Below are 576716 nucleotides of genomic sequence, written 5' to 3'. Positions count from 1 at the left end.
ACTGTACTACATAGATAATATTTAGCCTTTATAGTTTTCATTTATCTTCATTCCTCATGACCAAAACTGATGTATATGAAAAGGATGTAAATGTCAAGGTATCTCTGGCAAGTAAAGAAGGATATCTAGCACTTGGCACAGTCCATATTTTCTGTTACATCCTCTGCAGCCCTGCTAATATTACTTAGACTTCTGAACTTTAAAAAAAAAGTCTACTTGAGGCACAAGACAGAAATTGGGACCAAAAACCCAGAAGAAGGCCAAAAGAGCTAAGATGCTTTGGCAATGTCTTTATAATAATGATTATAAACATAGCCAGACCTGGTTCATAATCTTGGCTTTCCGCTGACTATGGTACTATGCAAGTTTCTTAACTTCTCTGAGCCTTGGTGTGTGAATGTCTACTACGTAGGTGTAATATTACCTACTTAACAAGAGTTTTTGAAGGGATAGAAAGAGATCACAGATCTGTCCACATACCATTTTATTTAACATGTTTATAGTGCTTCCTTATTGCCAGGCACTATTATAAGTTTAAAAAGTTAAAAAACTGAGATTTGAACCCCAGGCATTCTGGTTCCTGAGCCAAGGGCCTAAACTACTATGTTGAGCAGCCTCATTATGTATGTAAATGGAAGTTCATAAACAGTAATGATGATTGCTTCAGTTCAGGTTGTATCAGTTAGCTATTGCTGTATAACAAAATATTCCAGAGCATAGTGATTTAAAGCAATAATAATCATCACTGGTCTATAAGTCTGTAGGGTGGTTCTGCTGATCTGGCTCATGCTTGGCTGATCTGAGCCAGGCTCACTCATGATGAGGCTGTGGACAGCTGGCAAGTTGGCTAAAGGCTGACTGGTCTTGGATGTCCTCAGATGACCTGAATCTTTTTCTATGTGTCTTTTACAGTCTATTAGTGGGCTAGCCTGGCCATGTGCTCATGGTTAAGACAAAAATACAATAGCAGAAGAGACTAAGTCCAGAGTGCATACTTTGAACCACATTTGTTAATTTCCCATTGGCCAAAGTAAGTCATGTGGCTGATCACAGAGTCAAGAGCTGGGTCAAAAATGCCCCTTCCACAGTTGTAAGAATGAAAACTTTGGGCTACCAATGCAATTAATCTATAGCAGAAATATTCAGAATTATGCAAGGGGCAGAATTAAACCTGAAAAATAAATTCTTTCAACAAGAATGTATCTAAAATCTTCACAAACCCATGAGAAATTAATATAACTAAAATTGTCTTATAAAGTCTAATATAATATAAATTATTAACATTTGATTAGGTCTCTAACATTTGTAAGTGATACCACATGTACTTTTTTTTTTTTAATCTTTATGGGCGCTTCATTCAGATGGCCAGCCATCTGAGAAGATGGTGTGTTCATACCCTAACAGACCATCTTGTCTCCTCTTTCCAGGCCAGATTTTTTATAATGGGGAATAAACAAGGTGCAGTGAGAGCTTTGAGATTCAGGGAGGATTGGGTGAAGGAAGTTGCAACATTCCTGTCCTGGGAAAAGTCCTATCCTCCTGCAAAGCATAGCTGTTCCCAGGGGCAGGTGGTCGGTCATCTGTCTCTCCCTGGAACAGAAAGGCCTGGATGACTCCAGTTGTCCCAGGTGGTAATCTTTAGCAGTGCCCCAGGAGGTCAGCTGTTTTTCCAGGAGCTAGGACAGGCCTCATCTGTAGTTTCGGTCTGGATGAATGTTTATTTTTTATCTCCTTGGTGTCGGACTTCCTTGCCCTTCAATTTTCTGTCAGTTCTGGTTGTGCGAGGAGGCGCAGTGTGTCTACCTACGCCGCCATCTTGGTTCTCTCCGATACCACATGTACTTTTACACTTAACCCTCTCAATATATCACAGAGAAGGTAGGGCAGCAAGGGTTTCAGAAGCCAACTTCCCTTTAGTTAATTTTACAACATGGATTACTAGTGAAAAATGCCAGCTTTGGTAGTACCATACCTTATTCAGTGACAGCAAACTAGTTACAATGAAAATCAATCCTGCTAACCATTATAATGGTGGTGATGGCTTCAAATTCAACTTGTTAAATATTCTATGAAGAACTTAGACCTAGTATTTCTGGGTTAAAAACCAAGATACTGTTCTTTTTGGGTACTAGGTAAACTGACTTCACTGTTAACATAAGTACAGCTCTAAGATATAGAGTAGGACCTTGTTATGTAGATGGCATTTGCAGACAAAAATAAACATTATAATATTTCTCTAATACAGCCAAAAGAGATATAATATGCATTATTGTGAATAAGAGGAAGATTCTTCAACAAGAAATATTTGAACATGTGGTATGGACACCACTTACAAGCTGTGTGACCACAAATAAATTAGGTACCCTCTATACACCTTAGTTTTCTCATCTATAAAACAGAAATAATAATAGTGCTTATCTCACAGGGCTGTTATGAGGATCAAACGATTTAATATATATTGTAAAGTACTTACAATAGCACCTGGAACACAATAAGCACTCAACAATAGTTAACAGTTTTTATCATCATCATTACTAAAGCCAAACAGGTTCTGGCAAGGTTTTACCCCGCCACCTGTCAGCTCTCTAACACATTCCCTGTGATTAGTAAATTATATGTAGAATTTAAGCTAACCACATTGTATTTGCATTTTACAGACTGTCAAGCCTCCACCTTAGGAAATGTTCAGATGAGAGTCTTTCATTTACCAGACAGTGACATCGTCTGTGGAGGCACAGTTCCACAGCCCAGCTACAGGAGACACTAAATAACCAAACTTGAGGAAAAGGGAGGCAGAGTTTCCGAGAACTGGGGATGAAAAAATCAGGGAATTTCCAGATCTTGTATGAATGTCTAGGGCTATGATGTGCTAAGAGAGGATGGGGGCTGAGGGTTACTAGAACTGAGAAAGGCCATGCAGTCAGCAAGGTCACGGGTAAGGGAAGACGGCAAACTCCAGGAAGCATGCCCTCCCCACAGTGCCACCTGTGACATCCTTTCGACACACTTCCTGCCAGAACTGTCCAACTCAAACTTGGAGGATTTTCTCCAATGATGAATAGGTGGAAATGAATAAATCTCCAGATATTAATGGAAAATGTTTGCTTTATAATAAACTTTTGTAGACTGTATTTCCAAAATTTGTGTGTATGCATATTATATTTGTATCTTGAATATCGTATTTGTAATTTGTATTTGTATATTGAAGGAAGCCCAAAACTTTTCCAAGGACATATGTGAAGCATGAAAGGGAGTACTGTAGACAATCTTTAGCGTAGATTAGACAAAACAAAGAAAAAAATATTCTGAGAATTAGCACAGCACTATTCACTTTAAACAGAGTAGTAAATGTGTCAGCAAGTAATTCAGAAAAAGCACTACTGAAATGAAACTTGGTTCTAAGCATGTGTTATTAATTGAAAGAACATTGGGAAGGTTACCTAGAGCCCACCAAAGAGCATGTGTTGGAATATTTCCCTTCTAACCTATAAGGACTGACTGCAAGAATAGCTACAGGAGGCACCCAGCCTCAGCTAATGCAGGGAACCCTTATTGTTTAGGAGGACTAGTCTAATTTGGTGAAAGTTGGAAAAAAAGGAACATATGCTAAGATGCAGCAAAATATGCTTTTCCCAGCAGTGGATCTGCTATCTACTTGAATATAATTTGTAATTACCGTTTTTTGCCATGTGTAATGTGCACCTTTTTGCCCAAATCTTTAAGGAAAAAATAAGGATGCACACTATACACGAGTGGTACTAAAACCTGGGTGTGCATTACACATGGCAAAATATGGGTAATTTATTGTTTATATGCAAAGGCATCAAACTGACGTCACTGGAAGAATCCTTTAAAAGTTGTTCTTTCAAAGTTAACTCAATGTTCTTTCCTGGAATCTATTTTTCCACATCGTTTGCATGGAGTTCTGAGTGCCCTTCTTGTTTCATGGGTTGACTTTTTGTTGGGATGTTTTGGTAAAAAAACAACAGGAAGCATATGCCCAGCCATGTCTGCTTTATTCTGAACTCTGGTCTAGTGTATTTTGAAATGAAGAGTTTTGTGTCTGTAAAAGGCCGCTGACAGTGACCCTCAGGTGTGGTTCTGAATAAAGGCAGGACACAGAATGCCGTAAGGAGAAAGGAGAGGGAATGCGCAGAGAGGATAGGGAGGATGGAAAAAATCCAGCAAGCCCACACAGACGTTCTTGGGAGCCCTGGCTTGGAGTTGAGTCATCCATCCAGGGGGAAAAAACGTCTGGGCTCTAAGCATATAGGGACCATTTCAGTCATTCATTTATCAATACATTCAGGAAGCATTTATTGAGAACCTAGTATTCACCAAGTATTGTGCTAAGCACTGGAACAAATACAGCAGTATTTTCATGGCCCCTGTACTCCAGAGGTGACAGTAGAGTGTGGAACATAAACACAGAAACCTGCAAGGTAAGGGAATGGTAGTTGCTGTAACAAACCAAACCCCTCAAATCTCAGTGACTTTCCATAACAGATGTCTCTTTCTTGCACAGGTAACAACATAATGCAGGCATTTCTGATTAGTTAGCAGCTCTCCGCCAAAAACGTGACTTTAAGACCAGGGTTCATTTCATCTTGTGGTTTTTAGCAAGTTCAACATTTGGTTTCTAAAGTTACATTAAGAACACAAATTGCCAATATCAGAAACGAAAGAAGGGTTATCACCACAAGCCCAATAAACATCAAATGGTTAATAAATGACTATTTTGAAAAACTATATGCCAAAGAATTCCACAACTTAGATGAAATAAACAATCTTGAAAAATGCACATTCCCAATACTGAAGCAAAATAAAGTAAAAATGTGAAGAGCCCTATAGCTATTAAATACATTGAACTTATTATTTAAAACCATCTCACAAACAAAACTCCAGGCCCAGATGGTTTCGCTGGTGAATTCTATTAAATATTTATGGAAGAAATAATTCCAGTCTTACACAAAGCCTTTTAGAAAAAGAAGGGAACACTTCCCAACTCATTTTACAAAGCCAGCATAACCCTAATACTAAAACTAAATAAACACATTATAACAAAAAAAAATTATACAATTTCGCTGGGCATCAATCACCTCCATTCTAGTTGGCTGGAAGGGGAGATGGGCACAGTCGATTTCCCACGAGAAGTTTTCTTATGGGCCAGGCCTGTATGTGGAATATACTACATCGCTTACATTCCTTTGGATAGAACCCAGAAACAGGCTACACCTAATGACAAAAGGGGTGGGGAAATTTAGGCTAAGCTGTGCGCCCTCATGAAGAAAAGAACCTAATGTGATAAGTGCTATAAGACAAATACATATGGTGTGTTGGTCTAGCACAAAGACAAGACTGTAACTGGAGAAATGAATGAATGAATGAACAAGCAAACTGGTAGTTAGCTAATGATATAAATCAGCCCCATTAAAATTGCCTCTACCTAGCTCCAGATGACGTAGTAACTGTACCAAGAGGAATAATGATTTACAAATCACTAATGGGCCCTGATTCAGTGTTAACTTTGGCTAAAACACTGGGTGTGCATTTGCTTTCTGTGGGACTTGGCAACAAGCCCGGTCCAGAATTAAATGTCATAGTTCTACTCCTATGTTAAACCAGTGGCATTCTTCTGTAGTCCTTTAGCCTACCAACCCACAAATTTGCTTCCCTTTCTGTTTCTCTGAGAGGGTGGAGGATGTGGGTATGAGGGGGTTGGGGGACCCAGAAATATACCCTTGTTGAAGTTTATGACAAACACTGTGTGGTCTCCCTGCATGCATACATGGAAAGTTGGTACCTTTTACTTTTTTTGATGAGGACTGCATTAAATTTATATATTTAAATGTATGCCACGTGCTTCCCTTGCTTGTTAACTCTTCCATATTCTGTAGATCTAATTTTCTGTATTTTCATTCCCTATCCGATTTTTCTTTTCTCATTTCCTGTTTCCCTTTAAAGAGCCGAAGGGAAAGCGGGCTTTCCAGAGACTTCTGGGCAGGGCTCAAATCTGGACTGCCATTCTCTGAAAACCCTAACACCAGAAGCCCCATTGGAGAGGGGGCATATTAATGACCATGATAAAGAAACGTCGGAAACCTAGTGGCCAAACGAAGGCGAATCAGTACAGTGACACTTCCCATATCCTCACACCTGCTTTGTAATTTCTTCAGTCACCTGATTGCGTCTACAAGCACAAGGCATGAGGCTTTCCACTGATCTTCCTTACCCACCACCACCCCCACCCTCAACATCTCTCTGGGTCACAGCTTCCCTGAGACCTGGCAACCCCTCCCACTAAACAGCCTCATCAAAGGTCTTTACAAAGCGCCCTTGGGGAGTCCAGCCTGGAGGCAGTCTTTACATATCCCCCCCCCCCCCCCCCCGCAATGGGGCACGGTTCATAAGATACCCTGTGTTCAAAGTCAAAGTTTAACATCGCATTTGTATTTTACTGTTTCTAATGTACATTAGGTTCCCTTCCCTGGCTAAATTTTAAGTTCTTGCTGGGGTCAAGTCACGTCTAATGCTACTTTGGCACTGCCACAGCCCCACACACAGCCTTAAAGATAGTAGATTCTCAATAAATACATGGTGATTTCATTTAGGTCAAACAAGGGTGCAATCGCTAGTTAAAAGGCAAACAACCCCGAGAAAGGTAATAGTATGAGCCTGCTGTAAACACCTGCATTTGAATGGTGTCTCTGGTTGTGGCAGTTGGATCAGGACTGACGGTGAGAAGACCCAGGAGAAAACTCAGCACTCAGAGGGTTAGGGAAAAGCAGAAAGCCACACTAGAGTTTCTCACACAGCATCAGTGTTGAAAAGAGTATTGACTCACTCAGGTACTGCCATGCTAGTGACGTTCGAAAACACACACCAGCCACTGGGATAGACAGGTGAAAAAGACACCTGCACAAAAGAAAGGTGATCACAAAGAAATGACCTCTGGGACTTCAGAAGCTAGATTTAAAGTTTTACAGGCTCTGCCCAAGTCTTTGGGAACACTTGCTCTTAGAACCCAACCGCCATGCTGTGTGGAAGCCCAGCAGAAGGGCCCATCTGGAGAAGAGCCAAGACCCTGGTTGACAGCCCTACCTGGGCACCAAATGGCTCATGGGAAGGAGCCACTTTGAAAACATATCTTCCAGTCTCAGGCCAACCGAGGTGGAACAGAGGCAAGCCCAAATGATCAATCTGTGAGCAAATATAAATGACTGTTCCTTAAGTATTGGGAGTAGTTTACAACATAACAATGCATACCCATAATATATGTGTAGAAATCAACCTTGTGTCTCCTCCCACAATGAATGTACATACCACTAACACCACACAGGAATTTCTGCCAATGTGATTCATCTTGCTGTGTGTATGTAGGGACTGGGCCTTGGGTTCCCACTGTTTCTCAGGGAAAATAGGCAAGCCCTCTGCAGACTTCCCTAAAGAACCCGGATGGAGTGGGTGTAAGTCCCAGGATTCTCTGTGTGCTAATGCAGGAATTAGATAATGCAATCAGTGCCCGACGTGGTACTTAAATGTCTTATTCTGATTAAAAGGCTGGCTTCTTTAAAAAGTCAAGCTAATGAGAATTTTGGGCACCCTAGCAATCTTTAGAAAAGATATATTTAGTTGAGGAATCTCAAATTTCAGGTCATGAAAAGCTGTCATTTGGATCCATACTTATGCCTGATTCCAGACCCTGGAGTACGGGTCAAATAATCTACTGGTCAGCCAGACATTGACCTCCCCTCTCTCACAGGCCAATGAAGGCTGAGATTCCCTCAGAGGGAGGAGACAGGGCAGGAATATGGGGCCACGGGAGTAAAAGGTATTTGTAGCTATTTCTCCTTTAACCAGTGCTTCCAGAACTTTAATGTGCATACAAATCACCTGAGACTGTTGTTAAAATGCAGATTCTGATTCTGTTAGCCTGAGATGGAGCCCAAGATTTTACATTTTTAACAAAAACCTGGTTGGTGGTAACTGCCACGGGCCTACAGACCACACACTAAGTAGTAAGGATTTGACCACCATTGTTAACGCTAAGCCTCAAGTGCTTCTTATACATAACTCCTTCCAAAGACTGAGCCTGGCAAGACAGTCTCACCACCCCATCACCTTCACTTTCCCCTGACCTCTACCATCCCTCCATTAATGCCACCATCTCCATCACCACCACCAACCTCCATAACACCACTACATCCATGACCCCCACTACCACTACCATCTCTATTTCCAAAAACACCACTATATCCATCACTAACTAAATCTCTAGCACCACCATCCCTAACACCACTGTCCTCTCTACCATGTCCTTAGGGCCCACTGCAGACCATTAGAATTACTGAAAACTGTGATCTCTAACCAAACAATAACAATGATAATAACTGAAGGTCGGTGGCTCATCAAGCACCTTCATAACAGCAGCGAATATCAGCTCCTTCTGAAGGAGGGAAACGCATCTGATCAAAAAAGCTGTAGCACAGGGGAGAGTCAAGAACAAGACAAATCCTAGTGAAAATAACAGAGTTCTCATAAGACATACGCCCAAATAGCCACATTCACATAAACACATTTTGGACTTGTAGAAGAGTTCAGATATTTAGAAGGGTAAAATGTAAGTAGGTGGGCTTAACTTATAGCTGAAACAGGTAACTCCCCGTTATATAAAATTAAAACCAGAAAACTGGGTTTGCTTGTTTTTTTTCTAATCACTCTTTCTTCCCCAAGAAGATCTCTGGGATAAGCAGCCAAGTGTGCTTAACTTCTGTGTTCACCAAACTCTAGTCCCTGGTGGATATAATTTTCAGACTAGAAATGAGAAATCTGCCCAAGCAGTAGCAGCATGCAGTTCAAAAACATCTGCACAGCTAGGTAAAGATGATCTGTATACATGATGTGGGCAGCAGCGATTTCCTCTCCTAAGCTTCTCAAATGAGAGAAGCTGGGCAGACAGCAAACCCGCCCAGCCAATGCAAACCTTCTGGGGTTTCAGAAGTGATTACAATAAAGTTCTCTAATTGTTTGTGTGTCTTATTAAGCAGATCCCATTTGAGTCTAAAATCACAAGTGATGTTTAAATGTTACTTCTACAAACTACACAAAACTATAATTTTCCAGTAAAGGAAAAAAGGATGCTGCCAAATAAGAAGAGATATGAAATGGGATCATTCCCCTTATTTGCAAGACAGATGTTATTTTTGGCTCTTCTGTATAATGCATTCCATATCATAGTCTCTTTTTCACCAAACACTAGGAATAGCACATGCTTGCACACAGTGCACCAAAACCATTATCTGGAACACTTCTTTTTGTTAACACTGACAACTTTTCAGGTGCCCAATGCAGAAACCTCAAGTTGTCAACCGTGAACAGGGCCAATTATGCCAGGACAGGATTTTGTTTTTATCCATCCAACACATTCCTGCAATAGAAATAAAGCCATACATTTCCTTTAGAACCTGCCTCTAAGGGTTGGCAAATGATTTTTTTCTCTCATCTCTCCTATGAAGTCCTTATCCTCTTATGGCTGACAGATTTCGTAAGGTTTGGGTTTTCTCTTCTGTATCATCTTCTTTAGAAAAACATGGGATAAAGAAGGCATAAACTTACACAGGAAAAATGAAAAAGGCTCCATCACACCAATAGGTTATTCTACTTGAAAATATTTTACAGTATAGAATTTCCTCAGAAAAGTAAAAATAGAACTGCCTTTTGACCCAGCAATTCCACTGCCAGGATTACACCCTAGGAGCCCTGAAACACCAATCCAAAAGAACCTATGCACCCCAATGCTCATAGCAGCACAATTTACAATAGCCAAGTACTGGAAGCAACCTAAGTGCCCATCTGCACTTAATGGATCAAAAAACTATGGTACATTTACAAAATGGAATTCTACGCAGCAGACAGAAAGAAGGAACTTATACCCTTTGCGACAGCATGGATGGAACTGGAGAGCATTATGCTAAATGAAATAAGCCAGGCAGTGAGGGACAAATACCATATGATCTCACCTTTAACTGGAACATAATCAACCGAAGAAAAAAGCAAACAAAATATAACCAGAGACACTGAAGTTAAGAACAGTCTAACAATAGCCGGGGGGGGGGGGGGGGGCGGATAGTGGGGAGAAGGGTTTTCAGGAACTACTATAAAGGACACAAGGACAAAACTTAGGAGGAAGGTGGGAGCAGGGGAGGGAGGAAGGTTTGGCTGGGGTGGGGTAGAGGGGTGGGGAGAAAATGCAGACAACTGTAAATGATCAACAATAAAGTAATTTTTAAAAAAGAGAAAATATTTTAACCAGAGTCATTGAAATTAAGAACATTGTAACAGTAGCCACAGGGGAGTAGGGAGGGGATAGTTGGGAGAGGGGTCTATAGGAGCTACTATAAAGGACACAAGGACAAAATCAAGGGGGAGGGTAGAGGTGGGGGAGGCAGGTGGGACTGGCTGGGGTGGGGTGGAGGGAAGGGGAGAAAATGCAGACAATTGTAACTGAATAAAAATTAATAAATGATTTTTTTTTAAAAAGAGAGAGAAAATATTTTTCTCCAAAAAGTCTGATGCTGGGAGGGGGGGGAAAAGGTACAGAGAATAAGTAGCATAGATGATAGATGGAAAATAGACAGGGGGAGGGTAAGAATAGTGTAGGAAATGTAGAAGCCAAAGAACTTACAAGTATGACCCATGGACATGAACTATAGCGGGGGAATGTGGGAGGGAGGGGGTGGGCAGGATGGAGTGGAGTGAGGGGGGGGAATGGGACAACTGTAATAGCATTATCAATAAATATATTTAAAAAAAAGTTTGATGCTAAGTAAATATCAGTTGAAAACTAATTCGCTCCAGAGCAAAAATCTCCACATTGAATTAGGATGACAAGAACGCAACCAGAAATGAATAGAATGTACTGGTTTGAAGCAGGCAGCAGTTTTGTCAACTAGTGCAACTAGTGCGTGCAAATGGAGAAACAAATGGTTATTATTAGGCTGAGTTCATTTTCAGTTGGAGGTTCTTCTTCATGATGGAGAAGCTGATGTTCATATAAATAAGTTGAACTCTGCCAATTGCTAATCCTTTCTGGGTTTGCCAAGGTATTTTTTCTATTTGGCAGAAGTTTTCAAGATGGTGTCTTGCCTCCAACAGCCTGGGGGCACCACCAAGCAAGACAACAAAGAAATATTACTTGAAGATACAAGAGCCTGGATATATGGAACTTCTTCAGTAAACTGGAAGGGATTAAAGAAGGTTTACAAAGGCAGCACTTGGGATTTAGAGGAGACACAGGCCTCCCTGTTTCAAAGATGAACATGTGAAGTTTGGGGAGATGTCTGACCATGCCTAGATTGTAGCTTAAACCAACACTCAAATAATATCATGCTATTGATTCTGACATAATTGAAAACAAGTTGCAGAGATCGATCATATCAGGGGGCTCACCAGGCACTAAGCAATGCACATCTCTCTATAAGCCCCAAGACCTCTCTCCTAGACATTTCTGAGGAGCCATTCATCTAACACATACCATTTGATAATTACTTTTTTTCCAATTTTTAAATTATTCTATTGTTGTTCAATTACAGTTGTCTGCATTTTCTCCCCACCCCTCTATCCCACCCCAGCCAAACCCACCTCCCTCCCCTGCTTCCACCCTCCCCCTTGGTTTTGTCCACGTGTCCTTTATAGTAGTTCCTGAAAACCCTTCTCCCCACTATCCCTTCTCCCCTCCCCTCTGGCTATTGTTAGACTGTTCTTAACTTCAATGTCTCTGGTTATATTTTGTTTGCTTTTTTCTTCTGTTGATTATGTTCCAGTTAATAATAATTACTTTTGAAAAAGTACTGTGCATGAGTACCTGTTCAAAGTGCTACGTAAATCCAAAGGTGAAAAACAAGGGGCTCTGTCCTGGTGATGTGTAATTCCTCTGAGGGACTTGTGAGTCCCATAAGAATGATAACGATAATAACACCACCACCAAAATTCCTCTAATTCACCCACTGGAGGCTGAGGTATAAGAACAAAGAGTGCAGTAGGAACTCTTCTTCACAGAGATCAAGTACCAAAACAGATCCCAGTGAGCAGTAGGAAGGAAATGGTAGAGGGGGAGACAGAGAGTAACGTGGGTAAGGAGGAGCTATCACTAGGTTAGTGGAAATTATGAAGAGGCTTAACAATTATACTTTTGATGACTTAACCTTCAGGCCAAGCAACACCCCCGAGACAGCTCTTCGCAAGTTCTTGAAATTGCTCCCTTCAAGTTAAGGAAGGCATCAGGCAGGATGAACAGGATTAAATGGGAGTTTAGGGCTGTGGGGCGTCCAGGTGGTTGAACTGGGCAGACCTGAGGTTCTAAGGGAATGGCATGTGCAAAATGCAGACACGTGTGCCAGCAAGTCAAATTTGGAGGATTTCAAGAATGCCAGATAAAAGGAAGTCTTGGGAGTCTGGCTTGGAAGATGGAGGCAAGATAGCTGGGAGCGGAGTCCACTTCCCTTCGGCACCAGTGAAACGCCTAGCTGATCTGAGGAACACAGTGAACAGCCAACGGTATTCCAGCATATATGAAGATCGGAGACCAAAGATAGAGGACATTGAAAGATCAGACGGTAAGTAGAGTGCTTAAGGACAATAAGGTCCCTGGAACCAGCGAGGGGACCAGGGTGGCTGAAGCCCCTGGCCAGGGCGCAGGGTCTGCTGCAGGTTTCTTGGGAGAGAGCCAGGCTGGGCTGATGAGAGGCCAGGTGCTTGTTTGGACCAGGGGGGCTTGAATAGGAGGAATTTCCTGAAAAGAAAAAGAGAAAATAGAGGCACTCAGTGGCTATTTAGACAACTCTCCAGAGCAGCAGTGGCCTCTTGCACCCCCACTCCCTCAGATCCTGGACTGTGAACACCGGATAAGCAGCCCCAGCACTCACCTGAAGCACGGTTGGCACGCACCCAGATCAGCAGACTGGGCACCCACAACTGAAACCCCAGGTGGGCATATACCTCGATCAGCGGCCTGGGCACCCACACCTGAAACCTCGTGTGGGTGCGCACCCGGATCAGCGGCTGGCTGCCCCGGCGCACAGGCCCAAAGCCGGGGATCAGTGCGCAACCCGATCAACAGCCTGGCTGCCAGCGGGCAACCACACCTGAAGCACTGGTTCTGAACAATTCCCACCTAGCCCCTGCACACAGAGCCCTGCAGGGCCTACTCACTCTCTAGGAGGAAGGCAGAATGACCAGCAGAGGGGAGCTGCAGGGCTAGGGGAGACTGCAGTCCCCAGAAAGACTTGACCCAGTAGGGGGCTGAACTACCCTAAAGGAGCACCGAGAGCCCCTAGCATCTAAGACAGAAAAGAGTAAGAAGGTGGAGTGTGAGTTGCCCCTAATTGGTGCACCTCAAGGACAGCACAACTGGTGAACTAAAGGCCTAGGAAGGAGCAGAAGGACCCTGAAGAACTGGACTAAAGGCTGGACAACAGTGAAGAGTGTGGCTCAGGAAGGGAGAAAAGTGAAACCAATCCCTCCAACCACCCCCTCCCGTTTCACAGACAGGAAGACCAGCAGAACTAACTTGACCGGTTTAAAGCCAGCAGAATAATTTTTCTTTCTCCTTTCCCCCTAAATCCCTTCTTCCTTTCTGTCCTTCTTTCTTTTTTTATTCCTTCTTCCTTCCATCCTTTACTTTTTTTATTTCTTCTTCCTGTCATCTTTTATTTATTTTTTTATTTTTTGTTAAAATTCCTTATCTTTCCTCCGATCTTTTTTATTCCTTCTTCCTTCCTTCCTCCCTTCTTTCCTTCCTTCCATTCCTTTTCTATTCCTTTCTCCTTCCTTCCCTTCTTTTTTTTTTTTCTTCTTTCTCCTTTTCCCACAGGTGAGACAACAAAACCTGGAGCTCTGAAAAGACCAGAGTTAGACCCTGTTAGACCCATAAACATCAGCTCAAGACCAGTGAGCTCAGGGGATTAAGGAGATGGCACCACTGAATCTCACTGGCATTCTACCATAGAAGTTCATACCATAAACCCAGGGAGTCAGAACAGATCAATTTAAGAAGCAGAGGCTAACAAGAAGAGTCTCACAAACAATGGGAAGACAAAGAAACAATCCCCAAATGAAAGGAAAGGAGGAAGCCTCAGAAAGAATGCTAAATGAAATAGAGGCAAGTCAACTATCAGATACTGAGTTCAAAGCAATGGTTATCAGGAAGCTCACTGAGCTCACAGAGAACTATCAGAAACTACAGGGAAACTACCATGAACTCACTGCAAACTATATCAACATGAAATAGGAAATAGAAACTATCAACAAGGGCCAAGAGGAAATGAAGAATACAATTTCTGAACTGAAGAACACAGTAGAAGGAATCAAAAGCAGACTTGATGAAGCAGAGGATCGGATCAGCAAGCTGGAGCACAAAGTAGAAAAAAACACCCAGAAAGAGCAAGAAAAGGAAAAAAGGCTCAGAAAGAATGAAGAGGGATTAAGGGAAATGCAGGACAACATGAAACGTAATAATATCCATATAATAGGGATACCAGAAGGAGAAGAAGGGCAAGGGATAGAAAACCTGTTTGAAAAAGTAATGATGGAAAATTTCCCTAATCTGGTGAGAGAAAAAGTCACACAAATCCAAGAAACACAGAGAGTCCCAAGCAAGAGGAACCCAAAGAGGCCCACGGCAAGACACATAATAATTAAAATGGCAAAATTCCAAGATAAAGAGAAGATCTTAAAGGCAGCAAGGGAGAAACAGGAAGTCACATACAAGGAAGCCCCAATTAGGTTAGCAATTGACTTCTCAATGGAAACGCTCCAAGCCAGAAGAGAATGGCAAAAAATATTCCAAGTAATGAGAACTAGAGGCCTGCAACCAAGGCTACTTTACCCAGCAAGGCTCTCAATCAAGATAGAAAGCCAAATAAAGAGCTTCCCAGACAAAAGAAGTCTAAAAGAATACACCTCCACCAAACCAGCTCTGCAAGAGATGCTAAAGGGACTGCTTTAAGGAAAAGAAGGAAAAGAGAAAGAGAGAGGAACACAGGTAGGAAAAAAAGGCAATGAATAACTACCTATCGATAATAACCTTAAATGTAAATGGATTAAATGCTCCAATCAAAAGACATAGAATAGCTAAATGGATAAGAAAACAAGAGCCACACATATGCTGCCTACAAGAGACCCACCTCAGGACAAAAGACCTACACAGACTGAAAGTAAAGGGCTGGAAACAAATTTTCCAAGCAAACGGACAGGAAAAAAAAGCAGGGGTAGCAATACTCATATCAGACAAGATAAACTTCCAAAGAAGGGCCATAAAGAGAGACCCAGAAAGTCACTTCATAATACTCAAAGGAAGAATCCACCAAGAAGACATAAACGTTGTAAATATATATGCTCCCAACATAGGAGCACCCAAATGCATAAAGAAAATCTTGGAGGACTTCAAGAAAGATATTGACAGCAACACAATTATAGTAGGGGACTTTAACACCCCAGTGTCAAAAATGGACAGATCTTCCAAACAAAATATCAACAAGGATATTGTGTCACTTAACAATACCCTAGAGGAAATGGACTTAACTGATATATATAGTGCTTTTCATCCCAAAGAAGCAAAATACACATTCTTTTTCAAGTGTACATGGAACATTTTCAAAGACAGACCACATGATAGGACACAAGGCAAGCCTCAACAAATTCAAGAAAATTGAAATCATATCAAGCATTTTCTCTGACCACAAGGGACTGAAACTAGAAACCAACCCGAAAGGAAAAAACCCCAAACACTCAAAATCATGGAGACTGAAGAGCATGCTATTAAACAATGAATGGGTCAAGAACGAGATTAGGGAAGAAATCAAAAACTTTCTGGAAACAAATGAAAATGAACTCATAACAACCCAAAACCTATGGGACACAGCAAAGGCAGTCCTGAGAGGGAAGTTCATAGCAATACAGGCCTACCTTAAAAAGATAGAAACATTTCAAACAAACAACCTAACCCTACGCCTACAAGAACTTGAGGAACAAAAACAAAGACAGCCTAGAGCAAGTAGAAGGAAGGAAATAACCAAGATCAGAGCAGAGTTAAATGGCATAGAGACTAAAAGCACAATTCTAAGGATCAATGAATCCAGGAGCTGGTTCTTTGAAAAGATAAACAAAATCAACAAGCCTTTAAGTAGGCTCATCAAGAAAAAAAGAGAGAGGATCCAAATAAACACAATTAGAAATGAAAGAGGAGAGATTACAACTGATACCACAGAAATACAAAGGATTGTAAGAAATTACTACAAAGAACTGTATGCCAAGAAATTTGAAAACCTAGTTGAAATGGACACATTTCTAGAAAAATATAATCCTCCAAAATTGAATGAAGAAGAAGCAGAAAACCTGAACAGACCAATAACAGCAGATGAAATTGAAGCAGTCATCAAAAAACTCCCATCACACAAAAGCCCTGGACCAGATGGTTTGACAGGAGAATTCTACAAAGCATTTAAGGAACAGCTAACCCCTATCCTACACAGACTATTTGAAAAAATCCAAACTGATGGAAGACTCCCAAACTCTTTTTATGAAGCCAGCATCATCCTAATCCCAAAACCAGATAAAGACATAACGAAGAAAGAAAACTTCAGGGCAGTATCTCTGATGAACATAGACGCTAAGATTCTCAACAAAATATTGGCAAACCGCATCTAGCAATACGTTAAAAAGATCATACACCATGACCAAGTGGGATTCATCCCAGGGATGCAAGGATGGTACAATATTCGCAAATCAATAAACGTAATACATCACATCAATAACTGCAAAGACAAAAATCACATGATCATATCAATAGATGTGGAAAAAGCATTTGATAAGATACAGCACCCATTTCTGATAAAAACACTCAGCAAAGTGGGAATAGAGGGAGCATTCCTCAACATAATAAAGGCCACATATGAGAGACCTACAGCCAACATCACACTCAATGGACAAAAACTTAGAGCTTTCCCACTAAGATCAGGAACAAGACAAGGATGCCCTCTCTCACCACTCCTATTCAACATTGTACTGGAAGTCCTAGCCACAGCAATCAGACAAGAAAAAGCAATAAAAGGCATCCAAATTGGAAAGGAGGAAATGAAACTGTCACTGTTTGCAGGTGACATGATAGTGTGCATAGAAAATCCTAGACTCCACCAAAAAACTACTCGACCTAATAAATGAATTTAGCAAAACAGCTGGATACAAAGTCAATACTCAGAAATCAAAGGCATTCCTGTATACCAACAACAAAACTTCACAAACAGAAATCAGGAAAAAAATCCCATTTGATATAGCAACAAGAAAAATAAAGTACCTAGGAATCAACCTAACCAAGGAGGTAAAACACCTGTACTCAGAAAACTACACAACACTATAGAAAGAAATTAAGGAAGACACAAAGAAATGGAAGCATGTATCATGTTCATGGATTGGAAGAATTAACATCATCAAAATGGCCATACTACCCAAAGCAATTTATAGATTCAATGCAATCCCTATTAAAGTACCCATGATATATTTCACAGATATAGAACAAACATTTCATAAATTTATATGGAACCATAAACGACCCTGAATAGCTGCAGCAATTTTGAGAAAGAAGAACAAAGCAGGAGGGATCACAATACCTGATATCAAGCTGTATTACAAGGCCACTGTAATCAAAACAGCCTGGTACTGGCATAAAAACAGGCACATAGACCAATGGAACAGAACAGAGAGCCCAGAAATAAACCCAAGTCTTTACGGTCAATTAATATTTGACAAAGGAGGCAGGAGCATAAAATGGAGCAAAAACAGCCTCTTCAACAAATGGTGTTGGGAGATCTGGACAGCTATGTGCAAAAAAATGAAACTCGATTACCAACTTACGCCATACACAAAAATAAATTCAAGATGGATAAAAGATTTAAATATAAGTCGTAACACCATAAAAGTCCTAGAGGAAAACATTGGCAGGAAAATCTCAGACATTCCACGCAGCAACATCCTCACAGACACGTCCCCTAGAGCAAGGGACATAAAGGAAAGAATAAACAAATGGGACCTCATCAAATTAAAAAGCTTCTGCATGCCTAAAGAAAACAGCATTAATATGAAAAGAGAACCAACAGTATGGGAAAACATATTTGCCAATGAAACCTCAGACAAGGGCCTGATCTCCAAAATATATAAAGAACTCACACAACTCCACTCGAGAAAGACAAACCACCCAATTAAAAAATGGGCAAAGGACTTGAACAGACACTTCTCCAAGGAAGACATACAGAGGGCCCAGAGACATATGAAAAGATGCTTAGCATCACTAGCCATCAGAGAGATGCAAATTAAAACCACAATGAGGTACCATCTCACACCAGTCAGAGTGGCCAACACAAACAAATCCACAAACAAATGTTGGAGAGGATGTGGAGAAAAGGGAACCCTAGTGCACTGTTGGTGGGAATGCACACTGGTGAGGCCACTGTGGAAAACAGTATGGAATTTCCTCAGAAAACTAAAATGGAACTGCCCTTTGACCCAGCAATTCTACTGCTAGGATTACATCTGAGGATCCTGAAACACCAATCCAAAAGAACCTATGCACCCCAATGTTCACAGCAGCACAATTTACAATAGCCAAGTGCTGGAAGCAACCTAAGTGCCCATCAGCAAATGAGTGGATCAAAAAACTATGGTACATTTACAAAATGGAATTCTACGCAGCAGACAGAAAGAAGGAGCTTATACCCTTTGTGACAGCATGGATGGAACTGGAGAGCATTATGCTAAATGAAATAAGCCAGGCAGTGAGGGACAAATACCATAAGATCTCACCTTTAACTGGAACATAATCAACCGAAGAAAAAAGCAAACAAAATATAACCAGAGACATTGAAGTTAAGAACAATCTAACAATAGCCAGAGGGGAGGGGGGCGGGGACAGTGGGGAAAAGGGTTTTCAGGAGCTACTATAAAGGACGCATGGACAAAATCAAGGGGGAGGGGGGTGGGTTCGGCTGGGGTGGAGTAGAGGGACGGGGAGAAAAGGCATACAACTGTAACTGAATAACAATAAAAATAAAAATTAAATAAAATAAAAATAATAATTTTTAAAAAAGGAAGCCTTGGGTCTTTAGTTCTAAGCTTTTTTATGAAATAGCTTCATGACCTTGGGTAAGTCTTTGAAATTGTATGGATCTCAGTTTCTTTTTAAGATTTTATTTATTTTTTAGAGAGAGAGGAAGGGAGTGAGAAAGAGAGGGAGAAACATCAATCAGTGGCTTTTTGCACACCCCCAACCAGGGACCTGGTGTGCAACCCAGGCATGTGCCCTGACTAGGAATCAAGCCAGCGACCTTTCAGTTCACAGGTCAGTGTTCAACCCACTGAGCCACACCAGCCAGGGCTGGATCTTAGTTTCTTTATCTATGAAATGGGTAGGTTGGATTATGCTAATACCCACTCAGATACCTATTCTTCCCATCTTCCATACTAGCAGAACTCTTATTTAGTTCCGAGAGGCAATATACCCAGGTGAGGAACTTCACTCTTCGTTGACGTCCCTCAGCAGCAGCCCCAGCATGACCATCTGCCTCTGGACTTCTTATTACTGGAGAATTCAGCAAAGCCGTATTTGCTTTAGCCATTGCATTTATGCTTGTTACATACAACCAAATGCAAACCCAACCTGGCACTGTGTATCAGTGACTGACCCTAGGAGAATATACTTCCTCAGGAGAAATACATCAGAATTGGGGTAGAGGCATGCTCATATCCTTATTGTTTTAATAACTAATATGACAAAAAGTAAAGCTAAACAAAAAGCATTTGGCTAATAGAAATATTCAAAAAACAAAAGTCAGAAAGCTCTCTGTGAGGAGTATGAGTTCAAAGTAGTTGAGGACAGTGAATGTGACCATTTCTCAGAGTCATTTTAGATCCAAGAATTCTAAATTCAAATCACTTTATCTAATTAGTTATCAGCCTCTTGGATATAGTACAGATATAAGGTCAAGAGACAGGGGACAGATAAATTGGATGGTGGAGGGAGTGATCAGAATTTGGAGTCCAATCCTAGCCTGGTGGGAACTCTAGGTGCTTTGGTGCTGGAATGTGCCAACATAATGCAACAGTGACCTTCAGAAATTTTCCAAGGGCCAACAGCCTTCTAGAGCATGAAGCAGGGTGAGAAGGAAAGTACATGGGATCAAAATAAGAGCAAGAATGCCCTCCTTACCTAACCACTCACGGCCACATGGACTTCACAGATTCTGAAGTGAATGCACATTCCTCCCTCAGGCCTCACTCACAAAACATGGACTTCTTTCTCAAGAAAGAAACCCAAGGGTTTATAAGTACCATATATTTGACAGCACATTCAGAAAGGGTATAGTATGCTGGAGTTTGCACACAACCCCTGGTGTGTACATTCTACAGGCTGCATTCAAATTTCCTAATGTTTCATGTGCAGACGTCAATTAAGATCAACTGATAAATGCCACCTGCCACATGTACTAGGTTCTACTCAGTATTCAGGGTCTCTGAGCAGAGATGTAGGATGCTCACTGGGTTTCCGGGTTAGCGTACATGATTGGTGGGGATGGAAGGAAGAAGGATGGCACACAGGAGAAGGCCGGGCACATGAGACCAGACACACAGGTCTTTTCAAAGAATGAGCTTTTGGGTTGATAGAGCAACTCTACAGTTTCTTGTTTTTTATTTCTGTGTAATTAATTTCTCCTTTTATCTTTATTAATTCCTTCACTATACATTCTTTGAGTTTATTTTTCTCATATGTATTCATTTCTTGAGTTCAAAGATTAGTACACTTACTTTTTTGTCCTCCTTGTTTTTCCTAAGAAGAATGATAACAAATATTTATCCTAGTACTGTCTTTGCCATATTAATAGATTTTATATGTTGTACTTGATAGTATTGCACTTGTAACAAGTTTTATTCCCTCTTTAACTCAAGTATTGCAAATAAGTGGGCTTTTTTCCAATTTCAAGTAGTAGAGTTTTTAATTTTAAGGACTATAGTTGGTTTTTGGCTTTGGGGATTTTTTCTTCTCAGTTTCTCATCTTACCATCATGAACAGTCAATGTGGCCTGTGATTTCTTTTTGTTTTACAATTTGTTAACATTTTCTATACATGATAATTTTTTTCTGAAGGCTTAATGTGCTTTTGAAACATAATGAATTCTGTTCATTGGATATATATAATTTATTCAAATATTTTATATCATTAGTTATTTTTAGTGTACTTGATTTACTGATTTCTAAAAAAAGTCTGTCAAAGTTTATGGTGATTGTGATTCTATCCATTTATCCTTATATTTTATATTGGTTTTTGTTTATATATTTAGAAGCAAGTTTTTAGGGTTATAAAGATTTGTTTGGTTGATAAACTCTTTTATTCCTCTGAAATATTCTTTATTGACCATTTTAATAATATCCACCTTGAATTCTCTTTTGTCTTGTATTAGCATTGCCAACTTCACTCTACTCTGGTTAGCATCTTCCTTTTATATTTTTCCCCAGGACTTTCACGTCAACCTTTGAGTGTCTTCCGCCGGCTTGTGAAAGAACAGGACATGCTGTTTGTGCAGTGTGACCTCTAGCCTGTCTCCTGTGATCTGAATGAGGACAGAATGTGCAATGTGCTTCTGGGCAGACCTTCAGTTACTTCCTGATGTGGGAGCTCACTGTTTCACCTGGGTGTCACAGCCACCAAAGACCCCACCCAGCCTCTCCTCACTGACTGTTCCTGCCTAAGGGGACAGATGCGTGGTTGCTCACTGCCTGGGAGTGGAAGAGGCCAGGAAGGGGAAGAGTACAGATGGTCAACAAACCTGATGGATTCAGCTATAGAACCTTAACTAATTACTTTGTCAGGTACGCCGGGGACTTCTCACTGGACCTCTAAAAGCCTCTTGGCTAGAAGCATCCTTGGAGTCACAACAACCTTTGGGGAAGTTCTATCCTTCATGTATTTTGGGTTATGATTTCCTTCTTCAATCTGATCCCAACTATCTTCCTTCTTTCTGAAAGTCATCAAATGTTTGGCGCCAACTAAAGACTTCTTTGTTTTTTAGCATGATTTTAAAAACAATATGTTTGCCATTTCTAGGGATTTGGGGTGGGAGAAAAATGTTGCAGGGATTTCCATAATACATATTTGCTCTGTCTTTTCAATTATTTCTTTAGGACAGATTACCAAAATGGGATTCTGAGGCAAAGCATGTGAACATTTTTAGGGACCTTGATATATATTGCCAAATTGCTTTCTAGAAGGATTAGAATAATTTATACCACCATCAGCAATTCCTCATTAGAAATTATGCTTATTGTTTAGAACAAAAAGAGAGGTCAGATATCAAGTACTCTGATGGTTAAAGTGTTTTTAAAATTTTAAAGAAGTACAACTGACATACAATTAACTGCACATATTTAAAGTGTAATTTCATAAATTCTGACATGTATCCAACTGTGAAACCACCATCACAAAGGAGTGAACATATCCAACAACCCCAAAAGTTTCCCATATCCATTTGCAATCCCTCACATTTCTGTCTGCCTCTCTCTCCTATCCCCAGGTAATCACTGATCTAGTTTCTGTCACTAGATCAATTTGATCAATTTGCATTTTCTAGAATTTTAAATAAATGGAATAATATAGTATGTATACCTTTTTCTCTGGTCTTATACTCAGAAAAACTATTTTGAGATTCATCCATACTGTTGTACATATCAATAATTTATTCTTGTCTATTGCTGAGGAGTATTTCACTATAATAATATACTAAAATTTACTTACTCTTCCTTTTCTAACTTGAATTATTTTTAATGATTTCATTTTTTATTTATAGGTTTTTTAGCTATATTTCTTTATGTTGCTATTGTAGTGGTTGCTTTAGAATACAGTATCACAATTTACCTTCAAGTGACAACATACCACATTATATATAAGAGCCTTAACAAGGGCATACTTTTATCCCTTCCTGGACTTTGTGCTACTATTGTCAAACATTTTGCTTTTACATATTTTATAAAATATTGATAATAATTAATATTAATAATTAAGTAATAACTATATTGCAATTATTTTAAACAATTATAAGGGGAAAGTCTTACATATTTACCCATGTAGTTACCATTTCAGGTGTTCTTCAACCCTTCCTGTATCTCCAGATTTCCACCCAGGATTATTTTCCTTCCATATGAAGGACTTCCTTTAACATTTCTTGTAGTGATAGTCTGCAGGTGATTTCTTTCAACTGCTGCATGTCTGAAAATGTCTATATGCTTTCATTTTCAAAGGATATTTTGGCTGGGTATAGAATTCAAGGTTGATAATTTTTATCTTTCAGTACAGCAGGCCCTCAAATATTTTGTTCAATGTCATTTCATTATAACATTCATGAGATGCCACAGGAATTTAACTCTTGTTTATATGAACTAGCCTATGGTAAAATTGGTTTCATCATGTTGCTTTGGTGCAGTTTCGAGAATCTACTGATGACATTAAGTGGGGACTTACTCTACTTTAAGACATTGTTCAACTGTCTTCTTGCATTGTTTCTAATTAGAAATATGCTGATATCTTCATCTTTGTTCCCCTGTACTTGAGGTCCCTCTTTCTCTGGCTGCTTTTAAGAATTTTCTATTTATCAGTGAATTCTGACAATTTAATTATGATATTCCTTGATGTAATTTTCTTCATGTTTCTTGAGCTTGGGGTTTCTTAAGTTCCTTGGATGTATGGTATAATTGGTAGAATAACAGCCCCACACCAATGTCTTCATTTTAACTTCTGAAACCTACTGTGTTAGTTTGCTAGAGCTGCCACAAATAAAGTGGCTTAAACAGTAGAAATTTATTCTATCACAGGTCTAGAGGCTTAAAGACCAAAATCAAGGGGCTGGGCAGGACCATCCTCTCTCTGAAACCTCTAAGAGAGGATCCTTCCTTGCCTCTTCCAGCTCCTGGTTGCCCCAGTTGTTCTTTGTCTTGTGGCAGCGTAACTCCAATCTCTACCTCTGTCTTCAGATGGCCATCTTTCCTCTGTGTCTGTGTCTTCACATTGTGTTCCTCTTTCTTTATGTCTGTCTCCTCTCTTATAAGGGTGTAAGTCACATTGGATTAAAGGCCTACCCTACTTTAGTATAACCTTATTTTAATGTACACTTTAACTACATTTGCAAAGACCCTGTTTCCAAATAAGGTCACATTCACAGGTATCATGGGTTAGGATTTCAATACATCTTCTGGGGGAACAAAATTCACCCCATAAAATCTGTGAATATGTTAAATTACAAAATATACTTTATATATATGATTAAATCAAGGATCTTGAAATGGGAATATTATCCTGGATTATCAAAGTGTTCCTTATAATCACAAGAGAAAGGCAGAAAAGACAGAGGAGATGTGACAATAAAAGAAGTTAGAGTGATGCGGACACAAGCCAAGGATTGCAAGCAGCCTCCAGAAACTAGCAGAAGCAAGGAACAGATTCTCCTCTAAAGCCTCCAGAAGGAATGCAGCTCTGTGACACTTTTATTTAATCCCTAAGATCCATTTCAGACTTCTGACCTCTAGAACTATAAGGTACTAAATTCGTGGTATTTTAAGCTATTAAGTATGTAGTAATTTGTTATATCAACAATAGGAAACTAAAATATGTGGATTTATAGGTTTCATCAAGTTTTTTCTTCAAATATTTTTTATCATTCCCCAATCTCAATTACATATGTATACATTAGGCTTCTTGAAGTTTTATTATAGCTTACTGATGCTCTGTTTATTTTCTTATTCTTTTTTCCCTATGTGTTTCATTGATAGTTTTTTTTTTAATTTTTTTATTTTAGAGAGGGGGGGAGGAGGGAAAAAGAGAGGAGAGAAACATTGATGTGAGAAACTTTGATCGGTTACTTTCCATATGGGCCCTGGCCAGGGATTAAACATGCAAATCAGGAAGGTGCCCTGACCGGGAATCCAAACCGCAAACTTTCGGTTTGTGGGGAAGACGCCCAACCAACTGAACTGCAGGCCAGGGCCATTTGTGATAGTTTTTATTGCTATGTCTCAAATTTGCGAATCTTTCCTTCTGCAACGTCAAATCTGCTATTAATCCTATTCAATGTATTTGTCACCATAGACATTGCAGCTTTTACATCTAGAAGCTTGATGTGACCTTTTTAAAAAATAATCTTCCATGTCTTTTCTTTTTGAATGTGTGAAATGTAGTTATAATAATTGTTTTAATGCCTTTCTGCTAATTCCAATATCTGTGTCAATTCTAGGTCAATTTTGTTTGATTTTTCTCCTCATTATGGGTTGTATTTTCCTGCTTTATTGCATACTTGGTAATGTTTAATTAGATTCTAGTTACTGTGCATTTTACTTTGGTATTGGATATTTTTATATTAATATAAATATCTTTGAGCTTTATTCGGAGATACAATTAAATTACAAGAGAACTGTTTGTTCCTTTTCATTCTTGTTTTCAAAACTTAGGCAGGGCCAAAGCAGTGTTTAGCCTAGAGCAGGGGTGTCAAACTCATTTTCACCAGGGGCCACATCAGCCTCAAGGTCGCCTTCAAAGGACCAAATGTAATTTTAGGACTGTATAAATGTAACTACTCCTTAACAGTTAAGCGAGAGCTCTGCACTGCCGCGAGGTAGAAACAAGGTGCCAGGCTGTATAAAACAAGGTAGAGGGCCGGATTTGGCCAGTGGGCCTTGTGTTTGCCACCTGTGGCCTAGAGCTAATTATCTTATCTCCTACCACTAAGACAAGACTTTTCTGAATACTCTACCCAGTGCTCCATGAACTGTAAGGCTCTCTAGTCTGGCTGGTGGGAACAGGCATTATTCCTGGCCCAGTGTTTAGCACCAGAGATTATTCCTTGCAACACTTTTGGGTAATTCTTTCTCTGGTGTCTGGTATATAGTTCCTCTTATGCGTGGACTGGTAGCCACTGTCTTGGCAACTGTAGTTTCATATATTATATCTTTGTTTGTTTTGGGTAGAAAGCAAAATTCTTTTTTTCTTTTGATCCATCTTGACAGATGTAAAACTAAACTTCTTTTTTAGTGGGTGAAGCCTTTTTTCAAATAATGCCACTATTTAACACATATAAAAAGCAAAGCTCCTATAATTAAAAATGAGGTAAAGGATTGAGGAAACCTACCCACGTAGTTTCTTTAATGCTCTCAGAAGCTCCTGAGAACTCTCCCCTGATTCTTAGAAGTTCAAAAGGCACAATTTAAAAGCCACTAGATCTAGTCAAACCCCTCCTTTTTAAACTTGATCCAATGGAGGCCCTGAATAGTTAAATCACTTGCCCAACATCACACACATTTATGTCCTAAAACCTAGCACATAAGATGAAAGGGAATAATGACTACACACAAGTAAAGGCCTCAAGAATGACAGCAATTATTACCAGGGCTGCCCTTGTATTTTGCAGACTTCCAAAAGTCTGTGATAGTAACAGGAAAAGAGGGAAAGACCATGAGTTTACAGAAAGGATCTAGTGCTAAATGTCTCAGTATGCCCTCCTTTGCAAATCAAATTCATTTCCTGAAGCCCCCTCTCTTGGGGAAGGTTCTCATGGCTCCATCTCAGCTCACAGATCTCTGGCAAAGGCCAGACACCTGAAGACTAGAACTTAGATCTATGAAATCACAGACAAGCATTCTAGCCATTGTACCCCATCACCTTCCTTCACTGGTAAAATTCTAGATCCAGTAAATCCCTCAATCTTCACTATTCACCAAATATTTAAGAAGAGATTGATCCAGAACAATGTGATGTGTTGCTGGTAAAATTTCCTGTGAGCACAGAAGGAAGTCTCAATCCTTTACTGAAACAACACAGATTCCAGTTTGCCTTGAACTTCATGCAGTAGCATGTGGTATGACAGTGTTTAGGAAGCTAGCTACAAGGAAGAAAGTTGATCAAATAGGAATGAAGACTCTAGGCCCCCACTGCCACGTCCAGTTCCAGTATGGTCAACCATGTTGTTTGACAAGGTCCAGACATGGGGGATATGTCTTCAAGGAAGCGTATCCTGGCCTGGAGGACGTGGCATTACTTGGGATCTGTGTGTGATTTTGTTCTTTCTCTTTCTTGGAATCTGTATTTTTACTGCCTTAATCATCTGGAATCGCCTAGAAATGATCACCACTCTTAGAATTGACCAGCAGCTGACACAAACAGGATATAATCAGACCAATGCATCTCTAGTCAACAAGTCCCTGAATGTCTAAAAGTCGTTAGAGTAACAGCCCCTCCTTTACCTTAAATAAGAATATATATCAATTAGACAGCCATAGAAATAAGAAAAGCTGGTTAGCTATTAAGCATAAAGAAACAGTTACTATGTAGTTAAAGTTTATAGTACATAGAGAAACATTTTAGACAGAAAAGACAGACAGCTAAGTTAGATACCACAAAGGCCTTACTGCCTCTGCTCAATCTACCATATACTTTTGCCCTATGAACAATTTCTGAAAATGTCTAATCGTCTGATTTATGACTCTCCTGGTTAAAATAATCTTTGTTCACTATAACTGAATCTATGGAAACTTTGGTCAAAACAGTCCTTGTTTAATATAATTAAATCCATGGAAACTTTCGTACCTTTCCTGGTTACCTTTGTATTGATTTTTCTGCTTAACTGATCATGCTATACACTTGCAAATGTTAATCTATGCCAAAAAGGAAAATATAAAAACCCACTTGTACTTGCAATAAACGAGTCAGTGCTTCACCTGCCTCTGAGCTGTGTAGTTGCCTGATCTCCACGTGCCGACGCCTCATAGCACCTTCGGGACCCCCTGGACTCTGCTGCGGCTGGACCGCGACACCCCACTGAAAATAATAAAACAGGAAGGACATGGGTGCCAAGAGCGTCTAAGTCAAACACTGACATACTGGATGAGTCTGGATTTGCCATTCGATGAATCTCAAATTCTTTGTCTTTAAGCAGTATTCACAGAGCCTGTCCCAGCTTGCTCCCCAGAGAATCTGGGAGCTATACGCAGGTATATAAACAATTTGTAAATCACCTGGAGCTCCTTAGAGATGAGATGACATATAAATATATGGTATTACTGTTATGTTAACCACGTTTAAAATAGTTAACCATACTTAGGATAATTGTACTTAAATATTTACAACATTACCATTGAGAGGGGTTATCTGAAAATTCTTAGTATCTTCTCCAAATACCGTATTTTTTGGACCATAAGACGCATCTAGGTTCTAGAGGAGGAAAATAGGGAAAAAACCCTGCTCCACCACAGCAACACCCCCCGCCCCCCGCGAGCCAGGTAAGCTACATTCGGACTACGAGACGCACCCTCATTTTCCTCCCAAATTTGGGGGGGTTCATCTTATAATCTGAAAAATATGGTAATTTTCCAAATGACAGAGAAATTAATTACCCTGAAGTATTGCTATAGTACAATCTACTGTAGCCCAAAACTTGAGACACATTTAGAACTCTTTTCATATCAGTGAGAACTGAAGCAATTTCAATACATGACCATTCCCACACTACATCACTGCATGGGCTCAGACGCAGCACCAGTAAGGAAAAAGAAGAGTTAAGTATCTTTCTTGAGGTTTCAGCCTTGCCACTTTCCCCAGTATTAGATGAAAAAAATCACCAAGTAGTTTGATTCATTTTTATGATCTAATTGTGTGTGTGTGTACACAATTTGTTTGCAAATTCAGCACTCAAAAGATGGTTTATTTCACCTAAAGCTGGGCCTTCAGTTTAGGATGGGAAGGTATCAGTAGGCTGGGGGTAAATACATGATTAGAACTGCAGGGCTGCTGCTTATGGCCATCTGGGTATAAATGAGCCTTTGAGAACTACTGTGTACAACCTTCTCCATCATACATATCTTCCCTCATTCTACCTTAGTACAGAAAGAAAACAGTGAGTCAGAAAAGAGAATATGGGAATTAAGGAAATAAGGGAACGTGAAGAAGCCAAGCAAGAGAATTCCTCCAGAAGACATGCTTACACAGATAATAGATTTGTTATGTATTCCATATCCATCGCTCGATATTTAAAATATATTGTATTTACCTGCATAAACATAATATATTACATTTACTAATAAAAATGTTTAATGCTTGTGCCTTATGTGTCCACATTTGTTGAGCCTTCAGTATCAGGCATATAAAAGTACTTCACATAGATGAACGAAAATATGCCTTTACTGTCATTGCTGTACACCGTCGCAATTACTCAGATGAACTGCGGCCAGTTGCATCAGGATGAAGACAGTTGTTCATTCTCATCCAGCCAGAAATGCTGCACCAGGCTCAGAAGACTCCAGAAGAACCCAGTGACCTAGCATCACAAGCACAACCATTATGTGTGACTGCAACAGCACAAATTAACTGAATTACCTGTTACCAGAAACTGTTTAATTCTAAAAATCCTGTTCCTGAAACTAAAGCAAAGACTCTTGTTTTGCTTTGTCCCCATTGTCACAGGTAAGCTGCACTTTTTAAGAATGGCGTCATCGTGGAATGGAGGAAGGAATATTTGTCTAAGAATCGAAAGACCTGCTTTCCTGGCCCACCTCTGAAATTAACAAGCTGAAGGCACTTGTTCAGGTCCTTTCTCTTCCGACCTTCACTGCTTAATGTGTAAACTGCATATTGGATTTAACAATCCATGATGTCCCTTCAAACTATGTATGCATTTACTTATTTTTTGAATTGACTTACACCTTGACTGCCAAATCAATGTTTAATAAAAACAGAAAGTGAGGACTAATGGGTAAAAGAAAAATGGAAATATGCTAATGTAAAGGTTAACATAATTGCCAATTAAATTTTGACTCTTAGCAGTTGGGGGGAGGGGGGAATCACAAATAGAAATTTCACTACTTGATTTTTAGAAACTTTCCTTTTTCTTGAAGAATAACTTCCTACGGTTATAATCCCTGCCCTAGCTGAGAAGAAAAATTGTAAACCTAGGTTCACAGGATTTTCCCCAAGCAACGAACCCCTCCGTACATTCTCTTAAGTAAAGACTAGCCATTTAAATGGCACCTTGTTCCACGAGTGGTCAACGCGAGGTCACTGGGTACCACACAATTGAGGAAATCATTTATTTAATGGCTCAGAGCCATTAAATAACATTTGAAGGCCACCCTGCTAGCCATGAGCAACAGAAAGAAATTAAACCCACAAGAGTTCCTTACCTGGGGTCAGCAGCACCTGGTTTCAGGTAACAGGCCGCCCACAGCGGATGCGTAGCCGCGACGCACCTGCATTGAGCTGAGCGTCCATGAACCTGACAGGCGCTGCAGGAAGCACAGGCGAGGCTGGACGGCAGCGACGCCTGGGGCCTCGTCCCATCCCCTTCACCGAGGCTCAGCCTCCGACGGGTGAACTCGGTCTGAGGTTCACTTCCTGCCCCAGCACAGAAGCCTCTTCCGGGCGCGGCTCTCAAAAGGCGGAAGCGTCAGCACGTCGGTAAGATGGCGCCAGGTGCTCAAGGAGACTCTGATTGGGCACGTTGCACGGGAAGGACTGGGGAAACACCTGGTTCCGGTGGCGACAGCGATGGCCCCCCACGAACCTCAGGCGCAACCCAGGCCGTCAGTTCTCCTCCCAAGGCAGCCAGTAGCCCCAAAGAGGCGCCTCCAAGTCTGGAGGCACCCAAAGCCGTGCCTGCAAAGAGCACCTATGAAGGGGAAATTTGGATAGCACTTTTAGAACAGGTCCCGCCTTCCCTGGTCTCAGAGAAGAGTCCTAAGGCTCCAGTCTTCCAGAACGCAAACTTGCTGGCCCCTTCCCTGATCTCAGTGGGGAAAAACATCTGATTAAAAGTGAAGGAACAACTTCCAGAGAAAACCTGCTGTTCAGCTGCACTGCCCTGAAGAGTGATTTTTTTTTTAAATTGTTGACACTATTACAGATGTCCCTCATTTCCCTTCCCCTTGTGCCCACCTCCACCCAGCCCCAGCCCCCACCTCCCCTGGCCTTCACCACAATGTTGTCTGTGTCCATGGCCTATGCATATATGTTCTTTGGCTAATCTCTTCACCTTGTTTTATCGAGGCCCCTACTCCCCACCCCTCTTAGATCTGTCAGTCTGTTCCGTGTATCCATGCCTCTGGGGGGTTTTAAAGCTCAAAATAACTTGCCTATTAGTGCTTCTCATGCCCTACCCAATTCTCTCTGCCCATTAACCTGCAGAGGCAACACTTTTGATAAGCCTCCAAAAATTATCATTTTACTTCTACAGTGTCTGTACAGGGTCCCTTAAGAAATATGTGTGGCCACTAGAATATCAAAATAATTACATCACATCTTGTTAGTGGAAACTCTGGGCATAGGCCTTGGCTATCTATCTCAACACCTAATTAGGCCTTTTTCCTTTGGTTCACCTTTCTTCAACAAATGTTTATTACATGCATGCAAGGCAAAAGTACAACCGTGCTCTGGCTGGGAAAACTCCTGTATCAGAAGTAGCACACATGCTTTCTGCTCACACTATCAGACACAGCAAGCCACAGGCAAGGATGGATTTCCTCCCATGGAAAAAGCATCAAATATTTGTGAACAGTAAGACAGCCCTCCGCAAGATCTCAGGATCCAGGACATGCCTTGGTTTCACCCAGATCAGTTAAGGAACAAGGACTCCAGAAGATAAATGACGCATTGAAAGAGAGGCAAACACAGCTCCTCATTCCTCAAGCAAAACTAGAGACACTTTGAAGACGTGGACACCAATGAGGAGTACAGGGCAGAAGAGCTCTCTGAAAGCTTTTTGCAGAAAAGAATGCTTTTCCCATCCCTGGGAATTCAAGCACATATGTACACTTATATACACAAACATTCAGCCACTTGGGTATAAGGTTGTGAGGACGATACACAACACTATGATGGTGTTTTGTTCTTGCTCGCCTTCTGTATGCTAGATCCTAGAGCCAGGTGATCCTTTTTAAACAGAGATCTGGTCCTGGTTGCCACTTTTCTACTTTCCTGTGCACAAATTCCCATTGCTTAAAACATATCATTGGCTTCCCATTGTTTTTAAAGATTAAAATTTTAACTAATGGTTCTGTGCTCTCTCTGCTCCAGGAACACTAGCCTTTTAGTTCTTTAAGATCACTATGCCTCTTCCATCCACAGAGACATTCCACATGCTATTCCTGCTGTTTGGAAAGGCTCTTGCCTACCCTCTTCATCCAGGTAACTTCTATTCTGTTTAGATCCTGGCTTGTCAATGCTTTCAGAAGGTTTTCCTTCACCCCTGACCAAGTGAATCTCTCAGATTATTCACACAAGTATTTCTTGAATGTCCTAGTTGCTGGAAACATAAAGGAAAAAAACAATCGATGTGGTAGGGAGGGACAATAAACATTAAACATAAACCCTGTCAGGTATGATAGGTGTTATGAACCACAAATAAACAGGGCAAAGGGCAAAAGGACAAGAGCATTATTCAGATAACATAGTCACAGAAAACCTCTCTAAAAGAGAAGGTGCTTAACCTCAAATGAAATGGAGGACCAAGCAATGCCTTCTAGAAAAAAAAAATGTTCTGTGTTTAGGGAACAATAAGTGCAAAGGTCCTAAAGGTACTATTGGAGGAACTGCCATAGGAATAAATATAATTTATTTCCATATTGTGTATCTTATCCTAGTACTTAGCACAGTTGCAATTAAAAACATTCATTTGTATTATGTGATTAATGCCCATTGCTCTTCTAGACTGTTCTTCTAATGAGGTAAAAGTAGTAATGAAGCCCACTTTTTGCTTACCATTAAATGTTGAATCTCCTGTGTCATGCCTGATGCCCAGCACACAGTAGATCTTTGATACACATTTGAAGAATGAATGAAGAAATGAGGACTAAATGAATAAATAATAAAGCAGATCCCCAGATGACCACATATGATAGGTGTTGTCTGAGGACCCATGTCCTCAGAACTTACCCACAGATGCGAATAGCTATTTACCCTGCTAATCTCTACCTGAGAACTTTCTGACCAAGATAACCAATAAGGTCCAAAAGATAATGTCCCTCTACCAATGCCAGATGGAGAGTCAGAGGATGAATACTCCATATCCCAGTTTCTTTGTCCCTTGATTGGGATAACTCTTGGGTGTTTCTCAACCCTGGGAATTTTTGTCCCCTAGGAGACATTTGTCAATGTCTTGAGTCCTTTTGGATTGTCACAACTTGGGGGTAGAAGGGAGATTCTATCTCTATCTAGTGGGTAGAGGCCAGGGATGCTGCTGAACAGCTGACAATACACAGGACAGCCCCTACACCAAAAACTCATCCAGCCTCAAACATCCACCATGCTGCAGCTGAGAAAGCTGCTCTAAGGGACATGTTCTACACTGTCTCCCCAAGTCCCCAGCAGAACTGAGCTTCAGTTACTCACAGTGGTTTGATAACTCCTCTTACTGGCTTCCTTCCCTTCCCTGTCCCATTTCTTTCTTCCCTTGTAGTGTTTCCTGGGATCACCTCACAAAGAAACTACTTGCCCTCAAATCCTTGTTTCAGGGTTGGTTTCTGGCCAAACCCAAATCTTAAAAATATCCCTCAAACCTTGTATCTCTCACCAACCCATCTCTCCTCCTCATTGGCTGTTTCATAAGTCATAGGGCTGGACGAGGACACCACAAGGAGTAAGCAGCTGACAGTGGCTTCAGAAAATGGCAGCAGCTCCTAAGGAAAGGCTTTGCCACCTGTAAAGCATCTTATTTGAGAAAAACAGCTCTTTGCCCACTGGTCCCGAGACAGTCACTTCAATGGGAGATAATGTCCCTCTACCTTTGTCTGGCCTGAGACAAAGGAAGGATACTGGGGTGGGAAATCCAACCCTGGTTTACATCCTGCCTCTGCTGGGAACTGGGTCCCACCCCTGGCCAAGTGCCTAACTATCTTATCCTCAGTTTCCCCTTCTCAAAATGACTTTGTTGGGTGAGATGACCACTCAGAATTCTTTGAGCTCCAGCATTTTACAATTATTAGAAAAAAATCATTCACCATCCATGCCCCTCCACCATGACCCAAGCAAGCACTGTCTGCTCTGCTCAGAGGCCTCTTCCCTCCTGCCCGTGCAACGGTGCCCTCCCAGGCATCACTCTGTGTGGCAGCCTCTTCTCCTCTCCTCTTAATACTTTACCCATGTGCTGGCAGTTCAGTTCAGCTCTTAATACCTGGCCTGTCTCTGGGCTTTGTTTCCTAGGGGCAAACCCAGGCACAAAAATTTCCACTCACTTTCTCAAGGTTCGAAGTTGCAAATCTCACTCCATGTCCATGTCCCCACCCGCACCCCCACCTGAACAACTGGACAAAGATATCTGAGTGTGCACTCTCATGGGGTTTCAAATGCAAATGAAAAAATATTAAAGTTCTTTCTTCTATTTAACAGAAATAGGGAATGGGGTGTTCTGATTGAGAATGACCAAGCACAAGCTGTAGAGATAATCAATTTTTTTTGTATGCATTTATTTGAGTAATTTTTATTAAGAACCTACCATGTACAAGCACCATGCTAGATGCTGGGAAATGATATTGAGTTAGATATAATTCCTTTTATTAAGGAGGGAAAGGTGTCATGTGGAAGACAGAACAGTTGCCATGCAATGACCTTTCCATGAGCACGGTGCTCTACTGGAAGAGAATGTGCCTGGCCTGAGTAATAAAGAGTATGAGCAGCAGCAAGCAGGGGCAGAAAGCAGGGGCACCAGGCAGGAGTGGACAGTGGATGACATGCCAGAGAACTTCAAAGTCTGTCCTTGCTGTTTGAGGAGGGTGGAGTGAGGGATATGGAGGGGATGACCCCTAGAAGGCATCTTCTTTTCTTGGGTTTGGTTTTTTAGAACATTTTTTGGGTGAGCTTTAGGACAGCATCCTATGAAGATGTACGTTCTGTTGGCAATTGGTTCCTGATCTTTTTTCAAACTTTTATGGTATATGCCAGATTCCCCGTGACCTATCTTCTGCATTAATCTGACTTTTATTTTTTTAATTATATTTTATTGATTATGCTGTTATACTTGTCTTGATTTTCCCCCCTTTGCCCCTCTCCACTCAGCATCCCCCATTCCCTCAGGCAATCCCCCCACCATATTTCATGCATATAAGTTCTTTAACTACTCCATTTCCTATGTTGTACTTTACACCCATATGGCTGTTCTGTAACTACCTATTTGTACTTCTTAGTCCCCCCACCTTTTCACTCATTCCCCTACAGCCCCTCCCATCTAGCAACCATCAAAATGCTCTCTGTATCCACAATTCTGTCTCTGTTCCTCTTGTTTGCCTAGTTTGTCATTTCAGATTCAATTGTTGAAAGGTATATATTTATTGCCATTTTATTGTTCACAGTTTTGATTTTTTTCTTTTTCTTAAGCAGGCCCTTTAACATTTTATATACTAATGGTTTGGTGATGATGAACTCCTTTAGTTTTTTTTCTTGTCTGGGAAGCTCTTTATCTGCTGTTTAATTCTAAATAGCTTTGCTGGGCAGAGCAATCTTGGCTACAGGTCCCTGCTTCTCATGACAGAATATTTCTTGCCAATCTCTTCTAGCCTGCAAAGTTTCTTTTGAGAAATCAGCTGACAGTCTTATGGGAATGTCCCTGTAGGTAACTAACTTCTTTTCTATTGCTGCTTTTAAAACTCTCTATTTATCTTTAATCTTTGGCATTTTCATCATAATGTGTCTTGGAGTTGGTATCTCTGTATCCATCTAGTTTGGGACTCTCTGTGCTTCCTGGACTTGCATGTCTATTTCCTTCACCAAATTAGGGAAGTTTTCTTTCATTATTTTTTTCAAATAGGTTTCCAATTTCTTGCTCTTTCTCTTCTCCTTTTGGCACCCCTATGATGCAAATGTTGGACCTCTTGAACTTGTCCCAGAGGCTGCTTATACTATCCTCATTTTTTTGGATTCTTTTTTCTTCTTGTTGCTCTGATTGGTTGTTTTTTACTTAATTGTGTTCCAAATCATTGATTTGATTCTCAGCTTCATCCATTCTGCTGTTGTTTCCCCATAAATTGTTCTTTATTTCAGTTAGTGTATCCTTCATTTCTGACTGGATCTTTTTTTATGCTACTGAGGTCCTCACTAAGTTCCTTGAGCATCTTTATAACCAGTGTTTTGAATTCTGCATCTGATAGATTGCTTATCTCCATTTCCTTTAGCTCTTTTTCTGGAGTTTTCATCTGTTCTTTCATTTGAGCCATGTTTCTTTGTTTCCTTGTTTTGGCAGCCTCCCTATGTTTGTTTCTGTATATTAGATAGAGCTGCTTTGACTCCTTGTCTTGGTAATGTAGCCTAATGTAGTAGGTGTCCAGTAGGGTCCAGTGGCACAGTCTTCCCTATCATCCAAGCTAGGTACTCAAAAAATGCACCCTACGTGTGGGCTGAGTACACCCCCCTCTTGTAGTTGAGCCTTAATTGCTGTTGGCAGATCAACGGGAGGGATTTACCAAGGCCAGTCAGCTGCAAGGATTAGCAGCAACTGCTTACTACCAATCTCCGCCCTCTATGGAGGATCAGCTGTGCAGGGACAGGGTGGGAGTACTCTGATGTCAGCTGTTGCGTCCACTGTGTACACTGGCCCTGGGGTTTCTCAAGTGGCACAGGCCAAGGTCACCCCCTACTTGTGTTTTGCCTGGGGCCATCCTACCTAAGCTATAAAGCAATCTGAGGTGGCTGCTACTTGTGCTTGGCTTGGAGATTCCCAGGCAAAGCCAAGCTGTGAATCTACGCTAGTTGCTGCTAGTTCTGGGCCTGGGGCTCACTAAGGCCTGCTGTTGCTTGTTTGAGAGGATTTAGGAAGTTGTAAAGCATGAGCCAAGACAAGTCATTCATATGGAAAAGCAACTTGGGTGGGCCTATGAATTGGGTGGGGCAGAGTCTCTGGGGATCTCCAAGGCGGGTCAAACAGTGTTAGCCAGGTTGATGGAATCTCAGACTTGCACCACAGCAGCCTGCCAGCTCAGTCTGGATGGATGTGGTTTCTTAATTCCATAGTTGTCAGACTTCCATTCAACTCGATTTCTGATGGCTCTGAGTGATGGTTGTCCTATATTTTAGTTGTAATTTTGATGTGGTTGTTTAAAGAGGCAAGCCATGTCTTAGAGGATTAATTTTTAAAGAATTAGAAAACAAAAGCCCACATACTTTGAAACCCACACTACAAGTAAGTATATATTTTCCTAAAGGTTCCAAAGGCATTTCAGGATGGCAAAGGCCTGCCATTGGTTTGGCTCCGTGCCATTTACAGTCTCAGTTTTCAAAAGGTTTGTATCACATTCAGAAGAGCTGGTCATGTAATTTCAAGGAAACTGCAAGAGTTATCAAAGCTGTAGAATTTGGGAAAAGGAATTATCACTGTGTCTTTTCCTGATGATAAAACAAGCATATTTTTCTCCTTGTATTTATTTTTAACCAAAATAGAGTTATTTAATAGCAGACAAACATCAGAGGTAAATGGTTTTATTGAAAAGTTCTAAATATTTTATTATGAAAGCAACATACACTCATTAGAAATTTTAAATTATAAACAAAACAAAAAGCATGAAAATAACATTAAAATCTACAATTCCACACCTAGAGAAAATCAACATTGTTTGTATTTTTATGTATTTCCTTCCAATTTTTCAAAAATTTTAACAAAAATTGAGTCTTTATTGTCTAATATGTACATAATTCTTCCATCTTGCCTTTTTTTCCTTTTCACTATATCATGGGCATTTAAGCAAAGCATCTGATTTGTTTAATCATTGCATGATATTCCATTTACCTGTACATGAAAAATTGATTTAACTAGTATCTCAGTGCTGGATTCTTAGCTTGAATCCAATTCCTCAACTTCTACAAAAACCTCTCTGAATCTCTAATAGATTCCAGGAAACACGTTCACTAGGTCAAAGGAGATTAAGATTAGAGAAGGTTTAATAGCAATAAAGGTCAGGAATTATTACCTTTCTCATTTATTCTTTTATTTTCTCTTTTCTTTTTCCAGTTCTATTCAGCTATGATTGACATACATCACTATTATGTTTAATGTGTACACCATAATGGTTTGACTTACATACATTGTGAAATGATTACCACAATAACTTTAGTTAGCATCTATCATCTTAATGGATACAATAAAAAGAGAAAGCAAAAAAAAAAAAAGAAAGATAAAATGTTTTTCCTTATGATAACTCAGGATTTACTCTAACAACTTTTGGATATATCATATAGCAATGCTAACTATAATCATCATGCTCGAATAAGTTCAAAATGAATCAACTATAATCATCATGCTTGAAATCATCAAAATGAATAAGTTCTTAGTACCTATTCATTTTATAACTAGACAGTTGTACCTTTTGATCACCTTTCCCCAATTAACCTCCTACCTCTAGTAACCACAAATCTGATTTCTTTTTCTATGAGTTTGGTTTTTGTTTGTTTGCCTATTTTTTAGGTTCCAAGCATAAATAAGATCATACAGTGTTCATCTTTCTCTGTCTGACTTACTTCACTTAGCATAATTTCCTTAAGGTCCATCCATGTTGTTACAAATATCAGGATTTCCTCAATTTTTATGGCTGAATAATATTCCATCATATGTTATATGATATATATACAGCATATTTTCTTTATCCATTCATGTATCAGCAGACACTTAGGTTGTTTTTATGTTTTGGCTATTTTAAATAGTGCCACAATCTCATTCATTCTTAACTTGTTGTGCACAGATTAAGCTAACCCTGGCAGATTTGGCCAGAATTCTTCCTCATTACCCCAAGACCTTATTTTGAAGTGATGATCTCGTTGAACACTCTAGATCTCTTTACAAAAACTTAAGAGTCAGTGTTTTAGAGGAAAGGATTCCGTGTTACTACTTATATTCTGTTTCTTTATCTGGGTGGGGTTGCACAAGTGTATTCACTTTGTAAAAATTCATAGAGCTCTACACTTACTATTTGTGTACTTGTATGTGTGTTTGTTATACTTCAATAAAAAGTATTTTTAGGAAAAAGTTTTTAACACTCCTTGAAGTCATTAAGTATGAATTCCCTCAAAGAAGTCTTCAACAGCCATGAAGAATTGGCTTGGAAATACTATGTATTAGAAATTCATCAGGTGGTTTTTTAGATGGAAAGAATTATTATCACTGCCTGAGTAAGCCATTCATGCTAACATGTGAATGAAGAAAATACTTTCAGAAAGCATTTTTATTTTATAATCAAATTAAGTAATTTTGAAACTGGTGAGCTGACAAGCAGCAGGAGGGAACACTGGGAGACAAGGGTTCTTTTCTAGCCACAGCTCCCCTGACTCCCTCGCCTGAAGAATGAGGTGCATGTCATCAGGGCACGCAGACTCCAGTTACATGGTAGAATCCGGAATTCTAGATTCAAGCTTATCTGGGGTATGCACTTTGGCAACTTTATCAGTATCTGGGGTCACTTACTCACCTATGAAATGGAGCTTGGTTCTCCTTGAGTAAAGGCAGTGCTTATAGCTGGGGGGGGGGGGTGTTCATTGCACAAGGACACCTGGCTAGGGGGTATAACCACTCGGAAGGGGATCCTTTTTGTAATGCAGACAAAGATGGGTGATAGACTACCAGAGGTTCTGCCTCTGAGGACCCTCACCCTTGATATTCTGTGATTTAGGGTCATGAATCCACGCTGCCACCTCAGATGCTCCATCTCCCCCACTTCCAGGTCAGACCCCCTGTGGACTGACTAGTTGATCCACCATGACATACAGTCTATATTATTGAGGTAAGAGGTCACAATCAAGCAGGGTGGGTTCCCACAACCACACAGAACAGGTTTAACTTTAGTTCTAAGACAAGCCCTATCAGCCTTCTGCTCTAGACATAGTAACCCTGGACTCTGGACATCTGTGATGACTAATTCAATGTTCCAACATGGCTAAGCTATGCATCCAGTTGGTTGGTCAAACATGAATTTTGATGTTGCTGTGGAGGTATTTTAAAGATGTGATTAACAGTTTTAATCAGTAGACTTTAAAGCAGACTGCCCTGTATAATGTGGGTGGCCTCATCCAATCAGGTGAAGGGCTTAAGAACAAAGACTGAGGTCCCTGAAGAAGAAATCCTGCCTCCAGAGTGCAACATAGAAACCTTGCTTGACTTTCCACTGGCTGGCCAGCTTTACAGACTTCAGACTTGCTAGCTACCATAATCTCATGAACGAATTCCTTAATAAATTTCTCTTTCTACACACATCAATATGATACATATACACCCTACTGATTCTGATCTTCGAAGAACACTGACTAATACAGCATCTGAGAACTGCAGCCTCTCCACTGGAGCAAGGCCTGCTGAGAAACCCCCACATTCTCACAAGTCCTCTCACTAGACGAAGCATCCAGGAGCACAGTGATTGGTGGCAGCTAAAAAGAAAAAAAAAAACAAAACGCAGAAACCTACAAATACAGAAACCCCATGTTTCACTCCTTTTAGAGGGCTTTGTAAAGCTTCTAATTACAAATACAAGCTCAGAACAGATCATTTTAAGAAAATATCCCAACAGAAAGGATAGGTTTGGGGGTGAAGATCTTAAAGTGATGTCTTGACCATTTTGAATTGTTTAAAAAGTGCTTTTACATGCATGATGTCACTGGTCTGGCAGTACCTCTTGAGAATACACAGTTATGAACTCGAGTCTCATGAAATATGGTCATTTGAGATAAATGGAGTGGAATGAAACACCAGGGGAAGCAGGCTGTGCTCTGCCACTGGCGCCCATAAGATCTCATAGGAATTTCTCCAGAGCCTTGGGCAGTGTGCATTTAAAATAATCCATGTCATTCAGCTAATGTGAAAAGCAAATTGAATGCCTAAAAATAGTATGAACAAGAAATCTTCCCTTGGTTTTCATGAGCAGGCCCAGAGTTTGAAATGGCATGTAAAGTCTACCCCTCAAAAAATCTGTTTAGAAATTGCAGTCATTTTCTTTCCTCCCCTCCCTGACCCTTGTCTTCCTTGCAGATTCACCTGAAGAGCTCTGCCCAGCCAAGTCATTTTCTGTGTGCACACACCTGGAGACACATGGAAGCCGATCGCCATCACTCTGGGTGTGATCACGGACCAGATGTCATTTTCACCTTCTCTAGCTTTGCACTGTCTTGATCTGAAGAGTGGCTGTCCTTCTGTCCTTCTCATCTGTGTGGCACTTTTAGCATCATTCCCTTTCAAGCCTGCCTTTCTCCAGGCAGAATTTTCCTCACAAGGGGATACATAGTTCCTTCCAGCTTTTTCAACCTTCAGCAGTTAACCTTCATTCAGAGGGAAAGTTCTTTCAAAGTCTTGGTAGATTAGCCCATTATCTGCTATGACTACCAATGATGATGAAGATGAGGAGGAAGAAGAAGGAAAAGGAATGGGAAGAGAAGAAAATGGCAGTAAAGAAGTATAGATACAGCCCTAACTGGTGTGGTTCTGTGGGTTGGGCATTGTCCAGCAAACTGAAGGGTCACCAGTTTGATTCCCAGTCAGGGCACATGCCTGGGTTGCCCGCCAGGTCCCCAAGAAGCCATTCAATGTTTCTCTCCCTCTCTTTCTCCCTCCCTTCCCCTCTCTCTAGGGATAGATGAATAAAATCTTTTTTAAAAAGAAGAAGAAGGAGAAGGAGGAGAAAGAGGAGGAGGAGGAGGAGGAGGAAGAGAAAAGGAAACCTTCAAGTTTCTTGCAGGTCAGACCTGAGTTTTGCTCATCTTTAAATCCTTGCCTCTTAATGTTACGGCTAGCACAGAGCGAAGTGCTCATTCAATGTTAGAAAATTAACCAACATAAAGAAAATAAACAGAAATGTAGAAGAATGAAGTCTTTAGAAAGAAAGAGTTGATTTATTACTGGCAGTATGAAGAGATTATAAGAAAAACAGTTTCTGGAGTCAAAATGATTGGTTTGCAGCTCAATTATGGAATTCGCGAGCTGTGTGACATTAGGCACATTTGTTAAGCTTTCTAAGCCTCTACTTCCTCATCAGTAAAACGACAACTATTATAGCAGCTCCCTCACTGGGTTGTTCAAGGATTAAATGTAGTGATACATTTAAAAGCACCCACAAGTGTTAATTCCTATCATTTTTCTCCATCATCACTTTCTCCTGTCATCGTGGCAGAGCGAGGGCACCGTCTTCTGCAGTCATGGTTATTTATTGATCTAGAAACTGAGTCTCTTGTTCTAGAAATATCTTGGTTTGGTAAACACTGAAAAATTAAGAAGCCTGTTTTGTGGGTGCTCATTGGCTGTTACTCAGGAGGCAATGTATCATGTTAATTTCATGTTTTGGCAGTGCATGAGGACATGGAGTGCATTTAAGAACTTCTGTTGAATGTTGATATTTTAATCAATTAATTTAACATTTCTTCCAAATGTTCAAGGCATAACCTAAGAATGTGAAGTGGATGCATCTTTCATCATGGTATTAATCGCATTACAGTGAATTTCACTCCCTAGGTTTACAACAGACTGTCCCCTTGTATCCCAGAATACTTCCTACAGCCAAACCTGCACAATCTTGGCAGGGACCCAGGGTTCACGGTGCTCCCTCACCTGACAAGCAATCACACTCATTTGTAACAAGGAGGAATTCCCTTTTTGATGACAGATGCACTTCAGGGACACACCTGCTGGGCTGGGCACTGTCTCATATCTACTCAGGGGAACTGACCCAACAAGCTTTGCTTAAACAAGCAAGCAAATATCAGTCCCAGTCTGTTCACCCACATTCTCAAGTAAATGAATGCAGACATATCAGGGAGTTTTCTAGGGAAGAGAGAGGTAAGGAAGACGAGAAGGAGGCATTAGGATCTGTGTCTTAATTCTATATCTATCCATCATTTTTTCTCTCCCACTCACCAACTCAACCACTCAACAGTAAAATACATTCTTGCTGGAAAGAAAAAAAAGGGACTGGTGCTGAATCACCATCCACTCATACACTTGACTTACAAAATTACTACCCTAGGGTTATATTTTACATGTCTTTGGTGCTCCTCTTCCCTCTCTCAGCCCAAGAATCTAGTCTGATCATATAACCTGTCACCTAGATCAGAATCCTGGTCCTGAGGATCAAGAATTGTTTTTAAATGAAAGAAAACATAATGGCCACGTATGGCATGGTACACAAAGTTTACAGATTGTAGAAAACATATTGCTGTTAGTGTTTGATTTTAACAAACTTTCTCCAAATCTGTGATTCTCATCACTCCAACAGCCCCTTCTTTGAAACTCCAGGAACGAAGCTGTGAACAACAGCAGCTCATCTCACCTAATAATTATAATGATGGCACTTATATTTGACAAGTTAAATTCACAAGCAAGAAACTCTATTTCCATTTACAAGAGTTTTTTAAAAAGAAGATGAAAACTATGAACATTAAAATGGCAACAAATTCACAACTATCAACAACTGAATCTAAAAAACAAACTAAGCAAACAAGCAAAATAGTAACAGAATCATAGAAATGGAGATCATTTGGAGGGTTATCAGCTGGGAGGGAGTAGGGGGAAAATGGAGGAAAAGGTGCAGGGAATAAGAAGCATAAATGAAAGTAGAGAAGGGGATATAAAGAACAGTATAGGAAATGGAGAAGCCAAAGAACATATATGCATGACTCAGGGACATGAATTAAGGTGGGGGGGGATTGCTGGAGGGAATGGGGGGTACTGGGCAGAGGGGGCCAAAAGGGGAAAAGTTGGGACAACTGTAATAGCATAATCAATAAATTATATTTATAATAATAATAATAATGCTACCCAATAAAGAGCAGCATAATAACAGAATTTGCTTTTGACATAGACTGACAAGAAAGGAGCTTCAAAGGAAGTCACAGCCTCCAGAGGACACCCTGCTCACCTGAGGCTGAGACTTGGTCAGTCAACCTGGAGTTCCCAGCTGTGAGTTCTCCTAACAATGCCTGTCCTTTGTCACAGTGCCAGATGTGCTCAGACTTGGAGTCACAGTTTGAGAGACTCTCTCTGTTTATTGAGCTGCTATAATAGAAATACTATAGACAGAGTGTATCAAACAATGAACATTTGTATCTCACTATTCTGGAGGCTGAAAGTCCAAGATCAAGGCGCTGGCAGATTCAGTGTCTGGTGAGAGTCCACATCCTGGTTCATTGGCAGTCATCTTCTACTGTGTCCTCACATGGCCAAAAGGGGCCAGAGAACTTTCCAGGGTCTCTTCTCTAAATCTTTCATGAGGACTCCACTCTCATGACCTAATCATCTCCCCAAGACCCTGCCTCCAAATACCATCATATTAGGGGTTGGGTTTCAACATATAAATTTAGGAGGTGGGGACAAATATTTCATCTGTTGCAGAGACTGAGTCCCCAGACCTGTGGATGCTGAATGAACTTGAGCAGTTCACTAAATTTTGTTGTTGCCTTGTTCTTTGCATCTGCAAATAGAAATACGACCCACCTCACAGCAATGTTATGGAGAATAAATTATTTCGTGTGTGAGGGCATCCCATAAACTAGCAAGACACATTCAGCTAGAGCAGTTGGGGAAGGCATCACGGCAGAGGGAGGCTCCAAACTGAGTCTTAAAAAGGAGCGTGTTCTCAATAGGTAAAGAGAAGGGGAACACCCTGGTAGCAACAAAGACAACAGGTACAGGTACAAGGGGTGAGTTAAACTAATGGGGACTGGGAAGGATGCTGAAGTCATGGGAAATAAGCCTTGGTTTGGTCTTTCTGCTGGAATGTCCATAAGGATGTTGGGGCTGATATTGTACAAAGTAACATTGTACATAAAAGTTTGCATAAAAGTTTGATAGAATCTTAAACCACACAAAATGCTAATTTTCCATAAGACATGCACGTTCCCACCAAATTTTACTGACAAGCAATCCTCCCCATAACTATGCAGCCTGTAATTGGTCCCTCGAGTCACCCAACCAGAGGTTCTCAAAGTATGGTCCCCAGGTCAGCAGGGGTGGAATCACCTGGTATAGCGCAGCCAGAATCATATCCCCCCCAAAGTTGCCCACATCCTAACCCATGGGACCTGTGAATATATCATGCTACATGGCAAGGCAGAATGAAGTTCGCACATGAAAGCAGGGCTGCTCCTCAGCTTGCTGTAAAATAAGATTATTCAGTTGGTCCCAATGTACTCACAAGGATGCTTCAACGGGGAAGAGGGAAGCAGAAAAGTTAAGAACCACAGAAATGGAATCATGAGAAACACTCAGCCAGTCATCGCTGGCTTTGAAGCTGGAGGGGTCCTGGGCCCAGGGAGGCAGGCAGCCTCTAGAAGCTGGAAAAGGCAAGGACATGGGGTCTACCCTAGAGCCTCCACACAACCCTACCAACACCTGATTTTAGCTCAGTGGAACTCATTTTGGACTTCTTACCTGCAGACTTATAATAAATCGGTGTTGTTTTGAGGCACTAAATTTGTGGTAATTTGTTACAGCAGCATTAGAGAACTAATACACCTAGAAAGTTGCTAAAAAGCAAATTCTCTGGCTGCATGTCAGACCTGCTGAATCTGCAAATCTGAGGGTGGGGCCCAGCAGCCTGTCTTTAAACAAGCCAGGAGGTGATTCTGAGATCCACACACTACCTAAGCAACCACAATGATTTCTCTGCAGCAATCACATTCTCACACAGCTCCCCATTAAAACTCAACACTAACAATGAATGACTTGACTAACTGTAATAAAATCCACCAGGGCCACGCTCTGCCTTGCCAAGCATAAAATAGGAAACCAAACAACCAAGTCACTAGTGATTCGGATTCCTTCGGGGCTCAGGATCCTCGTTGGGAACACCAGAGAGGGCTGTGCTCTAGTCCTCAAACCCATCCCAGAAGCTCCTTTTTCAATTCACTTCTGATTCTGGTGGCACTTCCTTTAGGGGTGAAGTCATTTGCCTCATTCACAAAACTTAAGTAACAGACAAAATGTGAGTGGTTGAAGGTGAAGGTAAAGGAAGGAGAGACTCATGTGAATTCACAGGCTCATAGACGTGGACGGGTGGGAGTTCTTAGAGACCATGAAGCTGGTTCTTCCATCCTGAGTGTAGGTCCTGCTCATCCCACCCCATCACAGCATTGCCACCAAGTGGCCAGTCAGCCTCAGCTTGAATATCTCCAATGACAAGGACCTCACTACCTCCTGTGGTGATCTTTTCCATTTTGAGAGGGCTCTAAGGGTGAGACCTAAGATCCCTTGATCTGGCAGCTGGTGTTCTTTGGACCTCATGCTTCATTTCATTTTGGCCTCCATCGACTTCTTTGAAGTTTCAGGTGCACACTCACATGAAGACTGAAAGGCGGCTCGGTTGCAGCCTCCATGGTACACATTGGCTTGTTTTCTCACCACTCTTCGCCTCCATTGACCTCAAAGGGAGGCATGTGGGTAAGCTGGGCAGGAGGTAGACATGGACCCTGTTAAAGGCAAAGTGCTTTAAAAGCCTTTGATGAAAGGCATTAAGGCTTGAAAGGGTTGTTTCTGAAACACTATACCTCCCTTTTAAGAACTCTTAAGATCTGGAGGGTGATACTCTGTCACCCCAGAAGAATTCAAGCATGAATGTTCTTAGAGCCTCCAATTAGAAATCTAATTCCATCTCCCCAGATGCTCATTTCCACCAAAATTGCCTATTGGGATCTTTATTTTCATTTGTTTTTGGTTTTATTTTCCCTGTAAGGAGCAAACTAAATCATGCTGCATTGTATCTCAGAGTTAAATAACCACGAGGTAGGTGTTGACGCATTAAGGCTGATAGCTCTACTTAACGTATGTAACCATGAAGAGAAAGAAACCCCCACACCATTCTTGCATTACTTGTTTATTAATCTTATTGTTTTGTGCATCTGTTATGGGCCAGTCATTAATCAGGTACCAGAACATGACGACGAACGAGGCAGACACAGTACCCGCCCTCTTGGGGCTTGGAGACTCCACTTAAACATCAACTCATCTATACCCACATGGTCCTGTGACATTAAAGTTTGGATGCTTCTGTCATTTATAAAATAATTTAGGAAAACGTGCTTATTGAATTGGAAATCACCTGGATCCTTGAATCAGATGGCTAATTGATGTTATGTATTATTTTTAGAGGAGGGGGTTAAAAACCCAAGACAAAATAGTCCTTGGATTGTCTGGATGCTGCATGTTAAATAGATAAAAGAATCTCATTCATATCTATTGCTATATTGGTCTCTTTGTGGAAATGACTGGGGACCAAAAGAAGTTTATTTAATAGGATGTCTTGGCATTTTCTTTCCCACAGTGTGTGTCAGCGTTTAGTCCATCCTCACAGAGTTCAAACTTGGTGGCCGGTGGCACTGGATATTATCAACAGTAACTGTGGACCCACTGTATTCCCTGTGACGTCTGCGAACCTCTGGAGGCTGGCTCTCCTCATCATGCTTTTTAGCAAAAAGGTTTGAACTGCTGACTGCTGTCCAAGCACCACCCTGAAGAGCTGGCATCCTATGTGGGTTCTCCTACATACCCAACCCTGGAAGATCAGATTCGTGCGAATTCTTCCATAAACACAGAAGAACTGCTATTCTGGGTCAGGATGCTAATGGTGACAGAGACCCCCAGAAGCATCTTATGGAAGGACACAGTTGGTTGTCCTCTTTGATGGGAACTCAAAAATTCAGATAAGAATTTTTTAAAAATATATATCTGTTCCCTCTATAGCCAGCTCTATCAACTGTACACACTCAATCCTTGTAAATTCGTATTTTCGGAGCTTGCCTCAATTCTTGAGTAGTGAGAAATATCCACTCTAGCCTGGCCAGTGTGGCTCAGTTGGGTTGGAGCATCATCCCACAAACTGAAGGATTTTAGGTTTGATTCCTGGTCAAGGCACATGCCTGGGTTGCAGGTTTGGGGTGCATTCAGGGGGCAACCAATTGATGTTTCTCTGTCTGTCTGTCTCTCTCTCCCCCCCCTCCCACCCACCCTCCCTCCCTCCCTCTCTCTATGGAAAAGGAAGGAAGGAAGGAGGAAAGAAGGAAGGAAGGAAGGAAGGAAGGAAGGAAGGAAGGAAGGAAGGAAGGAAGGAAGGAAGGAAGGAAAAGAAAGAAAGAAAGAAAGAAAGAAAGAAAGAAAGAAAGAAAGAAAGAAAGAAAGAAAGAAGAAGGAAAAGGGGAAAGGGGGGAGGGAGGGAAGGAGGGAGGGAGGGAGGGAGGAAGGAAGGGAGAAAGAAAGAAAGAAAGAAAGAAAGAAAGAAAGAAAGAAAGAAAGAAAGAAAGAAAGAAAGAAAGAAAGAAAGAAGAAAGAGAGAGAGAGAGAGAGAGAGAGAGAGAGAGAGAGAAAGAAAGAAAGAAGAAGAAAGAAAAAAGAAAAAGAAAGAAAGAAGAAAGAAAGAAAGGAAGGAAGGAAGGAAGAAAGAAGAAAGAAAAGGAGAAAGGGGGGAGGGAGGGAGGGAGGGAGGGAGGGAGGGAGGGAGGAAGGAAGGAAGGAAGGAAGGAAGGAAGGAAGGAAGGAAGGAAGGAAGGAAGGAAGGAAGGAAGGAAGAAAGAAAGAAAGAAAAGAAAAGAAAAGAAAGAAAGAGGAAGGGAGGGAGGGAGGGAGGGAGGAAGGAAAGGAGACTCTATGAAGTGGGACTTCTTTGCATTATGCTAAGTTTACCTTTCAATGAATATGAGGTCTGTCCAGAAGGTATCCAGTCACGTACTATGAAAACTAGAGACATTTATTGAAGATACAAGATACAAGAAACATTGTACATAGGACAATGACACCTCAGTCCCCATCAAAGTAGGCGCCTTGGGACCTCACACAATTCTCCCAATCACCATCAGCTGCCCTGCCCTATTTTCCTGAATCTCATCGAAGGTCTCTTCCCTTTCAAAGGTGATTTCAGTTTGGGGAAAAGCTACAAGTCACAGGGTACCTAATCTGGGCTGTATGGGGACTGAGTCACCCAGGTCATTTGATGTTTCACCAAAACACTCTGACAAGATGTGAGGTAGGTACACTGTTGTGATAAACCTGCCAATGACCAGTTGCCCCTAGCTGTGGCTTCTGAATCATCCAAATAGTTTCCGCAGAGGAATATTTAAGCTTCACGCAAAATTTGCTGCAGATTCATTGCTCTACTCATTCATTTTGAATGTGATGGCCACACAGTACACATGCTCACTCAGCAGCATCTACCACTCCTGTGACAGTGAAGTTGTCATTGTTCACATGTGCACATTCCAGTCCAGTCTCCTTGGCTGCCAGGTTACATCGATGTCATGTAAACCATTCTCGTTATATTAACAATGGCTGGACTTTTTCCAGACAGACTTTGTACTTTAGAAATTGACTTTTTATGGCTACATCCTCTCAGTCTTTACTTATCAAAAAATTACTTAATTGAATAACAATAAAAATTTTTAAAAAACAACAAACAAGAAAAAAAATAAATAAAAATAATGACCTAAACAATAGATTAAGCGTCACTGCCTTTTTTGCATAAAGGAGAGTACTCGTTAGTCTTTTTTTTTTTGCATTTGACCATTTAATGTTTAAAAAAAAATTACTGACCTTTCCACTACGTTTTTTATAAATACAGCCCCTACCCCTCCCTACCTGTTCCATCTCCTCGCCCTCCCGTGTTCATGGTTAGATTTTATATATTTTCCCACAGCCTTCTTGTCTGAAAGCATCTTTTCTTTCTTGGGACACAGTGCCTGGGCATAAGCACAGCATTAAGTCCACCCCGGGAGCCCACGTTTCTCTTCCACAATGTAAGACAATGCGGATCAGTTTCCAAAACCATTAAATGATGAACAGAACGTGTTGGCTTTCTGCAGCCCTTCACGGGCTCTCACGTGCCTTTTTTAGGTTGCGTCACTACTCCAGAGCCTAACATTCCCCCTGCACAGTTCAGAATATTTTCCCACAAATTCAAGACCTTTATCTACTTTGAATAAGAAAATGGAGAAATGTGATGATTTTCACCATGTTAGATAGCATCTAGACTAAGAGGCAAATGGGTGATATCCTCCCCAAAGCAAGCTTCCATGTCATAAGGACACTCAAGAGCCCCGTGGGGAAGCCCACATGGAGAGTGGCCACGTGGAGAGGAGCCCACTCGCTAGCCCCACCCTGCCAGCCATGTGAAGGAGCCACGTTGACAGTGTAGCCTGCATCCCTGTCAAGACTTCAGATGACTCCAGCCTCCCTGGTTTTGAATCTTCCAGCTGAGACTACAGACATCATGGAGCAGAGACAAGCCACTCCTGCTATGCCTTCTCTGAATTCCTGACCCACATTAACTATAAGATAATAAACAATAATTTTTGTCTTCAGATACTGGCATTTGCAGATGGGTGCTTGAAATATGGAGGGGATCACTTTGTAAATTACATATGATCTAAGCGCTATACTGTGCCCTTGAAATAAATGTAATATTAAATGTCAATAATTGAAAAATAAAATTTAAAAAAGAGACTGGCATTTGAGGTTATTTGCTACATCATAACTGATAACTATCATAGCATATATATATATGCAAAAATAACTAAAAAAGCAAAAAATATATATAATACAGGATCCAGGATAGTGGTTACCTCTGCAGGGGAGGCAAAGGATAGAAGAGGATACAAGGACACATGTGATTCCTAAGTAACTGGCAAAGGTCTATTTCTTCATTGGATGGCATGTTCTTTAGTAGGAAAATGAATGGATGGATGGATGGATAGATAAAGAAGACTTTGCATAGTCTAATGACGATAATGTGTCATGAACCAAGAATTGTGTTTAATCCAATTTTAATGGCCTGAGGTCATTAAGATAAATAATAAGGAAAGAAGAAAAGGGAGAGAGACAAAAGGAGGAAGGAGTGGAGGGAGGGAGGATGGAAGGAAGGAAAGAAAGAAAGAATAGAAAGACTGAGGGAGAGAGTAAGGGCAGGGAGTTACTGGTTTTACCTGGTGAAATTTGACCATGTCCCCATCTCTTACCTGCATGTCTACTCCTACATGAATATCCTAGAGCAACTCTAACACAAGAAGGCAGGTACAATATTCATAGAAGCATTTTGTAGAAGCAAAGAACTAGGAATACCAAATACCCAGCAACTGTAAAATAAATAAATGCAGGTGGTTATTTAGATGGTAGAACATTCTACAGTGATGGATACTAATGACCAACATTACGGCTGAATCTCCACCCAACATCATGGATGCGTAGTCCAATAGGACTTTCTGCAGCGGTAGAGATGTTCCAGAGTGTGATGCTGAGCAAAAGAAGCAAGACAACAAATGATTCCATTTCTATGAAGTTAAACACATAAAAAACTAAGCAACATATTCATTAGAGAGGCATATATGGTGGTTAAACTACAGTGAGAAGGAAGAAAGTAAACAGAATTCAGACTGGTGGCTGGAAGAGGCAGGGGATCCAGTAGGAACCGAGCACACACAGGGAGACTCCATAGTATTGGAAATATTCCCTTTCTTAAGTAGTGGGGGGGAGAAATCCACATGGATTCAATTTTTTCTTCTCAAACTGTCCATACACATTGTGCACATGCTTTATGCGTACCATCAATTTAAAATATAAAGATATTAGTGCAAAGCAACAAAATCAGGAATCACCAACACATAAAAGGTCTGAAGCAGCAGAATTTCATTCTAGCAATGTAACTCCTCCTCACCCCTTCGATGTCCCCAGAATCAGGTCTACAAAAACTCACCACCCCAGGTTTCATCTTCTCTGCCTCTGAATATAAACCCCCCACAGGTTTATTGACTAATATTCCGCAGCTTTACAACAGCAGCCCCACACCCCACCTTCATGCCCACACTACTCCAGCTCAGCTTTGTGGATCGGCGGTTCAGTATTCAATACCACATGGCTGGCGCAGTGAACAGAGCACTGGGTTGAGCATCAGAGACCGGGATTCTGGGTCCTACTGAATCACTTCCCAGATTCCATGCCTTTGGGCAAATCGTCTCCCCTCCCTACCCAGCTGCTTCAGAAGAGCTGTTGGGGGTGAACCAGAGCTGCTCCATTTTGAAGTGATTTTATGTTAAACTTCTTCATTTGGTCTCTTTTGAAGAAAAGATTGAACTGTTTTAAAAAGAGAAAAAGTTCAAAAGCCTCTAGAACAAATAATCACTCAGCATTGTCTTGCTCTAATGTTTTAGAATTCTGTGTTTTGTGCAAGTCTCATTTCTGGGCCTGGCACATTGTTAGATGGATTGATAAAAAGGGTCTTTAAACTACATCACAAACTTGGCATCTCAGAGAAAAAGTCTAAATGTTTACTGCCAGGAATAATGGATTATTCCAGAAGTCCTCAAGCAAGGTGACTCAGACTTTCCTTGCTCCCACTTCAGAACCGATGACCCTATCTTACTGCTCCTAGGAATTGGACAGCAAGTCTGGCTAACTCATTGAGTCACTATTAAAGAGCAATAATGGGGACACCTGTAGATTAGAGGCATTTTCTGAAAGGGACAGAACTGCATGCGGGCCCTCACAAGAGCACCTGGTGGCCTGCAGCTCTCTTCTCTGCCCTTGTTCATTCCTCAAGTGCCTCTAGGCTCAGGTGAGGGATGCTCGAGCCCTTCAGCCCTGCCGTCCTCAGGGTCTTCCTCCTCTGTCCTCCACCCAGCTCTCTGTTTGGCCTATCATGTGTCAAGGGTTCCAGTTCAAACACAGTCATTTAAATCCCTATCTGTGGACATGACGAAGTTCAGGCACCAGGTAGAGCTGCCTACACAGCCCCATCTTCTGTCCATCTGTACACAAAGTCAAATCTGCCTGTGGCCAGTAAGCCCAAAATACTACAACTGACCTCTGGGAGATCTGACCTCTGGCTAAGGCCTCAACATTATTATCTTAATAAAGGACTAGCCATTGAATTGTCTCACCTCACTTTGGGGTGAAACCCTACTTTGGGCCTTGCTCTCTGCTCCTCATTCTAATTTTCAGGTAAAACATGCCAGTTGTTGCTCTAAAGAATAATGGAAGGAAATAATAATTTTTTAAATATATGAGCCTTGATAGTCTATAGTTCCTCAAACTGATCATATTAATGAGAAACTTAAGGTTCAAGATCACAAAGATTTCTTTGAAGTGAGATTCCAACCTGCCATCACAATGCGTGCTCTGGAGAAATGAAGCTGTCATTCTTTCTTATCTTTCCCTTTTGTACTTTGCTGGAGGGAAGCTGAACTCCCAAGAGAACCATGCAACTCCACCGTGTCAATTTCTAGACATTCACATTGAATTTGAAATGAGAAGATCGTAAGTGTGGCCAGTAAAAATAGGGGATATTCTCCTTGGGAGAGGAAGCGAGCGTAGGAAGATACAAACTGTTTCTGCCTCAGCCATCCCAGAAACCAGCAGTTCCTCAAGTCACGAAAGTCTCGCTCAGTCCCCTTCTATTGAACAAAGAATGTGTCTTCATGTGTTTATAGGATCGCTACTAAACATACTGGCTTCCCCCATCCATGGTCTGGAAAATAATTCTCCAGGATTTTTATAAACAAGTAGAGTGGCAGAGGCTCAAAGTGATCCTCTCTCTCTAAAGGAAATTACTCTGAGGCCCCAAACTCAGCACATGTAAACTGTGTCCAGAGAATTCAAGCTAATCCAGCCTGTTCTCAATGGCTGGGTCTGCTGGTCCACACACATATCCTCCAACTGAAGGAAATAGGCATCATCTCACTGGTGGTCTGATTCTATACAAAGCGAAATCCCTTCCATTTATTATATTGCCATTTTGTTAAAAAAAAAAAAAAAGTAAAGAAGCAACATTTGCTGATTTTTGATTTTGGAGAAACTTAACCAGCATTCTACTCTTTATCAACAGCACTTGGGTGGCCATCCGGCCTAATCTGCCACTGCTTCCTAAGCCTTTGCCAGGCCCAGCTATTTTACCCTCTATCCCCCAAGCCCACTTTGTGCTCCACCCCTCAACCCCTTACACAGTCCCTCCCTAGGATGCCTCAGCTACCTTCAGAATTCTTTACAACATTCCAGGCTCAGGCAGATTCTCACCTCCTCCTTAAAGCCTTTCCTCAACATTTCAGACAGATCTCTACTTCCTGTCAATGTTTATAGATCTTCTTGTTTTGACTCTTAACTTTCCATTTTATATACTAATTTGCAGAAGGAGGGTTTTGGTTTGTTTTGAATTTTAAAATAATATCTACCCATCCTTGTTCTTCCACTTGACTGAAAGTGTTGGCAGCCAAGGGGGCTGGAAGGAGAACACCTTTGACTTTTGTGTGTCTCCTGCCATTTATCTTTGCACATAGTGGGTAGCTCAACAAAAGTCTAAGGATAATGTTTCAGAGGTAAAGGTTCCAGACAAAAAAAGGCAAACTTTGTTGTCAACATAGGAACAGTAAAGAGGAGCAGTTCCTCTTTAGTAAAACAAACAGCTAATCGTCATGTTCACCTGTATTCCTAAAACTGAGCCAAATCTCTAGAATTCTGTCTACATCAACTCCATAGACATTAGCAGGCTCTTTATGAAAATAGAATAAAGACCCAGAATCTAACCCAAGTTGTACCTATAAATTATTACCTAATTTTCTCTTAGCTAATAAGTAGTAGGGCTTATCTAAAGACTTTCTTTTGACTCTTGATGAAATCCTCAGGACTCAATTCTTCAACATTCAGCAAGGATATATATATTATATATATATATTATATATATATAATACAGATATATATCAATATATCTACCAAAATATATTCTTAATAGAATCTCCTTTCTTGGTAAGAACAGACTATTCATCACTCCTTCCAATTTTTCACATCAAAATATTTTTCTTCTTCATAAAATTTCATTCCCAGGAGAGAGTAGCAGTTGACCTGTCTTTAGTGGCATTACTTAATGAACTAAAAAGTCTGGCAATCCTGTGTGTGAAGTCTAGCAACCACTCACTAGAAAAAGTAGACCTTATTAACTTCAGCACCTGACGTCTCTTGCCTTTACTGCTCATTGGTACCTTGCTTGAAACCATCATTTACAGAGACACCACTGGATGCCTTGTGCTAAACCCTTAGGCATAATTACCCTTCACAACCTCAGCGCTGCCTCAGGCACAGAGAGAGCAAAGGTGTCTCCTCTGTGAGGTTCAATAACCCACCCAGGGCACAGTGGCAGAATTTGAGATTAAGTCCCCAGTCCATCAGGTGCCTGTTGATGGCCTGGGGCAAGCAGTTTCTTCTGTAAAATGGTGCTGCTGGGAGGGGTAACTGAAAGCATGGTGTACAGGAGAGCATTCTCCAAATTTTCTAGTCTGGTACCTACCGAGGTAAGGTCAGGTGGCTTTTTGTATGAATCATGGTTTTTATTTCCTATGTCGTGTGATGCTTTGATATCTTGAGGCCCCAGCTGGCAGGGAAGAGACTGTACCTTCCAGGTTCACTATATCCTAATGATAGCAACCTACTAAACTGGGAATGTGCCTTTCATATGCCAACCCACAAATCCAGAGCCCTGTCCCCAACCTTCTCTAACTCTAACTCACACGCACACCAAGACAATCTCTCCTCTGCCCTAAGTCCCCTGGAGGCCAGGCACTGGGCACTACAGAACATCCCAATAGCCCTGAACCTGCCAAGATGAGCCAACCCAGCCCGTCTTGAAAGTGATCCATGTACCCATCTGCTTGCCCTTCCCCCAGGAACCACGACAAAGGCTCCTGCCCGTGCCCTCCCCTTGCTGCTTCCGCCCCTGACCAAACCTGCTGCTTCCCCACGAAGCCCTGCAAGCATGGCATGCCCCTCCTCTTGAAAAGTGGATGCAATAGTCTCTTTCAATAGTGCAGACCTCTCCATGTCGTCACACGGTCACCTACGTAAATAAAATCCCTGTACCTTCAAAACACCCTCGCTATCCACACTCTCACTATTCACTACCAAAACTCAGGAACCGAATAACTTTGGAAAATTTACTGTTCCAACGAGGCTCCAAGTACATTCAATGAACAAAGCATACTTGTACTGTGTATCCTGAGCCCTTCATACTCGCAAGATCAAAGTTGCTGTTGGTGACCAGCAGCTTCTTGCCTGAAGAGGTGACACAGACTGGATCAGCTGACAGAGCTACAAATGGATGGCGCCCCATACTGGGTATTTGCACAAAGGTACATGAGCCCTGCTCTTGGCTTTCAAAGAAACGTAAACTGGTTGTGCAAATGACATTGGGCTCCCCCAAATACATGTATATTCACAGCGGTGGGCAAATGTAGGTTTATGGTTGTTCGTGTGGAGGAAAGACATTAAAAATTAATAATAATACAAGAATAAACTCTGCGTTTCACATGCTCACAAATGTAAGCCTACTTTGCCTGACCCATTTATTGTATATCATAAATATTTATAATATTTATTATATTATATTTAGTAATACATGAAAAATACCAAATTAATATTAAGTGCTCTCAAAGTTCAGGGTAGCAAAAAAGCACAATAACACAAATAAAAGTCAATGGAGGGCTGAGCATAACAACTCAAAGGAAATGGGAATGTTCTAGATCCAAGCCCAGCTCCGAGGTTCACTCTCACAGTTTTCCTACGCTCATGGGAAAACCGCCTCTCACCAGTCATTGACCTTCAGCCCCTCTGCCTCTCAGGCAGCTCTTGTTCTCTGCAGCCTGAGGCGCCAGCCCTTTGCTGTTGCTGTTCCTTAATGGCGGAGGCGCCACCCGTGCTTCTGAGATGCTCTGAGCACGTGCTCATTCCACTGTCGGTCCACATCAACGCTTCATCCAATAGCTGCTTGAGCATCCAGCTGACGCAACCTGTGTCTGAGAACGCCATGCCAGGGCTGGATGCTGGGCCTCAGCATTGATCATTAGTGCCTGTTCACAGAGGCCACCGAGGAAACGTCCAGAAGCCAACCATGCCTACCAGAATTGGGCCAAGCAAGCAACACTCTGGGTTAGATTTCATTCTGGACTGTGGATAAAATTTTTGGTGAATGCATAGCATGTAGATCGGATTTCCCCCCAGAATGGGAAAGTTTTCTGAAGAATTTCTCATTTCCCATTAGATGCTAAAACCATGTTTCCACTTTTGTTTATTTACGTACTTGACTCTTGCACTTGTTCAATGCTTGTTTGGTTGTCTGCTGCATGGCTCATGACAGGAACCTCTGCTTTGACAGGAATCTCCCAGAAGGCACAGCATCCTTCATCTGTCACTCCTAAGATCACACGCAATGGAATGAGCATGGGTTTTAGAATCAGATCTACTTGGGTTTTGACTGTTGGTCTGTCTATCACCAGCTGAGTGATGTTGCGATAGTCACCTAAGCCTCTGTCCCTTTCAGTAAAATGGGAATAGTCATCTCCACCACATGGGTTGCTGCAAAGGTTAAAAGAGACAACACGGGCAAAATCCTTAGCACAGTGCCACATACATTGTAGGTGCTCAAAAAATATTTTTTTAGCCTAGCACTAGGTGACGTATGTTTTATGTGCCTGCTCCATAAAGATAATGTCATGATATAGTCCTTGACCTCAAAGAAATGATAAACTGATATTGTTAAGAGATAGATAGGACAATGGTTGTGATGAAAGTGTATTAGTCAGGAGGGATTAGGTTATACTGCAATAACAAACCACCCCAGCATCTCAGTGGCTTAAAACAATAAAGGTTTATTTTTTGCTCATATTATATGTCCATCATGAGCAGGTGGGGTCTCTGCTCCACTTTATCCTCATTCAGAGTCACACGCTGAGACACCTCTATATGGAATGTAGCCAGTTGTCTTGGAAAAGGGAAGAGGAGATAGAGAATCATATTCCAGCTTTTAAGTATACTGCAACATGACAACTCCATTCATATGCTATTAGCCAGAGAGGGTCACCCGGCTATACATAATTTTAGAGGGACAGGGAAGTGTAATCCTCCCCAGGAGTATAATAGAACCAGAAATTGATTAATATACTGGTGTCTTCCACAGGCCCTATACAATATGTGACGCGGTCACAAAGAAAGGAAAGCCTAAGTTGGCCTGAAGCATCCAGAAGCACCTCTCTCAGGGAGGTGACTCTTTTGATGCAACCTTAAAAATCAGCAGCAACTTATCAGAGAGCAACTTGTCAAAAATCGTGCAAAGAAATGGGAGGTGTCCAAGGCAAAGGGACAAGCAAAGGCGTGGGGTCCTAAAAGAACATGATGCTCTCTACAAATAAGTTATTCAGCGCTATTCATTGTCAACGGGGGGGGGGGATAATTTGGGAAAAAGTAGGGACTGAAGTTGGACAAGCACTCGACCATGGAGTTCAGATTTTCTCATACAAAGGAGTGAGACTCATAATGATACATGGAGGCAGATTATAGACCTAAGTATGAAAGTAAAACAATAAAAATTCCGTAAGAACTACAAAGAGAATATCTTTGTGACATTGAGGAAGGCAAAGATCTCTTAGGGCACAAAATGCACTAACTAAAGGAAAATGAATAAACTGGACATTCTTAAGTTAAATACACCACTCAGAAAGTGAATAAGCAAGTCACAACCTATGAGAAGAGAGTCTCAGTATGCACATCTGACAAAGGACTTGCATCCAGAATAAAGAATTCCATCAACGCAATACAGAAAAATAAACAAGCTAAGTTCTTAATGGGCAAACGATTTGAACAGGCATTTAACAAAAGACCACATCTAATTGGCTAGTAATAAATGTGTGAAAAAAAACATGTAATATGATTATTCATTAGGAAAATGCAAATGACAACCCCAATGAGATATCACTACTCACCCATGAGACTGGCTAAAATTTAACAGGCTGATGGCACCACGTGTTAGGAGAGACATGGAGCCACTGGAACTCTCGTAATTGTCAAAGGTGGTTCATCTACTTTGGAAAGCTGTTGAAATGTCCAATAGCACCTACATCAGTTTCACTCCCAGGTGTTTAGTCAAGAGAAATACACAAGCATGTCCTCAAAAAGACACAAAAAGAATGTTGTCAGCAGCTGTATGCACAGCAGCCAAAATCTGAAAATAATCCTAACTCCCAACTACATGAGAATGGATAAATTGTGGAGTACCACACAGTATGCAAATGAATGAGTTGCTAACACACACAATTGCACGGATGGATCTCATGGACATGTACTGAGCAGAAGAAGACAGGCACAGAATAGTACTATATGATGGCACAATCCGGCAGACCTGTAATTCGAACAGACCTATACTTTTCTTGGAGAAGCAGATGGAATGGAGAGAATCACTGATGATCAAGGGAAGTTGGGCAAAGGTAGGCAAGTGTGGGTATTATCACAATAATGACTTACGTGCATGGTGAGTGTTTGCTGTATGTTGGGTTATAAACATTTCACCTATATTAGCTCACTTAATCCCCACAAAAACCCTAAGAGGTCAATATTATTATTGTTGTTATTCCCATCTTACAGATGAGAAAACTAAGGCAAGGAGAGGATATATAACTTGCCCCAAGTCTGACAGGTGACAGAGCCAATGTTTGAACCTAGACAGTCACGGTCCAGAAATGCCATCACACGCTTGAACTGTAGTGTGAGAACACAGATCACCTGTTCTGGGCATATTTCCAGGCTGGGAAGCAGTCCAGCCTCTGTAGGGAACATAGTATAGAGCCCATAATAGGAAATGAGGGCCTACTAAGGAAGCGATCCCATGTACAAGTCCCCAGGTCCTGTGGAGGGTGCAATCCTGCAGCCAGGGATACAAGTATAGGCATGGCTACCGAGTAAGACACATGAAAAGCTAACTCTTACCACAACTGTGAGCACAGGATGAGTTCAGCAAGCCTCTCACACACCAGCAGACAGAGCCCTGGGTTTTCAGTACCGACATCCTGAAAGGTTACTTGTCCCGATGTAACCTGGAAAAGCCCCATGGCACAACATTCAGGGAGAAATTATGCAAAATATATGCCAACAATTGAGCCCGTCATTTAAAGGACTGTGCCCATTTTTTAAAAATATTTTATTTATTTATTTATTTATTTATTTATTTATAGAGAGGGAAAGGGAAGGAGAAAGAAAGGGAGAGAAACATCAATGTGTGGTTGTCCCTCATGTGTCCCCAACTGGGGACCTGGCCTGCAACCCAGGCATGTGCCGTGACTGGGAATCAAACCAGCAACCCTTTGGTCCGCAAGCCCGCACTCAATCCACTGAGCTACACAAGCCTGGTGGAGGATTTTTAAGGAAAATTCTTAACACAAGTACCCAAATTGGAGCATGCAAGTCTGTAGCTAAATTTCACTCCAAGGGCAAAGAGCTTTTCGTGTGAAGCCAAATGCATTCTCAGAAAAGTCAAGAAACAATTCACATAGAAGTGGTGCAAGCTTGGTTGAAAAGGACCCCACTTTATGTTCACCTTTGGCATGAGAGTTCTCTTCTCAAATTGTTCTCAAATCCGCATGTGTTGGAAAATCAATCCAAATGTCTCCCCACTAGCCCCCTTCCTTCTAGTCAATTTTATTAAGCAATGAATTCACATCAAACAATATACATTGGAAAACATCAGACGAAAGTAGTCAAATTCACTATACAGTGGACACCCCGAAGAAATCAACATTTCTTCTTCACATTTTTTCATAGGGAAGGCCACTGAGATCTTTTTCCCCCTAGGGCAGGCCACCCGAGAAGGGGTCTTGGCACAATAAGGAATGACAAATTTGCAGAGCTGAGACTTCTGCATTAAGAAGCCATGTGGCATCAGTCATGATCAGTTCTTAAATGAAGACCTGTGGTTAAGTCCAGACTTCATAGCTGACTTCTGAAAGCACCCAGCTGCAAGTCCTGTCGCCAAAGGCCCAAAGCGGTAAGCTCAAGGTGCCTCCTGGCCCTGATGTGGCCTGTGTGGAAGGACCCCATGTTGACTGCGGTATAGGAGCAGCTACGAGCCTTCTCTAAAGGCGCTCTGGAAAGCATTACCCTACCCAAAGGGGATGAAGTCTCTTTGAAAGCATTTCTCCTAACCTGCTCAGTGATGAAGACAAAAACCATAACACATGGGAAGGACCAATAAATATCCCATGCACCACTGACGGGTATTATCTGAGTGTTTTGTTTTGGAAAACATTCTGCTTGTTAACAAACACACACACACACACACACACACACACACGTTTCCATCACTAGCTATTCCTGGAACAAGTCATCTGCCCTTGCACAGTCTCAAGGACCACATCTGTTAAAAATAAAAAGTTGAATTAAATAGTTATTGAGGTCCCCTACTGTCCAGTACACATACACACAACAGGAAAAAATGGCATATATTGACACTTTCATACAGTTTGAGATATATAGGGTGTATGTGTACACCCTATATATCACACACACACTCACTGTGTACGCACTCACAGTCACTCATTTACTCAATAAGTACTTTCTGCCTGCTAGACTCCCAGTGCTCTTCCAGGCACTGAGGACACAGCAGCAAACAGTGAAAGCTCTGCTTACTTGGAGCTTACTTTCTAGGAGTGGCCAGACACAAAACGACAAACAAATACATGTCAGGTGGTACTAACTGCTATGGAAGGAAATAAAGAGGCTCTCAGAGCTGGGCAGGATGTTCTATTTGACTTATAATCAGGAAAGACCCACCTGAATCCGGTGACATTTGGGCAGAGCTCTGAAGATATATAGTAAGGGTGTGAGCCATTGGCTATTCATGGCAAGGGCATTCCAGGTCGAAGCAACATCATCCACAAAGTTCCAGGGAGGGGACCATGTTGAGTTATTCAATAGTCAAAGAACTCAAGGAAATCAATGTGCTGAGAGAGTGACCAGGGGTGGGGAGAGTAGAAGGGCACAAGGTTAGAAAGATCACCAGAGTCTGGCAAAGCCTTGCTGTTACCAGGTGAGATAAGAAATCATTGGAGGGTTTGAGCTTTGGAAGTCTATATATGTGTCAGAGACAATTCTCCTGCTCTCAGTGGCAAAGAGACCAAGGGACAAGGGTCTATTTCCAAGAAGGGAGACCACCTGGGAGGCCATTGCAATACTCCAGGGGAGGAATAAAGTTGGCTTGGACTGGGTGGCTATAGTGGAGCTGGTTAGAACTGGGTATATTTTGAAGCAAAACGCAACAGGATTTGTTAATGTACAGTATGGGGAGTGTGCGAGAAAGAGAGGAGTCAAAGATGACTCTGAGATTTTTCACCTCAATAAGTGAAATGAGGAAGTTTCCACGTATTAAGCCGGGAAAGAGAATGGGAGGAACGTACAGGGTGAGGCAAAAGTAGGCTTACAGCTTTTTGTATGTTGTATGGAAAATAATGTAATAATAATAGAATAATTAATAAATAACAGTATAAGAATAAACTCAGTTTCACATACTCATAACTGTAAACCCACCGTGTAAGGTAGAAATCTAAGTGCTTCATTTTAGGCATGAGAAATTTAGGATGCCTTTTAGATATCTTAGGAAAGTGTGATGTTAATACCACAGGTGTCTACAATCTTCTTTGGAGAAGAATTTAAAATTTAATCCTCAGGGACAATACTCACATCTTGGGAACTATCCAGAGAATATACCTATGGCCAGTGGTACACTGATAAATGTTCCCTAATGAGTACCATTTGCCCATTTCCATGGTATATTCACTTCCACCAAGGCCAATGTCAAACTACCAATATGACATCACTGAATGTGGAGAGGAGATGCTCATTGATACATCGGCTCTCCTGAACCAGCGCGAGCAGCAGGCTCCCCCTTCCCCAGGTCCCCCATACTCTTGGAAGGCAGAGAATGCAAAGAAGCAGGGACACTTTACAAGGGGGAGGTGATGGCCTTAGGTTGGTATCTTTTAAACACCTTTGCAGGGCTTTTGACACAAACAAACAAACAAAAAACAGGTTGTGAGAAACCCTGAGGCATTTGTATTATAAACAGCTGCCTTATTGTTGGAACAGACCAATCCCAGATCTGACATTAATTATCTGTAATGTGAAACAAATTTACTCTCCAATGTCAATGGGGGGCAGAGCAGGGCGGGGGAGGACAGGCCCCTGGTCCCACGGATGGTGCTCCAAGTCATTTCTGAAAGGAAAGAGAGCTCCATCCTCCATGCTTGTTTCTGGTTTCTGAGCCCAGGGTCCCTTTTGAATCAGTCACAGAGTACCTGGATCACTTGCAAATCTGAGGTAAGAAAAAAGTTTTCTCTAGGCTCTCACCTGCTCTTGGAGAAAACTATTTTCTCAGGAAAATAAATGACATTAGGTTTGCATTAGACTGTTGTCCAGTCAGCAAATTGAAGATTCTTAGGCAAAGCTTTATTTCCTTGTGAACATTAGAACAGGGGCTTTTCATCTTCTCTGTATTTTTTAACAAGCTGGGGGAATTTTTTAGACTGTTCGTGCTGGGCCCCACACTGACATCCAGGTCCAGTTGGTCTACTGTGCAGCCAGGGCTGAGAACCACTGCACTAGAAGTTCCAAGAGGAAGTACAACATTGGTTCAAATCCACCTGATCACTTCATGGTTGTTGAAAGGGCCATTCGTGCGTACAGGATAGCCGCTCCCGAAGGTGGAAAAGCATAGGGCTAGGAATTGGCAAGTCCAGGCTGTAGTCTTATTTCTACCATGAACATGAGTCCTTGGGAAAGCTATTGAATGAGGTGGACTCCAGAGGGTTAGCACCGATGGGCTTTAGGCTCTGGGCTCATTCGTCCCCCTGACATTGTGTGTCTGCTTAAATAGGGATCCTGTGGCATAAGAGCTTCACTTTAGCACCTACAAAGGAAGCCACCTGCATGGCATAAGCAGGACTTGTTTTCATAAACATCTTGATAAGGACTGCCTGAGCAAAACAGTCTGGACCAAAGATTTGCCCAAAATAAAGCATCTTGTCTGGGCTGGAGGGTGAGGGGAATGCCAGCTCCCAGACTGGAGTTTAGTTTCCTGGTTTTAGCACCTCCCCAGAATGCAGCAGAAGGAAGGGCAACCCAGCACTCTTCAAAACCCTGAAATTTCACAGGGTGCCTGACCTGCCAGTAAAGCAATCAAAGGTTGATTAAGAAATTCATTCTAAAATCAAGCAATATGTAACTGCCTGATCTTTTGAGTTATTAACAGTAGGGGTCCCTTCTGGTAACACTGGCAATTAGTCAATGGTCAGTCGCACTGAACTCTCACTATAGGGTAAGTCTCCATATTCTCCTGCCCCCTGAATCCAGAACAACCCCCTCCTCCCCCTACCCTCCCTGCACATACTCCGCCACACACACACACACACACACACACACACACACACACACACACACGAAATTAGGAGCCAAAGGGTCAGAGAGAACCAACAACAAATAAGGCAGAGTGGACGGAGAATGGCGCAGGGGCTGGTGGTCCATGAAGAGGACAAAGGCCCTGGCAATGACCATTTCCAGTAGGATGAAGACAATCCCCACAACACAGCAGAGCCCAGACCAAGGGCGAGCCTACAGGATGTGGACCTCATGTACCTGGACAGACATGGTCATGAAAGGAGTCAGAACTGGCTCAGGGCAGACGAGCTGGGCCTCCACTTATCACACTGTACTCACTTCCAGCCCATCTCCATCTCCAGGGGCATCTCTGGGGGAGGCTGGAAAGGAAGGAGTGCTGAGCTGCCAGTGGCTGCAGAGGCTTTGGATGAAGGAAGTAAGTGCAATAGAAGCTTTGTCTTTTGCATTCCTCAAAACGATTTCCAAAAAAAAAAAGGCAGATAGAAAATGAAGAGGAGCCGAAATGTTCAGGGCTTTAGCCTGAAGGCCAGATGGGGGAAGCAAATAAATTCAGTGCTTTCAACAAGAGAGCAGGGCGAAGCTGCCAAACCAGGCAGGGGAGGGGACTCTCTGTTTGTCTTACCTCGCTTCTCACCCAAGAACACACGTTATGAATTTCATGGAAATGGAGGGCGGGATGAATCAGTTACATTTACCAGGTCATCGATTTCCAAATACAATAGATAATTTAGCAAATCTGGTCTCTTGCCCGTATTGGTCCCTCTGCCTGATAAGCTCCTTCTTATCCCATAGCACCTAGTTCAAATGTCACCTCCTCTGGGAGACCTCCCTGGACTCCCCCACATAGAACCTATAGCTCCTTCTCCTTTGTTCCCAAGGCCTTTGTCAGTAGTCTCCAAGGACATATTGTCACGTTGCCATCTAGTTACGTGTCTGTCTCCTCGAGTAAACTGGGAGCCCCAGGGGTAGGAGCTCAGCCTTGTTCATTTTCACATCCCCAGCACCTAATAAACGTTCACACAGGGAACAGATACCTGGACAGACACAGAGATGCTGGGCATTCAGAGAGGCCACTGCTCTGAGAAGGAATTTTCTTCTACAGGAGACGGGGGCCTCCTGGTCATGAGCAGACTTTTCTATAGGCAGGAAGTCCTGCTTTCTGGAAGTCTGGAAGGGCTGTCGGCAAGATCTGTGCCAGTCTCTGTGCCTCTCTATTTATACCCTGGGGCCAGGAGAGAGGAGGAGGCCATCTGAACTCGAAAACAATGTCCAACAGCAACCCCTTGTCTGCACTGACTCTTGGCAAGGATCCCGGATGCCCAGAGGTTAGGTTTCTTCTAGAGAGTAGCCACTGAAAGAAGGAAATTCCATTTTTAAAATTATCTTGTTATTTTCCAAAAAATTGACAGAAACGAATATCTGCTTGGTAACCTGTAAGACACCAAAATTTACCATAACAGAAAGGAGCATAGGCATTGCAAAAGTCACTGACTCAAAACATTTCAGGTTAGTGGAAATGGAACAGCAAAAATAAAAAGGAAATGTAGAACTGAAAGGGTCTCTAAGACAGCAAGAAATTGGGAGAGGAGAGAGATGAAATCACCAGCTTATCTAAGGATTTTAACTGTGTAATGGGCAAGTTAAAAAGAGTTCAGTAAAGTCCTGGCTAGGTGGCTCAGTTGGTTGGAGCATCATCCTGTACACCAAAAGGTTGTGGGTTCCATCCTGGTCAGGGCACATACTTAGGTTGCAGGTTCGAGCCCTAGTTGGGATGTGTACGGGAGGCAACTGATCAATGATTCTCTCTCACATAGATGTATTTTTTCCTCTCTCTCTAAAATCAATAAACGTATCTTTGGGTGAGAATTTTTTTAAAAAAAGAGTTCAGTAAAATATTTGGGCTTACACTTAATGGATCTAAACACACACACACACACACACACACAGAGTATAGCAACTATTGACCTAACTTGCCCAAACCTCAATTTGCTCCCTTCTCAGAAAAGAAGCAAAGCTACAGACATCAGGGGCACACATTCAGATGTCAGGCGAGAACTGAATGCCACTGTGCTTCCAACTACAAGACCCTGAGCAGTTAGTTACCCGAGCTCCCCAAACCTCTGTCTCTCAAGCTGAAAGACAGCTGTTGGGGCTGTAGGAGGTGCTTGTTGGCCGTAAGAGACCTCAGCATGTGGCAGGCATGGAGAAAGGGCTCAGGAAGTGTAAGAGGCTGTGATAGTAGTAGAAGCTTCCAGAATCATTATAATCATCGTCATAATAAGAAAACATGGATACTGGGAATTTAGAAAGGAAGGGAAAAGTCCCCGTTGCAGGAAGAATCTCCTGAGCTTTCTTCTATGGCTTTTCCTCCTGTTTATCAAATGCACTGGTCTCTCTCTAGAATCCTTGATAATGTAAGAAAGATCTGATTATGGTCAAGGAATTTCCCAGGAAGGGTATTCATATATTTGGTTAAGCTTTTCAACTAAATGATTGAAACAAAAAGGGGTTTCTTTTCCAAATATTTGGTGACCAGGAAAACCGCACACCCTAGGAGCTGAGTTCTCCTGGGTTTGAGAAGTTCACTGGAGTCAGAGGCCTGAGAGACCGCCTACATACAGATTTCTTCTAGACGTCTATTGGAGAGTTTCCAGTGGCTACGTCCCCAACATAACATGATCTGGAGGATTGGAATACAAACACAAGAGGAGGCCTTTTTTTTTTGGTATTAAAAATGAAGTACCAGTGTCAAGCACCAAGTGCAAGTTCATGGACTTGATAATAATAGAGGCTATTGTTGAAGAAAGAACTTTGTCACAGATACTTGAAAAACACATCCGGACAAAGTTGTTCTCAATTTTGTTACAGGTTTTCAAAGGCTAAAGACCAGACATTTAAACACAAGTTGTATTGTGGGGTGGAGGGTGGTTAGGTATCTGCACAGGTGCACACAATGAAAGCAGGTGTGTGGATCCTGAGCCTTGCCCCCCTACCTGGCTCTCCTGTCATGCCAAGGATGCTCCCAATTGCACTGGTCAGTTCATCGATGCCAGAAAGAAAAGGAAGAAAAGCAAAGTAAGACTTCAAAGCACCAGTAAGACCCAAAAAGCTTACAGGTATCAGTGCCGTCTGGCCTGTTCAGGCTGCTACAGCAGAATACCACAGCCTGCGTGGCCCATGAACAACAGCTGACTTCTCACACTTCTGGAGGCTGAGAAGTCCAGGATTCGGGCCTGGCATAGTCTATGTTTGGTGAGAGCCCACTTCCTGGTTCCCAGGGAGCTCTCTGGGGTCTCTTTAAGGAAGACATGAATCCCACCCATTAGGGCTCCACCTCATGACCTAGTCACCTGCTGAAGACCTCACCTCCAAATACCATTGCATTGTGGGGGTTAGGGTTTCAACTTTCGGACTTTGGGGGATACAAACATTTGGGCTATAGCAAGTACCAGTTATCAGGAAGATGCAAATAAACTCACATTGCCCATTTCTATAAACTTCATTTTTATCTGACTTTAGACTAAATGATGTAAGTTGGCATTTGGGTTGGGAATTTTCTTTTCTACTGCAGTTATCTTCAGCATTTGGGGCAGGGAGAATGGCAATTACAATATAATTACCTTCCATAGGCTCAGACCAAGGGGTGACTGCAGAATCACACTTGGTAAGAGAAAGCCATTCTCAGATAGAAACATGCTGGATGAGAGTGGATAATGGTAGATAATTGGGAGTTTGGCTTATCTCTATCATGTATGTAGTAAATCAATGCCAATGCTACATGTATATATAGATATAGATACCCGGGTATACATTCACATGTATTATAAACACTGGGTTAATGTGTACTACTATATGTGTGCACATATGTACAGATGCAGGCATTGAATAATTCATGTGTATGAACAATATGTGTGTGTGTTCTTGTGAAGCTTCATCCTCACAAAAGAATTCGTCTCACAAGCCCTGTCTGTAGCTAACATACGGCCTTATTTTAGGAAACATGTTTTCCATTTATATGGTTTATTATCCCCTAGTTGTTTCCTTCCTCCAGTAAAGTAATACTGAACCTGCAGCTCCTTCCCTCCTCCCCACCAGGTCACCTGCCCCTACTGGGCAAAGCCGAGCCCTTCCCTCCTTGCAGGGCCATGAGCGTCCCATCCCACTCTGTGGACAGCCCTGGGCAGCTCCATCCCTGTCCTGGGTGACAGCCTCTGTCAATCCCAACTTCTTCCCCTGGAGGGCCTACTGCACCCCAATAGAGTGCAGATTTGGGTGAGAAGACTTGTCCAGGCAGCTCCTATGGGACATGTGACATCTGGATCCAATAATACCTTGTAATAAAGTACCGCCTGTAGCCAGAATCAAGTCACATCCCCTATATTCATGGTGGAAGCCGTCTGTCTCCTTATGTTACAGAGTCTCTTAAGAGGCTATGAATTTACGCTTTGACTTTTATATAAATATGACCCTGCTGCACTTGAGAAAATGCAGGACATTCTATCTGGTAAAGGCTTTGTGTCCTCCATGTGCCCACTATCCTAAGGCCAGGAGCACACCCACACCCTGATCTCCATCTCTCTTTAGCCCAGGGGAATCTCTCGAAAAGTAGTGGCTCCTCCACCACCCCACTCCCTCAGCCTCTTGAGAGACAAGAATGAATTTCCCTGCCCACAGCCCTGCCATCCCATTTCCAGCCATACTAGGAGTAGAGTCAGCAGCACCCCAGGGGTCATCTTCCTCATGCCCTAGGCAGTGTAACCTTAAAATGCCTCCGCCATCCATCCATACTCCCACATCTTCTCCAGGACCCTCCCTCATATCCTTAATGGCCCAGTCTCGGTCCTGATGCACTCCCTATGCCCCATGGAGAACTATAATCCTGAATTCCCCTTAAACCTTCTCCATTCCCATCAAAAACGTGCCAGTCTTTTGAGTCCTTTGTCCCTAGAGGTGTTGGGAGATTGGTCTATCACCTGGTGCATTTGCTAGCTGACGGGTTATCCTTCATCAAGAAGAAGGTTGAAATACGAATGAATCTTGAGGATATCATACTAAGCAAAATAAGTCAGACAGTAAAAGTTGAGAACCATAGGGTTTCACTCATATTTGGGATATGAAGACAGACTCATAGACAGAGAGCAGGATGACAGCTAAGGCGGGGAGGTTAGGGGGCTGGAGGAATGGAGCAAAAAGGAGAAACAACTCAGGGACATGGGCAACAGTGTGGTGATTGTGGGTGTGGGGTGGGAGTTGTATGAGGGGACTAAATGGTAATAAAAAAACACAATTTTAAAAAGTTTTGTAACCTGAAAGCAACAAATGAACAAAAAAGAAAAGCAAACAAATCAAAACTCATAGACACAGACAACAGCATGGTGGTGACCGGAGGGAAGGGGGTGGTAAAAGGTAAAGGGGGTCAAATATATGGTGATGCAAGATTTGACTTTGGGTAGTAAATATACAATGCAATATACAGATAATTTATCATAGAATTATGCACTTAAACCTATATAATTTTAGTAACCAGTGTCTCCCCAATACATTTAATTAAAAAGGGTTGATAGAAGACAAAACTAGAAGCAGTGTTCAAGAATCTAGTGAGTGCTCAAGAGAGGTTATTTGAGGGAGGAGCAATACTTGGGCCCTCCAGTGCCATCCATGTAAATGCCCACCAACTCTATACCCAGCAAAGCCAGGAGCAGGGCCAGAGGGGCACCAGAAAGTGCTCCTTCAAAAAGACTAGGTTAAGTGTTCCTGATCTGCACCCCTGCCTCTGACCACTCTCAGAACCACACATGGAGCCTCTGTCAGCTCCCACGTGGAAGGTGGGCTTCCTCACAGTGCAGTCGGGGACAATACAGCACCCTGGGGTGGGGGGAGGGGGGGGGGACAAAGGCCCCAGTGTGCTTTCCCCAGGGACACACCGGGGGGCTGGAATACATGGAACTCAGAGGCCAAGCAATCAAAAACCCTTCTGGCGGGAATTCAGAGGCCATCAAGAAGCTAATTTAGATCCCTCCTGGCTGACTTGTCAGGAAGGAACAGAAAAAGAACAAGAAAATCATGTAGTGAATCGTCAGGAGGCAGGAAAGACCCAAGGCCTTGGTCTTAATCATGTTCCATGTGAAGATGTGCTGGCATGGTTCATGCATGCAACCTGCCAAACCTCGAGTAATGGGAACAAACAAGGGAGGAAAGGGAGGGCGGGCTGAGAGCAACTGGTGGGGAGACGGAAATCAGGCCGCGTCTAGGTGGTGCCAAACATCTGGGTGAATGCAAAACGTCTGAGCCCATGGCAGGCCATTTTGTCTACAGAAGAGCACACATGGAGTCTGCCAATGTCCAGGGCACGTCATCGTAATTCTGTTTGTTTTCCTCGTCACAGTCTGTGCAGATGTTTGAAAGTTCCTTGCGGGCATAGCAGAGGCTTATTTGTTTTTAAGTCTCTTCACCTTCCAGCCCTAGGTACCTGTCTGGTACCTCCGTATGTTTGAGGAAAGGAGAGAGGGAGGGAGAGAAGGAGGAAGCCATGGACAGATTATCCCCAAATCCTTGATGACTAGATGACTGTATAATTTATTGTCCAAACTGGGACAACTCTCACAGTAAAATGGGGTTGGTATGGGTGCCCTCAGTGGCCAGTTAGGCATGGGAGAATAAGTCATCAGAAAGGAATGCCTTTGTTATTTTCAAACACTCTGTTAGACACGCTCAGGGCGCATGTAAAATAGCAGGAAGGTCAGTGTGCTGGGGGCAGAGAGAGACAGAAAGAGTGAGAAAATGAGGCAGGAGTGGTCAGGACCCTGAACTTCATTCCAGGTGTGATGAGGTGCCATTGGTGGGAGGTTGTTACCTGGGTGAGTGACAAGGTCTGATTTATGTTTTAAAAGATCTGTCTTGCAGTGTGGAGAATGAGTTATAGGGGGCAGGGTAGCATCAGGCCACTGGAGCTGTTCAAGGGAGAAAGGGTGGCGGCTACAGAGGAGGTAGAAAAGGGGGTGGTTTGGGGGTCAACTGATCTCTCTGGAGTTTCTGGTGCAACGGACTCAGGAGGTGAGTTAAGAGAGGCACTGAGGTGCCTCCTCTGTTTAGAAGCCGAGCCACCTATGGGGTAGATGGTGATGCCCTTTATCTACTGGGAAAGCCAGGGGGCAGGGGACGTCTTGGGAGGCCTTCGCCAACTTCCCTCTACAAATTCACCCCAGACCTTCAGCCCCTCCCCGTCTCTTCCTCCTGTTCACCTCCTTTGTGGACCCTGTCAGCATCTGTACTTGGTTTATGTATGGGTTTATTTTGTTGAGACTCTCCCCGACCAGATTGTGAGCCCCCTGAGGGCAGAGACTTTGTTTTGTTCAACAATGTGCCTAGCATCTAATACATGCTCAATAAACATCTGTGGAAAGGAAAACAAAGTCTTTAAAAACACTAAACTTGAGCTCTAGCACATATTCTGGGACCGGCAAACAGTAGTACCATTGGGTGTCTCCGGTTCTCAGCTCCCATCATCACAATGAGACAGGGCACAAGTTGCCTGCCAAAGTCCCTTCCTGCTCAAACACTCGGGTACCATGATTATGTCCTTTGATGTTCCCAGGTAAGCAAGAATCAGCAAAACCAGGAAGTGGTGTCCAAAGTCCTCTGAACCAAAGAAACATTTATGACTGAGCACCTGGGAGGGAGGTTGTCCCCAGGGCCCAAGCTGTCGCACAGTAAGTAGAGATGTGTCAGCACCACAGGTTGGCAGCATGTCAGGTAGGCCATGCTAGGTCTCAGAGGAAGCAGGTAGCACATCACCCCCACTACAGTCCCAGGCATGGACCAGATGTCCCTATTTTTCCAGGGCTATAGGGTGGGGTCCTACCACTCTGCCACTGCCAGTGTCCCCTTCCCTTTTCCTCATGTCTGTTCCCCTTGTGCAAGGTTTGGCATATGTTTTACCTGCAACAAGCTGGCTCATCTTTGCACTGAAAATGACTGAGTCTGCTGTCCTCTGACAATAGGATACACGAGTTTTCTTCTCCTTCCCCACTTCCTTCTCCCAGCCCCGTGCCCAGGAGGGAACTTCGAGATAAGCCCTATGAAGGTCATCACTCTGCCAACATCTCTGTGGTCCCTGGGGCTCCCTGATTCCACATCCCTGAGCCCAACAGCCCCACCAGACCTTTCTTTCCTCCATGCTAACAGGAAAGAGAGAGGATGGGTCAAGGAAACTGACAGATCCCCCAGACCCTGTGTTAGTCATTAGTTCAAACTTCCTGTGTGGCTAACAAGAACCAGAACTCATCCTAGGACTGTTGTAAGACCTCTGCATTTCAATTAGGTGGGTATAGAGGTGTAGCACTGTCTACTGAAGCTCCGTCCAATCACACTTGGTGCCAGTGTTGGGCCACGCCCAAAGGAAAGCTCCTGAACACCAAGTCGAGGCCAGAGTCCTGAGCCCAGATGTGCTGCTGGTGGCTCCACTCTGCCTGTTTCTCCAAACCTTGGATCCCAAGCCCTGTCCCATGGCCAAGGATCCCTCTTGTGCTCCACCTCCCAAACTGTACTGGACCTTTGGCCACCAGTCCATGGCCACACTCTGCCTTGGCCCCTTGCCTGACAAGGGTCCTCATCTACTGTAAGAACACTGACACCCGTGTCCTAGGGAATCAAAGAAACCAAACCTTCACGAGCTTGCCAGCTCCCCCTTTTTTACATATTTCTCCGCCTTCCCCATTTGCAGCCTGTGGTCTCTTTTATAGTCTCTTGAGCTTTCTTAGACTAGTCTGAGCCCAGAGTCCCCGCTCATGGACTTCCTGTTCCAAGGTCTGTTGCAAGCTTGGTGAACAGCCACACTGGTGATCATTTTTTTCTGCCAAACACATTTTCTTGCTTACCCAGCTGCTTCTAAATGTTTAGTTATAAAGAGACAGGGCCAGCCCTCCAAATTCTCTTTACTCAGGCTTTGCCCACTTTGAAGAAAAAGTAACACCCCTGGTCGTGACTTTGAATGCAACTGCTGCATGTACAGACGTGCCTGGTCTGAACCACCATCCTCTCTCATCTGTATCTGCAACAGGGTCTGGTTACATTTGTCTGTAGTAACAGAGAACTGCCCTGGCCTCTCTACAGTCTCCGTCTCACTCCTCCCAGAGGAAAAGCTCAAGCCTGTACAGTGGCTTAGAAATCCCTTCAAAACTGGAGGCACCCCCAGTTGCTTCTCAAACACACCAGGCACACTGCTGCCTCAGGGCCTTTGCACTGGCTGCTCCTCTACCTGCAACGGTTTTCTCCAGATACCACGGCTCACTCTGTCTACTACTGTAAATCTTAGCTCCAATGGCCTACACAGACCACTCCGTTTAAAATGCCAACTTCCACCTAGCCTCCAATCCCTCCATCCTGCTTTTTTTCTACATCACATTCTAACATGTTATGTTATTTCTGTCTCCTCCCCTAGAATTTAAGCTCCAGGAGGACATAAACTTTTTTGTCTGTCTTGTTCAGTGATGAATCCTCAGTGATGAAGCCTAGAATAGCACCTGACACATAATATTATTGAATGGGTAAATTCATTAATCAATTCATTAATAAGAATTGATTCATCATTAGTTAAGAGTCTAGACTCTCGTCTTCCCACTGGGGTCAAATCTCAGATTCATCTTCTAGTAGTTGTGTAACTTTGAGCAAGTTTCTTAACTTGTTTAATATCTCAGTTTATCCATCTGTAAAAATGAGGTAGGGGGAGGCTGTAATTACATCACAGGATTGTCAGTGAGAAAATTCATGTTGTGTGCTTAGCACAGCGCCTGGAATCCCATCCACAAACAACTCTGCGGATGGTGTCTGTTATCTTCAACCTTGGTAGGTGGATTAGACTTTGGAAATAATCAGAAAGCCATCTGGACTGAAGCCTAGTCAATAAAGCAACAGTGTCTGTGCTCAAAAGAGAGATGGAAAGATAATGCAACACAAGTGGTTCTCTTCTGTGGCTCATAAGCCCACTCTATAAACCAGTTGGGGGACACGGTGAGGGAAGAAGCAGTACTCAGGCTTTAAGCAACAGTGCTCCCAACGAAGCCCCTCGGATGGGCAACCCCCACTTGGCTGAGGAGGTTCTGACATACTGCTAGTCCCACAGGATCCCAATAGTAGAAATCGAAATCACACCCCACTCAGCAGAGTAGAAATAGGAAACAGCGCCCTTTGGGGGTCCTCTGCTATACCTCCTGCCTCACCCACTCACTTTACGTTGCTTTTCTGCCAAGGAAAGCCAACTGCTCTCTGAGTATGTGGGTTGAGAACGCCTATGAGGCTTTATGGAGAGGATGTCACAGAAAGCGATACCCTGAGCCCGACCAAGCAGTAACCTGAGTGTCGGGAAGGTCTAGAAACCCAACCTGGGGAAGGGCCATCAGAGACAGATGGCTCGTTTGCAGAGTAGATTTTCTGGGGGAGGAAGGACAAACATCCCCAAGTAGACTGACCACCGAGCACCCTGTGAGAGTCTGTGGCCTTTTTCCCCTCTCCCTTTTCCAGCATCTCAGGGGAGAGAAGGTGAGGCACATGGGAGGCCCAGCGAGACACACTCAAACCTGCCACCTGAGAAGACACAAAACACAGGGCTCTTCCCTTACAGCTGTGCCCTGTGCCCCTTTCCAGGAGCTGAGCATATTCTTCAGATTGTACTAGACACTCAAGGAGGACCTTAGAGACTGTCCTTCCTCGTTTGACAGAGGAAGGAGCTGAGGCCCAGAGAGAAGGATGTGGGTGGCAGGCACAATTGGTGGCCTACTCATAACCTTTCAATTTATCCCAGAGGCCACCAGCAACAGGTCTCCTACCCATAGTGCCTCCTGTAGCCCCCACCTCAGGGTCTCCTCCAGCCTCTGGAGCCCACATACCTCAGGCAGGACAGGCCAAGCTTGTGGGGCGTGAAGCTGGGAGGTGACCCCCACCTACCTGGGGGAGTAACTTCAGAGGCATGCCACAGAGTTTCTTAGAGGGCAATTCTCTCATCTTGTTGAGGCCCCAAATTTTAAAACAACAGGGGAACAGCCTTTCATAGTTAGGAGAGAAACGCAAAGCTGGAGGTTTGCACCATTCACATTTCCACAGACTCTGGTGGCAGTCTGGTGGAGACTGCGGGCCCTCCTTGGGATCGTTGTGTTTCATGCACGAAAGAAAATATACGGGATTGCAAAGGACACAAGCATGGTGAAAGACAATTCTCAAAATAATCTTAAAATAATTTTGTGATATCATAATAAACAGATTTATTTTAGCATCACAGATAGTAAGATCTAAAGGAGAGTCTTGTCATTTTAAAGTAACGATAAGCACTGATAACAGTTTCTGTGACAACTGCGACATGGTATGAAAACATGTATGATTCTGTGGGTGACAGAGGCACTGCTGATACTACTGTAGTGTGTCACCTACATTCATCCCAGAAAGAAATGGTAGAGAAGTTAGAGAATAAAGGTATATTGATAATTATTCCCCATCAAAGTCAGAAATTTGCCATCAAAGTTCCCAGACCCCTTAATTGTCCACGGGGACCCTTTGTGGGTCTATGAACACCGGGCAGGTTAAGAAGCCAGTGCAGGGGTATCTGCGACACTTGGTGACTCCAGAGTGGTTCAGCAGGTCCTCGAGATTCTGGTCCCTTCAGCCATTCAGTCCTAAAGCCATTATCTGGGACAGAGCACGGTATTTCTGTGGTGGTAGTTCTGTGGAGGAGCCGCAGTGGCACCAAGAGGGGTGTTGGAATGTACACAAGGAAGGTGGGTGACCCTGTCGGGGAGGGGACACCAGCACACATGGGAGAACAGTGAGGTATACGAGGTCTGTCCAGAAAAAGTCTAGCCATGTTAATATAACGAGAACGGTTTGCACAACATCAATACAACCCAGCAGCCAAGGAGAGTGGACTGGAATGCGCATGTGTGAACAATGACGACTTCACTGTACTAGTCAGTGGGTCTGGTAGATGCCGTTGAGTGAGCACGTGTACTGTGTGGCTGTCACAAACAAAATGACTGAGCGAGTAGAACAACGAAACTGCATGAAATTTTGCGTTAAGGTTGAACATTCCTCTGCAGAAACTATTCAGATGATTCAGAAAGCTTTCAGGGACAATGCAAAGAGTGAAGCAGAAATAAAAGGGTGGCACAAACACTTCAAAGAGGGTCAAGAATCTGTTGAAAGTGATCCATGTTCTAGAAGGCCTGCAACAAGCAGAACACCTGAGAATGTTGAATGTGTGTGGGCAGCAATCAACAAAAATCAGTGACTGACAGGGTAAGAACCAGAAGCTGATCTAGGGATTCCAAACACTACTGTGTCCGAGATTTTGATGCAGGATTTTGGTGTGAAACATGTCGTGGCAAAACTTGTTCCATGGCTTCTGCTACCAGAGCAGAAGGAATATCGTGCTGCAGTTGGGAGAGCTGTGTGAGGTGCCCACTTTGAAGGGGACTGAGGTGTCATTGTCCCGTGTACAATGTTTCTTGTATCTTCTTCAATAAAGGTCTCTATTTTCCATAGTATGTGGCTGGATACTTTCTGGACAGGCCTCACACAAGGACATTGATCAAATCAATAAATATCTTAATAATAAAAGCAAGGTCTCTGGCTATTGGAAAAGAGAATTATAAGTGCAGAAAAGGGGAGAGCTAGAATGAGCCCTGGCGTTGGATCAGAATTGGAGACGTGGGTGAACTCAAGGTTTTCCACAGGGAAAGGTGTACGTTCACACGTGTGCACACATGCACACTCACACAGCTACATGCTAGCCCTGGCCGCTGAGTGGGCCTGAGAGCAGCCAATCCCGGACAGCAATGACCACACTCAGCTCTCAGATCTTGGCTTCCAAACACTATTCCCTACCAAGAGGTCGGGACTCCATGGAGAAGAGGCTGACTCCGGGCTGCAGCAGAGACAGTACACAGGAGCCCGAAGTCCCTCATTGTGCCAGAAAGCCAGGAAGCACTCAGGGAAAGATGGAGCTCATGTGAAAGGAATAGGGAGGCCAGCTTGAGCGAGATCTCACAGGCCAAACTGTGGCATCAGAATAAATAAGAAGAATTAAAAATAATACAGTATAATGGGAAACCATGAGTCTCTATGGAGATGTAAATAAACAGATTAATCAGCAAGACATTTGATAGGGAATGAGATGTTTATACAGTTTCAAAACACCTCCCCACAAAATACATACCAATTACACAGGGGAAAAGTGTAACTCTGCAGTGGGAAAGCCTAGAAGACACCAACTGAGTCAGTGATCAAAGTAACAACACCCATCAGAGCATAAGAAGACATCTGTGCCACTTGATAAAATGCGATGAAATGAACATAATCTAACTGCTGTGGTATTCTTGCCAAAAATGCAGGATCTGAACATAATCATGAGGAAACATCAGACAAGCCTAAATTGAGAGATTTGCTACAAAATAATTGGCCTATAAACTTCAAAGTGTCAAAGTGATAAAAATCAAGGTACGTTCCAGAGGCCTAAGAGACAAGACAATTAACTGTGGCGCAGGATTCTGAGCTACATCTTTTTGCTACAAGAACATTAGGGCAATTAGCCAAACTTGAATGACATGTGAGGATTACATGACAGCAAGATATCAGTGTTAATTTTCTGATTTTTATGGTTGTATTGTGGTTATATAGGAAAATGTCCCTTTTTTGCAGGAGACATGCTCTAAAATATTTCAGGGTGATGGGATACAGGTTGGAATTTACTCAAAAGGTTTAAGGGGGAAAAGTTTCTTGTAATAATCTTCCAATTTTTAAAAAAATATTTAGAATTGTTTCCAAGTTTAAAAAGAGAGGGAAAGGCTGGCTCTGTGACCCTTAGTCCATCACTTATCTTTAGCTAGTACATAAAAGGAAATTCAAATATTAGTAGGAAGCTTGGGGATCATGGATTACTTTGAAGAGAGTTGTGACCTTTACTGAAGGATCCTGTCCATTCTGGTTGGGGTGGGGCAAGGAGAGACATTCCCCACCACCACTCTAGCCTTAGAGGGTGGCTGCCCCTGCCTGCAAGAGACATTGACATTTTGCCCATCAGATGCTTGGGAAGCTGCAGAAACTCACAGAGCCCCCAGCACTGCAGCCAGAGCAGGGTGTGAAAAGGTTTGAGCCCAGCCTTCCCTTCCAGAGTTGGGTGGGTGAGAATACCAAATGGGTCCCAGAAGCAGTGGACACCAGGGAGGACAGATATACTTGAGCCACCCTGGAAGGGTCCAACCCCAAAGGCAAGGTGATCCCAGCAGCAAGAAGTTTGGGAGATGGGGGAGATCAGAAACAGGGAAGGGGAACCGTAAGTGGCCAAGGAGAGCCCCCAAATCAGGGAACAAGACAGTGGGCAGTGCCTGACACCTCTCACTCCTCAAACCTACAAAAAGCACCCCAAGAGAGAACACCAGCATTTGGGTGTCTGATAGCCAGAGCACGACCGCTCTAGTAGCCACAGAGAACCAGCATCAGCTCAGTAGGAGGCAGGAGAGAGATGGGAGAACAAGGAGAAATTGTAGAAGGGCAAAGCACCAGGCCCTTTCCCACTGCAAGTTCCCTGGGCAGAATCGGACCTGGAACTTCTGAATTGGAAGAAAACTTGACATTTTGAGTTGGATTCTAAATTTTTAATACCAGAAAGCAAGACTAAAATACCTGAAAGCGACTGAATATCTATGGACTCTCCCAGGGAGACAGAAGAACAAGCCAAAATGACCTGTTTGAGCAAGAACAATGTGACTCTCCGCTTCTGCCCACTGTGACCAGCTCCTGTGATCTACCGGTCACACACACACAGATTCCTGACTGAAAGGGATCCCAGGGCAGGTGCGTGGTACCAGGTCATGGCACCCAGTGTGCGGCCTCCAGGAGAGCAGGGCATTGCCCCACCTCACAGCTTCACATGGAGGTGTTGTGGGCACTGAATGAGCAGAGGCCAACGGGAAAGTCAGGAGTTGGCCCACAGAAACCAACTGAGGGCAATGCAAACTGCAGTGGAATGAATTTGTTTGGCTTTGTAGTGGCCTCCTGGGAAAACCACGGCTACAGGAGGATTGGCCACCAGAGAGGGGGTGGTCCTTCCAGTATAAGGGCATAGGCAGAAAACACTGGAAAAGCTGAAAGCCCAACAAAGAAAACACCCACACAAGGATGTGCATGCACTGAGCCTGTTTACCTGCCTATGGTAGTGATTCATCACCTGGGAGGAGTTTTTAAAATCCTGGTGCCTGGGCCCTAACCTCAGAGATTCTAGGCACTGGGGTTTTGGGGTTTTTAAGCTCCTGAATGACTCTAGTGTGCAGCCCAGGTTGGAGAGCACAGCTCCATGTCAGTGGATTTTGCTGCTCCATCTGAAAATCAAAATGTTTTGTCTTGATCGCAAATATCAAATCCAAAAAGGTTTGGCTGAGCATGAATTTCACACCTGAAAAGTAACTTGCATAAAATGTAACCGTACTACTGAAGAGTCAGGCTTCGCCTCAGTTGCTAAGCATACAAGCGTATATATGTATACACACAGAGACAGAGGCAGAGATACAGCCGCCTTCCTGGTGCTAGTGGTCAAATATGCACTTAAAACTGTTTGCCTTGCAGAAGGAAATGATCACCAGTTCATTTTATCCATGCTTACTCACCTGGTCTTCTTTGGGGGGAAAAAAAGTGCATTTGTGGGCTAGCTCTATGTTGGGTGTGCAGGAAGTTAGAGTAAAGAGCAGGACCATTGGACAGACCTACCAGTGGGTTGAACTGGGGAGCTTTGTGTCATGGAGACTGCTCTGAGCCAGCTGAACCCCCACCCTACCATGTTCCCACCCACCCACTGACACCAGTGTGTCAGTGAGAGCAAACAACAAGCAGCTAGACCAAGAGTCTTCCTTCTAAGGGACTTTTACATTATTTAACTCCAACATCACTTGCAATTCACACACCCCATTTTCTTCATTATTTCCCCATTACTCACATTTAAGGCCCAAATTTTCTGGCTTGAAAGTCGAGGTCCTCCATAGTCTATTTTCAGCCTAACTTTCCACCTTTACCTCCCTGTCCCCATCTCACTTCAGAATGAACTATCTCTCGTAGCGAGGAAGTCCACTCACTATTCCAGACTTTCTAAAGCTGCCTTCTCTTTTCTTGCATGAACCTTTTTCCTTCATTAAAAAGTATTCATTTGAGAAGTATTTACTGACTAATTAATTTTTCCCCTCGTAGGTGATAGTGTTTAGTCTTCAGCTGAAACAAGAACATAGTTGAATCACCAAAGACACATATAACTGACTTTTCTTCTAATAAAAAGACAGGCTGACCACATCACCAACAAGCCCTGTGGCAGACTGACCGCACTGTGGCTCCAGCCCTTCTCCCCTCTTGCAGTGAGACTCGGCAGCTCTGTCTATTAAAAGGTGTCACATATTTCCCCACTCCTTCCTTCTCAGTTTATGACTTGCTTTGACCAGGGAAGACCTGACATGAGCCAGGGCTTAAAAATAAGCCCTCGAGCCCTGGCCAGATGGCTCAGCTGGTTAGAGCACCAGCCCCGCCAAAAGGTTGCAAGTTTGATCCCTGGTCGGAGTGCATACAGGAGGCAACCTATCAATGTTTCTCTCTCCCTCTAAAAATCAATAAACATATCCTTGGGTGAGGATTAAAATAATGATGATGATGATGAAATCATCATCATCATCAGCCCTGGAATGTTTCTATTTCTGTTTTCCTCATCTGTAATTGTTTGGAGCACATGCCCAGGCCAGCACATTGGAGAATGAGAAACACACGGTCCAATGACTGCAACTGCTCCAGCCAACAGCCAATCAACTGCCAGAAACGGATGGCAGTGAACTCACCTGAGACCAGAAGACCCTCCCAGCTAAGTCCACCCTGGACCTGACACCCTGGAAATTCTCAGTCACACCAGTGCCCCCAACCAAGACCCGCAGAGCTGCCCAGACAATGCCCACCTAAACTGGCATCTCACAGAGGCACAGGCTTAATAAACACCAGTTGTTTTTCGTCCCTGAATTTCGGGTGGTTTTTCACACACATTATTGCGGTACCAGAGAAACAAAACGAGTGTCCGAACAACACCTGCAGGGCAATCGTTTGAGTGAGGTGAAAACAAGTGGGCAAGGCCTGGGCTGCGAGGCCCGTGAGGACAGGCATGATGCTGGGCGGCTCCCCGCTGCCTCCCCTTTCCCAGCACATCCCAGCGGCTCGGTAAGATGTGCTGGCTGAAGGAAACACCTGGTTGTAACATTCTATGTTGTAACCGTTCTCAAAATGGTCGTGAAATCATCCACTTCCAAACTTTATAAAACGAAACTGACCCACTACTATCATCTACTCATCTTTTTCTTTCCCACGGCAAAGCCTGAGCCCGCCAGTGCACTTGAACCACACAGTAAAAATGGTTCCTGTATAAGTGTCCCCCAACATGCCGACGACTCTGCACCCCAACACATAACACCATTTGTCTCTAGTTCACCAGTCGCAGTAGCTGCTGTAAAAGCTAATCTTGAGAAAACACACATCGCTTCTCCAGCCCGTAATTAAGACCAGAAACCCATAACTGAGACATTCATAAAACTGGGCTTTCAAAGTGCCAGCTTTGCCTCAGCATCCTCTGGAGTGGGCCAGGGTGGGGAACGGTGGCCCAGTGCAACCCGATGGGCAGGAGGACGGGTCCTAGAGGGTCAACAGCCCACGGGAGCAGTCCAGAGCTGGCACTTTCCAAATCTACCTCCCCTCCCAGGTCATGGCTCAATGCCTCTCCGCCCGCCTTCGATCATTGTTAAGTGCCAGGGATAACCAACTATTAGCAAATCCATACGAGAAGAAATAAATTTCTGCAGACAAGGTTAGTAATTTGGGGTTTGGGGAATTTGATCTTAATTAATGTCTCCAGGGGCCAGATATCCATGAGGAGGCTTTTAACTTCACAGAAGTTTGTTGCTATCTCACCAACCTTATCTTTCACAGAAGGGACCAGTTTCAACCAGCCGTTTCCAGTCCTGATACTTGACTTCAAGTCAGAGAGGGTTAGCAAACTCATTCAGACGATGCACATTACTGAGCCCTGACTTACTAACGTGCTCGTTCAGATGTAGCCATAACAAGGGCTGGGAAGCTACAGCCTCTCCTTCCCAAAACGCAAACATACACATACGCTGCACCTCTGCCTCCAGGCCCTGCCGTTTATTTGGACAAAGTGCTGATATTGGCAGGCCATCCTTGCATACCCTTGGGCAGAGTCTGTCTCTTCCATAGAGCCAGGAGAGTAAGCCCGCCACATCCACATATGTCTTCAATTGCCATGATACGCTTTTCCCACCGCTTCCCACCATGGAGACTTTTTCAATCTAAGGGAGGAGCCAGGTTGCTATTTTGGGTTTAACAATGAAATATTTATTGAGTTCTAATTTGCCAAGAACTATGTGAAACCCCAGGGCCTTAGGATTGTATCATTTTTATTAAAAAAAAAAAGGGCCCAGAAATGGATCAGGTGATGGGAGGAGAAAGAGGGAAGGTCACCTCAGATTGAAGGATCAGCAGAGTGGGGGGCTCGGATGATAAGCACCTAGAGGACAGGAAGGGTGACTTTTGAGTGCTGCATTCAGTTTCACGGGCCTAGAATGTGAACACTGAACACTACCTCGGTTACATTCACACAGAAGTGCAGAGGTTTTCACAATCCTGACATGGGGCCACCAGGACTACCAGCGAGTCGGGGAGGGGACCTAACCAGCGTCTGACACGTGGAAGGCAGTCAGCGGGTCTGATGCCCAAACGTGTCCAGCTTGGCCAACACACTGGCCTCTCCCAGTGGCCTTTAAACCCAGTGACCTTCGGTGACTCACATCGGCGCTCTGCCTGATCACTTACTCTAACACACAGGTGGCACACACAAGGCCCTCCACGTTGTTTTATCCAGCCGACACACAGTGCCAAGCTCTCACTTAACTGTTAAGGAGTAGTTACATTTATAGTCCTAAAATTACATTTGGCCCTTTGAAGGCAACAATGAGGCTGATGTGGCCCCCGGTGAAGATGAGTTTGGCACCCCTGAACATCACCTTCCTGAGCAGGACCCCCACCCTGCACACCCTCCTTCCCTTACCACAGAGCCTGGCTGCATGCCCCTCCCAGGGACTGTCAGCCCTCAGCAGGGGCGATGCCATTTGTGGGGACAGGTTTGCGATCACTGAGCTGTTGCCACGGGAGGCTCTGGGGAAGCCCTCAGCCAGCCCTTTCTCCCTGCCACCCCACCACACCACCTGAGGAGGTTAAATCCACATGTGGGCTGTCTCTCCCCCGTGGCCCTAGGTGTGAAGCCCCTCAGGGGAAAAGTCACGCTGCTGTTCCGTGTACAAAAGAACCCTGGTGAAAGGTTTTGTAAGGAGTGTTTACAACGTCCCCACCACCTGGCTCCAGCGTCCTCTGTGGGGCCTCCCGGTCTCGAAGAGCAACCACATCACACCCTTGGCCCCAAGAATTTGCACAACACTCTGGTGGATGAACCCCAGTTTTGAGATAAGCACCCGGACACTCAGGAGAAATTAAAAACTTGGCCAAGGTCAAACAGCTTGTAAATAGGAGGGCTACATTTTCATCCACTCTGACTCTCAAAACTGATGCGTTTTTCTGCCTCATTACACAACCTCGCAACACAGCAAAGTGATACCAGCCACTGTTCATGCCCCGGGGCCTAACCCCAGGGCCCCGGGTGCCCCCTCCACACGGGACTGCCTGGGCCCAGCCCATGGGCTGTGGTTTCTAGGAAGCCCTCTCCCTCTCATTTCCCCTTCTTCCTGTGACTTTGGGATCAACGACCGTGTGAGGAAAGCTGTCGTTTCTAGGACTGCATTCCCTCAAGACCTGCAGGTATAGCAGAGGGGTGTCAGGTTAGACAATCGGAAAAACTTACCCAAACAGTAAGGATTGGGTTGGACCATTAGAGTACATTTCCCCAAATAATATGAAACAGAACTAGCAGGTTCTTTCCTTGGAATCTTATTCAGTACATTCCACAAACCCAGTAGTGAACGAATGCTGTTCACAAATAGTTTTAAAACGCCTGCATCTTCTCCACTGGTCCTGTCATATCACTCATCCTCCAGCCCCACGAGCTCAGGTGCCCAGATGCAGGAGAGGGGATGGGTGCGAGCTGCCACCACCTCTCAGGCGGAGCCAAGCCCGAGTCAGCTCTGAACCTGTGCTCTCAACCCTTAGCGGGCGTGAGAGTCTCGGAGACACGGAGGGCTGGGCCCAGCCCCAGGGTCTCTCATTCAGTAGGTCCAGGTGGGGCCTGAGAATGTGCATTTCTGACAGGTTTCCGGGTGACGTTGGGGGACCACACTCCGGGAACTGCTCTAAACTTTCCTGGCCTCTTTCCACCAGGATTGAGAGAAATGTGGGTGCCCCCACGCCCGTGCACTGCCTGGGGCCTATAGGATGGCCAAGCATACTTGTCCCAGCTTTTCTCAGAACATGGCCTCAAAATCTTGCAAACAAGGTGCTGGCGCTCTCTCTCCCTGCCTCGGCTGAGATTCTGTCTTGTCTTTTCTCTGAAAAGACACTAATCTTGAGTGCTTGCTGAGGATGTGAGCCGAGTGTTTACCAAGCTGCCACTGCTTGGCACCCACGTTTGCTTAACCCCTGCTCCGCTGCTGTCGCCTGAGGGTGTTCTTGCCCGCTCTTGGCCAGGCTCACATTTTTCAAGTTCAGTCCTGAGAAGTCTCTTATTTGCCAGATTGAGGAATTTGGGTTTCCTTCCTGCTCGTGCCCCTCTGGTTCCCCCACTTGGCTATTCTCCATCCAGTGGCAGGGGAGGTGCAGGGGACAGGGATAACCTGAACTGCGGGGAGGGGTATTTTATCTGACCCTGCAGGGAGGGGTGTTTTATCACCACAGTGCTTAGAATTGTTGGCACATGATGATAATAAAAAGCAGTTTGTTTTATTACTGTTTCTAAATTGTCTACAGACAATGTTCTCTCCTCCCCTCACCCCTGCGGCCTGCACCCAGGGCAGCCAGCTCCCACCCACCCCACCATGGTGCACCAATGCTACATGGCTTCGATGTTCTAGGAGACTTTATGTACGCAAGGTCTCCTGGGAGCAGGAATCAGAGTCTCGAGACCATTCCCCAGTGGTCCTAGGAGACTTGTGCCACTTCCCCTACCACCGCTGCCACCACCGCTGCCACCACTGCTGCCACCACCGCTGCCCTCACCACCACCCTCGGCAGCCCGGAATCACTCTTCTTCATGTCTGCTTAGCCTTCCCTTCCCTTCCCACCTCTCCACCCACCTGCCTGAGGAGCTAAATGGTCCACCCATCTCATTGTCACTGGGGCCTTCGCGGGCAGACTGGACTTGTGCAGAGCTCCTCGCACATAAGACAGCAGGACTCCCGGCTACAGCAGTTCCCTTTGCTGAAGGTGGTGTTGCTAATGGCGGTCATGGAACAATGGACATTTCCTAGGAGGGGTAAATAAGAAAAGGTAGCCTCTGGCCAGGACCCTCAGATGGCCCTGTGTATGTGAACTCTGCACGTCCTATGGCACCAGCCTCCTTCTAACAGAGGGCCTGAGCCCTCAGCCCATGTGAGTACAGCGCCCTCCTTCAGACTCCTAAGGGGGAGTGTGTGGGGTGCTTGCAGTCTCCTTGCCAGGGACTCCTTGGTCTGCTCTCGCCATCTTGCCTCCTGCGTTTATGTCTGTGCATCTGTCTGCACTCCCCCACTCACCCCGATCATTCCCCAAATGGATGGAGAATCACTGTTGTGAATAATAATAGTTTTACTGACACTTGGGAAAAACAGATGAGAAAATAGCTCACAACTGATCAGTAGTCATCAGTGTCCTTAAAGTCGCTGTTGTACCCGCTCTCACCCTCTCCAGCTGGACTTTCCCTTGCTCATCTTCTCCCAATCCAGGCTCTAAATTCCTCCCTCCATCCCCAAACTGCCGAGGAAAAAAGGAAGTTCCTGTTACTTTGTCATATAGACAAGTTGAAGTCTGCACTGCCCCCTTGCAGGGGCTCCGGGACCTCTCTCACCCGTCTGCTGCACGAGGTTCCCTCACCACAGGACCGCCTTCCCTGGCATGAAATCCACTGCGCCCTGGGAGCGGCAACAGCCATTGCTATTGTGAAAGAGCAATTTTCCCTTCCCTGTTACACTGGCAATTTCCTCTCCTGCCTACAGGCCTCACTTTGATTCCTAAACCAGAAGACACTGTTCCTCGTGCCAATTCACTTTTCTCAATTACATCTTTTCTATAATATCGTAAAACCATTTCGGAAATTATTAACAAGCAAAACACATGATCCCATCCCTCTTACAACCATTTTCATTTTCAAAACTCCATTTTTGTGTCTCGCCACCTGGCACATGTTTTCCTCTTCTGCTTTTTGATCTTACATGATATGACCCCTTTCCATGTCTTCGTTGCTATTGTTTTAATACTGTGAAACCTTCCATTGAGTTACCACCCCCCAGGTTAGTGACACAGTCCCCACCACGAAAGCAAGGATCTCTGTCTGTCTTAGTTACTGATACGTCCCAAACAGTGGGACACTGTGCCCGGCACATAATAGGATCTCAATAAATATTTGTTGAATGAATGATTGAATGAGACATTTAGATTGTTTCTAATTTCTTATTGCTACAGAGTATAATAAACATCTTTATGCATAGAACATTTTTCTTTAGCTTAATTATTTCTGTAATAAAAACTTCAGCTGCAGCAGGGATTATATTAGCCAACATTGAGCTAATATACTTATTGAGCAGCTACTATGTGCCAGGCTCTGTGCTACACACTTTACACCCAAAATATCACTGACTCCTCACAATATCCCCATGAGAAAAGTAGAAATTATCCTCATTTTACGGGTGAAAACAGGAAGGACTGTCATTTGCCCGTCACACAGCTTGCACAGGGCAGAGATGGGATTTGGACTAAGGCCTATTCTACCCCAGACTCTGAGGTTTGAACTGTTACCGTGACCTATACGACCAAACAGTATAATAAGCAGAGGGTCATTGGGACCTACCTACCCGTTGCTTTCACAAAGGGCTGTGGCCATTTATGGACCCAGACGGCGGGTTCCGATAAGCTTCTTCTAAGCTATGCCATTTGCAAGGTGCATATACTTGGGTTTTGCTTGTTATTCAGTCTGACAACCTTTACCTTTCAACTGTAATATCTAGTGCATTCACATTTAATGTGACTACTGATTCATTTGGACATAAAGATACCAGCTTAGTATTTGTCCAAAGTATCTATGTTCCTTTTCTCTTTTTTCTTGCCTTTATCTAGATTGATTTTATCTTTTTAAATTTTTTTTTAAAGATTTTATTGATTTACCTTTAGAGAGAGAAGAAGGGAGGGAGAGAGAGAGGGAAACATCAATGTGTGAGAGACAGAGTGATCGATTGCCTCTCACATGTCCCCAACCAAGGACCTGGCCCGCGACCCATGCATGTGCTCTGACTGGGAATCAAACTGGCGACCTTTCAGTTCTCAGGCTGGTGCTCAGTCCACTGAGCCCCACCTGCCAGGGCATGTCTTTTTAAATGTCATCCTCCCTTTCTATTAGTTGGGTAGGTATAATTCTTTTATTTTTTTAGAGGTCACCAGGAAAGGGCTTTTATTATAAAATCTCCTGGCACTAAATAGCTACAACCATTGACACATGTTTGCTACTTTTACATCAGCCTAAAATAAACTGTCTCCCAGAAGCCTCTTCTCCCCACGTGGCACTGTCGGTCCTCGACTCAGGCCCCCAAGAGCCTGACAGTGGAATTCTCTGTGCACAGGCAGTGCCGAGCTCTGCCTCTAAAATATTAATCAGCTCCTCTTGTCCTCAGAGGCATTCGATCCAGCGCAAACACGCAGACAAAACACCTGATACCCAAATTCAGATGGCCATCAGTGTAGGACGCAACCTGAGCACAGGCTGATAGTGGAGATGGCCTTGAACCAAGCCCCTGCCCCAGACAAAGGCCAGCCTACCACGTGCTGGCCTCCCTGACTCCACAAAGACTCTCTTTCTTTCTGGGAACTAGACCCATCCTTCCACGACCCCATCCAAAATGTTGTTCATCCTTGAAGAGGCCACCCACCTTCAAGCATGATATGGTGACCCTTTAATTACTCATCAAAACAGAAGGCAACCAAATATCCCTTAGTCTTGGCTTTGGAAGATGGTTTTATATTTACATTTGAGATGTTCTCAAAACTTCAAGAATAAAATTAAACCCTGTTGCAAAGGTCTGGAGTGAAACAGGCTTGGAAATAACCTAAGAGCTTCCTCTTTCTCCCTCCCTCCATCCTGCAGCTAATATACCCAGAATTTAGGGGGCAGTGCCAATTTTCTGAGACCCCAAGGTCTCCATGCATGCACTTTAGCAATAAAGTACTCTAGGAATTCCTAGAAATGACTTCCCTGGAACCTCATTTGTGACCATGGACACAAATAGTGTAAGTGGAAAACATCTTTGGTCAGGAGAGTAAGCTGTTTCTGTTCCTTATGAGTGTGACTTTGTTAGCAAAGCTTTGCTGTCTTGTCTGGAATCAGAAAGGTCAGCCTGAGGTTAAGCCCAAGTGACTGGTCCATCACGAAATAAACACAGCACAACCCAGGGCTTTGTGCAATGTTATTCTTTCACCTTCTTCCTGGAATTTCAGAGGTTGTGAAAGTGGAATACAGAAAGGGGTGAAATAATGGGATGGTGTGAAATAAAGCCAGCAGGGAAACCTGTGTACTTGAGGGTTCGCAGAAGAAACAAAACATACTCAAACTGTGGATGTGCCTGTCTCTCCTCCCTAAGAGCCCCCTCTTCCCTCAGAAAGAGTTTCCCTTATCTTCTCTTTCTTCCCACAAGATTTTTCTTGTTTCCAAAACCCTTTCTTTCTCCCTCTCCCTCCTGTAGACACTGAGAACAGACCACAGTTGTTAGCACTGGATGGGGAACCTGGAATCAGCAAATCCAGTGCTTTTCAAACTATGTTTACACCAAAGGATCTGATTATTGAACCAAACCAGTTTGTAATCTATATTAGCTCTGGCTGCAAGAATGCTGTGTAACAAGCCACCCCAAAACAGAATGGCTCTTAACAAAGTAGAATGGCATTTATTCTCATGCTCACAGGTCTGTAGGTGACAATGAGCTGGTCTAGGAGGGACTCAGCTGGGGAGTTCTTGCTCAGGTACGGGTTGGGTATAGGTGTGTGCCACAGATGTCTCTTTCTCCTTGGACCTGTGGCTACCCGTGGACACGTTCTCGTAGTAAACAGAAGAGCACAAGAGACAAGCCTCTACTCACATCACATCCTCTCCCCCTCCATTGGTCAAAGTAAGTCATATGGCCAAGGCCAAAGCCAGTAGGACAGGTGACATCTACTCCAAGGAGGGGAGCGAAGGAGTGATTATATGCTGACAATAATGCAACCTGGCACAGATACCACATATATAAAATAGATGTAAGTGGCCCTTTGCTAGTTGAACGAGGGATGAGGGAGCCTAGACCCCATGCTCTCCATCCCCCGCGATTCCCAATAAGTACGCTGTTGACTCCAGGGCTTCAAAGAACACAGCGTGAAATGAAGACAGCTTTCTCATTTCACAGGTTAGAAAACCGAGGTGCAAAGAATTATAATAATTTGGCCACAATCTGAGAACTATCAGGCCTGAGGTCACAGGGGAGAGGGGCTTCTGAAGCAGCATTTTCCAGCCTCCAGTCGTAGTTAGAGAGATACAACAGTTTTACGATAGTTTACAACTTGCACCAATTGCTTGCAGCTGGAGGAAAGGCTCACAAACCAGGTAGCATAGTAAACAAAGGAAAGAGAGGAGTGGAGAACACAATTCTGACTACCGAATCTCAAACTCTTCATTGCACAGAGCCCCAGAGGAAAGCTTGCCCACTGCGCGGAAGACAGAAGTCAGGTCCTATCTGGCCTCTGAAGGAAGCGCCAATGAGTTGAAAGTGGTGAGGATCAGAAATGATGGTGGGAAGCACCTGAAAAGCCTACTGAATGCCTTAGTCAGTGGTTGTCTGCCTTGGCTGCACATTAGAAGCATCCTAGAGAGTATTAGAATTTACTAATGCCAAGCTCCACCCTCCATGTTTTTAATACTCCCCAGTTCATCCTAACGTGCAAGAAGGATTGAGGAGCAATGCGTTAAACCAACACAACTCTGGGCTCAAGATTTTTCTTCCATTTGAGCCCCCAGAGTTCCCTCACACTGTAGTCCGATTTAGTTGGGCTCTTGAATTAAGTGACTCTGAGTGCTACACAGTTGTAAAGCAGAGGAGAGAAAGGATCCTTCCCAGGATGGAGAAAAAAATGAGTCTAATTCAGATGGAGGAATCTGCCTGCTTTTTATTTGGGAGTGAAAGAAGTAGGGAATTAATCTACAAACTGAAGCAGTAAGAAAGGGCAAGTAAGCTGGAGGAGACCCCCAAGTCAGGATAAGGGGCTGTCCATGTCCCCAGCCTCGAGATGAAGTCACCTCATTTTCTATCATGCCAAAAAGCTCAGTGGAACAAGAGCAATCATAAACAATGATTAGCATTTGCCAAATACTTATTATGTGCCAGGCACCGTGCTAAGTTCTTTTCATGTAGTAGCTCTTATAAGTCTCAAGGTAACTCTATATGGCAGATGCCAACAATCTCCCCATTTTACAGATGAAGAAGCTGAAGCACAGATTGGCTAAAGAACTTGCTCAAGTTCATTCGAGTGTCAGAGCTGGGATGTGTGTCCCAGGAACGTGTCTCTAGAGTCCACATTCCTAACGTTATACCACGGAACAGCTCTATCCCCATGAGCCTTGGGGTCGGTACTGTCTCCATTTTACAGGTGGGGAGACTGAGCTTAAGAAACTTTCTCGGGCAGACACAGCCTGGACTTGGAACCTGCGTGAATGGGATGAATATCCTGGAGGGGCTGAGGAGCGGTTTGGCCCAGAGGCAGACAGATGTTTCTAAATGCCCAGCTCTTCCCCCAACACCACCTCACCCTTCACACTCAGAGGCAACACAGAAATGACATGCCAGGATCTTTCAAAATAACTGCATTTTTAAGAATCTACTCAAGACCCAAGGCATGTAAAATGACACATAAATAGAAGGAAAGGGTGAATCCAACCATGCTTTAGGTTGGGCAAAACATCTCGAATTATTTGTTCCTAACGTTTTGCAGTTGGCAAGACCCAAACCACATTTTTCCAACCATTCCCTTCTACACCCCACCCTCCCACCCCCACTGCCCTGCTTTACATTGTAAGTCCATGTGTATTTCCCCCAAAATGTAATCCATATGTCTCTGATCATTTACACTTAACTCATCAAACTGTTGTTTGCTGCGCAAGAACCCTTCTGAGACTGTCTGAGGCCTTCAAAAGGCTCTTTCGGCATCTTTTCTTAGAAACAGGAAGTTACATTTAGCCAAGGGCACACGGAACTGAAAATGTGGGCAATGGGAGGGAAGAGGATCCCTGGACCAAAAGATCGTTCTTATTCCTCACAGGCAAAACAGCAAGGAGCGACCCCCATGAGGTGATAGTTCAAGGTCCTGGAAACTTGTCCTGGGTAGAACACCAAGGCCAAGACTGGATCCGATTTTGTTTTCTGCACATTCACAGTCCTCTGTTGCCATAGGCCCTCAGGTGGCTCTGGAAAGTAACAGAGAGCCCGCAGCATGTCCCTGACCTGCGTCATCGGGGATCCTGGGGGTGTCAGCTTCTTTGGTGGAACCGAAGTGCCTGTACCGGGTTTCTATCTCCGCAGCTGAAGATCTCTCAAGTTCTGCTTCTCTCCCACCTTGAAAACACAAGCACACATACAGACAACAGACTAGACGCTTCTCAAAACAAACCATTACATCTGAGATGGCTTAACTCCTCCATGTTTCTTGGCTTTAGCAAAAGGTTCTAGTTTTGTGTTTGTGGTGGGTTTTTTTTTTTTTTAATTGCCGAAGTTCAGCTAACGCATGTCCCTTGGGAAAACTGATCTATGTAAATATGATTTAACTGAAGGGGTTGAACCACTCACATGTGTTTTACATTTTCCAATCATCCTGAGCTCTGTACATAGTGAGCAGACTGGAAAATGATGGTGGTCTCATTTCAACAGCAATTTTGATCCATTCTATCTCCCAAGAATGCCGAATGATGGCTGGAAAGAATCGTGCGTCCTATTTCCAGGCAATCAGAAGCTGGTATTTAAGGGGACCCTGGAAGTGTGTAAAGCTGATTGAATGGGAATAAGACTCGAAGGAAGAGAGCAAATCTTTAAGATGTCTACATTTTCAAAATTGGCCAAAGCTTTAGTAAAGATTCATGTTAAGTATTCTATTTCCCTGATTAAATTAAACTCAACTAACATTTAAGGAATGTCTGCTGTGTTAGTTTTCTAGTGTTGCATAGCGTGAGTGGCTTATAACAACAGACATTTACTATCTCATAGCTCCCAGGGGTCAGGAGTCCAGGCATGGCTAACCTGCGTCTCTGCTCAGGCTCTCGTAAGGTTGCAACTAAGGTGTCAGCGGGGCTACCTTCCCATCCAGAGGCTTGCCTGGGGAAGAACCCACCACTTCCAAGTGTCTTTGAGTCGTAGGCAGAACTCCCTTCCTGGTGGCTGCAGAGCTGAGCTCCCAGTTTCTTCAAAGCCATTGGCTGTGAAGTGCTCTCAGCTCCTGGAGGCCCCTCAGGTCCTTGCCACTCCGGCCCATGTTCTCAAAACAGGGCTGTGTGCTTCTTCAAAGCCAGCAGGAGAAGCTCTTCCTCCAGGAAGGGCCCAGTCCTTAGTCAAGGACTTTTGCCTGGTTAGGACAGCACCCCTACCCCAGTGTGATCTCCCTTTTGATGAACTCAGAATCAATGGATTGGAGACCTTAACTACATCACCAAGACCCCTTACCTTAGCCATATAATACAACCTTTCAGGGAAGTGACATCCATCATATTCACAGGTGCTACCCCCACTCAGAAAGAAGGAATTATGTAAGGTGTGTATGCCAGGGGGCAGGAAACTCAGGGGCCATCTTGGAATTCTGCACATCACACCTTCTATGTCCAAGGCTATGGTGATACATAAGTTATGAATCCTATCCTCACAAAACTCACATTCTAACAGATGCAGTGTATATGCAATGAGTAACTACTAGCCCATGAGATATACTCTATCTAGAGATATGTTCAATGTTCAGAAATAGCACAAAGGTGGTCACAAAGAAACAGGGATCTGTAGGATGAATAGGAGTTCACCAGGCAGGCAAGGTTGCAGAAGGGGGATTGGCTTGAAAGAATATGATGTGATTAACAAATTGTCAGGAACTTGATTTTGCTAAGAGTTCAGCAAATAGAGAAAAAAAAATATTTCCTTAAAGCCTGTGTGTGAGATACGTTGCATGTGGCTCATCATCCTACAGCAATCCTGAGCGCCACTGAGGGGCAAGCACACTAAATTCACACTCCAGCTGCTCTGGAGTGAATTGCTGGGTCCCCTCAAGATTCATACTGTGAAGTCCTAAAGCGCAGGGTGATGGTGTTCGAAGTGGGGCTCTGAGAGGTAATGCAGCCATGAGGGTGGAGCCCTTGTGGTTGGATTAGCACCAGTATAAGGATAAGTGAGAGGGAGGAAGCGCCTGTGAACCAGAAAGAGGGTCCTCACCAGCCCCCACCACGCAGGCACCTGATCCCAGACTTCCAGCCTGCAGAACCTTGAGAGGTTAGTGTTTGTCACTCGAGCCCCCAGCCTCTGGTGTCCTGCTGTAGCAGCCCAAGGTGACTGAGACACCAGACTGCTAAGAAAATGTGCCCATGGCTTCCTTTCAGAGTGTGTGGACCTTTTGCCACTGGAAGCTTCCCTTCAAATCTTGGTTTATTCCAGTGAGCTGGGAATGAGTGCATACCCACAGGCACAACGACAGGAAACGCCAAGGCTGGTTCTGCCACCTGCAGCACAGAGAACAGCAGCCGAACCTGGACGTGAAGTCAAGCCAGGCCCGGTGCCTGAGTGAACAGGACGAGCTACGCCCCACACCCTGGCACTTAAGTAACTTGAAACAAGATTTGCTTTTGAAACTTGAAGCTTCTGACTCTTCCGCCACAGAATATAAACACAGGCCAGAAAGAAAATGCCTCTAAAAAATACAGTAGCCTTTATGTCAACTCCAAAAAACCTCTCCAGCCACTGGGAAGATGACGATACTACAAATGAAAACACAGCCATCTTGTAGGCGGTTGGGGTCCACGTGGTTCATTCCCTTCCACCTCCAAGTCTGAGGGTAGGACAGCTTCTGGTCACTCAGACCTGCTTGGGTCAGTCTGCCTCTCTGTGGCCTTCCCAGTGAGCCACACGGCAGAGGGGAAAGCATCAGAGGCATCAGGAGACCTGGGTTCCATTCCCAGTTCCATTTGTTCTTCGGTTTGTTCAGGACTGTTAGAGGCCGAGTGAGTTTCCACATAGCTGAAAACACTGCTAGTTATAAGTCGTATGCATTTACTGTTTAAATAGCGGACATTCTCCTCAGATATGGTATATGTTAACATCATAGGCCCTGGAGCCAGGATACCTGGGTTTGAATCCCAGCTCTACCACATGCTTGCTGTGTGTCATTGGGCAAGAGACTTAACCTCTCTGAGTCTCTGGCAATAGTCCCTACTTTGTAAAGTAGTGGTGAGGGTTAAATAAGTTAACTATATAAAAACACTTAGAGCCCTGGCTGGTGTGGTTCACGTGGTTCAAGTGTCACTGTATAAACCAGAAGTTCACAGGTTCAATTCCCGGTCAAGGCACATGCCTAGGTTGTGGGTTCAGTCCCCTGTCAGGGAGCATGCGAGAGGCAAATGATTAGTGCTTCTCTCCCTCTCTCTCTCTCCCTTCCTTCCCCTTTCTCTGAAATCAATAAGCACATCCTCAAGTGAGAATAAAAATACCACTTAGAACAGTGCCTGATACCTAATAATTATTTCAACAAGTATTATTTTTACTACTATAAAACAGAATGTAAAATATAAAAGTGAGGCTTTTCTTTTTAGGGTCATCATCATTAAGCAAAATACTATATATATTTACACACTGTATATTACTACACACCCACTCCCATAACTATATGTACATGCACACACATGCATATGTAAATATATATTACCATACTTTTGTGACCCACTGGAAGACTACGATTACCCTGAATGACCTCAGAAGGTGGTATTAATGCCGTGTTTGCCTTTTTAAACATCCTTGCCTCCTCTCTCACTGGTCTAACTGGAAGCAGTTAGACTGTGTCTGAGTGCCTTCCCTCTCTAAGCTGTTCTTCTGTTCTTCTGCGCCTGGGCAGCCAGATTACAAAGCTTGTCAGAACTACGGCTAGAATAAGAGCACAGAGCTCTGAATGAGAGTCTTACAGGTGCCTTTAAAAATTAAGGTATGGGCTTAAGCATTTGGGCATTGTGTCACTTATTTTGATTGATCAGAGAACAGTGTTCAGCTTGCTTTCTGGATCTTGAACTTATTCCAAATCTGTGGTTTCCAGCTACATTCACAGGCCCTTCGTCTGTGAGCACATCCCAGGGGCCCCGCAGAGTGGGGAGGGGGAGGCAGGAGGAGTTTTATCCAGTGGGGCTCCAAGCCCTCCACTCCCACTTCGACCAGAGAAGCTCCGAGTCTAATCTATGGTCTCTATGACGGGGGTCTGCATACAGTGTCATTTGAAACAAGGGTCCCACCGCTAAATCAATAAATAAAGCTGACAGCTACTGTGCTACAGAGTTGTGTTTGAAAGATAAATGACATCTGGACACACATACTTTTCTGTGTTTGAAATATTTCAAAAGAGAGGGAGAGCGAGAAAGCCAAAACATCACTAGGGACTAAACATAACAAGAATTCATACACAATAAATGAGACTAGACATCTACAGAGAGGGTTTCCAAATAAGCCACCCTAAATAACTATGAGTTGTAAAACATTTTAACAAGGTTAGGCTAACTCCATATCCCACCAGAGAGCCACCAAGTTAAAAGTAAATTAATACAAAATAAGTTACAATTTTTGGAAGTCTAACATGTTCCTGATGGATACAAATAGATAGGAGTGAGTTGCAGAGGATGGGTAACAATGATTTGTTGGTGTTTTCCCAGAACTCATCAAAAGAGGTTCCATAGCAGATGTTGGGTTTCTATTTGGAACCATCCTTAGAGCAAAAATGGATGCCACTACTCTACTTTACAAAGTAGGGACTATCACCAGAGATTCAGAGAGGTTAAGTCTCTTGCCCAATGTCACACAGCAAGCATGTGGTACAGCTGGGATTCAAACCCAGGCATCCTGGTTCCAGGGCCTATACTCTTAATGTATACCATACCTGAGGAGAATTTCCACTATTTAAACAATAAAGTGCAAATATCTTATAGCTAGCAAGTTTTTCTGTTATCATGATGTAAATTACCCTTTTGGCAACATCAAACTCCCTCTTGTTCTCTAACTTTACCCTTACCACCTTGATCACTGAGGATTGCTTTAGCTGGGGAAAAAAAAAAAAAAAGCCCAGGAAAACACAAAACAGGCTTTTAAAGCTTAAACATAGTCAAATTTATTTCTCTCTCATAGTTGTAAAGCCTGGTGGTAGTTAGTCCAGGGCAGGGACAGCACTATATGGTTTGAAGGACCCTGGCTTCTTCTACTTATTGTCCTGCCACAGCGGCTTCTAGTTTCAAGGACCCTTCTGGTCCAAAATAGCTGCTAGAGCTCCAGACATTACAAGTACATTCCAGACAGCAGAAAGGAAGGAAAAGAGGAGAAGGACATGCCCCTTTCTTTAAGGAAGTTTTTTAGGTTTCACACATCCCTTCTGTTTATATCATATTGGCCACAATTTAGTCACATGGCCACACTTAGCCAAACAGAAGCCTGAGAAATGTAGTGTTCATTCCAGACAGTTCTGTGACCAGCCAAAAATCAGGCATTCTATTACTATGAAAGAAGGGAGAACACATATTGAATGACAAAAAGAAGTCTCTACCATACCAACTCACCTCCTCATTTCTATTTGGACTTTCTAAGTGGACCTATTCAATGGAAATAGTGTGATCCCCATTATCCACTCTTCCCCTGAGTGTATTTTTAAAATTTAACTTTCAAGACAATATAATAAACTTTGTCAAGTACCTATTATGGTTAATACAATGGAATACTATTCGGCAATAAAAAGGAGCAAATGATTAATGTATTGAACAACATCAATGAATCTCAAAATAATTTTGCTGAGTGAAAACAGCCAGGCCAAAGAAAATAAATAGAACGCATGTCGTATGATTCCATTTATATAAAATTCTAGAAAATGGAAACTAATCTGTAGTGACAGAAAGCAGGACTGTGGTTGGGAAGAGCAGCAGTAAGGGGACCTGTTTGCAAGGAACAGAAGGAACCGTGGGGGGATGAATGGGTTCATTACCATGCTTGTTGTGGTTTCATGAATTTAGACATGTAGCAAGCTCACCAAATGGAAACTTTAAAAATGTGCATTGATTCTACATCCCTTATACTTCAAAAAAGCTGTAAAAAATTTTTTCTTTAAAAAGAACCTATTATATGCCTGACAGTATGTTAGGTACTAAGGACACAAAGTAAGCTGTGAGACCTGTCCCCAAGGGTGTCACAGTCCAGTAAGTTGTTCCAATGATTAAAATAGGCTTCTGAGTGAAAATGGTGTGAGTGGTTTCCCTGACACCTAACCACCCTCCCTCAATGAATGGACTTAATCAAGGTACCCCATCTACAAACTGAGGACCAGGTCCTGGCCCATGTACCCAGCCCGCCTCAAAGGCAGCCTGGAACAGGTCTTCAGGCTTAGCCACTTCACAGTGAGAGGCAATGCCCACAGGTACCACTCTTTAGATCTACTTCTGCATATGGCTATGGACACACATGGAGAATAATATTAACACTTTAAGAATCCCCATGTTAACTATATATTTTCCACATTTAGAAATGAGTTCCAACGGCGTGCTCTCGTCGCTCCTCACATATGTGTTGCAGAGCCAGGAAGGATCCTATGATGAACAGAAGTAGCTGGCACAGACAAGCCTTCAGAAGGAACAGTGGAGCAGGATGGAATCGCTGTCTCTGTGGACCAGCTCCGCCCCCATCTTGTTATCCCGATGCTGCTCTCACAGCAGGGACAGCATGGCGAGCCTCAGGGCCAGGTTCCCAGGGAATCTCAGATGTCGGCTCCAGGGCAAGTACTATCTTCAGATTCTTTACGCTGTCTTCTCCTCAGTTTTTTTCCCCGCCTTAGTTCCTAGGTCTTATGAAGGTTCATAGGACATTTCCTTAGAACTAAAAACTGTTGCTCTTCACTTTTCCACTTTGAGAAAAACAAATTATAAGAGGCCAGTGGTTGCCAGCAGTCAGGAGGGGGAGGAGCAGATGAACAGGTGGAGCACAGAGGATTTTTAGGGCAGTGAAGACCGAATCTATGGACGGCACAACACCAAAAGTGAGCTGTGATGTCAATTGTGGACTTTGAGCGATGGTAACATGTCCATGTAGGGTCATCCATTATAACAAATACATCACTTCGGTAGGGGATGTTGGTAATGGGGGCGGCCGTGCGTGTGTCAGAATAGTGGGTATGTGTAAAATCTCTGTAGCTTTCCCTCAATTTTGTTGTGAACCTAGAACTGCTCTAAAAACATTCTTAATAAAAAAATCATCACAGAGATGCAAATTAACACCATAATGAGGTACCATCTCACACCAGTCAGAATGGCCATAATAAACAAATCAACAAACAAGTGTTGGAGAGGATGTGGAGAAAAGGGAACCCTAGTGCACTGTTGGTGGGAATGTAGACTGGTGAGGCCACTGTGGAAAACAGTATAGAATTTCCTTAGAAAACTAAAAATGGAACTGCCTTTGACCCAGCAATTTCGCTGCTGGGATTATATCCTACCAACCCTGAAACACCAATCCAAAAGAACCTGTGCACCCCAATGTTCATAGCAGCACAATTTACAATAGCCAAGTGCTAGAAGCAACCTAAGTGCCCATCAGTAAGCGAGTGGATCAAAAAACTATGGTACATTTACACAATGGAATTCTACACAGCAGAGAGAAAGAAGGAGCTTCTACCTTTTGCAACAGCATGGATGGAACTGGAGAGCATTATGCTAAGTGAAATAAGCCAGACAGCAAGGGACAAATACCATATGATCTCACCTTTAAGTGGAATCTAGTCAACAAAACAAACAAGCAAGAAGAATATAACCAGAGAGATTTAAATTAAGAACAATTTGACAGTAACCAGAGGGGAGGTGGGAGGGGATAATGGGGGGAGGGGTTTTCAGGAACTACTATAAAGGACACATGGACAAAACCCAGGAGGAAGGTGAAAGCAAAGGAGGGAGGTGGCTTTGGCTGGGCTGGGGGGAATAGTGGGGGGCAAATGCAGACAACTGTAATTGAACAACAATAAATAATTCTAACAAATAAATAAATACTAAAATGCAAAAAAAAATCAACATTCAAAATGATAATCAATTTCATTAGAGTTATATAAATTCTAGTAAAAATGACAGTGAAGTATTATTACCCAACACATTGACTTTTAAAATAATAACAATCAAGGTGCTCGTTTAGAGTAGGTAGGAGTGTCTACGGCATATTCCTCTGGACAATAATTTGGCAAGGTATGGAATGAGCCTTTTGAAGAGTTCATGATGCTATATACATAAAACATTTCCAAAAGATTATACAGTAAAGTGTTAACTGCTTTTTTAAGAAATCAAGATTAGATCAATTCAAAAATCCATGTGGAGGTGGGGGAGGGAGGTGGGTTCAGCTGGGGTGGGGTGGAGGGATGGGGAGAAAAGGCATACAACTGTAATTGAATAACAATAAACATTTTTTAAAAAAATCCATGTCAAAGAAAGGAAGCTTTTTACCACTGCCTGCAAGGCCTTTCCGTGTGGGGCGGTGCAACCTGAGCATGAAGGGGCATGGGGTGTCAGACAGGGTCGCCCCAAGTGCTCCCGCAGCCCAAAACGCTGCCCCTCTTGTCTTCATCAATGCCTGGCACCTCTGTGTCATTGGTCCCTTTAGATTAAGGTGTTGAGGCTAAGTTGTTCTCTGGGAAAAACAAGCAACAATACAGCTGGCCCACACTGCCCAGGGGCCAGGCCACCGGGTTGACCTGTGTGACCCCTGTGGACTTGGCGGGGGGTATGATAAAGGACAATGTGAGATGCATGAGGTAATGACAGTAAATGTTGGTTATGGGAAATTTCCTCAAGAGCCAGTCCTTCCTATTGTAAAAAACTAATCTGGAGTGAAGTGATGAATTATTCCATACAAAATCCCCATATCTTAATTCTTTTCAAGTGTTGATGTGTTTTTAAGGATCCAGGATTCAGAGGACTCCTTTCACTTGTATTCAGTCCCCTAATAAAAGCAGACCTGCTCTCCTCCGTAAGCCCAGCTGATCAGCATTTGAAGTGTATTGACTTGCTAGTATGTGATTCTAATTACCAGTGTGTAATTATGGTGGAGTTTCCAAAGGCAAGGAACTCTGCTGATGCAAATAATCCCTCCCTAATATTTCCTTCCTGACTGGGCACCTCTGTGCATTGAAAACACATTTTCAGTGCAAACCTGCAAGGGATTTCTTAGTTCTTATCACATTAATCTTGTGGTTTTAACTTTTCTACTGGAAAGTCAGTCTCTTCTAGAAGTCCTTTTCTGAAAGCATTCAGGGAATGGCCAGAGATACCTCATTGATGAGAAGGCCCCAAACAGATGTGGGAGGAAGAAGCAAGGAATGACAATCGTCAACATTTGTTCTCTAATAACAACCAGCTTGACTCTCCCAAACAGAACATTTGAATCAACTAGTCACTCCTGAAGCCGATGGGAATCATTTTGTCAGAAACAGAAGTCCCTCATTATAATGCAGTTTTCATGAGCAGTTATTTCCAGTGGGGGAGTATGTGGAGGTTAGGAACAGGGAAATGTCAAAATCCAGCCATCAACCCTAATACTGCAAAGCCTACAGTACTCTACAACAGAGGTAGAGGTGGTCCCAACTCCCAGCACATCACAGAGGCCTTTGGCAGCATCCACCACATCACCTCTGTGCTGTTCCTTAGAACATGGATGAGTTACCTCTGGCCCCTGAGTATCACCTCTCTTCCATACAAAGAAGAGGCTGAACTAGGGGACCTCTACAGTCCAGCACAATCTATCCTGGTCTCAAATCCAGGCCATGGAATGACCTTGACTCTCCCCCATGGTCATACTGCATCTTGGTGCCTTCATTCTTTGTGACGTCACTCTTCCCGACACTCCTCAAGGAAGTGTACTGTGATTTTTTAAAAACACCAAGTCCAAAACACCAAGACAGCACCTCTTCAGGTGCATGGTAAGGGTGCACGGAGAACTGGCCAACTGGGAGACGCATTTCCTGACAGTGGTGAAGCCGGCAACCCTGGACTCTGCTGGATCCCCCATGAGAAACCGCAGGGCTAACTCCCGCCTTCCTGGGCTTTGCACAGATGATGGATGCCCTGCAGAGACTCAAGCCACATTGCAGGGAAACCCTTCCCCAAGTTTGCTCTTTACTGCTGTCTTGATATTTGCCTCTGGTTGCTATAACAAACTGTGGTGTTGGAATTCTTCCGGAAACAAATAGGAAATGGTTGTGGAGGGAGGCTCAAGACCCTGCGCACATTTAGGTTTGGTTATAAACACTCCTAGTAAAATAAAGCGTTGACTCACTAAACCCAAAACAAACCCCCAAAATGTTTTTTTAATCTCCATTCAACAACTCTTGGTTTGTTCCAGAAGTGACCAGCTAGAAAGCTATTTGTTCCTGTAGACAAGATCAGCAGCAAAGGGAATTAACAGGGTGGAGCACTGACCAGTTGGAGTCCTGGGCGCCTTGTGCCAAGACACACTCTTCTTTCAGTGTTTGATTTCTGGAGCTGGAAGTGCTAGCCCACGGCAGAAATGTTCCACTTGCTAGAGCTGATGATTGGGTCCAGCCCACTGGAGAGAACACCAGGGCTGCAACCATTCCCACTCCGGCTCTGAGGGTCTGGAAAATTTTACCCGGGCGTGCAGGCCTATGACACATCTCGGACCCAGATGTGCTGGCACTGCTCGTTGTTGTCTATCTTTCTCTAAGGCCCCATATCTGAAAATGTGTTCCTGGATCTCCACCTTTCACCTACGTCCAAATGAATCTCTTAGTTCACAGCCACTGACTGGTCTTCTAGGGTCAGCCTTGTATGTGGACAAAGCAGCTGCCACTGCTAGAGTGACCTGAGGTCATGTGAAAGCCCTCTCCACCCTGTATGGATGGCCGGGTGAGTGGCATCCACAGCATGCAAGGTTATTGTCACACATAAAAGCTACAAGGAGAGGTGTTGGAGAAGTGTCCTATTGTCCTTCAAGTGGCCATCTGGCCCACCCCTTTCTTCCCTAATGTGCCCCAACAAACTTCCTCCTCTCAGTCAAACTCAGAGCTCACTACTTCTTACATCCACCATAGATGCTTCAAAAGTCAGGTTAAAGACACATTATCACATACGACAATTGCTATCGCTCAGGACTCCTCTCAAGAGAGAACCCATTTGTTTGGAGGAAATATTTAGGCAAGCCACTTGGGGAGGAGAGGCAAGGGTGTTCAAATGGCAAACAGTGGTACTGAAATACTGTTCATACAATAAGGAAAGGAACAGAGGAAAAAGCAATAGGCGAGAGGAGGCTGGGCCTGTGTGGGAGGAGACTAAAGAGGTAGTAACTACAAGACTCACTACTTCTCTAGTGCTTAACTCTACCTGGCACTTTCAATCTCTCTATATGTAACAGCTCATTGAACTCTTAAAACAACCCTATGAAGCAGCTAATAATATTATCCCCATTTCACAGATGTGCAAACAAAGGCCCAGAGTGGTTCAGTAACTTGTTCAAGGTCACTCGGTGAGTGAAGGGCAGAGCCATGACTCCCCCAGTGATCACTGAGGGGGCCTCTGGTCACAACTGAGGAGGGACAGCAAAGCAGAAGGCTGCCAGGCTTTCATCAAACAGAAGAAGGTGACAGTGCAACACACACCACTATTTTATGTGTTGGTACAAAAGTGCAGCCAATTATATGCGGTGGGCACAAGTAGGTTTACAGTTGTGAGTAAGCAAAACAGCTTATACTTGCAATATTATTTATGAATTATTGCATCGCTTTCCACACAAACAACTGTAAACCTACTTTTGTCCACCTCTGTACACTATGACACAGCATCCCAGTAAGACAGATTCTGGTGCAGAGATAGCAAACGTTCCACCATGAAAAAGGTGCTTCGTGGAAATGAAATACAGGACCAAAGGGGAATTGTGAGCCTGTTCACTGTGGAGTGTGCAAAGAAAACTTCTCCCTCATCTCCCCTTTGAAATCCTCAGTGAAGTCTACATTTCTCACTAATGCTTTTGTGGGTGTAGGTTCTTGGGGGAGGTGGCGGCTGGGAAAACTTACAGAAGTGCCATTTGTGTGTGCACGTGTGTGCCCACGGCTGCATGCATGGTGCAGGCATGGGGGACAGACACAGGGGAGAAGCAGCTTCGTTATTTTCCATAATTGACCTAATGTTTCTCCTGAGCCCTTCACCTTACTATAATTTACTATGAAGACAGTAAGTTAAATGTCACCCAATCCAATCATTTAAACTGTCTCACAGGTATTTCAAGCTTACGTTTGCCTCACCCACTTTCCCATTCCTCTCCGTGATGGCCCCTGGGGGAAGTTCACTTTACCTGGTGCTGGCATGAAAGGGGAGGAAGGTCCTTGGTCCCCATGATTCCTGTGGCCAGTCCTTGTGCCATCCTCCAGGTCCTGGGTCCTCCCCAGAAGGCCTGGGTGCTGAATCCGGCCAATCGAGATCCGCTCTGAGCTCCCTTGGCTTGGCCAGGCCCTGCCATCTGAGCCCCACTTAGGCCCTCCCAGGAATCGCAGACCCCCTGAGATCTGGCTGTGTTTCCCATTGGGTCTCTGTCCTGGGTGGTCCCCCGGTAAAGTCATCAGCTGGGTTTGCTCAGGGCACTCTTGCCCAGTGAGCCTGGAGGTGACCGCCGAATCCTTCCACCACAGCCTCCTGCCAGCCACTGCACCGAAGCCAGTACTTGCAGTAAGGTAATGCCATCCTGGGTCTGCCAGTGGTTCCCTAAGAGGCACACCTGTTGGCAGTTCCCTGTGCCCAGGAGACTGTAATCACCTAAACGGGAGCACAAACATTAGAGACACCTGCATTAGAACGAATTGGATTAACAAAGATCAACATTCCCTACTGAACGTGTTAGCATGCATTCTAGTCCTGGTTCTAATAAATGTGGGCACACCTCGTCTTATTGCACTTCCCATCATTGTGCTTCAGAGTTGTTGCAGGGTTTGGGGGTGTTTTTTGGTTGTTTTTTCACAAATTGAAGACAAGACCCTCCACAGCAAAGAGATTGCAACTCACTTCACTGGGACAGCGTAGAGCTGGACCCACACCATCTCTGAGATCCGCCCATGTCAAACCATCGTCCTCCACTGGCATGAACCTGTGCTGTTCGGGTCGGATAACCTCTCCGACTCCCTCCGGATATCTGACTCAGCAAAGGCAGCCTTGCGTATGTGCATGTGCGTGTTCCAGGTTATCCAGAATCTTGAGTTGTCGTGGCTAGAAAAGCAAATAGGGTGAAAGCTGAAATCTCACCCACTCTTACAAGTCTGGGATGAGTCCATCAAGCTCTCAAGACAGAGCCCTGGGGAGCACCCTTCTGGAGACCAGAGTGGCTGAGTGTGGGGAGGACTGTCCACCCCAGCGGGAGGGGCCAGCAGGTCTTCCTGCAGAATCCCACTGCTCCTCTTCCCATAACAGCTATCATCTGTCTACGTCAACTGACTCTTTCTGCTCAGCAAGCAGAGTGTTTGAATTCCACATTTTCTTTAGAGGAAAAAACCCCTCAGACGGCCAAATCTAAAAAAAAAAAAAAGCACATGTAAGTGAGCTTTGGAGGAGAGGCCGGAACGGGGAGATTAGCACTCTCAGGTCCGGGAAAGAGGGGCCCCCAGGCCCTGCCCTTTGGGACCCCACAGGATGAAGTGTGTGGGGCCGTGGAGACATGCCCACCTAAAGCCTACATCTACTTTCCAGAGGATGCCCCAGGTGCCGGAGACCCTGGAATTTCATGCCTCAGTGGCCTGAGCCCAAGCCCAGGGCCTTCCCCAGGCTGGTTCTCCCGAGAGCAGGCCATGCCTCCAGTGTGCACAGCCCTGAGTCCAAAAAGTGGCCACAGGGTGGCTGTTTGCAGGGATGGAGCTTGGACGGGCAGGCTGGATGTCCACACATGTGGGCACACTTCCCCACCCCCATGGTGGGACTGCCAGGGCAGGAAGAGGTGGGGACAGGCAGCGGGCCTGGGCTCGGGGCCCAGACTCCCCCAGCACCGCGTTCCTGCGTGGAGCCCCAGGAGTCCAACATTTCTAATTCAAACCTGCCTTCTGCGCAGGTATGTTTCTCGAGACAGGAGAGTGAAATATATTTTATTTAACAGTTTGTCAGCTTGATTTATAACTCTAAAATTTTTAGATGTGGTATATAAGCCTCCATTTTTTACACTTGCCAGGACCCCACCAAGGTCAGGGGACAGACTGGGGAAGGGAACATGGTTTTTAAGGCAAGGATGGGGGTTTTCTCAGGATCAAAAAGGATCAGATTGTTTCCTTGCTGTGTGGTACTTAAAACAGTGTCTGGCACATATAAGTACTCGAATATCTGTCCAGTGAGGGAGAGAGGGAGAGCCACAGAGGTGAGGGAGGGAGGGGGAAAGGAGGAGAGGAGGGAGGGAGAGGAGAGAGAAAGGGAAGGATCTCTGTTAACCCTTTCTTGCTTCCAGGAGTCTGCGATGTGGCGTCAGAACGGCCAGTCACATCCCGTCTCTGCCATCCCGTCTCTGCTATCCCCGACCTCTGTCCTTGGGCAAGTTATTCGAGTCCTCTAACCCTCAGTTTCCCCATCTGGAAGACAGGGAGGCCTTGATGAGCCTACAGTGAGAACAAATACAAATCAATAACAACTACTTTTATTACTGACACAGTCATCACTCTTTTCATTATATACTCCACCCCCTCAATCCCACTGAAGTGACAAGTCATACTCTGAGGACCGATTTGTTTCCAACAGTCTCAGGAAGATTATTGCTACTGATGTGCCTGATGCAGAGAGAGAAATACATCATGACCCCATTTCAGCCCCGCCCCCCACAACTTCAAGTCCAGCACCACACCCCCGGGCACGTGTCGTTTCCATACCCAGCAGCCTGACCTCCCATTGCCAGAACCAGCATTCCTCTGAGTACAGGCGCCCTTGGTCCTCCAGAGCCCACTCAGCCACTGGGGTGGCAGGACAAAAGTGCCGGCGTATCAATGCCCAGGAAGCAGCCTCCAACCGAAGTCAGCTGGCAGAGGGTGTGAACACCCCAGTGCTCTCGCTCCTGGGGCAAGACCACTCTGAGGTGCACATCCCATACCGAGCCCCAGCACGGCCACATTCCAGTTACCCTCAGTGACACCTCGCTGGACAATGAACCCCCTGGTTGTACACATGTGTGCTTGAGGGTGGCCGCGCCTATCACCAGCATGGCCAGTGACTGCTCCTTCTAACTGCTCAGGGTTCATGCCTTACTGTTCGATAAATATTTTGAAAACCACCCTTCCCATTTAACCAGTAGGTTGCTCCCATAAGTGCTTCTTGAGAAGCATCACTATTCTATAAAATGAGATCTCACAGCAATTTCACTTAATAAACTAATATATATGTATTATGTTTCCCTCCTACTTTCTGCAATGTATAGCATTAAAATCCAATAGGTAAGTGGGGGAGAATAGACAACAAAAGATCATTTGATGCTTCCACTACACACAAAAGCCAGCAAACACCTCGGAGTTTTCTGTTTTTGTTGGAAATGTTCCCATATTTTTCCGTGAGGTGCTATGACCCCACACAGTGCATCAAATAGGGTATCTGTCCTCAAGTGCTTTTGTCCTTGGCAGTGACCTTGGCAGTGACAAATATGTGGTTCATGTTTTACTTATTATCTCACAGCCCTTTCGGTGGCGGCACGTTGTGAGACTGTAACAAATGTATCAACAACCTAATATGAATATAATGTATCCAAAAAGGATGACCTAGATCTAGAATGGGTGAACGCCAACCCAAACAGTGGCTACACTGGGCAGCTGTTTGCAATTAGATCCAATTAACACGTTCGAAACACAGCATTACTGGAAACCTCTTTGAAGTGCGCTGCTCCGTGAAGGTTTTTCTTGACAGGGGTTTCCTAATGGGAAGCAGTCAAAATCCACCGCTGAACAACTCAACTTCCTATTTTGACTTAAGTGTCAAGTGGAGTTCACAGTTTTAATTCGTTTCCCCCAGTTATGTGTGGAAATGTTTAGAGCACGTTATGAAGTTATGAAGCGTCTAGGAAGGCATCTTTGCTGAAGAGAACGTTTGTGAAGCCGGGAGGAGGGAAGGGGGCAGGGCTCCTGGACTCTTAATTTGCAGTTTGTTGAATCGCCAATCTCTATCAGAAAGGCACATGGTAAAACCACATTATTTATATAAGAGCGTTGTCTGCTCTGAAAGGCAGGTGCCCTGCAGGCAAGAACTTTGTCTCATCCATCACTGTATCCCTAGTACCTAGGCTGGTCCACAACAGGCCACAAGAGACACTAGTTAGATGAATAAGTGGATGAATGTTTGCTGAATGAATAAAAAAAATGAACGCGGGAAGAAATAAAGTGGATGATATGCATATGGAAACAGAAGCTGAAATTCCCAGCCTACATATGTGTGTGTAACACAAAGGGACACCTACACAGACACACACACGAGTGCACACAGAAAAGAATTGTCTTACTTTTCCTAATTATTTTGCTGGGACTGCCTATTTGGGGCTTAAACCTCAGCTTCATTTTTCATATCTGACAAAAAGAGGAGGAATGCAAACTTGGGTGGAATGCAGCCAGCCCAGTGCCTGGCACACAGTAAGGACTTCACAAATATTTGAGAACAAATGAATGAGAAAACGAAATGGTGCTTGGTTGCCTGATCCCTGGCTGGAAGAGGCTCTGACATCTGTGTTTCACTCCCTGTGTCTTTCCTAAGTCTTGTTCACCAAACTTCCTGCATGACTGTCTCATCTGCAGCCCTGGGCCCAGCCTTACAGCAGAATTTTGGGAGAAGAGGCAGGACGAAGTCTTCCCTCCCATTAGTCCCTGCTCATCCCTGGGACAGCAGAGTCCGTGGCTTTACTGCAGATGAGGCAGGTGGGAGATGCTTTCCAGTCACTGAGGCATGGGTTAGGAGCCAGGGGTTCTAAGACGGGGGACGTCCATTAAAATGCAGATTCCCGGCTCCCAAACCCCACAGGCTCTGACACAGTGGGTCTGGGGTGTGACCCAGGGGTCTGCAGATTAACTACCGCCCAGGCGATTGGAATTCGGATGATAAAGTGGCAGGGACACTGGGCTGGAAGGAAAGCATTCTGGAAGGAGAAAATGTTTCACTCCAGAGTGCCTCCGGGAAAGTAACTTCTGCCCTGTGTAGGGTGGGACACATCTTTGGGGAAATTCTCAAACATTCTCTAAACAGGACTCCCACATACTTTAATTTAAAAGAGAAAGGTATAGCACATTGCCTTTCTTTTCTGTGGTGGTTGGGGACACACACGCACGCGCCCACACACACACACCCCTGCAACCAAAGTGTGCAAGCTCCTGAAAACTGGAGAAACAGCCCTGGAGCACAGCTCAGGAACCAGCTGTGCTCCAGAGCTTCCCTGCCACACTTTGGTGGCAGGGAAGACCTCGTTCCTTCAGGGCAAATCTGAGGTTTGGATGCACTAGGAAACTAAAAGAAGGATGACTAAGAAACTGTAGTTGGAAATGTTGATGCTAAAGAAAAGCAAAGAAGAGAAACAGGGGCTCTGACACCTGGGAGCAGATGGGACCTGAATTGCCCAGGTGACGGCTGGGACACAGAAGGGGGGAGGGGCCAAAACAGAGCTGGACTCCATTAAACGTCCTGGAATAGTCCAGTCCTGCAGCTTGATAGTTCAGAGATGGTAACGCATCGGTCCACACAGCAGCTACTTTCAGACTCAGTGGTGTACTCCTTGAAGAAAACCTAGAAACCTGGAAAATCCAAGACCAACGCTCTGTTAGCATAAAGGATCTCGATAGTTTAAATCCTTGATGCATCATGCCTGCGTGAAAAGGCTTCCTCTGTAAACAGAGGAGCAAGACCACACCGCCTTGTATCAAGACCTGCTCATCAGCTTGCTTAAAAGGGGCATTATTTTTCACTGGGCACGTGGTCTCTTCACAATTTCACCCACACACCCTGCCTATCTGTGCCCTTGGCAGACAGTTCTTACGGCAGGTTTGTGAGCACTAACGGGCTTGGCCTTTCCTGGGAAGCTTAAACTACAGGCTAGGCTTCTGCAGAACCGACCGGTCAGACTTCCTTCTGTCTCCACTGGACGTCACTGTCTCCTCCCTTCCCACCTCCTTCCCCCCACCCCTGTGACCAGCAATCTACTTCTTCTCAAACACCCTCAGTAAACAAAGGTACTTATTTTTTGTTTGTCTGCCATCACGTGGGGCTTTTTTAAATTAAATGGTAATTGTATGTAAGCATTTTGTGTCAATATGTAACACGAGCGATTCAAATCTATTTCTATCGACCCCCGACCGTCGGTGGCAGGGCAGAGGTCTCTGGCTGCATGGTGGATGTGGGTGAGCCCCCACGAATGTCAGGAGGAGCGGGAGAGGAAATGGCATTGCATTCAGAATAAGGTGGCTCCTTTATGCCATGGGAGCAAACGCTCCCAGAACCTTGAAGGAAAAAATAAGGCATCTTTGCCACTCCCTGGCATCTCCACCACATGAATGAAGCCTGCCACATGGACAGGAAAGAAAGCTCAGCAGCACCTCGCACCAGCAAGCACAGGCTCGGTCTGGTGGAGACACACGTTACCCCCACCACATCGTGTTCCCCAGATGTGGCCGCCCCATTACAGGGGGGCCAGGAAGGGAAATTCAAGACCCACAGCATCCAGCACTAGTGACAATGGGGAGCAACTGGAGCTCTCACACGGTGCCAGGGAAAGTGTGACATGGGGCGACCCCTGTGCAAATCTGTTCAGCCACTTTTAATGCAATTCTACTGCTAGGTATGTATTTAGAAGAAGTGAATGCATGCACCCAGAAAAAAGCTTGTACAAGAACGTTCATGGTGAGTAGTCATTACAGTTATGTTCACACTGCCTCCTGTCTCTGGGATGACCGAAGGCCCGAGGCAAGGTTTTCTCCCAGTGGAGTCCAGGAGCTCAAGAGAGCAGAGGAAACTGGCCCTGCCCTTGAAGCCCGACCCGGAGCTGACACGCCGTCACGCCTACCCATTTTCTGTTGGCAAGACTCGTGGCGAAGCATTGCTGAGCGTTTACTACAGGCCCAAGTCCTCACGCACTTTAACCTTCACAACAATGGTGACATAGCGACAACTATCATCCCCTCGTAGAGATGAGGAGACAGAGGCTTCGGGAAGTCCAACACTTTTTCCAAGTTCACAAGGCTAGTAAGTAGCAAGGATCTGAGCACAGGGCATCAGACTCCGAAGCCCCCTGCGCTGAACCAGGAGTGAGAAGACCCAGGATCCTGCTTGTACGCTCTTGCACAGCCATCACAAAGCTGTGGGGGGAGTTGGGGCATAAATTTTTAAGTTGCTTGAAACAGTCCCTTAACCCATCTGACTTTCGATTTCTTCTTGTGTGAAATGAGAATTATATTGGATCTTGAGCTCATTCCAGGTATAAATTTAATGCCAAGATTCTGTGAACTCAGCACGACATTGACCGTTAACCTGACAGCACCCATAAATGGAAATGTGCTAATCACTGACCGGGAGCCCACAAGCTGCCCAGTTTCAGTACAAGCAACCATCGATTCAAAGGGTGCAATGAGATGGCGAAATCTCTGTGTAGAATAGATACCAATCTAATTCCCATTTTTTAAGATGAAATTTTGCTTTTTGGTTGATCCTAAAAGCACTAGGAAAAAGTAATTCATTCTAAAATTAGATAAATTCTCCTGTTAATGCAAGATTTTGCTTCAATTTTTAACTACTAATTGCAGTTCCCATGGAAGCAGTGTGAGGCTGCCGGCACATGGGTCTTACCCCCTGCACTCCGGCCCTTCTCCACGGAAAAAAAGCAGAGTGAGGTCAGTGCCCAGGAGAGCTAACTCTGGGTGTTCACTCAGGCAAATCCCATTCAATAAGAGCAAGAGTAAGGGCTGAAATTGCCTCACATCTATTATTATTTAAAATAACCTCCAAACATTCTCTGAGGATTTTTTTTAACATGACCTTCTCTACTCTCCCCAAGTGGACTTGCGGACTTAGAGAGCAGAGACAACTTCTACTTGTTTGCAACTCTATGATCACTTGGCATTAGACTGCTTTGTACAACAGGATGGATGGATGGATGGATGGATGGATGGATGGATGGATGGGTGGATAGATGGATGGATGGACGGATGGACGGGTAGACACACACACTGTACCTCTGCTAGAAATGCTCTTTCTATCCCACTCTGCCTTTCACCTCTTAACTCTTCTCACATGTTGGTTGTCAGATCAAGCTTTGCTTCCTCTTCGAAGCCTTCCCTGACCCCAAGCCAAGGTCAGGCTCCTTCACTTCCTTTCACAGAGCTGTGTCCCTTCCGGAGCGTGGCTCTGTGTGTAGTTACGCACTCATCAGGATGATCAGATAATGTTTATGTTGATCCCTCATTCTTAGCTATAAACTCCATGAGAGCAAAAACCATCTGTGGGCTATAAAAAAATAGAATGAACAAATAAATGAGTAGATAGGTGAATGTACAAACATCAGACTATGAGTTTAGAAGTTGTTTATAAAGACATTTCTACTCTAATCCTAGAACTGCAGTATTTAAGAAAAGAAGGGACCCTCAAGGTCAATGGTACTCAGGACAAAATACTGTTAGAGTTTTGAAGGACCTCTGGTCAACCCCCCATCACAATGTGGGGACCTCTGCACTGCAATGAGATTTGACCTGTAAGTACAGAGTATATAATTTGTGTAAGAGTTTTTAGGTATTTAATTCCTTGGCAAATGTCATTTATTCTAGTACCCTGAAACTCTGAGATGTTTACTTCAGTCTGCATCAGTGACAGTTTTATTCTGGAGGGTTATTTTACTCATGCTTTTTCAATCAGTTTATAGGTCTATTTAGCTCAAGGTGGTATGATAGGGTGTGTGTGTGTGTGTGTGTCTGTGTGTGTGAGCCCATATATAAACTATGTGAAAGTCATACTTTCATCAATGAAATAATTTAAAATGCACCAAAATATTTCACTATTTAAAGGGATTTTAAGGTAAATTCTTCCATAAAATTAAGAATATTAGGTTGACTCCTAATTTGTGTTTTGTGAGTCTATATTTTTAATCTGAACTTTTTGAAAATGAGACACACCTACAAAGGTACCCGAGTACTGGGTTTTACAATGAAGAGACTCATCAGAAAAATGACTGAGGAACACATTATTATAATAAGTTATAATAGATGAGAATTAAATTGGTTGTATGTTCCAGAAGCCCTGTGTAGATGACCTTCAGGTTCCTCCCCTTTTCCTGCTTCCTTCTCCAGTTGGTGCAGGTTGGTGTGGAAATTCTGTCTCAGCTCATAGTCTGACCCTGACCTCTCACTGCAATGGTTTTTGTCTGAGTGTGCCTATGGGAACAGAGTGTATAGCACCTGAAGGATTCATCTCTGAGCATTCTCAGAGAGTTAGTTCAACAGCTACCCCCCCAACCTGCTGGCCACACCACGTATCATAGGAAGAAAACAAACGTGGCAGCCCCCTTAGTGGCTGGGAGAACCCTGACTCTCCAGGCAGCACTGCTCCCAATCCCAGAAGCTGATTCGTGCCTGTCTATAATCCAAACACATTGATCCTCTTCCCTTTGGTCAGCGGCTAGGCTGGGCAGGTGAACCAGTTCCAATCAATGAGATGTGCAGGGAAGGCTGTGGAGGGGTGCTGGGAAAGACAAAGAAGAGAGGGCTGGAAGAACATCCTTTTCTCTCCATTCCCTTCTTCCTTCTTGCAGGGGACACTGTCATATGAGAACAGGAAGTTATGATATCCACTTGGCACTGGGAAAGGAGGTATCACCAACATGTAGACTTCAGCAGAGTGTAGCGAGCAAATGTCAGGTCTCGAACGGCATCATGGAGCCACTGCACCAATCCTGGGACCTTGCACATCCAGGTGAGTGGACAAGAAATGTCTTTATGGGTTGAGGCCCATGTTAATCTGGTTCTAAGCTCCCTTCAACCAAACACATTCTTGATACAAATCATAACACACTCCATATCTCATCTGAGCATAGAACTTCAACCTTCAAAATATTTTCCATTGCTTCATGCCATCCTACCAACAGTCCTGGGAAGAGAGGGTGCCACTACTAGTATTCCTTATTTTACAAATATAGAAACTAGGATTTAAAAAGAATTAGTCTTGTATTTAAAAAAGAAAAAAAAAACAAGAGTAAAACTGATTCAAGATTCTTTGTCAAATAATGGTCCATGAGCCAAATATACAGCTGACAACCTAAGAATAATTTTTCTCAGTTTTAAATGCCTGGACAAAAATCAAAGGGACAATAATATTTTGTGAGACATGACAATTATGTGAAATTCAAATGTTAGTGTCCATGAGTAAAGTTTTATTGGAACCCAGCTGTGCTGACTCATTTGCATATTTTCTAAAATTGCATTAGTGCTACAACTGCAGAGTTGAGTGGATGCGGTAGACTGTGCGGTCCACGAAGCCTAGAATATTTACCACCCGGCCCTTCAGAGAAGGTACATAAGTGTGCTGACCCCCGTGTGAGTCCGATTGCGCACACTCAAAAAAGCACTCATGCGCCAATACAAACCAGGTAGAGTGATTAGAACACCATATTTTACAGGCTAGCATACTGATCTGAGGTTGGGCTTGCCGCCATTTTTTTCATCATCTGAATTTAACCTCACACAGCATCATTAACCCCAGACTACCCAGATAAAAGCAGGGAAACGTCTTGACTAGCTGCTAATTAATCAGCCTGGCTTAAAGTCTCCCCTCAGTAAACACCCGGACACATGTGTTTGAAACGATGTTTTGATGAAACAGTCCCTGGATTCTACAGAAAAAGCTAGCATCCCAGGTGTGCCACGCTCTGGAAGTTCTTGGTCCCTGACAGTGGCCGGCACACGAAGGTAAGTGCATCCTGCACAATCTGGTGTGCAGTGCGCGGAAGCCTTCCTCTAGCAGGGGCGTCCAGCCTTTGGGCGACTCTGGGCCACGCTGGAAGAAGTTGTCTTGGGCCACACATTAAATATATTGCGACACATAATCACAAAAAAAACCTCATTATGTTTTAAGTATATTTACAGTTTTGTGTTGGGCCACATTCCCAGCCATGCGGGCTGCATGCATCCTGTGGGCTGCAGGTTGGACACCCCTGCAAGAGATTCTGGCCCACCGTGCCCTGCACACCAAGGTTCTGCAAACCAGGAAAAGCAGATACCAAACAAATCTACCATTTTATTTCCTAACTGTCTTTTTTATTTGGGTCTTTGGGTCTATGTAACATCATACTATTTAATGAACAATATATTTCACTGGATGAGAAAATACACTTAGATCATTTAAAACAGTACCGAGTACCTATTTTGTGCTCAAAAATTAATTGAACCTGAAATTCCATGAATCACGAGGAAGAATATTTTTAAACCCTTTAATTGTAAAGAGAAACTTTTTGAAAAGTATGCATCTTTAGCATATAAATGCTAGGAGTTGGCAGTCTACTAAAATTCATCTGAAAATTAGTTTTTTCTCATTTTTGTAGCTTTGGTTTAAACCCCTTCAATAGAACCCCCAAAAACATGCCTTAGAAGATATAATGCCAGCTTTATTCCGGCCAACACAGTGATGCCAACATGCTTTTGCCACAGTTTACAAATCTTTCCGTTGTTGTACAGCAGAAGCAACACGCCAGTTTGTAAAGATTCCTTTAAGAGTTTTAAATTAAAATGACACTCACCTTGCTATCATCAGACAGAGGCACAGCTTCTCCACGATAGCAGGTTCCCCTTAGGGCTTCAGAACTGCTGGCTTGCTGTCCCCCAGAGAACTCTGGGTTTGGCAGGTCTCTGCTCCCTCCGCAGCCTGGTCCCAGGTGGTGATCGGGCTCCCGGGGCGGGCAGACATCTCACGTGGGAGAAGCCCACGAGCAAGGCAGTAAACACAACGAGCTGCTTCAGTTCCAACAGCATCCAAACCTGAACACAGGCTGAAGAGAAGGTGCCGAATCAAAAAGGAACAAACTCTGGGGCAGGGGTGGACAGCTCTCCCAACATTCTAGCCAAGAACCTAAGGGCTACATGCAAGAAGCCCAACCTCTTGGATGCAAAAGAAAAGGGACTGTAAAGTGTGCAGGTTTTTAAAAATATAATGCTTAAAAATGTTCTTTCTTTCCCAGACAAAAGCTTTCTTTGAATGACTGCACATTCTTTGGGAGAACTGATAAGACTTTACTAATTGTATTGCCAGGGAAGTGGATGGCAAGAGAGAGAGAAGGAATCTCTTATCACTGAAAACACCTTTGCATCACTTGAAGGGTGTTAACATGTGAATGGATAATATAGTCAAGTAACTGCATTAATTCATTAAGTTTTTTTATTAGCGATTTTAGAAAGAAAAACATTGATTTGTTGCTTCACTTATTTATGCATTCGTTGGTTGATTCTTGTATGTGCCTTGACTGGGGATCAAACCTGCAAACTCGGTGTATCTGGATGACGCTCTAACTAACTGAGCCACCCAGCCAGGGCCAGTTAATTAAGTTTTCAAGATTACATATTACAGACCAAATACATGTTGTGCATTAGGTCATTGTATTACTCAAAGTATACGATGCACATTACGACTTCTAATGAAATTCTTCGGTTTCCCTCACTTAACAAATACCAACTATGCTAGATGCTAAAGATGCAAAAATAAAGGAAGTGATCCCACCTGTATGCATTTGGTATGCATACAGGCAACCGCATGCAATGAGTACACAGAGAGTGGGAACAGAGGAAGGGTGCCCACTGAACACTGGGACAGATATCCCCCCATGTGTGTTACAGCCTCCTAGCAGTCACCGGGAGACACCGCTTACTCCAGGAGCGTTGTTCTGGTTCAACCCTGGGAGTTCCTCTTTTCGAACTGGTTCCCAAGCTGTATCAGTTATCAGCTGCTATCACTGTGCTGTGTGGTAGCACAGTGATAGCAGCATGCCAGCGGCGTGCCAGAAGTATATACTGCTCCTCTGTCTGGGGTGGTCAGAAAGGCCGCTCTGCTGACTGTTGCTAGGCTCACGTACACGTCTGAAGGGGGGCGGGGGAAGCTGGCTCTCTGCTGACCTAAGCTGACCTTGGCTGTGACCCATAGTACACTACTCTGTGCCCTGTGTCTCTCGTCCTTGGCCAGGCTAGCCCAAGCATGTTCTCATGGTAATGGCAGAGATTTGGGAGAGAAAATGGGAACATCTTAGCCTCTGGGTCATAGGCTCAAAAGTGGCACATCCTCACTACTGCTGCATTCCACTGGCCAAAACAAGGAACAGTGCCAGTTCACATCCGAGGGACAGGGACACAGACACCACGTTTTTAGTAAGAAGATCTGCAAAGTCACATGGCAGACAGCATGGATACAGAGAAGTGGGACAACTTGAGTCCGTCGTTGCAAATTCCCAAGCCACTCCAGAAGGGCGGTCCAAATGACCTTCTCTTGGCCTTTACCCACCTCTTTCATTACGTTTATTTCAGACGATTTGGTCTTTGTCCCAAATTAAACCCATCTAGACAATCGCCATGACGGAATATAGAGATGCTGTCTCATGCCTTTTGATGTCCCTTGATAACGGCCAACACAGGACCTTATGAAGGGAGATGCCTAAGTCCTGTCGAATGAACAAACAAATCCATCCACACATCATTGTAAAGTGTTTTGAGCCATAGCTGCACACAGGATATGCGGAGAGTCTCTAGTGACCACTCTGATAACATATGAATATGTAAGAGCTCCTGTGTTGGTATAAAAAAATTGATGCCTCATTTGAAGTCATATTCCTACTGTTCAACATGGTAAAGCAGATACTTTATTACATTTACCTTACTTTTTCGGCTGTTGGTTTTTTACTTGGATTTCTAAAATGCACTTCCCAATCTTTCACCCAGTGTTTTTCAAAGGGTGAAGTCATCCTACAAATATGATATTCCCTCACCCCGTGTTGGGGATGTTACATACCGACCTTCCATTGGCTAGAGGACAGCTCTGGCAAGGACAACAATGGCCTGCCTTACAGAACTGCTCTGGGAAAACTTATACAGCGGATGCCTTGAGGAATGGCCTGTAAATGCACCTTCTGTAATATTAATTCCTTACGTTTCTAGAGCCGACTTTCTCTCAAAGAACTCCAAGCACGCCACATATGGCCAGCCAGGCCCTTTCCCAATGTAAATTATGGCCCAGGAGTAAGGGAATTGCTTGGAAGGAGGCGTTAACTCTTTCGGGTCACTAGGGTCTCACTTAAAGAACTGCAGGAGGCCAGTAATTTAGCAAATAGTACCCCGGTGGCCGGAAAGTATACGTGCAATATAAATGATTCCCAGGGAGTAATTTATGAACTCAGAAAATCTGGTTTATTATCCCATCTATTCACAGTGTCCCAGTGAGGGAGAGAAAAGCAAGAAGAGAAAAACAGGTGAGGCTGGGCATGCTAGAAGTTTCCAAAGCTCCCATGGCTTGTCAGGGCCAGAGATTTTTTAAGAGATTTTTTTCTTAAAAAGAGATTTTTTTTTTCTCCTTAAAAGGCCATTATATTTCTGTGATTGGCTTTTAGACAGCCAATACACAGGATCTCAGGGGAGAGAGAGAGAGAGAGAGAGAGGCTCGAGTTGCCTATTCATGGCCACAATGTCCTTGTAATTGGTGGCTTCAGGGTTTGGGCCACCAGCCTCAAGTTTCTGCTCTGTGAATGGGGCAGGGACTAGGGTGAGGTGCCCACATGCAAATTAAAAGCCCCACCTGCCTTCTCCTGGTCTCAACCCTGCTGCAAATTCATCAAGGGATGTTTGGGTAGTTTCTTGAAACCGTTAAGGGACCACAGAATGCACACTTAACATTGACTACTTGCTTCTGTTAAACCCACGAATATCAATGAGGATTCATTAGTTGATTAATTGGTTTTCCCATACCGAGGAAAAGTAGAGAAGAGAGGCTGTCATGCTGTTTTGTTGCCAGAGTTGGAAACAGTCAAATAGCTCATCTACTGTAGGGGGAGGAGGGCCGAGACTGACGTTGGCATTGTGACACTAACACATGGCAAGGAGGTCCCTTGGAATATTTTGGCTCGAAGGTCCAAACGCTGAGTCCTTGTCCCAGAGTCAACTATCCTTTGAGCAGTGTCTTTAAGATCACCGCGCATCTCAATTCTTTAGGAAGAATACAAAAGCTTTGCAGCAGGTGGTCTAAAAAAGAATTGGGATGCAGGTATCAGGATTCCCCTTTCAAATCAATCTCTCTCTCCCTCTCTCTCTCTCTCTCTCTGATGAGATCCTATAGATCGGCTGTCTAAAAGTCAATCACAGGAATGCAATGGCCTTTTAAGGAAGAAAAGAATCTCTTTAGAGCTCTGGGGCCCAGCAGCTCTGCAACGTTCTAAAGGCAGCCATCGACTTCTTACAAGTTCTGTTCCCTGTTCAGCCTGACACCAGCCTCCCCCACCAGTCAAGAGTACAACCGATTCCTCTGTATTTTGACTCATTTCTTGCCCCCAAAAATATACTAAATAGATCCCAATTTTAAAGATGACACAACAACCTCCCCTATGTACTCCCCACGGCACATGCGTGTACACACACCAGTGAAGTGAGTTGATCCCACACTTTTTGGATGGCATAGGTATGTCACTTACTAAAGAGTAACCTTGGATAAGCCACTTCACCACTCTCTGCCTCAGTTTTCTCTCCTGGTAGAAGGAGGAGATTGGACTAGAAGCCTCGGGTCTCTTCCAGTTCTGGAATTTCTGAATTCTAGAGCTGATATGTCCCCTTTAAGTTATAACCACAGCCAAATACGCCTACTTTTGTATGGTCCATGAGCTAAGAATGGTTTTCCCATTTTTTAATGTTTTGGGGGGGAATCAAAGAATAGTATTTCATGATGTGAAAATTATAGAAAATTCCAATTTCAGTGTCCATAAATAAAGATTGATGGGAACACAGCCCTATCTAAGCATTTATTTAATACCTGTGGCTACTTTTGCCATGCAAGGGGAGAGTTGAGTGGTTGCGACAGAGACCACAGGACTGCAAAGCCTAGAACATTTCCCATCCGTACAGAAAATGCTTGCCCTTTACAGGAGTTTGCCAACCCCAGATCTAAGCCATTAGACCATCTGCAGGGGGAGAAAGTCTGGTGTGGTTACCATCTTAACTCACTGGAGTTGTTTGTTTGTTGTGAAAAAGGGGGTCTCAAAACCCCAAAACAAAATTAACAGATAATTAGACAATTTGATCCTTATTAAAAAAAAACTGCTGGAAATCATTGGCAAACCCACCATCTCAATGTCAGAATTGACTTCTCATGAGAAAACAAGGTACTCCAAAGAATCTGCCTCTTACTGCCACTTGGCAAAGAAGCCACTACGGCCCATCGCCACCCCCTCCTGTTTCTCCTTTTTTTTTTTTAAGCGCTCTGAAGGATGGCAGATTCATCTCTTCTTCATAAGTAACAGTATCATTGGTGAAAATGACTGCTAAAGAGCGAGCACGCACGACACAAAATCCCTGCTCCATAAAATGGTGACTCTGAAAAGGAAATTGCCCTACGCAGCGACGGATTGTTTCAGCCTCGTGACCCATGTTGTGTGGGCGTCCAGGGCCCCCGGGCCTGGCCCTGACCGGCAAAGCAGCTGCAGAGCCCCGCAGGGGCTGTGAGACACCCTGCGAAGGGCCAGAGGCTGACACACAGCCCAACCGCCCCTCCAGGCTGTAGCACTCAGCGCTGCGTCCCCAGACCCGCCTTCCACCCACGTGACCCCCTCCTCTCGGCTTACCTACCCCAGGCAAGGCCTCACTGAGTTCCCAGTGGGGTAGTGCTGACTCCAGGCTCCTGACCATCGCTGTATTGTGTGTGTGTTTTATGTAATACGTGTGTTTTCTGTTCTGCAGCATGGGAAGGAAGATCCTCAAGCACAGGCAGCAGCGATCGCTTAGACAGCCTTCCGTTAGAGATCCCCAATAAATTCCCCTGAAGCCAACGGTAATGGGAAGTGAGTAGGGTTTTGAACGTTTTTTGGAAAGAGGAGCTGAAATGCTTGCACAATGCTTGTTTCTCTCTTTCTGATTCTCCAGGCAGGGTTTTGCAGGTGAAAGGCTGAGATCCAGGGATGAGGTGGGAATTCTTGGCAATGTGTTGTTCATCACAGACCATCTGCCTGTTCCGAGCAAAAACGCAAATCGTTCTCTCTGCACCTTGCTGAGGAGCACCTTCAAACCAAACAAACACCTTTGTTTACTCAAGGAAACAAAGAGGAGACAGAGCCATGGAGCTGTGGTCCCTACTGTCAGCATTTGGGGGCTGTGAGGTGGTGACATCAGGCTGTCCCCTGGCCCCCAGGACATCAAATGCTTGCTTCCTGGCAGTCACTTGGGAAGAAACTTTGTTTTTCATTGTCTATAAAGTCAGGTCTGAGGAGATGTTTGTCAATATCGATTACTGTCCATTTAAATGTTAGTCTCCATAGTAGGAGAGCTTGAAAATATTCGACCTTTTCACCTTTTCTGTGGCCATCTGAATGCTGTAAACATACAAAGAAATGTTCTTGCAGAACTAGGAGTATTTGCTTTACCTCCCAATCAAATTGTACATTTTCCTTTATGTTACCGTTTCAAGATAAAGAGTAGTATTTCAAAAGGAATGTAATATTTTGGGAGAGTCCATCTTAGAACCTATCAAAATAAGTGGATCTCTTAGTTTTGTTCTCAGGAGGAAGAACCCTACAGTGATTACGATCATTGAAAATAAATCAGGCTGATTGACACCTCAACCCGCCTGCACATAGAACCAGCCTGGGGAATGTTTTAAAAATGCCAGCTGGGCTCCACTGCCCAAGAGATTCTCACTTAATTGCCCAGAAATTGGTCTAGACGTGGATGTGTGTTTTTGTAATCTCCCCAGGGTCTCCCTGACCAAGTGGAGACCAGACCTGAGCACCTCATACATATACCTTTACTAGGGGATTTATCATTTTATCCTATGATAACTTGTGCACATGTCCCTTTCTCTTTATAGATGGTGAGCTTCTGAGGGGCCAGAGTTGTGTCTCATTCATCTTTGAGTCTTGTAGAAGATGGAAGTTTGTTAAACCACCAGAGCCTGCCACAGAGTGCCAATCCTGTGGAGGGAAGGCAGAGAGGAACCCTAGGAGGTTTCTTAAGCGAGGGTGGCCGGGCTCTGTACCCTGTGGCACACCCATGTGGATATGGGTGATTAGATTATCCCAGAAATAAGCACCTGAGCTACAAGGGGTCCCGTAACCCATAAGGAGGCCTTACACAAAGGCTCAATCCAACTCTAGCACCTGGTTAGTGCCCTGCAGGGCCAATTAGTTCCCTCCACTGAAGGAGTTTAAATGTGAGATCAACAGAGAGCTGAGCAGTTGGTAGCAGGAGCAGAAGCCAAGAGACACCCGGGGAAAAACAGCAAGAGAGAGAGGAACTGAATCACCTTGGCGGCTAAGCCTGTTAGTAGGGATCGGAGGCAGATGCCTGCAGCTCAGGGGGCAATGAGATAACCCAGCCACAGATCTGTATCCTGAATGACCTTCCAGTTCCTGAACTTCAATCCAGTTTTCGTGAGGCCTGGCTCGGTGGCCTTTCCGGAAGGCTTTTCGGAGACACGTGGCTGAGTGGTGGAGATTCCGGTCAGCCTTCCTTCACAGTGAACTCCCGTTACTTAGGGTAAACTCAGTGGTATCTGTTCTTTGCAGCCCCCAAAAGCCCAATCAACACAATTCCCAGGGCCTAGCAAGCACTTTGCCTGGCACATAACAAGTGCTAAGTCATTTCAGGTGCTTGGACGGCGTGACCGTCCCCTGTGAAAATCTTTCTGAAAATGAGGAAATCATTCGTGGTTGGAACACAGACTGGTGTTGCCTTCAAATGCCAAACACAATGCTAAACTGGGACAAATAGATGAAGCTTAGTCCACCCGCCCATTTCCAAGCCCATCTGCACTTTACCACAAATGTATCAAAGGGCACCGCGGCGCATTCTGCAGAGTGAGCATCCTAACTTTAGTTCAGTTTGTTTGGATGACAGGACTTTCATTACACTTAATCTCAAATCACAGGAACGTTAGTAAGAACAATTTGCCTCCCACACTAGCTTCACTAACAAACCTCCAAAGTAGGTGATCTTTGACTTTTAAGAAGTTTAATAATACGTGATCTTCCCCCCACCTCGCCACACACATTTCCCCTGTCTATTGTCTGTATCAGCCACTTGAGGAACACACGCTCCCCAACAACCGGATGAGTCCTAAAATAAGAGGTGCATGGATGTAAACTGAGCCTGTTTGTGCTTTCCCTGGCTCCAGCTAATAAAATGAAAAAGGTCCCACTGAATTCACGGCCAATGGCTTCCAGGGAGCAGGGTTCTGCTTAACAAAGACGTACCCGTTTTAGTACAGTATTTTAAAGGTAGAGCTAATTCCATGCCCCGCGTGAATGAAGCGTATTTGTGGGTAGAGTCATGTGCAGGGTGTGTGAGGACTTGCCCTCCTCACTTCCTCTATCTACAAAAGAAGGCACTGGCTGCTTCTGGTGATAACTAACCAACAAGAGGAATGCCCGGAGGGTCTCCCCGAGATCAGGAATGGGGAGCTGGGTCCCGGCTCCCTGAGAACTCAGCACCCAAGGCACACTGCCTGCTTAGGCTTCCCATCTGCGTTTTCGAAAATCTGGGTAAAAGCAAGTGTAGCCCAACCTCCCCTGACCTGTCCCTGATGAGGTGACCTTACGCCTCTGGAATGGGGATTTTGAATGTATGTGCCTACCCCATGTCTGGTATTATATTACAACAGCATGAAAATGGAGCCCAGGATTGAGGAGCCGGCCAGCCTCAGAAGCCTTCTTCGTTGCCTGCCATGTAATACATGATATGCAAAGCCTCTGACTTCAGCCAGCAGATATTTGGAGACCGTGTTGGCCCAGCATGGGGACTCAACTAATGTGTGTTTAGGTCAGAAAGCGAATCAGAAAAGCCACTGGAGGGCACGTCACGGAGTGAGCGCCCTATAAATTCATCCCCACTCTCAGCGTCCCCTGGCAAACGCTGGGCCTCCCTCCCTGGCTGCTCCACACCTCTCCTTCGTAGTGCTGGGAGAACTCCGGCCCGCAGCTCCTCTCCTCGCCACGGCCTCCTTCTGCCCTGCAGAAAAGCCCGAGGGCTAGACACCGAGGAGGAAGGAAAGCCTTCGACAGGCACGAGGAACGCTCAGTGTCCCCCTCCCCGCGACAGCGCGCCCTCCTTCAAAGCGCCGGGACGAAGCCAGGCGCGCACCCCACGGTCAAGTTCGGATTGCCCCCTTGGGTTGGACTGCACCGAGCTCCGCACATTCCTCCAGATCTACCCCGGGAGGAGGAGGCGCGAGCCCGGCAGCGTCTGCACGCGCTGAGCGCTCTCCCTGAACCCCTGGGAGGGGCGCCTCGCGTCGCCCACTCGCACCCTGAGCCCCCACCTCCGGAGCTCGGGCGCCTCCTCGCTGCTCTGCTCTCCCTCTTCCACCACCGTCTCCCGCCCCCTCCCCTCCCCGGGCCCCGCGCCTCCCCTCCCCCACCTCGGCCCCCGGCCCCACGGCCCGGGCTCTCAAGGACCAGCCTGCGCTCTTGGCGCCCTCATGTCTTCAACCGACTCCCTGCGCTGGTTGACGTGGTGCCTCCTTCGGATTTCCAGGCAAGATCTCAGCTCCGGCGGCTGCATCAGCCCAGCCCATCTCGTGCACCCAGGCGCTGCGCCCGGAGAAGGCGCAGAGCGCGGCCGACGCCGCTGAGCCGCCCGCGGCGCCCAGGGCCCGCGCAGCCTTGTCACCCCCCACCCAAGGCAGCTGCAGCTGCTCCGACCTCGACTTCTGGGGGTGCGGGGGGTCGGCGGGGGAACTGTCGCCATCCTTTACCCTTCTCGCGGCGAAGGGGACTGGAGCCTTGGCCGCCGCCTCCCGCGCGCCCTCGCAGCCCGGAGCGGCCCCAGGATTGCTAACTCGTCGTGCCCTGACCAGTGGGGCGGGGCTCCGCACTCTTGCCCTTGGCCCGGATGGGTGTATTGGCTGGGACTTGGGGCTCCTGGAGTTAATGTCCAACCGGGGGTCTGCGGAGACCGGATCCGAGGTAAGTGGAGAAGCGGGCCCAGGTGGAGGGGGCGGGTGGTGCCTGAGTAGCCGGCGGGCACAGCGGGCTTCGCAGCGCGGTCAGAGACGGGGGCGCGGCGGGACCCCAGAGCAGTCGGTGAGATTGGAAAGAGGAAGGACTAAAGGGAACCGAGGCGCGGGGCGGAGAGAGGGGAGAGAGGCTTGCCTTGCGGCGCGGCAGGTTGTCCTCGCACGTGGGCAAAGATCTCTGGTGCCCCTGATGCCTGTAGACCTCGGGATGGCCGAGAGGGGCAGTTTCCCTCCCCTACTCCGCGGAGCTCTGTTCTGTCAAGTCCCAGGACGGTGCGGGGCTGGGGTTGTCTTTGAACCCACCGACACCAGAATGGCCTCTCGGGACGCGCAGCTGCGTAGGTAGCTTTGCCGGGAGTGAAACTTACTGATGAGCCTGTTTTGGTCTGTTCCAAGCAAGGGAGAGCGCAGGCCCCGGAGGGGCTGCTGTAAAGGTGCTTAAGAACCTAAAAATAGAGGGCTCACCTCCTCGGGGCGCGGTCTTGCAAAGCTGCATTCCTCGCCCTTTTCGGATCCCGGGTGCTCACGTCCCAACAGTAAACTCAGGAGGGGGGCTCCCTGGACAGGTCAGGACCCCCGCCCCCCTCGGACAAACATTTGACGCTCCCCAAGGCTTCTCCGTAGGCCCTCGGACTGGTGGTTTCAATGACCTCTTTTGTCCTGCACTCTCTGCCGCCTGCCCGACAGCACCCCCTCCACTACCTTGCACCACCTCGGGGCAGATTTCCTCGCGGTTTGGTTTCCAGCCCCACCCGGTGAAAACCAACCCTCATCGTGGCGGGGAGTGGACTTTCGCCGGACCCCCACTCCAGCCGGTTGGCGCCCCCCTAGTTTCGGCTCTGGCAAACGGGTCCGCAGGGCCACTTGCGCGCCCCGGTGGGCGGGGGGCCGCCCAAACTCCGTGCTCCCTACATTCCTGCTTATTGGCGGGGACAACTACAGCTCTTCCAGCCCCTGCCGCGGATATGTCAGAGCGCGCTCGGCTCCTCCTCAGTGTTTTGAATCTACACTGCACGCCTTCCAAGGAAGAGATGCCGCTTCCAACCTCACGCAAACACCTCTTCCCCCAAAGCCCTCCAAGTGGGAGCCGCTGCGCTTCCACCTGGCCCCGAGGAGGCCTCGGCCCCGCTGCTTCGCAAGGCCTCCGCTTTGGCGGGGAGAGGGGGCAGTGTCGCCTTTTCTACAAGTGTTAGGTGTCCCGGAAGCCCGCGGCGTCCCCACCCCCACTCTCTAGAAGGGGTTCGAGGAAGCCCCAGACCTGAAACCCAGCCTCGGGTCCTTTAACAGACAGACCCCTCCCCAGTCTGTCTACAGAAAGCTCCCCTTGTTCTTTTTCCTTCCCGGGGTCTTGGGCCCAACCTGGGGACAGTTAAGTCCTCGGACAGTCCAGGACACGAGGCACAGTTCAGCAAAGCAATACGTCTTTCAGCAACTTGAGTTCCTACCCCAAAGGAAAACCACGAGTCGCAGCACGCACCCCCTCGCCGCCTTCCCGCTCTCTCCCTGCATCCGGATCCAGAAGGCAAAGCCCAGAGAAAGCTCCCAGCCTGCCAGACACGAGAAGGCGCGGGGGCACTGGCGGCGGGAGCGCTCGCGGGCTGCGGCGACGCTGCCGCCCAGACTCGGGGAATCTGGGGACGAGTTCTAGATGTAGTTTGCGGGACACCAGCCCAGGTGAGGTGGGGCGAGAACGACTAGGGAGAGAGAGGACGGAGAGGTGGGAGGCTGAGTAGCGGGATGCTGGTGAGGACATCCAGAAGTTCCGGGAGTGATTTGGATTTGGGGAGGATGGTAGGGGGAGTGCTCTTCACCGGTTTTATACTCAGAATGACGACGCAGCCTCCCGGACGCGCGGGCGCTACGGGCTCCGGCGGTTTCTGGTGCCCCCTGGTGCCGGGAACTCACGAGCGCCCTGGGGCGAGCGGCGGCCGCGGCGGCCGCAGAGGAGTGTCCTTTCCGCCCCGGGCCTGGGGACCACCAGGTGCCGGCGCCCGCGACACACCCCCTTTGCCCTGCCCGTTGGGTACCAGAAGGGGTGCGGAGGCTGATTTCCTGGCGAGAGCTTGGTTGCCGCACAAGGCAGCGGTTTAAGAAACTTGGGCGCGTAGTAAAGGCGGCAGAAATACGTCGGGCAGAGACAAACAGGGAAGCCGCGGGCCGGGGTGGGGGGCAGAAGGGCTCAGAGACAGCGTCCCCGTAGACAGACCGCTGTGTGTGCCTAGCCCCCAGACCCCTTCCTCTTCCTCCGGGAACTGGGGAGCCTCTCCGGCTGGAGCCAGCCCTAGCGGGGCTCAGAGGGGAGAATGCGCCCTCCCTCCTCCGGGGTGTTGGGAGAGCTCTTCCGAGGCCTGCGCTGCACCCGGCCGGGGGCGGGAACCGGAGCCGGGAGCCTCCTCTGGCGAGGCGGAGTTTTCCACCGTTTCCTCTTTTGCCAGCTTCGCCACACTTCTAATTGAGGATCTCCACGTCCAATTTAAAAAGCCCTCCGTCGGCCAAGCAGGGGGAAAAGGAAAACCCCTCTTCATGTGGAAGGGAAATCTGGTGCCTCTGTCTGCTCCTGCGGGCGGGCACCGCGTTTTGGAATGGCGCGTTAACCCCGCGGCCGCCTGCTCCTCGGGGGCCGCCAGCCATTTCGCACGCTCCCGGGAGCTGGCACGGGGCGAGGGGGCGGGAGGCCTCGCGTCCCCTAGTCCTCTCCGCTGACGCGCCTCGCTGCGCTCGTTTTGCACGGCCTGGGCGGTGCGCCCGAACCCAGAGCCTTGGGTCTTTCCTGGGGCTGCAAACTAACCAGCGCGAATGAGGCGCCTGGAGCTGCAGATCGTCCAGGTTCCTGGTACCCACCGACTCCGAGAGCCCAATAGCTGCGTGGCGAACAGACAGACGCCCTAGGGATGGAAAATGCATTGGTGTCCGGAGCGGTGGGAGGTGGCGGCCGAATTAAACGCTTCTACGGGTGGCCTGCACAGGAACCGGGGCGGGAGTTCTGGGTGGAGACTGGGAGGAGAAGCAGCGGCTGCTGGAAGGGAGGCGGCAGGCCTGGTTTTTAATAAGAGATGAAAGGCGCCCGGGTTTTTGCATTATCTGGAAACTGTCTCCCGTGGGAAAAGTTCAGAGATTTTCCTAGGAATCCGTTTTAGTTGGAGGAGGGGGTAATCAACTGCACGAATCCCGTGGTTTCCACTTGAGAATTCCCTTGGAAACTGGAACCCTGGCTTTGGGAAAACACTGGGTAATAGCCGCGCCCGGGTTCCCTCCCCACCTCCTAAGCCGGGGGAGTTTGGCCCGGAGTTGACGGAGCCTTTTTCTCGCCACCCCCTCCCGCGTGCGTGGCCCTCTCCTCTAGGAGTGCAAGGGCTGAGAAGCCAAATGGAGCCCCTTCGCTGAGAAGAGCTGAGCCCCCACGAGTGGGCGTGGGCGGCCTAGGCCTTCTGGTGCGGGTGTGAGCGGCAGAGGCCGGGACCCGGCTACCACGGTCCAGGAGTGACTGGGACGGGGGGGGGGGGGGGGGGGGGGGAGGGTCTCGAGGCTCATCTGGGAGGAAAGGGATTTAGGGTCGGAATCTCGCAAAACTGCAAAAATAAAGGTGTCCGGATATACCACGAAGCATGAACATTTTTCAAGACAGTGCAATCCCCACCTAAAACCAGTACCGACGCACTGATTGAGCGCTTACTTTATGCTCCGCCAGGCTTTTTCATACGTTATTTCATATTCATAACTTTAGGAGGTGGAACTAGCATTTTAAACCGAGCTGAAGATTTGGGGAGTTATGTAATTTAATCTTATGCCGGCCAAAAGTCTGCAAGTCTCCTACTACCTTCTTGTTCCGACGACAAAATAGGTGGGAAGAATGAGCCGTGGGCGGCGGGTGGGTTGAAGGTGCCACCGAGCCTGCCCCTCCTAGCTGGGAGCAGGATCGGGGCCCCGGGCCAGGGTGAGCTTGATTTTATTCTAACATAAAAGGCCCGGTCGCTTGCTTGGGATGCGAGGTGGTTTTCCGGAGCCCAAGAGAGCTGCCCGGCGGGGAGGGGAGGTCTCTGGCTGCGGTGGAGCACAGGCACAGCGTGGGGGGCTTCCCTGTCGCCGCCGGAGGACGGAGGTGGTGCGCACCACCACGAATAGGGACTGGTCAGGAGCCCTGGTGTCATCGAGCTGACCAGGTGTCCTGGTGTCGTCGTATTGGCACCTGCGCTGGCAGCGGCCCTGGTCAAAAATAAGACCCCTGGGAAAGGGTGGCCGAAGAGAAAGGCAGTTGTGTCTGGACACCGAGAGGGAGCCGCGCGCCTTGGGGCGCGCCAGGATGGGGAGCAAGTAGGGGACTTGGAAGGAGGATGGAGATGCCCAGGGAACCGCTGGGCTGCAGTGGCCTCAGATGATAGCGGTGCCAAATGGGGAGGGGGCGCGGGGATGCTGCACCCAGGGTGGCGCCCAGGCTTAACTTGCGTTCTCCGGTTCTCTCGCCCGCGGGCGCAGGTGCCGCCGCCGGACGGGACTCTAAGATGAAGTTATGGGATGTCGTGGCTGTCTGCCTGGTGCTGCTCCACACCGCGTCCGCCTTCCCGCTGCCCGCCGGTAAGAGGCCTCCCGAGGCGCCCGCCGAAGACCGCTCCCTCGGCCGCCGCCGCGCTCCCTTCGCGCTGAGCAGTGACTGTAAGAACCGTTCCCTCCCCGCTGAGGGCCCGCCGGCGGGCCCCCACGCACCCCTACCGGCCGCCGGCTCGCAACCCAAGTTAGCCCCGACGGCAGCACTGCCTCCCCGCCCCGCGGGCAGAGCTGCGCCGGTGCTGCAAGTGGCTGCTGCCCAAAGGCCGAGGCGCCTAGTCTGTATATGACGCGCGCTGGTTTGCCCAGCGCAGAGGGCATCAAATTTTTGTCCTGTCCATGTAGCATTCCGATGAACAGATATTTTCTCCACCACCACAGGAAAACACGGCTGTGCCCTTTCTCCCCCTCCCCAGCCACACACACACACACACACACACACACCACGTTTGTTCCTCCTTCCCAAGCCCCTTATCTGTTTGGGGGTGCCTGACACTGCTGGATTCTGAAAACGATTGCGCTTCCATCCTAAACTACCCTTGAAAGGAAAGAGGCCTCGGCCTTCCCAAAACCAAGCCAGAGTCCGAGAAAACGCAGCAGGGCCTCCGTTTCCAGAACAGGCATCTGGGCAGTGTCAGATCTGTTCAGAAAAGTTCCGGTTCTAGAAAGACTGAGGGTGAACCGTGATGTCTGGACCTGGGGGTGGGGCGCTGGGGAGGGGAGGGTCTCACTGTAGTTCACTCTGCATATGACAATGTTAACTCCTAAGAAAAGAAACCAGGTTATTCATATCAGAAAATCTATAATTGGGCTTCTCACCAATGTTTTAGGGGGTGCTTTATTAGGGCATGTCAGCTATGACTGGATATAATTTACCCTCCATGCTTACGCAAACAGAAGTTTATCTGTTGGGGGGAGCAAGGTATGCCACATCACAAGTTATCCTTGGGGAGGTAGGTAGGTAACAGAGGCAGAAAATCAGGCCCCAAATAAGGCAATAATGAGCTTTAGCCAGAATGTCACCCTGGCTACGCTGCTCCCACTACCCCTGCGGCTATTTTGCACTTGAAATACACTGTAGTTGTCTGCACAGTAGAAGTGGTTCCCCAAGTCGGCTGTAGGTAAAAGGCCCCCAAACCCTGCAGCCTTGGGAGAAGCACAGCCCAGCAAATCTGAGGAATTTTCATTATGCTTCATTAAAAAAACAAAAGCATATTATGCCAGAAGTCCCAAAAAAGAGAAAAAGTTAATTTTTCAAGGCAAATGAAGACTTCAAGAGTGGCTTAGGTTAGAAAGAGGACAAGCTTGATTTGTTGAAATTAAAATAACTGTTCTGAGAGTTTCTGTCAGTTAGTTGCACTATATAATCCTATTTTTAAAGGCTTTGGTTTCAACTGCAAATTTCTATCTTAATGTATATAAATGATTATCTAATAGAAACTTAAATTTTAAATGCCCTCAGTACCATTGCCTTTAGAACAGTATCCATGAGAGAGCTAAGTGGTTTTTCATTCATTCATACAGCTTAGGCCAGAGGGACAGGGGCACGTGGTATATAAGAGTTTTCTAACCAGGCCAAGCAGGAGAGAAGAATGACTGCCTGATTATGACGCTGCTTCATTCCTGGAGACCTAGTTAGCATATTAATGTCCTGTCTACCTAGGCTTAGTTGGTCCTGGCTCCTGGCTCTGGCTCTGCTTCCAACTAACTCTGTGACTTTGGACAAGTTACTTACTTGCTTGGAGAACTCAATGAACAATTTAAAACTGTACAGTAAAGGAAGGCCTTTCCACCCCAAAATGCCAATGGATATGAGATTTGCCCCCTGGCCTAACATCCTCTGGGAAAAGACTCAAAAGAGATCCCTGCTCACTGGAATCACCTGGGAACAAGAATGAATACTGATCCCAGGCCTCATCCTAAGAGATGCTGATTTAATGGGTTTGGGTGTGGCCTGGGCATCTGGATATTAGATGTTCCCCAGGTGAGTCTCATGTTGCAATCAAGGTTACGATCACTGACCTGATCATAGCCCACAAAAATCTGTGCCTCATATAAGCTACCACCCATCACAGAGCAAGGTGGCATTGTTCCTACTGATTGGGCAGGTGGGGAGCGCATGTTGTGGGGGAAGGGAGATTACTTCCCTTTTCCAATACTGATGCTAAGTCACCAGCGGACGAGATTCTGACTACTCTGCTTACATATGAACCAGCAGAAGATAGCCAATGCTGTTTTCTCTATGGGAACACCCGATAGATCCTAGAGAAAACTTGAAAGAGAAGCTGAGTGGCGTTCTAAGCCAAATTGACTGCTTTCCAGGTATGTTCAATTTGGTAGCAAGCTGTCAGCGCGGGGAAGGCAGAATAACGACAGTGTGCAGACTTCACACACTCGACCATGTCAACGCGCCCCTGTCACAGTGCTGACATTTACATCCTGCTCTGTACACTGTGCAACTGGTTAAGGCTTATGTAGAAAAACATTAAGTCACTTGTTCTATTTGAAATATAAAGTACTGTCAATCCTGGCCCTTCTTCTTTTCAAAGGCTTGTAACTCAGTGACTGAGCAAAGGCCCTTTGATGCCACCTTACCAGTCATTCTGTGCTGTTCAAAGGGGACTGGACTGGACCCCACCCACACTCTCACCCTGAGGTTGCTTGTGTTCTGCTGGTCCAATGTCAATGGAACAGCCAGAATTCTATTCCTAGGATGAACTGTGCAACTAGAAATCATAACTGGCTCGCTTGCTTCCCTAGAGGTTGGCTATCAAGTGAATGGGCTGTGGCTGCCTCCTCTAGCAACTTCGAACTTGCCGAAACTCAAGGCCTTGTGATTTTCTTTGCGGGGCATCCGAGACCTTTTCCTTTAGCTGTCTTTGTTCTTTTATTTTGCTTTTTTTGCCCATGTCTTCTCCAAAGGGCGATTAAAGTAGGCAGTGAGGAATCTAGAAGGTGAAATTCACAGATGTCGTAGCACTTCAGAGCAGAAAGGGAGCCCCAGAAGCAGACTGTCCAAGTATCAGAGGCCCACAATGGCAGGAGGCTGGTCTTCTGAAGCTGGGGCCAGGGTTTCCCAAACCACTGAAGTGCACAGAGAGCATTTGATTCTGCTACTCAGGGGAACACACTTTATGTGAGAGGAAGGTCTGCCACTGATGACCAAAACCATGCTGCCAAAGGTTGTCTGAGTGTATTAGTTAATCGCAGTCACATCCCGGATCTCGGCCGTATGTGACGGCTCTCAGTGTGTCTCCCAAGGAAACCCATAAGGTGCACGTGGCTTTGAAAATCTGCGATCTAAAAACATTCATTCACTTAACAAACAGTTCGTGTGTGCCTGTGTGTGCCAGGCACTGTCCTGGGTGCTAGGGAATCCTTGCTCCACGTAAGAGACTTAAGCTCTACCTTCATGGAATGTGGTGCCTAGTATATGTACGATGTGTGGTATGATTTGGTAGCATTGTCAACCGAAACCACACCGGAAAACCCTTGGGCTGGTAAAGTGGCTTTTTTTCTGGGCCGGGAAGCCAACTAGCAGAAACACTGAGCATTGTGAAACTGCGGGTACAGGCCATCCTCAGTCTGTTGTAACACAACAGGGTTCTATTCCACCAGTTTGGTAGTGAGCCACAAAATTGCCTATAGAAACAAACTTCTAAATCAAGCTATCAAGTTGCCAGGCTAGCCCACAAAAATCTGTATAAACCGGGTTGTAACTGAAATCTAATTCACAATATCATTAGGCTAGAGTCTCTTCCTGGGGTGCCACCTCCCTACATCTGCAGGAGGGCAGAGAGCAAGAAATCAGGGAGTTTCAATAAGCAAGAGCTCAGGTTCATACATTCAGATCAGACTGTGGTTTGGATCCCAGCCTTGCCACTTAACCAGCTGTTACTTAGCATCTCTTAAACCTCAGTTTCCTCATCTGTGAAGTAGGGATAATATTCAGCCTGCCTCTCTGGGTGACTGTGAGGGTTAAATGAGTTAATGCTTTGTAAAGCCCCAGAGATAAGTACTGTAGTTGTCATTTGTCACCCTCCTACTTCCAGCAGCCTCTCCCCATGCTACCACCACAGCCAGTTTCTGCCAAGACGCAGCTCTAACTGGTGGAATTCCAAGCAGCACAACATAATTTGCAGCGTGAAAGAAATGCAGGCCTTGCGGGGAGGCTATTTTGGGCTCCACAGTCACTCGGCTGACTGGCACGTAGGCAGGTCAGCCTTGCCTGGGATTCTTCTCCTGGGTCGGCTCCCCCTGGCTCTTCCCAGGTTTCTCTCCCCCCACTTTCTAAGCCCACACAGTTCCTATGGAATTTTCCCCACCGGATTCTCATAGCCATGTTAGGAAGCCCCTCTCCCCCGTGGGGAGACAGGAGCCAGGGCAAACCAAGGTGTTTACATGTGGGTGTAAGGGGGCTGTGAGCTGGAGGCTACCTGTATTGAGAGAGTGTTGCTGTTTTAAATGATCCCAGCTGGATCATTTCATAAACCCAACAAAATACTTGTAGTGAACTTCAGTGCAACCAGCTGGTTAAGGGGTAAGCTTTCACATGTGATGTTATGGGAGGTTGAGTTCAGAATCAATACAGTGTCTGTCAATTGCTTCCCCCTGCTTTAGGGACTGTGTGGATGAGCGCTAGTGTAACAAAGTAACTACTGGAGCTGGAGGGGGCTCTGCCATGTGGACGGGGGCTCTCGGAATCAAGAAGTGGCACTTCAGACTCTCAGGAGGCACGGATTCCTCACTTGAGAGCAGAGACCAACGTCTCACGCTGGGCCCTGAGTTGCGACCTATTTCAAACTGCGGCTGTTTAGAGAAATCTATTTCAGGCTTGATTTGAATTGGCCCATCTTAGGGCCTTAGGCTGATCCAACAGCCAAAGAATTCTGCCCAAAAGGTTCTACTTTTGCTGATGTAAACATCAAAGGACTATCCGGCATGTTCCCCTCTAACACCCCTTTCATCTGCTTTATTTAGTACTCAAGGATCCGTGGAACCTTCATTCCGTTAAAACACTGGTTCTTTAATTAACCACTTGAGCTTGATCGAGAAGCTAGTACCAAATATCTTTCCGGGCGAGGTGCAATGTGACATCTGAAAAGCAAAGCTGAATGTAAATAGCTGATGATCTAGGTGTAAACTATGGACGGGTAGGTGGGTGGGTGGGCGAGGGTCAGCCAGACAGGCAGCTTTGTCTGCTGAGCGGTTGACCTTGGCTGTGGTCATGATAAGAATTCCCAGCAATGAGGTCCCTGGGTCTGGAGATCACAGCAGGGGAGGATTGGGGGAGAGGGAGGAGTTGAGCTGTACTTGAAAGATGGATCTTAGGAAGGGGAGGGAGAGGGAAAAGAGCACATTCCAGACCCAGGAGAAGCCCGGACAGATCTGTGCCACCACTGGGGAGGGGGGCAGGTGGTGGCTACAGGAAAGCAGACCCGTCGCCAAGTGCTGGGAACAGGTGGCGGGAAGTGGTGTGAAATTGAGGCGATCTCTGTAGGTGACACCCAGATTATGAGGTGCTGTACAATCCAGGAGAAGAAGGTGCTTGCTCTGGTCTGGATGGCAGCGGGCACCTCGGAACACGCCCCGCTGGCAGGCAGTAGCAAGTGGGGCCCGGCCATAGAGCTGTCACACTGCCAACGTTCGCAAGTGTCAGGCCGCTCCTAAGTGGAGACTATATAGTGTGGGCATGGTTTTCACTTTGAAGTAAGGTGCCCTTATTTTTAAAAAGCTTTTAGGCATAGGCACAGTTAAATCAACCTCTTAATCCCCAAGTAAGCGAAGGGCACCTCTTAGCTATCCACGTGGTAAACCCATTTTGAACAAATAGGTTTTAGATCTTGTCCTAGAGGCGGGTGTGTCTGAGCCCCAGCAGACAAGAGGAGATATTAGCATCCCCGGCTTACAGATGGAGAAATGAGACCTAGAGAGCTGCTCGAGGTCACAAAGTCAGTGCCAGTGCAGCCAGAACTCAAACCTTCAACTTCTAGTTCCACAGCCAGTAACTTCGGCTCAACCCAGGCTGTGCCCGTGTCAGTAGATTAAGAAAACACAAACATTGGCTTACTAAAAATACATGGAGTGACCCTGATGCACAGGTTTCCAGGAAATTGATCAAGCAAGCTGATACAAAGAGGCAGGAGTATTAAATTCCTGCTGGGCTGCAGTGGGGTCTGGGCTCCTAGGATGAATAGCTACTTCACAGACCAGACCAGGGCATCGGAAGGAGAGGAATCTGGGTTTCTCCACACACTCCTATGAGACAGATGCTTTTGGCAATGACAGAAGGCCCTCTAACTGTTCAGGACATAGCGAGGTCTCGTTGAGGGCTTGATAGGATGACAGCCTTTGGGGTGCCTTCTGGAAGGTTCTCCTCCTCAGATCACTCCTCTGCTGCCCGGGAAAGTGGGGAGCTCACACAGGGAGCCAAGGATGACTGCACATGTGCCAGACAGTTGCCCCAGTGGGCACAGGCGTGGGCTGCGTGGGCAGTTTGGGTGGCCACTGAGGAACAGCTAGTCAGCTCAGACGAGACAAGGACCCACTTTCGTACAACTTCAATAATGGGCGTGGGAAGTCGTGGTTTTCTGTTTTCAAACTGTTTTGCATTGTGAAGCTGCACCGACACTGTCGTCAACTATTGCGCACGTCCAAGGGGACTGCTAAAACTTTTTATCATGAGTTTGATTAGTTGTACCAGATGTCATTCCCAGCCCACTTGGGGACTGAATATGTGCTTCACATATATTTTTGGCAAAACCGTGAAGCTGCAAATTGAGCTTATTCAATTCATTGAAAACTATTAAACTGATCAGCCCAAATAAATTGATTTTTTTGGTTGGAAAAGGTCCAACTTCGTTTTCAATTCAAATTCACCCATGAAGACCATCACACTTCTAGATCCTAATTACACGATGAATAGATGGATGGGTGGATGGACAGACAGGTAGACAAAGCACCAGGCCTTGCCTGAGTGCCTGGCAGAGTGAAATATAGAACCGCCTGCTTCAGTATTTCTTGGTTATTCATATGGGACTTTCCCTCAGTCAGTGTTCATAGTACCACTGCATACTATGGGTACCCCCGTGTGCCCTTCACCAAGACTGGCCTCTTGTTGGCATTTTGCTTCATTTTTTTTCTGAATCATTTGAGAATTAGTTGCAAGCATACCATTAAATATGAGGGTGATCCCAAACACCAGAATCCATTTATAAAAAATTGTGTACTTCTTCTTACATGTTTAAACTCCAGTCACCTTCAAAGTGGTCTCCATTGGATGCAGTACACCTATCGAGATGGTTTCTCCACTGCTCCAAACAGTTTTTGAACTTCATTGATTTTGGTGTCTTTTAGTGCTTCTGATGTTTTTTGTTTTACTTCTTCAAGTTGGCAAAACATTTCCCTTTGAGGATGTTTTTATTCTGGGGAAACAACAAAACAAAGTCACTCAGGGCAAGATCTGGTGAATAGGGAGGGTGGGGCACAGGGGTCATGCTGTTTTTGGTTAAAAGTTGCTGAACACTCAGTGTGGTGTGGGCAGATGCCCATCATGAAATGGGCAAACACGTTGAAAGAGTCTTCAAAAAGATTCACTGAAGCCAAACACAGCCTCTCACAACAACACTAGCTGGCACACTGATACAGATGGGTTCCTAGAACACTCACCTAGTGGGGGAAGTCTGTACTACAAGGGGCCCACCCTCCAAGAGATAATTCCTCGGCTTTTTGGGGTCCCCCCTCATAGCTCAGGAGTGCCTTCTAATAACAGGGACATTATCTTATAACCACAGTTCAGTTATCAGTCTCAGGAAATTTAACGTTGATACAATACTGTTATCTAGTAGAGAGCCTATATTGAAATTTCCCCAGTTGTGGCAATAATGTCCTTTAGAGATTTTTCTTAACTGGGGGGTCATAAATTGCATTTGATTGCCGTGTCTCTTTATTCTCCTTTATTCTAAAATGGCTCCCGTGCCTTTTTTCTCCCCATGCCATTGACATTTTTTGGAAAGTCTGGGCCTTCTTGCCTGCTGTTTTGCAGACTTCTCTTCAGTGTGGGTTTGTGTGGTTGTTTCCACAGAATTAGATTCGGGCGAGCCTCAGCACACTGAGTTCGCGATGCTGTGTTCTCACACCAGGAGCCACTGACAGCAGGCTGTCCCTGGGGCCATGCAGGCCTCATTGTCCTTGCCTGGCACCTTCAGGTGTTCACTCCCGGAAAGTGCCTCCGAGTAAAACGAGTGAGGTGGGTGGGAAGGCACCTCTCTCTGGAAGATAGGAAGGCGACTGAGAAAGGACTGGCCGCTGGAGTGTTCGCAGGCAGACCAGCGGCAGGTCAGACACGGCACAGGGGGAAGTTTGAGGATCTGGACATCGATTCTCTTAAAACTACTGATTGGCTCTATGGCAGGTGGTCCTGTGCCGCCAGAGGGGCACATGCCTCCGTCAGAAGACAGTGCTCTGTGCCACCGAGGACACAGAGGCACTGCTCGTGGGCTGTGGAGTCAGTTGATGCCTGTGGGGGCCATTTTCAGGCATTTCTAGGACCTCAGAAGACACGGCACACATTTCCACGGCAGACCTGCTCCTTCTGCCTGCAGCACACAGACCGCCTGCCGGGCTCCGGGCCCTGTCCTCTGGACCAGCTAGACGAACGAGGAACCGGTGTCTGCATCCCTGGTACAGGATCTTCACACTGCTGCCCTCACTGTAGGCATCACTGAAGAATTGTCACGGACATGACAACCGTAGGGACACACTTCAGGCACTGTTTGTTAAATGTTCTTGGGCACTGAGCTGAACACATTCCTTCCGTGGTGGCGAAGGTGTGGCCATCCCCATTTTAAAGGGGAAGTTGGGACTCTGTATGGTGAAGCAGCTGAGCCAGGCGCTGGACCCAGGGCAACCTGAGCCCAGCACCTGCTCTTGTGACCATGTCACACGATCACTTCCTTCCAGCCCAGGACACTGCCACGTAACTCTTCTGGCCACGACAGAAAGTCAGCGAGGAGAAAAGCCAGGCATTGGGGGTTTATAAAGGCGGTCATTTTGGAACAATACCGAGAGCTGATTGATTACCTGAGGAGTCAGAGGTTCCAATGTAGTCGCTGGAGGGTAGAGAATCCATCCTCGTGCCTGATCACAAGATCCATTGATCAGGCCTCTTCTTGCTGGTCCCTGGGGTCCTTTTCCCCCCAGCTCAGCCGGCCCCCTGGGAATGGCCGAGGGAAGTCAAGGCAGAATCCTGTGGGAATCCTGGGCCTCTCAGCCCACAGGCGGGGCTTTGTGGGAGTAAGAAGCCAAGGTTCCTTTGCCTCCAGCTTCCACCAGGGTTTCCCTCAAAAACCACCTGCCTCTGGCGGCACCACAAGGATTATTTTCCCAGGAGGCTTTCTGTGCACGCAATTTTATCGGGGAACTTTCTCACCCTTGCCCGTGAAGGTCATTCTGAGGGCAGAGGCAGAGCCCATGGTGCGCCCTCGTTAGCATGGGGCGCTTGTTCCTGATGGGCAGTGCTTTCGCTCACACCAGGTGTGTGTGGATTAGCTGACAAATGGGCACCCCGTTGAGTGTTTTTCTAACTTAAAAGCAGGAGAAAGGACAATTTCCCCCCAGGGGAGCCGTGCTCCATTACTGTAAAATTATTAACACAACTGTAACAGAAGCATGGGCCACAGCAGTGGAAATCAGAGCAAGGCAATTAAAGTCTGAGCGAGTAAGTGGACATAGTCTGTGTCTGCCCAAGGGGGGTATTTTTGGCTGTTTGTATTCATGCAGCGATTTCCATCATACTTAGGACAAGTTTTCTTAGTTCAGTTGTAGGATAAAAACCCCTCACGATGCAGTGTAACGCACAAGTGTGTGCGGTGTTGGTCCAAGTGGGTGGGCAGAGTGGCTTTTAAAAGAATACCCAAAGCCCCGCTTTCTGATTCTGAAATGGTTTGCATTCTGGTTGGTCTTTTCCTTCTGCTGTGAGAGGATCCAGAAATGTTATTTTAAACCAACAAAACACTTGGTGCTTTTACAATGCAAATACTTTTCAAATAAACCCATGTCATTATGCCTTATTGTCAACAAACCGCTTGGTCAGGGAGAGGACGCACCGGGTAGCTCTGGCCATGGCCACAGCAACTTTGTAAACTGCCCCTGCTGGTGATTATTCTTAGGATATAGATGTCGTGGGCCCCTCTTGAAGCTGACCCAAGGGTAGCATGGGACCGGGAAGGTCTTCCTCACGCAGGTGAACCCTCGGGCAAAATAGGGAAGCAGGGATGGTCCTTACATGATGGGCGAGCGGCGCATTCCAGAGCTTAGTGACTTAACAGGCAGATTCTTTTTTAAAAAATTAGTTTGAATAAATGGCAAAATTAACACTTTTAAATAGTAGCAGATGATAGGAACTGTTCGGGGAACTGGAACATTCTCATGGACTAACATTACACATTTCAGCAGTCAGTGAAGGCCCCGTGAGAACGAGGGTCGACAGCTTCCAGGACAAGCTGCAGGGCCCTCGCGGCCCCTTCGGTAGCAGTTGCAGTGGGTGAGTCTGGCCTTGGCATCAGGAGCTGCTGTGGCCTCCACATGCTTGAAGCAGTGAAAACAGAAATGATGAAGCAGATTTTAAGAAAGTGGTGAGTTTACGGGTCAGGCTTCTGGATGCAGGAGACTGAGGGATTGCAGCATGGTGGCGTAGGGTGTCCTCTGAGAAGAAAGCCTCAGGCTGAGGGGTGAGGATGTCCCCCACGAGAACCTGGGTGTTTCAAGGCTCCAGCACAGGGCCCTTTGTGCATGGCTTTTCTCCTGCCCTAAAGAGGGCAAAGGGAGGCGACTTGATGTGTTGAGAGACGCTTGGTGGTGATCACTTCAAACTGAGACAAGAAGTAAACTGAAAAGGTTGAGAACTCCTAGAACCTACAATACACCCTGTGGGGTTTCACAGGGCCCCTGATGGCAGTGGCTGAGTGGCATGTAGCCGGGGTATCAGCCGAGGCGGTCCCCTCCCAGAAAGAGGTGACTCGGGCAGCACTTTCCACCAAGAATTAGACCATCTGCATGTTAGGGTTTTAGCCATGGGAAGGGCCCCAGAGAGGGTCCAGTTGACCTCATCAGGCTTACTTGCCTAGTCCAATGTCACAAGGCTGGGCAGGGACTGACCCAGACTGGAATCCCAGGCGCTGTCCTCTCCAGTTCTGCAGCAAGAGTCATTTGGTGCCAGAGTGCGTTTGAGGAGCTTCCGGAGATGGGGCCTCTCTGTCTGAATCTGCCGCCACCCTTGGCTGCCGGTTTTCCGGTTTTACCTGGGAAAACGCCAGATCTGCCTGAGACTGGTAGGCACGAGCCAGGACACGGGAGCGATGCCCCTGAAGGCCATGGCGTTCCCTTTCGTGGAGACAATGTACTGAATCCCGGGGCCGTGGCAGCCTCATTTTAGCATTCACACTGACTTCTCAACAGCAAGTGCATCTCTCACTTCCTGTTCTGAGTTTGGTGAACACCTGCAGAGGAAAGCAGCGCACCTGGCGTGTGCTCCAGAGGGCATTCCACGTGCCCCATGACTCAAAAGCTGCAGGGTACCTTACTTAAAAGCAAAGCTACCCGGATTTTTACTTAAAAACAAACAGCATCATGGAGCACTCCAACCAGTTTGGGCTTTGAAACCAAATCATCTTGAGTTCACATTTACCAGCCATGTGGCCCCAGGCAAATACTGATCTTCGCCGAGCCTCGGTTTCCCGATCTCTAAAGTGGAGATGCTATGCAATCCCCACTTGAGCTTTGCAGGGATCTTGCTGGGTTTAAAGTTAACATTGTGTGAAAATCGGCATCCATCCCACCATTATATCGGTAACATTTTTAGTGCCTCACGGAAGCTGTTATGTAAAATATAGAATAATGAAATTTTCTAATGTGAGGAATTAGAAAAGACTCTGCTATGTAGTTCCTATAATATTTCAACAGTAGTGAAAGGAAATCATGTCTGTGCCTTACTGAACAGTAAAAATAAGCCGGTCCAATTAATGACATTCATTGGGAATTTTCTTGAGAGGTTGTATCAATCTGAGGCTGAGCTTTCCATGTAAACGTGTGTGTGTGCATATATACATATATGTATGATTGCATAGATATAAAGAGAAAGAGGGAGAACTTCTATTTTTCATATACTTGGTCTACAGAGCAATTTGTACTTGACCTGGGGAACAGGCAAGCAAAGAATACTAGACCACGTGTCCCACAAACCCCACTTGCCGCCTGTCTGCAGGCAGCCTTGAGGAAAGAGGCTCTATGTGAGGACAGCTGCCCAGCACCTCAGCAGCCCCGGACACAGCACACCCGGGGGCCAGCTCCCCACCCCCCAAGTGCTGGGCACTGCCAGGAGTGAAGGCGTCCAGATGCTGGTTCCAGACACCCCTCTTACGGTGTGGCCTTGCCTTAGGCAGCCACTCACCCCTATGGACCTCAGCACATTAACACTTGCCCTTGTGACATGCAGGAGCTGGGTGCTTTACAGCCAAGAATGGAGGCAGGTCCTCCCCACAGCAAGAAACTCCTGTGACCCCTGGGCCCCCGAGGCTGGCTCTGGCCTGGCAGATGGCTCCTTTAATAGAGAGCCACTGGGGACGAGGGTCCAGCCTCCTCTTTCGTGGGAGCCTCAGAGACCTTCCCGTATCCTACTTCCCTCTGATAAGGGGTCATCTCCTTGCCGCCTTGACCTTGTCAAGGGGTCATCTCCTAGATGACCTTGTGCTGCCTCCCTCGTGGGCCCATGGCCTGAAGACAGGCTACAAGCCTGCAGGCTGGCTTAGCCCCCAGCCCGGCCAGGGCGAGGAGGAGCACAACTCTACTCAAGCAAAAAATGACCCCTTGATCACCTTGTAGTTAACCTGTACTGCATTTGAGAGAAATCTAACATTCAGGAGACTCTCCAGTGAAGGTCAGCCTCACCGAGATAACGTCTGGAATCATGTACCTTCCAGTTCGCGGTTACAGGGAGTCCTCAGAGGCCTCGCCATCATTCCCATAAAAACTCAATCAGCTTTACAACACAGTCAATATCCCAGTCACCTCCCTTTTTCCCAAGGTGACGTATTTTTTCCCCATAATCAAGTGAGGCAAAGTCTCTGCTGCGAACGGCTTGTTCTGAGAGAATCGTGCCCCAGTACAAGGTTTCATTTGTTTAAATAAGACTGTTTATACAAAGGGCACATCAAAGTTAGAATCCTTTAAATAGAATAATGCCAAAATATTTGGTTGCAAACTGAAAGATGACTTAAATGCATTTGGGTATTTTGGTTTGTCAAAAACTTGAGCTTTTAGATGGAAGTGCTTTTCCAGCTGAGGTGTCTCCTCCAAGTTGGTCTGGGAAGTGAGCAAGCCTTTAAAAACCAACGATGGTCCTCTTTTGTGGTTGGCAAGGGTTTTACTATCAAAGTTAATACTGAGGGCCATTTGTGCAACTGACATTCTGCCAAGCTCTTTATAGGATGAAGAACAAAGCGATATAACATTAAGTCTTAATTTAGGGAACAAATCCAAACCCAAACGCCTCTCTTTACCTGAGCACTGTGAATTCCTGGGGGATTGAGGCCGCTTTGGGCTTCCTGGTTCATCCCAGGGAGCTGACCTGCCTGGGCCAGGTTCAAAGCCTCTGCAGAGTTTTTGAGGCCAGGCTCAGTGAGGTGCTTGGCTCCTGCTGTCCCCCAGAGGCCTAGTGTTGATAAAGTGAGACCTCTCTACGCAAGAACTTGGTCTGCACCAAAAGGCCCAGAATTAGGAATTTAGTTGGAAGGAACAGGACCACTTGCTCTGTGGTTTGGAAAATATAAGTTTGCCCTTTTCTGGTTTCCAAAAATTATATCCAGGTAAAACATTCAGCATAATTATTTATATTTGCTTTTTTTGCTGTATTTTTCAATAAGAAGAAAGGGGAGGAAAGGGGCCTTTCAGCTCAGTAAGAAGCATTTATGGCCTGAATGTGGGGCTTAAATAAGTATGTCCACGTTAACAAGGTATGAGGGAGGTTTTCCCATCAAAAGGAGAAGTTCCCATTAACTACTCCCTTCAGTTTAACGCATCGAACACTGGCTGACCACTTCCCAGGTGCCAGGAAGCCTTTCAATTCAGGGTCAATGATTTGTTCACCGCATCACCCAAAAGCCCAAGGGGCTGGTCTATTCATACCGCACCCCCCCTGAAAGGCCAAGTGGAATTGAAAATAAGAGAAAGGGACTAAACATTCTCATAATGAAGTACAAGTATGTCCCAAGTATTATGGAGGACTGCTTATACTAAAAATGTATTCACTATTTATCTGAAATTCAAGTTTAACGGAGCGTTCTGTGTTTTATCTGGCAAGCCACGCTAGAGGACAGAGCTATGCAGTCACAGCGTCTTAAAAAGGAGGGAGCATGTTTTTCAGGGACTTTGAAAGTATACGGTAATAAACAAGAACATTATAAATGCTGATTTAAATCATTATTATCACTCTAGTCACGTTGAATTACATAATTGATCGTGTGCTATAAGGTAATGAGTCTGTAAACCAATGTAAGTTGAACTTTTGTAACTCAAATGTGTTCCCATTTGTTTAGGTTAAAATTTCAGTAATGTTTCATCCTCGTTTATGATTAATCTTCAGTTGATTCTTCATCGATTTTAGCTTCCTATGTTCCCAGGTTTTTAAGTTAATGATCTATTTGGGAATTCTTAAACGACTCCCAGGGACCCCATTGTGTGAGTCCTTTTGTAAAACAAAGAGTCTCTTTTGGGGAATTTGAAGACCTTTCTTGTATTTTGATTAATCACCTCTACTATCTCAGTTTTAGAAGTTCAAGTGTGGATTTTTCAAATTGAGCACACCTAATTTCCTCTTTTATAGCTTATTATTGAAAAAAACACAAACAGCATGAGCAGCTCATTTTTCAAAGTAAGTAGTTCATTTCTTTAAATCAGAGTGATTTAAAGTTTTAAGAAAAAAGTAAACTTCCTGAGGAAGTCCAGTGCTCAGGGGAAATGACAAATTCGGAGCGCTGTCCCGCTCTCTGGCCCACCCCACAGTGGGGACAGGTGACTCCCAGGAGCAGGGCCTGTTCTGCACACTCAGGATGGGGTAGGCCTGAGAGCTGGCACTTTGAAGCCAAAGGAAGCGGGCCTGGCAGGGAAGGCCAGCTTGGAGAAGATTATTCCGCTCAGCTCTCAGGTAGAGAAGTCCTTTTGGAGCTTCGCAGCCTCCCGGGTGAGGTGCCTGTTTATTTTGGAGCCTTCCGTTTCCCCAAGGGGTAGTTCACAGCAAAAGTCCAAGGACTCATTCTTTCCCCTCTTAATGCGAACTAGTTCATTCAAAAATTATTGTGAGCCTCCGGGGACCAGACCCTGTTTAAGCCATGGGATCCACTGGTGAGCAAGCCAAGCCACCTGGTCCCTGTGTCCTCAAGCTCACACTCCATCAGAGCAGACAGACAATAAATCACAAACATGAGAAATAAGTCACACATACCTGGTGTCGGAAGGTAGTACGTGTCAGGAGGGTGGCGGGGTCTGGATGTGGGCCTGGGGAGGAATTGCGTTCAAAATGAGGGAGGTCAGGGTAGGACTTGGCAGTGGGGACATTTGAGCGAGACTTGGAGGGCACATGGGAAGTCAGCCACTGGGTGCTCTGAGGATCAGTGTCCCAGGCAGGAAGAAGACAGCCCAAGTCCCTGCCTGTGTCTGACCTCTGGTTCTCAGCCCAAGACGTTTTGCCCCAGGGGACATTGGGCAATGTCTGGAGGCACTTTAGTTTGTCACTGCTGAGGGGCTGGGGATACTACTGGCATCTCTTGGCTAGAGGCCAGAGATGCAGCCAATCATCCTGCAGAGCACCAGGCAGCCCCCACAGCAAAGAATGAAGGGGCCGGCCCCAAATGCCCCAGGCGCCGAGCTTGAGAGGCCCTGTGTTGGAGGAAGAGTGAGGAGAAGACAAGGTCGGAGGTAGCAAAGGCTGGGGGATGGGCCGTGGCCAGGCCAGGTAGAGCTTTAGACCCTTGTGGACTTCGGCTTTGCCCCCAAGAGAAATGGGGAGCTCCTGGAGTGTCTGGAGCAGAGGAGGGGCACGGGTGCATGAGCAGTTGTGAGCGCTGCACTGGCTGTAGGTGGAGAGCAGGCTGAAGGAGGGAAGGCCAGGATGAGGGAGCTACCCAGGCAGGAGGGGTAGGGCTCAGACTAGCGGGGAAGAAGCTGCAAACTTTAGACACTGGTACCGAGGTGCTCTGGGGATTCACTCGATCCCCACTCTGTTCATTGCTACAGATCATAAATCGTCTAAGTGTTATCTGTATCTAGGCAGATGGATGGGGGTGGTTCAGTCACATTAGCTGGATTTTGTTTTGTGCAGGAGGAGGACACCTGAGGTCTTTTCAGCAATCCGTTCATGACCAAACAATTTGATGTGGGTTAGGCACAGTGTAACCCTTCTCTGCTTTAACATGGTCTCGGCCAAAAACACTGACTCTTGCTGAAAACTCTTTTGTGGTACATTTCTCCAAGCCACATGTAATGCTGAACAGACTAAATTACCTGAAAATGGGGTGAGGGGAGCATAAAATATCCAGTACCTAATAAACAGGCATTCGAATTGCTTCCCTCTTCGAGAAATGTATTCAACTGTTCAAACGCTGCCTCTTCTCTTGATTAGCCAAAGTGAGGGCTGAAACACAGCAGAAAATCCCTAGAGGTAGCTAATTCCCGCCTTTCCCTGGAGGTCTCAAGCATCACAGCAGGGACCTTGTCATTCCTCCCTGCAATGTCCCTAAAGTGCACATTGTGTCCTGTTTGCAACCCAAGACAGGAGGTGTGTGACAGCCTGCAGCAGAGGCTGGACCCCGCCCTGGGGTCAACTGCATCTCATTCCACCTGGTGCTATGAAACCTTTTAATGATCATCTCACAGTATTACCATATTTTCTAATGTCATGCTGTTCCAAGGAGGTGGTAAATCAGTGTCTTCGTTAGTGAAAAGTAGGCTGTTTTTAGCCTCTTAATGCTGTTTAAGGAAGTTTTAAAATATAGTTGCATTCATGAGCTTTTCATGTGTTCTATGAAAATGATTCTGGTCCCTTGGACCCTTGCAAAGCTGTTAAATTGGGCAGGTTTCCGGGATGAGCACGAGCACTCGGTAGCAGCAGTGAAGGATGACTCCCCATCCACAGTGACCCTTTTGTCAGCATCCCCGCGTCACAGCCCCTGGGTCGCTGCATCAGAACTCCTCCGGGCTCACTGGCCTCCCTGCACCTACCACCAAGGGTTGAGCTCTGCGCTCCAGTTAGCATCCCCACTCAGACGCACTGTTCGCGACCCTCTACTCTAGGCTCTGTTTTCAGAGACAAAAGTAGCGGTGGAGGGTCAGCCAGCTCACAGCAACCTCTGTGCAGTCTTGTGAAAAGTGACAGATGTTATACCAATGAAAACCACGCCCCTAAGGATTTGTTTTCTACCAGGAAGTCATGGTGCCACCACGTCAGACTCCCCTTTCAAGGGAATTGTTTTCCTTCCACGGAGTCTCGGAGGGTGCACGTTAGCCTCTTCTCTTGGGGGGTGACAGTGGCCACTTAGCTGGATGCCTGCCCATTGTGCTCTGGGTCCAGCCCTGGTTGACTCTGGGAGGCCCTTTGATCTAGAAGATGGCTTGAAATGACCATTGTTGTCTCACGTTTTCTGTTTTCTCGTTGAACAGCAAATATGCCAGAGGATTACCCTGATCAATTTGATGACGTCATGGACTTTATCCAAGCCACCATTAAAAGGCTGAAAAGGACCCCGGACAAACAGATGGCTGTGCTTCCTAGAAGAGAGCGCAACCGGCAAGGGGCGGCTGCCAGCCCCGACAACTCCAGGGGGAAAGGCCGGCGGGGCCAGAGGGGCAGAAACCGGGGCTGCGTCCTAACCGCTGTGCACCTGAATGTCACCGACTTGGGTCTGGGCTATGAAACCAAGGAGGAACTGATTTTCCGGTACTGCAGCGGCTCCTGCGAGGCCGCCGAGACGACGTACGACAAAATATTGAAAAACTTATCCAAAAACAGAAGGCTGGTGAGTGACAAAGTGGGGCAGGCCTGTTGCAGACCCGTCGCCTTTGACGACGACTTGTCGTTTTTAGATGATAACCTGGTTTACCATATTCTAAGAAAGCATTCCGCTAAAAGGTGTGGCTGTATCTGACCCCTGCTCCAGAGACCGCAGCGCATTGCATTCCTGCTACAGTGCAAAGAAGGGGACCAAGGTTCCCAGGAAATGTTCGCCCAGATGGAAGACGAGGACCAAGGCGGAGGAGGAGGAGGAGGAAGAAGGCAGCCATTGGGGGAGCCTGGTACAGGGAGATCCAGCTGCAGAAAACTGGACAGGAGAGGGAGAAAACAGCCGTCTGGACTCTCCCAGACGGCAGCCGATGCCACCAGAAGCTCAGGGCTGGTGTCCCTGGTTGGGTGTTACCATCGTTCCACCTGATACAGTCCACCGTCCACCGTCACCAGCCGCGGGCACGGTTGCGGATGCACTTGAAACCAAACCAGCGTGTCTCCTGTGGTTTGTTTTCACACGTCCGGAGACAACGGGGAAACGTAATCCTGGTGTCGTTCCTTGTCGTTACATTTTACTGCTGAAAGTGAGAAAGGTTTATTTTTCTGTCACTCAGTGGAGACATGCCCCGGAGAGAAGGGGAGAAAAAAAGCAAAGACACAGAGACAGTAACCTTGGAATCTGAAAGTGAAGGCCTGAGGTTTACTACAGCCAGTATGTTGTGAACGGCTGGTGATTCATTTTGAACTTGGTGTGTGGGGTGGGAAGAAGTGGGCTAGGAACCAAAAAGGCTGTCCTCATGACTAAAAACCAACCTGAAGGTATTTTGTTTCTGGCCCTGGAAACAGGAAACCAGTCGTGGTTTTCGGCAGCGTTCTCGCAGGAGAGCAAATGGGGAAGCCCCCCCTCCCCTCCCCGGGGCAAGGAGGCCCTCTGGCCTGTCGGTTTACAGAGAGACAGATGTTACATACACCCCAGCTCCGTGTGTGCGTGGTCACCAGTGACCAGAGAAGCTACCCGATGCAATGCATCCATTTCAGATACAGAAATATAGAGAAGATATTTATTGAGATTTAAGTTATTGTTATTTATTGCCGTTCACTAATGAGTTTCTCTTTCTTCCCTTATTTATTAAAGTTTCTTTTCAAAGGTGCCAAAGTATATGTGCTCGCAAAATGCAAAGAAGGGTGGCAAAAGAAATTTTAATTGGGAACAAGGGTCCATGCTTTTCAAAGTATTAAAGTGTTTTTCGCTAGGCAAAAATCACTTACTTTACCTTTTTAAGAAAAGCCCTCATTAATTTCCCCAGATTTCAGCATCTTCCGGATTTTTCATTTTTTACAAAAGCAATGTGTCTGAAGGACCGTGTCTGAGGTGTCCTTTCCAGGAGCCTTGCGCAGAGACCATTGGCACTCGATTTTATTTCTTCGTTGCTGCAGCTCTAAACAGAAATGCCATATGCTCCATGTGCTGTTGTATTTAAGCTCTTACCCCACCACATGTACCTGTGATATGCATAGCCATACACACGAAAGGTTAAATTACTTGTAGTAGGTAGTTCTGCATCCCATGTCGCCCTAAAAGCAGAAGTCCTGCCAGGTGGCGGGGTTCCACCCTGAGCAGGGACTCTTCCTCGCTCTCCCCACTGTTCCCAAGACATGTGCCAGTGCCCAGTGCAGCCAAGGAGCATGCTGCCACATGAACCGGGCTCTGCTGGTGGCCACGAAAACCCCATGGCTGTCAGGGCCACTGCTGCCAGAGGAGGGGTACACCTGACCCCTCCCCTGGAAGAGGGTGGCCTGGAAGGGTGGGTGAGGGAGCCATGTCTGGTCTGGCCCCTCACCAAGCCTGGTGCCAGTTTCATGATGAAAGTCTTGGTGGGGATAGGAGGTGGAGCCCCTCCCATGCGCCCCAGACCATGAGTGTGCTGGGCCCTACAATGGAGCCCATTGCCGCCTCCATAGTTACTAGTCCCAGGATATGACAGCCTTAGCCATTAAAAGGCCTTGCTGGCCTCCCTCAAATCAGTGTGTTAATTTGACTAAGTAACAGAGAGGCAGCAGTTACCAGGTATCTCCTCCCTCCAGCCCCAAAACACCCCAGTTCTCTCTCACTCTTCCCCTCTCTGCCCTTTCTGCTCCCCTTGCTCCGCTTGGAAACAGAGGAAAAGGGCCCTCCCTCCCCCTCTCCTGGGGCCAGAAGTGAGGGGAATCTTGCTGAGGAGCAGCCCACTCAGCACAGTGGCCGACCCAGCCCTCTGGTTGTTCAGGTAGCACAATTTGATGTCGCCCCGGGATCATGTCTGATTCAGAGACTCCTGGCAGGTTTGGTGGCTGGTGTCCTCAGGTCACAACTCAGTCAGCCCCTAGCTCCCTATACAGAGTCCCCACCCAGAGGGGTGGCAGGGTTCCGTGGGTGTTGACAAGTCGTTCCCAGCATCATCTGCACACCACAGGCAAGTAAAGGTTTAACCGAGACAATCGCTCCACCAAATCCACAAAAGGGTAAAGTGTGTGATTTTTCTTTATCATTGCGATTACCACCTGATGCAGTAAGCAGTGCCCTTCTTTGGAAGTTCTGACTTCTCTGATCTGTCTTGGTCGTTTGTGTTATTCAACCAAAGTTCTCTACAGACTTTATTTTTGTACAATATCATTTTGTAACTTTTTACAAATAAAAACTCGTTTCTATTGCTCTCTGTACTTCTGTACTTCCTCACACGCCCAGGGACCACGACTGGCCAGGCAGCCAGGCATAAGCATCCAGGATGGCTAGAAGACCATCCCCACCTCCTCACCACCACAGCCTGCTGGTTGGTCAATGGCCTTGTCTGTCAACTCTCCACAACCAATCACTACCAAGGAGGAAAAACCTTCCTTTGTTCAAAACAAATACTTAAGGGTGCCTACACTGTTCAAGGCACCAGCCATCCAAAAGTGGAGTTGGTATTTCATTTGAGCGGAGGAGGAAATATACAAAAAAGTAAAAATATGCAGGTGATCCAGGTGATAGTAAGGGCTATAAAGAATCCGAACAGGGCCCTGGCTGGTGTGGCTCAGTGGATTGAGCACTGGCCTGCCAACGGAAAGGTCACCTGTTTGATTCCCCGTCAGGGCACGCGCCTGGTTTGTGGGCCAGGTCCTCAGTTGGGGGCGTGTGTGAGAGGCAACCAATGATGTATCTTTCACACACTGATGTTTCTATCCCTCTCTTTCTCTTTCCCTTCCCCTAAGTTTGGAAAACTTTGAGTTAAATAAGATCAAACAATGTTTTTTAAATTAGAAAGAGAAGTGTGGAACTTTTCAGAGCCTTTATCAGACTAACCAGCCTGACAGTGGGGGCGGGGGGGGGGGGGGTGTAGCGTACAGAATGCCCCAGGTGGGTGGCCCTCGTGAAACTGCCTGCTGTGCTTCTGTTTGCATTCTCGTGACACCTGTTGACTGTCCCTGGAAACTAACTCTGGGCCATGTTCTCTGCTCCTTTAAGCATCTGGATGAGGGAGATGGAGCCGGAGATCAGTAAGAGGCAGAGACCATGGGAAGGGCACCTCCCCACAAACACACACACACACACCATGGGGGCACTGTGGTTTCTTGCTCAGCATGATTAACAGCGGTTAACTTGGGGAATTTCTCCAGAGAAAGGGAGAATGTGTTGAAAGCCGAGGAATTCTTAGCAATTGGAAAGGGCATTTTCGCCATGCTTCCTGGGAGCCCCCACCAGGCTCCGACGGCTTTGAACAGCTGGAGCTTTGGCTAGTCCACAGTCCCGAGGGACCGAGGGCCCCTCGCACTGGTCCCTGGGGTGGGGGGCGGGGAGTACTGCCTTCCTTGGGCTTCTAGCTCTGAATCCCGTCCTTGCACCGGGCGTGGTGTCAGAGTGCTGAGCCTGGAGCCTGGACACAGGGGCTGGCAGTCTCGCATGACCCTGCCAGAACATCGTCTGGGCTGGTTTCTTCCAGGGTAGCCAGTGCTGAGTGAAGTAAAGGTTTAAAAGAACCTTAAAAAGAACCAACCTACTCCCAAGGTGAAGGTGGAAAGTCAGAATTTCCTGGGCTAAGTCTCAAATAGAAATGCTCCCCAACACCCTTCCCATCAGGGGCCTGCTTGAGCAACTGCTGATTGGCTATTTGACTCAGAACGACAGGGAGGAGGGAACCTTAGACCCACACTGTCCCCCTTGGCTTCTCAGGACAGCAGCAGGGAAGGAACGCTGGTGGCAGCCATGGCCTGGGGCTCCCGCTTTCCTCCAGCAGGTAATGAGCTGTCTGAGCCCAGAATGTCTTCTTGAGGCACTGCTTGGTTAACAGAAGTAACTGTCATCCCATGCAGGAGTTAACTCGACTTTTGTCTCATGACACAACATCCTGAGTGAAATCAAAACCGAATGTTGCCAAGTCATCCCTGAGAGTAACTAGATAGTGAGGGAAATAAAGGGAAAGCACCACTTACTCACATGTGACAACTAAGGCATTGCCACATCCCGCCCGTAGCAGGTGAGGGGACTGATGACACCAACAGGGTGGAGGCTGTGTGGTGACAGGTGCTGAGGGAGTGCTGGACGGCCTCGGTGCGCAGCAGGTGAGAAGAGACGCTGACGGAAAAGGGGTCAGGGATGGCGACAGAGGAGGGGAGCCAGATCGCCTGACTCCCCGATAAACACCCACCATTTCCTCCTGCAGCTCTGTCTCACGCAAAACCGGGGACATGTGCTATTAGGGACGGACTTATACCAAAATGATTACTCATTGTTTATTTGAAATTCAGCTGGGCAGCCTGTATTTTAATTTGCTAAATCTGGCAAGAGAAAGTGACATTTGAGCCTGGCCTTGAGTACGAGCAGGAATCTGTCAGGTGGACGAGGACAAAGGGTGGGGTTGGGATGAGGGACAGACATTCCAGGTGGAAGGAACAGTGCGACCCGAAAAGACGGACGGGCCCTGTGTGGCCCAGGAGCTGTGGGCGGGGGGCAGGGGAGCTGGCTCAGGCACAGTGGGCACTTTGCCAGGGGCCACGGGATTTTTACCAGTCCACACAATGTTTTAATTTTGATATTTTTTAAATCAGAAAAAAATTAAATATAGCAATAATGAATGTACAATAGCAAGTCCAGCCTGGATTATATTCCTCCTTCTATACCAAAGCAGTCATGTAATTTTCAATACATTTTTATAAAGAAAGGACCCAGAAAGGTCATAATGCAGCCCCGGGCACACCGCTAATTAACTTCCTGTGTCTCTCCCTGCAGTTTCCGTCTGATTTTCCCTTTCTTACTCCATCGCCAAAGCCAACCTCCTCTAAAAAACAAAACAAAACAAAACCTCCTTCCCACTCTTCAAGATAGTCATCTCGAGACACTTGCATTTACTTCCTACTCAGGGAAGCAAACTTAAGGGCAGGCCATTCACATTCCAAGATGCATTCATGTTGTTGTTGAGAAAGGATACCATGAGCCAGGTGACCACAGCAGCCCGGCAGTCCAGTACAGGCAAGACAAGGAGGGAGGGGCAGGTCGGACTGGGGGCAGGCGATGAGAGGAGAGAGAAGGCTGCAGGCTCTGGGGAATGAGGGAGCCAGCAGACAATGAACAAGGATGAGGTGGTTTAACAGGCAGACTAGGTTACTTTAATTTGGGAAATCCTTGCAAGGGGGCTATGATGTCGGAGATTTTAACCCTCCCCTGCTCCATGCCTGGGCCTCATTCGACCAATTAACTACTGAGCACCTACCTCCTACCAGGGGAGGATATAAAGATAAAGCCCTAATCCAGGTGGTCCCAGAGGAACAGAAATAGAGAATTAAAATATACATGTGATGAGGCTCTGGCCCGTGGCTCAGCTGGAGTGATGTTGCAACACGCCAAGGTATAGGGTTCAATCCCTGGTCAGGGCACACACAAGAAGCAACCAATGAGCACATCCATGGATGAAACAACAAATCGATGTTTCTCTCTCTCTCTCTCTCTCCCCTTTCTTCTCTACCTAAAATTGATCGATAAGTAAAACATGTACAACACATGTAATGAGGGCAGCAATAAAAACTGTCTGTGATGGAAATTGTGAGGACAAGACCCCAGCTGAGGCTGGGGGGCAGGGGAAGGGATCAGGGTCTGCTTCGGCTCCCCTTCAGACCTCTGCCCCCCAAACTGCTCCCTGGAGCCCCGTCTGTCAAGGCTTTGCCTACACCACATCCGGTCCCCCACGAAAGGCCCTTCTCGGGGACATCTGCCTTCCACAGGGGCTCAGGAGGACTGACAAGGCGTCTGTCCAGACCAGCCTTTCCCAAGCTGCCTAAGGAACACTAGGCAGTTTAAACATTGAGGAAGACATTGAAGTAAAGAACAATCTAACAATGGGCAGGGGGGAGTGGGGAGGGGACAGTGAGGAGAGGGGATTACAGGAACTACTATAAAGGACACATGGACAAAATCAAGGGGGAGGGTGGAGGGGAGGGAGGGAGGTGGGTTCAACTGGGGTGGGGTGGATGGATGGGGAGAAAAGGCACACAACTGTAACTGAATAACAATAAAAATTAAAAAAAAAAAACCATCGAGGAAACACCGCATATGCTGGTCCCTGGGAGATGACACACGTTAGCATATTAAACCAAGCCCGGAAAGGACCCCTCGGAGGAAAACCTGTTTCAGTTTGTTTAACCCAGCATCTCACATTCTTCTCTGACCAAGGAGCCCCTGTTGACACCTCACAGAAGATCTCTGCTGCACACAACCTGGAAAATGCTGTTGTAGAACCAACGGAATGAATCTCTCATGGAAGAATTGCAGCCACCAGAAGGTAAGTCATTTCTGGGTTGGGGGATCTTTCTAGCCCACCATCAGTACAAGGCTCCCTGGGCCTGAAGGACCGGACAAATGGCCACCACATTTTCCTTCTATTAAACAGTGGGACTGGTCCAGTGAACAGCCAAACCCAGCCTTGTTCTTACTTCTCCCAGAGCCTGAGCTGGGGTGACCAACACTCCTCCCCGTCCTCGTTTTCCTGCCACTCTCCACCCCAACCCCACCCGCTGGCCCTGCGTGGTGTGCAATTGCTGGGTGGGAAGCTACGCCGAGGAATTTTAATCTGTGCCACACACAGAAAAGTCAGTCAGTCGTTGTGGTCATCGTCAGCACTGTGTACCCAATGAACACCGACCCCTTCTGCTCCTGGCCTCCTGGGTCCCGGGGTTGACAGAGGCCGGTGACTGGACGAAGACCACGAGCACTCTTGACGTGTTGCTGCTGAGCCTAACATCTAACGGCACTGTGAGGCTCCGGAGAATCTCTTTCTTTTCTCACAGGACAGCCACCTGCGGTATGCAAGACGGTGGCTGTTCTCCCCACTTGGAGTGACTGTGATGAACAGCGCCACTCTGCCAGCCCACGACAGACGTGGCACAGCGAGTGAGAGATGACCCTTTGCTGGGGGAGCCACTAGGGTCGGGAGGCTGTTTGTTACTGTAGTGTATCTTAGCTTATTCTGCTGGGTACTGGCTTTTATGACGACAGGGCACATCTCGGGTGAGGAGAGAAAGCAGTCCGCAGCGGGAGGGAGCCTGTCGAGCATACAGGCTGAAAGGAATGGGGGAGCCGCAGCAAATGAAGTTGAAAGGCAGCCACCGATCAGATCTTGACAAGTCAGGTCAAGTCTTTGGGGCCATGGTAGGGATTGAAGATTTTATTCTGAGGGTTATCGACAGGGAAGGGGAGGGGATGAGGGAAAAGGTACAGGGAATAGAAGCATAGATGGTAGGTACAAAATAGACAGGGGGAGGTTAAGAATAGTATAGGAAATGGAGAAGCCAAAGAATGACCCATGGGTGTGAACTAAGGGGAGGTTTGTGGGTGGGAGGGAGTGTGCAGGGCAGAGGGAAATAAAGGGGGGGGGTGTAATACACTGGGACAAGTGTAATAGCATAATCAATAAAATTTTAAAAAGATCTTATTTTGAATCAGGCAGAAAGCCATTAGAAGGTTTTAAGAAGAGGAGTGACAGGATCTGACTTGTGACTTTAAGGGATTGTTCTAGATTCATGGTCAAGTATAGACTGTGCAGGGGAAGAAGGAGAAGCAGGGAGGCCACCTAGGCCACCATCATGATCCAGGTTGAATGACGAAGTGACCTGGCCCAGAGACAGCCATGACAGGACTTGCTTGAGGACGGGGTGTGAGGGGACAGAGAGAGAGAGGAGTGGCGGTGAGGTCAGAAAGGCACCGAGTCTGAAGCCAAAGCCATGGCACCTCTGAGGGTCAGAATAGACCAAGAAATAGACTCACAGGAAGGCCAAGCCATCCATGTCTTGTGTAGTGGAGGCTCGGAGTCTCATCCTGCACCTTCTCGCTGGGAAGAGCACTGAGGGGGAAGAGAGACGCCCTGCCCCCCCAGCTCTGGCTGAAGCAGGAGCCGGTGCAGGGGTGGGGATCCAGGGGAGCCCGCTGGGCCGCGGTCTGGCACGCCGTTAAAAGTGTGCATGCCAGGCCGCTGGCTCATGGCCAGGACGAATCTGCACTGCTCCCGCTGACAATGTTTAACATGAAATAAAAAGTATGGCTTTCAAATGATACCAGGAGGAGATTCTTGAGCAAATAAGGCCAAAGCCTCTCTGCAGACTGTTTGTGGAGGCTGGGATTCCATCTGCCTCCAGCCTTCTTGCTCCTTCTGGTCCCACCCAGCCTGGCCCTGAGGGGCACGCAGACAATGGCACCAGCCTGCTCACAGGCCCTGCCTCCCATCCCTTCACCCTCACTCTGCCTACTGCTGCCAAAGTCATCTTCCTCATCCTTTTCCCCTACCCCAAATCCTTCTCCACCTCCCCAATCCCTGTCAAATCCCTCACACTGCAATCAGAGCCTCCACAATTGTACTAAACGAGTCTTTTTTCTAGTTTTGTTTTCATCCACCAAATCTTTCTTTTTACCCTAACCACTGCCCTCAGTCAATACAAATGACCTACAGAACCTCAAAATACACACTGAGCTTTTCATACTTTCCACAGTTGGGCTCTTGCCCAAACCTTTCTCTCTGCCAGGAATGATGTCCCTCATCTCTCAAGCGCTCCAACTCCTCCCCAGGTGATACCCATCACTCACTCACTGCGGTCCTACCGCCAAACTCCTCACGTGCAGATTGAACTGCTGGCCCAGGCCCCTTAGCTTGCAGGGGCCATGTCTGGCTCATCTTTGAATCCCGAAGAGCCCCGAGTATGTGCCTTCACCAGTAGCAGGCGCTCAAAAGTAATCTGTATTTGTCAAGACTTTGGGTTGCAAGTAACAGAAATTCAACTTAAGTTGTGTTAAACAAAGAAAGAGAATTGATTGGCTCATGGAACTGAAAAATCCTGGGGCTGGCTGGCTTCAGAAAAGGCTAATCCAGGTGATTGACTGATGTCATGAAGAATAGCCAACCACCCCCACCACTCTCTCCTGCCTCGCTGTCTGCCACTGTGCTGGCCCCATTCTGAGGCTACCTTCCCCTACAGGGTGGCAAAAATGTCCAGTGGATGCTATAGGCTTAGAGCCCACTCTCTTAGATACTCAGTGGAAACAGTGAGTTTCTTATTTAATAATTTCACCAAGGATCTTACAGGAGATTCTCATTGACCAGCTAGAGCCAGATGCCAATTTCTCGACCAATCTCTATGGCCTAGGGCATATGCCAACCTCTGGTACTGGCAGGTGAACCTACCCGACTGACCCACATGGAGTAAGAATGCAGGAGGTGAGATTCTGCAAAGGGAACTTGGGCGCTGCAACCTAAAGAAGGGATGAGGGGTCCTGAGCAGGAAAAAAAGACAGATGTCCACTACAGGGTCATTTTCTGTGATCACATTCCAGAAAAACAATTTGGTACCTCTTTTTCAGGCTGATTTTGACAGCCATCTGCTCAAAGAAATGAGTGCACCCATCTTGATTTACTCATCTGGCCTTAGCAGCTTAGCTCACACAGCATTTCAAACAGAACAGCAGGGAGTAGGGGCCATCAGGGCAAAACTGGGAGAAATATGAGGATTGGTCTTCTTCTTTATTTTTTTGCAAAAAAAAAAAAAAAAAAAAAGGAAATACTAGCCCTGGCTGGGTGGCTCAGTTGGTTGGAGCCTCATCCCATACACCAAAAGGTTGTGGGTTCAATTCCTGGTCAGGGCACATACCTAGGTTATGGGTTTGACCCCTAATAGGGAAGCAATTGATCTCTCTCTCCCTCTCCCTCTCCCTCCCCCTGGGTGAGGATTAAAAAAAAAGAATATTGGTAGGATAGATAGATGAATAAATGAATGAATGGAGGAGTGTTTTGTTTATTTCATTGTGCCATTTAGTAGATTAAAATCCCATTGTAATGGACTCCATTGGAAAGAAGTCTATTAATAGAAAACCGTACTGCAGTGGTTTAAATAGAGCATGCAATCGAGCCTTTATGGATACTCGTATATACTGATGTGTGCCATAGGAATAATTTTTGTAGAAAGATCTACCACTAGATGTTAAAATTAGTAAGCATATGTTTGAGGAGAAACAGGTATTTTCATAATCTCCAGGTCTCTCCCCTAAGATATTTATTAATTATGAAGGGAACAACAGTAACTTTACAGTGGAGAAACCCAGTACTGTGCAAGACACCCCACAGGACACCCTCGCCTCTGCCATCCCCACATGGGCTAGCAGGGCCATGGCTGTGGCTCTCCCCCTGCTACTGGGCACAGGCCGATTCCTTCCTGCGTTGCTGGACATGCTGCCTTGTGCCGTAGTTAGAGTCTTTCCTTACAACTGCCTTATTTCTCCCCAGACTTGGCATTATAGCCACAAAATCCTCCCCAAACCCTTTGCTCTCAGAGCATGGATCCCACAGTCTGCCAAGCACAGCACATTGCTCACCCCTTCTCCTTCTCTGCCTCCCCCCACATTCTGAGCAAAGGTCCCCACCCATGCCCCATCCCCTTGGTGTTTGCTTGATCCCCTTACACTAGAGATTGTGGGGAGATGATTTCCCCCTTTTCCATCCAGACCCTAGTATTTCACTGTGTGTTCACTGACATCAGCTTGGAATAAACTGTGAAGAGGTTGTTAGCTACAAGCCTAAACTCATCCCTTAGGTATCTGATGGATAATGTTCTTTAGGTGCACTTTGAGGTTAAGATTCTTGTGTCTCTGGGTTTAGTTTTCATAAAGTTCATCCAAGTTTAGCATGTACCAGAACCTCATTCCTTTTCACGACTGAATACTATTCCTTTTTATGTATATACCCCAATTTGTTTATCCATTCACCCATTGACAGACATTTCTGTTGGATATATAGCTAGGAGTGGAATTGCTGGGGCACATACTAACGCTGCATTTGACTTTCTGAGGAACCAGCAGACTGTGCTCTGCAGCAGCTGCACCACTGTACTCTCCCTCATTGCTATACCCCTTGTGGTTATTACAGAGCCTGCTTGTATGGGGTGCGCCACGGACCAGACGCTGGGCTTAAAAACAACACTATGAAGTTGCTATTGAAGGAAACCAGAATATGTCATCCAAAAATATGCCTCTTTGACATAAAATTATTTTCAGCTAAAGGCAATTAAGAAGGAACAAACTAAGAAGGAGAAGGAACAGAAGGAGGAGGAGGAGGAGGAGGAGGAAGAGGAGGAGGAGGAGGAGGAGGAAGAGGAGGAGGAGGAGGAGGAGGAGGAGGAGGAGGAGAAGAAGAAGAAGAAGAAGAAGAAGAAAGAAGAAGGAGGAGGAGAAGGAGGAGAAGGAGGAGGAGGAGGAGAAGGAGAAGAAGGAGAAGCAGCAGCAGCAGCAGCTCTCCCTTTTCTGCCTAAAGACAGGATATAGATTCTCCTTTTAATGGAGATAGATTCTTATCAGTGCAGAGATGGCATCAAAGGAACCTTGCAAGCAAACTCCATTAGTTCCCTTCCAGGTATTTAGCTTCTCACAGTTTGCCTCCCCTGGAAATGTAAAACTACTTGCCTTTGCCCTATCATTTCTCTACAGATCTATTGTTCTTTGTTGAAGATGTGAGATAAACCAAAATTGTGAGCCACAGCCTTGAGTTCCTTCTTGCTGGGGCTTCTCCCATGTGGTGAGTATTGCACACATTAATAAACTTTTTCTTTTGTTAATCTTTTTTGTTAAAGAGGACCAACTGAAAAGCTAAGATGGGTAGAAGTTTTGTCTTCCGTACAATATCAACATTTTCTTCATTTCACAGATGAGGAAACTGCAGCGAAGTGACTCACTCACTGGAGACTCTTTGAACACAAGAATGAAGAGTCGCATACAGGCGGCATGGGACACACCGGAAGGACAGTTATAGGGCAGCTCCATAAAAGAAGGGACCCTCAGCTAGGTCTCGGAAGATGCAAGGGCATCTGCGGGTGGAAGGCAGGGAGGGATGGGCAGTCTCAGGAGAGCAGCAGACAGAACTGAGGGAGCAAAGGCACTAAGCTTGGAGCAGTCTCCTGGCCAGGGTTGCTGCACGTGCTTGGAGAGGATGAACGGTAAGGTTCAGGGGAGAGTGCTGTTTACCACTGTATCCCCAGCACCCACCTGGGCCCGGCTAAAAGTAGGTACCCAACACACATGCACTGAGTGTGCGAGTTAGAGGGGTGAATTAAAGGAGAGAGAGACAGGGCCCAGATCCCATGAGCCTTGCTCACCTCTGGGAAGAGTCTGGGCGTGGTCCTGTAGGTGACACGCAGCCCAGTGAGGGCAGTGGCACGACAACATCTGGGTTGCAGAAAGGTCACTGTGGCAACAGTGTGGAGCATCACTTGGAGCAGAGATGAGTAGGGGCAGCAGAAGCATTAGGAGCTAATGGCAATGGCCTGGGAGAACGATGTGGGTGAAGGTTTGAACCAAGGCGATAATACTTGGGGCAGGAAGGAGAGGAGACGACCAGTACAATGAATGGAAAGGAAAAATAATCTACTGGATGTGGTGATAGGTCAGATGTGAGAGCGGAGGGAGAAGGTGGGATTATGACTCATTCCCAGGTTGATGTTGGGAGGATGGGGTGGACGAAGGGGCCAGCCATGGGTAGGCATGAAGGTGCCAATGCTTGGTGATGTGTTCGCTGTGTTGGATGTGGTGTTTGTAGGCTGCCTGGGGACGTGAAGGTAAAGACGGACAGTGAGCATTTGAGTCCCAAGCCCAGGAGAGAAGAGGAAGGGATAGGGAATTAAGAGTCACCGGCACCTGTGTGATCACTGATGCCATGAAGCAGTTGCGCTCCCAGGGGCGTGGGTAGAAGCAGAGTGGGACCTGGAGACAGAGCCCCACTGTGAATCCTGTTGACCCACTACGACCCCTGTGCCTTCCCCCATCCTCTTAGATGCGTTCTGCTTAGTTCCGTGTTCTCTACAACTTGGACTCCTCAGCTAGTGGGGACCCAGTTTTCCAGACCAGGGAGCACCTTCCTTTCTGCCCCCGCCTCCATACATGTGGTGACATCATCTCATGCTTCCTTCTCCTTTACACAGAAAAGACATTTTAAGAAACACGTCCATGCCCCATTTCTTTGCCATCCTGAACAGCTTGCTCATTAGCTGGAATTCATCACTGTCGATCTTTGGGGAGTAATGTCCCCCCCCCCACTTTGTGGAGGAGGGAAAACTTGGTCTTCTCCTTGGAAAAAAGGGTGTGCCCCTCAGACTGGGGTTCGGTGGCCATGAGAGCAGAGCAGATGTGACCAGTGTCCTCCCAGGACAGGACACAATGCAGAGACAGACCCAGGGGGCTGAGGTACAGCTCTTGGACTCGGCACGTCCCCCAAGGCTGTGGTCTCTGCGTGGGCTCTCTTTAAACTGGGCCTCTCCACTCTGAACACCTGCCACCTCTTTCCGCAACCGCTTCTCCGGAGATTGCTCCTGAGTGTACTGCGAAATTTTAATTTAAATGTTGATCATGAAAACACATTTTCATTTTCCATCTTCTAGTTGAAACTTTAGGGATGGTGTTTTTAGACTTCGGCTTCAAGACTGAGAAAAAGTCCTCATATATGACTGTCCTCGGCTCAGTTGCGTAAGTTCCTTAAGGCGCCATTTCTGGGTGCATTTTTGTGAAGTCCTAGCTTAGAAAAACAAAGCTCCCAACTGGCTTTAAGAATAAAACCATTCCCAGATTAGCAATCAGATTAATTTATAAACATTTTCTGCCGCTTGTTTTTTTTTAACTTTCCCCATCTAAGTGCAGAGATGGGAAACATGATTTGTTTGTGCAGAAGTGCGTTAATGATGCTGGGCTGGGGGAAGCTTCCGGGACGCTGCCTGCCTGCTCCTCCCGCCGTGTGAGCAAGCACTGCACACACAGCGGGCATGGCACATGACACATGACACATGGGGATACTCATGACACCGGGAGGCCGCCAACAAGACTACCACTAGAACACAGTCCACGTCAGCCTGCACGCACGCTCCCTTACCCTCAGCCTCAGGGCTCTTCTTGCCCTTGTAATGAGCCCCTTGCCCTCCCTGACCCAAAGGAGGACTGTTTCCGACATTTAGCTCAAGTCGTTGCTTCGGGCTACCTCTGATGTTAGGATAAGTAGTGGCCACAGAGTGCCTTCTCTTTCTCTGTGTCTCATAAGAACTACCTCATGTAACCCCAAACAAAGCCAAGGAGAAGCAATCAGCAAACTGCATTTTACAGCCAAAAACCCAGACTCAGAAGGTTCCTATTAAGCAGGTTGGGTCACCAAGTTGTAAGTAGCAGAGCCAGGATTTGAACCCTGGTGAGGCTGACTTCGCAGCACCAACACGCCTTTCCCATCACACCCTTCAACTTCAGGCAGTTTCACATGACAGGTGGAAGGGTGCGCTACCTAGTGCGCAAGGAAGATAAGGAATCAGAATTTGGCTTTGCTCACAGCTGTGGCTCCCTGGCCAGCGTATTTCTTACCAGCAGTGGAGTTGCCCGACTGTTCATTTGTAAGAAGTACAGGGTGGTACAGTAGGAGAACCATTTGCCCAAGAACCAGAAGCTGAGGGACCCAGTAAGGCATTTGCACTTGTAAGGTGGGTTGATGTTGGGTGGTGATGTAAGTCACCTACATTATCTGTTCTTGTTTTCTTCTCTGTAAAACGAGAATAAACAAGGCTTGCCCTACCTTGTTTTCCAGGCTTCTATGAGAATCGAGGAAGCAATAGAAATGAAAATTACAAAATGTTCTACAAATCAGGTGTAAATACATGTTTTCACATGTATGTATTTCTGCCTCATAAAAGAACAAAGGATTCATGGGACATTGAATCCTTTCCTTAGCTCTGCTCTTGGGTATACATTCAGTTTCTCTTGGACTCTGTTTTCCCACCAGTAAAAGGTGGCCATGGGGCTCACTGAACCCTCAGCTTCTCTCTAGCTCTGACGTTTGGAAGGTTGGTGATTTCTTCTTGCCTCTTACCACGCTTCCCCACCAGCCCTTGGTGGCCAAGAACACCCGGAGATGGGGGTTCCCTCACACACAGCCATCTGCCCCCACAGCCAACAGGAGGCTGGAGATAGAAGAGCAAAGGATGTTTAACTGCAAAAAATGGAAGAATTAAGATCGGAGAGGAGTGATACACTTTGTCCCCTCTGTAACATTGATCGATGGGTGTCACATCCCGCGTGGTGTGCTGGGATTGCGACTGGGCTCAGAGAACGGCCCAGGAAGGAGGCAGACTTCAAACAAACATTTGCCCAAGTGACTGGAATCTGTGGCATGTGCTCTGAAGGGGTGGACTCTTTATCAGATTAAATTATGGGGGTTCGGGGGGTTAGGCTGAAGGTCTTTCAGGAGGATATCCCGAAGAAGTGGCTTTTCAAAATAGTTCTCGAAGGGAGATCTGGAGTTAGCAGGGCCGGGGAGCGAGTTGAGAAGGGGGAGAGCATGTTCTACCAGGGGTATCCAACCTTTTGGTGTCTCTGGGCCACACTGGAAGAAGAGTTGTCTTGGGCCACACATTAAATACATTGGGACACATAATCACAAGAAACGCTCATAATGTTTTAAGAAAATTTCCGATGTTGTGTTGGGCTGTATTCATAGCCATCCTGGGCTGCATGTGGCCCATGGGCCATGGGTTGGACACCCCTGTAAATAAATCTAAACAGAAGAAACCTCCAGTGCAGAGGTTTTGCAGCGGGGCGGGTTCTTGGTGCATTTAAGCTGCCCATGGGGCTGGAATGCAGTAGTAGGGGAGGGAGCGGCCCAACGTGAGGTCGCAGACATAGACAGGCACAGGCCGTGCAGGTCTCGGAGTCGGGGTGAGGAATCTGGGCTTTACCCTAAGAGCACAGAGGTGCTACCGGAGAGTTTTAAGCCACAGGATATGTCCCAAGTGACTGTCCAGAAATATCACCATGGAAGCCAAAAGTCTCTTGGAGGGTGGAGGAGTGGGGGCAGTGAAACCCATCAACAGACCAGTATCGTGATCTAAGGCAAGACAGGACAGTGGTGGGGACCAGGATGGTCGCCATGGAGACAGAGAGACCTGGAAGGAGGTGAGAGGTACTTAGAGGAGGACCACCCAGGGCGTGGTTGGTCACTGACTGGGTGTGGGAGAGGGGATAGACAGAGGTGATCTATACATTGTACATGTGAACCTCTGGGGCTGCTGGTGCTGCGAGCCCCAATTTCCAGATGAACAAAGGGAGTCTCTGAGAGCCACAGGGCCTAGTCCAGACTGAAGAGCTAGAAAGTGAACTTCCCAGAAGTCTCAGCTCTTATGTCATAATTATTTCAGGTATGTAAAGGCTCTTCCCCAAGGGATTCACCCTAAGCACTGTCATTACTGCACGGAGAACTCCGTGGAGGTCTGATTTCATCCGTATTGAATTCCAACCCCACCACGGCGAAGGCCATATGATGAGAAGGGACTGGGCTGAAGAAGTGACATCATGGGCCAAACAGAGTCACTATTCAGAGGTGCACTGTGGACTCCCTAATTATAGATCCCGAGGAAGTGCCGTACAATAACACACTGTACAGAAGCCGGGGGATCACTGCCAGGGCCAGACGGGCCTTCTAGTCTGAGTTGACATTTGGAAGATAATGTGTAACCAGCTTAATGAGGTTTTTGTGCTGGAGCTTTGGCCAAACGGGTCATAGGCCTTTCATGCCCAAAAGAAAGGCCTGTCCAGCTTGTGAGCTGAACAGGCTCTTCCAAACTCCAGAACCAGCACAAGTAAAAGTATGCCTGACCTTAGAGCCTTCTCTCCCTATGTCCCCAAGAAAGGGAACCTAGAGGTCACCAAGTTCACAAAAATATATGTATATCTGACGCGCAAGAAGACATTCACGTTCCATTGCTCTGCTAACTGCCCTAGCCCAGCGTGGTTTGGTGAAGGCAAATGTTGCCTTCTTTCCAAATCCTGCGGTTTTAATAACTGTGGTTAAATAACTCCCTAAAGTCCCACAATGAGAGGAGGCAGAGTCTGGAAACTGAGTCTCTCCGAGCACAGGGTCCCGCAGACCGATGATCAGGTGAGCCCCAGGCTCCTTCGTGCACAAGACGACAGCCTGCCTCACAGAGCTGCTGTGACGCTTAATACCTGGGAAGTGCCTCCCACCGAGCTCGGCTCACAGCCAGAACTCCACAAAAGGTTGTAGCCAATGCCAATGGAGCGGCAACTGGGTACACAAAACATTTGAAATGGAATATAAATAAGTGATGTAAATAGTCTACTCTGATCTGCCCAGAAGGTCTGAGGCTGACGTTTGAAGATCACACACACAGCTGAGCTATTAGTTAACATAAAGCCGCAGCCACTTTCCAAGCTCTTGAACCATTCAAATGACTACAATTTCATTGATCCCAGCCGCCTCCCTCTGCTCTCCCAGATGCCTCAGTCCTGCTCAGGATTCCCCAGGCCTGTCAAGGCCTTGCTGCTGGGCTTTGGGTCCCTGACAGCAGTGTAGCCGTGGAAAGTGCACGCGCTGTGAACGCCGGTGCTGTTTGCTACCCAGCCTGGATTTTGCCTTCCTGTGGTGACACTGATTGAACTTACTGAATTTACTCGTGTCAGGTGCTGCGGCGCTTAGATCCTGGCCGTACAAGCGAGTGGCGTCCCGTGGTTCACATGCCGGTGACGGAAAGGCCCAGCTGGGGTGCTAGGCACTAAGAGCCATGAAGGCAGTAGAGTGGTTCCCTTCTCCATGGCTTTGCATTCCGCTGTTTCTGTTACCGGCAGTCAATCACGGCCCGAAATTGTTAAATGGAAAATGCCAGAGTTAAACAATACATGCTTTAAATTTCACGCTGAATGAAATCTTGTGCCGTCCCGTTCACCCTCTCCATCCTCCCTGGGACGTGAATCCTGCCTTTGTCCAGTGTCTCAGCGAGGCATACGCCCCCGCCATTGGTCACTGAGCAGCCACCTAGGATTTTAGCAGACTGACTGTCATGGTATCAGAGGGGTTGTGTTCAGGTCACCCTTATCTTACGTGATGATGTCCCCCAGCCACAAGAGTAGTGAGTTGGCAATCAGATATGCCAAAGAGAAACCATAAAGTGCTTCCTTTAAGTGAGAGGTATGTATGTATAGGGAAAAAGCACAGTATGTATAAGGTTGGGTAATATCTGCACATCTTAGAACATATCCCTGGTGGATAAGGGGGGACAGCTATATATCCCAACTGTGGGGAGAACGGGAGGGGTATTCACAAAGAGTCTGCCTTCCCTTCCATCCCACCACCTCAGGGGGACCCAGAGGGAGATGCCAAGCATTAGTTAGCCTGTTAGCCAGCACAGTAAGAAATGGGTTTATGTGGGTGTTCGTGAGGAGGAAGAGCTGTAGACCCACAGGACAGAGCACCAACTGAGCCCCAGTGATTCAGTCGCCCTGAGTCCCCTTCCACATAGGACAGCGCAGAGGTGATGCCGAGCTCCTCGCGGCCGCAGCAGACCCGGCCGGGGCCCAGCCTCTTCTCCTCGCCTCACCCCGCTCTCCTCGCTGTATCACTTTCTTTCACCCTATCCTTAGCTCCTGCCACACAGAAGTTTTTCTCCAGATGGGAGGACTGGCAATCAGCTCTCATCCCTTGTGTGATCAAATGTCTCAGCCTGCAGATATGCTCAGATTCCCTGGCCCGCCCTCTGCCCTCTGGTTCACAGCATGGCACAGAGAAGCCAGCCAGCGGCCGGCACCCCACCGGTTTCTAATTCAAATGAACAAGTGTTTCCTTAGACGCAGAACACTTTCTTGGAGGAGAAACCACAGGTGCCTCTAAGGTTAGCCTTCAGGTCTCACACTGATGGGCTGTTTGTGAAGGAAAGGCAAACAGGCTGGTTTTAGAAAGGACAAATAGATGTATTATTATTATTTATTGCTATTAGTATTATTATTTTAGCTGTACTGCTACCTGAAGCTGACTACAAAGAATGTGAAAGGACATTCAGTAGTTAAAAAAAAAATCACATTATCTTAATGAGCTGGGGCTGCAAAAATAAAAAGTAATTCCTGTGTCCCTTAGATTACAAAAAGTCCCCTAACCATCCCGATTGATCACATTCAGCACCACACAATGGAAATGTCACAGTTCTGAAAATAAAGCAGCTTTTATAATGAAAACATTTAAAAAATCAACCCAAACTCCAGAGCCATCTATGACTGGACAGGTCCCCTGCTGCAGGAGGCAAGGTCACATGTCCAGCCAGAGACCACAGGCCTCGTGGTGACATTTAAGGGAGCAGGAGTGACATTTAAGGTATTTAACAGCCCCTGCGACTCAGGGCGAGGACCAGGCAGCAAATGGGTGTGAGACTGCGAGCTGGAGCAGGGAGCCGGAGGCCCGCGGCCCTCCTGGACCGGTGGGGAGCCTTTTCATAGCCTGATTATAGAGAGCGGAAGTCAAGGAGCTGTGGGGGGAAGCACCCCCTGCAGCAAGAGGGGCACTGGTGAAGCTCCAAAAAGCTACTTACCAACAGAACAGGAAGGTTCTTACCAATCTAACAGCTGGTTCAGGGGTACCACTGCACCCCTACTAAATACTGGCCCTGCCCAAAGGGAACAGGCAAGACCTAAGTGGGGAAACAGCTGGCTGAGGGGTGCTGTGCCTCGGCTCCAGCCCATGCGAGATGAAAAATCTGTATTTTATTTTGGCAAGTGTTGCACGTTAGAAAAATAACGCCAACCAAACAGGTGGGTAAGTGACCGTTTTACTCCCTGCGGTTGCCAGTGATGAAAGGGGTCAGGGCCACCTGGACCCATGACTTCCACAACACATGGACCCACCAAGTTGTTCCAAGAGCCCAAATCTCTTTTCACCCTCAAACCCGTTACCACGACAGACCACACCACTCTTCCCACAGCAGCGTGGACTTTCTCCTCCTCTAACCCAACCACCTCTGCCGTGATGACTTGTCTGTCTCACCCAGAGGCTGTGTCTTCTCTATGGCTGCATCTGCAGGGCCTCACACAGAGCTTGGCACCCAGTGGGGAAAGAAAGGAGGAAGGAGAGAAGTTTTGTTCAGCCACTCTCGGTCCCTTCACTCTTGTGTCCAACAGTAGCCCCTAATGGTGATGAGAGGTACTACAACCCAGCTTTATTTGATTTGGAAGAGGCTCACTCTCCAATGAGGAAATGAATAAAAACTGTGATAGCTAACAATTTCATACCATAAGAAAAAAAACCCAAAATAAAACATGTAGCAAAGACATCTGTAATAGTCATGGCCAGCATGTTAACTCTTTCTTTTAAACTCAACTACTGAAGGATTTTTTAATCATAAAAACATAGTGCTGATTCTTTAATAATTTTTTAGAAAACTGAATTTAAATTTTAGAAAGCTGGCCTATAGCCATTTTTCCTATACCATTTCATTCCTCATAATTTACGTATATTTCAGGCCTCGGGAATTGCTCTTAAGAAGAGGTGGTGGTCCTAGTTTCCCAGCATGTGAATATACTTTCTGCAACTGGACTGTACATTTGAATATGGGTATGATGGTAAATTTCAGGTTGTGTAATTTTTACCACAATCAAATAATTTTTTTAAATGGTCTTCAACCGCCCTCCTTCTTTGAGGGTCCTTATAATGGAGGAAGCCAGGGCCACCACAAGATAAAGAAGATAAGGAGAGAAACCGAGATGGAGCCAGCACGTTCCAGGGTCCAGGCTTAGGAACAGCTGTGCCCAGAGGTAAATGGTGTGTTTCACTCTAGTCGTTACGATCCCATCCTGTCAGGGACGTTCATTCATTCAGTGGGCATGTATTCAGCGCCAAGACTGAGGCTCTGAGGCTATCATTAAAGAACAGTCCCTGCCCTTGACTTACTCCAAATCCAGGTCCTAGCAGATGTACTGCTGATGTACTGGGAGTTGGAGGTGAAGTAGGTACCTTCTAAGGCTCAGCCTCTCTGTGACTCATCAGTCCCTAGCAATAGTCCCATGCCTGGTTGTGAGGACAGGTGGCCCCAGGGATCCCACACCTGCTCGTAGCTAGAAATGCCCATCACTTTCTTAGTCACGTCCAGGTATGAGAGCATCCAATATCTCATTAGTGCCCTCTTTGCCGCATCCTCCTCTGACTGCCAGGGGTCCTGGGCTTTTCTCAGGAAGCGAAACGAAAGCTGAAGGCCAAATGAATGATGGAGGCCACCATGGGCTTCTGTATGCATTTCCAGTAGACAAGAAAACGTAAACACACCCCACTGCCGCGCTCTCCCTGAGCCCTGAACCCTCTGTTTTCTGTACCCTGGACATTCACTAAGAATCTTTCCTACCCTCAGGCTGGCTCCCGGGGAAGGCACTCATTCGCATATCCCCAGCATCCCCAGTGCATTGGTGGGAGTTAGCTAGAAGGATGTAAGACCCAAAAGGGAGCTTGGAATCAAGAAACCTCATCGTATAGGTGAAGAAACAGAGCCTCCAAGACAGGAGTGAACTCTCCAAGCTCACAGACAAGTACTGCCCAAGGCTGCAGCAGAACTCGGGGCTCCCAACGCCCACCATCATGCGCGGCAAGCACGAGCGACCTTCACTGAGAGAAGGACAGTAGAGCGGTCAGTGATGGCTGGCCCGATTTCAGACTCTGGTCATGTAAAAGATTTAAAAGTTGCTCCTGGTAAGTTAAAAATCCTTTTGGTAGCTCTCTGGACGAAGGTACTAGTGGCAACACTGATATCCAACTGTCAGCACCAACAGTCCATGGATTTTACACAGCAGGCAGGAGGGCCAGCCCAGAGACTGCCCCCTCTGGTCGGGTCACTGCTCCAGTTCCAGGTGTAGGCGCCTGAGAGCTGGGGCGGTAGGAGAGGAAAGAAACGGAGGACAGCAGTGCCAAGCGCACACCACCTCCCCAGCCACGCCCCACAGCCCAGCTCCTGGGGGAGGCCCTGCCTGCGGGCCCTCCCACGGGGGGCTCGAAGGGCGGGGCCCCAGCTTCAAGCTCCGTCCCCTGGCGGACAGAATGACTGGGGGTCCCCGTGGGCCCCAGAACGCGCCTCTATGCCTCAGCATCTTCCTGAGGGACATACTTTGTCGTGAAATTCTAGCGAGATTATTGTGAAAACCAAAGGTAAGGTAAAAGCTATTCTTAAATTGTGTCTAAGTTTAAAACAGCACACTTTTACCGATATTGCCTCTCTGTCACACGGCACCTTTTGTCTTAGGAGCTTCACGGGCGCGGCGCTTTATTTTACAGACAGAAAAACAGAAGAGCAAGAGGTAGCAGCGCGGCCAGGCCTGAAACACTCCGTGGGGCTCCTCGGACCAGCCAGCCGTTCTCTCCACTCAGCACCCCAGGCACCGAGTCTCCCAGATTTTCTCAAGTTCAGATTCGGAAGGAGCGCGAATACTCCATATTGCCTTGGAGCAGAGTGCACGACCTCCTGTGTCGGAGTCACTCGGGACCCCTGTGACAAATGCAGATTCCTGCCTCTGCCCCAGGAACACTCTGCAGGGGAACGGCTGGGAGGGGGCCCAGGACCCGGTGTTCCTAACGCTCGGCCCCAGGTGACCCCGAAGCAGCCTAGCATTTTAGAGTCAGGCTCTCCCGAGACTGGACCGCCCTTCTGCGACGAGACTGTGCAGTGGCGGCCTCAACCCGTGGCGGCGGCCTTTACTCAGAGAGCTCCAGCGCCCTCCAGGCAACATTCCTGCAGCCACGCGTGAGGCGCCACACACAGGCTGCCCCATAGGGCAGCACGGAGAAGGATGCCACTGATGGCATTTGGGGTTTCAGAAGGCGAAGGGTCCAATTCTTGTTTCCCAAAGAATGACGGTTTCAACAAATGGCTGAGCAAGAGGTTAGTAATGCAGCAATGGCCACAGCCATGTCCTGCCCAGACAGACGCTGCCCAAGGGCATGACTTACTCCGCAGTCATGGGTTTGACTTTTGCGGGATCTCTGGTCTGGCATTTTCTGAGACCAGATCACTTTTCCTCTATCTGAGGGTTAACAGGATGTTTATGAACACTGCCCCTAAAACGCTACACGGGGGGCACAGAGACTCTTGATGCCAGGGTTTAGCCACACCTGCTAGTTTAAGTCTAGTTAAGTCCCTGTCCCTTGGTTTCTTTAGAAACAAAACAGAAACTCTTTCACTGCCTGCCTCTAAGGGCACGGCTCGGAGAAAAACACAGGGCCTGCGGAAGGCCGAGTGTGCAGAGGAGAAAGCTCAGCCCACCCTCGGGTGGCCCCGGTGAATATGTGCTCTGGGATTTTCGGCCCCACCTGAAAATCAGCGTGGATTCCACCTGCCACAGCTCTTACTCTGGGTCTTGCCAAGCAGTACAAACAAGGGACAGAACCAAAGGGAAGCCAGCTGCCCCTTCTGATCCTATATGAGGCTTTCTGGTGTTTCAGCATTCAAGGTCACCAGCCTACCCTCCCACTCGGTACCCCAGGCCATGGGGGTCCATTGCCAACACTGCTGGGACCCCCCCCACCCCCCACCCTGGAGCCTTTGAATGCTGCTCCCAAGCTGGTGTGCCCCTCCTTCCTGCTTCTGCATTTCCCTCTCAGGTGGCCCTGGGATGTTACTCCTCTCAAAGCAGCCTTGACATTGTAGGTTTAAAAAAAAAAAAAAAAAAGCAGAGAGAGAGGGTGGGAGAGAGAGATCAGGGAGACTAGAGATCAAGAGATCTCTACAGATCACTACACTCAAAATCCTCAAAATCAAAAGTCTTGCATGAGGACTCCAAATATTTGGATATCCTCAATGTCTTTGTTTACACCCCCATAACCTCAGTAAAGGGGGAACACTGAAAGCTGACTGCACGTAAATTAAAAGAGTAATGCTGACTGCTGTGGACTGGTCATACTGACAAAGACCTTGGAAGAGGCAAGCAGATCAAAGCAGAGCGAGGTGAGGACCACACACCCGGCCCAGAGTAGATTCACAGGGCTCACCTCCAGGCCCCACACCTGGCTCAGACTGGATTCACAGGGCTCACCTCCAGGCCCCATGCTGCCAGGGAAATAATCTAGTTTTCAACTTGCAGGTGCAGCCATAACTGTTGGGGGTCACTGAGCAGGTAGGAGCTGGATTTCAAAAGAAGGGTTGCAAATTTTTGAGGTGAGCAATGTACCCGCAACATATTCTTCGGGACTTACTTCAGATCAAATACACACATGCCATGATACAGCATTTCCAAGAAATCCCCCGAGCCAGAGTCTCTGGAAAGCCTGTGTACTCCTGCCGGGGAGCCGTGAACAGAAGCAGCAATAAGAACATCTGCATAGCATTTTGTTGTTTGCAAAGGGAGTTCACACTTCGATCCTCAGAACATCCCCAAGAGTCATTGAGGCTCCTCCCAACAGCTATGTGACTCACCCAACCTGGGATTTGAACCCAGGTCTCCTTGCCTTCAGAGCTTCTCTCTATGAGATGTATCTCTGAAGAATAAGATTATTTCCTCTAAAGGAAAAATACCTTATTATTTTTAAAACAAAATAAGGGAATGAAAAAACTCCCTGTACTTTGGAGGCAGATCGCTGCTGGCCATTCGTCACGGTCGACTTATTATTCTTCATAAACAAGAGGCAGTAGAGTCCAAGGCACCCAACGAAGTGAACACGATACTTTTTAATGCTGGGGAGAAAGGAGGGCAAAGAAAATAAAGCAATATCAAAATAGCCTATGAGAAATGCAAAAGACAACTTTCCCATTCTCCTAAATGCGGGTAGGTTTCGATGCTGTCACCACCAGCACCACGAGGGTCGCCAAGTCACCCAAGGCCCACAGTGAAGCCACCAGGAGGCAGGCAGGGGCCTAGCGGCTGAATCAGCCCAGACCAGAGTCCACCTAAGATAACTATCGCCAAAGCCTGAATAACCTCCACTCTAGATAGCAACCTCTCCAACACACTGAATCCAATTCTCCCTGTGGGCAGGGTGTCCTGTCCACCAACACAGTGAGTGTTAATTATGGGGCTGAGACGAATTCGGGCTTGCTGTCTAAGTATGTGTATCACATTGCCTGAGATACTAGCCACAGCCAACCACAAGGGCTGACAATTGCACTAGCATTTCAGAGTTTGCAAAGTTCTTCTCATTCTCTCCTTCTCTCCCTCAAACCGCACACCCCTCTGATGTAGGCTGGGTGATTCATAAAGTCCCCATTCTACTGATGAAGAAACTGAGGCTCACAGTTTCCATGACTTCCCTCAACTCACACAATTAGTAAATAGCGAAGGAGAAACATGAGCCCAAAACTTCTGACTTCATATTTCTTCCGAGGTACCAGCCCTAGCAACTATTAAGCTCCTTGATTAACGCAGTAAATATTCTTCCATCCTATGTTTATCTTTTGTCACGGTCAATCTAATTCAGAGATCTGAGGAGCAGCCCCAGACATCTGGTCACGTTGGCTCTGCCAGGCAGATCTGAGAGGCGAGGCCAGTTGTCAGCCTCACACTTCAAAGTGCCTTGTAAACGGCCAAGCCATCATCAGTAATTCAGCCAGAGATGGGTCAGAGTAAAGAGAGCTGTGGGCAAAACTCACTCGGAGGCTTACAACCTCATGAATACTTTAGGAGGCTGCAATGCTGGGCATCTGTCTGTCCTGAGGGTGGGGGATGACAAAGCAGCTCAGGGAACCACTCCCAACCAAGTCAACTGGGGGGAAAGGAAAAAGGGGCAGTGGCCCTGCGAGCTCAGAGGGACTCAAAGGAAGAATACTGCAATTATTTCCTTTGGCCATGATCTCTGTGCTCATCCCAAGTGGTCGGTTCCTGAGTCTCCCCATCCTGGAGAATAAAATCTGTCCCCTTACCTCTGTGCCATCAAGAAAAGCCAAGTGACCTCACTGCCTTAAGACAAATTCTTAATACTCAAGAATTCTTAATCCTTACATACTCAAAACATAAGCTGAATTAGCTGTCTATCACTGTGTTACAAACTACCCCAAACTTGGTGGCTGAGAACAACCACCATCCTAAGTCAAGTCCATGCTGACTGTTGAGGCCTGGGGTGGGGTTGGGGAGGACAATGGGATTCTGAGCATTGAGGTTGGACCTTGAAAGGCTTCTTGTGAAATTTTTTCTTTTCCTGAGCCCTTAATGAATTGTGATGTGCAGACATGCACAGCCCCAACCTAGATCCAAGTGTTCCTAGGGCTGCGGTAACAAACGACCACGAACTGAGGGGGGAGGGGAGGGCGGCGCTTAACCGACAGAAATTTAGTTTCTCACGGTTCTGGAGGCCCCGAGTGAGAAATCAAGGATTCAGCAGGGCCAGTTCCCTCTGTGGGCTCTAGGAAAGGTGCTTCCTTGCCTCTCCGTAGCCTCTGGTCGACGTCAACACCCGGGGAGGTCCTCGACTCAAAAGCCTCCTCACTCCAGTGTCTGCCTTCACCTTCACCCGGTCTTTCTCCCTCTGTGCGTGCCTCTCTGTGGGTCTTCACGTGCCCTGCGTGGCAGGAGGCAGCCATTGGCTGCAGGGCCCACCCTCCTCCACCGTGGTTGCCTCTTAACTAATCACAGCTGCAAAGACTCAAATGAGATCACATTCTGAGGTTCCAAGTGGGCGGGAACTTTGAGGGGACACTAGTCGACCCAGTATACCAGGAATATTTCCCAGAATCATCTTTGACCTCTCCAGGTGAGCACTCAGTGATAAGGTAACTACCAAGGTTGCAATGAGTCTACCATCAAAGCAAATATAAATCATTCTTTCTGACACCCCATGATTTCATTTTGATAACCAATTCTAAGAAAAGACTCCTACATACATAAACTTTAGGCATCAAACTTTAGGCAAAGTAGCCTTGCTTATAATAGCAAATTTGAAAGCAATCTGTATTTCCAAGAATAGAAGAATGGTCAGTATAGGAGATATACCTATATAATGGATTTACTAAGTAGCTTCTAAAATTATATATGAGGTTTGATGTAGACAATTTACATGTTTATTTAACAAGGGAAAAATATACCATATTTTAATAGCTATTATAATTTTTGAAAGACTAAATAAATCTCAAAATGATACATTAAAGAAAAAATTATAAAGTATCAGCACTGTCTGTCTTTGAATGATTAGATTTCTTTTTGTCTTTCAGGTTGTTCCAATTATGTAATTCTGCATAACAAACAACCCCACAACTTACTTCTTACAATGGTAATAATCACTTATTTTTCTCATTGATCTGTGATTTGGGTAGGGCTCAGTAGGACCTGGCCCACCTATCTGCTTTATGCAACAACAGCTGACGTGGCTCACTGGGCCCAAAGGCTCTGCTTTCCAAGGTGACTCGATAACATGCTGGTGCCGGCTGGTAGTAGCTGGGAGTTCAGGTGGGGTGACTGGCCAGGGGCCTCAGTTCTCTGGGTGGGCCTCTCTGTGGGGCTACCTGGGCTTCCTACCAGTATGGCAGCAGAGTTACAAGACAGGTGTGGGAGTGATAGAACCTGCAAGTTCCTCAATGCCTGGGCCTGGTCACTAGCACAGCACCATATTCTGCATGTTCCGTGGGCCGTGCTGTCACAGAACCTGCTCAGCTTTAAAGCAAGACGGTCCTCTTATGTCAAAGAACTTGTGGCCATCTTTAATCTACCATGATAAGTCAACATTTTCCAAGTGTTCTTTAATGAGTATCAGTACAAGCGGGGCCATGTGAAGTACCTTTAAAATGCTTTTAATTATTATTTTGAAAACACCAATATGAACACTCTGATCATCCATAAAACTACTTAGAATAGCAAATGTCTCTTCTCTTTGCCCTCAAAGCTCCTTCTTCACCTGCACACCTCTAGACACACACACAATTTCCCATCTTTAGGCACTTTACTCCTTGCCTGGTCTTCTCTCAGTTTTGTGGTGAGGAAATTATTAAGAAAAAATTACAGTACTGGTCATGTCAGTTCGTGGTACGCCCCACTATCGACAGATACTTTTCAAAAGGTGTCTGTTCACAACCCTCCAGTTCTGACCGCCTCGTGTACAGGAAGACCAGTGAATGAATGAAGTCCATCACCTCTAAAGGGCCACCGGCCAGGATGTGTGTACCTGTAAGCCGGCACCTCGGTGCCTCCTGCCCTCCCACCACATCTAATTGGTGCTTATTAAACACGAAAGAGCTCACAGTGGCCTGATATAGTCATACTGATTCTTAAAAGCTTTTCTCAGATTGGCTCGTGTCTCATAATACGTGCTCTGAAATTACATAAGGAAGGCTCATGTTAGGATGCTGCCTTCATGTCATCATGAAGCTGATCGCTAGTTTTTGATGCAACAGAAGGCTAATCAGCTCTCAGAGAATAATTACTAAGATCCGACTACAAAGCAGTAAGATTTACTGCCTAAGATGAGATGGGAACCAGCATGCAGAGATATTACGGTTTGCTCCATTTGGTAGTGGGTGGGTGTGTGTGCATGCATGCGAGTTTTGTCCTGTTTTCAAGTCTGAATAGCCGATTTTATACAGTCCTCTTGGGTGATGACGGAGCTGCTAGCAGTACCCAATATCCTAGAATTTCATGGAGCCTCTACAAAAATAGGTACATGCGCACTGGCAAAGTATGGTGGGTACATTGCAGGGTTCACAGACATCCTGCTGAGGTTAAGAAAGCCCCCGCTGGAGATACCTCAGATTTTTGGTGACTCGGGACAGGAGGTAAGTGCCTGAAGATGTCACGGTGGCTTAGGGCTTGCTGGGCCGTGCCAGGAACACAGACAACTGTGCACAGTCCCGCTCCCTCCCTGAGCCATCGGCACCGTGACCTGAGACTCACCCCAGCAGAAAGGCACGGCAGCCTGGATACAGACCAAGCAGCAGGATGAACCACCCTCCCTCCCAGCTATGAGGCAGACACACTTCCCCATACCTGATGCTCTTCCATCCTTTCCTCTGCGCCACACACTTACTGAGCACCTTTAACCCCCTTCTCAGGGCTAGGGTCAAAAACGCACACATGGGTAAAATCTGGCTCCTCTCATTCATTCGGCTACTTCATTGAATATTCACAGAACCCAACGTGCTTTAGCCTTCAAAGTCTGCAACCCACAAGCCACGTGCATGTACACACTTACAATGCCACCCGAGAGAAGGCTGGACTGGAGAGACATGTAAGCAAGTATGGGGGCCAGAAGGGCGACTCGCTGTCTGCCAGGGTGGGTCACAGAAGGCTGATCAGAAAAGGTGAATTGATCCCCGTATTTTTTTTAAAAACGCAGACAAGGAAGGAAGAGGGTACAACATGTGCAAACGTATTCAGGTGGCAAAGAACATGGTGCTTTCTGGGTTCAGTGTGGCTGGGCCTCAGATCAGCAGGAGTTAAAGCAAGAAAGACGGGAGAGGCTGGGTCTTGAATGGCCTAAGTGCTGTGAAAAAAAAAGTTAGAACTACTGACACGGGGCCTCTGGAAGGCTCGAAGCAGAGGACTGAAATGATAGGGCTGGGTTCAGGAAGCTGACTCTGATGGCAGAATGAGAGGCGCATCAGGAGGGCCCGCGAGAGACCTAGCAGCTGGGCGGGAGGCTCCCGAGGGGTCCTGGGCAGGGGCAGAAGAGGGTCTGGACGCCAGCAGGGCAGCAGGGAGAGAAGGAAGGGCAGATACACAAGATTCAGAAGATGGCACGGATAGAGATTGGATGAAGAGGGGTGTGGGGGTAAGGGGGGAGTCATTATGATGACTTCCAGGTCCCTTGTTTGAGCAAACAGAAACGTGGTTGACCAGACAGGAAGCACGAGCGTGTATGGGGTGAGGTCATGCAGCCTGAGGGGCAGGAGGAGTGGGAGGGCCTGGGAGACGTCCATCCAGGTGATGGGGCTGTGGGCCTGATGAGCGCCACTACTCGTCCAGTCCTGGTCGAAGGTCCCGGCTCACCGAAATCGAGACTGAAATATTTATGGGTGTCCTGAGTGAGATAGGTCACGTCAAGCAGGAAAAGGGCCACTCGTGCTGTGGGTAACAATGAGAAAATCGTCTCTGTGCTAGCTGTGCCTTTCTCCCCCCTTACATCATAGCAGGCTCCACCAGCTCCACTGTGATCGAGTTTGTCTTCCTCCAACTGTCTGCAACCCCTGGCTGTGCAGGGCGAACACTTCCATATGGTGCAATGTTTATATTAAGATGGGAAAAAAATATGAAATGCTTTCAGTAAATTTTATCCAAGAAGCAATAAATTTACAAATCCTAAACAGCTGGAACAAAATATTAGTCTGTAACTGATTTTGGATGAAGGTATTTCAACAGGAATAGGAAACTTGGGACAGAGTTAACTGATGTTTAGGGACTTGGAAGTCTTCATACAGCCCTTCCGAATATAATCTCACGCAAATTGTTGGCTACCTTGAACCTCTTTTGTCTCATCTGTAAAACAGGTTCAACAATTTCACGTACTCATGGGGTTTTTCTGAGAATTAAATGGGCTAATGCAAGCAAAGACCTTCGACTAGTGGTCATAAGCTAGTAGGGACTCAGCAAAGGTTAGTTCTTCCTCTTTTACCCATTACCTGTGAGCTAAGGGACAAGGGAAGGGATGTGGTGAACTGGGGTTGGAGGGAAAGGACGGAACAGTGGGCAGGAATGGAAGTTTTAGGGCTCTTCCATGGAAGGAGCCCTACCACCTGGGACTGCCGGGTAAGAGAGCTGTGTGAGCGGGAGCAGTTGTTAAACAAGATTTGGGGGGAAGGGGTCGTCTGCGAAGCCTGTAGAACCAGGAGCTTTCATTTATTTCGGACCCTCACTCTCCGTTATATTTAATTCACCAGCACAAACGAGATTGTCTAGCAGGAATCACAAGACATGCCAAAACTACCCCACGTCTATGCGGAATCGGTCCACAGGATTTTATTCTATTGACTCACTATTTCTTCAGACAAACTGCCAACTTTGGTTTTAGTGTCCTAGTCACAAAAGCACAAGGATCTTTCAGAACGATTCTTAGTGTCTTCTACTTACATAGCTCTAACATTTACAAAGCATTTCTACACCAAATACTGATAAGAAATAGGCAGAGTAGATATCATTAGCTCTATTTTAAGAGAGCAAATATTGAGTGTGATTTACTGTGTGCTACCAGGAGTGTCTCCTCTAATCCTCTTGAAAAACAGACAAGGGCAGCACGATTATCATCGTGGAGGCTGGAAGAGAGAATTTAACAACTCTCCTGAGGTGAGCCAGACAGTAAGAGCAGAGGCTGGATTTGAACCCACATCCGTCTGACTTCAAAGCCTGCTTCCTAACTGTGAACCGCTGTATTCTGTTGTTGAAGGATCATCAGACGCACATTCTTTCCTCGTATGGCAATGCTTGTAGTTTGAGCTCAGCCTAATTGTTTGCAGCCATGTAAACAACTGTTGTGATATTGCACAGAGACGCTAGGCTTTTGATGTCCGTTTCCACAGTCCGCTCCGAGGACGGCTCGAGACGGACGTGCAAGGCGATGTGCAGCCCCTTCCCCAGGTCCGGAGAGTCTGCACAGGACCAACGGCTGTCGAGTAAAGTCTCCAAATACCTGAAGGATGTGGTAATAGGCTAAGAATCTGTTTCTTATTTACTTATAATACAGTTTAATAGTTGCAGATAAGAAAATGTAAGCATAATTTTAGGGAAGGGTAGCTACCAATCTTTTGAATAGTTCAATAAGACGAAGGACAGAATCTGTTCATAAAAATGTATTTTTCATTTCCTTAAAAAAAACAACTGTCCAATACCCCTCCCCATCATGCAAACAGCTCTCGTGTGAGATTCTTCAGATTTTACGTTTTTTCCATTCTGGCTCATTCTTTGCTTCCTCATCATCAGATTCAACTTGTGCAAACATGGTTTTGGGCTGAGTCCTAAAAGAAAGTTAAAGAAAAGAGGAAAAATGCAGTTGGCAAGTGTTTATTAGATTAGACTCTGCTACTTTTCATCATGTGGAAGCACATTTGGGAAATCAATTACATTTCAATTATTAAATATCAATCGTTAAATTTCTGGCAATGAAAAGAATAATGAAAATTTAATAATGTTCAAGAAGAGAGCCAGAGAGTCTTTTAAAGGGTTTCCCTCTGTGGTAGACTAGGGATGCTATCCTTCCCTTGAATAAAATCAAAGTGAATCAAAATCGGTGGCTCCTCACATACCCATAATAACCCTCCACTTCAAACCCAACCTAACCAGAATCCTTTGGGAGGGCAAATTATAGTCACCATGCAAGAATCCACACGCTCTTTATTTATAGCTCTCTGGGTTGTCCCTAGTCATCCAAATACGTGTGACTGTGGAACTCAGGGATGGGAGACTGAGTTAATAGTTATTTTATCTAAAGAGTTTACAACAGCAGACAGTGTACACAGTCCTTTGAGCACTGCCAGCAACAACAAAACAAGACAATCAAAGGGACATGCCCTCCAACGCGCAGACCGCTGAATGGAAAGGTCAGGCACGTGGGGAAACGCAGCTGAGTACCGCTGCTGGTGCCGGCCGCGTCTGCATGAGGACTCACCGTGCTTTGCAAACACCCCCGGTTCAATGACATTCCTTTTTACACTGTTCACGCAGGAAGTGATTCCCAAAAAAGGTCAAATGTGCCCCTTTTGGTCATGCTAAACAGCTCTATCACCTTATAAGGAAACATTAAAACATCACATCTGAAGATGATATATTTTAGCATAAATCTTCACTTAGAGTTCAACTCATCATGTCGACGTAATTCCAGAATGGTAAATATAATACCAATGACAATAACTCCTTTTGTCTGGCAAGGGAAAACAGCGTCAAAGCCTTACGTTGTGTCTCGCTGTCCCGTTATTGTCCTAGGGAAGAGGCACAAACTGGCACATTCGTGCTGATGTTCTGACGTAAGCCAGGTACCACATTTCCTCCAGCACAAACTAGTCACTATTCCTGTCTCTCCAATGACCTCACTCATGGACACAGAGACCCCAAGCTGTCCCCATACACAATCCACTTGGTTAAACTTCTTGCTGTCACTTCCAGACACTGTTATGGCATCTACAAAGAAGCCATAGCTCTAACATTCCCAAAAGCAGCTGCAGATTTTCACAGGGCGTGAGTTGCCGAGTTACTGGAGAGCAGGGCCCTGGCTCTCTAACGGGCAAAGTGGCGCTCCTCCCCTGGGCCCACTTTTGGCAGTGACAGCGGCCGCTTAGGCGTGGGCAACCCGCACAGGAATAAACTTGGCTGGTTTAAAAAATCCTTTGAATTGGATGTCTAATCTAAGGGCAAAATAAAAAGAATACGGTCTTCTAAGGATATCTGGCAATGCTTCATAGATATCTACAGAGATCTGAAAACGCTCGTTAATTCTAGTTGTAATGGGACTTGTGACCCGGCTTTGTTGTGGATATGAAGGAAGAAAATGATCAGCAGGTCAAAAGAAGGAAACCTAGAGCTTAAAGAGGTTATTTCATTTAAGTAGCTGCTCTTTTCTCTTCCACCTACTCCATGAGTGTGTTTGGCAGATGGGTGGCTGACACCGAGCGGCACAGACTTAACAGGGGCAGGAGGGGGTACAGTTTGCAAAGAGGCACGGGGGACCCTTTGGGGGCATGGAAACACTCTGTCATCCTGACTGAAGTGCCAGTTACGAGAGGTAGGCATTTGTCAAGACTTGAAATGAGTACTTTTTGTGCTTTATTGTAGGTAAGTTTACGGCAATAAAACTGACTTATAAGGAAAAACAAAACAAAACCAATGAGTAGAAGGTCAAGAACCAAGGAATGAAAGGGTATGTGACGGAACACAAAACTTAGCACTGAATTTCCTAGCAGCCAAGACAGAAAAAGATTAGTTTTTCAAAGGTAATACCGTTTTTCCCCCTCTAGCACTGAACTCAGCAAAATTCACTGAGTAAATTTGTACATCAAGGTTACTTACACTGTCACTTTCTATTTTTATTATTTTTAAAGATTTTTGTGGCTTATACCTTGCTCTCTCTTTTTTAAAGCTTTTATTTATTGATTTTTAGAAAGAGAAACATCGATTTGTTGTTCCACTTGTTTATGCATTCATTAGTTGATTCTTGTATGTGTCCTCACCGGGGATCGAACCCACAACCTTGGTGTATTGGGATGATGCTCTAACTGACTTATCTGGCCAGGGCTTCACTTTCTATGTTTAGACCACACAGTTTCCATTTCCTCTCCAGCTATTTTAACTTAGAGGACATCAACTTTTTGAAGGGTGGAATGCTCCTCTTCATTAAACTCCACAGAATTTATTTTAAATGCAACTTTTGAACTAATAACAATGCTGTCAGCAAAAGAGCCACATTATGTGTATGTGACATCAGATCGTGACACAAGGCTTTCATATAGCCAGGCTCCCCTTCCCCAGATTGCCCAAATCAAGGCACAAACCAGTGTCCAAATTTTCCCAGCAATGTTTGTTGCCCACCTGTTCTTTTATTCTGTTGGCCAAGTAGGTAAAACTGAGTGTGAGAACCAGGCTCTTTTCAATACATGATGTTGGCAAAACTACATATCCACATAAAATGAAGGAAAAACCTGGACCCTTACCTTACACCAGATACAATAATGAACTCAAAGTGGATCAGAGAGTAAACACTATAAACCATGAGAAGAAAACATAGGGGAAATGGATCCTACCACTTCAAGACGGCCTTTCTCTTACCCACCCATTCTATTTAATCAGTTTCCAGAATTCTGTATTTCCTTTCTCAAGAGACAGGCAGCCGTTAACTCCAATTTACAGCTGCACGGCAGATTTATCTCAGTTGCCCCAAACAAAAGCCTATAAAGGGATCAACTTGAAGAAAAAGAAAAGAAAGAGAACATTTCCTTTAAAGGTATAATCATTGTAGGTACTCGCCAGGTTAACGGGGATAAGGCAGCCTCAACAGAACCAGTCGAGTACCCACCTTATTGAAATCAGCTTCACCTGGACTATTTATTTTACCACTGGCTTATGGCCTTCACTCACCCATTATTCTCAACGTTAAATGGAAACCTAAACGTACAGAAGGCTGATGTGAAACCTGTGTTTTCCAGTCTAATTAACTCACTTGGTGAATAGAAAACATTTTTCACTTGACAATACGTGGCAACTTGCTTCCTCGAGTTCCCAAGAAAAGAAGAGCAGATTAGATATCGACACAGTTCTAGATGCTAACCATTCAATAAACCAATCACAGGAGGGCTGAAGGGTTTTTTATTTTGTTTTAGCCTCAGTACACTCTGCATTTGCTAATATTATTTCAAGATGCAAATATAAAAGCTCACACAGATGTCTTTCTCAAATTTATAAATTACGATTATCTGATACTTTGCGCTAATTAACTTGGAACATCGCAAACACTGGATTCTCAAAGTTGTTTGTACACAGTGCGTCTTTGCCAGCAACCACGGACTACAGACAAGTGACAGACGCCCAAAAGCAACTGAGCCCCGCCTTCAGTGTTTCCAGCCCAAGGGATGTCGTGTACAATAGTCAGTAATGAATACAGATCTCCCCTGCAACTGTCTAAAAGGCCATTTTGGGGGTGCACCTTTTGTGCGAGAGATTCACGTGTGCGCAGGGCTGCCCTTTCTCTCTGGCTGCTCTACCCTGGGCCTCCACATGCCTCCTGCAGCGCTCGGGCCAGACTGAGGTCTCAAAATGTTTTCAGCTGCAACGAAAGGTCCGCAGGTCAAATTCTTTGTAATTACGGATGTTCTTCTGACATGATTCATTCAAAAAGCATAAAGTGAGCTCCAGGGGAATGAGTATGAGGGGAAATCACTTGTAATATTTAGTCATCGGTATGTGAGTACAAACCACAAGCTTTTTTGGCGCAGGGCCCATTGTTTATTATGAAGGAGAACCTCAAAGCCAAAGCCAATTATAGCCATGACTGGACAATCTGACACACTTGTTAGCCCTGGCAGAATGGACACAGTCCCGATGCACTCTGACCCAGCCATCACAATCGCATAATTATTAAGACTAAATAAAGAGTTGACCAAAAGATTCCACTTGAAATGGTCCCTTCTTTCTGGTGAAGAGCTGATCAAAGATAATTTTTTAAACAACATACTAGAGACACATAAGAAGATGAGAGGTAACAAGATGTTTCTAGATAAAGAAAGTTCTATTTTCTTCACGAAAGGGACAATAATATTTTGGAACACAGACAAACACATCTCAGACTCATTAACGGGCACGCTAACTCACAGTGGTGTGCACGAGAGGGCGAAGGCAGGCTGAGGACGGAGACGGGGCCCGTGTGAAACCATGCCCACTGGAAACAGAGCGAAGGGAAAAGGAAGACAAGAGAACCCTCTATAGTCACTGTTCGCTGGCCACCTTATCACAAAGTGGGTAAGCAAATTAGAATGATTAAATCTTTTCTTTTTTTAATTGCTGTTCAAGTACAGTTGTCCCCGTTTTCCTGCCACCACTCCCCCTGCTGCATCCACCCCACCTTCCACGCATGATGAAGTCTTCCAAGAGCACACGGACCTGAGACAGCCCGGGCATTACCAGTGCCCTAAGCTCACATTTACAAAATGTAACTTATATACTGTGGGTGCCACAACGTCCCCCCCAAAACACACACAAAAGCTGAGCAGCACTACTGCAGCCCTCCTCTCGTGCTTCATGGGTAGGAGGTGGTCTCAGTGAAGGCGAGCGAGTCCCAGGGCAGCAGCTGAAGCCCGGGACCGCCGCTCCTGGGGCCGTCACGGCCCACTCAGCAATCTCTTCAGCTTCACCGTCACTCAGCTTTTCCAATGAGTGCTATCAGCTGCTGGGTGACAAGAGGCAGTACACCGCAGTGGTCAAAAGAAGACGTTCGACTCTGAAGCCTGACTACTGTGTTCAAAGTCCAACTCTGCCACCTGCAACCTGTGTAATGTAGGTCAAGTTATAAGCCTCAATCTCCTCATCAGTAATAGGGACAATAATATCACTCACCTCATAGGACTGCTGGGAGGATTAAATGAACAACATAACATTTTTAAACAAGCCTGGCAAGGTGTAAGTATATGAAAATGGCATTATTATTATATACCTTGCTTTGGCTATTAGGTGCTCCTTACTCCATATAATCGATTTGCCTTTACAAGGTTGTATTTAGAACATATTCAATAAAATAATTTGTATATTAGGTATAACATAGCTGCTTGCTTTTTTTTTAATACTGAGGGAAATACTTTTATTATGTAATCTGTCTTCAGTATGAATCTCTATAATCAAAATAATCTATTATAAACCTTTGAATTTTCTTAAGGGCAAATCATTTGTGGTCTATTTTAAATAATTTCTTTTGTATTATTACCAAACTTCAGTGTGTAAAATAATCACCAGGGGAGACTTGTTAAAATGCAAATCCCCAACCCCAATGCCACAGCCTCACTGAGTCGGTCTGGGGCAGGGCCTAGAAATCTGCATTTTCAACCTTTCCACTTCCACCCTCGGCTCCAACACAGTCCACAAAACCACCGGGAGAAAACATTGGCTTTCACGTAGGAATATGGTGGTCTGCGATGATCAGTTACCTAGGTACAACCCAGGAAAAAAGTTATATTTTTCCCTTTGGGTTTATGTCTCTTGCTGACACAAATAAAACTTTACTCTCTCAAAGAGGGACTCCTTTCAGTACTGCCTAGTACCTCAATGTGGCTTTAAATGCACCCTTTAACACACACGGATCCCGGTCTCCTGTACCAAACAAAACAGGCACACTGAAAATTACATGGGCTGAACCAGCAACAGTGGCAGCTCGTCTGGCAAGAACAGTGACCGCGGCTGACAGAGCTGTCAGGCTGTCAGGCCCTGGCCGGGGCCCAGGCTCCCACACACATCTATCCCTGTCTGGTGTGTAAGCTAATAGCATTCTGGGTCTCTATCCCGCCCCCTCCCTAGCCAGATCCTCTCCCCTCCCTCCAGCAACATCTTTTCACGAGAAACTGTAATCGAATCTGCCCGTGTGCAACTGAACAACAGTCCTCCGTGATCCCGCTGTGTCTTAAAGCTGTCATGGCTATTACACGGCCACAAATGAAGCTGAGACACTCAATCAATATGTGGGAAGCGCCCAAAGCCTCTTTGTCATCGTCACTGGAGAATAAAGGTGAGCGCATGTTATGCGTGAGCAGGGAGGTTTGTGTAAGGTCTAACTGTGCTTTTCTGTGATAAAGTAAGATGCAGTAAATCTTCATTTCATCACTGACAGAAGTCAATTGCAGTGAAGAAAAACAACCAGACACACATTCTCAATTACAGTGACCTTTATGAAAGGATCCTTTTCAATATTAGCTTCCCTTCAAACACTTTGCACTTGGCAGTAAACCATACACCCTAGCAGGTGAGCACAGGGGAAACTGCCCTGCAGTTCTGGCTAACAAATCACATGCCACAGACAGACCGTGCCATGAACTTATTATGCAATCAATGTAAGGTGACAAAATTGGGTGGAAGGAAAGAGAGGGGAGCGAAAGGCAGCAGCAGAAAGGTGTGTATGAGGAGAGACCACGGTCCTCTGGAAAGCTCAGTAGATTATGGATCAGAAGAAACGGAGTCTAGTTCTATTTGCGATTCAGTGTTCATTGCAGTCTCTAAGCTTCAGAGTCCTCACCTGCTCAACCCATTTGCAGAGCAACTATTAACTGGCATGTTATTCAACTGTAAATATAACTAAATCACCTACAATGCACGGAAATATTGTTAGGTAATGGTCAATGATGAAAAAAACAATGTTCACTTCAACTAATTCTATTTAAAGAAAGCTGACAATCTGGATGAATAATTTTCTAAGAAAATGTTAATTACCAAGCAGATTCAGAAGAGCCAGAAAATCCAAACAGACTATTCACCATGAGGGGACAGAAAAGAAAGAGAAATTAAGGGATTACTACTCACCCTCCCTTCCACAAAAGCACCAGGCCTGGACGGTTTCATAGGGGAACTCTACCAAAGTCCTACAGAGTAGATCTACTGGTACTCAAAACAGTGCAAGAGCCATAACCTTGTGAGGGTCACACAAAGATGCAAGGATGCTCCAACATCAGGAAACTCAGTGATATAATCCATCATATTCACTGATCGAAGTAGAAAAAGTATATGATCATTTCCAAAGAGAGACAATGAAGGAATTCAATAAAACTCAGCACTGACTGCAGGTGAACATCTGTGTGGTGCTTCCTCGTCATGGGACACCCTTCCCTTGGATAACTGCACCGCTCACTGCCTCGCTGCCTTCAGTCAAAGACGACTTCGGCAGAGGTTCTACCTGATCACCCTATCTAAAAAGAGCACCCTTTTCTCTCCCTGGTGACTCTATACCCCCCATCCCTATTTTAGCTTTCTTCTTCCTACTGGCTACCGTCTAACATTTATGGAGTTATTCATTATCTCTCTCTGTCTACTGGAATATAAGCTCCGCAAGCACTGCTGTAACCCTACAACCTGGAACAGTACCCGACATCTAGTAGGTGTTCAATAAATTTTTACAGAATGAATGAATGAATGGATGAATGGACAGATAGATAGATAGATAAAACCATGGGTTCTTCCTTAATTTTCTATTTTCAAAAGTTATCACACTTTATGGGGAAATACCATTAAATTGAGTAATATTGAAATTGCTGCTACTTGACTTTTTTCCACCTACAAAAGGGCAATTACATGTTATAACCTAACAGAGTTAGGTTAAAACATGAACTTTAACTCCTGTTAAAGGTCAAGTGCGGAGAGGGTGTGTGCTATCACTGATGTCATTTAACAGTGTCTTGGCCATCCCCGTCAATACAGTTAGACGAGGGAAAGAAATGGTAGGTCGAAAGGAAGAGATAAATTTCTCATTACTTGGATATGATATAATTTTAAGCCTAGAAACCCCAAGAAAGTGAAGTAAGAAATTAGTTAACACAATAGGAAAACATAGTAAATAGGCTGTATACAACACTTACATATAAAATACATAAATATATACATATATGTAGAGCTATATGTAGATACAGACAGATCTCCACATGGCATTTCCATTCACAAAGTAGTTATAAATTCAGCAGAAGGAAAGATCCCACACCACGCTGAGTGTTCAGCAGTTTTTGACCAAAAAATGGCATGACGATGTAGAAGAGGTGAAACAAAAAATGGCAGAAGCACTGAAAGGCATCAAAATCGATCAGTTTGAAACTGTTCTGAGCAGTGGGAAAAAAACTCAATAGGTGTATTGCATCAAATGGAAAGTACTTTGAAGGTGACTGAAGTTTCAACACGTAAGAATAAACACACAATTTTATATAAATAAATTCTGGTATTTTGCCCCCCCCCCCATATAATGAAGAGTAAAGTCATGGAAATCTGCAAGAATTTATAGAAAAATTCTGATAGAAAGAATAATGACAAGAGGCAGCTCTAAAATAATGGAACCTGTTTGGAACTGATACTTACGCAGACCAACAGAACAGAACAGAGGGCCCGGAAGTTAGCTACAATTCCTATGTAAGTCCAATGTGTATAATAAAGAAGTCACTTCAATTCAATGAGTAAAATTAAGCCATTCCATGAAAAACTGTTGCAATACCCAGCTAAACAACCAGGAAAAATGAACTGGAGCTCCACTGTGGTACGCCGGAAAGACCGCTTCCCTGCAATGTCTGCCTTAACCCCCTGAAATCTGTGACTGTTACCTTCCTTGGAACAATGGTCTGTGCAGGTGTGATTAAGGATCTTAAACTGAGGAAACGATCCTGGATTATTTTAGGCAGACCTCAAATGACATCACAGGTACGCCATAAAGAGAAGAGGAGGCCCACACAAGGAGAAGGCCATGCCAAGACTGAGCAGAGCCTGGAGTGACGTGGCTACAAGCCAAGGGGTGGGAAACCTCCAGGGCTGGAAGAGGCACGGCGCAAACTTTCCCCCAGAGCTTCTGTGTGGGGCGCGGCAAGGGCCAACATCTTAATTTCAGACTCCTGGCTTCCAGACAGTGAGATAATCAAGTTTTGCTTTTTAAGCCACTAAGTTTGTGGTAATTTACTGCATCGGCGATAGCACATGACCCGACACCTATGTCGCTGAAATAATTCTAGGTGAAGCAAAGACTGAACTCCTAAAAGAGCGTTAAATAGAAAGATGGGGACTTACATAATCTTGTGGAGTGAAGTAAGTCAGAGAAAGACAAGTGCTGTATGGTATCTCCTATATGTGGAACCCTCCCCCAAGCAAATAAATTACCAAGGTCCAAGATTCAGAGTTCAGACTGGTGGTTAGAGAGAAGGGGGTGGAGAGAGGGAGGAGTGGGTAAAGAGGGTTAAAAGGGAAAGAAAAATTAAAAATAATAATCTTCGATAGTGGAGGTCTTCCTATCTAAAACACTACCTGAGAGAAAAATTTTGTAAAACTGACTACATTAAATGTATTTTTTCCACATGGGAAAAATGCCATAAACAAAACATAAAATGAAAATGACTAAGAAATATTTTCAGTATATGACGTGCAAGGACTTAAGGTCCTTACTATAAAGAACTCTGATGAATCAATAAGAACAAGACCAGCCAACCAATAGACAAATGAGCAAAACACACGAATTAAAGTTCACAAGAAAAAGAGGATTTTAATACATGAAACAATGCTTAAAAATATAGAAATGTAAGTATAACCATAATAAAATACAAGTTTTCATCCATGAGGTTGGCAAAGATAAAAACGAATACCTTCTTAGTAAGGACGAGGGAAGGAGGCAGTGATGCATTGGGTACATGGGCTAAAAAAGTCTCTTTGGAGGAAAATTGGGCACTGCCTATATGAGTTTAAAATGCAAATACCCTTTGACTTGGCAATTCCATTTCTAAACGCTTGCATGGTCAAGTATGTATGTGCAATGACATTAATTTCAGTACTGTTTATGAAAGCAAAAGACTGAAAACAATGTAACTGTCTTTCAATGGAGGACTGTCTCAGAACAGTATATCCATCAATGGAAAATATCAAGGAAGTAAAAAGAATATGAGCCAGATATATATGGTTGGCTCTGGTCCAATCTCCTGAGGAAAAAAACCAACCAACCAACACAAGCCAGCCTGTACAACATGCCATCTACTGTGTTTTTAAATAATGAATGTATCTCAGCATGTTCCTGCCTATGTCTCCGTGGACTTCCTCCAGAGGAAATACAAGAGCCTGCCGGTGCGGGGGCACGCTACCTTTAAGTGGTGGCAAAAGAAACGGGGGGTTAAAGTGAAAGGGAGGCTTTTGGACTTGCTGTCCACCCTTGCGCATCGCTGGGTTTTTCCCACTGTGTGTGCACATTACTTGAAATGTATTACGTGAAAATTACCTATCATATTGAAGCCGGATCCTTTTTCAGAATAATTAGTTGTTAGAAGTTAGACCAATAACCTGGAAATTCTAAGCCCAGCTTCCTGGCCTGGGCTCTACCAACCACTTGCTATCCAGCGGGTCCTAAAAGTTACCTCTCAGCGTCTCAGGTTCTGCAGTAGTAAGTTAGATCTTTGACACTGTCTCCGTCGGAATTATATATTACTAATATCAATCAATAACCAGCAGGCAGTATTATTTCAATATCTGTGGAGACACCTCAGTGACTCACTTGGAGTGTAAACACATACACATCTATTTGGAGCAGTTTGCTATCAAAATGATGCCGACTATGTTCAGCAAATTTTAAACCATGGCTCTGTTTATGCTTCTTTCCTTATCTTTCCTCAGCTAGTTTTTTTGGTATGTTTCTAAAAAAGTTTGTTTTAAATATGAAAAATTTCTAATAACAGAAAAGAACTACTCCATTAAAAACAGAAGTGCCAACAGAGGCATAATCTATAAGCTTAAATGAGTGCCCGCGAGGCAGTAATGCAGCTTCCACACACACAAATCCCACACACGTGAAGGCTGGATGCCCACTCTGCAGCTGGCCAGCCTGCCTGCGACCCTCTGAGCTGCTGGAAATCTACCCAGTGCTCGTTCAGAGGTGCTGCATCTGTACTGTCTGGGGAATGCAGACTGTGAGCAGGCACCGCTGGCATTACACTTCTCCACCCCCCTGCTGGTTCTTCTGGGAAGGCTTGCTAAGAAGTCACCATTGTAAGAATCTTTTATCTCAGGGTCTGCTTCTGAAGAACCCAAGCTAAGACGATGTGTTTTTCTTTTATGCAAAGTGGCTCCTCATAATTAGCAGATAGGAGACTGGTATGAGTATAACATGTAAGTTGAGTTGGTTCATTAGGGATTTATTTCCAGCATACTAATGTTCTAAAAGTGATCAGGGTCCAGCTTTCTTATAATTGATAAGAAAGCCTTAGCATTATATAAACAAATCAAAGAAACCCCAAAAAACTGAATACACTTCCAATTATGTAAAAATATACATGTACAAATTTATGCACTGATGCATTTGTCAGTAACTGCAAAATACTGGGGATAACTTGGATACCTATACATAGGAGAGTGGCTGAATAAACTATGGCACATCTATGCAGCAGAGTACTATGCAGCTACGACAAAGCATGCGAGTGAACTCTGTGAACTGATACAGGGCAATTTACAGAGCATACTGCTAAGTGAAAAAAACACAAAGCCCAAAAGAGTATTTACACCCTGCCACCCTTCATGCAAGAAAAAAGGGGATATAAAAAATACATATCTGCTCATTTGTGCAAAAGAAATATAAGAAAGTTAACTAAAGAGACTGCTCACCTACAGGGGGTGGGTGGAAAAAGGACTGAAATGGGGCCGGGGTGGGGGGGAACAGGGGAGCAGGACGAAGAGGGAGGGAGTGTATCTCCTAGAGCTCTGACTGTAGCACCATGGTAACACTCTGAATGCCCTATAATCACCCCAAATAACAGAATACGGGGCACACCTGACGAGGGAATGAGGACGCTGACAAATGAGCCCAACTGCACTTCAACTGAATGACACAACCACATGGACAGAAGGGGAGAAGAAAAGATCTAAACTAAGTAACTTTGGAAAACAGCATCTTCACTGGATACTGCATGGCGAAAAAGGACAGAACGAGCTGCACATAAATGCTGTGTTCGGGCCAGGGAAGTGCTTCTCCCACGGGGCTGGCAATTCTGAAACTGCAATACACTATTCTGAACGATAATGTATGCTGATACATTGTAGACAACGAGGTCTGGGTTTCTCACTATCGGAGAAAGAAGTTACAAATAAGGAAAGGGGGAAAGGGTAAATGAACCCTGTGGTTCAGAACTGAAATCAGAGACATCAGTTCATACTCACGGTTTTAAAATACAAAACAAATGTAGATAGCCACACACAGAAACATACATGTGTGTACATGCGTAGGTCAGTGTGCATACATGTCTTTCCAAGTGTTATCAGCTGAGAAGACCTAGAAGCGAGGACATTCCAGTGGTAATCAGCACAACTAGCACCAACCGCTTGGTTTCTAAACATCATTCTCCAACCAAAGGAACCAGAGATCCATGGAGAAATGGTTGGTTCTAAGAATGCGGTAAGAAAAACAAAGATGAGCCTGGAACACCTTGTGGTGCCAGAAAGTAAACAACTGCTCAAAAAAAAAAAAAAAATAGAGGGACTTGTTGTAGGAAGACAGGAGCCATTCTGAAGGAGATTCTATTGGCCAAAGCCAGGTCCCTCTGAGCAACCAACTTAATAATGATAGTATTGGATTTTAACCTGTCAGGATCTTAAGGTCCACACTGATACAAAAAAGACTTGAAAAAGTGAATGAACGTGGAAAGGACAATTCTCCCTTGCAGTAGAATTCCGATTAACAAACGCAGAAGGAAGGAGAGAAATGGAAAGCCACCATTAGGCGAGCACCATGGCACCAACTGTTGCAGGCAAACATATCCATGGATGATCAACGTAAAGAGTGAAGTTTAAGGCGAGGCAGGACTTGCATCGTCTTAAAGTAACAGCCCCAGAAATGTATTAACTCAAAATGTAATGACAGTAGCTTCACAGTGCAGAAACGTGGCAGACACACTGCCTAATCCAAGTGACCAAAGTTAGCGTCACCCATCACCGGACACAGCGACACGAAGCCCTTGGTGCGACGCGCTGAGAAGGGTACATCACCCGTGTTGTGTTTGCCAAACTGGGAGAAAGTGCACAAAATGTGCTCACTGGAAGTGTCACGGCCAGGAAGGGCAAGAAAGACCGAGAAGCTGTGGTGGCTGGAGGAGACCAAGAGGGAACAACTAAATGCAACTTCAGATCCTTATCGGACCCTAGAATAGAGAAAGGGCGTTACTGGAAACACTCAGGAAAATCAAGGAAAGTCTGTGGCTCCATTAACAGTATTGTACCAATGTTAATTTTGTATTGTTGCTAATTAATTGGACTATGTTATGTAAGGTGTTAACATTGGGGGAAACTGGGTGGAGAGTATACATGAATTCTCTGTACCGTTTTTGTAACTTTTCTGTAAGTGTAGATTTATTTTTAAATTAAAAATTAAAAAGCCCCAAATTCTACAATAATGCCTTTCGTTAGTATATATGCAGCTGGTCTGGCTGCTTGCAGAACCCTGCGTGTTTACCGCATTACGCTATTTAAGGGAATCTGAGGAGCAGGTTTCGCTCTGCCTCTGCAAGTCAGTCTTGATAACAGACCTACAAACTCCTCCCCTTCGTCTGCTTTTAGCCCTCCTCTAACAAGGTAATGCATACAGGCAGTGATTTTTTTTTTAACATGGGTAGAATGGGCTTCACATAATTAATGGGCTTACCCTAGGCTATAACTCTGGTGGAACTGGCCTTGTTTGAAAATTCACCATTTTAGAGTGCTAAGGTCCAAACAAATGCATGGGTTTCAGAAGTATGGGTACCTGGCCTATTTTTCCTGCTCAAGAATAAACAGAAATGGAGAAGTTAGAACCTCAAAGCAGCCATTGTTATGTTCTGCCCAATTCGTTAAATCTAGTAACTTTTCTATTTTAAAAGGCGATTTCCTTACTTGGAGTACGCCGGAGAAACCCAATAGGGGTTGTCTTCCGCAGCTTTGGCATGGCGCAGAATGGCCTCCCGGGGATTGCTGTCATCGGTCTTATCCAACGCGATGTTCTTCACAATGTATGACGACAGAGTGCCCCCATGGGTCCCCACCCGGCCACCGCGACCTGTTTCAGAGGGAAGAACTCAAGTCAGAAACTTAATGAGCGTGACAATGTAAGCACATCCAGTGTACACTCTGCGTATCTGACGGGGCTGAGCATCCCTCGGGGCTGCTTTCGGAGGCAGCCCCTTGAATGAATGGCAGAGCTTCAGGTCTGCCCGGTTTCTGTCATCCCCCACACGATCTCGAGCAAGCCGGGGCTTCTTCAGACTTGTCTGAAGCACACAAATCTCAGGGGTACTTGAGTATTGTCCTTTATCGGCTTTCATTTAAAATAATCACCACCAAAGTAGGAAATCACTAAACCTCAACTTCCTTGTAACATTTTAAATCGACAGACACATTTCTGTTATATCTTTGTTGTTTAATTTACATAATGACACCGATGTAGAAAGAATTACAAGGAGTTTGCTATGTATACCCCTTTAAAAAATTCCTCAGTTCTGACCTGATCATTTGAAATTCAATGAATAAAAAGAACCAATCTTTGTCGGATGCTAGTTTAGTTTTACACAAACACATCTTAGGGCTTACCACCTTCCAAGCACCTTGTTGGAGAGAAAACAAGCGGGCAGAACGCGCTGCCTCACGTGGCCTTACTGCCCCGCCATTGCGCCCGCGAACAAGAGGCTCTGCCAGAGCAGGGCTTTGTTCCCCACCACGCCCGGCATTCGAAAACGTGTAGCTTTTCAGGAAGATTTTTTTTCAAAGACACATGAAAAGCCAAATAGCACTAAAAGATTGATTTTATACATCAAGATATGAAGAGACTAACTAAATAAAGCCAGAAAGAATTAATTGCCAAAGAGTTTGGATGGCCAGCCATTACAACAGGAGAGAGCTCTTCAGGCTACGCTGGTTGAGGGGGTCTCTAGGAAGAGGTGAATCCAATCTGGGAAAGCTCAGAGGAGTGAGGAGTTATTTTCAATGCACAGAATGGTTTAAGCACAAAAATAGAGAAAGGAAAATTCAATGGGCATTTGGGGGCCCGAGTGAACCAAGCGGTCACACCGGGAGGCCAGAGGAGGAGAGAAGTGAGGTGTAAAGCTCCAAAGTGGGTACAGTCAGACCGCAGAGAACTCTGGATCTCTGGAAATGCAACCCGATAGAAGCTTATGAAGATGTGGGGGCAGCAGCAACAGGAACGGTGGGGGAGTTGGGAGCAACAGCTGTGCGCGAGATGCATGCAGGCGAGGACGGGAGAGTGACTTGAGATAAGGCGCCCAGTTGGAAGGGTTTTTCAATAATCCAGGCCAGTAGTATTTTAGGAAATTTGACTAGGATGGTGGCAGAGAAAATTGCCTTTAAAACGAGACTGCTGTGTGGTACGGTTACAATGCTGAGGAGGCAGGCCACACAAGAGGCAGACGTGTAGCAGACTCAGAACTCGGGTTCATGAATGAACAAGTCAGAGCTGTAGATCTGTAAGCCTAGGACAGAAGGAAACTGCACAGGTGATAAGAGAAAGCGGGATTCCGGTAAAGGTATGTGCTGTCTTCCGATGCCAACTTGGTTAAAAGTTCTAAGGACTTTTATTCAGTTTCGGGGGAAACAGGCAACTCCACTGTATAACACAGAACTAAACGGTGGCCATTTTATGCCTTGTGTGAAACCCAACCCTGCCTGGATTCTGCTCAAAGTGCCCACGTGGTGTACTAAGCCTACACAGAAGCAGCAGTTTGAACAATGGGTTCCCCGGGGCCCCAGGGTTCCACCGAGGTCACCTACAGGGCCCCAGTTGGACAGGCTGGGCGGACAGGCCTGCAGGCTTCCTCTCCACTGCAGCGCGGCAGCTCCCGTTTACCAGCTACATGCGATGGAATTCTGCCTCCTGTAGTTCAGCCAAAACTTTCCATGTTTAGAAGAAAATGTCTGAAAACACCCACTTAGAAAAATCTCTCCGAAGACAAAGAAGCATCCAGGCCCAAAAGATTGTCCTGACTCTATGTGAATCACCCCGCCCTGCCCCCAACCCCAGTTTGCAGGTCACCAGCTAGATCGCAGTCACCTGGGCCTGCCACAGGAGGCTCGGGCTTGTGAGACTTCACGGGGTCCAGTCTGTCCTTCTCCAGCTGCTTCCTGGTGCTGCGCTGGCGGGGCTCGCGGAACATGGGCAGGGCATGAGCTGCAAGAAGTCACATTTGAAAAATCTCACGAAGTAATAACCCTCCCATCCAAAACCATAGCTAAGGCATGACTAACTAAAAGACGCAATGGCAGTCATAATGACAGCCTCCCCGGGTAATAAAACACAGTCTTACTGTAACCACTTAGCCAGCTGGGTTTGGGACTGGACTCATTGTTCACCCTCCCGGCAACCCGTGCCCCTCAGGAAACACTGTCACACATGGTCATGGAAACCCTGGGGAGGCCCTGTTTCCCAAACCCAAACCCCGGGTAGCAGTGAAACTTGATTTCTGTGGTTTTGAGAAGAAACACTTGTGGGAACGCCTCTTCTTTTTTGTTACAGACCGAAATGTGCCTGTCAGCCCGAGGCTCCCTCAGATGCCTGGCAAGCACTGGAATCACTTCACACATCTCTGAAATGTGACCACCTCTCAGCGGAGTGACCGGAAGGGAGGAGCACTCATCCCACTGAAACTGGGATAAAGGTTGCCCCGAAGGCACGGGGCTGCCTGGATGTCCTGCCCTGGTCCCTTGATGGGGCCTTATTCCTACTTCTACATGGGGAACAAAACAAAACAGTAAAACCAAAGCAGTATTTGTCCAGTTACTGTTGTTTGTTTTACTCAGTGTGATAACTACATTTCGGGACATAAAAGAGTGCATGAATTTATAAGGAAAACTGACATTCTGGGGGACAGGGAGGAGACTGCAGGAGGAGGGGGGATTAAATATCTCCTTTTTGATCAAAAAAAGTACCTGAATAATTTCTTTGGATGCTTGCATGCAGAGTAAAACCTCCTTTGAAAGGGAAGGCTTTTTCCCAGAGGACTGAGAGAGGTAGGTAAAAGAATAATAGGGATTTAAAAGGAACTTACAATATGAATGGCAGAAATACCTGTACCACCTCAAACACGCTTCCAGTAACCCCTACCCTCCCCCGCACCAGCCGGCCTGGGCCAGGACCACAGCACGCACTGGTGAAACAGGCCCACCTTGAGTCAGGGGAGCTCAGGAACATAGCCACCCGTCACTCTGTTGGGCAACACGACACAACAGTATTTTTAGGAGGGGGAAAAATAGCTTTTCACTTCAAACGACTGGAGGAATGTAAGTAGGCCGCGTGTAATTACATGAGCCAGACGGGTTATGACACCGACTTTAACACTTCTACTCTTGCAAAAAGTGTCATGGGATCCCTTGACTGGCCCTAAGTTCCAAGGGAGTTGGTCTTACAGGAGACCCAGCCCCAGGGAGAAAACCCAGCAGTACAGCGCCCCCTGGGCTTTGGACCGAGACACTGATAGAGTCCACAGGGGCATGCGCTGAGAACAATTGCTTTAGCACCCAAGATTTCCTTCCTAGCCGCTACCTATGACTGGCCTAAGACTGAGCCTCGGGGGAACAGGAATCTGCCAGATTAACGAAGTTGTGTGGTGAACCCAGAGAAGCTGCTGTGTCCTGGTATGATTTCTGATCATACCCCAGGTAGTTAATTTTACATCTAAGTGTCTCTAAGTCAGTCTAGCACCTGGTCACAGGATTTCAGAAGAAGATGGGGGGACCCTTCCCGCAGTCCCCTCCCTCTCCTCATACGTTCAGTTGTCCGGCCTCACACTGCCAGTCAGTAACTGGACTGGACACAACCAGCTGCCCTGGTTCCAAGACCAGCACTCTTTCTTGTTTATTCTTAGAACGGACTGTTATTCTTTAAAAGGCTGCGAAGGAGTAATGCATTAGGCTGAAACAGGCTTTTCCGTTTTGGGTTGAAAGTGACATGAAACAACTCTGTCTGTGATGAGTCACAGAAGCTAAGGGGGTTAGCTCTTACATGACTCGCGGCCCCGTCCACATGAATGGGGTATTTTGTAATATATGCCTGACTGTGAGGGCCCTTCCTGTCTCTAAAGCCTTGAGACCAACACCACACCGGAACAGAAGGCTGTACGATAAAGAGACTGTGTGAGCGACTTACGGGTGATGATGTAGTCCTGGGTCAGAGTCTCAGCTTGCTTCGCCTTCCGCTGGGTTTTAACCACACACAATTTCGCTCCCCTGAGGAGGGAACAAGCTTATTATTTTCTTTACTGGGTCTTAGAAACAGAAAGTCCGTGCTGAAAGCATCAGACCACATCTGGGCACACTATCTCCCCAGGCCTCGGCTTTTTGGGGATGGCAACAGATGGAGCCTTCGGGGAGAGGAGGCCCCCCGCACTGGAAAGCTCGCCTGCCAGTCGGTGGCTACCGCTGACAGAAAGAGTTCCTCTAAAAGTGACTGAGCAGCAGAAGCCTGGCTTAAAACTTTATTGAAATAACCTAAAATTAAAGTCTTAAGGAGATATTAATAACATTAATCGACCTTTTCACTCTGAAGATCAGAGAGAGGGTTCAAATTTTTATTGATGTCCCAGAGGAAAGCGATCTGGGTGGTCGAGACCCCGAGGGGCATTTGTCCACATCTCACACACAAGAGTACAAGTGTCTGGGACCGAGCTGGCTTGGCAGTGTGGCCGAAGGGCTGTGGCCCAAGAATGCGTGAGATTAACCACACAGCGTGCTTGGAACATGTCACTTCTCCCTCACAATACGAGCATGTCCCGTTCGGGAGAAGCAAATACAAATACACATGTTTCTTAAAGATTCCAAAGACAGCGCTTCCCAAATGGGGGCTATGAGATGGAGTTCACCATTTCCTCAAGTGGAACGGGCTCCCTCTCATCCTAGTTACATTCGTATTTTCAATTTCGGTATTAAGTAACAAACAAAATCCCATTTGTTCTTAAACACCACAATATATAGTTTTATTTAACAGGACAAGGGCTCCAATCCCAGCCCTGAATGTTCTGAAGGAAGACAGGACTGTCTGCTTCCGTTAGGAGCCAAAGTGTGGTTAAGGAATATTCACTAATAAAGGATGGGTTTCCTTTCCCCCTAAGGTTATGGGTTCTCAAAGCATGATTATGGGGGTTCCAGTGAAATGAGCATGTGAATTTTAGTGCTAGCTAACCAAGGCTTACTCTAAAGAAAGAACTATTCAACCACTGGACCCCAATAGAGAGGAATCAAACCAATCCTTCCCACATCCCTCCGAGTCCACCATTGTGCCCATGGACAATGGGCAGAACTGAGGGACCGACTGAGCTTCGAGTGCAGTTCTCTGAAACACACTGATGCGCTCACACCTGACATTTGGGGTGGGCATGGGGTTGGCAGGGGACAGTGTTTGTGCTGTCCCTTCTGCAGGCAGAACACTGCCACCCGGCCAAACATCTAAACTGGTATCTGATGAAAGGGCAGACAGAAGGGGAACAAAATGGACTAGCCGGTCCCATTTCCTGTAAGTGGTTGGTGCCCTGCTTTGCTAATCCCTGACACGCATCACTGCTAATGCCACTGTCCAGGGTGGTATGCAAAGTGGGCAGGGCTCCCCGCTGCACTCCACGTTTCAGCTAAAGAACTGCAAATCCCCAGGAAACTTTCACTTTGAATTCTGCATGGATCAAGGGTGACATCCAAATCCTCTTTAAAGCACAATGCTAAAAGTTTGAGGCTCACTCTGTGCCAGCTACATTTTCTAAAAGGGTGGATCCCCACAAAAGGAGGAAATAAATAAAAGCAGGGTGAAAGGAACAGGCCCTGCCCCCAGCTGCTGTCATCCCCCTGAAAGAGGCAACACTTCTGAATACCTCTGACTCTTGTTGGGGTCGTAATAGACTTTGGCCAATCCGTTTCCAGTTCCCACCATGATCTGGTTCAGCTTGGGATGCCACAGGCAGCGGACCACACTCTGAAAAGGAAAGGCATGGTAACCAACAGAGGCTGAACACAAGTTCGGAAGAGCCTGCTGGTACTCCACTGGCTAGTTTACTAAACTGAATGCCACATGAACGGTCACTCTACGTTTTAGGACATTTTCTTCTAACCCACAGGGTCCTATTCCTGAGGTTAAGCTCCATACTATTACTTCTTTGTGTGACACCATAAAAATAGCAACGATGTTTCCCTCCTAACATCCTTTCTCCCTGCTTCTGACAGTTGTGAACCCTGCCCCACTGCCTCGAAGGGCTGGCATCCTGCAATGCTAATCACACAGAGCTCAGCTCTGCTACCTCTGAGGCAGAGCTGGATCTTGGTGGTTCCTGCCTTTATACACACAACGTGTTGCTCTGCAGAGCAGAGTGAGGCCAGGTGGTTACTGTTTTCAGTTCCCAAAGATCCAAACCTCATAAAGCTTTCTCAGGAACAACACTTATTGGCAGGCACGGAAGGATCCCGCCCTGTCTCTGAGATAAACCAGCAGGACAACAGCAGAAGTAAAACAGAGATACGGAATACTGAGACTGGACAGAAACCTAAATGCAAAGCTGTTTAAGAGAAGGCTCACAGAAGTCCTGATCCTTTCAATTCATTCCTCGAGAGGGAAGTGAGTGGTGCTCCGGGGTCGAAAAGAACCAGCGGAACTGCCACCTGGTTTTAATTTTTGTCTGCGGTGAGAGGGCAGAGTGGGGAGGGACAGCAGGGAGAACTAAGGGGAAAAGATGAAGTTCAGGTGACAGGAACAAGCACCGCGTGCTAGGTCTGCAGCTCTCACTCTGCTGGGGTAAGAAATGTGTGGGCACATCTCGTCAGCATTTATTAACAACCTAGCAGTGTGTGAGGACGAAGGGAACGAGAGTACAATGAGATACTGCCATTCTCTACGCTGATAGTAAAATGAAAATCATGGAATTTCTGTCCCCCAGATCTGCCTCGGGTTGAACTTCTTTGGTCTCTTTTTCCTAACCATCTCACTCTTTTGTTAAGACGGACTCTCTGGGAGTCTCCGAGGTCCCTTTTGATAGAAATTCTGTCTCCCACTTGACCAGCTAAAAATACGCATATAGTTTAAATGGCTGCCAAGCCTCTCCTCAGACTCCTGAGGCGCTAAGGAGGGAACGTGGAGGGGCCGGCGAGACTTCTAACTCACATCCCGCAGAACCACTGAACAGGGCTGTGACGTTCCATTGAGAGAATCTCGCACCAGAATGGCTGGGTGTTCCCTGTTGGTATGAGGGGAAATTAAGCTGGAGGGGGAGATTTTCACAATTTAGGTGTTATTTCCACAATTTTTCTTAAATCTATGGTGTCTGCACTTAAAGGTAAATAAATATATATTTAAATATAGTCACACAAACAATAGTGAGTGACTGTTAACAGGAAAACTTGAAAAACCATAAAACTATATACAGTCTGACTTTTGGGGGAGGGCTGTCATTGTTTGGCACATAGTCTGTACATTTCTTCTAATAAAACTGCCTGGTGGGTACGAGGGAATTAAACACAACCACGGTTCAGGGTCTGCAAAGCACAGCCTGAGTGGCAGGTGCTCCGCCACCGAGACCGCCTGGAGAGCCATTCCTAGCCCACTGGGACCTCTAGGTGGGCATGGCCAGGCATGTGGAAGCGTGAGGAGAGTCACAAACATAACTCCCTAGCCCCACTCTAGAGTAAGCTCATCCAAGCCAATAGTCATCTCCTTCAAGTCTCTGCTTAAGCGTTATTGCTACACAACTGTACCCTAAACTCCCTTTATTCTGCTTTTTCTGTTTTCATAGCATATATCACCCTTTCACATAATAGGTAGTTTACTGTTAATTATGCTTGTCACCCTGCCTTCCCCACTAGAACGTGTGTCCCGTGCAGGCAGACACCTTGGTCTGCTTTGTGTGGTGACGTAACCCAAGTCCCTAGACCGGCATCTGGTGCTCCGTAAATTTCTGCTGAAGAGATGAATTAGTGTTACAGTTCACCCATGCCTAAATGGGCTGCTTCACTAACTGGAGTTGGAGATCATTTTCAAATTAAAATATCACTACCTATGAGGAATAAATTTATTTCCCCAGGCCATTATTATACTCAAGCACCCTACAAATACACTAGGGTCGGTTCTCTGCTCACGTGGTCCTGAAGAGGAATGTGCCCGAACCAGAGAGCGAGAGAAGAGAGTGAGAGGGGCTTCCACGAGCCTTCAGAACCTCAGCCACTCACACGTGGCCCTGGGGCAATCTTAAGGACATGGTACTAATGTTATTTCTCTTGCTTGGTTCTCCAGAGGTCTGGCTAAGCAGTCTAGGATTACTGGTTCTCAACTATGTTTTCAAGTGAGCAGGGTGCAGAATTGGAAAAGATCCACAACGTAGGCCTTTAGATTCCCAGACACTCACTCAGCCAAACAGGCAGTTTCCAGGGGCAGCAGGTTACTGTTCTCTCTCCCTCTACGCTGAGGGAGTAAATGTTCGAGAGAGGCAACTGCCCGGGCGAGCAGACGAATGTCCAGTTGCTTTCCAGGGAGTCCAGGCTTGGGCAGTGCATCTCTGTTGCTGTTCATGACCTTTGCCCTCAGAGCTCTTATACACACGCCTGGCTGGTCGGCGAAAGCTCTTACGGAAAAGCACGTTTACACTCCTTTCCACACAGAAGCAAGGACAGGGCAAACAAGACCCCCGGCACTCAACAGTCACCCCGAGCTGCGTGCATCCACTGTGGCACCAGTCGCCAGTGCAGCCGACGTGGGCTCTGCGACCTGTCTGGCTCAGGTGCAGCGTACGCAGGGCTCAATTACCCTCAGGCTGGTTATTAATCGCATACTTCAGGGATTCCAGGGCATGGAAAGAAGAGACAGAACTTGAAGTCAAAGGTGGGTGGGCCTTTTTGTTTATTAATATTTATTGTGTGTGTTTAGCTAACCTTCACAAACTTTGCAGCTAATGTGGCTCCGCACTCCGCCCTGTCAAGGAAATGCATCTTATAGCGGGGAGCTGGCCACCTGCCAAACCAAACAATCCCTGAGACAGCGGCGAGGCCCGGGAGCAAGCAGAGCGGCCATGCTGCTAGCTCCACAAACATACATCCCAGGCTTTACTTTACGACAGTGGGACACGTGCCTGCGAGAAGCGCAGGGAACCATGAGAAGACAGATGGGGCTACGACTGCTGGAAAGAGTGCGTTCACTCAGTCAACCACCCACCCAGCTTCCTCCATCCTCTGCTCTTGAAGAGGTGTTTCTGCAGCCAGGGGCCTGATGCATTCCGACCCAGGGACTTACTGAAGCATGCAGCAAGTGAAGAAAACACATCTGAATTAAAGGACCAGAGAAGGATGCTGTGAGGAGGTCTACGAGGATCAAAGCGAAAGCCTTCACATCGTATCATGAGTTTCAAATGGCAGGAGACCACAGCAGAGCAAAGAACTAGATCCTGAAATTAGTCTGCATTATCCTAACACACCGATTTGCTTACATTGATAAAGCACTTTATCCTCGCACTTATCTATTTCATCTTACCAAAACACGTGGGACAGCTAACGGCCTCCCTTAGCTGCCTAAGCCGAACTCCACTTGAGCACCGAACTAGGTTTAGTCTTTTAAACCAGAGCCCACTTTCATTTTAGCGTTCTAAGCTGGCCACAAGAGTAACCCTGATCTCCCCAAAGTGCTCAGCTGTCGCAGCAGCCCCGAAGGGACGCTAAATGGAGCTGGAGATCATGGAGCGAGATGACAAGGAGTCACAAGACTTTACCTGCTCAACACAGAGATCTTTCTTCTCCGCAGAGACCAAAGGAAAAAGAGGGGGGGTGGACTGGGGCAGAGGAGCGCGTCTGCACGAAGGGCAGTGTCAAAACTCTGAAACGGGAACTCTGGAACTGGAACTCTGGAACTACCCCCGAGCAAAAGTGAAAGACCACAAAAACCCCAAAGTAATTTATTTCTGTGGTTTGGGGGTTTACTTTAAGTGAAATCATGGAAGCAAATAAGGACAGGAAAATCAAACCAATGAGAGAAATAAGTTCATATTTTAGGGCGTGGTGGGAAGGGAACTATTAGGTATCTGGACCACTGTTATTTAAAGTAACTGAATCCTGATAAAAATACTACAAAATTAGTAAACCTATTTCCACTTCACAAGAAAAAACCAGGTTTGCAGGAGGCGGGGCAGCCTTCCTGAGGTCACGGCCCTGCACACCGAGCAGCTGGGAGCAGCGGGCAGGTTTCTCCAACTTCAGCCCTGGCTCCCTTATACGACCTAATTACACCAAGTCCTATTTTAGAAGATGGGGAGGGAGGGACTTCGGAGAGTTTATATCATTTCCAAACTGACCTAGCCCAGAAGCAGAAATCTTAGCAAGTTTATATTAAAAAGCAGATGGCAGTACTAAAATCATAAAGGAAGAAAGCCCACTACTACCCAGTTCACAAATATTACTATAAAAGAAATCAATGCCTGCGTAACATCTTACGCGTCCGTAATGCACATCCAAACTCCACCCCTATTCCACTTCACAGGCTAAGAGAAGCCCAACACCCTCCGTAATTTTATATCTGAGGCACGATTATGATGAAACACCATTTCCTGATCCTTCCCAGCTGCTGACCCATACTGTAAACCAAACTGCATCTGGTTTTTTCCTGTTTTGTTTTTGTCATTAAGTCCAAGAATGGATATGCTAACTCAGTGATTCCTGGGGAGAACAAGCGTTTTCCAGCATTTTCAAATAAAGAGCCTTGCACCTGTCCATGAAGGAGACTGTCCCACCGTCCTGCAGACTTGTCCGGGGGCAGCCTCCTGGCGTGGACATCCTGGCACACTGGCATGGTCGTGTGCGAGTGTTGATCCCCAAGGCTAAGAACACAGATCAAGATGTGAGTCCAAGACAAATAAAAAGAAGTCAGAAGCAAATGGAAAAGTACTGCAGAAAGAGCTTCAGATTTTCAAAGTTTTATTTCACAGAGAAAGAAAACTGCTTCCCACGTGAAAATCCTGAGCCAGGGAAGTAGAGGAGTGAGTGAGAATTCTCCAAACTTCTCCAGACCCTGTCCTGTCCAGCCAAGGCCTTGCTTCCCCCGAACGTGGGCAATTTTGCAGCACGCACAGGCTGGGGGTCTTGGCCTCACCCCTCTACAGTTCAGGAAGCAAACCTGTGAGCCAGCTTCAGTCTCCAACGAATAAGACTTCCCAAGACTCACCTGCCCTCCACGAGCCATCCCTCGCACGGCAAAGACTGAAGACAGACATTTTGTCTGCTCTTCCAAGTGAGCTCGCACCTACCCCGTCTTCCTCCTTCACACTCCTCCAGCTCCAAGGAAGTCCCACCACAGGGCCAGGCCTGCAGCAACTGTCAGTCTTTGCTGGAAATCTTCTCACTCTCCCCCCTTCCCTGCCCCAACCAACCCTCTCTCCATAAACCAGACAGAACCCCAACGGTGAACAGGAGAAATGCCACAGCACTTTCACCCGTGTAGGGGCCGCTACAGGAAAGCCAAACAAGGGCGGGTGGGGCTCTGCCCCTGCTGCAAACATTTGGGGCAGGTGCACAGATTACACTTTTTAGAAACTGTCATCTGATGATCAAATTAATTCTCATCAAGCCCATGGAAAATGCGTGTATTAACATCCGTTCACCTACAGCCTCTGCTCTAAAATTAAGGTAAACACGAAAGCAGCAAAAATCTGGAATCTGGTCGTTGTCCTTGGCACCAAATGGATCACGTCTGCATCTGATAGCAAACTTGCCTAAAGAATTTCATCACGTGAAAACGTTCTCACAGAAAATGGAAAGTCTCTTGGGTAAGAAAATTAAGCACAATTTTCTTCTTCTAATTCAAAACACTAAATTTTAGTTCGGTCCAATCCTGCTATCTGAGAAGAACTTATAAAGGCAAAGAAAGCAGATTATGATTGAAGAAAATCTGGCAATTATTCTTATCAACGAGAGTCTGGGAGCAGAGGCAAACCAGAGTCTGGCAGCTGGAGCCCACAGAGTGGGTGACAAATGCCCCGGAGGGCCCACGCCACAGAGACCCACCCAGAAGCAGCACCTCCTGGAAGCGCATCCCAACCAACACTCCAGCAGAGCTGCCCACCGTGGGCACCCCGTGGCTTGCAGATGTGCCGAGAGGTGGAGCCTCTGGGGCCTGAGAGGGGCCCGGCGTGCTGCAGCCTCAGGCAAGTCACTTCCAGCCCTATCTGTTTGTGTCACATTATCTCTTACGGGACAGGGGTGGAAAAGCTTGGGTGGCACTACCTAAGGCCACCTCTCTCAATCAGAAACACACAGACCCAGGCCCTTTAGCCTTCTTCCTTCGTCAACAGTTGAGAGGGGCATGAAGAGTGTAATCAAAACTCCTGTCTTTATGTCAATGAAGAAAGCATAAATAGATAAAACTAGTAAATCCCTAACTATGAGATAAGAAATACAATGATCAGGTCTTGGAAATCATCAAGTATATAAAACCAAAAGCATGTAGGAAAAGCAAATTCTTCGAAGATGAGCTATACAGGATATGTAAAGCACTACTTACCCTAACATAGGAGAGGGAAAGATGCTTTACAGATCAACCCTTTTGTTTAGCTCTTTGGAGGCCTCATAACCTCTCCTCATACAAGACACAGCATTATCTATCACTCCAAAACAGGAAAAACCACTACCCTGGGAGATGTGTTCATTATAGACCTCATTCTTTCCTACATTATATGTAAGAGTGGAAGTCTGGCCAGAGTTCTGATACAACAGCTGGAAAGCTTGTTCCCAAAGATCATTCATCACACTCAGGGTGGGAGAGGAAACACCATCCTAAAAAACTCTATGAGACACAAAGTCCTTCACGTGGTCTTCTGTCAGTGGTGTGACATGGTGCCGGGTTAGACACCTGTTACTATTGTATTTTATGTGCATACATTATGTAAAGGACAGTGTGTCATTTTGAACACCTTTAAACATCTACAAAATCAAGTTCTCCTTTTCTGATGTTTTATAGAGGAGTCAAGCATGCTTCTCCATCAGGGTCATGTTATCTAGTGCCTGATTCTTCACCCAGTGTTTCCATTCATGGTGATTATGTCTATATAAGGGAATATAGATACATTGAAACACCAATTAAACAAAATACTAAACTCTTGTGTAGGGAAAGGGGGGGAAGTTTCTGTTTAACCAAAAGGGAAAATGCTGACATTTCTACTGTTCTGAAGGACTAGAAATGAAAGCAAAACAGTACAAAGAAAGCATTTCTTTGAAACTACTGAAACCAAGAAGTAGCAGATGCCCTTTGCTCCAAGGTTAAATGACATTAGAAAATGGGTAACGGTTAAAAGGGACAGCCCTCCTTTAGTCCTGATTCTTCTGCCTTCAGTGATGTGGAAAACCTAACACGGCATGTGATGGGCACCTCATCGCAATGCAGCTCCTACAGCGAGATCGCTGTCAAAGAGATGCCAGAGGAAAAGACATCTCACTGTAGGTTTGGGATGTGGATTCAAAGAAGAGGGTGCTGATAATCAAAATGACTGCACCTGAATTAAAAGTCTACAGAAGTGAAGAGATACATATCAGAACTTGTATTCTCTTCTAAGGAAGAGTAATGATTGGACTTTTGAAAAAATACAGTGACAAATTCCAACCAATAATTTTTACTTCAAAGCAGAGAGTGTTCTACAAAATAGATCCCAGGCACAGATCATATTCATTAACATTATAACAACCAAAACACATTATACTCATTAGAGTTTTAGATTAGCAGTATTTTGAGCATCCACAGTAAATGTGTGTTTCCTCCATGGAACTTGAAACACAGCTATTTTTAATAAGACTGAAAAAGGATCATCTCAACTTTTAAAGAAGCAGACAAAATAAAATGTGTACTTTTTTCATCAAATCTAAAACAAAACATTTATACTCTAAAAGTCCAAATTAATTTTTTAAAAGTCTATTAACAAACAAACAAAACCAAGAGAGGGTGGTAGGAAATAGGCCATTACAGTAAGTCCAATAGGGATATACTAGAATAAAATAAAATAGGAGGTAAAGCAAAATTAACAAATGCATTTCCCCCAAACACCTACTGCATGCCATGTATTGTGCTAAGCGTTAGTAGTATCCCTTAGCACCCAAATGGCACTGCGGAGACTCTTACTCCAATTTGGTCACTTAAGAATCTAAAAATAGCTGAGAAAAAAGTGTCAAAGATAATAGAATGTTGAGAAAATACTCCACAAGGAAATGTTAAAAATAACAACAACGAAGTGTGGTTCATTTAGACAAGAGAAGACTGAACGGTAACTTTGCAATCGTCAAGGAAACAGAAGATGTTCAGTTGCTCTCTGCCTCCATGAGGATGAGAGTAAAGGAGGTGGGCTTTAAGAATGTGAGGCTAAAAGTAAAGTAAAAAAAAAAGATCTGATGGTAAGGGCTTTCATAAACAGGAATGAACTCCTTAGATAAACCCTTCTGTCAAAGTCAGTCTAATTTTCACATAGGGGAGTTAAGTGGCAGTTCTCAGGTAGGCAAGAAGGTGGACCCTGGAAGGTGATGCCCAGAAACGATGCCAGATGGCAACTAATTACCGTATTTTGTCATGTATAATGTGCACCCATGTTTCCGGCTCAAACTTTCAGGGAAAAAAACTTTCATTTTAATGTTTTAATTCAATTTTTATTTATATTTATATACTTGGTTTTTGTATTATAAAGGAATTTTAGCATTTATTTTTGAACATATTATGGTACAAGAAATTTTTCTAACAAATAATTACAAAACACAAGAACAGACACAAGAAATTTGAGGTACTATCCACGTATAATGCACATCCTATTTTTCCCTCATTATACATGGCGAAATACAGTGAGCAATAGCCAGTAGCTTTGCCTGTGGCGCATTCTGTCTCATTTCCTACAATATTAATGTCCCTGCAAATGGGCAGCAATCTTAGAAGATTCCTCCTAGGCACATCTGCTGAAATTTGTACTATTTCATTGTAAGTTTTCCATCACTGTTGTAATTTTTTTTAATTTAAAAATTGTCTTCTTTGCCCTGGCTGGTGTGGCTCAGCGGACTGAGTGCCAGCCTGCAAACCAAAGGGTCACCAGTTTGATTCCCAGTCAGGACACATGCCTGGGTTGCAGGCCAAGTCCCCTGTGGGAGGCCCATGAGAGGCAACCACACGTTGATGTTTCTCTCTCTCTCTTTCTCTCTCCTTCCCCTCTCTAAAGATAAGTAAATAAAAATCTTTTAAAATAAAAAATAGTCTCCCAGAGGAAACGCAGCTCATGCAGTCTCTCCCTCTGCATGCAGGTATAAAACCTGGACGAAAGGCGTGGAGCACCTATCTGAGGGCTCTGAAAAGTAAATAGTAGTCGGTAGATTGGGGAATTAGTCCAGAGTTCAGTGTATCACTGAAGCAGAAGTAAGTTTACAATTTCCCCACACTGGCACCCCAGCCCTTCCCCACTTCCCCACCCCCAACTCTGATGAACCAAGTACCAAATTTTAAATAAAGACAGCGTTAGACCAACTGCTTTTTTCCTTCGGCCTCAGGCTTCGATACAGCTCGGCACAGCACTGTTACTGACCCCATTTTTATTTAGAATACTGGCATTTTATTCATCATTATTTTTGGCAGTAATTTTGATTCTTTTAAATGTTGAATTAAAATATTATTCATTTCCATTACTGAGTTTTTTGGCACCACCTTAAATTTTGTGCTTGAACCTGAACCTAGTCCTGGCCCTGCCTCAACCTGTAACTCACTCTGTTACACAAAATTAGCTCAAAATGGGCCACACACCTAAATGTAAAACATAAAACTTTTATTTTATTTTATTAAAATATTTTCTTTCTTTATTTTTAGACAGAGGGGCAGGGAAGGAGAGAGGGAGAGAAACATCAATGTGTGGTTGCCTCTCCCCTGCCCCCTACTGGAGACCTGGCCCACAACCCAGGCATGTGCCCTGACTGGGAATTGAACCAGCAACCCTTTGGTTCACAGGCCGGTGCTCAATTCACTGAGTCACACCAGCCAGGGATTTTTTTTTTAAGGTTTTATTCCTTTTTTTTAGAGAGGGGGAGGGAAAAGAGAGGGAGATAAACATGAATGTGTGGTTGCCTCCCCCACACCCCTCACTGGAGACCTGGCCGACAACCCAGGCATGTACCCTGACTGGGAATCAAACTGGTGACCCTTTGGTTCACAGGCCAGCACTCAACTACTGGGCCACACCAGCCAGGGCTAGAACATAAAACTTTTAGAAGAAAATCTGTGTGACCTAGGGTCCCTTAGGGAGTTCTTCGATGTAACACCAAAAGCACATTCTACAAAAGAAAAAAACTGATAAATCAGACTTTATCAAAATTAAAATCTTTTGCTTCATAAAAGATATTAGGAAAAAAGTTAAAAAACAAACAACAGAGAGAAAATATTTGTAAATCATATATCCAACCCCTCCAAAACTTCTTGGCATGTAGAATATATAAAGAACTAAAACTTAACAGTAAGAAAACACAACCTGACTTTAAAATGATAAAAGAAACAACAACAATCCTGAATAGGTATTTTACCAAACATGATATAGAAATGGAAAATGAACACGTGAAGCTATTCAACAACATGAGCCATTAGGAAAATGCAAATTATAACTATGATGAGATACTATACCACATGTATTAGACTGTTTAAAGTTCGAAATGCCAACAATAAAAAATGTGGATAAGGATATGAAGAAAGTAAAAAATGTATATACTGTTGGTGAGAATACAAAATGGTATTGCTTCTCTGAAGACTGGCTTGGCATTTTCCTATAAAAATATACATACACTCACCATATGACCCAGCCAGCCTACTCTTAGGTGGTTACCTAGAGAAATGAAAACTTATAACCATACACAAAAACCTATATGTGAATGCTTATAGCAGCTCTATCCATAATCTCCAAAAACGGGAAATAGCCAAATGTCCTTTGACAGATAAACTGTGCTAGACAGTGGAAACTACCCAGCAATAAGACATAACAAACTATTGCTTCACACAAATGGCCTGAATGAATCTGAAAGGCATTCGTTCTGCGGAAAGAAGTCAGTCTAAAAAGGTTACGTCCTGTATGAGGCCACTTAGAAGACGTTCTTGAAAAGGCAGCACTGTGATGATGGAGAACAATCAGTGAGCGCCAAGGGTCAGGAGTGGGGGCAGGGCACGGGCTGGCAGTGTGACGACAGAGGGGTGGGACAGAAAGGGGTTCTGGGGGTGATGGGACTGCTCTGTGTCCCAACTGTGCTGTGGTGGCTATATGAAACTAAACATGTACTGAAAAGCACAGAAATATACACTTAAAAAGAGATCCATTTTACGGTACGATTTTTTTAAATACTGAAAAAAAAAAGCACTAAAACTGGTTCCTGTCATTTTTCCCACCTAAACCTTTTAAGACTTCCTAAGGAAGATACCAACCGTGAAAACACCATGAAATCGATGGTTTCTTTTCTCTGTCCTCTCACATACCTACAGGTGAGCACTCGCCTGTAACCTTCAAATCCTGAAAACCGCTGTCCTGAAACACCCACAGCAGGAGACCTTCAGATGCAACCAGAACCCAGATGGAACTTCATCGAGGCTCACTGACACCAGCCCCCCCGCCCTCCCTGGACAGTGCGAAGCTCACTTAGTAAGGAGTCCAGCTGAGTTCCAGGGACTGTTTAAAGTGAACTCTGGTACGTGCGCTGCCTGCTTCAGTACATCCCAAGAAAAGTTTCACTCATCCAAATCACGAAAGCAGCAAAACTGCAATATTGTTTTTCATCGTAGCCCATCTCTTTTCTTCAGTGATTAGAGAAAACCATCGTACAGAAAGCAGTGCTGACCGCTCACCGTGCTTCTTGACCATAAAACACTGTCCTAAGAGCCAGGCTGGAACTTATCTCCGGACCCTGGGAAGGGTGGGGCTAGAGAAGTGACTAGGCAACTGCCACATTGGCAGATTTGTGCTAAAACGTCACCATCTCCTCCCTACTCCCAGGTTCCCCACCAAATATCCATACACCTCGGAAGACGAGGTACAACCGGCGCTCACATGCCCTGCCTGTCTGGTCTCAATGAGCAAATGCTCCGTGTACCCCTGATGGGTATACTGTCTTACCACCAGGCTGTAGGAAAATACGTATTTCATTAAACAGAAGCATGTTCATTAGGATCTACCTAGAATGTGCACTGTTGAATCTTCCCAAGAAAGTGAATCACAGCAACTTTCATTAAACTGTTATCTCTTTATTCAAAATAATACATAATTCAAAGCACCTGCTATTCCCCGATCAGTCGGTTGTCTGACTGCTCTTTAATGAAAATCAGATCATGGAAAGCTAGTGAATTCCAAGTCTCGTTTTCCCATCCCCTACACCTGTGTGCTACACCTGAAGAAGGTTTCACTATATGTGAGAAGGCAGGTCAATGCCAAATGTGGTCTTTGTTTCACATTCATTTTCAGTTGGCATCTGCACTGCCGACAGCTCGAGTTCCCTCTGTGCTCCAGTCCTTGAATAATCCTGACTGGGCAGGGACCCCGCCTGACTCATCTCTAGAAAATGGTTTTTAAAGAGGTGCGGTCCTGCCGGAACCAGGACTCTGCACCAGTGAGACAGATGATGAGTCCCGTCGAGTATGAGATGGGAGCACAGGTGAGTCCAGCTTCAGGGACAAACCTTCACAGGTTGGTTATCGCTATATTCCAACATAAGAACAAAGACACATTCCAAAGCCAATTCTGAGGACTCCTGGAATGTCCCTTAATTTGAATGACCTTTCTGTCCTCCTCCATATGCACAAATAATGCAAGATGACTGTCGGAATGGTCAGCATGCCCCCGACACTAATAAATTAAGATAAACAACTAGCTTCTTGGAGGGTCTATTACTTAATGGCCCTGTTATACCCATTTCTTCTTCCTCTTCAATCTCTTTGGATTTAAAATATCAATATTCTCTCCAAATAAGGGCATAAAAACTTTTAATGTGAAATAAAAGTGGCAATACTTTCATTTTATATGGTATGTCACTTTATATGTTAACACATATAGTAATTTTCTTGGACATAAAAATTTATAATTTAAATGTCATACTAAGAATAATCTATGGGTGATGTGGTTACATTTGATATTTACTTTCTTAATAATCTTTTTTCCTTGTCAATTGCTGGGATTTAATATATACTATTTTTATAATCATAAAAACACAAGATACAAAAAGCTAATTTGATAATCCTCACTGATATGTATATATGAAGAATCAGCCCTTATAAGGTAAGGAAAAATAATGTAAATTCATGTTCCCTTCAAAACTTCACCTAACTAAATAAGGAAGAAAATGCAGTTGATATCTTCATGGAAATTTGGTGGGGTTTTTTAATAAATGATTTTTTTATACAACATGGACTTCAATTTCTTGGTATACAAGGTCTGCCCAGAAGATATCCAGCCATGTAAGAGGAAAATACAGAAATTCATTGAAGTATATACAAGATACAAGAAACGGTGTACACAGGATAATGATGCCTCGGTCCCTTCAGAGTAGGCACCTTGGGACCTCACACACTTCTCCCAATCACTACCAGCTGCCCCATCATATTTTCTTGAATCTTATCAGTGGTCTGAAATCTCTTTCCTTTCAAAGGTCATTGTAATTTTGGGAAAAGCCAGAAGCCACAGGGCACCATATTTGAGCTGTAGGGGGGCTGAGTCGCTGGGGTAATTTGATGTTTCACCAAAAAACTGTGCCTGAGACGTGGTGCATGAGAGGGCGCACTGTCTTGATGAAGCTGCCAGTCACTAGTTCCCATACCTGCGTCCCCCTGAGTCATCTGAATAGTTTCCATGAAGAAATGTTCAAGCTTAATGTAAAATTTGATACAGACTTGTTGCTCTACTCACTCAGTCATTTTGTTTGCAGGCTAGCACTCAATCCACTGAGCCACATCAGGCAGGGCTTCGCTCAGTCATTTTGAATGTGACAACCACATGGTACACATGCTCACTCAACAGCATCTACCACCCCCACTGACTAGTACAGTGAAGTCAGCTTTGTTCACGCATGTGCATTCCAGCCCATTCTCCTTGGCTGCCAGGTTACATCGATGTCACGAAAACCGTTTGTTATATTAACAATGGCTGGAATTTTTCCAGACAGACCTCGTTGTATGTAGTAGGCTATCTCTATAATCAGACATATGGGTCTTAAATAAGAAATTTTCTATCCTTTTGGTAAATATATAAATTGTAACTTAACATAATTTTAACAGTAATTGTATCTTTTTCCATCAGTGCTCATAATAATAAGGGGCATGGATACAGCTTGTACCTATTTTTCTTAAGAAATCAAGTACATAAATCTGGTAGAAAAACTACAACTTCTCCCTATCTTTTAGGGGAAGTCCAGAGTTCATCTTAACAACAATATAAAAGTCATTTTTATTTCACTTCCCTCCATTTGATATAGATGAAAATAACTGATAAAATTCCAGGAAGACAGATCCAGAATATATACTTTCTCTAACTGCAGAGTTGGCTCCATGAAGAAAAATTATTAAGATTTCAAACTGATATAAGATACCTAATACTTGACATTCTGAGTGTTTTTTTAAACAACATAAGTGACGTGTGCATAATCCAGATGGCATCTCTCACAGGAAGGGGATATTCTGGAAAACAAGTGAAAGAAGCAAATATCTAATATATCCCTGTTCTTTGCTATCCATTCTCTTCAGAGGTTAAAAAAATGTTCTTAAAGGTAATCAAATGTTCTTTAGGTAATCTTAAATAACTTTTTTTCTTCCTTAAAAGAACTTTACCATTATGTGTTGATTCTCAACTTTGAAATGTTTAAGGCAGTCTAGTTCAAAATATCAAAGCAAATTTCCTTTCCCTTTTCCTTCAGCTAGATCAATTGTGCTAAATGTTATAGCTGTTTTTAAAATACAGGTTTTGTTTTTGGATTTCCATTCCTCACTTTGCTCAGTCAAGGTTTACAGAAACAGAGGGGCCTCTCTAAAGAACCTGAGCAAACAACCAAATGGAACAGAAGTCAGGAGCAGGTGTGGAATTTCTGGCTCTTTCCTCTCTTTGCCCAAGGAAATGCCTAGCACCTCTTTCCAATTACTGCGCAATGCAACTGAGGTAAAGAGGCCACCATCTGAAATAATACCAGGTCAAAACAACTGCTCTTCACTCTGCTTTGGTTAAAGAGTGTAAATGGTAATACACTAGTACAAGTTCATAAACAATGTACCTTGAATTATGTAAGTTAAAAAGGAAATTCTGTTAGTCACTCTGCAATAAATTACAGTTTGATGAAAAATTACTTAGCTAATAATAGTTTGTAATGTTATTTAGGAGCATTTCCTAAAGAACTAAAATTTTGAAAAAGTTTAAAATTTTCTGTTTCTTCTAAACATAATTATTTTTTAAAATTTTGATACATCATCTTCAAATTATATTTTTGTCCATTGTTTCACTCCTATACTTTTATCACATAAAATAGGGTGATAAATACCTTTTACACAACATAAAAAGTTTGTGGTATCTTACACAAAAGCAACAGTGAGTGTGTAATGGAATTCATTTTAGAAAAGAGGCAAATCACACCTCTCAAATTGCAAAGAATTAGATATGTAAAGAATATGCATGTGTTTCCTCTTAACTTGAGGAAATACAATTGGACTACAGAGAAAACATCTAAAAATAACTGCAGCAGAATTATAAAATGTGTATAAACATCACATAGTAAAAACAGAAAATGTTAAACATTTGTCATCTCCTAGTGAAGAGAGGTAAGAATCTCCACATTGCATAGAGAAAAAAATTTTCAGAGCATATGACAAAACAGATAGTAAAATTATAATTAGCTTTTTTCTAAGTTTGTTTCAAAAATAAAAGTGGGAAGTGCAATTGTTATATCTTAAAAGGCTATTTATTGTGACGATTAAAGGGCAGATTTTAGTTGTTAGTAAATTAATGACACAGATTCTCACATCCGCTGACTGAAAACAACGTTCGGCTCCATACACACGTCGAGCGGAGCACTCTAGAACATTACTGTCCAGGAGCTTTGTTGTAGAAGAGGGCAGACGACAAGCACAATCACTCACACTGTAACCAAGGACATGGACACGCCGAGGCCAGACTCAAGCCAGCACTGCCTGTGCTAGTCAAACAAGCACAGCGCTGAGCCGTCCACCCTCTTCCCTTCCAAAGAACGCGTTCGTTTATTTTCTTTCAGTCCAAGAAGACTGTCTTAAAACCTGAGAAAACAGATCAAAGAGGCAGTGGGAAGTCTCTTTAACATTCCATTCTACTCTATAAGCAGAAAACAATGTTGTCTGATGTCCATAACAATAAAAAGACACACAAACCCTGAATCAATGATTTACAAGGCCCCTGGAAGGCAGCTGGCATTTCTAAGACAACTCAATATACGGTCTAGTCGACTGATGCACCGACCCTTGTCCTTTGCTTGCTTCTCTTCACTTGCTCATCCCCTAAATGCTCGAGTTTCCTAAGGGCTCATTCTCTCTCCTCTTTGCCTTTCCTTAGCCTCACTAATCGGTAACCAACATTTCAACTGTGAACTATAAATGCTGCTTCCAAAACTGTCTTCTTTTTCTTAAGCACCAAATTCACCTACCCATCCACCCAGAGGTCCTGCAGGTACTTCAAGTGCAACACACCCACACCAGAACTCACCGTCTTTCTTCCAGCACCTGCTTTCTTTCTTTTCTTTTCTTTTCTCAGCTGCACAGAACGTTGACTCAGTCTCCCAGGTTATAAACTTCAGCCTTCACATATAAATGAACACTGAATATTTTAAATCTAACTTTCACACTCCAGTAAAAATTAACTTTCAAAACAGATCTGAATGTGCCATTCCTTTGCTTTAAAAAAAAAAGAAGCCACAACACAAGGTCACCTTCCTGTTATGGTATCCAAGGTCAGTTTGCTTCTTCATCTCCAGGCACTTCTGTCCCGCCTCACTCTCCAAAGACACACCGGAGCTCCACAATTCACATTACTTACTTGCACTCCCAAGTACAGCCCTCCCTCAGTACCTGCGGGGGGATCGGTTCCAGGACCCCTGGCCCAGGCCAAAGTCTGCAGATGCTCAAGTCCCTTTTACAAAATGGCATAGTATTTGCACATCCTCCCGTAGATTTTAAATCATCTCTAGATTACTTGTAACACCTAATACAATACACTGTAAATACTATGTAAATGGCTGTGATGCTGTAATGTTTAAGGATCAATTTTCTGCAATTAAAAAAATTATTTTTCAATGCAAAGTTGCTTGAATCCACAGCTGCAAAACCCATGGATACGAAGGGCCGATTATGTACCATCCACTCACTCATACACATCGACTGAGGACCATCTACCTAACAGGCACTCTCCTAGGCCCTCGGGATATCACAGTGAAGAAAACAGAGTTTCTGCCCTCACAGACTCACATCCTGGTGGCAGAAGACCAACGAAAGCAAACAAATACACAGTGGATGAGGGGGTGGAGTGCAAAGGAAAAGAGATCCATCTAGAAAAGCAGCTCAGAGCAACACAGCGAAGAGCATTTCTGTACACTACAGAAATCCAGTGCGTCTTTAAAGGTACAATCGTATTTCCACATCCCTTAATTTATGATGCTTCAAATTAAGTCACAATTTAAAAACACAACACTATAAATAATACTGAAATGTGTAGTCGTTGAGAGGCATAACAGAATAGCTCAATCATAATTTTATTTCTTGGGATTAAAGTTGATAGAATCAAGAGTGTTTTTTCTTTGATTCTAGTGTTTTAGGTGGCTCCTGGATGCACCCCAAAAAAGTATTATTAGTGCTGACACATTTCAAATGATGTCATGAGATTAGGATCTATAAAACTTAAGTACTCATCTAGAATTAGGCTCATTGTCATTTCTATATTGTCTCTAACTATACCATGGCTTCAAATGTGGGGCCTACAATTAAGACTCCAAAGTGATGTTAGAACATTAGAGACAGAAGCTTTTTACTGGTGATTTAAAAACAGTTGTTCAGTTGTCTGAACCATTTAAGTGCTTAATATGTCTCAAATGTATACAAAGAGCTGAAACAACTGGAGAAACCTACATAAGAGCAATGCTTAAGATACAGGATATTACTGAAGAATTTGACAATGAGCCAAAGAAAACTTACACAGACATTAATTGGCCTGTTTCATACAAAGAAAATAACAATGAATAATACCATCTAAATAATAATACATATTTGAAAAGACTTTAAAGGAATTCAGATTATACTCTGGGAATCTTCACTATTATTATATTATTATAACATGTCCAGTCTCAGGACATGAATGAATGAATAAATAAATGTAGTACAAATGCTAATCTGTAAAGAAAACTAAGGGGGCTTTTTTTCCAGATGTGTAAGTTAAATCAAACATGTCTTGAACTTCCAAATAACTAAACAGAAATTAAGTTCCTTGTGATGGAGAAGAAAGTAGCTACCATTGAAGTGTACAGGCCAGGGCTCGAGTTCTATTTAAAAACCAAAACAAAAGACAGCCAACAGGCAAACTTCACTTCGTCCTCAGAGCTGGGGGGGAACAAGAATATACATACTGCATCCGTGATGTCTATTTCGTACACCCTCTGGAAAGTCCTGCGCTCGAAGAACACGAGTTTGCCGCTGCCACACCCCCGCTGAACAGATGTGCCGGTTACTATGAGTTTATCATCTGGACTGAAACAGCAGTCGGTCCTGCCGACAAAGAGTGTGTGAGTATAGGCTTGTGTCCCCGCAAGAGAGCAGCAACAATAAGTGAGTTAAATAAAACATAAACAAGATCACTGTAATAAGAGGTAACTCTTAAGTAGGACTTACAAGTCGAGCACTTACATTAATCCACTTAATCTTCACAATAATCCTGGGAGGTAGCTAGCATTACCCCCATTTTACTAATGAGGAAACTGAGGCAGAAAGAAATTAAGTAACCCTTGTCCAAGATCACAAAAGAGAGTGGTGCAGCTGGGATTCAAATGTAGGTAGTCTGGTTCCAGAATCTGTGCTTTTAACTTCTACGCACCGGAATACTTTTCACTGCAGAGGGAGTGTGGGAAGAACTCCGCACAGAGAGCAACGGCATCTACACACAAATAGGCACGAGATGACTAATGTCTAAGGAGTGATTACTTTAACCAGTGTTGGAACCACTTTTTACCGCCGCCACCACTCAAGTAATTTGAGTTTTGTAGAGTCAAACACCATGAAATGAGGAGCAGGCTGCACCGCTGGAACCGAATTGGTGGCTGTGATTCAACAACTGTTGTTATTAGAGGTCTGGCCACTGCCTGTGAATAGTCTAAGCCGTGACCCAAACAACAAGTTTTGTAGTTAGCATTCCTTCTAGCCCACAGAATAGCTCAAAAAATTCTCATCAGCTATGAATTCAGGTGTGCCCATCTGTTTGCCTCAGCAGACCAACGCCATGGGCAGCAGACCGTGTCCAGGTCGGTGCTGTCATCACATAGCCCCCGCCCCAACGCTCCCCTGACCTCCTGCTTCTCCTTGCTGTTGGTCACCAGTGAACACAGAAGTGAAACCTTGTTTCTACAAAAACAGAAAATGTGGCTTAGGCACCCACTGCAGGGTGCAGGTTCCAACTCCACCCCAGCTGCCTCAGGAAAAAATCAGTAAATGCTCACCCGTCAGCTTAGAAAGACAGAGAAAACAGTGCTCCCAGAGCAAGACAGTGTGAGTAGACGGAGGTGACTGGATCCCTGACTGGAATTATGATTTAAAACAATCAAGAAAACGATATGTAATAATGCTGCTAACTATAAACATCACTTTGATGGTAACGGGTTCAAATTATAAAAGACGACAAAAATGTAGGCCTACCCTGCCATTTACACAATATTAAAAGCACACGTCAGTCCCTTAAGGTATTTTTACTGCCCCAAGACCTATGCACGCATCCAAAATACATATGAGGTCTGTCCAGAAAGTATCCAGCCGTGTAGTATGAAAACTAGAGACATTTATTGAAGACGATAACAAGATATAAGAAACATTGTACATAGAACAATGACACCTAGTCCCCTTCAAAGCAGGCACCTTGGGACCTCACACAGTGCTCCCAGTCACCATCAGGTGTGCCATCATATTTTCCTGAATCTCATCAACAGTCTGAAATCTCTTCCCTTTCAAAGGTGATTTTAATTTTGGAAAATGCCAGAAGTCACAGGGTGCCAAATCTGGGCTGTAGGGGCTGAGTCATCTGGGTGATTTGATGTTTTGCCAGAAAACTCTGCACAAGATGCACGAGCTGGTGCATCGTCGTGATGATGCTGCCCATCACCAGTTGCCTACAGCTACAGCCTCCTGAATCTTCCAAATCGTGTCCACAGAGAATGTCCAAGCTTAACGCAAAATCTGATGCAGATTTGTTGCTCTACTAGCTTAGTCATTTTGAATGCGACGGCTACACAGTACACATGCTCACCCAATGGTGTCTACTGCCCCTGCTGACTAGTACAGTGAAGTCCTCACTGTTCATGCAGGTGCGTTCCCGCCCACTCTCCTTGGCTGCCAGCTTATGTCGATGTGGCACAAACCGTTCATTAACAATGGCTGGACTTTTTCTAGACAGACCTCGTGTGTGTGTGTGTGTGTGTGTGTGTGTGTGTGTACATGAAAACACATGAACATACATCATTTCAACTTCAAAAAAATTTATAAAGTCTAAGAATGTGCAAAATAAAAAGGGAAAATGAATGCATTTTTCAAAAAACCTATTTCAAACACTCTTCAAATCCCTTTTCGAGAATATCTAAAAGACAGGTGATATAAATTAACAGTAAGGTAAATAAATTTGTTTTTCATTCTCTTATGCTTATCCAATCCTAAAAATGTGCTACTTACATTGGGAACATGGTCGGAAGACCTGAAGCTGAAAACAGTGGCTTATTAAACTGTCGGATGTCCCACAGTTTTAATGTATCATCACCTGATAGAGAAATGAGAAAGAAAAAAAAAACAACATGAATTGTGCAAAAAGAATTAGTTTCAAGTCTGGAGTTTGCTAAACTTAGCAAACAAGGGGGGATCCCCCCAAAAACCAGATCTTCTGGAGGGTGGGCCCCTTGTAGTACAAGCTTCCCGTGCTAGGCAAGAATTCTGGAGACGCATCTGTATCAGTGTACCAGCTGGTGGTGTTGTGAGAGGCTGCATTCAGCTTCAGTGAATTTTTTTTGAAGACTGAACGCATTTGCCCATTTCATGATGGGTGGTTTATAAGCGTACCTGCCCACACTAAGCTGAGTGTTCAGCAGTTTTTGACCAAAAACAGCATGACCCCCATGCCCCCCCCCCATTCACCTGATCTCGCCCCCAGACACTTTGTTTTTTGTTTCCCCAGATGAAAAAAGTCCTTAAAGGGAACCATTTTGCCAATGTGGAAGAGGTAAAACAAAAAAACAGTAGAAGCACTTAAAGGCATCAAAATCAATGCGTTCAAAAACTGTTTTGGCAGTGGGGAAAAAAAGTCTCGATAGGTGTATTGCATCAAATGGGGAGTACTCTGAAGGTGACTGAGTTTAAACATGTAAGAATAAATACACAATTTTGTATAAATAAATTGCACTTTGGGTCACCCCCCCCCAATATAACTATCAGAAGGGAGATAAAGTAGAGGAAAGGAGATACCCACAGGCAGGTTTTACATTTTTTAACTGTTTGGGGAGCTTGAAAGCATTAGTTGGGAGAACAGTAGGAGATACATGATAACGAACTGGTCTTCTAGAAATTACTTTCCAGATCGGTGCAGCATCTGCGGGTAGAAGGAGCCTGAGAGAACCGACTCTAAAGAGGGGTTTTAGAGCAAGTGGCAGGTCCCCTGCGGCAGGCTTAAGCACAACCTGACTTTTTGGAAGATACTAATTTAACAACTGTCATGGCTAAAAGTAGCTCAATTCACAACAGACTTTCTCCCTCAAGTGTGTCTGTGAAGCTGTCCATTAAGGTTAATGAGGGTGAGCCATGGGATTCCCACCCCTCCAGTTTAACTGTCTCTGTGGCTATCGTTCTTCACTTTGCTGGGCAGTACAACTGTTCCAAGCTATTTAAAGCATCATGAATATTCTTTTAAGAATCACTTCTTTATATTTCTGTAGGACTACTAATTAATTCCTGGCCATAACAAAAGCCAAAACTCCTATCAGAACGTCTTCCTTCTCCCCAGCGTCCACAGCTGAGACCTGCCTCAACCCCTTGGGTCCACTAAGGAACAGCAACAGGTGCAAGTGAGGTGAGTGGAGAGTTCAGCAGAAACCCCACTCTCCCCAGTGACCCTGCCTCTAAACCCCAGCTTGGGCAGGTGCACTGGTCCACAGCGGGCTGGACAAGGGACGTGCTTGTATGGGAAGAACTTCGTAAGACTTACCTTTTTGCTCTAGTCTTCAAAAAAGGTTACATATCCTCCCTCTCAATTCTCAACCAGCAAGAAAACATTAACCTCCACTAAACAGTTTAGCTAACTTGGCGGGTTTTGGAGCTAGCAGAGCACCTTACAACATCCTGGGGACTCTGCTGAATAGACTTCAGCTGCCGTGTTCTACACACCCAGGAAGGAAAAGGATGGAATACAGTATACACGCTGTGTCGACGGCCCACTCGTTACCCAGGAGCTGCTGCCGGGTGGAAGGGGACGGTATGAATTATCACCCGGATGGCTAACCGAAGTGGAATCTGTCCTATACTCCTAAGGGAGTGATCATCCACCAGGGGGAGGCTGGCCTCTTTGAGGATCCTCTGGGAAGAATTTTCAAACTGTGCTCCCCTCTTATTCCCCTCTCCTCTCCCCTCTCTGCCTTGGAGACTTGGGTATACCACACTAAAGATGCAAGACTGAATGTGAGAATTTCTCAGTAGAGCATTTATCATTTGAAGAACTTTCCCAGGGGATTCAGAGACCTGCCCCCACCCCACCCCTCGGAGTATGTACAGTCTTAATTAAGAATCATCTTAGGACCAAAATACATATTTTGTACATTTCCACCTTTGCCATGTGCACCATAAATAGGAAATACAGGTACACGTGCTATGGTTAGTTTAATTATGTAAACGAGAGTAGTCCTCTTTGGAGGGCAGAGACTCTGAATAGAGTTCTGGAGGGTAAAGGGCCTGGACTGGCTCAGCGGAGGGTAAGTGGAGCCCCGTCTCACCGAGTCCTCCTCCACCCTCTACAACAGGCTGAGAGGCCTCTCAGGGACTGAGCCTGGTCTCTGATGTTCACAGGGCACACCCACCATAATGCTACCTCAGAGTAGCACTCAATATGTAGTAGCTGAGTAAGGGAAACAATGACTACATGCAGTGTTGCTAGATTAATTTGGCCTGCAGAACAAAGGTGGTATTTGAGGCCATCTGTAATATGGCTCCAGTCTCCTTACCTGCTGTTTCCTTTCTCTCCCCACAAACGGGCCTACCCGAAGATCCTGGGTCACCTCCCATACTTCCCCACAATGCTTTGCTCATGAGCTGCCCTCACTATTCTCTTCTTTCTTTCTATCAACACACAGCTTACCCACGTAGGAAAGATTTAGGAAACAACTAGGAACAACCTCTATTCTACCATAAGAGTGTGGTAAGGAACCTTAGAATACAATCATGAAGAACTATGTAACCATTAAAAAATAACATCCAAAAAAAAGCCCCAAACATCCAGGCATAAAACTTTTTTTTTTAACTGAATTGAGTTAGTGTTTGAACCAAAAAAAAAAAAAAAAGAAAGAAAAATCAATGGTCAGCAAATAGAAGACTTTGAAATACCAGACCCAGAATTACAAAATGATATAAAAATATAGACTTCATCTACAAAATTCCATTAGGTAGATGCAACGTCATAACTGGAAGCTTCAAACCCAGATGGAATTTGAAGCTAAAATAAAAACTTAGACACAAGAGTACAGATTTTCTTAATTTTACTAGATACCTTTTAATAAAATAATATTGCCAGGTTGGGCATGCATTTTAATGAAAAAAGATCAGACTGGTAAAGGTACATTAACCAAAGCACAGCTAGCTTTGTGAATTGCTAGGATATTAGAGTAACATTTGTCAGCGTTAAATACGATCCCTTTATATACAGAAACACATCAAGAAGGACGTTTCTAACCTACCTCCGCGAGTGGCAAGGACGTTACCATCATAGGAAAAAGTCACACAGGAAGTGTCTGTGCCGGGGTCGTGAGCCTGCTTGTAGTGGAACTTTGGATGGACCTGTTTGAGGGGTAAAGCAAAGGGTTATCATCTCCTCTGAATTCAGATGCGAACATTTTTGTGGCAAGAGTATTTCACTTTGTCATCCAGAAAGTGATATACATTTATCTACATGTAAAATATTAACTTCACCTGATTACAGTTTTCTTTACTCTGGGGGAAAAGTTTTAAAAGGCTTTTTAAAAACATCCAATTGCTTTAATAAGAGGCAAGAAAGAGATAAGGTGAGTCTTCTAGAAGACAGTTTTCGAACTGCCTTAGTACGCTCTGAGCAGCTCAAGATTTCCATAGCATTCAGTTCTTCCTGTTATCCTAGCAAAGCATGTCACATAATGATCGGAGCCGTCTCCTGTAGTCATCCGAGAGAGTAAGTATAAATAAAAACCACACCCAAACATCACTCATTAAGTCAGAAAGACCCTGCATGCCCAGTGCACAGAGGCTGCACACACCGTTGCAGGTCCCTAACCGCCTGTGATGTGCCTGTAGGGTGGTGGTGGTGGTGGTAACGGAGATGACGCTGACAATGATGGTGACAGCCAGCCCTTTCACAATGCTGGTCATGTCCTCAGCACTATATCCTTTAGTCTCGCCTATTTAATTCTCACCACGGCTCTACACGGCAGGCCCCACCATTACCATTTCCATTTTACTGAGGCACCGAGACGTGAGCACCTTGTCCAGGGCCACACAGCTAGTGAGCAGTAGCGCAGGGAGTGTGATCCAAAGGCCTGCTCTTAAACACCGCATTATACTCCTCTACTAATGGATGTTAACGGTCTTTTTAATTCCAGTGTTGTTGGTGCACAGTTAAGGACTTATAAAAAAGCAACTTTACTATGCTACTCTTGCCGCTCAGTTACAAGTCAGTGACCAGCACAGGCCAGCTCACTAGGGAATCAATTATCCCAGATCCACCAGGCAGGCTGTCCCCACAGTGAACGGACAGGGACATTGCTAGTGATGAAAACATGTAGGTCTCTTCCCTGGAGCCCCAGGTAGAAGCATACAGGTCATCCCTCTCCACTGGTCTCACAGAAACAAAGAACAACTCACAAAACAGCTCACATACTTCAGGCCCCCGACAATATCACCGACATCCCACCACGGGGCTTCCATCTAAAAGTGTCCAGGAATGAAGAGTACACTACCTCACAAAAGCAGGCAGGTTCTTCTTTTAATCCTCAACTGAGGATATGTTTTTATTGATTTTAGAGAGAGAAGAAGGTGCAGGGAAGGAGAGAGAGAAAGTGGGAGAAACATTGACTGGCCAACCAGGGATCAAACCCACAAGCCAGGTACAAGGGGGGATCCCCAGAAAACCTGGAATTTATAAAAAATTGTGTATTTATTCTTACATGTTTAAACTTCAGTCACCTTCAAAGTACTCTCCATTTGATGCAATACGCCTATTGAGATTTTTTCTACTACTCAAAACAATTTTTGAACTCATCAATTTTGATGCCTTTTAGTGCTTCTACCATTTTTGTTTGTTTTACCTCTTCACACTGGCAAAACGTGCCTTGGAGGACTTTCTTAGTCTGGGGGAAAAAATTGCTCAGGGCAAGAACTGGTGAACAGGGAGGTGGGGCACAGGGGTCAGGCTGTTTTTGATCAAAAACTGCTGAACACTCAGTGCAGTGCAGGCAGGCATATTCGTAACCTGCCATGAAATGGGTAAATGTGTTAAAAGAGTCTTCAAAAAAAACTTCACTGAAGCTGAACACAGCCTCTCACAACACCACCAGCTGGTACACTGATACAGCTGGGTTCCTAGAACACTCACCCAGCAGGGGAAGGCTGTACCACAAGGGGCCCACCCTCCAGAAGATAATTCCACTTGTTTTGGGGGGGTCCCTCCTTACATGTGCCCTGACCAGGGATCGAGCCCACAACCTTTTGGTGTAGAGGATGACATTCCAGCCAATGGAGCTACACAGCCAGGGCTGTTTGTTTGTTTGTTTTAAATAATTTGTCTATATTGAGTTAAAACTGTCCTCTTTCTTCTTGTGGGTCGCACTTGTAGAAATTTGTGTCAAAGACAATTATCACGCTTCTGCCTCTCATAGATACAACTATCTCATTGATTCGCCCTTTTTTAAAAAATTAGCCATCAACTGCATGGTAGACCCAAGGTTCACCAGGGACACACAGATATGCCCAGATAAACATGCCTTCTCCCACAGAGTTGACCAACCGTCCCCTGAAAGGATATGGATGAGCATACAAAGTGACAAGTGGTCACTTTGACAAAGTGACAAAGTGACAATGGGGAAGTACAGCGACATCCCTTAGCACTGAAGAGAGGTTCCAAACCCCAACTTGTGAACAGGGGGCAAACAGGGGCAAAAGGAAATCAGAGATCCAGTGGATAAAGTAAGAACTAGCAGACAAGGAATCAAGACACAGGGACAAGAAAGAGTATTCCCATCATCGAGTACGGCATTGTGGTAGGGAGAGTTTTGACCCCCCAGCTCTCTGGCGCCTGGTGTAATGGCCATGAATATGTTACTCGATGTGGTAAAAGGGACTTTGAAGGTATAATCAAGGTTACTAATTAGTTGACCTTAGAACAGGGAGGTTTATCCTGGAGTAACTAGGTCAGAATGAAGTAGTCACACGAGTCCTTAAAAGAAGAGCTTCCTGCTGGCTGAGGACAGAAGAGGAAGCCAAAGAGCGGCGTAGATCAGAAAAACTCAAAGTTGGGAAGTGTTTGACATGCCAGTGTTGACTTAAAGATGTGTCAGGGAACTGAGATCTTGATTCTGCCAACAACCAGTAAGCTTGAAAGAGGACCCTGCCCCCAAAGGAGAGCCACAGCCAGGACCAACGCTGTGATTTCAGCCTGATGGCACCCTCAGAAGAGAATCGAACCACACCATGCCAGACTTCTTATCTACAGAAGCTTCAAAATAATAAACTGGTATTTTTTAAGTCACTAAATATGTGGCCATTTGTTAAAAATGGGAAACTAACACATGCCTATTGAAAGGCCCTAAGATAAAAGAGCTGGTTGCATTCAAAGAACTAAGAGGCCAACCCCAGCTGGAGGGAGAGGAGAGGCAGGGAGATGATGTACAGGGCCCAGACACCAGGGGCCTTGCAGGCTAAATTAAGGGCTTAGATTCTGTCTTGAAGGCAAAAGGGAGCTGCTAAGGAGTTTTCCCAGTGCAGTAACTGCACACATGTGGAGAATAGGTTGCAAACCTTTTGTTCCTTGGAAAAACAAAACTCTGCTACCAACCTCAGTAAGAAAAATTTGCCACCTCATTATACTTCATCAAGTCATAAACTACCAAAATCTAAAAAAAAGCTTTTGGAAGATATTGCAGCAGTAACAGCACCAAAAAGTTCTGTACTTAAATTTGGCCACTCGGTGAAATTAACTTAGTTCTTTTTTTAATTTGTTTTCAATGTTTTGTTTTTAATGCTAATAAGTACAAATCCACATCTAAACAGAAGGAAGACCCGCATTTTGAGAGTGGTAAGGCAATGTGGTATAATAAAGGGAGCACGGGGCCCTGAGCCCTGGCCTGTGTGGCTCAGCGGGCTGGGCGTTGTCCCACAATCTGAAAACTCCCTGATTTCATTCCTGGTCAGGGCACATGCTGGGCTGCCAGCCAGGACCCCCACCCACTGAGGGCGTGCGTGTGAGAGGCAACCAATCAATGTTTCTCACATCAATGCTTCTCTCCTTCTCTTTCTCCCTCCCCTCCCCTCTCTCTAAAAATAAATAAATAAAATCTTTAAAAAAACCAAAAAAGGAGCACTGGGCCAGGACCAGGTCATGTGAAACCCACACTTAATTCAGTCAAAAACTAGCAGTGTGACCAGGGACAAATTACTTAGCCTTTCCAGATAATAATTCAACCTGCTATAAACTAAGTGATTGAGCTAGATGATCTCTAAGGTCACTTACCGCAATATGATTCTTAAGGAAAAACAAACCCTGGCAAATACGTAATATGTTATCACTTGACTAGTGGATCAATATGTATATTTCATTATTAATAGGACAGAACAGATCTTGAATGCCAACATTCAAAAATATAAATGCACATATACATCTAGATGTATACATGCACATATACCAGTACAGTGGGAGAGAGAACCTTAAAAGGCGTAGACGCCAAAGGAATCCTATCAGGGAAACCTCAGCCCAGGAGCTAGCAGGCAGCTCCACCTGACATCCAATTCTAGCCCTGCTGCTCCGAGCGGGGGCCACGGGTCGGGGAGGGGGGTGAGATGGGCTGGGAAGCTGCTGTTCCCTGCGTGTGTCTAGCTTCCCTCGTGCTTTTTACTGGACTGACTGAGGTCCTAGGATTTAAAGAAAAATGCCATGTGGTGATCAAGTAAAGGAAAAGTGATCCGTTTTAAAAGTTAAGAAAAAGTTCTGTTGGATCTAACAGGTGACTGTAAATTCAATACAATGAACTGAATGGGAAAAAGGGATTTTGACCAAAGGTGATTTTGCCTTAATCAGGTAAGAGAGGACTTTACCAGACGTTCCTCTGCTACACTGTGGTGTCACCTCATGTAGGTACTGCTTTAAAGGGCCATTATTTTGGAGGTTGGGCGTTTGGAAAGTTTTACAATTCATTACTTATAATGCAGAAAGAGTGACTATATGCCACAAAATAAGACTGAGCCCGTCTTTCTGACTTCCCATGGTGTCTTCTACCACTACACAGAGTTATGCCTTAGTACACCACCTTTTAAAGTCACGACAAATGGCTGTGTATTAATAATTAATACTGCAAGGGTAGGGAGAGACTGCACTCAAAATAACCTAATCTGTTCCCTCTCTCAAAGGACCTAATGAAATAAAGCGGGCGATGTCCTCAGATGAGACAGACGGCTCACAGATTGTGTCAAGAGTGCTCTGCTATTGTTGACTTCACTTTAAGCAGCAACAAGAGTCTATTCCAATGAAATAACATAGACAACCAGAGGGGATCTCAAACCTGCATAAAACATCAACACTGGAACACTGCATGACGACGAAGACCCGCACACTTCTAACACAAAGTCAGCCTGACTGAAAAACACTTCTGCCACAATGCGGGAACCTCAAACCGCGCCTTCTCCTTTACCTGTTTTTATAATCATCCTGGGCAAAGAACACTGGTCTTCAGGGAAGCTGAGTTATTAACTCCTTTATATTGGTTTCCTATTCTTAGGACTGCCTTATGTTATGATTTGGAGACTATCGAGTCTCAAATACTCACAGTGATGGCAAATGCAAGCACAAAACCTAGAGTTTTAAAGGCCCTCTCTGAGATCACACAGCACAAACTCACAACTGGTAAAAGTGTCCCCATCTCCCTTCTCAGCAGATGGTTACAGAGCCTCTGGCAGTGCAGAACTCACTACATAACAAGTAACGCCAGCCCATTTCTGGTGGCTCCCCCTGGGAACACCTTTCTTTTTTTTCTCTTTTTTCTTCTTTTCCAATTATGCCACTGAGTTATAACTCAGTGTGTCTTTACACACTGGGCTTAAAAGACTCATGGCTTTTGTTTTAATATTTCCTTTCTTAAACTGGGTCCAAGACACCCTCCTCTTGACATCTACTTGTGAGTCCTGGTCCTGCCTTCTGTGGCTACGCTAATTCTAGTTTTTCTTCTCTAATGCAGTCTGCCAAACTCTCTCAGAAAAATATAATGTCTTCCCCAAAGTCTTAACTGTATTTTTAAAAAATATTCTACAATGTCTGTCACTTCCTGAAATTCAAAACCTTTCATTGCCTGAAATCCTAGATTATCCAAACATTCTTTGTTATGGTCAGTAAGTTTACATCCGGTGGCGGTGGGATCCCAATATCCTCCTATTGCTCTAGTGTGTATGTATCAATGAAGAGGAAAACCAGCCCTGAAAGTGATTAAAATGTGGTCTGTAATTAATAGAAACCATAGAATAAACTATTGTAAGTGAAAGAATTTAAATGAATTGCTAGGCTGAAGATAGAGAAAAATCTAATGGAAAGAACCCTGGCTCTAGAGCCAAGCCAAATTAACCTAAAATTTCAACTTGCTGCATTTTAGTTTGACCCTGGTCAAATTACTTAATCTTTCTTTTCTTGAGTTTATTAATCTTTAAATAGCATGCTCTACACACTGCCCCACCCCTACCTTTCTCCCAACTCCCGAAGGGACAGAGCTACATGTGACCGACTGTCTCCCTGCTTGTGTCAAACCACGGATTTATTAAGTCTGCAGTGGGTACCTCCACTCAGAAAGCTGCTGTAATACAACCAGCTACCAAAGCACAAACTCCGGGGGCAAGATGGAGCAAGTGCCAGGTTATCTAGCAAACTAGGTGTAATAACATTTGATTGACTTCTCAAATCCATTCCTAGGACACCCTCAGTTGATATAAATTTTCCTTCTCTCTCATAAATTTTTATTTTCATTTCAAGCTTAGGGATAATCAAGAAATTCTAATCACTTCTATATTTTCAATCACATATTAAGATTACTTACTATACTATGATTAAAAATATGCCAAGGTTTTTTTAAGTATCAAGATTAAAAAATGAAATAAATATAGGTGTAGGCTGGATATAATTCCCTCCTGTTTCTCTAATTTTGGAAACTGAGAGTAAAGATAATGAGGATAATGTATACAAAAGTACAGGAACTCCAACTCCCTATTCCCATGAAGCCTTCATTTTAGTATGAACAATTAAAGCTCTCCCATTGATTCTCAAATGTTTCATAATGATATTCAAATTAATATTGTGTGGAAATATGGTATAACACAAAGAGCACAGACTGCGGAGCCAAACTGACGGGTTCAAATCCAGGCTCCACTGCTTACCATCTATACGATCTTGGGCTAGTTAATCCCCGTTTGCCCCCCTGGGCCATCTATTGAGTGAGAGTAATAGTAGTGCATACTTCATAAGCTGTTGGGAGAACTGAGTGAGTTAATGCAAGTGTGGCACAGTCCTTTGCAATAGAACTTTGCTGTTCCTTTCAGCAAGATGTGGCACCTCTTTCTCTACACCCTAAGTCTAGGACGTGTGACTTACGTTGGCTCAGAGGACACGGAGACATGCATGTGTGCCTCCCAGATCGCCCACTGGGGAAACTATAACTGACCGGCACCCCTACTGCCTCTGTGACTGCGCGGGGCCTTGCCAGGGCTGCTCCCCACGATGACCGAGCACGGGGACAAAGACCCCTAATCGGCCTGACTGAAACTGCCTTGACATTGTGTGTGGTCTAGGACTCTTTGTGCACAACTCTTTTTTTCCTTCTTTTCTTTTAATGTAACAGTTTTATGAAAATACAGTTTACGCCCCATGGAATTTGCCCGTTTAAAGTATAAGGTCAATGTTTTTTAGTATTTTCAGAGAGTTGAGCAAGCATCACCACAATCAATTTTAGAACATTTCTATCACCCCAAAAAGAAACTTCATAGACATTAGCAACCACTCCCCATCTTCCCCTAACCCCTCAGCCCTAAGCAACCATTAATCTAGTTTCTGTCTCCGTATATTTGCCTGCCTTTCATATACAGGAAATCATACAATATGTTATCTTTTGTGACCTGCTTCTTTCACTTGGCATAATGTTTTTGAGGTCCATCCATGTTGTAGTATGTAGCAGCACTTCATTTCTTTTTATTGCCAAATAATATTCCATTGCACGGCGGCACCGCATGTTACTTATCCATCCGTCAGCGGGTAGACATTTAACACTCCTCTCTTTCCTAAGGGTGTGGCCTGCATCTTGCTGTGACTCTCTCCTGCTTCTCGGGACCCTCCCCATTTCCCCTTACAGGCCTTCCCCCTTCCATGTTAATTCTCTCTTGGTGCCTGCTTCTCAGAGGACCCAGGCCAGTACCACCCAAGGGTCAGAAGAGAACCTGGGACCACCTGGTAGGTAAAGAGGACACTGTCCTGAGAGGAACGTGGAGCGCAGATACACTCTAGCACTTGATAGTGGTCCAACTGCTACAGATTTCACTGGAGGCGACCAGGGGAAACCTGGTGCAGAGGAATGTCCTTGTCGGTACAATGTTTTAGGCATTTAAAAGATATGGGAGGAACAATGACAAAGAAAATAAGGTTGGCTGGTTACTGCTAAGTCGTATGGATACCTGCAGAGGGATAAAGAGAATCTGAGGGCCATTAACAGTTACAGACTAAGTGGGAGGACCAGAGGGCCACTTCAGTTGCTTCCAAGGAGGCCCTCATCTGCTGCAGTGGAAGGGCAGACACAGCTGAGCAACAAACAAAACAGATCTAGTGGTTAGATTTATAGAGCTCCAAAGACACTGAAATGCTCAGCCAAGGCAGGTCTGTTATTCTAAGGTCAGGGCCGTGGCTGGGAAAACTGAGATCCTGAAACATAAGGAGAGGATGCTTGGATGGATGCCCATACATGCTGGATCTGCAGACCCCCTGGAACACTCACAGCTTCCAGAGCTGGCCCACCCCTGCCTAGTCAGAGCTAGAACTTGTGCTGGATGCTACAAGTGTCCCACCCCCACAAGGCAGCAGATACCTTCTTTCAGGACGTGCCCCTACCTCCTGGCTGCTAGGCCAATAACTAGGGTGGAAAACAAGCATCACTCAGGTGGGGAAGTGGCTGGGCCTGATAAGGGAGGAAAGAGATTGCATACCAAAAGTGATGCAAGAATTAGCTAGCAGCTACTAGCAGGAGCATGAAGTACCTTGAGCTTTAGATTTTGAAGATGCTTAATCAAGGGGGCTTCAATACAAGACTAGATAAGCAGGAGTCATTAATTTGGGACACATTTTTGAACAAGGACACCAGGGGATGGGGAAAACTTGCTGCTAGGGTGCTATTAGAGGCCTGGAAAAGTGATAGCCAGTATTGAATTAAAAAAAAAAAAAAAAAAAAAACACCCCATGGCCCTGGCAGACGACAGAGAGAAGAGTAAGAAGACTGGGGATGTGCGCATGCTGGAATAGATATACTGTGTCAAGCCAGAAAACACAGAACATTATTTTTCATGGGAGGGCCTCGAGAAAATACCATTCACCAAGGCCACCAGGAATGCACAGGGGAGAGGGAGCCAGCGTCACCAAGAAGTTCAGTGGCAGCTCTCCTCTGCGGTCCCAGACTAGTGTCACTGCCAGGCCATTCATGTCCATGGGGAAGATGAGGCCCAAAGTAATAAAATCCAGGTTGCAGTGTTCAGTTGCCAGAAGCCAAAAGGCTACAACTAATAATGACTGACAAGGTCCGAGGGCCCCTTTGGATAGCAAGGGGGCTCGATGTGTAGGGAGCTGTGGTGATGCTTTCCCATGGGCAGGAGAGGTGGGAGGACAACAAAGGTATTGCTTAATATCTACAATAAAGAGAGAGAGAAATGGAGGGCCAGAGGCTAAGGTTGATCATCCCGATAAAGAGACTGATCCTTTGCTCTGTTTCCCTATTTGAGCCTCATTTCAGATCAACAGCCTAATGACTATAGAGGTAGCCAGACTCTTAAGAGAATCTGTACTCAGTGGGACAATACTTCCAGTCCTTCCACAAAGGGATTGTTGCTACAGACTTAAGTAGTCAAAACTGTTGTGCTGTGCTGAATGGGGTGGCACAGCCAGAGCACATTAATAAGGCTTTGCATGACTTTGATCAAGGACTTCCCATTGGTCTGGCCAAAGCTTTCTTAGAACTGTGTGGCAGCCCTGGAATCTTCCTAGCCAACCCTTCTTCCTTCCTTCCTTCCTTCTTTCCTTCAGAGGGGTCCGACCTGAATCACCATCTGATACTCCTAGCCTCCGATCGTCCCCCACCCACTTTTCCCTTATAGGAGTTTTGACAATAAATCTCTTACGAACCTAGTGCTGCCTTAGCATCTGCTCTTAGCATCCCTAACAACAGAGGACATTAGCAAACAGGACATAGCAGAGAACTGTAAAGGCATGTGCATTGGGACTTGCTCTCTTGCTGCTTTTAGAACCCAGCCACCTTGTGTAAAAGCAGGAGCTAGCTTCCTAGACAACCAGAGTCATGTGCCCAGTCATCCCTGTAGTACCAGCTGACACCCAGCCAATAGCAGACATGTGGGTGAGGCCCCCCAGACCATCTAGCCCCCGCCGTTAGTTAACCACAGATGCAACTGAGAACCCAGGAGAAATTAGCCAAGCCAGTTCAGGCCAGAAGTACTGCCCAACTGACCTAAAGAATCGTGAAAAATAATAAATGTTTGTTGTTTTAAGATACTAAGTTTTAGGGTAGTTTCTTATGCAGCAAAAGTTAACTAATGCAACGTATAAAGAATGTGAATAGTGCCTGACAGAGAGTAAACATTATGTGAGTGTTTGTCCCTATTATAAGTCAGATGATACTACAGGAGCCTTAATAACTTTTTAAGAAGGTTGATTCTCTCTCCCCTACCTTAGCATTCTACCAAATAAAAGCTAACATCAACTAGTCCTACAACCCTGTAATTAACATGTATTCAACGTTATCATGTCTTGTTCTTTATATAATCACTACACTCCTCTCTTGCCTTTTGCATCTGCCCAGGAGAGCAAAAATTCTCTCTAGCCATGTCTTTTAATCCTTGCTGTGGTTGCTTGGCATACACATTATCTCTAGGTAGTTGTAGTCTGCTTCCAACCAACTGCAGCCATTTCTTCCATATATTCTTTGACACCAAATAAGACAAGGGTTCCAGCAGAAGATATGGGAATGAGAGAAGAAAATGCTTGAAAACATGGAAGGGAGAATTGAGTTTAAGTTGCTTTTCTCTATGGTACTACGATGAAAGCTCTTTCCCCACATTTCTGATCTTTCTTTCCCAGGCATGTCATCTGAACTCCAAGAATCCCAATGTGTTTGAGAGTACAGTATAGTATGTTACGCATCAATATCATGGCCCTACGAGAGGAATGTACTTAATAAACACAGCAAATGGAACTCTGAACTTTAGAACATGTTTCAAGGAAACAATATATTTCATAGTAAGTTAACAGTTATCCAAGTTTCTAACCTTTTAAAAAAAGATAATTATTGTTCCAGCCAAGATGTTTTTCCCCTCCCTCCTTCCTTCCTTCTCTCTCCCCTCTCTGTCCTTCTCTCACTTCCTTTTTTTTTTAAAGAAATCATATCTGACAGAGGTTTCTGAAAACATTCATCTTCCCCCATAAAAGTGTGGCACTGAATTTTTAGAATTCACGTTTTCAATGCCAACCACATTTACTGAGGATCCATTATACATACAACACTGAGGTATATAAAGGGAGAGACAATATGGAATTTTCTTCAAATGACATACAAGTTGGGAAAGGGGGAGAAACATGTTAAAACCCTTTATTCTTTCATAAAACATTTACTGCATCAACTTAAAGCCAGGTTTAGAGGGCATCGGATGACCAAGAATTGGCCTCTGATTGGCCATATGGGAAGCTTCCAGGGCAGAGAAAGAGAGGGATAGACACAGAGTGAGACAGAGACAGATGGAACATTTATTTATGATGAGAGCTAAACTCTCTAGCAGGGTTCTCCAGCCTTAGCCCAGGTTCATTTTGTAAGTCTGTGATTTCAAACAACAGCTATGACTTAGCATTTATTTTCCAACTGTGTTTGGCCAACAGATAGCCCAGCCTTCATTCATAACTAGACAATGTTGCAATGACATGCCTGCTTGGTCGTCTCAAACCTGGCGACTGCAGTGTGTGACTACCTAGGGCTCTCTCTCTGATGACCAGCTGGGCGCTGCAGCTGCAGTGGAAGCTCAGCCACGGAGATGTGTGAGTCACAGGCTGAGTATGACGCCACTGCTCTGGAATCTTCTGGCTCCCCATGTGCTTGCCACTTGAAATTCAAGGTGTTTACTTTAGTCTATAAAACAGACCCCTTATGGCTAAGGCACAAGTTACCTTCACATGAATCTTTCTTCTTATAAACCCTAGCTGAGATTGGTTGGTATACCAGTTAGGCACTGTAGAGTTTGCTCCAGAAATTTAGGTGTAAAAAATGTTACAGCCCTACAGAAGACCCACAGCTTTGGACTTTCAAGAAGGCATGAAATAGAACTTCGGACTTTGATACTCCTTTATAATCTTTAAACATCAGAGAGAATCACGTAAAGATGGGTATATTATCTGATTAGACCATTTAAATATCTGGTATGTTTAAGTGCTCTGATTTTAAAGAACATATAATTTTTTTCTGGGGATAAAATGAGGTTACACAGCATCTCCTATGATATTCTGTGGGTTTCCAAGTGAGGATATCACCTAAATCACCAAGAGGGATGATCTAAGAGGAAAATCCTTCCAGAGAGACAGCCCAAAGCAGGCTTTCCCAGAGGATGTTTTGTGTAACATCATCCTGTCCAGGGGTGGGGTGGCAGGCGGGGGGGTCTTTCCATAGCCAAGTGAGTCTGGGAAACCAGAGTTCATTTGCATACCATGGCCTTGTCTTAAAGATTCACAAAGCACATCAGTATATTACAAGGACGAGTCTCTTAAATAGTAGTCCCAGGATAAATCAAACTCTAACATTTCCAAGGCTTACTTGACTCTGGAACTTTTTTTGTTTGTTTTAGATAGTACTTACTCACACAGACGGAACTAATGCTTTCTGGACTTCAGTTGGGGAACCACAAAACCAGAGTAAGGGTCAGTAAACCTCTTCTGGAAAGGGCAGGCAGGAAATGTTTAGGCCGTTCACTTACGCTGTTGTTGCAGGAAAGCAGCCATAGGCAATACATAAACAAACGGTGGACCTGTACTCCAACAAAACTTATCCACAAAGAGAGGTGGCAGCCTGGACTGGCCCACGGTTTGCTGACCTCTGATCTAGAGAGAACAGAGATCTCAGGAAAAAACACTCTGCCTGTAAAGTCACTGTTACACAACCAACGGTTTCGATAATAATTTTAACTATGTCACCAGCAGCAGTGGCAACAAGGATGGTAACGACAAAGGCACACTTACTGAACGTGGTGCTACTTAGTGCCGTAAAACATTCCTCTTCTAATCCCATTCTTACAGCAAGCTCCCTGAGGTGTGCAGCTATTCCTCATTGGAGAAACAAAAAAATTGAGGCTTAGCGAGGTGACTTACCCAAAGACATGTGACTAGTAAATTGTCAGAGCAAATATCCAAACCTTGATTCTAACTTCAGAAACCGCTCCTCACTAAAACACCTCTAGTGTTTATATGTATTTTATATGTGTGTATTATGTATGTATTTATATGTATTTTACATGTGTATAACACACACACATGTGCACACACACACTACCATGCTTTACCAGACTTCTTTGGATTTGTGAAGATTATTACAGTAATGGCCCTAAGTAACTGTAAATGCAAAGAGAGAGATGAATAACATGAAATAACTTTTTTCTCCTTCAACCTACATAACACATTTTTTAACATTATTAAGAATTTCTGAAAAAAGAATTCTGTTACAAATCCCACCTAAGACAGACGCAAGCAGTCTTCTACCCATACACGGGTGGGAAAAACCACAAGCCTGTCACCTGTCACACCCTGCTAGTCCCAGTCAATGGGCCCTGGGGCATGACAACAGCTAATACTTATTGAGTACATACTATGGCCTACACATGCTGTCCTAAGTACAAGGCACATATTAACCCCTTGAATCTTCCGATGCCCTTATGAAATAAGCATTATTATTATCCTCACTTTCCACATAGGGCATGGAGGTGCAGAAGGCTAATTGCCCCCAGTCATGTGGCTAGTGAGTGGCAGAGCCAGAATTTGGAACCAGGCAACCTGGCCCTAGGGCCTGCACTCTTTTTTTTTTTTGGGGGGGGGGGGGGGTCAGTTACAGTTGACATTCAGTATTCTTTTATATTACTTTCAGGTATACAGCATAGTGGTTAGACATTTGTATAATTTACAAAGTTATCCCCCTGATAAGCCTAGTACCCACCTGGCACCATTATAGTTGTACAATATTACTGCCTATATTCCCTATGCTGTGCTTTACATTCCTGTGACTACTTTGTAACTACCAATTTGTACTCCTTTTTTTTTTAATGTATTTATTGATTATGCTATTACAGTTGTCCCATTTCCCCCCCCCACTCCACTCCATCCTGCCCACCCCCTCCCTCCCACATTCCCCCTAGAGTTCATGTCCATGGGTCATACTTATAAGTTCTTTGGCTTCTACATTTCCTACACTATTCTTACCCTCCCCCTGTCTATTTTCCACCTATCATCTATGCTACTTATTCTCTGTTCCTTCCCCCACCTCCCCCTCCCACTCCCCTGTTGATAACCCTCCATGTGAGCTCCATTTCTGTGGTTCCGTTCCTGTTCTAGTTGTTTGCTTAGTTTGCTTTTGTTTTTGTTTTAGGTGTGGGTGGGCCTGCACTCTTAACCACCAGTATACACGTACATACTCACAGTTCTTCTGATTTCAGGCTCCCTCTGCTCTGACCCTTGTTTGCACCTAGGCTAGGCTTGCACTCTGCGGCACCCTTGCTCCTTCCTGCCTAGGCCAGTCCCTTCCCTGACCACCAGTGGGATTTGGAGGTGAAAGGTGCAGAAGCACGGCAAGAGTGAAGTGTGGGGTGGTGGGTGGGCCCTACGCTACCGTCTAGAAACAGATTAAAACCGTCATCCACAACTAAACCCAATTCCAGGCCACTAGCTGCTCTTAGCCCATAAGCACAGGTTGATCAGCCTTTACTGATCACACCGAGAGTCCCTGAAGTAATTTAAAGCTTGGTAAGTAACACAACTTACAACTGGCCACGAGGAAATCCCACTAACTGCATGGATCTCCTTAGCCGCTCTTTGTATGGTATTACCTTTCTCCCTCTGGCTTTGCTGTTAAGTTCGGGGTAACAGGGGTTAAGGTCTCAGCCTGGCCATGCCACATAAGAAACCCAAATGTGAACACAAGTGCAGCTTTCACTTCAGCTCTTTAATTGAAGAGGAACTTGAAAGCCACCGTGCCAACACCGGAAGCACAGCGCCACGGAATGACCTGCCGAGACAGGAGGGAAAGCCCAGCGGTGCCCCCTTTGAAGTCCAGCTGCCTGAGATTCACTGGCAGCCGACCTTCAAAGAGAGCCGATGCTTCCTTCCCTCAGCCTGGCCGCCAAGCTTCCCGGGCAGCTGGGCAGATTTAGCCACTCTCTGCCCAGCTGTCTGTGAACTCTGGCAGCCAGTTCAAGTGAGGGATAGAGAGGTGGTGGAGAAGGGAGGGGGAGGAAGGGCAATGGGGGGGAGGCGGGTGGCGAGCCCAGTGGCGCCAGGGCAAAGAGGATGCTGGGTTTCCTTGGAGCCAACCTTATCAATGTCAGTCAAAGACCAAGCTTCCAAGGGGATCATAATCCAACTCCACTACAAAGCAACTTCTGAGAGACCAGAGGGATCTCCAATACATAACCTTCAAAAGCTGACTGAATCTCAAATGTACTCTTGTAAAGATGGCCCAGTTGCTTCAGAAAACAGTCTAATCTCTGCACAGGGATGTAGAGGACAAAGCTAAGGTCAAGAATCAAAAGTGCACAGTCCTTTACTAGTTTTGATTTTCCAGCAGTGCAAGTTGATGCTTCTTGGGGACTTTGGGGGTTGTTTGACAAGGCTATTGTGGCAACCCCTCTGTTCCCCTGGCAGCCAGGGATGAAACCACTAATCTGTTTCTGCGCCTGAGCAGCAGATGCCTGGAGAAGACTGGCTCCCTGAACATAGATATGGCCCATGTGTTGTTGGGTTTATCCTCTGGAGCCTATGCGTGGAGCAGAGACAGTGAGTGTTGTCAGCTGCAGGTGCAGGAGGGATGCAGGCCAGTTCTGTTAGTGACAATGACCTTTCAGAGGAAGTCTTGCTTAGAACAAGATCTTCGATTTGGTAAAGTGGGAGACTCTGAACACTCCAAAAAGAGGAGGAAATGGAAACGAAGAGTTGAAGGGTCACAAACAGAACAGAAAATCATCAGACCTGCAGTTCAGATGGAGCTGTCCAGTCGCTGCATGGAGATGAAGGAGAGAGAGACTAGAGGGCAGGGGGGAAATAATCATAAATTTCATGAAATCTTTTCTCTGATTCTGTACGATTTGGTTAGGAAGGCGACATATAGATGAGCTTATACAATGCACCGTGATAAGATGAAGACAATCATATAAAGTCACTAGCCACAAATACATCCTCTTCCCTGCTCTTTACATCTCTTTAAAACTATATGACACAAACAAAAAAAATAAAAATAAAAATAAAAAAGCTATATGACACAGCAGCCAGCATGGAGTACATTGATATCAAAGACAAACATGCCAAAACTTATCTAATTTTAAAAGTATAATGTTGAGCCTACAGATGTACCACCAATGAATATTTGCTAAAATTAGTCCAACTGTTCACTCATTCTACAAATATTTATGGAGTCCTTGCTATGTGCAAGGCACTGTGCTAGGTGTTATAAATGAATCACAGGTCAGGAAAATGGCTCCTTACTCTCAAGGATACATGTCTGGAAAGGATGGCAAACCTAAAAACAAACATTTACAATGCATAGTGAAATAAATAATGGCAGTACCCACAAACTGCATAGAAAGCCCACAAAATAATGGTCAACCCCACCACGGCAGCCTAATGGTGATATGCTGGGAGTGGAGGAGAGAGAAATCAGGTAAAGCCTGGTGACGACTCTGGACTGTGGTCTTTGAAGGTTAAGTGGGAGATCACTGGGTATATAAAGAAAAGTAGCTCCAACAGAGCCTCAGAATAGAAAAGACTTAGAAATGTGAAAAGCACATTGCTTTTGAACTACAGGTGGTACTAAGAACAGACCAGTAGCAGAGAAGACAGAGGAGCCGGGGGTCAGATTATTAGTGGCCTCATACGCCCTTCTATGGAGCTTGAATTTGTGACCTATGGGCAATGCTGAGCCTCTGCAGGGTTTTGAGGAGAAAGGCGTAATCTGACTATGTCTGTATGTTAAAAGATCCCCCTGCAGCCGTGGGAAAGAGGACTTGGAAGAGGGAAGACCGAGGACAGGGAAATGACTTAAGAAACACCTGCAGTGGTCCAGGGGAACTAGTGAGGGCTAGAAGCTGAGTAATGAAGAGGATGTCTGAAGACATTTCAGTTGCACCAGCGACTTGGGTATGGGCAGTTTCAACGAGTCTGTACAGTGGACACAGCCAATATAGTCTACGCTAGGTAGAAACCTGACAATAAAAGAAGGAAGAGTTGAAGGTGGCTTTTGTTAAATCAAATAAATAAAAAGCAGAAACTTGAGCATATTTTCTAGGAGCCAATAGGGATGAAAAGGATAAAAACACAGGAAAGGGAGCAACTGATAGAATTAGGTCTCAGAGGAAGCAGGAAGGACACGATCAAGCGCACAGGTGGCCGGATTAGTGAGGAGCTAGAAGAGAAAGACCTCCTCCTCGGAGACTGCAAGGAAGAAGGCCGAGAGACCAGGGAGACGCACATAGTACAGACGAGGGGGCAGGGTCCAACAGAAGTCCAGCCTACTGCCCTTTCATTTTTCCGTGGAAAGGAGGGGGGCTATAGAGTAGGGATAGGGGACTATAAGGTGAACAGAGAAGAGCTGGATGAGTTTGAAAATACCTGATGAGATGAAATAGCACAGATAACTGGACAGGAAAACGGAAGCAATTATCAAAAGCGAGAAGGCCAAGAAGAAGATGTATATCATATATCTGAATGGCACCAACCTGCAAAATTGTGGGTTTTATCAAGCTGGACTTACAGCTAGAGCAAGGAAGCAAAGGAACCACACTACTGGGGTTGCCGGGCAGAGAACAAACATACAGTTTAAAATCTTGGGAAATACGTATTGCAGAAGTCGAATGATTTTTTTTTTTTTTGCCTTTTCTCCAAGGACTATGCCCCAGAGTTAAGTAGTTTAAATTTGTGTTTTTGCCCCAAAAGTCAAAGTTGAGGTCAGTGAAATGTAACTTTAACTTGACAGCTCAATGACAAATAAAACATTTCTCCTTTTTAAAATGTATGCTTTATTAGAGAAAATGGTTTCACAACTAAAAATAATAGTAATAATATTTTACTTATTCTGAACATAGCAGAAAGCAATTTCAAAAGAGCAGGTGTCCCAATTCCGCTCATGTAAGAAATCAACTTAAAGGGGTACTTAGGAACAACTAAAGACACAAGGACAAAATCAAGGGGGGTGGAATCAGGGGAGGGAGGTGAGGAATGGCTGGGGTGGGGGGGAGTGGTAGGGGGGAAATGCAGACAACTGTACTTGAACAATAAAATAATTTTAAAAAATAAAATACAAAACAAAAACAAACCAAAAAAGAAATCACCTTAAAGCAAATGCTCATTGGTTGACTCCTAGGCCCCTGGCATGAGGTCGCGCTGTAGTCACAGAGGCAAAAGCACCGTCCCGGCCTGCAAGATGATTGTGCTCTAATTCATATTCTAAGAGTTTTAATAACATTTTTTACTTGCTAAAACGTACATTTCCCCAAGTCACCCCAATAAATTCCATAAAAAAGCAAAAAAAAGTAACTTCCTTATTTAAAAAATTCTTATATTTTTTGCTCATTACATTTGCTAATGATCCCAGTGATGTGACTTTTTCAACTAAAACCACAAAAATGAACATTGGCCAAGTAGTAACTGTCAGAGGAAGACCATTTTTTTTTAAGTATTTTCATTTATTTATTAATTTAAAGAGAAGATGGGAGAAGCAAAAATTTTGATAATCTACAGGCATTCAAGAAGTTGCAGCTTCTCTTAATCAACTAAAAGATCTAACAGCCCTTATTTTCACCTCGCAGTAACAGGCTGATGGAGAATGTGCCAGGTGTTTGGAAAAACCACCCTGGTCCACCCACGTTTCTCCTTCACTGGTGACACAGAGCACTTCACTTGGACACCCTGGTCACCAGACGTGTGGAGGTTTTCCCCACACCAAGCAATTCTCCACGAGACCAGCTCGGACTCCTACAATTTAACTCACTTCTTTGGTCTTAAAATTAAACAAAACAAAACCATGGCTGGCAAGTGGTTGGGAGAGGGCAAGCTGCTAGCGTATCTCTCCTGTCAAACACCTGAATTTCGGCTATTTACTCATTAATTCGTCCACTCTCTAAGCCCTGGGAACTCACAGTGGGGTGTGGGAAGACAGTCCTGAGGGCCCTCTCCCAGGCAGAGAGAGAGAGGCGTGGCTAATTCTGCCCAGGGGGCAGGGATGTTTTTACTGGGGTAAAATGCTTAAGGAGTGTTTTGAAGGAAAACTAGGTCACCAGGCAGAGAAAGGGGCAAAGCAAAGCACTTCTAGGAGGAAGGAACATTATTATCTAAGGCAAAGACTAGGAAAAGGCATAGTATGTTTAGAGATGACAAGGTAGCCTAATATTCATGCTGTCCCTTCTCACTATTATCTAGGATTAGAGAGCTGATTCTATTTGAATTTCCACTGAAGCATGTCTTCTGTGAATATATAAACCTTATTGACCAGCAAACAAAATATTTTATGGGAAAATGAGAACACATGTACCTAAATATTTTCCATTTTCATTGTAAAATAGAAGTAACGTGGGAGCATTAACCTACAATCACGTTAATCCATTTTCATAATTTGAAGAGACTGGGTGATCACTGTTTAATTAAAAACAAGTTACGTAAACAACAAAAAGCAAAGTTTAGGCTTCCTGACATTTCTCTACGTGACGTTCAGCCCTAACTCCTCTTGAAAAGTCATCATTTGGGTACAAACACGTCAATCAGGCAAAGACAGTGCGCAATCTGTGTGACGTGACTAAGGTGTCCATGCCTCGAGGTTTGTGAGAGTGTCAGAGTGAAAAATGGGCAGTAATTTATAAAGGAGACCAAGCAAAGTGTTATTCTTTCAAGTCTGGACTTGGAGACACTACGGTTTCAGGGGAACAGACCCCACAGTTGCTGCTGCTCCATATTAACAGATGGCTCCTCAATCCATATAATCAGTCACTGAGTTTCTACTGTACACGAGGCACTGCTCTAGCCCCTTGGGGAGCAAGATAACTGTGACAGAGGCCCTGACCCCCAAAACCTCCTAATCTTGCAAAGGAAACAAAAATGTGTACAAGTATGCAGTTCATATTTCTATGAGTAACAAAGAACGAACTCAGTTTTATGGGTTACAAGATAAGACGATCACCATAAAATAGATATGTGCCATGCCCAGGGCAAGCACAGTGTATGACTCTGGAACTCGACCTCTTTTCTACACCTGATTAAAAAAACTGGTGGAAACCAAAGAAAGGGACGATTATTTCTCTCCTGGCAGACCAGCTACAGTTCCACAGAGATGGCTTTGGAGCTGGGCCTTGAGAGGAGGGCGGCCGTCCATGGACAGAGAAGCTGGGGAGGAGATGCTGAGGGTGAGGAAACGGCCTGGTCGGAGGAACAGAGGTGGGAGAGTCCACGGAACATTTGTTTGGTTAGAACACAGAAATGCAGCACGTAAGGCAGGGAAGACTTACTGGGGTCAGAGTATCAGGGCCTTCGTGACAGGCATGACCTGCCCAGTCCTGCCAGGTGGCCCAGAGTAGGGGACTTAGACTGCAATACACATCCTGTCCCCAGGGCCACCTTTGCTGGTTCTCACCCTTTTTCACCATCATACCCACTTCAGTACCAGGCCCCTAAATTGGCACAAGAAGTGAAGTAGGAGGGGACCTATCCAGAGATGAAAAGATGCCCTTTCCCCTTTCAAAGCTGGGAGTGATAAGTAGCCAGTTAACTCCTTTAACACTCTGAGCCTATAGAAACAAAGCACATTTTGTTGATTGATGTTCTGAAAGCCCTCAGGGAAGTTCTGCTGAAGGAAGTGTTGCTGTTTCAAGACAGTATTTATAAGAAACAGCAGGTGGATGAGCAGTGGAGGGAGTTAGAGAGGACAGTTCCTTTTCCTCCTCAAAAGAGGGAACAGAGCACTCTCTGAGGCAGAGCTTGGGAGGGACCAAATACCTGCATGGTGTTGCCCTTAAACTCGCCCGCTTTCCTCTCCACTCCTACTGCCCCAGAGCTCATAACTCACAGTTTCAACTGCGTGCGATGCAAATGATCCCCAAATTTCTGTCACACTCTACTCCGTAACTTTCTCTCTAGAAAAGCCTTCTATGTCTAATGACACTATATTTCCATTTACATACACAAACATATCTCCCAATCAATAATCTTAGAGTTAAACTCACATGTTTACCCCCAAACCTGCTCCAAGTCCTGCCTTCCTTATTTCAGTTAACCTACTACACTTTTCTCAGTCCCCAAGCATCATCTTTGATCCTTACCAAGTATCCCTCTCACAACCAATGCCTCCTTTCAGTAACTAGTACGATGGCCTACACCTCCTGAGCTTCCAATCAATCCCAATAATACAGTAAGTAATATCAGACTGCATGGATTCAAGCTGCACAGTTTACAAAGCACTTTTACATGTGCTATCACATTTCATGCTCACGACGACCCAGTGAGACCATTAGGGAAGATATTTTTATTCTATCCATTGTCCACATGCAAACCCCACACGGGCTCAGAAAGGCTCACTAACCTGCTCAACATCCCAAGTCCCACTTCTCATCATGCTCCTCTGCTTCACCCAGCTTTCATTTTTATAACCACTTAAGGTAGGCAGAGGTCTCCTTTCTTTCATCCCAGCCGTCTTATTTATATCCCCACCGAATTAACCTTTCTCACACTTTCTGTTGATCGTGTTACTTCCAAATGCACAGACCTTTGAGAACTGACATTGCAAAGTAAGAAAGTAAGTAGGTAAATAGTTAAGAAAGTGAATGAACGAACGAATGTCTAAACTCAGGCACCACGATGTTCATGATGCTCCGTGGTCTGACCCAGACATAGCTTCCTGGTCTTACTTCCTGCTACTCCCAATGAAAACCTTGGCTCTAGATAAACTCAAGTGGTCCCTTCGATGTCGATCCTCCACGTCACGCCTTTGCCTGGAGGGCTGACTCTCTGTGGTCGCCTGCTCTTGCCCTCGGCCTGCAAGTCTCTGACCGGGCACCCTGTGCGGTGTGACACTTTTCTAGTGCACTCACAGCATTCTTCTTAAAATACCTTTGGAAAAATTCCATTTGATTTGGATTTTATAAAGTTGGGCCCAGGAATATGCTTTCAGGGTGTTTATCACTGAAAATTCATCGTTCTGTTTTATGTCATTTCTAAGTGATTTCTAAAGATCACTTCAAAAATCATTCGGAGCCCACTGACAATGTTAATAATAGAAAGCAAGTTAAAGTCTTAAAAGTAAAAATCAACAGGATCATAAGGAGCAAAATACAACAGGATCAATGAAATTTAGAAGAGAAAAAAAATGGCAGAGAAAATTCTTGCTATAACATTTAAAAAATCAATTTATTTAAACTAAAGACAAATGAAACAAAAACAACTCACCCATTGCTCCCACCCCTACCCCACCTCTGGCGTACGGTACTTCTCTCTCTGCCACACTTATTGCACTTAGCATAATGCCCTCAAAACTCGACCACATTCTCACGAATGGCAAGGCTTCATTTTTTATGGCTAAGTAATATTCCACTGTGTAGGTGTACACCACAATTCATCAAAAAATAAAATACAGAAATAAAATTTATATTTGAAAAGCCCAATTACTTTTCCTTTCATAAAGAAGACACACTTATTTAGGCTACAATTCAAAATCCTGTGAATAACAAACTACAAAGTAGCAAACGCTCGATTTCATGGTATTGTTTCATTAAAACCACAGAAGTACCTCAAACCACTATTTTCATAGACAAACTTCAGATGACAAAAATTTGGTGTAGAATACTAAGTCTGTTTGTTGATGTTTTATTTTTAAGTGACCTTTAACAATTTAGCTTCTCACAGATTATCACTAAAAGAACGCCTTTTTCTCTCTGGAAAATTTAATTCTTTTTGGGGGGCAAATTTTATTCTCTAAAAAACATTAACAAACTCCAGTCAACATTGAGACTAAGCACAGTCAGTTGTAAAATTGCAGCCTCATAACTGACGGTAGAGTGGCTTTAAAAATTTATACAAAAACAGAAGGAAATTCAACATGCCTGAAAGACAAAGCCTTCCAGAACCAGAACCCAAGGGTTCCCCACACATTGCAGATATGATCGCCAGCTGAGTCAAGCAAGTGAAGGAAGAAAAGATATTAAAGAAAAGGACTTATTAGTACATCCTTTCAAAATAAACATTTCCATTTGATCTCGCTATACATTTACTGAGGAGCATTTATTTTAATATGGGGGGTTCTTTGTGGGGAGAAAACTGGAAAGCAAATAATTCCCATGAAACAACTATTTTATATTTTGGAAACGTCTCTTTTACATACATTTCAGGCTGTGAATCATATTTATTGCGTGCCTCCTATGTGAGGCACTCAAAGCTAAAATACAAATTCTTTTCATTAGGAAAGTATTGACATTTAGCATTTGATGTCACACAGTTAACATATAGACATGTGGCCCGAGTTGATGTAGGACGGTGTGAACTCGGAAAAAGGGCCAAATGAGTTCACAAGTGTCACCGACACAGCACAGGATAAAAGACACTGAACTTACTCTACCGACTGGCACAGTTTTTAAAGTAAATTTCAGTTGTTCCTCAGCTCATTTTAGCATAGGGCATGGTTCAGCACGGTTGGAAATATCACAGGTTATCAGAGAAAGCAGAGCTGTTGTTTTTCTTTGATAAATTATGAGTTACCTGGAAGAACAAGCATCAGCTCTGCTTTCAGATCTCACGAGAAATTTCCCAGAGTCCAGGCGGCCTCCCGCTGGACGTGTCTGGTTACAGTCTGTGCAGTGTCACAACGGTCCTCGTTATATAACGTGCTGCTGGGAAAGACCCCACCTAACCCGCCACCTTCTCTGAAAGCGCTGAGTGGCAACAGCCTCGGAAACAGAGCTCCAGCCTCAGGCTGGAAAGGGAATTATCTCTTATTTTGTCTTTTCATTTGAGTGAAGGTTAAAAGATTTTGGAAACTAAAGACTATTTCCCAAAATGCCTAAGGGAGTCATGAAAAATGAAAGCTTGACAGTGTTTTTTAAAGTAAAATGTTCATTTTCTAAAGAGCAATGTTTTAATTGTCCTCTAATCCTTTATTTGATAGAAATAAGAACTATCATTACAAGTTCAAAGTACTTTGGATTTACAAATTAATTAGCAAATAAGCTTTCATTCTCTTTAGGTAATAAATCACTTACTGCTCACCAACAAACAAACATATGTGCATAACTCTTCAGTTTTGAATTGTTTTCATAGTGGGATCTGGCTCATAATCTTACAAAATGATAGAACTAGCAGCAGTACTTATGCAGTATTAGTTGAACTAAAAGTGCTGGGTTATTTTCTCTCTTTATGAACCTCTGATGGAATTAATGAGAAGCTGGCAGTAAGAAACTGGAGACATAAAAGCAGCTACAGGGTGAGTTTTTATTGATCTCTCTCTTTTTGCTCTTCTTTCTCCTACACACCCGTAGGTAAGCGGGGCAGAGCCTTTCCACTCCAGCACTTTGTGAGTCAGTATGAAATGCATGCTCACGGGGTACTCCTGGGCATTGTGCCTCCGACAGGGCTCTCGTTTCTGATTCTAACTCTACTTCCCCATTTCCTGGTTGTCATGAGCACCAGCTACGTGTCTTATCTGGACAGTTTTGTGCTGGAAATACCGTCTTTGAGAACATCTTAAATGGGACCCCTTAAATATCTGGATATAGGATCATAATCCACACGCTCATTTTCAAACGCCTCCCCTGCATTCCTATCTTAAATCTGGGCAACAGAAATCAAGATTAAAATGTCAAAAATAAATAACAATAGGACAAAGAATATAATCCTTATTTTCTAAATTTAAGGAATGTAGTTAACTTACTTTCTGTAATAAGATGATAAAGAAATGAAGGAGGGAAGAAAAGAAAGAACTCTACTAAGCATCTCAGAGGGAAAACTAGAGTTAATATAGAAAAGAACAGAAGAATAGTGGGCTAAGAAACTAAAATGTAAAGTAAATCATTACCTATTAGTTGACCTTAAAATAAATACTTGTGAACTTTACATCCTGTAGCAAGTTTATACCGATAAAGGGAGACCTATTCTAAGTAAGGAGGTACTATGTTCTTAGTAATCATGCTTTCAAAACTCCTACTAGTATATTTAAATCAAATGTTCTACTGAAAGTCACTAGATCTAGAACACTTAAAGTAACCTTTAATTACACCTCCACCCCCACCAATCTTCTCCAGCCATAGAACAGGCCTTTCTAAAATAGTTCGCACAACTATACAGAACAACAAAAAACAGGCTGCAAAAATAAGTATTTCAGTGATCATTCCCTATAGCAGAGAAGTGAACCTGAGGTTCATACTCACTGGAACTAGGCAGAATCGGGCAGGAGAATCTGGAAGAGAAATTCCAAGTATAAGAAAGTGTGCTCTGAATCAGAGAAATGAAAGAAAAAAGGCGAAAGGTCATGTTCTTCAGTGGTTTGTGGTGGTGGTAGAACGGAGGAAAAATAGTTCAAAAGACCCACAGCAATTTTGCTGTAATGAATAGAGTATTGGAAAGCAAGTGACATGCCAATTATGCTAACTCAGTGAAGCAGGCTATGTTTAGGAGATAGAGCCCAAACACTCTCCGACTTGCTTTACTCTGCTTAATAAAAGGTAATCCTAAAATGAATTTTATGGGTGCTACACTATGTGTCATTTCATTCACATGAGCATAAAATTCTGTGATTTTATACTGTCCATTTTTCTAGCTTAAATGACTGATTGAAGAAAAGTTCCAACTCTTCAAGCAGAGAGAACAGAAAAGTATAAACTTGTTTCTTCAATTATCTCCTTTAAGTGACTAGTGATTTTTCATTTCATAGAGTATTTCCAAATTTGGAAGGACAACAAAATTTACTGAAGTCAAGAATAAGTGCTTTCAGATCAAAAGGTAAGCTCATACAGAGAGCAAGTATCTGTTCAGAGTTTAAGCCCAAAGTGTGACCTACTTTTAAGACTTTATAGCCTAGAGGAGAAAGTCTTTAGATCTAAATGTCAGCATGTTCTTTTAAAATTATTATTGTGATTATTTTTAACTCCATCATTCTCTCAAAGAAAAAAAACCACACAATAGCCTATTTATCAAAGACTAGTGACTACTACATCAGAAAGGCTAAGACATAAGACATAGCTATAGAAGAATTATTATGGAAATACAAAATGTATCAACGCTGACAGTTACTATCAGGAATGTTCCCTCCCACAAAGTAGCATTAACACAGGTTTTTCAAGGTTAGATAAATGGCATAAGATGTTTTTAGAATTGTTTTCCCCTAATCAATGAAGACAAATCTGTGGAATATGCTTGTTTTTCAATGGTTTGGTATTAGAATTATGACAAGTCTCTGTAAGCATTCTATAACAAAAATACATATATATTACAGAGACATAGAAGAATCCGCAGCACATGCAAATGTCCGTGCGGACACAAGAAAAGACCACGAGACAGTGACTGAAAGCAGTGCCTTTGGGGTCCACAGGCCCGAGTTTCTTGGCTTTACTATTTCTAATTGTGCACAACAGGCAAGTTATTCCCCTGCACTAAGCCTCCGTTTTCTCATCTGTAAAATGAGCAAACAATACCGATTTCAGAATTAGATGAAATAATAAGTGTAAAGAGCTCAAACACACTTCTGGTACCCAGGCAATGATGATAAACAATAGCTATTATTCTGTTTTGATATGACACAAGCAATTGGAAAGTGGGTGAATATTAAAAATAGTTGCAATATCATAAGTTTCAGACTATGCTAAGTAGAAGTCAAGAGTGTATTCCAAATCAAAGGAGCAAACCACTTTACCATCAGGACAACCATCGAAAGTGTCGTACAACCCCGGCCAAGAGAGAGTCACTGCCTTCAAGGAGCTTATAATCCATAACTGAGGACACTGGTATCAACTACCATGTAAAAGGCCAGGGCCGCTGACAAAGAACTAACAGTACAATGAACTCAGACCCAAAAGAGCTTAAGAACCAAGAAAGTGAAGGAATTAAGACAACATCCACGCATAAATAATGCTCATAGATCAGAGTTCGTGGCTCCACAAATGGGGCAGGAAAAGTATTTAGAGAGTAAATTTTAACTTCTTCCTGTCTCACTCGCAGCCCCAGTGAGCTCTCTGGCTTTCCATTAAATAGACTGCTAACTGATTCCAATAAAACCCGGAGGAAAGTTTTGACAGATCTTCACGGATGGATAATGATGTCCATATCCACTGGGAAAGAATCACGGTCATATTATAATGATTAAAATTGCTTCACTGAGTCTTAATCACAAAGTCAAAAAGTATAGAGTTGTAGGGAAAATTTTTCAGGTTTTTTTCCCCAACATATTAATATGATAATTCTTTAAGGAAAACTTACTCCAATAGGCAACTAGGGAAAGCATTTCAAAGGCTCCACACAATGACACTGTTGTCCATTATTTAAAAGGATCCCCCCTGGGGTTGTTTTTATGTTCTCCACTTCTGAGTGTTCTAACTTACTCATCCCCTGGGCTGCCAGTGAATAGCTTGATGTTATTCATCCAGCTAATAAAAAGCCATTTAATTAAGTTACATTTTTTAAAGTGCTATGTACATTAACTTACTCTAAAACGGTTAAAGATAATTCTTTGAAGCTAATATTTTGGTCTTGCTCTTGAAAACAACAAACTTATTTCTTTCTGCAGTTGGGCTGGCAGTTATCACTTTCCACTATGAGCAAATCAGCCTAAAATTCACATGCTGTATAGATTCCAGGAACCGCCAGGAACAGAGTTGATTCAGAAACATACCAATTCATAAAATGGATCTCCAATCTCAGCATCAGTGTGAACTTTCTTCCCTAAGACACATGCTAAAGAGGTTCACCAAGAGGAAAGGTACTACGGACAATAAGAGGGTTTAAGGACATCACATATTAAAGTCAATCAGAAAAAACATAAATAAACTTCTGAACTGATGAGCGTCAAAATAATAACAGATAACACTTAGAGAGCTTGCTACCAGCCAAGCTGTTCTAAGTGTGAGTACACAGACACACACACTGCATATATACATACACACACACACACACACACACACAAGGTCTGTGCAGAAAGTTTTCAGCCATGTAACATGAAAAATAGAGGCATTAATTGAAGGAGATACAAAATACAAGAAACACTGTACACAGGACAAGGATGTATCAGTCCCCTTCAAAGTAGGCACCTTGGGACCTCACACAGTTCTCCCAGTCACCATCAGCTGCCCCATCGTATTTTCCTGAATCTCATCCATGGTCTGAAATCTCTTCCCTTTCTAAGGTGATTTTAGTTTTGGGAAAAGCCAGAAGCCACAGGGCATCAAATCTGGGCTGTTGGGGACTGAGTCTCTTGGGTAACTTGATGTTTCACCAAAAAACTGCATGAGATGTGATGCATGAGCAGGCGTGTTGTCATGATGAAGCTGCCAATCATGTGGCCCATAGCTGCGGCCTTGTGAATCATCTGAATAGTTTCCGCAGAAGGATGTTCAAGCTTAATGCAAAATTGGATGCAGATTCATTGCTCTACTCAGTCATTTTGAACGTGATGGCCACACAGCACACGTGCTCACTCAACGGTGTCTACTGGCCCACTGACTAGTGCAGTGAAGTCATCAGTGTTCACACATGCGCATGCCAGCCCACTCCCCTTGGCTGTCAGGTTACATCGATGTGGCACAAACCACTCTCCTTATATTAACAATGGCTGGACTTTCTCTGGACAGACCTCATATACTTACACACATACATACACATGTGACTACACATATAGATGCACATATAGATAAATATACTCATTTAGTCCTAACAAGCCCAGGGTGAGCTGCCATTATATCCCCTTCTTATAACTGGAGAAACTATCATTCAGATAATAAATGGCAGAACCTGGATTTGAACTCAGGCACATGTCCAGAGTATACACTGTTAATCAGTTCACTGTACGGGCTCTCAAATTCAACTTTCTAGCTCAACATATTACGTATAAAAGCACATTAAACCTTGAAGTGCTAAAAACTATATACATGTCTGAACTCTTGCAACATAAACTCATTTTAGTGTCCTAACAAACAGGATAAAAAAGGTGATGATTAAATGATGATTAAAGTTCCAGAGAGCTCTCTATTAATTAACAGGAAAAAGTTAGTAAGTCCATTAAAATCATGCCAAAGGATTCTGTCTTACTCCAATTTTGACTAACACCTAAACATTAGTAGCTCTGCACATTACGGTCAGACTTCTCAATTGTAGCAGGAAATGAATGACTTGAGATGACAGCTTCGAAGCAGCATGGCACAAGACCCAGCCCAGCCCTCTTCCTCCACACTGCAGCGCTGTGTCCTCTCCGGCCCCACGAAAATTAGTGCAGAGGGACACGGAGAGAGTGCCACCTCTAAGAATGATCGCTGGGCCCCTCCCTCGGGTATATGCACCCAGAGGGGATTCTGATCCGCAGCTGAGAGAGACAAGGCGGGAGCTGGTAAGAAGCATAGTCAAACGTGGGCCAGAGGTCTAAGCAAAGTCATATACGGGGACAGAAGGCAGAGGGTCAAGGCATGAAAATTCGATCAGCAAAAACAAGCACATTAGGGTAGGAGATCGTGAAGGAGAGAATCAGTGAAGTTTTGGAAATAGAAGTCCAGCCTTAAGACAAAAAGTGAGGGCATTTTTCAGTCAAAATTCAGGGAGAGAAAGTAATGGGCATGGATACAATTAATTAGTAAATTCCTTCATTTATTCAACTGAGTTGGAAATGGAGTTGAAGATTTTTGACTCAACACACCCAAAACTGACTTCTTCGCAGCCTTCCCTTCCCCCTCCACTCCCTCAGGCAAATCTCCCCACCTTGGTGAGTGGCTTGGGACTCCCGTCACTCAGCCTAATCAGTCACTCATCCTTCACTCCTCAGGTACAAACATCTACCAACTTATATTTGCTTTACATCCTAACACGTCTCTGATCCACGTCTCTGGATTGGTCTGCGTTATCATTCCATACACTTGACTGAGCCCCTCCCCACCTCTCCTTTGGGATTGGACTCACGTGAAAGCTCTTAACTGAGCCCCCTGCCCCTGCCTTAATTTCCTCTGATTTATCTCCCATATGAATAACAAAGCAATTCTTGAAAAACTTAAGACTGATCACGCATCTTCCTTGCTTACAGCTATGAAAGGGGAAAAAGTAGGCCTCCCCTTCCACATCTCCCCATCCCAATGCCACCGAGGGAGGCACAGCAAATTACTGCGTGGGGTAAGGACAGAGATTCGTTTGAAAAGCATATTCAATGTATCCACTGTTTCTTTAACAGAATACACAGCATAAAGCTTAACAAACTCCTCTCAGCTACCTGGAAAGCACAGAATATGTACTGGTGTTTTAAATATTGAGAAATACTCTCCTGTAAGATAAAACAAAGCACTTGGTCCAAGTCTATCTTTGGAAATGGGGAAAGCCCCCGTACAAATGAGCAATCGCTATCAAACTCAAACATTCAAACACACACACACACAACTACTGTATCAGTTTCAGATTTAAACAAGAGGGTCACTTTCTAAGAATGTGGATTTGGGGATATGATAGAGAATTTTTTTTTTGGCTTCTCATATCTAACAAAGGTACTCTTAATATATCCATATAAAAATAATAAGTCATCATGTATTTTGCTATAGCTTCAAACTAGTATTGCAGTGAAATGTCTAAAATGTCCTTCCCTCCTTGAGACACACATTTTACGTGTGGGAAAACATTCTGCCTCATGCAAGTATCTTTAGCGTCTCCATATGTTTTAACTCATCGCATTTGGAAAGTCTGCTCTGCTACTAAATGGTTTATAGGCAAATCTTCCTAGAGTTAAAAATAAAATAGCAAAATGTCATCTGCCTACTAGATCTAGTCAATGACAAAGAATTCCATTTAAGTTACGGCCATTTAAATTTAGCAAAATGTTTTAATCTTACGCCATTTCTTGATTCACTATCTCAGTAACAAAATATATAAGGTATAAATATAATAATGCAGAATGAATTGCTTCTTCAATTTGGTGGTCTCCACACATTATTTTCACCAAGGAACACACAAATACAATTCAGGAGTAATCTAAGGCAGTCCATTCAGGTGGTCTCACTTGGAAGCAGAGCAAAGGGGGAGAGACTCTAGCAGCCACTCCCTCCCTAATTACTTGTCTAAACTGATTTCTTCCTCATCCTCCACTCTACTCTGATCCTTGTTAACTGTGATGGAAGGGCCCAGGAATTCCCTTTCCACTGTGCCCCCTACCCCTTCCTTCTCTCCTAGTTCTTCTCCCCACTCACCCACCTCTGCAGGCCCTCTCTGGAGACACAGACAGAAGCTGAATCTTTTCTGTGTGAACCAGATCCTCTATCAGATGGTTTCGCCCTTGATAATACAAAGTCCCTGGCTTTTGAAACCTTCAGAGGAGAATGAGCCCCACAGAGTCTCCTCCCTGCTGATGGCCCCTTCAGGTGGAGTGGAACAATAGGGATCCACTCTCTGAGAGGCCCAAGAGATGGTGGGTACAGACTCTGAAGTCAGACCACCTGGAGTCAAAACCCAGATCCACCTGCTCCTTACTGTGTGTCCTTGGGTAAATAACTCCCCCTCTGTTAACTTATCCTTCAAATGGAGACAAGAATAGTGACCTAACGGCTGTATAACAAGCAAATACATTGAAAGCATTTAGAAAAATTTCTGGTGCATAGTAGGTGGGGAATGCCAGCTCCTAGTCTCATAATTATTCTTACTCTTCCTGCTATCACCACCACCGTCACTAATGCTGGGTAGGCAGCAGTGAGGGGGTGAATTATCTGGTCTAGTTCTGTAGGTTATATTGGAACAATGCTACCTGAATGCTACCGTGGGCCAACAGTCAGGATGCAGTTCCATTAACACATTAAAGAGACTATGAATATAAATGACTGAATAAAAGAATGAATACTTATTTACCTTCCACCAAGTACCAGGTGCTATGCTCCTGGGCACTTTCACAAAGGTTACCTTATTTTATCCTATTTTCAGATGAGAAAAATGAGGTTCGGGAGGCAAGGTGCACCTTTTATCATACCAGAGCTACCCCGGGGAGTTTAAACAAGATCACAAAGAGATGAGCCACATTGGGCTAACACATTATTCCCAACAATGACTAATAGTAAATATTAGTTATAGGAAAGAGTATACAAGTTCCAAATAATTTAAAACAGTAAACTTTTAGAATATAATCCACTTGTCTACTGACGACTATGAGTTTTATTTTTAAAGTGTTAATTGTAAATAAATTAATTTTCACAACAAAGTTTTATATTATTTGAGTGTAGTACCTGTCTTTTCTTTAAAGCTCCCAAATCATCTAGTTCAGTATCCGGTAAATACCTGAGTTGATACAATCAAGGACAAAGATGAAGACTACAATCACCACACTTAGTAGAACACACTGAATTCCAGGGATTCAGTTACAGAAAACTATGGGGGTAATGCCCAATACCTTTAACAGTACAGTGAACGAGAGGGGCTGGGGGGTGGAGGATGAATTCAGCTTTAGCAAGACACATTTTAGTTGGTGCATGGGCATAGCATCAAGTAGCAGTGAATGCACAGCAAGAAAGTTATGTTTTTAAAACTCTCCTTCAATTCTCCATATCATACCAAGCAGAAAGTTGTGATTTGGCACTAATTTGTCTTTAATACCTCCATAACACGGTAATCTCTCCCTAACACAGAGAAATTTCAGACACAGTGCCTTGCCAGACAATGGTATTTATCTAGTATTTATAACTGTTTTACTTTTAACACAATTGTAAAAACAACTGTTCTATTTACAGCAACACTGGCTTTTTATTTATGGTAGTGTTATAATGGTTTCTGTAGGGATGGGGAGGGATGGGGGGAGTGATTACTTAACGGGCACTGCATGTTCTTATGGGGTGACTAGAAAGTTCTGAAACCAGAGAGAGCTGGTAGTTGCCCAGCATTGTGAATACATTCAAAACCACAGAACTGCACATTTTTAAATGGCAAGTTGTTATGTGCATTTATGTCCATTTTTTAAGTATTTATAATTTTAAATAAATTATTTTTAAGTTTTTATTTATTCATTTTTTAAAATCCTCATCCAGGGAAATTTTTGCCATTGCACCTAGAGAGAGAGGAAGAGAGAGAGGAAGGAAGAGAGGAAAGGAGAGGAAGAAACATCAGTTCAATAGAGAAACACTGATTGGTTGCCTCTCGCACATGCCCGGCAAAGCATCCTCTGCATCTATCTGCCTCCTGTGGGAAATCTCTGCAGCCCCCCTCCCTCTCCCCGCCAGTTGGGTGCCCTCTCTGTTCATGATGGCCTCTGGTCACATAATGCTCCACACCATCTCTTCTTCATCAGTCAAAGCTTCCCTTTGTAAAGTGTCGGCTTTCGCTACACTTTGAAAGAATTGATATTAGCCTTTCCTACCTCACAAGGTTGTTGTAAAGGTCAAATTGTATTTGGGACATGCTTTAGAAGTATTTTTGCAAACTCTAGATGCTAACTCATTAGTGGGTCATAAAATCAGCTTAGTAGATTATGACCAGTACATTTTAGAAATGAAATGAAATGAAAGAAAAAATACATAAGAATGCATTGCACATTGCAAAATTAGAAACTGTTACGGGGTAAACATCTCTTTCAGCTTTGGGTGTGCTGTGCGGGGGCATCGGTGTGTGCAGTCAGCCACGACGTAAGATGTAATATCCTGTGGGTAAGAAAAATGTACAGCTTTCCAAGACAAGCAAGTCCTCTCTCTGTTGTGTTTTCAGATTGACAGTGTGAGAGAACTGCTTTTCGGAATAAAACAGGGATGCCACGTGATGTACACAGGAACGGGCTCCTTAACCACCTGTCCCATGAGCATCGGTATTTTCTACCCACCAGGGTAAAACTCTGCCAGAAAAAAGTACAGTAGTTCCCCCTCAACTGAAGTGTCACTGTCCAAGGTTTCAATGACCTGCAGTTAGCCACGGTAGGAATATGAAATAGAAAATTGCAGACACAAACAACTCCTGACTTTTAAATCTTGCACCGTTCTGGGCAGCACGATGAGATCTCATGCTGTCCGCTCTGTTGCACCTGGCCGTAAACCTTCTCCTCGTCCAGCCCAGCCACACTGTGCACACTGCCCGCCCATTACTCCCTTAGCTGTGTCGTTAGCAGGGAAATGGCAACCGAATGCTCCGTCCCCAAGCCTCTCATTCACCTCACTGCCTCTCTTCGTGTCTCATCTCAGATCGTCACAAGAGAAGCCCGAGTACGGCGCAGTGAGATGTTTTGAGAGAGTGATCACGTTCACATCACTTTCATTACGGTGTAGTTATAACTGTTCTACTTCATTATCCATTACTGTTGTCAGTCCCTTATTGTGCCTGATGTACAAGTTAAACTTCATCATGGGTATGTGCGGGAACAAACACCGCACACACAGGGCCCAGCGCTATCTGTGGCTTCGGCTTGCACCGAGGAGCCCCGAAATGTACCTCCTGTAGACAAGGGGGGACTACTGCACAGTTCTTTACCAGAGAGCTTACAGGGAAAGCAATCCTTTACACCGTACCTATAAACAAATTCAGACGATAACTTCAAAAATACTTCTGAATTAAGGTCTGATCCTCACATCACTTTGCAGAATAGAGTTCTGAAAGGCACAAAAACTGTGATAAATCGCAAGAAGGGTAAATATTTAAAATATTCTGAATTGCTGAGATTTAACGGAATCTTACAATGTTCTTCCATTTGGGTCTCACATACAAAAAGAAAAGTTTCTGCAAAGCTGTAAGGAATATGGAAAATCATTAAGGCTTGGGGGATTAGCAGAAGGAGGAAAGGAAAAGCAGCAGCGAGGGTGGGCTCCCGGAAGCGCCCAGAGTTCGAGGGCTCAGTCACCACGGGCTGCATCACTCGTCCGTCCGTTTGCAGTGAAGCAGAGTCGGCTAAGAGCTGCATGCAGTCCAGAGAAATGGTTCACATTTTTGGCTCAGACGTTACTTTCTGTATATAAAAGTCCTACTAGTAACTCTATTGAGTGAACATTTAACATTGACTATTTTGTTTATAATGGTTAGAACAGTAATGTTTGGCCTTGTCAGCTTACAAAATAAATCAGAGCTGTCTTGAAGCCAAGAAACACAGCTCAGGAAATCTCTCTCTTAGAGAGAGGCATCCCTTATATAGGCTTTCTAGAGACTGAAGCCATCCCGCAAAGAGACTGGCCATTTTGGAAGACACCACGGTCCTATCAAGACAGCTGCAGAGGACTTTACTTGTGCTATAGGAAACACCAAAAGTCTGCAGAATTTGGGAGCACCTATACCATATTGTCAACGAATACAAGGTAATAACAGAAGTAAAATTAGCTGTTCAAAATGTGCTAAAATAACACAAAACTGAAGCAGGCTTTCATGCAATCCAAATTCTCAACTCTCAAATAGCCTACTCACCGTTGGAAAATCCGGTGTCATGAAATGTAACAATGTGTGTTATGGAATCATTTTCCAAATTAAATTATGCATATTATACCAGTGAACAACTCTTTTAAAAGGCATAATTTAAAATACTGTGGAAGCCCTGACTGGTATGGCTCAGTGGGTTGGGCTTCCTCCCTCGGACCAAAAGGAGGTCACACGTTTGACTCCCGGTCAGGGCACATGCCTGGATTGCAGGCCCAGTCCCCTGCCAGGAACATGTGAGAGGCAACTGACCAATGTTTCTCTCACACATCAATGTTTCCCCTCCCTCTCTTTCTCCCTCCCTTGCCCCTCTTTAAAAGTAAATAAATAAAATCTTCTAAAAAATAAAATACTGTGGAAAAATTACTTTATTTAAAATTGTACCCATTTGTCAATTCTAGCTTCAAAAACTCTTCGGAGTTCAAACATCACCTCCACCATGAGCACCCTCCTCAGGAAATTACCTGGACATCTGCAACCGCCAAAACCCAACCAATCTCCTCGCTTCCACCTTTCTCCTCCTATAGTTATTCCCCAGGTAGAATGGCCAGAGTGACTCTTTTCAAAATGTAACTTGGATGGTGGCCTTCTTCTCCTAAAATCTAATGGCCCTACAGCCCTGAGAAGAGTCTTCAGACCCTTTTACAGAGCCTCCAAGGCCCTATTTGATCTGATGTCCTCTGCCCTGACCTTTCACCTTTCACTCTTTCCTGAGAAGGAAGGCACCTTCTTAATCTGACTTGTGAATGTGGGAAGAACTCACTGAGAATGCTTGGCTCAGCACTTCCCTTCTCTTTCTCAAATGCCAGCTGTCCATAGGGAGTCATTCTCTGCTTCTCCACGCCCTGAGTCTTCCTGGGGCAAGCCTGGCCACGTTCAGGGTTGGATGAGACTAGGGGTAAGGCAGGGAGCAAATCCGTCCAATTCCAGGAGTAAGCCAGGAGGCTCTTTTGGCTTTCATCCACCTCTATCATCTGCAACAAAGCTGGATTCTGGCCTTCATCTGTCATGCTTTAGTGATTAGTCTTATTTCTTAATTTGCTGAGAGATCAGGTAGGGGAGAGAGGTGCTAATTACTGGGGCTAATAAAAACCCCAAACATGAAACACATCTGCAAGGCACACACACCTTACATGTGAGTACAGGAAAGGATCTAGAAATGCTCATCTCTGGGTGGTGTAGTTCTGGGTGGCTTATTTTCTTCATGTGAACATCTTTATATATAATGATGGATTACTTTTATACTCAGAAAAAAGTAGCCAAAATTAACTTTCTTGGGTGGTCATTTAGGAGGGTAAAGCTTGGGAAATGGTTTTTAGAGGAAATTATGAGCTATGTTTTGGATACATGTCTAATGAAATTAAAAACAGAGTAACAAAATGACTCTCCATAATCATGATTATACACAATGTAGATAAAAATGTCTGGCATTTTTTGACAAATATTTCATAATTACTTTCACTTTAATATCCTGGCTAAATTCAAGTCACCAAATAGTGATAAAATTACATCATTCTCTTGAATCTATACAGCATCTCATGTCTATTTATTCAATATAAAGGAAACATAAGATTATACTAACTGCTAACTTATAATGTTTATACATTTGACTCCAAAACAGAAGCTTTTCTTCATATATTTTACAGGTTTTTGGTTCATGACTGATTCCCATTTTTTTTCTCTCCTAAGTATCAACATATACATATTCTACCCTTACCACATCAAGGAAAATTCTTCTATATTACTTATGAGTCAAAATGTTTTAACAGTACTTATAAAACCACAGTGAGATATCACCTCACACTCTGTTATAATGGGTATTGTCAAAAAGAGAAGGAATAAGCCTTGGTGAGAATATGGGGCAAAGGGAACCCTTGTACACTGCTGGTAGAATTGTAAATGGGTGCAGCCCCTATAAAAACAGTGTGGAGGTTCCTCAGAAAATTAAAAATAGAACTACCACATGATCCAGCAATTCTACTTATGGGTGTTTATCCAAAGAAATCCAAAAATGAATTCAAAAAGGTATATGCACCATTATGTTCACTTCAACATTATTTACTACGGCCAGGATATAGATGCAACCTAACCGTCCGTCAATAGGCGAAGGAATAAAGATGTGGTATGTACAACAGAATATTATTCAGCCACAAGATAGAATGCAATCTTGCCATTTGTGACAGCATGGGTGGACCCAGAGGGTATTATGCTAAGTGAAATAAGGCAGACAGAGAAAGACAAACACCATATGATTTATCTTCCAAGAGGAATCTAAAAAACAAAGTAAACAAAACAGAAACAAACGTATTGATACAGAGAATAAAGTGATGTTCACCACATGAAAAGGGGGTTGGGCAAAAGGGTGAAAAAGATGAAAAGGATCAAGACTACAAATTGGCAGTTATAAGTGTAGTCATGGGGATAGAAAGTACAGCTGAGGGGATACAGTCAGTAATATTGTAATAACCATGGACAGTTCCAGGTGGGCACTTGAGATATCACGGTGATCACTTCCTAGGATATATAAATGTCCAATCACTACGTTGTACACCTGAACCTAATATAATACTGTATGTCAACTATAGTTGAAAATTAAAATACTTATAAATCTTTAAGTAAATACTTAACTCAATTTTAATTTTCCTTCAAAGTTCAACGAGCAACTTTGATCCGTATATAATCATCTAAACCCCAAAATGTTTTCACACATTATTCTAATCAGTTATGTGTTTTTGCTTGTATATGCTAATGTCTAAGCACTGAGGCAGAATGTAAGTTCTGCCTTTCTAAGGCTACAGCACACAAGTTGTACTTTAGATGCAGTTTTGAAAAGACTGTAACCCACTTTAAGAATAAAAATAAGGATTGTTTATTTTCTTTAACAGCTCTATTGAAGTACCACTTAATACTGTAAAGTTCCCCCATTTCAAGTATGCAATTCAATGATTCTTAGTCAATTTACAGCCGTGCAGTTCACCCCCACACGCCCTTCGGAAAGCAGTGCGGCGCGGCAGCGGCTGGGACGGACGGCAGGCTCTGGAGCAGCCTGGCGGGCTCCACAATTTAGCTGCATGGCCTTGGGCAAGTTGTTAAACTCTCCTCTGCTGCGCTTTAGTTTCCTCATCTGAAATATGGTTAATGGTAGTACTTTCTCACAGTATTATTCTGAGGGCCAAATAAATTAACATATATATAAAAGTACTTGGAACAGTAGCTTCCACAAGGTATTCAATAAATATTAGCTATTATTAATATCATATGTTATGTTTTAAAATCTATTTATTAGAAAATAGGCTGAAATACTATTGATGTAAATAAGCATCACTCCACACTTAAGGCTAAATCAAACAACCTATAACAACACATTTAATTATAATGAAACTGGATTAACAGTGATTTCAAGTTTAAAAACAAGAGTAACAGCAATTATAAACCAAACCAACTCAAAAGAAAACCTATGATGCTTTGATAGCATCCATTCAGCCATTTATTCAACAGGTATTTACTGTGAACATACACTATATATCATGTTCTCCTTAGACACAGCAAAATGGGAATAAGATTAAAAAGTCCCTGACTTATAACGCTTAGGGGTAGACAAAAATAAATGAGCAGGCCAATAAAAAGTAGAACAAAATAGTTACATAGTGGGAAGTGTTATAAATACAATAAAACAAAGCAAAGGGACAGAGTCATAGAGGCAGGAGAAGGCAGGGGCTCTACACTAGCCCATCTAGGTCAAGAACCAGCCTTCTTAACCTGTATTCTCAAACACTACACTGCTTCATGGTTCTGAGATGACATTTCACCAGAGGCCAGAATGAGAAGTTAGCAGCCATATCCAGGGGAAAAACCATGGCAAAGTCATGCAGCCAGCAAAAATAACATGTACAAAGGGGTGGGACAAGGCCTAGAAATACTTGAGGAGCAGAAGGAGGTCCCCTAGCTTGGAGTTTAGTGAGCATGAAGGAGAACAAAAGATGAGGTTAAAGAGGGAGGCAGACACCAGATTGCTACATTATTTCACTATTTGAATCACTCCTTTCTTATCCAACACCTTGAGTCACTGTTAGGTAATTAACTGGATATTCCTGAAGTCTGAGGAAGCTCATCATCACCACGGGCCCAACTGTGGCAAAGAACTCTTCACTTATTAAAAAGATGAGATTTTAGGACTTCCAGTCAAGATGGCCATACAGGTAGACAGGGCTCGCCTCTTTGTACAACTACAACAAAATTACAACTAAAATATAGAACAATCATTGCTCAGAACTGACAGAAATCGAGTTGAATGGAAATCTGACAACTACAGAATTAAAGAAACCACATCCATCCAGACTGAGCTGGCAGATAGGTACCATATGTAAGATTTCATCAGTCCAGCTAACACAATTTGATCCACCTTGGAGATCCCCAGAAACTCTGCCCCACCCAACTTATGGGCCCACCCAGGCTGCTTTTCCATATGAATGGCTAGACTTGGCTCAAACTGCACAATTTTCTAAATCCACTCACATAAGCAGCAGCTGGCCTTAGTGAGCACCAGGGCCAGAATCAGCAGCCTAAATTCATAGCTTGACTTCTCCTGGGAATCTCCAAGCCCAACACAAGTAGCAGCCATCTCAGATTTATAATTCAGGCAGGGTAGCACCAGGGAAACACAAGTTGGGGCTGATCTTGGCCTGAACCACCTGGGAAACCCCAGGGCCAGCACACCCAGTGGACAGCTACAGACCATGGAGCACCACCACCCTACCCCTGCACAGTTGATCCTCCATGGAATGTGGAGGTTGGTGGTCAGTGATCCCAGCCAATCCTTGCAGCTGAATGGCCTGGGTAAATCCCTCCCATTGATCTGCCAACAGCAACTAAGGCTCAACTACAAGAAGAGGGTATAGTCAGCCCACATGAAGGGCATACCTAGAATACCCACCTTGGGTGATAAGGGAGGCTGTGCCACTGGACCCTACGGGATACCTACTACATTAGGCAACACTACCAAGATATGGAGTCAAAACAGCTCTACCTAATACATAGAAACAAACACAGGGAGGCTGACAAATGAGGAGACAAAGAAACCTGGTCCAAGTGAAAGGACAGATCAAAACTCTAGAAAAAGAGCTAAAGGAAATGGAGATAAGCAATCTATCAGATGCAGAGTTCAAAACACTGGTTATACTGATGCTCAAGGAACTTAGTGAGGACCTCGGAAGTATAAAAAAGATCCAGTCAGAAACAAAGAATACACTAACTGAAATAAGGAATAATTTACAGGGAAACAACAGTAAAGCGGATGAGGCTGAGAATCAAATCAATGATTTAGAACATAAGGAAGCAAAAAACAACCGATCAAAACAAAAAGAAGGAAAAAGAATCCAAAAAATGAAGATAGTATACACAGCCTCTGGGACAACTTGAAGCAATCCAACATTCACTTCATAGGTGTGACAGAAGGAGAAGAGAAAGAGCAAGAAATTGGAAATCTATTTGAAAAAATAATGAAAGAAAACTTCCCTAATTTGGTGAAGGAAATAGACATGCAAGTCCAGACAACACAGAGTCCCAAACAACATGGATGCGGAGAGGCCCATTCCAAGACACATCATAATTAAAATGCCAAAGGTTAAAGATAAAGAGATGGGGGGTATGGGAGAATGGATGAGAGGAGAGGGGGTTAAGAAGTACAAATAGGTAGTTGTAGAATAGCCACAGGGATGTAAAGTACAATATAGGAAAGGGAGCAGCCAAGGAACTTACACGCATGCCCCATGGACATGAATAGGGCAGGGGAGAGGGGACTGCTTACAGGAGTGGGGGTATTGGGTGGATGGGAGCAGAGGGGGAAAAATCAGGACAAATGTAATAGCATAATCAATAAAATATAATTTAGAAAATAAAAAGATGAGATTTTAAAATGGAAGATTAAGCTTTAAAAAAACAACATAATTCTGTTATTTGAATGTCTTCAGGTACTACACGTCTAGACAAATAATCTTCTGGTCCATAAATAGAGCCACAGAGCTGTTCAAGAGCATCACGGAGTGACCAGCGTGTGCCCTGGCCTTCTTCGATGGGCCAGATCTCCACCAGCAGGCGGGCCTTGCAGGGAGACAAACAGGGCAGAGTGGTCAGAACAGGGAAAGGCACCAAGACAATCATGTAGAGGATGACCAGGAGGAAAAGAATATAGTCTAATCTGATTTTTTTCATTTTTCTATTCACGCAGAAAGTCACGGGAGATACTCCAGAGATGACTGCAGACACACTGAAATTCTCTAAGTGTCTGAGGAAATGTGAACTATATATTCAGTATGCAGTGAGTACTGAAGCAGTGAGGGTTGCATTTAACCGCATGTAAACCCGAGCAAACGGCCAGGATGGGTGAGCGTATCCCACAACACAGGTTAGAGATGATGATGGTCTGAAGCAGAGTGAAGGCACAGGGCATGAAATTGAGGGGGCAGAAGTGAGGGCACTAAGGCTCAGTTCCTAAGACTGGCACTGATTGTAGGAGAGACAGGGAATACCCTGAAGTTCTAAATAGAAATAAAGCTTATTAAAACACAAAGTCAAAAGGAAGACTGAGTCCTAACAGAGATGAGGTGCTGCGGCCTGGGTGCGTTGAGCGTAAGTGCAAGTACAGCACCCTGGTGGCAGCATCCACTGCAGCCCAACGAACCTGCAGGAGAACGCGAGGGATGGAATTAAGAGAAGCAGATTCGGTCGGCAGTTACTGAAAGTAATGATAACTGACCCTAAGCTGGTTCGTCTCCTTCACAGGAGACTAGAAAAGATGATATCCTGTTCCTCTAACATAGACACCAGGGGAACCAGCCCATGACGGAGGCGGAGAACAGGAAGAGCAAGAAGGTAGTGACTGTCACACACGTCGTCAAGGCGGCTCAGTTGTCTTGAGTTTAGGGGGCAGGAGGGAAGTTGGTAGAAAAGGTTGTTTGAAAGAGTGATAGTGTCCATAAGGAGAAGACAGACTATAAAAGACAGCTGAATTTGGTGTTTAGAAAGTCTTATTTTATTCTTAAAAATGCTTACAAAATTACTTCTGCTCCTGATTACCTCCCAACTAATAGCTCTCTCACATAGAGCTTCTTATATTTAAATAAGCTGCTCCAATTAGTGCAGTCAGTGAAGTAAGCCAGTCAGAGCAAGACAAATACCATATGCTCTCACTTACATGTGAAATTTATGGACAAAGTAAACTGAAGAACAAAATAGAAACAGAGCTATAACTATTCACTTACAAGGTTGTCCATGTTATACCTAATTCAATTAAGCAAATTGCAAATTCTCCTTCTACGTAAAAACAAATGAAGCCTTTTAATCTGCACACAGACATATTCCTAAAGGGAAAGGCACAGGAGGACAGGAATCAAGCTAACCCTAACACGGGTCATCTGACAGGGAGAGGAGACATTTAGAGGTCTGTGGTGCCCTGGTTATAAGTTACTACTGGTGACTTGATTCCTGCATTCTCTCTCCTTCATACCTCCTCTCTTGTTCTCCAGGGGCTTATGTGCCCAGAAGCTTATCTCCTGAGGTGATGCCTAGTTCTTGCCCCAGCTTTCTCTGGTGCACGCCAACCATTCTCTAGCATGGCTGAGAGGGTGTGGAGGTTGATCAGCCACTGAGCTGGAGCAATGTCTCTGCAGGATCTCACAGGCCTGAGGCTTTCCTGAGAAGGGGGTGTAGTGTGCGGTCATTTTCCCAAAAGGGACACACCCGGAATCTGGGTGGGGTTGCAGGCCAAAAGAGCAGAGGAAGCAGTCAGTGGAAAGTGGGTCAAGGTGCTGGTAGCACCCTATTGCCAAATCACATTTCAAATATTATTCCCTCCCATCACCTGTGTCTAGGGAAGGCAAAACTCTATGAATATGATGGTCCCCATTTTCCCGCCAAAATCTTAGTCTACAAATAGTGACTGTAATACAGGTAAATATAGCATGTTCTTCTAGCAAAGAGTCTAGTGTATTATAGATTCTCAATAGCTACTAAAGAGCAGCAACACTGCTTTCAGCAAAATACATCCAAAGGCTTTGGTAGGTGTTTTTATATGAACATGAGTCACTAGGTATTCATAAGACTATACATGCTGGGATACTTTAAAAGTCAGAAATTATACTTGAGAGAAACATGGAAACAATTTTTAAAAATACACCTATGTTAATACAAATTATGTATTTATACATATGAAGGATATACCAAAACTTAGCTCAATATCTCCGTCATATTCTATCTCACTGTGTTTTAATATAACTAAGATAGGTTTTATGCTATTATCTTTGACATTCAGTATTATTTCATATTAGTTTCAGGTGTACAGCATGATGGTTAGACAATCATATAATTTACAAAGTGATGCCCCCAATATTTTCAAGTATCCACCTGGTACCATGTTTAGTTATTACAATATTAGTTTTTAATGCTAGTATTTTTTAATGTCTTCTTAGAAATACACTGACAATCTCACTTTATGTTACCTTTTCAGAATACACTTTTCACTCATTCATGCAACAAATAGTTATTGCAGATCTACTATACACTAGGCATTGTTCTTTGCTCTGGAAATAAAGCAGGAGGCAAATGAGACAATATTCCTTTCCTTCATGGAGCCAAATCCTACTGGAGGGAAACAGCCAACCAATACATAAATACTGAGTAGAGTGTGCCAACTGGTGTTCAGCCCTATGGGAGAAAATAAGAGGGACAAGACAGAGTGCCGTTGGTGGGGTGGAGGTTGCAATTTTTATAGGGTGGAGTGGGGAGCCTTGCTGAGAAGGATATTTGAGGGCTGCACTGGAAGAGGCGAGGGGGAAAGCATGTGAACACCCAGGAGAAGAGGGCTGTAGGCTGAGCGGTTCCTCGTACAACAAGGCCCTGAGACAGGGTGCATGCTGCTACCCCTCCAGTGCCACCTCCCTGATGTCTGCTCCTCTCTCGCTTGATGCCCACCGAGCGCTGGCCTCCTTGCTGTTGCTCAGACACATGCAGGTGAGAGGAGAGGGACCAGGGAGGCAGTGTACAAGCTCCTCTGAGAAGCCACCACCTCCGGCTGAAAGGCAGGCCATCATCGTGACTGACAGGGATGCTGGGCAAGCACTTCCCGCGAGCAGTGCTATCTCATAGCACTTTCTGCAGCAACGGGACTGCTCTCGACCTGTGCTTTTCAGTGAGGAGCTGCTGGACACACGTGGCTATTGGGCAACTTTACAAGTGGCTAAAAGGACAGAGGAACTGAAATTTTAATTGTATTTTAATAAATTTATTGAATAAATTGAAAGGGTCAAATGTGGCTAGTAGCTACCATACTGGCCAGCATGAGTCTAGAATAAAGGTAGGTCTTGAGAATACAGGAGTTTATCATTAACAGACAGATACCTTATTTCTTAAAAAAAGATATTTAATTTGGTAAAGTTCCACTTTGTCCATTAAAAATTCTATGATTATGGCAGTTGTGATAGCTTCATTGTCACAAAACTTGTGCTAACCATTATTTACCACGTAATTCTTTGGCTACTGCATAGAAAACCCATTGCTATTGGGCTTTCTGACCTCAGCTTTAGTGTTTCCCTGTGAATGATTTATTATTGCTAAAGTAATAGTTAAGAAAATTTTTTAAAATCTGTTCATTTTTTTCCTAGCAACAATTTGATTTTTGTTTATTTATTTTTAAATTAAGTTTATTGGGGTAACATTGGATAATAACAGTACATAGGTTTCAGCTGTACAATCCTGTAGCACATCATGTGGGCCCACCACCTGAAGTCTAGCAAAAATCTGTTTTTAAAGTCAAGCTGCACTTCCTTCTAGCAAGCTTTTTCTTATCAATTTGATTTTTCCTCAAGTGACACACTTACATGCAAGTGTAAAAAAAATGAATGAAATATAATGAATGGGATGTGGTACAATAAGCTATACATTCATGTATTATTGAATTCTAACAAAATAGAATCAAAGACTGTGATTAGCAGAATGGCTAGAAAAAATAAGGGGGTGGGGAAAGAACTGGCATTCAAACATCTTTGTTTTCTACAAAACTGGAAACAGAAGATACGCATTACTTCAAGAGCTATGTAAGGCCAATCTTTAAAATCTATATTCAACTTTATAAAAATATAAAGGTTCTAAGAGAAGGCATGCATACACACACACACACAAACACACACACATATGAGACATATATATGATACCAAACATACCATTATTAAAGCTACACAAGAAAACTTCATGGTTTAGATTTCTATGTTTAAAATCAACAGCACCCAGAGTCAATGAAAGCCAGTTACTAAAAAATTTATTGCTTGGTTAAAACTCAGTTTACAATTCAAAAGATTTTAAAAACCTCTGTGCTGTGATGAAACTTTATGGGGTTTTCACTGAAGATGAAAACAGAAATAAAAATATCTAACAAACAGAAAATGCCAAAGATATTTCCAGCATTATAAACATGGAACCTTTTTACGTTATTCCAAGAAAACTGACTTTAACTCGTCTGCCTGAAAGAAGAACTATGATTCCTGAGATCCCTTTCAAAATGTGTTTGATGCCAATTTTATTTGAAAGACATTATTTTTATAATTTTTTAAAAAACTAGAATGTAAACTTCATGAATCAGGGATTTTTGATAATACACAGTATATTTCCAGTGCCTAGAATAGTGCCTGCCATATAGCAGGTACTTAATAAACATATGCTAAATTAATAATTGGGCCATAACATTTTACTAAGATAACCAAACTGTATTATAACATTAGTAACACAGAACCATTCCACTTATCAAAATTCTCATTTTACCACCTACACATACAAAGCCCTTTTTAAAACTTATTGGTATTTCACCGAATTAGTCAAACCCTAGAATTCTATGGTCCTTTCCAGTTCAAATTTTATTTACTACAATAATGACATAAACTGTAAGGAAAAAATCTGAAACCTATTCAAATGGAATATTAAGGCAAGATATTATTGAAATTACTACAGAAATAACTGCAAAACAATTGATGGAGCATCTTGGACATTTAATGATTTTCTTAAATCTTTTATTCCAAGAAACATTTTCTAGTTGTCTGTGTAGTCTTGTTTTATATGACCATCAAATCCTTCATGTTCAAGATCAAGTACATACATTGAAATACCATATAATAAACTGCACTGTACTCTTAAATTTTATACCAAAAGGCCTAATTTATTTTAAAAACAAAATCTAATATGCACTGGGAAATACCACGCTGGGATGTGTGTGGCAATGCTGTTTACTGCGAAAGCCCCAATGCTTTATCAACTAACACTGAGGTTTAAATTAGGGATAAACTTAGGAAATTAATCTTCATAATACCATAACATGTCTGTCTAATATATAAGGCGGTTTCCTTCTAAAAAGCATGAACATAAATGTCCGTGACTCACAGTCAGATTCCGATCCCAGATCTGCACGCTCCCGTTCTGGCAGGCGGCGGCTACGAGACTCCCATCTCTGCTGTACGTGCACGTGGTGGGCGTCACCTTCTTACCCTGCATGGTCCGTGGCTTAAACACGCTTTTTTGCTTCTTTGGATTTTCAACTTCCCATAGCCTTACGGTCCTAAAAAGAATAAGGAGATTTTCACGTACCAAAAAGAAAGGAGTTTAAAATACAAAAGAGCCAATTAAGACTGCTTCAACTTTTAAGCACAGAAATGTAATAATTACATTAAAAGTAAAATGTGCACTGGGAAACATTCTCCAGTTGTAAATGAGGTTACTCACTGAAGTGAAGTGCACCAGCCGAATCGTGCTGTCAAATCTAAAGGCAAATGGCAAATTCTGCTTCAAATCTATCAGCCATCAGTCCTGACCCTCAAAAGCAGTGTGGCCCCCAAACAGCTCTGCCTCTACACTCTGATCACTGAAATTGTTGAACACCCCCCCCCAATATACACACATTACCATCCAAATCCCCCATCGGTGTCAATGCACTCCTATATCACAAGCACTAGGAACACACTGAAAAACTCGGCGGCCATTAAAAAGAACGATGTCCTGCTCTAGGGCCCATGTGAAGACTTCATGCCTCTTGGGGAGGAGTGAAGACACTGCTGCCAGTGCCTGAGTTTGCACGTTTTCACTCAGCAAAAAGCAACAGCAGTTAGAGCTGGGGTGGGGCAGGATGCCCTCCTGCTCACAGTCTTCGCCAGGGAGTCCTGTGCCTGAGGGAGGCCAGGAAAAAATCTATATGCCAGGGGTGGGGGGTGTAACAGGCATGAAAACAAAGAGGAGTTCAGAGACTTCTTGACAGAAATTGTGCAAGCCAAACCGCTATGGAACAACATCTTAGAGTTCTGAAAGAAAAAAATGTCAATCTCGTATCTTACAGCCAACGAAAAAATATTGCAAAGTTAAGACATTTTCAGAGAAGCAAAAGCTGATTCCCTCCCATCAGACGGGTTCTAGAAGAAATGCTAAAGCTCTTCAGGAAGAACAAACATGGCACAATGGGAAGTCTAAAGCTCCGCAAAGACACAAAGAGTGCTGCTAGTGGCAAAAATAAAGATAAACTTTACAAACATTTAAATCTTTCTAAAGGACAAATGGCCACAAAGAAACTGAATAACACACTGCGAGGTTTATAACACATGTTCCAGTGCACCGTATGCCAACAATAGCACACAGGCTGGAGGGGGGATGGAAGTGTACAGTTTATACTATACTTGAAATGGTGTAATAATACTTGATGAGAGCCTCTGATGCGTTAAAGATATATATTACAAATCCTAGAGTAATCACATTTTTGTAAGGTATATATAATAGAGATAAAATGGAAATAATAAATGAACCCTATAAAAACAGGAAAAAATAAAGAATATGGGATAAATATAAAACAAATGGCAACATAGTAGGTTTAAATTCAACCTCATTAATAGTCACATTAATTGTAAATGGCCTAAAAACTCAAATTAAAAGGCAAACTATGTCAGATTGGATTAGATAAAAGCAAGACTCAGCAAATTCTGTCTTTAAAAACGTACAAAAACCTTTACATATAAAGACTTAGCTAGGCTACCAGCAAAAGTATGAAGAAAAGACATGCCTCGTAAACGTAATCAAAAGAAAGCTAAAGTGACCATATTAACGTCAGACAAAGTGGATTTCAGAACAAGTAATAAAACTAGAGACAAAAAGGAATTACGTCATAATGATAGAGTCAACTATCAAGATGATAAAACAATCCTAAATACATATGCCCATAATAACAGAGCTTCAAAACCTGAAAGCAAACTTAATAGAAGTAAAACAACAAATCCATGCTGAGAGCTGTACATTTCAAGAGTCCTCTCTCAGTAACTGACAGATAGAACAAGCCTGCTCTCTCCACACACACATTCAGTCAGGATACACAGGTACTCAGAAACACTACCAAACACATGGAGCTAATTACCATTCATGCAACCTTTGCCCAGCAACAAGTGAACGTGCACTCCTTTCAGGTATACCCTGGTCATTCACCAAGACAGACGACATTTGGGGCCACAAAACAAATCTAAACACACTAACAAGAAGTAAAATCATACAAAGTATATGAACTGTCAAGAATATATAATTAAATCAATAACAGCAATGTTTCTGGAAAGATACCTTTTCTAAAACATTAAGAAATTATGAATACAAATGTAAATAATCCATGGGTCAGAAAAAATATCACAAGAAATAAGAGAAATACTGAACCCAACAAATATAAAAATATAATACATCAAAATTCATGGTATTCAGCTAATGCAGAACACAGGAAAAAATACAGAATTAACTGTATTTGAAATATATTTGAAAAGAGAAAAGACTCGAATCAATGACCTAAGATTCAACCTTAAGAAACTAGAAAAAGGAGAGAAAATTAAATCCAAAGAAAGCAAAAGAAATGATATAATAAAAACTGAGAGTACAAATGAATAAAGAAACAGAAAAACAGTAGAGAAATCAAAAGCTGGTTCTTTGAGAAGTGCAATAAAATTAATAAACCACTAGCTGGACTGATGGAAAAAAAAACCCATCAGAAATGCAAGACAATATCAAACACCAATAACTTAAATGAAAGAAAAGATATCACTACAGAGCTTACCAACATTGAAAGGATAATAAAGGAATTTTATGAACAAATTTATATACATACATTTGATAACTTAGATGAAATGGACAAATTTCCTTGAAAGATACAAACTACCAAAGTGCACTCAATAAGAAATAAATAACTGGGACATTCCTCTATGATAAAGAAAAACTAAATACATAGTTTAAAATCTTCCTGCAAAGAAAACTCTAGAGGGCTTCACTGTTGACTTCTATAAAACATTTAAGAGAGAAAGAACATCAACTCTATACAAGCTTCTCCTGGAAATAGAAGAAGAAACACTTCACAACTCATTCTGTAAGGCCAGCATTACCCAAATGCCAAACACAATTTCACTACATTGGATACACGGACCCATACACCCAATGAATGCAGACAAAAATTCCTAACAATCAGAAACTGAAGCCAGCAGTGCATAAAATGATAGTACTTCATGAGTAAGTGGACAATGGACATGATTGAAAATAAAACAATATAATGCACCTTATCAACAGACTATAAAAGAAAAAAGATATATAATCATCTCAATTTATACAAAAAAAAAATAGGAAAAAAAACCCAACATCCACTAATGATTAAAAAAAAACTCTCAGCAAAGTAGGAATAAGATGGAACTTCCCCAACCTGATAGAGGACATATATGAAAAATTTACAGGTAAAATACTAAATGGAGAAAGGCTGAATGCTTTCCTTTTATGCTTGAGAACAAAGCAATGACGTCAACTCTCACCATTTCTTTATACAGGAGTTGCAAGGTTGCAACTTAAGGATTTAACGCAACCTAGTGGGGAGCCTGAAGACTTAACTTCCATGTTGTAAGACATTTTTGACAGCTAGAAGCCACAAGCAGTGTGACAGATACTGCTAGCAGCATATTCCAACATCCACTGTCCTTTCTTCTCAGGTCAAGCCTCTATTCCCCACCCTCTGTTGCTGCTAGATGTGATGAAATGTGACAACTATGCTTTGTCCAGTGTGTGTAAATGGAAGGCTAGTGTGGGGCTTTGGAAAAGTCTCTAAAGGGAAGTTTGGACCCTTTCTCCATCCCTTCTTGTTCATTCCTGCCTCTGCAGCATCTGGCTATGATGCTGGTCTTGGGCAACATCTTATTAGAGCAACAAACTGAAGGTGCCCTGGTCCTTGGCAACACTAGAGCCACCCAATCCAGTCTGGAGTGCCTATGCCTACTACGTCTAGATGACGTAGATGAAAAAAAATTCCATTGTGTTGCCTCCTTACAGAAAACACTTCCCTTCCCCAGCTTTAACCGTTGGCAACTATTGACCTGTTTTGTATCTCTATGTTTTTCCAATATTATAAAATGAAAATCACACTGTGTGCAGTCTTTTGAGTCAAGCTTCCTTAACTGAGCATAACGTATTTGAGTTCTTCTTATATGTATCAGTAATCCATTCTTTTCTGTGGATGAATAACAGTCCCTTATATGGATATACCACATTGTGTTTCTCCATTCACCAAATGAAGAATATTGGGTTGTTTCCAGTTTGAGGTGATTATGATTAAAGCCACTATAAATATGCATATAGTTTTTGTTTTGTAAAAATAAGTTTTCATTTCTCTTGTCTAAATGCCTAGAAACGGGATGGCTGGATATATGGGAAGTATATGTTTTAACATTATACGAAACTGCTAAACTGTTTTCCAAAGTGTCCGTTCTATTGTGCATTCCCACCAGCAATGAAAGTTTCAACTGCCCCATATCCTCGACAGCACTTGGTATTACAAGTTGTTTTTTTTTAAGCCATTCTAACAGGTGTTTGTTGGCATTGTGATTTTAATTTACATTTCCTAAATAACTAATGATGTTGAGGATCTTTCCATCTACCAGCTGTTATCCATTTTCCTTCATTGGTGAAATCTGACTTCAAATCTTTTGCCTGTTTTAAAATATTTAGTTGTTTATTTCCTTACTATAGTATTTTGAGTGTTCTTTAGTCATTCTAGACATGAAGTCTTTTTTAAAATTTTATTTATTTATTTATTTTTTAGAGAGAGGGGAAGGGAGGGAGAAACAGAGGGAGAGAAACATCATATGTGCCCCAACCGGGAACAAACCTGCAACTCAGGCATGTGCCTTCACTGGGAATTGAACTGGCAAACTTTTGCTTTGCGGGGTGATGCTCAACCAACTGAGCCACACCAGTCAGGGCTAGATATAAGTTCTTTATCACATATGTGTCTGGCAAATAGTTTTCAAGTCTGAGCTTGCCCTTCATTTTTTAAAACAGTATTTCACATGGCAAATATTTAAAATTTTCAAGTCCTATTTATCAAAATTTTTTATATTATACCTAAGAAATCTTTCCCTAACCCAAGGTCACAGAAATTATGATTACTTCTGGAAGTTTTATAGTTTTAAATTTTACAACTAGGTCTATAATCTGTTTGAATTAGTTTTTACATGTGGCATGAAGTCAAGGTTATTTTTTTTGCATATAAAATCCATGGTTTGGGCAACATTTGTATCTGAGCATTATGAAACCTCACCCCCTGCTGAATGTATTCTGTATGGCTTCCTCATCTCCTATCTCTGTTCACTCTGCTTCCTGTAGTTCAATGCACAGCACCCTGAGAAATACCTTGTGTGCCCTTCCTTTCTGTGCTTGGCTCTGCAACAGTACAGATAAATGATGATAGTTTCTCCTCTTTTATAACTGACCATCTCCAAAAGTCAGATGATACTTTAGAATTACAATATGAAAGGACGCTCACAAGTATCTTATTGTTATTTGACTTGTTTAAAGTTCTTCATCCCTAAAACTGGGATAATACTACCACAATGAGGAGCTGTGAGGATTAAATGAGATCAGGGATGTAAATGTGTCTAGGACAGTACTTGGAACACAGTAGGCACTCAATAAATACTAGTTCCTTCCTGCTCTTCCCCTTAGACCATAAATAAAATATTAAAGCTAATAAACCCAACAACTAAGTATGTTCCATTTATTTCAGGGGTATATTAACAGCTTGAGCTAGTTATCAAAATAACAGAAGAGGGGGAAAGTGGCTAACCTAGCATATAAATCTATGAAATATAAATTTACATAGCATCTGATGGTGACTAATTACACTGTGGTTTGATGGCTCCGATTCTCTGAATCTGTGTCTTCAAAAATGTATGCTAAAGTACTAGCCATTAGGTACCTGTCAAAACATTTTATGCTGAAACTTGAAGTGAGATCTGGTTTATAAAATTAAAACTGTGTTGCATGAAAAATATTTAAAAATAGAAGAAATATCTGCCTGGGCCTTTCTAGAAGCACAATGAAAACACTGGAAAGAGAACTCAGGTGGGGTCATTACATTGCCCCAGGCACAAATGCTCTGTCTTAAAATTCTGAATTCTTTCCAGACACAAGCTCTAAACTGTCTGGCACCTGCTGCATAAATGCATCACGGCATTTGGCAGAAGCCAAGGGAAGCATTAATTCCACGTGGAAATCTCTTAAAAGATCTTAGTTTAATTTTTCCTTGAGAGACTATAACAGCAACATGAGTGATGCAAGAATCTGAAACCTGCTGGCTCCCTCAGCAGAGCAAACCCCAAAAGAACAACCTTCTTTCCAAAAATGCCCCAATACTAAGGTGCCCCAGAAATGGGAAAAATGTTCTAGCTTCCATACGCACTCACAATAATCTTTATAAACAAACACAATTCGCATACATACACAGAGTAATTGCAGTAAGAATGCCACCTCACTGAAGAGAAGCATTCTGTACTCATTTTACACTTACAATTATTAGAATTAGGAAATCTAACATCAAAGTAAGGAATGGATACTGCAATAAATAAACACATACTCCTACACTTATGGCCAACTGACTTTCAACAAAGATGCTAAAACAATTCAGTGGGAAAAGAATGGTCTTTTAAAAAAATGATGTCAAGACTACTAGATATCCATATACAAAAAAATGAATGTGGACCGGCTTTTCCTTCACATCATACAAAAATTAAAGTGGACTATAGACATAAATGTAAAACTCCTAAAACATGACCTTGGATTAGGGAATGACTTCTTAGATGCAACACCAAAAGCACAAATGATAAAAAGAAAAAAAGAAGATAAACTGGACATTGTTAAAATTAATAATGTATCTGCTACCAAAGATACTATGAAGAAAGTTTAAAGACAAGACAAAGACTTGGGAAAATACTTATAAATCATGTATATGATAACACAACGGTATCTAGAATAGCTAAAGAAATTGTATAAGTTAATAAAAATCTAAATGACCCAATTTTTTAAATGGGCAAATAATTTAAATACATGGTTCACTAAAGAATGTATGCAAATGCCCAATAAGCCTGTAAAAAGATGCTTAACATTGTTATTAAGAAAATAAATGCAAACTGGAACCTAATCAACAAAACAAACTAGCAAACAAAATATAACCAAAGACATTGAAATTGAGAACAGGCTGACAGTGACCAGAGGGGAGAGGGGAGGGGATAATGAGGGAAAAGGGTGAAGGGTTTACAGGAACAATTATAAAGGACACATGGACAATAACAACGGCAGTGGAAACAGGGGAAGGTGGTGGGGAGGGCTGAGGTGGTGGGAAGGGGTGGGGGGAAAAGGCAGAAAACTGTACTTGATCAATAAAAGAAAAAAAAGAAATGCAAATCAAAATTACACTGAGATACCACGTCACACCCACTGCAGCTATAATAAAAAAGGCACACAACAGTAAGCGTGGGTGAGGAAGTAAAGAAACCGAAACCTTCACACATCATTGGTAGGAATGTGCAATGGTGGAACCACTTTGAGAAACAGTTTGGCGGTTTTGTAAAATAGATTCACCACATGACTGAGAAATTCCACCCCTAGGTATCCGCCCAAGAGAACTGAAGAATTTCCCCACACAACAACTTGAACACGAAGTTCAGAGATGCGTTATACATAAGAGCCAATAACTTGAAACAACCCCAATGTACATTAACTGACGAATGGATAAACAAAATATGAAACCGCCATACAATGGAAAACTGGCAATAAAAAAGTAATAGGCATATACGAGTAGACAACTGGTGCTGCCATAATAAATAACTACAAACTGGGTGGCTTAAAACAACAGAATTGTCCTGGCTGGTGTGGCACAGTGGACTGAGTGCTGGCCTGAAAACCAAAGGGTCGCCAGTTCGATTCCCAGTCAGGGCACATGCCTGGGTTGTGGGCCAGGTCCCTAGTTGGGGGCGCTGGCCCAGTTGGGGGCAATGTGTGAGAGACAGCCACACCCTGATGCTTCTCTCACTCTCCCCCTCCTCCTCTGTTTATAAATAAACAAACAAACAACCAGAAATTTATTCTCCCACAGCTCTGGAGACTCTAGGGGAGAATCCCTCCTTGCCTCTTCCACCTTCTGGAGCCTGTCAGCATTGCTTGGCTTCCTTGGTTTATAATCACATCACTCCAATCTCTGCCTCTATTTTTCCATGGCCTTTCTCTCTGTGTATCTCCTTTTCTATCTCTTACAAGAATACCTGCATTGGATTTAGGGTCCACCTGGATAAGCCAAGATGGTCTCATCTTAAGATCCTTAACCATCACCTCTGCAAACACCCCCTTCCCAAGCAAGGTAACATTCAAAGGTTCCAGGAATTAGGGAAATATCCTCTGGGGAGCTACTATTCAATCCACAGCTCCCTATAACATGGATAAATCTCAAAACACATTATGCCAAGTTAAAGAAGGTAGACACAAAAGATTGTGTATTGTATGATCCCATTTATCTGAAATGTCCATAAAAGGCAAATATGTAGACAGAAAGCAGATCAGTGGTTGCCTTGGGCAGGAGTAGGATGGGGAATGACTACACATGGTTTCCTTTTAGGGCGAGGGAAATGTTGTAAATTAGATGGTTGTGATGGTTGCATGACTCTGTAAATACACTAAAAAGCTCCATCCCCTTCTAGTTTTAGGTGGAATCTGTATCGCTGAAAGTCCCATTAAATTCCTAGAATGACTGTCAGTAATTAAACATTTCTGAGGAACACTTTAGGAGATTTCAGACGAAGCAGTTCATCAGGCGGAATTGGAAGACATTCTCAATTTAAAATATATACCAATACTCTTATTAGACAAAAATTACTCCCTGCTCTTATAAACCAAATAACCCTAAAGCTCTTTACAAAACACTTTTTAAATCTTTTATTTCACTAAATCGCACAAGTGAGATCAGGGTCTGGAACGTAGATTAAGAAGTGAAGAACGCTGAATTACACAGAACGCTAGTCCTGGCCCGGGTACCACTGCAGGTGAAGTAGGCAACAGCTTCCCACCACATTAAATTAAACCTATAGACCACATGTCAAATGTTCAGCTGCCTAAAGGTTTGTGTACAAATACACAATATATAACATATAAAGATATATATTCACACCTACATCTCAGTAAGTGGCCTTAAATACAGGAAGAGGGAAGGGAAAACTCAGCTATATAGCCAAATATATTGAGGCAGTAGGTTCCTTTTTCCCTCCCTCTAAAGGCCTTTTATTTTAACCTATCACGAAGCTCACAAGAAATGCAGTAGAGTAGTTTAAGAGAACACTCACAGGTAGATGCTGAAGATTGTTCTGCTCAAACTTGTGGCAAAAATGCTTTGCAAGTATTTCAAAAGAATACATGGAGACCTTCATACATCTTCTACAATGCCAAATTACAACCATCCAAACAGATCCCGAGTTGGACTCCTTTTATTCTCTCAATATCAAGCATTGTTTTGTACACATAATAGGTTTTTAATGAAAGTAAAATCCTGTATCACATTTATATAATTAAACACATATTTATATAATTAAAAACATAATATTTATATATATATCATTATCTATCTTTCAGTACTATTCTACTCTTGAGTTCTCTTAAAATGTCTTCAAAATAATTTGCTCCAATCAACTTTTCAAAAGCATGAGCACTGTTCCTGGCCTGAAGAAACAAGGATTGACTAGGACAGGGCCTTCGCCTTCATGGAAATCACAGCAGCATGGATGGTGAAAATAATGGACAAGCAATAAGCCATAAGGCCACGATTCAACAAATATATGTTTCATACTTTCTATAGGCGAGGGATCTCAGCAGATGCTGGGGACCCAAAGGTGCCTGTTCTCCTACAACACATAGTCTAATGGAGGACAAAACTGGTAAAAAATGCCATCAAGTCATGAGGCAACAGCCCAAGAACAGACAGAGGAGAAAGATCTGGAAAGGATTCCACAGATGTGCTTATTTGGCAAAGAGCTGAGATTCTGCAGGTGAACCTCATAGTTGTGAGGGGAGGGGTGAACCCTAGAAATTGGTGTAGAAGATGCAAAGATCAGGAGGCTTGCAAAAGCATAGCTTATTCTAACTTGTTTTGCTTCAAAAAGAGGACGAAGTGCCAGTGGTCCTAAGTGGAAGACGGGGACGCAGCAATCACTGGCAATCCCCAGATTGTAAGGATATCCTTTGAGATGTACCAGGGTTATGGGCTTTAGACTCTAGGAGATTATGGAGCCATTAAACAGAAAGTGGCTTAATCTATATAATCGGACCTGCAGTTTAGAAGACCTCTTGGGAAGACTACTTGGAGGGGACAAGACAGCAGGTTGAATAGCCCCAGTGAGAAATGATCAAGGCCCACACTAAGGCAAAAAGGTGGGGAAGGTGTAAAGAAAACTAACTCTGAGAGTTAAGGGAACAGTGCTACTCATTCAGTGAGGGAGAGATGAGGAAGGGGTGGTAAAAGACAAAAGACAGTAATTAATATAAAAGGACATAAGAGCAGATTAAGGTTCAAATGCTTGTGTGACAACCAGGTGGGGAATCTAATCATGTAGGTGAAAGGAATACACTTAAGAGTCATTAGATGTAGACAGCGATACAACTGTGGGATCTGCAGAAAGCGCACCCCTTCGAACAAACACTTAAGGAACAGGCGGCAAAAAGGGAAAGAGTGAGACAGGAAACAAGAAAAAGTTATGAGAGGTGGGGGTGGAGGCAGTGTTAGGAAAGCCAAAGGAGAAAGTTTAAAAGGAAGGAATAAGCAAAAGTGTCCATTCCAAAGAGGTGTTAAATAAAATGAATGAAAAGCCTCCATTGGATTTAACCAGAAAAGAAGGTCATAGAGGAGGTCTGCGAAAGCAATTTCAGTAGAATGACTGGGGCACAGGGCACGAGTCAGAATGCTGTGGAATTAGGAGCAGGAAGTGATAAGGGAGAGAGAGCAGGTGCTCCTTCATAAAATGCTATTTAAATACAGACAAGAATGCCATAAAACCTGGCTAGCATGGAAAGGAATGGAACTAAGGAAAACAAGCTAAGGAGAGGACATAACGCTCAGTTTGGCTCCTGAATGGGAAGAAGGGGTTGTGAGGTGGATTTGAAGGAGTGGATTTATGGCAGAAGGAATACCATGAGCAAAGGCCTTGGAAGGAATGGTGACTAGGCTGACACAGTGTGTGTGTGGCGGCGGGGGGTGCACACATGACCCATCTTGAGATGAGGATGCAAACAGGCTAGGACTGGAATGGGAAGGGCCTTGCAAACCCAGCCAGGGAATGTGCACTGTATTCTGTAAACTCTGGGACACAACAGAGAGTCAGAAACAATAAGGGGTTTGGAATAATGAAGGGCAGGCCTGAAGTCCCCTCCTGGGCAAGTGGTGTGCCCCCAGATCGGTCTGGACTGGTGCTCTAGTAAAAGGGCTGGGCTCCAGGCTGCAGAGGACGGAACCAAGAAGGAATGAAGACAGTGTCCCTGACAAAGGTCATGGACAAAGGAGAATGATGCTGTTATTAATATAAATGGAGAATTTGAGAAGATAGAAAATGAAATTGAAATAGTAAAGATCCAGTGCTTCTAATAGGATATATTTCTGACCGACTGGGAATGAAGAGGCCACTAAGGGAAATCAGCTCTTCTTGAGAGAGCGCTGAGAACAGCAGAAGAATCCTGTAATTCTCCAACCGCATTTCTATGAATGCTGGATGAGGGAGCAGGAAATTCACAAGGAATCCACCTGGGGCATAAAGCAAGTAACTCCATGTCATTATTCTTACAGCATGCATCAAAATAAGAAATCGTATGTGAATTTGGCCATAAAATGTGGAGAAAGATGTAGCATGTCTGTAATTACAGATGACTGTTTAATTTATGTTAAGAAGTGGTTACTGCCTCCTGACAAGAGCAAGACAGAGCACAGTGGGTGGAGGTGGAAACCAGGACACATGGGGGGAAAGGGAAGAGATTACAGTGGCCAGCACAGGATAAAGTGGGTATGACAAATCTCACAGAAATCTGCCTCCACCCACCCTTCACCCGGGTGCTGCCAGGGCTCAAGGGTATTTCTGGACCAACTTCTCCCTAGATATTAGCAGGTGCAGGCTGGCTTTCCAACAAGCCACTGAAGTATGGAGCCTTTAGTCTTCAGGATTACAGCCATTAGTTTTCTTTTTTCTTTCAATGCCTCTAAATGCAATACATATATGAAACTTTCACTCAACCAACCAAGTTTTAAAGCGGCAGACTCCACATCTGCAAAACAGATTCTAAAAGATAAAATTTTATGTGCCAAAGAGTGATTCAGTGCAAATCTGAAAATGAGATAAATGTTCTTCTTTTGAAAGAGAATGGATGGTTTTTCCTGACTTAAAAGTTAAACAGTGCTTAATCAAGTTGTAGACTTAGGCAGTGAAGTCAATGTTACTTTAGAAGTTTACACTAAAGATAGTGAACCTTTTCAACATCTCTGACAAATTCAGCTACAAAGAACCCTTGCATTTGAAGGATTATTTCCAGAAATCATGGGTGCCAAAATGTGCTTGATAATGAATTCTGAATATTGAGCTAATAAGCTGAATAAAAGCTAAGATTTGAACTCAGAGTCACGAGAGCTAACATTTAAGGGCTCATAATGAACATTTCTAAGCACTCTGTCATTTAATCCTCACAAATCTATTAAGAAGAATAGTATTATCTCTATTTTGCAAAAGAAAACTAAGGCACAAGAGGGATAAGTAATAAATGTCAGTATTCAGGTAAGTAGAATATTCAGCTACTAATGAACCTACCGCTTCCTCAAGTTTCATAGTCATCCACACGGATCCATGAAAACAGGTAAGTCATGATTTTAGATGCTATAAAATACTGATGATTCAAGTAATACTTTTACTTGGGAAAGAATACTGCAAAATTTCCATGTCTATATAATTAATGCAAAATAAAGCTGAATATTATTTGTATTTTGCATCTTTTAGAAATAAGCAGTGACTTTCAAAGTCTCACTGTTGTAAAATATATTATGTTACAGACATGTTGTCCTAACTATTCTATAAAATAAATGCCAATGTTTCTCCTCCAATGAAGAGAATCACTGTGGAAACACTGTGAAAAGGACATAAGGATAAGGGATCTCACTTACTCCGCTCACCTGTCCCTGTTCCCCATCCCTCACATTTTACCATACCTCCAGACCTGTGCCACATTTATTTCTAAACAGGCATTTTCCCCCCAAATAAGCCCTGCTGGACACTCTTTAAAACATTTAGGGAATAAATTTTCTGTGTGGAGGGGAGAAGAAAGAACATGAAGAATCAGCAGCAGCTGATGCACAAAGTTCAAACAGGGAAATAAACAAGGTGAATCCAGGAAAAGTTTTAAAATTCACTACCCATAGTGTAAAACCTTGCATGTGGGCTAGGTATGAACTACTAGGATCAACAAAACCTTGCACATGGGCTATGTATGAACTACTAGGATCAACAGAGCAGGGGAACCACCCAAGCAGCATTTTGCCATCAGGAATGGTCGGTTGAAAAAAGGCACTGTTACACACCAGGGCAGCCCATGTCGAAAACAGACACGGAAGCTCAGCCAACTCTCCAAATGCTCTCCAGCCCTAATGACTTTACGGTTACATATGGAGACAACACAAAGAGATGTTCACTTTCTGCAGCATTACCATTAACTGTAATAATATTCATAAAAGTTAAACATGTGTGAAGTCTATATTATACCAGCACTATACACATCTTACCTCATTTTAAGCTCAATCCTGAAGTAGGTACCTTTATCATTGGCATTTTTTGGATGAGGTGTGTAATTTGTGTAACGTGTGTATAATTTGTCCGTGATCACACAGCTAGTGGCGGAATTAGGGTTCTAATCCAGGGGAACCTGGCTGCAGAGGTACTGAACACCTACAGGATAGTTGTGTTTATCCTCTGGTTGTAAATCTTTGTATAAAACTGGCCCAGACACTACTAAGCAAGCTGAGCAATCTTAAGTATATTGCTAGATGTCTGATACAGGGGCTTTGACAAGTACTGTTTACAGTCTTGTTAGTCTAGCTTCCAGGGACATTTACTACATGTCTCCCTACAATGCTAAAAGGTTTGACTTCATAGTCTGGCTTTCACCCATCCCTACAGTTAATTAGTCTGAATACAGTGGTCAGCCCAACAACCAAATTTAATCCAGGAGAAATAGGGACCGGAGTACAACTGCTGAAATGACCCATCCTATAACTGAGCAGTGAGACCATCGAAGGTCAGATATCCCAGCAAATTTAAACAAACGACTAAACATTTTCATGTACTTCCCCTGCCACCAGGAATTGCCTGATGTCCTGTGCGATCGAGAATTTAGACTCTAGTAAAACATCTCCTGGGTTATGACTTAAGAAAGGACAAGCCACCTAATACTGAACAGCCAGTTGATGCAGAAGAATTTGTTCCCATTTAGCACACTGCACATTCACCAGAGTTGACTGCCTTGGCCTCGGCCACCCAGCTCTAGAGCTAGGACTGGCTCTGTGGGGGAGGTCCATGGGTTGCCTACAATGTACATATGTGTACCTTTTCAAGAAAAGTCTGTAACTTCCCCTACATCACCAAAGAGATCCAACAAAGGTTAAGAAGACAGTTCTAGATCATCTAAATTTTACCCCTGGTCGAGTAAGACATCAGAGAGCTGGCTGTAGATTTAGACTACATTGCATCAATCTCCTCTTCGAATGACTTTTCTTGAATTACGTTTTTTGGTTCTGCCCTTGACTTACATTAAGGGGCGCAACAAAAACACAGTAACAGGAATAGGTACAGGAGAATAATTAAGGGCGAGGACAATGAAGTCAGATTTGCCTGTTTTTAAATCCTCTCTCCCCACTTACTATGACTGTGGATAAGTCAACCTCTTGGGGCCTATTTCCTAATCTGAAAGTAATTTTAGGAATTCATCAAGAAAATATACATAAAGCACTAAGCACAGTGCCTTGTCCACAGCAAACACCCACTGACTATCAATTTACTGCTGTGTTTATTGCAAGGGTATTGTCTACATCAACCAGTTCACTGCCTACGAGGGCCCCTGGGAAAAATTATCTTTTACACTCTTTTGAAAGGAAAACTCTATGTGTACATCTCGGGGACCCTGGGACTCCCAACTGAGCACGTCTGCATCTTTGCTCTGGTCACTAGCAAGTTGAGAACTGAGTCTACAAGTTCACTTTGCCCACTGGGCAGCAGAGCCCACTCCTAGTAACTTTTTGTGAACTATCCGTACCCCTTCACCCTAACTCCCTGTGGTCCTGGAGCTTTCTTTACTTTTCATAACGTGTGTTCCTCTCATTACTTTGAGCTTCTTTGAATTCTTGTTTGGAATGAGATAAGATGCATAAAAATAAATTAATTAACAAACCAATTAAAATAGCACTGTTTTTGAACTGTTGATAATCTGAGTTTTAAAAAAAGTTATTTTTCTAGTTCATGGTTATATTAGCTACAGAGTCCGGAGAAAATTTAATTCTTTTTACTTCCGAAAGTAGGATCTGCCCTAGACCCATTTAGACTCTCAAAGAAAAACTGAATCAAGAGTCAACGGTCAAAGCGCAAAACAAATCACCAGCAGGGTGACGAGACTTTCACGTGAGGAGCGTGAAGTAGCGGGAGAGTGGCAGCAGGCTGTGCCTCTGCGGTGAATGCTTATATAGTCCGAAAGTTAAAGAACTCCTAAAATTCAGTGAGGGACACTCCAAAAACATATATAAATTCACAGTAATAGGCTTAGTTGTATCAGTTCCTAGGAAAACCAGAAGGTTTCCTGTCTTTAACTGCACTGTGGCCCCACGGCAATGGCAGGTAATACCCAGGCTGACTTAAAGGTCTCTTTGTTTTCTGACCCAGACGAGTGGAAATGGGCCATAGCTGTCGTGTGTGAAGCAGATGGGACTCGAGAGGAGCTGAGCTGTTGGCCAAAGACAAAGGGGGAAAAATCAAAATGTAAGCAAAGAAGCTTTCCATGGCTGCTTGGCAATACAGCTTCTAAATAAACTGTATTAATTTGATTCACATGGCGTGAGTGGAAAATTAAAAATAGGGCAGCGAAGAAAGCTACATGAATTCATTAAATAGATGAACTTGCAAAGCAGTTTCACTAGGACATACGTTATCGGGATTATTTGAGTTTCTACCATATCCACACTTGTACGAAGTTATGTATTGTTTTGGGCACACAACAGATAAGAATTCTTGAGAAGCAAGTGTTTTTCCAAGAAGAAAAGTATGACCTCTAAAGAATCAATGAGATACAATAAAATCCAATAATTTTTAAGTACATTCCCTGGAAAAAGTTAGGACAACAAAATTAAAATGGGTTGTTAAGGAAATATAAAAAAGAAGAAACTTGAAGACAAAGTAGAGATGATCCTTAAAAAGGGGTGCACAATGCAGTATTTGGGGGTCTCGTTTGTGAAAGCTGTTGTCTCTCACAAAGGTTCCATTGTGGATGCCCAGTCTGTTAAAAGCTGCAAGTAAGAAAGTGATTCCATGTTGGATTATTCACAACAATGAAACAGATAAAAGATAATATGTTGAGATTCAAACTTCTTTCAGACTATAATCAAATCTGTGGCTGTTCTAAATAGAGTTGGATTTCTGTCCTTTTTCTCTTCTTTGCTCTTCCAGAAGCAAATATATTTAAAACTTTCCTTCCTTTCTTCTCTCCCACCCTCCCTTTCCCTTCCATTCAGTCAGAAAGCCAAGCACCACTCTAAGTGCTACAAACACAGAGCTAACAGACAGACACCCATGCCCTTGTGATTCAGCCGTTCCTTCGTTTCAGCATCTCTTCATCGTGTGCCTTCAAGGAACACAGCATTTGGAGAAAACATACTAGGAATTAGAGAAACAAAACTTAGTAACAACATCAGGCTTAAGCCTATGCAGGAAAATTAAATCTTCAAATATGCCATTTAGGTGAGAGTACAAAATGGGAGAGACGGGTCAGTCAGGTCAGGGCCCAGCTGGGGAGGCATCCCCTCACTTCTCCAGGCTAAATTTATCACCTTTTCACGTTTCTCTAGGGTTGAGAATGATGCTACACATCTTGTATAACACTTGATCTAGCATGTTGTGTTTTACACTGTGCATTTTCTGACTTTTGACGGTGACCTCCTTGAGGACAGACGCTAGTTTTGTACACCTTGGTGTCCCCCACACCAAGAGCTGTGCCTTGCAAATAACTTCAAAAAGTTTACTGATTTGATGGCATTTAATTATTAGGAAGAAAATTATCCCAAATGGTATATCTTAATCATTAAATGAAAAAGACACACAACTTATTTTGGCTTTCAATAAAACTAAGAACCATGAGGTACACAGCCAAGTAAGTACTCAGTAAGTTAAGAAAATTTCATAAATAGGGCACAATTCCAGCTGAATGCTCAACCACTGGAAGACTGCTTCCCTGTGTCGATTACACTGTGAATCTGCAACTCTCGGACATTCACACGGTCCCCACTAATAGCAGGTGTGTTATAGCGCTATAAATGCAGTGACAATACTCTGGTCCAGAGCCTGAAGAAAAAGGCAAAACAAACAAACAAAAAATGTTGACATGTCTATAATTATTTAAATCATTGGCTTCATTCTCCCTCTCCTCTACCTGTATCGATAATCCCCTAATTCCACCACTGCGCGCCCCTCCCCTCCTACCTGAACCCCGCTTTCAGGTTTTCATGCAGCCCTGCCTTTTGTACTTTTCTGAAACCACATTCTGACAGACAAGCAGTAACTCCCTGGCTGTCAAATACAACAGGTAATCCATGCCCTTGACCTTTCTTTACCTGGAAGGCTTTCCTCCTCTGTCCTTATGTTTTCTTGTCTCTTCTGCTGAATTACATCTAGGCTGTGCCTTTAAAAAGCTGGTGTTCCGCAGGCACTGAAGTAGTTACACAAAGCCCTATGGCTTCAACCACCACCTATATCATGATTTTCCGGCCTAACTTGACTATCCAAGTATCTATTGCCTGGGATGTGATTCTACATTTCCAGCTACCAACCAGGCGTGTGGTTTTCCTGCAGGCACCTAGAACTTAACATGTCAAAAATAAAATGTAATACCTTCCCCTTCAGACTGGCTTCTCCTCCTACCTGGTCCGTCTCACTTAGGAGAATCAGCACGAATGCACCTGCTCAAGGAAGTGGCCGCACTGATCACTGCCTCTTCCCTCCCTGCCCCAAGCCCACATGCGCACCTGCCTCCTTCTGTCCAGAGCATCGCTTTGCTCCATGGTTGTTTCTCTCTCCTTCTCTGTTCTCACTAAAATGTCATCTCCTTAAAGAAGCCTCCCCTGACCTCTCTCTAATAACTATCACCAGCATCTTCATGATGCCATACTATGTGACCCTGTCTGTTTGATTCAAAGGACTGGCTATAAGCCACCATTATGAATTCTTTAGTGTCTTTCTCCTCCACTAGACTGGGTGCTATCTTGCTCCCTGGTACCCCCTAGGACCCAGGGTGTAACACTGAACTGGTGTTAATGACTCATGACTGAATGAGTATCTGATCAGATGGTAAGTTCTGAAAAATACTATTAGGATTTTAAAGAGTACATAGCAGGGGAACCTAATCGAGACTGGAAAAGAGATCTCAACACAAAGCTTACCAGAAAAAGAGGGGGCAAAGCATTCCAGGAAGAGGGAAGAGCAGGTGCTGAAGCCAAGGAGTGGGAGAGCCTGTGAGGTACTGAAGGGCCAGAAAACCAGCTGCTGTGGCTGAAATAGGGACAGGCCAGGACCAGATTATGTGAGGCCATGTGGGAAGTGAAGGGGTGGGCGAAAGGAGATTTACAGTGTCAATAAAAACAAATAATACAAGAATAAACTGTTTTATGTACTTATCACTGTAAACCTACTTCTGCCTACCCCTGTCTTTCGGCTCTTAGCCTAAAGCCTAGAGGTTTTATGCTGGGGAGTTCACGTGACCTGTGTTGGGATTGTCAGAAAGTATCGCTTTGTTCGCAGTGGGGGTAAAAATGGAAGTGAAAGACATTGAGAGCAGATGGTGATTTGAACATAGGCAGTTACAAGGACTCATTCATTCGAATCATATTTAACAAGTGAGAGAAGTGAATGGACTCAGAACATACCTTCACAAGTAGAATGTACAGGACTGGCGAAAATTGGGTTAGAAGGAAGGGAGCCATCAAGGATAGTTCCTAAGGCTCTGGCTCAACCAACAGAGCAGAACTGGTTATGACACCCAGCAGAGATGCACCAGCTTCTCAGAGGCCCCACAGGCCATATATAGCCCGTACCCCTTTCCTTGGGTATACCAAGTCGTTCCCTGTCCCACCCCAACACCATAACCCCCAAAGATACAAGTGTGTGACAACACTGTAGTACACACAACAGGGGTTTACACAGCATGTTTCTCCCTCAACGCTCAACTATCTCATTTTATGCCTGAGGGAATGGATTGCCTACTAGAGTTGGAATCTGGTCATACATATTAATGCTGCTCTCTTGACCTTTATATATAATTTTACACAGATTTCAGGAACAGACCATCAGTTCTCAGCCCAGTGATTTATTTATAAGCAGTTTCCACTGGCTTCTCCTTTTGGCTTTTCCTGAGAATCAGAAATCCTTGTTTAACACAAGCGAAGAGCTAGTCCCTTCTTTCTCCTTTTATCCAAGACAACCATTAAACTCCACACACCATACTGTAACATTCCTCAGCCTTCTGTTTTTTCATTGTAGAGGCCATTCTTTGTGCTCCTGTAGTTAGTTCTGAACACCCTTTACATAGAAGCATAAAAAATGAGCAAGCCCCTGTCATGCCCACAAATATATATATATATATATATCAGCAAAGGTATATTTCAAGAAAAGAAGAATTTGAGTAAATCAACTACACTTAAGTTACCAGGAGTGGCGGGGGGTGGGGGGGGTGGGGAGGGATATTACCAATTTTCAAAGTTACAACTAAAAACGTAAGGCATGTATACATATGTACATGTTAACACTGTGAGTTTTGCGTGCTGAGCCAAGACTGCTATCACCCTGGTACCCCAGTGAATTTTAAGAGCAACTATTTTCCAAAGCAAACCCTCGGGGCAGCTGAACCATGCAGCAGGAAGCGCCTCAATGTGCTTACCCCATATGGACACACAGACCTCAAATCACCCACAAAAGTTACCAAATTCATTCCTCACCTGTAAACAAGAACCAACTACTTGACTGACTCTTACATATTTTCCACTGTCCAGAAAGATCATTTTGGATCCAGAAGCTTGTTAGAGAGAACTAAGCTAGTCCGTTTCTGGGCAATTACAAACAACTATCTATCAAGCCCTTTCTCCAATGTTATACTAATAATGCATCTTACAGAACAGGATTTCATTTGTATTGTGAATGTTATTAGAAAAAGAAGCATATGATAAAGTTTATCCAGCAGGCAGCACTATTTAGAAATTTTGGTTTTGAAGTATATGTAATGCACAATTTTAAATGTTGCTTCTACCTAGGGTTATATTCAAAATCAAGCATTCAAATCCACAAACATTTATCAATAACACTTACTTGCTAGGCACTGTAAAGAGTATTACAAAGCTAAATGTAAGTACTACAAGATCCCCGTCCTAAGAGAACTAATATAAATGTGGTGAGTCAGGAATCTGCTGTCTTGGCAGGGTGCACGGAGGAACCCAAATTCGTCTCTGAGAATGCTCATGTGTGCTACAGTAGCTACGGAAGCACCACAAGGCGATCCTTTTGCTGGGGGAAGACCTCACAGAAGAGGGGACATGTGAGAAAGCTCTTGAAAGAGGCCTGAGAGTTCAATAGAACTCTGATACAAAAAGGGAAAAAGAGCATCCCAAGTGCACACTACAACTTGTGCTTAGAAACAGAGGCCACGTCCCTAAAACCAAAGGACATTCTTCAGACCTCACTTCATTTGATCTCATAGGAGCTTTTGATCCTGCTGTCCATTCCCACATCCTTAACACATTCTCTTAGTTTTGTGACACTACACTCTCTTTGTTCTCCTCCTCTCTCTCTGGTTGGTCTTAGGACTCTTTGAAGACTCCTCTTCATCTTTCATAAAGTGTCATTTCCTCAGAGTTTAGTCCTGGGTCCTTTTTAAGAAATAAAACATGCCCTGCCCGGCTACCTCATCCCCCTGTCCACGCTTTCAACTGTCATATACTCATGACTCTCGAAGCTGCATCTCCAGGACAGGTAGTTCCTGAGTTTGAGAGTCAAGTAACTGCTGTCGTCTGGATGCTTCTGTAAAATTTCGCAAGTACCTAAAACTTAACACTTTCAAAATTAAATTGCCTTCCTTCCAAACCACTGTCTCTTATGATGCCCCTCCCCATAAGGGAACCAGCCAGGCAGCTGTCCAAGCCAAGCACCTGGCCCTCGACTCTTCTCTCTTCTCTCCATTACACTCACTATTTATTGAGTCCCTTTGTCCTTTACCTTGAATTCATCTACTTCTCTTCGGCCCAACTGCTGCTGTTCTACTTTAGGTCCCATCATCTCTTGCACCAAGTACTGCAAACCCTCCTCACGAGACTCCCTTACCTCCAGTCTTGCTTCCTTCCGATCTCCCCTCCACAACATGTCTTACAGCATCCTGCCTCACTGAGTTCCTACTGACATTCGGGATTTACTCTTGCCACTAGCTCCTACATATTCTCTGTTTCCAGCCATATTCAACCATTTCTCTGGTCTTTAGGTCTTTCTATATAAATTTCACACATACACACACACACAAAAAGCTATTTCTGTCCTCTTTTTCTGGCTAATTCCCACTCAACCTTTAGATCTAAAATCATACGGCATTTCCTCAGGGGAGCCACTGACCCCCAAAGGGCTTCCCCTTTTTCCTCCTTTTTATTTTTAATGGGGCCCTTTATTTTAGTTTCTTTTTTAAGGTATAATTGACGGATACAATTTTTATAAAGTGTGCAATGTGATGATTTGATATGCATATTCACTGTAAGTTCTACTCTCTTACCAAGATTCAACTATACAATCAAGTGTTATCAACTATAGTCACCATGGTATACATTAGCTCCTCAGACTTTATTCATCTTATAACTTAAAGTTTGTCTCTTTTTACCAACCTCTCCCTCTTTCCCGTCCCCCAGCCCCTGGCCACCACCATTCTGCTCTGTTTTTTATGAGGTCAACTTTTTTTATAAAGACCCCATGTATGACACCATGCACATTTGTGTCTCTCTGACTGCTTATCTCACTTAGCCATGTCCTCCAGGTCCATCCACGCTGTCACAGATGGCGAGATTTCTTCTATGACTGAATCACATTCCATTGTATGTATGTATGTATGTATCACATTTTCGCTACCCATCATCCAAAAGTGACGGACACTTAGGTTGTTTCCATACCGCGGGTATTGTGAATAATTTTGCAACAAACATGGGAGTGTAGATAATTCTTCAAGATACGAATTTTGTTTCTTGGCCATATATTCAGAGGTGAGATTGCTGGATCATATGGCAGTTCCGTTTTTAACTTTTCAGGAACCTCCATGCTGCTTCCCACAGTGGCTGCACCAGTTTACATACCCACCAACAGTGCACCCGGGTTCCTTCTTCTCCACATCCTCTCCAGCAACTGTTACCTCTTGTCTTTTTGAACACAGACATCTTAACAGGTATGAGGTGATATCTCATCATGGTTTTGATTTGCATTTCCCTGGTGAATAGTGATATCGAAGCTTTCAATGTACCTGCCCAGCTGCTTCCTCTTCCGTGTTCCTATCACAGCTGTTCCTGCCCCACCTATAGGAGTTCCTCCTTTATCACGGGGGATACATTCAAAGACCCCAGTGAACGCCTGAAATCGTGAATAGTACCAAAACCCTACATACACAGTGTTTTTCCTGTACATACATACCTATAATAAAGTTTAATGTATAAATGAGGCACAATAAGAGAATGACAATAACTAATAATGAACTTGGACAACTGTAACAATATACTGTAATAAAAATTATGTGAATGTGGTCTCTCTCTCAAAATATCTAATTGTACTGCACTCACGTAAAGGAAACACTAGAGGCTTCTCTTTGGCATGTCTGAATTGCCAGCACCACGGCTCTTGACTTTGGGGTCATTAGTAAGTAAAGTAAGAGATACCTGAACACAAGCACTCTGATGTTGTAATAGTCAATCTGATAACCGAGATGCCTCCTAAGTGACTGACAGACACGTAGCATATACAGCCTGGAGATGCTGAACAAGGGGTGATTAACATCCCTGGTGGGATGGAGCTGAACGGCACAAGATTTCATCCCACTACTCAGAACAGCATGCGATTTGAACCCTATGAACTGGAAGATTTTCCGAAATCTTCCATTTAATATTTTCAGACCACCTGGTTAACCACAAAACTGAAACCACAGAAAGTGAAGCCATGGGTAAGAGGCGACTCTACTGTATTTGCATTTGCTGTTTTCTGGTCAGTTTTCCTAGACTGGAGGCTCAGGAAAGGCCTTGGCACAGTGCCTAGGCAGGGTATAAGGGCTCGAAAACTATTTGCACTATCACTAAGCAAACGATGAGGCCATCCTTAACACACTTCATTGAAACACTGAGCACACACACAACTGAAGAGCAGATGGAGGATGACAGGGGCACTCCTGTCGTTACCCTTCTAACAAGGTTAACAAAACAGATAATAAATGAAGTACTATTATAAAAGGATACCAAAAACAATGAAAAAATTATTTGAAAGAGAGTAATTCAATCCAACAAACACTTGGGGGTCACCAACAACAAAGGAAATAAGCTGCCTTGTCTTTGATTCACTAATTTTACAGAAATATCATTCAAGACAATTTGCTGAGAGAGCAACAAGTGACCAAAAAGTAAAACTGAAGCTTTTTTCCCCCTAAAGAAGTATTTTCTAGGACCAATACATACACAAGTTAGACACTGCTGCATAACAACCTACCCCAGACCCAGGGCCTTAAAACAATGGACATTGCTCACTCTTAACTCTGTGGGTCAACTGGCAATCCATGCTGGCTGTGCTTTCTCATGATTTCGCAGTAGTCTGACAGGTTAGCCAAGACTGACTGGCTTATCTGGAGTGGCTTCCCTCACACTCATTGTGGTTGGCTGGCCCCTGGATGCAGTGACAGGTGTGATGGGGACACAGCCAGCAGGCTAGCCCAAGCTAATTCTCATGGCAGCCAGACAGGATTCCATGAGCAAAAACACATAAGACCTCTTGTGGCTTAGCTTCATATTCGATACACCATCACCTCCGCTGTATCTATTAGTCCAAGCAAGTTAGAAGGTCAGCCCAGACTCAAGAAGTAAGTAAATAAACTCTACCTCTGCAGAGTCACATCACAAGGGGCACCGAGAAAAATCAAGGCCATTTTTTACAGTCAATCTCCCACACACTATTTGGCCCTGCACATGCATCTGCCTGTAAGTAGCACAGTTCAGTATATGATATTTATTATAATGATCCTGATTCAGCTAGGAGTCAAACAACACTTAGTATATTACAGGCAAAGATGTGTATTGTAAAAAGCCTTCCATGCTAATAAATAAGAAAGCAGGTTAAAAGACTTCTACTACATAGCTGACTTCCTTATGGTGTCATTCCCACTGACTTCAGAGAACAGTGTGTTCCCACAGTGCATTCTGTGTGTTCACTGTGAGTGCTATCAAAAGGTTTAAAAAGTAACAGGACAGTCCATTGTATCATTGGTGAAAGGACTGAATTAAAATAAGGGCTAGGAAACCTCCAGTCAAGATGGCAGCACAGGAATACATGGTGCCTCTTTGCTCAACCACATCAAAACTACAACCAAAAATATAGAACCACCACCACTCAGAACCATCAGAAATCGAGTTGAATGGAAGTCTGACAACTACCTGTCTGAATGGACCTGTCCCACACCCACGTGTGGTATTAAAAATTGGGGAGGTATATCTTGGCGGTGACGAGTCCCAGTCCCAGTCCCACACCAGCCCCCACCGCCACCCAGGGTTCCAGTGCCCACACTTCCCCACATAAGTCCCCACAACTTCTGGCTCAAAAACTAGTGGGGATTGAGTCAGTGGAAGAAACTGCTGGAGCCCCAAGCAGTTCCTTTAAAAGAATCCACACATGGACCTACGCACTCAGACTTCCTCCCTCTGGGATCCAGCGCTGGGGTAGCAGCTTGGAAGGTACTATTGGCGTGCTGGGGGAGACTGAAGTGTCTGGCATTGGGGGAACCAAAGGCCATTGTCCCTTTTCTGGGCCCTCTCCACACAGAGCCACAGAGCTGGCAGGCTGGTGCCATATACTGTCTGACCACCTTGGAGGTCCCCAGAGACTCCACCCCACCTAAGGTACAGGCCCTCCCAAGCTGCTTTTCCATATGAATCACTTGTCTTGCTCATCCTTTACAACTTCCTAAATCCTCTCAAACAAGCAATAGCCGGCCTCAGTGAGCCCCAGTCCTAGAACTAGCAGCAGCCAGCCTAGAGTCACAGCTTGGCTTCTCCTGGGAATCTGCAAGCCCAGTACCTGTAGCAGCCATCTCAGATTGCTTTATAGCTCAGGCAGGGTGGCCATGGGGAAAACACACAGGTTGGGGCTGACATTGATCTGCACCACCTGGGAAACCCCATGGACAGGTACAGACTACTTTGGAGCACCACCCCCCTTCCTCCGCACAGCTGTTCCTCCACAGAGGGCAGAGGTTGCTGGTCAGTGGTCACAGCCAATCCTTGCAGCTGAATGGCCTGGGTAAATCCCTCCCATTGATCTGCCAACAGCAACTAAGGCACAACTACAAGAGGAGGGTGTACTCAGCTCACATGAAGGGCATACCTCAAGTACCCAGCTTGGATGATAGGGGAGGCCGTGCCACTGAACCCTCCCTATAGGACACCTACTATATTAGGCCACACTACCAAGACATGGAGTCAAAGCAGCTCTACCTAATATACAGAAACAAACACAGGGAGGCTGCCAAAACGAAGAGACAAAGAAACATGGCCCAAATGAAAGAACAGGTGAAAACTCCAGAAAAAGAGCTAAAAGAAATGGAGATAAGCAATATATCACATGCAGAGTTCAAAACACTGGTTATACGGATGCTCAAGGAACTTAGTAAGGACCTCAGAAGCATAAAAAAGATCCAGTCAGAAACAAAGGATACACTAACTGAAATAAAGAACAATTTACAGGGAAACAACAGTAAAGCAGATGAAGCTGAGAATCAAATCAATGATTTGGAAAATAAGGAAGCAAAAAATAACCAATAAGAGCAACAAGAAGAAAAAAGAATCCAAAAAAATGAGGAGAGTATAAACAGTCTCTGGTACAAGTTCAAGAGGTCCCACATTCACATCATTGGGGTGCCAGAAGAATAAGGGAAAGAGCAAGAAATTGGAAATCTATTTAAAAAAAAAATGAAAGAAGGCTTCCCTAATTTAGTGAAGGAAATAGACATGCAAGTCCAGGAAGCACAGAGAGTGCCAAATAAGATGGATGCAAAGAGGCCCACTCCAAGACACATCATAATCAAAATGCCAAAGGTTAAAGATAAGGAGAGAATCTTAAAAGCAGCAAGAGGAAAGAAGTTAGTGACCTACAGGGGAGGTCCCATAAGACTGTCAGCTGATTTCTCAAAAGAAACTTTGCAGGCTAGAAGGGATTGGCAAGAAATATTCAAAATCATGAACAGCAAGCACCTACAGCCAAGATTGCTCTACTCAACAGAGATATTTAGAATTGAAGGGCAGATAAAGAGTTTCCCGGACAAGAAAACACTAAAGGAGTTCATCATCACCAAATCATTACTATATGAAATGTTAAAGAGACTTATTTAAGAAAAAGAAGATCAAAACTATGAACAATAAAATGGCAAAAAATACATATCTATCAACAACTGAATCTAAAAAACAAACTAAGCAAACAAGAACAGAGACAGAATCATGGATATGGAGAGTGTTTTGATGGTTGCCAGATGGGAACCAAGAATGGGGGAATGGGGGAAGAGGTGAGGGGATTAAAAAGTGCAAATAGGTAGTTACAGAATAGCCATGGAGATGTAAAGTACAGTATAGGAAACAGAGAAGCCAAAGAACTTACATGTATGACCCATGGACATGAACAATGGTGGAGGGATTGCCTGAGGGAGTGAGGGGTGCTGGGTGGAGGGGAGCAAAGGGGGAAATATCAGGACAACTGTAATAGCATAGTCAATAAATATAATTTAAAAAATAAGGGCTAAGCCCAAGTCAGATCTTTTTTAATATAGATAACAACCTGTATTTATAGAACTCAGGAAAAAGACCAGGCCATGGACTCTCTTCCTAAACACCTGACACACACAGTTAAAATTCTTAAAAACACGATGGATCCCTCAACTGTACCCTCGTACCACAAGGAGCTGGTGAGTGGGCGGGTAGGGCTAACAAGAAATTCTTGCAGTAAATACACATAAACCTGGCACCTACTAGAAAGAAAATTAGACTAAAATGGAAAAAATATATTCATATGTGCAAACTGATATTAGTATTTTTTTTCAGCAACCACAAAAACTCTGCTGGGCTTAGATAGGTAAATAGAAACCAGACCAAATTACAGATAAGCTTAAAAGCATGCAGATCTTCCAATCCAAGTGATATTACTGGGTGCACTTGATCCTCAGACTATGTGGCCTAGTTTTGCTGGATGACCCTCTAATTTCTGAAAAGTGCTACAGGATCCTCCTGACAACCACCTCTCCTAACTCCAGCATAGGAACTCTTAGCATTTCCGATGTGGATTTCAGAGACAAAGATAGAACACCAAGACCTGCCAAGGCTGAAAAGGATATCACTTTCAAAGGTTAAAAAAAATCCCCCCCCTTTTCTGATGACGACCCAATTACAGAGGCCAGGCATGATAACTGGGGCCTAGAAAGAAGTCTTCTACAGGCATGGACAAAACCGCCTGTTCAGCCTCCGTGAGGGGAAAAGCCAGGAAACACAGCAATAAAATGCATCTTCAGGGGGCTGCACATGGAAGCTAATCTAGCATGAAAAGAATTTTAATATAATATAGAACACTGAGAACCTACTTATATTCTTATCAGGGCCTACGTCTGTGATAGCTAAACAGATAGCTTTCATTTTTTTTATTTTACATATGAGCATCAAGTTATATAAGAGATTTATTCTTAAAATTCTGTAGGCAGAACAAAATTCTGTAAAGTGAAACCCGTTCTTCCTCTGAGAGCTACTATAAAGTCTAACATGTGCATCCATATATAAGCATGGTCCCGAGACCACGGACTTAGAGGATACTTATGGTACCACAATTAAAGTTGTAGTGCGGTGTCCACTTGTCTGACGATACTCATTTTCCACCTGCCCAGTTGAGTGAGGCTCCCGGCATCTCTTGTCTGCATCCAGCAATGGCATGTTTTAGTCCTTTTGTTTATTTACAACAGAAAAACAGTATTTTGAGTTTACATCCAGAGGAGAGACCTGAGGCGTGAATTCAAGAATGGAGCACTTACTCAGCGTGTGGGTTCTTGTGTCAGCTGTGGAGAGCATTTGCCACGACGTATTACCAGGGACAGTGCAAACCAGTCATTACAGGAATAGTCACCGTCAACTAGACCCCAGGTTCTGTCCCCACGTCCAAGAAGAGCCAGGGAAGCCTTACGGTGATGTTCCTAAATTGGGCCTTTCCCCCGGAATCCTTGTATAATCGGTTTCACAACCTCTCTCCACTCCATACACGTGTCGGAGTTTTATACACTAACGGTTTTAGGCTGATTCTGACAGTTGTCAGCTGAAGTAAATCCCACATGAATTCTAAAGCAGCTCTTTACACTAACAGAATCCTCAGTACACCTGCAACTTCAAAAAATATCCCCTTTGCCTCTCACTCTCAACCCCTGATTTAAACCAGGCAAAACTAGACTAACCTTTCAGGATAAGCAGACACTTGTGGTTATTAATCCACTAGTCATTTAAACAATCAGGTGCCCAAAGTCACACAGCTAGCAAAGACTTTAAGGGTTTGCATTAGTGAATAAACAAGCATGATTTTTAAAAAAATGTCAATTGCTTGTGTACAAAAATGGGATGTTTCTAAGACTCAGGGAAAGTATGAAATTTTAAGCTATTTTAAACAATACTTCTAATATAACTGCTGTCTAAATACTTATTTGTCCTGTGAAGAAAAGGTATTCTAAACAAAGATAAATACAATGAATTTCATGGTATTTATCTGAAGTTAGGGGTTAAAGGAAAGAAATGTTTATCTCAAATTCTCGAAAGCAAAAAGAGAGGTAGACTAGGGTACTGCTGTGCCTTACAGCATGCAGTGATGATAAACTATTGTTTACAACTTGAGAAAAATAAAACCGTAATAACATGTTGCTACAAGTATCAAGTGACATATAATTTAATTACACAATTTCATTAATATGAAGGATCAATGCTATTAAACTATTATTTATTTCAATTGCAATGCATCATTTTAAAATTCAAAGAGTAAGAAAAAGTAGATTAGTGGTTGCCATGACCGAGGAAAGGGGAAAATGGGGAGTGACTGCTAATGGGGATGGGGTTTCATTTGGAGCAGTAAGATTGTTCTAAAATTTAGATGTATGATTACACAATTGTGGGAATATACTAACTACCAATGAATTGTACAGGTGTGGACAAAAGTAGGTGTACAGTTGTGAGTACACAAAACAGTTGTGTAAATAGTTATTAATTATTGTACTATTTTCCATACAAAAAACTGTAAACCTACTTTTGCTCACCCCTGTATACTTTAAAAGGGTAAATTTTACTTTTTTTCTCACTCCCAGCTATCTTGATAGCTGCCCCACATCCAAGGCAGAAAGATGGTGGCCGCAAAAAAAGGTGAAAAAGTCACTGGAGTTGACCGACTCTAGGCTCCAACTGTGACCAGTGGAAAGTGCATGCTGGGATGCAAGCAGACTCTGGAAATAATCAGACGAGGCAAAGCGAAACTGGTCACCCTCGCCAGCATCTGTCCCGCCTTGAGGAGATCTGAAATAGAGCACTGGGCCATGCTGGTGCAGACGGGTGCCCATCACTGCAGTGGCGATGATACTGGATCGGGCACAGCGTGTGGAAAATACTCCAGCGTGCACACTGGCTGTCAGTGACCCAGGTGATTCCGCCACCATTGGCAGCATGCCAGGACAGCCTGGTGAGAAGTCAACTATGCAAAATTTTTCTTTAACACAACTGACTGGAGGTCTTTTTTTTTTTTTTTTTAAAGGTAAATGTCATAGTATGTGAATTATAGCTCGTTAAAGTTACTGTAAAAAGAGTCCTGGTTGGTGTGGCTCAGTGGATTGAGTGTCAGCCTGTGAATCAAGGGGTCGCTGGTTCGATTTCCCATCAGGGCACATGCCTGGGTTGTGGGCCAGGTGCCCAGTAGGGGGCGCGTAAGAGGCAACCACACATTGATGTTTCTCTCCCTCTCTTTCTCCCACCCTCCCCCTCTCTCTAAAAATAAATAAATAGAATCTTTTTTAAAAGGTTATTATAAAAAAGAGGTAATGCTAAACATTTTATTACCTATGTGACTTTCTAAAAAGAAAATAATTATTTATTTCAGGGTCATAGGCTGAACACATTCAAATCTCCTATCTGTAGACTGCTTTGTCTATTATTTTCTAGGAAATTATGCCCCTGAATGGTTAGTGTAACATCCTAAGTATCTACAGGCTTCTAACAACTCTTCTAACAGCTTGTAACTCTTATAACAATCTACAGCCATAGGCTTCTAACAACTATAAAACATGGAAATGATATGAAATATTGAAGAGTTTGACATACTGATAGACCCATTTTTTTAAAAAAGGTTTCAATCCCAGTGGCCTACATAACATAAAGACATCTGTTTTCTTGAGAATTAACAGTTATAAATGCAGACAATATAAGTAATTTCACACATCAAGCTTATGTGTAATGAAATAAATCTGCTCAAGGTTCTTCTTTCAACAAGATAAGACTCTAACAATAAATGGCTATAGCTCATCTTGTTAAGATCAAAAGGGAATGACCTCAGCAGCAAAATATGCCTAGCAGCTCAGCTATTTCACCAGCTCAGTTACTAACCACACAGGAGCAGTCTTGCACCAAACAGCAAAAAGAAAAAAGAAGGGATTCTTAAAAGACCTGACTTGTTGAGTTTGTAAAATGCTTCATAACTTTTATTTAGTCTTTAGGGTTTTAATTATTCAGATGGCTACCTCTGAGTTGTGCTGACAAGCAACAAGATAAACTTTTCCTTAACTTGTAAGTTCTCTGCAGATATTTCAAATCCACCAAAATTATAGCAGTAGGACATCAAGAAAAAGATCTGTAAGAGCATCTTCTGTGCCATCAGATGAAATGTCACATAAAGTGACTCATTTTTATAGTGATCCTAATTCTAAAAAAGCTATAAAATAGCTTATTTTGTGTTTAAATTTTAACTACATGAGTTACTGCAAATGTTTATGCATAAAAACATGAGCTGCACTTAGGCTTCCTTTGAAATAAAACAAACACAATTAGAAAAATGTCAACATCAATAGGAAAAAAATCTCTTGTAAAACTATAACTCAGAAATACTGCAATAAAAAGGTAGACTTATTAGTGAAAACCTAACTAATAATATAAATAGAAAACCTCATGTTTTTTATATCATAAACTTTATCAGTACCATATAAATTATACCATCACAATTTCGCTGCAAGAAGAAAAGGGTGATTTTTTTCCTATTTCCACTCTAAAGAGCTAAGCTTTCTCCAATCTAACATGCCCACATAATGGTCAGTGAGGAAACTGAGCCTCAAATGTACTAACTTGTAAGTTTCAAATTGTAAGTCTTCTAGTTTTTCTAGAATGCCATTTTAAGGAACAAAGAAAATTTTCCACTTGACTACAGAAAATCTGAATGTGCCCTGGTATCCCCTACACATATGGAGCGCGTCTTGGATGCCTATCCAAGGGGTCCCTAGAGGAGACCCTTCTCTTCCCTTCAAGTAACTCTTTTTCCTTCCACTGTTTCCTTTAGCCTCAAGTCTCTAAACCCATGAGTTCTTTCTTCCTTTTCCGCACTAGCACATGAAGCGATTTTCTACATGTAAATAGCAGATGGACTTACAACTTCAGATGCCATCTTTATGTTAAATTGACACAGAGAACTTTCCTAGTTTATTACTAAAAAAAGCAATATGCCATAATATAAACAACAACAAAAATAATTCTACCCACCAGAGGATTAAGCTTTGCCAACACAATGAGACCCGCTTTATAAAAATAACCCTCCTGGTGAGAAGGCCTGTGGCCGAGACCCTCCTACAGCAGGTCCTGCCCTTGTTGGGGACAAAACAAGCAGCAGCGCCATGCCAACGTGACAGCTGCCGAAAAGGAATTCTCCTGCATTCCGAAGAAGCGGCACTCCACTTCCCCACCGAGGTGGCCAGCCTTATCTGCTGTGACCGTGTGTCTGATCGTCTATCCCCTACACATATTCTATACAGTTTTACTTAAACAGTTGTTTTAACACAGTGCATGCCACCCCTCTGACATCGATTAGTGAGAAAGCCTTTATTTCCAAAAGAATTAAAAATATATGAATTTTGAAGCTGACCAAAATAATCTTATCTCTCGACTTTCTAGATTAGTTAATCCTCTATTACTAGAACTTTGAAAGAGGCTACAGAGGTTACAAGAAGTGTGAAAGGCTCCAGCCTTCATGGCACTTAAATAAAATTTAAAGAGATAATATAAGCAGAGTGGAAAATAATTAGAAAAAGTTAAGTCACTATAGACTTTGCTTCCTAGTGGTCTTTCTCCTGAGGTGAGGCATGGTGAGTCTGCCATGCTCAATCACAGGCATCCTTCTCAGGAGCTCCTCCCTGGCGGCAGGTACAACAGAGCACCTGCCTCATGCAGTTAGAGGAGTGTGCAACTGGTACAGTGATAGTGACTCCACACATGAGTCTGCCAGTCACAGGTACCGTGACCATGGGCTGGCCCAGCCAAAGCCAACGCCTGACTAGATAAACGGCTTTGACACTTACGTTTTTTTCTCAACACTGTCTTCTGCAAGCTTGTTCATGTAGTGACATAAATTATGAGTAGCTGGTTGAGTGTACTGGGAAAGCCAAGTGACTCTAATTGTCACAAAGCTTCTAACATATAGGACTAGTTCCTACTGTTTCTTCTTTTATGATTTCATTTATTTATTTTTAGAGAGAGGGGAAGGGAGAAGAGAGGGAGAAAAACATCAATGTGTGGTTGCCTCTCATGCGCCCCCTACTGGGCACCTGGCCCACAACCCAGGCTGTGCCCTGACTGGGAATCAACCTAGCAACCGTTTGGTTCACAGGCTGGCGCTCAATCCACTAAGCCATACCAGCCAGGGCCTGTTTTTTATAAAGAACTATTAAAGCACCTCAGACAGATTCATTTATAACTTGAGATATGCAATAGCCCAGTTTGAATGAGTTATTATAGAAATCAGCAATAACTAAGAATACAAACTCATGTTCTGTCAAAGGAATGTATTTATTAAGATTTGAAGTGGCACAAAAGATAAGAAGGAAAGGTGTTAATCTGATATACACAGATAGGTAATAACTCCCATTTGGCTTACCAGATAGAATCTCATTTTTGACTTTAAACTGCGAGTTCTGGGGAGGGGACATACTGTAGCTTATTAACTGTATATCTTAACAGAAGGAGCTGAATTAGTGGCCCACCTGCCAGTGAAAGCGCATCACTTTAACCACAGGAAAATACATGGCGCCACAGGTCAGAGAGACGCCTTTGCCTAGAGTGAAAAGAAAGCGATTCTTCAAAAGGCAGTGCTTAATCTACAGTGACTCAGAGAGCGTCTGGCCTTGACCTACTCCCCAAACCAACACGACGTTAGCATTTTACAATATTTACATTTTTTTAAAAATGTAGCATGTACCTCTCTATCTTGAATTGTATAAACTCATAAGTCAAGCTACTTTGGGAACACTCAGTTATTAATGGCTTTTCTTGGTTTAAAAATTTCCCCATTACTGGTTTTGTTTAAATTGGCTAATTAAAATATCAAAATTTCATTCTGCTATCAAAAAGAAAGTATAAAAAACCTAGAAAAGTTATCTTCTAGAAGTTACAAACATAAGCAATAAATACAATGAAAGAAATTTCAAAGAAAAACAAAATAACTAAAAAGAGGTAAAATTTTTTAATGTAAGAAAAACAAAATGAGTTTAGTCTTATAAAGCATAACACTAGCCCTGACTGGTGTAGCTCAGTTGGTTGGGTATCGTCCTGCAAGGTGAAAGGTTGCTGGTTCGATTCCTGGTCAGGGCACATATGAGAGGCAACCAATCGATGTTTCTTTCTCATATTAATATTTCTTTCCCTTTCTTTCTCCCTCCCTCCCCTGCTCTCTTAAATAAACAATATCTTTTTTTAAAAAAAGATATCTTTTAAAAGAAAGAATAATACTAAATAAATAAATATTATAAGATAATAATTTCTCAAACTTTCAAAAAGTCTTTAATATTTATACTGATTAACCCAATTCTGGTGGTAAACTAGCAACCAAATAAATCAGTATTTCTACACAACTTCACAGGAGTATACTCTTGATTAATAATTGTTGTTGGGAGACATTAAGGAAGAGGAAGAGTGGAGGAAAAGGGGAGAAAAGGGGGAAAGGAAGGAGGGGAGTTGAGGGAGGAGAGAGAGAGGAAGAGTGGAGAAGGAGGAAGGATATATGAGAAATGGTAAGTAATGACACACCAAACTAAGAGAAAAGCTCAATACATCTTGCTTAACGACAGGGTAAGAATAGCCATAATTATGAGAATAAGGATCAAAGAAAGACAAATTATTAATGTGCTGGCTAAGGAGTGGGGTGGGGGCAGGTGTAAGGACAAAAATGAAAAACTAGGCCTTCTAGCCTAAGAACAAGATCACTGCGGAGCCACCTGCTTTTATCCACAGAGAAAGTAGAACTCAATGAATAATACAGACAGTGGTAGATAGGGCTGAACAGAGACATACACGTTCACCAAGCAGGGGGTATTTATGAATCAAAGAAAAATGGTACATATGCTGAGTTCAAAAGAAAAAATTCAGGGCCAACAGATAGTAATATGGTAATTACAGTACATGCGATTCAGCAGCTTTAAAAAGGAAACAGCATACTATGTCAGAAAATCTAGACAGATTACATCATAATAACTATTCCTAAATAAATGTCTGATATCCCTTTTAAACTTGAAATTCAGAAGGGCTTTGTTTGCATCTAAAAATGGCTGAAATTCACACAGAATGTTACCACTGATGGAACTTGAAGAGCCAAGGCAGTTGGTCATGCTAGTTCTTATAGGATTTGTAATATCCTTAAATATTATTAATAGTAAAATATTAAGAAATTAATATATTATAAATTAATGTTCACAATATATTCCAAAATAAATTCCTAGAAGACATCTAAATTAAATGTCCACACAATGCAAATAATTCATTTTTTATTTTATAGTCAGTGTTTGTGGGGTAGACTACCTGATATATGGATTTAGTCATGGAATATATGTTTATTTAATAAGACATTTAGAATTACATAGAACCAGAATAAAATTCTCATTGAAAGATGCCTAACATCTGAAACTATACAGTTACCAAAGTCCACCACTGACTCTACCGTAACTCTGAAACTTCTTTTACCACTAAGGCTTTCCCGATCTTTAACAAAGTGTACCCCCACAACAAAGCAATGGTTTCAGACTCCTACACAAAAGGTAGATGCGGAAAAGAAGAAAAAAAGGAAGGGTCTTGCAATTGCCCCACCTGCCTGGTGAGATAGCTAAGTGGGTAAATACATACAAAGCGTTTGGAAGAGTACATCCGGCATGCAGCGAGCATTTCGTAACATCGGCCATTACCCTCACACAAAGACAGTGTTGTACAAAGGCCCCAGTCTCCATAAACTCTCTAGGAAGAATAAATAGCCCATCTTTGGTAAACTCACGGTTGATCTATCCAGGGTCACTGCCCCGCCAATGCTCTTCAAGTAGCAGAGGCATTAATTAGAATAGCTACTTGGGTGGTCATTAACAGCAGTGATTTTGCTAAGCGGTTTTTTTTAAATGAACTTCCGAAATGTCACATACTAGCTTTGCCATTTTGAAGCACCAGCTAGCTTCTTTTCATGACGTTCTATAATAAAATTACCACCAGATAGATTCAATTAAAGTTAGCTGATCATTTCTTTTGGAAGTTACTCGTGTCTAAAAAACAAAATCTCAGTGATTTCATTTCTAATATATCACTCCATTTCAAAAAGAAAATAAAAATATTAAATCCAGTGAAACCCTGAGTAACACGCCCTTCCTTAACACTACTTTGGATATACAGCAACTGGCGGCTGGCTCCCACCCTCTACAACAGGCTCCCAGTCACTCCATCGGTCTCACAGTACCATGGGTGTGTTTAACCGCACCCCCGACTTCCCTCAGCTGAGTGTTTGTGGCTCCTTCTACAGTGCTGTGGCACGGTTTCTGCATCAGAAACTGAAGTCCACACAGAGGAATTACTTTGACTCTCACACTTAGTTACTATCATCTGGAAATGGGCTCTACTCTCCCTGCTCCCCAAGAATGACCAACCCACCCTTCCTACTGTGCTCTAATTGCTACTGTAATTTCCCACAGTCCAGGGCATCTGCCTGGGTAAGAGGAAAATTAACAGGTATTAAAAAGAAATATTAACATCTGACTTAAATTGTTAATGAATTAAAGGATCATTAAAAAGAGCGTTCTATTGAAAACTGTGGAGGGGAAGAAGGTGTCCGATATTTCACACAACGTTGCTAAGTCTGCTTAAGATCGAGGACCTCTAAAAGAGAATGTCACTTGCAAATAAAGATCATATAATGTATGTTTATTATGATTCAAAGATATAAACTGAAGAGTTCCATTACAAGTGCTAGCAGAGCAATCAAGTAATTTAAATCTTTTTTCCCGAATCAGTAAACTATCTAGCTTTTCCAATAAAATTTTTATGTCCAAAACAGGTTAATAAGAGAACCCCAGTGGAATACCCCACCCAGCCCTGTGATTTGCCATGGAGTACAGGGCACAAACTGGATGGTAGTAACTACTATAGAACTGGTCAGATCATATCATGCAAAGAATAAGCACACAAAAATAAATTCTTTGGTAAGGAGATTCTTATTTTTCCAAATATTCTTTCTGCATCTAAATGTAGACACTATTAGTAAATATACTTTTAAAAAGGAGCGGGGGAGAAAATACAAAATATGAAATAAGTTGCATGCATAAAATACTTATCACATTATTTATAATAGATAACAAAATGGTTTCGTAAGTTATGGTACTTAAGACTGAATATTATGCCACAACTAAAAACTATAGGAATACAAACTACACAACAGCAGGGAAACGATTTTGGTATAGGGTTACACAGCTTTTGACATAAGGTTAAGAAAATAAGATTCGGTGTCATCAGTAAGTACAGCTACGTTCAAGGGCATTTAAAAATACTCTGAGGTACTTCCTCTCCTCACAACGTCAGCAGTTACACGACAGCCAGGAATCAACGCGTGAGGGTCGGCTTCTCTCGCCTCCCCCAGATTCCTACAGCGTCGTCACGCAAGGTCACAAGCATGAAACACGCACTTTTTAAAAAGTAAGCAATAAGGAGGCACAAAGGGCACTCGAAGAAATGGCATGAACTTATAATTTCATAACTTTGAGAGATTCATTTGTCAACCCTAAACACTTGAGAACTTCAAGTCTTGTAATGTTTATATTATCAGAATGTCGTATGATGAACGGGAGATAAGATAGTTAGTTTCATGCTTATAGTGAACTAGTAATAATTATTAATATAAGTGTTTAAGAATTCTGTGCAAAAAGATTACCTCATATCCTTACATTATACTAATTATTCTTTGAACTGGGTTGAGCTTTTGCTGTCAAGTCCTATGAATTTTTCCAATGCATGTATTGCCTGCAATTCTAGCAGCTGCCATTAGGTGGTGACTGCTAATGGGCGCTGGCCCAGGTAAAGAGTAGAGGCAGGACACAGAATACAATTCTATAAACAAAAGAATATTTTATCAATAGTCACCATAATAAAATGTAGCAAACTACTCACTAAAAGGTATGGTTGGCTATATAAGAAATACAGTTTAAAGAAATACAAACAAATAATTTTCTAACATATTTAAGCTTTATTTTTTCCAATAACTACCTACAAAAATCCATAACTGATATCCTAGAAGGTAACAAGCTGGAGTTTGTTCTGTTCATTCCTCCTGCTTATTCTTGCCTTTCCATGACCTTTTTAAGACTTACAGGCTTCAAGACTTAGAGCTTGGTATGAACTCTGACTGGTGCCTGGAACTATTTTCCTTTAACTACTTTCCTAGAAGACTTCGATCGATCCTTCGACCCCAGACTCAAATATTATTTCCTTTGTGAAGCCTTCCCTGGGCACCCAAGCAACATCTTCCTCCACACCTGTCGCAGACCTTGAGGCAGGCGGGCCTAGGTATTCTACTTATTTAGCCCTCTACGGCACAGCACACCAGGACATACACATACATTTTATGAGCTGGCAGTGCTGGCTGGCCTATGACCAGGATTAAAGCAGCCTGTAAAGCGAGCCAGTTCCTCCCAGGCCAAGATCTGGCAGAGTCAGGCTTACAATTTTCCACAATAACTCTTAGACACATGCCTTAGTAGCTGTCTTTGGTGGCACTGGCCAAATAGGAACAATCGGAATGTATAAAAAAGGAGTATTGCACTAAACCAGTGGCAAAGTTAGCATTCTTGTAGCATATGAGAAGTTTGCAACAAATTAATTTCACCAAATGAATCAAAACTATGGAAGGCTGTTGCTAAAGCTGTGTGTCCAGAATCCCTCTGAGAGAGAGATAAACCTTTCAGCAATACTAACAGTAACAACAGCAATAACAGTGAGTAACTCATGGAGTGCTACTCTGAGACAGACGGATCCTGAGCACCTTAGGTATGGAAATCCATTTAATGCTCACAAAACCCCATTTTACAGAAGACAAAACACGGGCAAGGAGACAGAGAATAACTTGCCAAAGGTCACACAGTACATGGTGGAGCCTGCATTCGACCCTGAAAATCTGGCTCCAGAGTCCATGCTGAGAACTAACTGCTACATTTCACTGCCTTACAACTCAAATGTGGACTGTCTTCAAAGCCTGGACAAAAATGTGATGGTGAACTTGTGACCGCATAGCGGGAAAGACATTACACAAGACCAAGCACATGCACACACCCACTCCCCCCTCCACTCATTCCACTCACACAACTGAAACAGAAATCTCAGTAAACAGTACTACCTGTGACACGGTCTGACAATTTCTACTTTATTTTGTAAAAACTGCTGGTCATGACCCAAAAAAGGGTCTTACAATGAAGTTTGAAAAACACTGCACTAACCCCAAGATCACCTTCACCATGCAACCCTCTATTCTAAAGGAAGATACAGTAAACAGGATACAGATGGTTATAGGCTTAAGAAAACTTGAGCTAGGGAGGGAATGTGATATAATGGAGCCATACATGAGTTCCAGTCCCTACCTCACCACCAAAGAGATGTGCGACCAGCAAGTCATTTGGTTCTTCAAGCCAGTACTGTGAGAACTGAGACAGAGTGTGTAAAGCTCTTGACCCATAATACATATAAAGAAGGGTTATTTTCTTCCCTCCACACCAACTCTTGGAGTTGACTCTGTGGGTTTAAAGTAGCTTTCATAAAAGCAGAGGTTGGGTTATTTTGAAATGGGAAAGGATCTAGAAATTGCTCCTATGATTTAGTGAAAACTAAAGCAACATCCTATCTGGAAAAAAACCCTTTCTCTTTCCCCGGTGAGTCTGGGCTGACTCCCACAGCGAAAAGTAGCAACAGGAAAACTCTGCTCTTGCACTATGGGACCCATGTCTCTTAGCAAACAGGGCTTCATGTTCCTCTGAAAAAAACGATCCAGAAGGGCCCCACTCCCTGCCGCAATCGCCTCGCTGTAAAACTTGGTTATGAGTGTCCAATGGTCCCACAAGACTGGGGAGCATCCTGGAGAGTGAGGACCAGGTTGTATTCATTTCTGTGCAATCAGCTTAAAGCTCGATACCTAATGCAGGGCTGATCCACAACATTAGATATAAAATAAATGTTTGCTGAGCTTAACAGAAGAAATCCTCCAAATGCAAATCTATATCATGTTTCATTTCTGTATGACTCCAGTCTGCCTCTTCCTCCTGCATTCCCACAGTAGCCAGTTCTCTTCGTGACCATTTTTATACTACCCATTGCTTTCATTCCTCCTTCGTAATAAAAGTCGACTTACCATTGGCTTACTTCTCTGCAGTTTTAGAACTGTTCTTCACACGGGTAATTGGTCTTTCTTGAAAGGCCAGAATTCAATAAATGTAGTCTAAGGCATTTGTTTTACAGATGAGGACGCTGGTCTGGGATGGGCGAGTATGCTGCCCAAGCTCTAACAGGTAGTAGACGACAGGTGTTAAGCTGACTTGTGGCCCAGTTTGGCACTACAGTAACAGCAAACTTGGCCTTGTATATTTTAAATGCAGCCAGTTGAAGGGGGAAAAGAATAAGTGCAAGTAAACTTGTATTGAGCACCAACTACGTGCTAGGCACTGTGCTTTCTGTGCATCCTCACACTGAAAGCTTACAACACACCTACAAAGTTGTACAGATATTTATCTTGTAAATTCTCTGGATAAGTGACATAAAAAAAAAAAGAGCTTCGAAGCTATTACAGCAATTTCTCTGTCAATGCCTATTTCTCTGTAATAACCTTGCTAGACCATACCGAGTGGAGACACCCAATATGAGTCGCTGGAAATGCGGTTACATATTTTGAAAAATCTAGTAAGTACAGAACTCTGAATTGTATGTGTGTAAAAAATTAATTATGTAATGGGTTATAAAAAAGAATCATAATCTTCTGCCTACTTGGGACACATAAGTAAAACTGCCCAGGTAAGATCACGATGCCAACTACAACATAGTTACACGGGACAAACCAAAGGCTGCCCTACCCCTTCAGTTATTCAGTGGAGAGGTAAAGCTGTGTCACCAACTTTTTGTTGAAAAGAAAGTCATGGAGGAAATCAGCCTTATTCCGTCATGAAGACACAACTACTGAGTGACATCACAGAACAAGTGACCGTGTGAAGTGCCGTTACACACGTCCGTGCTACCTGTCTTTGCTGATAGGTTAGTACAGCTTCCCACAAATATCATTTGTTTTACTTTAATTAATAAGACCCAGCCCATGAGGGGAACACGTATCAAAGGGGAGCCTGTGATTAATAACTTATGACATGTCTCTATCTTATACTCTGCTTTTCTTTTTATTACTGTAACAACAGGAAAGTGTTATCAAGGGAAGGGTAAACTTTTCACTTGGAGCACATTTTTAAAAGTAGTAAAAAAAGCTAACATTTTCATCAAGACAAATGTTAAAAAAGTATTTTCACACGAAAGGATCGTTTATAAGACAGAAATAGTTTCACAAAATTGTGTAAACTTACAAGATTTAGAAAGAGGCAACTGGAAAGGGCAACTCATTATTCACACTTCCTTGCGACGTGCCTGTTACCTGGCTCCCTAACTTCCTCCAGCCTGACAATATGGAGCTGCAGAGACGAGGTGACAACTGCTTTCCAAGTTGGGAGTGGATTCAACCAGCGTACATACCATAAAAGAAAAGGGACTCAGAAACAGTATATAAATATGTCACATAATCACAGAAAGTTAGCAAAGAAATGGAAAGTATGATTTAAAAAAGAAAAACCACTTATTATAGCTAAGTCTTTCAGAAAAAAGAGAGTCAAACCAAAGAATCACTTTGATTTTAATTACGAGTTTCTAGAATTGTAAAACCCACAATACGGAGATACTTTTTATTCCCATTTCTGCAACTAAGTTCAATTCACCAATTTTCACAGGAACAATATTCTTCTCCGTATACGACTACTCCATTGAGAGCGCCCGGGCCACCATCCACCACAAGAGGACTGGTGAGTCAGTCACACGTACAGATTCGCTTAGTCACGCACGGAGCGGGCTGACTGTACTGCAGTCTCCTTGCCTGACCTAGAAATCCCCAGGAGAAATGCAAACTGCCCTCTATCAACTCCTCCATTAGGGATGCCAGTAAACAAATATTCCCTTCACACCTTGGAGACATCCATATTCTTCTTTAAAAAAACCAAATATATAATGGAATGAATCAATAAATATTTTAAAAACTGCATTGCTGTAACAATGAAGAGATGTACTGATGATGTGAACAGTATGTCTATATGGATTCAAGATAAACAAAGAAAATACTCAATAGCATCCTCTACAGTTTATAATCCAGACATAAGAATTATTGTGTATCACTGATGTTTCTATAGCCAAAATAAATGGCTGGTTAACAACTGTAGAAAGTGTATAAATAAAGTAAAACATAACAAACTTAAGACTTTATCGAACTTTCCTCCAATGTTTTTGAAGGTGTGAACATCATCTTGCTACATACACCAATAGAGTACACATGAAGAACTTTTTGCATAAAAATTACATAAAACTTACATCAAGGTTAGTATGACATTAAATTTTCTTATAATTCATAGATATATAAGGTGAAGTTTTATACTGTAAACATATGATAAAATATACATCTAAATAAGTTGAAGGCACTAGGAAAATTATAAATCAAACAAAGGCTATTCAAGCATAAACAGGAATGTGAAAAGTAAAATGTGTAAAAAAATTAAAAGGCTTAATTATAAATAATTACATTCTGTAAACTCAACTCCCCCAATATGATTTGATTCATTTATTTTGAGATACATAAGATAAATGACCACAATACTTGTGCATTCATTTCATCAATAACACTGAAAAATCATGCTATAATTTCAGGTATACATTAGGTTTCTATTGGGCCAAATTGTGTCATCAACAAACACAGCACTGTACAACTCATCTCTACGGCCAGGCATAAGAATCCTTCTCAGGTGCTTTGACCACTTTAGGTCAGCATCCAATCACCTTAAATCACCGTAGAACCAAAATATAATAAATCTCTACACTGTTGTTGATGTGTTGTTTTCAAATCATTTCAAAATTTAGTGATTAAATAAAGCCATATTTTGTCCTCTCACAAATTCCTAAGGGGAAAGTAGGTCCAAAATCCCAAACAATGCACAGTTCTCTCTGTCAGTTTCACTGTTCAGTTAAAAACGATGTGTTCGCAGGCTTTTATGGTTCACAGTATCATGCTTCGTGATCGACACAGAGAACACTGGCGTTTTTCCACTTAAAACAGACATGACAAACAAGCTCCCAAAATACCCGCCCTCAGCCTTCAATGTAACAAATGGACTCACATGAAAATTAACACAAATTCTTTCTATACTTAATCAAACACTGGAATTCAGACATTAACTTTAAGGATTCCAATGCTTGAATTAAAGGCAGAGAATTCAAATTACAATGACCACACATGAGCCTGAACGGTGACATTAATAGGGCAACCACAGTCATAAACCGTAGTTATAAGTTCTAAACATGGCCTTTCAAATAATTTATCCTTGTAGTTCTGCGAAGGGTCACTATTATTATTTTTTAATCATGCAGACTTTTTACCTACTCTGTGTTTCTTTGCATAATAAAAATAAAACAAAGCAGCATAAAAGCAAACTACTTTGAAAAGAAGGAAGTCATGAACCACATGAATTTATGAGAAAATTAAGAGATCTACATCATTCCTACATTCAACAGTTTGTCAACAGAAGCTCAATCAAACTAACACCAAAATGTACACATCTCAATTTCAGCAGTAATTTGAGAATAAATTCTCATTACTCTTACAGCTCATGAAGAAAAGACGGTTTAAAAAGTATCTGAGTAAATATTGCCTTTGAAAGTATATTTTACCATAACCACCAAATGTGAATGGGAATATTAACAGGAGTTGGGCTCTACTGCTAAACCCCAGTTAATTTTTCAACAAAGTTATCTGTTTCATGTAAAAATTTCTACTAACGAATGTTTTCAAAATGGATATATTTTAATTACCCCCACGGCAACAAAATCAAAGCTCTGAATTTTTAAATGCCAGTAGCCAGCAAAACACTTTAAAAGGTATCCTTATGGTTTTAAAATGAAAAATTGGAAAGTATATTAAAGGATAATTAAAATTGGATGAAATAAACCAACAATTAAATTAGCTACAAACGATACCAGATATTGCAGAAGCAGGATGGACACAGTGCATTTTGTTTCCGTGAGGGCTTCGCCGAGCAGGAACCGCTAGGGATAAAACCACGCCGTGCTTATTTGGCAGCATGGACAGTACAAAACTGCCCAGAACCAGAAAGCAAGCAGGAAAAAGTCCCCCGGCAGCCAAAGAAGATGGTAAAATTAACATGCTAAAAAAATCCATACACTATACTAATGGCTCATTCCTTCTTCTTCTGTACCAATTCTAAAAGCCTGGGCCCACCCTGCCCTGCCCCAGTCCACAGCTTATTAGAAGCACAAAACTGAGGAAACTGAGGTACTTATATAAATTATCACACCAACAGCAGCAAAAAGTAACAATTAACAGAAAAGGAAAACCAAAAAATAAAAACAGCAGTCAAGAACCCCAAAAGCTATAAATATACCTACATGTGCCAAGACTTTCTGAGGCATATCATACCACAGTGTAATAATTTATAAATTATGACACTGAATTATATTCAAAACGCTTATTAATAACAGAGGAAATGAATGTAATATTTTAAGTTTTCCAAAAAAATACTTAAAATAGGGGAAAAAGTCTTGGAGTTATACAAAAGTTTACTTGGCGGGGATCCATTTACATAAACCACCATTCCTGGGAGAATTTTACAAGTGTATTTACAGATGTTGCTAATTATAAAAATCAAGTGAACTCTGCACAGCAGCCTTCTAGCTAGAGTCTGGGAGCTCCAGCATGCCATCCACACGCTCCCATAGAGGAGCTCAGCAAGATGGGACTGAAGCTCTAAGAAAAGCTAAGGACTGAACACTCTATGCAGCCTTAATCCAATTCAAATGAACCCAAGGCTGGCCCTGCACCTGAACACTAACTATGCACAAGGCTTACATTTAATCCACACTTCGATCTTGTGAATCAAGTACTAGCCCTTTTGATAGGAATGTGAGACTTCGTGGTCAAAGACTTAGCTCAAAGTCATGACTGGTGGTGCAGTACCCAAGTTCCTCCAGGCCTGTACACTGTACACTATCATGCCATGACAAATTTGCCAAAAATTCAATTGTATAATTCATCTTTACAAGATACAACAGATAAAAATATTTATCATCTACTGAATCACAGTATCAAAAGCATTCGCTAGTGGCAATCATCATTTTCCAAAGGGTATTCCTGGGGACACTACACCCAGAGTGTAAGAGGTGTCATTGGCTGTGGAAAGAGGGGGGGGTGCATCGATATATCTGGAAAACGCTGGTTTCTTTTGTTAATGAATTCCTCAGGATATTTAATGTACTTAGTCTTTGGCTCTGTGACCCTCCAAGGTTGGAAGGAGGCTGAGTATGAGCAGGTCAAAGACAGCCCCAGACGAGACAACAGAAGCCCCCCCACCAGATCTTCTGTTCTCCAGCAGGACAGTCAGAGCTGATCGGATGGCGATGCCGTGTTTGCAAGAGCGAGGAAGCATGCGAGAACTCTTAAGAAGCCTCTGCTCAATTTGTAAGAATTTTTGTTGCTATTTCCTCTGTAGTATTACAAATAGCACATTCTTGTGAACTATTCTTAATACTAAAAATGAATCATACAATGACAATGCCGAAATATTCTCTGTAATATTCTTGAGTCCCAGGCCAAGAGATATAATGGAAAAGAATCTTAATAGCCATTTAATCAAATTTTTCAGTTATTACTGCCAAAAAACAATCAACAATAAACTTATAGGAGCTATTAGACTCAGATGGAAGTGAGTTTTTAGTATAAAAAGCAACAAATTACCAGTCACAACTACAAAGTCATTTGAGTCCACTTAATAACATCAATCTGATCCATTGTGCCCCCTAATAAACTCTACAGGAATTTATACTCTTATTTGCATAGTTTCCATATTTATTTAAACAAACCTTACACTGTCAGCTCAATTCAAAGTAAAGAACAAAAATATATAAACATCAGGATTCCCAATATTCTATTGCCTACTCTACTGACGGCTGTTACAATACACATGTTAAAGGAGATACTAAAAGACATGAATATTAGATGAACTATCAACAGTACTCACGCATCATTGGAGCAAGTCATAAATTCCCCCTTTATTTTGGGATGCCATGAGCCAGTATGAAGCATTGCTGTGTGACCCTTAAAAAAATATAAAGGAAAAAAGATATTTAACAAAGTTAAAAAAATAAACTAACCAGAAACTGAAATGTTTAAAACGTTTTAGTCTTCCCCAAAGCACACTATTTTAATAACAAGCTGATATTATTTTATCTGTCTTTTTAAGATGTTATTTATTTATTTTTAGAGAGGGCGGGGAGAAGGAGAAAGAGAGGGAGAGATGTGAGAGAGAAACATCTATCAGTTGCCTCCTGATTGCACCCCCACCAGGGATGAACCTGCAACCCAGTCATGTACCCTGATCAGGAATCGAACCGGTGACCTTTTGCTTTGTGGGATGACGCCCAACCAACTGAGCCACACCTGTCAGGGCCTTATCTCAGTTTTATTTCATAATATGCTTTGTTTATTTCACTTTGTTTATTTTCACTTTGTTTAATTCACTGTGTACCGTGCCCCACCCCACCCCCACTGCCCAGAAAGTAGCACAGTGTTTACATACAACAGGTGCTCAACATGAAAGGAGTAGAGGGGATAATGGCAGCCTCTCTTTAAGAAAAGAAAGAGAAATAGGCCCTTCTTTAGAGATTCTTTTCTCAATGAAAAGGAATTTAAAAGAATAGAAAGTATTTACAAATACTCAAGGCAACACATGAGGTTGGGGGTAAAAAAACCCATGCTTCTTAAAAATGTGTCAACAATCTTGATTCTATCATACACCTGGGAGAATAAACATGTGAGGAAAGGGAAAATAGACCTTACTAAGTATAACACAAATATGCTGTAAAAACACTTTAATTAAAACAATGTGATGCTTGTATGAGAACGGACACTCACACCACATCAACCACGGAGCATCTATCAAACATCAACACACACACTCACTTCCCGCCTAGGCTGCAAAGTCAGCTGGAGCGCTCTCCTACGGTAAGTGAGGTTCAGACGGGGCGGAAAAGAGCCTAATATTCTTAGTGTAATAATGGTGAGATCTCTTATTCTGAGAGGGTCAAAAACAAAGCTATGCTACAAGAAGCAAAATGTGCACGTTAGAAGGAAAATAACTGTGGTTCCATGGAAAGAATAAATTGGAACTGCAGTGCCCACGTGTGGGCCTGGAGACCATCTCTCGTCCAAGTTGCCTACGATGCGTCAAGTAGCAGCTGGCCAACTCCTGACATTCTGCTCACATTCACAGGACGCAAACAGGGACAAGAACCTCTTCTGCAGAAGGGGGCATGGGTCATATTTACTGAGAGGACCAGGCAATATTTAAGTATGTGTAATGTAAACTGAGATTGAAGGAATAAGAAGCAGCCAGTCATGCAGAAGCAGAAAAAAGAGCTTTCCAACAGATGGAAAAGCATATAAGAAGGTCCTGATGCGGAAAAAGAGCTGGGCACACTGCAGGACATGAACAGTGGCTAGTGGGCTATCGCATGTTGTGCAAGAGGGAGCACAAAGTAAGTGGATATGCAGGGAGACAGGAGTCAGAATATGTAGGTTGCTGTAGTCTGTAAAGAGGTTAGAAAACCAATACAGGCGTTTTTAGAAGTATATTTTTAAAGGACTCTATGGATTGCTAAAGAGGCAAGAATAAAAGTAGAAAAGCTAGCAACAGATCTGTTACAGTACATAATAATTTGATGTGGAGGCAGGAGAGAATGTTGACTCATGTAATAGTAGCGGTAAAAGAGGAAAGTGGATAGATGTGAGATGTACCGTATTTTGCTGTGTATAATGCGCACTCTTTTACCCAAAATTTTGAAGGAAAAATAAGGATGCATATTATATACATGGGTAATACCTGAAATACCTTGTATCTGTTCTTGTGTTTTATGATTATTTGTTACATAACATTTCTTGTACCATAATATGTTCAAAAATAAATGTTAAAATTCCTTTATAATACAAAAAACAAGTATCTAAATATAAATAATTGAATTAAAAATGTAAAGGAACGATTTTTTTCCTGAAAGTCTGGGCCAAAATGTGGGTGCACATTATACAAGGGAGCACATTATGGATGGCAAAACAAGGTACTTTGGATAGAACAGACAGGACTACTTAGTGGGCGGGCATCTCAGTGGGGCTCCTATATGTCTGGGTGGGGAGAGAGAAAGGGTTTTGGGGTTATGGCTGTTGGAGTATATAAGGGTTACTCCCAAATTCATAGCTTTAGCAGCTAGAAAATAAGTTGACAGCAATTAAAGTGGGCAGTAAGACTCCGGATTTCCCTACTGGACCTGTTATGTTTGAAATGCCTATGATCTGCAAATGGAAATGTCAAGGTGGCAGCTGAATATACAGATCTTGGACTCAGGAGAGGAAAATAGGAAAATGGAATCTCATGGATAGAATGGTGCCACCCCCGCCCCCACAAAGATATGTTCACATCCTGATCTCCAGAACCTGTGAATGTGACCTTATTTGGAAAAAGAGTATTTGAAGATACAAGACTCTCCAGATCACTCTGCATCATCCAGGCGAGCCCTAAATTCAATGAAAAGTATGCTAGTGAGATAGAGAAGATAACAGAAAAAGTGTAAGGCACTGTGAAGACAGGGCAGAAATGGGAGTTATACAGCCACAGGCCAAGGGACGCCTGGAGTCGTCAGAAGCTGGAAGAGGAAAGGAAGGGTCCCCTAGAGCCACTGGAGGAAGTGTGACTGTGAGAACACCCAGATTTCAGAATTCTGACCTCCAGAACTGTGAAAGAATAAATTTGTGTTGTCTTAAGCCACCGAATGCATGGTACTTTATTACAGCAGTAATTTGAGGAAACTAATACATACTCTCAGTCTAAAGACCAAAAAAGCTGTAAATAAATACAGAATTTTAGCTAATACATGTTTCTTTTTCACAGTGGTATGCATTAACAATTATGAAACTGCTGGCAGTATAAGGAAGAATGAAGCAACAAAGAAAATATGCTGATAAGAAAGGGAGTCAAGCTTTTCACTGTTGGAAAACAGTTACAAAGTGAAAAGAGGGCACCCCTGACTTCAATACACTACAAGGTGACAATAATCAGAAAAGCATGGTACTGGCGGAAAAACAGACTCACAGACTAATGGGACAGAATAGAGGGCCCCACAGTAGATCCACAGCTATATGGGCAAATAATTTTCAAAAGGAGCCAAAAACATACAATGGAGAAAAAAGAAAGCCTCTTCAATAAATGGTTCTAGGAAGATTGGAAAACCACATGCAATTTGTTCCCATGTACAAAAATTAAGGCAAAATGGATCAAAGACCTAAATATGAGATGTGAAACAATGAATTACATAGAAGAAAGCATAGATACTAAACTTATGGACCTTGGTCTTAGAGAGGATGTAATGAATTTGATTCCAAAAGCAAGGGAAGTAAAGGCAAAAATAAATGAATGGGACTACTTCATACTTAAAAGCTTCTGCACATCAAAAGAAACCGCCAAAAAACCAAAAAGGTAACCAACCAAATGGAAGATGATATTTGTAAACAAAAGCTCCAACAAGGGGCTACTATCCAAAATATATAAAGAACTTATGCAACTCAATACCAAACAAACAAATAACCCAATTAGAAATGGGCATTGGATCTGAACAGGCACTTCTTCCAAGAAGACATTCGAATGGCCAACAGATAAATGAAAACTTCAACTTCACTAGCTATTAGGGAAGTGCAAATCAAAACTGCAATAAGATACCACCGCACACCTGTTACGATGGCAATTCAACAACACAACTGATAACAAGTGTTGGAGAGGCTGTGGAGAAAAAGGAACCCCGCCTCCTTCACTGCTTGCTGGTGGGAATGTAAACTGATACAGCCTGTATGGAAACAGTATGGAGACTCCTCAGAAAATCAAGAATAAAATTATCATATGACTCAGCAACTCCTCTTCTGAGTATCTACCCCCCAAATTTGAAAACATTACTCACAAAGATATTTGCACCCCTATGTTCACTGCAGTATTATTCATGGGGGCCAAGACATGAAAACAACCCAAGAGACCTTCAATAAATGATTGGATAAAGAAGATGTGGTAAATACACACACAATGGAATGCTACTCATCCATTAGAAAAGATGAAACACTGCCATTTGCAACAACATCGATGGATCTTGGGAACATCATGCTTAGCAAAATAAGTCAGAGAGAAAAAGTAAGAACCATATGATTTCACTCATATGTGGTATTAAAAACCAAAAGCAACAAAAGAACAAACAAGAAAAACAAACAAAAACTCACAGACCCAGACAACAGTATAGCAGTTACCAGAGGGCTGGGGGTAGGGAGGACAGTAAATACGGTGACAGAAGATTTGACTTTGGGTGGTAGGCACACAATGCAATACACAGATGATGTGTCACAGAACTGTATACTTGAAACCTATGTAGTTTTACCAAGCAATGTCACCCCAACAAAAAAGAGCACTTTCCAGGGGCTTTGAACACCTCAACAATCCAGGACATGCCAGCCTTTTGGGGCTCAGCTCCCAAAGGGCCCCGGCTTCCTCCATCGTGCCCTCTACACTATACCTCTGCTCAACTCGGCTTCAACTCTCCCTCTGACATTGTAACTGACCTCTCTGCCCCGTCCCTGAATCTAATGCGCAGTCTGCTTGCCTCCCAGGCAGCTCCTTACTTCCCATTTTTCTCTTCCACATCCAGTCTCAGAAACTCTACACATGGGTGCTGCTCAATTCAGTCCTCACTTACTGTCCCTTGTCCTAACAGCAACCCAACAACTAACCCAGACTATGCGGGTCTTGAAGGCAGGCCCCAGAAAACAGGTCCTTCACTGATATTTGATTGGAGTTGAAATAGCATCTTGGAATATACACGATATTTTGAGAGGACCACAAAAGAATGAGCCCTATTACAGAGAACATTAAGATAAAAGGACACGTGGTCACCTAGGCTGCTGAGTACCCAGAATATGAACAAACAGTAGGTTAAACTGAAAAAGATCTAGAAGACTGTGAATGTTGTTTCTTGTTTGTGAAGATAGAAGCATGACAAAGGCAATGGGAATGTTAAGTACCCTTGTATTAAAACAGTGACCAAGATTAGTCATAACAAAAATGAAGTTCAACTAAGGATTCTTAAATGGATATAGGCACAATCAGTACCATGGCTAATATTAGTTGGAAAAAGTTTAAAGTGACACCTATTATAGAACAGGCAGTGATTAAAGCACTTTTTCATCAAACAAACTAGTTTTTCACTTTCTCCTTTATGTAAACGTAGGCCTCCTAAAAGGGAAAAATCCTTTCTTGTATTTAACAGCCTTAACTGCAAGCAGCCTAGAAGAAAGAATTAAGTATCTATTGGTTCCTCATGATATGCTATATATGCTTTGCAAATAGAAAGGACATTACTGATCCATGACCAATACTGGCTTCCTCTGTACACAGACATGTGTTGATCTGCACTAATCTGTCCAGACTCTTGTGGTTGCCCCTACGACAAACCTGCAAAAACAGGTGCCCTGCTGCAGTGCCATTTGCAGTCACTGGATGAGGTGAGGCTCTGCGACCCACGGATTACAAGTTCCCAAGCCTCTGGAATAATGAGCTAACTATGAAACGTAGCAGGGAAAATACTAGGAACTTTGATCCAAAAGTTCTTCTTAACCCAGGTCCATTCACAGGCTTTCAGGAATCACCAACTTCCTGAAATTGTCAGCAAAATTTTTATGTGCATACACTTTTCTGGAGAAAATGTTCGGAGCTTTACTTTGCCAACTGGCAAACTTCCTCTCTGGAGGTCCCCATAGTAAGTGTTTTAGGCTTTGCGGGCCACGTGGTATCTGCTGCACCACTAAATTCTACCATTGTAGCACAAAAGCAGCCACAGATAATAGTAAATGAATGGGCATGACTGTATTCCAATCAAACATTTATTTACAAAAACAGGGTGCAGGCTGGACTTAGACCACAGGCTTTAGTTCGCCAAGGCCTGTTGTGTAATGCATCACATTCTTAGTCATTTCCTTCTGTGAATCAAAGGATCTGAAGTCCAAGTCTTTCTAATTCCTGAGCAATTTAAAAATCCATTTAAACACATCAAAGAGAGAAATTCATTCTTCTTTGATCTACTCAACTCTAATGACCTCTTCCAAGATATTTCGACCAGTCCCAACTAAGGCCAAGTCTTCCATTACCGTACACAATTCCTTTTCTAAAACCACGAACTTCCAATACTTATTGATTTAACAAATACTTACCACCTGATATGCCCCAGGCTCTAGATCCTCCACTTACTAGTCATACAATCTATCTTCCAGTTCTTTAACTTTCTTTATTTTCAATATCCTAAACTTTAACCTCTCTCTCAGCATAAACCTGAATGTCCTTTTGCTGTACCTACAATGTACAACTTCTATTCTGGAATCAACTCCATCCTCCCTATCACTGTCTCCCATTCAAATACCCACGCTCCTAAATAAGACCCAAGGACATCATACAAACACGCAGAACGATTGTTCCTACGAGTTTACATTCTGGAGCTGTTAATGCTCCACAATTCTTCTAGTGATTTTCCTCTCGCAGCCATCAATGGCTATTCTGAATCTCTTCTATGCTACTGAAGGCCTCATCCCAACATCTGCAAACACAACACTAGGAAATGACCCTGCCCAATAGATGGGGACACCTTCAACTGCCTGCCTAAGGCCCACCATCTCTGAACACACCTGCAAATGAGCCCGTCCTTACCCCTCCTTTTCCTCCTCACACTCAGGGCTAGCTCTTGCTCTTGGGCTTGATCACAATCATTTCCATCTCTTCAGGAACTTTCATTCTTACTTAGTAGGAATTTTTATTTTTTGTTTGTTTTTGCAGAACTGTATTAATTTTCTGTTGCTGTATAACAAATTACCAAAAACTCTGGAACTTAAAACACCTCCACTTTATTAACAAACAGTTTTTTAGGTCAGAAATCCTACCACAACGTGGCTGGATTCTCTGCTCAGCCTCATGGGCTGAAGTCAGGGTGTCAGGGGGTTGCATTTCTTTCTGGAGGCTTGGGGGAAGAATCTGATCCCCAGCTCACCCGGGTTGCTGGCTGAACCCAGGGCCCTAGTGGTTGTAAGAAGACTGAGATGCCTGTCTCCTTGCTTCTGTCTGCTGAGAGCTGCTCTCGGCACCTCAAGCTCTGTGCCTGCCTTGCCACTTGGATTCCTCCATCTTCAAAGCCAGCAAACGAGACTGTCACGTTGAATCGGAATTAGTCAAAAGCCAGGAACCCAAATCTCCACAAAACAATCCCTTCTTTATCTATGGCTCCTGTTGAAATGTATGAGGAGTAATATACTTCTTGGAGGTCACCTGGTTTGCTTGAGAAGATCTATGAGGCACACAGTTAATTTCTTTAGGGTAATTAAGAAACCCTAAATGCTCTGACTTTTTTATCCTTGTGAGGTTTTGGCCAAAGGTTATATATATGGCCACTCCCTTGGTTTTTTCTCTATACCACACTTTCAGAAGCAGTTTTTTCATTTTAACAATCTTTGCCATCTGTATAGGGTCAAAATTAATAAATCATCTACTCTTGGTTCCCTTTTAATAAGCTTCTTTCAATTCATCTTTCTTCTCTCACAGTTTATTATAAGAAGCAAAAAGATACCCGGCAGTACCTTCAACATTTTGCTTGGAAATCTCCTCAGCTATTTTTCCAACTTCATCACTCAAATCCTGCTTCCATCTTCAAAGCCAGCAACAGAGAATATCCCTCCAGTCAAATCTCCCCCACACTTTGAATCTCTTTTGCCAGGAAGAGCTCAAACCCTTTTACAGGCTCACCTGATGAGGCAGGATCCACTGAGGATAACCCTCCTCTCTTCACATCAACTGCACCATTCAATGTAACCTAATCACAGGAGTATCTCATCGGACTCAGGTGCACATCCACACTCAAGGGGAGCGGCAGGGAATCTTCAGGGATATTCCGAATTCTATCACAGGGGCTACAGCTATAGCAATTCTGACACTGCTTTCTATGTATCATGCCATTGAACAAATGAGTAAATATAATGGTGATGTTGGAAGCCACATTTCTCACTGTTGGAGAAGTGAAATACAAATATGGAATGGTTAAATGCTAGGAAGTTGAATTAGAATTTGATGTATCAGTGTGAATTTCTGATTTTTTAAATGCATTTTGCTTATTTTTATTAATTGGTTGGTTGATCTCCCCACTGCAGCTCTGTCTCCTGAAATAGTGGAGAAGCAATGACACCTCAGCAGTGATGAACATATCTAGTGCCCAGATCTTGATTTATAAACAGAACTCCCTATTAAAAGGAGCCATGAATCACTAGAAGAATGGGTAATGTACAAGCTCGTTTTGTACTAGAAGAGCAGGAAAAGTACAAAACGAGCTTGGAACATTTTGTTGCGCCAGAATGTAAGAAACTACCCCCAAAACGATGGGGACATGTCAAAAGAACAGAAACAAGTATGAGGAAGTTTCTATTAGATAAAAAGATCTGGAAATATTCAGAAACTGGAAAGAAACACGGTGCACTTCAAACCACTGCACTTTTTAGCGTTGGTGTTTGCAGTTAAAGCCATCACTTAAAACTGCTTAAAGAAACAAAAATACACCTAGATTCACAGTTTAAAATATTTTACTCCTTTGGAAACAGTATTTACTATTAAAAGGACATGACTAATATATTTCCCCTACAAATATAAGGGCAATTTTTTAGAGTGGCTGAATATCTGAGTAACTACATGTTATAACTACTCAGATACAAATAAAGCATTTGAAAACATTTTCCCCCAAATTCTTTCAAAGCTTCCATTTTCCATAACTGAAGTACCCGCATGGAGAAATCTCCCACCAAACAGACAGGAGAGCCCATCCACTCCCACTCCAGTCGCACACCGACCTGCACCATGTACCAACGGGGACACATTCTGGAAATGCGTTGTTAGGCGTTTTGTCATTGTGCGAACAATGCAGAGCACACGTACAAACACGGAGATGGCAAACCTGTTCCACCCCTGGGCTGTATGGCCTAGCCATTGCTCCCAGGCTACAGCCTTGTACAGCACGGTCTGTACTGAATACTGTGGGCAGTTCTAACACCATGGTAAGTAGTTGCCTATCTAGCCATATGTAAACACAGAAATGGCACAGTGAAACTACAGTGTAAAAGGTAAAAAATGGTACACCTGTACTGGGCACTGACCATGAATGGAGCTCACAGGACTGAAAGCTGTTCTGGCTGAGTCAGTGAGAGCGTGGTGAGTGAATGTGAAGGCCTCGGACACCAGTGTACAGTGTCGAAGACTTCATAAACACTGCACACTTGGGCTACGCTGTATTTATAAAACAGTAGATTAAATCAAGCACAAGAGAAAATGACCAGTCAAGAGCCACGATAAGCACAAGACGTATGCGGGTGCTACTGGCACAGCATGGCGAATGATTTATACCAGCAAGCTTTTAGAAGTAGAAGCAGTACCCTCTAAAATAACAATTAAAAGCAAACACATAAGCCTGTAACAGCCATTCATCATCGTTATCAAGTATTACGTACCGTACACATTCGTATGTGCTTTACCTTTACACGACTGGCAGCGCAGGCTTGTTGATACCAATGTCACCACTAACACATGAGCGATGCACTGCGTCGCTCTGTTACAACAGCTGCAATGTCACTACATCTCGAAGTGACAGGAATTTTTCAGCTTCATTAGAATCTTATGGGGAGGGAGTTCTGGCCAAGATGAAGGTGTAGGTAGAAACCCTTCGCTTCCTCACACAACCAAAAGGAGGATAACAACCAATCTAAAATCAATAAACAACCAAAAGTGCCAGAAAATCAAACTGCATGCAACTCCAGCAACCAAGGAATTGAAGAAAAAATCAACCAGAACAACCAGACTGGGGCACCAAGACAAAGAAATATGGCCCAAATAAAAGAACACAGCAAAACCTCAGAACTAAGTGATGAGGAGATAGCCAACCTATCTGATGGAGAATTTAAAGCCCTGGTAATCAAAATGCTCACAGAACTGATAGAGCTTGGTCAAAAAATGAAAGAACAAATGAAAGATACCCAAAATGAAGTAAAGCAAAATATTCAGGGAACCAACAGTGACAAGAAGGAAACCAGGACTCAAAGCAACGATTTGGAACAAAAGGAAGAAATAAACATCCAACCAGATCAGAACAAAGAAACAAGAATTCAAAAGAATGAAGAGAGGCTGAGGATTCTCTGGGACAACCTGAAATGTTCCAATATCCAAATTATAGGGGTGCCAGGAGGAGAAGAACAACAGCAAGAAATTGAAAATTTATTTGAACAAATAATGAGGAAAACTTCCCCAATCTGGCGAAGGAAATAGACTTCCAGAAGTCCAGGAAGTCCAGAGAGTCCCAAAGAAGTTGGACCCAAAGAGGAACACACCAAGGCACATCATCATTAAGTAACCTAAAATTAAAGACAAAGAGAAAATCCTAAAAGCAGCAAGAGAAAAGGAGACAGTTACCTACAAAGGAGTTCCCATAAGGCTATCGACTGATTTCTCAAAAGAAACCTTACAGGCAAGAAGGGGCTGGAAAGAAGTATTCAAAGTAATGAAAGGCAAGGATCTACATCCAAGATTACTCTATCCAGCAAAGCCTAGAATGGAAGGGTAGATAAAGTGCTTCCCAGATAAACTCAAGTTAAAGGAGTTCATCATCACCAAGCCACTATTAGATGAAATGTTACAGGGATTTATCCAAGAAAAAGATCAAAAATATGAACAGTAAAATGAGAACAAACTCACAACTATCAACAAATGATACTAAAAGAAAAGAAAAACAATGAAAACAAAAACTAAGCAAACAAACAGAACAGGAACAGAATCAGAGAAATGGACATCACACAGAGGGATTTCAGTGGGGAAGGGAAGGGAGGAATAGGAGGGAAAAGGTACAGGGAAGAAGCATAATTAGTAGGCATAAAATAGACAGGGAAAAATAAAAAGTGGTATAGGAAACAGAGGACTCAAAAAACTTATATGTACAACCCATGGACATGAACTAAGGGGGTGGGGAATGCTGGAGGGTTGGGGGGCGGGGTGGAGGGAGGAAAAAGGGGGAAAAATTGGGAAAACTGTAATAGCATAATCAATAAAAAATACTTAAAAAAAAGAATCTTATGGGACAACTTTCATATATGCAGTCCTTGACCAAAATGTCCTTATGTGACCCAACCAGATTCCTTTCTTTTTGAAATTTTCTTGTCCAAAACCTAAATCAACAAAGTCTTAGTCTCTGTAATAAGGAAATAAATGGCACAGAACTGTTTTGATGGTGAAAAGGGTTAAAGACAACCCAGGGCAAAAGCACTTAATGATATCAACCTTAGATGAATTGACAGAAGTTTACTAAACAAGATTAGGAGACTGTTACTGTAGGCATTCACTTACTAATAATCTACCAAAACCTTTTGAATTTAACTTAATAATACTGATTTGTACAGAGTTTTGAGGGCTAGAAACCAAATAATCACACATTTGAGGGCTCTAGGCCAAAAAGCCCTATTTGAATCTCAAACAAAGAATGCGCCTAAGAACTCAAAGCAATAAAGGAAAACATTCTCTGAGTGGCAGTAAGATACCAAAATTCTGGTTTAGAGTAAGTGAGCTGTGATGACAATATAACTACAATTTCTAAAGTTTTAAAGGTTGACTCCTGCTGATCCCTCTCCTGCTGCACTTTCCTAATCACCTAAACCTGAACAAGCCGTAGGTCATGTCCCAGTTCCCAGATAAAATTACTTTTATCTTATTTATTTTATTTTACTTAAAATTATTTCAAAATAATATTCTAAAGAAGCAGCAAAACCTGATTTCAAAGGACAGTTTATGGAGAACTCCAGCACATAGCAAGGACAAAATGCGCATTCCCACGCTGAAGTGGAACCCCCCAACCCCGCCCTGCCCCTGCCACACCGGGCCTCTCCCTCCACCCACAGCAGCCCAAGGCACTTGCACACAATCCCAGATTCTAAAGCACTTGCAAAATACGCTTCCAGGCAGTAAGAGCAAAGTGCTGGTGAGGTCAGAAAAGAAAGATCTTCAGATGCATAAGGAAAAAAAGACACATACAAATTCAAATGGTAATAGTCATTACATTTGGGTAGTAGAACTGTGAGTAATTTTTCTTCTTTTTTTATTTTCCAAATTTTCTACAGTCAATAGGAATTACTGTTAGAAACCAAATACTTCCTTTTTAAAAGGTGTAAGTGTAATTTCTCTCCCTGTAATGTACTGTGCTGTAGTGTGTACCAGAGAAAAGCATTTCTGTAGCACTGTAATTACAGTTAAAATATACATATGTATACATACACACACAAAAATTATTTAAAGATTAGAGATACAAATTAACAAGATAACAATTTGACAATATAATTAGAAAGGCCTGTTTATACTCAAAGTACATAATATTTTATCATAACAGATCAGATTTAATTATTTTCTTTAATAACCTATTCATTGAATTTTCCAGTAAAGCCACAAGTTACTAATTGCTCTTGGAAACAGAAAAGAGGTTAAAAAGTTAAGGGGGAAAAATGTGTCCTATGAAACCCACTACTTTCAAATAATAATTCTTGCATTTCCAAAACCCATCATTCAAGCCAAAGACCGCAATTAAGATATCAGTAACATTTCCTAGACAAGTAAATAATCAATTAATTACATTTGCTTCTGGAAAATGAAGAGAGTAAATATTAGCCATGATTTTGAAATCAAAATAAAGATAATATTAGGTGGATGGGGGAAGGTACAGTACAGTACAACATGGCAATTAGTATTTTAATGTCCTGTATTTCTACCTGGACTTTTGTATCCATCCTTATCCTATCTTCCTAATTACCTCACTATATGTACTATATGTATAAGTCTCAGACTGTAGAAAAACCAGACACAGACCCAACCAGATTCCTTTCTTTTTGAAATATTCTCGGCCAAAACCTAAATCAACAAAGTTGTAGTCTCTTTATAATTTAAGAAATCCTGAGTGACTATAATCATTAAGAAGAGCTCAGAGGCAGGCAAAAACTTATCTTTCTCACCCTTTTTAAGAAAAAGTATCATAAGTACGAACTAATAAAAAAATTACTTAAATGGGAGTTTTTAAAGCTTTCATTTCCACAAACCAGTTGTTTAAGTAAAGTTCTGAGTTCTCAGAAGCTTCAAATAAAACAGATAAAAAGAGAACTATTTGAGTTTAAAACCAGGAGAGCGATCTGGAGACCCATCTGATTTTGTTGTTCCTGCCCTCCTCCTGGAGCATCGTTGGTGGAATCCCTCGGGCAAGGGTTTGAAGGGGAGAGAACCGAGAAGTCTCAATGGAATACTTGAAAAGAAAAAAAACTATTCAAATCACCATTATAATTGTATATATTTTTATGTTAAGTTATGTTTGAATCACTATGACACACTGAACTCTCAGTAAACAATTAGTCAACAAACAAAAGAAAAGACTGTGGTCCTCATTCGGGGTGAGAGGCACTTCAAGGGTTCGACAGAGGGCGGTGTGAAATGTACTACACTACTTTATTCCAGCAGCTCAACTAGCGCACCAAAAATAAATCGCAGTCAGTTCTCATTACTCACAGTGTTACAGCCTTCAAAGGTCTGCAAACGCTGAATTATCGAATACAGGATTAGGTTCCTGGTTGTATATTCATCAAACAATCAATACAAAACTGTGTTTTATGTATGTTTCTGTTTCAGGACACCTTACTTTATATATGATTCATTAACATTGAACTCAAAGTCAACGACACTACGGCTCATTTCTGAACAAAGATTACCTAACACATGCATTCTCTCTGTAAGGCATATCACAGATCCCCTGCACTAAGAAACACTAGACAGGACTACAGTACTTCAACACTGAACTTAGGGGCCATTTTAAACTATAAAGTCCCCAATAAAAAGCACAAAAATGAGAAAACAGCATTAAATAGACCACAAAACGGGCACTTGATTACAGTATGGGAGCTGAAACAAGAAGGCAGATGATCACCCTGTTCAAATTCTTTTTTGTTGTTCTGTGCAAGTGCCTTTATACAAATTACTGTGAAAATGTCATGAGTATTGACTTTGGGGTTACAAAATAATTTTAGCAAGCAAGTCTGCAAATACAGAAATCATGAATAAAGAGAATAAACTGTATTTTCTTAGACAACTGACTCTCATAAAATATTTTGATATAGACACAAACCATGAGAATTAGTGTCTTAGAAAAGGCCCTAAATGGGGAGAAAGTGTAAAAATCAGAATTAAAATGAAGGCTCAAAATTCTGCACCAATCATATCCACTGACCTTTTAAGGTATCTATGGTAGATTATGCTGTTACTCCCAATCCATCAACCCTCCCTGGATTCACAATCTTTGACAAATGATACTACGGTTCCTCTCAATAGAGACCAGACATATTTCTCTGCTGCACTGATGTTACACACGGTCATGTGATTTGCTTTGGCTAATGGAATGTCCATGGACATGATATGAGCAAAGGCTTGAAATGTGCTTCCAGAGTTGGGGCTTCCTTCCTGTGTTTTTCCCATCACCATGAGAAAAACATGCCTTCACACAGTCCTCTGACATCAGGAGGAACAGAGACACAGAGAACACACCTGGACTCTATCTGCAGCTTAAAGTCAAACCCAGCCCACACATATGTTAGCAATTGTAAATAAGCCATTAAGTTTTATAGCATTATTGTGGCTATAGCTAATTGATACTTAACAGAATTATACATTAATTTTAAAACACCAGCACCCTACTAAAAATCTTTATATGAAAACGGTTGATGAGCCCCTCTTTCCTCCTTGTCCTAGAGCCTAGTCCACGGCAGGTCTGTGGGGGGACTGTGTGTCCAGCACTGGCTCCGACCACATCTCCCAGCCCGTGCAATACTTCAAATGAGATCTTGTCATTTACACATCAAACGATGGAGTCGCTCTCCTCTCTCCCCAAACTTGGGCTGTCCCTATCATGTTACATACACTTGAAGTCAGACCTTAGAAACCCGAAGTTTCTGTGTCATCCTTCATGGAACTCAGGCATCAAGCAAGAAGTCAAACCCCACTAAGTCTACCACACTGTGAAAAACCCCAAACCAGACATGTGAAAAGCAAGGGGGAGGAAAGGGGAAAAGTGGGGGAGAAGAGGGAGAAAGAAAAAGATGCCACAGGGTGGACTACCTACCGTAAACCCAAGTGAGTGCAGCCATTTGGGACTTTATAAGTATCCCGGTGCCCAAGGTGACACTATATGAAGCATGAGAATTTCCTGATCAGCCCTGCCTGTTGTGACTCAGTGGACTGAGCACCTGCCTGCATACCGAAAGCTCTCTGACTTGACTCCAAGTCAGGGCACCTGCCTGGGCTGCAGGTCAGCTCCTCGGTCGGGGGTGTGCACGAGGTAACCAATCAGTGCATCTCACACACTGATGTTTCTCTCCCTTTCTCCTTCTCTTCCCCTCTCTCTTAAAAAAAAAAAAAAAAAGTAAATAAATAAAATCTTTAAAAAGAAAAGAATTTCCTGATCGATCCACAGAATTGTGACAAATAATAAATTGTTTAAAATGAGATACTAATTTTGCCGTGAATTATGGCAACTCAATCAAACTGTTAATAAATGTGTGCTGAATTAATTAAATTCGCCAAAATAATCTGCTTAATGCTTACCTTGGTGTTGGCCATGTCCACAATATACTGGTCTCCTTTTATACATTCCATTACTTCAAACCCATCTCTGTCAATCACTTTGGCTTGAGAGCTTCCAGACACAACAAGAATCATGTCTCCTGTGTTACTGTACTGTAATGACTTGATCTGATGGCTATGCAAAAGAAAAAGAAAACAGTCTCATAAGACACTGAACATAGTGTTTATACTTTAACTGCACTAAGCACGGCCAGAGAAAAAGTCACACAATTGCACAAATGGACAATTCTGCAAGATCAGGAACGTCAACATCGAATGCGCCCTCACCGCCAGTGGCCATCCTGTTAGTTCTCCCTTCCCACTCTGCTCAGCAATCTATTAAAATCTTCTTTACTTACTTTAAATCTTTAACCCAACCAACTCCCCCTCTGTGGGAGGAACTCTGTCCCGCAGATAAGAAATAAATCGTCCTGGACACAATCTTGCTGTTCCGGTGGGAAAGCGGGGGCAATTCCCTCTATTGGGGAATGCCAGCTGTTGATTCTTCCTGCTCTTCCCCAGAAGAAACAAATAAGAACTGCCTCAACTTCTTCCCATTAATGTTATCAAGTTACTTGCATCAAGTTAACGCTCTTCTTCCTTCTCTTTGATTACTGTATTGGAAATTAACCACTTCCTGCATGAGGGAAATCTACCAGCTGCATGCTGGGTCCCATATTCTCCTGACTTCTCGAGAACTCCTATCCTCTCTGTCCTCCCCTCCACAGGTAAGGTATCTGAACAAGTTTTCATCTCCTTTTTCCCCTCTAGCACTATAGTATCCTTTCCACCCACACCACTCCACAAAAACCGATCTTGCTATTGTGGCTGTGTTGAATGCTGTGGTGTGCCACCCAGATCTACCCCTTCCGGACCAAAGTACTCATTACCCCAGCTTCTGGGATTTGGTCTGCGGATGGCTAACAACTGAACCCTCAGGAATTTCCCTAAATTGCAGAGAACTCCCTCACCCAAAGCAGCCTACATTCAATGATTGGTTGACAGACAGCAAAATGGTCCAGCCTTCTGTTTCAATGGGATGTATCGTGGAAGGGTTACTCTAGCTTCAGCTCTCCCTGTAAGAGTCACTGAGGCTGCTCTTGCAATTGCACAGCAATTCAATTTCTCCATCTCCCCAATGCTGTTTCCTTTTTACCTTCTCTCCTGGGGGGTGATCCCAGAAGCCCTCCTCAACAAATCTCCTGCATGCAATTCCTGAAGTTTCAAAGTGCGTTTGGGGGAACCTGACCTGACAGAGTTGTTATCAACAGTGGTCCTGTGAAATTGGCTCAAATGAGATTTAGGAGCCGTCTCAATCGCTGACTGGCTAGCCATAAGACATCACCACTCATGGTACATAGTTCTGACATGCTGTGGCGGTGCAAAGGTCACTTCTAGATTTTGTTGGTGAAATGGAAGGCACTGGCTGGTACACATTTTCAAGCTTTTGAGAGATAGAGGAAAAGCAGTAATTAAAAGGATTATAAAATGAGATGGTGATTGCTAGGGACAGTCAATACAATGAAGACAGTGAAAGGCTGAGGATGATTAGTCACCAATTAAAGACAACTGTGTGAAAGCCAGAAGTCCTCTTTGGCAGGATATAAAGACAGGGTTGCTGGTCTCTGTCAGCTAAGCAGTATGCAGTCACTGATCGGGAAAAGTGAGGTTTCTACTGCTATTAGGCAGGAGCACCAAAAGCCATTGACTTTCACGTGTGACCAACAGCAGCATACATTTACATGCTTGAAACAGGGCTATGTTAATTTCCTAGCACTTTGACTTAGTACAGTCCCAAGGGACCTGGACCATCTGGACAATCCAAAGAAATTCATTCTGGTCTATGGTATCCATGACATCACATTAATTGAATGAGGTGAGCAAGAAGTACCAAGTACATTGATAAGAAACATTCTCTCCAGAAAATGAGAGCTAAACCCTAGAAAAGATCAAGAGGGTGGAGGTATTGAGCAAAGAGGAAAAAGTACTCATGGACCCAGACAACCGTGTGGTGATTGCGAGTGAGGAAGGGGGTATAAAGGGACTAAATGGTAATAGAAAAAGATAATAAAGATCAAATTTTTTAAAAACTAGGTGGGAATAAATTAGAATTGTGTGTGTATTATCTTAATCTTTTCACTGAAAATGTAAGAACCATATTTAGAGCATTGTAATCTTATCTGAATAAGTTGTTTTATTGGTTAAATTTTAAAACAAGAAATGGAGACAAGGAGATGTCGGGAAGATGCACGTGGATAAATATATGAATGTGGACACCGAGTACGAAGCTGTCTGCATCACATGTTAATCCCAGAGAGCATCAATATCAGAAGAGGTAATAAACCACCAAGCCATTCAGCTGGCAAAGCTTTTGTCATCGCCTACTCATGGTGAATAGAATAGGCTTATAAATGAAATAACGGTGGTAGAAAGAATAAAAATCATACAGGGGACCAAGACCGGCTCCAAAGTAGATCTAACTGTTGCTGCTAATGAAGGTCCTATTCAGGCCCACAGAGAACCTCCCCACCAAAATCAATACTAAACTAATGAAAAAGTAAAACATACAATAGGAAACACTATAATAAATTATGGAAGAAAATAGAATAGGGAAAGCAGACAGTGTGTACCAAGGGGCAGGGACAAAAATTTTAAGTTGAGTGCTCAACACTGATTGAGCAGGCTATGAAGTAAGTGAGGGAGTATGCAAGGGAGATATTTCGAAGAACAATGTTGCAAAAAGATGGAATAGCTACTTGAAAGGACCTGGCATTTTCCCAGCATGGCTGTCACAGCATGAGCAAAAAGAACAGGAGGTGGAGATAAAGTCACAATGCAGGAAGTGAGGTGGCAGGTCCCAGAGAGCCATGTAAGCCACCAAGAGGACTGCGGCTTTTCTCCTCTGTCAGAAACCTGAGAGAACCACTACAGCGTTCTGAATGCAGAATGATGTAATCCCACCTGCGCTGTAACACCACTTTTTGTGCCTGGACCATTTTGTACTCTGAAGTCTGTGGACCCCTTCTTATTATGTTTTTAAAACACATTTAAAAATACATTAGGCATATAGTAGAAACCCGTTATAAGGAACATAACTATAAATATATATATGTATTTTTTAAAGATTTTATTTATTTCTAGAGAGAGGGGAAAGGAGGGAGAAAGAGAGGGAGAGAAACATCAACGTGTTTCTCATACAACATGCCTCTCACACACACACAACTGGGGACCTGGCCTGCAACCCAGGCATGTGCCCTGACTGGGAATCAAACCCGTGACCCTTTGGTTCACAGGCTGGCACTCAATCCACTGAGCCACACAAGCCAGGAATATAAAAATACATTTTTAAAATTTGTGACATAATATCTGAGTTTCTCTACTAATGTATCAAGTAACTATGCCTAGAGGCAGGACTAATAACTACTATAATTTCAAAGCAGTGATGAGCATACAATACACATATATTTCAATATATCTGTTACAAGGGTAATGTGATACAAAAGCATCTGCAATTTGCAGGTACATCTGTGACTTTTTCTACTTTCATAATTAAAGGAAATGCTAAATTTCAGTTAGAGGGTAGTGAAAAGAAAAAAAATACATCCAAGTTCACATAAATTGGGAGAATGAGATTCTGAACTTATGAGCCATGGAACTTAAAATAACTATAAGAAATTAAATGCCATGGCAGAAAATTTATGCATAGTACTGAAAGTCATAAAAATATGCAGAAACTCAAGAATGAAAAATACAACAACTAAAATTTAGAACTAGTGGATGGGTTTAACAGCAGAAAATTCATGGTTAAAAGGTCATTTTTAGGCTGAAGCATGGTGAGAAAAAGTGGAAATACAGAAAAAAAATACATACAAAATGACGCAAAGGTCTCGTATCGGAATTGCAGAATAGAAGGAGAGAAAAAAAATGTGAAGAGGTGATTGTCAAAAAATTTGGAAAAATGATAAAAGACACTAACCCAGAGGCTCAATAAGTACTATAAACCCCAAAGGGTAGCAGGAAACCACAGCCAGGCACATTAGAATAAAATTGCTAAAAGTCAAAGGCAAAAGTAAAACCTTAAAAACAGCCAGAGTAGGAAAAATAAAGTTCCTTCAAAAGAGTAAAAATAAACTTAAGAGAAGAAACAAAAACCAGAAGACAATGCAATGATAACTTCAAAGTTCTGAATAAAAATAACTGCCTAGATAGAATTACAGAATCACTAAATATAAAGGAAAAATAAATGTTTTCATAAAATATAAACTAAATTTATTTATCAGCAGCCAACTGTACTACTGCCAAGAATTCTTCAGGAAGAAAAAAAAATGACCCCAAATAAAAGCATAGACACAGTATGGTGTGAAGAAGAACAGAAAGGAATACTATATAAGAAAATGTCAACGAATACTGATTGCATAAAACACTAACATCTCATGGGATTTTCAATGCATATACATACATGTGTAAAACTGAAATACAGAAATCACTGCAAACATGTAAGAGTGATAAATGTGGTTACATAGTGTACATGTTCTAAGGTTTTACAATGACTGTAAAGAGTCACTGCAAAGGTAAAAGTACTAATTTTAAATAGACTTTAAGTCTATTATTGGAATATGTTATAATCTTTAGGGTAAACTAAAAGAATAGTAAAAGACAGTAAAAAGGTAATAAAGAGGGAAATATATAATATTCTCCTCTTTAGGTAAAAGTACTAATTTTAAATAGATTTTAAGTCTATTATTGGAATACGTTATAATCTTTAGGGTAAACTAAAAGAACAGTAAAAGACAATAACAAGCTAATAAAGAGGAGAATATATAATATTAAAATTGATTCATGCAAAAAAAGGAAAGCGGGAAATAAAATAGGCTGGACAAATAGAAAACAATGAATAATATGGATGACTTATGCTCAAACTTACCAGCAATTACATGAAGCATGATTAAATTAAATATTCCAATTAAAAGTATGTAAGAATGAATAAAAACGTTTCACTTAGAAGAGATTCTTTATATATAGATAGACACTGTGAAACTAAAAGAATGTAAAAACATATTTCACAAACACTGACTAAAAGAAAGCTGGTATACCTTACTATCGGGTCACTATCAGGCTACTAAAGAGTAGTCTTTAAAAAGCAAGGAATATTTACTGGAGATAAAAAGAATATTTCATAATGATAAAAGGCTCAATCCATCAGGAAGATATTATAAATATACTTGCACATAACAATATACCTCCAAGTACATAAAGCAAAAAAAAAAAAAGAAGAAACAGGCAAGATCCACAGTCACACTGGGAGATTTTAACATCTCTTTCCCAGTAATCAATACAGCAAGCAAATTAAAAAATCAATAAGGAGCCCTGGCTGGTGTGGCTCAGTGGATTGAGCACTGGCCTGTGAACCAGCGTCACCAGTTCAATTCCCAGTCAGGGCACATGCCTGGGTTGTGGACCAGGTCCACAGTAGGAAGTGCAAGAGTGGCAACCACACATTGATGTTTCTCTCCCTCTCTTTCCTCCTCCCTTTCCCTCTCTAAAAATAAATACATAAAATCTTTTTTAAAAAATCAATAAGGAGATACATTTGAATAATATAATTAATAAACTTGGCTAATTTACACATGTACCAACAGTTAAATACATTCAAGTATACAAATAATGTTTTTTTAAAAACTGATTTTTACTGATCTGTAAATCAAGTCTCAACAAACACTGAAAGTCTAAATCATATAGATTATGTTCTCTAATTCTAGTGGGATTAAATTAGAAAGCAATTTTTTAAAATAATTCAAAACCACCAAATGTTTGAAAATCAAGCAATACACTTGTAAATAATGCCTCAGCAAAAAAAAAATGTTTTTAATTGATGATAATGAAAATAGAATGGTTTAGAAATTGTGGCATGCAGGCAAAGCCATATTTAGAAGAAAATTTACATGATTAAGTATATGTATTACCAAAAAAAGTTTTAACCAATTATCTAAGCATCCATTCCAGAAAGCTAGAAAAACCCCCAGCAGACTATAACCAAAGATCTCAAGAAAACAAAAATAGTAGGAGTCATTTATAAATTTTTTCATAAGAACACACAAGGACATTGTAAAAAGAAAAATAACAAGCCATTATCTTTCATGAACATGGATACAAAAAGTTCCCAACAAAATAGTACCAAATTGAATCCAGCATATATTTAAAGAAGAATATATCACAATCAAGTAAAATTAATTCCGGGAAAGCAACATGGATGTAATATCCAGTCAATTCATGACCTTTTCTACAGTAACAGACAGTGAGGAGACCCCAATTAGGGGGCACAGACCACGAGACTTCTTTACAGGCTTGAGGCCAGCCTACCAACAGCATGCTTTGGGGACTATTGGGGACTATGGGGACTATGCCCGGTCCCTGCCCCAGCTATAGCCACATGTCAGAGTCACAGACTATTAAGGAGACAGAAGGAAACCCACAAAAGTATGAACTAAAAAAGGTTCTCCAGTACAATCTCACTCATATGTGGAACGTAAAACAAAGGCAACAAATGAACAAACAAACTCACAGACACCGACAACCGAATGGTGGTTACTGGAGGCGGTGGGGGGGCAAAGAGGGGAAGGGGTCAGAAACAAGGTGACGGCGGAGACAACTTCAGATGACAAGCACACAGCAGACAAGTGTTGCATCAATATTATAACTGTACACCTGAAATTCATAAAAACATTATCAACCAATGTCACCCCAGTAAATTTAATTTTTAAACATCACATAAAGGGAGGCGGCGGTTCTCAAGCATTTATGAGAAGGGAGCTGTGTGACTCGCCTGCTCCGGTTTGTCACTTCTCCCCAGTGCTTACCACCACTGCCGGGACACAGGCTTGTGTGCAGTTGGCCTTCCCTGGCAGGCGTGAAAGCCTGGCGACACAGCAGTGTGCTGCGCTCCAGCCGGAGACAATGGCTGGCACAGAGGAAGGGCTCTCCATTTGTCAAGTGGCTATAAATTTTACAAAATTTCTACCTATATCTCCAAGATATGTATAAACATTAAAAAGGACGTTACAAAAGAGTACATACAGAATGGTCCTAATTTTGAGAAATAAAGTATTTACATGTGTGAGTATAAAAAACCTAGAGGGCGAATACCGTGAAGTTACTAGAGGTCAGGTCCATGTGGCAGAAATAAGTATAGTTTGAAAAATACACATACACAATTGTTAGGGCAAAATAAAATATATATTATTTTAACCAGAAAGAGTACATTATAAAATTCTCAAAGAGCCTGAAAAGCTATTATTGGGACTGTAGAATGATAGAATCTCCCCTCAGAGAGGAAGAAAGCCACCCGTCAACTACTGCAATACAGGGCGAGGCAAAAGTAGGCTTAGCGCCATTCCTATGGAAAACACAGTAATAAATTAGCAACAATGTAAGAATAAACTCTGTTTCATGTACACACAACTGTAAACCTACTCTTTCCCCACATTGTATGTGACCCCGTCTCCTTCGTACATACTATGACCCGGCACTGTCCAGCAGAACTTCCTGTGATGACAGAAGTGTTCCGTGCCTGTGCTGTCCACCACAGTAGCCACTAGCCGGCTTAATTTTTAATTTTATTTAATTTTAATTTTAATAGTCACACATACTAGTGGCTAGTGCAGTGAGCAGTCTAGCTGTTAAGAGTATGAAATAAAAATAAAACAATCTCAACTTTGGAACAATGGAAGATTCTTACTGCCTCATAAAATAGATGAAAAAGTGAAATACTAAGTTAAGTAAAATACTGATTTAAAACAAAAGAAAAAAACTTAATGAAATACAAAGAAGTCCACTTGGACGACAATACTACCAGTACTAAAGAAGTCATTGTGTGAACCCTAAATGTGACTTTCAGTCATAAATTTAGAAAGACTATTGAAGTAAACTCCTTAGGTAAAAATTTCTCATTCACTTTGCTAAAAAATTAGTATCTAACATCTTTCAGAGATGGCATGGTAAACTATCACAGCAAGGCCATCTTAGAGGTATGTTATTACAGGTGCCATGCTCTTAAAAAGAAATCCCCAAATCACTATGAATGGAAAGCAAGAAATTATGTAGCTTAAATAGATGTTAATAACAAACCCATAAAGAATTCTTATGAAGAACCAACTTAATAATTAAAGTCCCAAACATAAAGTTTCTCTATCAAAAATAAAAATGAACCTCTGTCTTCATAGCTTCCTTCATGATTTATCCTAACAGGCCAATCTCAAAATAAAATAAACTCCAGCAATAAGATAATTTTAACAAAATGTTAGGCTATTTAGTCCAATTTACTTTTTAAATATATAATTTCAAGGCTGAAAAACAAATGGGTATTTCAGAAAATAATTTCATTTTCTAGAAACAGAAAATATATAAAAAATTAGAATTTGTGTGTGTCTGGCTAGGTCTTATCTCAAGAGTATTATTCCTCCTGGCAGGTTACCAAAACCAAACCAGATTCTTACCAATGACATGGCCTTCCTGCCACTACTAACTAGAAACTGCTGTTCAAAATTTATACTGACCACTTCTCTTCAAATGCTGAAATTCTAGCTGATAGTATTTGGAATACTTATTCTTCAAAAAGTCATTCTTAATGTACTGATTCACAGTCCTGCTTCTAACAGCAAAGATAACTCAAACAAAGGTCTGTGTGGGCTCTGAGGTTAGGACGAGTGACGATGTGAAGAACTTCACCACAGGCCCAAGATCAGAAAGGGTCCAGGTAGATTCTAAGGATATTCTAATAATAGAATATTCTAATAATAGATATTCTAGTGGATATCTAAGCATCCATTCCAGAAATCTAGAAAACCCCCCAGCAGACTATATCCAAAGATCTCCAGAAAACAAAAATAGTAGGAGTCATTTATAAATTTTTTCATAAAAACATACAAGGACATTGTAAAAAGAAATTGAAGCTCCCACACCAGATGTTTATGAAAAAGCGACCCAGAAAAGCCAAGGTGGGGACACTGCCTGGGCCCTTCCATCCTAACTAAGAAGGGCCTCTCTGGCCACCTTCCTGAGATACTGGGATGGAATGAGGTCCTCAGCAACATTCTGACCAGGGTCCCAAATTTAAACGTGAGTCTATATAATATCAAATTAAATGTTTGATCCAATGTTCCAGCTGTCCAAATACTGCCTCTCAGCTCCAAATTCAATCTTCACTGCCTGCTCTGCAAAAATGGATTTGAGCCCTTCAAATGTTTGTCCTTTGCCAATTGGCGTGAAGTTCAGTTTTGTGGGTGAAGGGATTGCAGATCCAGTGTTTCTCTGCCTGGGCTGTGTGCTCCTCCTGGTGGGTTCCTGCACTGTGCACAGCCTCTCCAGGGCCTGGCCGCCATGGCTGTGCTGCTTCTCCGCTCATTGCCAGGCTACGGAAGTGCACAGCCTGCAGTTGGCGGCACCAGGAGCCTCGTCCAGCACCTTCTTTGTGGTTTTGCAGCAGAGCGACCCTGGTGAAACAGGTTTCTGGCAAGTTCTACCATCCTAACAGTACAGCTACTTTCTTACCGTTCAGTGAGTCACAGCCTTGCCCTCGCAGATGAGGTCTGGGAAAAAGGGAAGCCTCTCCCTTGAATGTTCTATCTCTGCACTAAGGGTACTAGCTGCTCCTTTTACCTGCGGTTCCAAGAGTCTTTAGAGTTTTCCTTACGTTTTATTAGCCAGCCCCTCATTACTCCAATCCACTGTTACAGCCAGGAATTCTTTATTACAAACTTCCCCTGTTCCAATTACTGCGTGACTTCTCTCTCCTAAGCAAACACTAACTGATATACCAAATTTCAAGCAATTAATTAGGAGCTGAGAAAATTAGAGGCTGCTTAGTCCAATATTTTTTATATATAAACAAACAAATCTTTGATAATTAAATAGTTGAGATTCTAAATCAAGGTCTTATAAAGGAGAGGAGATGAACCAGTCAGTTCACAGGTATATTTTTGCTTGCAGTACTCCCATTTGGGGGAAGTCTTAACTTTCTTCACTAACTATGAAAGATCAAGTACTATAAGTGATCTTTTCACTTTAGTGATACTATCACTTTTTTGTCTGGTGAATCATTTTAATTTCCAAAATGGAAGAAAAAATCTAAAAAAAAGAAACAGTGAAATTTAAGATGACATGGTAGTAAAAAAAGTCAACGGCTCCATTTCTCTGGCTATTTGCTCTACCAAATTGCTCTGTTTACTTGTGGAAGGAAACACAAAATCTCAGTGACCCCACACGAATATTCACCTTGCTGTTTCAGCATTCCAGGAAAATGTAACATTTCCCTCCGCCTCACAGCTTTCCAGGCGCTCTCTTTGCCAACAATAAAATGAAAGGCTCGACATCAAGCTCGCCATTCCCGCCCCACTTCGATCTCCATTCTGCCAGCCAGAGTTAAAAGGATAGGATTAAGAGCTATTGGACACAGCACGAAGGAGAATTAAAGGGCTTGTTCAAGGGGCCCGGCATCTGCTCCTCAAATTCCTGCCTAAACAACTAAGATTCCCATCAAAGAGATGAGAGGGGAAGCCAGTCCTGACGAGGCACTGGAGTCACGAGGAAGTGAGTGTTGTCTCAGGGTGTCACTCTGCCACCAGAGGAAGGCTCAGTGACATTGCACGATTCTCTCTGTGAAGCTGTTCATGGGGCAGCGGGAGTATGTGAGTGCAACTGGAGGGGAGTGGAAAGGTGAAGACTGAGGATCCTTTTAAGTAGTTTTTGCCCCGCTAGCAAAACAAGCTGAGACATGCAAGACAGATAAACACAGCTGCTTGGGGCTGTCACTTGGGGCTCAAGAGCCAAGGTGTCCTGGTGCAGTGAAAAGCGCAGCGGAATGTGAGTCCAGAGGCCAGGCATTCAAGCCCTTGCTCTGCTGCTAACTAGCTGTGTGATGTGGAGTGAGCTGCTCAGCGCCACTAGCCTGAGAAGGAAGAATTTTTTTCTGGGAAATCGGGAGACTAGCCCAGACAGCAGACTATATGGAGGCGCTCCTAGACACTGAGTTCATCCATGAGCTGCGCAACTTCGCTGGCCCTGGTTTCCTCCACTGAAAAACCAGGAGAACTAACCCTTAGGGGACCAGACGAGGACTGAAAACAGTGCACACAAAGGCGCCGCCACGGCACATGGAACAGGGAGTTGCTATTATTATTACCTACTTCCGTCCAGCGTCCCCTTCAGCTTATCTGAAAGGAGAATTGGAAACAGAAAGAGCAATTGAAAGGTAGAAACTATTCAGAAATTTCTATTAGAAAAGGACCAGCGTGATTAGAAAAACATTTCCCAAAAAGGATGCAACAGCCTCGTGGGAAAGTCTCCCATGAGCCAGGGAGTCCCGGGGCAGCCGGGTCTCCATGGAGAAAGGCCACCCTTATGGAGACCGTTGTCACAACACTAGACAGCGGGCAGCTGAGAAGTGTGTTCCCCAGAAGACACAGGGCTGACAAAACTAAGATGTACCAGCCAGTCAGAAACCAAACAGAACGGCTTCACTGAAGCACAGCTCCCACCACAGCTCAGGTCACTCTGGAACCGGCCCCTGGAGACCCCTCAGGCCACAGACTCACTCCACTGGCTACCGGGTATTAGGGTTAGGGACATGAGGAGGTGCAAGAGGGACCTCTTCGGCCTGTTTGTCACCAGGCAAGGCAGGAGGCTTGTGAATAGAGTAGGGGGTCCCAGGAGGCTTGTGAATAGAGTAGGGGGTCAGCAAATTCTCTGTAAATCTGCCATGTGTTCTTTGTTGCACTTTGGTTTACAGTCCTTTAGAATTGTCAAGTTCTTAGTTCAAGTGCCACACAAAAAGACGGGCCATCAACTGGATTTGACTCTCTGGTCCTACTTCGCCAGTCACTGTTCTAGAGCATCAAAGACAAAGAATTTAGCTGTGAATGCTTGTAAGGAAAAAATGACATTTTTCAGACAGTCATTGTTTTGTCCTAAAAATAATACTCAAGAAAACATGAAGTCACTATTACATACAATGCTCCAATAAATAAACTTACTCCTTGTCATTTCCATGGGTGGGTATATCTGAGAAGTTCCTGAATGTGGGTTACTGGGTCATAGAGTATCTATAATTTGGAAGATGATACCAAACTGCCCTCCACACATTGGTACAATTTGCATTCCTGCCAACAATGCCTGAAAGTGCTTAGTTCCCCAAACCCTGCCATCACAGTTCACATTTTACATCTTAATAGATATTATCAAACTGTTCTGTGGGAAGAAAAGCTCAGTAACTGGTATCCCACCCTGCCGCCTCCCCACACTGGTCAGCATGGATGTTTTTCATCATTGCCAGTCCTACAGTTGTGTTTCTTCTACTGTCTGTTAATTCATTTACTTTGACCAGTTTTAATTTTCAAATATCCCTTTCTTTATTGACTTGTAGAAACTCTAGGTATTATGAACAGTTGCCCGTTACTTTCAATTTGTATTTCAACTTTTTTTTGAGTTTATAGTCTTTTAATTTTGTTTACAATGTCTTTTGTTTTCTGAAGTATATCTTTTTAATTATGAAAGCAGCTCATGCTGTTTTGCCATATCACATAAAAGAAGAAAGTGAAAGTGCTCCATTTCTCCCGCATCACACACGTACTCCCAGGGTGTGACCTCCCCAACTTTCCCTAGTAACTGAAAAATATACATATGCAAGTTATATATTACAAAATGGGATTTGGGGGAAATTATTTTTCATTTCATAAATATTTGTAGAAATTTTTCTATCTAAAAAAATGTCAATTTTTTTTTTTTTTTTTTTGCATGTAGCTGTCCAGATCTCACAACACCATTTGTTGAAGAGGCTATTTTTACTCCATTTTATGCTTCTGCCCACTTTGTCAAATATTGACTACAGAGACTTGGGTTTATTTCTGGGCTCTCTATTCTGTTCCATTGATCTATGTGTCTGTTCTTATGTGAGTACCAGACTGTTTTGATTACCGTGGCCTTGTAACATAGTTTGATGTCAGGTATCGTGATCCTTCCTACTTTGTTCTTTCTCAAAATTGCTGTGGCTATTCGGGGTTATTTATGGTTCCACATGGGATGGGGGAGAGTGGCGGGAAGAAAACGGAGACAACTGTACTTGAACAACAATAAAAAAAATGCCATTAAAAAAAGAAAGAAATGTCAAGAAAACATGGTTTATATACTAACGAACAGAAAATGGGTGAAGACAAAGACAATATATAAAAGTACATTAAAGCTGCTCTTCAGAAGACACTACTATGAAAATGAAAAGCAAGCCAAAGACTGAGAGAAAATATTTGTGATACACATATCTTATAAAGAACTTTATCAACCAACCCAAGAAGGAAAAAAAACAATTTTAAAGGACAAAAGATCTGAACAAACACTTCACCAAAGAGATAAATGTAGAACAAATAAGGACATAAAAGTAAGCTCAACATCACTAACAATTAAGAAAATTAAAACCCAATTACATATCATTGTACACCCAAAAGAATGGCTAAATTTAGAAATATTGATAATGTCAAGTACAGGTAGGGATGTGAAGGAACAAGGACTGATACATTGCTCCTAAGAAAGCAAAATGGGCAGCATTTTGTAAAAGCCTGGCAATTTCTTATAAAGTTAACACACACCCATACCATACAGCCCAGCAGATCACTTTTAAGTATTTATCCAAGATAATTAAAACATTCATAAAAAGACCTATATGGAAATATTTATAGTGACGTGATTCATAATATCCAAAACCTGGAAGTAACCCCAATGTCTGTCGACTGATGAACAGATAAACTGTCATCCATCCATACAAGGGAGTACTACACAGCGGTAAAAAAGGGGGGAACGACTGGTAAAGGCAACAACAAAATCAGTGGCGGCCTGGGGGTCAAGAGGAGGGACTGACTGCAGAATGGCTGGAAGGAGCTCTTTAAGATAATGAAAATGTCCATAATTTGACTGTGGTGTTGGTAATATGACTGTATAAAATTCTCAAAACCACAGAACTTAAAAAGGATGGATTATGCTATACGTAAAATTATACCTGAATAAATGTGATTTTTAAAGCATTCATTAAAAACAATAAGGTACTGAATTAACACAGCAAGAACTTCTGAAGTGGAAATTCATTTTAACATTTATAAGTCAAACAAATAGCAATTGCTTAAAGCAAGAAACACCTGAGGAAAAGCAGTAGAATTCACCCACTTGAAAAGGGTGAACATTCGACACAAACAACTAACAAACTGTTAAAAGCCTATCCTATGGTAATAAAAACTGCAAAAATTTTTCTCAGAAGCGAATAGAATTAGTACACGATACTTAAAATAACACTTGTTGCATATGCGACCCATGGACACGGAGCACGGCGTGGGGACTGCCTGTGGGAGTGGAGGAGGGCTGGGTGGAAGGGAGAAAGAAAGAAAAATTAGGACAACTGTACTAGCATAATCAAAATGTTTTTTTCAAAAACAAAAATAAAAATAAAAACAAAACAATACTTATTGCATATGAAATTGTGTTGCCTCTCACTGAACATTTGGTTGACCAAATTATCCCAAAAATTAAAGCAAAACACCTGCCTTATAACTCTCCAAACTAATCGTTAACTTGTTAATCTTTCAGCAGACGAAAAGATCAGAGTAGAGACATAATTTATTTTTTACAATAAAGAAATTGTTTTTATGTGTACAATTGAGGTTTAAAAAAATTTTTTTTCATGTCAAATACAGGAAATCCTTGCTTTGTGTGGTTCTGATATGCATGAATTTCAGTTATATAAGTAATAGCAGGGCCCAACAATATAGCTAAAATTTAGCTACTATAACATATTAACTGAGTAACTGCATAAAGCACAAACTTTTCTGCTAGCTCTCCAGTCCACAATGTGCATCCTGACCAAAGACCAATCACTCCGCCCCTTCCCAAGTCCATCGCTGGCTGGGCACCGTGAAGGCATCATGCGGTTCCTGCAGAGTCAGCACAGCAGGCAGCTGTGTTGCCTCCTTGTCTCCCGGAGATAAACCACGCGGCATTTTACAAAACGGACAACTGAAACAGAGCTCTTTGGCAATGCCGAAGCCTTCAAGTGTGCACCAATGGCACTTCACTATCTGTTCTTGAGAAACACTCAATGGTACAAAGATCACCATTTCATCATTGATTTGCAGAAGGGAAAAAGTGGCCACAGTGCTAAAGTCCATCCACAAGACAATAGCTAGTAAGTATACTGGTTCTCAAAGTGTGTCCTAAGAACAGGTACACCGCGCCACGTAGGACCTTGTTAGAAATGCAAGTTCTTGGACCACACCACATCCACTGTTAAGTGGGTGAAAGACAGAGAATTCTTAACTTGAGTACCTAAGTAATCAAAAACGTAGTATTTTATGAAAAATGCTACTCCATCTACATTTTTTCTTGTATAGAGGATACATCCAAAGGAAGAGTTTGTGAGAATCTGTGAGGAAACACAGAGGGAAAAAGAAAAGACGACCAGCAGACTGGATCAGAGAAAAGGTGGCGCTGATTTTCGCCAAATGGGACAAAGGGAGACTTTAGAAACCAGAGATCCGCAAACCTAATACTGCTGCTGGGCAAGAGTTCAAAACAAATTATTAGGCAGACTTCAAAATACCAAACATGGAAGATGCATCGCAGAGGATGAGCAACAACAAAAGAAAAGCATTTTTTAAAACTCTGATTTTCATAATGGTAGGTCAAGAAAACATTTAACGTCAGTCTTTTCAAGGTGCCCAGGGGAGTATGAACAGGGCCAAACACACCGCAGCACCAAAGGCCCCTTGGAGAAACTCACCAGAGGCACCCGAACCCACAGCACCTGACCTCTGGCTCACCCCCATACTCAGGGCTTCTATCTCCCCTGCTGAATGGCGAGGGGCCCCCGTGTGTGTGTGCTGCACTGACACCCACTTATTCACCATCATGCTGTCTCCTGGATGTCCGCCAAGTTCTGACATCTGCTATTGCAGGTGAGGAGATGGTCGGTCTGAAAACAGCCTCCTGTGCTTTTACATCTTCAAGACAGTCAACAAATTTCCTCAAGTCTTCTTGGCAGATGGTACAGGAAAAATGTAGATGGATGTGACAAAAAATTATGGGAGAATTTAGCTTGAGTTATAAGTATGAATGGATTCTCATATGGGCAAATAACTTGATCAAAAAGTTGTTTAAAAGATCAATGTCAAAACAAAGAAAGGCTTCTAATGGTATATTGAAGTCTGAACTTGCCATATTCAACAGTTATCCATTGAAGGAGAACTTACTCCATATTTATCAAATTTGCAACTAGCAAAAAACAAGGATTAATCACTAATATGTTGGATGTCAGAATCAAAAACTAGAAAAATGAGCTAACAAAATAATGACAATGAAATTGAACAAAAAATGTTAAGTGCCTATATTGCGCCTTTCTCCTTATCTAAAAAATTAATGTAAAACCAATTTAATATTATATAATATAGACAGGCACACAAAGATAAATCCTAAAAGATCATTTGTGGGCTATAAAGCCTAAAATACTTACTCTCAGACCCTTTTCAGAAAAACTCTGCCAACCCCTGGTTTTGACCAGTAGGTCTTTTCTCAAGAATGTCTTTTCTCAAGAATATGTTCTATGTTTGAATTTGAGTATAAAAATCAAAGACAATACGTAAATATTCTGTATGTTAAATTCAAATTGGAACAGTGATACAGATTTACAATTCTGAAACTGCATTACATGTATACTGGGGTTAAACAAATACATATATGGATGGGTGATGGGAGTCAGGTTTCTCGCTGGTGGAAAGTTGAAGGTTCTGAGGAGGAAGAACAGGAAAGGCTAGAATGAAACAATGTGTCCTGGATTAGAGTCAGACACATGAGTATGAATGCCTATTCGGCTTAAAATAGATGCGAAGGGCTACGGAAGCAATTACAGATGCAGCGCACACACAGGTGTGGTACACATGCATGTGCAATACTTCCAGCACTGGTGTCTGAGGACTAAAAGTAGTGATGGCCCAAGAGCAAGAAGCACATCGAGAACTTAGCTCTTGTTTTCTGATAACATTCTCCTAGGAAATATGACTGATTCTAGGACTGGGGCAGGAAAAAGCCTAAGATGAGTCTAGAGCATCTTAAGAGCACCCAAAAAGTAAGAAGCACTCAAAAAATATATAAAGAAATGAAAATTAAAAAGAGGCATGTCAAAGAAAGGAATGTAAGAGTCACAACTCCCAAAGGTCACAACTGACACAAGCTGAGACAAAATACCTGTATTTCGCCATGTATAATGTGCACTTTTTTGCCCCAAAGTTTTGAGGGAAAAATAAGGATGCGCATTATATATGTGTAGTACCTGAAATACCTTGTATCTGCTCTTGTGTTTGGTAATTATTTGTTACATAAAATTTCTTGTACCATAATATGTTCAAAACTAAATGCTAAAATTCCTTTATAATACAAAAAACAAGTATAAATATAAATAAATAAATAATAGAATTATAAAATAAAAACAAAAGATTTTCTTTTTTGCTGAAAGTTCAGGCCAAAAATGTGGGTGCACATTATACATGGCAAAATACAGTAAGTAACATGGTATTGGCTTACAACCCAAGGAATGAAATAAACAGCCAGTAGTTGATACTGGTAAAAAACAAATTGATTGATTGATAGATAGATAAAGAGACAATTCTTCCTTACAGAAGAATTCCAAGCAGTTTATGTAAATACCACTTTCTCCAGGAAGTAAAGCTTATTTTTTCCACTCTCCCAAGTGTGAGCAGCATTTATTAACTTGCTTCCAAAGACGCAGCATGTGGAAAGGGGAAGCCAAAGGAACTTTACAGCGGAGAACACTTAAACACGTGGCAGCACGTGCCGGTGATGCGTGACAAGCAGGGCACTTCACCTCTGTCATACACAGGCTCAAACCCCACAGTCCCACTCTAACCATGAGAAAACATCAGAAAAAAAATATCAAGGTGCATTCTACAAAACAGCTGACTGGGACTCCTCAAAAATGTCAAAGTCAAGAGAAACTATCACGAAGACTAAATGGAATGTGGTATCTTGGAAGGAATGTTAGTATAAAAAAAAAAAAGAAAGGAAAAAAAAGTGGTGTGGCTCAGTTGGCTGGGCTTTGTTCTGAAAAGCAAAAGGTCACAGGTTTCATTCCTGATCAGGGCACAAACCTGGGTTGCAGGTTTGGTACCTGGTCGGAGCGTGTACGAGAGGCGACCAATCAATGTTTTTCTGCCACAGCACTGCTTCCCTCCCTCTCTTTCTCCCTCCCTTCCCCTCAGTCTAAAAATAAATAAATAAAATCCTTTATTAAAAAGTGAAATCCAAATTAAGTTTATTTAATAGTAATGTGCCAACATTGGTTTAACTGTCACAAATGTACCATGACAATATAAAGTGTTAATAAACAGAAGAAGAAACTGTGTTAGGGGTATACTTGAATTCTGAACTATCATGGAAGCTTTCCATAAATTAAAAAGTACTCTGAAATTAAAAGTTTACTGAAATTTTGAAATGGAAATATCAGTATGATCTTGTCATCTAAATACACATGCATGCCCACATATCCATCTATATTTTCCACCTCTGTCCACCGAGAAGGTCAAGAACTGTAATACCCCAATACCAATGAGCATGTTTAACATCCAGATTTGGTCTCTAAATGCCATTTCCACTTAAAAAAAAAGAAAAAACGTGTCTCCATGGGACATACTGACTCCAGGACTCGGAAAGGAATGTACCAGGAAGCCTCCATCATGTTATGCCAGAAAATAAGTTAAAGCTTTTAAAGACTAATGAGGTCATGTCGAAACCACCCAGCAATCAGACTCCCACTGGCCTAATTGGGGACAATTTGAACATCTAAAAGAATAATGACTGCAATTGACTGAAACACATGAAAATTTTAAAATCATAAATACTGATACCCAACAAAGAAAAAGCAAAAAAAGGAAAAGCCATCATCACCCAATAACAGCAACTCATTTATCACCACTAACCCCTAAGCTGAAAATGGGTAATTAAAGGGAAATAACTAAGCATTCATCCTGCTTGTCCAGTGTAAACTGTATTTCAGGATAACAAATCATATTAATTAATGAGGGAAAGTTCTTTTAGAAAAATGCCAGCAAACAAACACAGATGAAATAATAGAATTAGAAAGCCACCAACTTGCAACCCTCACTGAAATCATTGATTTAGGTACAAATAATCAATAAATACTAAACTTATTAAGTGAAGGGGTGACAAGAATCTGGATATTTACTTTGTACCAAAGTATCTCCCCACAAAGCTCTGGCCTATCTCAAGTATATAATATCAACTTTACAACGGAGGAATCAGACGTCACCAACTTAATTCAAAAATCAACCTTAACTCCTAGTCACTAATGGTGGCAACAACTAGACAATGCATGCCACCTGATGTGACAAAGCACGGATGATAATCAAGCCTCTGCATCTTCTACAGGCAATACCAGAGATAAAGGGACAGTGACATGATGCCATAAGGGAGCAATTGGAAAGTGAGGAAGATGCTTACAGAGGACAACGGGACCTGTGTGTTTAACAAAAGCCACAGGGGAGATACAGCGGGAAGGCAACACTGTTCTAGGTTAAAGGATATGTAAGAGAGGTACAAAATAGATGCAATGCGCATTACTGGATTAGATCCATGCTTGACTCATCAGCATTAAAACACACTTTAAGGGCAAATCAGGAAATTTAAACATGGAATGGTTATTGGAATATTAAGGAATTCTACAGACTTTTGTTAAAAACAATAATGAAACTATATTTATATAGGAAAATGTCTGTGTTTTTATTTTTTATTATTTTTTAAAACTTTATTGAATGGATTGGGGTGGCATTGGTTAATAAAAGTATACCCGTTTCAAGTGCACAGTTCTGTAATAATACACATCGTCTGTGTATCACACTGCGTGTGCATCGCCCAGTCAAGTCTCTTTCCGTCACCACTAGCCCCCTTTCCCCTCTCCTTCCTGCTCCTGTCCCTTTCCCTCTGGTAATCACCGCACTGCTGTCCGTGTCTACGGGTTTTGGAGGGGGGTTGCTTAATCTTTTCACCTATTTCAGAACCCAATTCCTCAATTCCCCTCCCCTCTGACATCTGTCAGTTTGTTCTCTGTATCTGTGAGTCTATTTCTATTTTGTTTGGTTATTTATTTTGTTCATTAGATTCCACATATGCGTGAAATCAAACAGTACTTGTCTTTCTCTGACTGGCTTATTTCACTTAGCATAATGCTCTCCAGGTCCATCCACACTGTCATAAAAGGTAAGAGTTCCTTCTTTTTTACAGCCGAGTAGTATTCCACTGTGTAAATGTACCACAGTTTTTTCTCCACTCATCAACTCACTGACATTTGGGATGCTTCCAAATCTAGCCTATTGTTAGTAGCGGGGCAGTGAACACAGGGGAGCACACATTTTTTCAAATCAGTGTTTCAGGTACCTTTAGATATATTCCCAGAAGTGGAATTGCTGCATCATGGGCAGTTCCATTTTTAGTTTTTTGAGGAAACTCCATACTGTTTTCCACAGTGGCTGCACCAGTCTGCATTCCCACCAACAGTATATGATGGATCCCTTTCCTCCACTCCTCACCAGCACTTGTTGTTGGTTGATATATTGATAATAGCCATTCTGACAGGTGTGAGGTGGTATCTCATTGTGGTTTTAGTTTTCATTTCTCTAATGATTAGTGACGTTGAGCATCTTTTCACATATTTATTGGCCATCTGTATGTCCTCTTTGGAAAAGTGTCTTTTTAGGTCCTTTGCCCATTTTTTTAATTGGACTGTTTGTTTTTTCAGTGTTGAGTTGTGTAAGTTCTTTATAAATTTTGGATATTAACCCCTTAGGAGATCTATTACTGGCAAGTATGTTCTCCCATTCAGTCGGCTGTCTTTTCATTTTGTTGATGGTTTCCTTTGCTGTGCAAATAGTTTCTAGTTTGACTGTAGTCCCCTTTGTTTGTTTGTTTTTTTACTTTTTGTTTCCCTTGACCAATGAGATATATCAGAAAAAATATTGCTAGGAGAAATATCCAAGATTTTACTGCCTATGTTTTCTTCTAGGTTTTTTATGGTTTTGAGTCTTACATTTAAGTCTTTAATCCATTTTGAGTTTATTCTTGGTATGGTGTAAGCTAGTGGTCTAGTTTCTTTTTTTTTTTTTTTTGTACATATCTGTCCAATTATAAAAATGTATTTTATTTTTGAACAATATAAACTGGAGTATTTCAAAGTAAAAGTTATCTCTGTCTTTACTTTTAAATACTTCAAAAATTACAAAATGACTGAGCAAATACAGAAAAATGTTTATAACCATTAAATCAAGCTAAAGGGTAGATGGCGGTTACACTAATCCCTCTGTTCTTCTCTATGTTTGAAATTTGTCCCAATAAAAAGTTGATCAGACTTGGATCAAAAAAACATTGATAGACACATTGATCAAAAAACTATTGTCATAAAAAGTGGTCACATTATTTGGAGATTAGAGGCAAATATGGGAAAGTTAAACAGTTCTTATGATTTTAAAAAGTAACATTCACATAATGTTTATGGTGTTAGAGTTTTACATTACTTTATATGAATTGTCAGAATACTCTTTCTTCCCAGCTACCATTTGATAGCTCACTATTATATACAGGATACAACAATTATGGAAGAAAAATAAGCTTATTCTTGGGCTTCTCTGCATTTTCAGTTATGAGAGTGCAGGGACTGGCGCAGTTAGTGGCAGCACTGGCTTGACACTCATGAGATGCAGTCTATTCAGAGCGGACACCAGCTCTGTCGGGGCTGGTAGCAGGGGCGGTCCTGAGCAAGTCAGCGGACAGGTGGAAAGGGGGAAGGAGAGCACAGTGCCCAAGTGAATCTAGACACTATCATGTGGGGGAAGGGATTAGCAACATAGTTTAAGTGCATTTTTAAAAGGTCACCATACTAACTCAAGACAACACGCTATTATCTTAAATCATGAGAGCTATTTTAAATCTAGACATCATTGGAGATACTAGTTTTTTCAATTTTGTTTTTCCATTTCCAATTGATCATAGATCTGCTCTGTTCATTTAGGGAATTCTCAAGTCTTTTGTAGAGCACTTAAGAGTTATGATTTCAAAATTTACAAGTCAATATGATTTGTTAGAAAACTGACCAGAGCCACTTTAGTCAAAATGGTTATTTTGTTAGGTAACTGCAGCTGCCAGAGAAACTTGGAGTCTCAGACCCAATTCTGATCTATAATGCACACAGGCCCTTATTAGAAAGTAGGCAAAAGCAGTTCATATGACCTGTTGTGCAGGCTTAAGAAAAACCTCAGCTCTCCAGTCACTGAGATGCTGCAACTACCACTTCCATAAATAACGGAAGCGAACGCCTAACGGTCTAGAGACAGAAACTCTCCATGCAGTTGACGGACTCTGGAGTTAACAGGTGGATATTAAGTTTAACAAAAAACATCATCCTGCCCTGGCCGGATGGTGCTCAGTGGATTGAGTGTAGGTATGCGAACCAAAGGGCCACCGGTTCCATTCCCAGTCAGGTCACTTGCCTAGGTTGCAGGCCAGGTCCCCAGGCACATGTGAGAGGCAACCGCACACTGATGTTTCTCTCCCTCTTTCTCCCTCCCTTCCCCTCTCTCTAAAAATAAATAAATTAAATCTTTTTTTTTAAACCATCCTTAACAGTTCAGATTAAAAAGCAAAACTAGATTCTCATACCCCACTCATGCAAGAGTAGAAAAATGGGCTTAATCCATTTACCTTCACCATCTCTAAATGTCCTCAATAAGAGCTCATTTCCAACATATATCATGCAAGTTAACTAGACTCCAGTTTGACCAATAAGACAATAAAAATCCTGTTTTTGGCATCCAATATGCTAGAAGATCAAATACGGTCAAAAGTAGGAGTAAGGGGCCGGCTCGTGATAGCAACAGGGTAAGCCTTTTCTGGTACGACGCTAGCTGACCACAGCCGCGCAATGCAGCACTGAGGAGCACCTGGGTGTCGCTTAACACATGTCGTCCACACATGCATGAGATTGCCCAGCAGTGATGGGAACGTTTCACACTAAATTAGACAAGGTCTAATTGGAAGTAGATTTCTAAAAACAACAAAAGACAGAAAATGTCTTCAAACATAGGTTGATGAAACTAAACGAAAAAAGTTAAGATGCATTTTACTTTCATTTGAATAATAAAGGTCTGTATTTTGGTTCAAACCATTATAGATGGAATTCAAACGACAAGAGCACTCTGCCTTCAAATGTGAAGGTATTAAGTTGAACGATACATACCATTCACAGGGTTGAAGGGACCGAAATGCCTTAAAAGAAGCGTCCATTCCAGCAAAATCCCAAAACTTAACATCATAGTCATATCCTCCAGTCACCAAGCGGGCACCTGAGGGATCCAGACCCAAAGCAGAAACCTGGTTAAAAAAAATAAAAAATCATTGGAGGAAAGCTACTTAAAGTTTATTATGACCCCCATTTCCTTCCTCTACCCCATCTCCTATCTTAAAGGCATTGGAAGTACAGACCAACAATTGTTCTACTTCTGAAAAGTGAGAATGGACAGCACCTTCTTTATTGTTTGATTTTGGCATTATGAGTATAATTTCTTTTCAAGTAATAAAAAGAAAAATATTTAATTTCTCTAATCACTAGTTTTGTCCCAGCTTATCTACCATGCACCCAGAATAGTTTTCATTGCAATTCCATATAATAAACTAAGCTGCTTTAGTATATAAGTAGAAATCTCACAAACAATTCAGCTCTCTCAATAAACAGTTTTGAGGAAAACTTTCAAGGTAGTTTACCACTAAATGAAGAACACATGAACCTAAAATTACCTAAATAAATAATGCCAATGGGAACTTTAAGAAATCTATTTAACAAAGTTAGACAAATAAGAAATTATCTTGTGTATATGGCAAAATGACTCAGCATAGTCACATTAAATAATTATTTTTGTGAAATTTACCTAACAGTAATGACAGCTTGTAAAATTTTTAACGAATTAATTTTGCTCTCATATTTGAACATTTTTATTTTGCATCTCATTACAATTTATCATTTTACAAATGTGTCATTGTATAACTATGTAGGTAGTTTTAAAAAGAATTGACTATTACTAACTACTCATTAGTTTCTACCACTAAGTTATTAAAATAAAGCCCAGAACTTAAATCCTCCCCCTGCAAAATAGCACTTATATTGGCTCCATAAAATATTTGCTTTCCCTGTGAACTTTCCTCGGTCCAATCCACATGTGATGTCCAGTGAGTAAGTCACTGCCCTTGAGCGACATTGAACATTTTGTCAAAGCAGGAAGTCCCTGGATCGGCGGCCCTCTTAATAAGAAAGAGCTGCAGCAGGAATATTTAATGTGCTCACCGTATATGTGAGAGACAGTAAAAGGATCGAAGTTTTATATGAAGGAAGTTACTCTAAATCAGTTCTAATAAATTCACTTGAAATATAATTAAATGCAACAGAATTGCGGTAATTTAAGCCAGATATTGACAAAATCATGGATACTCATCAACTGCTACAACAAACACTGACTTCAGAATACCGTTGGCCCTTGAACAACAGTTTTGAACTATGTAGATCCACTTACACACAGCTTTTTTTCATCTTGTAAACAGACAACATAAACTTACAGTATCAATACAGTACAGTACTGTATATGTGTTTTCTCTTCCTTAGAATTCTCTTAATGACATTTCCTTTTGTCTAGCTTACTTCACTGTAATACAGTATATAATACATATAACATACAAAGTATGTGTTAATTGACTATGTTATCTGTAAGGCTTCTTGTCAACAGTAGGCTATTAGTAGTTAAGTTTTTCAGGAGTCAAAAGTTACACACACGCCTGACCAGTGTGGCTCAGTTGCTTGGGCGTCACCCCACAAAGCAAAAGATCGCTGGTTTGATTACCAGTCAGGGCACAAGACTGGGTTGTGAGTTCAGTCCCCGGACAGGACACATTAGAGAAGCAACCAACAAATGTCTCTCTCATATTGATGTTTCTCTCCCTCTCTTCCCCTCTGTCTAAAAATAAATAAATATTTTTTTAAAAGTTATACACGAATTTTGACTGTGTAGGGTCAGCACCCTAGTCCCACATTGTTCAAGGGTCAATTATATAAGGAAATTGTATATAAATTAATAACTTGTTTAAATTAAATATGTACTCCAAATATGTTAAAGAAAGCATACATATGAGAACTAAGTCATTTTTTACACCTGAACAATATGTCTTAAAACAAAACAGTCAAAATAAAAATAAACAGTGGCTTTAAAGTCCAAGAAGTGAGTTCTGCTACCACCAACTGCAAACTGACCTGCCTCCACGCCCACTCTAGCCTTCCCTCCTGTTAAAATGGAAGAGGCATCCCTCCAACGTTCGCCTCAACACAATGCAAGCTGAAACTGCGAGCCCATGTGTGGCTTGTTCATCTAAGCCTGTCCTCCCTCAAGAGTAAGTCCCAGTCCATGCCTGTGACCACTATGGGAGCCGCATGGGCAGAGGCCCGGAGCCAGGGTAGGAAGAGTGATGCCAAGCTGCAGGCCTCCTCATTGTGTCCTCCTGGGGAAAGGGGGAGGCTCATTCAGAGCCTGCAGTGTCCAGCTTCCTGGAGTCATTTGGAGTTCAGTGTAAACTGGGAAGAACACACGCAAAAAGGAAACCTGGGAAGAAGCTGCTCTTCACCTAAAAAATGTTCTCTTTGTCTAAGATGTAAATTCTTTGGTTGAGAAACAGAATTACCATTATGTTATTATATTAGTGAAAAGACAAGTAGATGTGATTCATGATGTAGAACCAATGTAGATCCTAAAAACCATGAAAGTCGGGACTGGGTTCCTTGGGAAGAACTGTTTCCACTGGACCAGGTTTTCTGGGAACTATGTTGTTTAAAGGAACAAGGCTATGACCCATTGCAGAGCAAGTAATTGTTAGGTGAAGAGGGGAATACCATACAAATTTACACCTGGAGCAGCAGAAAACAGCAGTACTTTAATATATATAAGTCTAGCATCCAATAAGTTATGGACGCTATTTTGGCCCATAATATTGAGAATACACTAATACACACAGATAAACATTTGTAAACAATAATGGTCTGTTGACTTTTTTAAAGACAATTTTTCAGTGTTGATATACTGTTCAAGTTTATCTAGGAAAATGAAAGTGAAAAAGTAGTGTTTGAAACTACAACAGTATCTAACAATTCCTATTTCATGTAACAAAAATCGGTGACATCGAACCACACTATATTATCTCGCTCACTTGGAAATGTTCAGTTGACTATCACGTAGTAAAACACAGTTGATCACAGAAAGTGTATTCACCAAATAGATATATTTCTTCAATGGCAAGGAGGGAGAGAGAGAGCAGAGCTGCTATAGATCAAGAGACATAACAAACAATGATGACTCTACTAAGAGAGAGTCAGGCAGCATTTAGATACTGATTTAAACACAATAACTCTAAAAAAGTGTATAGGACAATTGAAGAAATCTGAACACTAATGGGATTAGATGATATTAAATAATTATTGTAAAAAATAGATGTAATAAAGGTGTTCTGATTACGAGAAAGAAGGGAGAGAAGGAGAAGGAGAGACAGACTGACTGCCTCTTTTAGAGACTCATACTGAAATAGTTAGAGATAAAATATTTAGAGACCATATGAAGTCCGGAATTCACTTCTCCAGAATCCCACAAGGTAGATATATGGAGGTGCGGGCGGTGGAGGGTTACTAGAAAGGCAAAGTATACAGGAAACAAGACTGGCCTTATGGACATAATTGGTAAGGCTCAGAGACAAGTAAATGGGGATCTGCTTCAGTATTCTCCATACGGTGAGTGTGTAAGTATTTTTACAATTACTAGTGGGGAAAAAAAACACACAAGAGAGTCACTTTCCTAACAGCAGATATATTTCCAAGCAGTTGAAATACATGCAGGGCAAAGGCAGGACTACAAAAAGAAAGTAGTTAACCTATAGTACAATTAGAAGCACTAATTGATTTTTAATGTGTAAAATAACTTGCAGTATCTTTAACTATTTAACATACAAAATTTGCCCTGCTCAGTGTGGCTCAGTTGCTTGGAACCTTGTCCCATGGACCAAAGCGGCACGGGTTTTTTATGTTTTCTTTTGTTTTTATCCTCCTCCAAGGATATTTTTTTCATTGCTTTTAGAGAGGGAGGAAGAGAAAGAGAGACATCGATGTGACAGAGAAGCATTAATCGGGCACCTCCCATACACACCTGGACTGAGGATTGTACATACCAGAGACCAAACCGCCCCAACTGGAAATAGAACCCACAGCCTTTTGGTTATGGGACAACACTCCAACATACTGAGCCACATGAGCCAGAGCCGAGGAATCACAGGTTTGATCCTGGTCGATTCCCAGTTGTTCCCGGGTGAATCCCCAGTGACCAATGTTTCTCTCACACACTGACGTTTCTCTCTGTCTCTCTCTCTCTCCCCTCCCCCCACCCTTCTTCTCTCTCTAAAAGCAATGAAGAAAATGTCCTCAGGTGAGGATAAAACAAAAAAATTAGAAGATAAAGTTTGATTTGAAAAATATAAATATTTAAATAAAACATATAAAACACATGAACAATCTCTCAGTTGTAAAAACTGAACTAAAGATAGGAAAGCTTCCTTTTCGGTACTATCAGTCTACAATTACTCTCCTTATACCTAAAAATATGAGTATCGCTAAAATATCACAATTTCAGAATAAAAATATCAGAAGTCTAACTTAATAAAAAAGTAAATATAATACCAACAATTACATGGAAATAATTTCTTAAGGCAATATAGTTCTCAGACACTTTGGTTTCAAGATACTTTACCCTCTTAAAGTCCACTGAAGACTCCAAACAGCATTTGTTTAGAGTGAGTTATATGTATCAAGATTTATCATAGTAGAAATTAAAAATAAGGCATTTAAAAATATTTGTTTACTTCATTTAAAATAATATTTTAACATAAAAATTTTTGTGAAAACCCTATTTTCAAAAGCAAAACATTTAGGCAGAATGTTATTAACATCTTTGTCTATTAGAATTTTATTATTTGTGTCATTTCTGGGTCTATTTCTATTGCTTGATGTTTTCACATTCATTATGGGATGTATTTTCTTACATCTTTACATGTCAGACAACTAGAAAAAGGTAGCTCAATTGTAAAGGGAAGGCAAGACAATTTTATTCTTTCATTTATTCATAAGCACATTTCACTCATTCAATTACCACGTTTTAATGGTTTAGCAATAAGATAAAATGATTTCATCTTGTATCTCAGAAAATTTGTTATTAATCTTTATGTAAAGTAAATATAAAAATATAATCTATACATCTAAGTAATGTAATCTAAGAGCAATACAGTAACTATTTTATGTTCAATTCTTATCTCAACATTCATCTAAAAAATGAACTCAGGCCTTTTACTAATATAGAAATACAGCTAAGAACAATGAGAAATTTTCCCACACCATAAAAAAGAAAGCTGCACTTGAATTTCACTTCTTCCTCTCATTTGTAATGTTCTTATAGCAAAGAAAAAGAGGTTTTAAAGCCAACAATAACAATGACAATACTAATTGTTCCTATTTTAAAGGAAACCTAACGGCTGTTTTGGCTGAATGGAAAAATAATCTTTCCTTAACGTCTACAGCATTTGTGTTATCAGTTGATTGTGTAATGAGCCTTAATACAAATGTTAACTTATCAGTCCACTTCTCCAGAAGAGCCTGTCACTGAGAGAACAGAACCACACTTCTAAACTTACGGTTTTAGTGCCGTGCTTCAGCGTTATCTCATGAGAGTCCGGAATCCTTTGGACGGGATTCTGAAAAAGGAAAATCCCATGACATTGGTAAGTAATATAACATAGTTGGGGGGAAGTACATACCACATTCACAGGAAAGATAATTTTTAAAAACTGCATCACTGATGTTTTAACACAAAGCTTTACAAATCAGGAAATTAAAAATGTGAGGCTATCTTACTTCCGCACGTCTAGATAGATTACAATTGGTCATTTTGAGCTGGGAATGAATTTATCTTCAGTCTCTAATAAGATAAACTTAAAAATCTCTCTAGATTGTGTAAAACCAGAAGGCCTTCTCAGTACCCAAAATATTTAAAGTCCTCTTTTCACTGGTACTCGGGCACATCTTAAAGTACTTCTGTACATACTTCACAATAGAAAACAAAATCTGTACGGGATATACGTTACCTTTTAACCCACAAAACTTTAAAGACAAAAACAGTCTGCTATTCAAATATGCTATAAGTAAGGAACTCAGCCACTGATTCGTTGATTCAATAAACATTTATTAAAGGAAGATTGTACCAGATGCTGAGTAGTACTAGACAGAGCCTCTACTCATCACCCCCCTCCCGAGAAGTATGTGGTCTGAGGGCAAATATCAATGACTCTGATCCAGTATAACAACTGCTACGACAGACAGGGGTGTGGACAGAACGACTGAGAGAGATAAAAGATGGAAGGCAGAAAGCAAACGAGGTCACAGTGATCACCTGAATAAAAAGTTTTGGTTAGTCAAGTCTCCATTATCCAAGTGCAGGGTAATCATATTAAAATTCTACGGCCATTACAAATTCTCCCTAGTACTGTCTTGCAATCTCCTTAATTAAATATGTGCAATCTAACAGACTTTGGTCCCTGTCCCCATTCTTTAGGACCTCTGATGAATCAAATCAATCACCAGTTCTTCCTAGTTTATCGTAAATCTTTCCCCTAGCATGGCTCTTTCTCCTCAGCATGTAACAATTAAAGTACTTCTCATATTGAGCGCACACACCGCAGCTAGTGCTGTATCATTGTTTTCCTTTGCAGCCAAGCATCTTGGCCCTAGAGTTTTCGCTCAGTGTCTCTACTTTCTCTCACCCTTCCGCCTCTACACTTTGGCACTTGCCCTTTAATCCCTAAGGCCAAGCACAGTTCTTGGCACTTAAAGAAACTCTCAGTAACTGTTTCTTAAATGAATAAACAAGTCACTATAAATGCCCCTGGACACTTCAGAACTTAACCTGCACACCTGGCCTTTCAACAGCATGAGATGACTACTAAACTATTCCCTCCATCTTGGGAGGAGACGGGGTTTTTAAATGCAGCTCTGCCTCTCATTAACCCTGCCACAACCTCAGGTGAGTTAGGACTCTCGGTTTCCTCACTTGCAAACTGACGATAATGGCACCTACTCCTAACTCAGACTTTGGCACAAAGAAGGTGCTCAATAAATGGCAGCCACTGTTTATTCTAAAGCTTACCTCTTACCTGTCTCGTCACATCCTCTTAGTCCACATCCAGGCTTCTCTTCCTCTTTACCTGGCTAACTCCTACTCATCCTCCCAGACTCAGTTCAGATGTGGTCTGAACCTCTCCTTGTCTCTAACACAGAACTTACGACAACACATTGTAACTTCTGAACTGTCTCCCTCCTCACCACTCCCTAATCGAACTGCAAAATGGACACTTCGCAGAGACTATGTATCTGACTATCATCGCTGGATCTCTAGTTCACAAACCTCGTGTGTGTGGCAGACATAACCAAAGGTTTACGGAATGAATGCACGGCCCAAGGTCTACTTTATATTTATACTTTATATTGTACATTAGACTGTAACTTTTAATTTACCTTCAAACATGAGTGTTTATGTCCGTACAGAAGGGCAGGTGCTATCCATCAGGTGAGCCTGGTGAGTGAGAGTCGGGGAAGTAACTGAAGGTTTTCAAAAAGTGAAAACCTCTGAAGACCAAATGGCCATACCCCAGACTAAAAACAGATTTAGAGTTGCAAGTGAGGGCAGTTTTGTTTCAGACTGTTTGCATCTCAGAGGTTGCTGAAGTCCACTGCCACCCCAAATGAGTGAAGAGGGCGATTAGGAACCAAGAGGCACTGAGCAAAATCACTTCCCACACAGTAACCCAAGGAACCGCTGCAGAGGTTGCAGTTTGTTTCCAGACCAGGTTATGGTATGGTTCACTATGGTTCACTATTTCAGAGATACCAATATTCCAACACAAATTCCAAAATAACTTAAAAGGTGGACAAGGGAATTCTGGACGACCCCTATATTAAATTATTTAAGTCACTACTCCATTTGCAATAGACAATGTTTGTAAGCAGTAAAATCTCACGCATAAGTTCTAAGTATTCTTGCAAGAAACAGGAGAACAGTTAAAATGTTTCACTTAGAGAAGAATCTGTTATAGTCTGTGTTTCATTTCATAATTAATTACTTTTTCATCAGTCGGGAAACAGAAACACTGTCACCAAAAGGAGTGATGAAAGTTATTTCACTGAATTCAATGCAGAATGTGCCTATATATAGACAATTTCTGACATTTAAAGAAAAAAGTTACAAGAACACAGAACTCAGTATTTACATTAGAAGTAAAATAAATGTTTAAATAAATGTTGTTTACATTTAAAATCAAAGTTTTACTGGAAATCATGTAGGGCATAACTCATAAAAAGCACATATAATTGGCACAACTAAATCATCTAAAATAGCAGCAATCCATCTTTTGGTAGCATATCACTTGAGGGTGACTGTTCTTTTTCCAGAACTTTTACTAATGACTCTTTGAAATATGGCTTAGGGCAAAATTTGCTATAACAGTGAAATATTTTCAAGGTTTTCCTGCCAGGGGACGTCATAAACTACAAGACTTCAATGAAGTCATTTATTACCAGAAGTCATAACAAGAGCCACAGGCACAATTGAAGAGGGGGAAAGATACCAGTTTTTGTTTGGTTTGGTTTTCAATGCCAAGCGAAGGAGGATTTCCCAGGCTTTTTGGTTTACTCCCAGTAACAGCAGCGATCGCAAACATATCTGGAACAACATGAGCAATTCCATCGACACACGTCCTTACGGTGTTTTCAAAGGACTTTCAAGTCAGAAATAACCTTTCAAGAGTATAGTTGTCATTAGTTTAAAAAGCAATTTATGGCGGGGGGGAAGAAATGGAGCCAATTGTACTTGAACAATAAAAAAGTGAAAAAAAAAAAAGCAATTTAATTTTGTATATATGGTATGTGTTTTTTACTGCATACCATATATAGTATGGTACTATAACCCATAATAAAAAGTCTACCTAGTAACACAGATCTGCCACGAAGTGGCTGGGAGTTAGAGGGAAAGGGGACCACCAGCCAGGAGCTAGAAAATGAGAGCTACTTTCTTCCCAGAAACTATTTTGGAAATGGTTTCCAACGCAACCAGAAGCAGAGTCTATTCTTGTGTAACTCTGAAGATCCAATGAGGTTGACTTTACATTAATTCACTTATTCATTTACTCACTAATCATACATTCACTTAACAAACACTTATTAAGTATTTAATTTCATACCACATACCAGGAACTACAGTTAAATTAAAAATAAAATGACCAACAAGAAAGGCTGTTCACAGAAAACTGTCAGTCCACTAAAGCAACACGGGCAGGTAGCCCAACAGGCAAACCGGAGTGTTTCAGATGCTGCGAGAGAAGAACACACAGTCAGTGTTCACCTCCATTCTGCCCAGTGAAGCACAATGTGGTTACAAAAGGTTTCATAAGAAATATTTGAGATGTCTCTGGAAAAATAAAGTTCTCTGGGTGAATGTGGAAGACATCTAGAAGAGAATAAGATGAATCTTGACACTTTCTGTACGGCAAATAGTTTTGCATGGCTACAATTTAAATTCCTGGGCAGGAAAAATGGAAAGGGTGTATGTGTTGGGTGTATATGTGTACAATGTATATATGTACATGTATAATATATAACATGTATACATATATTATTTATTTTATACATGGCAAAAGTAGGTTTACAGTTGTTCATATGAAAAATAATCTGATAATTAATAAACATTATAAGATCAAACTGTTCTGTGCACTCACAACGGTAAACTTACTTATGCCTCACCCTGTGTGTATATATAGATATAGGTCCAGAGAGTTAGTTAGAAGCCAGGTTGTATACAATGCCAAGAATCTAAAATTTAAGTCGTGAGCCATGTAATTTGATGTGAGTTTTCAAAAAATCGGCAAGGCGCTCTGTGCATCAAAGACACAATCAACACAGTGCAAAGGCGACCTACAGAACAGGAGAATATTTGCAAATCATGCGTCTGATGACATCTAGAACTCCTACAACTCAACAGCAAAAAACTAAAGCACCCAATTCAAAAACTGACAAAGGACTTGGCTGGATATTTCTCCAAAGATATACAGATGGCCAACAAGTACATGAAAAGGTAATCAACATCACTAATCACTAGGGAAATAAATACAAATATAAACCACAATGAGATACCACTTCACACCCAATAAGGATGGCTATTATTTTTTAAAAGAAAGAATAGAGTAGAAAAAAGAAGTGCTGACAATGATGTACAGAAAATGGAACCCTTATGCACTACCGGAAGGAAATGGTACAGCTGCTGTGGAAAACAGTATGGTGGTTCCTCAAAAAATTAAAAATAGAACTGCTATATGATCCAGCAATTCCACTTCTGAATATACAAGGTCTGTCTGGAAAGAGTGCAGCCATTGACAATATAACAAGAACAGTTTGCACAGCATCGATATAACCTGGCAGCAAGGAGAGTGGACTGGAATGTGCATGCATGAACAATGACGACCTCACTGTACTAGTCAGTGGGGGGCAGTAGACACCATTGAGTCAGCATATGTACTGTGTGGCCATCACATTCAAAATGACTGAGCTAGTAGAGCAACAAATCTGCATCAAATTTTGTGTTCAGCTTGAATATTCTTCAGCAGAAACTATTCAGCTGATAACGAAAGCCACAGCTATGGGCAACTGGTGATTGGCAGCTTCATCACGACAATGCACCCACTTATGCATCACATCTGGTACAGGGTTTTTTGGCAAAACATCAAATCACCCAGGTGACTCAGCCCCGCTACAGCCCAGATTTGGTGCTCTGTGACTTCTGGCTTTTCCCAAAACTAAAATCACCTTTGAAAGGGAAGAGATTTCAGACCTTCAGTGAGGAAAATACAATGGGGCAGCTGATGGCAATTGGGAGAATTGTGTGACATCCCAAGGTGACTACTTTGAAGGGGACTGAAGTGCCGTTGTCCTATGCACAATGTTTCTTGTATCTTGCTTCTTCTTCAGTAAATGTCTCTATTTTTCATGCTACATGGCTGGATATCTTCTGGACAGACCCTGTATACCCAAAATAATTGAAAGCAGGGTCTTGGAGAAGTGTTTGTACACCCACCACATTCAGACCAGCATTAGTCACGATAGCCAAAAGATGGAAGCGACCCAAGGGTCCATCAACAGATAAATGGATAAACCGAATGTGCAACGGAATACTATTCGGTCCTAAAAAGGAAGGAAATTCTGAAACATGCTCCGACATGGATGAACGTGGAGGATATTATGGCAAGTGAAATCGGCCAGTCACAGAAGGGCAAATACTGTATAATTCCACTTCCAGGAGGTATTTATAGTAGTCAAATTCATGGAGACAGAAAGTAGAATAGAGGTTGCCAGGACCAGGGAAAGAGGGAAATTGGGAGTTATTGTTGAACTCATACAGTTTCTGTTTCACACGACGAAAAAGTTCTAGAGATCGATTGCACAGCAACGTAACACTACTGAACTGTACACTTACAATGGTTAAGATTGTAAATTTTATGTTCTGGTATCTTACCAAAACTAAAAAATAATAGCGTGATAAACTTTAGGCAAGCTCAAAATAAGCCATTTATCAAATGTTTAACATCTTTCTCCAAAAATGTAAAGTTACATGTCTAAAATACTGCAGAAAGAAAAGACAATTTCCTATCTAATTCTCACAGCTGCTTCCAATCCTTCAGTAAGTAGCTCTTCCCAAACCACCTCTGAATTACCTTCAACCCCTTTAATGTCATAGAGCAAGCTGCAATCCTGGAGAACATTTCTCAGTAACGTGACTTAAGAGTACATTGTTAAATAACTTTTTATACTTGTAGGAGGGCTGAGAAACTCAAGACGGCTGTCAGTCTGTTCCATGTGTCCATGCCTCTGTTTCTACTTTGTTCATCAGTTTACTTTGTTCACTAGATCCATACATAAGTGAGACCATACAGTTGTTTTTCTCTGACTGGCTTATTTCTCTTAGCATGATAATCTCCAGGTCTATCCATGCTGCCACAAATGGTTAAGATTTCCTTCTTTTGATGGCCAAGTAGTATTTCGTTGTGTAAATGTACCACAGCTGTTTTATCCATTCACCTGCTGATGGGCGCTTGGGCTGTTTCCAGATCTTGGCTATTGTAAAACTACTGCTGCAGTGAGCATACGTTGCATACGTTGTTCGTACCTACTAAACTGAACAACTGATGTGCCTTTTCTATCTTCTGTCTTCTTTAACATTTAAAGGAATGCAAAAACTAACTACATAACTCTTGTTCTTAGGAATACTTTCTAGTTGGGAAGGCAGAAGAAAGTAATCTTCAGTCAGTAAAGCAACCCTAAGTAAAATTTTAACATTAAACTGAGATTGAGAAATAGGAAAAAATTTTAATTACACTTAATTCCGTTTTTTTTTTTTAAAGGTTTAAGATAAAATTAAACATGAGTGAAAAAGAGCCAAGAGGTGAAGGATATATAGGAAAACATAAAAAACCTGTTAAAAAAAAAGGAAAAAATAAAAGCAAAAGATAAAAAAAGAGGAGATTCCACATAGATAAGTAACACATGAAAGACTTTGGAAGGGCCGATTACAATAGTATTAATAGAATTATGAAGTGTGAATAATTCAAACCTCTAAACCTAAGATAAAAAATATAAAGTGTGGAAGGGGAAAAACTCAGTGTTATAAGCAGCGAAAGGGGAAAAAAGAGTAGAGAGATTTCACTACTTTATAGAAAGTACTTGGTTGGCCAAAGAGTTCGTTAGGGTTTTTCCATAAGATGACTCTAGTGGTGCTTAGTTGATTTTAATGTCATTAGAAACAATTTTTGTTAAGTTGTATTGTGACAGCTGTCATATCAGCATAAACCTTTTTAAAAATCAAAATTGGTGAATTTTTATGTAGCCACTTTAATACAGAAGATGGAAGAAAATAAGCAATATTTTTGTCGTATTATGCTTTATTATTTTAAGAAAGGTAAAAATGTAACAGAAACACACAAAAAATGACTTGTGCAGCGTGTGGAGAAGATGCTGTGACTGATCTAACATATCAAAGTGGTTTGTGAGGTTTCACACTGGACATTTCACACTGGACGATGCTCCACTGTCAGGTAGGCCAATTGAAGTTGATAGCGATCAAATCAAGACGTTAATTGAGAACAATCAATGTTATACAATACGGGAGATAGCCGACATAACCAAATATCCAAATCAAATGTTGAAAATCATTTGCACCAGCTTGGTTATGTCAATCGCTTTGATGTTTGGGTTCCACGTAAGTTAAGCAAAAAAACCCTCTTGACCATATTTTCACAAGCAATTCTCCACTGAAACGTAATAAAGATGTTCCATTTTTAAAACAAATTGTGACGGGCGATGAAAAGTGGATACTTTACAATAACGTGGAACGGAAGAGACAGTGGGGCAAACAAAAGGGAACCGCCGACCACATCAAAGGCCAGTCTTCATCCAAAGAAAATGATATGTGTATATATGGTGGAATTGGAAGGGAGTCCTCTTTTATGAGCTCCTTCTGGAAAACCAAGTGATTAATTCCAACAAGTACAGCGGCCAATTAGGCCAACTGAAAGCATCACTACCGAAAAGCATCCAGAATTAGTCAACAGAAAACACGGTCCTTCCATCGGGATAACAAAAGACCTGTGTTTCTGTGATGACCAGGCACGCGGTTTGGCTAGAAGTTCTGACATCCGCGTATTCACCAGACATGGCACCTTCAGATTTCCATCTATTTTGGTCTTTATAAAATTCTCTTAAAGGAAAAAAATGTCAATTCTCTGGCAGACTGCAAAGGCACTTGGAACAGTTCTTTTCTCAAAAAGATAAAAAGTTTTGGGAAGATGGAATTATGAAGTAAGTTGCCTGAAAGACAGCAGAAGGTAATGGAACAAAAACGGTGAATATGTTGTTAAATAAAGTTATTGGTGAAAATGAAAAATGTGTATTTTATTATTACTTTAACACCAAACGAACTTTTGAAACAGCCCAATACTAATGATGAGGAGGGTGGGGAAAAAAGAGTAGAGAGATTTCATTACTTTATAGAAAGTACTGGGTTGGCCCAAGAGTTCATTCAGTTTTTTCCCATAAGATGACTCTAGAAGAGCTTAGTTGTCTTTAACTTCATTTGAAACAATTTCATTAGATTGTATTGAGACAGCTGTCATATCAGTGTGCATTTAAAAAAAACATACTAATACTAATGATAGTAAATACTAATGACAGGAAATGCCCTTGGATAGAGGAAATACTAATGACAGTAAATATCCTTGGGTAATGGAAAAAGGTTTTGAGAAAGAAGTAAATGTACCAAGGGATTTTTTTTTGAGAGATGGACAAGGTTTCTGTGGATCCAGAAGATAAAGCATATGGCTATATGAACTAATAAAGGATACAAGGGAGAACCTAACATTTTCTCATAATTAGAAGAAAGGTAGTCAATTGAAAAGGAGACCCAAATTTTCATATAAGAGGCGGCATTAGAAAAGATTTGATTAAAATACCTCAAAATGTGGAAAAAACTAAAATAATTTTTTTAAATACCTCAGAATAAATTTTACATTTGTTAGTAAAATGTAAAATTACATTTGTTAGTTTATTTAAACTTCAACAAAATTTAGGTTATAACCGCATCAAATCTCAGGATATACTAAATCTTAGAATCCACAAAGAATGAATCAGGTATTATATTATGGGAAGTATGGTGTAATTCTTCCAACTAAAACTTATAACAGCATAATATGGCATCACAGACTTTATAGACTGACTTTAGCAGGATTACTAAGAGGGATGTTTTGCAAAAAATATTCAAGGTCTTCATCAATTTTCTCAAAGGCTCTTAATCCTATGCTATTCAAATCATTTATCATCCTTGCCAATTTTCTCTTTTTCAATTAAGAACTAACTCCAGTGAAAGACAAATACCATATGATCTTATTCACATGTGGAATCTAATGAACAAAACAAACTAACGAGCACAACAGTCAGAGGTATAGAAGCATGGAGCAGACCGACAGCTGTCAGAGTGGAAGGGGGAGGTGGAGACCGGCTGAAAGAAGGTGAAGGGAGTAGCCAAAGAACATAAATGCATGACCCAAGAACATGGACAATGGTGTGGGGACTGCCTGAGGGAGTGAGGGGTGCTGGGTGGAGGGGGGCAGAGGGGGAAAAGTTGGGACAACTGTAATAGCAAACACAGTAAAATATAATTTAAAAAATAAAGAAAGAACTCACTAACTCGAAACTAGATCCTCATTTGGCAATGGTTTTGGGTGGAGTGAAAGACATCCTTAACATCACTTCCATAGATGTAGTGAAATTTTACATCTGCTAGATTTGCAATTCACTACATATACATCTGTATCTCTAGGTCTACATTTAGATAGATCTATATAGAGATATCATATTGACAGTTTACTTATAACTGAGGAAACTACAATCCGACAGTCAGATAAAACATACCCTCCTGCCTTCCTCATTGCACTTACGTCACGCTTTGTATTGTCTGCATAGACTGTCTTCCCCACTACACACACGCTTTGTATTGTCTGCATAGACTGTCTTCCCCACTACACACTACTCACTGCAAACAAAGAAAAGAGTCCAAACTAGCAGTGCCGTCCATATTGCAGTTACACAGAATGTTGAACAAAACAAAACCAGTGCACAGATGCAGAAAGGACCCACACTCTGGACTGTTCCTGGCAGCCACCTGAAGGGACACAAAAGACCCCGTGGCAACAGGAGCTACAAAGCAGATGGCCTTTTGACAAGGGAACAGTGGCAGGGCCAGACTGGAAACACGGGGGAGAGTATCGAATCCTGAGTTTCTAAAGGACAACCGTGACTAGATCAGAGGCTAACCTGATTCAGTAAAAGGTTCAGGGGGACGAGTAACGAAGACCACCGCCAAGGATGGCTATTCATTCAATAAGTATTTCTTAAGCCTTTTCTACGTGCTAGGCACCTGTCAAGCCACCAGGATACAGTGATAAAAGAGACAATGTACTTGCCCTCATGGAACTTGCATTACTGTGAGGATAAAGACAATAAACCAATAAACACACTGTCAGATAAAGCAGAGATGGACAGAACAGTGGCATGGAGTGGGGGTACTTCTAGGAGGTGGTCAGGGAGGTACCACTGGCACAAAGACTACAGTAAAGTGAGGAAGCCAGGGTAAATTCTGAGTGCTATTCCACAGAGGAACGAGTAAACAGAAAGACTCTCGGAGGGCACAGCGGGGTTGTGAAAACAGAAAGGCCAATGTGGGTGGACGAGAGGGTGCGAGACACAGAGAGGAACAGGGTGAAGTCAGAGACATGTGAAGGGGCCAAGTCATGTAGGGCTTTAGAGATCAAGGCAAGAAACTCTGACTGCTTTATAACGTGATTGGAAGAAATTGGAGGGTTTACAGACAGGAAAACAACAAGGGAAGCAGGGAAGTAACAAGATCTGATATGTTTTTAAAAGATTGGATTACTCTGGTGATCAGAGAAATAAACTTCTCCGACCTTACGGGCTTAAATCTTAAATGATAAAGAGGATACCCTTGATATCCTGCCATTTAGCCTTATCCTATGCAGGAAGCTGTTACTGCTCTAAAAAGCATTAAGATTTTTTTTAACTATAAATATATTTGTTATGACATTGCCAGATCATCAAGAATATAATTTTTTCTGCATTATTCTTTTTTTGAAAGTAATTATTCTAGAATTAATTTTAACCTAAACCTCACTTGTTCCAATTTGTAGAAGATACTGTTTTTAGGTTTTTTTCCCTTCCACTGTAGACAGGAGACAGTTGAAAAAAATGGATGCTTGCCAAAGACAAAATGCCTCTATTGCCCCCTAGTGTCCATCGTAGAGAATGAAGACCTTCACACAGCGATTTGGAAATGGTAAGGAATACATTCACTAGGTTTTGGAATAGAGCTTCTAGCATCCTCTACTGACAGAATCCTGCAGTTGTAATTAAATTTCTCATTTGAAGAACATTAATTTTCTCTAAAGTTAAAATCGTTAAGCTTCCTCAAAATGTTTGTCTAATTTTTTTTCCAGTAAGCTGCAATTAAATTAAAATTGGTAATTAGTCAAATATTGGTAATGAATTATAATGAAAACTATGATAAAACATAGAAATTCTGAGTGTTTGGTATGTGTCTACCCCTATGTTTCGCGTATATATGAATCATCTCATGCTGATATCAACTTCTAAGAACTAGGAAGAGACTTTTTTCCACTTCCAATTCTTAAACCTTTCCCTACGCATGAGGGGCAGAGACTGACTGATACAGGTGGTTGGCCGTGACCAGGGCCAAGGGGATGAGAAGCCTCAGAGCAGAAGTCACAGAAGTGCAGTGGTGGCCCAAACTGAGACTCTCCACCACAGAACGTGCTAGCCAGGGAGTCAGAGAAAGTTCATAGAAAACAGGTGCTCGCAACTAAAAAGTCACTGTTACATCTAGCCTTTAGTTAGTCATGAAAACGCAAGTTTCAATTTTCTGTAGTAATGGGAAACAGGATAGCAAGGATAGTGGAAATCCTTGATAATCCCAAAGTCTCCGTTTAATTATAAGTTACAACTTTCTTTACCTTTTAAACAAATCAGAATCATGCAGACGTAATAGATACGACTTAGATTTGATTTTTCACCTCTTTTCTCTGACCCTACCCACTTGAATTTTTATTCACTTGATAAATTGAAAGAAAAATAACAGTAAACTTTCACACTAAATACTTCTAATTATTTAACAGCTGGTGTAGTTTGAAAAAGTTTAATAATGGTTTGCATTCCATTTTCATTTGCATTATATTGAAAGGGCAATTTTATTACCACTGCATATAAGTGGAGTAAAGTAAGAATGAGTGAAAAGCAAGCTTGTTATCAAAAGAAATCATGATATATAACATTAATATTTCCAATCCAGGGACTTCAGTGGTAACACCAGACCTACTACTAAGCTACTGAAGTAAAATGCATATAAAAAATAAAAAATAATACTCATAAGCAGGCAGTATAGTTCTTAATGTACATAAAGAACTAATCAGGTAATGGAAATGTCCTATATTCTTGTATATAAAGTTGTCAAAAGTCATCAAACTGCACCTTTAAAGATCTCTGCACATTATTATATATAAATTAGACCTCAATAAAAACCATCATATATTTTTTTTAATTTTGTGGGACTGTTTTAAGAAGAGAAAACTACAACTATTTCGGCCTCATTTGACAAGGAGGCTCATAAGTGGTTATGGGTTATACAATTAACTAAATAACATCATTGGACTGTGGGGCAGCACTTACAATTATTAAACTATTATCTAAATTGTAAGCTTAGGACAAGGCACACTTAATGGTTGTTACAGAAATAGGTGTCTAATTACACTTCTGTGCTCAGGTTTCCTCTGTTCACTCTTCCATTTTCCATTTAAAACTTGGGCTTGACATGTCACAAAGAGAAAACACTTGTAAAGGTCATAAAATAAACTCTTCAATTATAAAAATCAAGTATGCTCAATCCCACTTGACAAATATTTACTCTGTACGTACTATATGAAAGACACTACCCTAGAGGTCGTAAGAGTTTTTAAAAATTACGTACCGCTTATATGCAAGTCCTTATACCTGAGGTCATCACATATAACAGCAACAGGGGCACAGAGGAGTGAGGATAAGCACACAAATAATGATTTAACAAGGAAAGCAGCACGACTTTGCCATGGGAGGTAGAAACCAGGCCTGAGAAGGAACACGTGGAGCTGGCGTGCGGAGAAGGTGCTTGGAGGAAATCACATTTGAAAAGGTCCCTAAAGGCTAAACGGACTTTTTAACAAGCACAAACTGGAGGAATGAGAAGGAAGCATTTAAGTTTCGATCAGTATCTACTCAAAACTACCAAACTCCTTTCTCAGAGAATATTAATGGGCAAATAGGAATTGGTGAGATGTGATACATTCACGAATCAGACCTTCGATATGTTAATTAGCCTATACTGATGAAAGATTAGACATATCCTTGAAAAACATGTCCTGAATTACTGATAGAGGCAGTGCTACATAGGGGTCAAGTTACATGTAAGTTGTGGAAAGTAGTAAGAGAGCAGGGAGCAGGTAAAAACACTTTTAAAAAATAATACCATAAACTCAACTGAGGGAAAACTGATTTTTGTTTACAGGTATAAATCTCCTCACTGATGGGGCCCATTCCCCTAAAGTGAAGCAGTTACAAATGCACTTCTGTTATATCTCTTACTGGGAATCCTTTTGTAAAGTTTATAAAGTCATTTTTTATACCTCTATGTCCTTTATGAATATTTCAATGATTCTCTATATAAATGAACTTGACAGATACATAGTTGACTAAAATCTCATCCAAGACTAGCTTTATAGAATCTTCATTTAACAAAATGAACCAAAAAGATTACAACTCATTTCTGAAGAAATTAAAAAAAAAAAAGCTACTAAACAGCAGAACATAAAAGACACACAGGAATTCAAATGAAATCCATGCATGTTAATAAAGTAACCAAATCCTAAGAGTTTAAAGACTGCATTAGTATCCACAAACTTTATCTTTTATTCCTTTGGAAAAAGGCAACTAATATGTCCACAACGAACAAAATAAAGTAAGTAGAGTGTGTATATGTATGTCATGCAATGTCAAAGGACTATACACAATGGCTAAAATGACCTCCAAAAAAGGCAAATAAATAACTTGCCATTACTATAACAGCAAGTACTAAACACTGAGTACAAATTTTTGCTCACTACAGAGTTGCCATTTGGTTCCCCAAATTATCCATCCTGTTTTTTTTTTTAACTATTTTTTTTATTTTTTTAATTGTTGTTCAATTACAGTTGTCTGCATTTTCTCCCCACCCCTCCCCCCACCCCATTCAAACCTAACTCCCTCCCTAGCTCCTGCCCCTTGGTTTTGTCCATGTGTCCTTTATAAGTAGTTCCTGAAAACCCTTCTCCCCACTGTCCCCCCCCCCCGCCCCCCCGCTCTCCTCTGGCTATTGTTAGATTATTCTTAACTTCAATGACTCTGGTTATATTTTGTTTGCTTTTTTCTTCTGTTGATTATGTTCCAGTTAAAGGTGAGATCATATGGTATTTATCCCTCACCACCTGGCTTATTTCACTTAGCATAATGCTCTCCAGTTCTACCCACGCTGTTGCAAAGGGTATAAGCTCCTTCTTTCTCTCTGCTGTGTAGAATTCCATTGTGTAAATGTACCAGTTTTTGGATCCACTCATTTACTGATGGGCACTAAAGTTGCTTCCAGTACTTGGCTATTGTAAATTGTGCTGCTGTGAACATTGGGGTGCACAGGTTCTTTTGGATTGGTGTTTCAGGGTTCTTAGGGTATAATCTGAGCAGCGGAATTGCTGGGTTAAAGGGCAGTGCCATTTTTAGTTTTCTGAGGAAATTCCATACTGTTTTCCACAGTGGCTGCACCAGTCTGCATTCCTACCAATGATGTACTAGGGTTCCCTTTTCTCCACATCCTCTCCAACACTTGTTTGTTGATTTGTTTATGTTGGTCACTCTGACTGGTGTGAGATGATACCTCATTGTGGTTTTAATTTGCATTGTGGTTTTAATTTTTAATTTGCATCTGATGGCTAGTGATGCTGAGCATCTTTTCGTGTGTCTCTGGGCCCTCTGTACGTCCTCCTTGGAGAATTGTCTGTTCAGATCCTTTGCCCATTTTTTAATTGGGTTGTTTGTCTTCCTGGAGTGGAGTCGTGTGAGTTCTTTATATATTTTGGGGAATCAAACCCTTGTCAGATGTATCATTGGCAAATATGTTTTCCCGTACAGTTGGTTCTCTTTTCATTTCATGCACTATCCACCCTTTGTAATGGAAGCACTGAATTCTAGCTAGAATCCTGACTTCCTAAAGTACATACTGTATTTCTCATGTGAAAGAAAGATACAAAGTTCAAAATATGTAGCCTTCTTTATCCCTCTGCCATCCTGCTGACAAAAATGCGGTATTAATGGCTATCGCTTGAGCATCCATCTTAATGCCTGCATAATGAGGATGGCAAAACAAAAACAAACAAAAAACCAGAAGCAGCCTAAATCTGTTGTATTCTGGGCCTGCAAACTAATTCTGGTCCATTTAACTTGATTTCATTTATGTGACAACTTTAAAAAAAGGCTTCTACCTTGTTTAAGCCATTGCTGTTTTCCATTTTGTCAGCAGCCACCAAATTAGTAAAGCTCTAACGTGGGCAGCCTGGCCACTTAGAGCAGGCCCCGCCCCACGGCTCCAGGTGCGCAGGAAGCAGGGCAGTGCTACCAGCACAGACAGCCGGGTTTGAACCACTTCTGCCATTCAGTACCCAGATAAGGGAGCAAACAAGTAAATTGAATAACTTATTTAACCTGTATGGGGCAAAAGATGAGGAAATTAATTGCTTAGTTAATGGCACTTTTTTACATTTTTGTACTGAAAGGTTTATACTTTTATTTATACTCAACACATTTCTCACTGTGCTTACTCCTAATCTGTAGTTGTTGTTGCTCCTATTCTGAAACAGGTATCTTTTTTTCATTTTCAATTTTTTAAACTGGATACTATTAAATTAATTTGTCATAAAAGTTCTGAGGAGTTCCTTTCCATTTTAGGTAGTCATATTAAATACAGTATCTAACTTCTTTCCTAATGTGTAGTCTTGGTATTTCCAGTTTGACTTGTTTAATTGGCAAAAATGTCTAGAATAATAATGTGGCAGTTACCATCCTTATTGTATTCCTTGTCATTTTTAAGATTTTATTTACTTTTAGAGAAAGAGGGAGGAGAGAGAAACATCAATGCGAGAGAGAACATCAACTGGTTGCCTCTCACAGGTGCCCCGACTCGGGGTGGAATCTGCAACCCAGGCTTGTGCCCTGACCGGGAATTGAACCTCAGTGTTTTCCTTTGCGGGACAACGCCCAACCAACTGAGGCACACCAGCCAGGGCTGTATTCCTGATTTTAAAGAGAACACCTATAATGTTCCTTACTTATAACACTGACTGCTGGTATGAAATATGAATAATTATTTAATATGGTATAAAAGTTTCCTTTTTAGTTCCATTTTTAAATGTTTTTATTAGCAATAGTGCAAAAAATTTTAATCCACATTTTGCTACATACTAAAATAGATGACCGTGGTAACGATACATAGCAGGCACCCTTTGAAGGGTTCTGTATACGTTCATGAACTCGTTTAATGATCCGTACAACTGCAGCTGATTAGCCCCATTTCACAAAGGAGAAATAAAACAGAGAGGTTATGCAACTTGCCCAAAGGCACAGGGCTGACAGCGCAAGAGCTCTGTCTGGTTCCAAAACCCACTCTCTTAACCACTGCTCTTCATTAGCCACCTCCCCCCCCCACCCCCCCCCCCACCCCGCGCCTGTATTTTCCTTCTTTGTACTGCCTGGATTACTGCTACAGTACCCAACCAACCATGGAAACTGGGAGACGACCTAAGTGGCTACCGATGCTGAAGCAACCTGGATTCACTAAGGGACTAGCAGTAATGGAGATGGACAGAAACGGAGAGACCTGGTGTAAAACTTGGAGACAGAGCCAATGAGACCAGGTAGTGAGTCAGGGCTGGGATGCAGAACACGAGGAAGAGAGAGAGGGACCAATGAGGGAGACTAGGTTTTGTGGCCTACCCACAGCAAATATTTAGGACCCTGCTTCCCACGTATTATATAAACTGTATGTTCCCTGGTTTCCTATTTTCCTTTATTCTTCCTAGTTTTTACTTTCTTATAGCATTTCATTATATTAAATCCTTTTTGGAACATAGTAAGATATAAACTTATTCACTAGTACAGTACTTAACATTTATTTTCTATAGGCGTTCGATATTATTGCTTGGGGTTTTTTCTCCTACCTGTTCTAGATTTTTTACTTAACATCTGAATTGCCTTGCAATGAAGGACTATAATCCTTCATCGCGTTTAAGCCCATTATTTGTTTGTAATTACAGGCAGAGCTTATGATCAATGTGGAAACTGGAAAATAATAAAAAAGTATAAGGCAGGAAAAAAAAACCTTATCCTCATTCCCACAACCCAGAAGCAAGCAAGAGAAACGTTTTTCCGTGCATTTGTATCATTACTGTCTATACAGGTTTACCTCCCTTCCTAGTGCTACTGAAAACTCTTATTAAACATGTTTAATGACTGTATAATATTTTTATGAGTGTATAATTCACCTATCCTTCCCCCTATTACTAGATATTTACTTACAGTATTTCTAATTATTCTATAATTTATATACATCATTTATTTTCAAACATTTTTGGACATGAAAGCTTTCTGTCAAGAGAAACCATTTTTTTTTTTTTTGGACCATGACATTTGTTTACATTTTGCCTTTAGAAGCCAGAACAAGCCCTGGCCAGTGTGGCACAGTTGGCTGGAGCATTGTCCCGTAAACTGAAGGGTCACAGGTTTGATTCCCAGTCAGAGCACATGCCTAGGCTGTGGGTTCAGTCCTGGTTGAGGCACATGCAAGAGACAACCGATCAATGTTTCTCCTCAGTTCCCTCTTGAAAACACATAGGAGGGATCCAATTCCACACCTACCACCCCCAGAGCACGTTCCATGGGTCACATTCCAAAACCATTATTATGAGTACTGCTGTGATAAGTAGGACTTTGTGCATAAAGCTCTTTTCCAAATTTCCTCAGGATAGACTCGTAGAAGTGGTATCGCTGAGTTTAAAGGAGATGAACATTTTTTGAGTTTAAAGGAGATGAACATTTTTTTAAGACTCTTGATACTCAGTAACATAGGTTCAATAATAAAAACAGCTGTGAGAGGAACTGGCTCAATTCCTAGAATAACAACCTGTTCATAGACCTTCAAAGAACATGACGGTGATGATTAACAGACATAATTCGAGAGAGGCCTAAAATACATAAAAATGAGCACACTTCAAAAGGCCAGGAGCTTGCTGCCGCTCCACGCCATCTTCAGAAGCAACTGAACACTGACGCTTCTAGAGAAATCAATTTCCATACATTATCAAAGAAATATTTCCCACAAAGTAATAAAATAAAATTACTCCTAAGTTATTTGGGAGAAAGAATATTCTTATACACATTTTCTATGTAACCTTCACAGTGGCTTTGCCGTCACAGAGAGACAAGGCGGCAAGTCCACAGCCTCCTTCTGAAGAAACAGCACTATGTTAGCAACATCTCATGTCCTTCAGTGTCCATGATGCATGACAGGCCATAATTCGTGGAGGCACGCTGAGACAGCTGACCGATGGCCCCTGTATCAGCTGTGACTCTGGATCAGCAGCCAGGTGCCTTCGCTCCAGCACAGGCTGCAGCTGTCGAGGCAGGGCCCACCCCCGACCGACCGTGTCCACCTATCCTGCAGGTTTCGGAACCTAAGCACACTTGGTTTTTCAGTGACCAAAGGTAATTCTTACACTCAGACTCCGAACCACTGGATTTTTAAAAAGTTATTTTAAAAAATATTTTCCCATTAATTTCAATAATACTTGCTGAAATATGTAGCCTCTCAAGTATGTGAACTTGGCTGCTTTCCGACTCAGCAGAATGTCTCAGGCTTCGCAAGTTTCTGAGCAACAGAGTAATCAAATTGTACTCAGGAATCCCCAGATGGAGTCCTGCCTACTGTGGAGGTCCATTTTCACTCACTAGGTTAATGAGTACTATGTATCATTTGCAGTGTGGCCCATGTTACATACAGATAGTTTAATCTTGAAGCAGTTGAGGAGAAAGGGATTGAAACGAAAGATCCTAGAGGCAAAGAGACAAGATAAGTGGTAGAAAATAAAAGTTTGATCTTAGCTGTTGAATTGAGAATACTGTTGGAGCTTAAATACGGCCATGTTTCAAGAGTGGTCAGAAGCAGGACCTGAAGTTCAAACGAGATGCTCTGAGTGAACAGGGGTCATGAAGACAAGAAGATGGGAGACGCTCACCTCCAGCCAAATGTGAAATGATAAAGTAAGCGAGGATACGTCCTCAGGGAATGCTTACGGTTGGGGAAACACGACAAAATATGAAGCAGTAAAAGCGACTCTAGCAGAAACGTAAGCACCACCAGAACAGAGATGTGTCTGCTTCCTTCATTGCTATGTCCCCAACACCTGGAACGTGCCTGATGCCTACAAAGTGCTCAATAAATATCAGCTGAATATACAAAGAGATAGGCAGCAGACCAATAGTACAATGAAATGACAAAGAGTTTCACGGAAGGGTAAGTCCACATGGCCCAAGACTGCAGAATGGGAACTGAAAAGGGGCCCTGGGATTTGGGTGTTTGGAGTCTGTCCTGGAAGTCTCTGTGTGAAGAGTCCAGGGAAATGGTAAGGGCAGAAAGGGCCAACTAAGATCTAAGGAGGAAATGTGTGGCCATAAGGCAGAGGTGGAAAATGTAGTTGCTTTTGAGACTTTTGGTGATAAAGAGAAAGAGGGCATTGTATAGCTTGAAAGGAAAACTGAGTTAGAAGACAATTTTAGTGTGCTTGCAAGCTTAGAGCCAAGAGCAGGTAGAAAGGAAAAATCTGAAAGCACAGAAGGAAACAAAAGGCAGAAGTTTGATGGCGAAGAATGCAAGTACGAGACAAAAATGGGGAGGAAGTCAAGGGCGCCTACAGGATGGCTATGCCTTAATAAGTAGATGGGACAATTCTTATATATCCCAAATTGTAAAACTGTAACTAGCATTTTAATATATTTGACAATCTCTTATAATTTTGCTTAGAACTACCTCAAACTTATTTCCTGAAGTAACTAAATTCAGTTTATGAATCAACAAGCAAAAAATTACTAGACCCTAAACCCAACCAACCACAAACACAAGATTTTTTCAAAGGCCAGAAACATCTGAACTCAATGCTGAAACAGAGGCCAAATACTGCTATGCAAAGTGCCTAAAGTGAATCCTGCTCATTTGTCTGGACCCCACAACATTCACATTCAGGACAGAAAAGAGCAGATTTCCTTTGCCTATGATCCTTGACGCCGTGTTGGTGTAGACAGCTGCCAATATCCCAGGTACCAAATACAGCACAACAGAAAAGTATCAGAACCTAAAAACCAGTCTGAAGTCGCCATTCATCTACTATCAAAACACAAAGTCTAAAAACCGAAGGCCTCGATTCAAGGCCAATACAATTTATTAGAATCTAGGAAGACACTAGAAAGCCACAACTCACAACATACTCAAATTTCCAAGCTGTCTGCTTTACCCACCATCTCTGCCCAGCTGCGGAAATGCTTGGTGTGTCTAATAGAGAGAAGGAGAAATGAAAGAGAGATAAGAAATCCCCCACTCCTGTTTTATCTCCCTTCTGAAGTTTCAGAGTTAATCCACAAACAATACTAATAAGCTCTGCATTATTCATTAGTGTACACTTTAAAACTGAGGCTGCTGCCCCAGCTGGGTGGCTTCATTGGCTGGAGCATTGTGTTGTACACCAAAAGGTCGCCGGTTCAATTCCCGGTCAGGGCACATACCTATTTTGGGGTTTTGAGGCTCTGGTCAGGGCTCATGAGGAAGGCAACCAATTGATGTTTCTCTCTCACATTGATCTTTCTCTTTCTCTCTCTCTCCCCACCCCCCAACCTTCCCCACCTCTAAAAATTCAATAAAACATATCCTTGGGTGAGGATTGAATGAATGAATGAATGAATAAAACTGAGGCTCTTATTGGAATGCTTTGACTTGCATATTATTTTATCAGCATTTTCTTTTTACTGTGTTTATAATAACAAGACATCATAAAAAGACAAAGATTTATTTCCAAAAAGAATCAATGCATATAATCCTTTAAAAAAAAAAAAAAAAGCAAGCTGGTACTCAATCTCCTGATAGACATTCATTCATTACACCATGAAAAGCTAAAGCTGACAAATAAAGCGGGGATATTATATAAAGCAGGGTTTCTGAGCCCCGCACCCAGGATGGTTCGCTTGTCTGCATCGCTGCACTCTAGGTTTCCTCCACATCAGTCCACGCCAAAGGTCTGCCTTTTTGTTCATCAGCTTTCCATTCTAGACAACCTGAATTTCCCATCATCTTGACTCTGTGCTTACACACTGAGCCTTTGCTCCTGCCATTCGCTCTCCACAGACAGGATGTGGCCTTCCTCCACCACCTACACCAAAATGTAACCCTCTACAAGGCTCATTCAAATTCCACCCCCTGCAGAAAGCGTTTCTTCTGTGCACTGCTCTGTGACTTTGATCTCGGCAGCCTCATCTTCCCACTTGCCCCTAGTGAGAAAACTCAGCCACGCTCTAATCACGTGTCATTCACCACGGTGTCATGCACTTGCGTGGATTTAGGCCTTCGCTTTAGCAAATGTTCTCCTGCTCACAACACCCTTGTTTCTTTCATTTCTGTTCCCCAGCCCCTCGTTAGCCTTGCAAGCCTGAAGTAGTCAGCTCAGGCGAGCATCACAAAATACACAGGCTGGGCGGCTTAAACATCGGAAGTTTATTCCTCACAGTTCTGGAGGCTGGAAGTCCACGATCAAGGCGTCAACGAATGTGATTTGTGTTGAGAACTTTCTTCCTGTCTTGCAGACGGCAGCTCTCTGGTGCCTCTCTCCTTGTAAAGACACTAATCCTATGGTATCAAGACCCACCCTTATGACCTAATTTAACCTTAATTACTTCCAAAGAGGCTCATCTCCACATACAACCACAACGGGGGTTGGGGGGTAGGGTGTTAAGGGCTTCAACACATGAATTTTGAAAGCACACAAACATTAAATAGATAACATTCTCACATTTAATACATCAGCCTAAATATTACCTAGTCTGTGAACTACCCAAAGCTAAGTACATCTTTCTCATGTCCATAGCATGTTGTGGGAAAGAAGTACATAATAAATCTGTGTGACGTGGGTGTATGCTTCTGGTTGTTTCTGATTATCCACACGCACTTGAAAAGAAACAACAGATGAAGGTTCTGTATGTGTTCAATAGACAAAACATATACATTTGTATTGTTCAAACCTTCACGCTTACTAATTGTGATCTTAACAATCTCTGAATCTCCCTATATGACTGTAGGTTCTCCATTTCTCCTTGTAATTCTATCAATGTTTGCTTTGAGTATACTGTGTCAAATGCACAGAGGTTAAGGACTGCCAATTTTTCCTGGAGAATACACTATTCTTTTTACCACCAGGTAATGACACTCATTTTGCTAATTCGGATTAAGAACTTAAAGCTTATTTTGTCTTAAATTAATTTTATGATACTAATCAGTTATCTTTGGATTACTATTTTCTTTTCTTTTTTTAAAAAGATTTTATTCACTTACTTTTAGAGAGAGTGGAAGGGAAGGAGAAAGAGGGAGAGAAATATCAGTGTGTGGTTGCCTCTCACGTGCCCCCCACCACAGACCTGGCCCGCAACCCAGGCATGTGTCCCAGCTGGGAATCAAACCAATGACCCTTCGGTTCTCAGGCTGGCACCCCATCCACTGAGCCACACCAGCCAGGGCTGGATTACTATTTTCCTGATATATTCTCTCCTATTCCTTCTTCGTTCAACAATTCTGTGTCAATACAGAATTTAGGGGTATCACTCATAAACAGAGTACGTGTGAATTTTTCCATCCAATCTGAGAATTGCTGTCTTTTAATTGGCAAGTTGGGTCCATATACATCTATTGTGAATAATGATTATTTGTATTCATGCCTACCACCTTATTTTGTGATCACTACCAAGATTTCCTGCTACCTCTTTTGTTTCCTTTCCTGCCATGTATGGAATGTTTGAGTTTCATTCAATGACATATGGACAGCACTGCAGTGAAAGTCGTGCAGACAATAAGAGGATGTGTTTTCTGCAGGAATTTTAAAAACAGTAACAAAATGAACTAAAGATGAGTCTACTTTATGCAATCACCATTTGCTGACAGTTCTAAAAATCTCAGTTTAGAAATTTATTTTTTGTTATGTTTGCTATTAGTGCAGAGTTTTAATAACATGTGTAAACTTCAAATTAGCGTATTTTTACCTTTTAATATCCCATTCAACACGAAATGAATTGGAAGATTCCCAGCTATGCAGTCCGCACCACACATGCGCACCATGCCCGTGCTCGGCTGCACGCGTTGTCGGATAACGTCTTTAATGGTTCGAAATCGTTCGAGCTTATTTCAAGGCTAATTCCACACCTCCAACCCATGTCCTACTGCACGCTTCCGCATTTCAAAAGCAAGTGCAGATTCAAAACACTGATTATTGAGACAAAGACAAAATTAGAGTCTTCCATTCTGTTACTCTTTGACCACCAGGGTTAAAAACAAAAGATGGAAGAATTCAAAAGGGCAACATGTGAGCTCCTCAACAGACCACATCAAAAACATCCTAAAGCAACGAATCATTTAATGACAACATTTGCCATTATTTAGACATTTTCTCTGATTTTTGGAGACAAAAACTCTAATAGTTTTTACCAAATATATTAGAAAATGAGGAATTTTCTATAAAACAGATTTTAGTAAAAACATTTCAAAAACAGAGATTGTTTTTTTTTTAGCCAGTAGAATTGATATTAAAAAGAAAAAAGATATGGTCAACACCACAGTTTGGAAATTTATTATTAAACATGATCTTTAATGAAAATGCCAACTTTATTCTTAAGTACTTCTTTTCCTAATATTATATACACCCAAGCACATATACATGGATGCATGTTTGTACGTATATATGTGTATATCATTTCGTGCAAAAACTTCTTTCAAAATTAAAATTAAAAGCTTTCTTTGATCCACTGTGACAAACACAGATGGACAAATCTGCTACACCAGGTGGACGTGAGTGTGCAGAGACTGCCCGGCCTGTGGAGTCACTGAGAGATTTGCAAAGCTGTCAGTTTCTCTTCTGACCATTATCTGTGTCATTTCTTAATTACTGCTAAAAATAACTTATCGCACAGAGGAAGGTGGTATTAAAAAATGATCCATTCCAGGTATCAAATACACAAAGTATACCAATGGTTTCCTTTGTGTTTTTCCTTTTACTATTTTTGAGGTTATACAATTTATTTCTATTCTTTGAGCAATTACTCTTAACACTATAAATTACATGCTCACCTTAAACTAATCTGAAGTTAATTACTATCTCTAGCCTCCTCCAAATAATACAAGTTCTTCAAAATGAATGAACTGATTCCACTATCACATCTTTCACATTATTTTTCACAAAAATTGGAGATCCACTTGGTTTTTAAATCCACTTGGTTTTTAAATCCCACAAATTTATTCATCATTGCCACTATTTATACTCCCTGTTTATAAGATTTAATAAAATATTTATTAATCAATTTCTTTTTTAACACACTGCTTCCGGCTCTCCACGTATTATTTTTGAATTCTATTTCTTCATTCCTGAAGTGCATCCTTTAGAGCTGAACTTTCAACAAGGGCTTTCAGTAGTAAATTCAGATTTTTTTTTTAATTTGTTCTCACTCATGAAAAACAGTCCAGCTGGGAACTGATAGCCACACTACTCCAAACTACCCCACTGAGTTTTAAATTACCACTGAAACACTTACTTCCTCCTCTTCTGAATCGCCGTCAGCATCATCATCTTCTTCCTCTTCTTCATGAAGAGGGGGCGGCAAACGACCGATGGCTTCCTCTACTCGATGAACTGGCTCTTCCACCATTTTAGGGGGTAGAGGAGGGCCAATCAACTCATCGTCAGAGGAACCGGAGCTCTCTTCACTTCCACTGCTGCTTGTGTCACTGAGAACAGAAACAGGACTCTTCGCCTCTGCCGCAAGGAAGGGCACACCCCAGAGACAGTGTGCCTGCCTCTCCCCTTAACGCCTGAGTGTTAGCATTGTTTTTATCTTAAGAAAGTAAAAAACTCAATCTATCCACTTATCTTACCTAGGCATAAATGAAAGTCCGGAATAAAGGCCCATTCTACATTAGAGGCCCATTAGATCACCCTCCCTCATGAAGGGCCAGCAGAACAACTGGACTGTGTAAGAAAAACTACACAAGTACAACATCCGCAAAAGAAGATCACTGTTTACCATATTTGAATCCAATCACTGTTTGCCACAAGAGCAAATAAAGCCAGTCATGTAAGAAAGTTAATTTACTCCCAAAATGTTTCAATATAATTTCTGAAATACAAATTATTTCTCAGTTCTAATTCAAGTTTGCTGAGTTGCTAAAATCTTCAGTGCCACATTCCTGGATCCTAAAAATATCTTATTCTAGTGAGTATCATGTGGATTCTCGACTGGTTTTCTGTCCGGGATACCTGAGAACTAATACTCTCATTACGGTCTTCACCAAACACCTCTAGCCTTCTGGAAGCTGCCACCACCCACTACCCCACCACCCCTGCCCCATCCCAATGAGTCAAGAATTGCCTCCCTAACTCTATCGACTAATCTATCAAATATTTAATAGGGACTCAAAATATCACTGCCTTCTAATTATGTATTTCTGGCGTGCAATTTCAAGAAAACATTTCTGTCCTTTGTGTTCCTTGCTGTGTCTCTAGCATCTAGACGATGCCTGACATACCTATTACAGGAAAAATGGGATTTTCCTTGTTACTTTCATCTCGCTCCACTATTGAAAGGAATTCATTCTCACCTGCTATCCTTACACAGGGCACCTGCAAATCTCCACACAGAGTTTCCCTTTGTTGCTGCGATGGACCCGCTCACTCCCTGCGCTCCGGCCCCACAGGCCTTGTCCTAGTCTAACCAGACAGGCCTGCCCGGCTCAGCACGAGGGCCTTTGCACTCGTGGGTCGCTCTGCTGGCCCCGCTGGCCCCGCTGGCACACGGGCTCTTTCTCTTCACTGAGGTCTCCTGAAAAGGCACCTCCTCAAAGAGGCCTTCAGGGCCCCCCCTTTCTAAACTTTCAAACACATCCTTGTCAGTCACTACTGCCTTATTGCCTTACTGTGATTATCTTTATTAATTACATACATGCTAAGTTATTTCATTTGATTGGTTATTAGCTGTTTATAACCTGTTCTCCCTCCCCTCCACCCCACAACAATACGAGCTCACACATTTCAGCCAACTTGCCAATTGCTGTATCCCCAGAGATGGTCAACAAATACAGTAAATAATAGCTGAATGACTGAATAAGTTTGTGTTGAAGTATCACACTCTCACACTTTCTCCCTCATGATTAAGTCATACATTTCCAACCGCACAGGTTTAGAAGTCAGACTGTCTCGATGCAAAATGAGTCGGGCCACAGAGAACCAGCCTGAAATGACAGTAACCCTTACAGCCAGCGCTGTAGCTGAGCGCGACAGTTCAGAGGGCAGCGCAGAACCGAGGACTAGATGGAGCCATGTTGACCTCGTGGCTGACTGTGCAGGCCTCCGCCCCCCCCGGAACTGGATGTACTTAAGCCAAAAAATAGACAATCTTTAACATATTTTCCATATTCTGAAAAACAAAGTCCATGAAGTTATGTCCAAAAATGTCCCTGAGAGAAAACAGAACACATTTCATGTTTAAAACATGCCTTTGATTCAATGTGGTGCCAAAATATGAACGAGAAACTGAGAAACAATATGTATTAGATGGAAAGACAATTAACAATCAAATCCTAATATTTTTCAAAGCTGAGTTTTTCAAAGACAGCTTAGCTAAGCATTAAAAAGATGTATGGTTGTACAATTTCAACTTAGGAATTAAATTCATAAGCAAATTCGTTTTTTCCTGATACTAATTTCTTAAAAGGAAATGCAAACATCTGAGTCCTACCTTACAAATTTAGAGTATATCAATATTTCTCACCTATCTTGTAGCTATATTTCACTGAATAAATGACATATTTCTTCCCATTATTTGTATTTCACTGGCAACGTACATCATACAACATTTATTCAAAGCCAATAAAAGTGATCATGTTAGATGACTTTCTCTAAAACAAATTTTAACAACACTGTAGATTTTCAAATACTTATTTGTATGTTTTGTGAAACAGACTCTCAACATATCACAGAGGAAAAAACTTAATTAAAACATATAGTACTGAAAAAAAATACAGCCAGAAGAGCAGAAAAGCAAATCCCAAAACTAAACTCAAATTATAAGAAATGATTTATATGTAACAAGTCTGCATTAAAAAACAGTGAAGACCTGGCTGGTGTGGCTCAGTGGATTGAGCACCAGCCTGGGAACCCAAGGGTCACCAGTTTGATTCCCAGGCAGGGCACATGCCTGGGTTGCAGGCCAGGTCCCCGGTAGGGGATGCACAAGAGGCAACCACACATTAATGTTTCTCTCCCTTTCTTTCTCCCTCCCTTCCCCTCTCTCTAGGAATAAATAAATAAAATCTTTTTAAAAATACGTTATAAAAAATAGTGAATAAAATGATCCCATGAAATAAGTGCTAAACATATACAAAATAAAATAGGAAACTACCCTAGAATCATACCTTACATTACATATTGGAATAACCAAGATGAGCCAAAACAACAAAAAAAGCTGGACCCCTACCTCATACCATATACAAAAGTAACTCAAAAAGTATCAATGACCAAAATATAAGAGCTAAAACCATAAAATTCTTAGAAGAAAACAGGGGAGCTCTTCATGACCTATAATTTGGCAATGGATTCTTAACTATGACACCAAAAGCATGAGCAACAAAAAGAAAAAGTAGGTAAGTTGGCCTTTAACAATTTTAGTACATTATTAAGACAATGAATAGACAATACACAGAATGAGAGAAAATATTTCAAGTCATTTATCTAGTGAGGGTTTTATAACAAGGATATATAAAAAACTCCTACAACTCAAAACAGTAAAACAACTCAATTTAAAAATGGGCAAAAGACTTAAATAAGAATTTCCCCAAAGAAGATACACAAATAGCCAATAAGTACATCAAAAGATGCTCGACATTAATAGACACGAGGGAAATAATAATAGAAACCACAATGACACACCACTTCATACCTACTCGGATGACTTAAACAAAAACAAAGCAAAACAGAAAACAAGTGGTAACAAGAATGTAGAGAAACTGGAACCTTCTCACATTGCTGGTAGGGATGTAAAACAGTGGAGCCACTATGGAAAACTGTTCAGCGGTTCCTCAAACACTTAAATATAAAATTACTATATGACCTATAAATTCCACTCGTAGGTACATTATCCTAGAACAATTAAGGGCAAATTCTCCAACATATACTCACATGCCAACGTTCATTGCATGCATGGTGCGCAAAGGTGGAACTCGTACTACCTAGTTTCATTATCTAATGTAAGATCCTAAATGGGAGTGAAAGAAGTCAGTCAGCGGCAGCTATAAAGAATTCCTAGCCTGTTGTGTCCTTAATAAATTGGAACCCTGTCTTAATAACAGCCTTTATTTCTTAAAATATAGAATACTGCCTGGCCCACAGGCAAACTTCATAATTTTTTCTTAAAAACAATTTGTAGGCAGGCAAAAAGTCAGCAATGTTTTGTCTGATTCCATCATCAATTCAACCATTGACTTCAATGGCCTTGTAACAGCTACCTGATTTCTGCACATTTTCATGGGTTTCCTTAATACGAAAAATGTTAGGGGCACTGATTTACTAATGCTTTGCATAGAGGTAAAAGTTGCAATACAGTCAAGATAACTAACTAAATACTCAGTTTCAGCCAGATGGTTCCCACAATTCCCAGAACATGACCCTGTTTCCTGCTCAAAATCATTGTTCCCTAAACTGGAGCCCTGGGAGGAGACAATCCCAAAGAATACTGAACTGAGCTCTAAGCCTTCTAGGAATCATGGCAAAAAAGAAATAGTGTTTCATGTATCTAGTAAGAAAAAAGCTCTTAGAGAAGAGAGGGATTATTTTGTCCTGGCATTAAATTTAAAAAAATAACTTATGCCCTGGCCAGTATGGCTCAGTTGGCTGGGCATTGTCCTACAAGGTGAAAGGTTGCTGGTTCAATTCCCAGTCAGGGCACATGCCTGGGTTGCAGGTTTGCTCCACAGTCAGGGAATGGATGAGAGACAAGCAATCGATGTTTCTCTGCCTCTGTTTCTCTCTCTTGCCCCCTCTAAAATAAATAAATACTATATGCACTCTAACATAGAAAATATCTTGGACTGCATCATTATAAATAAACATGTTCTTAATATAGCTACTTATTGAAACAGACTTCAAAGTTTTAATTAATTTTAGCCACAGTCAAGTTATTTTATAGTAAAATGATTCAATGCACAGAGCAGTTTAAAGAATCCTATAATAGATACAGGAAATGAAATATAAGCTTTGACAAGTCCATTCGTCTGCCATGGATCAGTCACCTGAGGTCTTCTGAAACTTAGTTAAGTAAATTTCCAGTCTTTGATCAATGAAATGGAGTAACATTCTATTATATTCTTCTTGATGATAATTTCTTTATACTTTATAATTATAATGTCAATAATAGTTCTGTAATTTTAATCACTAATGACAAAAGTAATGCTTGGGTTTTGTCACATCAATAAAATGTATTCCCAAGACCAAGAGTGCATGATCTTTATCTTTGAGTGTTAAAGTTCACACTGCAATAGGAAATGGAGAGGCCAAAGAATTACATATACAACCAGTGGACACAAACTAAGTGGTGGGGAGGAATGATGGAGGGAGGGGGATAAAGGTGTAACAAAATTGGGACAACTGTAGTAGCATAACCAATAAAATATACTAAATAAATAAAGTTAATGTTGCAGCAATATACAGAATCAACAGGACTATTGAAAATTGAATTTTTCAATTAATGGAATCATTATGTTTATAAAACCCTCAGCAATAAAATGAATTCCCAAAAACACAACAGCAGTTTTTAACATCTTCAATCATCCCAGAAGTAAGAAACTAAAGGTGAATATTATATTAAAGTACTCCTCTTAGGAAAAGGAGGGGTGTTCTCTGTCATACTGAAACCCAGGGCCCGTGTGTGACTGACAACCGACAAGACACCATGGACAATGCAAAATTGAATGGTTTGACTGGTATGTGAAGGAATGACACTCTGCAACTGGGGGGCGTCGGGGTGGGGGGGCGGCCAAACTCTGGCCTGGTGTTTGGTTGTTTCTTTGTTTCTTTGATTCTCTCTCTCTCCCTCTCCCGCTTATTGATTGATTTTAGAGAGAGCAAGGAGAAGGGGAAGGAGGAAGGGAGAGGGGGAGAGGGAGGGAGAGAGGGAGGGAGGGAGGGAGGGAGGGAGGGAGAGAGCAATTTTGTTGTTCTACCAATTCATGCATTCATTGGTTGATTCTTGTTATGTGCCCTGACCGGGAATTGAACCTGCAACCTTAGCATATAGGGACGATGCTCTAACCAACTGAGCAGGGCCCTGGTGCATGTTTCTAAAAGATTTATTGGAATACAGCCAAGCCCATTTATTTATGTATTGTCTAGGGCAGAGTTGAGTAGCTGAGAAAGAGACTGTATGGACCCCAATGCCTAAAATACGTACTATCTACCCTTTATAGAGAAGCATGCTGGCCCCTGCTCTTTCCTAATGTACACAGAGATGTGTATTTGTCTCGGAGCCTAAGCAGACTTTAGGGCTGCACTGCTACGAAAACAAACTTGTAGTCCCATGTAGCTATCCCCCTCCCTACAAAGATAGGGTAGAAAAGACCAAGTTTATAAAGCAGTGAGGGTCTGTTCAAGAGCCCAGACTGATACCAAAGATCTGCACCAGGAAACGGAGGAGCAGAAAAAGAAATGGCACATTACAAATGGTGTCTTGTGTAGTCAGGCATTTCATGTGCTTCTGCCGTGAACAGGAGGAATGTCTGTCCAATGGTAGATTTGCCAGAAAGGGTTTTATGGAGCCAATCTGACAATTGCAAATACACCTAAACAACATTAGAGTTCTTGTTTTCCCCCTCCCAGATTTGATATCTATGTGCCCATTTATGTCTTCTAAAGTTCTTAGTAATTAAGTTACATAATATTAAATTTCATTTTGAAGTAATTTTAATGGCTGCTTTCTCCTATAACCCAGTAAACTTTATACCATGCCTCCCTTTATATTCTTTCTTTTTTTTACTCCTCACCCAAGGATATGTTTATTGATTTTCAAGAGGCACAGAAAGAGAAACATTGATGTGAAAAAGAAACATCTATCGGTTGCCTCCCATATGTGCCCCAACCAGGGATCGAACCCCCCCCCCCCAGGCATGTGCCCTGATGGAATCGAACCTACAGCCTTCTGGTGTGTAGTATAACGCTCCAACCCACTGAACCACCCGGCCATGGTCACTTACATTCTTTCTTATTATCTGTATCTGTAAAGGATCCCTCCAAATAAGATCATCATGAATGCAGAATTTTGGAGAAGGGTACAGAAGACGTAAGTGTCAAAATAAACATGACAAAAATTAAAAACTTGTCAACATCTGACTAACTTTATACAGTTATGTTCTGCAGTCAAAAGGCGTAGATTTCAACACTACACCTAGAACACTTTACAAGAACTCAATTGACTCCCAATGTGACACAGGACAGTCTTGTGACCCTAGAGATAGGCTACAATACACTACTGCCTAAAATGGGGGAGATTATGCCAGCTTTTGATACCACAAACTTTGCCTAACATGTTATAAACACCTAGACAATGACAGTTTAATAGAATCCTTTTGAAAAAATCAAGTACCTGGAAGACGATTTAGAGCAATCTCTGACCACATTTGAGCCTGAAGATGTTGGTTCAATATCTTCATTTTGCCTTCTTAATTCTTTCTCTCTGTTCATTTCTTCCTCTTTTTCTCTTGCTTCTGAAAAGGTAAAAATAAATTTTCGATAGTTAGACTTCAAAATCTGTCAGTTTTAAAAAGGATAAAAATGAACAGTCATAAAGATGTAACTTGGAGTGTTACCACTAAAGAGCAAAAAGTTATCACCCTAAATGCCCAACACTGGGAAAATAATTAAATTACCATATATTAACAATATAAAATAAAACCAATAAAAGTAGGGATGGAAAAGGTACAAATCTGGGCAAGTATTAACAGATATGCCAAACAAAATTAGATGTGAATAGAATATGAACCAGGATTGTACTATATAAAAAGATGTGGAAGGTGTCCTGGCTAGTGTGGCTCAGTAGATTTGAGTGCCAGCCTGTGAACCAAAGGGTTACTGGTTCAAGTCCCAGTCAGGACACATGCCTGGGTTTCGGGGCCAGGTCCCCAGTAGGGGGCACATGAGAGGCAACCACACATTGATGTTTCTTTCCCTCTGTACCTCCCTTCCCCCTCTCTAAAAATAAATAAAATCTTTTTTTTTATTTAAAAAAAAAAAAGGATGTGGAAAATGGTAAGTAAAGTGAGTATTAAAAGGTAAGATTTGATGGAATTTCACTTTTTTATTTTTTAAATTATAATTTACATGGATTATTATTTTGTATTAGTTTTGGGTATACAGTATGGTGGATAGACAGTCATAAACTTTACAGAGTGTCTCCCCTGATATTTCCAGTACCCTCCTAACACCATACATAATTAAAACGATATTATTGACTGTATTTCCTGTGCTGTACCTTACATCCCCATGTAATTTCATTTTTTATTTTTAATGTTTTAAACTCTAAATTCAGTATGTTGTTCATTTCTGAATTTTCTACCCTAGATTTTTGGTCAGAAAAAATTTCAATTACATTAGGTTTGTAGAGTTGTTTACCTTGGAAAGACCAAAATTTATCCAATGAAACTAAATCTTTTTCTCACTCTACAATAGGGGACACACAGGATGTAAATGAGTTATATGAATAGTCTGGTTCTCCATCACTACCATCCTCAATATCCCAAGATAATCCTTAATGCTTTTTCCTTAATAATAAAAACAATACACCCAAAGTTAAGCAATATCAAAAGGCATTTATTAATTAAAATGTACTTTTCAGGGTCATTTCTTGCTAGGATGTGAAGGATGAGAACTAAGGAGACAACCAGCAAATGAGGACAAGTAACTAGTCTATTTCAAACATGGAAGATAAAACTCTCCAGGAAGACATAAGGCGAATGCTATAGCTGTAGTTCACATTTTCTGTGTTTGGGTTTTTGTTTTTGTTTTGTTTTTTGTGCTCTCCTCTAGGCTGAGATAGGTTACGACTCAATGATCCTACACTTTGGTAGTGGGAAGACAGAAGGACAATGTCCAAATTTGAGAGTGGGCCTGCTTGGCTCCTATCCTCATCCAGCTTCTCCGGCCAATGCCTCCACACCCTCCAGGGCACGGACAAGGTTGGGGGGCAACAGGACACCACATCTGTACACCTGGACTCAGCTCAGGTCTTAGGGACAGTTCTGGCCCTGATCAGGAAACAATACCAAGGTGCACATTATCAGTCACCTGCCCAACAGCCATTTGACCCTTTTGCCTTGCTAAGAGAGCCAGTTTCCTCCAGGTAGGAGGCAGCACTGGGCTACAGGAGATGCTGGATCCCTCCCCGTCCAGAGGGGGTAACTATCCATTCCAAGTCAACCACACTGCTCTTGCCAGTTGCCATTTTTGGAACTCGTGTGCCACAGTATGACTAGTCAGCAAGATGGGAAGTCAACTGAAGGTACATTTGGGAAAAGCTTTCTTCCTCCTCAAAAGTGACATACAAAACAGTTCCCTTTCAGCCTGTCGAAGTGGTCATCTGCATGTAACAAATTCTGCTGATAACTTTGGGTCATGAGGACAGTCAGCTTAGGACAAGCAATACCCTAAAGCCGGCAAAGCAGAAAAGGGAGAAAAAAACTTCATGTCCTTTGTGCCAAAACTCTGAAGATGGAGGAGCCGCATTCCAGAGTTCTTGTCATGTGTGATACCACCTTTTTCCTATCTGAGCCATTTTTAATTAGGTTTTCTGTGACTTCTTCGCAAAGTACCAAAAGCATCTTAATATCAGCCTCAATTTAACAACAATAACTGTAGCTAATATTTACATGGAACTTACTATGTACCAGATATTGTTTTAAGCACTCCCTATAATCTTCCAAACAAGTAGGTAGTGTTGTTCTCAGCTTTACTGAGTTCACTTGACAAATAACATTTAAGACATGTTAGTGTACATGACGATCTAACACACAAATAGCGAAAGGATTCTCCAAGTGGAGTCCATGAGCACATCCATCACCCTGCATATTTCCCCTTTCTTCTTTATTAGAGAACACAGGTAAGTTCTACTCCCCGTAAATTCCAACTGCCCAGTACAGCAGGAGTAGTTGATTCATTACCCTCACTCTACAGCTGAAAACTCCGAGGCCCAGAGAAGTGGAGTAAGAGCTGCCGAGTCCCAGGGCCATGAACCGAGGTTCCACCACCGGATTGTTGAGTTGATCAGACTTCCGAGAGATTGGAACTGGAACCCACCCCACCACTGCTAGCCTTGTTCCTGCCCAAGATGACCTGTTAACTAACACAAACCTGCAGATAAAAAGCCTGTTCACTTCAGAATTCTAGGAACTGACTTCAAAAGAAGCAGACCCCGACCTTCAGACATTCCGGCTCTGGGAGACTTGCTGACCTTCAACCAGTTACCCGAACAGACTGTGTGGACTTGTGCGTAGTCCCCTCAACAGAGAACTCTCAACTCCCTCCTTCTGATTCCCTTATTCTGCTTTTTTTTCTTCTTCCTCCCTCCTTACAGAAACCCCTGCCTGTGTCACATTAAGAAGGTCTTTGCTGTGAGAGTCCACCATCTTCTTAAAAGTGCCCACTCTTGAGTAAACCGCTTTTTCCTTCCACCAGCCCATCTCTTGGTTATTGGCTTCGGAGCAACAGGCAGCCGAACCTGGGTTTGGTATCGAAATGACCTAACAAGCACCACCTACCTTACAGAACAGTGAGCCTGCAGCCTTTACCCCGGGCTTTCACCAGACTATCTGGGCATTGTGACCCAACCCCCTGGCTCAGTGGAGTTCCTCAGCAGTGGCTAAATACTCCAAACTACTTGCCCCATCCTAGTGAAGCAACTAACTTTTCAATTTAAAATGTTAACTCTTTTTTTACAGTAGCAAGAACATTCTATTCCAAGAAGTGCCTATTATCTGCTGCTTCATCAAAGAAAGGTGGTAATGGGGGCTGTGGCCAGGCGAAAAGAAGACATTTTAGAGGACAAAAGATTTCTTCAGCATTGTAGACTGAGGACAAAAAACAAACCAAACAGAAAAGAATTCAGCCCTAGCTGGTGTGGCTCAGGGGATTGAGTGCCAGCCTGAGAACCAAAAGGTCGCCAGTTCAATTCCCAGTCGGGGCACATGCCTGGGTTGCGGGCCAGGTCCCCAGTTAAGGGCATGCAAGAGGCAACCAATCGATGTTTCTCTTGCACATCGTTGTTTCCCTCCCCCTCTTTCTTCCTCCCTTCCCCTCTCCCTAAAAATAAATAAAATCTTAAAAAAAAAAAATTCGATTGACTGTTAGTCCCTGACAGAGGGGATTGTTTTGTGCATTTTCACCACATGTGGAAACAAGCCCACTGTAAACACTGTAAAATGTCTTCCCTTAACAAAAGTGAAGTAACCTACTCTCCAACATAGTTTATTCTTCCAAGCCTCTCATTTTATTGTTACCTCTTTACTTTCAAATAGCTACTACAAATTTTGGATAACCCCTTCTGCGAAAGCACCCCAGATGTATGTGACTTTTGTCTATGTTAACTGCAAACTATTCAAAACTACCAGGTTCTATCTGGCCTGATGCACAGAAATTGCAGATTCAAATGAATGTAATTTTACACCTGAAAATCTCATAGCCAATCATTATAGCAACCACTTAACTTAAAGGAAGAAATTAGAGTTAAGATAAACAAATGTAAAGGAAATAAAATTACTATAAGCTAGAATAAATGTTTTCTAGTGATATTCTTTTTATCTAAAATTAAACATTTTAGATATTATTAAACATTTACCTAAATATTTATTATTCTAACAATTCAGTAGCCTACAAATTTCATGTACATTTACATTTAATGTTAAATGCTTAATATCAAAATATTAAAAAGTAAAAAATAACTTTAACTACATTAGTTACATTTCTCCATTAACTATTTAGAAATGTATCTACTATGTACAAAGCTCTGTGTTACGCACTGTAAATATAAAAAGGAATAAAGTTCTTATCCTCAATATATGAACAATATTAAAATAAATTTGTAACATTTTTAAAGAACTAAAAAACAAAGGCAGGGAACAATTATTATGTCCAGAAGGGTTTTGAAATAATACCTAGAAAAGGTGACAAATGAGTGAGGCCTTAGAGGATGAGATAGGATATAACTAGATAGGAAGACTGTTTCAAGTTAAAAAAAAAAAATTAAAGCTTTTCTAACTTCTAAAATCTGAGATTATTCTTCTTTTCAGAATCATTAAATCATCCATTGAAATCATATTCAATCCTATCTTAATCATTATTTTTTCAAGGAAGCTTTTCCCCAGCATATAACAGACAAGATTCATAATCCATCCACAGCATGGCTGTGCCCAAAATAAAAATTTGAATTCAGAAAAATTTTCTTCCCCATTTATCTCTTCATAGTGTACCGGTCTTCTAAAAAGGGTCTCTCATATGACCTAGACACACTTACAGCTTTCGGGAACATAAAAAAAAAAAAAAAAAAAAAAACCCATTAAAAAGCAATTTGTACAGTATTTACTGATAATTTACATAACATTTTATTGATGTTTTATAGTAATTCATCCTTTCTACCAAAGCACTTAAACCAAAACAGTTTATATCCATATACACAGGCAATTAAACTTGCTATTGTAAGGGACCACAGGGACTAAGAAGTACAGACTGGCAGTTACAAATAGTCACGGGGACGTAAAGTGCAGCATGGGGAACAGTCAGTGATACTGTAATAACTCTGTGTAGTGCCAAGTGGGCACTAGACTTATTGGGGGGATGGGTCATTTCGTCAGTGATATAAATGTCTAACCACTCTGCTGTACACTTGAAACTAATATAAAATAGTATCCAATGTCAACTTAAATTGAAAATTTAAATTAAAACAATTTTTTTAGGACAGACAGAAAAATGGGGGGCAGGGGTATAGCCTGAGTTCTTATTTTCTTCAAGTTGGATGTCAATGCCCAGGGAAAGAGTCCTACATCAGGAGATAAATAATGCCCATATCAGAATTTTTGAACTTTTCTTTTAAGAAAGTGAGTCAAACTTTGGATTTGTGTGTTTAGAGACCAGGGGTGGAAAGAACAGTCCAAATCCAAGGATGTGACACTGAATCAAGAAAGTTCAACACATTTAATTCTTCCACTAATATCACCGAAGAACAAAGTCTTAAGGTAATTTTTCAAAATTTTAAAAATCTAATGACTCCCTTGAAATTCCTCTTATGTGCTAAATGCAAACATGTTTTATGAAAAAACCGATAGGAGTTAAAAATGACACTTACAAAGTACTTTATTGTTCAACAGGTTCCACACCCAACATCTTAATCCCCTCAAGAACCCTCTGAGGGAGGTCTTACTACCATGTCCACCTAGCAGACGGGGAAACTAAGGGTCTGAATTTGGAAATCCACCCAATGTTACTCATCTAATAGAATGTGGGGCTGACTCTCAAACCTAGGTCCTCCATTTCCAAATCCCAAGCTCTTTATAATGGATCACACCATTTTAAAACACTCTCCAAAGCAGAATTCTTTTAAAGCATTATTGCAGTTCTACATATTCAATCCAATCTTCTCAAATATATATTGAGAACCTATGGTGCGAGGCGTGGTACTGGACACTATAAAACTTATGTAGTTGAATAAGATAATCCCTGTTCAAAGCATTTTGTATCACATAGTAAAAGAGGTAAATACAAGAAAGCTATAATAGTATAAGCATTCACTAAATGTTGAAAAATTAAGTGTTAAAGCATTTATAAATATGCCTCAGACAGCATGCCCTTGTATCTTGATATTAAATGAGTTAATATTTTTAGGTGTGGTAATAGTATTCTAATTAAGTTTTTTAAAAGAATCCTATGTCTACCAGACTTATCAGGGTGATCACCGTGTAAGCTGTATAAATGTCTACTCAGTATGTTGTACATCTGAAATTAATATAATATTGTATGTCAACTGTAATTGAATTTTTTAATTCTTTTCAAAGAATCCTTATCTCCTTAAAACACAAACTAAAATATTTATAGGTAATACATAAATATCTAAAATTTGTGTCAAAATAATGAGAGGGAAAGTGAATGTAAATGACACTAGCCATGAATTATTACAGTAGTTCAATCTGTGAGAGGTACATGCAATGTTTTACTATACTTCTGTGTTTGAAATTTCACATAACAAATAGGATCTGTAGAGGGCTATGGTATTTTTTTTTTCATAATAAAAAAACTTATTCTTCCACAGTCCAAAAATATTTCATGTGAGTTCACATCCCAATATGAAATATTACTGCTATATAATTTATCACCTTGAAACCAACAACCACAAGTACCAGAACAACATTCACTTAAACTTTCCCAGGAGTCCTGTCTGATCTCTAGCCCCTCTGCTCTATCGGGTTCCACCTATCCCTTCTCCAGTGTGAGAATGATCTGAAGCAGACCCACAGGAAGCAGGAGAGGAGTCAGTGTCCTTCCAAGACCCTAGAATTGGCAACCACCTGATATCAAACCAGACAGTCTGGAAATTAAAGCCTTCATTAAACGTCTGATACAACTCATTAATGCAGGGGTTCAACAGCAGCAGCCACATCACTGTATGTCTCAATTTTCTATACTGTCTGGGTCAACAGTCAGTGGTGTACACAGCTCTGAGAGCCACCTCTCGCCCAGCCTTCCAAACACTGGTTCCGCTGTAAGCAGGAAAGAAAAAATGAAATGAGAATCAGATAGAGGTGGAGGGAGAGGTAATAGAGAAATTGCTATTCTGATTCTTATATATTAAGATTTTAGCACTCAGACCTTGGTACCCTATTTAGATGCAACTTTTTACTATGTTAAAAAAAAAAAAAACCCTCTGCTTCCCAAGGAACGAGTACATACAGCCTTTTAAGAATTTTGAACTTTTTTCAGTCTTACAATATCTGTCAATATCCTTGTGTAAGGTGTACACAGTATCTAAACCAATGAAACAGCAAATAACTGAACTTCTTACCCAGTGTTTTCCGACTTCTTTCCACAGCTGTTCTTCGAGTTTGTTCAAACATTGCTTCCAAATCAAATGTGCGAGCTTTTTTTCCTAAAATAGGAATAAGTAGCAGACTGTGATCCTCTTGCATTAAGCTGGCCAAACTTTAAGTAATCAATAAATACTTACTGACTGATCAATAACCACTTCCTCTGTCTAAGTTGTAGCATGGCTACAAGACAACCATAAAATATCAAGGAAGAAAGAGTTTGCTACTTCCCAGTGAATTCTGAATGACAATCTCATCACTAGTGCCATTAACCAGCCAACTCTCCCATCCTCCTCTAACTCATCTAGACACTATCCCTGAAAATCACATTGGCATGGTAGGCAGGATGGAGAATGTGCATACCCCAACCTCTGGAGCCTGTGAATACGTAACACTACATGGCAAAAGGGGCTTTGCAGATGTGATTAAAGTTATGAACCTTAGCCCTGGCTGGTGTGGCTCAGTGGGCTGAGTCCCAGCCTGTGAACCAAAATGTCACAGGTTCGATTCCCAGCCAGGGCACATGCCTGGGTTGCAGGCTGGTTACCCAGTTGGGGGCCTGCAAGAAGCAACCAATTGATGTATCTCTTGCACACTGACGTTTCTTCCCATCTCTTTCTCCCACCTTCCCCCTCTCTCTAAGAAGTAAATAAATAAAATCTTTTTAAAAAAATAGAAAATTAAAAAAAAATACAGTTCTAGACTTTAAAGAGATTATCCTGGTTGGCCCAATCTATCACAGGAACCCTTACCGGCAAAGAGGCAGAACAAGTATGGCAGATCAGAAAGACCTGAAGTATGAGAAGGACTGAAGGTACTGTAGTGTGTTTGATGAGGAATGGAGCAAGATGACAAGTCATGCAGATACATTAAGAAGCTAAAAGGCTCGCACTCATAGCTAGCAAGGAAACAGGGACTCAGCCCTAAAACCATAAAGAACCAAATTCTGAATGAGCTTGCAAGCAATTTTGTACTTTTCTTTTTTAAAAAAAATAATACCTACTCTATTGGTAAGAAAATGGTAAAAATAGCATTCTTATGTAACATTGACTTCGGTGTAAATTGAAACCTTTCTGAAGGGCATTATAATAATGTGTATCAAGAAGTTTTAAAAAATTCATACCCCAAATTTTTATTACATTTTAATATTTTTGTTTTTATTAAAGTAGTCCCTCTAGAAATCTACCCTATGAAATTACACATAAAATTCCTTTTACAAAAGGAGATAATTATTTATAAAAAATATTCATTATTGATAAAAGAATTAGAAACCATGTAGGGGAAAGCTAAAATTATCACAAATTATGGCACTTATATTGTGCCTCGCTTATGGTGACTTATATTAAATGTGCTACTATTCATACATAAAAAAATCAGGTTTTGGAAGAGGATTTTATAATGTGGGGAAATCCTTACATGAAGAATAAATTATGTACAATTAATACAAACATAAAATTGTACATACACATGAACTTTATTTTCTTTAATAAATACACACCAGAAAAGACTGGAAAACAAATTTTTAAGCCTCGATTTCTAGACCATGAGATTATGAATGACTTTACTTTCTTCTCATTTTTGTGTTCCTTATATTTTCAATGTTTTCTGCTACTTATGTGTGTTATTTCTGAAGTTAGGGAGAAAGTTATCTTAAAGAATTGATACAAAAATAAGCACTACTGTATATCCCCACGGAAGTCTATAGTACCGTTGTAGACATGAGCATCTACAAGATGGTAAAAAATGGGGCTCAAAACATTACCAAAATCAATACACGTGTGAAAGAGTGAACACAAGACGTGGACACATTAGCCTGACATCTGTTCTCTCCAAGACCCAACAGAAATGGGGTGTGAAAACAATTTACGTTTATTTTTACTAACAGTAATATTTTCAACAGCTGACTTCATCTGTTTGCGACCTTTTTACCTTAACGCGTGCCAAGACTAGGCTCTACAAGAGAGACTGAAATGACGACTCTAGAGATGAAAGACTTTAATCAAAAAGAACTTAAAACCATTATAACAAGACTTAACCTCCCGTTTGTTGACAAAAGGGCCATCACATTACAGACCACTGTCACAGGACGCAAATAAACTCCCTCCACCAACCAGCACCCTCCACCACGTGGGTCAGAAAGCAATCTTTCTTTCTCACAAGTCTTCCCATATGTGGCACCTGAGCTAGTCCCAACAAATAGGCCGGAGTCCGAAAACAGACGGTGAAGAGTGTCGAGAAACTGCAAGATGTACCTACAGCAAAAGTAATTAGGACTTGGCACGGCGGAAGGCGCGGAGCAGAGGTGACAGCTCGGCCTCCCCAGCAAACCTGAGGATCTAAAAACCCCTGCAAAAGGAGACGGCGTTACGCCTGTGCGGTCACTCACCGAAACCCGTGAAGCCCATGGTGACCGCCAGCTGCGGGTCCGGTCCCGACGCGTCAGAGCCCGTCACTAGCACAAGGGGAGAGAAGAAAAGGGGGCCTCGTTAGTGCGGCGCCCCCGGAGTCCCCGGCCCCGTCCACCCTGCCCGGGCTCGGCTCACGGAACCCACCTTCGCTGGGCCCCGGGCGCTCCATTGCCGGCCTCCCACCGCAGAACGAGCATCAGCTGCAGCTCTAACAGCTCCAGCAGGTTCACAGCAAACCCAGCAGGAAGTAATTCCTCGGAGCGTCAGTGTCGCCTCCAAGGCCAAGAGCGGTGCGGTCCGCGGAGGAACGGCGGCCTCCTGAGCAGCGCCGCCCTGGCGGCCTGGAGGGGCATGAGCGCCGCAAGGCCTGCCATCCGACTCAACCCCGGGAAGAGAACGCACCTGGGGGCTTGTAACACCCTTTACAGTTTTACAGGTGTTTTCCGCCACGGTGATGCGTGACCCTCACAGAATTATAAAGAGAAGCCAACAAATTCCCTTTCTTTGTGTTTTGTCCTTCTGTATGAGGAAGCTCCCACAGTTTTCCACCTTTGGAGCATATTTTTAAAAAGAAATGCGTATTTACTACATAACTGAAAAGTACTTGTACGCCAAAAAGACCTGAGTAGGTAAAATAATTGTCAGAAAATGCTCTAAAGCTTACACTCTTAGCCCAAACCTCCCTCTGACTATTAGCCATGCTTAGTTACAGAGTCTCCTACTCCACTGCAAGGGTTCCCAAAGCACTTTATTCACTTCATTATATTTTCCAATTTCACTGTTTTTTAATGTTTTTAAATTCTTATTGCATTTTTATCCATTACCACTTACCCCCATACCCTCTTCCACCTCTCCCCCCCATTGGTTTTAATTACTTTACGACTCCCTGTCTATGTTATGAACTAATGGCATATTATTTATCTATATATCTCTGAATTCTAGCAAAACCATGTATAAGCCTAATGATGTTGCTGAATGCAAATATTTTCAGGAAGTTACTCGTTAGCACCACTACTATCTTACTCTATCTCAAATTATGCTCTATCTATAAATCCTAAATGATAGTGATCAAGTTTAATAACCTTTCCATTGCTCTTAAAACACAAAATTAGCACAGCTTCCAAAGTGTTTTCAAATTGTTTCTATTTTCCACCATGCCAGTCTTCTTCTAGTTCTACAAGCAGCCTCAGAACATGATGTCCTGAAGCTCTGACTCTTCACCAATCCCCATGCCCTTCGTTTAACCCCACTCATCCTTCAGGCCTCAAAATAAACTTCAATCCTCTTGTAAGCATTTACAGACCCTGATAGACCTCCAAGTTAGGCCCCTTTATCATGTAACCTATTCATCAGTGGGCACTCAGTGCTTGTTAAATGAATAGAAGAGTGAATGGCCCTGGCCACTGTGGTTCAGTTGGTTGAGCCTCTTTCCTAAACTGATAGGCCTCAGGTTCGATTCCAGAGTAGGGCAAATGCCTAGGTTGTGGGTTCAGTCCCCTGTGAGGACAAGTAAGAGAGGTAACTGATGGATGTTTCTCTCTCACATGGATGTTTCTCTCCCTCTCTCCCTTTCCCTCTTTCTAAAATCAATAAGCATGTCCTTGGGTGAGGATTAAAAAAAAAGGAATGAAAGAATAAGAGAAAGTAGGTGTGAAGGCAAAAACTACTCCCCTTATTGCAGGATATTATATAACTTGGCACAACCAAGTTTGGTCTCGTCCCAACAAATGATTGAACCACAAGTGTTAAAAGTCTATGTGAACTCCAATTAATAAGGATAACAAAATAAGTTGTTAATGCCACTGTCTCTTTTCTGAGTACAGATAAGCAGGCCTTAGGTAGTAGAATAGGACTTCATGAATACAGCTCAATATGTAACCCATACCCCAAGCTTATAAATAGCTGTTTCATCTCCTCATCTCTTCAGGAGTCAAGAAATTGTAATGGCTTGAGATGACATATAATTTTTTTTAATTGAGGCTTTAATTTTAGAGCAATTTAAGGTTCATAGAAAAATAGAACAAAACAGGTTTCCCATATATTCCCATCCCACACACATGCATAGCCTCCCCCATTATCAACATCACCCACTAGAGAGATACATTTGTTATAGATGATGAACCTACATTGCTATAATCACCTTAAGTACATAAGTTTCAATCATGGTGTTGTACATCCTATGGGTTAGGACAAAAGTAAAACGACAGGTGTCCATCTTTATGGCATGACACAGAATATTTTTACTGCCCTAAAAATTGTCTGTGCTCTGCCTATTCACCTCTCTTCCCTACCACCCCCAAACCCCTAGTATTTGTACTGTCTCCATAGTTTTGCCTTTTCCAGAATGTCATCGAGTTGACATCATGCTACCATATGTAGCCTTTTCAGATTGGCAGTTCTCAGCAATATACATTTAAAGTTCCTCCATATATTTGTATGCCTTAATGCTCATTTTTTTTAGTACTGAATAATATTCCATTGTCTGGATGCACCACAGTTTACTTATCCATTCAACCTCGAAAGAACATCTTGGTTGCCTCCAAGTTTTGGAAATATGAATAAAGCTGCGATAAACATCAATGTGTAAGTTCTATTGTAGAAATAAGTTTTTAACTCCTTTGAGCAAATATCAAGGAGCAAGACTGCTGGATCATATGTTGAGAGTATGTTTAGTTTTTAAGAAACTGAAAAACTGTCTCCAAAGTGGCTGTAACATTTTGCATTCCCATTATCAATGAATGAAGGTCCTATTCTTCCACATCCTCACCAGCATTTGGTGTTGTCAACGTTCCAGATTTCGGCCCTTGTAATAGGTGTATAGTGGTATCTCATTGCTGTTTTAATTTGCATTTCCCCAATGACATATGATATAGAACATCTCTCCACATCTAAATTGCCACCTGTTTATCTTCTTTGTCAAGGTGTCTGTTTAAGGTCTTGGGCCCATTTTTAAATCAGATTGATTTCTTATTGAGTCCTTTGTCAGATGTTTTTCCAAATATTTTCTCTCTGTCCGTGGCTTGTCTTCTCATTCTCTTGACATTGTCTTTCACAGAGCAGAACTTTTTAAGTCTAGCTTATCAATTATTTCTTTCATGGATCATGTCTTTGGTATTGTATCCAAAAAAGGTAATCAATTTACCCAAGCTCATCGAGGTTTTTTTTCCTGTGTTATCTTTTAGGAGTTTTATAGCTTTACGTTTTACATTTAGGTCTGTGATCCATTTTCAGTGAATTTTTGTATCAAGATTTTTTTTTTGCATGTAGATATCCAGCTGTTCTAGCACCATTTGTTGAGAAGACTCCATTGAAGCTATATAAAATTTTAAACTACTAAATGCTAGTGGGAAAAAATGGAAAATGGAAATCATCAACCAATGGGAGCAGATAATTATACGCATTACAGAAAAAGCACTGGAAGTTATATTTGCTTTTGGTAAAAGATAGAGGGAATAATTGTACTAATGGAGACTTCCACATTAAACTGTTTTTTCCTGGTTTGTTTGCATGAATGTCATAATTGTTAAGTGTGCCAGGGAAGCTTTGATTTTTTGAAGCAAAGTAAATTTATTCATAAATTTGAAAGTCAGAAGCCCACAGTGTTAAGAAAATGAGTTCCAGAACTAGAACATTTGGGTTCAAAACCTGGTTCTGACAATATAATTTAGGTGAGTTACTTAGACTCTCCGTGCTTTAAAAACCTCATCTGTTAAATGGCTAATAAGAATTAAATGAGGACTGCCGTTTGAGGAAAAGTGCTTTGATTTCACTACTCAAGTTTTCTTCTGTATGAAATGAAGCTTCTCTCTCCTCTCCTCACTTACTTCACCTCTTTCTAGTGCAGTTAACACCTACCACAAACAAAAATGATAGCGATGCACTTCATTGCTTTGCTGGTGTGCCCCTGCATGACGCACCTTGAGGACAGGAATGCTGTGTCAGTTTGATATTCCTGGCACTGGGCACAATGCCTGGCATGATTCAGTTTCAAATAGCTGCAGCAATTTTGAGAAAGAAGAACAAAGTAGGAGGGATCACAATACCTGATATCAAACTATATTACAAGGCCACAGTAATCAAAACAGTATGGTTCTGGCACAGGAACAGACATAGACCAATGGGACACAATAGTGAGCCCAGAATAAACCCAAGTCTTTATGGTCAATTAATATTCAGCAAAGGAAGTGGAAGCATAAAATGGAGTAAAAATAGCCTCTTCAACAAATGGTGTTGGGAGATCTGGACAGCTACATGCAAAAAAAAAAAAAAAAAAGAAAAGAAAAGAAACTTGACCGCCAACTTACACCATACACAAAAATAAATTCAAGGTGGAGAAAAGACTTAAATATAAGTCATGACACCATAAAAGTCCTGGAGAAGAACATAGGCAGCAAAATCTCAGATATTCCACGCAGTGATATTTTCACCAGTATGTCCCTTAGAGCAAGAGACATAAAGGAAAGAATAAACAAATGAGATCTCATCAAAATAAAGAACTTCTTCATCGCTGAAGAAAACAGCATTAAAATGAAAAGAGAACCAACTTTATGGGAAACATGTTTGCCAATGATACCTCAGACAAGGGCCTGATCTCCAAAATATATAAAGAACTCACACAACTCCACTCCAGGAAGACAAACAACCCAATTAAAAAATGGGCAAAGGACTTGAACAGACACTTCTCCTCAGAGGACATACAGGGGGCCCAGAGACGTGTGAAAAGATGCTCAGCATCACTAGCCATCAGAGAGATGCAAATCAAAACCACAATGAGATACAACTTCACACAGTCAGAATGGCCATCATAAATGAATCAACAAAGAACAAGTGCTGGTGATGTTGTGGAGAAAAGGGAACCCTAGTACATTGTTGGTGGGAATGCAGACTGGTGCAGCGACTGTGGAAAACAGTATGGAATTTCCTCTGAAAACTAAAAATGGAACTGCCTTTTGACCCAGCAATTCCACTGCTGGGATTATACCCTTAGGATCCTGAAACACTAATCCAAAAGAACCTATGCACCCCGATGTTCACAGCAGCACAACTTACAATAGCCAAGGGCTGGAAGCAGCCTAAATGCCCATCAGCAAATGAGTGGATTAAAAAACTGTGGTACATTTACACAACGGAGTACTAAGCAGCAGAGAGAAAAAAGGAGCTCCTACCCTTTCCAACAGCATGGATGGAAGTGGAAATTATTATGCTAAGTAAAATAAGCCAAATACCATATGATCTCACTTAGGAAGTGGAATCTAATCAACAAAACAAACAAGCAAACAAAATACAACCAGAGATACTGAAATAAAGAACAATCTGACAGTAACCAGACAGGAAGGGGGAGATGGATAATGGGGGGGGGGGGGAGTATCAAGGAACATGTATGAAGGACACATGGACAAAGCCAAAGGGGGTGGGTTCGAGGGTGGAAGGTGGGGATGGGTGGGGTGAAAACGGAGACAATTGTACTTGAACAACAATAAAAAAAACCAATTCAGTTTCTGCGTAAGGACTGGTAGATCTGTTGGGTGACCTTTATACCAGTCCCTCTACTATGAATTAGAATCATCTGCTCCTGTCTCCGTTATGAGAAATAACGCAAGGCAGCAGCCCCCTGCACCCAGCGAAACATTAATCCTTAAGCACACAATTCTTCACAGTATCCGTCACAAAGTGAAACCGTAGCGACACACAAAAAGAAAAGCCTGATGGATTTTGATGTACACCGAAGCCCCTAAGGAACGCAGTGAAATTTTGGTTCCTGTGTAAACTGTTTCTGTCGACAAGCTACCGACCGGCCACTGTCAGTTGTCTGGAGCACGGAAGAAACGGACGCGCACACTCTCAAACAGCTGCAGTTGGACCCTGGGGCTCGAGACACAAAGCCCCAGCGCGCGCTTAACCCAACCGAGCCGCGGCCACCGGGCGCCACCACCGACGAGGCCCCAACGCCCGGCTCCCACCCGCCCGGTCCCCCCGCCTCCCCGCGCCCCACCTCGGCCCGTCCCTCTCCCTCCCCCCCCCGTCCCTCCCCCTTTCCCCTTTTCTCCCCCTCCCCCAGTTAACCTCCTCTGATTTCCCCCGTCCCCACGCTCAACCCCGGCCACCCTTTCAAAACTGCCTCCCTCTCACTCGCTCCGCCCCTAACGCCCGCCTCCCGAAACAGCTTCCTCCTCCAAACTCCCAAAACGGAGCCTTCAAATTCCCCACCCGAGGAGCCGGAAGTGCGTCAGGCACTGGCGCCGAGGCGCTCGATTGGCGCGCGCGCCCTGAGCCGCGGGGCTGAGCTAGGCTCTTGGTTTTTTGCACGGTTTGCCTTGGCTTTTGACTTTTTCCGGACACTGGTGTCTTTAATTTTCAGGATGCCGTCTTCTTTGCTGGGTTTGGCGATGCCGGCGTCCACGTCGGCCGCAGCCCTGCAGGAAGCTCTGGAAAATGCGGGGCGGCTCATCGACCGTCAATTGCAAGAAGACCGCATGTACCCGGACCTCTCCGAGCTGCTCATGGTGTCTGCCCCGAGTGAGTGATCGGTGCGCATTTGGTGACTGGTTTCTCAGTCGGAAGGACTCTCGCAGGACCCCCTAACTAGGTCCTTATCCCTAGGGTGGACCCGGCGAAGGCATCTTGAAGTTTAGGACAGGTGTTTGCTACATTTTGAAGAGCAAAAAACTGCCTGTGTTCATTTTTTTGTCCTGTCCTTACTTTCTTCATTGCAGATACCTGAGAGGGTAGGAGTGAAAAACGCACAAAGAGGCAAAGACCCCCACCTTAAGGAGCTTTTTCACCGCCTCCGAGTGTTTATGGCTCGGGGGAGGAGGATCGCCTGATCAAAGTCTCATCCATGTTAATTACTCGCATTAGTATTAGAGTAAAACGGAAGAGCAAACGAAGTGAATTGGGAAATTTACCGTGTTGTCTGAAAGATATTCTTTATTACGCGTGGAGTTAGTGTCATATGGAGTGCTGGGAGGTGTTAAAAAGAACTGCCAGTGAAATGAAGAGAGCAGAGAAATCAGCAATGTTGATGGACAGGGAGGTAGGGCAGAGTTATATGCCAACAAGCCCAGTGGCTGGAAAATGCTTTGTTAACGGTTTTGAATTATTAGGAAAAAAGGGACTCCTTTGTGAGATGGAAATTGGAGAAAAGCAGAGAAGTGTAAGTGAAGTAGAGACAAGGTTTTTGGTAAGCAAGAACCCAGATTAAATAACCAGGATAATCCATGCATTGTAAACCTGAAGGACACCTCTGGTGATTTATAAAAATTGTGGAGTGGCCTTGTAATCACAGGAAAGACAAACACATAGCAGAAATAGTATTTGTTCCTGACAGCTACGCACCAGTGGGTCTGTCTTACAAGAACTGAGTGGCCTGTTAGCAATTCTCCTCTTGAACAGCATTGCTCACTTTGAACTCCTTAGGTTTGAAAGCGAGATATAAACACAGTCCCTACCTTCTGGTCTTTCATCACATCTGACCCAAACCCTCTCGGTCCACCATCACACACACCCACCCCTTCAAACTCATCTCTTCCCCCTCTTCCATTCTATTCTCTGCCGCCCGTTACAGTCACACTGCATTTAACGTGTTTTCCATGAGAGGACCCCTCTTCAGGGTTTTTTATTTTACATGTACTCTTCAGTATTTCTGGAATGTTCTTTCCTGGTTGACAAGTGATTCTTCCAAACTCCCTTAAATATCTCTTTGTGGAGGCTTTCCTAACCGTTCACATCTTCGCCAGAGTTATTAATTCCATCCTTTGTGTCCCTGCTGCCATTTAACACATGCACTATTCCATTAAAATATGTTTTGAGATTAAATGGGATGTGTGGGACTTGCTTCAGATGGGTAATTATTGAAGGTGGGTAATCGGTACATAGAGATTGATTGCAGTTTTCTCTCTAGTTCTGAGTATTTCAGATTTCTGTAATACATTTAAAAGTTGGGTCACATGTGAGTTTTCCCAGCGTCTTTGTACTTCAGAGAGCCTGAAAAGGTGCCTGAGCTAAGTAGGTCATCAGATCTAAAGAACTCCTTGTTCAGGACTAGAACGTGCAGGCCTAAGACACCAGCCTGCTCCTGCCCTTGGTGTCTGGCTCCTAGGGCAACAGAAAGGTTGCCAGGTGAGAACCCTTTGTAGAGCAGTGAAATGCTGCTTCTGTGGTATTCGTTGTACTTACCCTGTTGGTCTAGGGGGGAAATCTAATGGAAAAGGCATGCATTGTTTTAATCTGTAAATCTGTTTAAGTGAGAGAGGAGGTAGCTATTTTTTTCCCCAATCAATATTTTGCCCACACTTGTTTGATCTAAGAATCAGAGAGTAGATGTGTGTGTGTGTGTGTGTGTGTGTACACTTCAGATTAGTAAAATAATAGAAAAATACTAGATTATTGAACTAATCAATTTCTTTTTTCCGGACTAAGTACCTGGGAAAGATAACCTTGTTAACTTCCCCACCTTAACATTGGAATTTCTCAGGTCTCCTTTGCATCAGGTCAGAGTGACTTTATTCTCTCTGTACCTTTAGGACCACCAGATGCACAATTTTGTTGTAGCTTTCAATGCATCCGTACACCCAGTTGATGCCCAATACATGATTGATTTTAATTGAATGCTTTACTTTATTTTTTGTAGATAATCCCACTGTTTCTGGCATGTCAGATATGGATTATCCTCTACAAGGACCTGGTTTGCTGTCGGTGCCCAACCTTCCAGAGATTAGCTCCATCCGAAGAGTTCCTCTCCCACCTGAACTTATCGAACAGTTTGGACGTATCCTATTGCATTGTGTTTAGCACTTTAAACTGTTTTTAATTGGTAGTCTCATTATTATGATTCCTGTCTTGTGATGGATGAGTATTGTATATAAGTTCATTTAAAGGTTTTATTTAAAATACATTTAAGTACGTAGGTAGTTTACCGTGTGCCTAAAACATTTTATATAAAATTTAATGTTGAAAATTGAGTCACATTTGAATTGTTTTGGGACACTGAGGAGAGTGAATTGCTTACAAGAAACTCTGCATTTTTAAATATTATTGCAAAGTATTAATTTCCAGTTAAGTGGTATATAAGAAAGTTTTTACTGCCAGACTTTATTAGCTCAAAGACCCATGATTTTTACTTTTATTTTTTTCCCCATATTTTAACATTTTAAAACTGGGTTAGGGCTCAAAATACATTTACAAACAAAAATTGCCAGGTGGTGTTTTTTTCTCCCCCCAGAAAAGTTTTTGGTGTGGTTTTATATTTACTGGTGTCTTAGAATTGAAGTGTCTGTGAGATTTCATTTCTAAGGATCACAATAAGAATCTGTACAAAAAGATGTTAGGAATTGAAATGGAAATGGCATCTTCATTGATCGAGTAGCTACAGGAGTTTTCTTACCTTTAAAAAAAAAAAAGTTTATCTGGTTTTCTTTTTTTTTTTTAAGATTTTATTTATTTATTAGAAAGGGGAAGGGAGGGAGAAAGAGAGGGAGAGAAGCAGCAGTGTGTGGTTGCCTCTCACGCACCCTCTACTGGGGACCTGTTCCCAGGCATGTGCCCTGACTGGGAACTGAACCAGTGACCATTTGATTCACAGGCTGGCGCTCAACCACTGAGCCACACCAGCCAGGGCTATCTGGTTTTCTTAATGCATGGCATACTGTAGAAAAGCAAGAGATTTTTTTTTTTTTTTGCTAAGAAGATTTTATATCATTCTATAGCTCTCGTAATGAAGACTTCAAGAAGCTACCTTAAAATTTAATGAGACTTTTAAAAGTATATTAATCTATGCAGAATAAAAGGTCCTCATATTTCAATGCAATGATTTAGAAAAAGAAAGGAAGTGGAAAATTAGGAAAAATGCTTATGAAATAAATAGAAAAGCTAGTAAAATGTAATATATATTTTCCCTAAAATTTTTGCTGTTTCTCTGAGACTTTGTAAAATAGTGTTATTAAATATATAATCCACCTTATCCCTTGCTTAGTTTCTTAATATTTTTCTTTAATCCTCTGATAATACTATATACTCAGTAAGAGACATTTCCTTTAGGAAATTAATATGTTTTCACAGTTGTTTCATTGTCTTATAACTATATAACATAAATCTTTGCCTGCTTTTAAATCGCGTTATTTATAATATAAGAGAAATGCAAATTGTCACCTCTGACTAGCATACCATGTACTTTTTTATGACTCTTGCTCTTACACAATTGGAAAAACTGATTCAGTAAAACAGCTTTTTAATGTCAAAGTTCAATGGTGTTATTTATAATCAATATTCTATTTAAAGTTAGTAATAGTAAACGCACACTACATTTGTCCAGAATGCATTTCAAGTGGTCAGATAGCATTATTAGGAAATTATAAATTAAAGTGTTTCTGTCGGACACTGTGGCTCTCATTAAACTCATTGGAAATCATGGTGTTTTACCTGCTCTTTCTATTAAAGGGTGGGCAGGTCCTGATTTTTTCATCATAAATTTTATATCAAAGTCTTCTGAAAGTTTAAAGTAGGTGTGACTGAAATCTGTTTACCTTACATCCTCCGCCCTCAGACATGCAGTGTAACTGCATGATGGGCGTGTTTCCTGCCATCAGCAGAGCTTGGCTCACTATTGACAGTGACATATTCATGTGGAACTACGAAGATGGGTATGCATTCAAGGCTGCCATGCTTTCATGTGCTTACAGTTTAGATGATCTTTATTGCACCCAGTATTCTGCTTATTAGACGTTGCCTGATTAGTCTTTCATTCACCTAGTATCCAGGTCAGCGCTTCCCAGTGTGGGTATCAGTCACCTGGGGATGGGGTTAAACTAGGGAATCTGTGATAGCAGTTCTGAATGAGGTTCCTGAGTGCATTTGAAAAAGCTCCCGGGTGATGCTGCCAGTCTGGGTACCACTCTGAGTAGCAGGAGTCTAGTCCCAAGCTCTTTGTCCTTCAGTGAAGATAGTCTATCAGTAATTCTTTGAAAGATGGTTTGACATTTTTGAAGGCTTCTGTTTTCCTTGCATTTCTGTGGAATGGAAGACTGCTGATTTATAGAAATGACTTAACTGTTTTATAATTCTGGGCTTGAACTACGTGTAAATTAAATGTATGTAAGAGTCTGAGTGAATGCCTAAGGCATTTTTGCTTAAATTTTATTGATCTGGTGATCTCACTCTTGGCTTTTTGGAGGTAAATGTAGGCTTACTTTTCAGTACTTCATCATATTAACTTTAGGTGAAGTGTGGGATAGGAAGTCCATGTTACTCTCGCCTCTGAGTAATTAATGCACTTATGTATACACACACTCAAAACATTGTATCACTGAATCAAAATTGACACTAAGTGAGAACATAGAGCTTAAATGAAACCATTTTTGTTGCTGATCTTTTAAAAAAAATTGACCAACCTTTTCATAGGTATTTTTATTGTTGAAATGTTAGATAGTCATAATGGCAGTGATGTCTACTTGTGATTGTTCTCCATGTACCCTTACCTTTGCCCCGGTTTGTTATACTACCATAACTTACTCATTTTGATACTAAAGAATAAAACCTCTATTTAGGCATGGGTCTCCTCAAGAAAACTAAATGCAAAAGGTTTTCGGTTCATTGAAAATTTTTGTGTTTCCATTAACATCTAACATATTCATTTAACAAACGTAATGAGTCTGCCCTGTATTAGTTTTGTGCCAGGAACAGCACTGAATGGGATATGCGTGGTCTCTGCCAGCATGGAACAGTCTCACCTTGCTGTGTGTTCAAACGAGAACTCATCTGAAGAAAAATTATTTGAACACTGTGCTTATTGAAAAAAATCAAGGCACAAGTGCTGGGTATAAACCTTCCATTCACAAATTCAATTCTGCAGAAACCTGAGGCTTCGTTTCAGTTATTCCTTTGGCTTTCTATTTTAAACCCTAACTCCGTATGGGTGATGCAGACAGTCTTGTGCGATGCACTGTTCTCTGACCCTCAGCTTTCCCAGCATCAGTCTTGTTTGCGAGGGACCACAGTTCTCAAGGAGCCTGGGATGCCACAGCGGGAGACATGGGAAACCTGGCCTGGCCTACATAAGTGGCCGTTTAGGTGTTTTTGGTTTTGTTTGCATGACCCCTTTCTGGGCAACCAGAAGTTTTCTTCAAAGTCTGGATCATATTTTTTTTCTTGATATTTATCTTGCTTGGTGTTCTCTGTGCCTCTTAGAGCTTTGTTTTGATGTTTTTCATTATTTTTGGAAATTATTTCAACCGTTCAAATATTTGTTCTGTCCCATTCTGTCACTCTTTCTTCTGAGATTTCAGTTATACGCCTGTTAGATTATTTGGTATTGTACAGCAGATTTTGGGTGCTTTGTTCTGTTTTTGTTTCTCTGTTCTCTTTTCTCTTTTGGTTTCATTTTGGACAGTTTCTGTTGACCTAACTTCAGGTTCAGTGATTCTTTTGTTATGTGAAGTCTATTGAAAAGTTCTTAAAAGACATTCTTTATCTGCTGTGCAGTTTATTTCTAACATTTTCACTTACTCACTTCTTTTAATTTTCTTCTCTGCTGAAGTGCCTTACCTGTTGATGCGTGGTGTCCACCTTTTCGTTAAAGCCTGTACCCTGTTGATCGTATTTGTTTTACATTTCCTGTCTGCTGGTTCAGACACCCGGCTAGTAGCTGAGTCTTGTTCTGTTGATTGCTGTGGTTTTGGACAGCGGGGCTTTGTTTCCCCTCGCTATTTGGTGTCTCATGCTGTCCTCCCAAAAGCCAGACATTATGTGTGGAAAAATGGATACCAAAGTAAGCAGCGTTTATCCTTAGAAATGGGCGTGTGTCAGACCGTATGATTTTACTCATATGTGGGGTATAAAACAAAAAGAAATAAACTCATAGATACAACAGAACGGTGGGGACAGGATGAAGAAGGTAGAGGGGTTCCAACATGCGGTCGTGGAGGGAGACTAGACTTCTGTGGTGCACAATAGACCATACAGATGTATTACGAAATTGTGCAACTGAAATTTATATGATGTTATTAACCGTCATGACATCAAATTTACATTTACATTAACATTTACATTAAGTGTAAATGTTATCCCAATACATTGAAATTTAAAAAAAAATTTTAGGGGGAAATGAGTGTGGTTTTTCATTTGCTAGAGCCTAGCAGGAGGCCTTTATGGTGGGGGGAGATGACTTTTTCCAAGTCAGCAACTGAGCTGCGTTCACTTTGTTGTTCCTGAGGTTACCCTCAGTGGACCACAGGTTTCGCATTGCTTCCGAATTACCTTGCACTTAGGGTGCAGGTGGGTTGCTCTATGTTCCTGTTTCACCTGTTGCTGAACAGGTCCTCTCTACACTCCTGTCCCTCTCCCCACAGTAGATTGCTGTTACTTGAGACTTGCAAGGTGGGGGGGGGGGCGGAATGGGGAGCAGCATTCCTGTTTTCCCAGTTTATGCTTGGCCTTGGGCAGGCCCCTGTGCCTGGGTCTTGGAACTGAAGCAGTTTGTTTGCTCATTTATTTTTCATTATATTCTATAGTCGTAAAGAGTGTTGTAAGATAAAACTTTTTCTTTACGTGTGTAATATGTTTCTCTTCAACTGTTGACAGGGGAGACCTTGCCTATTTTGATGGACTTAGTGAGACTATTCTTGCTGTGGGGCTTGTGAAACCAAAAGCTGGTAAGAAATAAAAAAATATATACGGATTAAGTTAAGTTTGTATGTACACAGACTTCAAATGTTTTAGGACCAAATGACAACACATTTTAAGTAGTTGAATTTTCTACTGAAGTTTTGTTCAAAGTCCTTCTAATTAGAAATGAAGTAATTAAGAATATTTAACAGTTTCCTCACTTTATAATGGTATAAGTGAGTCTGCCTCTAAAATTGTTAAACTATATAGTTCCTGGATTTTATCTGGCTTACATTTTGTTACTCTTGATTTCCCTGAAGTTTTTAGTATTATGCATTTTTCATCACTTGCTGTAAAAACCATTTTTGTCTCTGTATTTTTTTTAGTTTTGACAGCCCAGGAAAGTGAGAACACAGTTCAGAATAAATCTTAGAGAAGTCACAGGCGTTGTTCAGCTCACAGTTTTAACCTCATTATGCCACATCTTTTACCAGAGCTACCGACAAGTAGAATTGATTTAAATTTAAATGCATCTCTTTTTTAAAAAAGATATAATCATTATTATATTTTTTATATTACCATTTAGTCCCCTTATATCCCCTCCCCCCAGCAATTACCACATTGTTGTCCATGTCCGTGAGTCCTCTTCCCTTTTCGCTCAGTCTTTCCACGTTCACCTTCCTACCAGAGGAAATAGTGGACGAAATTCACTTGTTTGCAGGGCATAAATAAAACTCTTTAAAGGTCACAGCCATTTTGAAATTACAACAATTCACTAAGTACAAACATGCAGTTTTAATGCAGTTTATATGATTATTTTGGAAATGTATTTTCTTTACATAGATTCTCAAAAGCATTCTTTACCCTGATGCATGTTTCCCTGTCTTATTGCTTAGAGTTTATTTATATGAAAGTTAATAGCTGTTGCTGCCCCCTATTTAATAAACACAAATTGTCCATCTAAAACAAAGAGTAAAATTTTGTCTTACTTAAATATAAATTTCATTGCAAATTAAAATTATGATGTAGTCTTTGATATAGCAGCAAAGGTGTTATCTTTGATAATTAAACAATTCTGATTTTGCTGTCAGCAAGTCCCGAAAATTCTGACTCTCAAACGTGTGTTAATGTTAACAAAGTCCGTATTTTACTTTGCCTTTTGCAAGGAAATATTATTCTTCAAGTAAAGTAATTGTTTTTTAAGTCACTCAGGCTTTTGGGCAAAAGTCTGCTTTGTTGATGCTTTCTATAAGCAAGATTATGAAACCACGTTTCAATTTTATGATTTGTTGAATAAAACAAGAATTCTTGTGTTTTCTAGTGCTCAGGAATTTTGCCTTATGCCTACAGAAAAATTAACAAGGTTTAATCACAGTTTTTGAGTTCAAGGAAGTATTTCTCATGTATTGAAGAGAAGCATTTTTTACATTTTCCAGCTTCAGTCTCATCTTCCAGGGTGATAACTTAGCTGAAAGAGCTTGTTGCTTTGGAGCAGTTTTTATAATAGTGATGATAATGATTGTGAGTCAAACAGTTTATTTACTTCATCTGCATGACCCAGTAAAGCTTCCACCAAAGTCAAAGCGCTCATAAACTCCTCCCTCCGTGTTATTCTTGGAATGGTCTTTCCTTGTCTCTAATAAAGTAATCCTGCCTCGGGTTTAATCAGCCAATTGTGCAAAGTCTGAACTTCTCAATAGAAGAGAATTACTCTATATTTTTCTATTTCTGGACAAAAATCTCTTGAAAAGGCACCAATTTATACTGACATTGAAATTGCATTTGAAGTTGAAGGTACTATTGGCCAAGTTTTTAGTGCCAGGGCATGACTTTGTAAAAAGCAGTGATTTAGGGTTCTGTTGAGTTTCTTCAGCAAAACAGCAAAAACAGATGTGTTGCAAACAATAAGTGTTCATATTTGTACATAAGTATTAAACTTTTTGTTGGGCAGTGAAACTTTGATCCATTCCAAAAACCTAAAGAACTATAGCAGTTTCTTACAAATACTAAAAAGGTGTACTTTATAGATACAAAGTGAATTCACTGAAGTGAGAAATGTCAGGCGTTTGACCCTGTTGCATCCTGAAGGAAAGCGACTTTCATTTTTACCATCTATTGTAAAATACTGGAGCAAATACATGAAAGAATTTTTTAAAGATTTTATTTATTTAAAGAAAGGGGAAGGGAGGGAGAAAGACAGGGAGAGAAACATCAATGTGAACATCAGTCAGCTGCCTCTCACATGCACCCCATCCACGGTACCAGGCCCGCATCCCAGGCATGTGCCCCAACTGGGACTCGAACTGGCGACCTTTCACTTTGTGGGATAAGGCCCAACCAACCAAGCCATACCGGCCAGGGCCATGAGAGAGTTTAGGGAAGATGAAATCACTTGACAAGGCACTGTTTTACTTCTCTTCCTTTACTCCAAGCCATGGACCTGTTCCACCATCCATGAAAGTCCCAACTTCCCTAAGGTTCTGTAATCAAAGGTGACTCCTTTGACGTACCATTGTGACTGAATACTTTGAGATAGGGCTTATTAAGGAAAATCCAAGTTTTCATAAAGCTCCAGGTTTTGGAATCAACTCATGAAATACCAGGTATATTTTGAGGTCATTAAGGTGGACAGCCTGTGCCTTCAGCTTCATGGCCTTGAATCCTGACACGTGACACTGGCTTTTAAGCTCCTTGATGTTCACTAGCGGAAGTAAAACCAGGTCATGATATAAGCTCTGTTGTGTTTTCTGTGATGTTTAACACCCTTAGATAGGCCCGGTGTGTGCAGAAAGAGATGTCCATAGTCACAGCATGTCATTTCCTTTTATTCCTGTCAGTGAGACACTAATTTTGGACATCATAACAATGACAGTGATGATTACACATAGCATTTCAAGCCACACGACACTTTCCAAATTAAACAATGCCTTAGTGTGCGTTAACAAAAAAATTTTCTACTTTGTAATATGCCCTGTGAAACTAAATTATCTGCTTGATAAATGGATTTGAGAAACTCATTGACATGTAAACTCATTTCTGTTTTTATGAATTTGACTACTCCAGGTCCCTGATATAAGTGGGATTATGTGGAATTTGTCTTTCTGTTACTGATTTATTTCAGTTAGCATGATGCCCTCAAGGTTCATTCCTGTCGTAGTATGTCAGAAGTTGTTTTAGAGGCTGAATAATATTCCATTGTATGTATATACCACATTTCGTTCATCAGTTCATCCGTTGACGGACACGTGGGTGGCTTCCACCTTCTGGACACTATGAATTGTGCTGCTACGAATGTGGGCATACAAATAGAAGTCTTTACATATTAATAAACCTAAAGTGTTTTGTAATATAACAAAATGCTGATTTTGAATGGTATTAAATACTAAAGTGTTTATTTTCTAAGGTGGTTCTTTTCTGCTGTTTACTTTTAAATTTTTTTTATTTGTTTTTTTTTTTTTTTTTTAAGAGAGAGAAAGGAGGGAGGGAGAGAAAGAGTGACAGAGACAGAAACATTGATTAGTTGTTGCACTTATTTATGCATTCATTGGGTGATTCCCGTGTGAGCCCTGAGATCGAACCTGCAACCTTGGCTTGTGAGGATAGTGGTCTAACCAACTGAGCTACCCACTTGGGCTGCTGCTTACTTTCTTAAGTGAGCATAGGTAGTAATATTTTAACATCGAAAGGAACTAAATTGGGTTCAGACTTTTCATATACTGTGTAATCACTAGCTCATTGTAATGGTAAATCCTTATTCCATAAATGCTTAAACACTGGAAATTTTTGGAAAAAATAACCCCAAGTCCATGTCTGTTTTATCTTAGGCATCTTTCAGCCTCATGTCCGACACCTCCTGGTTTTGGCAACCCCTGTGGATATAGTGATTCTTGGACTCAGCTATGCCAATTTGCAAACAGGTATAGCAACCCACGTGTTGTGTTTTAAAAATATATGTAACTGTTGGTGAATTTAATGTTATAATTAAAAACTAATCTTTTTTTTACTAAGTTAACTTTCCAGGCTATTCGCTCATAGAAAAATCATATTTCCCTAAAGATACAATATCTTTCAGGACAGTAACTCCACCAAAAAAGTATTTTGGATGTATTTACCATACTAATGTGCACATTTTAAATGTACAATATAAAGGGAGGGTAGTAGAAAAAGAAGAATCTGTGCTAGTGAGATTTTCAGTAATACCTTCAATTTCTGTGTTTCTGATTTGCTGAATGGCCTTTTTAACATGGAACACTGAAGTAAGAAGCCCTCAATCACAATCACATCAGTGGTTTCTTTTGTGTTGTTTTGGGTGAAATAATGTGGAATCAGTGACTCAAAATAATTTCTATTACTACCATATTCTTAGGCTCATTTCCAAAATTTAAAAATTTGAGTTAGTTTTCTTATTGATATGTTACAATACTATATTATATACTATATTTTTATGTATTTTATATATGTACCATAGGTTGTATTTCACCTGAGTTATTAAATTGTATTAGATTTTTTATAGATGTCACAGAAGCTTTGGAGTAATATCAGTAAGAATGCAGTAAAACATCATTTCTAAAGATAATACAGTGATTGTTTCCAACATTTTTTGAAAAGCTGATAAACTGCTTCCTGTGTTCTTTCTTTAAAATAAAAAGGTACCGGAGCTCTGAATGACAGTATGTGTGGTGGAATGCAGTTGCTTCCAGATCCTTTGTATTCTCTTCCCACTGATAATACTTACCTTTTAACAATAACTTCCACCGACAATGGCAGAATTTTCTTGGCTGGAAAAGATGGCTGTTTATATGAAGTAGCATACCAGGTAAGCCTGGCATTGATAAACATTTTTTCTCCCTTTTGATGAAGTAGGGATGGATTTTGGTTTTTATTTTGTAATTATATAAGCCCAATAATTTATTCGTAGAGAAGGTACCAAACATACAGTTCAAGCCGTGGGCCTGCACAACCCAGTCCCCTTGCCAGGGGTAAAAGCCTTTATCACTTCTGAGTATGTCCTTTTGGAACATGATACACACATTGATACTTATCTGTAAATATCTATACATATGTATTTATGTGTGGATACACATATACCAATACATAGTGTATTTTTGTGTATGTTTTTACTTGAATTATTACTTATATTATGTTACATAATTGGCTTTTCACTTAACTATGTTTTAGTTAACTTTCCTTAACAAGGAAAGTCTTGAAAGTCTTTCCTTGCCAGTATCTGATAATAGATAGATAGATGATTGATAGATAGATAAATAGATGTTATGTTCGGTGATTGATGCATAGTTGTCCATAAAATAGACATACATGGTTTACTTAACAATTCCCTTCCTGATGGACGTCCAGGTTGAAGTTTTCCTTTTCACAGTAACACAGTAAGTGTTCTGTTGCAGGCCTCCTTGGGCACTGAATACTTTTGTGGGTCAAGCTCTTAGAATTCTAATAGTTGGGTTATAATGTACCATATTTTGCCGTGTATACTGCACTTCCGTGTGTAATGCACACTCACGTTTTTGGTCCAAACTTTCAAGAAAAAATCATTCATTTTAATTTTTTAATTCAATGTTTTATTTATATATAAAACCTATTATCGCATACCAGGGTATTATTTTGTATGCGGATATCATTATTGCTTTCTAGGGTTACACTTTTAACACACAAGCATAAATAAAAGGATTTAAAACATTTATGTAGATATGGAATTAGTACTAGCTGTATATAATGCTCAACCTTATTTTTCCCTCAAAAATTTGGACAAAAACGTGCGCATTATACACAGCAAAAAACGGCATATGCATTTAAATGTTGGGCAGAGGTCAGGGAGTAGAGGAATTGAGCAAAAAGGAAAAAGAACTCGATTGCTGGGGAGAGGGAGGAGTATGGGGACTAAATGGTAATGGGAAAAATCAATAAAGGTAACAAGTTAAAATCGTCAAGTGTTTTCATATTGCCCTATGAGAATTTCAGACTCGTAACAGACATCTGTTAACGTATTTCACCAACACTGGTATTATGCAAGTTGTTAATTTTGGCCAATCTTGATGAAGGGAAATTACTTTTTTATAACTGACTTGATAATGTTTTCGTGTATTTATTGGTCATTTATGTTTTCTCTATTCTGAAATGCCTTTTTGTGTCCTTTTCTCTGTGTATCTTTTCCCTTCTGCATTGTTGCATTTTGCATTAGGTAAACCTTAAGAAACCGATAAAGTATGTTTTCGTAGTCTAATTAGTGGCAGAACTAGGTTTAGAACCCAGGTCAGCTGTGTTTTTTATATTACATTCTACTTCTTGCTCATTTTCTGTTGGCTTTGTTCATTACCACAAAATGGTTTTGGATGGCAAAACTCAGTCATTGAGAAGTACGATGTGGATTGTGATGGTGGTGGAAGCTCTTGTTAGAATCTGCTTTTAGCAGAAATGGGGTGCGATAACACAAGTACCTCAGTCCTATGTGCTTTGGGCACTTATAAACCCTGCTTATTACGTTCCTTATATTTTGAAATAGTTTTTCAGAGCATCACAATATGAGTTCACTAGCATAACACAGCAGAGATTTCTGGAATAGACATGGCTGATTTTGTTGAGGGCAGTAATTTAATTATAGGTAACTACATGTTTATTTTAATTACAGGACCAAACTTAGTACTACTTTTGAGTAGTATGCCTTCGTTTACAATTATTGGCATTTCACTAAGGTTTGAGGATTTTTGTAAACCTGGGTGTACAATAGTTGCTATGACAGAAGGACATACATTTACAAGTCTTCTCTCGATTTTCTCTTTAAAGGCAGAAGCAGGTTGGTTTAGCCAAAGATGTAGGAAAATCAACCACTCTAAGAGCGCACTTTCTTTTCTTGTTCCTTCATTGCTACAATTTACATTTTCAGAAGATGGTAAGTAGAAAACGATAAATTTGGCAAACAAATTTTTTTAATAGATCATTGACTTAACATTTTCTTAAGAAATTCTCATTCTCAATTGAAAGTTTGTCTTTTTAAATAAATTTCTTATATATTCATAAGGTCTCTTAAATGAAGAAGGGATTTTGAAACAGAAACAGTGTGGGTTTGTTCCCAGGTTTCTGCCCCTGTGACATCATGGAACATGTGTCTAAAACAGCCGTACGTTAGCTCTGAAAGCAAAACACGTGTGTGTGTGCTCACATGTGTGAGCACATCTGCTATGTGTTTTGCCTGCTCTAGAACAAGTTCCCAGCACAAAATTAATATATAGGAGTTCTTAATAAAATGAGAGGTGCTGGTGAAATAATCTAAAAATACTTCAGTGAATAAGGTAAATTAACTTGAAAAAGTTATTGTGACTGGAATAAAAGATTTCCCTTCACACAATGACTCAGTAAGTGAAACTGGCAGTTTCTTGAAGGAATGGACTGAGTATGAGTATTTCATGGCTTTCTGGCACATAGCAAACATTCATTAACTGTTTACTTGTTGAATGAAGAAATAATCTAGACCTTGTTTTTGGTTTCGCTTGAAATGTATTTAAAGGATAGAGTACGTAACTCATTTTTCATGCTCTTCACCCAATCACAGTATATGGTGTCTGCTTTTTTTTTTTGCACGTTGTCTGATCTAAGTGCTTCTTGGCTTTGTCCTCATGCAGACCCCTTACACTTCTACAGAGCAAGAGGAAAGGCCCTGAACACAAAGTTCTGATGTAGCAATTTTAATTTAAGTTGCCACTATATTTGATTTGTTAATCTTTGGGTGGGTTTTATTTTATTTATTTTGTCTTTCAGATCCTATTGTTCAAATTGAAATTGATAATTCTAGAAACATTTTATATACACGATCTGAGAAAGGAGTAATACAAGTAAGTATTAAATTATACTGCCATTTAAGGTGGGAATAGCATCCCTGGTTTGTGTGTGTGTGTGTATGTGTGTGGGTTCATTGATTTTTAGAAAGAGAGAGGAAGGGAGCGAGAAACATTGATTTGGTGTTCCCTTAATTTATGTATTCACTGGTTGCTTTTTGTATGTTCCCTGACCTGAGATCAAACCCGCAACCTTGGTGTGCAGGGGTGTGTCCAACCCACGGTCCCTGAGCCACATGCAGCCCAGGATGGCTGTGAATGTGGCCCAATACAAAATTGTAAATTTACTTAAAACATTATGAGATTTTTTTGTGATTATGTGTCTCAATGTATTTAATATGTGGCCCAAGACAACTCTTCCAGCGTGGCCCAGAGACACCAAAAGTTTGGACACCCCTGGCTAGGACAGTGTTCTAACCATCAGAGCCTTGCATCCCTGTTTTTAAGGAAGAAGATTCAGTCACTTAGACTTTTCCTATGAACTGTGTGCTTTTTAAAAAACATCCAAACCCTTTTTTTAATGAAATTTCAAATCTGTGAATGTTTTTATATCTATATGAATAGCAAAATGAAAGGATCCCTAAAAAGGAAAAGTCTCTTTGATAAACTTGTATTAAGAAGTTAATTTCATAAAATACACACAGATTATAGTCATGTTTCAATGGGTACAATGTTTCACGTGCAGGTTTATGATCTGGGCAGCGATGGGCAAGGAATGAGCAGAGTTGCCTCCGTGTCACAGAATTCTGTCGTCTCTGCTGCTGGGAACATCGCGAGGTGACGTGTCGTCTATTGTCAGGCATTTCATTTGCAGGCATAATTACACTGTTTACATGCAGCATACTGAAATTGTTTCCCTCTCAAAATGTCTCTAAAGGATGAGGGATGTTGAAGGAAATGACATCCTAAGTTATGTTTGAAATAGAGCTGCTAGAGACCTTTATGCTTATTGGATGTTTTAAAACATAAGGTAGACTGGCATTTCTGTATAAAATACTGCTTGACGTCTTTTTCTTTGAAACTTTTTGTGGTCTGTGCAGGCATTACAGGTGTTGTATCAAGGAAGGTTCCCCTCTTACAACTGCTCCGCCTTTCTAAGAGACTTACACAGTGGGTTTAGGTGGTCTGATGATTGACATGAGCGCAGTTTGGAAATGCAGAATTTACAGTTGTGTTGTCCTCATTGTTTCCTCCCTCCCTCCCTCCCTTTCTTGCCTCCTTCCTTCCTCCCTCGCTCCCTCCTTCCCTCCCTCCCTCCCTCCCTCCCTTATTTTTATAGGCATTTATTTGAGCCAAACTGACAAGCTCAGGAGCAAGATCTCAGATACTTCCCTCGTTGTATTCGTGAGGAAACAAACTGAAGGATGTTATGATTTGTCTGAAGTCTGGCTGCTAAATAAATTCTGGAACCCAGGCTAGAAGCCAAGTCTTCTGACATAATATACTGTAATTTACTTATATCACAACTGATTTAGCTCAGCTACAAAAGGCTGTTCACATAGCAAAGGCCTCAAATTTTCAGCGTCTGTTATCTGTGTGCTTTGGTTATTGCTACATGCAGATAACCTAGTGAAAAATCAACATTTTCTTTGCCCTTCAGTGACAAAAAAATCTCAAGGCAGATAATCTCAAACAAAGGGTTTCCTTTTTCTTCCCACAGCATTTTTTTGGAAACTTTTCAAATCCACAGAAGAGTGGAAAGAGTAGCATGGTAAAAACAGATGTACCCTTTATATAAATGCACCAGTTAGCATTTCCCCTCATTCGCTCACTCTCTCTCTTACGAGCCATTTGAAAAGTAAGTTACAGAAATCATGACCTTATCTTTAAATCCTTCTCTAAGTTTCTTACAAAAGCAAAATAAACAATGCCACACTTAAAATTAATAATTTCTGCAACATTATCTCATATTACATAGTTCGTACTAAAATTATTTAATAGTCCCAAAGATTCTTCTTTTGAAAAATCCTCACCAAGGACATGTGTATTGATTTTAGAGAAAAAGGGAAGGGAGGAGAGAGAAATACCGATCATTTGCCTCACATAGGCGCCCTGACTGGGGGTCATACCCGCACTGTTTTGGGTGCACAGGATGACACTCCAACCGACTGAGCCACTTGGCCAGGGCCCCCAAATTTTTTATGGCTTTTTTTCCCTTCATTTTTCTCCAGATTCGTCAGAGCTCATGAGTTGCATTAGTCATTAGTCTTTTCAATATAGAACAGAACTTCCACTACCTTTCTTTCAAAATACTGACATTTGGGAGGGTGGGGCAGGAATTTTCTGAGTTTGTCTTTTTTTCCTTATTGGATTCCAGATAATACTTTTTTAGCTAATATTACATAGCTAATGGGAATTACTTATAGCATTACATCAGGAGGCACATAATACCAGTTTACCACTATTGAACAGTAGGTCAAGATGGTGTTTGCTAGATCTCTTTATTATACAGGTTTTTTTCTCTGTTTTGATTAGTGGTAACTTTTACGATGAGAACTTGGTGCTCTGAGAACATCTTGTCCCCACTAGTCGTTTACCCAATGGATTTAGCTTTCTCTTATGATCTGTGTAAAAGGTTACTCTTAACAATATCAAGTAGGGTGGGGTGTAGGGAAGGGGAGAAAATGCAGACAATTGTAACTGAATAAAAATAAATACATTAATTTAAAAAACCCCCCAAAAACCAATATCAAGTAATGCAAACAACACATAAATATTCATGGGTTTTGCCAGTTCTTAGCTGCTGTTGTTACTTCCTGAGAAGTTAGTTGTAAACTACTTTACCAGATCTCAACATGTAAAATTGTTGGTGGAAAATGTTCCTTATAAGTCAGTGACACATTTTAAAAAATATACTAGTTTTTATTTTTTCCTTCCTTTTAGGACCATAGATCGCTCTGTTTTTAAACCAATTGTTCAAATAGCAGTGATTGAAAATTCTGAGTCGCTGGACTGTCAGTTACTGGCTGTCACACATGCTGGTAGGTTGTTTTATGGATGTTTGCTGTTGCTTTTGTAACTTTTAATACGCCTCAGATTTGGAAATTTGATTAGAACTATGAGAGAGATTTTTACTTGTGCATCAATTATAAAGCCATATTAATAATTTATAAAGTTAAGGATTTTGAAAATTGGGAGATTCCTCGGTTCTCTCTGCTCGTTTTATAGATGTAAAGCCAGGCCCTAGAGCTAACGTGGCTACCATCCACTGACACAGCCTGAACGGGAACAGAGACTTGTGTGGCTTATAGTTGAACTCTTTCTAGAAAGTGCTGTACGGCCGTGACAGAGTTCTGTGTTTCTCTTTGGAATTGCTTTAATTATAGCATGTGTGCCTCTGGTCTTTTGTCTTCTGTTACTGATTTATCTTTATAATTTTACCCCATCGTCAGGGGTAAGGCTGTACTTCAGCACCTGTCCGTTCAGACAGCCATTGGCACGCCCTAACACACTGACGCTGGTTCACGTCCGCTTACCGCCGGGATTCTCGGCGTCGTCCACGGTGGAAAAGCCTTCAAAAGTACATAAAGCTCTCTACAGTAAAGGTGAGTTCCGAAATACTCTCATACTGAATACTGGATTCTTAAAGGTACTAAAATTAGAATGCATGTGAGGCATTTGAAAGTAAAGAGATTTTCCAATAGAATATAGAATGTTTTTTTTTGTCTTATCCAGGAACTTTTTTATATTAACATAATATTTTAAGCATTTTCAATTGCTAAGTATATAAAAAAAACTATAGTATTTTTAAATAGATAAGTACTTTTAAAGTGTTTTAATTTTAGAAAATTATTAGCCTTATGCATATAAACTCACTGGTCACAGTCAGTGTGAATATGCACTGTGAGAGAATCTGAACTCTCTTCCTTCAGGGTGGTTAGGAAAATGCAAATGACATTTCCGATACCAGGCCTGTTGTGCCAGTGTCTTTAGGGATGTGGGGAGTTTTTTGTACAACAATTTGAAATCTTGATGATAAAAAAATTAAATTCTAGTTCAACGTCAAGACTTGAAAAATCTGCTTGCTTTTTCCCATGATGAGAAAGCATTTGTAAAATGTTAGTTTTGATTCCTTTTCTATGCTTATTCTAATGTTTCTAACAACATTTTTAACACCCACATGAAACTTTCCTTTACAAGTAGAATTTTTTCGAATGCATAACAGCATGTACTTCCCTCAGCATTTTAAAATAATAGCTTTATTGAGATCCAATTCATATACCACTAAATTTAGCCTTACCACTTTACATCCTTCCCACTAGTGAATGAGGGCCCCTCGGCTGTTACATTCTTGTCTGCCGTTTTCCTGACTTCATGTTATGTTTGTCCTGGTGGCTGTGAGTGCTGTCACGCGGCAGTTTCAATTTGCGCTCACCTGTGGGGCAATGCTGTTGAGCATCTTTTTTTGTGCTTATTAGCCGTTTTTGCATCTTTGGAGAAATAAGTATTCAGAGCGTTTGCCCTTTTTAAAATCAGATTGTCTTTTGATTTTTGATTTGTGAGGGTTCTTTGTGTATTCTAGATGTGAGACCCTTATCAGGTACGTGTTTTTCAAATATTTTCTGTCCTTCTCTGAGTTATATTTTCACTTTCTAATGGATGTCCTTTGAGTCACAAAAGTTTTTAATTTACATGAAGCCCAATTTATCTATTTTTTTCTTTTGTTCTGTACTTTGGGTTTACTTTTAAGCAGCAGTTTTCTAATCCATCTTTACAAAGATGTTTTTGTCTAGGAGTGTTACAGTTTTCAGTCTTAGGTTTAGGTCTTTAGTTCATTTTGAGTTAAATTTTCTGTATTGTGAGAGGTAGGGGTGTGACGTCATTTTTTGCGTGTGTACATCCAGTTCCCAGCACCATTCGCTGAGGAGTCTTCTTTCCCCCTAATTGTCATGGCACCATTGTCTCAGGCGAATTGCCCATAAGTAATGGGTTCTGGATTCTCAGTTGTATTCCTTGGCCTATGTCTGTCATTATGCCAGTAACTCAGTATGACTCACTCTCTCTTGGATATAAGTTTTTAAATTCTAACTGGTTTTTTTCTTCTTTTTTTGTCAAGATTGTTTTGACTGTTCTGGCTTTCTTACATTTCCATATGGATTTTAGAATCCGTTTGTCAATGTTATCTTTTCTTTTTCTTTCCTTTTTTTTTTTTTTGAATGTTTAAACAGGCTTTATGTTTTAAAAAGTTATGTCAGGTTTAATTGATTACGTCTCTCTTAGCTGATTGTATTGTGGAAGTAGACAGGCGTCTCGTTGGGGAACTGGGAGATGAAGGCTGTCAGTCTCTCTTTCGGCTAGCAGAAAGAGGGACTCCATAGAGGTAGTAATCTTTGTGCTCTCTTGGGTACATGGAATTGCTCAATAATGCCAGAAATATTTATTGTTTGTCAGTGTTTTCGAAAACGTCAGGTGGAATTTTGATAGTTGAAAATGTAGATTACCTTGGGGGATATTGCCATTTTAACAATGTTAAGTCTTCAAGTCCATGAACATGGGATATCTTTTTATTAGACCTTTAATTTCTTAGAATATGTGTACACTGTACTGTGTATAAATCTTGCACTTCTTAAATGTATTCCTAAGTATTTTATTCTTTTTGATGCTATCATAAATAGATTGTTTTATTTTTATAAAGATTTTATTTATTTATTCTTCGAGGGGAAGGGAGGGAAAAAGAGAGGGAGAGAAATAGCGACGTGTGGTTGTGTCTCATGTGTCCCCGCTGCTGTGCCCTGACTAGACACCAGGCATGTGCCCGGACTAGAAATCGATCTGGCGACCCTTTGGTTCACAGGCTGGTGCTCAATCCACTGAGCCACACCAGCCAGGGCCATAGACTAAGTTTTAAAGCTAGCAGTGTATTGCAGAGAAATTACTGCAGTTTTAGTTATGTGCACGATACAGTCAAATTGAAGTTTTTCAAACTTTCATATGCTAAATTTTAAGAAACCTTTTTCTACCACCTTGATATACATTACTCTCAGTTTTTCACAAGCTGGTTATACATTTTACTAATTAATTACGGCCCCATCACCCACAACTATCCAATGGACTTCAGACTGATATCACTAAGGTCAGAGTAAAGAGAGCAAATTAGGGGAAGGAGCTGGAATTGAGCACAGCAGAATATATTTCAAAGTCAAACTGCAACGTCAGCTAGTGTTGCTGAGATGATGCTTTTATGGTATATTTATCTCTGCCGTTCCATTGCGAACTTCATCATCATTATTTATGATGTGTTTGAATTAACTAATATATGAACTCTATTTTGTTGAATATTAGATATCATTGATTGTAAGTCACAGCATTTTTGTATATTAAATGTGTGTTTTAAAGTTAATAATTAAGCTGATAAATCCATTAATAGTAAAATACATTCTAACTTTAGAAATGTTAAAATGTGGCCCTGTCTGGTGTGGCTCAGTGGATTGAGCACCGGACTGCGAAGCAAAGGGTCGATTCCCAGTCAGGACACATGCCTGGGTTGCGGGCCCTGTCCGCAATAAGGGGTGCAACCACACATTGATGTTTCTCTCCCTCTCTTTCTCCCTCCCTTCCCCTCTCTCTAAAAATACATAAAATCTTTTTTTAAAAAAAGAAAGAAAGAAATGTTAAAATGTGAAAATAAAATAAGTGTTTACTTGAAGAAATACAGTATAAGATCTGGAACATTTAATGATCCTACCCTACCAAAAATTTTATGTCCTTTTAGGGAATTTAGTTTTATTTTTGTAACTCATTTACTTATAATGATTACTGCTGTGTATATCAATGTTATTAATTACTGTTAAGATTTTGGGGATGCATATAATTTGGCATCATAAGATTTTCTGTATTAAACTTTTAGGTATTCTGCTTTTAGTTTTTACTTTGTAACTTGCTTGCCTATAACAATTAATGCTATATGTGTATTAATGTTAATGATTAATATTGTTAAGAACATTTGGGATGCACATAATGTGGCATCCTAATATTTTGTGTATTAAATTATTAGGTGTTCTGCTGATGACAGCCTCAGAAAATGAAGACAATGACATTTTGTGGTGTGTCAACCATGACACATTTCCTTTCCAAAAGCCAATGATGGAAACCCAGGTATAAATTATCAGGGTAATTGTATAGAACTTTTATATTATTGTAAGTGAAGAATATAATTGTAAGAAACTTTATCTTCTGATTTCTGCTTGCTTATAAAAACCTCATATGATTAGAAGCATGTTGAAGAAAAGTGTATTCTATTAATTCTTTGTTTTTCTTCTGTGACATTAGAAGTCATGGTAATCATTAAAACTCTCTTTAAAATAAACATTGAAACCTTTGTAGAATGTTTTTTATAGTATACCTGAAAATGCATATATCTTTTCTGAAATTGTCTTTGTCCCATTTAAATGTATTGTATTTTTAGTTATGAGGCCACCCATTATAGTTAGGACAGAATTTTATTCTAATGATCTCTATAACTGATTGTTCTCCCTAAATTAAAAAAATAATAATTATAGAAATTTTCAAATTGACTCAAGAACAGAGCAAATAGTGACTTGAACCCCACATTAGTGAATTACCAACATTTCCCCCATCTTATTTCTTCTCTCTTCCCTACATGCGAAGTGTGCACACACAAGCACATAATTATGTTTTAAAAGTAAACGCCACCACGTACTCCATGATGTAGAGGTTCCAGTGAGGCATGCGTCCCCAGCTGTCCTAGCCCAACCCCACAGCTGGTCAGCCCATCCCCGCCCATGAGGACCTAAGGGGAAGGCCATCAGCTCCCTCCCCTTGGTGTGCCCTGTCCCACCCCTATCTGTCCTCCCAGATGCCCAGCATAGTCCATGCTGCCTGCCCCAATAAGGTGCTAATCAAACCAGATAAACCAACTCCAACTAAGGTGTGAATGTCTGACACTTTTGGAGTCATTTCTATAAAGGCATTTGGTTCCAGCTGTCACTGGCCTTCCGGTTATTCTGTTACATAAGCCCTTCTGGTTAGGGCGAGTGGGAAAAGGTGTGTAGATGGGAGGAGGAAGAACACAGCCCCAAGGAAGGGGAGCATGGTTTGAAAGGGATCTTCCAAGTTGCTGATGTGGACTGAGTTGCAGGGGTAGGGGTAGAAGGTTGGTATGGAGGCAAGGAGCACCTTTCTCGAATTCTTTCCTTTATTCTTTGGACTTTAACTGAGCACCTACTGTGTGTCTCATACTGTGATAGACTGAGGACTCAGAACTTAATACAAACCCTGTCCTGATGGGGTGCAGAGTTAGGGGTTGCAGGTTTGAATTCCGGCTCCATTTCCTCAAAGCTCTGGTTCAAAGGACTTACCATGTCTCTGGCCCTCAATTTGCTTGTCTATAATAGTTATGAAGCACCTTTCAATGAGGTTGTGGGATTCAGTGAATTCACACATGTACCTCTTAGAACACTGCCTGGCACATAGGAAGCTCTCAATAAATGGTAAGTATTAGGATTTTAAGGCAAATGCTATACATCATATTTCCTGTATATAACACTTGAGTTCTAATAAAAGTACAGGTAACTGGACTTTTTTTCTCAGTCACCAAATATAAATATAGTCCATGAACTTGAGCCAAATTCTAGTCTCCCCAAAACAGCTCTAAAAGACATTGGGACAATGTGGAAATTCAATATTAGCTGGACATTACATTAGAGAATTGTTAATATTCTTATATGTTATATTATCATGGTTATATAAGAATATATCCTTATCTTTAGGAGATGCATGCAAAGGTATTTAGCAGTAATGTATCATAATTTTCAAATGGTTCAGTAAAAGAAAAAATACCGAAAGAGAGAAAACAAATATGGCAAAATGCTAACACTTGCTGAACCTAGGTATTGGACATATGGACATTTACTGTACTTTTAACAATTTTGTATGTTTAAGAAATTTGTATGTTTTTATAATAAAAGTGTCTTAGGAGATTAAAACACTTTTCTAAAAAAGAAATATCTTAGTTTAGAAAACAAATAAAACTTCAGAAGACAGCAGAAATCTACATGTAAGCAAAATACAAGCACTACGAGCCTACTAGTATAGGTCAGTCTGCCCTAGAAAGATGGTGGAAGGAAGTCTTTGGTTATAGAAAGAACTGTGATTCTAGTAAATGCTATTTATAGTTTATCTTAGGAAAATGTTGCCTTTGTCCTTGGGTATGGACAGATTATTTGTTACCGTAGTAGAAGCCTGATTGAAATAATTAGACTATAGAAAATTAAATACAGACTTTCGAGAATATTTGTTAATGTATCAATTTATTAAATCCTATGTTTAATTTCAGATTAAGTCTGTACAACTTTTCCTTTTTAAAGGTTTTCCTTAGTACTAACTTTAGTAGTATCGGTACAAAAGTTGATTTCTTTTCTGTAGATGACGACCCGTGTCGATGGTCATTCCTGGGCTCTTTCTGCAATAGACGAATTGAAAGTAGACAAAATAATCACACCCTTAAATAAGGATCACATCCCGATCACTGACTCGCCAGTTGTCGTGCAGCAACACATGCTGCCCCCGAAGAAGTTCGTCCTCCTGTCGGCCCAGGTAGGAGCGCGCTCTGTGAGGCGGAGGCAGCAAGAAGCAGTGACTGGTGTTTGTGTATTCTGCAGCACCTGCGGGTGGAGTCCTTTACTTAAGTGCTTAGGAGTGTTTTCTCTCGGAGTGTTCTGAAGAAAGAAATAGTTTGTAAATCCCAGAAACTCAACAAAGAGAACTTGCTTTTTATAATGTTATATTTCTCATGTAGCTGTTCTATCACCAGTGTTCCATAGCGCAAAGTAAATAAACTGAGTTTATTTTGTATTGTTCTCACTTAAATTATTTAAAATTTTTTCCTAACATTTATTTTTTGAATAATAATGCACTGGCAAAATTCAAATGATGTAACAAGAGCTGGACAAAGTACCATCTCCCTCCCACTTCAGGCTTCTCCCCCACAGGCCCCAGAGTCCTTGGTGTCTGTGTATCTTTCCAGACACGTGTTACAATCTACAAACAATACAAATACATTTCTAAACAAGTGGTACCATGTTGTATACACTGCATTATACTCTGCTTTTTACATTTCTGAAATACGCTGTAGAGCTCTTTTCCATATCTTTATTGAAAGACTTTCTCATGCTATTTTATGAGTGAAAGATTCATTTATGTGGTTGTACCATATTTAACTAGGCCCCTATTAATGGGTCATCTTTGCTGTTAAGAGTTAATTCTCCAACCTTGTGCCTGTGTCACTTTGCACGTAGAATTGCCTCTGCTGGGCCGAAGAGTGTGTGTGTTCGTCATTTGGACAGGTGTTGCCAGTTTTCCCGGTGCACACACACACATTCACTGTTGGTGAAAGTGGAGTGCCTGTTCCCTTACAGCCTGTCCAAGTACAACATGCCAGCCTAGGAAGAGTGAGATTGACTGTCACTTTAAGTGCTTATTTTTCTGTGAACTCTTTCTATTTTGTACCTACTTTTCTATCGAATTGTCTTTTTTGTTTAATTTACAGAAGCTCTTTGTGGTTCGAGGGAACCTTTTTGTGATATTATATAATTTGAGTTTTCATAGTTCGTCATTTGATTTTATCTATTAAGACTTCTCCATATGGATAAATGTACAAGTGGTTGATATTTTCAAGTTATCTTTTGGAGTTTATGTGGTAGTAAAAAAACAAACTTCTCATTTTGATGTTCATAAAAGAATTCCTCCATAATTTCTTAGTACATTTATAATTTTACTTTGTCCTTTAAATCTTTGATCTGTTTGGAATTTATCCTGGTGTAAGGTATAAATGAGGATCCAGCTTCATTTTTTTTCTAAATGAACATACTTGTGCCAATAAGATTAATGGATAATCTGACCTTAATCTTCTGGTTTGAGGGGAAGTTTGTATCATAGTCTAAATTCTAGTATTTACTTGATCCTGTAGTAGAACTTTGTAAGTTAATAAGAAAATACGTGTGCCCAGAAAAAGGTCAGTAAAAAGGTGCTGGCTCTCTTAGACGTAACAGTTTATGAGCCTTTACCTTGCGCGTGGTGAGAGCACACGCTGCACTGATGCGGTTTGTGTCTGACAGAGCAGTCTTTCCCGTTACGTTTTTTAAGGGTATAGAGGTCTGGTAGCGTTGCGAGACGCAATGCTACGTAGATGCTCCGTTTCATCAGTTTACTTTGTGTTCTTGAAGTTATTTTTTCGTTTGCTTGTTTTATTGATTTTATTAAATAAAATAACAGGGTTAGTTTTTACCAGCTAAACTTGGTAAATTTATCATTCATGTCCCTTTTTTTTAACTTCTTAGGGGAGTCTTATGTTTCATAAACTTAGACCGGTAGATCAGCTGAGGCATCTCCTTGTGAGTAATGTGGGTGGAGATGGAGACGAGATTGAAAGATTCTTCAAATTACATCAGGTAACTATTTGCACTGTTTTTTTAACGTAATGATAATTTAAATAAGAAAATGGGAAAGATAGCTAGATTTTATGTTAAGACCGAAAGTACTGTAATTAGCAGGTAATTTTACCAGTCTTACTTTCTTGATATTAACCACTGTACATGTACTGATATATTTGGCAACAGTATTAATACATTATAAGTTTAAAACTAATAGTGTTTACTTTTCCTTTTTGTTATCAGCTGATGTCATTCAGATAGCAAATATTTATTGAGCCCCAGCTATGTGCTTGGCACAGATTTAAATACTAGATACAGCATTAAACAAAACTTCTTTCTAAATGTTTATGCTTAATATAAGGGAAGATATTCTTTTTTTTACAGGAAGACCAGGCGTGTGCAACTTGCCTTATCCTTGCTTGTTCCACCGCTGCCTGTGATAGAGAAATATCTGCTTGGGCTACTCGGGCTTTCTTCAGGTATGTGACAGTTTTCTTTTGTCCTTGGCCACTTTTTTAGATGGTTGCATTGGAGATTGTGATGGTTTATGGGCTTGCCACGCAGTTGAGGTAAAATTCATTTGCGAAAGGTGAACGCTGGAAAGACGATAGTGCTAAAGAAGCAGCAGTTAGGCAGTTACCCACTCTTCTGTCTAGTCTTCTTCCTGCCTCAGCTGCCCTCTCATCTCTCCTTTTTCATTTCCCCAAACACTAGATCACTTCTGCTTTATGCCTGTCATTGGTACTGAAGGATTCTGAAGCTCCCCAGGGAAACTTAATATCAAAAAGATATTTTACTTGGAAACTTTTTAGCTAAGAATAAGAATTTGAAATGGGATTTGTTTAGTTTAAAAGAAGTGTTAAAAATACCGTCTAATCATACTCTAGTATGAAAATTACAATACCATGTACTCATTAAGTAAATTTTATGCCTTGCTGACCTTTTTAAAATAATTTTTAAGATTTTATTTATTCATAGAGAGAGGGTAAGGGAGGGAGAAAGAGAGGGAGAGAAACATCAATGTGAGAGAGAAACATCCATCAGTTACCACTGGCATGCACCCCAACCAGGGATCGAACCTGCAACCCAGGCATGTGCCCTGACTAGGAATCGAACTGGCAACCTTTCACTTTGTGGAATGACACCCAGCCAACTGAGCCACACCAGTCAGGGCTTGCTGTCCATTTTTTAGAAATTGCCAGTTCCTTATAATACTTCCTGGTAGAATTCCAAATCGACTTTTACTGAATTAGTATTTTTAATGTATCTATTTATATACAGGATGGGGCAAAAGTAGGTTGAGTTGTAATATAAATACTAATACAGTAATTAATAAGTAATATTACAAGAATAAACTCTTTGCATACTCACAACTCTAAATGTACTTTTTTTGCCCCACTCTGTTTCACTGTAAACACAATGTATTAAAGTCTCTAATGTTTAAAGCTTTATTTTGAGAGCTAAGCAGGACTTGGAACAATTCCAGCTTTTAAGGCGAATATTTTCACTGAATAAACCTATGTTCTTGTGAAAATAGGTACGGCGGTGAAGCTCAGATGAGATTTCCAACCACTCTCCCCACCCCGAGTAATGTTGGTCCCATCTTGGGGTCTCCTGTCTATGCTAGTGAGTATGAAGCGTTGCATGAAGCTGTTTTTAATAGAGTTTGCATTTTAGAAACCTTGTGGCATATTTTAATGGACAAATATTTTCACTATATTCACTTCTGCTGTTTTGGTGAATGATTCTAAAGGTATCTGAGTCTTAAAAGTGATGAGTTCTTGTGGCAGACAGAGTCTGCGTGGTGGCTGAAGACGAGAACAAACGCACAGACTACAGCAGTCCTGTGGAGAGAAGGGGACAGTGTGGTACTGCTCTCTTACGATGAGAGTCCTGCGGCCACTCTCGCAAGGGGAGAGCACCCCGACTCTTGCCTGGACAAGTTTTTAGTGTTTTTCTAGTGTCTAGTGTTTTTCTCCGGTCTTACATCAAAGAAGGATTTATTATCTATTACATAGAATATTGTTGTCTACATTTTAGGTACAATCAAAGAAATGAACATAACAAATGCAGAAGGGAAAGGTGGCGAGCTGATTAGCTCCGTCCTTGGGAAAATTCACACAGGCTGTGGAAAGTACCTTGAAGATAGGCGACAATCAGCTACTGTTTCAGACCCGGGTGAGGGAGTTTTAGCAAGAGCAAGTCGTAACAGTCTGGATGCATTTTTTCTAGGCCTGATTCCCACGGGAAAACCCGGTTTGAGGGTCTGGCTCCTGCCCACCACTTTGCTCCTGTCGGTTTTCCATACAGGGCTGAGTCAACATTTGCCAGACTGAAATAAAACAGTTCCCTACAAGTTCTTACTGTATATTAGGGAACAAGATAAGATGTAACCGATAGTATTTACAGAACCCATTTGTTATTTATTCAAAAGGAAGGATGCGGATGAAGTAATAATAATTAGACCTCCACCGCAATGTTTGCCAGCGTGGGGACTGTTAGAAGGTCGCTGGGGAATGAGCTGAGTCCCTAACTGTTGGATACATGATGAGTGGTGCCACTCCACACTCTGATGCTTAGGAACAGCTTCTGTGTCTCATTTTGATCAGATTCAAAAATTGGAGTTATTTTATAAATCTTATGTTCTTACTTCCTTTCTAGGTTCTCCTCTTCCTAGTGGTGGTCCATATCCAAATCCATCCTTTTTGGGAACACCATCTCAAGGTACCTCTTCTTTTTTTCTTTGTTTTTTCTTTTCCTTTTTTTTTATTACTACTACTATTCCTTTTGAAGAGCTAACATTGTGACTTACCTTTCATGCTTGGTGTGAAAAAGATTAACTTGCCCTATTCTCTTAATGTAATTTAGCCCCAACAGGTGGGGCTCACTTGGTTGAGCATCGTCCTGCAAAGCAAAAGGTCGCTGGTTCCATTCCTGGTCAGACCACATGCCTGGGTTGTGGGCCTAATTTCTGAATGGGGCATGTGTGAGAGGCACCCAATCAGTATTTCTGTCACACATTGATGTTCCTCTCCCTCTCTTTCTTTCTCCCTCCCTTCCCCTCTGTCTAAAAATAAACAAACAAAATCTTTTAAGTGTAATTTAATGGAAGTGACATCCAGGAAAGGACTGACATTTGGCTGTGAATGCCTTAGGAGCACCTTTAGTAGTACCTGGAAAGCCCCTTATTTGGATACCAAGATTTAATTGCCAGCCCAGAAATCTGTGTAATTAGTTCACTTTCACTTCCGGCATTAAGGAGCAGTGACTGCAAACCGTCTTTCCTTTTCATCCTGCATTGCCAATATTTGACAGTCTATCTGGGAGAAGCCAATTAAGTCTAAGTCTCTCTTTAGCTGTTTGTTCCAATATTTTTTGTAAATATTTATTCCTATGGGTCTGGATACAGCAGACTGGGGTTGTGAAGAATTCTCCATGTTTATGCTTACGTCGTAAGGTTAGTTTTTCTCTGTACAAGGTGTGCACCCTGCTGTCATGTCCACCCCAGTGCCTGCTGCAGGAAGCCCAGCAGTTCCGGCCCCAAGTCTGGGCTACATGGCTGGACCAGAGATTGTGTACTCCGGAAAACACAACGGCATATGCATTTACTTTTCTCGAATCATGGGGTAAGTTTTCCATGGACTAATTAACTGTTGCTCACCTTATCCTAGTTTGTGTCACTGAATATTTTTAGTTCTATATTTGGGATATCATTTATTCCTATTAAATTGTACCTAAATTTTGGTTCCCTTTCCATTAAGATCGTTTTCCCTCATTCAGCTTTTTTATTATGTAACCATCTGTATTTTGTATGTCTTCAAAATATATATCTATACATACTATATATAGCATTACAAACCACCCCGTGACTAGTGACTTGTGTCTGCAGTCAGCTGGGAAGTTCTGGGCTTGGCCAGGCTCACTTTGCATGCGCAGTCAGCCGTGAGGTTGAAGAGAGCTGTGTCGTCACCTTTAGCTGGGTGGTTCTCCCCATGGCCTCGCATCCTCCGGCAGGCTAGCCAGGGGGCTGTTCACCTGGTGGTAGCAGGGCTCCATGACAGAGAAAGCAGAAACTGGCAAAGTCTCGTGATGCCTCTTCTCAGAATTGTCCTACCACCATGTCCACCTCATTTATGTGGCCAGCCCAGATGCAAAAGGTGGGAAATAGGCTCTTCATTATGAGAGCAGCATCAAAGGCATATTGTAAAAGGGATGGGTATAGGGAGGGATAAAGAATAATAGCCACTTTTGCAATCAGTCTACCCTGTTACCTAGTTAGTTATCATGCCTAGTATATATTTTTCTTAGGTTTGAGATATGTGCTTTCATTCTAACTATTTGTTTAAAAATTTGAAACTGCAGAACCCCTTTGTAAATTTGGTTTTGCATTGTAAGTTTCCTGGTTTACAGTTCATTACCCAGAGCCTTTTGATTTTTCTTCAGCAGTATTTTATTTAGTTAAATAACTTAGATTTATCAGGTTTTTAAATTTTCCTGGTTTCCTCTTTTTCAGTTAATGTAGCAAAATGTTCAATGAAACCATTGCTACATTTTAATAAACACACAGAAAGGAATATACTACATATTTAATTGTTTTTATTCATCCTCAGCCTAGTTATGAAAACATTTGTGTTGCAGAAACATCTGGGATGCCAGTTTAGTTGTGGAGAGAGTATTCAGGAGCGGCAACAAAGAGATCACGGCGGTGAGCGTGCTGTGCAGCAGTGTCCGCCATTTGTATGGGGCCAGGGTGTGCCCTTTGTGGATGAGTGGGTTGTTTCGAGTTTCCTGGCCTTATAAACAGGATGCAGTGATAGTATTCTCTTATGTGTGTGTTTGCGTACTTGCCCAATACACTGTCCAATTCCTGGGGTAAGTCTCTGCTCTGACACTTACTAACAGGCGAGTAAATTTCTTAACATTTCAGAGCCTGATACATCACTGTAAAACGAGGGTGATATATCTCCTTCATAAGGCTCTTGTGAGGGTTAGAGTAAGTCCTAATACTTAATGTTGCTCAAAACTACTATTTAAATATTTTGTTTATATACCCAAAAGTCCACGGACCCAGTACTAATTTCCGTGTACTTACCTGGATTCTAGAGTACTTTGAGAAAGCATCTTGTAGAACTTTGTGTCATCATACATTCAGGTAGTAAGATTTGTATGAATGTGGAATATGAATGCAATTTATTTTAAGCTTTTTCTTTTTAAAATGGCAAAATATCACATATCTTTGCAACTCTGATACTCTCTAAGTTCACATTTCTAAGAATAAGCATGTATTTACGTATCATAGTACAATTTCATTTATATGAAGTTCAAGAACAGGCTAAACTGCTCTGTAGTGGTAGAAGTAAGAAAAGCAGTTACCTGCAAGATGGAATGACGAATGGAGCATTAGGGAACTTTCCTGGGTGTTGGAAATATTCTCTGTTGTGGTCTGGCTGTGACTGTATTAAAATGTAAAAAGTTAACAAGATGTCACTTAAGATTTGTGTATTTTACTGTCTGTAAATTATATCAAAGTCCAACCAGCATAGGAGAGGAGAGATGTGATGCCTAGCCCTTCACTCTGGTCACCAAGCGTGAATTGATGTAAGAAATATCTTTACTGTTTTTGAAGTTAAGGTACTTCAGAATTAACATATACATGCAGTTATGGATATACAGAGTATGTTTTCTATGTATACACCTTGTCACTGTTTTTAAACTTTCAAAATTACTTTTTTTTTTTTTTTTACCAGATTGAAAGTAGTGTTCCCTCCCAAATGCTGGAGTCAGTGCTACAAGAACTGAAAGGCTTGCAAGAATTTCTGGACAGAAACTCCCAATTTGCAGGAGGACTGTTAGGAAATCCAAAGTAAGAATAAATAGGATTTCTTTACTCATTTTCCCCTGAGGTATGATTCACATATTATAAAATCCACCCTTCTAAAATATACAGGTCAGTGGTTTTTAGTATATTTTCAAGGTTATGCACTCATTACCCATCACTGTCTAAATCCAGAACGTTTTCACCACGCCAGAAAGAAACCCTCTACCCGCCAGTAGACGCTCCCTGTCTTAGCTCAGGTGGAGTAACACGAATACCATCGGCCAGCTCAAACAGCACACATTTGTTTTCCACAGTCTGTAGGCTGGAGGTCTGAGATCAGGTGTAGCATGTTCAGGTTCTGGCGAGAACGCTGTTCCCGCTTTAGGGACAGCTGCTGCTTTCTGTGTCCTCACATGGCAGAGGCAAAATGAGAGCGCACGCCCTCTGGCATCTTCTTGTGAGGGTACTGATCTCATCATGGGGCTCCGCTTTCATGACTCATCGAAGCCTGCTTAGCTCCCAAAGCCCCCGCCTCCAAATACCATTACTCTGGGGGGTAGGGCTTCAACACAGGAGTGTGGTGGGACACAAACGTCTAGGCCATAGCACTCGTCCGCTCCCACTCGTCTCTTTGTCTCTGCGGAGCTGCCTCAGTAGTAGCTGTTCTGTGTATCGGGTGCAAGCCTCTGCATTGTAGTCCGTGAGAGGGGCCGAGGCAGGCTCCCTCCAGCTTGGCCCTGCTGACAGTGGAGGTTTTTACTTAGTAATATTGTCAGCCTATGATGTTAATATTTCAGCCTGTTGCAGGTTTGTCTTTTTTTTAATGCAAAATTTTTCCATATTTTGCCTCTTCAGATTGCTCTTGAATCATTTTGACCACAGTGTTTGATAGTTTCTTTATTTTCTAGTATCATCAGCCCTTCCAGGCTCGTTTGGTACAGTCCCCGCCATAGCCCTGAAATCAGTCATTTCTCCCACGGGCCCTGGTTTCTTTTGTAGAAAAGGGTGTTGGAGACTATAGCTAGGGCTGTTCGTTGCTCCTGGTTGAGCTGTATGTTGTTTTGGTGTTATTTTTTAATAAAACAAAATTGTGAGTTGTACTATTGTTTGGGTTCAGATTTACAAACACAGGGTATTTCACTGTCTATAAATTTTTTTAGGGTACATTTGTATTGCTTTTACCCTAAAAAACCTTATTTTCAAACAACATTGACATAACCACCTATTTGCTTTCTCCTACAATGTCCCCATTATAGCTTTAATAGTCTCATACTTTTGACATTAAAAATCTTAATCTGCATTTCACTGAATATCGGTTACCAAATAGAAGCTTCTGAAAGAAAGTTCAACAATCTTTTCAAAATGCTTTTCTTTACTCATTTCCCTCAGTGGTCAGTATTTTCTTACAGCAGATTCTTTGCTTTTTATTTTTGTCCTAAAGTTTTCTCATATGTGAAATGGAATTCTTAATAATACTTACCTACAGAATTATTGTATTAAATTAAAGGTGCAGGCAAAAAGCAAGTGCTCAATAAAAAGATGGTATTGTTATCATCCATTTACTCAATGAAACTTTAAGCATCTAAGAAATCACAATGCTTCCAGTTTAAAATATCATTGATTTGCCAGTGCTATTTCACTAATCTACGAGGGAAGAATATTTACAACATATTCCAGTTCATTTATATGAAGTATCCAGAAAAGGCCAATTTAGAGACACAGAAAGTAAGTCAGATGGTTGCTTAGGGTAGAGGTGGGGGGAAGAGGAAGTGGGAACTGACTGCTATTTGTTGAGAAACTGCAGGACATACAGCAGCAAGGAAGGGACGAGGGGTTGTATGTGCAGCAAATGCTCAATGACACTGTGAAGTGGGAGGTGTTCTGAAATTAGACGAGGTGACAGTTGTGCAGCCCTGTGAGTTGTGCACTTTAAATTGTTGGGTTGTGTGGCACATGAGTTATTAGATCTCAGTAATGCTATGAAAGACACACATTCTGGACTTGTGTTTTAGTACCACTGCCAAAGTGCAGCAGAGGCTGACGGGATTCATGCGTCCGGAAAATGGAAATACCCAACAAATGCAACAGGAACTGCAGAGGAAATTTCATGGTAAATTGTTACTTCTGATCGCTTAAATGTACGGGACTGTAGTAAAGAGTTTTATTAGTTGCATTGAACACAAAGCACATCTCTCAGTAAGATCTAGTTTGTGGTAACAATTTTTTTTTATTAAAATATTTGTGTGATTGAGAAAGGTGGGGCAGTGTGGATGGATGTCATGTATTCCGTAACTTTCAGCCCTAAAACTTTTCCCTTCCCCCTCAGAGCACATGATACACACCTTTTTCAATGAGTGTTTTATTGTAAAATAAACATAACATAAAATTAACCATTGTAACCGATTTTAAGTGTGTAGGTTAGTGGCATTGAGTGCATTCACATTGTGCAAACATCACCACTCTCCATCTGCAGAACTTTTTCAGCTTCCCAAACTGAAACTCTGTACCCCATGGAACGACAGCTTCCCATTTTACCCTTACAAGTCCCTGACAATCGCCATTCTTTTTTTTCTCCTAGCTCTGAATCATAGTACCTCCTGTAATTGGAATCATACAGTGTTTGTCCTTTTGTGATTGGCTTATCTCACTTAGCGTAATGTCTTCCAAGTTTATCCGTGTTGTAGCTCATGTCAAAATCTCCTTCCTTATTAAGGTTGAATAATAGTCCATTGTATAATATCACATTTTGTTTATCCATTCATCCCAGTGGATACTAGGTTTCACCTTTGATGTATTTTGAATAAATTCTGCTATGAACATGGCTTACAAATATAAATTTGACTCCCTGCTTTTAATTTTTTTGTTATATGCCAAGAAGTAGAACTTCTGGATCATGTGATAATTCTATTTTCAGTTTTTTTGAGGAACTGACATACTGTTTTCCTTCGCAAACGCACCATTTCTCATTTGCACCAGCGGTGCCCAAAGGATGTCAGCTCCTCCACATTGCGCCAGCTATTGTCCGATGGCTTTTATGCCCATTCTGATGGGTGTGAAATGGCATCATTGTGGTCGGTTTGCTTTTTACTAAGGATTAGCAACACTTTTTTGTAGAGTTAAAAATGTGAATCAAATTTTTCTTGTGTTTTTTTCCATTATAAGTAGTAGCAACTAAAGTTAGTAAGAGTAAGAGGAATCAAAAAGTTCTCATAGTCATCAATTATCCCAGATATGAATTGGAATAATAATATATTATTATTTAAATTTTGCCTGTAATTCAATTTTTTTTAAGTTTGCTTGTCTTCTATTATTTAAGCCAATTATTCTGGCTGATTGAACTTGGCTAATTAAGACCCAGCCATTTACTTTTGTTCCAAGATACTTTGTTCCCTTCTTGCTGGCTCCTGTTTTCTGTTCACTATTTTGTATGTTCTTTTTTCAGTACTTCAGTTGGGCCGTAAGCCTCACACTGCAAGCACAAACAGGTGTGTTCAAATTGCAGGCAATATTCATTGAAGTGACTGCTTTATAGAGCAGTTTGGTGATAGCTAGGAAAAGCTTAGAATGCATATATACTCAAAGCCAGCAATTCCACCTCTAGGTACACACCCTAGAGCAATCTGTCAGACTTTTCTCTCACAGTAGGAAATACATTTTACGTTATGACTCAGATATTTAAAAGCATACACACACAACTGAAACAAAAATTTAGGAAATAACTACCTGTTTTACACTCTAATATTTTTTCCTTTTTTATTCTATTTTATTTCCTCTTTAAGGAAAAAAAGCTCTCTTGACTGACTGAATTGATTTTATGACTCACCAGTGCATTCTAATCTAGGGTTTAAGAAACTCAGTCCTAGAGAAACCCAACTGCACTTTCCGGAAGACCATTTTTATGGATATTTATTGCTCTTGTTTTAGTAGGAAAATGGAAAAAAATATAAACGTCCTTCAGCTGGACTGTGTACCTAATTGTAGTATACTTACATGGTGGAACACTCAGCAATTTAAAAAAAATGTATTAGATTTACATGTATCAGTATGGATCGTTGGCAGAAATGTAACTGATGGGAAAAAAGCATGGCATAAATGATCTAAAAACAAATTTTTTATTGTTTAACTGTACACACACACAAATGCACATGTATATAATTGTGAGAGGATGAAAACACAGATTCAACAACTTGTGCTCATAGTCGCCTGTGCTGGGGGGGAGGCGAATAATGGCAGTCTCACCTTAATAGCTGGTTTTATTTGAGGTAAAGTATTGTTTTACTTGAAATAAAACAACCTACGTCATTTTATAAAACTTCATTAACTGCATTTTGTAATTAGAGGCTCAAGTGAGTGAAAAGATTTCACTTCAAGCAATCCAGCAGTTGGTCCGAAAATCATACCAGGCTCTGGCTTTATGGAAACTTCTCTGTGAACATCAGTTCACTCTCATTGTAGGTGAACTGCAGAAGGTAGGCTGTTTTAGCTGAAACCATACTGTTAATCTTATGCTTCATTTTTTTTCTTTTGAGTGAACTTTAGTCTTACACTGTGGTCCGGGAGGGGATTATTTGGGGAAGCATTTAGGCTCTGATAAAGTTACGAAGTTATAGGAAGATTGCACTGAAGATTGGGGGATTCCTCTACAGATTCCTCTGTAGTTTGTCAGAGTCACGAGGTTTTACAATGTTTGAGAGCTTTGGCTGGTATGGGAATGAAATCTTACTTTGCCAGAAATACTTTTTGACAATAACTGGGGTTTTTTTTGTTTGTTTTTGTTTTTGTTTTTTTGAAAACAATAGATTGCAAATTTTATGTAGGCTACAGGCCCTTTTGGGAATCTGATCAAACTATCTCTTTTCACCCTCAGAATGCATACAATCATATACATAAATTTTTGCATGTGATTTCAAGGAGTGCATCAACCTTAATTAAACATTCATACTTAAAAAAAAGATGTTTCCCATTGTGGGAGATGTTTCCCATTGTGGTCTGTATTTATCTTGCTGTCCTCATTTGAATCCTTTTAAACAGTAATGATAACTTGCACTCATCTAAATATTAGACAGATTTACTTTAGGGGGAATGTATTCCTACCCATTATTAATTTGAACATTTTGAAACATACATGAAAATAGAGCAATACTACACCTAATCCTTATATACACTTGACTGGTATTCAGCATTTTCAAGATTTTATCAACTTGGCTTAATCTATCCTTTTTTTTTCTTTTACTTCACAGAATTATTTTAAATTAGATCCAGACATCATGTTATCTCATTCCTATGTAGTTTAGTATGTACGTCTTTAAAAAGATGGACATTTCCTTGAGTAGTAATGTCATTATCACACTCAACAATATTAACAATTCTTTGTTAGCATCTAAAATAATGAAATCTCTCTGATTGGCTTAAAAATATCTTTTTACAGATTGGTTCATTCAAATCGCATTTTAAACAGTTGATTCACTCACTCATTGAATTTTATTGTTATGTCTCTTACATCTCTTTCAGTTTAGAGCTATTTTCCCTTGCTATTGCCTTGTAGATACTGGGTGATTGATCCTGTGGAAAGCCAGCGTTCTGAGGTTGTCTGTACCTTTCTCGTAATTAACTTGTTTCTTTATTCCCTTCATTTTCCTGGGAAATGGAAGTGAAGTCTACAGAAGCTTGATTAAAGTCCAGGTCCATGTATTTAAGGAAGTATGAAATTGCTCCATAGGTAGTGGTTTGTATGTCAGACTGTGTTCAATAGGAGACACAGGAGGTTTGCTTGTCCCACTCTCAGTGACTCTAAGGTCGACTGCTGGATTCAGATGGTAAATCTAACCCTGCCATTGGGACTCTCCACCAGACTTTCCTTATCCCTTGCCGTTCATTGCCTGAATGGCTTAGTTCATTTAGGGTTCCAAAATGGTAATCTCCCAAATCTGCTTTCTTTCATATTAATACAATGTCCTCTTACCCGATTGGACTGTTGGTTACCCTGAAATGTTTAGTTCTTGACTTTTAAGTACAATTTTTAAGGTTAAAAGGCATTCCCCTAGTTCTTTTCTGTAAAGTCCAAAGAGTTGTGTTATCGCTGATTTTATTTCTTTTAAACACATACTTAAAAAAAAACCAAACCAAGCTAAAATGTTTAATTATGAAAACCTCTCCATACCAGGTAGAATACATTTTAGTGGGTGATAAGCATAATGTAGTTGTTTTACCCTATGCATCTTTTGGGGGATCCATCTTCAAAGCTCTGTCCCTTGAATCACAATTTTTATGCTTAAGGAATGCAAATTATATAATAGTACAAAAGCTTGGACATAGTATATTTGCTGAAATTTATTAAAAAATACCAGTCAAATTGCTAAGCAGAGTATTTTACTCTAATATAAATTACAATTGCCTCAGTAATTTAGAACTCTATTTTACCAAGCAGATTTGTTCAAAATGAGATTAAACTTCAACATTAGAAGGCCTTGAATAACAGAATTCTAACATTTTAAGAAAAAAACAGAAACCCAAGATGTTTTAATGCAGCTAATTGATTATTCTTTTCTGGTTATAACTAAAGTCGGAGACCTGGCTGTAATTTTGGCTTTGCCTGGGCTTTACCTTCCTTGTTTGTAAAGTGAGAGCTTTGAACTAGACGTCCTGTGGGTTCTTTTTCAATTCTGTATGATTCTATGATAATTTCAAAAGTGTCTTAGTTTGTATAGTTTTAGTATATTTTCTCTTTAAAGCTATAAATTCCATTCATGTTTTGGTTACATTATTAAAGAAATTTTATTCTGTGTGGAAATGATATTCTTACATATTTGATAGAAGAAAAGTTTTTTTTACACTCCTAGGAATTTCAGGAGCAGTTGAAAATCACCACCTTTAAAGATCTGGTAATCCGGGACAAAGAACTGACTGGGGCATTAATTGCTTCCCTCATCAACTGCTACATCCGAGATAATGCTGCTGTTGACGGCATTAGCCTGCACTTACAGGACATCTGCCCACTGCTGTACAGCACTGATGACGCGGTCTGTTCCAAGGTAGGGTGCTCGTCAGCTGCTTGCGTGTTCCCTACAGAAGAAGAGGTTCCGTGGTGTGCTAAACAGCACGCCAGAGGTGGAATCAGGAGCCATCTCTTTTTACTCAGTGTATGACCTTGACAGGTTGCTGAACCTCTCCTGGCCACAGAATCCTCATCTGTGTAAGAAAGGGGTGGGAATACATGATTTCTTAAAAGTTTTAAAATTTCTTAAAACTTAAATATGTATTTAAGTTTTTCATAAAGAATCTTTGATGGTATTTCTAGGCCGTATTTAAAAAGACGATGGTTTGCCCTGGCTAGGATGGTTGCTCAGCAGATTGAGCACCAGCCTGAGAGCCTAAAGGCTGCAGGTTTGATTCCCTGTCAGGGCACATGCCTGGGTTGTGGGCCAGGCCCCCGGGGGGAACGTGTAAGAGGCAATGGATTGATGTTCCTCTCATGCATCAATGTTTCTCTCCCTCTCCTCCCTCCCTTCTCTCTCTGAAAATAAATAAATAAAATCTTAAAGTAAATAAATAAAAAGACAATGGTTAAATATGCCTCTCCTTAGAAATTATGGAAAATCTCTTAAAACCTAAAGTAAGTCTGTAATGAATCGGAGTTAATTGGGCAATTTTTATTGATCCTTTCCTACAGGTGGAAGGAATTTAAAAAATCAGTATCACGTGGACTGCCTGCTGACCAATAAAGTATTGACTAGGCAAGAGATTTACCAGACAAAAAGCTATCTTGCTTAACATGTTTGTGAGAGGAAGTAAGAATAGCTAGGATTTTTTGGTCAAAAACTTTTCTGCCTAAAATTAAGAAGAAGTAAGTTGGTAGAGTTGTTTTTATTATTGATTATAATAAACCAGATGTAAATTTAGACATCGACTAAAACTTAACATTGACAGCATCATCTTTGTGCTTGACTTTATATCTATCTTTTTAAGTTCTTGTCATTTCTACTTCAGGCAAATGAGCTGCTCCAACGTTCCCGACAAGTTCAAAATAAGATTGAAAGGGAAAGGATGTTAAGGGAATCACTGAAAGAGTATCAGAAAATCAGCAATCAAGTTGACCTTTCCAATGTTTGTGCTCAGTATAGACAAGGTGAGAAACAAAACATTCTTCCTTCTTTTTTTTTGTTCCAAATTACTTTATTTGAAGGAATAGCACAAATGAGAGCCATAAGTGGGTGATTTGGTACAAGTTATGGGAAAGGGAAAGGTAACCCTGACATGCATGTGCTGCTTTGGTGACCAGGGCTGTCCCCACCGCGGCGGTGGGAAGGTAGCCCGAGGCTGAGCTCTGCTCACTGTGTCCCAGTGTGTGCTTGTCACAGAGATGCTCTGCCCCACTGGACTTGGGCCCCAACCTGCGCACGTTAGTCGTATAGGCACCCAGTGGTGTGACGGGTTTCACCTGCTCAACCAGGTGGTGAACTCAATGAAGTCACACAAATGAGGGTCATTTTTTTCAGTGGCCAGTTTGTACAAGCCCAATCGTGATTGTTTCACACTTATTTGAAGTGTGATGCACAATCCGTTGCATGCAGCCCATTCTCCCAGTCATCGCGGTCTGGTTTCTTGATATCCTGGAGGAAGATTCGGCTACCTCGTTGGTTCTGCAACTTCATCACTTTCTCAGCATGTTCCATCTCCTCATGAGATTGGTGAAGAAAATACTTGGCAAAGTTCTTCAAAGCCACATCATCACAGTCAAAGTAGTAAGACATGGACAAGTAGACCAAGGAAGCGTGATCTCCAGGTTGATCTGGTGGTTGCTGGTGGCCTCCGAGTCCTGGTGGCAGTTCTGGCGCACCTGTGAGGTGGACATGGTTGCCATGATGGGCAGCTGAGGACAGGCAGCTTCGGGGCACTGGAGCATTGGCAGGGGCTTTGGGGTGGTCCTAGGCCCTGAGGCAGTGGCAGAAGGATGGATCTGGGTGGCTGGCTGGGATGGGGGTCAAGCACCAGGTTCTGTTCAAGCGCTGTTGAAGCCGGAAACCACAGCAACTCTCAGTGAAGACTGTCCTTCCTAACTTCTTAATGAAGGGGACAAATGACTGTGTGACTAAAATGAGCTAGTGATGAAGAAGAGCCTCTTCCCAGAGGCAAATCTTCGCCAAGTTCATTGGCTCAAGTATATGACATAGGAAACTCATTCCTTGTGTTTCACTTTGTGGTGACTGTGCTGGCCTCTGCAAAAGCTATAGTGTCTTTTTATATCTTCAAATATGTCGCTTTTTACCATTGGTGTTTGAGTCCTGGTTCAGTTAAACTACTATCTTTATGAGATTGCTTGCCGGGTTACATTTAACTTTAAGATGCTTAAAAGCTTTTGTTTAATTATCAATATATTAGCTGTCATAAAATATTACCTAGTCAAATTTAAAATTACTGTAAAATTAAATCTAACATAATATAAAAGTAATAACTCTTATAAAAGGTAATGTTTTAAATCCCAAGACTTTTTTAACAACTAACTCTAACTCTCCCGTTTGTTTCTGTTTTTGTTTTTTAAGATTTTATTTATTTTTAGAGAGAGGAGAAGGGAGGGAGAAACATCGATCAGCCACCTCTCAGTCCCCCCCGCAACCGGAGACCTGGCCCACAACCCAGGCGTATGCCCTCACTGGAAATCGAACCGTGTCCTTTGGGTTCGCAGGCCAGTGCTCAACTCACTGAGGCACACAAGCCAGAGCATCCTGTTTATTATTTTAAATAGAAAAGTCTTTTTCCAGTGAAGAAAATATATTTAATAGCTGCCATTTAGTCATGTCAGGACCTTGTTCTTTGGGGACCTTGTTCTACAGTAAACTCATAAATATTTTATGATATTGTCATCAGGGTTACTAATGTGCAATAGAAATCGAATAACATTTCATCGGTATTTTTATAAGCCAGATAAGAGAAAACATAGCCAGCTTAATAACGAACCTTACGTCTTCGTCCTTTGTGTTTCCCATCAGTGCGTTTTTATGAGGGTGTGGTGGAGCTCTCTCTCACGGCTGCTGAGAAAAAAGATCCTCAGGGTCTTGGACTTCACTTCTATAAACATGGAGAACCAGAAGAAGACGTCATAGGACTTCAGGCTTTCCAAGAGAGGTGAGTTTTATTGCACTAGCAGACTTGTCTTTGGGTGAAGTTTGATTGATAGTACTAGGGACATAATATTTCAAATACCACCCATATAAAGGTCAATTATGCTTTCACGTTTTTTAAAAAATCTATGCTTTCACTTTAAAGTGACTTATTTTATTAAAAGCCTGTATCAGGATTATAATTCCTTGCCTATGGATAAAATTTTCATCTGCTAAAAATTCCTAAGTACTTACAAATGTTTTAGAAGTTGCTTCTGTGGTTTTTCTGAGACTTTATTAATGTCAATTTTAAATGAGATAACTTGGAAACAAAACTGGCTTCTCCCCCACCTCCTGATCTCTTCTTCTTCTGGGTGAAGTAGTTTATTTTAAAGGATGATTTTAAAATGTTCGCAGATTAGTAGAGACAAAAGAAGTGAAGTGCTATATCCATAAAGGAAATACATAATCTACCTAAGACACGGTTTTTGTTAATACATTCATTTTTATGACATTACCCTTTTATGTTTAACCAAATGCTTCCCAAACCTATTGAAAAATTATATGATCTCTATTATTTTTAATACCAAATATATGCATATATTTATTCTCCGAAATAGTCTTTAAATGCTTGTATTTAAAATTAGGTAAGATAAGTCAGTTACTGTCTAATTAGTGTAATTGTTCCCTTCCCATTCTTCTTCAGATTAAACAGTTACAAGTGCATTACAGATACACTTCAAGAGCTGGTAAATCAAAGTAAGGCTGCTCCTCAGTCTCCCAGTGTACCCAAAAAACCGGGGCCTCCTGTGCTGTCGTCGGATCCCAACATGCTGAGTAATGAGGAAGCAGGACATCACGTACGGGACATGGCATATTTTCGTTCTGAAACACATTGTGCTTAGAACTTCTGTGTGGTGGTGGTAGCGTGATCATCTTGGGAAGGATAGTAGCTCATAGAGCATTGAAGGATACTTGATTCTTTCCAGGGGCTAATAAGGCTCAGGGTTCATGATGTCCGGCAGCAGAGCCTTTATCTTTGCTAATTTTTCCTGCTTTCTTTATTTTAGTTTGAACAAATGCTTAAATTGTGTCAACGATCCAAAGATGAGCTCTTTAGTATTGCCCTTTATAATTGGCTAATACAAGCTGACCTTGCAGATAAACTGCTACAGGTAAAAAATGGTTTCTTATTCCAATATTGTTAATTTCTATAAGTAATGTAATAGTTTTTCCTAGGGTACAAAATAGACCATTGCTCCAATTTTCTTGTTATTTATCAGCCAATTGGCATGTTTATATTGTGGGGTGGGAATCACTGGGTTGTGAACTAGGGGACCGGAACTTTGTTTCAGCACTGCCATTAAGTCGGCACAGCCTTCACATGTCTTTTCACTCCCTAGTCTGTGTTTCTCTGTCTGTCAAATGCATAGGTGGCCTTTGATCATTTCAAGGATGCCTTTGAGCTCAGACTTTAGGACTCAGTAGCTGTGTTCTCAGGGTTTATTAAAAGATTTATAATTGGATCATAGTAAATTATTTTTATCAGCCTAATGTAACTATCCTAGCAACTCTTTCATCAACTGGGGTAAAACAAAAAATCATTTGTAATGAGAAAATTGCCTTGTATCTCTTGTATCTATTGTTGGATTATAATTTTGCTTTTATGCTCATAAAATAGGGCACATCTATAGTTATCTTTAAAGTGTTACCCTTACTATGTAAAGAGCAAGTGGGTGGTGAGAAACGTTCTAGGTGCCTGTCCAATTTCCAGGTCACTTCCCCATTTCTGGAGCCACATCTAGCCCGAATGGCCAAAGTTGATCAAAACAAAGTTCGCTATATGGATCTGCTCTGGAGGTATTACGAGAAGAACCGAAGCTTCAGTAGTGCCGCTCGCGTCCTGTCCAAGCTGGCTGACATGCACAGGTAAGGCAGTGTGCTCGCCGTGCGGGTGTGGTGGCTCAGCTGCATCTGGGTACATCGGATTTCAGAATGCAAATGAGACTCCACTCAGGTTCTGCATGTGCAGGGTTTTTATGCTTTTATTTGGGTTTATCTAAAGTTTACCGTTCTTTCTGTTTGTTTTGCTTTTAAGAATGTGTAGGAGATTCTAAAAGAATGCCTAAGGCCCTTTTTATTCAGACTGTCTTCTAAATCCTTTTCTCTAAAATATGTCTTTAGATTCTTCCCACTAATGACAATTAATTGCTATTCTTGATTAAAAGGACAAAAACTACTTCTTAAAGGTTTTAAATGTTTTACCAATTCCTGACTAATTTTCTCTACCCTGACATTGGGTTAAATTACTGCCAAGGTCTTGGAAGATTATCAAGAATCCTGTTAAAGAAAACATTGGGGTTTCTAATTGGATTATCCTATCGAACAGACAATGCAATAAATTAGGGCATGCATGTGTAAAGCAAATGTGTTCCTGAAAGTTAGAGAACTTACGAATATTTCATAACAAAAAATTAATAACAGCTTTAACAGGAGAAAGATTACTATTCAAGGAAGGAACACAGAAGGAAAGCCAGTGGGGTGAGACAGTGAACCAGGGGGCAAGTGGAAGGAGAGGGGGTTGAGGTGAGGGAGGGCTGTTGGACGGTTTTAGGAAATCGTGTGATAGCGGGTTTTGTTTTTACATGGTCACTCTGGCTGCTCTGTAGGAGATCAAGTGTAGTATTGGCCATGTCGAGGCAAAGAAATGAGGGATATGAGAAACAATAAAGAATATTCTTAATTTAATTTTAGAAGAATCCAAGTTTTAATATCCTGAACTAAAGTTTTAAAATAGGAGGTAGCTTTTTTGGACATAAACATGTCTTTCTTTATTTTTTGCCTTAAATTGTCTGTTAAATTCTCTCTTACTAGAAATCGTCTAACAATTTTTTCAAGTTTCAGGTGGCTTTTTATGTCCATTTGGTATAAAATAGTACATCATAATTGATGTGTTTGTATCTTGGGACCTTAAGAATTCATATAAATAAAAACGAGTGTTTCTCCCCCCAGCACAGAAATTCCACTTCAACAGCGACTAGAGTACATCGCTCGAGCCATTCTTAGCGCCAAAAGTTCCACAGCCATTTCCTCAACAGCTGCAGACGGTGAATTCCTTCACGAACTGGAAGAAAAAATGGAAGTAAGTGATGATACTTAAGCTATGTTCACACTGAGTACCGTATTTTTTGGACTATAAGACACACTTCTACCACCACCCCCCAAATTTGGGGGGGAATGGGGTGTGTCTTATAGTCTGAATGTAGCTTACCTGGCTCGCAGGGGGAGGGCAGTGGAGCGGGGTCACAGGAGGCAGGAGCAGGACCACATTTTTTGCTTCAAAAAAAATTTTTTTTTTCCTATTTTCCTCCTCTAAAACCTAGGTGCATCTTATGGTCCGGTGCGTCATATAGTCTGAAAAATACGGTACTTTCTGTTTTTCCTCTAGTAAACGATAGGTCTGTAGCAGTCAGTATTATTAATTCTCGTCTCATCTGCCTGTATTTTTCATTTTTCATATTTAGATATAAATCATGGAAAACTAATCATACAGCATTTGGGTAACACTATGGTTGTAATTTAAACCTTTTCTCTATGGCACTTCTAAAGGTTTTTCCCAAATATTCCAACATGATTCAGATTACATCACATGCACCATTTCTTCTGGAGTAAAGGAGACTAAACTGCCTTAACTGAGAGACCCCAAAAATGTATAATGGTCCCAACACAAAAGCTTATTTCTCAATCGCAAAAATCCAGAGTGGGTATTTCTGGTCGACAGGTGGCTTTCTTCCACTTGGTTGATTTTTGGGACCTAAGTTTTATTTTCTGGCTCTACTATTACCTTTGGCCTTATTTTTTTCTTCATTCAGAGGGAGGAAGGGAAAAAAGCATGTAAGAAACACATACTCTCTCTTAAAAACCTCAACTCTGAAGTACTTTCACTCATGGCCCTTGGCAGAGAAGTTAGTCTTATGTCCACACCGCCCTGCAAGGGAGGCTGGGAAGTGTAGTCTAGCCATTCGTCTGGCTACAGCCATGGGAGGAACAGCCAAGGGTGGGCAGTAAAGACTCTGCCACAGTACGTTTCCTGGGAAATCTTTTATGTGGTGATGGGGAGTTGCTAGTCTGTTATGATATAAGTCTTTATTAATATATTAACTTTAAGAAACTTAAAGTCAGGTACTAGCGGTCATTTCTTTGAGTATCTATTGATTTTTCATAATGAAATCAACACTCCCTTTTGTCTGTCCACACCAGGTTGCTAGGATCCAACTGCAGATACAAGAGACACTGCAAAGGCAGTATTCCCATCATTCTTCTGTACAGGATGCAATTTCTCAGCTGGATTCTGAGCTAATGGACATAACTAAGGTAATAAAAAAGCAAGTGGAATTCCTACAGCAGTCAAGCAATCACCTAATACCTACAATTCACGGTGGGGTATTTTGCATTTTATTTTTTGTTTCATAGGGAAGAGTAACCTATCTCCACAAAATAAGATCAGCCATCCTTGGCAGCATGTCACTGGGCTGACAAATCACTGCTGTGGTATTTGCGTTAAGAAAGACTAACTAAGTTTCTCTTTCCAGGCCAGTAACTGTCAAGAATCTATCGGCATCACGTGGGGCTTGGTTAAAACTCGTGCCAGCTATTTTATTGCCTTGCTTCTTTGTCTTGAAAAAGTAATAACTTGGCTTAGCTCTCCAAGCCTCTCGGTACCTTTCTGAGCAGTTCTTTCTTCCGTTATCCTTGGGCGTGGCTTTAGTGTCCTTAAGCACCCTGAGATATGTCCGTGTTCCCATGATCCTTCCAACCCTGCTTTAGACAATACCGACTCTGTAACAAAAGTCATCGGGACGTCTACCAGCCAAGAAAAAAATGCACACATCTTAAATCTGCTTGCATGGAGTTAACCATTCATTCACCGCTTTAATCCAGAGTTACGACCAGCTCTACACATCTTATATTTTTGTGTCATATTTTAGGAACTTTAGATAAAATCTTTGGTTTTTAACTCTCAAGTAGTATCTCACTATTAATTTCTGGACGCTGACCGCTGGTTGGGTGTATAATGTTGATATTTTCTCCTACAGCTTTATGGGGAATTTGCTGACCCATTTAAACTTGCAGAGTGTAAACTTGCAATAATTCACTGTGCCGGTTATTCAGACCCTATATTGGTGCAGACCCTTTGGCAAGATATCATAGAGAAAGGTAAGTGTCCGTTCCCCCTGCAAAGATATATTTAGCCCGTGTTACTTAGTGACTCGGTAGAAGAGGAACACAGGCTGCTGGAGGCTCCCGTATCCAGGGCTCATGAAAATTGTCTGCTCCTACGTAGAGGGTACGTGGAGGGTGCCTGGACATAGTGGAGGGTGGTCCTCTGGAGAACGAGCCCAGGCAATATTGGAGAGGACTCTCAGAGCGTATCAGTTTGGGGTTTGCATTGCTTACAGGAGACCGAGGCACTTCCCTCAGAACCCGCTCACACTGTCTTGGTGAGATGCAAGCATCAGAGACCAGCAGACCCAGAGGGGCCTCTCCTTCTGTTAATGTGAATGTTGGCTCCAGGGCATTTTATTCCTTGAAACAATAAAGTAGTCCATTTAAACTCTTCACCTTAAAAATAATTGGGGTCTCTAATGGCACGTCTCCGTCTTACAGAACTGAATGATAGTGTGACGCTGAGCTCTTCAGATAGGATGCACGCTCTTAGTCTGAAGATTGTCCTCCTCGGCAAAATTTACGCCGGCACACCTCGCTTCTTTCCCTTCGGTGAGCGGTGACCTCAGGCACTGCCCTGGGTTTTTTTCTTTGGATAGTTTTCTTCATTGACATGGAAAAATAATTATCTTCAGAGCAAAATCATTTCTTTGTTGCTATTTAGCAGTTTAATTCTACCTCCAAAAAGAAAGACCTCCAAAGAAGAGCAGAACTTGTTGATGAATAGTTCAGTATAGAACATTCTTTGACCCTCCGAGTTATGTATCTGTCTTGGGATAGTGTAGACTGTCAGACCACAGTGATAATATTATTAGTAACCCTGTACGTATTTGTAAAGAAAAATGGCTGGTGTTTTTGTGAATGATTGATTCACACTCCTTTGTTATATTGAGGGCATGTTTTTCCTTCAAATAGTGGGCAGTTGTCTTAAAAATGTAATGTGCTAACTGTAATTGTTATGTAGGCAACTGTAATTATTATAAATCATTTGCCAACCTATCATGTTTTCTTCCGTTGTGAAACAATAGAATCAACATAAATACACTGATAAAGCAGAATGTAAACCACTTTGTGTTTTGGAAAATATTGAGAAACGTGATCATACCCACAACATATCATTAAATTCTGTACACATCAGGATACAAACTCATTTACCGACCATCTCGGATTTAGTATTTATTCCCTGAACACGCGAAGAAATAAAACTGTTATAATCATACCCTTATTTCTTATAAACACAGTACTGTCCTTACCTGCTATGCTATTTCATTGATCAGAAAAATAAAGAGCAAATACATGTATTTTATAAGTATATGAAAGTTGACAATCTTCATAGTAAAGAGGCCACATTCTACACAATCACTTTTGAGAGAACTTCTGCTTTGACTTGAATTTTTAATTTTGGACTCAGAAAGGTTGAGGGTGGAAGAGGTCTGTCTACCTTTCTCTGTCAGTCTGTCAGCAGCAAAGCAGGACGAGATGAGGATTTTACTCCCTGTCCAGAGTCGTCGTGTGCTCACTTGCAGGGGATATGCAGGCTCAGCGGCAGCGTTTTCGGTGATTCTTCCTACTCAGGGGTGTTCACGTCGGTCAGTCTCAGACTTTGGGACTCATTCAAATTCTCATAAATTTGTGGGAATTTGCATGTTACTGTTATGATCTTATTTATGATATGGCAGTTAGTAAAAAGTAAAAATGGGTTAGCACACTAAAATGATCAGAACAAACCATTTGTGAGTCTTTGGGAAGTGCATTTTAAAAACATTACTTAATATGTCTAAATTCAGGATGCAGTAGCCTTTCTTGTCTGAAAAGCTGTTAAATCAAGGATATATTAATGTGTTAAAGAAATATTATCAGTGTTCTCTCCAATAGTGGAGTTGTGAATGGTCTCTTTTTTTATTGTACCTCCCTATATTTTCCAAATTCAATACAATGTAGTTTTTTCCTAATAGCTTTAAAGTATATTAGGGCAACATGGATTGGCTGCCTCTCACAGGTACCCCAAGCAGGCACTGGGCTGCAGGATTTTGCTGACACACAGCACGCCCCCTGTCTGGTGTTGGGTAGATCCTGAGAACTCCCTGCATTTTTGCCAGTGCGAGCAGTTGTCAACTTAATGGGGGGAAAACTGCCTTGAAATTCGGGGGAGCTTAAATGTCATTTATCTTTCACTTCTTCACTTTGTCTCAAATAAGTACTTGGTTTTACTAAAAGAATTTCAAGAAATTATTTTTGAAAGTTGTTTTTTAAAGGATTTCCCCTTATAAACTGCTCATTTATGAATAAGGCCTACTTTTTAATATCAAGTGTTAACAACCCTACAGCGACAACAAAGAAATAGCAGTTACGTGAGGTGACAGGTGTGTTATCTAACACGATTGCAGCGAACATTTTACACTGTGTGCATCCCATCGTCGCGTTGCACACCTTCCCCATACACACTGTCGCGTGTCGGCTGCGTCTCAGGAGAGCTGGGGAAAGAGTGGCAACCCTACGTTCTGGCCCTTTGTCCTCCCCAGATTTCGTCGTGCAGTTCTTAGAGCAGCAAGTGTGCACTCTGAACTGGGATGTGGGCTTCGTCATACAGACGATGCATGAGATCGGAGTGCCCTTACCTCGGCTGCTGGAGGTATATGATCACCTGTTCAAGTCACGGGTAAGGAGAATACTAAGTCAAATAAAATCATTCATTTGAAGTTACGTTAACTTTTTCTAGACATAGGAGTGGTTTATTCTGATTGCATGTTTGTTAAGTCTCTCATCATCTAATAGATCAGAAATTTGCTTCATTGATTTAGTGTCAGAAATTATAAGTCAGACTTTTAAAACCAATAATGAGAGGGGCTTTGCTGAGCATCATGACAAAAATCAAATACTACTTTTTAATATTAACATATGTTTTAGTCTTGGAATAGGCTAAATGCATTACATTAAGAATCATCATGTACTTTAAAAGAACAAAGTAGCTGCATTAATTGCAACTTCCTCTAAAACATACATGCTTAAAGGTCTTTCTCACCGTATTGAACCTCCTTGGACCAGCAATTTTCAACCTTTTTCATCTCACAGAAGATGTAAACTAATTACTAAAACACCAAAGAGTATATTTTTTGTTGATCTGACCAAGAAAAGGGTATATTACTGATGGAGTTACAAAAAATAAATAAATAAATAAATAATAGTAACTACCTACCCTTTTTGCTCCAAAGTGACTTTTTAAAAAATGAGGTGCCTATATTTGTACATAAGGATTTCTGACCAAGAATTAACCAATCAGACATAACTTTATTGTGCCACGTGACCAGTGAGATGCAACTCTATTATGTGACCTTTATATATATGTTGAGACAGGGCATTCACACTGGACAGCTGTTGTGTTGTCTGTTGTCATTTTTGTATTTGACAATCTAAGAGAAAGGTCAGTGCCCCTGACTGAACAGTCAGGTATTGCATGTTTTAAAAGTTCTTTTGGCACACCGGTTGAAAATTGCTGTTTTTAGACTCTAAGTTGTAATTTTTATTTTATCTGCCATAAAAGATCAAAATAAAACCTTATTGAACTAAATTGTGTTGCTTATAGTAGCATCATCAAAATGCCCATAGTGTTTTAGAAGGTACCTGTGTATCTCATTTAAGCCTCACAACGAGCTTGTGATGGAAATGAGCAAATAGTAGTATCCCCTCTTCTATCCATCTGACAAGGGCGGAGATGTTAAGTAACCTGCTCAACACATGTGGCTAGTCACAGGTGAAGACAGAGGTAGAATTGAGATTCTATGACTATTAATTTAGTCTCTTATTTACAGTATCAGACTACGTCTGCAGAGGTTCTCAGTAAAAGTGATGTCCCAGATAGTAAGAAGAGGTGGATTTTTTTCTCTTACCTCTGGTCCTAAACAGGAAATGTACATGCTCTACAAAGTAGATTGGTATCATCAAATATTCCTCATAAATAACATCACACTGCAGTTGTGAAGATTGTTCAAATATTAATCATAACCAGATAAGAAGTTTAGTAACACTTAATATTAAATAATTATTTTAATGTCAGTAAATTTTGCTATGGAGTCTTGATGGCCGTTTTAACTAACATGAATGGTTGAAAAATCAGTTGACACAGTTTGCCTTATAACTTCCAATGTATATTTTCTTAATAGGATCCATTCTGGAACAGAATGAAGAAGCCACTGCACCTTTTGGATTGTTTACATGTACTATTGACAAGATATGTTGAGAATCCTAGCCAGGTTTTAAACTGTGAGAGGTAACTATGAATTAAATACTGCATTATATAGGGAAAGCTTTTAAGTGATTCTAATAAATATCTGGGTAACAACTTTGGACAGAATGGGGAGAGATACTGAAATTATAAAGGAGTACAGGAGATTTAGGCTTTTTATGTTAACAATAACTATTTGAATGATACTAAGTGACATGTATGTAAGGTTAGAGTTTTTTCTATTTTTCAACCGTTATGCAGAATTCTTTCTACAAATGAAAGGATATCATCTATGAATTACTTCTAAACTCCTCTTGCTTTGAATTAGTGATCAAGGGCAGTTCAATTATGAATTTGTGATATTATTGGCCATCTTAAGGTACATTTGCTTGAAAAGGCCAAAAGCGTGTAAATAATTTAATATTAACTTAAGGAATCATCCTTACTGCCTCTTCATTCTAATAATCTTCAAAAGAAAAATGGTGGCTTTGTGGTAATCCGTCTACCCCCTGAGTTTCCTCCTCTTTTCATTTGTTTGCCACATACCTAATCACATCATCCTTGCCCGTCCGAGGGAGCATGAGGTCAGCGGAGGTTGGAGGGGAGTCCTGTAGAAAGGAATGTTGCGCACATGGAGGCGGTTGATCTGGTGTCCTTTTCTCCACAGGAGAAGATTCACAAACCTCTGCCTGGATGCCATCTGTGGGTATCTGGTTGAGCTGCAGTCTATGAGCTCTTCCGTAGCAGTGCAGACCGTCACGGGGAATTTTAAATCACTTCAGGCAAAATTAGAACGGCTTCATTAATTGCTGTGATGTATTCTTTCCCATTCATTCTGAACTGTAAAATAAAATCTCCTCTGGGTCCAGATATCAAGTGCTCTAACTCTAAGAAATTAAGACAATTTTAATAGAAATGTGTTTTTCATAAGTGGCTAGTATCTACAAACAATGCATTTGCCAGATGAATTCTTTTTTTACTACTGCTTTGTTTTATGATCAGGTCAAAAAACAACTAAGATTTTTTAATCCTCTTATTAACACAAGGATAAGGAATATTTAGAAACCCTTATTTTGAATTTTACCGCAGGCTGAAATTTTGAATTTATAGTATTCATTTTTAAATTAGTCCAAAGGTGGTTGATATCAAAATTTAAATAGGCTAGCTGAGCAGTCATTCCCATAATACTGGATTCTACAACAATCCTTAAAAAAGCAAACATACACTGTCTCTTAAAACTTCTTAGGTGTTGGGTTTATCCTTGGAAAGAAATTTCCTCTGACTACTAATGATGTCAGTTACAATCCTTGAAGAGTAATACATACCTGCTTGTTTTTTGAGCAGGTGATACACTTATTTAACTAATAGTCTATATCCTGAAAACCTATACAGGGAGATAACTGTGTTTCCTGGTGTCTGCCTAGTTCTTTGGCCTTGTGACTGCTGATTTTGTTAGAGCAATGGTTCTCAAAATGTGTACAGCAAACCAGCATCATCTGGGAGTTTGTTAGCCATTCAGATTATCAAGCCCATTTCCACACCTGCTGGATCCATAATGTGGGGGGAGACCAGCACCCTGAGCTCTAACAAGACCTCTGGGAGCACGCTGGTCTTTGTCAAGATTGGGGACCACTGCATTCCAGGTCACAGCCAGTCTGTGCACTGAGCTCCCTCTCTGATTGCTCCTCCTCCCTTCCCCATGAGTGACCACAACCTGCAAGATTTACCCAAGACACCCAGTATGTGAAGCAAAGCTGTTAGTAGTGTAGTTTTCAGGCTTTAAGAAAATTGGACTAACTAAACCAAGGGCCCGAAAGTCATGGCAGCGGGGAGGGAAGAGACAGGGCGAGAATGACCAGGACTAACTGAAAGTTGGGAACAAGGTTCCTTCCTTCTGGCTTTCATGCTCCCAAGAGTGATTGACCTTCTGTCTTCTGTCGCCAGTGCGTGTCTGATGGTTTCTAAATTACACCTGGAAACAGATTTTCTTCCACTTTCATTGTTTTCCCCAAGACCATGGGTTGCCCTTTCCTTATTTATTCTCTTAGAATTTGGCTTCCTTTCTCCCCCTAGAATCTTTAATGTATAATATTCAATAGAATGTTAAAATATCACTCATTAGGTACAACTACCTCTCATATTTTCCAGACTGTCCATGAAGTTTTTTAATATGGAAGATGAATATATGCTATACTTTGCTAATTCTGTAAATTTAAACTTCTGTTGTGTCTACTTAAAATGAAAGTCTTGCTTAAATGTTACAATTGAGCTGTAACTCCAGTGCTGCTAGATATATTTATAGTTTTGTTTTATATATGTGTATGTGTTTTATATATATATTAATTATATATAATATATACTGATATAATATATAATAATGTATAAAATATATTTTTATACATTATATATTATATATAACTTAATATAGTATACATAAGAATATATCATTTATAAAATATAACTATATAGTTGTGTTTTAAGTACATTTACATACAACCACATTAATACATATATGTTCAATGTACTCAACTCACTATTGAAGCTACTTCTTTCAAAAGGGCTGCAGGCTAGCCTGGCTTAATGGTTCTCAGGGGTCAGAAACGTGAACCCTGCCCCTTTCGTTCACATAGTTCCTTTTGAGAGGCTTAAAGAATCCCAGCTGCCTGACAGATGTTTTCAATACCCTTTGGGGAAGTAAGATCCCTAAGAGAAAAGAGATCATATCTCCTCACTTTTAATCCTTTGGACAGTGTTTCTAAAACTTTAACATTCATAAGACTCATCTGTATATAATCTTATAAAACAGATTATTGACTTCCACCTCCAGTGTGATGCTGATACAGTGGTCAGTGGATAAACTTGGGGTAGCATTGTTCTTGCACTTGTATCCACTGTATCAGTATATACTTTGTACGTGGCATTTGTTCGACACATTTTTTATAGTGACTATTAAACATAAAGGCAATGAATAATGAATGGAACATGGCTTATGAACAGTGTATTATTCATTGTAGTCAGTGAGGAGTAAGTCACTGAAGGCCTTGATTGTTATGTAGTTATATTTTAGGTAGATCATGTTAGCATGGCAAATGGTTAGGACAGAAGAGAAAAACCTATTTTGAGTAACTGTAAGGTATGGGATGTTGACCCCGAAATGCATGCGATGCGCATTCAACATTTTTTAGTTATACCACACAGACTTCCTCCACTTCCATGTATTACAGTTAATTTCACCGCAGGACTGTCACAGACCGCTCCTTCTCTTCCTCGGGACACTTCCCGCCTCCATCTGTTTTCCTTGTATTCGTCAGAGGAAAAATTCTGATAATGATACAGGCGTAAAAAGGAAATGAAGAAGTAAGAACACTAAATCTAAAGGTCTTGAAAGGGCACATGATTTCCTTTCAGTTTCTATCAATTTCTTCATTTAAATTCTCTGAATAATAAACCTGTTCTCAGACTGGTTTTGATTCCTGTAGTAAATCATTTAAATCTTCTGAGTTTGGTTTCCTCACCAGCAATTTTCCTTATAAACATTATTTCTGCTTCATGGTATGTTAGAAATTAATATTTGTTTTAAAACTCTTAGATATGCATTTGGCATTTTAGTAATTCCTATCAGCCAGAAAACTAACGCGTTTAAGATAAATCAGTTTGCCTTGTGGGAGCCAGGACTGTCCTATCTCCAGCCCACACCTGAGTGTCCACCAGTGTAATGAACACTTCCACTTGGGTGACCTCCAAAGCTCTCAGTCAAAACATGACCAAACCCCTTCTCCGCTGCCTTCTGTCCACTCCTGTTCCTCCTCCAGTTTCTACCTCAGCCTTTATCATCTAGTTATTCAAATCAGAAATATGGATACCATCTTAAAATTCTCCAAATCCAGTCACCATTTTTTTGTCTTTTATTAATATATTTAGTTATTTGTTCCATTTTTAATAGCTCATTTTTTATTTTTTAAAAGTATATTCTATTGGTTACGCTATTACAGTTGTCCCATTCCTTTTTCTCCCCTTTCTCCCCCTCTGCCCTGCACCCCCCTCCCTCCAGCATTCCCCCACCGCCTTTAGTTCATGTCCATGGGTCATACATGTAATTTCTTTGGCTTCTCTATTTCCTACACTATTCTTAACCTCCCCCTGTCCTACCATTTATGCTTCTTATTCTCTGTACCTTTTCCTCCATGGTCCCCCTTCCCCCTCCCTGCTGATAACCCTCCATGTGATCTCCATTTCTGTGATTCTGTTTCTGTTCTAGTTTGCTTAGTTTGTTTTTGTTTTTTAGGTTCAGTTGTTGACAGTTGTGAATTGTCATTTTACTGTTCATAGTTTCGATCTTCTTTTTCTTAAGTAAGTCCCTTTAACATTTCATATAAGGGCTTTGTGATGATGAACTCCTTTAACTTGACCTTATCTGGGAAGCACTTTATCTATTCTTCCATTCTAAATGAAAGCTTTGCTGGATAGAGTCATCTTAGATGTAGGTCCTTGCTTTTCATAACTGAATACTTCTTTCCAATCCCTTCTTACCTGCAAGTTTTTTGGTTGTGGGATTTTGTTTGTTTGTTTGTTTGTTTTGAGAAATCAGCTGATAGTCTTATGGGAACTCTCTTTTACTGCTTTTAAGATTCCTTATCTTTAATCTTTGGCAATTTAATGAAGATGTGCCTTCATGAATTGGAAGACAACCTGTTAACACATCAATTCTCACCAAATTGTTATACAGATTTGATGCTACCCCAACCAGCAGACTTTTTTTTATAGAAATTGACGGATTGATTCTAAAATATATGTATGGAAATCAGAGGTCCTAGGCTAGCCAAAATAGTTGAGAAAGAACATATTAATATTTGGAAAGCATTCTACTGATTTCAAGATTTTTATTATGAAGGTACATTAACCGATAACATGGCATTAGTATAAGAATATACGTATCAATGAAATGGGAGTACAGAAATAGATACACATATATGGGCACTCAATTTTCTTCAAAGGTGCCCAGGTAAATAAATGTGGGAAATAATATTCTTTTCAATAAATGGTGCTGGAACAGTTGAGTATTCACACAGAAAAATACCCTCAACACTTGCCTCATGAAAAATTATCTTGATATGCATCGTAGACCTAAATATAAGAGGTGAAACTATGAAACTGCTGGAGGAGAACTGGAGAAAAATCTTAATGACCTTGAATTAAGCAGGTGTCTTAGGACACAGAAACCCCAAATCAGACCAAATTGGTAAATTGAACATCAAAATGTAAGACATCTGCTTTTCAAGACACTTAAAAAATGAAAAGGGAGCCCATGCCTTCGTAGTCAATATTTTTGACAAAGAAGGAAGAGCATACAGTGGAGTACAGACGGTCTTCAATGAACGGTGTTGGGAAAACTGGACAGGCACATGCAAAACAATGAAACTGACCACCTTACACCACACACAAGGGTAACTCAAAATGGATAAAAGACTTAAATGTAGTCACAAAACCATAAAAATCTCAGAAGAAAACGGGTAGTAAAATTTCAGGCATCTCACCCAGCAGTATTTTTGCTGATATATCTCCTAAGGCAAGAGAAACAAAGGGAAAAAAATAAACAAGTTGGACTACATCAAATTTAAAAGCTTTTGCACAGCTAAAGGGACCTCCAACAAAATGAAAGGGAAACCCACTGTATGGGAGAACATATGAGCCAGTAACATCAGATAAGGGTTTTATTTCCAAAATATATAGAGAACACCAAGAAGACAAACAATCCAATTAAAAAATGGGCAAAGGACCTGAATAGACACCTCTCCAAAGAGGACATACAGATGGTCAATAGACGTGGAAAAATGTTCAATATCACTAATCATCAGAGAGATGCAAATTAGAACCACAATGAGGTAATCACCTCACACCTGCCAGAATGGCTACCATCAATAAATAAACAAGTGCTGGTGAGGATGTGGAGAAAAGGGATCCCTCCTGCACTGTTGATGGGAATGCAGATCTGTGTAGCCACTGTGGAAAACTACGGAGTTTCCAAGCAAACTTATTATTTGATTCTTTGCAAACAGTTCAGCTTTATTCACAGAGCAAGGGGCTCTAAATTTCTTACTACACAAGGTCCGGCACAATTAACTCCTTTTTTATTACAAAATCATAAGCATGTAATTCTGTAACATCACTCACACTCAAGCACACCATATAACATTTTAGGCAAAATGTTCAAATTAAAGCTATCAGTTATTACACCCATATTATTACCTACCAACTACACTCAAGCAGGAGTTAATTCTGCCAGACCCTGTATATCAAACTCAAAGCACTGTGTGAATATGGAACTTCACCATAAGCTACAATGTAGGGACAATCCAGAGAGGACTCAGAATATACGTAAGGGGAGTACTATTCAGGCAAGATTAGGAAGAAGAGAACTCTGACTTCGTGGAAAAAAGGAATCAGATATACATACATTTCAAGGTAAAATCTCATGGGGGTAGAGTTGAAGAGAAAGTTGAAAGCAGGGTAGCTTTTCCCAGTTACTGGAAAATACTGTCTCTTAGGATGCTCCCTCACCCCCAATTTGGGGTGATCCCAGCAGAATAAAACAAAAGGTGATGGGAATGGAGCTGAACCGTTCCTGACCTGCTCTCAGATCTTAGGACAAATTTGTTGAGAGCAAGAGGACCCCACTGTACAGGTAGTGGACTGGAAGAATGAAGGATGTGTCTGAGGCTTCATGGACACTGTAGCATCATTGCAGGAAAAAGTTAGAGACTCGGTAGATGTACCACATTAGACACCAATGCAACCGACCCAGGAGCAAGCATCAGACATCCTGAAGCAGTGATGGGGTAAGCATACGGAAAACAAAGTTCGGGTAAGTCACTCTGTCCACCAATGTTCTGAAGGCACAAAACCCCTCCTACTACTATCATTATGAATCTGCTCTGTAGATTAAGTAAAATGAGAATGAGAAAATCAGTAGGCTAGAGAATTTGTTGGAAAGAAACTTCACCAAAGAAGAAGTGGGAGTAAAATTACTTGTCAAGATAAAGACTTTCCTTGCTACACATTGAGGTAGAGAGAGGCTCATGAAAATGTTCAATTACAGAAAAAAATTTTTAACTACATGTTCTTTGTAAAATAGGTGTAAATTTGCCATCTTTCACTTTACCATAAAAGAAGCCAGTCTGAAGAGTGAAAAGAATTAGAAAAAATGGAACACACAAGACCTGCCTGATCAAAACTTGCAAGACACCTGCTGAACCCATGTTAATGAGCTACTCAACTTCTTTTATTGTTAAATCCAGCTTGCGTGAGGTTCTCTGTTACTTAAGATCTTTAATAGGCTTATAGGCTGGCAGTTTAAATCACAGAGCTGAAAGTTGAACACCGTACACGTAACATCCAAAGCAGGTCTCAATCACTACACTTGATTGCAAAGGTAGTTCAAATGCCATTCCCTCTGTGGGGTTTGCTGAATCTGAAATCACCTGCTACTCAAAGTATGGTCCAAGGGACGGATTGGTGTCACGTGGGAGATTGTTAGAAAAGCAGGTCTCAACCCCCAATTCCTCTCCCCATTTACTGAATCAGAAGTTTTGACAAGAGTTCTGGGTGATTCATATATAAAGTCTGAGAAACAGTGCTTTAAGTCATTCTTTTCTTTGAGTTCTTACAGCATGTTCCTTATTCATTGCTAGTTAAGTACTCATCTTTTCTCCTCACCAAACCTGTGATCTCCTTGAAGGCAGGAAATATGTATTACTATTTTTTGTATTCTAACCACGTGCTAAAAATTCCTGCCCATCAAAAATCATTTTGAGCCTTACTGGATACATTGCTAAAATACGTTTCCCAGCCTCCCTTACAGTTAGGTGTGACCAGAGGACTAAGTTCCTTACAATGCAACATAGGCAGAAACACTGAGTGATATTTGTGGGCCCAGGTCTGAAAACTGGGCATACTCTCTTTTTCCCCTTGCCTTTGGCTGGAAGTCCTTGTGACCGTTTTGACTGCAACAAGACACTGGAGAATGACAGAGGAAACATCTTAAAGGAATCTGTATCTCTGAATGATTGTGCGGAGCACAGCGACTCCACCAAACTGAATACTCACCTTATAATAATAGTTACGCAAAAGAAAAATAAGCATCTATGTTGTTTAGGCCACAGATGTTTCAGAGGGGCTTTCCAATAACCAATTATTTAGTCTAGTCTAAATAATTCACCACTCCATCTTATCATAGACCTCAGCTTATAATGATTCCCTGGTGGAGGAAGAGTGGACTCAGAAACACAGACAAGCCCTCAGCAGCCATTTCTGTACTATGTGGTCCTAGCCATAGCTGATTGATCCAGGAGTGAATCTCACCCAAACTGCGTGATTTGCGTGTTCCCTCCAAGAGATTTGCAATTTTGAACTGAGGTAGAAACTGCAGTTGAGCCATGTTAATGGGCAAAACTTTAAAGTTGCACTGAGCAATATAGGAACCACTAGCCACATGTGGCTATTTGAATTTCATAAAAATAAAATAAAAAACTCAGTGTCTCAGTTGCACTAGCTACATTACTGGTGCTCAGTATCGTTTGCAACTTATGGCTACCGCACTGGGCAGAGCAGACTGAGAACATTTTCATCAGTACAGGCGTTTCTGCTGGACAGCACTGCTCTAGAGAGGACGTCTTCAGCCTCTCCTGGTCCCCGTCTTTCCCAAAGATTGATTGTTGAACCCATTCCTTAGATTCTGTGGGATACACCAGAACCTCTACAATACATTCCCTCTCTTGCTCAAGCTGGTCAGATGTGATTTTATTAGCTGCTACCAAAAAGTCCTCAGTTATTACAAATCTGGCACTGTAGCTACAAAACACCAAATCTGATGGGGAATCCTCAGGCTCGTTTTTATTTGAGCTCACTCAGATTTTCACATGGTTCTCTTCCATCCCATTCACATTCACATAAGCATTGGTATTTTATACTAAACTAATCAGTGTATGTGTGTATATTAAAGAGAGGCGAGCTTTAAAAAGTGCAGGGAGGGCTGAAGGGGAGACTGATGCTTAGGTTTCATATTCTATTACCTACAGTCCTCCCATTGGGTTTCTGAACCACAAATCCACCATGGAATTATCTGCTGGAGGGGGGTCCCCTTGTAGTACAGGCTTCCCCTGCTAGGTGAGTGTTCTAGGAACCCCCAGTGTACTAGCTGACATTGTTGTGAGAGGTGGCGTTCAGCTTCAGTGAATTTTTTTGAAGACTGAATGCTTTGCCCATTTCATGATGGGTGATTTATGAGTGCACTTGCCCACACCACGCTGAGTGTTCAGCAGTTTTTGTCCCAAAACGACACAACTCCCGTGCCCCACCTCTGTATTCACCCAGTCTCGCCCCGAAGAGACTATTTTTTTGTTTGTTTCCCCAGATGAAAAAAGTCCTCAGAGAAAAATGTTTTGCCAATGTGGAAGAGCTGAAACAAAAAATAACAGAAGCACTAAAAGGCATCAAAACTCACAAGCTCAAAAACTGTTTTGAGCAGTGAAAAAAGCATCTTAATAGAAGTACTGCATCAAATGGAGAGTACTTTGAAGGTGGCTGAAGTTTAAACATGTAGGAATAAATACACAATTTTTAATAGATTCCGTGTTTTGGGTCCACCCTCGTACTTAGCATAGTGTCTCACACATTATAGACATTCAATTACTTTAGCAAATTGTAGTTATTCCTGTAAAATCTAAAGAATAGGCAAAGGCATGGAACAGTTAATTCCAGGATAACACCAATATTCCTAGATCTTCTGGCCATACAGCAAAGTCAGCCACAGTTATCCTATTAGTATCACATCTTAAGACCTAGAAATGAGAACAAAGAAAACTGTGGGAATGTGTCCGGATTTCTTAGTTCCTGAGTTTTCTGCTTGAGTCTTTCTGTGCTCATTCTAGTAAGCTCTTCCTGACTTTGGGCGAACTTGAAGCATCTCAGTTCTCTAAGCTTTGAGACAAATGGTGCTGAGTTGCCAGTATTCCAGCTGGCTGTTACCCCACACCCATGCAGAGGGATAGGTGTGGTTCAGGATGCTTCGGGGAGTTCTCCTGCCCTGTATCTCTTGCTTACTAAGATAAACCAACCTAGTAGCTCTTCACTTGGGAGGGCTGGGCGATTTACTCAGCAGAATATGTTTATCCTAGCCAAGGGTAACAAGCCAAACGCCTTCAAACCCCAGGCCAGCGACGTCAACACGTGGAGAGGAGGGAAACCAGAGTAAGCTACTGCCAAAGGCCTGCACATTTAAGCTACAGAAAAATGCTTTTCCAGGCCAAACTCAGCCGGAGAGCTGCAGTTCGCGACCGTTCTCAGTCGGTGGGCTGGACCGCGGCAAGAGCGAAGGAAGCGAACACAGTGAGGGTAATAAGCCGCCGGAATTGCGAGGAAGGACTGGGTTCTCGGAGCGCTTTCGATTGCCTCGATCCGCGGAGGGCAGTGAACAACCCCTTTCCTTTGGGGTCCCTACTAGCGGGGCGACACCCCGTGACTTACGGTACTCACACGTCTGTTGTTAGACGGTTTCCTGGGAAGCACAACACCCAGGCAGCCATAGTCTGAAACACGCCCTGGCGCGGGGAAGCCAGGGCCTAGCCCAGCCCCCGAGCCGCGGGCGAGTGGGCGGGGCGCCGGCTGAGTGGGCGGGGCGCTGGAGCGGGCGGGGCGGCGGCGAGGATAAAGCCGGCGAGCGCGGGCTGGGGACCGCGCGCGGTAGATCCTGTGCGAGCTGTGCAGCGGAGGCGGCGGGTGCGGGGGACCGGGGCGCGAGCCGAGGGCACCGGGCGGGGCTGGGGAGGAGGAGGAGAAGGAGGAGCAGTGCAGATCCCCGCCCGCGCTCCCGGCTTGCTGGGAGCCCGCACCCGGGCTAGTGCTCGCGTCCCCTCCCCGCCCCCCGCTGTCGCCCGGGCGCTGGCTCGCGTCTGGGCGGCCGACTGGGCCCGCGACTGCCGTCCCCCCGCCTCCTGCCCGCGCTGCCCGCTAGGCTCTCGGCTTCGTCGCGCCGTTCCCGCCCCGGAGGGGCTCGGCCCTGGCGGAGGTAACTGCCCGCAGATTCCTGCCCCGCAGAGTCCCACCGCTTCCTCCGGCTGAGGGGCCATCCGCGTCCTGCGGCTCCCCGGTCCCCTCTCATCCTTCTGTCTTGCACGTCCGCGACCTTCCCAGCCCCGCCGCTCGCGGCCCCCGCGACCTTTCCTTCCGCCCGGCGCTTGGCCTGCCCTCCTCCTAGGCCTCCGGCCCGGTCCTGCCGCCGCAGCATCCTCGGGCCCACGGAGACGCGGGGCTCCCGGAGCCGGTCCCCCAGCTCCTGTCCTGTCCCCCGCGGGCACCTCCCGCTGCCAAGCCTGCCCCGCAGGGTCCGGGAGAAAGCCTCGGAGGAGCCCCTGGGGATGACTTGTGCGAGGTGGTTGGTGGTGGGGGAGACTCCCCAACGTCTCGGACGTCTCTGGTGTTTAACGTGTTTGACGTTAGTTGATGATTAGTTAGTTGAACGTTGCGGAGCGGACGTGATTTCTTAAGACTCACGCGTGGTGGAAACCACAGAAGCACTTTGATTATTGCCCTTCAATTACATTGGCCTGTGTGTTTTAAATAAAGGTACATTTTGCGTAGACTTAGTATTTTCCCTTCCTAACATTTTGTGAGTGTGATGAGGTTATATTATTTTTTCTTCCATTAATGAATCTTGCTTGGTGATGCTTATTGTCAGGAGCATTACTGTTTTGAGTGCCAGTAGCCGAAATAATCTTCGCCTGATAACAGGCGGTGAAAACATCCAATCCTCTAGGGCTCCGTCCTCACATCTTGAGCTACCTTTATCCTTTACCTTTTAGTTGGAAAGCTGATGTCTGAGTATTCATCTGGAGTATTTAAAGGACATCCCTGGCATAAATACTTAAGAATATACTGTATTCCATATCTAAGAGGAATAAGGACCCTTAAAAAGCACACCAAAATCTATAATAGAATTACCACATACCACCAAAAATAACATTAATTTCTTGATGTTATCAAGTACCCAGATTTTCCTGTTGTCTTTTTTGAATTTGAAATAATTTCAACTTTACAGAAAAGTTTCAGGAAAAATATAAAGGACTTTTATTCTGTTACAGAGATTGACCACTTCATATTTTAATTAACATAATTCCACAAGTCAAAACTGTACAAAAAGCTATTTTAAGAAATATCACTCCCTTCCTAGCCTTTCTATTTCATTTGCTCCACCCTTAGTAGTTAACCTATTTTGTTAAATTGTTTTATTTTCTGTTTCTTTTTGTAAAATTAAATGATATATTATTTTTCTCTTCTTACACTCTTTTCCACTTTACTTTTTTAGACGAGATCAGGTGCGTTCAGGGTGATATGGCCGTAGACAACACTTTACTTTTTTCAATTAATATAGTCTAGAAATCACAGTTCACAGAGATCTTCCTTATTCTTTTTAGCAGCTGCTGCATATGTTTTTCCAATTGGTTTATTTGAATTGAGGTCCAGAAAAGGTTTTCATGTATTGCATTTGGTTGTGTGACTCCTTCTGTCTGTCCGTGCATTATTACATGTAAAATACATATCTAACAGTTTCTCTCCTTCCTCTCTTTTACAATGCCATTTATTTGCCAAAGAAACTGCCTCATTTATCCATTATTTTCATCAAATGCACAATCTTTCCATTTACTTATAGTTATATGAATTCATGGTTTCCTATTTTATTTCATTGATTTATTCTGTAGAACTTCTTACATTCTGAATTTGGTTGACTATATTCTCCTGGTGTTTTCAGTATGTTCCTTTACTCTTTGCTTTTTATCATCTGGTGGCTGGATTCAGACACAGAGATTCAGTTTTTAAAGTTTTTCTTTGTAAGAATATTTCATAGAGGTTCTGTGTACTGCCCATCTGTGTAGCATTGTATCAGGAATATAAGGTCTGTTTCACTGTTAAGAATTTTAAGATTGATTAGGGGGCTTATAGCATATTAGTCCACCTCTTTTAGAGTTCCCCATCTATTCTACTTTCCCCTGATAGCTTTAGTAGCCACTGATACTGTTTGACTAGGTCTGTTAGGTCCTTAGGAGCCACAGATGATGCTTTTCTGATGCTATCATTCCTCTCACACTTGGTTAGCTCTTTTTAAAGAATTTCTTATTTATAATTTTTATTTTAAAAATTTATAAACATAAATGCTGTCTAAGGAAGTAGTCATCTAGAATATTAGGATTCTGAGCAACTGAGAAACAATGTTATGGTGTAAAATATGAGAATGGCCAGCACCTTGATAGGTCATTCTATACTGTGCTTGAATAGTTTTTCTTTTAAAGCTAATTTTATTTTTCATTTTATTTTTTTAAAGATTTTATTTATTTATTCCTAGAGAAAAGGGAAGGGAGAGAGAAAGAGAGGGAGAGAAACATCAATGTGTGGTTGCCTCTTGCACACCCCCTGCTGGGGACCTGGCAAGAAATCCAGGCATGTGCCCTGACTGGGAATCGAACTGACGACCCTTTGATTCCCAGGCCGGCACTCAACCACTGAGCCACACCAGCCAGGGCAAGCTAGTTTTATTTTTAAAAATTAGCTATTTTCTTAACTATGGCATCAGTCATACAAAAGAAATTCAATTTTTTTTGGATTTCATAAACTAAATAGAATTAGGAAGATAGAATTAAAAATTAAAAAAGAAGGCAGAATAAAGCTATGATTGAACACAGTCCAGGCCAATGACCAAATACCATCTTTGTTCAAGATGTCACAATTGTAAAAATTTTAAAAATTAATTTTAAATATTAATTTAGACTTACAGGAAAAACTGCAAATAGATTACAGAGAACTGTTTTTGATGAGTCACTTGAGAGTGAGTGACAAGCTGATGTTCTCTTATCCCTGAATATTTTTATTTTTAAAAAGATTTTATTTATTTTCAGAGAGTGAGGAAAGGAGGGAGAAAAAAAAGGGAGAGAAATATTGATGTGTGATAGAAACATCCATCAGTCACCTCCCTCAACTGGGGGACCCAGCCTGCAACCCAGGCATGTGCCCCCACCAGAAATTGAACTGGCAACCTTTTGGTTCACAGGCTGGTGTTCAGTCCACTGTACCACACCAGCCAGGGCTGTCCTTGAATGCTTTAGTGTATATTTTCTATAGATAAGGACACTCACCTCTATAACTACATGGCAAACATCTAGGTCAGAAAATGAACATTAATACATCACAGCCGTCTATTTCTCTTCCTAGTCATGATATTCTACCTGTTCAGTGTTATCTTTTATAATGAAAGGATAAAAGTTATAATTACTCATTGGGTTTAGTTATCAGGTTTTCTATCTCAATCTTTTTTTTTCTTTTTATCCTCACCCAAGGACATTTTATTATTGCTTTTAGGGAGAGAGAGAAACATCAATGTGAGAGAGAATCACCAACTGGTTGCATCTGGTATGTGTCTGGACTGGGGATCGTATGTGCCAAGATGGGAATTGAACCCACAACCCAGGTATGTCCCTGACTAGGAATCGAACCTTCAACTCTTTGGCTACTGTTGAGAGAGTCCTGCCTGGTTTCAGGGACAGTAGCCTCATTAACAGACAAGAGTCCCATGGCTAGGGCTGAGTGAAAAGGCCTTGGGGACAAGAGCCACAAAGGAGACAGAACCTATCCTCCTGGCAGGAGTGCAGCCCCTGCCTCCCTCACTTCACCCTGCTTGGCCTGGGCAGATGACTGATTAGGCAATGATGGGTAAGATTCCTCAAGGGAGGGGCAACCTAAGACAGGCACAGTCATGAATGGACCATCAGGGAAGGACTTAGGGGACTGTAGGGAAGGGGTAGAAAGACCCTCACCCCTTGGCTCTGTCATAGCCTGAGTCCTCATTCTATATGTAAAAAGTCTCCTAATCTCTTGGCTGCTTTGCTCCCCCTGCCTGACTCAGCCTGAAAACAATTCCAGGGGCAGCTGTACCCTTGTACTGGGACAAATGGCTCCTGGGGGCAAATCCGGCCTGAGAAAGAATGTACATTTTGTCTTTGAAGCCTGCTCTTCCTAGCATAACCCTGTTGACTACAGCAGCACCAGTGCCTTTGGTTATGCCACCATAACAAACAAAAAAGGGGGAGATGTTGGGGACTACTCTGTGTGGTGTCGGAGATTGCAGCCCCATGAGAGCAGGCTCTGAAAGGGGCTAGTAAGTCTCCCTGGGAAACCAGGTAAAAACGCAGGTGGCAGGCATAACCCAACTCTTAACATCGAGGGTTCCTGTGGGAATCAGGCCTGATAAATACATTATATCCTTTGAAGGTTGCTCTGCTTTGTTTTGTATAGCCCTGGTAATATAAACCGGATATTTAAGTTCGAGGCATAAGGAGTAAACTCCTTAACTCTGAAACACATCATAAAGACCTTTTGGTGTCAGTGTGACTAACAGACCCTGACCTATGACAAATCTGTGTTCCTTCAGTTGTTATCTATAGATAATACCTGTTTTTGTATGACTATAGCCTTCTTGACACAGATTGATGAACTATGCATGTATGCTGTATACACTTACACACACTGTCCCCAATAAAAGCCATTTGGGTTTGTCTGATATTTCCTTGTTATTCAGGTTATGTGTCTTTCACACACGTGGCACAGATATTTTTCTCATTTGTCTTTTGGTGGCACATGATTTCCATTTGTCTCATTACTGATCATTTTCATTTTGATAAGTGGATTAAATGGAGTCTGCCTGGCTTCTTCATTGTGAAGTTAATCTTTTCTCCTTTGTAATTAATGAGTATTTTATAGGAGATACTTTGAAACAGTGTAAATATATCATTTGTCATCAAATGTTCAATTTATTTACTTTTTAAAATTTATAATGGAGTCAGTTTCCTGCTTTGTTAAATGGATTTCAAATCTATTACTGTAATTAGTTTTGATGCTCAGATTGTCCTCGGTTTGGTCACTGGGATCCCTTTCCATATGGCTTCTGTGTCGTCATTCAGCTTAGGTTCCAAAGCTCTGTAGCAGGATGTCCCACAATGTGACTGTCCTCCTAAGATTCTCCCAAGAATGGACCATTTGCCCAAGACGATGCTCTCCTCCCCTGCTTGGGCTCTGACACACTGTTCTTGGCTTCACTGCCACTGCCCCCACACCCAGCACAGGGACTGGCCAGGCTTCTTCACTTCCTATTCTCTCGGAGCCTCATTTTTACGTGGGCTAGTTGGGGCTTTCTTTCAGCTCCGTGGTTCAGGGCAGCCGGACTGCTGACTCGGTGAGTGCAGGCTTCAAGAGCAGTGATTCCTGAGAGTAAGGTGGAAGCTGTATCACCTTTTGTGACCCAGCCTTGGCAAATGCGTGGCATCACTTCCACTTTATTCTCGGTTAAAATAGTCCAGATCCCATCCAATTCCAAGGGATAAGGCATAGACCCGAGAAGAGACCTATGAAAGAAGTGTCAAGGTCACAGCGTAAGAGGAGTGTGTGAGACGGGAGGTACTTTTGTGGCCATCGTTGGAAAATATAACCTGCCACACTGAGAAAGACAAATCATGCAGAAACTGTATTGTCAAGATCTTTTCCAGGTTCCTGTTTACCTTCATAGTGTGAGAAATAACTTGTCAAAAAAGCCAGTACATTTGCCAGACTGTTGAAGATATAAGATGTGGTACTGAATGCATTGTCAGTGTCTTACCTGAAAAAGAGAATAGAGCTGATAAAAAAGTGAAACACAAAATCTTGGTGTAAATTAAGATCCTCAGTGAATATTATGGGCTATTTTTTATTATTATCATTATCTTTGCTTTTCATAGCACCTTGTGACTGTTTTTACTTGACTGGTCATTGATGTCTTACCAAGCATGGAGATAAGATTAGAAGTTTTGACATCAACAAGTATCAAGCAGAAGAGACCCTGGCCACGAGTCTCCTGGTTGGGACAGGTAGATTTTCTATATTCATACAATACTAGTTGTAATATGTGTTAAGTGAGTGCTTTGCCTCTAAGATTGAAGAATGTTCTATGGTATTTAAAAAATAAAATCCATCTTTAGAAGGATCTCTTGCCCACTGACTAGGGTTTTGCATGTGTGTTTTGTTTTTATTACAGTAAATTAGCTTTTCCAGAAAGTTAAATAGTCTATTTAAAGAAATGTTTTACTTACAAATTTTTTTCATATTATGTTTAAGATGGTGGAGATGGCATTTATCGAAAGGGAATATTTAATCTGCTGAACCTTTTCCTACTGGAACAATCAGTGGAGTGTTTCTTCCATTATGCTTTTCGTGACTGTGCAATAAAGTGCCCCTCAGACCTGGAAAAAAGATGGGTGACCATGCACAAGCAGTCTGGGAATACTGTTCACAATGTATGGAATAGGTTCCTCATCTCCGGGAAGGTGGGCAAACCTGTAAAAGCCTCTAAGAGTTTATTATAATTATTACAATTAAGAAATTTAGTGTCGTGTCACTTCCTGTGAGAAATTATACCACTAACTTACCTTCTCTAGAACAGTGTCTCGTGCACTTTACAATGGTCAGAATCATCTGAGACCTTGGTAAAACAATGCTGGGCCCTGTCCCAGAGTTTCTGACTCAGTAGGTCTGGGGTAGAAGAATAGGCATTTCTGACTGGGTCTCAGGTGTTGCTGATGTGGCTGGACAGGTGGGACTTTCAAGCCACTGCCCTAGAATACATGAAGACAAAGTTAATTCAAAACAGTATACTTTTTCTAGGAAATAAAAAATGATCAGAGCCGGGGAGTGCAGAAGCCGTATCTATTTTAAATAAATAATTTAAAAACTTGCACACGCTACTGTTCAAATTGATGACCTGCTTTTGGCTAGCAGAGTTAGAAGACACTCCGATAACTTTAAAATTCAGAGAAACCTAAATTGCAATCATTAGTTCATTTTATGAAGTAATTTTAATGAGGTATTTTAAGAGAGAATGAAAAAATCTTCAGGAAACCTCGTCAATGTTATTGTTCATTTTATGGTTTGTGGTACAAATGTAAATCTTTTTAATGTATGGTACAAATGTATGATCTTTTTAAAATGTCACTTTGTTTTCCTTTTCAGGATATTATGGATAAGAGTTTGAATTAACTTCTAGTACCTCTTTGTTCTCTCACATATTTATTCTCTTAGGAAAATGAAGCTGTTTTTCTTTTGGATGATAAACTCATAAAGGAAATTAATTTGCTCTCGGGAAGGACAAAGAAGAAAATTCCTCGTCTGCAGCCTTTCTTGAAGGATGTTATTGTCCTCGCAACGTCCAGTAATGGTTAAGCAGTACTGATATTTTCAAAAGGATAGATTAACTGAATTTTTTAATGATTTGGGACAATATTAGGGGAACCATTAGATTGTAAGTATTGCATTTTCTTTTTGGAAACAGATGCCTGGCTGGCTGGGTTACTTACCACAGGGGAGCTTTTTCTTTGGAACAAAGACCAAGATTGTTTGAAAACTATACAAGCAACTGAAAAGCCTAAGGAAATGATTAAAGCTGCAATAGGTGAGAATTTATTTGTTTAAATTGGTTTAACTTGATAAAGAGGAAAAGAAGGTGAAACATTTTTCTATTACTATTTTAAAAATCTGTGTGTGTGTATATGTGTACTCATATATATGTTATATGTACATATTTTTGGTGGTGTTTATTTGTGATAGTACTTATTGGGTTGGCCAAAAAGTTTATTTAGTTTTTTCCATACAGTGGCTCTAGTAGTGCTTAGTTGTCTTTAACTTCATTCAAAACAGTTTCATTAGATTGTATTGTGACAGCTGTCATAGCAGCATACATTTAAAAAAAACTTACCAAAACTGGTGAATTTTTGTGTAGCCAATTTAATATTGAAGATGGATAAAGATCTGCTTTTGGCGTATTATGCTTTATTATTTTAAGATAGGCAAAAATGCAACTGAAACACAAAAAAAGATTTGTGCAGTGGATGGAGAAGGCGCTATGACTGATCAAACATGTCAAAAGTGGTTTGGGAAGTTTCTTGGTACTATTGACATGTTGGCCGAATACTTCTTTGCCGTGGGGCTGTCTTATGCATTGGAAGATGTTCAGCAGCACCCCTGGCCTCTCCCCCCTATAAGCCATTAGCAAGAGATAGCCAACACACTCAAAATACCCAAATCAATAAAGTTATTGATGAAAATGAAAAAATGTTTTATTTTATGGAAAAAAACTAAATGGACTTTTTGACCAACCCAATAGATTAATCTTGAAGTCTGATATGCCTAACATATCTGATAACAATGAGTGACTAATACCACATAAATATGTGATAAATGTTACTGTTTTGTACTTTTACTTTTTAATTTATTACTACTGCCTTAGTTGTATATCCTTAATGGTGATCATCATTTAGGTTTCTTTGTCAGAATAGGTAAATTATGTACTCTGTGGAGGGAATTCAGACTTCAGGGTTTAATTACTGTTTCGTTTTGTTTTTAGCAAGCTCTTTGAGACTGTATTTGTATGTGTCTGGAGATGGGAAAAGAGTTCTAATTATAACTCCTTCTGGATGCGTATTTCTTTGGGAATATTTGGAATTCAAGAATATCTTATCTTCCAAAAGTCCTTCATTGATGGGCCGGTGGTCCCAGATCCTACCTGAAGAAGCAGTTCATTTGCCTTCCACTAAAGATAAAGAAGCTGTAGTACATGCTGTTTTTGTAAAAAATGAGGTAAAATCCAGATCGGACCGGGTGTACAGAAGTTGAGAACAGACACTGCCTGAGAAGCTGCTGAGCAGACTGGGCCATGGCAGAGCTGTAGACCCTGGTCACCAGCTGTCACGATCGCTGAGATCATTATGGAAAATGTATTTGTAGATTTCTTGGTCACATTTTAAGAAATGTTTATTGGAAATAGTTTGAAATTAGAGCTTCCTCTTTCCCTACTTCTAATTTTCCCTAGTTTTAAAATATAACTAGTTAAGCGAGCTGTTTAATTCCCAGGAAATAATATATTCATGAACTAAAGAACATTTTGTATAGAGCATGGTGCTCTTTGTGTGTGTGGATGAGCATACTATTACTCAATCCACTATTGTTAGAAGTTGCAAGGTTTTAGGTTTCATTTTGAGGTTTTATTGTTTTCCTCTATCTCCCCCTACCTCCAAGGGTAGTACCCTAATTTATATAATATATAACTATAAATGAAGAGAAAATTACTGTGTAAGAATCTTTATAGGTATCGTCCCAGTTAATGTCAGTGTTTTCTTAAGAGAATAAACTGCACTTTGATTTCTCATTTGAGATATGCCCCTGGCTCAGAAATAAATTATTTAAGTCTTTAACTTAATGTTAAGAATAAAAATATATGTGGGATCTAGATATATTTCACTTATTTATGATGAGAAATATATATATGTTTATATATCTTGATTTATTTTCAGATTAATTATATATTAAAGTATATTAAATTTATCTACAGTTATTTGGAGACTGCTGCTTGTGTTCATTTGCTTTTTATTCTGGGGAATGCCTGAAGTTGACATTTCTAGCAATTCGGTGGCAAGAGAATGTATTTACACCTATAAGGTGAGGTAAATGTTTTCTTATTTTCTATGCCTTTTAAAACATTCTTAACTTTTGGCTTATACCTAATAAGATTAGCAAATGAGCTGTGACTTCCACTTACTGAGACTTTATAAATCCTTTCTTCCTACAAGTATTGCTTTATTTCTTTAGTTTTCATTTTTAAATACATAACCTAGAAGGTTTTTATTTTTTATTTTGATTTTTTCTTCTTTTGTTTCCCTTTTTGGAAGTGAGACCATGTAAAAGTTAAGGCGGACTATGTTTTTACTTCTTTCAAGACTAAAAAAATCAATTTTGGAAAGTAATTTAATAGAATTTTAAGAGGCACATAACTTACTTGAATTTACTACTATACCAAATTAAGTGCTTTAGAATTTTTTATTTAAAAATAGTTTTATTCTGCCCTGGCTGGTATGGTTCAGTGGATTGAGTGCCAGCCTGCAGACCAAAGGGTCACTGGTTCGATTCCCAGTCGGGGCACATGCCTGGGTTGCTAGCCAGGTCCTCAGTTGGGGGCATGTGAGAGGCAACCCATTGATTTATCTCTCGAACATCAGTGTTTTTCTCTCTCTCCCTTCCCCTCTCTCTAAAAATAAATAAATAAAATCTTTTTAAAAAAAGTTTTATTCTAAAACACCCAATAAAATAGAAACAATCCATTAAAAACATATGCTTAAAGAAGATTTTCTAAAGTAGTGTGTTTTTTGGTTGTTTTTATTTCTATTTTATTTTTTATGCTAACAATTCCTTATTAAAATGTAATTTATAATAGTAAAATGAACAAATAAGTGTACATCTGGACTATAATGAATATACATGTGTGTACCTGTTTTCACATCAAGTATAGAACACTATCCTGAAACACCCCCTCTCCTTTACTTATTTAATCCCTTTAAAAATATTAGCACTAATGTAGAAATACGTGTATCTAAACTGTAGTGGAAGTGGATGTACTTGGGGTTGGCCATGAACATGCTATTACTAACAAAACTCTAATATTGACTTAGTTTAACTGGTGACTGCTCTTTGGTTACCTGGATGAAGCTTCTAAACAGTTGCTAAGAGGTCCCCTAACATGTGCACACATGTAGGAGTTTAGTTTGACTCTTAATTTTTAGTAATGAACTATGTTTTAATTTAAAAGTTACTATACTACCCATTCTCAATCATTTCATTACCTTCTTAGATCATCGCCATACTGTGTTCACTGGGCACAGCAAGATTGCCTTCTGGGTAGCCTGATTCCTCCATGTGAATCAGTAAAGTCAAGAGGAGCTCTAATTTCTGCCTTTTCAAGAGATGGCCTTACCCTGGCAGCAGCTCTTAATCAGAAAGACCCGAAGGTCAGTACATGTAGTCTGTCTCAGCAGTAACCTATAAAAGAGAGAGTTTAGTCCAGTGCCGAGATGTGTTTTTCCTTTGAAGATAGTTCCTTATGTTCTTTAAATTGATGTTTTCTGATCCAACTTACCATTGTGGATTGGTAAAATTATTTAAATTAGCTGCCATAGTTTTAAAAAATTGGCCTCAGAAGCAAAAGAGGTTATGGGAAAAGGAAGAAGGAAAGGCAATATGGTAATTGATGTTCTTAAAATGTATGATAAAAGAGAGATGAGTTACATAAGTGGTATTTTTTGCCAGTTGGGAAAGACCCCTAGATATTTTACTGATATAATAATAGATCTCTAGGTCTCCAGAATTATAAGTGATGATTAAAGTAAAATAATTTTAGTGGTTTTGTTGTCATTTTTTTTCTAGGCAACTCAGGTATTATTTATAAGCACACTGAATTTTGTTACTCTCTGTGGCAGCCTTAAAGGTTGTAGCAATAAGAATCCTGTGGTTCCAGCTACACTTGTCAGGTAAGAATGTTTTTGTATTTCTAAATGATGTTTTTCTCTTCTTTTCTAAGAGTTTGAAAAGTTTAGGTCTCTGATAATTCAGTTGGTGTCTAAACAGGTATTTAGATAGATAACGCAATGTACCTGCAGCATTTGTGCTTGATAGATTCTAAAAACCCCTTTATATAGGGAAGCCTTAAGTACTTCAAGGAAGGGTCTGGCTGGGTAGAAGATACATGAACATATTCTTTTTTCCTTTCTAATTTCTTTCTACATTGTCCAAGGAGGAGTGGAATCATGACTGGCAGCAAAATATTGGGCTTAGTTGGAGAGGCTGAAATGGAAAACTGTGGTGGGGAAGCCATGATGAACTCAGAGGCTGAGGTGCTTTACAGCCTTTTAAACAAGGCTGGCATTCTCTGCATACAGGGTCCATAGCAGTGGGTTGGGATGGCACGGGAGCTACCACCAGGACCTATGGGGGATTATAGATTAGGAAGATTTCCTCTTGGATCTCCTGACTTCCCTTTTTGAACACTTTTGCCTGCTAGTCTCTGAATTTTAAAAGTTTTTAGGTCTATCCAGCCTTGTCTCTTCATTTTCTTTCCCTCCCCAAAAGTTCTTTCTGAAAGTATTACTGGTCTCAGTTCAGCAGTCTGTTCTACCTAGGGCATCCCTCATTTGCATGAGGAGGAGATACTTTTTGTCTCCCTGAAACAGTAAGGCCACCAGACAGGGAGGGAGCAGGAACGGTGGCTCTGTGCCGAGGGAGTCTGTGGCAGCCCAGTGGAGCTGTAGCGGGCTGCAGAGAGCGCGGCCCCGGCAGACCTTTGCGCCTGTCAGTCGATCTTAGTTGTGGACCCCAGGAGGATTAGGAATCGTTCTAATTAAAATGTGAGCGACTCAGAAGCTTAGCACTTTTAGGGAATGTTTTTATTTTATGATTTGCTTGTGAATTTAAATTTCTGATCGCTATACTGTAGGGAGTGTTTATGAGCTCACTCCTTTTTTCTGGGAAAAGAAATACACAAAATGTTATGTGGCAATTGCCTGCTATCCATTCCTTTGCCCTTATTTTTTGAGAGTTTCACCCCTGCTGGGCCATTATAAATTGTTGGAGACACTGTACAGAACCCTTTCTAAACATACTGTCCTGCGTTTTTAGGTCCTACTGGGTGGGCGATGTCAGCTGGACTCCGGATAGCCTGTTTCTGGCCTGCATGTTGAAGCGTGGCTCCCTGCTTTTACTGACTTGCCAGGGTGAATTGCTGACATTAACCACATTTGGGTGCTCTATAGAATTTGGGCCAGCAGAATTCATTCCTCTTCACCCACTAGTAACATATAGGTGAGACATTGGAATTGTTTTAATTTGTTTATAGAAGTTTTTCTCTTTTGGTATTACTTCACCATGTATGTGTTTGTATAGTTTCATCTTTCAAATTGTCATATTATTTCTTTGAGTCTCAGGGAGTCATCTCATTATCTGTTTATTTATAGTTTTTTTCATTTCTTTTTGTCGCTTAATCCTGATGAAAATTTGACAATGTGACTATGTAAGTATAAGTTATTTAAATACTCTATAATAACACTAGAATTTTATTTTCTTTGATATAAAAGTTAATAAAAGTATGTCCTTTATTTTAAAATGAGAGTACTTAAACAAATTAGTGACTCAATATAACTTGGCACATGGGTTTATCTACTTTTTTTCCCAAATGGAAAAAATTGGGGGAAATGGATAGAAGACTTTAGAAGTTAGCCAAATTAGAATTTTTAATTGTGAGATGGGTTAGCAATTGGCTTTGAAGTTAGATCAAAATTGAAATAATGGCTCTTCTACCTATTTGTTGTGTGACTTTGGGTAAGTTGTTCCTTGAGCCTCTTTCTTTTGCTGTGAAGTGAAGAGAATAATAATTGGTTGAGGAAAAGGAAGATGACAAAAAAATTGCAAAGGCCTCTGAAATTAATTCATCCCCCTTGTTTACAGAAGAGGTGTATGTCCTTGATTATATTTAGCAAAAATTGATGCTTAATTTTTAGCAACAGAAAATTCTAATGGAAAAATTTGTCATTTCCTTTAGTGAGAGTATTTTTTCCTTAATTCTTATGGTCTGATTCATAATTGACTTTTCTCACATTCTTCTGTAAAATTAATATTTGGGGACTTCAAAATGTATTATACCTTTTGATTACAAAAATAATACTTACTATTTTTTTAGTATATGTGCTGCCGAAACGAGCACACATTATTTTTTTAAAAAACTTAAAACTAAGATAATTATTAACACTTTAGTGTTATCACCAAATTAAAAATTATATAACTTTTATAATAATAATATTAGTTTCTTTTTAAAACAAAATAAATGATATATGCTGTTTTCTATTTTGCTTTTTTGGGTTAGCCGTATATCTTATATATCTTTCCATGAAGTCATTTTTAATGGTTCTGTAGATTTGTAGTGTGGTGTACATTTTATCATCAGCCAGTCTTCTGTTGTTGATCATCTGGCTAACAAAATCTGTATTTGAATACTTCCCTAACCCCCCAAATCATAATATATTTTGATTGTCCTCTTTATATTTATAAAGCCCCAAAGTTCATAAGCGGCAATAGTGACTAATCAGAACCAAGCACACCACCATAACAATAGATAAGTACGTTTATGTGGAAATTCAGCCAAATTAATCTTAAACTGATAAAATTTTACTCAGCCCTATCCTCTCCAATTGTTCTTCTCAGTTTTTCCCTTTCTCCTCCATAACACTTACATGCATAGCTCATAATTATATTCTTATAACTATATTTCAATGTGTGGTAAAAAGGAAAGTTAAATAGTTAACTCTCTTTAATGGTAAAAATGAACTGTATTAATTCTTTTCTAAATAGTTTGTATAAAACTAGTTTAGAAATTAAATAGTACAATTTAGGGAAAATTTTAAAAACATATAAACCTGTATGTTACATAATCACTTAAATTTTCCTTATAGATATTACACATGTAATATTTTTGTGCTTAATTTGCTTGCGTGTTCATTTTGTAACTTTGTTTTGTTTTTTCTTTGCAATAATACCATTGTTTTCTTTACGATTTTCCTCTTACTAATTCTTGAATTTCAATGTTTGTTTGCTAGACCACAGCAGTTTACATGTAAAGATTCAAATAGTTCTGTGGATTCATCAGCTTCGGAAGGCGACCCCCTGCGACAGAGATTCTCTGTGAAAGCACACTCACGGCTCCCCTACCTCCTCGTTTCGGACGGGTACATGGTCACAGCCCTGCGGTTTCTTGACAACCTGTCTCCGTCAGTGCTCATGAGATCCCTTCTGCTTGATTCAACCCAGAGGCTGGAGAAAACATACCAAAGTGTGAAGTTGTCTAAGGTATAGAGCCTTTAGATATCGTTAGTAAAGATTGGCTTTTTTTTTTTTTAATGTGTCTACTCTTTTTTTTTTTTAAGATTTTTTTCTATTTTTAGAGAGAGGGGAAGGGAGAGAAATATCAATGTGTGGTTACCTCCCATGTGGCCCCCACTGGGGACCTGGCCCACAACCCAGGCATGTGCCCTAACTAGGAATCGAACTGGTGACCTTTTGCTTCACAGTCCAGAGTTCAATCCACTGAGCCACACTAGCCATGGCAAGATTGACTTATTTTTTCAAATTTAAAACTATACTGCTCTGGCTGCCGTGGCTCAGTGGACTGAGCACCGGAATGGGAACTGAGAAAGGTCACTGGTTCAATTCCCAGTGAGGGCGCATGCCTGGGTTGTGGGCCTGTGACAGGCAACGTATTGATGTGTCTCTTACACGTTGATGTTTCTTTCCCTCTCTTCCCCTCTGTCTAAAAGTAAATATATAAAAATCTTTAATATTTTTTTTCTTGGGTTGTATACAATTGTCTATAGAATTTTAATTGCTTGGAATAGAACCGCTGATAAAATTTTGCTCTTGGAAATCTTCTGTAGCCGAAAGGCAAAGGGCTGAACTTGAGATCACTGGATTCTCTAAGGTTGAGCCTGTTAGAACACCAAGGAGTCGAGCATTCAGCTGATCCTGCTGTCCCCAGATTCTTGCAGGAAGAAGAAACGATGAAGCTACATGGAAAACCAGCAGATTTGCAGGTACTTAGTGGCAGTGTTTTATTCACTTTGAACAATTACTTATTGATGTTATGCCAAGAAAAGATTTTTTGTTTTTCCCTTGTTAAAGGAAGAGAAATTTGAGAACACCAAGAGATTATATTTGTAAGATATTAAGTATAATTTTTTTCACTCATGTTTTAGGATTTTGAAGCAGAAGAAACTAACGAAAGCACATACTTTCCAAACAACTTATCGTATTTTTGCAACCAGAAAAACAATCCATTGTTTAGTAGTGCCGAGGAGGGAAGATTGGAATTTGCATCTATGTTTGATACAATACATGCAAAGGACAATACCGAGGAGTCAGACAGAACCATTACAGAACTGCATTCTGTCCAGAAAAATCTTCTTGCAGCATGGACTATAGGAATTTCAAAAAATGTGAAGGAAAAACACTTACTGTTAAATTACACAGTAGTTTGTATTATTCATTTTTTCTACATTCTTCAATTTACAGAATGCCCTTTCCCAAAACTTGACCTTTTTTTCAGCAAAAGCCCAAGACAAAATGCATGGGTACTTTGTATCTTTCAACTTTTTCATCAGTGCTTATCGGCCCCGCACTGGGCTGCGAGATCCGGACACGTGGTGGGGCCCCTGGTGAAGCTGACCTCCAGCACTGTGAAGCTGCTGCTGCTGCCTCAGCCGCAGCAGGGCCCGTTATCCTCAGAGAGGCTCTTAGCCTGTTTTCATTTACTCAGGATGGTAGCTGATAATTTAAATGGCACGTATCGTCTTCAGCCTGAAGTTATTTCAGCATCAAATCAGGACTCATTGGTGGTACCCATTTTTCAAATATTTCAAGATGGCTGTTCTCAGGAAAACTGGTCTTGGTACTCATTTTTAAAGACTCCTCCTCAAGCAGTAAATCTTGTTCAACAGCCAGGCCACAGGTATAATTTCTTTAACATTGGGATACCATCAGCATTACAGATTTATTCCTTTTTTAAAAGTTGAGCTATAATTCCCATACTATAAATGTCACTGTTTTAAAGTTTATAAATTCAGTGATTTTTAGTATAGTCACCAAGTTGCAGAACTATTAACACTGATTCCAGTATATTTTATCACTCCCAAAAGAAACCTTGTATCCATTAGCACTCAGCATTGTAGATTTTATTTAATCTAAAAATATTTCAGGACTTATGTCAAATGTTATTTAACACACATTTTACTAGCCTTGGGCAACCAGGATACTGTTGAGAGATTTTGGTTTACACAAGTATTATAGAACAATGACCACAGGTACTTAAAGCATTTGTGAAAATTTAAAAATTATATATAAAAAATATATATTTGATCAGTGGACTTTGTGTTATACTTAAGTCTGATCAGTTTGTGTACAAGTATACTTGTATGTCATTACATCAGCGAAGAATGCAGGCCAACAACAAAGGCTAAGCAGGAGGCTATACTGCTTCTTATATCCCTAGTCTGAAATGTGGTTTTGATGATTATCTAATTTTGTATGCAGATTGATGGTCCTCTGGAGAGCACTGTATAAGAAAACTTTGTGGTATCAAACACAGTTAAGTCAAAGAGTTCCTACAGATGACAGACAGTTGACCGAAAAGATGGCACGTGAAGCAGCTACTGTCCAGTCCCTGTTATGTCACATACAGGCTGATTTACAGACCGCTGGAGTCTGCTTGAACCGGACCTTGGAGCTCAAGTCTATCGAGGGTCAGTATCTTTATAAACAGTTTCTAACTACATGAATAAGCAATGCAGTGTATCGCTAACTGGGCTTTGATTTTATCAATTGGTTACAATTATTTGTTTTTCAAAATTTCTGGCTGGGCTGTATCCACTAAGTTTTTGTCGTGTTTTTTTTTTTTTTAATTTTTATTGTTATTCAGGCATAGTTGTCTGCATTTTCTCCCCATCCCTCCACCCCACCCCAGCAAAACCCATCTCCCTCCCCCGCCTCCACCCTCCCCCTTGATTTTGTCCATGTGTCCTTTATAGTAATTCCTATAAACCCCTCTCCCCACTATCCCCTCCCCACTCCCCTCTAGCTATTGTTAGATTGTTCTTAATTTCAATGTCTCTGGTTATATTTTGTTTGCTTTTTTCTTTTGTTGATTATGTTCCAGTTAAAGGTGAGATCAAATGGTATTTGTCTCTCACCGCCTGGCTTATTTCACTTAGCATAATACTCTCCAGTTCCATCCATGCTGTTGCAAAGGATATAAGCTCCTTCTTTCTCTCTGCTGTGTAGAATTCCATTGTGTAAATGTACCATAGTTTTTTTGATCCACTCATTTGCTGATGGGCACTTAGGTTGCTTCCAGTACTTGGCTATTGTAAATTGTGCTGCTGTGAACATTGGGGTGCATAGGTTCTTTTGGATTGGTGTTTCAGGGTTCTTAGGGTATAATCTGAGCAGCGGAATTGCTGGGTCAAAGGGCAGTTCCATTTTTAGTTTTCTGAGGAAATTCCATACTCTTTTCCACAGTGGCCTCACCAATCTGCATTCCCACCAACAGTGCACTAGGGTTCCCTTTTCTCCGCATCCTCTCCAACATTTGTTTGTGGATTTGTTTATGTTGGCCACTCTGACTGGTGTGAGATGGTACCTCATTGTGGTTTTAATTTGGATCCCTCTGATGGCTAGTGATGCTGAGCATCTTTTCACATGTCTCTGGGCCCTTTGTATGTCTTCCTTGGAGAAGTGTCTGTTCAAGTCCTTTGCCCATTTTTTAATTGGGTTGTTTGTCTTCCTGGAGTGGAGTCGTATGAGTTCTTTATATATTTTGGAGATCAGGCCCTTGTCTGAGGTATCATTGGCAAATATGTTTTCCCTGTATCCACTAAGTTTTAAAACAAAGTAAACTTTTATAAAGTAATGTAATTAACCATAGCTAATTGTTGGTTAAAAACTTTGTAGGTGAAGAGTGTTTCCTGTTAGGATCCTATGAAAAGTCTGTCCAGCTTTGGAAGAATGCTCTGCAAGAAACCCACGAAAATGGTAGGTGTGGGGGATTATTTTGAAGTAATATTTGCTATAATAGTGGTAGGAATGCAGTTTACCATGCTCTAGAGCTTAAAAATAATTGAAGCTTTCTGAGTGTCCACATTTTCTTAGTGCTTAAATAGAATAATATATTGTAGGAACCTTGACTGTCAGATTTACTTATTTAAAATTAGTCTTAGTCTTGGAGATTGTAGAACCCAGAATTTTTTGTTATCTACAGATAAGACATCTTCTGTCCTTTTTTTTTTTTTTGGTTAGTGATGGAACATGTGATTGATTGTTGATGGGGGGCGGAATGAGATTTAGATCATAAATAAAATAATGTGGGGGTTTTTTTGTTTTTGTTTCTTTTGTCATTTTTTTTGTCATTCTAAATAGGACACTGGGTCAAAGATTTTATGACCTTTTATAGACTCAGGGAAACATGGAGCTCAGGCTCTCCACCCTTAAGTAATTCAAACCTAGCAAGTTCCTGTGTGTTAGACTTATTGTTGGGTTAAGCATGGTCTGCATGGAGTTCCTGATGAGCACAGAGGGGTGTGAGTTCCAGGACTGGTGACAGCTCCTGTGCTGTAAGGCCAAGGGTGTGACTGAGGCTCTGAGCTGACCACCTTGGAGCTAGCTCTGACTGCAGCCGCTGCAAGGTCAGGTTCGTCCAGTTATTGAGTACGTTTTCTGACGGCTGGGGCTCCGTGTGTTTCATTCATTCATCTACTGAGCCAGTCTTTGTCGAGGGCCTGCCCTGTGCCTCGTACTGTATTAGGCCCTGGGAATCAATGAAATAAACAACTTTACCTGCAAGTTGCCCACAGTCTGCAGGAGGGATTATGTAAACAAGGAGCGATTTTCTCACATCCTGTGACAGGTACTGGGAACAAGAGTCACAATTGACGGATAGTTAATAGGTTTGAGCAATGGGACTTGTAAGAAGTCATGTAGTAGTTCTCAGGTCTGGGGATGTCCAAGTGGATGAAGAATAGTGGCCCTCAAGGAGTGAGGAGCCTGAGGAAGGGTTTTCACAATGATTCCATCTCGGACCTCGTCATTTCCACTGTGTCCTTGGCGATGGCTTCTAGTTCTGGAGACCGAAAGTAACAGTGCTGCACAAGGAGGAAGTTTATTTCTCTTTCTGGCTGAAGGCAGGACAGAGTTTTTCTACTCCATCCTCCTTAGTGCATTGCTTCCAACCTTAAGGCAGTAATATATGCTACGATAAGTGCTGCAGCTCCAGCCATCACCTCCACCTTCCAGGCAGCAGAAAGGAGGAAGGCAGGAAAAGGTGTTCCTTCTAGATGAGTTTTCTCTCTTTAAGCAGCTTTGCTGGAAAGTTCACAATATTATCTCTTGGTTCAGAACATAGCCACATTTTCGCATGGTCACATCTGGTGAGAAATTGTGATGGGGTGCATTGAGACCCCACATAAAGCTGGAACTGTCTTACTCGGGAAGAATGGGTAAGGGACTGGCAGCCAGTGGTCTCAGTGCTAACGGCCCTCCAGGTGTGGTCAGGACTCCTGTCTTACTGGTTTGTGTCTCCCCCCTTTGGGAAGTCTCTGCAGCCATCTGTTTGATATTCATAGGGCTTCTTGGGAGTTGGGGGGTCACCATGTTCCCCTTTGTTTCAGACGATGTGTACTTGAGGTAGGTGTTAGTGAACCTTAGTGCTGAGATGATGAGGGTTCACAGCTCTCTTTGGATACATCCTAGGGCCTGGTGAAAGAAAATATGACTGTTCAGGACTTAAAATGAAGAAGAACAAAATATTGCTCACCTGATTTTTAAAGAATCTTATATTGAAGTATGAAACAGATACAGAAGGGTTCACATAATGTGAGTGTACAGCTTGATGAATTTTCACAAACTGAGCACTTCCCGAGTGTCTACCTAGCACCCAGATCAAGAACATGACCTTGCTCACAGGTTTTTAATGTACGCTTAATTCTTTCTGGTTTAAGGAGGAAGAAGGACCTGTTTTCTTCAGATACGCTATTACCTTTCTCTTTTGTACGGCCACCTGTATAGCTATAATTTAAATGATGCTCAAGGATTGTGTGATCAGCTAGTAAGAGAAGTACTGACATGGTCCCGCCTACCTGTAAGAGAAAATGAAGGTAGTTCAGGTATGTGTTTCAAAAATCGGTATGTTTAATCTTACTGATTTGTATTTATAGGTTTAGGTAGGAATTGCTTATACATAAAAGTTGGTTGTTCTGCCCTATTAGGTTTAATTTTGGACTGGCAGCCTCTCACCAGCAAGAACCTTCTTTTTTTTTAATTGTTGGATTTCCAGGACTTAGCAGCGATGGCCTGCTGAACTGATCTAATTGTTCCCTCACAGCCACGTTTGTTAGACATAGTACTAGGTACTCAAATATTTTTTCTTAATAAATTTTTACTTAAATGCTGTTTAAGGTGTGTTGGTAAAGTGATGAAAATCACTTAGTGAAGTATTCTGATGTTTTAAAAATCTGTTTAGGAGGCTGCAGAGTATTTGGATTGCCATTGTAGAATTTGATTAAGCAAAACCAAAGTGAAAGGTACCTACAAATGAACACACTGTACAGGTCAGCGTGTCTGAAAAGGCCCATGCAGTCCGTGCCAACTTAGTATCTTTTTTTAAAGATTATTTACTTTTAGAGAGAGGAGAGGGGAGGGAGAAAGGGAGAGAAACATCAATATGAGAGAGATAACATCGATCGGTTGCCTCTCGCACACCCCCAGCTGAGGACCTGGCTGGCAACCCGAGCATGTGCCCTGACTGGGAATCAAACCGGTGACCTTTTGACTCGCGGGCTGGCACTCAGTCCACGAGCCACACCAACCAGGTCTATGCCAACTTAGTTTCATATGGTTTCAGCCACTGTTTATAGATTTCTTATCTTTGTGATTTTAATCTTTTTAAATTTTTATGTTCATTATGGAAGTAATGCATGTTATTCTAGACAATTTTGAAAATATGGAAAAGTACAAAGACAAAAACCAGATCACTTATAATTCTATCACTCTTTCTGTATATAAATTTATACATGTATACTTTGAGAGCTGTATATTCTGTTTTGTAATTTTTTTTTTAAATTATTGATTTTTTTTTTAAAGAGAGGAACATTGGTGTTGTTCCACTTATTTATGCATTCATTTGTTAATTCTTGTATGTGCCCTGACTGGGGATCAAACCTGCAACCTTGGCATATTGGGACAACATTCTAGCCAACTAAGCTATCCCGGCCAGGGTTCTGTTTTGTAATCTTTTAAAATTTCATATTATGATAAATACTTTCCAATGTCAACAATATTCATTTTATCAAATCCATTAACCCTTTTTAAAAAAGATTTTATTTATTTATTTTTAGAGAGAGGGGAAGGGAAGGAGAAAGAAAGGGAGAGAAACATCAATGTGTGGTTGCCTCTTGCATGCCTCCTACTGGGGACCTGGCCTGCAACCCAGGCATGTGTCATCGAGCCAGTGACCCTTTGGTTCATGGGCTGGCGCTCAACCCACTGAGCCACACCAGCCAGGGCAACGCTTTTTGTTGTTATTGCACATTTTAGGTAGTTGCCATGCCACCTGTTTGCTGTTTTAAATAATGCTTCATTGTCTACAGCTTCCTGTGAGCATTACTCATAATTTCTTTAGGATAAATTTCTAGAAATGAGGTTCCTGGATTAAAGAAGATCCATGGTTTGAAGACTTTTGGTGCCTAGTGTCAAACAAAGTTCTGCTAGCTGTATATGAGCAAAAGGCTTCTTTGAGCTTAGAGTGACCAAAGGAAAACTACTGCTTAAAGGCTAACAAAATCTTCTCAAGATTCCCTTTATACATATATATAAAACAATTGTTAACAATACTTTTGAGATCCTACTACATGTGAGGATGGTAGGTGCTGGCGTATTAGATAGAAATGGCTCTACTCATATAGAACTTCATTTTCTTGTGACTATGTACCAGGTGACTTCTGGGAAGCAAAGGTATTTTGCTGTTGTTGGGGCCATAAAATTCATAAAAATTATAGTTAATGTAATATTTTTATATATTTAGTAGTTTTTAACTATTTCAAATTCCTGAATGCCAGTTTATATTTTTGAGTTTTGACTCTCAAATAGGGATGTTTGCTCCTGTTTGTTTATATGAGAATCACCCCAAGAATCCTGACATAAATCCCACTCCCCCTACACCGCCTTCTCCCTCCACCCAGTTTGGTCCCAGTCGGGGCACATACAAGAGGCAACTGATCAATGTTTCTCTCTCACATCGATCTTTCCCTCTCTCTCTCCTCCCCCTCCTCTGAAAATACATAAGCAAAATCTTTTAAAAAAAACCCTAGTAACTTAAAGTCATAAAAAGTTCCTAAGTGTATGTGCTCATACTTATGAGCTAATTATTTTTGTTCTGTTGTCTTCAAGAAGTATAGATACCTATCATAAATTAACTTGTACAGGCCATGGATGCTCATCTAAAAAATTAATTATAATTTTCTTCTTATATAAAGTCAGGAACTGAAATATTACTGCTTTTGATAGTTAGATCATAATCTCCTTTGGTCATGTGCTGCATCCCTCAGTTCCCGAGAAGCCTCCCTGCGCGCTAGGGGTGACGGGAGAGGTGCACCCGGAGGCGGCGGTGCGGGTGATCCAGTCCATGGCCCGGTTCATGGCCGCCTACTTCACCAACCAGCGGCTGTGCATTTTGCCACCTCACAGTGTGAACGTTCTTCCTCCCCTTCATATTAAAAGAGGTAATGTGGCAAACAAATAATTTTCTCACCTTGCGTTTGCTCATAGTATTCAAAATAATATTATACAGTAACCATTATTCTATGGAAATGACACTGTTACAGCTGAGTGCCTGACACAGAGGAGATACACAGTAAGTATTTGTGAAGGAATAAGATCTGAGAAAGCTATTTGCCTGGATTTGTTTTTATTGAATATGGATTTTTAAAATCACAAATTTTGGACCAGTTGATATTCATAAAGTTTTCATTTTTAAAGTAAAAGGGCTGTCACCTTCATTTATATACAAATTTAACAAATGTTGAGGATACTAATTTGGAATTATTTTCATTTGGATTGTTTGCTTTCATAATTTTGTTTGGATCATTTACTTTGCTCTATTTAATCATTTCATTAACAGGGTCAAAAATGGACCTAATCTGTCTGTGCTGGATAACCGCCCTGCTCCCATAGAGATAAACTTGCGCACAGAATCCCGCAATAGCCACTCACTCTACTAACTCGCATTAAGTGCCCGCTCTGTGCCAAGCAGTGTTCTAGGTGCTGGCAATGTGTTAGCTTGCACCATATGAAATTAATAATATGAAAACATCTATAATTTTTGTTTGGACATGCAAAGCAGACTTATTCTAACTGCCATGAACAAAACAAAGAAAATATGTGTTCTTCTATGGAGTTCATACCTAATAGGTTGAGACAGGAAGTTCAGTAAATGAATATATGAATAAGATAGATCAAATAGTAACAACTGTTGTGCAGAGAATTGAAGTAGAGTAGTGCATTGTGACTGAGAGACTGTTTCAGAATTTAGGGACGAGCTATTTGAAGGGGTATCTTTAAGCTGAACTCCTAGTGATGAGAAAGAGCCAGCCATGGATGCATCAGTACTTACAGCATTTTAACCTGAGCTTGAAAGCCCCAGGGAAGAAGAGACTTGACGTGTCTGAAAGAAAGAAAGAAACACTTGACGTGTTTGAAAGAAAGACTCGGGTGGCTGGAGCATAGAGGGTGAGGTAGAGGGTGAGGTGGAGCGTGATGTGCGATGGAGTCACAGGTAGACGGGGCCAGGGGATGTTAGCCAGGAGGAGGAATCTGAATTTTAAGTACAGCAGGGAGGTACTGGAGGGCTTTAAGCAGGAAACAGCAGGAACTGATAAATAAGTATAAGCATACGTGGACAGGTTAGAGTGGGACAAGATGTAATGTAATTAGAAGCTTCGCAGAACTTGAAACAAGTGGTCAGCAAATTTAACCAATCATAGACCTGTGGATATTTGTACGTGTGTTCAGTTCTTCTGTAACTGTCTCAGGGTGTGGGCAGGGGGCGACCCTCACCCACCGGGACACTTCAACAGGAATGTTAGTCCCCAGTCTCCCCTGGAGTTCTTCGGGAGGTTCTGGCCCCTAGAGAGTCATGTGTGAGGTAGGACCAGAAGGGAAATTTCCTAGTGGTTTAGTGGTTCCTTGTCTAGTAGGTCCCTATTTCACTGGGACCATCTCAAGCTGGTCCTGACCTGCTTGTGGTGGCTGTTCTTAGGGAGCTGGTGTGAGCAGAGAAATGGGCGCTGGGTTTCTCCCAGGACCAGCCACTCCCCGGCGCCTTCCCCCAGGTCCTAACTCTGACTCAGGACCTGGAGAACATCCTGGGCTGTGTTCTCTCACCTTCATGCAGTGTCTTCCGAGACTCTCAGAAGTGGATTCCTTATTCCCTTGTACCTTTGACATTTGTTGTTCTCGGAGTGGTTTATATTTAAGTCTTCTCTTTTGTCACAACCTGGGTATTTATCACACTTTGCCTATTTTTGGTATTAATGTTTCTGACAACAAATTGTATCCTTAATCCACATTATTGCCCTGAAAAAGAGAGAGTACTCCATTTTAGAAAAATCTAGGGGGGAACAGTAAAATCATGGTACTTAGATAATTTGTCTTAATTTTTTTTGTCTTTCCTGCCCTGCAGTATCTACAGGACTTGCTGTTTGCTCATGACCTGTATCTTGTCCTAAAAAAAGATTTTATTCCTTTTCAGAGAAAGGGGAAGGGAGGGAGAGAAACATCGATGTCTGAGAAACCATTTGGTTGCCTTTCACACACCCCCAGGGTGGAATCTGGCCCACAACCCAGGCTTGTGCCCTGACCGGGAACTGAACCAGCAACCTTTTGGTTTACAGGCCTCTGCTCAGTCCCCTGAGCCACACCAGCCAGGGCTCATGATCTTCAGCTGTACAGATCACTTTACCTACATAAGGAAAACTGATCTTTATCACACTCTAGGAAGAGAGGGGATAGAATTATTGAATTGTTTTTGGACAGATTCATACACATTCATAAAAGCTGAGGGGCACACCTTTTTATACCCTATATAGATAACTTCTCAGTGAGAGAGAGGGTAGGAGAGAATGCTTTGCCTTCTCTTCCTATGCTTGAGACTGTGATTACTGAACATTTAAATATCTGAAACTTTGTATATATCCATTAATTTATTTGATCTCCTTGTATCTTAAAAATGATACAGCAGACTTAGAATACATTTCATGTTAATATTTCTAAGCAGAACTAGTGAGTGAATGTATGGGAATTTTTTTAGTTGCTTATTTGGTGTGATGTTTGCTGTGTGAAAGTAACATTTTCAGAAAATTAAGTCATTCAAATTCTTTAATAGTACAGTGCCTTGCTCAGTGAATAAAAAAATAGGGACAACCTTGTCAACCTCCTGGCTGTCTGCCTATGCAGAATCAAACATTCAAGAGCTGGACTAAATTTTTTGTTTCTATCCAAATGTGTCAAAAGCTAATAAAAAGTTAGTGCCTGGTGTGGGCAGAGCCCATGTAAGAAACCAACCACTTCAAGGAGCAGAAACCCACATTAACCAATTTTATTTTGAGGGAGGGAGTGAAAATCTTAGCAATATGTGTTTTTACAAAAATAATAGTTCTGTTGTCATATTTTAAGGTGCTTATTTAAGTTGCTTTAATTAGGGAAAAGTACAGAAAGCTGGGGAGAAGGATGTTGCCCTTTGTATTTAATTCCAGGCCAGATTTGTGGTTTAGTTGGGAGTATTGAAAAACCACACTTTTCAACTTTCTTAAAAGCAATAATATATTGAACAATTCATATGCTTGGGTATTACCTCAAAGAAGTTTTTTATTACAGGACATTATGAGGAATATTCAGTCTCTGTCCTCCAAAGGTCATAGTCTAGTAGGAGAAGTGGACATGTATTTCAGAGCGGTACAGACTAGTAAGCTGTACACTGACCCGGTACATTTAAACGTGCCTACCTTTGTTTATATGATCTGATACAAAAGTGGCACTAAGCTGTGTTTACCTTTATTTTGTGTAATGCACTCTGATACTGTCTCTCCTGTCCCTACTGTTCTGTTTCATTTTATAAGAATGCTGGGACTTGCTTCATGACCTACTAACAAGGCACATTCCTCAGTGTTAAAAAAACTGTCCTAGAATATGTTGACTATTATTTTAGCCCATTTTGTGTGCATCTTCCTTTTTGTGGTTTTGTGTAGAAAATACTGATTGAAAAGTTACATTTACCCATATAAGGTGTGAGTTCTGATATTTGTAACTGTAATATCCATTTTCTTTAACTTACAGCGTGGCCCCTTCGGTTTATTCCTCTGCAACACTCTAAGGTGGCCAGTGTTGTTAGAGATCAGAATCTTTCCAATGTGTGGACAGTTGAATATGCCCTTGAGTTACTGTTTATTGGGGGCCTGGTTCCGGAAGCTGTGTGGCTGGCACATGAGCTGGGAGACTGGAAGACATCTGTTTCGATTGGTGTGGCCTTCCAGCTGTTCTGCAAACTAGACAGCAGTTTCACAAGGTGTGTATTTTTAGGCAAACTTAAGGAATAATGTAACAGTAATACTGAAAGTATTTTTTGTTTCTTTTACACTCTGTGGAATTCTTAGTTCAGCGTTGTCCAGTAGAACTTCCTCAGGGATAGAAATGTTCTGCGTGTGCTGTCCAGTGTGGTGCTAGCTGTGCATAGCTATTGAGCACTTGAGATGTGGCTAGTAAGACCAAGGAACTGGATTTTCAATCTAGTTCTAATCCATTTAAATTTACGTAGCCACATGCAACTGGTGGACACTGTGTTGGACATCTCAGCGGCTTACTTATTTGTATTAAAATGTTTATTTAGAACATGTATTTGTTAGTAGTGCTCTCAAAGAGCTTGTCAATGGAGAGTTTGTCCCAAACAGGATTTGAGGGGTTTTTTTTTTGAAGATTTTATTTATTTACTTTTAGAGAGAGGGGAAGAAAGGGAGAGAAACATCAGTGTGGGGAGAGATACATCAATTGGTTGCCTTTCAAGCCCCCAAGTGGGAAACTGGCCCACAACCAGGCACATGCCCCAACTGGGAATCAAACCAGCAACCTTTTGGTTCACAGGCCGGTGCTTGGTCCACCTAGCCACACCAACCAGGAGGGCAGGATTTGAGTTTTAAGCTAATCGAACTAATCTCTTTATTTTAACTTTTCTGAATATTATGGAATTGCTGTGTCTTTTATATTTTTCAATTCAATAATTAAACATACATTTACTTATTAAGTAACCTTCCTATGCCAAGCTATATACCAGATATCACAGTGGATGTAAGGTGGTACATAGTATGTATGTTTAAGGCATTTATAGTTTAATAGACAGGACACAGCATTCTTATAGTTTACGGGCCACGGCAAGGAAAGGCCAGTGCTGCTATGTGTGGGGAGAGCAGAAATCCTGGGGAGGGGGTCAGCGTGGACAGGAATACTTTATGTAGAAGATGGTATCTGAGGTGGGCATTGAAAGGTAGGTAGGATATGGCAAATTGAGTGGTTGCAGGGAGAGAGAACATACCAAACACAAACAAAGGCGTATGTCAAAAACCAAGTTGGGTCCTGTTTGGCTCGAGTACGTGCGTAGGGCAGCAGAGGGAAACCAGGGTGGGAGATCCGTGAGCGCCGTAATCCTCGCCTTAGTGCAGCATTTCCTGATTATTTCCTCTTAAATGCCTACATTTATTCACTGAATAAGGCAGTGAATTCCACTGTTTCTTAAACTTTGTTTAGTTCCTGATGTGTGAATGTTGCTTTTTTCAAAATTTGGAATGATTTCTTTTAACTCGATGTGGTTTTCAGGTTCAAGAAAAAGGGTCAGAATTTACCACTAAGTATGACTCCAGCACAGATTTTCCAGGAAAAACTCCAGTGTTTTTTAGGTCAGCCAGCCTCTTTGGAAGCAAAAAATGAATCGGGCTCAAAATACAAACAATTTACAGGTGCGTTACCTTCATGTGGTCTGATACATGTATCAGGTTAATTAATGTAAACCTATGGACCCTGGCTGGGGTGGCTCAGTGGATTGAGCACTGGCCTGCGAACCAAAGGGTCACCAGTTCAATTCCCAGTCAGGGAACATGCCTGAGTTGCAAGCCAGGTCCCAAGTAGGGGGCATGTGACAGGCAACCACACATAGATGTTTCCCTCTCTTTCTCCCTCCCTTCTCCTCTCTCTAAAAATAAAATCTTAAAAAAAAAAAAAAAAGACTAAGCTTTAAAGAAATTAAGTGAAATTTCCAGGGGTTAGAAAAAAAGAAGAAATAAAAACTCAATGCATTCCATCCCTGAATGTGTACCCCGGAAAAATAAAAACATAGGTCCACCCTATGGACCTGTGGGCTAGCAGCTTTTCATGCTAGCCCAAAACTTGGACAACTCAAATGCCCATCATCTTGTGAATGGACAAACATAGATCCATTCAATGGAACACTAAATAATAAATAAAAAGGAGCTACCTGCTGATAACGTGCGATAGCATGGGTGACTCACAGGCCCTTTATGCTGAATGGAAGAAGTCAGCAATGAAGACTACTTACTGTGTGATTCCATTTATATTTATCTTATATTTATCTTATAAAAAGCAACACTGCAGGGTTGGGACACAGATCAGTGGTTGCCTTGGAGTAAGGGGGGACTTCAGAGCATTGGGGTATAAGACAACTTTGTGAGTGAGGGAGATGTTCCTACAGGGCTGTATAGATTTGTGGAAACTCATTGAACTGTGTACTTAAAAAGGATGACCTTGAGTGTATGTAAACTATACCTCAGTAAACCAATTTAAAGACAAAAAACTCAGCAGATGGTTAATGAACTGGAGAATGAATTTGAACTCTCTATACAAATACACACGAAGGATATATAAAGATAAAATACCTACAAAAATAGATACAAAGAAAAGAATTGGGAAATATGACAGAGGAGTTAAAAGAATGGGGACACAGAGAGTATAAGCCTCAGAAAGTATAAACAGGAAAACACAACGTATGTGTGATAGGAGTTTCAGGACGTCCTCACCGAGTTCTGGCGAGTGGCAGCCTTCTGAGAAAGGGAGTGGAATATGATTCATACATAGAAGTCTCAGCTATATCTGCAACATTTTATTTTTTAAAAATATAATTTGAATATAGCGAAAATGTTAATATCAGACAAGGATGAAAAGTCAGTACCTGAGTGTTTTCATATTCCATTCTATACCTTAAAGTATATTTAAAATATTCTAAGTCATTGTTATTAACTTTTATAATAAAAGTACTATGATGGACTAATAAGAGAAATAAAAAAAAAATCACTATTACTTTCCCACTGCCTTCACATAATGTTGTATATTTTGGTGTCTTTCTTGACATTCTTTTTTTTGTACTAATATTTTTTTAAATTTATTTTTGACTCAGGACTATATTTCAAAAATATTTTTGTTATATAGTTGTTGTTACAATGTCATATAATTTTGGAAAAGTATTTGTGCTATTATTGCTTATAATCTTAAAGTAACAGAATAGTTATTAAGTTTGTATCTAGAAGTTTGGATGTGTGCGTGTCAACAAAATAGGTTCATTTTTGACAGCTTCTTCAGAATGAGAAGTATAATGTTAATTGTTACTATTTTGCCGAATTCTGTGTCGGGTAGATCCCATTGAGGAGGAAGATGTAAACCTGCTGCTGGGTTCATTACAAGAAGTGCTGAAAGCAGCAGTTATGGCTGATGCAGACATTCTCTCGGAGACGTTTCAGCTCCTGGTGAACTCGGCCAAGGACTTCAGCAAGAGACTCTGGGGCTTAGTGCCGGTCGGCTTGTATCTTCCAGCTCCTCCACTGTATTGTCCTCAGCCAGCTGTTCTTAGCGAAGTAAGCCTGCCCTTTTCATTTAAAGTGGATTTCGTCCAGTTTTCAAAACAATCAACTTGATAATAAAAAAAAAGCAAGCTCTGAAGACAAACTTCTGGATCCCATCTTTGCTGTTTATTAATTCTATAATTTTACACAGTGTACTTAACCTGTTTAAGTAAAATACGGAAGGTGATAAGACTTCCAGTAGCATTACTGCGAGGATTATGTGTAAAGGCCTTTTACCTTAGGCCCTAGGACCTACTGCGTATTCAATAAATGTTAAAATTATTGCAATAATAAAACAAAATTGAGAGACATTTCTCTAGATCCAGATTTTAAAACCATAGTCATTTGTTTAGGGTAACAAAGTAGCAGATATTGGGATTTGGAAACCATACACTATTTAAGCGTTGTATTTTCCTCATTGTCTTTGCCTCTTCTGAAAGACTTATTTTGATTTTCCTTTGATTTGAAAGGTCTTTTTTTTCCTCCTGCACTATTCAACTGGTAGTTCTGTTTTATAAATAGCAATACTGTATTCTTCTCAGGAACTTCTCCTCTGCTCTTATTGAAAATCATAACATTACAATTAGCTGGTTTTAAGATTTCAAGTGTTGATATAAATTATTTACATTTAAATTATTTTAATATTTGGTTAATATTTTGAAGTGATTCTAGTATTGTTTCTTTACTACTCATTGTTTCACTTTAGCAATTTATATCTGTATCTACTTTTTTCCTTTTTTAGAGTTATAGTCTCAATTGCTAAATTTAGAGTTATATTTCAATAGGTTAAAATATTTCAAATGTAATATATTACAAACAGAAGTAATAAATAGTTGTGGAATTTCTCAGTGATTCATCTTTCCTCTCATATTGAGGCTTCAGCATTTGGTGTGGAAATTGGCATCACATTGAAGATATTTTTGGATATGTTATGCTGATACTAGTTAAGTGGTTACTATCCTTAGTAGTGCTTCATTTTACCATTTTTGTTAAAATAAACCTCAGTGGTAGGATTTCTACTAATTGTCATTCTATATCCATCAGAATCCTTTGGGTTAGAAGTATGTAGTAGAAAACTTAGTCAAAATCAACTGGCCTCATTGAGGAGCTCAGTGTGTGGCAGGGGACAGCCTTCTGGCTCAGTTATGCCACCAAAGATGGGTTCTTTCTACTTTGCTTTCTAAGGTGTCAGCTCCTAAGGCTGGCTCCCTTTGTGGGAGCAAGATGGCTGCCAGCACCTTCGAAGGACACCTTGTCCATGGCCGTGGAGAGGGAAGGGGTAAAAGAAAAGCTGTGAAAGTATTTCTCTCCCAGCATTCCAAGCAGGAGTCCTAAGATTCACTCTTCTGAGACTGACTGAGGTCACTTGCCTGTCCTTGAGTCAGTGACCTTGGCTAGGGATAATGCAGGGCCTGCTTAGCCTTCCCTGGAAGCTGGGAATACAGGACCAGCTCCCCCTGAATCATATGGACTGTGTAGGGGAGGGGCAGATACCTGGTTGAAAACAGAACACTTTACACAGTGGCAGTAGCTGGAAGCAGATGTTTATAATATTATCTCACTTTGGGGGAAATTAATCTTTAGCTACTGACTTGAATGGTGTATTTCAACAAATGTTTATTGGACCCTTCTCCTACATGTTGGACTTTATTCTGTGTATAATGATAACACAAAGACAAACGAGGAGGCCTTTGCTCCGGGGCAGTTCTCAGTGTCGTGGGAAACATACGTAAAACATACAGAGTGAATTAGTAAAAGCTGTAACAGAGAGGTCTGAGCAAAGTGCCAGAGCAGCACAGTGGGAGGGCTTCACAGAGGAGGTGACACTGAAACATGAGAACGATTTTTCCAGGCAGAGGTAGGAAAGGGCATTCTGCTTGGAAGGAGCTCTCCCTGTAACGTTCTTCCCATGGAGTCAGGAGTCGTGGCGGAGGGTTTAGGGTTGGGGTCAAGTTAGCCCTTCACTTTGTTTGAGGAGAGAGAAGTGTGTTCTTGGCACTGGGAATAGCTATAGTTGAAATCTCTGAGGCCATGCCTCAACATTTTTTTTTATAAATCTCCAGAAATGTTCTGATTTGAGATGTACTATCTTTATTTTCACTTTAACACTTTAAATTTTCATATGGGCCCTGGCTGGCATGGCTCAGTGGATTGAGTGCCGGCCTGAGAATCAAAGGGTTGCAGGTTTGATTCTCAGTCGGGGCACGTGCCTGGGTTGCAGGCCAGGTTCCCAGTGGGAGGCGTGTGGGAGGCAACCACACAGTGATGTTTCTCTCTCCCTCTTTCTCCCTCCCTTCCCCTCTCTAAATAAATAAATAAAATCTTTAAAAAAAAAATTCTCATATGGCTGGCTATAAAATTTGGTTGTTTTATCTTCTTCAGGAAGATGGTGATGATCTCCTTTTAAAAGCTGAAAAAGAGAATCGCCAGAAGGTGTCTGGTGTCCTCCAGCGCCTCCTCTTGCTCTTCCGGGCAGCGCGCTGCTCCTTCCCTGCAGCTCAGTGGTACCTCCTGCGTCTGCGGCGGGCCCACAAGGTCATGCAGAAGGTATGGGCCTGCTCAGCCTACTTAAATATGCTACTATTTATTAACACCAGTAATAGTGACATTTCCCCTAGGGGCCCTGCCCTATAGATCCATGTTGAGATTTATTAGCAATGAGCAATCTAGACAGACCAGGTTCTTTCTGCTGAAAGGTGAGGACTCTGGACTGGGTCTCTGTTAGTCCCATCCGGCCTAACAGCAGAAAGTCTAACCCAGTCAGTTAATTTCAGGTAGTTTCCATTACATTTCTCCCCCCACTCCAATCACTGAGGATTTAAACTCAGTTCATGGTTTTCTCTGACTTCTTCCTGAGGTATTGCCTATGTTCTGTGGTGCTTACGTGAGGTCAGATCATGGAGGCTTAGAGTTAGCTCCTGGCTCTGTGTTTCCCTTCAGCGGTCTCCACCCGCCATTCTCCCCTGCTATCTGCTGAGACGAGCAGTTCATTGAGACTCTGGGGCTCCTACACTGACTGTCACCAGGCTGGAGCTGCATTCTTATCTGATCTGCAGCCCCATGGGACATCTGCTCTGTGTCCCTTATCCAGCTACAAGTCCTTTGTACGCCTGGGGTCTGTCTCTCTGTGAATGTGGAAGTAAATATTAGCCCCAAATATCCTTAATTTGGCCCTTGATTATTACCTTTAAAATAAGAAATCTACAACTTTTTTTTAGTAGGACAGACCCCTTAGAGAGGCTCTGAGAAGTTGTTTATCAAGTTGTTTTTGAAATTAGTCTTTTTTAGAGAGAAATATTTGTATTCATCCAATAACTTATCATCCCCCAAGTTTCTTAAGTATTTTTACTAAGGAGAACGAAGAGTTTTCCTCTATTACTGAAAGATTGATTTTAATAGTTTCAATATATTGAACCTGTTAGTTATAGGAAACTATTTTTAAATTGTGTATTATAGAAAACAATCTTTAAAGATTTTTATGTATTTATTTTTAGACAGAGGGGAAGGAAGGGAGAAAGAGAGGGAGAGAAACATCAATGTGTGGTTGCCTCTCACACACCTCCTGCTGGGTACCTCACCTGAAATTCAGGCATGTGCCCTGACTGGGAATCAAACTGACTCTTTGGTTCATAGGCTGGCACTCAAATCCACTGAGCCACACCAGCCAGGGCTATTGTAGAAAACTTTTTTTAAAGTTATAAATTATATTTGCATTGAAGGTTGATCTTACCAACTGCTGACAATAATCTCACTTAATCTGGTTTCAGTTAAGTCAACTAGCATGTAAAGACTGTGGCTTCTGTTAAAATCAGCACCACAGCTGAAGACATTCCTCCTTGTAAAAATTTTTTACAAGTACTAAATTACTTGTTAAAGCATGGTGCAAGTGATAATCAGAATTCTAGTAATGCCTTAATGTGGTATGATGGACCTTTACAGATGGAACTAGTACTACTAATTGGGTTCTAGTTCCAATTAGTAAGGTACTAATTGAGTACCTTAAAATAGGGAAATTACCCTGGTTTATTTTGGTGGGCCCAGTGTAACTACAAAAGCCCTTAAAGGAAAGAAGAGACATCTAGTGAGACTCGGCACAAAAGGAAGGCCAGAGAAAGGAGGTGAACGGGGAGACTAGAAGATTGAGGACTCGGCTCACCTGCTGGCTTAAGAGGGCTGAAGGCCAGGGAATGAAGGCAGCTTTTAGAAATGGAGAATGCTCCCAGCCTATAGCCAGCAAGGAAACAGGGGACCTCAGTCTTATAATCACATGGAACGGAATTCTGCCAACAACCTGAATAAGCCTGGTGCATGTCCTAGTGTAATTCAAAAGAGCTAATGAAGGTGTCAGTGAAAATGGCGGAGTAAGGACATCTAAAACATTGCTCTTCTTGCAAAACAATGGGAATATTGGCACAAATTGTCAGGATTAACTTTTTTAGGACTCTAGATATTAACCAAAGACTTGCAAAAATCCAGAGAACATTTATTCAAGAACTTGAAAGTATGGCTTACACCCATGGGAGAAAAGCAATCAATAGAAACTGCCCCTGAGGAAGCTCAGATGTTGACTGCCTAGACAAAGATTCTAATCAGCTATCTTAAATATGTTAATAAAGAAACCATTTCTAAAGAACTAAAGGGATGAATGAGAATGATACCTCACTAAAAAGAGGATAGCAATAAAGAGATTGAAATTATTTTTTAAAGAAGACCAAATTGAAATTCTGGAGCTGAAAAGTACAATATTTGAATTGAAAGTTCACTGGAGGGGCTCCACAGCAGATCAGAGCAAGCGAGAGAATCCACAAACTGGAAGACGGGTCAGTTGAGATTATGCTGTCTGAGGAACAGAAAGGAAAAAGGGTGGCGAGAAATGAACAGAGGCTGGTGACTTGTGGGACACTCTCAGGCATACCACAGTACTCAAATGGGATTCCTGGAAGGAGAGGAGAGAAAGGGACAGAAAGAGACTTTAGAGAAGTGATGGCTCAAAATGCCCCAAATTTGATGAAAAACATCAGTCTACATTTCCAAGAGGCTCAAACAACTCTTAAGTAGCATGAACTCGGAGACCCATTCTTAGACACATCATAGTCAAACTGTCAAAAGTCAAAAGCCAAAAACCAAAAGAAAATCCTGAAAGCAACAAGAGAAGCCATTCATCATGTACACAGGATAAGATCAATTGCTTATTTCTCATCAGAAATCATGGAGGCCAGTGGTAATCAAGATTAGTGAAAAGTGAGTTTCCTTCTCATCCTGGACTCCCAATCCACGTAGGCAACCACTGTACTTATGTATCTTTCCTAAATATTTCATGCAAATATGAGCAATTTCACCAGCTCTCTTCAGGTTATAGATTCCCATTTGACATGATATTAGTATGAAAAAAAATTAATGATGTATTTATATACATTTTAAAAGCTTTTATTTACCAAAAGTACCTGGCTAAGTTTACTTAGGATGTAGACTTAGAAGTAAAAACTAAAATAAAAAAACAAAACAAAACAAGAAAAGTCTGAGAAACTGTCATAGCCAAAAGTTCCTAAGGAGGCATAATGTCTAAATGGAATGTGGTGTGCTAGAGGGTATTATAGAATACCAAAAAGACAGTAAGTAAAAACTATGGAAATCTGAATAATGTATGGTCGATAGTTAATAATGTAGCAATGTATTGGTCCATTAATTATAGCAAATGCAGCGTACTAATGTAAGCTGTCGATAATAGAGGAAAGTGGATGGAAACACCCTGTACTACTATCTTTGCACTTTTTCTATAGATCTAAAACTCTTTTTAAAAAATCCTTATTTAAAAACTATATAGAACAGCTACTTCCCTGGTGGCATAACAAGTAAGTCATGAAAATGTGGGACAAGTGTTTTGTAAAACTTTTTGTTATGGAAACTTAAAAATGTGAAAGTAAAAAGAATCTATCACCAGATTTTAAGTTTCTTTGATATTGTTTCTTGGATATTGTTTCATCTTTCTCCAGTTTGCTTTCTTTCCATGTGTGTGTATGAATACATGCATGTGTGTGTGTGTTTTCCGTATTTTATTATTTAAATATTTTTTTTTCAATTGCAATTTACATGTGATATTTTGTATTAGTTTCAGGTATACAGCACAGTGGTTGGACGATCACATACTTTACAAAGTGGTCCCCCCAATATTCCTGGTACCCACCTGGCACCGTACATAGTTGTGACCATATTTCCTGTGCTGGACTTTATATCCCCATGACCATTTTGTAACAGTGACTAGTGCTTCTCAAGCCCTTCACCTCATATCACTTTCAGTGGTTGCGAGACGGGTCAGTGAGTTTGGGTCAGTCCCACCCACTGTCACGTTCGCCGCCAACCACCACCTTTTTCCTTAGTTTAGCATTTGTTGATGATTCTTGCTAGAGTCCTTATTTTATTAGGGGTTGCCAAACGGTGATTTTCTAATTCTGTCCTTTATGGATTAGTTTTTCAAAAGTTATGCATGTAGATCTACCTCTTTTTTTGTATTTGTTTTAGGTACTACACATAGTTTTATTTTAGATGAAAGTTAGTTAAATTTATTTTCCTTATCATGCCTTTGGAGAAAGGAAAAAATGTTAAATTAATTTTATACAATCATAGCTGAGTGACAAGTAGGTAATTTGATTAAATCTTTTTTTCTCTCTTGAGATTGAACCTGGTGAATTTCAGAATTAAAACTGTGGGCCCTGACTAGTGTGGCTCAGTGGATTGAGTGCCGGCCTGTGAACAAAAAGGTTGCTTGTTTGATTCCCAGTCAGGGCACACGCCTGGGTTGCAGGCCAGGTCCCCAGTTGGGAGCATGTGAGAGGCAACATATATCTCTAGCACATCAATGTTTTTCTCTCTCTTTCTCTCTCCCTTCCCCTTTCTCTAAAAATAAATAAATAAAATCTTTTAAAAAAATTAAAGTTGTGAGCTACATTTCTGAAAATGCAGCTGATTCCGGGGCTATTTTCTTGCATAGTATAGGAACTGTGCTGTGCATCCCACTCTCTGTGGTTTATCTTTGCCTGCTGTTTGTTGCTTTAGTTTCTTTAAAAACTGATATGTGCAACTGACACTATATTTTATCATTCTTTACTTTCAGATTCGAATGAAAGGGTCCCTTCCTTCACTGAGTCCTTTTCCTCAGTCATTACTTAATTATTGTATAGGAGGTGTAGCATTCTTTCGACCTGGAGCAGCTGGAGACAAGAAGCTTGATGAAGTTTCCATTAAAGCAATAGGTTTGTCCAAAACAAACTGATTGCTTAAAAATCAGGCCCTAATATTAGTAATGATATATTTTACATGTGATTTGGGGAAGTTTCCATACTCTACTGGCAATGAAAAGACTGTGTATATTGCCACCATGGAAAGATATCCAAGATATATTAGGTGAAGAAAAAATAAAACAGCATAATATAGTATTATGTATCTTTATGTACATGTATTGCTTTCAATAAAGGAAATTGTTTGATATTGGAAATTATGTTTTAGTATTAAATGTTTAAACTTAAATGCTTACCTATAAGTGATTTTCCAAATAAATTAACTGTACAGTATTAAGTACAGCTGTTTGTATTGGCTTGAAAACTATCTACAATATACTATAAAGTTTAAAGCAAGTAAACTACCAGTAAACACATTTATTTACTCTTTAACAATGTTCTCAGTATTTTTATGCAATTGACATGCATGAAATATTCTAGAGTAATATATTGTACATAACAATCCTGGAAGGTTGTCTGTAACTTTTATATAAGGTGTTGATAATGACATATGCTGCTTTTAGAATCAACAACATGCATTCATTTTGAAACGGTGACAAGCAGAGAGAGGTGGGTTGTTCTGCCAGTGCGTGAGCTCATGCAGTCTCGTCTCGTATTTGTGCTCCTGCTTCAGGCTGCTTCCGGGAGCTCTGTGCTTTGTGTTGGATGCTGCACGTCCGGGATAAGTTATCCTATAGTTGCAGACAGTATCAGAAAGCAAGAGAAGACGCGGAGGGAAAGAAGGTAATTTGCCTTGTAAAAGAATAAGGAAAAATGAACAAGTATTACTTGTGAAATTATCACCTGATTTTACTGTTTGTAGCAAAAAAATTTTGAATTTATTCTGGCCTGCCTATCTAAAGTGAACAGGAAATGAATTCTTTCAATACCCATTTAGGATCTCCAAGTGGAGTGTGACTCTTGTGTGGTGGAGCGCTGCCTCAGTGCTGTGGAGTGGGCCTGCAGAATGCTGCCTTTCTCTCGGTTCTTTAATATCGAAGAGCTCACTCAGGACCTGATTCTGAGCCTCATCGCCGAACTGCCACCAATCCGACAGGTAATGTGAGTGGAGGTGGGCGTTCACTAAGTCAGAACCAGAGACTTTAAAGGTTTTTTATTTTGGTTAAGAATGTTGTTGCTCACACAACTCACTTTTCAATTTTTCTAAAGGTAGCAGAGATTTTTGTGAAAGCATTTCCCAATCCTGAGGACATAAGAGTTCCTTTAAGAGAAAAATACCACTCTCTTCAACAGAGACTCGGGCACTGTGTTGTGAAAGGTACTGTCGTTTCTTTAACATCTGATAGAAAAACTGCGGAAAATTCTCATATTTTTAATTTATTGATTTTTAGAGAGAGAGGGAGAGAGAGAGAGGGAAACATTTGTTCCACTTACTTATGCACTCATTGGTTGCTTCTTGTATGAGCCCTGACTGGGGATCAAACCCGTAACCTTGGTGCATGTGGATGATGCTCTAACTGACTGAGCTACCCAACCAGGGCTCGCTGTGTTTTGAAAGCACTGCTTTCCTAGTGCTTGTGCATTTCTCCTCCCCTCTGAGACAGGGGTATGAGAAGGCAGGGGCACTTTCCCATCACAGGGCACCAGACAAAAGGCCTGGCTTCATGTCGTGGCTCTGTCATTTAGTAACTAAATAGCTCAGTCTCTCTGGGCCTCATTTCCTTATTTGTAAATGACTGTGTTAACAGTAGCTTTACAAATATGTTCTGAAAGGATTAAATAAGATAAAATATATAAAATGAGCATATAGTGCTTTGCACGACGTAGGTACTTTATTGAAAACTAGTATTCTTCCTTTCTCTTTATGGTTATTTATGCTTCTAATTTTATCCTATTCATTCCAGATATCCTTGTGGAAATTATTTTTTATTGTGGTAAAATATACATAATATAAAATTTACCATTTTAAGTGTAGAGTTCAGTAGCATTAAGTACAGTGACCATGTTGTGGAAATTTTTAAAGAATTCAAATTACCCACATTGTTAGAACTGTAATCTAGTATTTAAGTCTAGTTCTGTCCTATGGTTGCACATTATTTCATTAATATACTTATATTTGTGATTTATATTTTTCTGAAGACTTTTTTGACATTGTCTAAAATGTCTTGTTTATGTATTAATGTTTAAAATTTAATAGGCAGCCTCAAAAAACTTTCCTCCTTACTGTTTCCCATTAATTGAAGTTAGAAAGGTGTCCTTGTTTCTTTGGCTAAAATTATACTCATTTTTCTCTTATTTATCAGTCTGTGGAACTAGAAAACATATTAGTGATTCTTTTTACAATCATTCTTCTGATTTTTGAGCTGATTAAATTACTTCTTAATTTTTGTTTTCCAGGGTACACTTTTTGTAGTCTGGGTTCTGTCCCTTTTATTTATTTAAAAAAAATTTTTTTAAGTTGATTTTAGAGAGGGAGGGAGAGAAAGAGAGACAGACAGACAGACAGACAGACAGACATCCACCTCTTGTTCTGCCCACACGTGCATTCATTGGTTGACTCCTGCATGTGCTCTGACTGGGGATCAAACCATCGGGACGTTGCTCCAACCAGCTGAGCCACCTGGCCAGGGCTGCCCCCCTTGTTCTTTAATGGACCTTCTCTAGCTTCTGCAGTTCTACCTTAAATTATGGACGCTGGCTTTCTAATGAATACTGATGAAAGCATGATCTGTAAGAATGGGAAAATAAAGCCTCCATTGTCAGTTAGATTTTATGTCCCCAGGAGAGGGACCAGAATTGGGTCCCCTTGTGGCTTGCATTGGAGCATTTCAGTGAACTGGAAAGCTTTTTGTTCTCTTCTTTGTAGGTCCCCACACTGAGGAAGTGATGTCTGTCCTCATGCACTCCATCGACAAAGTGAGGGTGAAAGTCCTAAGGCGTGTGCAGAGAAACATAGGTGCTGTTGAGACGAACATATGGGAACCAGTTGAAGAAGAACAGCCGGCTGAGGGCGCAGGTTTTGACAGGTTTTCCCTGGGGACTAATTTGAGCAGGAGCACACTCACCGACCTGGGCAGCTCTCTGGTCCACAGTGACGCAGATACTGTCTCTGAAGCTCTGTCGGTGGAAGAAAAAAGTAGGACACAGTTCTCTGAAAGGTACAATGGAGATCTCTTAATAGCAAGCATTCACTTCCTTTGGAAAAAAAAACGTCTTCAATATTTTCAGGCAACTGATGAGCTGATTTCTGGTCCCAGCAACCTCACTGGTTGTACTAATAATGGGAAGAGGCGCTCCCCTGCCTCCTCCCAAGGACATTAGGAATGTGAAACGGGACTGTACACTTGAAAATGTACTGAAACTATTATTGAGAGATGAAATAGTTTTGTCACCTGAAAGTATAAAATCAGATGACTAGATTAAATCCTAGAGTTCACTGGAAGACTTTTAATTCTTTAGTATACGTGAGGCTTAATGAATTTAGGATCACTGGGTTAGCTATGTCATTTTTTTTAAGTTTCCAGGGAAGAAAATTGCACATTCATTTTTGGAACTTGCCCATAAATTATTGAGAGAGTGTTGTTATTTAAACCCCTGTTACTGTGAGTTAAGCAGATTTTTTTTCTTTACAATTCTAGTATCTGAAATGTAAGTTATCCTTCTCATGACTGAAAGACTATGTAATTGACCATGATCTTGCTTAAGTGAGGTAATTCCATCCACTTCAAACATCTGCTGAAACCATATACGTGGTGTGCTCGCTTTACCAAACAGCTTCCGTTTGGAATACCCTGAAGGCTGCTGTTGCACATTTGTAATAAGGAGAGACACAGAGGTGGGGACTTAGCCCAGGTGCCTCAGGAACCTTTTATTTCTCTTTTAGGGAACCAGGGATCTGTGTTCTGCCCTAAGGACCATGTTGACCGAAAACAGATTTAAAAATAATTATGGTTGGCAGTTAATGCGCCTGCCCAACAGTTTAATAGCAGTAGACAGTGTTTAAAAACCCCCATGCTTTTCATGGTACGGAATCCGAGGGCAGTCCCGCTTGTTCGAGCACATCGTACTGGCGCTGAGGAGGGTGGATGCGAGAGGGGGACAAGAACCGCAGACTAATGTGTGCTGGTGCCTTGTGGTTTTTATTGTATTTGTCCTCTAGCCTATTAGGACTCCCCGCCCCCCAGAATAACATTCATGTTTTTTTTTTTAATTCTCACCTGAGGGCATTTTTTCATTGCTTTTAGAGAGAGAGGGAGGGGGAGAGAGGAGGGGGGAGAGAGGGAAAGAAAGATAAACCCTGTGTGAAAGAGAAACATTGATCCGCTGCCTTCCGTGTGAAGCCTGCCTGGGGGTTGAACCCACAACCTAGGTATGTGCCCTGGCTGGGGATTGAACCTGCAGACTTTCAGTTCATGGGACAATGCTCCCACCAACTGACACACACCGGCCAGGGCAGCATTCATGTTTTTTAATAGGGAAATTTCTGCGAACACGTTTTAATCTCTTGTAACACAAATTTTCCCTTTTAATATTAATGTGTGATTTTTTTTAGATTCAGAATATTCAGCTCTAGTAAACACTTAAGAGATATATGCTTTAATCCAACGCCCTGGTTTGAAAGATAGGTAATCGAGGCATAAAAAACATAATATGACTTAATCAGTGGAAAGAATTTTTATTGTCAAGAATTTTAGTGATTAAATGATCTTTAATATTGTCCTTTCTAATTTTCTTTGTTGTAGAAATGCTCCAAATCATATGGAATTTGCATTGATTGCTAAGCCCAATGATAAAGAGAAAATAGGTAATCAGAAAGAAAATCTTAACAGAAAAGAAGATGATGAAAAGTTATTACAAAATGCACTTCCTGTAATAGGTGTTTGGGAATTTGAACGTGATGATGATGAATATATGAAGTTCCTTGATCTCTTTTTGAGTTATATTCTTGAAAGAGACATGGGTGGTTCCAAGGATCCTGGCATTCCATTTCTAACCAGTTTTTCTGGACATCTTAGAGAACATGAACTTAACCCTTTGCTTTTTGATATACATACAACATTAAACACACGTCAGGGCAAACCCGGAAACCAGAACGTATTCAGAGCCGGCTCCTGCTTTGCTGTTGCTCCAGAGTCCCATGAGTCTGAACAATCAGAAAGCCAGGCACTTACAGCTTCCGTCATGGTTAGTCGAGGGGTCAGACCTTCTTTAGCGAACCCTTGGAATGAAGTTAATAAAAGGGAAGGAAAGAGTGGATTGTTTGGTTTAAAACAAAAGTCAGTTTACAGAATACAAGATTACAGTACAGAGAAACCTGTAATCCAGAGACGGATGAACTCTGTTCTTTGGACTCCCGAGTCCATTAAGAGTAGAAGATGTATTTTCGAAGCAATTCGGTACAGTGACATTAACCCCGCAGAGGACCTTCCTCCAGCGCTGAGTCACACCCCAGGCAGTCTACGGAGGCTGCTGGAGTGGATGGTCAGGTGGGCCGATCGCAGGCTGCCCTGCGCTCTGGGACTGCCCGAGGCACCCTGTGGGCGCAGCCCCGTCCTTCGTGTGCGGACCTCCACAGCTGCCATCCTTACATCCTTGTGGCTTTTGCAACAACCCTATCTTGCTACCTACCAGGCAAACAATGCCATTGTTAAGGTGAGTCCTTATGTTGTTTACTACATACAAAGGAGAATTCTCTTTTTAGATTAAAACTATATTTATATTTCCCCATCTATTGATCACTAAGAAATGAAGTTAATGACAAGATTGATTATAATCTGTATTACACCTCTTTTTTTTTTTTTTTTTGCTTCAAGTGGTTCCTCTAAATTTTTTAAAAGATTATTTATTTATTTATTTTTAGAGAGGGGAAAGGAGGGAGAAAGAGAGAAACATCAATGTGTGGTTGCCTCTCATGCTCCCCCTACTGGGGACCTGACCCTCAACCCAGGTCCCTGACTGGGAATCGAAGCAGCAAACCTTTAGTTTGCAGGTCTGCACTCAATCCACTGAGCCACACCAGCCAGAGCAAATTTTTAAAAGTAATTAATTAGAGTAAAAGTACTTCCATAGAGGCTAGTAGGTTTTGTGGTTTTGTGTCTGTTTATAAAATAAAGGGAAAAGATTATTTTAAGTGCTATTACAAGATCTGTTTCTGGAGATTAATCTCATTCATTTGTGTGGAACGTAGTCCTTAGGTCCCTCATCTCTTTGACCCTGTGTTGGCTCCTGCATGTTAGATGAAACAGCACCTCCCCCAGGCTGTACAGGGTGGCCTTGTGTAGGAGAGGCGTCTTGTCAGTCAGCCTGCCTTGGGCTTTTGGTTGTCCCTGAAACCTTTGTGATTGTCCAAGCCTCCTCCTTTGTTCTTAGTGGCTCCAAGGGGCTCTCAGTGTCCCATGGGGTGAACCACATTTATCGCCAAGATGCAGGCCAATGGAAAGCCGGACCCTCAGTCAGCATGAGTCAAAGTGTGTAGTGAAGGCCCTGCTGTGGAGGAACAGGAGGTGGGTGTCCACTGGCTCTAGCTATGGGGCCCGGGTCTGTAGCCACAGGGGGTGCCTTTGCACCCAGGAGGAGCTGCTGCTTGGTTTGCTGCAGCCCTGCGGGACTCATGAAGGTGAGCCCCACTGGCTCTCAGAGACAGGTAACCTGGGAACCCGTCTCTCAGTCAGCAGCTGCAAACGTAGGAGCCAGATGTGTATGCAAGCTCCTTCTAGGGGGATCCCGGCCACTTCAGGGCAAGGCAGTGAAGGCGGGGTGGGAGGTGGCCATCGGCTTTCCTGGTCCTGGGAAGGGTCCTAACCAGCCCCTAGACGTGTGCTAAATTAGAAGCCTGGCTCTTAGGCAGCAGCGCGCACAACGTGCAGGCAGACCCATTCCAGGAGGAGCCGGGACTGGGTGTCCCTGCCTGCCTCTCTGGGCTGAGCCCAGTGGGGAGAGCTGTGGTGATGCGCACACACCTGCCAAACTGGTTTCTTGGTTTGCTGCGGTCTTGTGGGGCTCACAGATGCGAGCCTCCCTGACTTTCACAGCTATGTGTTTTGGGATCCTGTCTCTCAAATGGGAGTCTTAAAAGTTGGGGTGCTACATGTGGGGTCCAAACCTTAACAGAGGTTTGAGAGAGAAGCAGGGAGTAGGCCCTGTGTCTGGGGCGGGGTGCGTGGTGTGTGCAGCTCGACCTTTCCTGCCCGTTTCAGTGTGAGTATTCGCTCAGTTGCCCGAGGAGTAGGAGTGCACTGCATTATGGGTTTCTTTCAGCGGCAATTGCTGTGTGTGTGGTTGTGCATTTAGTGTGTCTGTGGGTGGAGGGGAGCTCAGCAACCTCTCTGTCACCTTAGTTAACCTCCCCCTCCATATTCTCATTCTGCATTCTATTTTTAAAAACTTTCATTCAAAAATAGTTTATTCTAGGAGATGAAGGGTGTGTATGTGTTTTATTTTTTTGAGGGGGTTTTTTTTTGCGGGTTTTTTTTTGCAGGTTTTTTAAAAGATCAGTCTGTGTTATCCTAAGGTAGTTTTTAAGATACTGTGATATTTGTTGTTGCTGAAATTTGTGTTTCTAGGTAGTGCATACCTAAATATGTAAAAAAGAAATAAAAGATCTATATCCATTGTATTTTTAGCTCTCTCTATATTTGCCTACTATGTCATTTTGGAGTAATTACTTAATGTCTTTATTATATTGTAAAGAGAATTAAATGAAAGCCATGTTGCGTTTTTATTACTAGTGTCTCGGTGGCCTGAAAACATTGCTGATTACCTCACAAGTCTGTAAGGCTGGTTTCTTTTGAGTACTATTTAGGTAGTCAGGTTTGTGTTTTCCGGGTGGAATAAAGACTTGATCATTGCTTCGACATCAAATATTGAGTTGTAGGTGTGTACTCTATACTTGACAAAGGAATAAGAAACTTAACCAGGAGAAATTCTGTAGAAAGTATTATTACTGTAAAGACAAAATGAAAAGTGTGGGGTTCAATAATGAAATCTCCTACAAATGGCTTGTTTTAGGTTCCAGAAAGTCCTTCCACTGGGTGTCAGAGTGGACCCAACGCTGAGAGTGACCCCAAGACCGATGCTGGCTGCATGGCAGCAGGACCCACTCATGGTGGGCCCGAGGAGAGACACGGTCACGATGAAGCTCGTCAAAGCATCTTGAAGTAAGTTGCTGATTACAGGCTTCTGTTCAGTGGGTGATACCTTTCTTGATGGTGGTTGGGCTTAAGGGAAGAATCGAATGCCTGGAAGTTAAAGGAGTAAGTATTTCTTTGAACTGGGAAACCAGGAAGTGAGTCCTTTCAGAAGTGCTTTAACAAGTCATTGCAAAATATATTTCTGCCCTGTTACTCTGTCTTCCGTCTTCTGAGAGAGGAACGAATTCATCCTGAGAGAGCCCTTTATTGTATTAAGTGATTGTCCCTGTCAGAGGAAATTGAACCAATCGTTTCATCCATTCTTACACTTGAAGCAATGCTTGAGTAATGCCTTTGAATCCCAAGGCTGGGAGAGTCCTACGTGAGAATGGCAGATTTGGATAAATTGACCTTATTCTAATATTTTGAATAAATAACAATGGGGACATTCAGCCATTCATTGTGTAGCCTTTTATTGAGCTTCTGCTGTGGACTGGACATGGGTAAAAACACAAAAGACTGTGCAAATAGAAAAACTAAGTTTGTGCTTTTTCAATGAATGGAATCAATTGAAAGCAAGCTCTTTGTTTCCAAGAATGACTTGTAATTTTAGCTGCTTCATTTTTGTCAGTAGGGTGCCCGTTGAAGCCAAAACGCCTGAAATAAAAGAATGCAATGATATTATTTCTGTCACTGATGATACTGAAAGAGAATTTATAGATATTGATGTGGATCTTTTAGGAATAGAAACGTTTACACAGGAGGAAATGAATACATACCCATCAAACCATGAAGGTTAGTTCACATGGCTAATCTTTTTGTTTGGCTTTATTAATTTGAAATTGGTGAATGATTATCCTCAGTAACTTATTTAATCTTATATCTAAATTATGTTTATAATAGCCTAAAACCAAAAATTAAAACGATATTCATGAAATGTTGAACACATTAACTCCTAACCTGAATTTAAATCATTAGGCCCTGTGCCTTGCCTCTGTGGTTGCTGTGGCCCTCTTTTCTTCGGAGAGCCAGCCCTGTGAACTTTTCCTCGGCAGTATCCCTAAGACAGAAGTCCTTGGTGCTTTACACGAGCTGTACACATGCATCTGAGGCCTCTCAAGGCTTATCTCAGATTTGCTGGATGAAGAGGGGTTGTCTCTAGGTATTTTCAAAGAATGTTTCTGTAAGGAGAATATAAAATATTTCTGCTATTAAATATTTTTCTGTAATATCCCTGACCCACCTAAAAAGTAAAATGATTATTTTTCAAACGGTCAGTTTCTTTTCCTCCTCACTTCCCTACAGAAAATGCTAAAAAACCTGTTGGAAGTCTCCGAAGTCCCACTGTCACCCCCTGCGTGCAGACTTCCCCACAGCTCTTAGAAGTAAGTCAGTGACTAGTGGGGAGTTGTTTCAATTGCACCGAAGTGTTTTTGTTCAGAACACCCCGCCGGGCCCCCTGGGAATGGCAGAGCTCAGCTGTGTCGGTCGTGCTTGTCTTTCACGGGAGGTCCGTGATTGGTAGGATGTCTTCTCATTTCAGGCAATGAAATTCTCGCCTCATAAGGTGCTGTAGCAAATTAATATAATCAAAAGTGTGAAGGTATTCTTTATTCAGAATATATAATTCAACTGTCATGTGCAGCTTTTGCACAAACATGCACTTCTATGTACTGTTTGTTTTCTCAAAACTGAATACACTGGATTTCCAGGTAGAACACAGACCATTCCCATTTACTGAAACAATTCCTTCATAGTCGTTCTCACAACATACCCACTTATGTAGTGATGGCTGTATGTAATGTATTTGTAAATACACTGTACTGGAATATGCTCAGTGGCCCAGGGTGAGGGGCCAGAAGCAATTCGCACAGTGTAAAGATCTGGTCAGAGCAGGCCCAGGCCTACATTTTAATGCTTTGGTTTCTCACTTGTTTTGAAACTGCTGTCACTCTGAGTGAGTGGCTTAAGTGAAACTCAAGATACCTGTGACAGTAACACCGATTTGTCTCCCCTCTTTTCCTTTGGGCACCGTCAATTTTAACAGCACTCCGCGGGAGAGGTTCAGTGTCCAAGGGAGGAACCACTGGAGACACATGCAGAGAAAAAATCAGCTGAACAGAAAGGGTAAGGAGGGAGAGTGTAGAAGGGGTCACTTGATGGACAGATTTTTGTCCTGTGATCTACAACGTGGATGTCATGGCAACACTGCCTTCCTAGTGAAGTTGTAACTTCAGTTCAGAGCACTGGAAGTGCTGACTTTTAGTAAATGTTACACCCCTAAACCTCAGCAGAGTGAAATGAATCCCTATCTAAAGTGCCTTTTGTTCTCCCATCACAATCAGCCTTCGTAAAGTAAGGTGTAGCTGTAAGTAGACCAGCGTTTGCTCAGCAGCTAGTCCGGGAGCCACCCTCACATACTGATTCCACTTTTGTTGGACCGAATAAAGAACCATCATGAATCATTTTATATATGTAATCTTTCACTGTTGTGGCATGATTACTATACACCATTCAAGGCTCCGATGTATATACACTCTGCTCTGCTGGCTAGCTTATTGTTTCAAGGAGAGCTGAAGTTTGAAAATTGTAGACTTTTAGAATTACCTAACATAAGAGAGGCAACATAATTAGATTTTGTCTTAATATACAAATTTTGTTCAGTTATTCTGTGAATAATTAACAAAAAGAATAGATTTAATCCCGTGTGCCTTTACAAGTAACGTAGCTATTTCTGTTCATCAAAAATTTGTCCTTATGGTTTTGGACGTGATGACAGGCTCTGTCGTGTTCTGAACAAAGGCCTGTGTCTTCCCTAGGGGTGTCTGAAGTCCCAGCCAGCCTGGCTTCTCCAGCCTCACCTGCCATTTTATCACCTCTGGCTGAGTGGTCAGGCCAGCAGTGCGCAGGTCGATATGTTACTCTGTCCAGACACAGTCTTTGCTTTGGTTTGAATCTGTGACTAATTGCTATGGAAACAAATGTCAATAGATTGTAATTATGAGCTAAACATCACAGAATTAGAGATGTTTAGATTCTTAGGTGGCTGAGCATTAAATCAGTTGTACCTTAGATAATGTGAAGAATATCTTGTTCCTAATTGATTATTAATCCTTAATAGTAGTATGATTGAAGACTTTTCAAATCCCGAACACACCATTCCTGATTCATTTTGTGTAGACACAAGTTCAGAAATTTCTAGGTAAGGATTTTTGATACTGTACCATTTTATCCTGTTTTATAAATGGGTAAGAGAATGAAATGATGCCTACTGTACCATTTTGAAATAATTACTAAATGTTTTCACCAAAAACTGTGAGAATAAAATGAAAACACCATGAAGCATTGAAAAGCAACATAGGTACACATGTATGACACCTTTAAGTTTATTATTGAAAGATGTTCCTCTAACAGGTGTGTTAAGGACAAACAGGAATTGTTTTAGAACGGTCTTTTCTGAAAAAAAGTAGTGGCTATATTATTGAAAGATGTGGTTGTTGCTCACTTTCAGCCTCTAAAAGATTTTGTATAAAATGCTTCTTTTTTTTTGCCCTGGCTGGTGTGGCTCAATGGATTGAGTGCTGGCCTGCAAATCAGAGGATCACTGGTTTGATTCCCAGTCAGGGCACATGCCTGGGTTGCAGGCCAGGTCCCCAGTAAGGGGCGTGCAAGAGGCAACCACACACTGATGTTTCTCTCCCTCTTTTTCGCCTTCCCTTCCTCTCTCTCTAAAAATAAAATCTTTAAAAAAATAAATAAAATCTTTAAAGAAAATGCTTTTTTATTTTTATTTTTTATAATCCTCACCTGAGGATTTGTTTATTGATTTTAGAGAGAGAAAGAGAAGCATCCATTGGTTGCTTCCCATATGCATCCTGACCTGGGATCAAACCCGCAACCTAGGTATGTGCCTTGACCAGGGATTGAACGTGCAACCTTTTGGTGCACGGGGCAATTCTCCAACCAACAGAGGCACCTGGCCAGGGCTAAAATGCTTGTAACTCCCGTAGAACAGACTCATCCAGGTCTGTCTTTTGAGTTTCTTTTACAGAGGTTGAATAGTGTGCTTAGTGTGTAGAAATCTTGCTGGAAAAGGAGGATAATATAACACAGCTTTCCTTTGAAATTACCCATAATTAGAGTTTATCTTCTCGCTACTTGATGAAAGCAAGGGCTAACATAAAGTCGTCTTAAAACAGGCAAGTCAGTTGTAATGCCTCTTTTTCATGGACTTGCCAAATAAAGTTTTGAGACTGAGAATATTAGATATTTGATAAAAGGCAAATATTGCTGAAGGGAAATGAGAGTAAGCCCAAGTAAATGTAAATTCAATTTAATAGGTTCTTTTCTCTTTAGAGATAATGCCCACTCCCTTATTTAGTTTATGAAATTGACTTGCTTAGAAAACATTGGGCACCTGCTATGTGTAAGGAGTCATCTCCAGATAATCATTTTATTTAAAAAAGTGAAAAGTGGCCCTGACCGATGCAGCTTGGGTGGTTGGGTGTCGTCTACCAAAAAGGTAAAAAACATACCTGATTTCTTTTGTTGGTTAAGGTTTAATTATAAATATAAACTCTAAGTTGCTGGGAAATGAAATGTTCACAGTATTGTTTTACCTCTAATGAGGATCACAGGGGCTTGCTGTCCCCATCTTAGAGTTAAAACATTTTTTAACCCATACATTTCCTATTTTCTTGACTCCATTCTGGGTCATTCAATTTAGTCAAAGAAAATATTCTTCAACCAAATTACATAGTCTATACAGCTAAATAGAATGATCGCACAGGTTTCCAACTCAGGCCCTCCAGGGACCAGGAGAGTAAATCACAAGTGTGACCTGTTCCAGTCTGTAACCCGGGCAGGCAGGGGGTGGGGCAGGGGGTGGCAGCGGCGCACTGGCTACACAACCCACATCCCTTAGTGGAGGCACCGAGGTGCATAGCTGCTGACGACACATGTTTGGTGGGCGACAAGTGTGAGACACGGAAAGATAGGCTTCAGGGTTTAAATTTCTGGAGAACTATTAGAAAGCCTTGAAAGTAGAAGAAAAAGGTAGGATCATAATGTTCAGGTCATAGACTTCTAATTTTTTATTGACTGATGTGTGGTTTTTATTTACATGCTCCCCCATGCAGTGCGCGGATCTCTGCATTTAAAGAGACACCTTCTACACACCCACCTTTGGTGTCAAATGGAGCCAGTGCCACTTCACACACACCTGTGCCGGCACCCAGGCCCCAGAGAGACGAACCCAGGGCTCAGTTTCCAGATTCTTCCAATTCTGTCAGGCAGATGCTCCAACACGAAATGTTTATGTTAGTTCAGGTAAGCACATCCCCATATAAATATGTGTAATAAGTCTACATGTGATATCTACATGAGATTTTAAAATAGAAACAAACTTCCAGAACGGACAAGTTGACATGAAATTGCCTGGCGTTTGCTATTGAGGCTCTCTGTGTTAGACAGAAGTTCGGAACTCTACAGCCTGGAGTCCAGGCTGGGCTACCTGCTTCTCACTGCGCACTTGGAGACGCCCAGGCGCGAGGTGCGCTCGAACGGGAGGTGGGGGATGATCAAAGCAGACCAGCGGGCTCCTGCCCGAAGGTGCCCAGAGTAGTTTCTAAGACAGCTTGTCACGTCACAGTCCTTCCCTTCAAACCCGGTTTTGGCTTGTTTTGAAATTGCCAGCTGCACTTGAAAGTACCTTTCACTTTGACTTCCATCACCTTGTTCTCACCTGGTTTTCCTCTTCTCTGTCTACCAAAGCTTTAAAATGATTTTCCTTTACTGCTTTGCTCCCTTAAACATTCATTTCCCTCACATCTAATCCTCTACTCATGTGATATAATATGCCGTTTTTATTGGTGATTCTTGATTTCTTTGAACTACGGGCCCTGATGAGAATACTTTTTCCACACGTTCCATTGTCCTATGAAACTTATTGAAACTGACTTTATTCTTATTCTCCCCAGTCCTTTTCCTTTTCCTTTTCTTTTTCCATTTAATAATACTACCTGGTTTAACAGCTTAAAGTTTCTGATGCATTTCTCAAACTTGTGTGTTAGATTACCTAGGGACTTTGCTGATCCCTGACCTGTGTATTTAACAAGATCTGTAAAGAATTCGGAAGACAGAAGATTTTAAGGTCGCGGTCTCAGAGTCATCCCTGCCTTGTGTCTCCGCCCACGCCCAGGGTATTGGGGGTGCCCTCCGGACTCTGCTGCCCACATGTCAGCACAGCACTTGCTGTTTCTATCGCTGTAGCCGACCTTACGTGGAGTCTGAGGACTTCACGCTTCCATGATCTTCTCTGTGCGTTTTCTAGGACATTCTTCTTCAGATGTTGTTTTAATACTGTATTTTTCGGCTTAAATGTCAGGTACAAATTTGTATACCATTTGATATATTTTTTAAAATACAAATAGTGAAATACACAGAAAATATCAGCTATCTTTTGGGATAGGATTATGAATGGTTTTTATTTTTACTTTTTTCTGTTATAAGCATGCTTTTCTTTTATAATTGAAGGGAACCTAACCTGTTTTTAACCTGCAGCTTTTCTGTGTTGGTTTGTTTTATGAGGTGCAAATTCTTCTGTTGGGCGTGAAAGACCCCTCAACCAGCTTTACCTCCCTTCTTTTCCCACCACACCCTCACAAGTCCCTGGTCCTCACAATGTAGTCCTGGAGCAGTGACATCACCATCGCCTAGGTGTCAGAAGTACACATCCTCAGGCCCCATCCCAGACCTGCTGACATTAGCAGCTCTGGGTGGGGGTGGGGGGAGGCTCAGTGAAGCGTGCTGTGACAAGCCCTCCCGGTGGTTCTCACGCATGCTGAGGTTTGAGGACTGCTGCACTAACTTGTCCCCTCATTACACCTGCTGTGGACACCTGCTGTGTCCACCTGCTGTGGATTTCCCGTTCCATCTAAGTCTGTGGCTGATAGTGGTTCCCAAGCTTTTCTGTACATTTAAAGCACCTGGTTACCTTTTTTTCCCTTCAATTTTATCACTATTTAACAAACAGCAATGAGTTCTCATTCACATTAACTGTCTGTAGAATTTTGAAAGTGGTGACACGTACGTAGGGGACCAACATATAGAGCCTGTTTGGTGAATCTCCATCTGCATTACATTTTCTGGACAACCACACCTGGCTATGGCGCGGCACATCCCTAATTCCTTTGTCCCAGCCAGCTGTGTTGAGCCTGGTGTCAGTGCGTACATCTGGAGTTCCCATCTCCTTTGTGGCAAATTTCCAGATCTCTTCAAATGTCTGAAGGGCACGCTTCTTGGAACCCACTCCATGATGTGCTTGTGGATGCTGATGGTGTACTCTCTGGTCACTACCTCGTTGGTGGCAGAAAGGCCCTTCTTCTTCTCACCTTTCTTCGTGGTGGGAGGCATTGTGTTGGGCCTAGGTTGGGAAAAGCTACCTGGTCACCTTAAAACACAGGAAACCTGGCTCCCATTCCCAGATATCCTGAGTTTGCTGGTGTGGGGTGTGACCCAACCACCGGGATTCAGTGCTGCTCAGGTGATCCAGCGTGCAGCAGGGTTTGTCGACCCGTGGTGCGTGCTTTTGCCATCCACCCCGCCGGCCCTTCCATGGCATCTTCCTCTCCCATTCCCTGATTGCTCATCTCTGCTGGTTTGTTTCCAGAGCACCTGTTCACACACACGCCCATTTTAGGAATTCTTCAATTACCCTCACCCCGCTCCATTGGTCACTCCTTTATGACCCCTGGGACATTGGTGTACACTGCTTTACAAATAGTCTCAAGTCTCATTCATAAGTGTATGTTCCCAGTTGACAGCTCCTGAAGACAGGAAGCTGTTCTTTTTTTCCTCATGTTTAAAAAAAAGCTCTCCCAGCTGTGCTTCCTGCTCAGCATTCATGGACCCTAAAGGTACCAAGACAAAGTTCTGACTGTTGTGCAGTACTCAACCAATTGTTGTTGATTCTGTGGTATTTTTTCATTAGAGTTTCAATGTTTCTTTAATTTTTATTTTATTGTAGCTGCAGCAAATCAACTTCCTGAGTCTCATGCAAATCGCAGGGTCATCCTTTGCTAACCTCCCAGACGGACATCGATGTGTTCAGCAGTCTCAGTGTGTGCCACGGGGGGGAAGCCAGGTGTCACACCCGATGGGAGGGAGTGGCGATGTTGAAGACACCAGTGGGAATCTAAAGGAGAGGCTATTCATTAAACCGCCGTCCGTGGGAGAGCGTACAGGAGAGCCTGGCAGGAAGAGCCCACCCTGTCGGAAAGGAATTGTGCAGTCTGATCAAAGTAGCAATGCAGAGTCACAGGTAACACATTCCAAAATGCCACTAAAGATGTCCTAGTAGTCTGGTGGTGGTTTTTGTTATTTGAGTCAACATTTTTGGCAGTTATTACATCCCAACTCCTCCAAGACATATTGAATATCATTTACAAAATAAGGGGTTTGTAATACATAATAGCTTTTATTTTCTTCCAGAATGTTCCACATGAGAGTATTCCTGGTCCATTGGAAGGCCAACCCTGGAATAGCGGACTGCCTACAGCATCCGAAAGCTTACCAACGACTTCCTTTCCCACAGCCCCTGCTGGAAATACTCACCTCCAGCTTTTGCTCACATCTGCCATTCTGAACACGCATAGATTTCTCCCAGCTGCAAATACATTCAGACCGGATGGTGGTTTTCCTTTGCTTCAATTTCAGCCTAAACATGAATATAAGCCCCTTCTCTTCCCTGCAGGAAGAGCTCTGCAAGTTCCCTGCGGGCCTCCACCACAGCCAAGAGAGGCCTGGGGGCCGTCCACTTCCTCCCAGCCTCCTCTGCTGCAGGGAGCAGCGCACATTCCTGCAGCGCCCTATCCGGATCTGAGCCAGCATAATGCGGGAGCCATGCCAAAGGCAGCTGAGCAGAAGAGAGGGGCAGAAACTGTCGTTACAGGAACCCCTAAGCATGTGACCTTGGATCAGCACATTGGACAAGAACACTTGACACCTCAGCAGGACTCTTCAATATTTTTAAAGCCCAAGAAAGTATTTGATGTGAAGCCAGGGCCCCTTGAGACATCTGCTCAGAATTCCTGTGGATTTCCATTATTGCACCTGCAACTTACACCTCCTTGTGCATTTCCCTCCGTCTCAAGAACACCAGTCACAGTCCCCTCTGTACCTCTCAGAGCTGCCGCAGAAGGAAGCAAACACCTGGGACTGCCGTTACTTCCCTCCCGCCTCCCACAGGAGGGCACGGTAATGGCTTCTGCAAGGAGGTGCAGGAGCGCAGGCCTGTGCGTCCCGCACTGTGTACCCCACGCACCCAGGGAAACGCTGCTACACATTTCTGTTGTAAAACTAATGCTGCTGTGACTGGTAACACTTAAAAAATCCAGTTTTAAATAATAATTGGGTATTTTAAAGGGTTTAGATCTTTCTTGTACATCAGAACCAGAATTTGCTTAGCTCTTTCACACACGTCTTCTACTCACAGAAGAAATAAGTAGTGAAATAAATGACCAGTATATTTATTCGTGCATGTGTGTGGAGGATAGAGAGCATTGGTTGAGGTTCTTAGCAATTGTGTATTATTGCCTTCAAATCTGTTAGAGGTTAAAACTGTTAAGTAGACTCAGGTCTGTGTTGCACATATAAAAGATGATGTCTTTTTAAAGTACTTAAAACACAGAGATTAACTCCTAATAAACCCACCAAAGCCTTTGATTTATGAAATTCAAGTTGTTTGTTTAGGTTCTAATTTTGTAAGTTGTCAGTACATTGTAGGAAGGTCATTGAGTAATTTATTTCCTGGTGCATTTCTAAGATTTGAAGATATTCCTGGGAAAAGAAATGGTCATTTCTTAGAAAAAGTACTTCCCATGCCTTCTTTTCTTCTGAACACATTATGAACAGAAAAGAAAGGATTAAGGGAGTAGAAAGACAGATTTCGACAAGAATTTACAGGAATGTTGTCAGAGTGGTATCACGAATCCCCGAGTCCCCACCCGCAGCACCTGCCGTGACTCCGCCTGGCCCGCTCCTGCTGTTGCCCAGAGTGTTACAGCTGATGCCGTAATCTCATTTGTAAGCGATCTTTAACTGGAACAAAATTAGGAAGACAGGACTTACAGCTTAGTTTTTGAAATAGGACAACCCAGTTGAAATTTCCAGCATTCCAAAATCATTTATTCTTTAAGATCAGGTTATTCATCTTACCCTCTAATCAATTCGTTTTCTTAGACATGTTCTATCTCTTGGACATCTTCGTTTAACTTAAACAAATATTTTTGTCAATTTTTTAACTAACTGCATAATTGAGGTGTGTAGTTTTAAATTAATATGCTTTCTTTTCTTTCTTATAGTACAAAACCCCACAACTTCCTCCAGTGGAAAACCTCGCTGAGTTTAGACAAAGCCCTCCGAAACCACGTGGTGTACCTGAGCCAGGTGATCCTGGACACCGTCCACTTGTCAAGAGCACAGCGGAAACTTCGGAAGCGAGGAAAGGAAAGGGCGGCGAAAAAAGGCAAGTTTCAAGTGACATTTGATTTGAGACTATCACATGCCTGCAGGATTTTTAGTTAATATCATACACATGTAAGGATGGACATTAACTGGTTCGACCTCCAACCCAAACACAATTGCAGACTTGTCAGGAGTCTTGCATTTGAACACTTCTTGTGATGAGGAAAATTCCTGTGTTGTGAGAGACAAATACTATTATTTTTTCCATTTTATTAACTTCTTTCCTGGCATTCATGGGCTGGAGGACTCGCTCACATCTTCCTGTAACAGGACGAACAGTTACCTTTGCAGCACAAATGTTTGCTCTCCCGTGCAATAGTCCATGTCCTCAGCAATATACAGAGTGGATGCTCATTGTCACTCACCTTCCCCTGTCCCCTGACTCTTCTCCCGGAGGGAGGAGGGGAAGTACGGGAACTGTGCATGTGGAAAGGAGGCCGGGACTTACAGTGAGGAGCATTTACAGTCTTACTCATAGTGGTTGTTCCCCATGTGTATTGACTAGTAGGTGGTTTCTGAGTCTAGGAATAAAATGTTCACGTTTATCAGACTCCACACCCTGTTGTCAGTGCTGTCTTTCTGGCAATGGTTCCTTCCTTCCACCCTTTCCAGGTATTCCCTCTTCAAAGTCTAACTGTTTAGGCCCTCTTCCTGGCCCCTCCCCCCACTGGGATTTCACTGAGGGGACTAAGTGTGCTTAATGTCCTGGGGTATGTGAATGGAGGCATCCGATAGGGCCCCTGGGGCCCCCTTAGAATCTGCAGGAAAAGGAGTTTGAAAATCACCTGCAGGGTGTAATTCTGACCTGACATTCCAGTGACTTACACAGAAAAGTCAGTTCAGCAGAAGAGCTGGAAATAATTGTCATGCGTCCCTGACTTCTACTCTATTTGCTTATATTGTGGCAGAGTATCTTGCTAATTTAATTAAATGCCATTGACAATACTTTCATAACAGTCTCCCTATACAGCCTGATTCAAATGAAAAATGGATGTTTCTAAAATAGTTAAAATTTATTTGACACTTTGCTTGTTGTTTTTCACAGGCAGAGACGACGAGCTGAGAAAGAGCTGCAAGAAAAGCGATCAGAGAAACTAGGGACAAAACCAGGTGTGACTTTCCAGCCAGATGAGGATTCAGAAATAGTTCCACAACCCAAGGTATGCCTTCCCTCTCGCGGCGTGCCTGCGCAGAGTTCAGAATGTCACTGCCTGTGACGAGCGGACTCTGCACCTTTAAATGTAGGCAGAGCCCCTCCCTGGCCTCTTCTTCCAGGAGCGACAGGCACACAGTTGTGAAGTGGAACAACTTGATGGTAAATCAAACTGTGCTTTAGAGCAGCTGCCCAGGTGACTTTCTTATATTTGAAATCACTCTGTTTTTTCTGTGACATCTTAGTGCACATTATATGTTATTTGGGTTTCTCTTATTTCAGTGAACTTATGTGTTTTAGGTTCCTCTAAGATGTCCCCAATATGGGTTTGTTATGTAACCAATATTTTATTTTATTTTTTTATATTTTAGAAGTATATTTACATTTTTAAAACCAAGTCCCTATATCTAACATTCCACTTTGTAAATCATTGAGATGATACAGGGGATTATTTTGGTAAATAATATGGTTAATTTGGTATTTTATTTTATTTTTAAAATTTTATTATATTTTATTTTTTAATTTAATTTATTATTGTTGTTCTCTTACAGTTGTCCCAATGTTCCCCCTCTGCTCTCCCCGGCCCCGCCCCCCTGCTCCCACAGTGAGACCCCACCCTGTTGTCCATGCCCATGGGTCCTTTATACCTGTTCCTTGACCTGGCCCTTCCCTTCTTTCCCTACTTGCTGTAACCTATATTTTCAATCAAATCTTTTCAAGCATTCCTTCTAAATTTGGTGACCTTATTTACCTATTTTTGCAACAACAGATTAAACTGAAACAGTTTTGTTTACATGAATTTTTAAAAGGTCCATTTATTTCATAAAGTCCTCAAAAGCATGTCTGCAGGCTCAGTTGAATGCATGAATAATTTGGTACAACGGAGGTTCTATCTGGGTGTTAAGACTGCTCGGCAGCAGAGAATTGCACTTCGGAATTTAGTTCCTGCATTAAATTGGGAATGCTCTCTAATTATTGTTTGACTTGTGTGTTTTGTGAGCTCCTTTGTAGAGTTGCTTTGATAGAGTAAAAAACTTGATAGAGTAATATTTCTAGAATTAGGAGATTTAACCTATTCCTAAGAATTAACGGTTCTCTTAACTATTATGTATTTTTTCAAAATAATAAATGCCACTGAGTTAATCTTAGACTGATTGCTTGGGGATTCATTTAGGAGCAGCGAGAACAGCGTGGTTCCCAGCCTTTGGACGACTTTGAAATCCCCCTTGGTATGTATATGGGTGATCCGTGCAATGTCCGCGTTCAGAGTTAACCTCAGCTTTCCAGAGATCTGGAAATATGTAGATAACCCTGGGACTAAATGCTCACAATGTCGCTGACAAGATCGGGGGTGTGTGCTGATGCGTTCTCCTTGACAAGCTGTGGCCCGCAGGCCGGATGCAGACCGTGCCTGTTTTCAGAAACGAGTTTTACTGAAACACAGCCATGCCCTTTGGTTTACGCCTCGCCCCTGACCGCTGTGTTGGAGTGGGACTCAGTCTTGCAGAAAGGCACCACGTGGCTCACAAAGCCTGAAACACTTACTGCCTGCCCCTTACAGAACCAGGTGGCCAGCCACTACAGCAGAGCAATGCAATCAGTTAGAATCGCACCCTGATACATACAAGGCCTGAAAGGGAGTTGTGGGAAGACGTGCCTAGGGATGGAGTCATCACAGAAAATACACGCACATTAAAATAATGCAGTCAGTTCAGAAAAAGGTAACTTGCTTATGAGTAGTAAATAGAACAAAAATAATTTTCTTTCTTCGACTGGTCGGTTTATTTCCTGCCACTGAATGAGTGTTTGTATTCCCCAAGGCTTTCTCCTTGGTAGTTTTCACACACGTACACACGAACACTCCTGAGGACGGACGTGAGACCATTTGCTCTTGTGACTTCAGCTCCCAAATTACTTGGGTGACACTCATACACCTGCCCTCTCTCATCTTTCTGTCCTAATTCCACCTTAAATTCCACACGTCCCGACTTTAAGCTGACATCTTCCTGCTACTGATGCCACCTTCTCTTGACCAGTGCAGTCAGCCCTGCTTCGTCTGCCACCTCTGTTGCCCCATTTCTTCGCTTCGTCCCTGACCAGGTCCTCCCCTCTCGATGTCCCTGCCCCGCATCTGGCCTGTGCTCTAAACCACACAGCTGCCCCCTAACTGACCTGCCCAGCTTCCGTCCCTCAGCTTCCTAATCTGCCTGTATTCTTCTTTCCCACTCACTTGTCTTAAAGCCCCTTTTTCATTCTTAATAACATTTTTTTGCTTATTAAAGGTAATCCATGTTCACCGGAGAAAATGTAGAAAACACAAATAGGGAATAAAAAGATATTTAAATCTCCCATAATCTGTCTAGAGATAGCTAGTGTTACATTCTTGTAGGGGTTGTTTTCTGAGTCTCCTGCTCACATATATCTGCAAATACACTGATGTGTGTATACACCAATTGGTACACACACCGTGTACTAACCGATTGTGCCCCTGGACTCCTGTATGTAAAGAATACCTCTTCTACTTGCTTATACATTACTTGTTTTCACATACCAGTAGTCAGGCGATTGATATTCTACGATGTCTTATTTAATGACTGCATAGTAGCCCAGTGAGTGTGTATTGTGTCATTCCAAACAGTAATTCTCCGATTCCCTGATACCAACTGGGTCTCATACAACTAATTCAGTGTAATTCCAATACAGACCCCACAGGTTAAGGGCTCAGTCCTGAAAGACTCCCCATTTCAGATACATTGCTGCCTGGCCAACTGCAAATTTGGGGGTTTCCATGACCACCTCTTCCAGGTTTGCTAATTTGCCTGAATAACCCCAAAGCTCAGGAAAGGGATTCATTTATGATTGCAATTTTATTCCAGGGGTTGCAACTCAGGAACTTCCGGTTGGAAGAGAGGCATAGAGCAAGGTGTGGGGGGGTGGGGACGGAGAGCTCGCACACCCTCCCAGCACCTCCACCTGCTCATCAACCCAGAAGCCCCCTTAGCCTTGTTGTTGCAGGATTTTTTCTTTAAGTTTCATTATATAGGCATGAGTGCTTACAGCGTTGGCCGTTGGTGATTGAACTCCAATGGTGGGGTGGGGCGGGGCTGATTGTTGTAACCCTCTGACCACATGGTTGGTCCTCTGGGCCGATCCCGTCTGCAGGCTCTGGGGCCTGCCAAGAGTCACTGCAGGAGCATACACCAAGCAGTGATCGCAGGGGCCCATCGTGAATACTGAAAGACACTCCTGTCACACTCAGACCTTTCTAAGGGTTTAGGGACACTGCTTGGAACCAAGGACGAAGACCAAATGCATATTTTTTATTATATTACAACATAACCATAATCGATACTGTCTCATTCTACTTCGTCTCCCTGGGTGATCGCCCAGGAAAATCCACATCTAAACTCAAACTCCCGTAATAGACTTTGGACTTTGATCCTACCTCCTGCTGAGCTCTTCCACCAGCTCTTGCCTGTTCTCCATCCTTTGCAATTCCTCACTGCCTCTCGCCTCTGTCCTCACCATTGCTGGGTGCTGAGGCACACTGTGTAGCAGCTCATCGTCCACTTGCCTCATTCCAGCGTCACCCTCTCTGAGCTACTGTTCCCTGGGCCGGCTGAGGCGGTGTTTCTAGGACAGCATGCCCCCTCTCACTTCCCCCTTAGCAGTCCCTGGGCCGCCCTCAGCCAGAAGAGTGTCCATGTTGAGGCTGGACACGGGGTCCTCCACAGCTCTTGTTTCAGTTCCACTGTGCTGCCTTTGCGAATCCACTTAGACACCACCTCTTCTCAGAAAGTCCCCTTTGATAACACCTTAACACCCACACCTCCCCTCCCTGGAGTTAGGACCCCTGGGGCTCCTGGTAATGCACGGGCTCTCACGCTTGCTCCCGATGTTTCGTGTTCTATTTGAGAAATGCTGCAAGATGATGTTACCACTCCAGCTGGACTGCATTTCATGGCCTCTGTGAGAAAGAAAGCACTGGAGCGTCAGGATGCGAGTACAAATACAGACCCAGGTAACTTGTACTGTAATGTTTACAGCTCATACATTTGCAACATTTAATATGTTTAGACATTTTCTTGACAGTGATTTAAAGGGAATTTTAAATTAAGTGGTATTGCTGACTCATCGCTGACCGAACCCTGGTATATACTTTACAAATTGTAAACTTAAAATCAAATTTCAAATGGCATTTACGATAACTTACAACATAATAGAGAAGTTTGTTCAAGAATGCCACGGGCTACGTCCTAAATCAGTAGAAGTGATGCTCTGAATTTGGACACTTGGTGTCATTAGTTGCCTTCCCTGGTAGGAAACTCATGTGTATGATTGAGAGGCCTGGATCTGAGGCTGGTAAACTGAGGCAGGAAGAGGACTAGATTGCATCCCTGTGGGAAGGGTGTGTGTAACTGTGCCCAAGAACAGAGGCACGAGATGTGGGAGAAGCTGTTTGGAATGTGGTCTGGCAGATCCCTTTTTTTCACAGATTTCTATGTAAATATGAGTTCTCTCTGCCCTTCGTGTCGCAATGATTCTTATCTATGTGTGTGGAACTCTGTGCCTTTTTAAACCTCTGATTTTATATTACTGTAAAGTATCTATTGGGTGTCAAAATAATGTGCGATCATTGTAGCAGGGATAATGTAGCAAGCTATGAAGAAGAAATTAACTATAATCACACCTCTCAGAAGTAAGGTTTTGGTGCTTTTTGTCTTCTTGTGGACATGTTACCTAGACACGTATGTGCGTGGTACCCGTGAACTCCTCACTGTCTGCACACCCGTCCCCTGGAGGTCACTGCTGTTCCCCCTAAGAGTTTAACCCTTTACGGGCTCCAGGGTTTGGTTTTTTCCCAGGTACCTTGGGACACTTTCCACTTGGAGTGTATTCTTAACATGTTATTTCATTGTTTGTTTACTTTATAGTATTATATTGGCCAAAAAGTTCATTTGGTTTTAAGTTAAAATAAAAGACACATTTTTCATTTTCACCAGAACTTTATTGAACCACGTATTCACCCTTTTGTTCCACTGCCTTCTGTTGTCTTTCAGGCAACTTCATAATTCCATCTTCCCAAAACTTTTTACCTTTTTGAGCAAAGCACTGTCCCAGGTGCCTTTTGCAGTCTTCCAGGGAGTTGACATTTTTTCCATGAACAGAATTTTGGAAAGCCTGAAATAAGTGGAAATCTGAAGGTGCCATGTCTGGTGAATACAGCGGATGAATCAGAACTTCCCAGCCAGACTGTAACAGTTTTTGCCTGGTCATCAAAGAAACATGTGGTCTTATGTTATCCTGATGGGAGGTTATATGTTTTCAGTTGACTAATTCCAGATGCTTTTCGTTGAGTGCTGCTTTCAGTTGGTCTAATTGGGAGCAGTACTTGTTGGAATTAATCATTTAGTTTTCTGGAAGGAGCTCATAAATAGAGGACTCCCTTCCAATCCCACCGTATACAAAACATCACCGTCTGTGGGTGAAGACCAGCTTTTGGTGTGGTCAGTGGTGGTTCATTTCGCTTGCCCCATGATCTCTTCTGTTCCACAATATTGTAAACTATCCACTTTTTATCACCCATTACAATTTGTTTTAAAACCGGAACGTTTTTGTTAATTTCAGTGGAGAATTGCATGTGGAAATATGGTCAAGAAGGCTTTTTTTTGCTTAGCTTATGTGGAACCCAAACATCAAAGTGATTAATGTAACCAAGCTGGTGCAAATGATTTTCAATGCTTGATCTGGATATTTTGAGTATGTCAGCTCTTACAGGGTATAATGTTAATTGTTCTCAAGTAACATCTCGTTGTCTTTTTTTTTTTTTAAGATTTTATTTATTTTTAGACGGGGGGAAAGGAGGGGTCAAGGAGAAAGAAAGACAGGGAGAGAAACGTCAGTGTGTTGTTGCCTCTCAGGTGCCCCACACTGGGAACCTGGCCCACAACGCAGACATGTACCCTGACTGGGAATCGAACCAGTGACCCTTTGGTTTACAGGCTGGCGCTCAATCCACTGAGCCACACTAGACAGGGCTAACGTCTCGTTTTGATCTGATCGCTACCAACTTCAACTGGTCGGTCTACCTGTCTATGGAGCATCGTCCAGGGAGAAATCTCCAGCATGAAACTTCACAAACCACTTATGACACATTTGATCAGTCACGGCACCCTCTCCATACACTGCACAATTTTTTATTTTTGGCTTCAGTTGCTTTTTTACCATTCTTGAAATAATAAAGCATAAAATGCCAAAAATATCATGTATTTTCTTCCATCTTCAAGATTAAAATGGCTACACAAAAATTCACCATTTTATAGGGTTTTTTAAAATGCATCCTGCTATGGCAGCTGTCACAATACAGTCTAACAAACTTGTTTTGAATGAAGTTAAAGACAACCAGGGGCTACTACAGCCATCTTACAGGAAAAACCAAATGAACTTTTTGGCCAACCCAACATGTGTTTGCTGTGGTGTTGAAGGTAACTTATATCTGGTATGTTCAGTATTATTGCATAGTGTACACAAATTAATGGGTTAAATGAATGTTAATTAAGAAGTGATGTTTAAAATGCTTTATATTATTTGGTAACCCTTGATGGATAGATATCCAGGGGTTTAAGTGTTTAACGGTGTTTGGAGTGCGGGATGGGCTGGGACAACTGTTCCCCCACCAGACACAATGCAGTACAATCTCCTGCTGTCTGACTGTGCAGCACATTTTCAGGAGTGGATTCGATTTCGGTAACCAGGGTTACCTGCGTTTTGTATCCTTTCCTTTTCACTTTGATTTCTACTTATGCCAAACATTTTTGTGTCATCAGAAAGTTCTTTGAAAGCATATTCCTTCTTCCATCTGTGCCATAAAATATTAAACTAATTTCTTTGTTATTTTTATTTATTTTTTTTAAAGTTTTTATTTATTTATTTTTAGAGAATGGGGAAGGGAGGGAGAGAAACATCAATGTGTGGTTGCCTCTCGCGTGCCTTCTACTGGGGACCTGGCCTGCAACCCAGGCATGTACCCTGACTGGGAATCGAACCAGTGACCCTTTGGTTTGCAGGCGGGCACTGAATCCACTAAGCCACACCAGCCAGGGTGTTTAACTAATTTCTTATTGTTGAATGCATTGGTAGTTTCTAGTATTTTTCTCCGATAAATAATGCTCCAATGAGTTATCTTGTGTAAGAGCCTTTTTTTGTCATCACTGTGAGTTAGCTAACTCTTTTGTTTGAAAGGTCAAAGAAAGGCTGTTTTTTAATTTTTGTTTCTTTTTGAATGAGCTTAAGCATGTATAAGATGTTTTGTGATGAAATAATGAGTGTGTATTTGAGACATTCTTTTTATTTTAATTCTAGTTTTCTCAATTACTGTTTACATTCAATATTTTGTACTAGTTTCAGATGTGGTTAGACACACAGTGGTTAGTCACGTACTTTACGAAGTGTTCCCCTGATGATTCCTGGACCCACCTGGCCCCATGCATAGCTATTACAATAGTACTGACTCCATTCCTTTGCTGCACCTTACGTCCCCGTAACTATTTTGTAACTACCAATTTGTACTTCTCAATCCCTTCACCTTTTTCACCTATCCCCCTGCCAGCCTTCCCTCAGGTACCCTCAGTTCTCTGTATCTGCGAGTCTTTTCTGCTTTGTTCACATTGTTCTATAGATTCCACATATAAGTGAAATCATTTGTTGTTTGTCTTTCTCTGACTGACTTATTTCACTAGTATAATACCTTCCAGGTCCATCCATACTGTTGTAAATGGCAAGATTTTGTTCTTTTTTGTGGCCGAGTAACATTCTATTTTATATATGTACCTTTACTTTTTATCCACTCATCTGTTGATGGGCACTTGGGCTGCTTCCATAACTTGGCGATTGCAAGTGATGCTGCAATGAACATAGGGGTGAATATACTCTTTCAAAGTAGTGTTTTGGGCGTCTTCGGCTATATACTCAGAAGTGAAATTGCTAGGTCAAAAGGAAGTTCCATTTCTAGTTTTCTGAGGAAAATCCATACTGTTTTCCACAGTGGCTGCCCCAGTCTGCATTCCCACCAACAGTGCCAGAGGGTTCCCTTTCCTCCACATTTCCGCCCCACTTCCTGTTTGTGGGTCGCCATTCTGACAGGTGTGTGGTGACGCCTCACTGCAGTTTTAGTTGAGCGCCTCCTCATGCATCTGTCACTCACCTGTGAGACATTCTTAACAGACCTGTGAGAAAGCCCCTGGCCTTCTCTGTCGGCTCATCTTCTGAAGCCTGCAGCCTATTTGCTAGGGTCTGGTATTCATCCTGGTAATCAGGTCCAGCATACAAATAATAATAAAATCTGAAATTATCCTTAATTTTTATCATTAATTTTTAAAAATTACAATTTTAAGGTGTCAATCTATTTTACTACCTTTTATACCCAATATCTAAAAAATCTGCATTTATATATTTAACTCTTTCCATGTTTGTAAAGTCCTTTTTCTGTTTTCTCTTTTTGCCTCAAATTTTCTAACTGATTACAAGATAAAGAAGCTGCTTCTCAAGAAATTGTCTCTGATTGTCGTAAAAATCAACAAATCATTTCTTCCATATCAGGTGTGATTTCTTTTACTTTTCCTGAGAAAGCATGCCTAAATAAGGTTATGTGTGCAGGGTGTTAAAACAGGAGTTGCCACCCTCCACAAAGATGCAGCTCCCCAGTCAGTCAACTTAATAGAGATGAAATGTAAATTAAGTACTTTCACTTTTCTTTGTCCTAGTTTTATGGTTGTCATATGGTTTAAATTCAAGGCCTAGTACTGAGGTTCTGGTGCTCAGTGTGACAGTGAGTTATATTTTGCGTATGAAATGTGAAAGGAATGTTCTATTAAAAATAAAACGCTGGGAAATGAGATTAGAGTCCAGGACGAAAGGTGGAGCGTTAGACTGTCTGCTGGTCTGTTGTGACTGGTCTCTTTATTTTACTTTTTAATAAAAAGCTAATGAGTTTTATAAAATTTAAATGTTAAACATTTTAAGTGGTAAAATGCAGCCGTGGGCTCAGTGAATTTAATAAAAAACACTGAATTATACCCTTTTAAAGGATGTGAATTGTATCTCAATAAAGCTATTAAAATAAAAAATACAGATAAACAATGTTGAAGGTAAAATAGAAATTAGTACAGGTTAATTTCCTAAAATCTGATTTAATTGAAATTCTCCTAAATAACAAACATGATAATATTGCCTGAAATGAAAATAGGAAATACAGCATTTCTTGACATGACTAGATAATTTATTATTCTTGTGAATGACTCGTATGAGAAAAGCAATAGTCAATGTGCATTCAGTTAAGAGTTACTCTAGCCGTGGCTGACTGAGCGCCAGCCTGTAGACCTGAAGGTCTCCAGTTTGATTCCCTCCCTTCCAGGTCAGGGCACATGCCTGGGTTGCAGGCCAGGGCCCCAGGGCGGGGCGGGGGGTGGGGGTTAGGAGGTGGGGGGGGGGATGGGTGAGAGACAACCCTCACACATCAAGGTTTCTCTCCCTCTCTTTCTTCTTCCCTCCCCCTCTCTAAAAATAAACAAAGTATATTTTTTAAAGAATTACTCTAGAGTAAATTGTACCAGTGGAAATCCACTCAGATTTTCAGCAAATACATGTTATGTTGTTTGTTGCCCACTTGTTATTACAAAGTTAATGACTTAGAGTTATTTACAGATTTTTTTTATATTCCTGATTTTTCTTTTTTAATTTTCAGAATGTGAGCCTTTGAATGTCCCTCAGCCAGTGGCTCCAGATATATCTCTAAACCGCAAACTTCCCACTGAGATAGCAGAGAGACCTTTGTCACCTTCAGCTTCTGACGCGGTACTGAATTTGGTTTGGGTTTTATTCAGAAGTTTTAATAATACCTTTATGCTGGAATTCATTATAGTCATCCTCATTATTCAATTATATAGATGAAATGAGACTGCAAAAGTACCTGTGTAGCTTTGCTGAAAAGGTCAAAAAGTTAAGATTTAAATATTATGCCTCAAAATATTGTAAACTCAGATCATAGCACTGCAACGTTCCCTAAAGGAGGTGCATAGGGGCTCCTCTGGCCTTCAGAATTAAACCTTTTTGTGGGCGGTGGGGGTAGGCAGAGTGGCCACACAGAGTGAAAAAATGTAACCCTCTTTGGTTGTAGGTTGTGGCTCAGGTTGGACACACGTACATAAATGTGATTGACATTGAAGCTGACGACCTCCAGGAGTTACCTGTCAAAGAGCCTTCAGGTGGTGGTATCATCAAACAGCACCTAGAAGGCCCAGAAGGCCCGTCTTCTGCAGAGTTACACTGCATGGCCTCCTCAGTTATTAACGCTGTTCCCCTGCGTGGTTTTCAGAGCCAAGGTAATAAATTCTTCCTACTTTTTAAATAAATTTTAAAAACATTTTGAATAATTCTTTAATATAGCATTGTTAACCCTACGTACATCTCCTGGCTCTCCTGAAAATCCACTGGATGTTTTTGGTCATATTTAGAAATGTTCTGTAATCTTCCAAAGACCTCATTTAGAATTTTAGAATCAATTTGTGTATGCCTTTCATATTCTTGATAGAGTCTGCCAGTTCGGCTGTGGACTTACTTTTTACAGCTGCAGAAGTGTCTCCATCCTGTTTGGATGGAAGAAGCTGGAGAGCAGGCAGTACAGAAGTGGCGGAGCCTGGTGTTACCCCACCTACATCATCAGACAGAGATCGGGAAGAAGGTGAAGTCCCTCCTGTACCGCTCGGCTCTCCCTGTGTCCCCAGACACCGCGGCACTAAGCACAAAGCTCGGTGATTGCAAACTAAAGCAGAAAAAGGCTTTCCCCTTGCTAAGGAGAATGGGGACAGGAAGTAGAAAAGATAGAGTCGTGGTTCAGGTCTGGGGCCCATGGATGTTCTGCAAGGAGAACACAGGTGCATTTGTGCCTCTGTCTTTTTTCAGTGAGGTTAGCAATAAATCTCCTGTGGGATTGCATGAGTGTTGAGGTGTGAAAAAGGAATTCTTATTTAAAAAGGTAGGAAGTTCTGGAATAGCACGTAGAAACACATGGGCATGGTAGCCAATAGTGTACTTCATTAGGAAAATACTGAGTTTTATAGTCATAAGTCAGGTTGCATTATTGTAACATATTCGGGAGGTTTAATGTTTGCTTGAGATCCCCTGTAGAGTGGTCTAACTTTTACTGTGTGACATTGTTGGTTTTCAAGTAGTTTTAGGAAGTCAAAAAGATACTAAAGTTGCTTTTTGATAAAGGATATTTTTGTAGCAGAGGCTAAAAGTAACATTCAAACTGCCTTGTATATGGAGGTTTGCCATCACACTAACACTGTTACAAATCCGTACCTCACAGCAAGGCCAGGTCTCGGAAGTCAAGAAGCTAAAGTGGTGTTTCTAAGTGTATCAAATAAAAACTGATTTGGGAGGGAATGCTAGACTGACTTAAATTGAGATCTTCCAAGAAGTGAGATCATCAGCATTTACCTCTCCCTTAACTATAATTGATCCTGACATTACCCTTATTAATATTTAGATATGCCAAAGCCAGGTGTTCCGTGCAAAGAGCAGAGCTTGAAGCCAGGTACTGCAGGAAAGGATGAGCTGCGGGATTACCTCCTGCAGGAGCTGCTGCAGGGCGCCTCTGCCGCTCGCCCTGCGCCCGGCACTGCAGCAGCCAGCCGACTGGAGCGGCTCACCTCCCAGCTTCGGAAAATGGACGAGCAGCTGCTGGCCATAGGGAAGATCGCTGCGAACATAGAGCAGGACTTCCCCCAGCATGGACCGCTGGACTGGCCTTGCGATGAGGTGGGCTGTCTTTATGTCAGTTTCTGTTTATTACTGAGTTACTAGCTAGCTAGTACAGTATGATTTTATAAACACTGATTTTTCAAAAGAATGGGAAATTCAGCTTCTTTAGGCTCGGGTCTCTCAACCTCAGCACTATTGACGTTTGGGCCAGATAATTCTGTGCTGTGGGAGGCTGTCTGTGCGCTGTGGGGTGCTCATTTGAATTCCTGGTCTTCACCCACTAAGCTGTCAGCGTGCACCCCACCCCCACCCCTGCTGCAATAACAGGAAAGGTCTCCAGATACTGCCAAATATCCTGGGTTGGGGGATGCAGCTAAAGTGTCTCCAGCTGAAAATCACTGCCTGAAGCTTTTAAGAAGTGAAGTTATGCTTCCTACCAGGGAAAGTAGATGAATTATGAAACCAGAATGTGGGTTGAAACAACCTGGTTCCTAATTATCATTTTCTACAACAAGATTCTTATAACTTTATAAGTATTGTTGTCCTTATATTTGAAATTCTTAGTTCTTTTTTTTAAGATTTTATTTATTTTTAAAGAGAGGGGAAGGGAGGGGAGAAAGAGGGGAAGTGAAACATCAATATGTGGTTGCCTCTTGTGCACCTTCTACTGAGGACCTGGCCTGCAACCCAGGCATGTGCCCTGACTGGGAATTGAACCAGTGACACTTTAGTTCACAGACCTGCACTCAATCCACTGAGCTACACCAGCCAGGGCCTGGAATTCTTAGTTCTTTTAAATATTGTATACAATGGATTAGTATACAATATTTAATAATACAATGGATTTCTTAAAAGTTTTCTATATCTTTAAAAAGTATTTATAATAGATTAATGTTTATGTGTATTGGTATATCATGGTAATTAAACAACTAAAAAGGAAGTTTCAAACATCATTAATTACTTTGTACAAATATCCTCTTTTTTAGGAAGTAAAATTTATGTAAAATAAATATTAAAAAAATAAATAGTGAAAAATAGTTTGAAATAGTTTGAATGTCTTAAAGCCACATATTGGGAAATGCAAATTGGTCTGCAAGACAAGAATTACATTATTGACTTACTAACAGATATTCCAGGTGGCTAGCTGTTGACATTTTAAAGATGTATTTACGAGGTTTATAGTATTTCTTTAACCCAAATACTTAACACAAATTAAAAAGTTAAGGTTAAACACATGAGAAACTACACTGAAAAGACATATGGGGTAAGACTACAGTGGACTGTTAGGCAATGATAGGGGCTAGTCGTCCAAGGTGACTTCTCTGAAGGAAATAGCATTGCCTGAAAAGAAAGGTTTGGACTGTTGGTTTAAGACCTTATCATGCTGTTATAAAGCGCACACAAATGCAAGGATTTTGACTTGCCCTTTGTAGTTAAGAAAATAGTGTGTGGTCTGGAGGAGGCAGAGGGGTGCTGTGGACAAGCACCAACTAGGAGCCTTGAAGGCCTGGGTTCAAGTCCATGTCCTGCCTACGAGAGTTGCTGTCTGTCTCTGGGCCTCGTTCTCCCATCTTCAGAATAAAAGGTTTCCTCCAGGTGGTAGTTAGCCTCGCTCCCCGCTCCCTGTTCTAAAGTTCCATGAGGCTGTTTTCCCGAGCCTCTTAATGGGTTAAATCAGTCAGACTGCAAGTAAGTCAGTCCCATTTCTTTCATTGGTTGCATCAGTGCAAATGTTCATAATCTACATAAAATTATTTACGATATTTTGAAATTATCACACTGTAAAATTTGTGACAGTTACTTTGTGGTGTTTGCCTACAGGTTGAATCTGTGGATCACACTGAATCGTCTTCTGGCCCTGAATCTGAAAGAACATTGGCTTCAAAAACTATCAGCATTCCCAAAGAAGGTTTGTGGGGAGTTGGGGCGTGGTGCGCAGTCAGAAGCCTTGCGTGGAAAGAATAAGCATTGCCTTTCGGGAGTGTCAGAAGGACCTCCTTCTCATATGTGAGCTGAAGCCATCAGCCCCCCGGCGTTTAGACTGGGATATGTTTGTGATAACGTGATTGGCTCCCATATCAGGACTTGTTTTTCCTGAGAAGCCAATGCCATCACCTCTTCCGGCCTTTATGCCAGGGGTGGGCAGTGTGGGCGGGACCTCACTTTAGTGAGTGCACCCTGTGGCCGCAGGCTGCTGTCCGTGTGCATTGGTTGAGCTGGAATTTGAGTTTTTGGTTACATGGCTGGGAAATGGTGAAATGTTAAGTTTTTGCATTTCCTATTGAAAGGATGAGAATAGGTTATTTTTAAAAATTTCTACGTATCTAGAGGTGTTTATATCTACATTTTCTCTCTGATTCAGTCTTGTGAGCAATTTAATGTGTTTTTAAAAAGTAGGCTTTGGTGTTCTATTCTTTATTTTCTTTTTCATAAATTTCTATTTCTATTTTTCTCTGCATTTGGGGACTTTTTGGTTTCCTCCTAACTCCCTTCTTTCTTTTTTGTAATACATGCGTTCGAGGTCGAACACATCCCTGCAAGGGCCCAGACAAGTGTTGGTGCGCGCCGTCTCTTCATGGTGTTCAGACCTGAATGTTTGTTGTTTATATTGAAAGTTCTTCTTAGCTCATAAAAGGGTTTTTTTAGCTTCCAAATTTTATGGGGTTTGGACTACAGTTTTGTAATTCATTTCCATTTTCATTGTATTATGATTAGATGAGCATATGATATCAATTCTTAGGTGTATTTATAGGTATAAATATACAGATGACCCTTGAACAACTCAGGTTTGAACTGTATGGGCCCACTCATATGTGGGTGTTTTCAGTACATGCGGTACAGGCTTTGACCCACGGTTGGGAGGACGCAGACGCAGAGAGCCGACTGCGTGTGTTGTCTGTGCCATATCACTTAGGGAACTGGGTGTCTGCAGATTTTGATGTCTGGGGGGTCCTGGAACCGATACCCGCCACGGATACTGAGGGACATCTACATTTTGGGGGAGTCAGAAGTCATACATGGACTTTTTTACCATGTGGGGGTTGGCGCTCCAAACCCCCTTATTATTCAAGGGCCAGCTGCGTGTGTGTTGTTTTTTAAAGACTTATTACGGATGCCAAACCTATTTCAGTAGCAGCCAGAATAGTGTAATGAACCTTCATGTGCCCAACTCTCTTCCCATGTGCCCACTCATTCTTCCCATGTTTCCTGGATTTGAAGCAAATCCCAAAAAGCTCATTATTATTATTTTTTCTTTTATTCTATTCATTCCGGGGGGGGGGGGGGGAAGGGAGGGAGAGAGACATTGATCAGTTGCCTCATGAATGTGCCCTGACTGGACATGGAACCCACAACCCAGGCCTGTGCCGGGACCAGGAATCGAGCCCACGCCTCTCGTTTGCGGGACGACGCCCAACCCACTGAGCCACACTGGCCGGGGCCCACGGCACGTTGTCTTATCCATGAATACCTGACACGTATCTTCAAAAGATAAGGCTTCTCTCTAAACATAGGCATGTGTTTAAAACAATACACTCACTCCTTATCTAAAAATCTGACTGCTGTCGTATACTAACCACTGTTCCCATGTCACCAGTTGTCTCATCTTAAAAGGTAGTATTTTTGTTCTAGTTGGAGTCCAAGTGTCATGTATTCATGGCAATTGGTTGATGGCTTATAAGTCTCCTTTAACTTGGGGCGTCCTCCTCTCTTTTTCCCCTTGCAGTTTATTTGCTGAAACATGGATGTTTGCTCCCAAGTGTGTTTCAGAGTCTGATTTTGTTAACTGAGTTTGTTTGATGTTATTTAACGTGTTCCTCTCCCCCGTGTTTTCTGTCAATAAGACATCCCTTTGCCTTCACAACTGAGTGATTATGTTGTGACTGTGTTCAGCATATAACTAGATTTCATTTTTTAAAATAATTAGGCAATTTGTGGTTTAATCATCAACTATAATCAGCTTCTATTCACCGTAGTCACTAATTTACAAGGTTGGGCAAAAGCAGGTGTACGGTCATTTGTATAGAAAATGATACATCGATAAGTAAACAATAATGCAAGAGTAGACTATGTTTTGCACACTCACAGCTGCAAACCTGCCTCTGCCCTGCCCTGTCTTCGTGCGTATTTCTATCATCTTATTTTGGGCCTCCTATTTACTGTGTATTTTTCACTTCTGTCTTTTTTTCCTTCCGTTGGATTTGATTTTCTCTCTTCCCTTCAATTATTATATTTTTAATCTCTTAGTGATTATTCTCGAATTTTCAACACTCACAGTTTAAATTTAAGGTGAATATATTTACCTCCCAGACAGTGTTAGAGCTTTGAGCACTGACCTGCTCCCTCCCTTCTCTGCTCGTTCTCTGTTTAGTTCTACCTTGTTTTTAAACCTCCCATTTCTTCTCCCATGTCTCATTTTTTAAGTCAATATGTCTTTGAATTTATCAGCACATTTGCCATTTTCTTTGCCCGCAATTGCTTCTTTTTAAAAATTGTAACTTATGTCATGTAAATATGTAAATAATAAGTCTATAAAACCGAAGCGCAAGTTTCATGAAATAACCCGTCCCTGTGTCGCACTCAGAGCGGAGCGCACGCTGGCATTTTCCGTCCCTGCTATCGTTGCCCACAATTGCTTCTTGCGCCCATTTCTCTGAGGGTTGTTTCCTTCTTTCTTCCATCATTAGTTCTTTCATTTAATGAGTCTGGGAGTGGCATATTCTCTGTCTTCAAAAATAGCTTTAATTTTACTATCATTCACAAGTGACGGCTTATAGCCTAATACTCTGTTAATGCTTATTTTCCCTCAGCTTTGAAAAGATATTATTCCACTATTTACTGATATTTCTAATTGTTGAGTTTATAGTACCTACCTGCTATCTAATTGCTGTTCTTTTTTTTTAATTTCCAGCTATTAAGTATTTATTGTGTTCATATTTTGTTCCCATTTTTTAAAAAATATATTTATTGATTATGCTATTACAGTTGTCCCATTTCCCCCCCTTCACTCAACTCCACCCTGCCCTCCCCCTCCCTCCCACATCCCCCCCCTATAGTTCATGTCCATGAGTCATACTTATAAGTTCTTTGGCTTCTACATTTCCTACATTATTCTTATAATTGCTGTTCTTTTATCTCTGATTTTTTAAAAGGTTTTTTTAGGGGGCCTTATTTTGCATTTTTGATACAGTTTTTCTCAGTGTATATTTCTTTTTATTTTTCTCTATGGGTGTAGGGATGATTCTTCAGTCTGCAGGTTTCACATTGGGAGTTTTTTATCTGTTTTCTTTTGGAGTATTGCTTCCTCCCCATTCTCTCTGTTCTGTTTTCTAGAACACCTGTGAGAGGTACGTCGGACCTTCGCTGTCTCTTCCCTGTCTCTTCCCCACGTCTTAATTCTCACCTTTCCATCTCTCAGTGACGGACTCAGGGTGACTCCCTCGTATCTGTCCTGTAGTCCCCCACCTCTCTCCTGCCGTGTCACCTTCACTGTAGGATTTTGATTTGTCTAGATGCTCTGTTTCTTTTTCAAATCCGTCTGTTCTTTGGATAGACTGTCCTGTTCTTCTGTTGTGGTTTATGTACCTTCTTTTCTCTGTATAGTGAGTAGTAATATTTTATGCCCCTTCAGGTTGCTTTATCTCACGTGTGCACGTTCTCAGTTGCTGACTCTGCATATCGCCTCTCTCATGGTCGTGGCTTTCTTTGTGTGACTTGTGATTTTCAGTCATATTGGTGGGGGGTTTGCTGAGTTGTGTATGTTTGTCTTTGGGGTGGCTAGGAGTTGCTGTACTACATTGCTAGTATAAGTTCAGATCCCATGCTTGCTTGTGGCAAGACAGGTGGGTTTTTTTTTTTATGATTTTATTTACTTATTTTTAGAGAAAGGGGAAGGGAGGGAGAAAAAGGGAGGGAAACATCTATGTGGTTGCCTCTCACCCATCCCCTCCTGGGGACCTGGCCCGCAACCCAGGCATGTGCCCTGACTTGGAATCAAACCAGCGACCCTTTGGTTCGCAAGCTGGCACTCAATCCACTGAGCCACAGAGCCACAGCAGCCAGGGCAAGACAGAGGTTTTGATTCCTCAGAGTTGACCTTGTTTTCTTCCTTCACTGTGCAAGCAGATAGAAACTGTCTTTGCTGCTTCTCCAGGGTGGGGTTTTTCTTACCCCACTTAAGGGCAGAGCAGTTCGCCAGCACTCTAGGCCACGGGAAGTGCTCGGTTCCCCTCACAGCTCTGCAGGGACTGCGTCTCCTGCTCCTCCGGGACTCTGCCAGCATCAGCGTCCACTTACCACCCAGCTTTGAGTCCTCTCTTCTTTTCTGGCAGCAGGGGACTTTTTTATGTACAGGGTTTTGTTGTGTATTAGCCATTTTTTAAATTTAGCATTTCCTCTGTTTTTATAGGAGCCTGTCCACTTTAGGAAGTCTGCCATGTTTTCTGAAGTTGGTAATAAATGTAATAGTTTTTTTTTTTACTATTGAGGACTGTCAATTTTGAACATCAAATTATTTTATTGTACAGTAGAAAGCCATCATTATATCTGGCAAACTTCTGATACACCTGTTGCCCTGTGGACATATCAGCTATGTTTTAGATCTTTCCATGTGATTTTTTCCCTCTGCTCTTTTCTTTTAATTGTAATATAGACTCTGGATTAGTGCATTTCCTGACTCATATGAATAAGGAAGACCAAAGTGACAAAGAACAGACTTTTGAAGCTGAATTTTCAGCAACAGAAACTCACTCTCATCCAAACACCTTTGTGTTTACTTCTGCCGATTCAACTGTCAGCCGCTCCAGTGACCAGAACGCAAGTTTTCCTGGTATTGGTCTCTGTTTCTTTCGTCTCTGCTTACTTTGCAGGGCACTGAACGGTGGACCACCGCAGCCTACTCTTGTTCCTGAACAGTGTTTATTGGGAATATGGTTAGGAAGGGTGTGTGAAGCCCTTCGCAATGTTTATAAATTTTGGATGAAGGGAAGCTAAAAAAATGCACCTTTCCCACGGAGAACTGTCATCTTGTCACTTTTGTAAGGTATACTGCAAGCAAGCATCTTATTGATATTAAATATACACCTGGAGTAACTAAAATATTTGATTTTTACAAAAATTGAGAAATTCAAACTCTGCCAACTATGAGAACGTGCATATTAATTTGAAAACAAAGTAATGGTTGTCATTCATGGGGCCTCTGCCCGGTGCCCGGCGTCGCCCCTCACAGCCCTGCAGCCCCATCTTACAGTGAAGGGTGTTGAGAATTAGAAACTTTACTGCCACTTCTCCTTCCATTTCACTTGGAGCTGGCAACTAAATGTGCTTCTTTAGTCCTAACAAACACATTTTGGCCTGTGAATAAATAGGTCATAGAAATGCAATGGTTGAACCACTGACAGTGGATTTGAAATGTTTTTTTAATTTTTTAAATTTGATTTTTAGAGAGAGAAACATTGATTTGTTGTTCCATTCATTTTTGCATTCATTGGGTGATTCTTTTATGTGCCCCGACTGGGGATCGAACCCATGACCTTGGCTTATTGGGATGACTCTCTAACCAACTGAGCTACCCAGCCAGGGCTTGAAATGTTTTTTTTGCCCTAGGTATTGATGGCCAATAATGATGTCTTTACAGAGTGCTACAGCATGTTTTATTACCATTGTTAAAGTAATATAAGCACTTGAAAATTGTATTTTTAAATGGCATTGCTGTCATTTATTTTTTTTTATTTGTATTTATTTTTAGAAAGAGGGGAAGGGAGGGAGAGAGAGAGAGAAGAGAGAAACATCAGTGTGTGAGAGAAGCATCAATTGGTTGCTTCTCGCATGTCCCCACCCGGGGACCTAGCCTGTGACCCACACATGTGCCCTGACTGGGAATCAAACAGTGGCTTCAGTTAGCAGGCCGGCGCTCAATCCACTGAGCCACACCAGCCAGGGCGCATTGTTAGAATAAAAGAAAGGCTATAAAGAAGATGTCATTAAAACTTCTAATTTTTTTCTCTTAGTAAAGCCTTCTTGGGTTCAACTTAGATATTTTCCCGAATGTATTACTTTTAGACCATCGGGGGGGTTTGTGTGTGATTGTTTCAATAAATTGCACTTCAGTATTCTCAACTGTTCTAAGCACAGAAGATTCTGCCTCCTAAATGGCATCATTCTGAGTGCTGGCTACAAAAGTCATAGTCTTAAAATGTGGACAATGTGGACAATGTTTACTACCAAGTAGCATATTCAAGAGGAGGATAGATATGGTGTATATATATATACACCTTTAAACCAATTTGACGATTTAAAAATATTTTAATTTCTCGTTATATAATTTCTAAGTCAGGTTAATACTTGAAAGTAGAAAAATAACTGACCTGAAATTTTTATTAATCATGTTTCTTTTTTTAAGGTGTGAATAACAGTGATGAGTTATTTGAGAGGTAAATATCTTAAGAATTAATTCACGATTTTACTTAAAGTTGGGTATAAATTGTGTATTCTGGAAATTTGGTTGTTCACATGTATGTGGACTTCTACACAACACTGGTTTTGTGGAGTAAAAGAATATAATTAATTCCCACTGCGAATGGGGAGTCTGAAGAAACTGAGGAGTGTTCAGCACAGGCAGTGGGAATCCGTAGACTTCATTGGCCGCCCCTTCCTCTGCTGCTGTGTGTTACGTTTCAGCAGGCAGGACCGGTGGAAGTTGTCTCCTGGGCTTTGTGTTGCTTTTTTAAGAGCACACACAAACTCATCAGTTATTGACGACCAGGCTTGTCCAGCGAGGATTACTTGCTGTAAAGAGCCGAAGGAACAGGAGCTGTATGTTTAGCATTTCTGTGTTCATGTTACATGTTCATGCTTGCTTACTGTGGTAAGTTGCAATCCTGACTTCAGTCTCTCCGTTGCACTTGCAAACGAAGCGCGTCAGCAGATCCGCTGCAGGTGACCGGGCTGACTGACATCGCGGACATCATCGACGACCTTCTCACCAAGGGTGGCGTTTCCAGGGAGGAGCTGGGCCTGACTGAACAACAGGCGAGGAGCATCTCCAGGTGATCGTCGAATAGTTAGTTTCTAACCCATTTAAAATGTTTACACTTTAAGAGTATTCAAAATTGGCTGCATTTTAATGTAATTTTTTAATGAAACAAATTCAAAGCTTAGATTTTTTCCTTCATAAACACATTTTGTGAAGTTTATGTAACATTCTCCCCTCCCCCGCAAACAGAACACAGACTCGTTTATTTCACTTGCCCAGCTCACGTGTATCGTGTGAGTTTCCCAGTGTCATCCCTCTAAGTACAACACAGATTTAATCCTGTTTCTCCTTAGAAGTAATTGATGATTTAGTTCATGGCAGTTTATTCTAAATATTAATCCTTGGAATACATTTTAAATTGTCTTGCCTTGGAACATTAGGTTAAAGTGTTTTTCCTGGCAACCTTTTCTGGGCCCAGAACTGGCTCCTGAAGGCCGCCGCTCAAACTAGAGCTCCCAGCGGCGTGTAGGCCCCCGGGCCCGCCTCTGTGTGACAGGCCACACTGCGAACAGCAGCTGTCCCTCCATATCTCCAGTGAGTTCCTCTCACTGCCTCGGTGGACATGCAGTCTATCATCAAAGTGACAAGGCTGTCACCAGGAAATAGTGTACAAAATCCCCGCCGATTTCTAGTTGTTACTGGAATTATCCGCCATATTGTGACCTTGTATTGAGACCTTGTAATCCATAGCTTCCTTTTAGATACCTTCATCACATGTAGAGGAATTTTTGTTCTTTTTTTAAGTTAATGATCATGTAATTAATATACCATCAATAATGCATTAAATGTCAAAAATTGGAGTGAAAATAAAATATGGTTTCTACTCTTGAATGGAGATAGAACTATAAAAAGAGTGACATGAAACCAAGTTATATCAGTGCGCTATGGGAGCTCAGGCGAAGAGAGTCGATCAAAGACGACAGCTTCATCAGTTATAGTACTTGAGATAGTATTGCAAAGGATTAGTAGACTTTCGTGTGGCATATAACTAGAAAAAAGGGTATTCTCAGCAGCCCGCATGTAACACGCAAAGGTGTGATGTCAGTGGAGGGGAGGAGTTAGGTGTGACTGGAGTCCAGGAGTTGGAAGGAGGAAGGGCCCCGCTGGGTGTGCTGATGGCCACGGGACCAGAGGCACTCAGAGTCACTGCCGCTGCAGGCATCAGAGGGGCCAGCAAAGGGCTTTAATTTAAACTAGAAACGGGAGCCAGTTAGAATTTCAGTCTAGTGGGCTGGACATGAGCTGGCTGGGAAGCGAAAGTGCAGAGTAGGCAGCGGCGTGAGTACTGACCAGAGGCAGTGAGAATGGTTCTCTACTTGGATGACTGAGATGATGGCCATTTCTTAGCCAGACAGGGATGAATATTGTTTTAGAATTAAGGTGCCAGGAGAACATCCAGCTGGTGATGTTCATTGGAACTTAGTTTTAGGTCCCCCCAGGAGCAGATGCCAAAATGAGCTTTACATGACAAGCAAGAGATTTATTTGGAGAAACGCCTGTGAGGGGGTAAGGGGGAGGAGCTCCAGGTGGAGACAGCTGTGGGAGCTGTGGGACCAGGTGGAGAGGTGTGGCTCTGACCCCGTGTAAAGGGTCCCCAGGACCAGCCCAGGCTCAGTGATTCACTCAGACTCATAGACCTCCACTAGTCACACGCACAGCCAGGACTTACTATGGCACCATGAGACAAAGCAAGACCAGCGAAGGGAACAGGTACATGGAGTAAATGCCAGGCGAGGCCCAGCACACACTTCTGAGCATCCTCGCAGGGGAGCCACGCAGGACACGCTCAGTTCCTCCAGCCACGGACTGTGCCAGCACACGTGAAGTGCGGTGTACCAGGGAGGCTCGTGCAGACTCAGTGCCCAGAGTGCTTACCAGGCTGGTCAGTAGGCGCACTCTGCCTGGGACAGGACAAGTCCAGACTCCCAGGAGGGGAGAGGGGTTCAGTGCAAAGCACGTTGTCTGCCTCCATGGCCTGCTTACATTTGGGATGGTGCCCACTTTGCACGCTGGGCTCATGATGAGTCCGCCCCAGATCTCCATCTCACACCTCCTGTTTTCTCGGCCCACTCTCAGTACTGCTTGTTAGTTCTTAGCCTCTGAGAGGCAGAAGCCAAGATGGGACTAATGTACATGAGATTTACTGGGAAACAGGCATGTGAGGGGGGAAACCAGAAGTCGGGAGAGGCATTAGACCACACTGCAGGTCTGAGCCTCCCTGAGGAGGAGAGAGGCGAGGGCAGGGGTGGAGTCGGGAGAACCTGAGTCTGGTGTAGTTCCAAGAGAGTCTCCCCTGGGTCAGTGATGAAACAGCAAGCCAGAGTGACCCATCAGAGGCATCCTGTGTCTTGCAGGAATGGGCCAGCCACAGCGTCCCTGCAGGCTCGGTCATTGGCTTGGGCCGGCCCCTAGGCAGTGTGCACGGGCAGGAACGAGAGGTGGGATCCAGAGGGCAGCAGGCTCAAAGTTACCTCTGTATTATCAGTTTCGGAAGTGATTGAGAGAGTCCGGAAATAGATTCTAGATGAAGAAGTCCAAGCAGAACCTTTGCAGACATTACTGTGGAGGTGGTGAGCACAGAAGAAAGGGGCCAGCGTAGGATGCTGCAGAGAGTTTCAGAGTTAGAAAAAGACCCAGGTAAGAGACAGCTTAAAGCAGAAAGGAAAAGCCAGATTACCAAATGTTACATCGAGTCCAGCAGGGTGAAGCTTGCAGAGGCTGCGGGCGACCTTGCTGAGATCACAGGACGGAGCGAGTTGACTCTGCATTTCCCGAGTGTGTACTGCTTTTTGAGATACGAAACAATCTTTCCAAGTAAAGTGTTTACAGTCAGGTGATGCCCTGCCTGTGAAATTTTTCAGAATTCACCATTCTTCAGATAGACGTCCTCGAAGAACAGAGACGGAGAGAAGAGAGATTCAAGTCTGGATGAGAAGAAAACGGAAGGAAAGAACGGCAGAGTACTTGCGTCAGCTGGCAGAAAAGAGGGGCCAGGAACACGACCCTTTCTGCCCCAGGAGCAACCCAGTGAGTCTGCAGAATCAGGACGTAGAGTCCTCGCAGGGTGGGGCGGGTTCTCCCCGGCCTGTGCAGGGAAAGGATTACCATAATTTGGATACATTCTTTATTTGACAGTTTACTTAAGTTAGGCAAAGGTAAGAAATTACACTAACAAAATGTAGCAGGATATCATATTGAACTATCTTAAGTTCTTTTCTCCCCCTTACGGCTCCAGCATTTGAAACAAATGAAGAGGTTGAGTGATTGCGTGACAATTGGAGTTGTCTCCTTAATGTTCAGAGTCAGTGGCAGCTGGACACCTGACTGTGTGTGGTGAAGGCATTAGAAAAGTCAACTTTCTACCCATACATCACTTACAAGAAATTGGAAAAGTACAGCCCAGCACACCGACAGAACAGTGACCCTGTGTGTGTGTTCCCACTGCCCTTTAAATGGTCAGCATTTATTTCTGAGCTCTGACTCTGGGCAGTACCAGGGCTAGGTCCGAAGGTGAGACAAGGCAATGTCCCTTTAATAATGACATTACTATGAAATTCCCATTTAGATTACATGCTTAAAAAAGATTTTATTTATTTATTTTAGAGAGGGGAAGGGAGAAAGAGAGGGAGGGAAACATTGATCAGCTGCCTCTCCCGTGCCTCCCAACTGGGGATCTGGCCTGCAACCCTAGCCCTGACTGGGAATCGAACCAGCGACCTTTCGCTTTGCAGAATGACACCCAACCAACGGAGCCGCACCAGTCTGTGCTCAATCACACTTTGATTACAACTGATCTTTGACTTTCTAGTCTGAAATAGAATACAATAAAATAGCATTTCATTGTTTTCAGCACCATTAGAGGAACACATTTTGTAAGTGAATTTTCCAGATAAGATTGTCACATCCAAGCACCACATGGTGCAAAAGTAGGTGAACTGTTGTTTAAAGTGTCAGTCGAGCACTCTGTCGATAGCTGTTAGAGTGGTGACCTCAGAGCCCCTGAGGTCCAGGACGGAATCTTAAAATGCACGTGTGCGCATGCGCACTCGTTCCCCACCGCGTGGGGGTCTGTTATCACCTGCTCTGTCAGCGGAGCTAACACCCAAGCTGGTTTGAGTTGTGTCCACATTCAGAATAAACTAATCTGAGGGCAGAGGGACTGTTGGGTTTATAGACTTTGTGACATGGCCTTCAGGATCACAGATGTTTTTCTTTGGTTTTAGCTTTTACTTGGCTAAGAGTATGGGATTAGTGAGGGGTTCGTATAATTAAAAATTTTATTTGAATTTCTATCTGAAATCAGTAAGACCTTTAATTTGCTACTTGACTATTTCTATATAGGATTTGGAGAAAGAGAATTCACTTCTGTGTGCATCTTTTAATCTACACAGTTTGGGTGAAAAGACTTAACCTCATTAGTGACCCAACAGTAACTGTTTTCCGGAGTGAGATGTGCATAGCTGACGCTGCTGGTTTGCCTCACGGGGCATAAGTTTTGAAGAGTTTACAAGTCACAGCGAACTCACTGCAGCAAGTTTCTGGTGAACATTTTAAAACATCAGAAGGGTGGTTTTAAATGTTGGGATTGTTTCTGCTTTATCAGCCAAGTTCTTGGTGAAATTAACCACAAGACTGAGTATGAAGTACAGGTCTCTCCATCCTTAAAATGTTCTTATTGTCCCTTTTAAATGTAGCTGATTAGGTTCTCTCCTTTCCAGAAAATACATGAATGTAGCTACTAAAATAGATTCTGCATTCCATTTGTTAAATTGGATTTATTTAATTACATGATGCTTTAATATTTTCATGTTTTGTGCTGGGGTCAGAAACTTCATCAAATATTATGGCATCTTGCACTATTTCCTAAATAACAAAATTATATTTTAACCTGTTAAAATTGATTAGTGGAATTTTTACCTTTTCCATGGATTATGACGGTTTAATTATCTGTACTGTACAATAAGAACTAACTGGGTATTTCTTGTGCAGTTTTACATGACTTCAAGGGAGATCAGGCTGAGACAAAAGATGAAGCACGAGAAAGACAGGTGGGTCTGGTAGCTGCAGCCTGCTCGTTCCTTCCAGCTTGCTCACCTGAGGCGCAGGTAATGCCTCAGCACTTCCGGTTTCTGCAGCAGCCCCTTTTTTCTCAATCATGGGAGGAACTTTAGACTCCACCAGCCCACTTAGGAATTACTCCATTCAATTTCATGACTTTCATCTCTGCTACTGCCCGCCCCCTTCCAGTCCCGATGTGTGTATGCATTTTGAAACTACCCCAAAGGCCGTAACTGCAGGTACTGTTAATCGTAACACTTCCTAACGGTTTTCAGACAGACAAAATTTAATACTTCATTTGAAGTGCATCTGAAGCACTGCAAAATAAACGCCAGGTGGTCTTCAAATACTATGTTCCTTCTAGAAATATGAACTGACAGGGACTCTTGTTAACTGTCAATTCTTTCTCTAAAGACTGCTACTTTCTGACCACTACAATCGTCGAATCTCACAAGCATACAGTCTGATGAATGAACTGCTGTCTGAATCAGTACAACTACCAGCTACTGCACAGAAGCCATTGCCTACAATACCCAGAGCTGCCCGAATTTCCAGACTGCGGTGCTCCCTTTCTCCGAGAAGGTAAGTTAAGGTCTGGCCTGTCACCTGGCAAGATCCCGTCAGGCATGATGAGAGAGGTAGTGCTTTAGTGACCCACGCTCACCGTGTCTGCACCTGCCCTGTTCAGAATTATGATGACAAAGTGAAGGAAAAAATGGCCCCTAACCGTGAGGTCTTTTTAAGTTCATGGCATTACCAAGGAGAAAGACAATGGCATCAGATCTCTAATTAGAGAGATAACAAAGCACTTCAGTTTACCCAGTGCAGTTTTGATACCCGTTCAACGCTTTTTCTTTTCTGTAGATTTTCTCATTATTTCCTTTTGTAATCTGCTCCAACTGCTCTCCACTTGGCTCCACTCTTGCAGAAACAGTCCCACCAGCTACCATTTCTCCTCTGCCGTGTCTTCCTCCCTGCTCAGGGGCTGCCGACTTACCTCTAGATACCGTCCCATGGTTCTTCTGCAATAAATGGCCTGCAGTAGGTTTGGATATGCGTTCATTAGGCAAGAATTAAACAGAGAATGCTAAAGAAAAGTACCCGAGTGTAAAGTTTCTTAGAAACACAAAGTTGTATTTGTTGGTGATTTATCAAGGTGAGCAGTAACTGGCAGTACAGTGTTCTTAAAAATTACTACCTTTGACAAAATAAGTGGTTACAATTATAATCACATAATTTAAGAGCCTAGAGGAATACTGCCTGACCCGAAGCTTGACGCAGTCAGACCCTGAGTGTGTGTGATTTGGGTGTACTCGGAAGACCGCATGCCCCCTGAACATGGTCTAGAGTAAAGTAGGGTCTTAGTTGTTTATGTGAACATAAACAACTGCCAAATACATAGAGAATTTGAAATAGAGAGAAAATGGTTTCTTTGAAAAAAACAAATGAAGTTTGAGATACAAGATATGAGGAATAATTTTTGAGTTATTATACACCAAATATATCACTAAGGTACAGAATAAGTGACTGTATTCATCTGGGGTAGAATTGGAGCTTTTTGAAATATTATAGTTTTATCCCTGATATGAGATTCTAGGAATATATAATAATAATTTCTACTTTAGAGAGACTCTACATGGTCACAGTTTTCCAGTAAATCGACCTGAAAAAGTCAGATATACACGCAAACCAAGTGATAGCCCCACAAGGAGACCTTTGGAGCAACCTCGAGGCTTGCCTTGGCCACGCGGTAAGACTTAAAGCTTTTTTATCTTGTGTAATTTGGACCTCTTCCTTCTTGTCTACAAAGTTGTACTTTCATTAATAAAAAACTGTAAATCTTAGTGAAAAGCAATACCTATTTTGGTAGAACTCAAGAGATTCACAAAGACTTAGCTGTACTGGTATTTCATTCTATTGCTTAGAAATAAGACCCTATGAATCTCTTCAAACAAGTGGTCTTTTTGTAATAGAATTTGGTCGGTCGGTAAATCAGATATGCCTTATTTGAGATGTGTCTTTTGTGTGTTCGGCTAAAGAACTTGATTTTTACCAGTCAAGTTCTGCAGGGACGTACAGCACAGCGCGGGGAATATAGTCAATAATATTGTAGTAACTGTGTGTGGGGCCGGGTGCGTACTAGACTTACTGGGGGGAGTCACTTTGTGAATTATGTAAATGTCTAATCTCTATCTACATACCTGAAATTAATATAAAATAATGTTGAATGTCGACTATAATTGACAAAAAAAATGGTCTGGTAGATTTCAGGCTGAATATGTCACAGAAGAGGAATACTAAGAAGCCCAGATTGAAATAATACCATGTTTTTGCCCTTTGAACATCCATTTCCACATTTAAAGATAGATCTGTTAATTTATTGGTAGCCTGCCTTTGAACTTTACCAGAGTGGAGTTTTGATTACTAAAGTAAGACACATTTATTTGTGAAACTATTACACATTGAAGGGTATAATCATAGCTAACATGGAGTACAAATGTGCAGCTAAAAATGCATAATAACTATAACGTAACGAACATGCCGGGGAAGCTCTTAATGACAGCTCTGTTAGGTAGGTACTAGTGTGTTCCCATTTTAAAGATGACAAAATCAGGGCAGAGAAAGTGGAAATAAAACTGCTTAAGATCAGACAGGTAGGAAGTGGCAGAACCAAGATTTCACCACAGTCTGGGCCTAGAGCCTGCACAACCCGAACCCACAACTCAGGAAGCTGCGCCAGGTCAGGGAATCGCCGTTTCCAAAGACTCCGGTCCTCCGATGCAACTTCATGGTTTGGTTCCTCTTGGTTTTGATCCACAAATTACAGTAAGAAAATACTGTTCTTTTTAAACTATAATTTTAAAATAGTAACCATGTTTTCTCTTATAAAATTTTATTTTATACCTGATACATATTTCAGAATTCCAAAATATTAAAGATTGGCAAGGATTTCTATGGAAACCTTTCTATGGAAAAGTCTTGGGATACCTGGTGATATGTCTTTCTCCCGTCCCTTGTCAGACCTGTGTGGTCACCATGTACTTTCTTGGGTCCCCTCCCTTGCTGGACCTTGCTCGCTGGTGTTTCTGCTGCTTCTGGCCCCAGAAGCTCTCAGTGACCCCACCCAAGCCGGTGTGTCCTGACCCTGTCTCAGCAGGCGTTCGCCCTCCTGCTTCCTCAGCCCCAGTCCCCATGTAATTCTGCTCCGGGCTGTGCTCCTGTGCTCCCTCCCCTTCTGGCCTTGAAATTCTCCCCACACCTTGAATGCTGCACCTGTCTGTCTTGGAAGACATTCCTCATCTTAACTCTTTAGTTCTTCCAACCTTGATGTAATGAACATCCATGCTTTCATTTTTAACTGGGGCTGATGCTTCTCTCACGTGGTGGCTGTGAACAACAGTGAGAGACAAATGGCAGGTCTCTTTGGTTTGTTTTTTTCAGTTCTCTGACCCTTCAGTCCTGCAGTATGTTCCCCTTGAGGCACCACTGCGGGCCTTACCTGGTGTCGCTGTAAGCTGGGGTCCCATGCCTCTCATCTCACACTCACCAGGGACTTGTGAACATACTGGGTGTGGCCTCCGCCCCCCAGAATGCAGCCGTTCCTCCTGGCTGCATTCAGAGGCTTTTGCCCCCCCCCCCCCCCCCCGTGTTGTGGGGACATCCCTGGGCAGCGACACAAATACCTGGGCCCCCACAAGGGCAGATGGGGAAGGACAGACTCGCAGAGATTTTAAAATTCACTGCAGTTCATCTGTAAAAAGAACAGCTTTTCTGAAGATCTTGTGAGTTTGACAATGTGTTGCTATCTTGTAAAACAGTATGCCATTTTCTCGCTAATTTCTTCAGTCCTGTTTGCAAACTATTATACTTGGGGTCCTTTGTTTTGTGCTTAGTTCTGTCACAAACAACACAAAGGCTATACTGGAAGTAACTGAGAGGCGTCACTGGCAGGGAGAAAGGGCCAGCCTTGGAATCCTCTCAGCCTCTGTCCCAGCTCCATTACTTACTTTCTGCCCTCACGTGTGTTATTCAGTCTTTTTTTTTTTAAAGAGATTTTATTTATTTTTAGAGAGAGGAGAAGGGAAGGAGAGAGGGAGAGAAACATCAATGTGTGGTTTCCCTTCACGCCCCCTACTGGGGACCTGGCCTTGCAACCCAGACATGTGCCCTGACTGGGAATCGAACTGGTGACCCTTTGATTTGCAGGCCAGTGCTCAATCCACTGAGCCACACCAGCCAGGGCCTTGGGTGTATTATATAAAACCTACCTCTTTGCATAACATAAACATTAAATGTTGCTACTAATTCTAGAATTTAAGAAACCTTAATCATTCTCTTGATAGGACCTAACTGGGCATTTTGCCTAGGTGTTTACAGCTAGGAGACCCCTGTGCCCGACTTGTCCAGTGGCCAGAGGTGCTGTCAGGGCCCTCCACTGGCCGTTTGGAAAAGGGCCGTTGTGGGGCTATCAGGACACCAAGTCTCAAAGCAGTTTTCCTTCCTTCATCTGTACTTTCATTTTGCTTTGTTGGTTCAAGTCAAACCTGCCTACCAAAAGGTTTCTGCCCTCAAAAGATCTTACAGGCCGAGCTGTGAAAAATCTTACCTTTGCAGGAGCTGCCACTGTTGCCCAGAAAAAAGCTGGGGGAGCCAGAGTGGCCATGAGAAGGGCCATGCAGTCTCCAGTCACCTTCCAAAAAGGTAGGGAGTAAGTAAAGAGTAAGTTCTTGAATTTAATATTAATACTAAATCTTTTTTAAAGGTAACATTAATACTAAATCTTTTTTTAAGGAGTTTTTTGGTTATTTTTAGAGAGAGGGGAAGGGAAGGAGAAAGAGAGGGAAACATCAATGTGTGGTTACCTGTCACATGCCCCCTACTGAGGACCTGGCCCGCAACCCAGGCATGTGCCCTAGACCGGGAATCAAACCAGCAACCCTTTGGTTCACAGGCCCGCGATCAATCCACTAATCTACACCAGTCAGGGCTAATACTAAATCTTTAAAAATCATAAATCGCTCTTAGAAATTTCAAGTATATATTTCAGAATGTATAGATTTCAGGATGAAAAGTATAGCTTTGTGGTTCAGAGAAGAGGCTGTGGAGTTAGGTTGGAATCCCGGTTCACCACTTACTCTTTATTTAGCCAGGGGCAGTTCCCAATCCATGAGCGTAGGCTTCAGTTTTCTCACCTGCAAAACAGGTGAGGGAGGGTTTGCCCAGTGCTGAGCATTACACGTACTACGGAGGGTGTTGTGATAACCCAGTCACAGGACGCGCAGGCCAGTAAGCTTAGGTCTGATTTTGCTCCATGTTTGGGTACTTGCTCAAATTAGCTGTGCTGTGATGGAGAGGGAGGGAAGTGACACGGAAGGATCTTAATTCCTCATGCCTCCCCTCTCCCACCCCTCACCCCATGTTTCTCCTCACAATTTAAAAAGTACTTCAACATTCCTTCTCCTGTTAGCTCCCTGTTACGACCCTGGTAGATAGTAAGGACCAGGGCCTGAGACACTCTGGTTAAGTTCGAGGGACTGAACGTAGGTAACGCACTCAGCCCACAGTAAATGCCAGAACGTGTGCTGCTGTTACTGTTTTGGTCAGTGGGAGTTCTCATTTATTGGATGTATTCTTACCTTTAAGTGCAGGAGGCTGGGAAAGCTGGGAAAGGCCAAACTTTACCATTGTTACCTCTTCTTCCCCTCTTCTGGGAGCCACCTGTGTTTACCTGTCATCAGACCCTGTGTCCCGGGTGTCTCTTCAGGTCACCTTGGTGAGGGGCGACCGGGCTGTGGCACAGGCCGTGGGGAGTCAAGTGCGCCAGCGGGGTGTGCTCCACGAGGGCTGTGGGCTGGGGAGCGCTGTGGTCTGCTAAGCCGCCTCTGGGCACTGGCTGGGGGAAGTTTCTACGAACAGTGACATTCAGGAAGGAAGAAGAGGGCCATACTGTGTTGTCACTGCACTTACCCTGACGCCTGTGCCAGAGGCAGGTGCAGGCATGAAGCCTGAGAGAAGAGGCCTAAACGGCAGACTCGGAGGCTACCCCAAGACGGCCCACAGGAGGCGAGGCAGGCCCAGCTGTTCACACCCTCCCTGTTCTGAAGCTGGAACTTCCCCCCAGTTCTGCGCTGTGGCCCCTCCTCCCTGTACCCTCTTGTCCTAGAGGTTACCGTTAACTTTTAAAATCAAAAGAGGTGGCCAGCATGTGGTTACCTTCTCTCGCACTGACGGAACAGAAATTGGTAGAACTCTCAAGTGAACTACATTCAGACCTTGTGATTCAAAACTGGGCAAAATGTGACCGCCGTGGATTTGATGATAAAGTCACAATGAAGAACAAACTTCTAAATGACAGTCCTGATGTACGCCTTGTTCTCTTCCCTTCAAAGGCTCTGCCACGCCGTGCCGTGGTCTACAGCAGGCAAAAAGGCGTGGTACTGCAGGGCCTGCCCCTTCGACCAAGCAGGTGTGTGTGGAGGGCAGGAGAGAGGAGCCTGCGGGGAGCCCCTGGCTGGTGCCTTCAGGCGTCCGAAAGGTTCTTCCCGGAAGTCACAGTTCCCTTCTACAAGTAAGCCTTTTCCAGACTCAGTTTGCCTAGCGATTCCTCTCTGTTCTTTGGGGTTTTGCGGGGTGGTTTGTTTGTTTTTGTTTTTCTGTGGGAGGCAGAAATACAGAAAGATTGTTAGGTCAGTTTGAAGGAGAGATTCAAAGCTACTACTCCTCAGCATTTATCTTTCAGAATTTTCTGTAACGTTGTATTTTTATCTAAAAAATCACCACAATGCAAGAACACATACTTGCACTACAGATGTAAAAACCCATTCTGTCCTCTTCAGATCTGGTGCCACCATCTGGTTGTCAGGTGACGTTCAGCTCATGCCGACCCAGACATGCTGGCTGGGCAGCCACAGCCCTGCTTCCCTTCCCAGTGCCTTCCCCGTCTGGTGGATGAGCAACTCTAGAATCTTTGGTTCATGTTCCACTGATTTTTTTTCCTCAGGCTAGAACTGCCCCTCACTATCTTTCTCCATTTGACAGGACTTCTCACCAGCTGAAGAGGAGCCAGAGCCTCCTGCTGGGGTGGGCGGCCTGGACAGCGTGTCCGAGAGCACCGGCAGCATCCTCAGCCAGCTGGACTGGAATGCCATTGAAGACATGGTCGCCAGTGTGGAAGACCGGAGCCTTCCTGTCCACTGGGCCCTGGATCCGTGAGGCCTAAATAGCATCCTGTTCCTAGGCCATCATCTCAGTGATGTTGTTCCGAGAGATGTACGGGTTTAAGGGTGAGAAGCAGTGAAAGTGATGCTAATTTACCACCTGGAGCCATATTAGTACCTGAATAAGCCATTTCAAGAGGGAAAAATAAACATTTCTCAATAATTTAGCATTCATGAGAAAGGGTTCTTTAACTGTAGGTGTATTATGTTTTTGCATTTGATTATCTTTAGGCATAATTTTTTAAATAATGAAAAATAAAATGTACCTTTCAAGTCAAGTTTACATAAAATTTAAGCTCCTTTCAGTAAAAATCTCCTATCTTGCCTCCTCCTTTACTTCCCCGAATTTGAGGAAAAAACCTTATATGGGTAGACCTGATAGGAAAAAGAAATCAGTCTTACCTGAGACACTCAGTAATGAACTCCATTTTCAAACATACCCTAAAATTCACCAGTGCAGGGCGTGGCCTAGGAGAGAAAAGGAACCAACAGCCTTCCACCAATCCTGAACACGTAAAGGAAACTTTCATGTAGGCCAGATTGGTCCTCTGTTGGGAACCGCCCTGCCTGGTTTCAGAGGCTGTAACCCCTCATGGTTAAGGCTGAGTCAGAGTTGGGACCATAAGCCACTAAGGAGACAAAGCTTGTCTCCCTGGCAGGTGTATCACCTCTGCCCACTTCACCCTGCTTGGCCCTGAGCTTGGCCAGTTAGCCAATGACGGGTAAGAATCCGCAAGGGAGGATCAACCTAAGACAGGCTCTGGTCACGGAAGAGGCCCTCAGGGAAGGACTCGGGGGGCTGTGGAAAAAGGGGGTGATGGACCCTCGCCCCTCGGCTTTGAAATAGCCTGAGTCCTCATTCTGTCTGCAAGAAGTCTCCTAATCTCTTGGCTGCCTTATTCCCTTGCCTGACTTAAGCCTGAAGCAATAACAGAGGGCAGTGCAGTCCTGTGCTGGGAGGGGCGGATTCCCTGGGGAATCAGGCCTAAGAAAAATACATACATTCCTGTGAAACCTACTTAATTTGTACCCTCAGTTTAAGAGATAAGGGTCCAGACCTGAGATGAGTCTGGCGTCTACTAAAGTTTTATGACCCTCTAACTAATTGGCTGTAACTCAGAATCAGCCCTCAGAGTTCTCTGTAAATCATGTATTGTTTAACCCTTACTGCCTGACAATGATTGATGAGCTTTATCTGCATTCCTGTGCGAATGAACCTAATAAAAGCCCCTGGAGAGAGAGGCTCTGGGCCCTTCTCCCCCTGAGAGAAACGGCCACCTTTCCTCCCCAAGCAGATCATGTCTTGGTAGTCTTTTTCTTCGTCCGTGGCGGAACCGGGGGCTGCGTTAAAGCCCCCCAACAGTCCTCTGCCTGAAAAGTTGTAGAGGAAAAATGGGGTTGGATGCTTTGTGTGGGAAAGAAAGGGCATACCACTCCTGACTCCAGAAGGATCATGGTTACTTTGTAAAGACCATGGAGCCAGAGGACTCTGGTCAAGATGGCAGAGCAGGTAAACACTGTGCTCACCTCCTCCCATAACCGTATCAAAATTACAACTAAATTATAAAACAGCCATCACTGAGAACCACCTAGCTGAACAAAAGGCCTATAAGAATATAAAGCAGCAGCCATGTTGAGGTGGGGAGGAGGGGAGAGAGGTCTTGGCTCTGGAGGTCCCCCCCAAGGGAGCAAGGGAATCCCAGTCCCACACTGCTTTCCCCAGCGCTTGGCTCTCATACCAGGAAGAGGCATCCCCATTACATCTGGCTGAGAAAACCAGTGGGGTTGCATCCAAGTGGGAGGGAGGCCTGCTGGAGACCCAGGCACTGTAGGGTCCATCACAGACTCACTAGGACACAAACCCACTCACTCCAGGCTCCAGTGCAGAGGCAGCAGCTTGAAAAGCATCAGGTACATATAGGGAAGTACTAAATTGAGTAGCTTCAGGGCACAGGCTGGACAGGAAGGGTTAGGACAGTTCTCTCCAGGGATGGAAGTGGTAGCAGGAGCCACTGTTTCTTTGTTGAGCCCTCCCCCCAGCCAGCCAGCCCGGCACAGGCAGTTGCCAAACCTGAGCTGTTCACTTCCCTATCGCTAAAACCAGCAGTGGTTGGCCTTGACATACCATGAACCTCTTGCCAAGCTACTCCAAGCCTGACATAAGCAGAGACTGGTTTCAACTTACATTTTAACTCCCATCAAGTAGCCCCAGGCCAGCATAAGCAGTAACCATTCTGGACTTGGAAAGTAGCCTCAAGTGGCCACAAACCTGGCACAAATGTAGCTGGCCTCAGCTCACGTTGTGGTGCCCACCAGAGGGGCCCAAGGCCCCTCACTACCAACAGCCAGCCTTGGTTCACAGAATAGGCTACACCAAGCACAGCACAAGCAGCAACCAACCTCAGATAACCTTGCAGCATTTACCAGACAGCCCCAAGTTGGGCACAGGTGATAGCTGACCTTGACCTGCACTGGAGCCCCTCTGAAGAGGCTCTAGAACCAATACACCCAGTGGCCACATGCAGACCACACCAGAGCACCACCCAACCTGCACCTCAAACTACAAACACACATCTAAAGGGCACACTTGGCTGCCACTAGAGCCCCACTAAAGCAACTCCTGCTCAATGGGGTCAGCCCCTGCACAGCAGCTTGTTGGGTATAGTCATGGCCAGTCAGCCGGGGGGTCAATCTCACCCACTGAGGTGCCAACAGCAATCAAGGCTCAACTAGAGCAGGAGAGCACATACAACCCTTACAGGTGGTGCCCCTTGAGTGCCCAGCTCGGTGGCCAGGGAGTGCCACTGGGCCCCATGGGACACCTACTACATTAGGCTACTCTGCCAAGAACAGGAGGTATGGCAGATCTACCTAATATACACAGAAACAAACAGGGAGTCAGCCAAAGTGAGGAGTCAAAGGAACATGGTCCTAAAATGAAAGAATAGGACAAAACTCCAGAAGAACTGGAGTTTTGCAACAAAATGGAGACAAACAGTCTATTAGATGCAGAGTTCAAAACACTGGTTATAAGGGTGCTCACTGAACTTAGGAGAAAAATGAATTCACTGAGAACCTCAACAAAGAGGAAACATAAAAACGGGAGTTAGCAAACAAAATAGAACTAGTCAGGAAAGAAAAATACTCATAAATGAACACATTAGAGGGAAGCAAAAGCACATTATATGAAGCAGAGAACTGAATCAACAATTTGGAAGATAAACAAAACATACCCAATTAGAACAGCAAAAAGATAAAAAAGAATTTTTAAAAATGAGGACAGTTTTAGGAGTCTTTGGGACAACTTCAGGCATACATACCAACATTCACATTATGAATGTGCTGGAAGAAGGAGAGCGAGCAAGGAATTAAAAACCTATTTAAGAAAATGATGATGGAAAACTTCCCCAACCCAGTGAAGGAAATAGACATACCAGTCCAAGAAGCACAGAGAGCCCCAAACACAATGAGCCTAAAGAGGTCCACACCCAGACACATCATAATTAAAATGACAAAGGTTAAAGACAAAGAATCTTAAAACCAGCAAGAGAAAAACATGCTTACAGAGGAGCTTCCCTAAGACTGTCAGTTGATTTCTCCACAGAAACTTTGCAGGCCAGAAGGGATTTGTACGAAATACTTGAAGTGATGAAAACCAAGGGCTTGCAACCAAGATTGCTCTACCCAGCAAAGCCATCATTGAGAACTGAAGGGCAGACAGAGAGCTTTCTAGATAAGGAAACACTAAAGGAGTTCATCCACTCAACAAATGTTATATGAAATGTTAAAGGGTCTTTTTTAAAAAGAAAAAAAATGATCAAAAATATGAATGATTAAAAGCTGGGTAGCTCAGTGGGTTAGAGCATCATCCTGACACACCAAGGTTGTGGGTTTGATCCCTGGTCAGGACACATACAAGAAGCAACCAGTGAGTGCATGAATAAGTGGAACCACAAAACTGATGTCTCTCTCTAATATCAATAAAATCAACCAAAAACTGAAATTTAAATATGAAATATAAAAAGGCAATAAATACATATATTGATCACCATTACTTTAAATTCAAGTGATTAAATGCTTCAATCAAAAGACATAGGCTGGCTGAATGGATAACAGAACAAGATCTTTACATATGTTGTCTACAAGAGACTCACTTTTCAGACTGAAAGACCCATAGGCTGAAAGGGATGGAAAAAGACATTTCATGAAAATAGAAAAAACAAAGAAAAAAACCGGTGGTAGCAATACTCATACAAGACAAAATAAACTTTAAAACAAAGGCCCCTGGCTGGTGTGGCTCAGTGGATTGAGTGCCAGTCTCTGAACTAAAGGGTCACAGGTTTGATTCCCAGTCAGGGCACATGCCTGGGTGGTGGGCTGAGTCCCCAGTTGGGAGTGCATGAGAGGCAACCACACATTGATGTTTCTCTCCCTCTCTTTATCCCTCCCTTCCCCTCTCTCTAAAATAATAAATATTTTTTAAAAAGAAAAAGAAAAACAAAGGCTATAACTGGACAAAGGACCCAGCAATTCCACTTCTGAGTATTTATCTAAAGAACCTCAAAACACTAAGTAAAAAAGATATATACATCTGTATGTTCATTGCAGCATTATTTACAGTAGCCATAATAGGAGGCAACCTAGAAGTCTATCAATAGATGAATGGATAAGGAAGAAGTGGTGGATATATACAATAGAATATAACTCAGCCATAAAAAGAATGAAGTCTTGCCATCTGCAACATGGATGGATCTAAGGGTTTGTGCTGAGAGAAACAGAGCAAGAGAAATACCATTATGATTTCACTTGAAATAAGTCAGACAGAGAAAGACAACTGCCGTATGATTTCACTTAGACATGGAACCTAAAAACCAAAATAAATGAAGCAGAATAGAAACAGACTCATAGATACAGAGAACATTTTGACAGTTGCCAGATGGGAGGGTGACTGGGGAGATGGGTGAAAAAAGGGACAGGATTAAGAAGTACAAGTTGGTAGTTACAAAACAGACATGGGGATGTAAAGTGCAGCACAGGGAACACAGTCAATAGTATTGTAATAACCGTATGTGGTGTCAGATGGGTACCAGATTTATTGGGGTGATCGCACCATTAAGTTACGTATGTCTAATCGTGGGGTTGTGCAGCTAAAACTAATATATTGCATGTCAACTATAATTGAAAAATGAAAATTATTTTAAAAGAAAAATTTAAAATGTAAATGGACTAAATGCTCTAATCGAAAGACATAGGGTGGCTGAATGGATAAAAACCAAAACCCAAATGGGTCAAACACAGTCTCTTCGATAGTGTTGGGAAAACTGAACAGATATATGAAAAAGAATGAAACTAGACCAATTAAAGGCCTAAATGTTAAGACCTGAAATCTTAAAACTCCTAGAACAAAACATAGGTAGTAAACTTTCTGACACTGCTCTCAGAATATTTTTTGGATATGTCTCCTATGGTCAGGGAAACAAAAGCAAAAAAAAACAGTGTGACTACATCAAACTAAAAAGTGTTTGCACAGCACAGGAAACCATCAGCAAATGAAAGGATGACCTACTGAATGGGAGGACATATTCTCCAATGATACATCTGATAAGGGGTTAATATCCAAAATTTGTAAAGAACTCTTACAACTCAACACCACCACCCCCCAAAATCAAACAGTCCAATTAAAAAAATGGGCAGAGGACCTGACTAGACACTTCACCAAAGAGAACATACAGATGGCCAACAGACATATGAAAAGGTGCTCAACAGCATTAATCTTCAGAGAAATGCAAATTAAAACCACAATGAGCCCTGACTCGTGTGGCTCAGTTGGTTGAGTATCATCCTACACGGCAAGAGGTTGCTGGTTTAATTCCCTGTCAGGGCACATGCTTGAGTTGTAGGTTTGGTCTCTAGCTGGGGTGTGTGTGGGAAGCAGCCAATTGATGTTTCTCTTTGACATTGATGTTTCTCTCCCTCTCTTCCCCTCTCTAAAAATAAATAAAAATTTAAAAAAAAAACCCACAATGAGATATCACTTCACACCTGTCAGAACGGCTATCATCAATAAAGCAACAAACAACAAGTGTTGGCAAAAATGTGGAGAAAAGGGAAGCCTCATGCACTGTTGGTGGGAATGCTGATTGGTGCAGCCACTGTGGAAGAGTGTGAGGTTCCTAAAAAACTAAAAATAGAATTATCACATGACCCAGCAATCCCACTTCAGGGTATTTATCTGAAGAAACCCAAATCGCTAATTTGAAAAGATATAGGCCTCCCTATGTTCATTGCAGTGTTATTTACAACACCCAAGATGTGGAAGCAACGTAAGTGCCCATAAGTAGACAATGGATGAAGAAGACATGGCACATACACACAATGGAATGTTAGTCATAAAAAAGAATGAAATATTACCATTTGCGACAACATGGATGGACCTAGAGGGTATTAGGCTAAGTGAAACAAGTCAAAGACAAGTACCATATGCTTGATTTATATGTGGAATCTAAAAAACAAAATAAACCAAACAAATTCGCAGATACAGAGTGTGCACTGATGCTTGCCAAATGGAATGGGGGCTGGGGAGCTGGGTGAAAAGGGTGAAGGGATTAACAGTACAAATTGGTAGTCACAAAACAGTCACAGGGATGTAAAGTACAGCATAGGGCACACAGTCAATAATCGTGTCTTAACTACGTGCAGGTGGGGACTAGCTTTGTCGGGGGAATCACCTCAGTAGTGCCTGTTTTGTTGATAGACCCACACGAACAAAAGCCCTTCAGGGTCCTCAATAACTTTGTGTGTGTGAAGAGAACACCACGTTTGAGGACTGCAGCTTTGGGGCTATATGAACCCCTCACTTATCAGACTGCAATGTTCTCCCACTTCACACTGAACAGTTCACCCTCCCCACTTCACAAATGAACTGGTTTTACAATAGTGTAATTCCTTTTCCCTGCCCTCTCCTGGTTTCAACGTAGTCATTTAAAGACATCGTCACTCCCACAACTTTTTCATTTTTTCTTGCAGATCTAAATTTCTAGCATTCCCCCTCAGACCGAAGATCATTAGCATTTCTTACAATGAAGATCTTCCGGCCGTGAATCAGATTTCATTGACCAAATGGTATCTTTATCTCACCCTCATTTTTGAAGGATTTTTTTTTAAGATTGTATTTATCTTTAGAGGAGAAGAGAGGGAAACATCAATGTGGTTGTGCCCCTAGCTGGGGACCTAGCCCACAACAAAGGCATGTGCCCTGACCAGAAATTGAACTGGTGACCTATTGGCTCACAGACCAGTGCTCAATCCACTGTCTTTAATGTCCTGAGCCATTAAAGAGATCTAAATGGAAATGAAAATGCTTTTGTTTTCATAAACTTATTGAACCTAGGGAACACCTGAAAGGAAAAAGTCCTGTTAGCTAAGGCTGGTAAGTTACATGGTCCAGCCTGTTCCTCTATCTGTGGGCCTTGGGCCAACATCTGTGGTGAGAGTTTCCTAGTACCAGGAAAAAAATGTTATATAGGATTTAAAAAACAGTACTAATTAAATTTTTTATTTATTGATTTGAGAGAGAGGCAAGCATAAATTTGTTGTTCCATGTATTTATGCATTCACTGGTTGATTCTTGTATGTGCCCTGACAGAGGATCGAACCCGCAACCTTGATATATCAGGACAACACACTAATCAACTAAGCCGCCTGGCCAAGGCATACTAATTTAAAAAGAAGTATTTAAAATATTTTCAAAGCTAGTAAATGAAAAAGCAAACTAATAAAAATCACCACAGTATTGCGTTTAGAAATGGTTCCTAGACAGTGTACTGATAAACTATTCCTTCTCTCTCTTAAGACCCAGGTGAAAGGATAATAAAGGAATTTTTCAACGTGTAATTCAGTGTATACCAAGAGAATTGTAGAGGACGGGAGAAGTAGCAATAGTTTTAAGAGGGTGGAGGAAGCCTTAACATAATTTGTGCAAAAGAGGACAGTGATGAATAGCAAACTTAAGACTCAGAGCTAGGGAGCCCAAAAGGGGGCATGGTGGGTCAATCGTTCCATGTTTCACAGAACAGTTGTCAACTCCCCATCTCTGCACCCTTGTGTGAAGAACTCCCTGCAGCCATGTCCCAGGCAGGATCCAGCTTCCCGTCTGATCACCTTAGAGCAGAGGTCAGCAAAACCAGCCTGTTCTCCATTCTTGTAAATAAAGTTTTACTGAAACATGACCTGCCCATCCTTTTACATACTATCTAATTGCATAGTTACTACATAGACCCTATGAGCTGCAAAGCTTAAAATACTTATTTTCTGTCCCTTTCCAGAAAAAGTTTGCTGACCACTGCCCAAGAGTGGAGCCCACCAGATGAAATCCACCTATACATTCTGCACTTAATACTTTTAGTACTTTACTCTAAAACCTGAATGGACAGTTAGGCATCACCTGACACTTGGAAAAAAAAACAAATTAAATGGGCAAAATAATAGAGAAAACAGGTCACTAAGAGAATAGAGGAAATGGTAATTTAAAAGTAAAACAATACGGAATGCTCAATGACAAGAAGAAACACTATTCTCACACTTCCAAGAGGCTGTTTGGGTTAAAGGGGATTTACATTTCAGGTGAGTTGTTAAGAGTTTAACATCAGTGAATGCCCATTTTTAAACATGAGTGCAATACATGTATTAAAAACCAAGCAGACGTGTGACTCCATTTTGTCCCTGTTGGTGCCTGATGAGTTAGGGGCAGCGACTTGTCTCTCAGTAGGCTAAGCAGATTAAAGAGTGAGCCTGGCTGAACACCCCACACAGCTGCGGGATCTCAAGGTCTAGATTTGGAACAGATGAAGCAAGCTTGCCTGTAGTCATGGATCCAGGCTGCAGTATGTTCCCTGCTCCGGCTCTACTGACAATAAAGCTGTTAATTCCATCTCCATCTGTCTGTCTCTAGTTTATAATTCTAGTCAGAACTCAGAGAGGAATGTGATTTATAGCCTCCACAAGCCTGGACTCGTGACGCACTTCCTGTGACTTGAGAGCTCAGGCCCCCAGATGGCAAGGGAGAATTCTACTTTTTAACTTGACAGATGAGAGAAGATGTTGCATTCATAAAATAAGACCAAGTTACTGTAGGAGAAGAGCAGCAGAGAACAAAAAGAAACTCTCTGAAATGTAAAATATAGCTGAAGTAAAAATTTAACTGAAGAGTTACAAGTGAAGCCAGAAGACCAAACAAGAGAGTAAAAAACTGAGAACAGCAGTCTAGAAATAACATCTAACAGAGTATTACAGAGAATAAAGAAACTAAAGAAGAAGAAATTATCAAAGAAAACTCTTCATAGTTAAGGGCACAGGTTAAAAGAAGTTTACAACCAGCCCCGAAAAATGAATTTTACAAAGAAATCCATGAAGGGACATCACAGTGAAAGTTTAGAATAAGAGAAACACAGAAAACAACTGAACAAGCTTCCAGGAAGGTAAAAAGCAGGTCACAGACAAAGGAACAATAACCAGGATAGGAGCAGCTATCTTAGGCCATCAATATCCAGGACAGGAACAGCACCAGCTAGATTATGGTGAAAATGCTCTTGAAGGGAAAACTTTCAGCTTAGACCCAGCTATTGATCAAATTATGAGGTGAGACTAAAGGCATCTTCTGACATCTGATGATTCAAAAGTTTTCTTCCTATGTGTCCATTCTTAGGAAGTGACTGCAGGATATACTGAAGCAAACCTGACATTACTGGGAAAGCATGGGTTCCAGACACAGGTTCTGGGTCCAACCAGAGGAGGGAGAGAGAAGTGTGACGCAGAACCTTTGCAGCAGTTCCGGAAACACAGTTTAGATTGGTGCAAAAGGACAGCTCCAGGAAGCAGTTTCTTGAAGGAACTGGGAAGGTGGCTGGAGGGGGAGGGAAGACGAGACTCAAAAGAATGAATGCTAAGGAAGAATACTCCAAAAAAAAAAAAAAAAAAAAAAATCAAACATTTCTACGTGGAAATTACGTGAGTGAAAAAGTAAATCAATTCCACTAAAAGGAAAATAAAGAGTATATGAAAAAGGAAATGTATTCATTCATATTACACCAAATGTTGACTCTGACCGAACAACATTTACATAGTTTCATATACATAAATGCTTGTTAAATGCAGTGATCTCCATATTGGAAGGAGCGGGGAACAGTTCAAGAGCAGAGTCCTTCTCATAAAAAAGTCAATAGGTCATCAATACAATTCAATATATAAGGTCCAGAATAATTACAAGTGTATTCTTTAGAAATATGGATATAACTACTCAAAGAGCAAGCTAAAAGAGCTCAAGTCCTTTATGAAACACAGGGATTACTTCTTTAAATAAGAAAAAATAAACTATTAAATAACAGAAACTTTATTATTGCATTAAAAACCTCATTAAAATTTAACCTTGGAATTACTTTGAATTGTATAAAAAGCAGTATTGCTTTTATTAAAACTTGTCAATTGAGTTTTCAGCTATGCAGAAATCCACCAAGGCTCCTTTTCCCCTTTTGGGGTGTCACATCTTTTGATTACTTTCCTCACCTCAAGTCCCAGTTACTCCTCCTCATGGGTCACCCTCCAGGTGACCCAAGGGTGAGTCATGTTGTCTTCTACGTGAATACCTCTCCAAGAATACGTGTGTCTCACCTACCAAATCTTACTAAGGAAATTCACACCCGCTCTTTCCTCATTACAATTTCAGTAACAGCTGACCAGAGCTACCTGACCAATGTAGACATCCTACACTGTTTACAAATGAGGCTACTTCTCTCCTTCTATTAGCATCCTAGCCCAAGTTACCATCTTTCATATGGGACATTCTGGCCCTCTCCAATCACTGTATAAACTGTAGCCAGTGACCCTTTAAAAATGTAAATTTGACGTCACCAATGCAAGCCCCCATTCTACTCCCACCCAACTTAATTTCTTTAATGGCTTTTCATTGCTCATAGGAATGAACATGACCTATTCTTAACATGACCTACAAAATCATGACTTGGTCCATCTATTTCATCAGCTTCATTATTCCCTTTGTTTTCTGCCATTCACAGGAACTGTGAAGCTTTTAAAGGGGATGTGCTCTTTACTTCAGGGCCATTGAATATGCTGTCACATATGTGTCATCAATTTGCCATTCTCCTTGCATCCTTCACTTCCTTTTGTGCCCTCTGACTTCACAGCTCAACCATCATGTCCCTATGGAATAAATTACTGGAACAATTAAAAAATTATTTCCCATTTCTCAATGGTTCAACCGACATAATTTGATATCTCTTACACCTGTTACATGTCAGCCTTTATCTGAGGGCTAGTTTCCCTTGGAGAAGGACTTTCTGCTCTGCTCCCACCCTCCAGTGCGGCATATTCTCATGATGTTACTTCTACTTTCAAGCACTCATTTCAGCTATAATTTGGTTACTGAATAATTGTGTGCTTTGTGGTTCACTCTCTGACTCTCCCACTAGAACACAAGCTTGTTACTGCCAAAAGATCCAGCACGGTTCATTGCTCACAGTAGGCACTCAGCAACTATCAAATGATTAAATCTGTAAAAACTTAAAAAAAAAAAAAAAAGGAACCATGGTCAATACCAAGCGATGTACAAGACTGTTAGTATGAGAGGAAAGAAAGATTCCAGCATTTTAAGTTCAGGAAAGGAGTGCAGCCTGTAGCCTGTGATTACACTCTCTCCGATGCCAAACTCAGCCTCCTCACTTCACTAATTCCTATGGTCCCGCTCTGCACTCTGTCTCCAGAACCTCAGAAACCTTACACACTCCCTCCTCTGACTTCGTCATCCCGTTGCTCCACTGCTGCTACTCACATTATACACCTACTTCATGGAGACTCTGAACCTTGATCCTAACATTTTTTCCTTAATCTAGTTCTTCAATATCCCAGACTTCCAATGCTGGCTCAATGAAACATTCCTGTTTTTGTTGTACAGCTGAGCTCTATGGAAAAAAATAATACATACAGTTTGGCATTATCACAATTCTCTATATGGTAGGCAGTGAGTGATCTTTCTAACCAATAGCCCCAAGCATATTGCACCCTAAATAAAGCCCTTCCAAACTCCTGAATGTGGGAGACTTCCAGTCAAATGGAAACATAGGTAAACACAGCTCATCTCCTTGCAACAATCACAGCAAGAATTACAAAACCCTATTACCCAGAATCATCGGAAAATCAAGCTGTATGGATGTCTGACAACCAAAGAACTTAAGAAGTCACATTCACCCAGATGGGTAGAAGGGGCAGAGACATGGAATGGGTGGTCCCATACCCATGTGTGGTGGAAAAAAATCGGGAGGGATACCTCAGGAATGAGGGATCCCAGCCCCACACCAGACCACCCAGCCCAGGGTTCCAGTGCCAGGAAGGTAAATCCCCTAACTTCTGGCTGTAAAAACCAGTGGGGGTTGCGGCAGCAGAACAACTATGAGATTCTCAGGCATCTCTTAAAGGGCCCACAACTGTCTTAGGACTTATGCAGACTCACTCTCTCTGGGCTCTAGCACCCAGGCAGCAGCTGGAAGAGCACCAGCAGCATATGGGAAGGAATTCAAGTTTCTGGCATCAGGATGAGTGTCGGGGAATAGTTTCCTCCCAGACAAAACTCCAGAGGCCAGGCAGTGTCCATTATCCCTTCTCTGAGCCCTCCCTGACACGGAGCCAAAGAGCTGCAAAACCATATCTGAGATTCCCATCAACCTGGTTCATATGGGTTGCCCTACCCTGGTGATCACCTAAGGCTCTGCCTCATCCAACTTACAGGTGCACTTTTCTGTAAGAGGCCATGCTACTAAGACAGGGAGTCAAGGCAGCTCTGCCTAATATATAGGAACAGAGAGGCTACCAAAATTAGGAAACAAAGAAATATGGCCCAAATGGAAG

At 42.1% G+C, this 576716-nt stretch overlaps 4 protein-coding genes, 2 long non-coding RNA genes, 1 other non-coding gene and 2 pseudogenes across 15 annotated transcripts; 5 read left to right on the top strand and 4 right to left on the bottom strand.

The window, feature by feature from the left end:
* The first annotated feature begins 124700 nt into the window (after positions 1-124700).
* On the top strand, positions 124701-147705 carry GDNF (glial cell derived neurotrophic factor). 2 transcript variants are annotated; one of them, XM_024578572.3, is made up of 3 exons: positions 124701-124870; positions 129394-129570; positions 147172-147705. In XM_024578572.3, exons 2-3 carry the CDS (start codon positions 129420-129422, stop codon positions 147654-147656), a joined length of 636 nt encoding a protein of 211 aa, XP_024434340.2. In that variant the 5' UTR covers positions 124701-124870; positions 129394-129419; the 3' UTR covers positions 147657-147705. The 2 variants fall into 2 exon arrangements, with proteins under 2 accessions (XP_024434340.2, XP_024434341.3); XM_024578573.3 differs by lacking the exon at positions 124701-124870 and adding an exon at positions 127721-127845 and having other exon boundaries at positions 129394-129492.
* Positions 147706-151943: 4238 nt separating this feature from the next.
* Positions 151944-159089, top strand: LOC123478483 (uncharacterized). The gene is made up of 3 exons (XR_006653690.3): positions 151944-152092; positions 154197-154305; positions 158929-159089. It is a non-coding gene; the product is annotated as an uncharacterized lncRNA (long non-coding RNA).
* Positions 159090-179520: 20431 nt separating this feature from the next.
* On the bottom strand, positions 179521-404329 carry WDR70 (WD repeat domain 70). The gene is made up of 18 exons (XM_024578576.4): positions 404211-404329; positions 404045-404110; positions 401637-401720; positions 394182-394302; positions 387090-387282; positions 362102-362161; positions 356577-356710; positions 333218-333371; positions 317468-317544; positions 271085-271259; positions 224058-224157; positions 220801-220885; positions 218499-218637; positions 199751-199851; positions 198040-198119; positions 195949-196065; positions 193782-193944; positions 179521-179698 (listed from the first exon to the last, which is right to left on the bottom strand). The coding sequence occupies exons 1-18, from the start codon at positions 404233-404235 to the stop codon at positions 179611-179613; spliced, it is 1962 nt and encodes a 653-aa protein (XP_024434344.2). The 5' UTR covers positions 404236-404329; the 3' UTR covers positions 179521-179610.
* On the bottom strand, positions 229610-229713 carry LOC112321191 (small Cajal body-specific RNA 1). The gene has a single exon (XR_002976486.1). It is a non-coding gene; the product is annotated as a small Cajal body-specific RNA 1 (non-coding RNA).
* LOC112320918 (large ribosomal subunit protein eL30-like) lies at positions 296731-316837 on the top strand (annotated as a pseudogene).
* A 2974-nt stretch (positions 404330-407303) lies between the features above and the next one.
* LOC128781234 (uncharacterized) lies at positions 407304-408464 on the bottom strand. Its single transcript, XR_008427163.1, has 3 exons — positions 408371-408464; positions 407984-408061; positions 407304-407406 (listed from the first exon to the last, which is right to left on the bottom strand). It is a non-coding gene; the product is annotated as an uncharacterized lncRNA (long non-coding RNA).
* A 1837-nt stretch (positions 408465-410301) lies between these two features.
* Positions 410302-463132, top strand: NUP155 (nucleoporin 155). The gene is made up of 35 exons (XM_024578493.4): positions 410302-410582; positions 412696-412833; positions 414607-414703; positions 417639-417709; positions 421487-421579; positions 422312-422478; positions 424461-424566; positions 425433-425506; positions 426195-426286; positions 428393-428490; positions 428902-429054; positions 432504-432604; positions 434894-435064; positions 436807-436917; positions 437284-437378; positions 438437-438525; positions 439561-439623; positions 440378-440525; positions 441538-441604; positions 442647-442762; positions 444730-444827; positions 447056-447186; positions 449557-449748; positions 450704-450842; positions 452704-452839; positions 453521-453674; positions 453885-453989; positions 454589-454743; positions 455827-455956; positions 457075-457188; positions 457911-458031; positions 458482-458592; positions 460563-460699; positions 462201-462307; positions 462930-463132. Exons 1-35 carry the CDS (start codon positions 410426-410428, stop codon positions 463066-463068), a joined length of 4176 nt encoding a protein of 1391 aa, XP_024434261.2. The 5' UTR covers positions 410302-410425; the 3' UTR covers positions 463069-463132.
* Positions 463133-473012: 9880 nt separating this feature from the next.
* Positions 473013-565096, top strand: CPLANE1 (ciliogenesis and planar polarity effector complex subunit 1). 8 transcript variants are annotated; one of them, XM_053914393.2, is made up of 54 exons: positions 473013-473324; positions 476666-476774; positions 479074-479202; positions 480410-480539; positions 480660-480779; positions 481731-481963; positions 482715-482821; positions 484008-484164; positions 484580-484683; positions 485828-486010; positions 487798-488047; positions 488632-488787; positions 488950-489701; positions 490283-490491; positions 491699-491779; positions 493741-493905; positions 496345-496518; positions 500129-500357; positions 501659-501798; positions 503486-503703; positions 506074-506238; positions 510803-510941; positions 511600-511709; positions 511864-512022; positions 512136-512244; positions 513793-514084; positions 515669-516578; positions 518934-519082; positions 519687-519850; positions 520361-520440; positions 521103-521182; positions 524194-524383; positions 527082-527375; positions 527546-528310; positions 529417-529584; positions 530629-530739; positions 531907-531961; positions 534649-534753; positions 539259-539330; positions 540475-540584; positions 540907-541111; positions 541321-541470; positions 542281-542552; positions 544317-544404; positions 549145-549321; positions 550894-550924; positions 551408-551539; positions 554388-554553; positions 556516-556574; positions 556999-557166; positions 558210-558334; positions 561199-561285; positions 562974-563152; positions 563623-565096. In XM_053914393.2, exons 3-54 carry the CDS (start codon positions 479122-479124, stop codon positions 563794-563796), a joined length of 9729 nt encoding a protein of 3242 aa, XP_053770368.1. In that variant the 5' UTR covers positions 473013-473324; positions 476666-476774; positions 479074-479121; the 3' UTR covers positions 563797-565096. The 8 variants fall into 8 exon arrangements, with proteins under 8 accessions (XP_053770368.1, XP_053770370.1, XP_053770367.1 ...); XM_053914395.2 differs by having other exon boundaries at positions 480410-480545; positions 541363-541470; XM_053914392.2 differs by having other exon boundaries at positions 480410-480545; positions 563623-565095.
* Positions 526074-526468, bottom strand: LOC112320916 (large ribosomal subunit protein eL31-like; annotated as a pseudogene).
* Positions 565097-576716: the final 11620 nt, after the last annotated feature.

This window comes from Desmodus rotundus, chromosome 1 (genome assembly GCF_022682495.2).
Source record: "Desmodus rotundus isolate HL8 chromosome 1, HLdesRot8A.1, whole genome shotgun sequence".
Classification (NCBI taxonomy): domain Eukaryota; kingdom Metazoa; phylum Chordata; class Mammalia; order Chiroptera; family Phyllostomidae; genus Desmodus; species Desmodus rotundus.
This window is presented reverse-complemented; position numbering and strand designations above follow the sequence as displayed.

Excerpts from the sequence above, each read along its gene's own strand:
- CPLANE1 (XM_053914392.2), top strand. The coding sequence starts at position 479,122 with ATGGAGATAAGATTAGAAGTTTTGACATCAACAAGTATCAAGCAGAAG. Across the intron at positions 496,519-500,128 it reads TCCCCTTCATATTAAAAGAG|CGTGGCCCCTTCGGTTTATT; the intron begins GTAATGTGGCAA and ends TTTAACTTACAG. Across the intron at positions 520,441-521,102 it reads CTTCCCCACAGCTCTTAGAA|CACTCCGCGGGAGAGGTTCA; the intron begins GTAAGTCAGTGA and ends CAATTTTAACAG.
- NUP155 (XM_024578493.4), top strand. The coding sequence starts at position 410,426 with ATGCCGTCTTCTTTGCTGGGTTTGGCGATGCCGGCGTCCACGTCGGCC. Across the intron at positions 449,749-450,703 it reads ATGACGCGGTCTGTTCCAAG|GCAAATGAGCTGCTCCAACG; the intron begins GTAGGGTGCTCG and ends TTTCTACTTCAG. Across the intron at positions 458,593-460,562 it reads ACCTCGCTTCTTTCCCTTCG|ATTTCGTCGTGCAGTTCTTA; the intron begins GTGAGCGGTGAC and ends TGTCCTCCCCAG.
- GDNF (XM_024578572.3), top strand. The coding sequence starts at position 129,420 with ATGAAGTTATGGGATGTCGTGGCTGTCTGCCTGGTGCTGCTCCACACC. Across the intron at positions 129,571-147,171 it reads CTTCGCGCTGAGCAGTGACT|CAAATATGCCAGAGGATTAC; the intron begins GTAAGAACCGTT and ends CTCGTTGAACAG.
- WDR70 (XM_024578576.4), bottom strand. The coding sequence starts at position 404,235 with ATGGAGCGCCCGGGGCCCAGCGAAG. Across the intron at positions 224,158-271,084 it reads TCTGGGATCGGAATCTGACT|GTCCATCCAAAGTTCCACTA; the intron begins GTGAGTCACGGA and ends CCCCTCAAACAG. Across the intron at positions 220,886-224,057 it reads CGTCCTTGCCACTCGCGGAG|GTGATGATACATTAAAACTG; the intron begins GTAGGTTAGAAA and ends TTTCTCTATCAG.